The sequence below is a fragment of the Manis javanica genome, chromosome 1 (genome assembly GCF_040802235.1).
Source record: "Manis javanica isolate MJ-LG chromosome 1, MJ_LKY, whole genome shotgun sequence".
In the NCBI taxonomy this organism is placed as follows: Eukaryota; Metazoa; Chordata; class Mammalia; order Pholidota; family Manidae; genus Manis; species Manis javanica.
In genome coordinates this window covers 184,363,104-184,885,121 of record NC_133156.1, presented here as the reverse complement: position 1 = coordinate 184,885,121, position 522,018 = coordinate 184,363,104, and the positions used below count along the sequence as shown (strand labels likewise).

Genomic DNA, 522,018 nt, shown 5'->3' with positions numbered 1-522,018 from the left:
ATGCCTAAGAGAGAAAATGATTTATGTTATACATACATTTTTTTTAGATGGGACAAACTGAGCCCAAAGATGTTGGCAAAAAAAATCTCAATGTAACAGCAGCTTAGTAATGAACAAATCCAAGGAGTTCAAGATTTCCTTAATATACAGGGCCATTATATAATTATACAATACATCTCAACTTGCTTTAAGGTTACCTCTATCCATAGGCAAAGAAGGTAAGCACCTGAGGCCTATAAAGAGTCCCAAGAACAGCCCTGTTTAAAACCATGTCCCTTTCAGATTCACAGCAGAGTGGATCGTGGAATCTCTATCCAGAGCCTTTGGGCTATGAACCACAAATGGATATTATTGGGAGACACGAAGCCTCCATTAATCATTAATGCCATCTTTATATCAGTTTCCTGATTCCCAGCAGACAGCTGTGTAATGAGGGAATGAGAGCTGCTCAGGTAAGTTGGGTTGTGCATGGAGGGGTAGATGAAGAGCGTGGGATGTCACCAAGGAATAATGCAGCGTGGGGGCACTGGCCACCGAGTGCACAGGGCAGACAGTCTGAGAGGCGGGAGGGTCAGGGCCTTGAAAAGGGAAAGGGAGATTCAGATAGCAGGATGGAGAGCCCGCTTGCCCTCAGGCAAACCTGACAGTCGGTCACAGTTGGCTCTCGGACTCCCTTTTCTGCTCTCTGTTCTCTCCTTTGCTGACTGATGTCCTCCCAAGTCTACCATGTCCAGACATGATTCCGGATCCTTCATCATTCTCATCATCAACATCCTAACAGTATTCATCATTAGTAATCTACTGTCCTCTGTCAGGCTCTGTGTCAAGTATTTTTGTACATGTCATGTCCTTTAAATCTCAAATCAACTCTTTGGATTAAGAGCTACTCTACCTGTTTTACAGATCAGAAAATTGAGGTTTTGATGCAGCAGAGCTAGGAACCAAAGTGAGTCTGTCCAATTTGTTCAATGCCATGTTGGCCTTGCACATATGCAGGGAAGGAGTGTGCCATAGGAAGCTATCTCCAGGTAATGATGGTCTAAAATAAAGTTTCCAAGGACATTTTTTTAAAGGGATGACTGCTTAGTGTCCAGTAAAGAACCACTAATTTTGCCCTTTCTAATTCAGCATCAAGGTGGAGAAATTATCTGTGAGTAAATGCCTTCCTCACAGCCCCAAGTCACTCCCCACCTGCTTGTCCTGAGGGCGGCTGGAGGCTGCACATCACCAGGCGCTTGCTTCAAGCCAGTTCAGGGTCCCATGTTATTAGCAACCCACTCAAAAGACTTTTTGGGAGCAACTCTGAGATTGGTTGTCTAAGGGTCTCTGGTTCCATGGTGCTGAGGAATGAGCTTCTCAGACCTCTTTGCTGAACTTGCTGGGTTAGTCTCCACACTCCTTTCCGTAAGTCTAGAAGGGTCAAATGGGCGTAGTGGGTAAGTTTGAAGCATGTCCTGCCACTGAGATCTTTAAGAGAGAACTTCTCCTTGTTCCACCTAAAGGACTCCCTGTAGAGGGTGATGCTTGTGGGAGGAAATAAAGTCACACATTCCCCATGTTTCCTCATTTTAAGATGTTCATAAGTCAAATATGGGCTCTGCCTGGTGAAAGTTTATACTTTACCACAGTCCATCCTTGCTGGAGGTTTGCAGCCTCTGAGCTTCAGGCCTGGAGCATCTTCAGCCTGTTTTATATGATCTGATTATTTCCACAACACTCCTGGTAGATCAGCGAGCAGCTGGAATGTCACATCACTGCTTTGGAAACAAGGCCCATCTAATGATGCATTTACCTGGACTTGCCCTCTGCTTCTTGCTGAATGTTATCATTACTGCTTTTGGGCTAGGATACAAAGCCTGGTTTCCCTTAGAAGCCACTTCTCCCTGGCTGCAAAAGAGGGCAGTGCATTGCCTGCCAGTCTCCTTCTAGGGGAAGAGCTGGGTGAGCCCATGGACAGTTCAGCTGGCCCAGGGCTGGACACCAGACACACTGTGGGAATTTGAACTTGGTCAGCAGGAAGCACGTGGTTTGAATGAAGCACTGTGTCTATTTTAGGCCTGCATATTACCTTCAAAGAAAAACCAACGCCAATCTGAAAAAGTAACACCATGCTCTATGATAACTGAGTTTACTCGTTCTTCAAATGCTGGTCATTTATTAATGCACAGCCCATGCCCTCAGAATCCCAGCTGTGACCTTCATGGAGGATTCCTCATGGAAGATTTCATAGTCCTAGACTCAATTATGTGCACATCAATTATTTGACATGTTATTCATGCTACTTATTTAGTGATTGACAGTCACTCTTGTGTCTCTTCCTTGCTTCTCTGAGAGTATTGGAATTCATCTCCCAAAGAATTTGAGGGTTATTGGAGAAATAAAATACATGGGAATCATATGCATTCAGCAGCTGCTGCTCCATTCTTGAGATAGTTGATCTCTATACAAAGATCATCTGGGTAGTTGTGTTGCCAATGATATTTTTACATAGTACAAGTAAATTGCATCCAAGATAGAAGCAAACTGTTTCAACACTGATTCTTTCTCTTGCAGTTGACTGTTTTAGAAGAGCTACATTTGACTAAGGCCATAAAAAAATACACTTGTTGGGTATTTTCTATTCCCTGAGCATGATATACTCTGCCTTACCTGAAATATCTCAATCAAGTCTCACAGAAAACTATGAAGTAGTTGCTAGTATCAACTCTATTTACAGATGAGGAAACTGAGGCTTTGAGAGTTTAAGTAATTTGTTCAGGCTCACAGTTAGTATTTTATTTCTAAGAGACCTTTTTTTTTTTTCATTTTGACACTTTTAAAATTAGTATATCCAGTGCATGATTTTTTTCCCCCCACCACCAAGCAATTAACTCAATTCTGACACTACGCGCTTGGAGATACCATCAGACCCCACAGGTTAAGAGCTATAAGCCTGCAAGTCGGCCCCCACTCCACCCAAACACTTCAGATGCCAGTCCTTAGTTCAGGCTGTCATCTGTGCCTGAATAGCTAGCAGACCAGGGGGCCCCTATTCCCCATCCTCAGGTTCAACTAATTTGCTAGAACAGCCTCACAGAATTCAGAGAAACATTTCACTCACTAGATTTCTGGTTTATTATAAAATGATATAGTTCAGGAACAGCCAGATGGAAGAGATGCATAGGGCAAACTATGGGGAAAGGGGTGTGGAACTTCCATTCTTTTCCTGCATTTCCACATGTTCATCAACCTGGAAGCTCTCTGAACCCTCTGTCCTTTTGGGCTTTTATGGAGGCTTCATTCCATAGGCATTGTTGATTAAGTCATTGGCTATTGATGATTGGACTCAATCTCTACCCCTTTTCCCTCCCCAGGTAAATGATGAGCCCAAGTGTACGGACTACTGAGTTGGCCCTACAGATTGCTATGTATCTTCTTTGCCTGGGATTCCAATTTATTAACATAAAAACTGTTATTTTTATTTTTCATCTAGTGTATAGTTTAATTCCTATAATTTAAGTGCATGTGTGAATTTAAAAATTATTATTATTATTATAATAGTAAAGTCTCTAACATTTATTGGATGCTGAGCATTGCCAGGCAGTTCTAAATGCTTCATGTGTTTAACGAGCTAATTCCAACAACCCCCCCCAGAGCTAAATAGCACTATCCCCTTCTTACAGCAAAGTAACTGGCTTCTGCTTTTACTCTTGCTTGTTACTGTGACTCTGCTAACTGTCTCATGGCCAGAGGAAAACATTTTTCTGATAGCCTGTGGGGTTGGAGATGGAGCCGGGGCAGGTTTAGGACAATGCCAGCACTGCAGACAATATCCAGAAATTGGGTGATTTGCTCATCTGACTAATGGGTCCCGGCAAATGAGTCTGCTTTCGTGTTAATAGCCATGCTTGGCCAACTGGAAACCATAGTAAAGTGAAGAGGGAGGCAACAGCATAAGGGAAGTCGTCACCTGCAGGAAGAAAGTGTCACAGGGGCTACAAGGCAAGGCAGAGCCTCTTCCTGGCCCCCTGGACTGCAGACCAGAGCAGGATGGAGTGGGGTGGGACAGTGGTTCAAAACTCTGTAGAGAGGATCAGAAGGCAGAGGGAGCTCGCCAACTGGAAGTCCAGGGAAAGGTGCCTCCTGCCTGTGGGCGCATGGTACAGCTGTACAGCTACAGGACGAGTGGCCACTCCCATCCAGCCTGCCCACTGCCCTCTAAGCCTTGCACCCTGACTGCTGGCCCAGGGAAAGGGGACCTTTTCCTCCATACAGAGGAACGGCCAGCTCACTAAGATTAGCACCTGCCCACAGAAGGCCCAGTTTTCAGCTCACATCAGAGGGACATTTAGGCTGCCAGGCCCTCTCCAACAGGTGGCCTCAGTAGGGCTGAAATGGCAGCACAGCACGCTGAGAAGGAGGCGGCTCAGGCATGCCACCCGTGCCACGGGTAATTAGGTATAAACTCAGAGATGGGATTTCCAGGAAGTCCCTCTTAAGAAAGCTCTTTTCAGTAAATGAAGTTATTACTTTTATGATGATTGTTATTACTTATAGCAAGTGAGCTCTATTTGTAGGTAAAGATGTCGATCAATATCGAAAGGATTCAGTAATGGAGAGAACCAGCAGGCTGCAGAGTTAGAAGCACAGACTCCTATTCTAAGGTCACTGCCTTCCTCTCGTCCAGGTGGTGGGTGGTACTGGTCAGCTTTAAACAGTGGGGTGACCTTGGGAGGACTGTCCCAAGCTCTTAGTTAGTCAACACCACCCACCCCCAGTGTATGGTACCTCTAACAGCACTGTCACACCACCCTGCCTTGTAAACCTCTGCCTGCTGACACCACAAGCTTAAAGCCCTTCACCTGGAGTAGTGTGCTTAGAGACATGTGCCTGGTGCCCATCTGCTCTCCACCTGCACGCATCCTTGGTCTCCGTGTTACCCTGGGAGCTGCTGTTCCTGAGTCCACTCGGCTGCCTTCCTCAGGGCCCAGGACAACTGCGGCAGGAACCAGTACCCAGCTGCGTTAAGGTTGTCTCCTCTCTACACATTGTGGTTCCTTTCATTTGACTACTGCATAGGTGTCCCTGGGAGCTCACCTACACTGCCACCTTGTGGGACATTACTTTTCTCACCTGTGAACTGAGATCATGGTGAGAGACCTGTCCTGCCCACTCTACGCAAACTGCAGGAGATGGCCTTGAGAACTGAATAGGATGATGCGTGAAAGACTATAGGTGTGAGTACTTGCCTGAGGGCTACAGCATTCTGCACTTCATGTACCCAGAACAAAGAGCTCTCCTGCAAGCAGGCTTTGTGCCCCATCTCCCTGTAGGTGCACTAGCTCTCCCAGTGAGACCTGCCAGCATGCTGCACTCTCCCAACAGGGCACAGATTCTTCCCAGCTGCTCTGGGAACATGTGGCTTGGGGATGAGGGTCCATGCAGCCTGAGAAAATGGGCTGTTATCCCATATAAAGTCACTATGGGAAGCATCGAGTCCTTGACCCCATGTGCGCACGAGGATCTTCCAGGTCAGGATCCTCTGGTGGCCCCTGGAACCTGGCTCCTCCTTCTTGCCTTCCAGAAACCACGCTCTGGAACAAATGCCTGGAGGAGATGCAGAACCAGGCTTAGGCCTTCAGCTAGAAGCCTCTTGTGCTAGGATAGAAGGAGGAAATGATCCTAATATACCTGGAAGCCCCCTGCTCACCCCTTCACACCATTTAGAAAGCAGTCTTTCTAAAAAACCAGTTTTCCCCAAAATATTCTTTACTAAGCTTTTAAAGCCCATTGTTTTGAAGGCTGCTATTTCAAAACAGCCCAAGGTGAGTGAACAATTAATAATATTTGCCATATATATAAAGTCTCCAGAATGAGAATTACCTGAATTTGAATTCCCATTCTACTCTACTCGACAGTATTATTTTGATACTGCGTCACCATTAAAACTGTCAGAAAACTCCCAGCCTCAGTGTATTTGTTTTCTGGGGCTGCCATAACTGCAGAATAGGAGGCTCAACACGACAAACTTGTTTTCTCACTGTTCTGGAGGCTACAAGTCTGAGGCTGAGCTGTCGGCAGTGGTGTCTCCTGATGCCTCTCTCCTTGGCTTCAGATGGCTGCCTCCTACCTGTGTCACTCTGGGCATGTCCGTCCGGAAATCCTCTTTTTATAAGGACAACAGTCAACTGGATTAGGGCCCACCCATATGACCTCATTTTACCTCAATTACCTCTTTGAAGGCCCTATCTCCAAACACAGTCATCACATTCAGAGGTACTGGGAGTAGGAATTCAGCATATGAATTTGCGGGAGGAATATAATCTAGCCTGTAACACTTGGTAACCTTTTCAATATTGTCACTTAGATCTCCAGTGCACAGGGATCCCCATCTTTCAGAATCTCTCCTGCAAATCAGTAAAACTGTTAATATCTTCATATATAGAAACCATGGGTTATTGTTTCATTTTAAATTTTTTATCACAGGAAATCAATAGGGTCAGAACTGTACAATTTTACTGACCCATGAAAGCTGTAAGAATGATATTGGATTGTGGGGTCAGGAAACCTGCATTTTAATTATGGTACAGAATTTTTATTAGATTATTTATTAAATTATTATTAATAGTAATATGTTTATTAGGTGTAATGAGGCAGTATTTAACTCAACTCAGGAACCCTGAATGCCTGAACCTACACTTATCCAGTTTTCACTGTGGAGGATTTGTGGGAATATGCCAAACAATTAATTGCACATCCTTTATTACTATAAAGATTTTGGCCCAAACTACAGTGTAGTCCCCCACCGAGCTGGGCTGGACCTCGTGGCAGCACGGGGGCCCTGCCTCCCTAGGCCAGAGGTAGGTCTGCAGCCTATTCCAGAAAGGGTGAGTAGCCTCCTCAGCCCTTTCCTGCTGGGCCCCAGTCTCACCATTCTGACACCAAGGAAAGCAGAAGTGGGGAAAGTATCATTGAGGAAAGGAGGACAGGAGGGTTCTTTTCCTAACCCCTGTGTGGGGCTTTTGTAAGCCACTCATTCCAAGCTGCCCTGCAGCCCCACCTGTCTCCCTGCAGCTGGAGACAGAGATAACCGACTTTCACACATGTGCTCATGTGTGTGTATGTGTGTGTAAAATTCATATCTCTTGATTCTGAACAGTCCTCAGAAAAAAAGGTAGTGGCAGGACGGGGAGAGCCGGTGGTAGAATAAAGTGACTTTATACTTTACTCCTAGCAGCTGAAGCTTTGGGGATCAACAACAAGGAGACATTCATTAGGGACTGGAAGCATCCACTGTTCCCTGTAAGTCCCTAGAAAACTGCCAATGTTGGAGAAATGTCCCCAGAAAAGTGAAGGTGGCATTTTTGAATGCTTCTTACAGACTGTAGGCCTCGCTGCTAAACCCAATGAGAATGAGGGGAGGGACAAAAGTGAGACGTGTCAGCGGCCCACTCCTGCCACTAGTGGGAGCTCTAGGTTCGCGCCTCTCCATCACCCGGAGGAGGGGCGAGAACAGACAGTGAGGCTCTTGCCACGGGGCCTGGTGCGGAGGGCTGAGGCTGAGGCCCATACTCTTATTATGAGCCCTTCTGGGAGTCTTCTCTACACAGCTAGTTTGGCAAGAGAGCCCTGGGGCCTTCCGCCTCCTCTTCAGTTCCTTACACATGTGAATTGGAAAAACAATGGATCCTGAAGTGAGGGGGAGGCCCAGAAGGCCAGACAGCAGGCTTCTCGGTTGTAAGTTTCAGCCTGCTCAGGACCTGGACAGAAGGCATCCATCCTTAACCACCCAGACATACATCTTGGTCCAACCTCTAGGATTTGTAGAAAAAGGCTCTTCGAACTAAAGTGATCTTTCTTGGAGAGTCCCCGTGGATCCTCTTTCCTGGGAACCAGGGTAACAAGGATGCTGAGGTAGGTATGGACACCCTTGACCCCACCGGATGCATCTCATTAACACTGACATTGTTATTTTAATCCCCAATTCTGGACATACTAGTTTTCTCCTCCATTCAAGTCCTTGTTTTAGGAAGGATGGTGCTGAGCTGTAGGTTTGCAGCTGCTGAAGGAAACACCTGAGAACCAAATGCGGACAGATCCTCCCCTCAGGCCAGAGAGCAAGGCCCAGCTGGCAACAGGCTGTTTATACTTCATTGCACTTAGAATGGTTTGTAATGATGCACTTTTTGGTAAGATTGATTAATTGATGTTGGTCTTATCCACTAACCCGAAAGGCTCGTGGGACACAGACTGTGTCCATCTGGTTTCTGCCTTAGACCAAGTAATTAGACCAGCAGAGTTCCTGTTAACTGACTAGTCTAGAAGTTCCCAAACTCAGGCGCTGCAGCAGACCCACAAAGGCACCACCATATTTTATGTTTTTAAGGGAAACACAGCAATTCTCAATGGCCACGGGACCCAGAGCACACTAAGCTTGAGATGGTTCACAGCTTCAGCATTAAATCACCTGCTTTCCTTTCAATGACATCAAATCTTTTCAAGCTGGGCCTTTGGTTGTTGCTGTGATAAAATGCAAGTGTTGCACAAAAATCAACGTGGAACAGGAAGCAGGAGTGCTGGTGTCCAGTCGGTTGCCAGGGTTTGAGAAACTGTGCAGTACCTAGCAAGAGCATATATCCCACTAGTGATTACGATTATTTAAAAATGAAATAAATAGTATCATTTTTCTTTCATGTATGTTTTTTTGTTTCAAACAGCTACTGAATTATTAAATAAATAAATAAATGCTTACTAAATTGACCTTCGCTACTTAATGAACGATGCTGTTTTAGATCTTTTGTTTGGCTCAGGGACTCTGTGAACCACTGAACCACTGACTGAGAAACTAAGAGCACCTTGAACTGAGAAGGTCTGGGAACGTCTGGTTTAGTCAGTATTTGCTGAACTGACTGAGAGACTTGAGATCACAATTCTGCACCTAATCACTTTACCTTTAAAGTAATGGAAAATGAACAAAAAGCCTCCTTGGAGATAATGTGTTACTGAGTTTCTATTTTTCCACACAGGGAAGAGAATTCTGCCACTGAGCTATCTTTTTGAGCAACTTATGATTTATCAAACACTTAATTATTAGCCATGCCCTAAGCTTTTATTTATTCATTTTTTTAAAATGACCTCACTTAATCAGCCCAGCAATCTTTGAAGGGAGAATATCACTCATATCTACATAGGAGGAAAACAGCCCAAAGAGGGTAAGTGGTAGACAGAGGATTCAAAGGCTGTTTTGCTTTATACTAATACCTGTTCTCTTAATAATCATCAGAATGGTGATGATAAATTTTGATAATTTATCATGATTATCTATAATTTTAACCATTTATACTTTTATTACTATTGCCAAAATTTAAGTTTTAACAATATGTCAGACATTGTGTAAGTTTATATGGATTATTCCATTTAATAATAATAGAGTCTTAAGGAGTAGGTACTATTAGGGTGATGACTCCTATTTCATTAAATAATAAATATATAAGCAAACCATAAATATAAGATATAACAATAAATAAAGGATATAAATACATAAGTAAACAATAAATAAAGGAGGTTGGGCAAGACCATGTGACTAGTCCAGCTAGTATAGGTGACACCGGGGTTTGGATTCAGGCTGACTGTGTTCAATGACAATAGTGTTGGTAAAATACAAGGAGCTGCAGGAAAAACTGGGTTACTAGACAGAGAAATTACTTAGGAGCAAGTAATCGGTACTGGTGTCAAAAGCAGGGGGTAGAGAAGTAGGGCTCACTAAATAGCAGTGTTTTTGTGCAGTGACGTGATGTGTGCTGTAGTCCTGAAAGAACTGGAAGTTTCCAGATATGGGAAGGCAAAGGAAGCCAAATTTCTCCCCTTAAGAGTCGATGGCTCTTTTTAGAGGAGTTACACAGTCATCTGGGAGCACATGGGCCTCCCAGAGTCAGGGCTTAATCTAAGTAGAGACTTAATTACTTTGGGGAAGTGACTGTGGCCCAGGCACCCTCAGTGCCCCTCCTCAACCCACCCTCTTCTGCAGTCACCTGTGCAGTCTGCTGAAGGACCAGTACGCCAAGACAAACAATCCAAAGATAAAAATAAAAAAAGATTGTGTGACAATATTTGTCTTTGCTGGAGAAGTGTTGACAAACGATATTTTCGGAATTCGTCATCCCCACCTGAATAGGTAAGTTGAGTTGGGAACACTAAGCTGTAGAAACCAGAGTGCGGGCTGGAGCCACCATTGCACAGATCCCAGTACTGGCTCCAGGGCAGGCCCTGCAGGTCCAGCTGTTGCTCGAAGACCTAGAATGGAATGCCCACAGGTGCTTCCAATAGTTTCAAAAGGAAAGATTGCTTACTTGGCTAAAAGTTCTGCAGAACCAGTTCTCTCAAAGAAGCACATCATCCTTGTTACCGGGGACACCAACCCACCAAAAATTCCTGTTGCATGGTTTCCATCTAAACATGTTGGGGTGTGTGTATATATGTGTCCTATTAATGTACACATGAAATGGCATGAAATAAAAGTTTTCTTCAACAAAAAATATATACATAATTAGCCTTTGGAGAGCTAATATGCAGTAAAGCATCCCTGGATTGAATTTTACATATGTTTAATAATCACATGTCAGGCATGTTATTATTTATTCTAACTAATACTTTTGGAGCACCTAGTGAATGCCAAGCTCTGTGAAAAAGACAAGAAACAAGGTCCTTGCCCTCACATAAGGGTCCTTCTAGAAGGGGAGAGAGATAGCTACAAGAAAGCAAATTAAAATTCTCTTAAAGACTTAAATAGGGTTCCCTGTTAAAAAATACACAGATTTTCAGAAAGAGCACTAAGAAGGGCATTCTGGCAAGGGAAACAGCCCAGGCAACATCCCTTATAGGTATGGGATTAAATTATTAAAAGATGGTCCTGATGAGCAGACTTTTCCAGAGCAAAAGGACTAGTGCTGTAACAGAAGCATATGCATCCTCAGCCTTTCAGCTTGTCGCATGCTGGTTGCCCATGTTTCCAAAACGGCCACCTCAGCTCAGGCCGCTTGATCACATTCAAAGTCAAGGAGCAGAGGACAAATGTCTTTCTCCTTTGGAGGCAGTGTCCTGCATCTGGAAAAAGAAATATCCCCAGAAAACTTGCCTTAACTTTCCACTGCTCAGAATGGGGTCACGTGGCCACCTGTTGCTATAAAGACGGTTGAGGCAGTGCAGGACACCCTGGCTTGTTCAGACCAATGATGAGCCAAGCCATGGGTGTGCACTGCCTTGGGGTTCTCTTAACGAAGGGGCAGGAGTAAGCAAGGGATCCGTTTCTACCCACTACTTCGTGATGTTGCCAGGAGGATAAGGTAAGATGACATTCTTGAAACACTGCCTGGCACATAGTAAGTGCTTAGTAAATGTTAGGTATTGTGTCTCATTTTTATCTTAATTGCTTTTAATCCTGTCTCTTCACCCCTGGCTGGAGCATCCCAGGGTCTTATGTGTAACCATTTCACGCTCATTTTTAGCTGTGCACACCTGTGTTCTGTGTGAAGCAGATGAAGCAACCTAATTTTTCCAGGTGAAGCTGCAGCAGTAGATGAGATCCAAGGGAAGGACACGGGGCCCAGAGCATGAAGAGAGTTAAGGGTCTGGAACCTAGCTAAGTGGAAGACAGAGAAGGCCAGTGACACTTGGAAGGATTTTCAGGCAGTCTTGGAGGCTGAGAGACTATGGAGAACCCACATCCACCTCCTGACTGTGTGGTTCCCCCAAAGCAGCCCAGGAGCACAAGTGAAGAAGGCAGAAAGTGATCCAAATCCAGCTTGGAGCCTTGCCTGGTGGATGATCTCAAAGGACAGAGAAATGACTTAGAAGATAAGGCAGAAGGTGGATGGACCCATGGACAGCAGACAGATGGGCATGGGAGTGAACCTTGGAGGGGATGGTAAATTAGGATAAAGTGGGGGGGAAATCAAGGGATCTGTGGTCTTAAGTCCAAGAACAGATACAGTCTCTGGTGAGGAAGAGAGAGCCAGTCACCAAGCTGAGTGACTAGAGGGGACAGGCCAAGCAGAATCCCTTACAAAATGAGTACCAAATACATTTATCTCTGTCTGCCTGTGCACATCCCAGGTCTACCTTGTTTGACATATGTGTTTCTATAGAATTGTTCACAAGTGTCCATTTTTCTATTAGGATTTGCAAATTCCCATGTAGTTCTATTACACCTTCACTCATGTGCTCCCCCTCCCCACACATCACAGCCCAGCCAAGCCCAACAGGGCCGGAGCCCCTGCTGCCTTGGGGTCGTGCTCAGGGATGGATCTTTAATGGGAGCTGGGCCAAGTCTGGTGGCTTGACCTGTGTCTCCCGTGAGGTTGCCACAGCCACTGCCTTACCTTCGTCAGGCTGACCCAGAAGCCACAGACACAGTGGTCCCGTATTGAGAGAGAATATGTAGGGATTCCCAACCCAGGATCTTCAACAGAGAGCTGGGCAGTTGACTCTGAGCAGGACAGCCTGTGGGAGGTGACTGACAGATGAAAGCTACCTTCCAGTTCCCCAGTATGGATCTCCAGCCCTGACCTTTCTCCCACCTCCAAATTCATATTTCTAATTCCAAATTCGTATTTCTAGCATACTTCCAGCACACCCACTGTGGGGGTGAGCATCTCACACTCCGTATTCTCAGACTGGAGCCTTGGTTTTTCCCTTTGGACAGCCTCCTCCCCTCCATCAGTCTTAGTTAATAGTGGCACCATTTAGGCAATCATCCAAGCAACAAAACACTGAGTCATCTGGGACTCTCCATGCCCTGCCCCCTGTTCCCATTATATCTATTCCCTTCCCAAGCTCAGGCAATTTTCTTTCTGAAAAATCTCTCTTGAATCCATCCTCTCCCTTCCTCAGGCACCTCTACTGCCTCAGACCAAGCCTTTTAGTCAAGTTTCTTGCTGAACTCTCTACATTCACTAGCTCTCAGCTAAGATATAGGGCAATCCTGGGAACCAGCGGCCCTGGTGGAAAGAGATGGACAAGTAGCCTGAGTCACCGTGAGTGGCTGCTGGGCCTGAAGAGTCGGTGACCTGAGGTCTTTGCAGCTTCTGGAACCAGGGCATCAGGAAATACTGTCTAGTGCCCAGTATGAACTGAGCTGCTAACACTCTAACAGGCCAAGCACCATTGTTTCTGGATTGGAGCAGGATAAGCTAGCCACACCCACTACTATGGTTAGCCCAAGAAATTCACTTCTGTTTCAATTAATCACTATTTATTGAGTATCTACCATGTTCCAGGTCCTGGTCAGGGCATAAGGGATATTAGGCAATGAATTAGATCAACGTGAGCTATATCTCATAAAGGAAACCTACAGTCTAGCTGAGGAGGCAGACATTAATCAACAGTGTTGAATGTTGCAAACGAGAAAGGCAGCATCCAGTGGATCCTTAAACTGGAGGATTTAGCCGAGTCTAGGGGTTCAGGGAAGTCTTCCCTGGGAAAATAATAAGAAAAGATTGTACAGGTGGAAAGAGGAGGGATTATATCCCGTAGAGATGAACAAAAGAAGCAATTTCCTTATGCATCTAATTTCAAAATACACTGAACTTTGGTAACGTATAAAAAAGATTTTCAAATGAGGCACATAGTCACAATACAGCTCCTTCTTTGAGACATGGTTTTAGCACCCCTGTAGTTTTCTCAGATATTTCCACTGTCTCATCTCTAAGGCCATTGTAAGCTAAAATTTTTGATGAAATAATTATATTTTCTTTTTAACATTAATTTATTCATTCATTCACCAAATGTGTATTGATTACCCCAATATGTCAGGCACTATTCTGGGAGTGGGGGGACATGTGATACACATGATAGGAAAACTGTCATAAGTATCAGCCTTGAGGGAAAACTGAAGCTCTAGGAAGTTGCCCCAAGTTGTGTCCTACACTTTTGTGTACATTGTGCATGGGGCCCCCAGGGGAGCAGATAGACTCCAATTTCAAGAACCTTGGAGTAAATAATAGAAAGGGTGTTGGGAGCTCTTGCCTCGGTCCTTCTATGCAAGCAATTTCTGATCCTGGAAGACTCTGGCTTCAGTGTCCACATCAAAAATAACAGAGTTCATCTATGATTTCTGAAGCCATTTCCGGCACTTTGAATTTATAAATTTATACAGGTACAGGGTTGGAAGAGACCCTAACTCATCTTGTTCATCAAGTCCTTAAGCTGGTCATTAGAATCTTGAGGAAAGAGTGGTCAAGTGTCTGGGCTACTTAAGAACAGAAATGAGAAATACAGACCAAGAAGCTCAACTAGAGTGTGTTTATTCAGAGACACACAAACATACAGAAGCTTTGCCATGAGGTCACCTTCCCCTTATCTCTGCAATGCTGATGGAATATACACATCTGTCAGAACTCTCTCAGAACTCCATGAGTCAGCCAGAAGCCACATTGCATATAGGTCCACAGTTAACCCAGGAGGTAGGTTCCTTCGCTTTCTTATCTTCCCCCCACCCTCATTTCTCTTGTGATGTGAAAGTACAAATTTGCTGGAGTCCAGGGGGAGGCTCTGCATAGACTGCACAAATGTAAATCAATCTCTTTCTTTGTGGAGGAGGATAAGAAGATACAACCTTTCTGTGAGTTGCCATATTTAGAAGAGGCAGCACTCCAAGATTCACCTCCAAACCTTTTCAAATGCGAGGGTGGTTTCTTTTTTAAATCTGGGATTTTCTTCTTATAGTCACTACAAAGCTAAACATCGTGGGAATTCCATTTGGGTCTGTTTCTGTGGGGCTTTCATTTCCAAAAGAGACAGTTTAAGATCAGTCCCATTTAAAAATGTGTGAGCCAATCCCCCAGACCTCTGGCGTGCTAGCAATATAGGGCTTTGGGCAATTTCTTTGCTGTCACTTAGAATGGACATCAGGAGAGCAATTGAGAGCTCTTTGCTGAAGCCATCCACGTTATGAGATGGTGCTTCCCCCTATTATAATAACCACCCAAGGGTACATGTAAGAGTATGGTAAAGTCAGCTTTATGGTTTGGCCTTATGGGAAAAGAGCAGAGTAAATGTACCAGGGAAAGGTGAACAAAACATCAGAGGTGGTCCAGGGTTTCCAGTGGAGGGGTGGGCCTCTTACCTTCACTTAGGAATACTATTGGTTGACATGTATTGCTTCCTCATCCACTGGCACATATACTTTGTATGTATCGACACATGTAGTCCTCACATAAGTCTATAAGATAGGTGCTTTTATTCTTCTCTCTCAGCAAATGTGGGAATGCCCCTCTCAGAGAGGTTGAGTAATGGGCAGGCAGGCTGGCTGTCCCCTGCCCTCAGTCTGTCACACGCTAGGCCTTGTTGCCCCTTCAGGAGCAGGGAGGAGGCCAAGCCGGCTGAGGGAGGGTTGCCTTGCTTTCTATAGGTTCCCTGAAGTTTTGTAGGTAGTCTAGGGACAGCTCAGCTCTCCTTTCCCACACCTCTGCTCAGCTGCCCAAGTGAATGTGCAAAGGGCTATCTACTATTAAAGATTTCAAGAGTCCTTAGTTTGTAAAAATGTGGCTAAGAGAACATGGATTTTTTCCTATCTCTATTTTCCCCTTCCTGCCCCTACTCCTGCTCTTCTAATTTTGTTACCTTCTGTGTCACTAGACTAAAATAGTTACAACCATTTGTTCAAGTCAAATGTATTTAAGAACATCTATAACACCTAAACACATGTGTACACATGCACACTCAGCACACGCAAGCACACACACAGACACACACACACAAAACAAAGGAGAAGTTCAAAATATGTTTAATTATTTTAGGTTACTTTCCCACTTTTTAATAGAATATGTTTCAGAATTAAAAGGAAACCTGAAATTCATTTAATCTAACTGGTCCCAACTTAAGACAATATTGTTCTCCAAAGGGTTCTTTCAAGGGTTCTGGATGTGTTATAAGAATTGAAGCTGAGGTCTGGCTCAACTTGTATTTAGTTGGGGAGCCAGAGATAATAAAATATCCCACAGCATAAAGGACAGTCCTTCACAACAATTAGTCTGCCTTAAACACCAGTGGCTCCTCATTGATAAATACTACTCCAGTTCCAAACTTCCACTTCACAGTTGAGAAAATGAGCCATAGAAGGTAGGAAACTTTCCTAAGGTCACTTATCTAATTATTGCACAGCCTGAGGTAGAATCCAGACTTACATATTTCTAGGAAAGGGCTCTTTTCTTTACATGAGAAGTCCATAGAGATCAAAACTATGTTCACAATAATACTAAAACATTATTTGCAGAACCTCACCCCCCCTGCTTTGAGAGAAATCTTCTGCATCCGTGGATGTCTTGCTGCCCTTGTCTAGCCTGGATTAATACTTAGTCCATAGGCACACACCTGATCATCTGATCATCTACATTTGCACTCTTACAGCACTAAACTATGTTTTCTACCTTTATCTTGCATCTACCTACCACTTCAGCATTTTATTAAAAATAAAAATAAAAATAATAATAATAATAGGAGAAATGTGGGATCAACATATAAATCAAGTACAAAAATCAAACGAATATTCATATTTGACCTGATTGTTTATAGGTCATAATGCATGATCAAAACCGAAAGTTTCTGTGATGAATGCCCTTGTACTGTTCACCATGTAAAAATTTATTCACTGTGTAAGAATTCGTTCACCATGTAAGAACTTGTTCGTTATGCTTCAGAAGATTGGAGACTGACAAGAATTAGGCTTGAGATGGATTAATGATTGTACATTGAGCGTTGACCCCCTATACTGAATTTTATTGTTGTTAACAACCATTTGATCAATAAATATGAGAGATGCCCTCTCAAAAAAAAAAAAACAAACAAACATTATTTGCTTTTATCATTCTCTCCAGAGTATACAATAGAATTTTCCAGAGGCTATACAGCCAACATTTAAGAAACCAACACTCACTGAGTTTTAGTGTAATATCAAAGAATATCCACAATTATCTGGGCAGACTATTAAAATATGTCTCCCTTTTCCAACTACAAATTTATAAATGAAATTTTCTTCATCTCTTCAACCAAAACAACATATTGCAATGGACTGAATGCAAAATCAGACAGAAGAATCTAGGTGTTTTCTATTAAGCTAGACTTTGAAGAGATTTGCAAAATTGTAAAGCAATGCCACTTTTTTAGTAACATCAATTTTGGGGGGAATATATATTTATTATTCACAAAATATGTTAATTATATCAAAGTGCAAGAATTGATAAATATGTTAATTTTTTAGTGTAAATTTCTACTGTAGTAAATATCAATAGATATAACCCACATAAACACAAGTTCTTGGGATCTTCAGTCATTTTTAAGGATGCAAAGGGGTCCTGAGAATGAAATATTTGGGAATTGCTGCCTGACATCATATCCTTTAGACTGAACCTGATTCTCCTGGACAAAACCAGAGACTCCCTTTTAAAAATTATTCTTCAGATGGTTCTGATGCACAAACTAGCCTGAGAACTATTGAAATAGACTGCTTTTTGGTGGAAGAAAGTTCCCATCTAATGTTGAACTATAGGAACAATGCTAGGATCAAGGGCAGGCCTTCATTGTCTTATTGGGGACTTCAAGGATGCTGCTGACTCTCCATCACCAAGGAACAGAGGTCCACTCCCAAGACCTGGGGGGACCAGGAAGCACCCAACCCAGCTTCTGAGCCAGCTTTACCAAGAGCAGCTTAGAGTCAAACAGGGAATGAGCCTCCAGAGGAATGGTTCTGGTTCTGGACACAATTACCAGACCTATAGGCTCCATGGGAAAAGGCCTAGCCCTAGTCAGGAGGAAGGTTGTTCTCTGAGTGTTCCAAATAACCCCAAGGCCAGAGAGGGCAAAGAGGTAGCTTGTGAGCCAAATCTGGCTCACAATTAACATTATTTGTAATTCCCAGTATATAACCATGTTCTGGATTCAGACAGAAAAAGTAAAAAATTTTTTAATTCCTAGTTTGTCTTAAAAAATTGGAAGCTCTGGTACACATGGGCTAAACTCTACTGTAGCAACAATTACCTGGGACTGCCAGCTGCTATTTCCAAGAAGTGGAGCCTGAGCCCCCCACAGTGTCCAGGCCACCTCGCTTGTTTATGTCACTCACCTGGCCCCTGGGGCCATCACTCCAGAAAGTTCAAAGAGAATGGTGAGGTACTTTGATGGTCTAAGAAGACAGGGACTAGGGCTGTACCAGTGGACAGAATGGCCATGCAGGCTCAGCGTGGGAGGACAGAGTCTGAAATCTGGCATGGGGCTTTAGGGTGGTCCAATTTGCAGGGCACAAGGGTTAGAGGTCAATAGTTTGATCTTTCTATCATTGATTCTAAGTTACTATGCTAGTAATAGCATTAGTAATACTCTAAAAGGCTCAAATTAACTGTGATGATTGATTAGCTGCATCTCATATGTGAATATCAGAGCTCAGAGTACCCAGGAGTCTCCCCTCAGTACCTTCTTGATGTCACTGGTGTGACCATGAGAAGAACAGTTAAGGTTACAATAAACCCCTTAATGTCCTCCATGTGAAAATCTCTTGCCCTGTCACTTAATTATTGCATTTGGTCTTCCTTTGTCAATCCAGTTAAGAAAAGCCACTACCTCAAGTGTCAGCTGTGGATCCAAAAACATCTATGATGATAAGCAGTTGCCATGGCAAAGCACAACAAACCTAAAGGTGATGGATTGTGGGACTTGGTTACTGCCCTTGCTAGGTGAATCCACACTGCCTTCAACTTTTACCTAACTTCACATGTGGCTTTTCAACACCATGTCCTGGGTTGTTTCAAAAGCACTTTTCTTCTCCCTTTGGAACTCGTCAAGCCAGTGGCATTCAACGTGATGTAGATCCCTACTTATTGAAAAATATTGCTTGACAGTATTTATTTGCTACAATCTGGCTTTTGCTTACATACATTCATGACAGTTTAGAAAGTAAAGAGTATAGCCTATTGGCATCTGGAGTTTTTTGTTTGTTTTCTGCTTATGAAGAAAACAAGTACTGAGGGAAATCTTAGGTCAAAACTTCACTGAAGCCATCTTGCTGCATGAGGTTGAATCTTAGTATGAGAAGTACAATATTAGGTCTTGTGGTTAATTCTTCCACTGATTGATTCATTGACTTTAGTTAAGTTACTTAGTTTTTCTGTTATTCCTTTGTCCAAACAGTATGAATTCCAAACTAGAATTATTTAAAATTTGATAACCAACTAGAGCTGAAAGAGGCTTATAGCTCTAGCTAACACATATTGCTTAGCCATCTTGAGTCGCCAAGTTTTAAAAACCTATCATGATTTGATTTAGTTAAAGAGCAAATATTTTCCTATAAAGGAAATATTTTCCATGTCTACAAGTATTCTTCAGAATTTGGTTTTAGTAACTATTTATTTTGAATGTCCCTTCATTGACTTAGACTCTCTCTTATTGTTGGAATTAAGGGGAGGAGGAATGCCTGCCCTTCAGTTCGATGTAGTAGGAGTTGCCTCACATCGTACCCCTCACAGAGCTTGGCTTTTTTCCTGGGTCCTGAGGGAGGGGCCCAACCAAGTTCCTGAGATGAGCTGGTGGCCTGCTGTGGTGCAGGAGCCAAGAACAGAAGTCTGCTGAGCAGCCGCGAGCTCACACTCTCAGGGTGAGGCCGGCAAGAAAGGCGCATGTGCTTCCCACAGACCCCATATGGGCAGTGTGCAGAAGAGAGAGGATGTACTTAGAGATGTTTTAGACACTGTTTATGGGGGTTTTGAAGGATGTCTGAGAATTCGTCCATACGCCTCCCTTCAGAAGATGGAGTCCCAATGCCATCCTGTTGATAATGAGCTGGCCTTAGCGACTCCTACCACGTACAATGTGGCAGAAGTGATGTGGCATGTCTTTCAAGGCTAGATAATCAAAGACAATACGGCTTCTGCCTCTCTGTCACTCTTGGGATACACATTCTGGAAACCCTCTGCCACCATATAAGAAGTCCAGTTACCTGAGGTAGCTCTGTGGAGGGACACATGGGGAGAAGAGGGAGAGACTCAAGGAGCCCCTGGCAGATGCCACACGTGTGAGTGAGGAAGCTTCATGTATGGTATTGTTCTAGGTGCTGTTTGGGGACAGTTTGTTACATGGTGATAGACAAGAAGACCATCCAGCAAGACTGCCTAAGGACATGAGTGACATTAGCACAAAAGAATGTCCTCCTAGTTCCCCAGGGTCAGCGGGAGGAAGCAGCCAGCTCGTGGGCACTGCACATTGAGAGGCAGTTGCCAAATTGGAGGTTTTCAAAGAACTTGAAAGAGAAAGTGAAGCTTTAAACTTCTTCCAGGACCAGTTAAATTGGCTTATGATGGTCTAGCCCCTCTCCCTTTCCCCTTTCCCTTGGCTTTTTCATTTAGCCAGGCCAAACAGTAATTTGCTAACAAACATTTTCATAATTTTGAAATGAAGAACCCATTTCTAAGCATGATACCAAAAACCAAGAGACCCCAAAGGAAAAGACCGACAGATTACACTAAATAAAAATGTAAACCTTGTGAACAGCAAAATACAGTATCTTTGAAAAAATTAAGATAAGCGACAAACTATTGATAGCACATAACCAAGGGTTATTTCACAGAGTACACAGAGTTCCGACAAATCAATTAGAAGAACAGAAACAGTGGATAAAAGACAGGAAAATTCTATTGGTCGGATAAAGAGAATTCGTTCAGAAATACGTGAAAATATATTCAAGCTCACCAAAATCCTTAAGGAAACCAATTAAATTTATTTCCATGACTTTACTGTACTGACCATCTAGATTAGTTTCTGCAGGCTGATGTGACAAAATGCCATCACCTGGGTGGCTCAAACAACAGAATTTTATTGCCTCCCAGTTCTGGAAGCTGAAAGGTTGAGATGAAGGTGTTAGCAAGGGTGGTTCCTTCTAAACGGGCCCGTGCCTCACCCCTAGCTGCTGGCAGTTTGCTGACAGTCTGTGGGGTTGCTTGGCTTGGAGAATGATCATGCTGCCCTACACCTTCATCTGGTATTCTCCCTGCGTTCATGTCTCTATCTGTATCCAAATTTGCCCTTTTTTTGTAAGGACACCAGTCTTATGGGGTTAGAGCCCACTCTGATGACTTTATTTTAACCTGACTACCTCTTTGAAGACCCTATATCCAAAATAAGGTCACACTCTGAGGTACTGGGATTTAGGACTCCAACATATTTTGGGGGGAACACAATTCCACTGTAGCAACATCCATGAAGAAGAGCAGTAGTGTTGAATATTGGAAACTACAGAATAGCACTCTTGTATACAGACGGTGGACTGTAGACGGACAAAAGAACCTGGGGTCCCCTCCTAGTTCCCCAGGTTCAGCAGGAGGAAGCAGCCAGCTCGTGGTCACTACACATTGAGAGGCAGTTGCCAAATTGGAGGTTTTCAAAGAACTTGAAAGAGAAAGTGAAGCTGTAATTTGGTATACCATTTTGGAGAGTAACTTGCTAGCATCTCTCAGAATGATACATAGTACATGTGCAGATCCTTCTCCTCAGGAACTTCACTTTTACGAATACGCAAAGTCAACATGAAAAGAGAAACATTGAAGGGAAAATTTCCAGGGAAATTGGAAGAATGATGTGCTAGACAGTGCTACTGTTTTTCATATTGGTACGTATCAGGGTCAAGTGGATTTCAACCTCTCATCTCAAAGCTGTTCCTCTACAATGAACCCTGTTAGGCTTGATTTATGATCCTCTGAATGGCCCATGTGCGAATGAAGGGATATATCATGTTCCTTTGGCTCATTCCATTCATGTAAACTTCTGAGCAATATCTGACTAAGGCTGCCAGATTTATCAAATAAAAAACACAGAACACCCAACTAAATTTGAATATCAGATAAATAATAAACATGTTTACATTGTAAGTTGTCCCGCAAAACATGTGTAACTGATTTGACACACTAAATCAGTTATGCATGGTTTATCTTAGATTCAAATTTAACTGGACACCTGTATTTTACCTGGCAACCTGATGCCTCACCTCACACTGCACAAAACAGGTGGGCCCAGACCTTGGGACTGGGATGCTATGATGTGATTTCACAGTGCACACCTCATTCAAACATATTCTCAATTGTGATTTTGCAGAAACTTTTAAAACAATAGCACAAAGAACAGACCATGTGCCAGTTGCAGCAAAAGATGTGAAAGGAGCTGGTCTCATGTAAATATTATGTTCATTAAAGCAGATGGGCCTGGAGCATAAACAAAATAACCACAGGGGGCTGGTTTGTGTTCTGGCTTGGTTTCTTAATATAGTAACTCAGTTCCCAGCCCCTTAGCACTCTTTCCTTATCAAACATTGAACTGGGGCATAAGGAAGTTTAAATTACCAGTGATTGGAGATTCGTTTTCTAAACACTTGAAACAGATGGTTTATTGCCTGAAAAGCATGCTGCTTTTCGGGGAATAGAGTGTTGAGTGTGGTTATTTTAGGAACACGTTTGTTGCAGCTTCGTACTGACATCAGGCTTTGCCATGCCGATGACCAGTTTCCCTGGGCTCTGTTCTTTCTGCTGAGTTTGCCTGCTGGGCAAAGGTCTCACTTTAGGTGCAGCCTGCTTGCTTCTTAGGCACTGCCTTGGGCACAAGCCTGGTTAGTCCTCCCATACTAATTTCTCACAGCTGCAGAAAAAAAGTAATAGCCAGGCAGAAGAGTTTTTTAAATAAATGTCATTTGAAATGCTACCAGCTGAGCAGCAGTGAGCTTAACAAAAAGATAATATCCGTTTTGCCCATTTGTTTAAGGATCTGGGATCCAGTCCAGGATCACACATGGCCTTTTTCCTCTCTTTTTGCCTTCCACTGACAGTTGTGAAGAGTCTGACTCTTTTGTAGAATGTTCTTCAAATGGGTTCATCTGATGTTTCCTCATTATTGGTTAGGTTAGGTTATGGGTCATATGTATCATTGTAGGGACCCTAAAAAAGTGTCAGAACTAGATTTTCTAACATTATTCCCAGGCAGTGCCAGAACATGGGCTCTGTGTCCTATTAGCGAAATTCTGCCAAATCCTGATATGACAATGGTGCTTCACGCATCCCACCAAAGAAACTCAGTGTGAACTGAGAGGCCTGAATTTTTTTTTTAAGTCTCAGAATCACATGTCGGGGTAAAAGTGGATGGGGGTGTCCATGTTTTTCTGAGCTTTCTTCTCAGGGCAAGATGAGCACTTTGGATCTGTGCAAATGGTCTGAGGAAGGTTCAGAGGGGCAGGAACTGGTTCTTGTACACTGACAGTTCGGGAGAGTGAGTTGGAGATAATGGCATCATCCATTTATAACCACCCCAGTTAACAAGCTCTCACCTTCTCCAAATAGGCCCCTTATTTACAAATAGTCTCTTCTGCACAAAAGTGGGCTCTCATCCGTGTGACTGGAGTCACATGCAGCCAGACTCCTGGCATTATTTTCCCACCATACCACAAAGGTCAATTCACATTAGGAACACTATTAGAGACTGTAATATATTATTAAATGTGTAATCTGAGCTTTGAAAATGATTTTATCTTTTACTCTGTAAGTACACAAACCCCCCAAATAACGTGCAGTTGTGTCCACCCAGTGCCCCCCCCAGGCTGCACCTGGAGACTGGAACCTCCCAGAACCACGATAGCTGGTCCCGTGGCTGCTATGCCCGGGTTCGACCATGTGTGGATAATGGGTCCAGGCACCAGACTGTGAGAGACTTCCATAAATGGAATTCTTTACAGAAGAGAATGAAAAGGTTGCTGAAGAATTCAAAATCAAGTCATAATAACGGCTTTCCAGGCCTTTAACGTCCAGCCCTGGCCTAGTCCCATCTTGCATTCTCTGCTCCCTTTCCTCCAGGACTACAACTTTTGTGTTGCCCGTATCAGTTTCCCTGATACTGAGGGACGACAGCTGTGCTTGCTGCCGACCCGCAGCTGGGTATCAGAGGACTGTCTACTTGTGCAGGACGATTGTCTGCTGAAAGAAATTTTAGTTGACCTGGGACTGTCTCTACCCCCTTCAAATCCCACCTTCCGCCATTAGAATGAACGTCCTCCCACAACAGGCAGCAGGGTCTGTCTGTCCCCCACTCAGAAGTAGGCCCAGTCCCGGTGCTGGCCTCCCATCTGTTTCTGCCTGGCTATTACCACATAGCCAGTGAGTTTCTGCTCATTGTGTCTGGCCATGTGTTCAGACATACGCCGTTGCCGGAAGTGGGGAGCAGTGGATCCAGGACAGGAAGGTTATTTGCATGGAGACAAATTAGATGTGTATGTGCAGCCTCCAGAGTTAAGGCCTAGGAAGTGGTGCGGACACCAGGCGAGACTTCAGTTAATACAAGGAAGAACACTCTACCGACTTTCTTCTCACCTCTGTCTCTCCTTCAGGGACCTGTGTGCTGAGTGATCTAAACTATTTGTTCAGTTGAATACAATCAAAGCACAGCCCTCTGTAAATGTAATAGGGGCCCTTAAGAAGGGCGAGCCTACCCTTCTCTTTTGTAAGATTTGTGGAAAAGTTGAAAAGTACTTTGGTGGGCTGCTGAAGGGAGAGGGGCACATTAGGTATAGAGAATTGGTAAAATTCCCTGAGATGCTGTGAGGTTCAATAATCAAATTTCAGTGAAATTCAGCCTGAATATTCTCTGATATTTAGTATTTAAAATATTCAAATATATTACTTTAATAAATAGATTTACATATCCTGAGTATTTGAATATATATATTTAGAGAGCAATTAAGAAGTAATTGCTCTTTAATCTGTCTCATTCTAAATTCAAAGAAGAAATATTTCTCAGTTATTGACAAAGAGAGCCAATTTCATTTTCTATGTATGTCTCTGGCATTGATGGAATTTTCAGAAAGTTGTGTGCAAAGGGAGACCCACATGACAACAGAACGTCACTCTCCGGTGAGGCCACTTAGAAGCTAAAACCAGCTTACTGTTTCTTCAGGCCATGCTCCTCATAGAGTCGAAGTCGAAGGTTTTATTCCATCTTAATATACTGTGAAATGCAAAGGTGAAAAGAAAAAAAATGCCAGGGCAGAATGCAAAAGGGATTTCAGCTCAAGGAAAAATAATTATCAACAAAATAATTTTTCCATTTTATTTAGCAAGATGAGTCTGAATGTACACATTCAGTTTATGAATACAGTGTAAATATTTCCATCTTCCTTTTAGTCTAGAAATCACTACACAAATCTGGACATAGATAATGAACAGGTTTTACACAAGAAAATGAACGTGCTTCAGCTGATGGGTGTGCCTGGGCATTCGCTGATTTCCCATATTTGTGGAAGTTTGTTAGATGTCACGAGCATGTCCACCCTCCCCACAACAGTCAGGCCCAAAGTGCACAAAACGAGTACTTGTGTGTGACAGAAGCATGCTGCTCACAACAGTCATTCCTATATGAGGTTAGTATCTCACAGATACATTTCCGCACCCAGAATCACCCTTTCATGCTGCTATTGTTCAGTGTTACCTACTTTCCTTCCATCTAATGTGTGAAGTCAAATGTCCCTGTTAGGGGCAAGAAAATGCAGAGTCACAGTAGTGTTCCTTTCTCACCAGCACTGCAAAGGGCTAAGTATAACCCATGGTGATGCTGTGAAAAGATCCATAATCTTTAAAAAAGAACAGTGTCACTTCTGTGTCACAGACAAACTGTAAATGTTTCTGCCACAACACTGCTGGGCTTTATGGGCTGCTGCTGAGTCCAGCAAGAAGTGAGATGTAAAATTCCTTTCTACGGAAATATCTTTGACTTGAAGAACATAGATTCCAAAGAATACCAAAATATTTGCTAACAGTTTGAGGACAAGTTATATTAATTTCCCAGGCCAAAAATTATACAAAGGGCAAGAATTAGGCACTTTGAGACTGATTGCTTTGGGACTCACTTAACCTTTTTTTTACATTTGTAGAGTAATTAGTCCAATTATAAACATATTTGTCCAACCAGGTCTCTGAATTGGTGGGTCAGTGATGGCAGTGGATATAGTCAGAGGGGAAGCATCTAGTTTGGGGAATGAAAAGTCCCCATTAAATACTGCCTTCCCTCAGTGAGCAGCCTTCACAGCCTGACAATATTTGCTTCTCAGGGAAAAATGACAATGCAAGTTCAGGGAACAACATGACAATTTATTGGTTAAATATTTTTTGGAACACCTCCACTTTAGTTAAAACTATACTATTCTGTTAAAACTACTATTTTACAAATCAGTAAATATGTCAGGGGACTCACAGCATGCCTACAAGACACAAATATACAAAGTTATGACAAGATTCCTTAAAGTAACAGAATTTTAATTCAAAAAAGAGATGAAAATACAGGCCATATATTGTAAAGGAGCCATACTCTGAAGAAAGTACAATTTGAAAAGCACAGGAGACTATTTTCATCAAGACGGAATCACAAACATAAAAATAAAACATTTGGTATTCTACACTATATTACAAAAATAAATATATCCATCAATAAATAGTAGGAAGCCTTGAAACTTTTACAGAAATATTTCAGTTGTTGGCTGTCAAAGTCCCTCTGCTACAACCCTTCTCAAGAATCATTTAGGCTTATCATCTTCAGTGGTGACAATTCTACCATAAAAGTGTGAAAAAGACTGGGGTGTGGGATATAGCCAAGGTCTATGACCACAGAAGACATTTTCAAGTTCTACTTTCCTCAGGGTCTGGTGAGCTGATGGCTTCATGTTAATACTGTGATGGCAAATAGTGGCAGGAAGAGGCCTTATGGAAGCTAGGAGGACTCCCCTACTATGTTTTCTATCTTCTGTTTTTACTGAGAAGGAAGAAAAAAGAAAAATGCAACTAGCCACATTTGGATTCCCAATATATGGCTTCCCGTGCTCTCTTTCCACGGGAAGAAGAAAAGCCTAGACATACACGTTTACATCTGGACTGTGGTAAAGGAGAAACACCTGGGATATGCTGCCTAGTCGCCGACAGCCTAGATTTTCACGTCTCTTTAACAGAAGAGTGATTCTAAGTGCGTGCGACAAGATTTCTCCAGGAAGCTGGCAGAGTGTTGGCACAGGAAAGCAGGGCTGGCACATCCCTGTGTTCTAATAATGACAGCGTGCTAATAGCAGCTGGGTGCTGAGGTTGGTACCCGTGGCTCCCGAGAGCAGGTTGTTACATTTTCGGGAATTTTGCTAGCTAGTTGATATAAAATTGGTAATTTGAAATAGACCATAGTGGGGTGTATACACCATTGAAATCCATAAATCAAGATTACTCCCCGACCTCCCAGGATTCCTGGCTATAAAGCATTTTCTAGTACACCACTCTCATATATTCTAGACATAAAGAAAATTTTGCTTAAATTTTATGTAACCAGAACTATCCTGGTCAGCCGAGGTTTTACCATGTATTTATTTCAGTGTCTTTTAAAGAGGGATAAGAAGTACCATAGAGTATATGAGTATATCGTGTGTACCATGGGTAAAGGATGCCCCTCCCACTGAGAGCTCTAAGTGTGGCTATCCAAAGCCAGTTACACACACACACACACACTCACTCACTCACTCACTCACTCACTCACTCACTCACTCACTCACACAGCATTTTATACGGGGCAGTTACATAAATGAATGGCTGAGCTGCCTGGCCGTCTCTAATTGTCAAGCACTATGTACTCACTGGTGATCAAAATACCACTTCCCAGGGAAGTCAGTTCCCCAGGATCTGCCCTCTGGACACCAGTGGGCAGTGGATGTACAGAGCTGAAGTCCAAATTGGGCAAAATGTCCTTCAAAATAGCTTTTCTTTCCTCTGTTTTCTAGTGCAATATGAGTTTATAACCCTAAGAGGTTTGTGAAAGGGAGGCTGATGGTTTCCCAGGGTCAAAAAATGCAAGACTTCTAAGGAAGCATGAAACCGGGTGACTGGGGACAATGCACTAGAAACCACATTCCTGACGCTGGTGTGAACCATCTGTGTCTGCCTGGAGGTGTAGGGACAGTTTGAGGACTGCACTGCTTGATTCTTCCTGCACAAAGCCCCTGATCCTGGGATGTTGAGGGGACAGGTGGGGGTGGGTGCCAAGACCAGAGCCAGGGCCTGTGTTCCTCTTGCTGGCTAGCTGCGGGCAGACCTGCCAGGCCATTCCCATCAGGAACCTTAGTCCTAGTCAGATCCAAAACAGGAACACTGCAGAATAGGAAGAAGGGAGGGCTACAGGGTTTCTACCATGGGGCAAACCTGATTTCAAAATTCAGGCTTAGCTTTCAAGGCCTCTGTTTGTGTATCTCTTTATTAATTCAGTTATTTGGATGTAACCATTCAAACTCTGGTTTTCTTCCTCTTATCCTTAAGTATTCTTCATGAACAAAACATTTAATTAAGGATACATTTAAAATGAAATCAGATAAAATATCTGGAGAAATCTAGAAATCAAGCACTGACTCCATTCTTCCTGAGAGCAAACCCCTCCAGGTGACCCCTTCCAGCCCACAGCAGGGGCAATGAAGCCCAGTGATTCCAGGGGCACAGGAATGGGGGAAGGAAGGTGCTAGGCAAAAGAAGAAAGAGGGAAGGAAAAAGCTGGAAAAAAGCAAAAACAGAGGTGCAGAGTCCAGGGAGAGATATTAAAATTGAAGAAAACTATGAAAAAGTGAAGAGTCCAACAAACAGATCCTTTCTGAGTTTCATCCTCTTGGTCTTCGATAATTTTATTTTGCCCAAAGATTTAATTCTTCAATTAGAATTGCTTATAATTTTACAAACACATCCTAGGATAGCATTTATTTATATGCTCTTCCCCTTCTCCCTTATGAGTCCCCTCCCACCCTCCTTATGTTTTGCAGTAATAAAAACCAACACATGGCCTTGCTTTCCTATCATCTCAGGAACAGATGTCATCCTGAAGTCCCCTCTGTTTTCCTTTCATGACCAGGAGCTGCCCTCAGTGCACTGAGGTCCCAAGGGCTCATTCTTTGGTATTGGATAAGGTCACTGCCTCATGAAGCCACTTGGTTTCTGTATTAAGTAACCCCTCCCTGCAAACATGCAGCGTCTTTTATAGGCCCTGCTGCTCTGAGCAATGGCACAAATTCAACTGAAAAGTACTACGCCTATATCTCTAATAGTATTTAAGAAATGTGATACTTCCTAGGATGGTTAAATTCCTGGTGCAAATTATCCTGACATAAATCCTACTCAGAGAAGAGGTGACTGAGAACATACCACTGGCTTTTAACATGTACACATTTGATTGAGTCATGTGTGTGTGTGTGTGTGAGTATAATTTACCTCTATAGAACCAAAAACAGTTTTATAAGTTTATCTATGTACACATATACATACACAAATATCTACCTTTCCACATTGTATTTCTGCTTAGGGCTTGTTGTTTTCCAATTGAAATAGAGGACAAGCAGTGTGGGCTTGCCACTTGCTGTTAGAAATGGCACTGCCAGGAAATGGCAAGTCCAAAGCAAAATGCATTGGAAGGCACAACATGCATAGCAAAACATGCACTTCCTGCAGCAAACTGACCTGTCCATTTCCCTAAGGAGCAAGCCTCTAGGATCTGTACACCCTTATTAAATAATCTCATTAAATAGGAACACAAAATATACACATTTACAGTTATTAAATAAGCCACAGGACTCCTCTTCTATCTACAGCCGCATTCAGAGACAGCCATGCCTTCATATTTAAACTTGTAGGTGACAACACCTTTGTCTAAATAGAGGATGGAGATGGGCTCTAGCTTGGTGGGCACACAGCAGGCTTTGGAAGCCTTTTGGGAATTCTTAAGGTGGACCAAGGCCTGGATAATTGCATGCTTTGTGGGTGTGAGATGCTCTGCCAGGGGGTAGTTGCAAACACCGCGGCATTCGTAGGCTTCATATCCAGGTGGGGCGATGATCCAAGAGTCCCAGCCAATCTCCTTGAAGTCGATGTACAGCGGGGTCCTCTTGCAGTAGTTTCCTTTGGCATTCCTTCTGATGCGGGCAGTGGAGTCGTAGATGATGTTTGACCTCATCTGCAGCAAAGCCTCCTCCCCAGGCCCACTGGGGTAACCATGCAGGCCCAGGCTGTCCAGCTCCAGAAGTTGCTCATGAGAGATCATTTCACTCAGCTCCTCCCTCTGCTCCTTCTCACTGCTTTGGTCATCAGAAAACACGACAAGCAAAGGGACATGCTTATTCTGGGCACTGGTGTCTATCTCCAGTTGTCCCTTGCTGGCATCCTCGGTTTCATCATGCCGGCTCTCAATGTGGACCTCCAGCTGGTGAGTGGTGGAGCCTGACTTCTGCCAACGTCTGATGGCATCGGTGACATCAAAGGTCTCCCACTCACTGTCAGTTCCATAGATCTCCCCTGACACCAACACCAGCATGCTTCTTTCACCCTCATTGTCCCGTTTGCTCTCTAGTACCTCAAAAATGGTAATTTTCCGGTCCACCCCCTCGTATATCATGCGATCTCTCTGCACCAATGTGAACAGCCTGAGTTCAGCCATGATAACCTCTTCATGGTGAGGGATGGACACATTGAAGAGGAGAGGGTATTTTCGGAGCCCATTGAAACTGGCTGGTTGGGAAAACAGATCTGAAAAAAATAAAAGACCAAAATCAGATTTACGGTATGGCACCAAGAAAAACAGAAGCTTATTTATGAAGTAAGAAGGCCTGTCCACACAGGAAGCTCGATACAGGGAGAAAGAGGGAGATGATCAATGTTAGCACTCTGACAAAGGGTACCTGGAAGGTGAAAGGCGGAATGCTGAACTGAGGTTAGCTGACAGGACTAGACTGGAAGGAGGCTGCCTAAGGGATGGGAGAGTGCTCTCACAGCCTTGCTTGTGCAGCCTGTCAGCTGCAGAAGTATAAAACTAGGGGGCACCTAGGAGACTGTGCAGCAGGCCCCCAATTTTTGTAATCAGTGGAGAGTCATCAGGTGAAAACTGTAGTGATGGTTCTTTTCTGGAAGCTTTTCAGGCATGTGGATTTCATGGCTTTTCATATTTGCATTTGTACTGGGTGGAGATTTCCACATAGTTGGCTGGACACTGGTCTTCCTGAAAGACCTCCATCTAGATCAGGGTTTGGTAAACTACCCCACAGGCCAAATAGGGCCAGATATCTATTTTTGGAAGTAAAGTGTTATTGGAGCACAGCCTCACCCTTTCATTTCTGTGTTGTGTGTGGTTATTGCTGTGCTACATTGGTAGAGTTACAACAGAGAATATATGGCCCATAACACCTAAAATATTTATAATCTCTTTGGCCCTTTACAGAGAAAGTTTGCTAACCCTTGCTCTAGACACCAACGTCTGAGAAGGTCAACAAGATACCCATAAAACCAGGCTGTTGAACGTTGAAATGTGGTCCTTGGCAAGGAGGAATGGGAGGAAAAAAACCCTGGAAATAGGTTGGTTGTCTTAATCTTATACCCTGAGTGCCCGGCATGGAGATATACAAGTTACTCAGAACATTTATGAAATAAAATTTGAAAAGTAATTTTGTCTTGGAAGCACACCTCCACATATTATCATGTTGACTTTCTATATGAGGATTTTACAGGAGTCCAAACTCCTGTACACTTGCTCCAGGTAATACATGCCTACAAGGAATTCCTGAAAGCACTTGTCCCCAAACAGAGGAGGGTTCTGTGACACTGCGGATGCTAAGGACCACCAACCAAGGGGTTCTCTATCCTCTTCGGCAGTGTTTCCCAACTATATACCCAATTTATGATTTCAGGGGGTCTCTTTTCCAGATTGTACAGTTTTCATTTTTCTTTGACTTTATCTGATTAGTTGCATACTTAGTATGTCTTTAGATTTGTCCTAAGCAGCACCAGTCATGAAATGAGGGGTTTGAGATGATAGTTATACTGATTTTTTCCAATCTGTACTAATAAAAACATATACTGATTTCACATGATTCACAACTTCCTCTGATTACCACCTACAATCATCTAATACACTGCCAGTGGGAAATACCTTTCAATGGAATGAACTTAAACTCTAGCATAGGTCGCAAAACTTGCTATAAGTACATCTTAACCTCTTGATTCAATCAGATCCTATTCATCCCCTACGGTGCCTGGAACATTGCAATTGATCAATTGCTATTTAGCAAAAGGTTCAACAAATCGTTAACCCTCCTATTTAAAGTGTGACGTCTTCACCACTTACCAAAACACCCCTTTGCTTTCCTGTATACTGTACCTTCGGATATGTTCTTCTGACTCTTGGAAAGGGTCCCCTCACCTCCACCTCCCCTTACCTCCACCTATCTAGCCATGACCCCTTCCTCATGGGACCTTCCCTTCCTCACCACCCTTGCTGAAAGTTCACTCTCTTCCAGGTCACTTGATTATTTACTCTTTGTAGCTCTCTTTTGACCTTTGCTATTTTCATCCTTGCATTTCAGCTATCTTTTTATGAATGGATCTTTCCAACTAGACCAGCATGATGCTGGCAAGTATCACAGCTTAAACTCCCTTCTATGCCTTCAATCTACCACAATGCCTTAAGCAGAGGTAGAACACTAAAAATATTGATTTTCAATGATTTTGAGGATCAGTTAATGATTCTGGCGATCAGATCAATTGATTTATTGAGCATGTTATCTGTCTTTAATACTTCAAGTAACTTGGGAGTTGTCCCCCACCACCCCCTTATAAGAATGGAGGAGACTTAACTCCCTTTGGACAGGGAACATGAGAAGACCAAAAACAGGGAATATACTGGTTACTACATCCATGGGAAAAGTATAGAGTAAAAGCTTATTGTAATGGGAGGACGGGATTACAAAGGAGAACAAGAAAACTTTCCATGGTGATGAATATATTCACTGCCTGGGTTGTGATGATGGTTTCAGTGGAAGTTTACACATGTTAAAATCTATCAAATTGTATGTCTTAAATATGTGCAGTTTATTGTATGTCAATTATACTTCAGTAAAGCTGTTTAAAAAAAATTTTCACTGTGCATGTTCAAATATAGTAAGTAATAAATGAAGGTGTTACATTGCAGGCAAGGGAACTAATGTGTGTTGCTCAAATTTCTTGTACCAGGTGCTTTGTAAACATTATTTTCATTCTTACAATGACCCTATATGCAGGTCTTGCTATTCTGCTCATTTTACACCAGAAGAAATCAAGCCTCAGTGCACAGAACTGACTTCCCCAGGGTGACAAAGTGAGGTCAGACCTGGGGTAGGAACTGAAGTCATGCTTTGTCCACCTTGAAGGTAGCAGTAACTTTTCCCCTAGTTAGTTAGATTAGTTGGGGGGCCAGGGGTTAGCTGTTGTTTTTCATTTTGGTCTTTGTGTCCTAGGGAGCTACACTGAGCAGACCCAAACAGTCAAGAGAGACATTCACAGGCAACAGAGCGGGCCCTGTGCAGGATTCCACGTGTGGACCGACAGAGGCGCGGGCAGCTGAGCTGTCAGTGAGGGCTCTGCTCCTGCCCTCCCTGATCTGCAAGAAGCAGCTCCGTAAACTCCACTTCCGGAATCGGATAATCCAAATCCTCCACTGGAGAAGTGAGAACTGAAAACCTCCGATTTTCCCAGGGCATGAAAACACATGCCCGCCCACACCCTGAGCCAGGAACCAGGGGATCAGTAATGAGAAACATTAGGAAGGGTGCCACCAAAGGCTATGAAAATGTGTGGCCTGCAAAACAGGCGCCTCCAAAAGACTGACATCTGCAAAAAGATCAGTAACTTCAGTTTGCCTTCTATTACATTGCTAAGTAACATTTTCAATATGTTACTAAATATTTGAAGTTTTGGCCGTTACCTAAATTTTAAAGGCAAATGACATGTTTAGGACTAAACAATCCCTACTCAACAGTTCCTTCAATGCCCAGAATTTCAGAAATCCATTAGTAATAACCAATATTTCTTCACTTCACAGCAACTGGTGTGCTGTCTTATTTAACCTCTTTGAAATTGCTCATTATTGTGTCACGTATGTGTTATAATATGCTCATTATTGTGATATTACCCCCAATTTTCAGATGAGGAAGTTGAGGTTCAGAGACATTAAGCTAATTATCCACAACTACTAAGTCAACCTTGTCTCAAAATTTCAACTCCTGAGCTATTTCCTCATTATCGCCTTTCCGCTTTTAAGAATGTCTGGCCCACATTAACCCTCTTTTATACCTGGTTAACAACAAAAGCATAATTGGTAAATATTAAAGAATTAGTTTCCTTGGACCATAGAGGAAAAATTATTTTACTAGCACTGCATTAAACAAAGGATTAACTTCTAGGTCAGTAGACTTAGCTACTGAATAAAGATCTAGGGGAGAAAATCTACTTTTCCCACTGATATTTAAAGCTTGTGCATTGCTCTTCATAAAGACACAGAAATAAGCTGGATCACTAACTGGGTCACACACACTTCTTAGAAACTATAAACAGTATTTCAAGGATATACATGTCATGTCAAACACAACAAAACTTCAGGAAGAATCTCTGAAAAGTAAGTTTCCATACTGTTCGAACATTTCTTAAATAAGATCACAAAATGGAAAACTCAATGAAAATTTGGGCAAAACATGCATCACAACTTTGCGTGCTTTGTCTGCTTTCATCCTCTTGATTCTAAGTAGAAGCTGACAAATTCTGTAGTCAATTAAAAGGCACATGGAAACTGAGGCCTATCTGGAAAACAACAAAGGTAAAGTAGTAGACAAACATGAATTTTTTGTATTACTTGCTGTCCAGATTAAAAAAATTAAAGATCCAATTGTGACATCATACTTTATGGCCTCCATAAAGTATTTTTTCATCCCTTTTAATACCATTTGGGAAATTACCATAAAAATGGTGTTGACCAGATTTGCATTGTTTCTGTGTATCTGTGTACACATACCCTTACACAGAATATTTGCCCTCATCTGTATTATTTCCATGCATTGCAAATTTACTTACTGCTCCTTGAAAAAAACCCGAGCCAACTTGCATCAGAAACTGTAGGCCTACCTTCATTCTTGAAACTCCTAATGATGTTGGCCGATGGCATGGAGGTCCGATCTGTTGCAAATCTGTTGTAGAGTTCCAGCATGTACTCTGGTGCATCAACCTTGGCCGGATCCTGTGTAGGGATGTCAGACAGGTTCAGTGTCTTGAGAAACTCATTCTTCATGCTTTGTAGCAATGTGTTAAAGTCGACACCATCTTGCTCTGAGAAGACATCATCAAATAGGGGCATATCTTCTTCCAGAGACGACTGCTCCAGGCTCATGATGGGGCTGCCAGAAACGGAGTGAGCCACCAGGCAGAAGAGAGCACACAGCTGTGGGGCTGGAGTGCCCATGACTCTGCTCGAGCCCCCAGAGAGGTCTAGCTCTCCTGGGCTCTAAGTGGCAGTTTTATCTTGTGGAGCGTAAATGTCTCCTGTCACTGCAGACAAGTTTGGAAACTCTTCTCTTCTCTATCCCTCCCCCTACCATTCTTCCTCTTCCCCTAAAAGTCAGGTTGCAGTAATTGGATAACAAAATCCCCTATAGGGGCCTAGCCTTTCTTATCTCTCTAGTGTAAACTTGTGCACCAGATTTTTGTTTCTATCTTGCAATCCCTTTTTCTTTTAATGAGCATTTTGTAAACATGTCCACATTCTGACACTGGCTGAGAGATAGGACAATTTTCTCCTTGCAAAGAAAGGCTCTGTTACTCTTCCTTTCAATTCACTTCCTTTTGGCAGGAATGCCTAAATTCTGCTTTTACGTGGTTCAGTTTCACACATGCATATGATAGATACTAAGAACCAACACAATACACATCAATGGTGATACCTATTAATTCGAGTGATAGTGTTTCCATCCTCCCATAAACATTTCTGAAGAAGCAACACATATTTAATATCTCCAAGTTAAGTTAACAGATGCAAGTGAATATACATAAATTTTTAGAAGCTTACATTTTTAAAAACAGGGAAGTATAAACTTCATGGTCAATAGCCTTTTTCATATTCAGATTTGATCTGGCTAAAATGGCTTTTGAAAAATAGGGCAAGTGTTTAATTATAATAGCAACTAAGTATTAGGTGCTTTCCTACAAATGGGCATTGTGTTAAGAGCTTTACATATATCACCAAAAATGCCCTCCCATAATAACCTGATTATTATCTCCACTGTACATGTGGATGACTAAGTTTCAATAACTTGCCAGAGATTATGAAGCTACAAAGTAATAGAGTCAGAATTTGAACCCAGGCAGTCTGATCCTTATGAAAAAAGAATACCCTCAGACTTTCCAGCCAGTGTTCTCCTAGCCTGGGGCAAGGGCCGTGATGTTGAAAGGCTAACTAAGTCCCAGCCCAGCCCTTCCCAGGGAGCCCACAGGCAGGGGCAGGCAGCAATTGGCAGGGCATGAGGAGCTCAGGTCCTTCGCTCTTGCAGCGAATTATAGGACGACTGAAATCTCTGCCAAATCCGTCTTTAAGGCTAAATGAAATTGATCAAGTGGCTCCAGTAAAAGCTTGGCAAACATTTTTAGGCAGATGAAAAATGCCAAATGCCTTGGTCTGAAGAAGAATGATGAAACTGATGTGTGTGTGGTTTGGGAAAGACAAATCAAGTTCGTGTCTCTCACCTACCCAAGGAGAGGCAGTAGCAGCATATGGTACAGTCAGGATGGTCCCGTGGTCAGCTCCAGGGGGGGTCTTTCTCACTGAGATGGTGGGACTGGTGTCTCCCTGACTTGTTCGGTGTGCTCCCATGCGTTATTCAGGCAACCTGGCACTGTGTCCAGAAGGCTGTGTCTAGATTATCTGGTACCTTGGAGTACCCTCCCAGTTTCAGAGTGAAATATCCCTACATTTACCCCAATAGGTAAGCTACTGTATCCCTACTTTTCAGTTTTCCTCTAGGTTCCCTAAAGTTTATAGTCATCTTCCACTTCTTCACTCTCTCAAAGTGTACATTTTTACAGCAATTTTTTGGACAACCATAGAAAGGACTGTATTTTGAGAAACAATCTCTCCTCAAAATTGCCCATTTGTTTAGCAGTTGTTAATTTTGATTCAAAATGCTATTTTGGTTAAAGCTTCTGTTCCTACATTAAAAATACAATTGTAAACTGAAAATCAATTATACCCAGACCAGGTCCCCAAGTGAGCGAGTCCAGTGGCCACAGCCCATCCTGAGGCTGGGCTCCACTGCCAGGTTTCTGTGGCATACCAGGGCCTTTGTATCATGTGCCACATCAAAACAAGCACCCATTTATCTTCACACACACACAGATGTCAACGCACACTCCAAAACTCTGAATGGCAGGCATGTGCGTGTAACTGCCACAGGACAGCAGAGTAAGTGGCAGTACTTAGAAGCCGAGCTCACCGGTTTCAAAGGTCAGGAGGAGAGATGGGCATCCCACCTTGCAGAATTCTAGTTCTTCACTCTCTCAGCGGGAGACATGTAACTGAGATCTCACTAGTTTCCCTGTACTTGTGTTAGAGTAACTATGGGATTAAATATTTGGATGAGTTTCTCCATCATAAATGTTTATATGTTTGGTTGACTTAAAGATAGAAGAGGAAAATGTTTATGACCACACCTCAATGCCTCTGAGTTCTTGAAATGCAAGGTCCTTATGACCCACACCTGTGCAGTGGTGGCTGAGGAAGGAGACTGGGCACTGTGCCCTGAAGAAGGGAACATAAGCTGGCTCTGTCTTCCAGGCTGGGACACCTTACAGTTTTAGCTGCAGAGTCTCTTTATCCTCATGATTTTCTCAAGAAGCTTTTCCTGATGACTGTCATCTGACTCTAAAAGGCCCAAATATCTTCACAATCTTTCCCCCATCTTGATTTTTCTTGACACAATCTATTCTATTACTCGGTACCGATCTCATTATTTTGGATCACACTCATTTGGAATGTGTTCCTTTAGAGGGAACTGAAGATCCCTATTTTGCTAAGCAAAAGATAAAAAAGATATATCTAAATGTTTTAAGAGAATTCCCACAGATGGAAAGCAAAATACTAATTACAAATCATGCTTTTCAATCCCGCTGCAAAATCCTCCAGGGTCTCTGCTTTACAAAGTTTTAGGCCAACTTTTAAGACTAGTTCCAATAACCGTACAAACTTGAAGAATCTAAGACTGAACTCCATTGGATTATCAAAGTGATCTGTGATCCAGACACAGTTAGACTCATCAGACAACACCCTTATGAATTCTTCTGCTCTCTGTGAGTAGTGAACAGATCCTGGGTAAGTGTAATCAATCCAGTTCTCCCAAGTGACAAGAGGTCAATAAACTTAGGAGGTCTTTGAACACGACTCCAAGTTCTTGGAACACCTCCACCTTGAACCCCACTTCAGAAGAATTATACTACCTACTTGGAAATTTTCAGGACTTTGAGATATACCTTCTCAAGCCAGGTGAGGCAATAAAATATTTAGCCAACTATGTAACAAAGCCTAGACAATCCAAACAGACAATAGCTGCAGTGCCAGAGCAGGACCCCAGAGGCCCCAAGCATCACCTCGGGATCTTGGGGAGATTGAGGTGGGCTGCTAGGTGAGGCGCTTGGACAGCAGCTCATTACCAACCTGTATGGGAACATGTGGACAGGTCAGTGTTACATAGCACTGCTGTCCTAGAACAGGTGAGTATAAGTTCTGCCTACAATTCCTCAGCCAGAGCTCTGCAGGCTACATGCTGTTAGCATTTGCAGACTCAACGTGAGGACAGACAGCCTACCCTGATCATTCCCTTGCCTGCTACAAGCACCTGCTCTCTGGCTGCCTTCTCATTCTCCAGTCCTGATCTTGCCCACTGTACCTAAAAAAAAACATTTGTGGTGCCTTTGTCCCTAGTATGGGTCAGAGAGCTCCCGCTCTTCTCCTCTAGTATCTTCTACCTCAGCCTCTCCCTCCAGGATTAGAAGTTGCCCTGACAGTGGCATTTCTCATCAGCTCCATATGGCCAAGCCCACATTTTCAGCAGGGGAAGTGCTGTCTTGCCTCTCCTGACCCCTCAGCATTTCAGCTGCTGCTCTACCCCAGGCTTATGGGTCTGCCAAGTGGCTCTCATGTACCCAGGCCATCTCCTCACCTCAACTCCTCCAGTGTACGTGATTTTAAGTCACCTCTTAACTCCCTCCTTTAATGACCTCCTGTATGATCCATCCACTCTCCAATAAGGCCTATAAGGTAAAGTATCATCAATAATCAGGTTAATAATTTTTTAAATTCAGGCTTTTGTAATAGTTTTTCATTCAACAAGATTTCTTCCTCTGTGCCAGGTACTGTTCAAAAAATCAAAACCTGAAGAAAATGGACCATGCCCCTGACTTTGTGGAGTTTAGTATCCAGTCAGGGGAAGAGAGACAATAAACCAACATACAAGTAAAATGGAGAATCTTTGGAGAGTGATCAGTACAGTGGAAAGAACAAACCAAAGTAAGAGGACAGGAAGTACCAAAGTGGAGAAGTTGGTATTCTACTGTCAAGATCAGGGAGGGCCTCCCTGGTGGAGGTGAGGGAGTCAGCCATGCAGGCCCATGAAGGAAAAGCATTGCAATCAGAGGGAACAGCCCATGCAAAGACTCTGAAGTGACAGCACAGTTGGGAGGCATAAGCATCAGTGCAAAGGTCAGGATGGCTATAGAAAATTGAGCCTGGGGAGAGTTAGAGGCAATGAGGTCCAAGAGTAAGCAGAGGGAGGCCAATGAGGAGGTGATGGGCACTTTTTTCCCAATCATCATATACAAATACACAATACACAAATACACAACTTTGCATCTTGCTTTTTTTCACTGAATATTCCATCTTCAGGCTTCTTCATGTCGCCACCTAGTCTTCATAACTGTTAATTATAGTAGTTGCCTAATTCCACTGGGTACATGTTCCATAATCTTGTTAGAGGATTTTTAAAGTAGTAAAGGAAAACTTAAAATTTTAATGAAATTTAAGGACATTGGATATTTAGATTTTAAATACAACTGTCAACATATTCTAAGATTGAGAGCCCTCATTAATATATTTGCTTACTTGAAATGTGGGTCAGAGAAAGAGAAAATGTGGAGTGGTCAAATAATGTTTATTCTCCATAGAACGCCACGAATTTCAGAAATACACAGAGACTAGTAGTTTTTGCCTCATCCCCTCATCTGGATTGCAGCAACAGGCTACGAACTGTTTCTGTCTCCCCTCCTAACTGCCTGTTCTCAACGGGACATCAGGAGCCTGACACGATGTTAGGGCATCACTCCTTTCCTCACCAGCGACAAAGTCTTACCAAAGTCCTCACGGCCTCCACTGCCTCACAGACACCATCGCCACTTGCTAACTGCACTCCAGCCCCAGTGGCCTCCTTGCTATTCCTTAAACATCCTGTGCAGGTTCCCACCTTCGGGGCTGTGCTCAGCTCTTCCCTTTGCCTGAAAAAAACCTTCCCTCTAAAATCCACACGGTCACTCTCTAACCCACTTCAAGTCTCTCCTCAGAAGTAACTCAGTGAAGCCACCTTGACCACCCTGTTCAAAATGGCAACCTGTCAAGTAATCCAGAGCTTACTGACCTTGCTCTAGTGTGTACTCATCACCTCCCAACGTAAGATACAATTTATTAGTATAGGAGGCTCATTGTTTTCTGTCTGTAGCTCTGCCATCCACCCTATAGCTAGAATCTGTGATCTACAATGGCAAGAATCCTAGTTTTGTCCCCTGATGTATCATAAATGCCTAGAACTTCATTTGGTACTTAGCAGTTAATAAATAGTCATTAAAGGAATAAATCATAGCAAATATTCAAATATTTTCTTCCTTAGATTACTTATAATAATATCATAAAATCATAAATACCATTTAAAATAAATATTTGTCATTAAAGTATGCATGCATTTTCTTTAGATACACTTTATATTTCTAGATTGGTTTATATACCATAATATACTACTCATTAAAAATTTGCAAAGAATTAATTCACCATTCTAAAGTTTTATTACCATATACACAAAATGTTTATATAGTCTATAAAAAATTTGAGACAATAATAAAACAGACATCCCATGTGCCAACCACTGAGTTTAAAAAGCAGAAAAGACCAGTATCTTTAAAAGCTCCAGTATAATGCTTCCCAATTCGTCTCTTCCCCAACAGAGGTTGGCAGATGACTACTAGACTGAATCCTGCTAATCAATCTGTCACATTTTTATAATTTTACTATATAAGAACAAATCCCTAAGAATTATAGCTTAGCTTTAACTTATATATAAATTGAATCATGCTATAATGGATTCTTGCATCACTAGTTTTTTTTACATTCAACAGAATGTTTTCTGATGCACACGTATTGATGCATGTAACTATATAGTTCATTGGTTTTCACTATTGCATTGTTATTGGTTTTATAAATGTATAAAGATTGATCTGTTCATTATGCTATTGACAAGCACTTGCATGCCTTTTTCCCTATTATATACAGTGCTACTATCAATAATCTTATTGCCAAAATATTTTCCCAAATGGCTTTTCCAATTCTGTTCTTCCCAAGAGGAGTTCTTGCTGTTCCACATCCTTGCCAACACTTGTGTTGGTTGACACTGAGGGCTCTGGTTGAGGCTCAGAGGCTCTCCCTTCTATTGCCTTCCCCATTCATTGCTGGGATCTGCAACAGAGCATAAGATAGTCTTCTGGTCAAAAGGCACAGTTTGGGTTGGGAAGCAAGCACTATTTTAAAGTATTGTGTTGGTTCCCACAACTTTACAATACATTATTTAACCCATGGAAAGCAAAACAAAAATGTACTGAAGGGCTGGAAAGGAGACCTATGCAAATACAGCAACATTCCAAGTCCATGGGTAGGAAGACAATATAATAAAGATGTCAGTAACCCCAAATCAATATACAGATTCAATAAAATTTCAATTACATTACTATTAAGACTTGTAATAGAAGTTCAAAACATGATCCTAAAATTTGTATGCAGGAGGAAGGGATTAAGAATAGTAATGTGTTCTTAGAGAATTAGATGGGAAACTTTTCTTACCAAATATTAAGACCTATTAAAAATCAGTTACAATAACAACAGTGTTGTAAGTATAGATCAAAACAGAAAAAAGCCTAGGAAAAGACTAAAAAATATGAAAAATTGATATATCATAGCTACCATTGTAGGTGAGGTGAAAAACATGATTTGATAACTGGTGTGAGAGTCATTGGAAATATTGATTGCCTACTCCACTGTTCTTGCAAAAATCATATCTAGATGGATTAAGGGCTTAATATAAAAGATCAATTTTGACCTTTGTCTTGGTGACATAGAGGCCCTTGGGAGAAGTCCCGAGAGAAGGGCTTCTTTTATCCTCAGAACTAGCACCTCATATGCTATCTCCAATTCTAGAAGATAAGAAAGAGATAATTACCCTACCCAACTTTGCTCAAAAAAGCCTACACTTAGAAAAATCATATAAATTAATATTATCTATCAAACTCCAAAGTAGCAAAATAGTATTATAATTAGCTTTAGAGAAAGCACCACAAGAATTCTTTGGAATAATGAGCTTCCCAATTACATTTCAAATGGAGTTTGTTACCTTCCTTTTAGAAACACATTTATTCTTGAAGTGAGGCAAGCTCTACATGTCACAGAAGATTACATTATCTGTATTGTAAGTAACATTTTCATAGTTCTTTAAAGCTAACAAAATCTTTTCTGGCATGTGCTTCTTAAGTTGTACATGCTAAAAATGAAAATGCCCACTGACCTAGGATGTCCTAGGAGTGGAATAGACTGTCCATCAACGTGCTCTTAGAATCACTAGAGGTGTTTGACAGCTGTGCTAAGCAACCATAGGAGTGCAAAGACAAAGGAGCAAACCCAGCCAGGGCACGCTGCCACCACGCTGAGATAAGTCAAGCCCTTTAACACCAGAGGCTGCTAAGAGTTTATTCCACACTCTCAGCAAGATAAGCTGCCATTCACGCCTCACAAGACACTCAGATCTGGAAAGTAGCTCAGAAGAAAAACTAAGAGATGTGAATAAATGCAGTTATTTCACAGATAGAAATTAGTAGATTTGCTTTGACTCCAGTTCCATAAGCAGCCATGAAGGGTATGTCTTCTGGGCTTTCCAAACATGTTAATATGGAATGGGAGGGGAATAAAGCTAGGGTCCTACACTGAGTCCTACTGCATGGCAACCATTTTGCACCTATTATCTAAGCCTCACTCTGTAAGGGGGCACTGGTCTCCCCATTTTACAGATGAACTGAGATTCAAATGATTAAATGAATCACCCCAAGGTCACATGACTAGGGAAACTTAGATTTGAACTCATCCCCTTGCCACTGTTCCCTCTGATTTGTCTGAACAGCCTTTGTTAGACTGATGATCATATAGTTGGACTCTGAGAAGATGCACAAGACATGGTATAAACCTTGACTGCATGGTCATAGGCATAGATCAGGCATAGAATGATGGGCTTCTCTGTACTAGCTGTTAATATGTTTTTTTCTAAAGGCTGAATGAACCCTCTAACATTTTTAGATTTCGTAGAGTAGTTCCAATTTCGAATGTTCTGTCCCTTTTTCCCAGAAGGACAGGTAAAACATGAGTCCCCTTTCTTGTTTTCATTAAGAAAATACAGTCACTCTGTCTGTCGAATTTTAAATCTACATACATTTTTGGGGACCAGAACACATTCACTCTCTGAGATGTCACCACCGGGCCCTTCCCTAGAGAGCTGCAAGGTCAAGGCAGACCACACCCATGATACATTGAACTTGGAATGTGACTATGACAAGAGGATGAATACCTACAAGAAAAGGAAACCGGTTTATTTTTTAAAAACTCATCTCAGACAAATCAGTCTGTGAATGTCATTGTCATAGTCTGAGAATGTATAACTATATGTTACAAAAGTAACCCCTTATTCCCCAGTTTCATGATCCATTGAGGCAAATCCTGGCATGGAGAATTGTTGACTCTCAATGTTGGAAGGAACACCAGAAGTCAGCCCAGCTGGCCTCAGACACTCTGCAGGAAAAGAGAAGGAAGGAGAGAGAAATACCTGAGACCTGCCTTATCAGTGGGCAGCCACTCTGCTGACTACTTTCACTTGACAGGTTCAGAAGGTTGCATGCCAAAAGGGCTTCTTGGAGAAGGTCTTCCGTATCAGAGCGATAGCTGAAGTGTGCCGTGACAGAACTGTTGCTGAGCATCATACATTTCCTTGTGAAATCACGGTCTACATGTGACCCATCTTCATTAAATGTCATGCATACAACAAAGAAAAAAAAGAAACTTGAAGCCATGAATAATCTTTGGTTTTAGGTAATGTTGGAATAGCAAATGTATTTACAGAATTGAACTTCTGGTGCCTAAACAAAGTGATGGTCACTTTTGTTTTAAAAAGCTTAGCTACCCCCAAGAAAAATCTCTTTTTCTTCCTTCCCTTCAATAGAAAAAGGTCAGGTTACAGAGTCAAGTTCCCATCTAATCATATGATGTCATAAGAGAGCAATTCTGCTGAAGTAACCCTTCCAGAGCAATGTGAATATATGGCTAGAAAATGACAGAGTGAATTTTAGATAAGCGCCTTCAATTAAGCTTGTTCTAATGCAATTTACATTGTGTGCAAGTCCAGGGGACCAAAGCCACTTACATAGTCCTTCAGGTCCTTCAAAACTATTAGTAATGAATTATCTATCAAGGCTTTGTGTTTAGAACTTAATGGTTAGTTACCTCTGGGGATTTTGTGCAGTTGGGATTGCTAACAGAAACAAAAAGGAATTCTGATAAAAGGATCACAACAGAATTTTTTAAATAGCCAACTAGACAGCTAAATGAAGCTTGGACAGCTGAATAATAGAAAAATGTAGGACTTGGTTTAAAGCAGTTTCTGCAGCCACCTGATTCTGCCACTCTTTCCGCACATTGGCTCAGCTAAGATGATAACACCCAAGCGAACTCTGTAATAAAACCAAATGACCACATTTGTGATAAAAAGAATTCCAAAATATGCATTCCCAAGCTGTTATTTCAGGCACAAGAATGATCATTCTCTGTTGCATGGTTGACATACTTGTGAGTTGTATCAGCTTCCCCAAGATAAGGATAGAATGCCTGTCTTCTCAAATACCATGGACAACTTGAGGGCAGAGGCTGTGTTCCATTCATTTATCCCTGGAACCCAGTTTGGCACATAATACATGCTCAATGAACCAATAAACAGAAGAACGCATTTTTGACATGACAGCATCACATATTTGTCTGCCTTGGGTTTAGGTAGAACTGTACAGAGAAAGAGCCTTGAAGATCAAAGAAATCTGTGTTTAAGGATGCTAACTTCCTTAAATGTCCCCCCATTCTTCCTCAAAACTGCTGCTGTGTTCTAATCCCCAACAGTGCTCACATCTCTTGGAATAGGTGTTTTGGGGATACTGGCCAGGGGTTAACGCATGGGAAACTTGGTGGATGAGGAGGCAAGAAGGCTCTGGGTATCCTCCCCTTGGGAGGGCACGTACTTTCCAACCACCTCTTCCTGCCCAGGCCTTCAGGATGAGGGGCCCTAGACCCCTTCTTTCCTTACTGTGTTTTCTGTAGGGGTTGTTTTTCTTCCCAAAGGGACTGAAGCACGGGCCTCAGAGAGATAAGAAGACTGCTGCTGCCCTCAGAGCCCTTTGGTTCGAAGCTTTGAGCCAGTGTGTAGCCAAGGGAAAAAGCGTTCCTCTGGCCAGGCCAGTCCAGCTCATCAGGAGGATACATTATGTTTGGGGCAAAATCCTCCTAGAAATAATATGATTTTTGCCTGGAGCATCCCCCTGCTGCATAAACGTTGCTCTCTGGAGCTCGTGGTAGTGATATCAGGCAGTGCTCTGAGGAGTCAGGAATCTTGAGCCCCAGCCAGAGACAACTTATCATGGCTAATAATTCATCCTTCACCACCAGCACCAGAACAAATGTTTATTAAGCACCGACACTGTGTAATGCACAGTGGCACTGGGCTGGCAGGGCAAGGCCCAGCATTGGCAGAGCTAGCAGATAGAGCAATCGCAATAAGAAGCTTCCATTAGCTCAGGTCCTACCCTGTGCCAGACACTGAGCCCCTGGCCTTATGGTCACTATCTCATCTAATTTTCCCCCAAACCCTTCAACCCAGGTGCTATCGTCTCCATTTTATAGCCCAAGAGGCTGGACAGAGAGGCAGGAAGAGGAAAATCCAAGATTGACTCCAGCTCTGCTCAGTTCCACAGTCCAGAAATCCACTGCAACACTGCTCTACACCCCCGAGAGGGGCCAACACGATGGGCGAGGGGGTGTGTGCAGCTGGGAAGCAGTGGAGGAGAAGACACAGGAAGGGGAAGGCCTTTGTCTATGATGGAGGGAGAGGGAGAGATGGGTGGAGGTGCAGCCACATTTGAGGTTGTAGGAGAAGTGGAGGAACTTCATACCTAACATCCTCCATCTCCTCTGGGAAGTACGAGGCAACGTCATCTGGTGAGTGAAGTGACTGCAAGGGTGGGGCAGGGCTGTTGATGACTTGATAGTAATAATAACAACCAGCAGCAAACACGGCAGCCACCACATGTCTGCTGGTGCACTGACTTATGGCATGAGTGAGCCCTCCAATTCTCCCTGTTCCACAAGACAGCCATTGTTTTGCACTCCAGGAACCCAAGGCTCACGGAGCAAAATATGCCTATTGCAGAATATGTACTCAGTAGTAGAACCAGGATTTTAATCCAGGAAGTCTGACTTTGGAGCCCAAGCCTCTGAGGGTAAAGTGAGATGATGCTCAGGACATGTAAACAGTGACTCCTAACTCACTGTTTATTTAGAAGATAAAAATTGGAAAACTGGGGATCTGAGGAGTGGTTTGTTTCGTGGTGGAGATTTTTAGCTAGGCACACTTGAACTGAAAATGGGACAGCAGGTCAGCCTGTCCGGGAGGCAGCTGGAGGTGCCAAAACTGAAGTTCACATTACTATCAAGTCTAGTAGTAATAATGTATATCAAGTCTGTGTGAAGCACTGTGGGCTCCTGAATTTTGACTTAGCAATACAGTTCAACACACATATAAATCTGAACATTTGTGAATGTCAGTAAAACATACCATTTCCCTCTATAAAATTCAGAAAAGTGTAACCCAAGTTTTAAGCAACCCCTTTAGAATCTTAACCAGTCTACACAAGTAAGCTAGGGTCTTTTCCACAGTTACTAAGTCACCTCTACATTGAATATTGTCAACTCTGGGGCACAATGGGCCCACAGAATCACAGGGATGATGGCAAATATTGTGGCTGCTCTGAGACAGTACATAAACATGTGTACGGGTGAAGGAAATAGACAAACGGCCTGCAGCACCAGGACCAGTCACATTACAGCATGACAAGGTCCTTGGTGGACAGAACCAGTGAGAAGAGGGGAAAAGCAGACAGCTGTGAACAAGGCTGCCTGGGAGCAGAGGACGGAGCCTTAGAGGAACAGGCGGTTTTCCAGGGAAACGAAAAATACTGGCTCCTGTTTAATTTCTTTTGCAACTTACTATTCTTTCCTTGGTACAGAGCCCATGAGAGGTTAATTTCTCCATAGAAAGTGGTTCTTTCATGCTGAATTGTTGCTGATGAAAATGCCAGGTTCCTGCGTCACTCAGTCAAGCACCTTTATTAAATTAACGAATGTCTTCGGTAAACTCAGTAAATTCTTTAACATGAGCTTCACCTTCTTCTTTTAAACCGGTATTGCTAATTTCTCATCCATTCCTCCCCACTACCCTCAACCCACTCTTTCCCATCGCCCTGAACCAAGCCCACAAACTTGCTCCGAGCACACGCGGCTCGCTGGTTTCCGGACTCTGCAAGAGGAAACGTCCGCTGGGATGTCATCCGCAGGGCTCTCCACAAGCAGTCGGGGTTCTCCTTTACAGGATCGTTAATCTTATTTACTCTAGCAACATAGTGGTATTCCCATTTCAGTTGTTAATTGAATCTATAAATATGTTTCTATTCTTTTTATTCCTTGGAAATTTTTTTTTAACTGTGGAGATTTTATTTTCACCATCATGACTTGAAAACACAATTCAAAGTGTATTGTCCAGAATCAGACACAATCCAGCATAGGACTTCCTGCTGCTTAAAAGTGACTCTGTGGTCAGAAAACCTTGATGCTTGTCCTGATTAGCCACTTTTGTAACTTCTTAAAGCCTTACTTTCATGTATAAACAGAGATAATAGTGCTCAACATAATAAGGCTTAGGTCTAATAATTGCCATTACTTTACGAATGTAGGGGTCAGTTCAGCTCTAAGCTTTGAACCTATTTATCCTCCCTTTGAGGTAAAATCTTGTTTTAAAATGTAATATCTTCCTTACCTTTTATCATGCCTTAAGCTATGAACAAACCCTTTTGAAAACTACTTCGAAATGCTTTTTAAAATGATGACTTTTTAAAAAAGTGACACAGTTAACTATCACTTCATTAGAAGGTTTCCTTCATTGGAATGGCCCATTTCATGTAAGCTGGCTAAGGTAGCCATTAGAATATGCCAAACAAGAGAAGGGCAGACCCTGAACTCCAACTAAGTCTCCATCCTGTATGTGCAAAAGGAAAATAAAGTTGATAGAAAGTGAAGTCTGCAAACCCCAGAGAAACATGAGGTGTCCTCCCACCTGTCCTCTTGTAGCTACCTGGGTGTGCCTGAGGTGATTAGAGGCAGCAGAGGCAAAGCAAAGCAGGAACCATGAGAAACCCACAGCCTTTACAAAATGGCTCAGAAACGGCGGATGTGCTGAGGCCTCTCCCACCTGCCCTCCTTTCCTTCTTGTTTCTTTCCTCCTTCTTTGACCTCCTTCCTCTGTCTTCTCTCCCTCCCTTCCTAAACATACGCTTTGAGTATTTCAGTTGTTAATTTGTTAAAATATCTACATTTAAGGAAAGACAGCTTGACTAGTACAGTACTCTCAGGTCACTGTCGTGCCATCAGACCCTCGCAGGAATCCTGGGGAATAAGCAGGACAGACAAAAATCACCCTTTGTATATAAATAGGAAACCAAAACACAAGAGGCGAAAGGAGTCTGGCCAGATGCAGCCCTTGTCAAAGACCCCTTACAGCGATCATGAAGGTCAGAATGGAAGCCTAACGCTTAAGGCACGTCTACACTGAAATGAATGAGGAAATAAGCAAGGTTTTTTTTTTAATTAGAAGTGTGCTGGATGGCATCAGAACAATAAATTTAGTAGGTTCGTTAATGGTTTCAATAGTTCCAGACACTTAATACAGATTTTATTGTTCTATAGAATGTTTGCTAAGAATGTTTTAAAAATTAGAATCAACAGTAGACACAATGACATCCAATCTCTCTCATGTGACACCTGACTTTTCTCTATATTAATCTACAAAATATATTTTTTATGTCCCATATAGGTCCAAATATATGGTAGTCCCCATATTTTCCTCACGAAAGATTAAAAAAAGAGGTAGATTTGGGGGATATCTTGAATATATATCTTGTAAGGTTGTAGATGAAAAGTCAAATATTTGCTTATATTATTTCATTTAATAATTTTAATATACATATGTTTAAAATAATATTATATAAAATAGGAACCAAGAGTTGTTTCCATTTTCATGCTGTTTTTTTAAAAATGCATTCACACCCTTCTCACGAATCTTCAACACCAGTGACCCCCGTGACTACTTTTGCAGTCACTCAGCACAGCCTCCAGACCTCATCATCCTTACTGCTAAGACACCTGCATTTTCTTCCATCTGCATCCTTTCACTGGAAAACTGGTCCCAAGCACAAACGTGAACTTGGATAACATCAGCTGTTAGTTTTTCCATTGTTCTCAGTTACATATTTATTACCTCCCTAAAATAACCACTTACGTTATAGCTTTTTAAGCTGATCTATAAAAGGCTTTGTTTTTTTCTTGTACCATTCAGTGGTTACGATTGGGAAGCATACTTCCAGGCAAAATTATGAAATTTGGGTTAAATGTCTATGCTGCTTTTTTTATTTTATTAGTTCAAACAAAGACCCTAATAAATACCTATCTGATGTTAAGCTTGATTATTTTTTTCCCCAAGCAGTATTCCATTGGTCAAAGGAAAATAACTGAGACAGTAATTGTAGCATGAGACTTTGCAAGGCCTCAAATGTGAGGTGCCGTCTCCTCCAAAGGAGAACTTCAGGGAAAATCCGTGCCTTTCTTTTTTGTGCCTATAGAATGGCTGGTCTCTGAAGGGCTCTGTGCTGTGACTCTGGGAGAGGGTTTTTCCATTTGCCCGTTAACAATCCAACCTCAGACCTCTGTGGGACGTGGGGCTGCCTACATGCAACACGGGGAAGGCTGGACAACTCCAGGTCAGGTTGGAGCTCTGTCTCTGAATGAAGTACCAACCGCAAAAATGCTCCTGGACATCTCAGGCATCACTTTACAAGGCCAGAAAGAAGGACTTCCATCAGTCTATGACCATGGTTTTCTCCCCGGCTGCCTTTCTGGCAAAGTGGCAAGATTCCACAGAGTATGTGTTTGAAATGTTACACATCCATTCATCATCAGAATTTCAGTAGCTTTTTCAGAGCAGTTGACATTTAGACCTCTGAAAGGGGATGGTTTCAGAATGGGCCATGTATGGGGAAAACTGTGGGTAATGACAGTCATTCCAGAGAAGGCAGAAATGAGGATCTCAGAGTGGAAACTAATTTTAGTTATCCTGCACATGCTCAACCCCCCATCACACTCCTCTGTATCTCTCCTCTCTCTGAATGGTTTGCTCATGCAGCGGGCAGTGCCTGATAGCTTTTATGGGCATCTTTGTGATGCTCTCCCCACAAAGCTCTGGAAGAACTTAGCATTGCCCTTTGGTACCAATGACTTATGAGAACGACTTGTATCATTCCAGTGCCCAAAGAGCATTGATAGATGTCAGGATTCTGAAATAGCGGCAGAAGCAGGTGCCAGCACACATTTTGCAAGCAAAACTTACTGAGGGGTGGATTACAATGACAGAACTTTGGGAAAGTATTCATCACAAGGTGGAGTCAAGTGGTTCACACATTGGTGTTTTATCAGTTGCTGATTGTCGTTAGTAAACTCAGAGGTATCCTACCAGGCAGATGTCTCTGCCCAAATGTTATCCGAATAATAGATGCAATAGAATTCTGACTGGAATGTGTTAGTCAGGACTAGACCTATTTACAGTCCATATATGTCTTCTACTGATGTTCCATTTTGCTATTCAATTTTCATGGGTATATAACTTATCTCTTAACTAGTTTATAGTTGGATACCATCACTATTTGGGGCCCATTGGAAAGAGAAGAATTTAATATGGAAATGAGATTCTTGTCGAAGAGAGTAAAGATTCTTGGTAGTAATCAGAGATACTGACCCAAAGGAAATTGACTGGGGCCTCCATTTTTCAGAATCTTCAGAAACAAAATTAGATGGAGATGCAGCTCTGTGGGAGATATAATAGCAAGGAAACATGTTCTGTGCCCTTTGGAATAGAAAATAAAGATATAGAAAGGATTTCATAGTTTGGCTCTTTTTATTAGCACTAACCATTCCCTTTCTACCCTCTAGTTTTATCAAGTACACTACATACTAGACGCTTGGATAAGAACTCCGTAGCCTCTACTTTCTCTCCAATTCTTTTTATGTTTTCTTTAAAACAATATTTAAGAGCATAGGTGTCATACAGACCTTTTTGCATATCATACAATAAGACACCCTATTGACCTTATGAACTTGAGCTGATTACTGAATTTTTCTGTGACTCTGTTTTTTCATCTGTAAAACGGAAATCAAAATATTCCCTGTCTGATGCAGTTATTATAAGGCTAACTGAGACGATGCCTATAAAATAGCTTAAGCCCATGCAAGTGAATGATAAGCACTCACCATTATTACTTAGTTCAAGTTTTCCTTTTTTTCTATTAGATGGAGCCATGTGAAATTGCCATTTTTGTCTGTCAAAATAGTTCAACTTCATGTATATATATTTTTTAGATTGACTTATGATTTGTTATCAAAGTTGAGGAGACTTATTTCCTTAATAACATAAATAAGTAAAGTAATATAGTATCCAAAGACTGGAGGTCCAGGCTTATAAATTGTATAAGTTTTTCTCACTCAAGATTATACTTCTTTGCATAACTGAGCACTTACCTTGAGGCTTTCTACACAGGAGATGATTGATGAATATTAGAGTAATGAAAATTCATATATATATATATATTGAAATAGCTAAACTTTACAAAATAGGCAACTTCTTTTTAAAACACCAACCTATTTCTCTTGGTTATGAAATTCCATTTGTGATCCTAAGATCAAGTTGACACAATCATTTCAAAAATATAAAGCAAATATTTATGACTTGAGTTGATCTAGTTCAGGTGGGGAAGTAGATCTCTCATATAGAGACCATTTCACTTCAAAACAGTGACTGCTGATGAAAATCGAGGCTATGTAAACCATAGCATGAAAATGGAAGTTAAGGTAAGGGTGTGGGTTCAGTCATGTCTCCAACCCTCTCCAAAAAATGAAAAGAGATCCCATGTCAGGAATAAAAGGATCTAGAAGTTACAAAGTTCTCTCCCCAGGAAGCTTAGGATTGTCATACATGCCAAGCAGCATTACTGCCAGGTCTAAGACCACCCACAATAACAAATGCAACTTTGTTCCTGGTTTTGGTCCAAAGGAAACAGTTAACTAATGGTTGTTTTGATGCATGATCATTAGACATACTCTCAAGTGAGTTCCACTGAAAAGCAAATTTAATGTATATAAATGTGAATTTAAAATGTAACTCAGGAGGCTGTTTGCAAATCTAGAGACAGAGAGTAGATTAGTGGTTGCAAGGGGATGGGTAGGAGGTAAGAACTCAGGGGTTATGGCTAAAAGTGTGAGGGTTCTTTTTGGGGTGTTGAAAAGTCCTAAAATTGACTGCGGTGATGGTTGCCCAACTCTTTAAATGAGTGAGTTATATGGTATATGAATTATATCTCAATTAAACTTTCAAAAAGAACAAAGGAAAAAGGGAAGAAGAAATTTATTTTACAAACCTTTACTCTTACCATGAAAATACAGAATATTGGTAAACATTTGATGTGTAAGCCCTTCTAGACTTTTTTTTGAGCTATGAGAGCTGTTTGGTAACCAACTTTTTTAAACTTATCAATGTAATTTGAATATCTTTTTAATGCCTGTACACATTTGCATAATCTTCATTAAAGGTCTGTATAACATTCCATTTATATGCAGATACCTACATTTGCTTAGCCAATAACTTACTGTTAAATATTAAGATTGTTTCCTCTTTTTTTTACTATTTACATAATTCTTTGTACCTAAAAAAAAATTAACAAGGAGAATCTCTGATAAGCAGACTGAATGAACCCATAATATGTCAGTGCACAAGCAAAAGTTGACTTTTTCTTGCATTAAAATGCAGACTTGCACTGTATAAATGTGTCTTTGTGATACATAAACACATGCTGTGTACGAAGCACTGTGTTTTGTGCTAGGGAGTCTACAAATGACAGTAATTATCTGTCCGTAGTTCAGGCTTGAATTGCCATTTAATAGGCAATATTCCTCATTTTTTTTAGGTAATATTTCAAGATAATAGCATATCACATACCAGACAGTAGTTTATTTTCTAAGGCACATTTTGCTATCACAACCTAAACCGTAGAATCTGAGAATGTTAGTGCCCACAGATATTCTATTGAAGCCCAACATTGTTACATACTGTATTGGGTCTAAAGATGTTTAATGACTTTCTGCAGATGATTTAGTCTCTACTGGAACTGAGATTTGCACCTAAGTCTCTGTGAGTCCGGAGTACTTTCACCATTATCACCTTGGCATCCTTCAGCTGATCCCTCTACAATATATCTTCCTTGCAACTGGCCAGCTCTAAAGCCCTTTTCCCCAGCCACTGTGGAGCTAGAGTAGAAAACTGATCTGAAACGAAATTCTTTTTTTCACTGTTAATTACAGTGAGGAATTGGGAGAATGGCTACAGCTAGTGCAATTAACACTAAGATGTGAAGGACGATAGGTTAAACCCTCCACGGAACAAGCGTGTTTTAAAAGAAGTCATCGGTGACGATACTTTTTGTGCATTTGTTGCCCTTGGCCTTGCACAAGACACTTTCATGTCGGAAATGCATAACAGCAGACTATTGCACAGATGGAGAAATCCGAGGCTCGGGCGAGTCTTCCTTTCTCTGGACAGAAACGTCATGTGACACGGCTCAGACAGACACCCCGATCTTGCATCACGTAATCCAAGGCTCTTCCCACTAACAAATTACCCCAGTGAATGGGTGGGATGCCCGTCGGGGTATTTTTGAGTAGTGTAGGCTTTCCCTACCCCCCCCCAAGAACTCAGTCACCTCGTTCTTGACTTCTGAAAATTTGCTCTCCACCCCCACGGCTAAAATGAAAAATCTGGACCCTTAGAGTACTGTTTTACCGACAAAGGTGACAGGCTATTTCCTTATCTACACAGGGGTAGTGCAGTTAAACTTGTATCAATTGGTGCACTGAAGAGGCGCTGCTAACTTTAAGCTTACTTAAAACTCGGTTTTAGTGGCAGACAGGTTGAAAGATTAAAGGGAAACAGATATAGAATATTAAAAAGATAGATTTTCTGTTTCTTTAGAACAAAGTGTGCCTAGGGAAGCGAGACCTACACCTCTACATTCTTCCCCACGCCCCGGTCCCCCACTTGCTGTCCGCATGAGGATCACGGCCTTTCTATCGCCGGGAATCATCCGCCCTGACACATCCTGGGCTCTGCTTCTCCTTCCAGCCTTTCAGCACCAAATATTGGACACACATTCCTTTAGAGGTTGTTGCGGCGGCTGCCTTGTGCGACAAGCGGCCGCACATTGCAGACACACACCACAGTCCACCAAGAGTGGCGGAACGGGTTATCACAGATCAAATTCCTGCGGCAGTCACTTCCTCTCCTTATCGGGGAATCGGGCCTTTTTATGAGGGCCGGGTGGATGTAAGCCCTTGCAGCGGACCAGAGTCCTAATAAGCATGACTTCTCAGCAGCGCGAGGCGGGAGGGAGCGCTCAGCTATGCTAACACTGCGTGCTTCTGAAGGAGGGGACCTGGCTAGCCTGAGGCCACGCAGTCACCCCCAGAGGCCAGCTGAATGCCTGCATTTGCCAGACCCCACGCTGGGCCCGGAGGAGCTGAAGAGTGGGGCCTGGTCCTTGCCCTTCACTAGAGTGGGTGGACAATGTGATACATACACAGTGAGCTGGGGATCCTGGGCTGTCACTAGAAAAAGACCTGGGGATTATCAGGTTTTACTCACAAAAAGACTGACACTCATCAGGTTAAGAATCTGTCTCCTGGACTGATGAGAATTAGGCTGGGGGTGGATTAATGATTGTACATTGAGCATTGACTCCCTTATACAGAATTTTATTGTTGTTAACAACCATTTGATCAATAAATATGAGAGATGCCCTCTCAAAAAAAAAAAAAAAGAATCTGTCTCCTGGTCTTCTGACTGGGATGTGCAGCCAATATTAGAACCAAACAGAGATTTTCACCGGGTCCTTATTGCTTTTATGTCATTTCTAGGCTAGGTCATCACAGCTTGTCCAGGCTGTCTTTGAACAAAGATCTTCTTGGGAGCACAGTTTGGGGTGGAACTTTAGGGATATCATTCCCAAATTTACTCCCTTTAACCCTAAGCCAGTTCACATTCTCACCACGAAGAACATTGAATAGTACAGTGTTCCCGAAGAGCTCTCCTTTCCTTTATCTTGCAAAAAATAAATTTATGTGCTCTTTCTAGTCTCCTTCCTTTCCTTCCTCAACAATTCCTCCCTAAATCCATTAGATGGGGTATCTCAAAATAGGCGCCCATCTGGGGGAAGTGCATCATGAGATCGGGAACCCAGAGCAGAGGGTCAGGGCCTGAGGGTGTCCCCATGGTGGGGAGGGGACAGTGGTTCAGGTGGATGACCAGACCTGAGCCTGGTGAGGAGGGAGCCACACAGCAAAGGGCTGCTGTTGGCTGTGGGGAGATCAGTTACCGCAGGATGACTGATCAAATAAGTACGTCAAGGATATCAGGAGTCAGGTCTCTCACTGTCAGGGAGGGAATTCCAAATATAGCAAGTGGGAAACTGAAATGAATCCTGTAGTGTTAAATTTAAATTGGAGGTATTGGTGCCAGTTGTGGTTTTCAATAGATACAGATATGATGATACATGATTGATGTGAACGACAAACTGATAAATTACCAATATCAAAGTGGTGAACATTCTAGAATTTACCATTTTAACAAGGACATTCAGTTGACCAGTCACTATTTAATATTTAAAATCAGACACCCCAGCCAAATCCAGCTAGCTCTGGGGCTCTGTATTGCCTCAGTGCACGTGAGTATGTTGGAAGAGACTTCTTGGTCTGGGTGAAATGATCAGACAGGGGAGCCAGGTGAGCTGTAGTTGGACCCCGGAGAGTCTCTTACTCTGCGGCAGCTGACATTTAAAATCTGTGCTCTGTGTGTGTGTATAAACATCTGACCTATGTTTGCACAGAAACCTTCTCTCAGGGCCCTCTGCTGGTCTCCTTGAATCACCACCTCACCTTGCCAAAGAATTGTTCCAATTTGCCTTAAAAGGCAAAATTAAGGCTTCGAATTTCTCTTCTTAAGGATGTAGGAAGTGGACACAGCAGGTGCTGAGAGGGGTAACATTTCTCTGTGACTCAGTGATTCAGTCTTCTTGGAAAACAGACCCCAGTGCAGGTGTTCATGTTCAGCAGGCAATGGCGGGGCTCCTGGGGGCTCCTGGGGGCTCCCTGGTGCTTGTCCCAATGTGATTGCCTGCTTTGCCCATTCCCTGGGGTCAGCAGACAATATGTCTGTGTTCCTTGGAGGCACTTTGTGAGGTTCCGTGTGGGTGACCCGGCAGGAATGGACAGAGGTGTTATGGGCAAGTTTCACTGCAGATGCAGGGAGGCTGTAGGGCAGGCAGAGCCCAGCAGGTCAGGGCACAGGAAGGTCCAGTAAGAGACCATAGAGGGAGATGCCCAGCCTGTCAATGGAGTCAGATGGCAGGGAGTCTAGGGGTAGAAAGGAGATGAAGCTCCAGCGAGGCAGATGTCCAGGGTCAGGGAGACCTGCAAAGCCAACAAGAGAAAAGAGCAACATGAGATAATGCCACAAAGGGAAAACACACAGGCTTGGTGACTCCCTATGTCAGTGGATGGAGATGAGAATCACATGGAAGTGACACCAAGATTTTAAACATAAGGCTGATGGTCCTGCACCCATTTTCCTGCTCTTCCATTTATTTTGCATTCCCATAGGATAATGTGGAGAAGAGAAATCTGAACTCTGCAGTGGGATGTAATGGAAAGAATATTCAACCTGAAATGGGAGGATGTGGGCTCTGCATGCTCTGTATCAGCAGTACACCCTAGAGGAGTCATTTCACCTCTCCCAGCTTCATGTTTTTCATCTTAAAACAGGGAAAGATAACCTTCTTCACCTGTGCTGAGGGAAATAATATAAATGAAATGTTCATAAGCTATGTAGAATAAGTATAAGGTGTTATGTGCAGATAATTATAACCTTATTCTGTCCAGCACACACATCCCCTGCCCTGAACCTGTTACTAGGGCTCTCAAGATAGGCCTGAGTTTCGTCTTCTTTTCTCCTACACCTACCTTGTGGTTGCTTTATAAATGGCATGCTCCAATTAAGGAATGAAAGAAGAAAGAAAATTCCAAATTTAAAAAGCAGAAAATTGTTTATTAATTTTCCCTCAGTTAGTTGATAAATGCAATGCATTGCCAATCAAAAGCTCTCAAATTGATTCTAAATTCATAGAGAAGACTGAGTGGGTGAGAAAACCATGACTAATCTGAAAAATAGCAATAAAAAAGGGGAGAATAAAATGTTAGAAAGCTTTAGTTCTAAAATCTGTGGTATTGTCATAGGAATAAGGAAACAAATTAATGTAACACAATGATACATCTGTGTGTATACAGGAATTTAGCATACAATAAAGACATTGTTACACAACAGTGGAGAAAGAACTCAATAAATGGGATTAGAAGAACTGACTGACATTAAAACTTAAGTCACATAGTCATATAACTAATTCCCAAAGGAGTTGGAGATCTAAACTTACAAAAGTATTAGTATTAAAAGAAAATATTTTGGGTAGGAAAGGCTTTAAACAATAACTTTTTAAAACACATGGAACTAAGCTTTAAGTGACTGATACAATTGATTACATCAAAATAAGAAAATTCTGTGCAATAAAAGACAATGAGTAAAGTTAAAAAAATAAGGAAAGTTTGAGAGAAGAATTTTGCAACAAAGGAATTGTATGTCAAGAAATCCCTGTTAATTTTTTTAATGACCCAATTGAAAACGAGCAAAATACAAAAATAAGCAATTTATAGAAGAAAAGAAAATGGTCAATAAACTCATGGAGATGTAAATATTCACCAATAATCACAAATGCAAAGTGAAACAATTATCACGTTACTTTCTCCAGTCTGATGGGCAAAAATCGAAAATATTTTCTTTAGCTTTCAGAGACAGCCTGGGCAAAGGACACTTGTTCTCTGCTGGTAAAGAGGGGAAATAGTCAATAAATTGCATCTATTCTATGCACAAATGCAAAGGGATGAAGTAGTTCTCAATGTATGACAAAGTCCACAGACATAGTCCATACAATTCATAGACATAAGGAGTGAAAAACACATCGAAAGAAAATATATACAAATGTTGCTCATGTAATTGTACATTAATGATATCAAAATTTTAAAAAGTATAAAAATTTTTTAAAAATAATAATACAAATAAAGAATATATATTAAATATATTCATATATAATATATTCCATATTTTGTTAAAAAAGAAAAGAAAATACATACAGTAATACTTTTTGTAAAACATGGAAACATTACAGATTTTCTCTGGATATGCGTGGCATGTCTGTGTTTGTGTGTGGACCCTCATACAGCAGATTCTGCTAGATATCCACGAAACAGAATATGGTGGTCAGCCCTGGAGAGGAGATTGGAATTGGGATGCTGGTCAAACAGGACTTTAACCTTAATGTTCATGTTTTAATAAGATAATTTATTTGCGTAATTAGAGATTTATTTAAAGAAGAAAATGACTAATGTGACAGATGATATTTTCCAAAGATGGCTACAACAATAGCTCCCCCTGCTCTTGGCAATGTGACCTTGCTGCCTCCCAGCAGCTTTCAGTGTCAGTCCAAAACCGGTGTGATGACATCCAGCTAAACCTGTAGCCACTATGGAACCCCACTTATATTAATCAACCCTTAACAAAACTCGATAATGAGTTTATATTATATATATATATAAAATGGGTTTTTAATATAATGGGGATACATGCTGGTATCCCCATGTTACAGAGGAGGAAACCAAGGCTCTTACAGGAATCACCAATAGCAAGAAACGAGTTAAAAAAGAAAAAGGAAAACAATTATATGGAAAAATATTCAATCATCTCATCAATAATCAAGGAAATAAAGTGAAAACAAAGATACGATGTTATATTCATTAAGCCATAAAACTAAAAAACAGGGATCTATTTATTGCCATAAGATTTGTACACCCCAAATTATAGGTGAAAGTGCAAATTAATACAACACTTTGGAAAACAATCTGGGTTTCCTGAGTCATATCTGTTTCAAATATTTTGATTTCAATCTACTTTTGGGACTTTGTCTTATAAATACAAAAGAATAAAAATGTTTTCACAAAGTTGTTCATTGGAACATTATGCATATAAATAGAAAAAAAACCCTCATTGTTTATCCTGGATTTGTGTATCTTCTCCCCTCCTTTGTAATCCTCTTTGAATGATTCATTGAAATATATCATTATAAAAATTCAGGACACACATTTATTTATAGAAATTATGTTTATAGATACATTCCCATGGGAAAATCCCAGGCGGGCTTGATTGCACAAGACTAATGAAAACTCCATGGCAGTGTTAGGGTCAACTTTATTTTCAAGATACTTAGCAATGTTCCCATCCTGTTTAAAAACTTTATTCTTAAAGGGACAAAACTATTTTGATGATGTGTGTCTTTTTTGCCAGGCTTTTCCTAGACCATAGCTTCTGCCTCAAAGAGTCCAGGTCAGGAGATCACACCCTAGAGTCCGGCACAGAATCAGCCTCTTCCTGCCCCTTGAGGTATGATGACTATAGGCCTGTAAAGCACCCAGCATTGTCCAGGAGTTCATGGGCACTACTGCCCCTATGCCTGCAGCAGGGGATCAGGTCTGGAATGTTCACTGTCCTGTCACGTGTGTCTGGCATTTGTCATCACCCGGGCCTGTCTCCTGGCGGCTATGGTCCTTGACAGTTGGTTAATCTGCAGTGGGGTTTAAAGTCAAAGTCTGTAATTGAATTATTCTGTTATCTAGATTGAGGATTAACACCTCTATGGATCTGATGTAGAAAATGGCTCAGAAATCCCCCTTGACAAGCTCTCTCTTTATCAAGAAACCACTCCAATCTCACCCACTTAACAATTCGTAGTAAGAGCCTGTATGAACTGGAATGAGGTAGGTCCCAATCTGCCCACTCTGTCCAACCCCAAGAGACAAGGTAGCAATAAGGCAAGCCTACCTCCTCACCCCCACACAAGGGCCTGGAATGAATCTGACTTGAAGCTCATAAAACCCAGACCCCCTTTCATAACTCTTGCCAGGAGAGAACAAGTCTTCGCAATTCACTCTTACCAGCCTCCAGCTCTGTACTCCACACCAGAGTTACAAAAAGTTTTTATAAGACTCCCTGGTGGCTTTCCAATACAGCCTACAGGCCCCTGTGGCCTCTCTGCCAGGATATTTGCATTTGTCCCAACCTCTGCTGGGGACACTTGCTTCCTTCTTTAGAGTGACCAGTGTGGCCTGGCACTTACTTTTCACACTGAGAAAACCTGCCAGTCTTCAGCATAGCAAACAGTTGATCAGACTACTTCTCTGCCCCAATGCATACTCCTAACCAGCCACACTCATGCTAAGACCCCCACAGAGGGTCTTAGCCCTAAAGTCCCTTCTCAGAGGTCTGAGTCCTCTCCTTCTTCTCCTGCTACATCTAAATTGGGTCCTCACTGTTATTCTTTCTCATGACACTCTTTTATTTTACTTGAGGGTGCTTATACCAATTATTAACTGCTTCATTCACAGTCATATATCGAGTACCTCCTAGGTGCCATGCATCATGGGCAGAAAGCAGTAAAAAGAGACAAAAGTCCCTAAACTCGTGGAGCTTACATCCTAGTAGAAGACTCGGGTCTGATCACAGAGGTAAAGTACATAGTATGTTAGGGTGTCATCAGTGTGATAGAGAACCATAAAGGAAGGATGGGATAGAGAATGTCAGAGGTACAGGTTGCAGTTTTAGATAGGGTGCCAGGGAAGGCCTAATTGAGGTTACGTCTTGATCTTAAAAGATAAGGGAGCAAAACAAAGATTCCTGGGAGGAAATGTTCCAGACAGATGGGACAGCATATGCAAAGGCCCTGAGCAAACAATAGTAAAGAAACCAGAGTGGCCTGAGCTGAGGGGTGAGCACAATAACAGCAGGAGCTGAAGTCAGGGAGGAAGTGGAGGTCTGATCCTGTAGGGCTGGGTACATCCCTATAACTCATGTGGCTTTTGCACGGAGTGAGATGGGAAGCTTTCGCCAGGTTTCCTGGGGAAAAAATAGCAGAGATTTCCTGGGAAAAACATGATCTTCCTTAGGACTTAACAGGGGTGCTCTGGCAAACACCTGTTAGAAGGCTTTCAAAATATTCTGGTCGTGGGGGTGGATTAAACAAGAGTAGTAGTAGTAGAGTCTATGAGAAGTTACTTAATCCTGTATATATTTTGAAGGTAGAGCTGAAAAGATTTCCTGATGGATTGCTATGGGTGGGAAAGAAGAGTCACGAGGATTCCAGGGGCACTGACCTTGGTGAGCAGAGGCTTGGTGCCTCCTTCACAGAGATGGACGGGAGAGCTGTGATCAGCAGGCTGGGGGAATGGGGCGGCTGAAGCTCAGTTCTGAACATGTCGATCTTTAGGTTATTAGACAAATGAGTCTGGAGGTCAAGAGAGAGCCTTGGGCTGGACATACACACGTGGGAGTTGTCAGGATATAGACTACATTTAAAGCCATAACACAATGGATGGAATGGCTAAGAGAGCTAAATGTAGATAGAGAAGAGGAAAGGCCCAAGGACTAAGGTCCAGGACACATCCAGCCTAGGACACATCTACATTTTGAGGTTGCAGAAGTGAAAAGAAGGAAGGGCCAGAATGGTGGGAACAAAGGCAGGCAGCGTGGTGTCCTGGAGGCCCGCTGAGGGGAGGGAGGGGGCTCAGTGGCATCGAATGCCACTGTTTGTTAAATGGGAAGAGGGATAAGAACTGACCTTCACACTAACTGTGATCTGTTGAGGGCAGTTTCAGCGGAGTGTTCGGGGTTACGCCTGATGGGTATGGGCTCAAGCGAAGTAGGGAGGTGACAGTAGGGACCTCTCTTTCAGGGAATTGTGCTCTAAAGGGAAGAAGACAGAAGGAGTAGGACTTAGAGTGGGAAGTGCTGTCAGGAGAAGAATTTCTTTTTTATTTTATTTTTGTCATTATTGCTGTTTCGTGTTGTTTGAAGGTGGGAGATGTAACAGCATAGAATAATCCAGAAGGAAAGTAAAAATGGATGAATGGAAGAGAAATCGGTAAGAGACAGGGACGTGCGTACTGGGAGGGAAGACATGGGACCTGGATCAGAAGCAGAGATGGCCTGTAGCTGGGAACACAGGGAGCCGACCCTTGGAAATAGCAGAGACGTAGAGCATGCACACACTGACACCAGGTGGGCAGCCCCGGCGGTGGGAGCATATGAAAGCTCTTTGCAGATGATTTTCCTGTTCTCAGTGAATAAGGAGCAAGGTTTATCACTCAGTGTCCAATCTGGAAAACAGGAAACATTCTCAAGCAGAGAGAAGTTTAATGAAAGGAATTGGAAAGGCTGAAGAAGTCAATGGAGAAGGGATGTTACCCAAAGGGGACCATTATTGCTGGTAAAGTCACTGCTTATGAGAGGAGGGGCCACTCTCTGTTGGGGTGCCAGAAAGCTGATGTGGCTGGAGTGTGCAGGCTGGAGCTGCCTCTAGGTACCTGCCACTGCAGGATCCAGGATCAGCGCAACCTCTCCCCTCCTTCCGCGCGCTAATCTTGTGTTAATACCTCCTATGGGCAGAACCAAAAAGCAGCTAACAATGGGGTCTGGGAAATGTACTCTTGAAACTTCCTGCCCCTTGCAATACAGGAAAAGATCTTGGAAGACCAGGAGTGTAGCTGAGTACCAGAAACCACACAGGATCGTCATCTGAGAGTGAGGACGAGGGAGAGATCCTGGATGTCTAGGGAGAGAGGAAAAGGCATGCAGTAGTCGCCTAGCAGAGTGAGAGTACGATTGGACTTGAGCAACAATTGCTTTTCAGTTGTAAGGCCTCACTAGAGGTAAGGGAACATGATTTTATAGTTAGACTACTCAGCATGTCTGTGCGTTCTTCTCAGGCCACTGCATAGGCAGATGTGGTTTAATCAGGTGGGTTCACTGAATTAAGAGTGGGCAATGGAGTGAGGATATATCAAAGGTAGTGATTGTAGTAACTGGCCATAGGATCTAAGCTGGGTAAGAAAGGAAGTGAAGACATGTTGGGGCAGATGATGGACATGTTCCTATACGACTAAGTTCCTGTATCCTCCATAACTGAGAGTTCCCTTCCATCAAAGACCAGCTCTGTCCAGCCCGCCACTGTATTCCTAACATCTGGGATGCTGCCTAACACCCAGTAGGAAAACAGTAAGTATTAGCTGCATAAACTGAATGAATGGATGAATGTGTTCAATGCTATAACCCCCACTAGACTGTCAGCTGTATATCAGGGGCCGTGTTTAACTTGCTCATTTCTGTCTCCTCAACATTATCACAGTGCCTGGCACATTGAAGATATTCAAATAGGTTTAAGAAAAAAATTAACTGAATCATTTTCAAGGAAAAGGAAACCCAGCAAGCAGAAGCAGATTATGTCGTAAAAGATACAGAGCAGGCTGTGTAAGGCCTATAAACTCCAGCCAGAAGGGAGAGGGGGCAAATTAAGGCCTGGTGGTAATCAGTATATAAGCCAGTTGAATGCCAAGTTCAAGTTAAGAGTAAGCAGACACTACAACGTCCAATCTGTCTAAATTAAAGGAATGAGCCGGAATATGGCAATATCGAAATAGGCAGGGGCCTTTCATTCTTGGTGCAGTTAAAGACTGTGCTCATGCCAGGATCAAGATAAAAGAAGTGTAGACTCAGGGCTTGGAAATAGGAGTTGATACATACAAAAGCCAACCCCATCTCCCACCAACTTCCCTAACTCTAATCCAACTCTAAGCCAAGCAGGTGTATTGTCAACTAGGCTGTCCTCCAGGAGAGGGAAAGACAGGTCCAGCTCTGGTGAACCTGATGATGCTGGGAGGTTGTGGGGCGTCTAGAGTGGGGGGCCACAAACAAGTGCTCATCCATTCAGCCTGGGAAGGTCTACCCCTGGACAGAATCATGAACATGGCAATCATGAGCCATTAGACTCTTGGTTTCTGGCTGCCACTCAAGTCTTTTATCTGCTCTTCTTAATGTGAGGTTACATCTCCTAACACTTCCTCACGTCCCCTTCAAAACTGCTTACAGTCAGAATAGATCACAAATTTATGCTAAGTTACACATCTCATTTTCTCAAGCTGACAGAAAGCTTTAAGGCAGAGAGACTTTGTCTAACTCATCTCTGAGACCTCGGCAGCATCCAGGGCCTGTTCTATAGAAGATGCTCAAGGATGTTCAAGGAGTGAGTGAATTAACAAATTCAATGACTGAGACCCCCTCACACATTGGCAGCTGACTCCTTAAATAACAGACCTTCATTTGGGAAGTGCACATCAAAACCACAGTGAGATGTACCTCACACCCACAAAATCACAAGTGTGAACAATAATATATGGAGAAGGTGGAACCCTCATACAGTGCTGGTGGGAATCACAGTGTTGGGGGCCTGGGAAGAACAGTTTTATGGCCCCTCAAAAAGTTAAACATAAAATTACCATGTCACCCAGTAGTTCCACTCCCAGGTATATACTCCAAAGAATTGAAATCAAGCCACGAATACTAAGGGGGACCACAGTTAGGCCCAGAGAAGAAGTCATAGCTTATGGGCTCCAGGTTGCTGCTCCAGGAAGAGCTGGCTTTCTGTATTTTTTGGTTTGTTTCTCTAAGCTCAAAGCCCCAGATTTGAGGTTCTACAAAGAATATCTTTTAGGAATGAGTGACTTTGGCCCAGGAATCTGCAGGAAGATGAGCCATTATTAGTTTGGTAGAACAAAACTAATGAACAGCCTTGGGTTCAGGAGAGAGGACATCCCCAAGGTGGATAAGGCAGGGCCTGGGATGAAGATGTGAGGCTGTATGGGAAGGACTGGGCCAGCAGCAAATGTACACAGGCCCCAACTCTTGTCAGTTATTTGCTATAGGACCCTAAGCCAGTCTTTCAATTTCCTTCTCTGGGTCTATTTCTACATCTGTGAAATGGGTGAAACTATACTGTATCTATCTCCCAAAATGGTTTTACTACCTGAAATCAACCTTCCTTACTATTCTCCCCTTCTGCAGTTTTCCCAAGTGAAGTAAACTAGGAAAGCAGAAAATAAACTAGTGAAGTCAAGATAAATATGTTTTTTCTGTTGGGAAAAGAGGATCTTTGAGACAGTGATTCTTCAGCTTATTGAGTCTTTTGACAAACATGATGAAGGGTATGGGTCTTCTCTCAGAGGGGAGTAAGTAAGCGTCATGTGTACCCACAGATAGAGTTTTACATGAAATATCAAGAGGCTATTTTACCACCATCCATAAACTATGAGTCTAGATAAGAACTTGGACTTTTAGAAAAGATCTGCTGTCAAAATTAGCTTTGTAAAGGATGGTGTCAGCTGCCTATCCAGACAGGGTGCCCTAGGGATCCTGGCTGCCAATTTACCTATGATTGGCAGCCAAGCAATTGCAGGTTGGGTAGAGGTAAGATAAGTAGCTCAGGGTAGATACAAGATGCAGCAAAATAATGTTTGCTAGAAGGGTGTAGGGTTCAGGAAAGTAGGCTCAGAGATGCTTGCTTTGGAGAAAATATTTGGGTCTGGGGTCCAGGGAGGACAAAAAGAAAGGAGACACAACATCCAGGGAAACTGTGCTCAAAAGGGTAGAGGTAACAAGAGCATAGGAGGTTGGAGCAGTCAGTGTCCTGGAAGGCCCGATCCTCTGTCCCAGGATGTCTGAAGGAATGCAGAAGGTAAAAGGGGTGAGAGGAGAAAATCCAAAGGGCAGAGAAAAGGCAGGTGGGTGGGCCTTAAAACAGCCACATGAAGCTACTGATTGTCATCTTGATTGAATATAGGAATACTAAATAGCACATAGATGAAGAAAGCTAAATACACTGTGTATTGGATTCCGTGGAAAGCAGAACTAATTTAAAACAACAAACTACACAGAACAAGAATATCAGAAGGAGAGTTGGTTTGGGGGCCCAAAGGACATGGTTGATTATGGATTTATATTTTTCATTTGCTTCAGGATTAAGGAGAAAAGCACAAATATGTCAAATGTGGACAAAGCTTTATGGATTAAAAAATAATACCTTAATTGTGATGGCCACTGAGTTCTGCAGAGCTAGAGAGATTAATTTAATATCAGTACCATTACAGAAATGGATAGGGAAGTCTGCACTCCAGGATGAAACTAGAAAATGTACAAGAAGGATGAGGAAGTTCCTGGTGTGCAGCATGTGGCAAGAACATTGCAGACAAAATCAAAGGGCATTTAGCAAACACCGGGCAGGACAAAAGATCCCAGCAAACGATCTTATTATTGCCAGAAGTTCCAGGATGCAAGATAAAAGGCAAACCACCTGGATGACTCCTGGCTTTCATTTTGCCTTTTCCTCACCCCCTGCCCTCAAATCCAGGGGCAAAAATATTAATTTTGAATTATAATTGGAGTTTATGAAGAGAGCCATTTTTCCTTGTACATGCTATTCTGTTCAAATTTTAATTTTCTCCCTTATTCATGTTATTATTAAATACTTGATTCCATGGTTTGCCATTAAACTCAGTAATTACTTACTGTGCACTCACTATGAGTCAGACATTGCTAAGTCCTCCAGGAGATACAGAGATGAATAATATGCCATCAACACAATGCTCATTCATCCATATATGTATGTATTTTTTGAGCACCCACTCTATGTCATATAATGTACTAAACATTAGACATTAGAGCTACAGCAGAAAGTAAAACAGCCTCTATCCTTAATGAATCTGCAGTCTAGGAACATGAATATGCAGTTTAATGGTACAATTATACAACTATACAAATAAATATAACACAATGAAGAAGACAAATAACAAAGTAAGATACAAACAGGGAACTGTGATACTTTGAAAAAAGAAAAGAAGATACTTGGCTGGGAGGGAAGGAAGCCTGGGGAGCAGGGCACTATTCCAATTGGTCTTGAAGAATGGACAGGAAAAAGAAGTATGTCCAGGAGTGAACCAAGCTTTGGAGACAGGAAAGCCTGGCTCCATGTGGGGAAGAGTGGAAAGCCAGATCTGGTACACATTGTGGCCTAGGTTGGAAAGAACTGGAAGACAGAGCTGCAAAGGTTAGTGGGAGCCAAGTCATGGACGTTCCCAGATGACTTTTGAAAAATGAAGCAGGGCTGGAAGAGTTTGTGGAATGGATTGGAAGATAGGAAAGAGAACATAGGGTGGGAAAGAGGCACTTCCCAAACTTTCCTTTGACCAGAGCTCATTCTTTAACAAGGGGCCTTGGCTGAACCAAGGTGATTATTCCTTTGTGCACATAACTATTGGTCTTTACAGAACTAAATGCTGCTTTCAAAATGTGGCTGAATAGTTATTTATTAGCAAACTTATATATCAGTATTTTAGCAAACATTCAAACACAACTATAATAATTTAATTTCCTTTAATAATAGATTCCTTTACACAAGCAAAGCTATCCCAACATTATGCTGCATCAGACACCCCAGTAAATTGAAGAGTGTGACCCAGAGTCAAGTCCTACAGAACACTGTGGGAGGGGGAACTGGCTGATTGTCCTCCAGACAGGCCCATCCCCTCTCACGCCAGCTAGTGAGTGGGGACCTCAGAAGTGACAGTTTGCCCAATGGCTTCCTAATTCCTTGAGGCCTGACCTTCCCTCCTCTTTCCAACACAGGACTCTATTTTCATGGCATTGCTATCTAAGTGCCCCTTCTTTTTCAGGTAAGTCCAGGATTAGAAACTCATTTGGGATCATCTGCTGGTTCCGAGTCTATGACACGACTGCCTTGAGGTTTGGTCTCTTCAGTCCTCAAACCTGGACTTAGGGACAAGCAGAGTGTGCTGGGCTGGCTGGGACTGGAGTGATTTCTGGTGCCTGTTTGCCTGGGTAGAGACTCCAACAAAATTAGCTGCTCACCTTGGTTATCTGAAAAGCCAAAACCTGTAGATGAGGGTATGAAAGGAGAACATTTGTTCCTCGGACCTTTGTTCTGCTAACAACAGCTTGAAGTTAATGAATGGGTCCGTCAAGGTAGTGCAGTGTTGAAGAAAATGCATGCCTGTAGTTGGAGCCTTTGAAGTCCATAGATGTGGGTTCAGATTTTAGCTGTGTGCTGATAGATGTGGTTAGGCAGAGCTAGGACTCGACCTTGGTTAGCGTGGTCAGCCTATGTACTTTATGTCCACATCTATAAAATGAGGTAATAATCGCTTCCTCTTAGCCCAGTTGGTAATAAGAAGTGAATGACAATGAAGGTGACAAAGTGTCTTATAATAATATAATTATATATATATTTGATATTCTGCAACTCATGGCCCTTTCTCTTTTCTCTCCTGGTGATTTCTACGAAGTTTTCAGTAGAGGATTCCCATTGCATTTTAAGATCCCTTCTGGCTGCAAATGCAATTGCTCTGTGAAGTGTCTCAAAAACTCTCGGCCTCAAAACTGAAGGTTTACCTGTGAGTTCTTCCCCATTGCCATCACCGAGAGACAAGGCTTGCCATTTTGTTAGTCCCCGGAAGCCATTCTTTTCTTTCTAACTTTATTGAAGACTAATTGACAAATATAATTACATGTATTTGATATGCATTGTGGAATGATTACCAAGATCAAGATAGTTAACACTCCCATCGGCTCATATAGTTAATTCTTTTTTATGTGGTGAGAATGCTTACGATCTATTCTCAGCAACTTTCAGGTTTACCTTCTGTATAATTTACTATAGTCACCACACTGTGTATTAGACCCTCAGAACCTACTCATCTTATAACTGAAAATTTGTACCCTTTGATCTATATCCCTTCCCCTGGCTCCTGCCAACCAAGAGGCTATGAAATTGCTTTTTGGGGGTTTTTCTTTTGGATTCCATGTATAAAATGTACCATATACTATTGGTCTTTCTCTGTCTGTCTGACTTATTTCACTTAGTATAATACCCTCCAGATTCATTCATGTTATTGCAAATGGCTGAAAAATATTCCATTTTCTTATTCACTCATTGGTCAAGTGACACTTGGCTGTTATGAATAATGCTTCAATAAACATGGGTGTGTCGATACCTCTTTAAGTTCCTGATTTCAGTTCCTTTGAATATAGACCCAGGAGCTGGATTGCTGGATCATATGGTAGTTCAATTTGTACTTTTTTGAGAACCACCGTATTGTCTTCCATAATGGCTGTACCAATTTACATTCCCACCAACAGTATGTAAGGGTTCCCTTTTCTCCACATCCTTGCCAACATTTGTTATCTCTTGTCTTTTTGATAATAGCCATGCTAACAGGTGTGAGGTAATATCTCATTATGGCTTTCATTTGCATTTTCCTAATGATTAGTGATGTTGAACATCTTTTCATGTACCTATTGGCCATTTGTCTACTGGTCATTTGGAAAAATGTCTGTTTAGGTCCTCTGCCCATTTTTTAATTGGATTATTTGTTTTTTGCTATTGAGTTGTAGGAGTTCTTTTTATATTTTGAATATTTACCCCTTATCAGATATATGGTTTGCAAATATTTTCTCCTATTCTCTTAGATGCCTTTCCAATTTCTTGATATTTTTTTCTGTGCAGAAACTCTTTAGTTTGATGTATCCCCACTTATTTATCTTAGTTTTTGTTGCCTATGCTTTGGTATCTTATCTAAGAAGTCATTGCCACAACCAATGTTCCCTATGTTTTCTCCTAGGAGTTTTGCAGTTGCAGGGCTTACGTTTAAGTCTTTGAGCCTGAGTAACCAAAGCAATCCTAAGAAAGAAGAGCAAAGCTGGAGGCCTCTCATTTCCTGATTTCAAGCTATATTACAAAGCTATAGCAATCCAGTCATATGGTACTGGCATAAGTGCAGGCACATGGACCAGTGGAACAGGACAGCCCAGCTATAACCTATACATGTGTGGCCAACTGATTTTTGACAAGGGAGCCAAGAGCACACAGTAGGGATAGTTCCTTCAATAAACAGTGCTGGGAAAACTGGGTATTCACAGACAAAAGAATGAAAGTCATTCTTTTAATACATTTTACTCATTTAGTCAATAACTATTGAGTCTATGCTCTGTGCAAGGTGTTTTCCAAGTACTGAGAGCAATAGAGGTACAAGCATGATATTATCTGAGCCCTGTGCAACCTGATAGTCCCCAAAGCCCATATCCTTCATTTTCTCATTGCCAGTTTTCATTAAGCACTGTAAGGACTGAGCTGTCTGTTTTCCATCTGTGATCATCCCAGTGCCCAAGCTCATCTGTCTACTTCATCTTCTCTCAGAAGAAATACCTGCTCTGCCTGGGCCTTTTAGAATTTGACCAAGGTAGTTGGTACTACCAACCAAGGCTTTAGAAGGAAATGAGATAACACATGAAAGACCTGAAGAAGGACTTGACTAATTGTAGAAGGGCTTACCCTTCATCTCAGGAGTTCCAGGCCTGGTCAAATGGTCCTTTGTGGAAAAAAGCACCTTATGTGAAAGCTGGGAGAAGAGAGAGAAACCATATAATGAGAGCAAAATGTCACATCAGGGAAGTCCACCAGAGGTGGAGGTTTGGAGAGGTAAAGTGAGGTCAGCTGTGTGGGTGGTGGCGACTTTGTAGGACCAACCCTGTGGATTTTGGTTTGGGTGAAGAGCTGGACCAGACTGCCTTTCAATCTAATGTTGTAGTGCCAGATTGTTTCTTTTGGCTTCATAAGGTCTTTCTTGACCACCTCCACTGTAGAAAAGAACTTTTTGGGAATTGAGAAATAGAAACAGTGAACTCACTGATTTTGTGTCAGGAACATTTTGGACGATTTTATGGGATCTCCTGTTTGCAAGCCTTGCCTTAGCTAATAATCCATGGGCATGCCAACCGACAAAGCCATGTTCATTTGCCTTGGAAATGTTTGCCTTGGAACCACTGAAGGTATCAGAGTAAAGAAGAAATACTTAGAAGTGGTTAAAGAAAAGTGATAACAGTGATTAGATAAACTTGCCTTTTTTCCCTGTAATGGTATCAAGATTATGATTAACAGCCCTCGGAAGTCCTCTATTTTGGCAATGGTTAAGAGGTGCAGGACTATATAAGACAGACTTAGACTTAGAAAATAAGTGGTAAATAGAAAATTCTATTATGCATGCAGTTGCATGGGGTCTGAGAGAGAGGCAATATGGAACACCTTGTAAGTATATTTTCTGATTTCAAATATGTTTTCAGAGCAAAAGAGCCAGAGAGTGGTTCTTCCCAACTATGGACTCTTCAAATCAAGCCTAAGTAGAATTTCCAAATATTAATTTGGTACCTAAGCTCCTTGTTGGCAAGCCTTTCTGTTTTGGAACATCTGAATGATGGGTCTTTCTCAAAAGAAGTAATAACTAATTTCTTGAAGGAGTATTCATATTTTGGATCTTCTCTTCCTGGATTTGTCTTACTTACAAATCACCAGCAAAGGAAAGTTTCATATATATTTAATGTATGGCACTAACTTTCAGACTAGTTTAACAAAATATTATTGGTATCTGTATCTCATATATCTCTTTAGCTAACCTCATTGCATTATGATCATGGCAGAGAGTAGCTGTTTTCTTATCCTTTGAAGATGGATCTTGTTGTTCTCCTGTCATTGCATGTGGAATATTGCATAAGATAATGTGGGGATGGAGAAGAAAGGGGCTTCCTGTCAATTTCAGGATATTGTATGGGAGTGAGCCTAAAGTAGACCAGATAGAGGACTATGGGATGTAGGGAAAGGTTCACGGGTACTGTTATTCTAGTCTTTTCTTGCCCCCCTAATGCTATTTCGCTTATACTCTGATGCCTGAAATTCCTTCATCAGGCAATTCAGGCCACATCAAGAGAAAGTGATTTAATGCAAATATCTCAAGAACTACTAACACTTGAGTAAAATCTACTTCTAAATAAGCTATAAATAAGTGGTACATGGTCCTTTATGCTCAGGCAAAGTGGGAGAATCTAGAAAAATCCTAAAATAAACAGGAAGTACCAGGTTCCAGAGGGGCTACGAAAGGGGTCTCCAGTGGTCAGGAAGAGATAGAAAGGTGCAGAGAGGACAGACTGAGAGCCTGAATTATCACTTATTTTACAAGTTGGCCTAGGATGGCCTGCCCTAGTGCAGGCCAGGTATTGGTCCAGCAGTTAGCCTAGTGATGGACAGCAGGTGTAGAGCAAAACATAAGATGTTTTCAAGTGAACAATAAAGCTTTGCCCCAGCACACCCCATACCAACCCCAGAAAAACACGGTGGGGTCCCCAGAGCACAAGACACCGTGAAAGTCATAGATCATTTCAGAAGGCTCAAACCCTAGGGGCCCTCTGAGTTTCAGGATCCCAGCTCACCTGGGGCTAAGGGAGCACAACATGCTGATACTTCATGCATTTCCGTTTCAGATCATGGCTTCCTTCCTTGTAGCCTTCTTCCTGACTCCATCCCTGGCCCTGCCGGTGAGTGACAGTGGAAAGGGTCCAAATGTGTGATTTTCCTTTAGCAGAAGTGATTCCCAGGTGATAATCCGGGGCGACTTCCCTCAAATTTCTGTGAGAACCCCTTTAAACCTGCGAGGTCTAAGCCAACAGAATCTGTGGGCTTTCAGGTCTTGTCCCTATTGCTTGGTTTTCTCTAGAACCTCAGGGACAGCCATGGATCCATCGGGACCCAGACTGTCCACGTCAGTGCCTTCCGAAGTATGGTCAACATCCGAGACAACAATGTTCTGAGTGAATGGGATGGAATCTTGGACTACAATAATGTAAGAAGCTGTGGAACACATTCATCACAATGCCAAAGAAAGCCTGTCTGCTCCAAAGTTAGTCCAGAGAGAAGAGGACACTACATTTGTCCTCTCTAGGTTTAGACTCTTGATGGGAATCCATAGCTCTAGGTGAGGGCTGGCTCCCTGCAGCTGGGCTGACTTGTTTCTGAGTCAGCGATGGTAGGAGACACATTTGTGCTCTCTCCGGGGCCTGCCTGCCTTTTCATTCCTGAGAGGTCTTGACTTCACAAGGCTCCTCTGAAGCAAGAGAGCTATTTAAAGACCCAATTTCTTGTAAGTGGTATATGCTATGGGAGTTTTTTTGTCTTGACCTCAGATTTTATTTAATCAGTTTATTTCCAAAGAAAAATGATTTATTTTCACTTTCCTAAATCTTGCCTCAACTTACCCACATCCTCAGGGGGTTGACCCAGAAGAAAGGTGCAGCATTGGGGAGTGACTGGCTGGGCCCTTGGCCTGGTCTTTCAATAGAAAAGCTCTGTAACCACAGAGATACCACTCAGCCTTCACGTGCCTCAGTTTCCTCATCTGCAAAACAGCATCAATAGCTGCCCTTTCTGCCTGAAGGGAACCTGAGAGGATTAAATGAAGTAAAAGCCCACACTCCTTGCTCTATCCAGGAAGGCCCTCTGCCATCCAGCCCCTGCTGGTTGGAAGCTACCCCAGCCCCACACTGGGCATCAAGGACAGACACCTCGAACCCAGGCTTCCTCTTTGCTCTCACCTGTACCTACCATGCTCTTTTCTCCAAATCCCTTCTGCCTCACTCTTCACCTAACTGGCTCAAAGAGGCATCTTCTGAATCCTCCCAGTGGGCATGCAGTCTAGTGATTGTCAACTCTGCTTTAAACCATAGAAACTTGTCTTCAAACAAAATTTTCCACAGAGCTCCACCACGTGAGATAGAAGTTAGAACTGCCCTGGCTGGAGGAGGAGGGTGCAGGGCAGATCAGACACAGTGGGAGAACGACAGCTCTAAACCAAAGCTGAGAGGGGCCAGGTGGGAGGCCCGGGCCTTGGGAAAGGGGTGGTCGGTGGCAGACTCAGGGGCAGAATCTGAGCCTAGAGGTTCCGACCCAAGGCTCCAAATCACCCCACACATTCAGAGACTCTAACTTGCAGGATGCCTTCACAAGCAGTATCTCCTCCACCCTCTCGTGCTCATGACTGGAGGGAGAGGGCCTGTTATTCCTGCTTTACAGATGGGGAAGCTGAGGACCATGGAGGTGGCTAAGTGGAAGTCAGGCCCTTAAATCAGGTTTGTCACTGCCGCTGACTCCCCAGCCCTCCTGCCTTACAGTGCAGGGGGGACAGCGGGGGAGGAGGGGGTGTAGAGTGCCCTGGGGATCCCCTCCCATGCCTGCAGAACTGGACAGTGCACAGGCCCTAGGGAGCAGCAGGGCTTGGTGTGTGTTGTCAGTCCTGTGGCTGGCCCTTGGCTCTGGTGCCCACAGTATGCTCCGCCAATCACATCACCATCTAAGAAACAGACGTGTGCCAGTGCTGATGGCAAATGGGACTCTGCTAATACTGCGAATGAATGAATGACAGGACTGCTTATTGCCTTAAGGCCCTCTTGGCAACTAAGCTGTTCCCCAAGATGGCCTGTGTCCTGGCCAAGATAGACCAAGCTGCCTTCCCAACTTTGGATGACATGAGCAAGGCCCTGGACCAGCAGGTAAATGGGATCATCTCCCTATGGCCTGCCCCTAGCTTGGTGTTTTCCAACTTTGCATAGCAAAGAGTGATGCTATACGGACAGGAGGAACTCGGTTCATGCTTTTCTTAATGCCATGAAATCCACCGTTACGCAGAGGACTTTGCGTCCAGTCCATGTCCCATGTAAGTGAAATCACAATCGAATCAATGAAAAAATCGCATATGAGGACATAATTTTTATGTATTCCAGAAGGGTGTGAGCTACATGTTAGTGAATATTAATCATTGAGCATAAATATTAGAGTCAATTAGTAGAGTATTTGCATTCTCATTCCTTAACTTCTCCCCTAAACTCCCTCCAAACACATACACATATATTACCTTTAGTTGAAAATAAGCCTGGGACTTATTTCCCCTCCATCTTTTAAGGGTAGCCAAAAAATGAAAAATCAGTACGAAATCCTTGGCAAGTCATTGAAATCTGCAGTCATTTGCTTAAGTAACTTGCCCAGCACATTTGGGCAGTGCTAATGTTCATGGCAGCAGGGTCACTGATTCTTGGGAGAGAATGCACTTCAGCTCACATGAAAATAAACCAATTTATCAATTTTTTAAACAAAGAGAATGTGTTGCACTTATCTGATTCATAACAAGTAAAAACATAATATGAACACAACAAATCATTTTAAAGCTGTTCTATGTCATCATTGGAGATGCGAAAAGCATTGTAGGCTGGAAGAACTGAGAAATTAGGGACGAATGAATAAACTTGAGTCACAGGCTAAGACATAGATTTTTCTGGAGTAATCTCGCCACCTTGTGGCCACACAGGATATTGTTGCTCGAGATGAAACTCAAGGATGTATTTGGGTGCTCGGCTGTTTTTGTAAACTGAATCTACCTGCGCGGGAATATGTTTCTTGTCTCTTCCTCCTTGCTGTACCACTTCTGTATTCTGCCTCACCATTCTGAAATGCCACTTCTTCTAGGCTTTAAAGCATTATCCATCCACTCGCGGCCTGACCTACACTGTTTTACCCAGCCGGGTCAAGAACTTAGCTCAGTTCGGCACGCCCATCATGGACATGTGCCGAAATGTTCCCACCTACTTTGCACAGCAGCATAAAGAAGGTGTGTTAATAACATAACTAGAAACCCAAGACCCTGGGTGAGATAAACAGCACAGGATGATTTTTAGGTCATTGGCAAATTATAATGACACTTTTCTATTCCATTTCTTTGCTACTGAGTATGAACGTGTGGCCTGGGATGTATTTTCCCCTGGTGGCCCCAGTGATTTCTGGACTCCAGGCTCACTGTGAACCGGAAGTAGAGTTAACTTAGCTTTACCAGAAGATGGAGGACAGTCATCTCTTCCATGGGGTTTGACAGTTGGTGGGTACCCTCACCCAACCCCCTGCACAACCAGCATAGTGCCTGGCATCCTACCATTAAAGGCCCATTGTTCGGGGGTTCCCGGGCCTCCTCTTTCTCAGGCTGCCCAGAGGTTGGAAGGCAGGACCCCAATATGTAGTTATTAGGGACACTGGGAAAGGAACATCTCAGTGGCTGTCACCCCTCTGAGGATATGGTGACCATCAGTGGTGATCATCTTGGAAAGCTACATAAAAGACTTCAAAATCTGCCTCCTATTCCAGATACAGTCAGTAACCTCTTCCTAATAGGCTGTTTTCAATCACTGACATCTTAGTATAAATTAACTCAATAAGCTAGGCTTCCTCCTAACAGGAGGATCCAGCAGGAAAATGGGGAGAACTTGAGGGCCTGGGGGCTTAAGGAAGATGGTTAAAGGCCAGTAAAAGAAGTAAAAAGAGGGAATATGGAGCCAGTTTTTGCAAACAGTTTTTGCATTTCATCCCACAACCTCTTGCTGACAGAGCTGTCCAGAGCACCACACTGATTTAGGTGCCACTCATAATGCAGCCATTCTACTTTGGGGTCTTAAAGCAATTTTCTGATCTTTTTTGTAAACTGATTTCTTTCTTCTTCAAGGTACTGCACTGGCAATTAACCCTGATTCCTGTTTCGAAATCCAACTTCTGTCCTTTATGGGGCTCTCCATCTGTGGTGAGATCCTTGGGCTCTGAACCTCCAGGTCAGCTGCGTGGAGAATGGACCCTCCCAGACAGGGCCACTGGCCTGAAACCAAGGCCCACAGGTCCAGATCTCCTTGGCTGATGAGAAGTTCTCATTTTAATCCTCTCCTTCTACCTTTCAACCCCAAGATCCACTTTGTAATCTGAAAAGTAGGCACACTTTCTCCATCTGGGTCAGAACAATAAAGTTTCCTGCGTCTCTGGTCTAGCAAAGGAGCCCTCCCTGCCTGCACTGTCCCCTTGAGCTCCTGGCATTTCCAACCACACAGGCTCCAATGTGCCATGGAGGAGAGGTGCCTCTCCCAGGACAGCTCATTTCTAAGGGCCTCTCTTTGCAGTGTCCCTTAGCAATCCCTTGAGAATTTTGTCCATAAATAAGTAAATAACAAAACACTAGCCAGGGCACAGATTTAAGCTCTCAGGTCTGTGGCTACATCTCTGTCTCCTGCAAATCAGTGCTGAGATTCTATGGAAGCCTGTTTGCTGTGAAGGGCCAGCCTGCACCATGAACATCCCCGAGACAGCGCCAAGTGCAATCAGACCTCCCAGACCTCTCTTTGAAACTGGTCTAAATCCCTGAGGGGTAACCTCCAGGCATTTCTCTCTGTTACAGGTGAATACCAGACCTGGCCTCTTAGCACCAGTCCTTTAACTGCCAGTTCCCATAGCTGGGAGGGCCAGAGCCAGCCCCACCCATGCCTCACAGAAGAGCCCTGACTCCCCTTACCTTAGAAACAAGTATAAACAAGGAGAGAGTATTGGAGATACAGACACGGGTGTCCACAGAAGACTGTGTTGGAGTCTGGAGCTCTTTAAATGGGGTGGGATTAGGGAGGCGTAGAGAAGAGGTTGAACCATACAGGTGCTTGGCATGGGAGGACTCAGGGATCTCAGCACCAATTTGCAGGAGACAGACCCGGATGCCAGCTCCACAGAGTCCTCCTGTGCTGTGTCCACCCACAGTCATGAACAGAAAGGCAATTGCATGGGAAGGGCCCCAAATGACCCCCTCACTGTGCTTAAATAGGATATGATTGGGCAGACCAAAGGCTCCAACCTATGGGCTTGGTCACATGTGGCTTACTGGGGATAAGGAAGGTAGAAGCATGTGCATAAACACATTCAGGGTGGAAGCATCGGATGTGACAGTCTAAAGTTTGGTCAACCAGAGGCCCTGCGGGGACCATGAGGAATGGTCTGGCCCCAGGCTCTGGCCCAGGGAGCCCCCAGAGTTAATCCATCCACCCCAACTCTATGTGTCCTGTCCAGACACCCAGCCTCCACCTTCATCCCAGCTGTCAGAACCAGGCCCTGTCTTAGCCCGTGTGCCTGAGTCCCTGTTAGAGTTACCTGGACCCCTGCTCCTGAGCCTCTGTGGCCGTGCGGTGGCTGCCGCCCACTGACTGCTCTGATGCCAGTCTGCCTCCACCCACCGCCCTTGCAGACTGGCAAGCTCAGCTGCTCCTGAATCTCTCATCACTTTCAGGCTCCACCTATTATAACATCCCTGTTCCTTCAGGAAGACTTCAGACCCCAAACACTACCATGTTTCTCTCCGTCTGTTACCATCCCTACAGATGCTCTGCCAGCTACACTGGTTTTTTTCTCCCAGAAACTCGAGTTTCAAGGCCTGCTGCTATCCCACCATCATCACTCAGTGGCTGGGCTACAAGAGCAGAAAAGCTTTTTCTTCTCTTGAGAAACATCAAGCACAGTCCTCTAGACCTCTCGGGGCTTGCCAAGGCAGATTTTCGTCCTTTGGGTTACATGCTCAATCTTTAATTTTACGAAGAATCTTCTAGGCACACACCAAACCTTAGGTCCTTTAGGAGTTGTTATTGGGAGGGCAAATCCAAATATTCCATAGACTGGGCAGCTTACAAACAGCAAATATGAATTTCTCATAGCTCAGGAGGCTGGGAAGCCCAAGTCCGAGGCACCAGCCGGTTCCATGTCTTCCTGGTTCATAGACAGCCCTCTTCCCACTGTGTCCTCAGATAGTAAGGGGGACAAAGGAACCTCCCAGGGCCTCTGTTATGATCCCCATCACTTTGGGGATCAGGCTTCAATATGTGACTTTGGGAGGATACATTTAGTCCAGAGCACCTCCTACTGATGCCCACTGTTAGTGTCCCCCTTGGAGTTCTCATCCAGCACTCAGTGAATCTACCGTATCAGAATCTCAAACCAGTGACCCTGATCCTGACCTAAACATATCCCATGTTCGTGAAGGTCACCAGCCTTCTACTTATAATACAGTCACACCGACATTAGTTACATACAGCGTGCTCCTCCTGTGAGTGAAGAACTCAAACTTCCTGCTAAATCTATTGTAATAATTTTTGAGTGTCCCTAGGAATGCCTAACAAGTAGCTAAGAATTAGCCCACGCATCTTCCAAGCAGGGAAAATCTTGTTTTATTTCCCTCTCTTGGGGCAGCTGCTGTCATTGACCTCTGCTAACATCTCAATGCTCCCGCTTACAACTGGGAGAGGGGGACTGGGGACCCACAGCCCCAGTGCCCTCAGCTGAGCCATCTCCACCACTGCTGCCCCTCCCCGTGCATGTGCCCTGGGCAGCTGCTCCCATCTCTGCCCAACCCGGGAGGCTCACAGGCCAGAGCAGCAGGCGCCCTCAGGATCTAACGCAGCAGGTGGGAAGCACCTGCCCCATGCTTTGGGGTCAGCTGGTCACATTGCTGTGGTGAGTGCCAAACTACTGGAAAAAGGCTTTTCTCTTCTGTGGCTTCTGTTGCTGCTCCTCACAGCCCCACCCCTCACCCTGAGGCCTCAAGAATGAGCCCCCGAGGCACTGGGCTGCAGACAAACCTGAGCACAAGCAGTGGCACTGTCCTCCACATGGCTCCTCCCGCCCGCCCAGATTTGCAGGACCATGGCCCAGTTCCCCCTTTCCTGAGCTAAGAGCTCCCTTGAGGGATCACCAGAAGTCCTTTGTCATCCCTAAGTCCCAGCCGACACCCATACAAAACCCTCCACCTAAGAAATCTCTGAGGTTTCTGAAAACTTTCTACCCTTGCCTCAGAGGGAAAGCATCCAGGATAGAGGTCAAACCCCTTGGCTCCTGCCCAGAGAATGACACTCATTGCCCCCTCTCTAGCCCCTTCCGTCCTAGACGGTGGCACTCCCAACTCTCCTGTCACTCCTCTTCGCCACCGCCTCAGGGAAGAACTGACTGCACTGCAAGCCTCGGATCTGCGCATAAGGGGATGTTGGCGTATGGCTGCCCCGTGTTTATTCTCCAGCTCCCTGGTTGCTCCATGCTCTCAGTTTCCTGAGGGATCAGCAGCGGGCCCTTTACCCTGCCTGGAACGTGCTGTGTCTCCTCATCATGCTACCTGCCAGGGGTGGAGAGAGCAGCCCCGTCAGTGACCCCGGATCTTGGCAGTCACTCCCATGGAGCCTCTGCATTGGCCCGTGTCAGTTCTGGTGTTGCTTTCCACACAGGCAGTGGCGGGGCTGCTGTTGTCCATGGGCCCACACGCCCCCAGCACCCAGCCCTCTGGCCTGGCTGCAGGCACTGGGCAGCTGGACCATGAGCCTCTCAATGCTGCTGTGGGCCACCTACAGCAATGGCCAACTTGTGGTCTTTCCGACAATTTGTGCAGACCGGGTGGGCTTCCATTACATTCCACTGTGCTTTAAGTTTTAAAAACATAAACATTTTAGTGAGGTAAAACATACAGTAAATTAAACAGATTTTAAGTACACGGCTTAGTGAATTTTTACTCAGGTGCACCTCTGTAGCCATCAGCTAAACGAAGACATAGAACATCCCCAACACTCCAGAAAGTTCTGTCAGGCCACTCCTAGGCATATCCACCCACACCCTGGTCCCAAGAGAGTGGAATATTCTGAGTTGCTCTAGCAAAAACCAAACACACCCTGGCAGGACCCTTGGAGTGGGAGTCACCTGCCAACTGTATGGGGCTGGTGACCACTTCAGGATTCCTCCTGTTATAGCAGTTAGGTCAGCTCAACCAAGAGATAAGTGAGGCTCCCAAAGTCATTAACAAGAGGACAGGATGGTTGGCCATTGGCTGGACACTATGCTTCTAAGACCATGTTCTGATGGGTGTGGCAAGGGTTACTTTTCAGAGGAAAAGTTAAGAGGTGGCTATATCCTTAGAAGCAGTGACAGGTGTCACTTCACTAGGTCATATGCTACAGCATATGATCAGCAGGGACCCAGGCTGCAGCCAGAGAATCCTTCACTGGTGGTTCAAAGCATGCTAAGGAACTGGGCTTACCACCTGACGGTGAGGTAGACCTAGACCCCAAAACCTCAGTTCCTGTATGTCTCCTGAGCCCCTTGCCTCAGAGCTGCTGTAACCCCACACACTCTCCTGGGGCTGAGGGAGCACCTGGAGATGATGTTTGCGTGAACTGTAGGACCAGCAGGCCAAGCAGAGCCAGACCATGGATGCCATGGAATGCTTATTTCTGTCATTCTATGAGTGGCACACAGCACTGGGCTTCCATAGCACAAGTGCAGGAATGTGTGAGCCCAGAACTGCAGAGGGTTATGGGTTCAGGAGAAGCAGAAGCCCTGGTGGTGGGTGGGCCCAGATCCTGGGACGCGTGTGCCACCTGGACTCACCCCACGCTCTCAGGTGTATGTAAGGAAAGCTTTCAGCTGCAAATAAAGAGAAGCCCATCACAGCACTTAAACAGATAGAGATTGACTTGTATCAGGTGAGTTCAGAGGAAGATGACTCCAGCCTGTGCTGCTGCAGAATGATGCATCCAGGTATTCTACTCTTTCTTTCCTGCACCTTTACTCTCCAGGGGTGTTACCCAGTGGTCCCAATATGGCAGATGCATCCTCTGGCATCAGCATCATGCCACATGGAAGGAACAATGATAGGAAAGGGCAAAGGGCAGAGTCGCATGCCAGCTGAGTCTGGCCCTCTTTATCAGGAAAGAAGAATCCTTCCTGGAACTCCCACTTAGATTTCCACTTAGATGTCATTGACCAGAACTGAGGTCATGTGGTCACCTATAGCCCAATCACAGGCTGAGGAAACTGACGTTACTTCATTTTCTTAAGCAAAATAAGATTATTTCAGCCTAGGACTCCTCCCCCTTGGCACTAGTGACTACTATTTAGCTGCTACTTAAACCAACGGAGGTATGTTAGCAGGAAAAGGGGGCTGGGGAATAGGAGTGGTCAGTGGACTTTTTGCCATTTAATACTGGAAAATCCTGATCAACAAGAGATAATGAGCATTTCTTTAAAAGTCTTATCCTCTTTAGATTCTCCCTGTTATGGGTCACTCTCCAGTGTCTTCAAACACCCATTTATTATGTTCTGTCCAGATTTGTAATGTTTATGCCAGCAGGATTAGTCTGATGTAAGCTACTTCATCATTATCAGAAGCTAGAAGTCTCAATACTTTTTTTTAGTTGATCAGTTTATATTTATTATCTTTGGGTTAACTAATACTTAAAGTCATTGGGTCAGTTATCCAAATAAATTATTTGCATCATAAAGTATTTCGGCGCACATATTCTATCCTGAGAGCTCTGAATGAACAAATTATATTTAGTACTACCTAAGGTGAGCAAATGTGTCTACATGACATGTTATTTACTGGGAGGAACAAAACTTCATAGAAATTAAGCGCTCCATCTACAAGCCTTACTAAGTGTCCTCCTCCCGGACTGTGCCTGATCTCTCAGGCCAGCTTCATCAGCCAGGTCGGCTCCTCTAACATCCTTGGCATTCTGTGGTGCTCAGGCCACATCCTCCCTGACGGCCTAGAGCGGGTCTATGCTTGTGCAGACAGTGAGTTGGCGGAGCTGATATCCCAATCAAAAACTGTGGAGTGGATGAATGGATAGAAAATAAATCCAACTATATGCCATCTGCAAGAGACTCACTTCGCGTTCAAGGACACACAGAGTCTGAAGGTGAAGATATAGAAAAAGATACTCCATGCAAATGGTACCCCAGACAGCAGGGGTAGCTAATCTTAAATCAGAAAAACACAGACTTTTAGTCAAAACCTGTCACAAGAGAAAAGAAGGTCATTACCTAATGACAAAAAGGCCAATTTCCCAGAAGATATAACAATTATAAATAGATGTGCATTCACATCAGAGCACCTAAATATAAAATGCAAACATGGACAGATCTGAAGGGAGATACAGACAGCAATATAATAATAGTAGGGGACTTTAATATCCCACTTTCAATAATGGATTGATCATCCAGACAGAAAATCAATGAGAAAACAGAAGACTTGAACAACACTATAGACCAAATGGACCCAACAGGTATATGCAGAATATTCTACCCAACAGCAACAGAATACATATTTTTCTCAAGTGCACATGGAACATTCTCTAGGTTAGACCATACGTTAGGCTACAGAACAAATCCTAACAAATTTAAGGAAACTATAATCATTCCAAGTATCTTTTCCAACCGCAATGGAATAAAACCAGAAATCAGTAACAAAAAGAAAAACAACAAGTACATGGAAATCAAACAACACACTTTTTTTTTTTGGTATCATTAATCTACAAACAACACACTCTTGAACAACCATTGGGTCAAAGAGAAGTCAATAGGGAAATCGGAAAATACCTCAAGACATACAAAAACCGAAAACAGAGTTGCTGTCTTCCCTCCCCAGCCCCTAAGAAAGTTTAATGGAGGCCCAGCTTCCTTGTAGTTTCCATTTGGACACAAACCTTTCAGGCACCTGCCTGGCCCTCTCCACCTGCTGCCCCTAACAGGTATTCAGCATACCACCAGCCCTGAGCAGGATTAACAGGCTAAAAGAAAACAGAGCTAGGAAAAAGCAGAACTCAAAGTTCTGTTTTAAAAATGGAATTACATTATCAAAATTTATGATGACAACACAGCTCTAAGCTAATTCCAAACGAGGTTGCCATTCAAAACACCCCTTCCCTCCATGCCCCGCCACCAGTCTCAGCCACAGGTTTAAGAATGTACCCTAAGTAATTCAATTAGGCTCCTTTCCAGAGATTTTTAAATTAAAACTAATTTGAAATTAGAACTAAGTGGAGTGCCTTCCTGACAATGATGCCAGGAGGATGGAGACTTTGAGGCTCAGGGTGGTGTTGGTTGTATCCTCATGGAGAAAGCTGATGTGAGATGCTAGGTTGACATGTAAACAGAAGGAGAGGTGAGAGTGGAAAAAGAGAGTCTGCATCTTCAAACACCTAGTTCTAGCCAGCCCAGAGCCCAGAACTCCCTGTCCTCCTATGGTAAGATGGACATCCCCTTGCCTTGGTGAACTTGATTTGGGTCCCGTCCCTTGCAAACACCAACGTCCTTGCTCGTACATTCTACCATTCACTTGGTACATTGTTATACGCTCTTTATTGTTATCAAATGTTTTCATATCAGTGTCTTACTACCCCAACAAGAAAATAATTTTCTCGCCTATGGTGGTTTTGTCAGCATACCTATCCCCGGGCTGAGCACATGGTGTTTTCAACACATTTATTAATGGTTATTAAGAAGTAGACACACAGCATTAGGAATAGAAGCAGTCAATAGCAGATAAAAATTCTTGTTAAAGTACTTCCTCTTCGTTCTGAACCTGCACCCGGCTGACCGGTCCACATGAGAACTAGCTATGTGACCCGGGAATCTGCTCATATTACATGATTTATTTGGAATATGGGGAATTGCTTCCTTCAACATGTTGTCTTGGCATTTCCCAGGTAGGTTCTTACTCCTGCTAAGTTTTCAGGAAGGTTCGTCTTGCCCTGGGTGACAGGTGTTCCTCCCTCCCTTTCTCTTCACTCTGAGACAAAAATACATCACAGGAGTGTTTGTCAAAGGAACTTCCTAAAAAGGGAAGTGAATGACGCTCCACGCTGGGTGCGTTGTCCAAGAAGGCTGCCTTCACCTGAGCAGTTCAGTTGCCTGATAAAAGTATACCAAACCCCACCCCCTCAGGAGGCCACTCCCTCCTGCGCTCTTGCTCCACCCAGGCTGCCCAGGTGTTTTGACTGACAGATGGTCAGCTGGTTTAGAGGGCAGGTCCAGAGAGAGACTTGTGCCCAGCTGACCAGCCTGTATGTGACTCAGCTATATTATCTGGGAAGTTTCACACCTTATGCACTTGACTTGAAATCCTGGCAGTTTCTTTCCTTCTGTATATTGACATAAACGTTTTTGGCTTCCCTTGGCTGTTTACAAAAAAAGCAAACACCAGAGAACTGTAAATATAGTATTTATGTTTTATCACTGCATGTCAAAATGAGTTGGAGCATTGGAAAAGAATTAAATTTGGCGGCTGGGTGGAAACCAGGTGTCCTTATTTGAAAAGATGAAACCAGTGGGCTGGTGCCTAAACTTGAATGTCTGCACATACAGAAATTCCAAAGACGCCCAGGAGACCAGTCTTTGCACAGCCTGAAACGCCGATAATTCCTGAAATGGGGGAAATTTTTAAAAGAAAGAGCATTAAAAAACATATTATTAGAATACAGCAAATCAATGTCTTTTTGTAAATGTCTCAACCAGGAGTTGTACATGCAATTTCATGTAATTTCAAAATTAATGTATACTTGCATGGCAAAGGATCATAATACATTAACTTAAATAAGACTGACAATTCCTGGAAGTACCCTCTGGCTCAATCCTATTGATGCTACAACATTCTGCGGTGAGGCATGCCTGTGTGTCTCCACTTGTAAGTCCTAATGACCTGACTAAAAGAAAAATATCCTAATCAAATGTTTTTCTGGGTGGTAGAAATTTTATAAAAGCTAATTATTTTCTTCTTTAGGCAACTTCCATGCCACTGGGGAGTTTGTTCTGTTGCATTCATTATCTATGACCTGGCCTCTCTGCCGTCTTTAGAAACTTTGTGTAAAGTTACTGGCAATGGCTGCAGTGACACATGTGACCTGGATGAATCAGGGCTTCTCTTGGACTATTTCTATCCCAGATCCTGAGAATATTTACATTTTTAACTGTTGAGGAATAATTGACATAATATGTTTGCACATACATATATGGTTGTAGAATGATTACCAAGATCAAGATAGTTATATCCAGCACCTCACATACTTAACATAGGTAATTCTTTTGCAAGTGTGTGTGGTGAGAATGCTCAATATCTACTCTCAGCAACTTTCAAGGATACATTACAGTATCATTAACGATAGTCACCATGCTGGACATTAGAGAATCTAATAGTTTTTCCTTGGTAGCCGGGGAACCTTTTCTTATTCCATCCTCTGTGTTGTCAGATTCTCCATCAGACTATGTGTTCCCTAGGGACAGAGTTTTATTTATTTCTGTATCTTCTTAACATTTTAGCACAATTTCACACATGGTAGCTGTTTAATTCCCAAAGTAAGCCAAATGGAGTCATGTTTCACATTTACTTGTATTTTATACACCTTACAGAGTACCCAGCCAATTGAAAAATATTTGGTGAAGGAATGACTTATTGGTACTCACTTGTCTTTTCAACAACCTCTCCCTTGTACAAGGGGACATTATTGCAGAGCTCCCTGATGGGTGACCCAAACAGGAACCAGTTCACTTCTGTGACCAGAGACGCTAGTGGGTTGTACTTGGCCCAGACGTATTTGTCAGAGAACATTTTTTTCAGAGCCTGGATTAGTAAAATAGAATGCGATAAGGTAAAAGAAGTCACATAATCTGGAGTAACATTCTAAATGCTGGCTTTTTCCTCTTTCAGATTATTAAACAGGAACAGGTCAGGAATCTCAAGACATCATCTCTTTCTGACCACTTGGTCCACAGAGAAACCTCATTATTACCAATATTGTTTCGCTGCTGGTGACAATGAAACCCAAAGAGGGTGAATCTCATGCCAAAGGAGGCACAGACAGAAAGGTAAAGAGGGAGGATTAAACCCCAGGTTCCTAATCTCATGCTGTGTTTGTTTATTCTCTATATAATGTATTATTTCTTTGCACCTTTGTGTCATTGGATATTATAAGTTCACTCATTTTTCTGTCAATTATTATTTGGTAGAGCCCTGCTCTGAGTAGAGAGGCTGTTCAGTCCTTTCTACAAAGACAGTGGAATTTATTATAAGTTCTTGCATTGGAGACCATATAGTGGAAATCAAGCTAAGAGATACACTCCTGCCCTCAAAAACAGTAAACCTGAGAACACTTTATAAAGTGGAGAGCACCATATCTCCAGTAAAGTATAATATTAGGTCTCTTCCCTTACCCTCTTCATTTCACTATAGGCACCACCAGTATTCCCTGGTTCAAGAACAGGCAATATTTAAGGGTCCCCGAGAATGACCTGCTTCTCATAGATGTACCGCTGGAGTTGGCCCAGAGCAGGGATGGCTTTATGGTCCATCTTCAGGACGAAGCAGGCTCCTCGGGACAGCACCCTGGATGCGATGTAGCCCTGAGGCGGCAAGAGCACAGTGACTGTCCCTCCCAGCTCCCTGGGTTCTGAGCCCGGTGAGGTGAGCCGGGGCAGGCATGGGGAGTGCACGTGACTGCCTTCCGCTCTGCAGGCCAGTCCACCCACCGCCTTCTTTTACAGAGTGTGTTTACTTTTTCACTTGTCATTTCCATCTCTGAAATTATGCAGGCCCGTGATTTGTACCCCACTTTTAATGTTTTGGGACCAGGATCTGTAGCTTGGAGTTTGAAAGGTGGCGAAGAAGCCACTCTGGCTCTTTCTATTGATTTGTTCTGCCTCTTCCTCAGTTTAGAGTACAAAAAATATTCTTTAGAACTGCACTTTCCAAATGCACTGTGGATGTGTTAGTTACTAGCCACCTGTGGCTACTTACATATAAAAGCAAACAAAATAAAATTTAAAAGTACTTCCTCTATCTGCCACACATTTCAAGTGCTCAATATTCACAAGTGGCAAGTCACCTCCGTATTGAGAAATGTAGATCTAGAACATGCATTTCCCCCATTGCAGGAAGTTCTACTGGACTGTACAGCTTTGGAGACTCTCCTTAACATGCCCACACCCACCCTCACCACCTCCACACCTCCCGACACACACACACGCATGTTCCATCTATTTGCTCCTCCTTCTATCCTCTCTCCATCCTTTCTCTGTCCCAGGCTCAAGCTGGCTGGATGTGGATGAGCCGGGGAAACTGGAATTGGAAGAGCACTGGAGGGTGAGGACCTTGCAGCCAGAAGGAAACAAAGGTCATGTAATATTCATAAAGAGCAGAACTCTCTACAGAGTTCCAAATAATTATACAGCCTATAAGTTTGGATACAGTATAGACCCTTCTAGTTCCTGTTACTCAGATCTCACAAGTTGCCAGTTCCTAAAATTCAAAAATAGACTGAGGCAAACCTTGAGGATAACGGAAGAGGCTTAAACCAAGTCCTAACCGCTCTATTTTTTTAAAGACATTTGTGGGATTTCCCTGACATCTGCTTTAAAAAAAAGCAATGTCAGTGCAACTTCTTTTAAACTGTATATTCCAAAGCTCTGTGCTTTGAAAGGTGTCATGAATGCCCAATACCAATCAGGAAGGGGCATGTAAGGAGGTTTCTTTAAGGAAAGGAAAAATAAAGCATGTTCCAATGCCCGGTGAGATGGCCTACAATCTGTTCATATCCACAGTGCATGGCTCTGCCCAGGTAAAAGCAGACTTGTAATCAAGGAGAATAAATGGAAAGCAAACAGATTAATAAAGGGACAAAGGACAGAACTAAGTTTTCTGAGCAGGTTTCTGAGACATCTTGTTAATACCAGTAAATGAAACTTGGAAATAGTTTGGTGTTTTTAGTTAAAGTATGTTGGTTCTTACAGAAGTATGATTTATTGCATATGCTATTTACATAGTCCAATGTGTATAGTTGTTCTGCACTCCTGCTATTTTGTGATTGTTTGTTTCATGATTTGTTTTCTGCGTAATTTTTGTATTGAAGCCCTAATTCATTTATTTATTCATTTGACACATAGTTGGGAGAGTCTATGTGCCAGGTGTTGTTTGGACTTTGGTCCCTTTTTCAGGTCCTCTCTGAGCCTGTGGTGAAACAGTATTTGCCTACTTCCAATTTCCAACTGGAAAGGTCAAGCATGTGTTTGTGTATTTCCCATCACACTTTTTCCCTAGAAATGATTTTCTATGCTTGTGTTTTCATTGATTATTGAAAGAGAAAAGCAGAAGGAAAGACATTCTGAAAGAATTGCAAGGAAAGATCTTGGAATTCAAATGCATAACAAATGGCTGACCCTCCACCCATTAGAAACCCAGTCTTGAAAAATCTTTAAGCTATCCTGCTACTTACATGTTTATAGTCAAAAATTGTGGTGGAGGAGCATGATCCTGAATGAATGTTAATGATGGCGGTATTTTTTTCATTATCAATTGTCATTGTCTCCTGAAGACTGGCACCTTTCTTGACTGGGCTGATGATGTTAAAAACCTAGATTGATGACAAAGACATAATTGTTTTTCCATAAATCATAGGCATTTGAAAGGCAACCCTCCCAGCAAAATAAAGCCCTCAACTTACTATGAACAAGGGTTTGAAGCCTGAAACCTCTCCACTGGCATGCCAAACAAAAAGCCTATGCTAAAATAAGAGAGTAAAACTCTTGCCCATAGTTTACTATCTGACATGTGCGAGAAGTAATGACATCACAGGAAAAATTAGATTGACTGCATCTAAAGTGTGATGGGTTACATTTTTTAAGTTATTGCAGTTGAAAAGAAATAAGCAACCTCATTTTTTTTGTTGTTGGGTTATTTCTAGGATTCCATCCCAAATAGGGCATGTGGATTCTCTACGCCACTTCAAATTGTCTTGTGTCTTCCTCTTCCTCTCCCAATATATCTTCATATCCTCTCCAAGATATGAAGTCTGTAGTGAACCAGCTCACCTCATATCCATGAGATTGTATCCCAGAAATGGCCACCACCACCAGAAATGCCACCTGAAAAACAGACCAGTCACATCCACTCTCTATAGGGTGGTCACTGAGGATGGGGACACAAGGGGACACTAGACAGGACAAGCACAAATATCTCAGATAAACACCGAGAGACACTGACGAGTAGTCATGGATGGTCGACACTTAGTTTCCAGGATGTGAAACACAGCCATTCATTCACCAGGCATTTACTGAGTTTACGCTATTTGTCAGGCACAGGGTTCTACATCTGTTACCCAGTTCCCAAACCTTCCCAACCTCATTACCTTCTAAAGAGCATGTGTTCTGGTGCCAGGGAAAACTTGGGGCTGCTGAGCAGTGAGGAAGGATTCATTTGACTATGGGAAACCCCTAGCGTGATTCACACCGGGTTTGGATTACAGGGGCCAAGTTGTGTCCTCTGGTTTAAAAAAAGAAAATTAATTCCATGAGACTGAGAGTGTAAAACAGATTTAAAATGGACTCACGGGTGGTAGAGAAACAATGGGTTCCCAATGGAAATTATGAAAGTAGGATGATTAGCTTTTGAGACTGGCATCAAGGAACCCCCATATTCTCCTTAGTGAAGGCATGAGGCTGACACTGAGGCAGCGCTGACAGCTGGCTGCAGTTACACAGTCCTGTCCAACATGCCGGTCCAGGTTTCGTGCTTCCTCTTTTGAACATCCCAGCATACTACAGTAGCACTGAAAACAGCGGGTGCAGGCCTCTGCAGGGAGGCGGATGTTTTCCAGAAGTGGCAGTGGGACTCTTCTTCCTCCCTTGCACCTTGCCCACAACGTTTCTCTCCTGGTGAGCAGGTGTGGAGTGTCTAACAGAGGCCTGCATGCAGATGCACAACATGCCTATTTGCACAGGGACATAGGGACGCATCTTCTCTGACTCTAGGCCAGATCTAGTCCCTCTGACACACCTGTGTATTCTATTTAATGGGTTTAATACAGCCTTTGAACATGTTGGGGGGGGCGGTGCTAACCACCTTAGTGATACAATTAGAGCACAGGAAGTGTCCCCTGCCCCCAAGTAACCACCCACCTAATTCTGTGACTCATTCAGCACAGTTACTGGTTTGTGTTTCAAGGTTGGGTCTCCACTTGGGAAATCAAGAGACCCCTGGGAGAGGGAAGTCTTCAAGCTGATGCCTGATGGGGAGGTACTTATTGTAGTGCCTTCTCCCTCTGCAGCTACAGGAGAATAAGGGATAGAGATGGGGGGGGAAGGAGTTCCATTCAGGATCAGAACATAGCCCACTGCTCCTGGAGCACTGCCATGTGGAACTATGCAGACGGTCAGCTGGAGGAGGAGGAAGGGAGGGCAGGGTAGGAATGCTTTGCCATGATCGGTCCTGTAAGTGGGGCCTAAGATGGCTAAATTTTAGGCCTATATCCCACATCTACTGGCTTGGGAAAATCACATTACTCTGGGCCTGAGTCTCCTGTGCCGAATGGGGTTCCTACTCAGCTCTTAGGGCTGTTGAGGTGAAAAGATGATCTCTTTCATGTGAAATGTATAGCACAGGGCCTGATATGGGAAATGGCATTTGCTATTTTATTATTATTATTGTTGATATTATTAGTTTTAAATTACCACTTCTCTTTTAGATGGTAAATGCTGCTGTCCTAAAATGCCTACATTCCCTTCAAAGCTCATAATAACGAATCATTATTAAAAATCCTCTAAATTCAAACTCTCTAGATATTTCCAGAATCATTTCCTTGTATATTTTAATAAACATCTCAAAAAATAGACAGTAAACAAATAAATATCTGACTTAATATTCAACACTTTTCCTTCCAAAGACCATATTTAATTGAATCACAGAAACCTAGCACATGAACAGTTTGCCAAAGACCTCTGGAACCGAAGGCATATTGGATATGAACATTCTCTGCAAGCAGACATTGCAAGAGAATAAAGAAGCATAAACACATACTCACAAGGATTTTCATTTTGCCTGAAGGGAAGAAGGTGCTGGAGCAAGTGAGGCTGCCTGGTGCAACTTCTACCCTTTATAGTCAGTTAACTTGAAGGTGTGGAAATCTCTTTCCAGAACAATCACTTTGAAAAAGGCCATGTCCATATCTCTGACACACCCTAGCAAACTCTTTTATCGGGATTGAGACACAAGCACATAACCTGCATCAATGAAGTTCATTAGTTAATAATGAAAATTCACTACTTGGTCACTATGTAAATATTCCCTGCTTATCTGCTCTATGTTGCAGTTGAGGTTTCAAGTGCCACCCTTTAAAAATATTGCCGGATTCTTGTTCTACACAAATATCTCATTGACATGGTAGGACATATTCCTAATACTTCTCCCTGATGGTAAAATTCTCCCTTAAGATTTGAGTCGGGCCCCCACTCAATGTGTTTTCATCACTGCCCTGGATGTTGACTGCTTCCACTCAAGGAAAAGATGTGAGACTAGAGGTGAGGACAGTTGCTGGGGGAACTGCTTTGAAAATGAGCAACCTTATTATTTTATATCTCTTCCCCTTTAGAATTGGTGCCAATTTCCAGAGATTCACAATGAACAAGACTCAGGGAAGATTCTGTCCAATTACAAGCATTAGTCAAGGATTTACATTAAGCCATGCCCCAGAGTCTGAAAACTATGTGTGACATATCTTTGACTAATTTGAGGTGCATGGAGAAATTTTCATATTAAAAAAAAATAGGATAAAGTTTAATTCATGTAATTTTTATAATGCCATGATCAGAAATGGCTAGCTAGTGTTAGGAGGGGATCATGAACTCAGAAGATGGGGAAATAAAAAGACAAGCAGTATCTATAAATTGCAAAATTGTTAAACATTGAGATTCACTACAGAAGCAAAGAAATAATATAAATGACTACATATGTATGTATGCATATATACATTTATATGTATATAAATAACTATATATATATATATATACACTACAGCTGGAATGACTTCCTAATTAGCAGCTTTAAAAAAACGGGACTTAAAAAAAGCAGACATCTGGGCAATTTGGGAGTTACCTAATACACTGGAATTCCCCTACCGTGGCTAATCAGCAAGGGGTGAATGTAAAATGTACTGCCTTATTAAATCTCTCTGAGACCACAGCAGTTAGGATTATAGTTTGGTAATACATCTGCACTTTTCTCCCATATCTGGCTCCAAAGACCCCAAAAAACAAGCCAGCTCCCCCACCTATAGACATGAGGGCAAATGGAGGTGTCATACCCTACCTTCTCCTTTGCCCCTTTCCCTGCCCCCTGCCTCTGGGAGTTCTGAGTCTGTAGAGCTAATAATAATAACAGTTAACATTTTGGAGTATTTAATAAGTTCTAGCACTTTCTAAGCATATATTGATTCATTTGATCCTCATAACAACTCTGTAAGTTGCCCTCTATCATGTCCCATTTTCCAGATAGGAAAACTAAGGTGCCAGGAAGTAAAGTAACTCCTCAGTGTTACACAGCTTCTAAGGGCAGGAAGGGATTTCAGCCCAGTCTGACTCCAGAGTCCACACTCTTTACAGGTACTATACAGCCTCTCTCATTAGTTGTTGGGGAAGTGTAACTTCTTGCCATACTGAGATGGGGACATTTTCAAGGCAACTTCTACTTCTAGAATGTTTATTGACCAAAAGGTAGACTTGGAAATGGTCAGGCCTACCTACAGTTCAAGGGTGAACACATTTAAATAGAGAGAATGTGACATTGTATTTGTAAAAGTTGTCATAAATGAAATTCATTTTATTCTGTGCCCCGAGGGGGTGAAATCACTGTGGAGGGCCTCATGGAAATGGCCTCATGGTGGCTGTACCCACATCCTGGACACTGATGCAACAGGTGTGAGAAGCGTCATGTGGGCTCTGAACCTCCTCTGGGTGGTTCTGATTGAAAGAGTTGTTTCAAGTCCTGCCCAAACCCCTCAAGAGAAAACAGACTCAAACACGTTCATAAATTTGGCCAAAGTCATATGTACAGTTAGTGACAAATTAGGACTATGCCTCAGGCCATTAAAAGGACAATAAGGAAATATCACAGACAACTTTATGTCTGAAATTTAGACAATCTAAGTGAAAGAGACAAAATCTTGAAAAACACAAACTGCCAAATTTCACTCAAGAAAAAGTAAATACCTTGAATGGCTATATTAATGAAAGAAATTGAATGTGTGATTAAAAACTTTCCCACAAAGAAAATTCCAGGTCCAACAGACAAAGTCTACCAAATATTTAAGGAAGAAATAATATCAACTATACACAAATTCTACCAGAAAAAAGGAGAGAACACTTCCCAGCTCATACCCTGATAACAAAAATCAACATAGATATTATGAGAAAAGAAACTGCAGACCAATATCCCTCGTAAACACAGATGCTTTGGATTAATGCAAATTAACACCAATACACACCTATTAGAAGGGATAAATATAACAATAAATGCTTTGGGTGAAAGAATCCAACAACCTTTATTTTAGACAGATTGAGCCAGATATAGTATATCCAGAGGTAAATGTAAAAATTAAAAAGAGTTGCAGAAGTAAACTGTGTACATACATGCATACATGAGAGAAACAGATTGCAGAAATAGAGGATTTAGGTGTCATAATTTAAAAAGTTAGAGTTAAAATGGGTTAAAATTTATCAGTAGTTGAATACAGCAGTATATAAAAATAATTCATCATGACCAGGTAAAGATTTTCCTGGGAATTCAAGATTCATTTAACATTTGAAAATTGATCAATATCATTCAACATATTAAGTACAAAAATAAAAAGCCATATGATAATCTTGACAGAAAAACTTTTGGCAAAATTCAACATATACTCATGGTAACAACTACTAGCAAACTAGGAATAAAAAGGAATTTCTTCATCCTTATAAAGTTCACCTATAAAAAAATTTCAGCTATAGCATCCTACTTAAAAGTTCATAAAAGAAAGATGGTGGCGTGAGAGGAGAGACAGAGGCTTCCTCCTAAAACTGGATACAATTAGAAAATTTAATTGGTGCAACTAATCCTGAGAGAGCAACAGGAAAGAGGATGCGTCAGACTGCACACACCTGGAGAAAAGAGCAGACCTCACAGAGCAGGGTAACATACCAGAGCTGTGGCTCCGTGGTACCCAAGCCCTTCCCCCACCCCAGCTCACCAGCGGGAGGAAGAGAAACAGAGCAGGGAGGAAGTGGAAGGCTTGGGACTGCTGAATACCTAACTCCTGAGATCTGCTCTGGGAGCACAAACCTACATTTCATGGTGCTTTCATGAGACTCGCATGACTACTGGGTTAGAAAGTCAATACAGGCAAAATTCCTGGGGAGACTGGGATTCCGGCTGCTTGGTGAAAACAGGGATCCATATCTGGCTGCCCTGGGACAAAAACTTATACCTGTGTGCCCGGCCCACTGGAGACAGGCACAGGAGCCAGGAGGCGGGGAACAGCTCTTTCCTACCCCAAGTACCGCTCCCCTGTGCCCCTTGACATTGCTTCACGGGTTCAGCAGCTCCAGAATAGAGCTTCTTGACACTAGAGGGCGCCATATACAAACATGAACCACCAAAGGAACCTTGTCCAGAGTAAAATTACTAATACAACTCCCAAGAAAGATTTAAATGATATGGACCTCGTGACTCTTCCTGAAAGGGAGTTCAAAATAAAAATAATCAATATCCTAATGGAGGTACAGAAAGACATCCAAGAACTCAGGAATGAATTCAGGTCAGAGATCCAATCATTAAAGAACACGATGGAGGGTATTAAACGCAGGTTGGATACGGTGGAGGAGACAATAAATGAAATAGAAACTAGAGAAGAGGAATACTAAGAAGCTGAGGCACAGAGAGAAAAAAGGATCTCTAAAAATGAAAAAATATTGAGAGAACTGTGTGACCAATCCAAGTGAAATAATATTCGCATTATAGGGATACCAGAAGAAGAAGAGAGAGAAAAAGGGATAGAAAGTGTCTTTGAGGAGGTAGTTGCTGAAAACTTCCCCAATCTGGGGAAGGACATAGTCTCTCAGGCCATGGAGATCTACAGATCCCCCTACACAAGGGACCCAAGGAAGACAACAGCAAGACACAGTAATTAAAATGGGAAAGATCAAGGATAAGGACAGACTGTTAAAAGCAGCCAGAGGCAGAAATAAGATCACATATAAAGGAAAGCCCATCAGACTAACAACAGACTTCTCAGCAGAAACCTTACAGGCCAGAAGGGAGTGGCATGATGTATTTAATGCCATGAAGCAGAAGGGCCTGGAACCAAGACTACTTTATCTGGCGAGATTATCATTTAAATTTGAAGGGGGGATTAAACAATTTCCAGATAAGCAAAAGCTGAGAGAGTTTACCACCCACAAACCATCTCTACAGCCTATTTTGGAGGGACGGCTATACATGGAAGTGTTCCTAGGGTTGGATAGCTGTCACCAGAGGTAGAAAAATCATGGTAGGGAGGGTGGAGCAGCTGATTGCAAGGCAAATGCAAAATTAAATTGACTATCCCCAAAGCCAATCAAGGGATAGAGAAAAAGTATAGAATCTGATACCCGATATATAAAGAATGAAGAAGGGAAAAAAAGGAGGAGAAATAGAAAAGAACCTGTAGATTGTGTTTGTAACAGCATACTAAGTGAGTTAAGTTAGACTCTTAGATAGTAAGGAAAGTAACCTGGAACCTTTGGTAACCACGAATCTAAAGCCTGAAATGGCAATAAGTACATGCCTATCGATAATCACCTTAAATGTAAATGGAATGAATGCACCAATCAAAAGACATAGAGTCACTGAATGGATAAAAAATAAGACCCATCTATATGCTGCTTACAAGAGACTCACCTCAAACTCAAAGACATGCACAGACTAAAAGTCAAGGGATGGAAAAAGATATTTCATGCAAACAATAGGGAGAAAAAAGCAGGTGTTGCAGTACTAGTATCAGACAAAATAGACTTCAAAACAAAGAAAGTAACAAGAGATAAAGAAGGACACTACATAATGATAAAGGGCTCAGTCCAACAAGAGGATATAACCATTAGAAATATATATGCACCCAACACAGGAGCACCAGCATATGTGAAACAAATACTAACAGAACTAAAGGTGGAAATAGACTGCAATGCATTCATTTTAGGAGACTTCAACACACCATTCACTCCAAAGGACAGATCTACCAGACAGAAAATAAGTAAGGACACAGAGGCACTGAACAATACACTAGAACAGATGGACCTAATTGACATCTATAGAACTCTACACCCAAAAGCAACAGGATACACATTCTTCTCAAGTGGACATGGAACATTCTCCAGAATAGACCACATACTAGGCCACAAAAAGAGCCTCAGTAAAGTCAAAAAGATTGAAATCCTACCAACCAACTTTTCAGACCACAAAGGTATAAAACTAGAAATAAATTGTACCAAGAAAGCAAAAAGGCCCACAAACACATGGAGGCTTAACAACACGCTTCTAAATAGTCAATGGATCAATGACCAAATTAAAATGGAGATCCAGCAATATATGGCAATAAATAACAACAACACAAAGCCCCAACTTCTGTGGGATGCAGCGAAAGCAGTCTTAAGAGGAAAGTATATAGCAATCCAGGCATATTTAAAGAAGGAAGAAAAATCCCAAATAAATAGTCTAATGTCACAGTTATCAAAATTGGAAGAAGAATAACAAATGAGGCCTAAAGTCAGCAGAAGGAGGGACATAATTAAGATCAGAGAAGAAATAAATAAAATTGAGAAGAATAAAACAATAGAAAAAATCAATGATACCAAGAGCTGGTTCTTTGAGAAAATAAATAAAATAGATAAGCCTCCAGCCAGACTTATTGAGAGTAAAAGAGAATCAACACACATCAACACAAATGAAAAAAGAAACATCACGACGGACCCAACAGAAATACAAAGAATTATTAGAGACTACTATGAAAACCTATATGCTAACAAGCTGGAAAACCTAGAAGAAATGGACAACTTCCTAGAAAAATACAACCTTCCAAGACTCACCAAGGAAGAAACATAAAATCTAAACAAACCAATTACCAGCAAAGAAATTGAAGCAGTAATCAAAAAACTACCCAAGAACAAAACCCCTGTGCCAGATGGATTTACCTTGGAATTTTATCAGACATACAGAGAAGATATAATACACATTCTCCTTCAAGTTTTCCAAAAAATAAAAGAGGAGGGAATACTCCCAAACTCATTCTATGAAGCCAACATCACCCTAATACCAAAACCAGGCAAAGACCCCACCAAAAAAGAAAATTACAGACCAATATCCCTGATGAACTTAGATGCAAAAATACTCAACAAAATATTAGCAAACCGAATTCAAAAATACATCAAAAGGATCATACACCATGACCAAGTGGGATTCATCCCAGGGATGCAAGGATGGTACAACATTCGAAAATTCATCAACATCATCCACCACATCAACAAAAAGAAGGACAAAAACCACATGATCATCTCCGTAGATGCTGAAAAAGCATTCGACAAAATTCAACATCCATTCATGATAAAAACTCTCAGCAAAATGGGTATAGAGGGCAAGTACCTCAACATAATAAAGGTCATATATGATAAACCCACAGCCAACATCATACTTAACAGTGAGAAGCTGAAAGCTTTTCCTCTGAGACCGGGAATAAGACAGGGATGCCCACTCTCCCCACTGTTATTTAACATAGTACTGGAGGTCCTAGCCATGGCAATTAGACAAAACAAAGAAATACAAGGAATCCATATTGGTAAAGAAGAAGTTAAACTGTCACTATTTGCAGATGACATGATATTGTACATAAAAAAACCCTAAAGACTCCACTCCAAAACTACTAGAACTGATATTGGAATACAGCAAAGTTGCAGGACACAAAATTAACATTTTCCTATACACTAACAATGAGCCAATAGAAAGAGAAATCAGGAAAACAATTCCATTCACAATTGCATCAAAAAGAATAAAATACCTAAGAATAAACCTAACCAAACAAGTGAAACACCTATACCCTGAAAACTATAAGACGCTCTTAAGAGAAATTAAAGAGGACACTAACAAATGGAAACTAATCCCATGCTCTTGGCTAGGAAGAATTAATATCGTCGAAATGGCCATCCTGCCCAAAGCAATATACAGATTTGATGCAATCCCTATCAAATTACCAAAAACATTCTTCAACAAACTGGAACAAATAGTTCAAAAATTCATATGGAAACACCAAAGACCCCGAATAGCCAAAGCAATCCTGAGAAAGAAGAATAAAGTGGTGGGGATCTCACTCCCCAACTTCAAGCTCTACTACAAAGCCATAGTAATCAAGAAAATTTGGTACTGGCACAAGAACAGAGCCACAGACCAGTGGAACAGATTAGAGACTCCAGACATTAACCCAAACATATATGGTCAATTAATATTCGATAAAGGAGCCATGGACATACAATGGGGAAATGACAGTCTCTTCAACAGATGGTGCTGGCAAAACTGGACAGCTACATGTTAGAGAATGAAACTGGATCACAGTCTAACCCCATACACAAAAGTAAATTCAAAATGGATCAAAGACCTGAATGTAAGTCATGAAACCATAAAACTCTTAGAAAAAAACATGGGCAAAAATCTCTTGGATGTGAACATTAGTGACTTCTTCATGAATATATCTCCCCGGGCAAGGAAAACAAAAGCAAAAATGAACAAGTGGGACTATATGAAGCTGAAAAGCTTCTTTACAGAAAAGGACACCATCAATAGATCAAAAAGGTACCCTACAGTATGGGAGAATATTTTCATAAATGACAGATCCGATAAAGGCTTGACATCCAAAATATATAAAGAGCTCACGCTCCTCAACAAACAAAAAGCAAATAATCCAATTAAAAAATGGGCAGAGGAGTTGAACAGACAGTTCTCCAAAGAAGAAATTCAGATGGCCAACAGACACATGAAAAGATGCTCCATCACTAGTTATCAGAGAAATGCAAATTAAAACCACAATGAGATATCACCTCACACCAGTAAGGATGGCCACCATCCAAAAGACAAAAAATTGTCGAGGTTGCGGAGAAAGGGGAACCCTCCTACACGGCTGGTGGGAATGTAAATTAGTTCAACCATTGTGGAAAGCAGTATGGAGGTTCCTCAAAATTCTCAAAATAGAAATACCATTTGACCCAGGAATTCCACTTCTAGGAATTTACCCTAAGAATGCAGCACTCCAGTTTGAAAAAGACAGATGCACCCCTATGTTTATCGCAGCACTATTTACAATAGCCAAGATATGGAAGCAACCTAAATGTCCATCAGTAGATGAATGGATAAAGAAGATGTGGTACATATACACAATGGAATATTATTCAGCCATAAGAAAAAAACAAATCTTACCATTTACAACAACATGGATGGAGCTAGAGGGTATTATGCTCAGTGAAATAAGCCAGGTGGAGAAAGACGAGTACCAAATGATTTCACTCATATGTGGAGTATAAGAACAAAAGAAAAACTGAAGGAACAAAACAGCAGCAGAATCACAGAACCCAAGAATGGACTAACAGTTATCAAAGGGAAAGGGACTGGGGAGAATGGGAGGGTAGAGAGGGATAAGGGCAGGGAAGAAGAAAGGGGGTATTATGATTAGCATATATAATGTGGGGGGTGAGGGAAAGGGGAGGGCTTTGCAACACAGAGAAGACAAGTAGTGATTCTACAACATCTTACTATGCTGATGGACAGTGACTGTAATGGGGTTTGTGGGGGGGACTTGGGGTAGGGGAGAGCCTAGTAAACGTAAATAAAAAATAAATTAAAAAATAATTCAGAAAAGAAACATTAATAAATTGGACTTCAGAAAAGTGAAAAACTTCTGGTGTTCTAAAGACACTGTTAAGAACATGAAAATAAAAGTCACAGACTGGGTGATAATATTTGCAAAAAAATTTTTTTGATAAAGAACTTCTATCCAGGACACATAAACAACTTTCAGATTCAATAAGAAGAAAACATACGTTTCAATTTTTAAAATAAGAGAAAGATTTGAAAAGATATTCAGATGGTAAACAGTGCTCAGACTCATGGTAACTAGGGAAATGCAAATTAACACCAATACACACCTATTAAAATGGATACAAATAACAAACAAGCAAGTAAACTGGAAATTCCAAGTATTGTCAAACATATGGAACAACTAGGACAATCAGATATTGTTGGCAGGAAAGCAAGATGCTCAACCACTATGGAAAACAATTTGGCAAGTTCTCATAAAGTTAAATGTAATTATCATATGACCCAGAAATCCTACTCCTTGGTATTTACCCAAGGGAAGTGAAAATACATATGCACATTAGAACCTGTACATGAATATTTAAAGTGGCTTTATTTGTAATCACCTAAAGCAGGAAGCAAACCAAATGGCTTGGATAGATTGAATGGATAAGCTGTGGTATATTTATATAATGAAATAATACATAGCAATAAGGAAGGACCCTCCCACTGATACATCACACAGATGAACCTCAAGTGCATTACACTGAGTGAAAGCAGCCAGAGTCAAGACTACCTACTGTATGATTCCATTTATATGACATTTTGGAAAGAAAGAAACTAAGAGGATAGGAAGCATGAGTGGTTGTCAGGGGCTGGGGATGTGGAGTAGGGTTTCCTGTAGAGGGGCACAAGGAGACTTTTGGGAGTGATGGCAATGTTCTGTGTTGATTTCATTAGTGTTTTCATGACTGCATGCATTTGTCAAAATTAATAGAACTATAGAGTCATAAGGATAAACTTTACTGTTTATAAATTTTATCTCAGTAAGTTTCTAACCAGGCTAAGAATAAGAGAGGACACAAATTAGTAACACAGAATTGAAAGAGAGGGGGCATCACTACAAATCCCAGTAATGTTAAAAGGGATCCTACAAACAATTCTATGTTCATAAATTTGATAATCTAAGTTAAATGGACCCATTTCTTGAAAGATACAGTCTACCAAAACTCACTCAAGAATAAGTAGAAATTGAATAAGCTTATATTCATTATATAATTGAATCAATAATTATAACCTTCCAAAACAGAAAACAACAGGCCCAGATGTGTTCACTGGTGAATTCTATCAAACATTTAGAAAGAAATTACACCAATTCTCTACAATCACTTTCAGAAGATAGAAGCAGAGGGACTGCTTCCTCACTCAATCTGGGAGGCTAGTATTACTGTAATACCAAAAGAAGACATTACAAGAAAAGAAACCTACAGACCAATACTTTTCATGAACACAGATGCAGAAATCCTCAAGAAAATAGTAGCAGTTAAAATCCAACAATGTTTAAAAAGAATTACACACCACTATCTAGCGGGTTTTACCCCAGAAATGCAAGTCTGTTTTAACATTTAAAAATCAATTAATGAATCCATCACACCAACAGGCTGAAGAAGAAAAATCTCATCATCATATCAATAGAGGCAGAAAAAGCATTCAACAAAATCCAACACCCATTCACAATTTTAAAAAAAGAAACTCTCAGTAAACTAGAAATAAAGGGGAACTTTCTCAAGACAGAGAATATTGACAAAAAAAAATCTGTCATACTTAATGGTAAGATACTCAAAGCCTTCCTGCTAAGATTAGGAACAAACAGGGATATTTGTTTTTTAACACCCACTTTTTAATAACATTGTACTGGATGTTCTAACTAAGGCAAAAAAAAAAAAAAGAAAAGAAAGAGAAGATATTCTGATTGGGAAGGAAGAAATAAAACTGTCTCTTTTTACAGATGACATGACACTATCATCTATGTAGGAAATCTGAAACAACAAAAGAACTCCTAGAACTAATAAGCAATTATAGCAAGGTTGCAGGACACAAGGTTAGTACACGAGTCAATTGTTCGCCTACATACACTAATGGACAAATGGAATTTGAAACACAAAACACAAAATCATTTACATTAGCACCAAAAAAATAAGAGATAAACTTAGATATGAATCTAACAAAAAACATATAAAATCTATGTAAGGAAAACTACAGAGCTCTGATTAAAGAAACTAAAGAAGAACAAATAAATGGAAAGGTATTTCATGTTCATGGATAGAAAGACTCAGTAATGTGAAGATGTCAGTCCTTCCCAACTTGATCTATAGATTCAGAGCTAAAAAGAAAAGAGTTATCAAGCTATGAAAAGTCTTTAAGAAAACTTAAATGTATATTACTAAGTAAAAAAAGTCAATCTGAATAGGTTACATACTGTATGATTCCAACTACATGACATTCTGGAAAAAGCAAAACTATGGAGACGGGAGAAAGATTAATGGTTGCCAGGGGTTGGAGGAGTAAAGGATGAATAGGTGGAGCACAAATTTTTAGAGAAGTGAAACTACCTTGTATGATACTTTAATGCTAGATATATGTCATTATGCATTTATCCAGCATCACAGAATGAACACCAAGCGTGAACATTAATGTAAACTACGGACTATGGTGATAATGATGTATCAGTGTAGTTTCATCAGTTATAATGGATTCACCCCTCCAGTGTTGATGTTGATAATGGGGGAGGCTATGCTTGTGTACAGGCAGAGGGTGTATGAGAAATCTCGCTACCTTCTCTTCAATTTTGCTATTCATCTAAAACTACTCTTAAAAAATAAGTCTTGTGCTCGCTTCGGCAGCACATATACTGGAATTGGAACGATACAGAGAAGATTAGCATGGCCCCTGCGCAAGGATGACACGCGAATTCGTGAAGCGTTCCATATTTAAAAAAAAAAAAAAAAAAAATAAGTCTTAAAGAAAACTGTTCTAAAAAAGAGGGAAAGAAAAAAGAAATGAAAAACAAGTACAATAAATATAAAATAGTTACATACCTGCCTATCTTGATTGACTAGTAGTTAAAAATGGTAGTAGATAGAATCCAACTATATCAATAACCACCTAAATAATCTAATACACCATGTAAAAAACAAGTTTGGGTGAGCCAAAGAACAAGACACAACTATATGTTACATACAAGAAACCCACTTTAAATATAAAGACACAGAAAAGTTAAAACTAAAGAAGTGAAGAAAGATACACCATCTAACACTAATTTTTTTTAAAAGCTGTAGTACCTGTATTAATTTCAGACAAAGCAGACTTCAAAACAAGGGAAATTATCAGGGTTAAAGGGTGGCATCAAATCATGATAAAGGGATCAGTCTCCTCGAAGAGATAACAATCTTTATTATGCACCTAACAACAGAGTACCAAAATACATGAGGCAAAACCTGATAGAACAGCAATGAGAAATAGAAAAATCCACTATTCCAGCTAGAGACTTCAATATCCCTCTTTCTGTGTTGATAGATCAAACAGGCATAAGATCAATAAAGATACAGTTGAATTGAACAGCACCATCAATCCATTGGATTTAATGGACACAGAATATTTCATTCAGCAACAGCAGAACACACATTCTTCTCAAGCTCATACGGAACATTCACAAGATTACATTCTAGGCCATAAAACACACCTTAACAATTTAGAAGAATATGTTTTTAGACCGTAGTGGAATTAAATTAGAAATCAATAGCAGAAAGATAACTGGAAAATCCCAAAATATTTGGAGATGAGAAAACGCTTCTCCATAACATAGGGATCAAAAAGGTCTGAAAAGAAATTAAAAAGAAACTTGCTAAAAAGTTAACAGTTATTATTCTGAGTAATAGAATATGTGCCAGTTATTTTCTTTGATGATTTTCCATGTTTTTTTACACCTTCCTTTGAGTTACTTTCAAGATCAGAAAAAAAAAGAATTAGATTATCTTCAAAGAGAAATGTTTAAAAAGTAGAATTTATAGGCTGTGATGACCTGGTGTGTAAAGGAGGAGGAAAGGGTGGGGAATCAGTGTTGAGGCCTTACCTTGATTGACTAGTCATTTAAAATGGCCATTAAATAAATAGAAATTATAGAAAAACAGCCTGTTTAGGGACTAATGAAAATGGTTTGGTTTGGAGTCCATTTGATTTTGAGACATGATTATTAAATACATCTAACATATGCAATTGTAAAACTACAGAATTCTGATGAAAGAAGCCAAAGAACAAATAAATGAAGAAGTCTGCAGCTTGGAAGGCTTTGGTCTGTTTTTCTGTCACGTGGGGTGGCTCAAGTGTTCAGAATAGTGTTCAGAATAGAGGAGGTCTTGTGGAAAGAATGGGAAAGATGATAAAGAGGAAGACCAAGGTATAATCCAGCACCAATACTGGAGGGATAGACTGAAAAAGAGAGGCAAGGAATTGTTCAGGTGGTGGAAGAAGCAGCTGGAATAAAAATGGGAGAAGGGCTATCATGGAAGTTAAAGGAGAAGAGAATTTCAAAAAAAAAGAAGCTATATCAGTGTCAAAAAAGTACAAAGAAGTCAAATCATATGAGTCCTCAAAAGATACCAGCTTGTCTGAGACTTCAGGGTCAGACTCCTTCCCTGCCTCGCTCACTTTGCCAGGCCAGTTACCCGTCGGACCTGAAGCCGTAACACAGTGGGTGAGCTGTGACTGGGAGGGGAGCAAATGGAATCAGAAAATCAGTGTGATTCTTTTAAGGATTATAAAGGGAAGGGGAGATATAAGTTCTCTGTATGAGGAATGCAGAGTTAAGGGAAGGTTTTAGGTTTTGTTTTGTTTTTAATATTGGGGACATTGGTCCATACAAATTCTTAAGAAGCAGCAAACCAACAGGAAGATTGTGAGGTTTGAGGAAATGGACAGCTATCTGATGGAGAAGGTGGGTATCAGGTGGCAAAGGCAGGAAGTGCCACCACCATGCATAGGTCATGGCTCCAAGCCACCAGTGCAAACTCCACTGTTCCATCGGGCTTCACTTACAAAATACAAATTCAAAAACAGAATAATTAAGAATTTCAAGATGGCAGCTGCAAAACCCTAAACTCAGGTATGGGGCTATCTTCTGAGCTGAGCCCTGTGTGGCTACACTGGTCACATGTCCTTAAAGCCAGCCTTGCCCTCCATCTAGATTTCAGTATCTTGGAGTATGAACACTGGTCGTTTTGCCTCTTTGAATCTTCATTGCCCTTGTGCTTAACTAGGACATTGAATTAGCAGTAGCTTGATGAATTGTTGTTAACTGGTTATTTTTCAACATAAGAAAATAAGTAAGGGATTGTAGGCCTCCTATTCCATTGCTGAGCAGCAAGTGAAAAAACTTCCCTGGTCTGGGTGAGGGGAGCTGGTTCTTTATTTAAACCCAGTGGGACCTCTGAAGAAAAAGTGCACTCCAGAATAAGTCCCAGAGGATAAGCTCTATTAAGCATTTCTGGGAATTGGAGACTTGGGGGTGTGGGTAGGAGGAGAATATAAGTGAATAAACATGGAAGCTCACAATTCCCTGAGGCTCCTCTGAGGAGCCAATATCTTCATGTGAGGATGTGTTTACCCAGAAGTGAAAAGATTACATGTGTGTATGTTTTCTAATCTAGGGTTTAGAAAAGGAAACCAATTCAGATCAGTCACCCTGCAGAAAACTCAGTGATTCACAAAATCACGCTTCATTGTTCAGTGGCCTTAGAGCAAATTCTCTACTTGGTCCTCTTCCACCAGGGAAGCCACAGAGGCAGGTCAGTGTGGGAGCCGCTGGGTCCCCAGGTCGACTCTCACAGATGTCACACCTCAGTGCTCACCATCTGGGGTCTGATTTTCCCCTTCCAGGGTTCAGTTCAGTCCTTCCCAGGCCTCAGTGCTACGGCGGGAGGAACACACTTTCAGCATGGGCGCTGTCACACTGCTTCTCTAAACTGCTTCAACATGAATAATGAACAGGGGATACGTTTTATTATTTCCAAGTTGCCTGTGAGATAATTATAAAGCAACATGTTGCTGTCACTTTGAGCATATTTTCTCCAACTCCTTTTCTGAATGGATGTACTTAACCAGTTTGATTGTTGTTTATGAGGATGAAAAATAAAATTATTCATCAGTATGCTCTTTATCTCCACTTTCATGTATTTTATACAAGTGATGTCATCACACAGGAGACCTTCTTTTAGCGCAATTTTTCCAAACCCCGTTTACAGCACACCAACACACAAGGTTAACAACCGATCTGAGCATAATAGATCATCGGTGGCCTCTGAGGGGATCCAGAAGGCTTGGCGAATGCAGTTGGACACACATGTAAGGGCACGAGAAAGGCAAAGTTATATACATGTTGGAAGGCAGTGCTCCCAAGGGAAATAACGAAAGGGAAAGGCTCTGTGATTCCATAGGAAAGGGCTCCCTCCGCTTCGCTGTCATTTGGAAAGCATTTCTCTCCTATAAAAAAAACAACTACGTAATAAGCATGGATTTTCTGGCATTCAAAGCTTTCTAGCAATAATTACTTAAACATTGTTGTACATGTTCCTATTGCTATTTTTTTAGATGCATCATTCCTGGCCACAAGCACATATGGAATATTTGGTGCAAGCACGCCACTGCTGCCTGCCCCGTGAATGGCAGCCTCGGGCACCAGAACTGGAGTCTTAGCTGCAGGCCAGTAAACCTAGGGCACCAGAGCATGGAGCAGGCAGAAGTAGCCCCTGCCCCCGAGGCAATGAAGTATATTCCTACCACAGAAGGAAGCACTTGAGAATGTCACAAGGACTATCAAACTGGTGCGTAGGATGCTCAGAAAACAATAAAGGCAAAGAGACCAAGACGGTCTCTGCCTGAATAGGCTTCCACACTGCAGCAAATCAATTATTGTGGGAGATCACACAGGTTAAAGGCCAGCTGCACCTGGAAAATCAGAAAATGGGAAAGAATTAAAGGGAAAACTAGATTACTAAGGGCTTCATAGATGTTAATGACCTCGAGGTCAACATGTCTATACAGGAGAGGAAATCTTGAATGCGGATATTTAATGATGAACTTGCCCTGTAAGTAAACATTCCCTTCCACTCAGACAAAAAGAAGGAAAATAAAAGTCTGATTTCCGTGGAAAAGTTCCAAAAAGCTCTCCAGATCTGTGGTATAAGCACATCATACATGGACGGCATCCCTATTTGCTACACACACACTGAGTCCCCACCCAGCTCGACAAGGCAGGGTGTGGGATACAGGGAGTCCCGGGGCGTGGGTGTGCTGTGAGATGAAATGGCGATAGGGGCTTGGCCCTTGCATGGCCCGCTATCAAGCTCTGAGCCCAGGGCAGGTCCTATTTGCTCACGAGCTGGCTTACCCCACACTGACCCTAGGACACGGGGCCACACCAACTCCTGAGATTCACTCAGTGCATCACCATAGCCAGCGCAAGGCAACACCTCTCCGGCTCCAAAAATCAGAGATGAGTGAATTAGATGCATTTTTTTAATCCTCTAGTTTAAACCTTTCCTTAATGCTAGTTGCATAAATAGAAGTGGGCCTGTTGGGCATCATATATGTGTCAGGATATCCTAGGTCCTGTAAAGCACTGACATGATCTGTATTTCTCCCATGGGAGGACCAGAAACATAAAGCAGCTCTCAGGGTGGATGGGAGCAAGTGACTTGTTCATGCTTGCTTAGGACTTTTGGCCTGAATGAGACCAGGGTTGAGGTTGTGGCCAATCCCCTTCACCACCCCACACCCCACACACATATTCTCACATACCACCCAAAGCACAAAGAGGTTCTTCTGATTTCTTGAGCCATTGAAATAACAATATCATATAAAGGAGGAATTACTTCTCTTTTATCCATAAGAAACCTAAGGTGTAGGGTTAAAAAGACTCTTGAAAGAAGGAAGAACAGAATCTAGGTCTCCTGGCTTTTAGTTCCAGTCAGTGGCTCTGCGTATGGATTTTCAAATCCAAGGCATATCCTCTGAAGCAGTACAAGTGTTGTTTCCCTAAGGAAGGTGCCCCAAGTGATGTCATAGGTGTCAGGAAAAATACATCAATAAAAGTACAAAGAAAAACAACTGGGTTCTAATAGTCAATTAAGTTTAGAAGAATCTGTATGAAACCACATGACATAAACTTCTTCCCTACAGATTTCTTAGCACATTTGATATGTGAATGTAAATTGTCAGTCTGTAAGAGGGATTATTGGACCCTGAACTCTATCAATATATGTCTATCTGCCTATTTATCTATCTCTCTATCTCTCTATCTATCTATGTATCTGTCATGGAGCATCTTTCAGATCAGCATTTCACAGGCCCACTGGAAAAAATGTTAACCTTGAATCCTTGGCAAGGTAGGACATGTAAAAAATTATGTAACAAAGTGACCACCCACGGCTGAGTCTAAAGGCCATACTGTCCACTCTCCAACCCTGCCATGATACAACAATTCCTAAAGCAGAAAGAACTCTTCACACATACATTCCCCACCCCCTCCTGGGTTTATTGATCTTTTGCAGCTGAAGAGTGAAGTAAGTTGAAACAAATTAGTGGACACATTGAAAATATAAACAGAATCTTACCCCAGCTATACTGATTTGCTCATCCAACATTTTGAAAGAGATGCTGCTAGTGAATCAAGTTTCATAACTATGGAGCCGCATCCTGTGATTCCAGCCCACACTTTAAAGGACAATCATGACCTCAGAAAGGTTTTCAAAGGGGAAATTATACATCAATGATTAATCAGATGCACTTTCCTCTTCAGCAATTTAATTTACTAGCTTCAGTTTGTAAGAAACTTACCTGTTTGCCCAAGTGACAGTTTCTATTAGTGCTCTGCTTCTGATGAAAACATTTTTATTATTTTAGCACAATTTCTGAAAATTAAATTACCTAGAAGCAAATAAAAGGACAGAGATTTCTTTTATAGCTCCAGGAAAAAAAGTTCTCCCTGGGATGTGGATGGGGAACATGTGATGGACGGTGTGGTTATTTGAGCTGGACCTTGACAAATGAATAGCAGTTTACCAATTGGAGAAAGACAAGGGGTTGGCACTCCAGGGTGAGAGAACAGCATGTGCAAAAGCATAAAGGCACAAAACATCCTGAATATTTCAGAAATAGTGAGAACTCCAGTGTCAGTAGGATATAGGCATATAGCATAGAGTGACAGATACAGCTGGGAAGGCTTTGGAAACCTTATTATAAAGGACCCTGTATGCTATTCCAATGAGTTTAAAGCTTATCCTATAAACTGCAGGCCACAGTTTCTAAGCATGGTAGTTTTATATGTGTTTATTTATATATGTGTTTTTAGGGAGACAATCTTAGGGAAAATGGAGAAAATGCACTGCAGCAGAGAGACTGGTGACCAGAGTGATCAATCACACAGCTGCTGCAAAAGTCCCAAGGGAAGAAACTGGGGGCAAGGCCAAAACTGAGAGGCCATTCTGAGATGACATGGCAAGGTTTAGAAACTTAACTAGACGAAGGTTTAAAGACAGCCCCCAGGTTTTCTAGATGTATGGTACTATCATTGAGAGAGCTCAGGATTGCAGAGGAAGATAAAGGTTTAGAGGGATTAACTAACAGAGCATATTTTGCCTAAGCAAAACTGTTAAAATGGGCTCAGGTCAAGGTGTGAAGAGGAAACCAACTCTCCTATTCTTACCGGAGCTGCTACTGCAAGGCCCAGCCTGCCCACAGTTTCTCATCTGTGGTCTTGTTTGATTTTAGGGATTATTGTTTTTCTGAATCTGAGCCTATCAATTTATAAAATACCCACACCCACCTCTTCAATAGGACCAGAAGTTATCATAAATCATATTGAGTTTGTGGCGATATCTTTAGCTTCAGCAAATAATGAGTCGGATCAACTCCATCTTAATGTGCCTTGCTCACCAGGTAGATATTTCAAAATGCTTCCTGCTGTGTGGGATCGTGGCGTAGACATGGGAAATGGAAAGATAAGTCTTTTGACCCCACCTGGTCACACCTAATTTAAGTAAATGCTGTCAAGTACGAATATAAGAAAGGCTTCTCTTCTGGTTTTACACCTGCCTTCTCCTCCACGCCACTGCTTTGGGGAAGCCAAGATGAAGCTCACAGTGAGTAGATTTTTCCTTTAGGATGTATTATCTTATAATTGAAAACTGTTAACATTCTGAGCTAAGGGGGTCTGCTTCTTATGACAATCTTACCATAATGGAAAAACTTGCGCACACACACAAAAATCTTTCTTTTCATGGAATTGTGGCATTTATAAGCATTTCTATAGAGAAAGATAAGCATACTTGGAATGGACAGCTGTGTGAGCATTTTATTGCATGCTATCTTTAAAAACATTATTTTCCAGTTCTCCTGATTCAGGTCCGGACACAGAGCAGGCAGTCCCTAAAACTCAGAAAATGCCTGATTTTTCTCCACATTCTTGAATCCCTCTTTTGACCAAAACTCCTGAGCATTTTCAGGCAAGATTAAAAGCTTATTATCAAATCAAACCAATGAGGGATTTACTGCCTCATTCTCTGCTGTGTAATCAATCTCCAAATAAAAAAGGTTTGCATGGACCCTGTCCATTGTCATTTATTCATCAAAAACACCTGAAGCACTACACTAGCGCAGCATCTTCCCTGTGACTCCAGATAAAAGTCTGAGAGGATGAATAGCAGGTGGATGAATAAATTCTGCCAAAGGAAATAGTCGTAGTGTGTGTCACTTATAACAAGATGCCGAGGGACTAGAATCAGATGAATATTTTCATGTTCCAACATACTAAACACTAAAATATAACAGGCTCTACTTCCTAATAAAGTTGCAAATGTAAAATAATCATCTAGAGATAAGTTGTAAAACAGCAAAGTAAAAAGAAAAAAAGAGCTCTGAACATCTGTCAGATGTGGTTTCTCTTCTAGTTCTGCCACGAACAAGTTACAATCTTAGCCAACAAAACCTTGGCCAAGTTACTTAACCCCTGAAGCTCAACTTCCTCATTTGTGAGATGATCGTGTTATACTAGCAGATCTCTAAAATGTCCTCCACCTCTGACTTTCTAGGAGACTAATTTTATCTCCTTCTTAAGCTACCAGAAGAAAAATTAAACAAATTTTTTAAATTACCTTGAATCGCCAGTGCACATCTCAAATCATTTTGCCCCAAAGGATGCCCTGTGTAGAGCTCAGTATTCTGATAGCCAGTGCCACATACCCAGTCAAAAATGACTAATCTGGATATTCTGGGACAATTATTAACTTCCCTTCTGCTAACCAGCCTTGACAGCCAGACTCTCCATCCTTAGCCTCTCATCACCAGCATCCAACCTGCTTACTAATCCATTGCTTCCAAAAAAATTTTTTTAAATAAAAAGAGTACTTCTGCTCTTAGGATGTCTAGGAAAGGAAGAAAGCATCCCAGATCCAACAGGAAAATTAGCTCAAATCATTTTCAAGAGTAATTCTCAAAACTTATATCCATTTTCCTATCATGTATGCTATACATTTTCAAACTTATTTTTCAATAAACTGACACTTCACAGGTTTTTCATGAGATCTACACTAAAAATTCCAAAACTATTTGTCATATTAATGTAATTACTATCAGTAATTCACCTGCAATCCTACATTATCATCGAAACTTTCTACAGGTGAAAAAAAATACGAGGTCAAAGAAGAAAAGACAGACCACTCAACAGAGCAGTGAAATTAGTATCTTCCATAAGCCTGGTTAGAGAAAGAAAGAAGAGGACATTGCTTTGCCATGTGAAAATAGATCAGTGTTATTTGTGATTTTCAGATTATCTTTGCTGGACTTCTTGGCATCTTTCTGGCTCCTGCCCTTGCTGATGTGGTAAGTATCACTTTTTAAAATATATTGCTCAAATGCATTTGCAAAGAAATGTGTTATTATATCACTGTCAGTTTCTTATCATTGATAAATTTCAATCTATCCAGATCGGTGGTGACAGCAGCAGTGCTGTAAGTGGGCAGCAGTCAGTGAGTGTCAACAACGACAATAATGTGGCCAATGTCGACAATAACAATGGATGGAACTCGTGGAACACCTTGTTGGACTATGGCACTGTAGGTAGTCAATACGCAATTTCCATTCCTTACAAATGTGATGCTCCTTTTTTAACAACAACAAAACGTATGCTAGCCATAAAAGAATTAAAATAAATTCCAAGTGCACATAAGGATAGAGAAAAAGGGCCTATTTTGCTCAGCCAGTGTCACTCCTGGATATAATTGGTATTAATAAGTTTCCCACTATCAGTTAAAATTCAAACCTATAAACAGTAATTAGGACCCACTATGCTCAAGAGATTATGAGCCCTTAGACAAATATGAGCATCCTTTTGCTTCCTACAGATGCCCTCACTGATAATAGACCTATATACTGTTACTGTTGGCAAAGCATAGTGCGTCGCACTCTAGCTTCGATTTCCTTCTAAAGAGACTGAAATTAAAATTTCACTTGTAACTCCAAAGGGCCAAAGGAAATGTGAATAACAATATTAATTGGTCAAGGAAGAAAAAAGAAAAAATAAACCACAACCCTTGGTTCTGATTAGGAGACCCAACTCTGCAATTCCCAGCTCTGTACTTAACAAACTTTGTACTTTTAAAAAGTCAACTCTATATTTCAGTTTTATCATCTGATCAATTAGAAAACAAATTTCTCTCTTACCTGCCTCTTTAAAATGTTGTGAAGTTCAAAGGAGATTAAAATGCAATTGCAATTTAAAGTTTATTTCAGCGAGACAGACATGTATCAAGTGACGGTTGCCATGCTAGGGCCTGAAGATAAAGCAACAAGTTAGACACTGTCTCTGCCCTTAAAGAGTTTGTATTCTATCCTCACAAATGTTAGCAATAGATATGATTGCAGAACAGGCCCAGAGACACTGCTCTTTTCCCAGTTCATCATAATTTTGGAGCTCCATTTCCCTTAGCTGCTGAAACTGATTCCTGATGAGAAAAACTCCTTGGAGAACGTATTCCCTGCTATCTACCACCTTCTTTAACAGGGCTTCGTTGCCACCAGACTCTTTAGCAAAAAGGCATGCATTGTGCACAGAATGAACAAGAACTACATGCCCTCTCTGCAAGCCCTTGATGTACTGGTCAAGGAAAAGAAGGTAAAAATAAGTCGTTTTATTTTTGCTCGAGGCAGACCTTATGATCTCCAGTATAATGAGGGTCACAATCATTCCCTCTTGACCACAGTATGTTGTAATGTGCAGCACTAAAGTGAAAGAGGAACTGGCAGTTGCCTGAGGAGAAACAGCTGCCTCCACACTCAGATGCTGTGGCTTACATCTGCCTCTACAGAGGCTAAGGCTAAGCAGAATACCTGGTAATCTTTACTGCTAGAGGGTCAACTACTCAAGCCAATGGGAGCCCTTCGCCCTTCTACAAGGACATTTTTTCACAACAGTTGGATTAGTCAATTAACCAATAAAAGTAGAGGATACCCAGCCAAGTTTGAATTTCAGATAAACAATGGATAACTGTTTTAGCATATGTATGTTCTATGCAAAAATATGTGATTTTTATACCAAAATATGATTTAGTGTTTATCTGAAACTAAAGTTAATTGGCAGGCAACCCTAGTTGGAGTGGCTGGGGAGAAGGGACCTACCATTCTTTAAAATGTTTGCCTGAGTTCGTATTTCTATCACTGATAACTGTGTACCTTTCACTGACAAGGTAAAGAAAATGAATGAACCACATTCTCAGAAACTGATTATTAGATAGCTCAATCCAAGAAATCTAAGATGACCAAATGAGATCCAAGCTTCAGAATAAATTTAGCCTCAGACTTCTGCTTTTATGAGAAGCTGAGGTTTCAAAAAAGTCCCTTGGGGCACAGAAAGTCTGAGCTCTATAGGGCTGGAATTGGCTCCTCTTCATTTTGATCACAGAAATTTTGTAGCCAAGCAACACCTGCTCTTGATCTTGTACCCAACCTTTAATTCAACAAATAACTGGGTTCAGCATTCATTCTCTCTCTTCCTTTCCACTGTCTTCACACTCAGCTTCAAGGTAAAGGACCTGGGGGACCACCTCCCAAGGGCCTGATATACTCAGTCAACCCTGACAAAGTCAATGACCTGCACCAGTATGGAAAATCCATTTCTGTCATGTGCAAGGGGATTCCAACGTACATGGCTGAGGAGATTGTAGGTGAGTAGCCTTTCTACTCTGGACTCCAAGTCAGTCCTGGTAGAATTGTCAGGCTATTCTCAGGCATATCCACATAGGACACCAGTTGGCTGGGAAATAGTGATCAAAGCTAACATTCATATAGCACTTACTCCATGCCAGGCACTATTCTATATGGCTGAAGTATGATAAATCATTTGCTCCTGGCAGCAATCTTGTGTGATAGGTTCTATTATTATTCTCAATTTCTGGATGAGGAAACTGAGGCATAGAGCAGGGTCACAAATCTCTTGCCTGGGTCAATTCCAAGCATTTTGGCTGTAGATTCTGTGCTCTTAACCACTCTGAAACACTTCCTTTCAAGACTGAAGCAGGAGTAAACACAAGATATAGTCAAAGGAATGCATTAATTGCTAAATGGAAAGGGAATGCCAATAAACCTATTGACTTTTTGTAGCTCAGTCACTTAACTTCCAGTATTCAAAGAACAACTTACACAAGAACAAAGTATCCACCTAGGAACCTCAGCTAACAGCAACTTTCTAGGTCTCTGAGTTGATTGATTTAACATGTTAAATAGATATAGATAGATAGATGGATAGATAATAGATAGATGATAGATGATAGATACATAGATGATAGATGATAGATAGATAGATAGATAGATAGATAGATAGATAGATAGATAGATAGACCAACTGATCTTGAAATGTGTGCATAGTTTGTAAACTGTGTGAAATCCCGAAGAGTCTTTGAAGAGAAATTGATACTGGTTTCTTCTTTTTAATCAGGGGCAAGCCTGGCTTTTAACTCAGAAAAATGCATCAGTGCTGATATACTCTGGATTCTGAACATTTCCTTCTGTGGAAGAGCAGTGGAGAATTAAAAAAAAACTTGCCATAGATTTAGTCACTTGTAACTCCATGCAGAAAACTCCATGCAGAAAAATATGGGTTCTAATGGTTTCCTTTATCATGTCATTCTGAAGTGTTTTCTGCTAGTTATGTTTGGCTTATTTAAGTTTGAATAAATCTACTTGGCATTGAATCCAATTTACAGTAAGATTACTTTGGACTTCTGTTTGAAGTGCAAGGATCATAGGGAAATGCGGTGGTGGTAAGTTGTCAAAGTGCATTAGTCCCAACTCCTAACCCATACTCAGGACCTGTCCCTTACAAAGAACCCCTTCAGGTGCATCAGATACTAGTAACCACAGCTCTGGGCATGGTTCCAAGACCATCCCAGTTGAGGTGCACAGTAACATTTCAGATAAGCAAGGGCTACAATCCACTCAAAGTAAATTAAAACAGAAAAGCAGGGTGGGGAATGTTACTACAAGGATATTGCATTATCTAAAATATAGTCTTAGGCCAAGAAAAACAGCTGGTATCAAATAGGCTGTACTGACTTCAAGCACAAGTCTCTTTCTCTCTCCCTGAAGCTATGTGTTAGTTCTTCTCTGCTCCTCTCCAAATTCTACTTCCCTCTTCTTTCCGTCTTGCAGATGGTTTTTCCTACTCATGGCAGAAGATCGCTGAATGAAAACATTAACCTTGTTAACATGTTAACAATGTCTTTCCAACTCAAAAGGTAATGTCTAATACTTTTCAATCCCAAATCCAATTTTCCTTGACCCTATTTGGTTCAAGAGTCCACAACTCCACTTACTGATGGCCATGGGACTGAAGGCACATGGTACATGTACAGCACTGAGGTCTCTACTAGAGGAGAAAGATCCCAGAGGAAACAGAGGATATGTTACAATGTTCAATGTGTTCAAATGTTGTGTATTACAATATGAAACTACAGTTCATTTAAAAAATTTCTCCCATAAATTACATTTCTTTTAAAAATCCTGATGCTGTAAGAGGATAATTCATCCGTTCTTGTGTCTTCAGATGGGATATCCCTAACTAACCTGCCGGGAGCCATGCTACTCAAGCTGTGTAGCAAAGCTCAGGCTGGAGGAAGACCCCCACAAAGCAAGGGCCTTTGCAGCTAGCTCCCCCTATTACCCACCTTGATTTTGTTATTCTCCATAATACTATTGGCTTTGTTTTTGCTTGCATTTTTGCCAAAGACTAAGCTAACCTTTGCTAAGCAGCATGGAAAGGAGGAGAACATAAACTTCCCAGAAGCTTTTCAGGACAGGATAGAATGTGCAGGGACCAGATGGCGATCTTGGCAAGGAATACTGAAACCTGCAGGTAGCTAGTCAAACATTGACTACCCCATCTCCACCTAAGTGGGAATGCCCCCCTTGTTTGCAATGCTAGTGAAACTAGTGATGAAGAGTTTTATAGGAAAATTAGAGAAATAGAGTTATAGGGGAATACTGAATGGAATAACCCTGTCTGACACTTAATCAATCTTCTCATATTTTCTTCCATCTGCTACTTCTATAGTTTTTCTTCTTCTTTCCTAATTACAGCCCTTTACTAGAATTTGTGCCTCATATGTGAAATTACCAAGTACCATAATTCTCCCAAGTGGTAAAGATACCTCAAGACAAGTGCTGGGCATAGAAGCCACGGAGCATAAGTCTGCAAAGAAGTGAAAAACTAACATTTTGAAAGAACATTACTTCTCTCTCACTTACCAGCTTTACATTTCCCTGTCTGGCCCCGGAAGATGGCTGGTTAGCCAGACAGGTAAGATTCCTCAAGGGAGGAACAACCTAAGACAGGCACAGTTGCAGGGGGGGCCATCAGGTGAGAAAATGGGGGCCAATAGAGGTGAGGCTTAGAACCTCACCACCCCCCCAGTTTTGAGAGAAATTGTCTACACCAGTGGATGTTTTGTTACCCTTGTCTGGCTTGGATTAATACCTAGTCTATAGGCACAAACCTGATCATCTACACTTGCCTTCTTACAGTTCTAAATCATGCTTTCTATCTTTATCTTACATCTACCTATGAGAGAATAAATATTATGAGGGGATAAAATGTACCCATTGCATTAAAAATATAGTAACTAACTGTAGTAGTGAGTGACCTGTATTTCACCCTGAGCTGATAGACTCCATAGTCACTGCTACATGCTGCACGTTTCTGTGGTCACATGCATTACTTAGAAACTGCTTTGCATAGAAATAAGAAACACAATACAGTCCATGTTGCTAAAAAAAGTTTAGATCAAGGAATAGAAAAAAAATCACCTATCTAACACTTGGCTAACCATGTATAGATTAGAAGGAAACAGAAAGAAAAAAGCTTGCCTATGCTTGTTAATGAAAAGAACAAATAAAAAATAATCATATCCTTGTGCAAGATGGTATAAATAAAGCTGTCATCAGCACTTTGTTGAGAGACCACCTCCATCTGACTTTGTGCCCTGTCCGTGCACCAACTCCGTCTCATCCTTTTGGGCTTCACACACCCCCGCTAGAGCTGGACTCTGGCACTAACCCTAGTCAAAAACAAAAAACAAAAAACTAAAGACACTGATTCCCACCACATTGAAAAGTTGAGCATTTACCAGGTCTTACTGGGAAGAAATGGTAGTAATTTTCTATACCCTGAGGCAATTTCATTGCTGTTCACAGAAAGTGTACTGCCACAGTAGTAGAACTTCCAAAATATTCCAAAACCATGAAATGTGGAAAACTGCCAAAGACCCATCAAAAATCAAGGTCTTAGATACTGGCCTATCACTATGAGTGAGAAAGAGATAAAACTATGACTCACAAACTGGATACAATGCCATGCAGCTAACCTTTGAGAACTGGTGAATCCCATAGTTCATAGAAGAATTGTCTAGCCACTATTTTAGGATAAGAAGTTAATTTAAATTCATTAGGAAGTTTAAAAAATTATGTACACCTATCAAAATATGTGAAGGAAAAATAACAAGAATTACAGGAGAGCTTAGTAATCTCACTAACCTAGTTATTTTAACACATATCTTTCCATAACTTATAGATGAAGCAGTTAAGGATATTTTTTAAATTTATGCGATTAACAAGCTTATTTTATGAACATATATAGAACACTTCAGAATACATATACTTCTTAAATAGTATGGGACATTTAGAAATAGTAATCACATGCTGAGGCATAAATCAGATCTCAAAAAATGTCAAATGACTGGCATCAAAAAGAACACATTTTTCTGACTTCAATTTAATTAACATTAATAAATATTCCCCTCCAAGTAAAACAAGATAGTTTCCTTTGTTTTGAAATTAGGCAGCATATTTCTAAATAACACATGAACCAAAGAAAAATTCATGATGACAAGTAGAATGTATTTAAAACTGTGCAATAATGAAAGCAAAAAATCTTGTCAGTAGCAGCTAGAGCAGTGTGTAGTGGACAATTTGTAGTCTTCACCATCCATTTTACAAAAGAAAGACTAAAAATTGAGTCAACATTCCACTTATAAAAATGAGGGAAAAGCATACAATTTCTAAAATAAGTAGAAGAAGAAATGATACTAGGAAGGATAGGTAGCCTGGGCAGTCCTTGCTGGGAGAGCTTGAGCGGCTGAGTTTCAGGAGGCCTCTGGGTGCCTTTAGCGGGGCATCCAAGCGGATTGGAGAGTTCAGTCACGTTTGCACCAACCGTGCTGCACGCCTTGCACATGAACAAGACTCTTTGCAAAGGAGTCCCCACGTTGGTGATGGAGAGCTGATTGATAGGACTAAAGATGGTGGTGTGAGAGGTGAGACAGAGGATTCCTCCTAAAACTGCATATTACATGAAAATATAATTAATACAACTAATCCTGAAAGAGCAATAGGAAGGAGGACTGCACCAGACTGCATACAACTGGAGAAAAGAGCAGACCTCACAGAACAAGGTAACATACCAATCCATGGCCCAGTGGGACCCAAGCCCTTCCCCCACCCCAGCTCACCAGCAGGAGGAAGAGAAACAAGAGTGGGGAGGGAGTGAAGGCCTGGGACTGCCGAATACCTAACTCTGGAGATCTGCTCTGGGAGCACAAACCTACATTTCATGGTGCTTTCATGATACTCTCATGATTAGGGGATTAGAAAGCTAAGACAGACAGAATTCCTGGAGAGACTGAGATTCCAGCCACTTGTGGAAATCAGGGATCCATACCCAGCTGCACTGGAACAAAAGAAAGGTAGGCAGTCTGAAAAACTTCTTAACAGCAAGAGAGTGGCTAAAGAGACAAGGATTACACAGAGCTTACTGCTCAGGAGAAGGGCAGGTAGACAAAATTGTCTGGGTGCACTCTTCCCAGCAGGTTGGGAGTTTTCATGATCTTCAGGTGCACCAGTTCCCTGGCTGCCTACACAGCTTGAAGGACCCCCTCTGTGATAGGCAGCCTACTGCGCCTTTCTCCCAGCCAGCCCCAGCTGGCTCGCAAACTGGCAAACTCTACCCTGGCGTTAGGCCAGCCAGAGGGAAGACCTGTCTATAGCAACTACAAATGCAAAGCATAGAGCCTTACACCTGTGTGCTCGGCCCACTGGTTCAGGCAGTGGAGATAGGTATAGCAGCCAGGAAGCAGGAAACAGCTCTTTCCTCCCCACAGGCACCAATACCACTCCCCTGCAACCCACAACATTGCTTCAGGGGCTGAGCAGCTCCAGAGAGTACAGCTTCTGGACACTAGAGGGCGTCATATACAAATATGAAATGCCAAAGGAACCTGGTTCAAAGTAAAATTGTGAATACAACTCCTGAGAAAGATTTAAATGACAATGACCTCAAGAATCTTCCTGAAAGTGAGTTCAAAATAAAAATCATTAATTTGCTCATGGAGGTACAGAAAGATATTCAAGAACTCAGAAATGAATTCTAGTCAGAAATCCAATCATTGAAGAGCACAAAGGAGGGTATTAAAAGCAGATCAGATATGGTAGAGGAGAAATAAATGAAATAGAAACTAGAGAAGAGGAATACAAAGAAGCTGAGGCACAGAAAGAACTGTGTGACCAATCCAAATGGAACAATATTTCATTATAGGGGTACCAGAAGAAGAAGAGAGAGAAAAAGGGATAGAAAGTGTCTTTGAGGAAGAAATTGCTGAAAACTTCCCCAACCTGGGAAAGGAGATAGTCTCTCAGGCCATGGAGATCCACAGATCTCCCAACACAAGGGACCCAATATATTTCTGTACCTCCATGAGCAAATTAATGATTTTTATTTTGAACTCACTTTCAGGAAGATTCTTGAGGTCATTGTCATTTAAATCTTTCTCAGGAGTTGTACTCATAATTTTACTTTGAAGCCAAGGAAAGACAACACCAAGACATATAGTAATTAAATAGGCAAAGATCAAGGATAAGAATAAACTACTAAAAGCAGCCAGAGAGAGAAATAATATCACATACGAAGGAAATTCCATCAGGCTGTCATCAGACTTCTCAGCAGAAACCTTACAGGCCAGAAGGGAGAGGCATGATGTATTTAATGCAATGAAGTAGAAGGGCCTCAAACCAAGAATACTTTACCTGGCAAGACTATCATTTAAATTTGAAGGAGGAATTATACAGTTTTCAGATAAGCAAAAGCTGAGAGAATTTACCTCCCGCAAACCACCTCTATAGTGTATTTTGGAAGGACTGCTATAGATGGAAGTGTTCCTAAGGTTTAATAGCTGTCACCAGAGGTAATAAAACCACAGTAAAGAAAGTAGAACAGCTAATTACTAAGCAACTGCAAAATTAAATTAGGTATCCCTGAAGTCAATGAAGGGATAGACAAAGAGTAAAGAATATGATACCTAATATATAAAGAATGGAAGAGGAATAAAAAGGAGGAGAAAAAAGAACCTTTAGATTGTGTTTGTAATAGCATACTAAGTGAGTTAAGTTAGACTCTTAGATAGTAAGGAAGTTAACCTTGAACCTTTGATAACCACGAATCTAAAGCCTGCAATGGCAATAAGTTCACACCTATCAATAATCACCCTGAATGTAAATGGACTGAATGAACCAATCAAAAGACACAGAGTAATAGAATGGATAAAAAAGCAAGACCCATCTATATGCTGCTTACAAGAGACTCACCTCAAACCCAAAGACATGCACCGACTAAAAGTCAAGGGATGGAAAAAGATATTTCATGCAAACAATAGGGAGAAAAAAGCAGGTGTTGCAGTACTAGTATCAGACAAAATAGACTTCAAAACAAAGCAAGTAACAAGAGATAAAGAAGGACACTACATAATGATAAAGGGGTCAGTCCAACAAGAGGATATAACCATTAGAAATAGATATGCACCCAATAGAGGAGCACCAGCATATGTGAAACAAATACTAACAGAATTAAAGGAGGAAATAGAATGTAATGTATTCATTTTGGGAGACTTCAAGACACCACTCACTCCAAAGGATAGATCCACCAGGCAGAAAATAAGTAAGGACACAGAGGCATTGAACAACACACTAGAACAGATGGACCTAATAGACATCTATAGAACTCTACATCCAAAATCAACAGGATACACATTCTTCTCAAGTACATATGGAACATTCTCCAGAATAGACTACATACTAGGCCACTAAAAGAGCCTCAGTAAAGTCAAAAAGATTGAAATCCTACCAACCAACTTTTCAGTCCACAAAGGTATAAAACTAGAAAAAATTGTACCAAGAAAGCAAAAAGGCCCACAAACACATGGAGGCTTAACAACACACTTCTAAATAGTCAATGGATCAATGACCAAATTAAAATGGAGATCCAGCAATATATGGAAACAAATGACAACAACAACACAAAGCCCCAACTTCTGTGGGATGCAGCAAAAGCAGTCTTAAGAGGAAAGTATATAGCAATCCAGGCATATTTAAAGAAGGAAAAAAAAATCCCAAATAAATAGTCTAATGTCACAATTATCGAAATTTGAAAAAGAAGAACAAATGAGGCCTAAAGTCAGCAGAAGAAGGGACATAATAAAGATCAGAGAAGAAATAAATAAAATTGAGAAGAATAAAACAATAGAAAAAATCAATGAAACTAAGAGCTGGCTCTTTGAGAAAATAAACAAAAAAAGCCTCCAGCCAGACTTACTAAGAGAAAAAGAGAATCAATACACATCAACAAAATCAGAAATGACAAAGGAAAAATCATGATGGACCCCACAGAAATACAAAGAACTATTAGAGACTACTATAAAAACCTATATGCTAACAAGCTGGAAAACCTATGGACAACTTCCTAGAAAAATACAACCTTCCAAGACTCACCAAGGAAGAAATAGAAAATCTAAACACACCAATTACCAACAATGAAATTGAAGCAGTAATCAAAAAACTACCCAAGAACAAAACCCCCATGCCAGATGGATTTATCTCGGAATTTTATCACACATACAGAGAAGACATAATACCCACTCTCCTTGAAGTTTTCCAAAAAATAGAAGAAGAGGGAATACTCCCAAACTCATTCTACAAAGTCAACATCACCCTAATATGAAAACCAGGCAAAGACCCCACCAAAAAAGAAAACTACAGACCAATATCCCTGATGAATGTAGATGCAAAAACACTCAACAAAATATTAGCAAACCAAATTCAAAAATACATCAAAAGGATCATACACCATGACCAAGTGGGATTCATCCCAGGGATACAAGGATGGTACAACATTCGAAAATTCATTAACATCATCCACCACATCAACAAAAAGAAGGACAAAAACCACATGATCATCTCCGTAGATGCTGAAAAAGCATTCGACAAAATTCAACATCCATTCATGATAAAAGCTCTCAACAAAATGGGTATAGAGGGCAAGTACCTCAACGTAATAAAGGCCATGTATGATAAATCCACAGCCAACATCATACTGAAAAGCGAAAAGCTGAAAGCTTTTCCTCTTAGATCGGGAACAAAACAGGGATGCCTACTCTCCCCACTGTTATGAACTAATAGAAAGAGAAATCAGGAAAACAATTCCATTCACAATAGCATCAAAAAGAATAAAATACTTAGGAATAAACCTAACCAAGGAAGTGAAAAACCTATACCCTGAAAACTATAAGACACTCTTAAGAGAAATTAAAGAGGTCACTAACAAATGGAAATTCATCCCATGCTCCTGGCTAGGAAGAATTAATATTGTCAAAATGGCCATCCTTCCCAAAGCAATATACAGATTTGATGCAATCCCTATCAAATTACCAGCAGCATTCTTCAACAAACTGGAACAAATAGTTCAAAAATTCATATGGAACAACCAAAGACCCCGAATAGCCAAAGCAATCCTGAGAAGGAAGAATAAAGTGGGGGAGATCTCACTCCCCAACTTCAAGCTCTACTACAAAGCCACAGTAATCAAGAAAATTTGGTACTGACACAAGAACAGAGCCACAGACCAGTGGAACAGAATAGAGACTTCAGACATTAACCCAAACATATATGGTCAATTAATATATGATAAAGGAGGCATGGACATACAATGGGGAAATGACAGTCTCTTCAACAGATAGTGCTGGCAAAACTGGACAGCTACATGTAAGAGAATGAAACTGGATCACTGTCTAACCCCATAAATGAAAGTAAATTTGAAATGGATCGAAGACCTGAATGTAAGTCATGAAACCATAAAACTCCTAGAAAAAAACATGGGCAAAAATCTCTTAGACATAAACGTGAGCAACTTCTTCATGAACATATCTCCCTGGGCAAGGGAAACAAAAACAAAAATGAACAAGTGGGACTATATCCAGCTGAAAAGCTTCTGTACAGCAAAGGACACCATCAGTAGAACAAAAACGTATCCTACAGTACAGGAGAATATATTCATAAATGACAGATCCAATAAACAGTTGACATCCAAAATATATAAAGAGCTCATGCATCTCAACAAACAAAAAGCAAATAATCCAATTAAAAAATGGGCAGAGGAGCTGAATAGACAGTTCTCTAAAGAAGAAATTCAGATGGCCAACAAACACATGAAAAGATGCTCCACATCGCTAATCATCAGAGAAATGCAAATTAAACCACAATGAGATATCACCTCACACCAGTAAGGATCACCACCACCCAAAAGACAAACAACAACAAATGTTGGCGAGGTTGTGGTGTAAGGGGAACCCTCCTACACAGCTGGTGGGAATGTAAATTAGTTCAACCATTGTGGAAAGCAGTATGGAGGTTCCTCAAAATGCTCAAAATAGAAATACCATTTGACCCAGGAAGTCCACTTCTGGGAATTTACCCTAAGAATGCAGCAGCCCAGTTTGAAAAAGACAGATGCACCCCTATGTATATCACAACACTATTAACAATAGCCAAGAAATGGAAGCCACCTAAGTGTCCATCAGTAGATGATTGGATAAAGAAGATGTGGTACGTATACACAATGGAATATTATTCAGCCATAAGAAGAGAAAAATCCTACCATTTGCAACATGGATGGAGCTAGAGGGTATTATGCTCAGTGAAGTAAGCTAGGAGGAGAAAGATAAGTACCAAATGATTTCACTCATATGTGGAGTATAAAAACAAAGAAAAACTGAAGGAACAAAACAGCAGCAGAATCACAGAACCCAAGAATGGACTAACAGTTACTAAAGGGAAAGGTACTGGGGAGGATGGGTGGGAAGGGTGGGATAAGGGTGGGGTAAAAGAAAGGGGGCCTTATGATTAGCATGTATAATGTGGGGGTGGGGAGCACAGGGAGGGCTGTACAACACAGAGAAGACGAGTAGTGATTTTACAGCATCTTACTATGCTGATGGACAGTGACTGTAATGGGATTTGTGGGAGAGACTTGGTGAAAGGGGGAGCCTAGTAATGTTCTTCATGTAATTATAGATTAATGATATCAAATATATATATATATATTATAGCCCAGTATCATGAATTTGTTTTTTGATATATCATTTGTGATTTTATTATTAATTTATACTTTTACTTCATTGTTGCTAATGAATGTGGCTTGTGAAATTTCTACTAACTGGAATTTGGAGAGATCTTTTAAAATAAATCATTGCCTGGGCTACAAACAATTTTTGAGTATATTCTTGGTATATTTAAAAAGAATATGCGTCAGCTCCAAAATTCAAAGTAGAATGTAAAGTTACAGAAGATGGAACTTGCTTCCATCACCTCAAGTGTAGGTTGACTCAATTACCTGCTTCTCAATAGAGTGTGGGAATGAAGGGGGAAAATAGGAACTTCATTCTAGCAGACACCACCTTAACCAGGTGATCAATGTGAACATCGCCAGTTATGCTGATATCACACAGCCTCTGATACATGTCCTTCACCTCTCTGGTGTTTTCCTCCAAATCCATAACCCCAGCATAATCAGGAAAAACCATCAGACAAATCCAGACTAATGACATTTTGCAAAATATCTGATCGTATTCTTCAAAAGTGTCAAGGTCCTTGTATTGGTTTTTCAGGGCTGCCATTACAAGCTACTGTAAACTTGGGGGCTTCAAATAGCAGATGTTTATACTTTCATAATTTTGGAGTCTGAAACTAGAGTGTCACTAAAAGTAAACTTGCACTCCTTCCAAAGGCTGTGGGAAAACCCCTTCCCTGCCTCTTCCAGCTTCTGATAGCTCTGTGTTCCTGTGACAGCATTGCTCCATTCTCTGCCTTCATCTTCACACAGCCTTCATCCTTACATGTCTTTGTATCTCAAATCCTCCTCTCCTCTCTTTCGCCAAGACACTGGTCACTGGACTCAGGGCCCGCCCTAAATCCAAGATGACCTTACCCTGAGGCTTTTAACCTTAACTACACCTGCAAAGACCTTCCAAATAGGTTCATATCCACAGGTACCAGAGGCTGGGCCTTGGATGTAACTCTGGAAGATCCAAGTCAACCTACTATGAGGAGACTGGGACCCTGTCACTGATTGCAGGGGACTAAGGAGATGTGATGGCTAAATGCAGTGTGGTGCCCTAGAGTCAAAGGGGGATATTAATGAAAAAAATGATAAAATTCAAATAAAGTCTGTAGGAGAATTAATAATATTGTAACAGGGTTAGTTTCTTAAAGGGTTTAATATCATCTTCTTGATAGTGTCTTAACATTAATATCACAGTTTTGATCATTGTGCCATGCTTAGGATGTTCATTCATGTTAGAGGAAGCTAGGTGAGCAGCATATAGGACCTCACTGTACTATCTTCACAACTCCTCTATAAATTTAAAATCACTTCAGAATAAAAGTTTTTAAAGTGACCACATTAGACTATCTTATTAAAAGATAAGGACTCAAGAGTTCGTTTAAAAATCCATAACTGACGATGTTCACATTGATCACCTGGTTAAGAGGAAACTAAAAAGAAATACTGAACATGTGAAAATAAATTGACAAGGATATATAGTACATTTTAAATAAATAATACAATCAGAGTGGTAACACTGTCAAAAAAGTACAACTTACAGCAAAATCAGTAAATAAAATAATAGGAGTCTTTTGTGATGACAAATCAATCTATCTGCATTAAAGACCTAACGGTCATAAACTTTATATACCAAATTACATAGATTCAAAGTATATATTTTTGGAAATACAGACTTTGGAAATGTATACTGTCAGAAATGTCGAAAGAAACCAGCAAAGCTACAAAAGGGAAGAGACCTTATCAGATGTATCAGTTTTTAACAGATGAAATACACAAAAATAGAATATGAAAAACTTCAATATTTGAGTGGTTGCACCTGGATGTAGAATCACCATGAAATGCAGGCTCATGTAAGCATCTGCTACCAATAAGGTAAATATCATGAGCTGTGCTGTGCTGGTGACACAATCTTTCTGAAATGACCAAAAATTCCTGATAGAGTTCTAAACTAAGGAAATACTGTCTTTCCCTCTATCTACATGCATTCCTAAAAGGTTTGTAACTGCAAAATTACAAAGTCTCTTTATGTTAAAAGCAAATTAGTATCTGGACTCTGAAGATTATAAACAGTCACATAGGACACAGGACAAATCTTCATGGCATGTGCTATAAGCCAACTGAGCTGTTACCAACGTATCCTTCAAAATGTCCTTAGCCCTTCTCAAAATTAATTTTGACAAAATTCCCTTACAGTTTTCTAAAGTGTTTTATTTACTTTGCTTGCTATATGATGTCTGTGAATAGTCGGGAGGGACCCCCATAACAGAGCCTTAGCACTGGACACAAGACTTTCTTTCTATGTTTCACACTGCCTGAAGTTAGCTGGATCGTCTAATTAATAGGATTCCCTAGTTAGGAGACCATTGAAGCAACTGAAACACCTGTTTTCTTTATTTGATGGGAATGAGTGTGAAAGACCATCAGACTCTGCCTTTTACTCTTAAGAATCCTGAAGTAGCTGGCAGAGTCAGGCTTTGCCCCATGGCAACTGCCCTCTGCTCCTTCACCTGCTCTTCTGGACACAGCAGAACTGGCATCAGGTTGGATCTGGCCAGAGGAGGTCTCCATATGGGGAATATCCATAGAGTGCCGAGTATTCCCTTCCTAGGTGTTGATAGGTGTAGTGAGCTTGGGCACCTGCCCCTTCCCTGCCTAGAATGGCAATTCCAGTCACACCCCTGTTGTTGAAATACCTTGCAAGCCATCCCAGTGAAGTGTAAGCTGGGTTTGCTGCTCCCAGGACAGCATAGACCCACCCCCGAGTCATGTGTGCATTAGAGATGTGACTTCCTCTAACTCCCCCTCATCTTACCTTCACTTCCAGCCCCCAGGGGACATTATTCTATGTCCCAGCAATGTGCTGTTCAGGCAACTATTTCCTTCTCTTGCTTGAATCATGAGCTGGTTGGTACGTCCCTCAATCTGATTCTTTATCACAGCATAGGTAACAAAACTTCTCAGTTTCTGGTGTACTGTTTGTTTGGTTCAAAGGGCATATGGAAGAGGGGAGTTAATATATAGGCTTTAAATGCCATCCAGGAGCTGGAGGGGAAGGTGAGTCAATAACAGATCCCATCAGCGCCTTGTCAAGGGGCTTTGAGCATCTGACAGGTGGCCGGTGGATGGAAGCAGCACCTGTGATGGGCCCATGGTGACTCTGGAGCTGAGGGACAGGAGGGACAATTGTTGAGTTGCTGGTGTCTCTGTCTACAGGACCTACCTGGCTTCAGTGGATAACAGCCATATTAGCTTTGACCTGGACAGACTACAGCAAGATAATGACAGAGGCAGGCCCCACATGCATTTTTAAATAATTTTTAATGCAAAAACAAGAAAATTAGCAACCATCCTTCTAGCATTAGTCTGCATGTTGATGTGGATTAACAATTTTTATTTAGGAATATGTGGATTTGCCCACCCATCAAGCATTGAGATGCCGTGTACATTGCTCCATCCAGGCTCTCTTATCCTTGTGGTGTGAAGTGATTGGGGCACTTTGTCCTCTCCATGAAAAGAGTTTCTCCCAGAGAGGTTATCACCTCTTCCACCTGGAGCCCAGGAAGAGACACACCGAACAGACCGGCACTTCATGGTGTGAAGTGGTTATCATGATGCCTATGTGGAAACTGAGCCTTAGCAAGGTGAAAGGATCCACTCAGAATCTGGGAGCAGCAAATGCTGGGGTACTAGGACTGGTCTTTGGGTTTGGCTCTTTCTGAGTCCAGTGCTTCTTTCTCTCACACATTTATTCACATAATATCATTCATTGAGAGAGCAAGCATGGGATATGGAAAAGAGCTTTAATTTGCATAAATGTCAAGAGCTATGTCTTGACACAACTTCTTTGTTTAATCTCATTGTGAAGAGTATCAAATGTTAGAGCTGTAGGGAACAGAGTCCCAATCTTCCACGCACATGTGTGCACATACTCACACAGAGTTCAACACCCTCTCAGGGCCTTTTGAGTCTTTTAACCAGCCACACAAGGCAGTCAAATCAACAATGCTGTCTTTCATGCTTGAGCTCTGTAGATGGGACCTCCCTCCTCAGCTGTTCATCTCTTCGGTGGAAATTGCTCAGAAAACTCAGTACAGCAACACCCCTCCCCAGCCCCCACACCCCAAGATGAAATTCTCAGCAATCTCTAAGAACTTCCTAGGGAGACAGTTCAGGGAGACGCCTTCCTACTTAGATCCCTACAAACTAGTTTCCTCCAACTCCCCACCCTGTGCCCATCAGGGCAGTACAGGTACTTGGTCACACCACCTTAAGCTGTCTCCTGTAGTACCAGTGTGGCAGACTGTGGGTGCCAGAATAAGCAAAGCTGGATTCAAAAACTGGTCCTTAGGTCAGTTAGTTCACTGCTCAGGGACTCAGGGGAAAAAACAGTAGCTAATAATGCCTGCTGTATTAGTCAACATTGACACACAACCACAGAATCTCGGCAGCATTCAATAGTAAGCATTTATTTTCACACACATCTGTGGTCAGCTAGCTGGGAATTGGCTGACCTAGGCTGGGCTCAGTGGAACATCTCTGCTTCAAGCTATGAATCGAGCTGGTTCCAGTTTGTTCATTGTGCCTCATTCTGGGCTCCAGGTGGAAAAGGCAGTGCCTCCTGGGAAAAACTCTTCTCCTGGAGAGGACAAAAGTGCCAGAGAGCATGGCCAACCATGATCGGAAACAACGCAAGCACATTTCAAGCCCCTATTTGCACTGTATCTACCATCACCCATGGACCAGTCAGTCACAGGGACAAGCCAAAAGTCAAGGTACAGGGAAGTAAACCCCTGCATATGTCTCATGAGAGGCACTGAGAAATTACATGGCAAAGAGCGTGGATCCAGGATACAGTGAAGAATTGGGACTGAAAGACCAATCTGCCACACTTATTTACAGCATTGCTGGAAAAATTAAATGTAATAATGCATGTAAAGGTATGGATACACAGTAAGCTTTTAATGATCATTGGTTTCATTCCATTCCATACATTCCAGGCCCACCACTGTGATGCCAGCTGAAGTCCTTTCAGGCTGCAGTAGACTCCTGAAATATGGCCTCCATCAAATCTTTACCTCACTATGTAGTCATGATTTTCCCCATAACAAAAAGTAGAGTTGAATTCTCTCCCTTCAGATCTAAGCTGGCCTTAGTGACTCTCTTTGACTAATAGAAGCAGAAGTGACATTCTGAGACTTCCAAGGGTCAAACATAAAATGACTTGCCACCTACCTGACTCCCTTGAGATGCTCCATCTCGGACCATTTCCTCAGGGCAGCCAGCCACCAAGCTTTAAAAAGACTGAGCTACCCAGGGACGATGCACATGTATGTTGCAATTAAAAATTCTACCTGAGCTCCCACCCGTGTGAATGGGCCATCCTGGATGTCCAGCCCAACTGATCCCTTAGATCATCACTGTATCTTGCTGCAACCACACGGGACCTCCCCACAAAATGAGAGGTGCCCAGATGAGCCCCAGTCAACCCACAGAACCATGAGAAACAATAACAAATTACTGTTAAAGTTATTACATTGTGGAGTGGTTTATTTTATAGTAGTTGTGACCAGAACACTGGCCCAGGTTAGTCTCTCCACTGGCCACAGAAACCATTTAGGATCCTCACAGACAGAATGTGCCACTTTACAATCTGCCCATTCATCCTCAAACCCAGCCCAGTTCACTCTTGGTGCTGGTCCTGCCTCCCCTTTCTAGCACTGTCAAAGCCCTCTGACAACAGGGTAAGCGTGGGCTCAGCTCCCTCTCCAGCCCATTTTACTTCAAGATGGGGAGGGTATCTGTGGTATGAGAAGTAAATAGAATTAGTTTGACAGTCACTCAGGGAGAAGTAGACACACACAGGGTTAGTCCTCCAGGGACTGAGAGGGAGTGGTTGTCCAGAGTTCTGTATGCATGTATATTCCCCCAGCTCTCCTCCTTCAGAGACTCAGCTTCAGATGGACCGAATTGACCCTTAGGCTTTCAATGAGCCTTGACCCCAAACATACTTATGGTCATACTCAAGAGGCACTCTGAGAATCTGATTCCTCAGAACTCTGCACTGACCTCTTACAGGCTCTGAAAAATGCAGGCCAATGGGCAGGCCTCTGAAGCTGGAGTGAATGTCTGACAGTGCAGACAAGGTCCTGGGTCTGGCAGCATCTCAGCATCCCCTGATGCCTCCTCCTTCAGACTGTGAGGGTGTCCACAGGAACCCATCAACATTCTTGAAAACTAAATGCAATTACAACACTTCTGCTCAAGTGATTCCTCCCTGTTTGCTTGCTTTGTACATCTGCTCTGCAGAAGTCATTTTGTGGTACAGAGAACAACCCTGTGTTGAGGTCAAGGACCTCTGACCCTTACAAAAGTCAAAGAAAGAAGTCTCATTGTCCACTTAACTAAACGTGATACAGTCATTTCAGTGATTTAAAGCAGGTAGGTTGCAAATTGATGATGCAAAAACCAATGTCCTGGCAATAGAATAAAGAAATGTCAAAGCTTAGTACTTTGTTAGGCCAAGCACTATGCTATGAATGGAATCCAAGGAATCTAGTTCCCAGGAACTTTGGTGAAAATTAGACAGAAGGGATCATCATGTTTAAACTTAATCTCTCAAAACTTCTTTTACTCCTCATCTTCCCACTTATAGACTTGTCAACATCCTTCCCACTGTCTCAAAGGGTCACATGGTAGAAAGAGCTTCCCCAAGTGACGACAGGCCTGCCTCCCAGCTCTACAGCTTATAGGTGCACAAAATTCTTAAGAAAATTATTTGACCTCCCCAAGACTCAGGTTTTCATTCACGAAATGAGGATAATAATGTCTCAATCATAGTTGTTGCATGAAATCAAATACAGCATCAATGACCCCCAAGGGAATTCTGGTCACACGTATATATATATATATATATATACGTGTGACCAGAATATATGTATATATATGTATATATATATATATATGACAGAATTTTTAGCAAAATCTGAAGCTTCCTATCTTAAAAAAATGTAAATTTTTACTTAATAAAAACATAGTTTACAAGTCAAATTGTCTAGTATTTTTACAACAAAATGTCATGAAACATTTCCTACCCCACCATTCTCCACAGCTCCCAGTCCTTGTTCCTTTCAACTATTTTAGCTAATTCTTCTGGCATTTCTGCACTGCCATGTTTCTGAGTGATATGCCCACACCAATATGTTTTGATTCATCAACCTCAGATGTTGTCCATTGACTTTCTATTTTAGAGGTGAGATTTAGTTCTCCTGTGTCAATCATATCAGAGTAGCCCTCCATTTCTCTTTTCCCCCTTGGCAGTGTCCTTTCAGGAGACCTTCATTCTCCTTCTACCTGGGCTGCTCTATTTTCAACCAACCATCTGCATGGCCATCATGCTGGGATGTCCCTTTGCTGTCATCCTAAGAATTCTCTTTGCTTTTATCCTGAGGTGGTGCCCTAGTTAGGTTCTCCAGAGAAATGGAACCAATATGATATAAGTAGAAAAAGGAGGGAGAGAGATTTGTTTTAAGAAACTGTCTTATGCAATTGTGGGAACTGGCCAGTCTGAAATGTGCAAAAAGCAAGCCAGCAGGCTGGAGACCCAGGGAAGAGGTGATGGTACCGTCTGGAGGCAGAAATCCTTCTTTTTCAATGCAATTCAGTCTTTTCTCTTCAGACCTTTGGCTGATTGGATGAGGCCTGTTCATAATATGAAGGGTAACCTGCTTTACTTAAGTCTACTGATCTAAATGTTAATCACATCTAAAAAATTCCTTCACAGCAACATCTGGACTGGTGTTTGACCAAATAATTGAGCACCTATAGGCTAGCCAAGTTGACACACAAAATTAGCCATCACAGTTGGGCTCTGTTTCCTCACCATCATGTTCTTCCTTTTTGCACTAGCTCCTTCATGTTGGTGGAGTTTCTCCAGCACCATTTTGAGAAAGCACATGTGGCAGGTAAATTTCTTGAGCACTTGCATGTCTGAACATGCCTTATTCTAGCCTGACATTTCAAATGATAGTTTGGCTATATATAAAATTTGGGGTTATAAATAATTTTCTTCAGAAGCCAAAGGCTCCACTGTCTATTGGATTTCAGTGTTGCTGGTAAGGAGTCCAAGGCCCTTCTGATTCCTCTTCCTCTTTGTGGGACCTGATTTCTCCTTTAGAGTCTTATGAAACCTTCTCTGTCCCAAATGTTGTGAAATTTAATAATGAGCTTAGAGTAGGTCTATTTTTAACCCTTGTTCTGGAGACTCAGAGGCTCCGTTCAAACTAGAAACTCATGTCCTTCATTCTAGGAAATTTTCTTTGTGATGATTTCTTCCCTTTATTTTCTCTGTTCTCACATTCTGTAATTCTGTTGTTCTCTAATTATGTTGCTGAAACGCCTGTCCTTCTTCATTATTTAGCTTATGTTTTCTTCCCATCTTTTCATTTCAATTTGCTTTTGTGTTTTGCTCTACTCCCTGAAAAAAAAAATGTCTTCAAGATTATTTTCCCTTTATTCTGTTTTTTCAATTTGATTTCTAAAAATTCTTCTTTTCCTTTCTGAATGTTCTCTTTTCTACCATCATCTCTACCAAACTCCTTTCATGAACATCACCAAGGAAATCCTAGTTGCTAAATGTAACAAGCAGTTTTTAATCCTTGACTTCTCATCCTCTGTACCCCAACTGAGGCTCATGACTATTTCCTCCGAGGAATGTGTTATTTCCCTTCATTGCTCCTCTCTCTCTTCCACGCTCTGTAAAATGCTGGTATTCCCCTGGACTCCATTCTTGACCCTCATTTCTATCACTCTTTTCACTTACTGGAGGCTTCGTCCCTAAGTGTAAGATACACATATGTAAGAATCTTCTGGATTCTAATTTTCCAATTAACATGAAGCAGCACTATGAATTAAGAGTGAAGGAAGGGATACTGTAAACTTTGAAGAAAAGAAAGAGACATTTCCGAGAGGGAGAAAGTAATCCAGCTAAAAGTACACTGTAAGACTACCAGCATATAGCTGAGCTGGAGCAGATGAAGACTAAAAAATGTGGTCGTTGTTTTAATTTTATGTTAGAACATGATTTATGGGGAACTATCAAAATGTGGAGCAGTATTCCAAAAATGTTACTGTATATGCATAGAGTTTGCTGGTTTGGGATGTTTTTCTTTTTTCTTTCCCTTTCCCACAGTCTTTGAATTGACTGCATCAAGAACTGTGTTTTACGTTGATTCTATTACTTACTAAGTTTTTGAAGAACTCCCTCATACTTTAGTTTTATAGTTTCTCTTTTTAGACACCAAATTATAAAACTTTCCTATCTCTCACCTGAGGTTTTCCTCCTGCCTCTGAGCAAATCTGATTTCTAGAAGTCAGTGTTCTGGGCGTGTGTTTTTATTTCTTCCTGGGTTTTTCCTCCATTTCAATCCAATGTGGTCATTTTCCTAGGCTGTAGGAGCCTGTAGTGTTTTTATGTTTATTGATTAACTCCACTCTTTTCTTTGGCTTAAACTCCACTCTTAAGTGCCTACATTTACAACTATGGTCAAGATTTCATTGCAGGTCAGTCCTTAACCCTTGATGATAAAAACAATTAAGAGGAAAAAGAAACCTGGGTAGCAGTGCTGAACACCCTGTGAGCTCCACCTGTTTTGAAAGGAGTCTGCTCTAGCTTTGAGAACCAACCTCTGGGAATACAAAGGCTCTTTCACAGTGAATGATATATGATTTCCCCACTGTTACTTTGGCCACAGTAAGGGAAAATCCTCTCATATTTGAGATTCCAGGATGAGCCTGCTTCTTAGACATCTATCCTGGACACATGCTAAACTGAGCCTGAAAAACTTATGCCAGGAAGCTAACCTGGCTCTGTCCAAGAAGTTACCTAAGGAAGCAATGCTCAGAGGCAGACTCACCAGGTAAGTGCAAACCTTGTTACTGGCTCTATCTCTGTCCCCAAGCCTTCTGAACCCTGGTGATCCATGATGGATTACGAGACGCGACAGGCTCCCTGAGAGTTTCTTTCACCTAACTGGAGGTGACTGCAGTAGTCCGGATCTCGGTCTCTTTGCCTTGGGTTCCTTCTTGATCACTTGCACATCTTCTCAGGAAAGGAGTATCTTGTTACTAGTAGGAAGACACGTTTGTCATGTCTTAACTCATTCACAGCCTGGGACAAGTCATCCCATAAGAGTTGTGGTCCAACAGAGTATCATTGAGGATTGCCTTATACCAGACCTGCTTCTGTATCTTGATATGTGTATCAAGTCTACAGATATATGTATCTTGAAAAATCTTGGAATTGGCCTGGTGGGGTGAAGGGAACTGGTTGAGTGTCCTCTGGAAGTCAGGTTAACCACACTGTTGTACCAATACCTGGTTATGCATTTATGTTTCCCAACTAACTCTCCCAGACCAACTCTGCAAGGTCTGTATTCATCTTTGTATCTTCAGTGTAAGCACAGGGTCTGCCCTGTAGTAGGTATCCAAAAAACTATCATTGAGTGAATGAATGAGTTAATAAGGAAAAATAATAAAATATTTTTTCCTATGGATTGCTAGATCTCAAAAAATCAGTATCAGAAGGAAGCTTCACTGATTATAACCATTTACTCAGATATTTTTTTAGAGTTTAGCTATCCAGCATTCTTGGCTAACAGAAATAGCACTGCAGCCAAAAGGTTATTGATAGCCCCAAAGCACATTTTCTATTTGTTTTCTGCATGCCCTAGGAAACCATCAATTCCCATTAGTTCCTGGATGAGCTAGAATCTTCATCTCTGCATTTCCCAATCTTGATAAAGCAAATGCCTGTGGTATAGAAACAGCTTTGTTTCTCTGATTGTAGAAAATCAAACAATCTGAAAGTGGTTTTTGTAAATGTATTCTTCTCATCTCTACAAGAAATTCACATGCAATTTGCCAGAATTCCCCAATAACAATAAAAGCCAACATTTATTTTGTGCTTCCTGAGGTTCTACAGGTGACATACATTCTCTCTAGAAATCACACAACAACCCAATGAGGCAGGTGATATTATTATCTCCATTTTGCTGATGGGAAGCTGTTATGGACAGGTCATGTCTTCTTAGTAATGCAACCCAGTTAGTAATGGCAGAGCTGTGTATTGCCCTAAATAGCTGCTATGCAATTACGTGCTGTCCTGCCTAGTATTCAAACAACTTGTGGCAATTAACATTACATCTACCTACTTCAACAGATATCACCAAAAAAGAGGGTATGAAGCAGAGAGAGAGAAGAAATTGGCTATTGTAAGGCTGTATTAAAGTGCATGTGCTGTGTAACCCCCACATTCATTTCTGATAGTCTACAGATACATGTATCTTGAAAAATCTCCATTGCTTACTCCAAAGTGAGTGAGCCTCTTGGCCCCCACCTTCACTTCCCCCTTCCATACAGCCTCATCCACATATGTGTGTTTACACACCTTGAGAACCTTGGTCTCTCTGGTTTGGGGCTTAGACACATTAGTAAAACTACTGAGAAGTAATGGGTTTGACAGACTAGGTAGATTTCTTCCAGCATCTTAAGTTGGAAACTGGCCTGGTCTCCGCCTAAGACTTGGTCTTGAATATGTTTAAATATACCAGGGTTGAGCAGAATTGGGCAGCAAGTGGCTCAGTTGGTCTTGTGCTTAGCTTTGTGCTGGCCTTGAGTTGTCTGATGCAGTCTTCCACTGGGCATCTGTCTGGGCTTGTCAGTAAGCTGAATCATACTGGCCATTTGATCTCTCATCTGGGTTCTGGGTTGGGTTGGCCTGGTCCCTGTTCTAGATGAAATGAATGTTTTTTTCAGCAAGGTTTTGAATCTGTACTGGGGATGGATTTTTTAGGATATACTGGTATGAATTATGGATTTTTCTCTTGGCTGAATCCTGTAGGAATGAGTCTTCATAAGGCTTCCTGTGCTATACTTTGAGCTTTGGTTAGACTTTAGCTGGATTGGGTTAAGAGTGGCTGGTGATTCTCATGCTGGGCTTGGGTGTTGCTCAGCATGGGCTGTGATGGTCTGTGGGCTTAACTGAGCTGGATTGTGAACCACATTAAGCAGGATCTGTCTTTGGGATGACATTGGCTGATATATGCAAATGGCTCCTTTTTTTTCAGGGCTTTGGGTTGATTGGAGTTGGGTTGGAGCTGTGTGGAATAAGTTCTATTTCTGCATTTGCATGGTTGTCAACAAGATTTTAGGATGTAATGGGATGGCCTAAAATCAAGGGATGTATCGGACTGAACTGATTTTCAAGTTAGACTGTGCTGGGCTTTGGGTAGGGTTATTAATTGATTGAATACTTATGGAGTTCAACAAAGCTTTGACTGTTTCTGGGCCAAGGTTGCGAATGACCTGGTCTATGGGATGACAGCAGGGTATCTTCCTATAGACTATGGTTCTGCCCCAGGGCTAGTTATTATTAGTACCTTTGCTTTGGCTAAAAGCCATTATTTAAGAAACTGTGGTTCTAGATGATAAATTGCTTCTGGGAATGCTCTTCTAACATTTGTGTGGTGGTCCTATGCAGCACAAGCATAAAGGATATCTCATGAGAATAAAAAGAGACCATTTTCACTACACTAAATTTTGTTTTAAGAAGCTCTGGGGTGTCATCAAAGGCCAAGGATCAGAGGAACCTCCAAGAACTTGGCAAACACTGGACCCATTGGTGGAAAAATTTTCCAGGGTTTTCTTGCATAATCTTTGTTTTCTGGAGCATTTTTCAGAACCTTTGTTAAGAACCTAGCCAAATGATGCTCAAGTGCCCATTGAGATTCTTGGGAGGTAAAATAGCAATGTTGTCAAGATAACAAACTTTATTTTGACAGCTTAGCAAAAGGGGCTCAGCCATATATGTTGGAAGGAGGTGGGGCAAGTGAGGGAGAGTGAATTACTGGAGGCTGGTAGACAGGGAAGTCATATTTAACAACTTCTATCTCAAAGAAGGAAGTCTGGAAATTTCAGGTACATGAGTAGTGCAGAACTAAAGCCTTAAGTTTCCCCTCCCTAGGAACTCAGTGCAGTCTGATGTCCCTCTTCATTATTCTACTGGAATGCTTCTTGGCGACACATTGACAATTATGTCAAATCAATGGGGTTTTCTCATGGTTTACCCTCTTGACTTCCACAACATGTGACACTGTTGACTGCTTCTTCCTCCAAGAAGCTCTTCCCTGTCTTGGCTTCCAAGTTATCATTCAAACACTTCCACATGCATGAATAATTTGCCCCTGTGCTTCCCCAACTCCAGAAACATCTAAACATTAGCTCCAATATCACCATTTATATCATTTTTCCACCTACTTGAGTTTGAAAGGCAGAGGAGTTCCTTCCAAACCTCACATATCTATCTCTATGGACTTTGAGAAGGCCAACCAGTCTCCTCCAGAACAGGTCCTTGGAAGGGATTAGGAACCTGGACACCCTCAGTCCAACCACAGCATTGAGAGTTCCTTCAAGAAAACTGTAACCTTTGCATAAGGGGATCTTGATACTCAGATGTCTCTTAGATGTGAAATTAATCTTGGAAATCCACCTCCCCCATTTCCCTACATGCACTAACTATAAGACTGCTACATCTCAACAACCAAAGGAAAACATTGCGAATTCAAAGAACCTGACCTGTCTCCTCTTGCAGACCCACTGACCCACCATGTTGCAGTCATACCAGGGCTTCATTTACCCCTGTTATTGACTCTTGATATCTTCATTTTACTTCATCCTTCCCTTGGAATAACCATATCTCCATAGCTCAATGTTGAGTTCACTTTGTAGGAATATTTGGAGGACATCTACCCATTGTGAGTAAGGCTGACACAAAACTCTCTGATTTGGAAGAGGTGCCTGAAATGGATTTCTCTGGACTAGAGGGAAAGGAAGCTTGAGCCACTTTAAGATCTAGTGATGGTCAGCTTGTATTAGCAGATCTCTTTCTAGAATATTGGGAGAAAGGCAGAGGCAGCTGGAATACTCATGTGTCTGAACTCCTCTAAATACCTCTCTACCCAACAAGGCATCATCTTGGTCCCAGGAGAGCCTCTTCCACTCTCTCTCTTTCCCCATTGCTTGTTTCATACTGAATTTCCTTCCCCATCTAGGAGCTGTGCTCTCATCTATCTTTAATAATAGTGCCTGTCACTTAGAAGAGCTCCAACAGGACACTCCTGGATCCCTTCCAGACTAGCTTTCTAAACTGTTTTGTCTGCAAAGCTCTCAAGACATTCCTTCGTCACCCAAACTCTAAAGGACCTAAAGGCATGGTGATGAGAGGTTTTCTTAATGCCCCCCCGACTCTTCCTGTCCCCCAAATCTTTTTGAACATTCAAGTCTTTTTCTATTCCTTGCCAACCTGTCACCCACAAATGTTCTTGCCACTGCATTTTCTTCTCTCATATTCCTTTCCCTTCCTAATTAATTCCTCCTCGTTTTCCTGCTTTCATTTACCCACTTAACTTCTACAGATTATCTTCTTTTTCATCATAGAGTTGCAATGGGACCAGAATGACTTTTCAATCCTTTGGGGAGAGGAGAGGTATGGAAAAGGAAGACTGGGACAGGTCAGAGTATTTTAATCTCCCCTTCCAGTTATTCTTTCCTGAGAGCAGTAATTCCCACAGTGTGGTGTTAATGGATGCTATGTAAAAAGAACAGTTTCACAGTATAGTAAGTCTGGGAAATACAGTTACACAATTTTTTTTTCCCAAAGAAATTCTCCAAACGTTAACATGATAATAGGTGTTTGTTAGCTATCTATTATTGCATAACAAATTACCCCCAAGATTAGAAGCTTAAAAAACTAACAAACATTCATAATCTCATAATTACTGTGGGTCAGGAATCTGGGATTGATTTAGCTGGGTGGTTTTGGCTTGGGGTCTCTCATGAGACTGCACTCAAGATTTTGGCCAGGACTGCAGTCATCTGAAGGCTTGACTGGGGCTGGAGGATCCACCTTTCAAGAAAGGTCATTCACACAATGGGCAAATTAATGCTGACTGTCAGCAGGGCATCTCAGTTTCTTACCACATGAAACCTCCATAGGGCTGCTTGAGTGACCTCATGGCATGGCAGTGGGCTCCCCAGAGCAAGTTATCCAAGAAAGCAAGGAGGAAAACACAATATCTTTTATGACCTAGCCTCAGAAATCATATACCATCATTTCTGCAATATGTTATTAATTACAGATATGCATTATTCAGTATGTGCATGGAAGAGGGGACATGAGATACCAGAAGATGAGAATGCTGGGGATTATTCTGGAGGCAGGCTAGTGCAATGCTTTATGAATCTCCAAATAGCAAAATGAGTGTTTAATGGGGCATTACAAGACACTAGGATTCCACAGTACACACAATAGGGGGAACTACCATGGAGGGTCACAAAAGGGAATAGGGGGTTTAGAGGCTCACGGGTGGAGGGGAAGACGTGTACTAGAGAAATAGACCTGGAAAATGGAGCTCGAGTGTGCACTGGGGACTCCCCAAGTGGAGGCACAGGAACGTAAAACTGAGCTCCTTCTGGAACCTGGGCTCAGAGGCCACTCTAAAGAGGATCACTCACTTTAGAAAGGCTAACACAAGACTTCCCTGCCAGTCCCAAACTGTTTGGAAGGTCCATACTCTTGTAAGCTGTTTACTTCCTTTGTCCTAAATCAAAGGTAGGGTGAAAAAAGTCAAAGTGCACAGGCTGAAGAGAATTTATCACAGAATCTCTAAAATCTGGAGATGGAGACAATCTAGAATGCTCATCTGTTCCATGCCGGGAGCAACCTTTCCATTGGGAGTGTTTATGCTATTCTCCACCACATAACTGGACCGATAATCTCTTTTATGATCTGTGCTAACAGTAACGGTAAAATCACTTGGATGATTCCGATTACAAACAGCCAGTTCTTTGCTACTTCATTGCACAATGGCTTATTCCCAGCCTTGATTCTGACCCGCGGTGCTTGGAGGAAGTTAAGTTCTCATCAAATGTTTGCGGAGACCTTATCAGCAGACGTAGAATAGGAGAGGAAAGGTCAGAGATAAAAAGCTTAGAGAACAAGAGAGAGCAAGGAACGGGGAAGAAATAATGGGAAAATAAGGGGAAGCTGCAAGAGAAAAAGTAAGGAATAAGAAAACTCGCGCAGCCACATTCCCGCAACCGCCGAAGAGCGCTCTGGCCGTTTTTGGCCACAAGGTGGCACCTGTTAAATTTTCTTTCCCCATCGAAACAAGGAGGCGGTGGGGTGGGGGCGACAGGAGGGAGAAAGGGCAAAGCGCTTCCCCAAGCAAGAACAATTTGAAAACCCACACCATAATATTTAAAATCTGGGGCAAAGAACCGTCCGGACGGAACTGCTTCAACTGCAAAACCTCAGCGCAGCCTCCCGAGTTGTCCGCGGTCCCGAGTCGGGAGCAGCCCCTTTAAAAAAGCGGAGTACAGTATTGGGATTCTTGAAACCTGAAACCTAGAAACAGAATCGAAGCGGAAACCAGAAGGAAAACCTTGAACTCCTCCAGACAATTGCTTCCGGGGAGTTTCAGGAGTGCGAGGGGGAATAAAGGGCCCGAGAGGAGGGCCCCTTGGATGGCGCGCCCCTGAGAGTGCTGGCGAGTTCGAGGAGCGTGGGAAGCAGAGGACCCTACCCTCTCCCTGGGCTGCAGGTCATGGCCTCCGTGGAGCAGAAAGCCCTCGGCGTTGGCTTCAAGTGTCTCTCTTTGGCCACTTTCGTGCTCATCTGTGCCGGGCAAGGGGGACGCAGAGAGGAAGGGGGTCCAGCCTGCTACGGGGGATTTGACCTGTACTTCATTTTGGACAAGTAAGTGCCGTGAGTTGTTCCTTCCTAGGCTGGGCTGATGATGCGTTTTCCTCGGGCTGGGCTTGTTGGCAGGGTCGCTTTGAGGCAGACACGCATCTCCCGGGCCCCAGAAGGACCGCGGCCCCGGCGCTGCGCCTTTGTGAGGGAGCGCGCCTCTGCATCCTTGTGGTGCGCTGCGCCGGCCGCAGCCGCGTAGCTGCTTGCCGGGGACAAACTTCTGCGCCTTGCTCTCTGATCGAGGAGCGTGCAAGAGACTGTGAGGATGCTGCTGACCTACTACGTTCCTGTGAATCCTTCCTGTTTGCTTTAGAAACTGGAGAGAAAGGCTTGCGTGCGAGAGGGAGAACTATGAGGCTCAGCTAAAGTGAGAGCCGTGGGCTTTTTAAAGGCAATCGTCTCGTTTTTAAAAACGCTGTCTTACATAATGCATTAACTTTGTTTCTAATGATATAATGCATGATGCCTGGGCAGTTAGGGAAATTGTAAGGCGGATTTCTCAACCTTGGCCCTATTAAGTTTTTAGGCTGGGGAATCCTGTGTTGTGGGGCCGTCCTGTGCATTGTAAGGTGTTAGCAGCACCCCTGGCCTCTTACCCAGTAGATACCAGTACCACCCCCTTCTGCCTTCCTGCTCCCCAACTTCCCCCACCCTGCAGCCCCGCAGTGGGGACAACCAAAAATGTCTCTAGACATTACCAGAAGTCCCCCTATGGGTAAATTCCCACTACCTCCGCCTTGTCTTGAGAACCCCTGACAGGCGAATTCAAGTTCCTGGTGATTTGACTGGTGGGCTACCAGGGAGGTGCAGGAGCCCTGGTTTCCGTAGGAAAGTGCGTAATGGTTAGGCTTCAAGACTGTGTTCAAGGTCAAGCTGAACTCTGACCGATTAAATACTTCCCAAATTCCCTTAGATTTGCCAAGCCACAGCCATTCAAGGAAGCCTTGTGCCATCTACTAAAAACCAACTTCAGCAGTAAAAAGCCCCCTCGGAGAAGATCCATGCTCAATAAAACTGTGCGAGCTCCCTAGTGCCAGGAAAGGCGCTTGCTGTTACAGTGGTGGGGAGATGAATTTCACAGACTGGAAAGTATTTGAGAGTTGGAAAAAGAGTCCTGCAAAATAAGCTGGCTAGCTAAACACCAAATGTGCTTTGCAGTTGCCCCTGGAGTTTGATTTTTCCGTAAATGCTGTTTTGAACTTCAGATTCTTTGGATGAAAAAAGTGAGATCTCTTTCTTGCAGATTTATGAGACGGTAGATGCTGACGATACACTCCAATACTAAGAAAAGGAATTTCTTTTGTTACTTTTAGTGGCTGGGAGCACCAGCTCATAGATTCAGAAACCATGTCCGAAAACAATCAGAGGTCCCCATCATTGTGCATTTTCCGCCCCAAAAAGGCATTTAAGAAGGACATACAGGAAGTCTTGAAAAACTGACAGAATCACTATGTCCCTGAATGAGATGACTTGACTCCATACTGTAAAGATAATCAGTTCTCCCCAAATTAATTTGAGTTAAACTTTTAAATCAAAGTTCTGAAAGATCTTATTTTGGTGGTAAGAGGAATTTAACAAAATGATTCAAGGTTTATCTTAAGGAAAAATCTGGTAAATAGAGCTAATTCTTTTCTTCTTTTTAGAAAAGAATAATGAAGAAATATTTATACCTTCAGATATTAAAATGCATTATAAGGCAAATCAATTAAAACGGGATGGTAAAGGCCAAAGAATAGCAGACAGAATAGAAAAAAATCTAGAACTAGGTCCAAGGACTTGTAAGCATTCAGTGGAAGTTCAAATCAGTGGGGAATTAATTTGTTATTTTTAAAAAATTATTCTTGGACAAATGGTTGGTAACATAGGAAAAGAAAAGGTTAGATTTATATTTTAGACCACACACCAAAATAAATTCCAGAAGGATTTTATTTTCAGATAAATATCCAGAAAAAATAACCAGAAGGATTGAAAATTTAAGTGTTCAAAATGAAATGATGGAAAAACTAAGAAGAAAATTTACATGAATATCACTGTAGTCTTGGGTTTAGAGCTTTTTAAACAGCATAGAAACAATAAAACTAGGAAAAGATTTAAATACATTAAAATTTCACACTACTGTAAGTGAAAAGTACCATAAATAAAAGATAATAAATTATAGAAAGTTTTGCAACATAGATTACTTTTTAAAGATTAACCCTAATCTTTTAAACCCTAAAAAGCAGTTTAAAAGACCATGCCAATAGAAAATAGGCTGACTACACAAATAATTCACACAAAAACTATGTAAGCCAATAAACAATAAAAAAATCTCAACTTCGCTAGTAACTAAAGAAATGAAAAAAATCAAGGAAGATGTAATTTTACTAGCCAAAGATTTTTAAAGAATTTCATTATTCAGTATTGGCCAACTTGTGGGAAGTAGGCACTGTCATATCCTACTAAGGAAAATGCAAATTGTTGCAGTCTTTCTAGACTCGTGATGTCTCATAGAACTTTCTGGTATGATGGACACGTTCTGGACTGTTCAGTGCAGCTGGTACGCGGCTGCTGTGGTACTAGCCATATGTAGCTATTGCACACTTGAAATGTGGCTAGTGCAGTTAAGGAAGTGAACTTTTTATTTTGTTTAACTAATTTAAACTTAAATAGCCACATGTGGCTAGCATATTAGATGGTGCAGACAAGAAGATAATTTGGCAGTGTGTATCAAATGCTTTTTAAAACTGGGAAAACTACTTTTCCATCTGGCAATTCCTGTCCTAAAAAAAATAATTCAAGATCATCCTAAAGAAGTGCCTATATGAATGTTCATGGCAGTGCTTTTTATAATAATAAAGCTGAAAATTACTTAAATGTTGAACAACAGGAGACTTATTAAGGCATTATACATGCATAGTTTGCATAGTTTTGAATATGCACATATGCATGCTTGCAAGATATTTTAGGAGAGATATTTAATGGTCATAAAATACTCTTAGGTAAAAATATAATTACCAAGCATTATATGTGCATTACAATTCTACCTTTGTAAAAAAACTGAACACACGTGTATGTCTCTATTTACCCAAGATGTAATAGTATTTCTGTCTAAAAAAGATTTTTAAATTCATTTTTTATATTTTTCTGAATGTTCAAAATTTTCTACAGTGAACATTATGTTGCTTTTACATTTGACAAAAATAACTTACTTTGAGTTTTTAAAAATTCAAGTGTAAGGAGGGTCTCAAAGTAGCATGCTGAGCTCCAAGTATGTGATTGTAGAGGATGCTGCTGCTTTTATACTGAATCCTGGAATCCATTTCTAAATGTACCATAGGATCCTTTGCCTTTACACTGGGGACCCAAAGATGCTCCAGGAAAAAAAATGATGGGAAACTCTTCACAGGTACCTATCTTTGCATTTAGGGGACTCCTCTGATTTCCTTTCATTGTCCTATTGCTTGAAGTGAGGGATATTTTGCACTGAGTGAAAAACTTGCTAGAACCTGGTATGAGAGTGTGCACACCTCCAGTTTGCCATCTTGATCTGGCCTAATTTACGTGACTGTTGAGCCCAGAGCTGGGGAATGGGTCAAAGGCAGCAATGGCAAAGAGGATCCTTGTGGTCCCCACAGACATGGTCTTCTGTCCTAGAAAGAACATCTTCAAACGGTGCTGTCCAGCACACAACCACACCAGAGTGCAAAGGGAAAGAATGCTGACTCACTTTTTCCTGGGGCTTCTAAGATCCCTGGGCTGGCTAGACACTGTCTACAGGCGAAAACCAATGGATCACAGGGCACTGAATTCACCATTCTTCGACCCACCCCCAACTCCCTGGTATCCAGCAAATGGATTTCTTCTTTTCCATGACAGTCAAACACAGCTCATTTCAGATTTCAGCAGGATGCATCTCTGGCCTGGAGGAAATCCAGATTATACATTTAATGGAACATCATGTTTTCTCAGCCAGGAGCACAACTTCTTAATCACCAGCTAGAGTACCGCAGTAACACAATAGGGCGTTATTAGAGGCTTTAGTGATGGGGCTGGTGGATTGGGCTTCATGAGGCTTTATACTGATGGAATTTCATATTCATTTCAACATGCTTTCCTGGTTACAGTCAGGAAGAGTAGGTTGCTGGGAATTCACCCAGGGATTTGAAAAGTCAAATTTGGGAGGCCTCTCTCCAGAGAACAACAGTCAAGGAGCTGCTGCTAGGCTCCTCTAAGCCTTACAGGGGTCCCCTAAGATTAATGCACCCATTGAACAACCCATGGACATAAGTGTGCCTTTTCCCTCTCACAGGACTCTTCTGTTATTATGCTATATATTTATGTATCACACATTGGTCTGTTTTATAGAGAGCTGTTAGTGACTTAAATGGAAAAAGTGGATTCTCCACCATGAGTCTTGGGGAAGTGCGGCTGTATTCATGTGTGCCCTAATGGCCAAGATAGAATTTTTAGAGGTAGAGAGCAGGAGGTGTGGAGTAGATGATGGGCCAAAGGCTGACAGTAAGCACTGAATATCTTGATTTACAGGACTTCCCAAAGCCAAGGCCTGGCACCCAGGAAATGCTTACACTTGAATGGACCCCCTTCACAGACTCACCATGGCCTCCTTCCCCATTAGAGCTCCCAAACTTCTCCCTCTGCTATTTCATTTTGTTCAGCACCAATTTTCTCATTCTCTGTTCCCCATCTGAGGGGACCCTGTCTTGCTGCTCCAGAGTTCCCACCCCAAAACCCACAACTGGGTGATCCCCTGGTGGTGATGGTCTGTAGGACCATTACTGTGTGTTCTACTCCAGGGTCATTAACCTATGGTCCTTAAACAGATGTTTGTGGAGGTAGACTGGGACCCTCACCACCAAGTATCGTACTGTTTTTCAGAGAAAATGCCTCTGGGTTCCCAACTACTTATTTAGAATAGAAATGTTCAGAGTCAGAACTGAAGCCTCCCAACACTTACACTGTCTCACAGGTGCTCCAAAGACGACCTTGCCTGGTAGCTCAGACATGTGCCACTGTCCCTAATTTACAGATGACAAAAGTATTAATTTTGCAACCCCCACTCGGTTAAGTGACCTTCCCAAGCACCTAGGATTAGCTCATGACAGAGCTGGGACGATGTCTGCTCCTGACATCCTGCCCAGCTCTTTCCACTCATCACTGTCCCGCGCAGTTGGGCCATAATGAGAAGCACATGGCAGTACAGCTAGAGGAACAGGGTGGATTCCAGGAGTTGAACATACCGGCATCAGAGTTTCAGTAAATGATGGTATGTAAGGCAATCAAGGTTACTTAACTGAGGAGCTACTACATTGCTGTTACATCAGCTGTAGTTGATTGAAACTTTCGGGGACTCCAACTCCCTGCAGTCCACAGAGGTGCTTCAGAGATCGGCGGTGTGAACTGATGGATAGGATTTGAAGATGTGTCGAGAATACCTGATTATGATGCACTTAGGCCCAATAAATTAATAATTTGTTCAGATTGAATCTGATGGGAAAACAAAATTCAACTCTGGAGATGTGTTAAAATACAAGATGCAGTTTGTTTTTAGAAGAGGGCTTTGAGAGATGAAAATGCAAAATTAGCTCTGAATCAGGAAAGCAAAGGTATTAGAGGACACCTTGAAAATGCTACAATAATAATTCTAAGAGGCATCATTTTAAAGAAGTTTCTCAGACCCCAGGAATGTTCTTCCTTCCTTCCTTCCTTCATTTCTTCCTTCTTTTTTTATTTTTGTATTGAAATGGATTTTATGGCTGGTTTTAAATTTCCTCCCTTTAGGTTTAGAGAGGACTTAATCAGGCCAAGCAACAGTTGTTAGAACTGCCTGCAAACTGGAAGGATTGGTGTAAGGGTCAAAAATAAACAGAAATCAGGCATAAATGTTTTGTTTTGTTTTGTATTTCTGTCAGGGGCAGCCAAATCATTACCTCTAGTTTCCTTAGTTGCGGAGACCTGGTACAACTCAGTGTCAGCTCAGAACAGAATCCAGGAGTGTCCGAGGAAGCACCCGTCCCAAGATAACCTGTAATTATTTGCAAATGCTAAAAGGACTCCCAGTGGTCCAGGAACAAACGCTGACATACCTTGGCAAGACTTGGCTGTCACATAAATGCAAATGGGATTTGCTTTATGCTGATTTAGAACGTGTGTCTATTTTTGACGTGTGGCCAAGAGACTGGATTTCTCCTCTCCCAGAGATTACTCAGCAGCAAAAGACAAAGTGGGTATTTGGACATTTCCTGACATGTTTCCCAGACATGCCAGGTTCATACTGAAAAAAAGTAATTAGGTTTCTTCAATTTGGCTGAGCTGATTCTTTCAGCCATTTGGCTCAAGTATGTTCTCCAAGCCATCACAAGTGTGTACTCTGTTAAAGGCATGAATCACACAATGCCTACTGCAAGCAATGCCCCATTCTTGGAGCTGCAAGGAATGTAAAAGAAGCAGGATGCGGTTCCCAGACTATTTACTTTTTAGGCCAAAGGACATTAGAGGACTCCATGAAGCCAGAGCTAAAGCCTTCTAGAGGATCTGGGGCAGGGGACAAGTCAATTTTAGATCAACAGTGAGAAGAAATAATAAGTAACATTTCCTGAGCCTTTGCTACCTGCCAGGCGCTGTGGTAAGTGCTTTGTCTGTGTGATCTTGTTTAGTCTTTACAACGACATTAATGTCAGTATAGTCATGATGACCATTTGATACACGAGAAAACCGAGGTTTAGAAAGGTTAGCCAAGGTCCCTCCAAGTGGTGAAACCCAGCCTCAAGCCCAAGTCTCTCTGACTCATGATATACGCACAAAGATAAAAAGAATCTAAACAAGCAAAAGAACATTGAAACAATCAGGGTAGGTTAGGTAATGCTGTGGTAACAAAATCTTCAAAATCTCAGGGACACAGAACAGCAAAGGGATGAGCCTTTCTTTATGATCTCTGCCTATGCTCCATGTCCGATGGGGGTCAGCAGGGGCTCTGCTCATGGTAGTTGTTCTGGGAGCCAGGCTGGTGAAGACTCCTTCTCAATACCGACTTCTACCGTCCCAGCTGCAAGGGAAGAAAGTGCTGGCGGGTCTCTCCCTGGCAATTAAATACTCTAGCCAGAAGTGACGTGCATTCTTCCACTCACAACCCATTGGTCAGAAGTTGTCCCTTGGCCTCACCCTGTGAAAGGAGGGTGAAAAAATGTCATCCTCCCATGTATCTAAAAGGAGAGGAAAGCCAGATATGAGTGGGCATTAAAGCCTCTACAGCAAACTTATAATTATATACTGCTTTGGCCTGAGTAAGTGAGAAAGGAGTAGTCACTGAGAGAGAGAAGAGATAAGCCTTCTAGAAGAGGGTCAGTTTTGAGCTAGGTCTTAGATATATTCATCAGCCTGGAATTCCTATCAGACATGATAGTTCAGAGCCCCCCTGAGGCAGTGATGGCTCTTCCCCCACTCCCCTGTTCCTCCCATACTTCAGATGAAACATGCAGTGCACTGGCAGGGTTAAAGTAGATTATATGGAAAGTAGAAATGGAGATTAGACAAGCTATCCTGCCACCTAAGTATTACATGAATATGTCTGAAAACTAAGAGTCTCTTAGCTTGTGGAATATGAGGGCATTTGGAAGGCTGGAAGGAAGGGACAGCTGCCTGTGGAACACTGCGGCAGCTGAACCAAGAGGATGCCGTCTATTGCAGAGGCTGATTCAGAGCTTGAATAAGAGTATTAGAGCTCCAGCCAAATGTGTTTCTCAATGAGGGTGTCTTTAACATTTTCAGTGTGACAGTTTTTCGTTGTGAGGGACCATAGGATGCTTAGCATTTCTGATCTCATTTTATAAATGCCATTAGCCATCCCGGTCATTGTAATAGCCAAGAAGTAAATGCCTCTACATCGATTCTAAATGCCTTCCTGTAGGATGGTAACACTCTTATTAAGAACTCTGACTAAGAGACTCCAGGGTAAAGCAAAGCATGCTAATAATGTTAATTCCTAGAACCCCAGAACGACATCTGAGCAGGAGGAGCCTTCTGCTGGAGAAAGAAGTGAGAAGGTATCAGTGATGAAAGGGCCAGTGGAAATTGTAGACCTTGGAGATGAATTCTCTAAAACAGTGGTTGTCAACCAGGAGCACAGCAGAACCCCAGGGGGCCAAATTCAGCATGTATATTTTGGGAAAGCTTCCTAGGTGATTCCTATGTGGGTCTCTCCTTCCCACAGTAAGTCATGAGACTGAGCAGGGAGACCAGGAAAGCTGCCCCATAGTGATGGCCTTTCTCCTCTGTGGGGAAGATGTAGCTGAGGCAGCAGACAGCTCAGAACAGGATGCCAAGCAGAGTTCTTACTTTAGGGAATGGTAGGAAAGCCCAACATGACATGAGGGAGGAAGATCAAAGGACTAACCTACGCTTTGTCCTTCAGTGTTGCCAGGTCCTGCCATGTGTGCATACACATGTAAACCATGGTGATTTCCAGGCAGGCCAATGTTCCCTTCCTGTTAAGACTCGTGAATGAAATGTTGCCCCAGTGCATCATGGGAATGAACTGAAGCTCAAGCACAAGGGTTAAGAGAGTTAACTTTCTAAATAGGCATCTCTAGCTTCACATAACAGCTCAGCCTTTCACCAAGTTTTGTGACCCTGAGAAAATTACTTAACCTCTCTGAACCTCGGTTTCCTCATCAGTAAGATATATATTAAAATTTTTGCCTTGCAGAAGTGTTGTAAGGATTAAATACTATTAGACTAAAACCATTAATGAAACATTTGGGATGTGAATACCCAGATGATAGATGGAATAGTTATGGTGACGATGATGGTGGTGGTGGTGGCTGTGGTGGTGATGGTGATGATGGTGGCAGTGGTGGTATTTCCCTTAGAGAAAGAGGATGTGGTCCTCCAACAAAAGAAACCTCCCTAGACTCCAAGCAGGACTACCTGGCTAGAGTAAGGAATGCATCAACTCAATTTAGTATTTATCAAACTGTGCACAATTTCTGGAATTACAGAATGCTTAAGACTTGTCGCTGGCTCTCAAGGATTTCACAGTTTAGTAGAAGAGACAAAGGGCAACAAAACAGAGTTAGTGAAATAATTAATTTTGGTCAAGATGAGAGAAGGCTTAGGAGGCTACATAGAGATGGTAACTCAGATCTGATACTTGAACATTGAGCAGGATTTTGTCAGATGACAAAGTGAAGGAAAAACATTGTTGGCAAAGGGGCAACATACAAGATAGCAAGGTGACCCACACTTTCTGATGACAGGGAGAGTAACAGAAAAAGTTTCTGGACAGTGGATTTTCTCATAGCAGCAATAGGTTATATATATATGTGTGTGTAATTTATTCTTGTAGTAGGAATGAGGAGAAAGAATAAATGAAATTAAAAGTTCTTTTGTAATGAGGAACAACAGGACTTGATGAGCAACTGGATGTGAGTTAATGGGAGAGAAAAGAGCTGCAAGATTAAGAGCAGATTTCAGAAGGAAAGAGGAGTTAGGTGTGGACGTGTCAAGTCTGAACATGTGGGACATTTGGGTGGAGATGTTGAGCAGGCAGCTGGATTTACACCCTGTAACTGAGAGTAAGACTGGAGTGTTGTTAGCCCAAGGGCAGTAGTTGGAAATGTGGATATGGATAATAACTAATAATGAGATAATATCAAGATAATATCAGGATTTAAAAATATCAAGAAGAGGTGGAGTGTAATGAGGAACATGGCCAGGGTCCAGCCTAGAGGAATTGCTAACAGGAATGTCTGGGCCAAAGAAGAAATTACAGTAAACAGAGCTGAGAATAAGTTGCTAGAACAGTCGAAGAAAACCAGTAAAGAGGCAAGGAGAGAGAATTTCAGTGAAGGGATGGATGATCAATTAGATGTTTTCTCCCTAAAATCATCTCCTCCTCTTTTTTCAAGTCTGGGTCCACAACGTCACCATAAACCCAGCCAATGAAGTCAAAGATCTGGGAGGAAGCCTCTTTCAGAATCTGCAAGGCCTGACAGCATCTTTCCTTTGTCTGTCCATTCTGTGCCTCGTTATTGCCTTAGTTCATTTGTCACCCAGTTCACTGAAACATTCTCTAAATTGGTCTCTTTGCTTCCTTTCATTCCTCTTCTCTCCTACCCTGTATTCTTTTTTTTTTTTTCACAAAATGTAAATTTTATCACAGAGACAAATTACTTGTCATACTTTAAAAGACAATCAGTGTTTTTACATATTGCTTTTAAGTCATTTTTAAAAATAATCTTGATACCATACTATCATTGATCTAAGCAAATTCTAGCATTTTTTTTTTTTGAGAGGGCATCTCTCATATTTATTGATCAAATGGTTGTTAACAGTTAATAACAATAAAATTCTGTACAGGGGACTCAATGCACAATCATTAATCCACCCCAAGCCTAATTCTCATCAGTCTCGGATCTTCTGAAGCATAACGAACAAGTTCTTACATGGTGTACAAATTCTTACATAGTGAATAAGTTCTTACATGGTGAACAGTACAAGGGCAGTCATCACAGAAACTTTCGGTTTTGATCACGCATTATGAACTATAAACAAGCAGGTCAAATATGAATATTCGTTTGATTTTTATACTTGATTTATATGTGAATCCTACATTTCTCTATTATTATTATTATTATTATTATTTTTTTTTTTTAATAAAATGCTGAAGTTACTACCCTGTATTCTTGACAGTGATACCAAACTCATCTTTTTTGGAACACAAATCTAATCTTGACATTATCTTCCCAACCCTTTAACCTTTAAACACTTCCAAAGCTCTTTTAGGATAAACTCCTTCACAAGGTATTCAAAAGTCTTGTAGCCAAGGCCCATGTTTCCCTAGCTCCATCTGTTACCACACCTCCAACCCTCATAATTTCCAAGTAAACTGTACTGTGCAGTCCCTACACTCTTCCTGGCCTTCAGGTGGAATGCTGTTCATCACCGCTCCCATCTAAATATGTGATGCCCTCTTACCCTGTGAGATGGTTACTAGTACTTGGTGCCCTCCACCAAGTGTTGACTTCCTGTGGAAGAGAACATTAAGAACAATCACTTCTCTACGTTCCATCTTCATTCAAATCCTGTCCTTGTTCAGAATCTCTCAAACCCATAACAACTCATATCGTACCATAGGCTGCAGGATGGTCCATTATTAAGAGATGGGCAGGAATAACCCCTAGTTGTTTGTCATCTGGGGTCTCATTCAGTGGCCTTGTCATCTTTTTCTCAAACCTTGATGCTCAAGCATATACAGCTCCAATTAATAAATACCTGTAGGAACCACCTAGAACAGAGCTTCCCCAAGATCTTGGTGGCAAAAGGACTGTGATCAGAATCATTGTCTTCCTACCACCCTTCCTTGTGTAAAAGATAATGCAAATGTCAGGTTTATGGAAATTATATAGCAAGTAAAAGAAAAGTGAGTGTCTGTCACTATACACCAGTCAAAACCATCAATAATATAAAGTAAAAGGAAATACAAGATGCCATTGGACCGCCATAATCTAACCACAGATAAATAAATGTATGGCCCAGGACATTCCTAGCCTATGCTCGTTGTCCCAGTACAGGTATTAATAGCTCTCTATTTAGCTTATTCCTATTTTAATAGCTTCCTATTTTATTTTTATTATTATTTATTTTATTTACTCCCAATTTAATAGTTTTCTATTTTACACTTCACTCTTGAAAATGTCTGTCTGGGTTTTAAATTATGTGGTTCTCCTGATGCTGATTCCTTTTACGAACTGTCGTAAAAGACACAATATCAAAGGAACAAAAGAGGAGAGGATTGAAGGCCAAACAGGAGAAGCCCCGTGTACACCTTATTCCATTAAAATGAGCACTCCTGATTCCATTAAGTGCTCACATTTTATGTCTTTCTTGGGATCCCCACTCCCAAATTCCCTTAACAATCTGTGGTAATTCTCTAGTACTTCTATCTTAGCACCTAACACTGTAATTGTAATTGTACATTTCCTGACCCTGCCATGGGGAGGTGGTGTTGCATAGGTGGTATAAGGCTCAAATACCAGAAAGGAGAGGGTTTGAGCATAGTGTTTAGACTAAGAATCTTGTTCCAGAGCCAAACCACCTGAGTTCAAATAGCACTTACTGGCTGAGGTTACTACACCTCTTTGTGAGCTGAGTTTCCTCATCTGTAAAGAGATGATAACATTGTCACTAGGGTTGCTGTGCCCAGAACAAAGTCTTATGAACACATAGGAAGTGTTCACTATATGGTAGCTATTGTTATTAAGTGGCAATTGTTATTAAGTGTAAAGTGCTTAGCATAATGCCTGCTTAGTAAGTACTCAGTAAATATGAAGTGTTATAATTATTAATCTTTATAGATTCAAAAGGCCATACTAGGTACTCAGAACTCAGTTTGCTGAATGAATAAATATTAGTGGTATTTATGCATACTATAAATGAGATGAGAACTGAGAAAGTCTTTATGCTTTAGCAGAAATAAAGGCTTTGGCAACTTTTGGAAGTGCTATTTTGGGGTATCATAAATGCAGAAGCTAAAATTTAATGAGCTGAGGGGCTTAGTGGGAGGTGAGAAAGGAAAAAAAGTTTGTTTATGATTTAGGAACATAGATGGCTAGCTTCTCCTTCACCACCTCCCCCCACTATCATCTAAAATTGCCCCATCCCCCGAAAAGAAAAAAAAAGAGGCATCTGGGGGTACCTGCATTAGGTCCTAAGACTAAAGGCAGTGGCACTGACATGCAACACACTTGTAAGAAATTCCACTAGAAACAAAGCAGATGGACCGAGTTTGAAGGAGGTCAGCCAGGATCTACTTTCGACTCTGTTGCCAAGTTGTGAAAAAACAGATACAGGAGGATTCTGGAGGAGCCCCAAGAACATCCCAAATCTGGAAGTGAGTTTGAAGACTGGGATATGAGGGATGAGAACATCCCCGTGGAGCCTCGCTGCCCTTGCGTATCAACATCACGCAGAAGCAGCTGCGCGGGATAGTCACAGAGACAGTAAGCGGCCAAAGAGCCGGTGAATGCCAGGCATCATCACAAAGTGACCCGTGCAGCAGTGCTGAGTTCTCCCCAAGGTCTGGGGCCTCCTAGGAAATGGCAGCGTTCCATCTTTGATTCTGTGGACGCTGTAGAAATAAAGTCAGGTGAGCCTAGAGTAGAGACCAGGCCCAAAACCCTACATATGGCAAATTGGGATTGGTGTAATCATGTCCAAACAAACAACAACCCTTGGAAGGATGAAATTCATCTGTGGGAAATGATGAGGGTCTTTTCCATCCCCTACTGTCCCTAATTGATGGAACAATAACATAAGCTTACTTTAGCCATCAAGACCAATTCCCTTCCCCCAGATTAAGTTCTTAGAGAACTTTCTAAGGGTGAGATGATGAAAAAGAAAAAAATACTACTTGGGAAGCATATACCAGATCTGGTTACACTTTCCCACATTCAAGGATAGGGCCTACAGATTGTAGCAACAGAATAAGGGATTAAACAGAATTCCCAAAGTGGAAGAACATATTTATGGAAGGAATTTTCAATGGGAAAGAGATCATTTTGGCAACAAATGTTTTATGATTTCAATAATGTTGAATAAAATAAGAAATTTGTGAAATAAGAGATAAAATAGAAAATGCAAAGACAAGACCTAGAACATTAAGGAAATATAATATAGAAAAATGTAAAGTCACCTGAAAAGCGGTAAAGAGCAGAACTGACAATGTAGAAAGTGAAATAAAAGGAAGCTGTGTTTGAGAAATTCTAGTAATTTGAACAGGAAAGGAGATGGAAGTGATGAGAAAGAAGATGATAAATAATGACTGACAAAAATAGATATCCAATGTACTAGATAATTTGGGTTGCTAAAGAATAGTCTAGAAGAAGCATTCAAGATTTAAAAGAAGAGAACTTTCCTGACTTAAGAAAAACCTGGTAGCTTAAGAAAAACATGGTAGCTATTGCTATTAAGTGGCAATTGTTATTAAGTGCACTCTGAATAGTCTCATCAACTAATAATCATAATTAACTTAAAAAATAATACTGACATTTCCTGGTGAAAATTTTTAACTTCCAAGACAAAAGAAGGATTTTATGAGTGGCAAAAGACAGGTGACTACAAAGACTGTCACATTAAATGGTGCAGAATTTTGGTGGATAAATTTATGACCTAAAATGTTATAAGTAAATTAAAAACAAAATGGATTCTCAATAGAGAAAGTAAAAAATGGAAATTTGTATGAAGGATGGAGAAAAATTAACCATACTACATTCACATATCCAAAGTAAGTGTAATTTACTTTTAGCTCCTAAACTCTCTTCCTTCCAAGTCCATTTACTGGGTGGTAGGAAGTATGAAAACTCCTACATTTTGAACTAAAGTGATAATAATAGTCCAGTATCATTATTTCTAAAAACCCCTTTAGTCAAAATGCTCTGTCTTTCCAATTTTGTCCTTCCCCAATAGAATCCGAACATTTGAGAGAAACTAAGTTGCCCTTATGAGTAGGTCCTTTGGTTTTGGACTAGTTGGTTTCATGGAAAGTTCTATCACATCTTCAAGGAATAGAAAATTTCAATATTAGTTAAACTGTTCAAGGAAACAGAAAAAAATGGAGAGTTTCCCAATTTATTTTAGGAAGCTAACATATAGCTGATAGCAATAGCTAATAAAGATAACACATTCATATGCAAAACTTCCAACCAAATTTGAATAAAAAGTTTAAATCCAAAATCAAATTTCATTAAAACAAAACTAACAGTATAGTAAAAACATAATAAACTCAGACCAAGTAAAATTTATCCTAGAAATGTAAGGGTGCTTCAGTATTTAGGGAATGTATAAAGGTAAATCACATCTATCCTCAGTGCTAAAGATGGAAACCAAATCATTTTCTCAACAGGATCTGAAAAGACATCTCTCTGAACACTTAAACATTCAAAGGACATAGACGATATGAAAATGATTAATGAGATTGATTTAATAAATACATTTTGAACCTTATAGCCCACAGAGAATAAACTTCCCTTTCAAATGTCTGTAAAATATTAAGTCACAAAGAATGCCTCCATATATATCCAAAGGCACAATTTTTCCAGTCTACATTCTCAGCAATAAATAACAGGAAATGATTAGTGAAAGTACACTAAAACATCATCTACCAGGAAAAAAAATAGGTAGATTTTTTTATATTACCTTGTCATGAGGAAGACTGAAAGACAGTTGCTGTCAAGGACAGAGGTTGGCAAACTACGGCCCGCAGCCTGTTATTGTAAAGAGAATTGTGTTGTACACCACCCCCGTTGTGTTCATGTGCTCTCAATGCTACTTTTGTGCTGCAACAGCGGAGTTGAGTAGTTGCTATGGAGACCATTTAGCCCTCAGAGCCTAAAATATTTACTGCCTGGCCCTCTGCAGAAAAAGTTGGCTGACCCTGGACTAAGAAAATATTTGCACCCCAGTAGAAAATGGGCAAAGAATATTGATTCCAGGGTCAGCTTTGTAGGCGTGGGACTGTGCAGTTGCCCAGAGGCCTGAACTTAGAAAGGTCTGACACTTAGTCTAATGCTCTGTTGTTACCATCTTGAAATTCTTAATTTTTAAACAGGAGACCCTCATTTTCATATTGCACTGGATTCTGCAAATTATGTGGCTGGTCCTAATTGATACTCAGTGTTTTTAAAACAAAAGTCAAATGAACAATAAATATGAAAAAACTATAAATATAGCCAAATAAAAAGTATAATGGACATCTATTTTCATTTATAAAATATACAGATATTTCAGAAAGAGCTAATCTGAGTGTTAGTAAGAGGAAGAAAACAAGCACTTCATCTCTTGCTCCTGGGAGTTTAATGGTCGTAACAGTGGGAAGTGACTAACGGTGGCCTCCAGGTCCTGTGTGCTCACTGAGTTCCCAGCAGGATGCTTGGCATCATACAAACTTCCGATTGGACTCTCAAAACAATCCTAAGGAGTAGATACTTTTTTCTTCCATTTGCATAAAGTAGGATGCATAAAGAAAGTGGAACATCTTGAGCAAATGTCATTTGTCATACTAGTAAGTGGAAGAATAGGATCTTGAACTCCTATCAGCCACCAAGGTGGTGCTCATAACCGCTTGTCTGAAAAGCCTCAAGAATAAACTGTCCCACATTTCTTGGGATGGAGAGGCTTGGTGATAGCTATCAACAGTCTTAGAATTTTGTACAAATTTTAACCCAGAAAGTCTTAAGAATTTTTAAAATTCCAGTATACAGAAATGCAAATCACAAAATAGGTGTCTCAGGGTAGATAAAAATTATTTTCCCTATACTCGAATATGTAGAAAATAATTTAAAGCTGCTTTGTTTATTCTTGAAAGTCCCTCCTGCTGAGTGTAGATAGGGTGAGGAGGGGAGGCAACTTTCTTCCAAACTGGAAATCTAAGGCCAATGCAAGAATGGTACAAACACTCAGTAAGTTTAAGTCTTTTATATTTTGCCACCCCACCCCGCACTTCTGCTCCAATTGCTGTGTGCTTGAGGGGGCCTTACTGTACCTTTGTGGCTTGCACATGGAAGGGGCCTCTGACTTGTCATAGCAGCCACAATACTGTCCCTTGTCTGCTGGTGATCACCTGGTGGTCACCCACAGATCAACTGGTGCCTTTGGCGGGGAACCTGTGGGTCTCATTGATCACAGCTCAGTGTGCATTTCAATTACGGGACATGCCTTTTGGGCAGCTAGCAACTTTCTGTTTTCTTAACAAAAAAAATTTTGTGTTAAATTTGCACCGAAAGTACCAATAGTTGATACCAGAAAATGTTTTTTGTCTTTTCCTGGTGTGTATATGTATGTGTCTTGGAAAAGGCAAATTAATAGAGGGGAAAACAGTACATATTTTGCTATATATCCTTATGATCATGATCCAAAAAGAATATAGTTTACATCTTGACAACAGTATGTATGTATACTTATACATAATTGACCAAAAGTTTCATTTACTATTACTTTCTGCTACAGTATGCAACAGATCCTGCTATTTCTATTCTTTCTTTTTTTTTATGTTGGCAACATCCCACCAAACTGAGTTTCCAAATCTGTACTAGGTTGCATTCTACAGCTGGAAAGTCATTGTTTTCATAACTGTCAGTTAGACTGAGTAAAGGGGAAATTCCTCACAAGTCAGTCATGTGGGGCTAGGGTCTCCCTAACATAGACGGGAGCGGGGTGGGTAGCCCCGTCCTCACAGAACAGTGCTCATTGGCTTGGTTTGGGTCTGGACTGGTGTATGAAGAAGTCAGAGTGGAGACAAGAGTCAAGGTAAAGCTTTTTGAGCAGAAGGGAGGCCTGGCCAGAACCCCAGTCTGTAACAGGGAAAAGGGCTGAAGGCCTGGGCCAAGTTTAGGGCTCCAGCCAGTTAGAGTGCAGTGTGAGGTTAGGAGGGAGGGGAGGAAGGCCAGGGAAGGAACTGGGGAGCAGAGGGAGAGAGCCTTTGACGGCAGAACTAATTGCTGGTCCTGTTTAGTTACGCCTGAGGCTGCCATGCCCAGGATTAGCTGGGGACCTGGGTGGGTCACTGAGGACATCAGTGACTTCAGCCGGGTGGGGCTAAGGAAAAGCAAGGACTCACAGTTTTATAATTTCCATCATTAGAGCAAGTAGCTCTTCCAGGATTAAAAGACTCCTGCATAGTGGTTCCAACTGCGAGCTCTCTTTTTCTGCTTTGGTTTTATTCTACACCCATGTGCAAAAGAAGGAGGGACAATTTAAAGTCATTTTGGCCCACTTGATTCTGATTCTGGTTGTATGTGTGGCTAATGGAAAGAGCCTGTGTTTTCTAAGGAGCTTTAACCACAGGGAGGTTTGGAAACTTACATAAACACAAAAGAATGTATTTCAGAAAACAAGTCAAAATGAGACTCAGGGTTCTTATTTTGCTCCTACTCTTTGCATATTAGACCCTTGGAAGTAATCTGAGGGCAATGCCGGGTTGCATGCAGTGAATGCTATATCACAAAATTTCGTTGACTTCCTACAATGTTGCAAACACTGGAGAGGGCACAGGAAAACAAAAATAAGTAAGAAACTCAGGAGCTGCCCCCAGGAATTGCCTTCTTATGGACCTGGTAATGAGGACTGGTAGCTTTGCCTCCCCTGGAAGCCCTCCTCAAAGCCAAGTCAAGAGGTGGTGTGAGAAGGCGTTGACCCTGATTTTGAGTGGACCCCCATACACTGAATGAATCTTCAAGCCACAGAATTCTAGGACTGTGCTCAAGCAGAGTTCCTAGGGGGCTATTCGAATTCCATCTTTTGCTGAGATACGTACATGTGGAACCAAGATACAAAAGCCCAAGATGGGGCCCTGAATTCTCTACACCAGCTCAGCTGGACCACGGAAATCTTCAGGGGCTAGAATTGCTTTTGAGTTAACATTCAATTGAGTCAAATATCAGGGACCTTTCAACATCCACTGATTTCTAGAACATGGGCATTTCAACTCTCTGTGACAATAGTTTACCCAACAATTTGTTGTTAAAAACAATTAAAAAATCCATGCAGCCCAATGGACTCTGTACTTGTATTTGAACTAAGAAGGAGTTTTTATTTCCACTGTGCAGCTTTGGTAACAGTGGGTGGGTAAACCATTACTGCCTGAAGAGGACATCAGAACTCCATGGTTGGAATTTAAAAATCATTAGCACTTCAGCAGGTTGGCATGATCAATGAGATGTTTTATACATTGTAGGGTGGAAAGAAGCTGGAATTGGATCCACTCTCTGCCACTTCCCTAACCAACACCCTACTTCTCCTGATGTGACCAGGAGTCCACTTAGGTCCTTGGAATTGAGAGGAAACCAAGGGTCTGAACATGGACATGCTTCCCTGAGTCAGTTATTCTGGGAGTAGCCACTAGGGCAAATTCCAAACCAGAAAATCAGTTTACATGAAAGAGTGCAAGTGAGACATGTATGTTTTAACAGAAAGGCCAAACTGAGTCAAAAACCCAGCATATCTATCCCTATGGGAAGCAGGCAGGAGCCTGGTTGAGGTCCCAATGGGTAGTTTCCAGAGGCCCCAAAAGTGAATGATTTTCGAGTTCAGGGTTAGGAAATCCAGCTGTGGCAAATGGTGGAAGGCAGGGGAAAGGAGTGTGCAACAGGCAGGCTAGTCTCCTACTGCCACGAGTGTGGGTTAAAGAGATATGAGAGGCACCTCCAGCAAGCTCACCTCTATGCCAAAACCATAAGCAGCTAACACACTCTCCTTTTCCAAGGGGTGATTTGATCTTGGGGCTCAACAGAAAATGCATGTGTGGATTAAGAAGACTCAGTAATAAGGACTAGGAGGATTCCAAGGTGCAGATCTAATAACCCTATATTCCTCTGCCCCTCCAGTAGCCCTTTAGGATCCCATGGAAACCCAGAGAAGACAAAACCAGTTTGGTTCCCAGAATCTTAGAAGGTTGTGTTCACCCTCAGGACTTAAGAGAATAGGCTATGTACATCTCAGGTGTGTCCCAAAGGGGGTATATTTTGGTCAAGGCTTTATAATTGTGTAAAGAATGATCATGTATAAATATGAAACAGCAAACCTCAACAGCAGCAAGGCGATTGTTAGCAGAGTTGAGATGGGAGAAGCCTGTCAACTCCTCCTTGCCTCCAGTTTTATCATTTATTTCATCAGTGTCATTTTTTTCTTCTCGAAAAATACAGTGCCTGCCTACTAGCAAGAAAGTCTTCCAGGTAAATCTAGACTTTTCTCAACACCCAAGGATAGTTCTTGGATCTTTCCCTATATCTACACCAACAAATCAGATCAAAACCAAAATTATATCAATTGTCTATGTCAGTCAGATAGAAGAATAATGAGAATAAAATATTTTAAGACAGAAGAAAGTGTGACTTATCATTGGGTGACCCTGTTTAGTAAGTAAAGGAATGCAGATTGATTTGTGGCTGTTAAATAGGGCCAGTCCTTGAGAACAAAGAAATAGTAATACAAAAGGTTATACTATGCACAGTTCCCCAATTTTAGTTCAAATTCCTATTTCACAATACTTTTTCTCCTCTCCTATATAACTCCCTCACTGCGGGTCTTGTCTGCTGATGAGAAAATCATACATGGGATGAAGGAGGCATAGAGATTCCTCACTAATCATTAGGCATCTTACATTACCCCTCACTCACCAAACTTTTAGGTAGTACTTGTCCTGGTTCTATGTTCCAGGCACAGCATTGCATTTCAGAAGTAGATACAGATGACCAGTGTTCAAGGAAATCTGATGCCAGTGAAAAGTAGTAGCAGAATTCTGGATTGGACTGTAGCTTATAGTCAGTCAGGTGGTACCTCTTCAGAGGCACCTATACAACATTGGTCCATATCTGCCAGACCCTTCACAGGACCCCAAGGACCAGAGCATCTACCCCTGGCTGAAAGACAGCAGCCAGGATCAGACTTTGACTTTTTTTTTTTATGCTTGCCCCATATATTGACTTTTTTTTTTTTGGTATCATTAATCTACAATTACATGAAGAACATTCTGATTACGAGGCTCTCCCCTTCACCAAGTCTCCCCAACATACCCCTTCACAGTCACTGTCCTTCAACGTAGTAAGATGCTGTAGAATCACTACTTGTCTTCTCTGTGTTGCACAGCCCTCCCTGTGCCCCCCCAACACTATACATGCTAATCGTAATGCCCCCTTTCTTTTCTTCCCACCCTTATCCCTCCCTTCCCACCCATCCTCCCCAGTCCCTTTCCCTTTGGTAACTATTAGTCCATTCTTGGGTTCTGTGCTTCTGCTGCTGTTTTGTTCCTTCAGTTTTCTTTTGTTCTTATACTCCACATATGAGTGAGATCACTTGGTACTTGTCTTTCTCCGCCTGGCTTATTTTACTGAGCATAATACCCTCTAGCTCCATCCATGTTGTTGCGAATGGTAGAATTTGTTTTTTTTCTTAGAGCTGTGTAATATTCCATTGTGTATATGTACCACATCTTCTTTATCCAATCATCTACTGATGGACATTTAGGTTGCTTCCATATCTTGGCTATTGTAAATAGTGCAGCGATAAACATAGGGGTGCATCTGTCTTTTTCAAACTGGAGTGCTGCATTCTTAGGGCAAATTCCTAGAAGTGGAATTCCTGGGTCAAATGGTATTTCTATTTTGAGCATATTGAGGAACCTCCATACTGCTTTCCGTAATGGTTGCACTAATTTATATTCCCACCAGCAGTGTAGGAGGGTTCCCCTTTCTCTACAACCTCGCCAACATTTGTTGTTGTTTGTCTTTTGGATGGTAGTCATCCTTACTGGTGTGAGATGATATCTCATTGTGGTTTTAATTTCATTTCTCTGATGACAAGCGATGTGGAGCATCTTTTCATGTGTCTGTTGGCCATCTGAATTTCTTCTTTAGAGAACTGTCTATTCAGCTCTTCTGCCCATTTTTTAATTGGATTATTTGCTTTTTGTTTGTTGAGGAGCGTGAGCTCTTTATATATTTTGGATGTCAAGCCTTTATCAGATCTGTCATTTACGAAAATATTCTCCCATACTGTAGGGTACCTTTTTGATCTATTGATGGTGTCCTTTGCTGTACAGAAGCTTTTCAGCTGGATATAGTCCCACTTGTTCATTTTTGCTTTTGTTTTCCTTGCCCAGGGAGATATATTCATGAAGAAGTCACTAATGTTCACATCCAAGAGATTTTTGCCTATGTTTTTTTCTAAGAGTTTTATGGTTTCATGACTTACATTCAGGTCTTTGATCCATTTCGAATTTACTTTTGTGTATGGGGTTAGACTGTGATCCAGTTTCATTCTCTTACATGTAACTGTCCAGTTTTGCCAGCACCATCTGTTGAAGAGACTGTCATTTCCCCATTGTATGTCCATGGCTCCTTTATCATATATTAATTGACCATATATGTTTGGGTTAATGTCTGGAGTCTCTAATCTGTTCCACTGGTCTGTGGCTCTGTTCTTGTGCCACTACCAAATTGTCTTGATTACTGTGGCTTTGTAGTAGAGCTTGAAGTTGGGGAGCAAGATCTCCCCCACTTTATTTTTCCTTCTCAGGATTGCTTTGGCTATTCGGGGTCTTTGGTTGTTCCATATGAATTTTTGAACTATTTGTTCCAGTTCATTGAAGAATGGTGTTGGTAATTTGATAGGGATTGCATCAAATCTGTATATTGCTTTGGGCAGGATGGCCATTTTGACAATATTAATTCTTCCTAGCCAGGAGCATGGGATGAGTTTCCATTTGTTAGTGACCTCTTTAATTTCTCTTAAGAGTGTCTTGTAGTTTTCAGGGTATAGGTCTTTCACTTCCTTGGTTAGGTTTATTCCTAGGTATTTTATTCTTTTTGATGCTATTATGAATGGAATTGTTTTCCTGATTTCTCTTTCTATTAGTTCATTGTTAGTGTATAGGAAAGCTACAGATTTCTGTGTGTTAATTTTGTATCCTGCAACTTTGCTGATTTCCGATATTAGTTCTAGTAGTTTCGGAGTGGAGTCTTTAGGGTTTTTTATGTACAAATCATGTCATCTGCAAATAGTGACAATTTAACTTCTTCTTTACCAATCTGGATTCCTTGTATTTCTTTGTTTTATCTAATTGCCATGGCTAGGACCTCCAGTACTATGTTGAATAACAGTGGGGAAAGTGGGCTTCTCTGTCTGGTTCCCGATCTCAGAGGAAAAGCTTTCAGCCTCTCGCTGTTCAGTATGATGTTAGCTGTGGGTTTATCATATATGGCCTTTATTATGTTGAGGTACTTGCCCTCTATACCCATTTTGTTGAGAGCTTTTATCATGAATGGATGTTGAATTTTGTCGAATGCTTTTTCAGCATCTACAGAGATGATCATGTGGTTTTTGTACTTCTTTTTGTTGATGTGGTGGATGATGTTGATGGATTTTTGAATGTTGTGCCATCCTTGCATCCCTGGGTTGAATCCCACTTGGTCACGGTGTATGATCCTTTTGATGTATTTTTTAATGCGGTTTGCTAATATTTTGTTGAGTGTTTTTGAATCTATGTTCATCTACGTTCATTGCAAACAACGTCTGTAGTTTTCTTTTTTGGTGGGGTCTTTTCCTGGTTTGGTATTAGGGTGATGTTGGCTTCATAGAATGAGTTTGGGAGTATTCTCTCCTCTTCTATTTTTTGGAAAACTTTAAGGAGAGTAGGTATTATGTTTTCTCTGTATGTCTGATAAAATTCCGAAGTAAATCCATCTGGCCCAGGGGTTTTGTTCTTGGGTAGTTTTTTGAGTACCGCTTCAATTTTGTTGCTGGTAATTGGTCTGTTTAGATTTTCTGTTTCTTTCTGGGTCAGTCTTGGAAGGTTGTATTTTTCTAGGAAGTTGTCCATTTCTCCTAGGTTTTCCAGCTTGTTAGCATATAGGTTTTCATAGTATTCTCTAATAATTCTTTGTATTTCTGTGGGGTCCATCGTGATTTTTCCTTTCTCGTTTCTGATTCTGTTGATGTGTGTTGATTCTCTTTTTCTCTTAATAAGTCTGGCTGGAGGCTTATCTATTTTGTTTATTTTCTTGAATAACCAGCTCTTGGTGTCATTGATTTTCTCTATTGTTTTATTCTTCCCAATTTTATTTATTTCTTCTCTGATCTTTATTATATCCCTTTGTCTGCTGACCTTAGGCCTCATTTGTTCTTCTTTTTCCAATTTCGATAATTGTGACATTAGACTATTCATTTGGGATTGTTCTTCCTTCTTTAAATATGCCTGGATTGCTATATACTTTCCTCTTAAGACTGCTTTTGCTGCGTCCCACAGAAGTTGGGGCTTTGTGTTGTTGTTGTCATTTGTTTCCATATATTGCTGGATCTCCATTTTAATTTGGTCGTTGATCTATTGATTATTTAGGAGCATGTTATTAAGCCTCCATGTGTTTGTGAGTCTTTTTGCTTTCTTTGTACAATTTATTTCTAATTTTATACCTTTGTGGTCTGAGAAGTTGGTTGGTAGGATTTCAATCTTTTGGAATTTACTGAGGTTCTTTTTGTGGCCTAGTATGTGGTCTATTCTGGAAAATGTTCTATGTGGACTTGAGCAGAATGTGTATCCTGTTGCTTTTGGATGTAGAGTTCTATAGATGTCTATTAGGTCCATCTGTTCTAGTGTGTGTTCAGTGCCTCTGTGTCATTACTTATTTTCTGTCTGGTGGATCTGTCCTTTGGGGTGAGTGGTGTGTTAAAGTCTCCCGATATGAATGCATTGCATTCTATTTTCTCCTTTAATTCTGTTAGTATTTGTTTCACATATGTTAGTGCTCCTGTATTGGGTGCATATATGTTTATAGCAGTTATATCCTCTTGTTGGAGTGAGCCCTTTATCATTATGTAGTGTCCTTCTTTATCTCTTGTTACTTTCTTTGTTTTGAAGACTATTTTGTCTGATACTAGTACTGCAACACCTGCTATTTTCTCCCTATTGTTTGCATGAAATATCTTTTTCCATCCCTTGACTTTTAGTCTGTGCATGTCTTTGGGTTTGAGGTGAGTCTCTTGTAAGCAGCATATAGATGGGTCTTGCTTTTTTATCCATTCTATTACTCTGTGTCTTTTGATTGGTGCATTCAGTCCATTTACATTTAGGGTGATTATTGAAAGATACATACTTATTGCCATTGCAGGCTTTAGATTCATTGTTACCAAAGGTTCAAGGTTAGCTTCTTTACTACATTACTGTCTAACTTAACTCGCTTATTGAGCTATTATAAACACAGTCTGATGATTATTTCTCTCCCTTCTTATTCCTCCTCCTCCATTCTTCGTATGTTGGGTGTTTTGTTCTCTGCTCTTTTTAGGAGTGCTCCCATCTAGAGCAGTCCCTCTAAAATACCCTGTAGAGGTGGTTTGTGGGAGGTAAACTCCCTCAGTTTTTGCTTGTCTGCAAATTGTTTAATCCCTCCTTCATATTTAAATTATATTTGTGCCGGATACAGAATTCTTGGTTCAAGGCCCTTCTCTTTCATTGCATTAAATCTATCATGCCATTCTCTTCTGGCCTGTATTGTTTCTGTTGAGAAGTCTGATGATAGCCTGATGGGTTTTCCTTTGTAAGTGACCTTTTTCCTCTCTCTAGCTGACTTTAAAACTCTGTCCTTGTCCTTGATCTTTGCCATTTTAATTATTATGTGTCTTGGTGGTGTCCTCCTTGGGTCCTTTCTGTTGGGAGTTCTGTATACTTCCATGGTCTGATCAATTATTTCCTCCCCCAGTTTGGGGAAGTTCTCAGCAATTATTTCTTCAAAGACACTTTCTATCCCTTTTTCTCTCTTCTTCTTCTTCTGGTACCCCTATAGTGTGGATATTGTTCCTTTCAGATTGGTCACACAATTCTCTTAATATTGTTTCATTCCTGGAGATCCTTTTATCTCTCTCTGCATCAGCTTCTATGTGTTCCTGTTCTCTGGTTTCTATTTCATCAATGGCCTCTTGCATCTTATCCATTCTGCTTATAAATCCTTCCAGAGATTGTTTCACTTCTGTAATCTCCTTCCAGACATCATCTCTTAGCTCTTGTATATATTTCTCTGCAGCTCCATCAGCTTGTTTATGATTTTTATTTTGAATTATTTTTCAGGAAGACTGGTTAGGTCCACCTCCTCAGGGGTTGTGATTTTGCTCTGTATCAAATTTTTCTGCCTTTTCATGGCGATAGAGATAGTTTGCAGAGCTGGCGCAAGTGATGGCTGGGAGAACGTCCCTTCTTGTTCGTTTGTGGCCTTCCTCTCCTGGGAGAACAGTGACCTCTAGCATCTTGTGCTGAGCAGCTGATTCTTGCCTGGCTGCTATGGAGTTTAGCTCCGCGTTGGCTATGGGTGTGGCCTGCCTCAGGCTGCTGCTCCGATATGGCGGAGCCATGTCGGAGGGGAAATGGCTGGGAGGCTGTTTATCTCTGTGAGGGGCCTCCAAGCTGCCCTGCTGCCCAGGTTGTTAGAGTGCCCAGAGTTCCCGGGGATTTCCAGCTGCTAGGCTGAGTGTCCTGGGATGCTTCCATCCAGCTGTTGCGTCCCTGTCCCTTTAAGACTTTCAAAAAGCACTCGCTTTTCTTTGTCCCAGCGTCACCGGCTGTGGGGACCTGCTCACAGGTCTTACTGTCCTGTTTCCCTAGTTTCCAGCACCCCACGCATGCACTGTGTCTGCACTCTGGTGAGGATGGCTAGGGCTGGGTGTTTAGCAGTCCTGTGCTCCCTCTCCCTCCCCGCTCCGACTCCTCTCCTCCCGCTGGGAGCTGGGGTGAGGGGTGCTTGGGTCCCACCAAGCCACAGCTTGTATCTTACCCCCTTCACAAGGCGCTGGGTTCTTGCAGGTGTGGATGTGATCTGGCTGTTGTCTTGTGTCTTTTGGTCTCTCTTTTAGGAAGAGTTGTATTTGTTGTATTTGCAAAAATATATGAGGTTTTGGGAGGAGATTTCCGCTGCTCTACTCACGCCACCATCTTGGCTCCGGCCTGACTTTGACATTTTTAGTATACAACTGAATCCATTCCAGGTGGATGGCTGGGATTCTAATAAAAGAGGATGTACAAAGCCTTAAAAAGCCCAGGACTGGGATTTGCAGTTCTAGTGAGCTCTTGGGAGACTCCCAGCTGCCATTAAGCTCAGAGATCTATTGATGATGATTAGGTAGGTCCATTCACCATGGAGCTGTGCTCTAGAACCATTGACCCATCTTGGAAGGAACACAGGAACTGGCGGGAGCCATCTGAGTTCCAAACCCAGGGTTTTTATCCAAACAAGGGAGAAAAGGCAATGTCCAGCTGGCAAAGACCTGGAGGCTTCCTTGAGCAAAAGAGGCTTCCCATCTCCAGGATCTTCTTTCTTCCATTCAACAAAAAGGTGGAGCTGGAGAGGCAAATATCTGTAAGACCCTCACAAGGCAAGCTTGATAAAAAAGTGATTGTGACCCATCATCAGAGGATGATGACTGAGAGATGTACATGGTGCCTGGAGAGCATGGGACAGGGCAGTGAGCCCCATCTGTGTTGGTCGGTGGTAACAGGCAGAGACTGAGTTGAGTCTTGAAGAATGAGCAGGAGTTGGCAGTGTGGACACTGAGTGTCCTGAGAAGATGCAGTGTGTTTGAGGCTGAGAGATCTAACAGAAAAGGTTTTTTTTTTTGACAGGAGGCACCCTGACTCCTTTCTCTATAGACCCAACTCCTTACCCCGTAGCTGTGGGTTATGTGCTACTGCCACCTAAACTGCTTGCTCTTCTCAAACAATTGTATAAACAGGCCTTCCTATATGCATTCAGCTGGCAGAGTTGAATGTTTTTTCAAGTGCTGATTGTCCATCCTTCTGAGGATTGCCTGTTCTGGTCCTTTGTCTATTTTTTTATTGTTTGCCTTTTTACTGTTTACTTGTACCAATTGTTTACATATTCTGGACACTCATCTTTGGCCTTTTATACTCTTTGCAGACATCTTCTCTCCCTGTTTTCTTGTCTTTGATTTGTTTTGCTATCTTTCTGTCATTCAGAATTGTCGACACTTCAGGTACTCAAAATTATCTTTTTATTAAAAATCAATTGCTACTTTCTGTATCAGGTTCAAGAAACCCTTCACTAACTTGCCAACATAAAAATCTCCTTTTGTAACTCACCCAGTGGTGTAAAATTCTGTTTTTTCCTATTAGGTTTTAATACATGTAGGATTACATTTGATATGAGATAATGATCTAGCTGGTTTTTTACAATTAGGAATCCATTGTCACAGCATCATTTATTGAAGGGCTTATTCTCCCTCCCTAGTTTGTATCACCTGAATCACCTCTGTCACTATATAGCAAGACATCACATAGGTTGAGATTTTGGTTCTCCCTTCTCCACTGGCCCTACTGTTATATCCTGGATTATGCATATGGGGTCTTTATATCTAATAGGGCAAGCTTTTCAACTTCCTTCTTTTTCATAATTGCCTTGATGACTTTTATTTTTTTAATTGATAAGCTGTTTTTTTAATTGAAGTATAGTTGATATACAACATTATATTGGTTTCAAGTATACAACAAAGTGGTTCAGCAGTTACACACATTATTAAATCCTCACCCCCACTAGTGCAGTTAGTATCTGTCAACATAGGAAGATATTACAGAACCACTGGCTATATTCTCCATGCTGTACTTCAGTCCTCATGACCAGCTTATATATGATTGAGATTTTTGTGCCCCTTTATCCCCTTCACCCTCCCCACCCACTCACCCCAGCCCTTCCCCCATGGTAACCACCAGTCTCTTCTCAGTGTCTGAGTGTACTGCTATTGTATTCATTTTCTTTTGTTTTGTTTTTACATTCCACAAATAAGTGAAAGCATATGGTATTTGCCTTTTTCCACCTGGCTTATTTCATGAGCATAATACCCTCTAGATCCATCCATGTTGTTGCAAATGGCAGAATTTCTTTTCTTTTTATGGCTGAATAATATTCCATTGTGTATATGCACCACATCTTCTTTATCCATTCATCTATTGATGGACGCTTTGGTTGTTTCCATATCTTGGCTATTGTAAATAATGTGGCAATAAACTTAAGGGTGCATATCTTTTTTGAATCAGTGCTTTTGTTTTCTTTGGGTAAATTCCTAGAAGTACAGTTACTGGGTCAAATGGTGTTTCTGTTTTTAGTTTTTTGAGGAACCTCCATAATGCTTTCCACAGTGGCTGCACCAATTTATATTCCCACCAACAGTGTGGGAGGGTTCCCCTTTCTCCACATCCTCACCAACACTTGCTATTTCTTGTCTTTTGGATAGTGGCCACTTTAACTGGTATAAGGTATTATCTCATTGTGGTTTCCCTGATGACTTATAGATGTTTAGTCTTCATTTCATCTTTAAAGTCATTTTTTAAGTTTCACAAAATGTCCTTTCAGCATTTTTCCTAGAACTGAAGTTATAGATTACTTTGAAGAAATCTATGATATGGGGCCTTTCACCATATGACTATAACATATTGTGTCACTTTTGTTCAGGTTGGACCAACGTATCACTTCTGTATATGAGGCAGAGAAAAGTAAATTCTCATGGAGTTGGATGGAATACACTCAACCAGAATAAGAATTCTTTGGGATATTATACCACAAAAAGGGAGGCACAAAATCTACTTTGCACAGATTCATCTTAAGTATCTGTAAAATAGGCTGAAACAAAGAAAAGATGGTAACAAATAACTCTCTTGTAGTTAAAATTAAGGTAGATGAGTGCATAAACAATAAAATAAATCTGAAACCACTGGAAAATGTGTGTAGTACAAAATGTCAGAGCCGGAGGAGCAAACTTTAACCTCAACAGTTATTAAAATGATAGGCAGAAATGCAGAGCTCAGCTGAAACAGATCCTTAAGTGAAAGGAAAGAAGCATTGTAGTTCCAGAAAGAGTGAGTTAGAATATAAAAACCTACTATGAAGTCACTGCACCAGATTGAGTACAAGCTCTATGGAAGATGCCTCTAAGCTGAACTGAAGCTTTAGTAAATAGTATTAGTGAAACAGAAGTCAACCTTGGGAAGTAAAGAAGCCCCCTTTCAAGTCTAAAATTCTAGGATTCCATATGGCTTAGAGTAAATTTCCTTCTTTTCTCAGTAAGAGGATTCCTTTTTAATATAATGAAAGGCTGTATAGTTGTGCTTCTTTCATTAGTGTGATTAGTTTCATTAGATTTCCTTAAATGTTGAACTATGTACACATTCCTGAAATAAACTCCAAAAATGAATTAATTATTATTCTTTTGGATTCATGCTGCATTAGTTTTGCTCATATTTTACATAGACATTTTGCACTTATATTGACAGATGAAACTGGATTCTGTTTGTTTTTAAAGAGGAAGATTCATTTATTTTTGTCTGTGTGAGCATCTAGTTTGTGGTAATTCATTTAAATGAATTGGAATCACTTTTCTTCCCAAAAAAATAATTTAAATAGCACAAAAATAATGGTTTCTCAAAGATTTGAAATGAACCTGTGAGTCTGATTCGGGGACTGTGACTGTGTGGAGTTGGGGTGGGAAGGAGTGGGAGGTGAAGGAAGTTTTTCTTAACAAAATGTGTAAGAACTCTAACACCTTTTCAAGTAATTTCCAAAGTTACTAAAGTGTTAGATAATGAGCTCAGTTGATGGGTAGGCAAATGTGAAATAACAGATGGTGAAGAGAGCATGATACAAGGTGAAGACAAATGAAGAACACGTGATTAAGGAACTTCTGCTTTTGTTTCCCTAGATCAGGAAGTGTGCTGCACCACTGGAATGAAATCTATTACTTTGTGGAGCAGTTGGCTCATAAATTCATCAGGTGAGAAACACAATGCATAGTTCTTCTGTCATGAGTAAAAACAGGCTTTGTTTGCTATTCCATGGATTACTATTTTGGGGATGCCTTTTGACGAAGGTAGACTTTCAGATGTTGGACCAGAGACTTGACTTTGTTTTAATTTTTGCCACATTAGAAAAACCTTTGGCTTCATGTTTTCAAGAGGATGCCCAATTTGGTTATAAGACCAAAATTTTAACATTCTCCCTGTCTTGTTGAGTACTATATTCTTTTAGAAGGATCATTAACATTTTCTTTCACAGTGTGCCATGCTGGGGCAAGTAGCTTAGTCTCACTGGACTCGTGTGTCGTGAGCGTAGCATGTAAGGTGGCCAACTCATCCTGATTTGCTAAGAACTTTTGTGGTTTTAGCACTGGGAGTCATACATCCTGAGATCTTCCCTCTGTCCTGGTAAACCATGATGTTGGTCAGCCTCACTCTGTGCCCTGTCAGGTAGAAATCTCTAAGCATTCCCAGTATACTTTCCAAGGGAGGACAGTGCAATTGTTAACATCGTCACTATAAGCATTGCAGGGGCCTAGGAGGCCATGCTATCCAATAGGCATAAACAGCTGCTAGTACTGCTAGGAAAGACAGCTGTTACATACTTCTGGATTCAGCCTCCCAGGAGCACTGTGATAGCTTTCATGGATGTGCTTGAGGCCAGTCATCAAGACCTGTGGTAAAATTGTTCTGGTCATTATAAATTCTAGAACAGCTCCACTCCTGCGTGATGACCTCTGTAGAATCTTCCAGCTTATGTGAGTGATCATAAAATTCATCTTGGAATAAGGTTCTTTATCTGAAAAGATAGGCTATCCTCCAAGATCAAAGTAGTGACAGACGTATTCCCTCCAAATTCACTTACTGGTCTGAACCGTACCTGCCTGCCTGACTGGAGGGAAAGGGTTAGGAGGTGTCCTCTCTGTGGTGCCAAACACTGAAAGCTGCAGCAGGAAGCATCTAAAATAGATTCTGAGAGAAGTGGGAGTGACTTGAGGAAAAGGAGAGAAGCAGATAAATACACGAATGGTATTGAAATCGAAATCAAAATATTTAAGAGAATCAGAGAATCTTAGAATCGAAGGGAACAATTCTCCAAGCTTTCCTATGAGGCATTCACCAACCCTGAACTTGATAGCTTGGGTGGAAACTGCTGCTTTTTGAAGCAAACAGTCTAATAGTTGGACAGTTCCAGTTTCTAGAAAAGCCTTTTTGTCATTGAGCCAAAATTGCTTTTCCTGTACTCTCATCCATCTGTCCTTTGAAGTGATGGAAAACAAGTCTGCCTCCAGACAGTATTGCTGTGTCTCTATTTGCTCTTCTGGTCTTACATTCCTCTGAAGCAGAGAGGTCAACTGGAAAAGGTTGTGAAGTGAGGCAGATGTGGATTTGAATCCAAGCTCCATTGTGCACACATAGCAATTTACTTTCCATGGTTGAACCCAAGTTTGTCTGTGAAAATCATAAAAGAAAACCTGGAAAACCAACCAGCCCAGCGCCTGGATCAGAGTGTACACTCAGCACTTCTCTTTCCCAGCTCCTTCAGAAGTTCCAGACGCTTCACTATCTTAGAGTCAAAGAAAGGTAGAGGTAAGGGCTGGGGATGTTAAGGGACCACTTCATTCCAATCCTCTTGTTTTATAGAAGAAGAAACTAGGGACCAGAGAAGTTGACATAGTTGAATCCAGACCACTGGGCACTTGCCTCTGATTGTGTCCTCTGGCCCTCCTTGGCCAAGGACCCGCCTCCCCAAAGTGTGGCATGAACACATGACTGGCATGCAAATTCCAGGAGGCTCGGACTGTTGTTTTGTTGACTGCTGCCACCATGTGCCTGTAATGGTGCTTGACACATAGTACATGCTCAGTCAATATTTTTGAGTAAGTGAATGAACTTTGAAAAGGAATGAATCATTTTTATTTGTGCATTTTCATAAATAGTCTAGGCAGCTGGTCCTGCAGGGGGAAGTTCATTCAGTATCAGTGGCCGGTGCCAGTACAAATACATAATTTCTCTTCTCATCTCACTGACACTAGAGCCAAGCCTTTAAATGTTGGTGCTGGTTCTAGATTTGCCTCACCTCCCTTCTCACTGCCAACACTTGGTTTGAGCAGTTATACTCAAATCAGTATGCTGAGGCCTCCCAAATTATGTCTCTAGCCCAGACTTATATACCAATTGCCTCTTGGAGACCTCATTTCCTGCACTGCAAGTTCATTCTTTACAGAGCTGAATTTATACAAACAACGCAATATCACATAGTGATTAAGAGCCCACATTCTGGAATGAGAATGCTTGGTTTTAAGCCCCAGATCCACCACTCTTCCATCGTGTGACTTTGGGAAAATTACTTTATCTATCAGGTTCTCAGTTTCCTTTTGTGGATAATAGGAAGAATAATAATACGGATTTCATAAATTTGTGACAAGTTTAATAAGATAATACATGCAAATCACTTATAATAGCACCTGACACATAGTAAGCACTTGATAAGGTTGGCCATTGTTATATTATTATGATAATTATGATTTTTATTATTACCATGTAGGACTTGGTGTCCTGCTTGCCCAGCTGGTGAGGTAGTAACAGTTCTCTGAGTCATGAACAGAGAATTCAGGTCTGTTTCAAAAGACCAATATTCAGTTCACCAGGTATTGCTTGGATTCTTAACAGGTATTGAACACCATGCTCAGGGTCTCCAAAGATGCATCAGACAAATGGTAATGAATATAGATGTTATCCTGGAGGCAATAGGAGCTCTTGGAGGGTTTATAGCAGATGAATGACAAGATTTTTTTTTTTTTTGAGAGGGCATCTCTCATATTTATTGATCAAATGGTTGTTAACAACAATAAAATTCTGTGTAGGGGGGTCAACGCTCAATGCACAATCATTAATCCATCTCAAGCCTAATTCTCATCAGTCTCCAATCTTCTGAAGCATAACGAACAAGTTCTTACATGGTGAACGAATTCTTACATAGTGAATAAGTTCTTACATGGTGAACAGTACAAGGGTATTCATCACAGAAACTTTCGGTTTTGATCACGCATTATGAACTATAAACAATCAGGTCAAATATGAATCTTCGTTTGATTTTTGTACTTGATTTATATGTTGATCCCACATTTCTCCTATTATCATTATTATTTTTATTTTTATTTTTAATAAAATGCTGAAGTGGTAGGTAGATGCAAGATAAAGGTAGAAAACATAGTTTAGTGTTGTAAGAGAGCAATTGTAGATGATCATGTGTGTGCCTGTAGACTATGTGCTAATTCGAGCTAGACAAGGGCAATAAAACATCCACAGATACAGAAGCTTTCTCTCAAAACGGGGGGGGGGGGTGGTGAGGTTCTAAGCTTCACCACTGTTGTTCCCCGATTTCTCACCTGATGGCCCCCCTGCGACTGTGCCTGTCTTAGGTTGTTCTTCCCTTGAGGAATCTTACCCGTCTCTGGCTAACCAGGAATGACAAGATTTTATTTACATTTTAGGAAAATAATTCTGGAAGCAATATGAAGAAGGAATTGGAGCAAGGAATGTGTGCTAGGAAATGTCACCAGCTAGGAAGCAATTGCAGTGGTCACATTACTAAGGGCAAGCTCCAAACTAGGAGATGGAAAAGAGCGACAGGTTTGAGAAACATATTAGAAAGTGGGAACTATCAAACTTGGGCCAGACCAGGTATTAGAGGTTATTGCATTGTGAAGAAATAGGTTGGTGCTATAATGGATGAGCCAGGTGGCCACCCAGAGAGAGTGTGTTCATACTGGTGAACCCACTACAGTCTGACAGTCCTTCTTGTAGACAGAGAAACATGTCTGGTCCTTAGCTGAGACTTGATCTGTCTCCCAGAGTGTGGATTTTACATTGACATAGCCCCCAAGCACTGCCATTTAAAAACCTTGACAATGTTTCCATTAATAATGAAAAGTATAACTACCAAGTGGAATAGCTACTCTTGTGCTCTATCAGCACATTCTCTCCTTATAGGATAACCTCCTTGGGAAGCCAAAACAGAAATCAAAAGTTGATGGTGAGCCTACTTTCACAGAAAAATTAGTTCATTATATGATCTTGATGTTGACGGCATTGAGCTGCCACAGCCTGAGACCCTCTCTTCATTAAAGTATGCCCCAGACAGCATGGAGACACTATGAGATTTGTCTATTGGGATCCTGTTTTTATAGTCACCATGCAGACCAGCCCTCTTCTAGGGACACACTTCTTCAACAGCAGGCAAGACAGTGATGAATTTTAGCTTTCTTACCTGCAGTCCGCCCTCACTGAGCAGCAGTGTCAGATCACAAGCAGCCTCCAGGAAGACACATGCAGGGCTTCTCTGTGGTCCACAGCTGCACATCTGTGCTCCTCGATGTGGAGGCCCTCTTGGGTCATAGGTCCTCCTCTGGCATCTGTGAAGACCAGGGAGGAAGATGAGAAGGGAATGACATTCCATAGTCTTATCCACCCTGATAAAATTTCTTTTTCTTTTCAGCCCACAGTTAAGAATGTCCTTTATTGTCTTCTCTACTCGAGGCACCACCCTTATGAAGCTAACAGAAGACAGGTAAGCGTGCTTCTTGCCCCTGTCATTAAGAAGCCCATCTCTTCTTGAGTAGCTCTGATCTTTGAACCCAGTGCCAGCCTTGACCTTTTAGTCAATTTAATCTAATAGTTCTTTCTTCTCACATAAACCGTGAACTTAGCACATTGACCCATCTGCTAGTTTACTCTGCGGTAATTTCGATTGAATTTCCTGATGTTGGTGAAATTTTATAAGTGACATAAGTCAAATTAAGGAAAATCTTATATTCGATTGGTGACGCAGTCTGCTAACTTGGAACAAAATGTTGGCAGACCAAATTCTTGGGAGACTATATTTTTCTTTATTTAAATTAGATTTATTTTGTGGATTAAGGGTTCAGAGATGTAATAAGTGCAATGTAAGAGAAGAAAGAACTTGAAATATTATCATAAATAATAACTAAGGCAAGGAATAGAAAGAGAGGGCTTATGGTGCCACAAAATAAAAGGCAATTTGAATCAGGCATGAAAATATGTTGTTGAAATAAGAGGGTTAGTTAGACCTAGCTTAGCAAAAATATTATTTGGGGTTTTACCACTTGCAGATGAAAACTCACAATAAAAGAGACATGTCATTTATTTATAGTATGGCAGATTGGGTGTGGAAATGACAGTTCTCCTGAGTTAATGATACTTTGTCCACTTTTTAAAAAGTGATATGGTCCATATGAGAGAAGCACCATGGGGGGACACAGTGGGGCAATTGACAGACTTACATACTGACATGTTGCAAAAAGTAAAGGAGAAAGTTCAAGTAAAGGGAAGACAGAAATACTTTATTCTATAACCTTCTTCTAATAAATTTCTTCTAGAAATGAGAACAGAACTACAGGGTGAACTACAGGGTGCACTGAGGTTTTCTGGATTTTGTACTGACATAGCAATCTGAGGTAGTCCCCTTTTTTCTCCATGTCTTTGTTTTCTATCTGTAACAAAAAGAGTAGTCTGTACTATATAGAAGTTTTCAAGTCCTATTTCTCCTTCAGCATGCATTATATGCTATTATAGGTGCCATTTGATATGCATGGAAACCCTATTTTAAAAGCAAAGGTTTCTTATTCCTTATTAACAGAAGGAGAACCTGAAGCCTGATGGTGTTCCTAAGGATACTGGGCAGAACCCACTCTAGATGCAGGCTCCACATTCTTTCCCCTTTATCCTGCTGCCTTCTGTTAAACAGAGAATCATGAAGCCCAAGAAACCTGGGTGGCTTTCCTTCAATATTGGCCAAGAATTTCAAGAAGTTCTGAGAAAGTGTCTCCAGCCTATGGGTTATATGAAACACTCCTGATCTCCTTGAGTATATGATGACATCATTTAGGTAGAGGTGTCTTCTATTCAGAGAAGACTCCCCTCTCACACATTCTTCACATCCTCCTACAACCGAGGCTTCCAAATGCTGGCTCCACTCCTTCCAGGCCTAAGAGTTCAGTCAAGTTCACACAGCCCTTGTGGGATTTTGTGTGCTGCTGCTCACAGCCTCTGGGAAGTTGGGGAGGGCAGGAGGGGATAATGGATTTATAAATTCTATTAGAACACCTGGACTTTCAGACCCATTTTGGTTGCACTAGTTCATATTAGTCATTTGAGTCGTATTTAGAATCTGATTTTTCTGGCCCTTAACTTCACTACGCCTAGTTTCCCATGCCACAGAAAAGACAGAGTTTAAAATCTCCCCTTTGCCTGAAGCAGCATTTCATATCAAATAGCTGAATATGCATCAGACCACAGCCACAAATGCCTTGCTAATGGTTTCATTTGATGACTGATTGGCCTAACCTATGGGTCAGCTGGCAAAGCTTCCCCAACCTGTCAGCCTATGGAAAAATGTAGGCAAGCCATCCTCTCTAACATACTTTCTCATGAGGTTGGCTAAAAGAATTAGACTTCTAGAACTTCCAAGCTGGTACTATTTCTGAAATATATGGCTTTCAGTGTTTTAGTTGAGCACAGGAATTTTTATATTTTTTTCTATACTTCATTTGGTCTTTACCGTCTCCCTATAAAACAGTAAAAGATGCATTATTATACCTATGTAATAACTGAGAATACAGTTTTAAAAAAAACTTGTTGAAAAACAAGACATGAATTAGCAGAGGCTTATTTCACAAGGGCAAAAGATTTGGAGTAAATCAAAAGAATAATATCAAAGGTGTATTTGCAACCAGTTCTTGGGATCAAATCCACATTGGGGAAACCATGGGAAGGCTGAAAACATAGAATGGAAAATAATTATGGTGTGCTGAGATATAGTAAAGGAATTACAATTAGAATAATAATGCCTACTGTTTTTGTTATTTTACCAGTGAAGCACTTTACTTATCATTTCTTATTTATACCCATGTAACCATTATTACTTTAATTTCTAATGGGGTCTCGTTTTATACATAAGTAACTGCTTCCAAGGTTTTTTTATCTTTAGTTCTCAGTATGAGTATGTGTCTGGGCATGGTTTTTCTTTGAATTTACCTGTTTTGGCTTTGCTGAGCTTCTTGAGTGTATAAATTTATGTCTTTCACCAAATATGGGGAATTTGAAGCCATTATGTTTCATATATTTTTTCTGTACCAGTGGTTTTCTCCTCCCCTGCTAGGACTCCAGTGACACAAATGTTAGATCCTTTGATATTCCACATGTCTTGGAGGTTCTGTTCAATTCTTTTTTGGTCTTTCTTTCTGTTTTTCAGATTATATCATTTCCACTGATCTATCTTCATATTCACTGACTCTATCATCTACATTCTGCTGTTGAGCTCACACACTGAATTTTTTATTGCTGGTATTGTGTTTTTCAGTCCTCAAAGATCTATTTGATTCTTTTTAAATTTTTAATTTTTCTGTTGAGAACTTCTATCTTTCTATACATTACATGTGTGTTTACCTTTACCTCATGGAGCATAGTTATTACAACTGCTTGAAATTCTTTATCTGATAATTCCAGCAGCTCAGGATTGGCATTTTGTCTTCTCCCTTGAGAATTGGTCACATTTTCTAGGTGCTTTGTATGTCAAGTAATTTTAGATTGTATCCTAGAAATTGTAAACATTGTGTTGCCTAGACTGAATTATATTTAAATCCTCCGGAGAATGTTGAACTTTTTGTTGTTGTTTGCTTTAGTAGACAATCACTCTGGCTAGGTTCAGACCACAATTTCTGTTTCTGCTGTGAGCGGTGGTTTTTATTTCAGTTGAGTTTTCAAGGAATTTGCTAAGCTGTTTTGGGTCTGCCCTGCACATGTGCAGCTCAGAGATAAGCCTGAGACTTACTTGGCTTCATACATAGAATTAGAGGGATTTCCTTCTCCAGCACTCTCCTCCCCAGGATTCCCCATACACTCTCATTCCCACTGAGGCCCTCTTTCCAAGTTCTCTACCAAGAAAAATGAGATCTCTTGGAGTTTTGGCCACCTCATTGCTGCATGCACTTCTCTACTGAGGCCACTCTTGGGGCAAAGCCATTAGTAATAAAAGAGAACTAAAAATGGGGATACCCCCGCCACATTCTTTGAAACAGAGGGGCTCCTTTGTCTAGGGGCTAGAAATATTGGGATTTTCTTTGACTTTTAGACGATATTCCCAGGCCATTGCCATGTGATTGAGAACCACACTCAGGTTAAAGCCACAAAAAAGAGGGAAAAAAATTTTTGGAATTTATCTTTGTATTGGTTATTTCTCCAGATTTTAACTACCTTTCTCAATCCACCAGCTTTGTTTACTTTTCAGAGTCCTCTGATGTTTGCCTTTTTTTAATCCAGAGTTTTTTGTTATAATAAGCAGGAGAGCTGGCCAGTAGCAAGTTTGCTTGATCTTGCCTGCTGCTACTTCAGTTTTACAGATAAGGACTCTACGATTCAATGAGTATAGATAACTTGCTGAGGTCAAGTAACAAAAATGGCAGAAGTACTCTTCTAATCCTGGATTCTGGATCTAGTCCAACTCATGGCTTTGCATTATATCATGTTGTTCTTCTAATATTTCTTACTTTCATCAGTTTGCAAAACAAACTGTAACAAATTTTCTAGTTTTCTCATTAGCATAATAAAGAAAATAATGTTAATTTAAGTACAATTAGAATAATCATTTTACTGTTAACTACTGCATATGATTCCCTAAAAATTTCCTGGATAGTTTTTTTATGATCTTAATTGAAATACCTGAAGTGTTTGATCATTTGGAAATGAGATTATATCAAGGAAGTCCAACTCTTCCTTTAAACAAATCAGAAATAGATATTCAATGTAATCAAATGCATTTTTGGCTTCTATTGAGATAATCTTTTTTTTGTTTGTTTGACCCACAAATACAGTGAAATGCATTAAAAAGTTTTTAATATTGGGACATACTTGTATGACTGGTTGGTTATACTTTGTTGCGATAGGTTATTATTTTAATGTAAAGCTAAGTTCTACTGTGCATTTTACTCAGAAATTTAGCATCAATATTCATAATTGGGACTGGGTTGCTGTTGCCTTTTTATGACTACCTTTACTTAGAGTTTTTTTTTAAATTTTTTTATATGTAGATCATTACTTCTAGAATTTATTCTAATAGAAGGTATGGGAGCAAGATCCATCTTTTTTTTCCAAGTGTTCAGCCAGTTTTTCCAACATCATTTACTAAATAATCTTTTATTGCCAATTTGAAATAAAAAACTGTTTCGTAGACTTTGGTCCATTGCTAGGTTTTATTCTGATCCACTGCATTTCTGTCTGTTCTTACACTAGGACCACATTATTTGAATTAGTGTTAACATCTGGAAGGCCAGCCTTTCTTCATTTCCAATCTTGGTTTTTTCCTCTACTGTGTGCATTTTAAATAATTTTTTATAAAATCTTGGGATTTTCAATTGAATTGTATGACAAGTACAGAGCCCTGTTACTACATCTGTTTTTTTTTTTATTTAAGGATATATCACTTCTATTTTACGTCTCTCAATAAGGTTTTGTTACTTAATTCAGATCAGTCTCATACAGTGTTTGTTAAGTTTTTTCCTAGGCATTTTAGTGTTTTGCTTTCTTTGTGAATCAGGGTTTTTTCCTGTTTTATTTTCTAAATTATTGTTCACTATAGAGCAATTAACCCATAATTTGGGGTCCATGGGTTTTCATTGAGCTCCATAAAATGATTTTTTTTATTTTGCATGTCAAAGAGATTGTTTATATCAGATAGTTTATATCAGAAGAGGCCTATGCCTCCAAAATAGTCAAGAAATACCAGTTTAGGGGAAAACTATTAGTTTTATAGATTTATTTCTCATGCCATCATTTTAATGAAACATTTTTTAGTTTTAATACTTTTCTGGTCAATTTTGGAATGGTTTTCCAGTAAAATGGTTGTATTATTTGTAATTAATGACATCTTCTGTCCTCTTTTGTAATATTTATAGTTGTTATATCTTATGTGTCTTATTACATTGACCAGTATTTTCAAACTTAATGGGAATTATTTGTGTTTCACTATTATGTACTTTAAAGGATTTTGACTTTATAGAGATACTTTATCCACTATATTAAGGAATGATTCTTCAATTGGAAGTTTATTAAAAATTTTTATCTGAAGTAAATGTTACGTTTTATTAAATGACCTTTTGTCATATCAAGATAATTATCTTATTTTATTTCCTTTGTCCTGTCCACATGAAATTTTAAATCAAAAGATTTCCCAGTGAACTTTCACAAATTCCTTACATTCTTAGAATAAATTTTATTTCTCATGATTTGTTCCTTCATTTCTGGATTTGATTTCATATAAACCTGGAGGTATTGCTCACCTATATTTAACAATATTTAGCAAGTATATTCAGGAATTTTATTTTATACTATCTTTGTCAGGCTTGGGGTAAAAGAATTATGTGAGCTTGGAAAAATGAGTTGACAGTCTTTTCATAAGCTATGAAATATCTTAACTGATTACAGAAAGTGTATGTTTGTTCAAAGTTTGTGGAACTTAGAGGAAAACTATGTAAGCCTAAGTCATTATTAATGAAGCTCTTTCACAGTTTTCTCAAATTCTTCTATGACCATTGCTATTATCACATTTTCCACATTGAGAAGTATAGAAACTCACAATGTATTGATATTTTAATTCTATAATGTACCTTTTAAAATTTTCAAAATCTCTTCTATATCTTTGGTGATATCCCTTTTCTACATACATGTAAAGTTGTTTTTTCTCTTATTTCCTCATTCAGATTACTCAGTGGTTTGTCTCAAATTTATTAATAAGTTCTCTTTTGGATATTTGTTTTGTTTTATGATTCACTTTATTATTTTACTATTACTAATTCATTCCTTCTGCCTGTCTGTTATTTCATCTCTTTTCCTGATTTACTGAACAAAAAGGTTATTCATTACATTTTATTATTTCTCATTTTACAATAAAGCTATTATGAATATAAATTATACTCTAAATTTTTTTCTTTTGAATCTTTCATGAGCTATGTGTACTGCTCTCATTGTTAATTTCTAAATTATTTATAGTCATAGTTTTTTATTTGATTTAAAATTATTTCCAAAATACTTCACAATTTCCACATAATTTTTATTTTTTTATATTTTTCTCAAATTCTAGAATCATTGAAATTTTTAGGAAATGTAGTTTATATGATTTCTACTTTTTAAATATATTAGTTTTGGGGGGGCTAGTATATGATTAAATTTTATTTCCTATTCATGGATGTTAGAAAATATATATACTTTGATGACATTTTTATATAAGAAATGTGTTGATTAAATTTATGAACTCTTACATTTTTGTTTACTTAATCTGTGAGGACAAATTTTTTATTTTGTTTTAGTTCTGTAACTTTTTTAATTTTGATGAAATCTAATTGATCTACTCTTTTCTTTTGTTATGTGTGCTTTTGTTGTTGTAGCCCAATAATCATTGCCAAATTCAATGGCATGAAACTTTTCTCCTATGTTTTTTGTAGTTTTAGCTCTTTTGCCTAAGTCCTTGATACATTTTGGTTTAGTTTTTTGTATATGGTTTTAAAATAAGGATCCAACTTCATTCTATTGTAAATGGATATCCAGGTGGCCCAGAACCATTTGTTGAAAAGATTATCTTCTCCCCATTGAATGGTTGGCACCCTTGTCCAAAATCATTTGACTATATAAGCAAAGGTTTATTTCTAGACCCTCTATTCCATTCCATTGGTCAGTATGTATGTCTTTATGTTAATACCACACTTTTAATTATTACAGCTTCATAGTAAGCTTTGAAATAAAAAAAAATGTGAGTCTTCCTATTTTTATTGTTTTTCAAAGCCTGTTTGGGGTCTTTTGTGATTCCATATGAATTCTAGGAAAAGTTTTACTCTTTCTGCAAAAAAACGCCATTGGAAATTTATAGGGAGTGTTTTGAATCTGTAGATCACTTTTAGTAGTTTTGTCATCTTAACAGTATTAAGTCTTCCAATCCATGAACATGGGCTATCTTCTCATTTATTATGCCTTCTTTAATATCGTTCATATATTTTATTGTTTTCAGCATTTTTTAACTGACAAATAATATATTTCAAACCTATGAATATTTTCCTGATCATAATTTTTTTCTTTGTGTGTGTTTGACACCCTGCTATAGTTTTTTTAAATTTTTGGTATCATTAATCTACACCTGCTATGGTTTTAGAGATGGATTCTCTTCATCTTGAATGTGAGTTAGAATTGTCTGTGTGTTCCTTTGTTTCTTACATGAGTTTGCTTCAAAGGAAAATTTTCTCAGTATAGCGATTCCAAAGAGGAACTTGAAAATGTGAACACCCCAAGCTACAGAAGAAGGGAAAATTGAGATACAGTATAATTTTTTTCTTGGAAGGGGTAGAGACCCAGGAGTGTATCCAAGGTAAGGAGGAAGCTGAAGCAAAAAGAAGACAGTCAGATGTGAATTGTAGATGTTTTAATAACCTACCTCACCTTCAAACACAGGCTTTTCTTTTCATGCCCTTGAATTTCAGGCTAGTTGGTCCCTCCCTCGCCCTGACCCTCAGCAGCTTTGCTTCTCATAGGAATTCTACCGAGTGTCTGACATGTGTATGGCACCCTTACCTATTTTCCAGCTGTGAAAAACACTCTCCCCTATTACACTAATTTATCTGTTAGCTGTTTCCACAATATTTTGGAAAGAAAAGGGGGAGTTAAAATGTTTAGACCTAGATTACTAACTTTAACTGGAAATTTCACCTTTCTTCTAAACTTTGCAAGAGAAAAAACAAAACATAACAAAAAAACAACAGGTCAAACAATTATTATGTCTTATCCAACCCACTGGCCTCCTTTCACTGCTAAGGAAAATCATCCTCACAAAAACTGAATTACTTGGCCAAATTCATACAGGTAGTCAGCTGGAGTAGAACTTTTTGTTAACTCACAAAATTAAAAATTTTAAATCCAGTGATTTTTGTCCTACTATATTACATAGCCTACCCCATTCCCTGAGTCTGTACGCATGCTGTTGTCTTTTGTTTTGTACTTGTAGAATACTTCAATGGAAGCAACCACTATGTATATGTGCAAGTATATAAATACATATGCATTTGGATGTAATCTTCTATTAGTGGCTTATTATGTACCAAAACCTAGAATACTTTTCTCAATTATAATAAGAGAAAATGATAATACTTAACTTGTAAGGTTGTTATGGGAATTATATTATTTATTACATGTGTTATATAGATGGACATACTGAGTCAGAAAGGGCTGAAGGCTACTCTGCTGCAGAAGTGTAGGAACCTGGATATGAACCCAGGCATTTTGGCCCCAGTGTCCACACTCTCAATCACTATACTGTGGAGTTTCCCACAGTTTTACTATTATATACAGTTTTAAATTAAAAGCAAATCCCGGCATACACAATTCCTCTGACAGTTTTCTTCCGGAAAACAGTTCCCTGAAAGCATATGCCCTCAATACATTTTCTCTTATTTCCAGCTTTCGAAATACCCCTCACCAAAAGGTAAAGAGGTAGCATCAGCATTTTGCAGATGGGGTAAGAGGTTAAGTATCTTGCTTATTGCTTAAGGAGTTGGAGTGAAAGCCAAGAACTCTTGGCTCAAACTGCTGCATGGAAACCAAGAGACCACACTTCTCCGTCCCTCTCAGGCATCCTTTGGTTTGGTTGAGAATGTGGTTTAGCCATTAGTGTCACAGGGGAAAATGACATATTCTGAACACATCGCTTGATTCCTGGAGAAGAATGATTATAGGCTGTCATTACCAAGAGACATAGTTCTGAAAGCCTTTTCTAAGTTTAAAAATAATAAGAGAGAAACAATCTTCAGATACTTTGTGACTGAGAGAGCCTGGATTCTTTTTACTTTGAGGTACTATATTCATTTAGGTACAGGAAGCTTTGATAGCAAAATTAAGAGAACTAGGGGAGAGCATTTATTTATCCTCTTTCCCATTGACTGAGAGATGATATCATGGGATGTGAAACCAGAAGAAAGTTTTTAACATGTGGCCAGTCTATCCCTATACAGAGGGATATGGGTAGAAAACACTGCTTCAGCATGAAGTCAGATAAAAGTTATTGTGTCCTTTGTCTAACAGTTGTAGTAAGACTTCCTCCAGCTGGGAGTGCACAGGCAGTGTCTCTAGAGCACGTCTGTCTAAGGGGTCCTCATACTGAGTCTCAGTGGGGGTTAGAAGAACCCGTCCTGAAGCAGTGCAGCAGGTCTGGGAACAGACTGATCTCAGTCTAGTGTGGTCCTGTTAGTAGAAGAAAGTGAAAGTGTATCACTGGGCTCCCAAAGTATAGTTTGAAGTGGTTCATTAAAAGCAAAAAATGTCTTCAACATCCTTCAGCTTAAAAATGCATGTGCATTTGTATTCTATTCCACAATAACAATATACCATTGTTTGATTTTATATAAAAGTCATGTTGAGTTCTTTTTCAAATTTTGAATACAATCTACACTCCAGAAAAAAAATTTACATGCACACACACACACACACACACACACACCCGGTGTCTTTGTGTTCAGTACACTGCCTATACCACGTTAGGATACCACAGATGTAGTAGAAACAATACAGACTTTGTAGCAGGGCCAGTCTAGGTTGCAGTCTGGGCTCCACCAGCACGTACATGTGAATGCACCTCTCTGAATCTGTTTTTCTCAAATGCTCAATGAAGATAATAATGCCCACCACATGGTGTTGTAGTGAGGCTTTTGTGAATTAATGCATGGAAAGTGCCCAGCTGAGACCCTGGTGTAGCATAGATATTCAGGAAATACTAACTTTCCTTGCTCACCTACTATCTCTCATGGGCAAATACATAAAATCTAACAGAGATGCGTCCAGACACATTCTTGTCTGGATAAAGCCTGCAAGGCAAACTTCAGAAGTAGTCAGCAGAACCAAAGAACAGTGGAGTTCTCATAGCCAAAGTGAGACAGCAAAACCAGCAAACCTGTTATGGCCCAACCCAAGCAAACCCCACTATTGGTCAGCGTCAGGCAGCCCCAGAGCTGAAGCACCTCTGCTGTGCATCACCTCAGCCTGGTGGCCTGCGGCTTGGGGACCTGATTAGCGCTGCCCTCGATAGGCTGTGAATGCCTCGTGAACTGCAGGTTCAGCCTTTGCTGCTCACCCTCAGTAATTTCTTTAATTATGCAATATTTTGAATGTAACAAAAAGCATACAAAAAAGGTTAATGAGCCCTCATCCATCACCAAATTTATGAAATAAAATATTACAAGGATGGACACCTCCTGTGTACACTCCCCTTTCTCTTTCCTCACCGGAGATAATCACTATCCTGAATTTGGGGTTTATCTTTTTAGTGGATGTGGTATATTTTGTATACCCATGAGGAATATGCTATATGTTTTCATATTAAACTTCATAATAAATGTTCATATTGTATGTATTTTTCTTGACCTCACTTTTTATGCTTAACATCATGTTTTTGCAACTTTTATCTATGCAGATACATGTAATTGTGCTTGGTTTATTTTAACTAATGTATACTTTTCTGTGACATCATATTCTATTGTTATAATGCATCATCATATACTCATCTGTTCTCTTATTCATAGAAAATCATTTGTTTCTAATTTTTTTCTGTTTTGAACAAAATCACAAGGAATTTTTTTATACCTGTCTCCTGGGACATCAGAGCAAGGATTTTCTGTGACATGTAATGAGGAGTTGAATTGCTAGGTCTTATGGTATGTGAATGTGTAACTTCACTAGATATGATTTAATTGTTCCCCAAAACAGCTGCACCAATTTACATTCCCACTAGTGATTTATAAGAGTTCTCATGCCTCACATCCTCCCAACATCTTACAGGATACCCTCAATCTTCTCAAACAGATTGTTGCCACATGTGGCTTGTGGAATGGATTATCTAGTATGGACCTAGTATATGTCTACCTAGTCCCACCTTAAGCCCAATATTGCCCCAAACTGTGACAGGGAAGTCCTGTCTTTGGAAAGAATTTTGGCCTCCACCAGCCTATAGTAAAGAAGTATGGTCTGATCCAAATGGAAGATGCCAGCCTATCATCTACCCTAGGGTTGTCCAATTTCAGCTTCGATCTGAGAAGATGACTATAGGCTCCACAGTCTCTGTTGCATAGGATGTGGCAGAGTGCCACAAACACTCATTATGGCCAATATTACTGGGCTCAGGCACAGCAACCTGACCATTTTAGATGCCACCAGCACCAAGAGAAACCCGGTCTCTATTGAATTAAGAGGAACATGGAAATGAAGGTTCTCAAAAGAGGAAGCTGCATATTTGGGCAACTGCATATAGAACCCACTTTGCAGCACTCCCATCTCCTGCACAATCTGGCTGTACTGGAGAGAAGGGTTAGCGATGGAAGGTCTTAAAAGAGATTTGTTTCAGAAGCCAAGCAGTGCCATAGGAAACTGCTTGGTGAAAACCACTGCACAAATGAGTTACTAACCAAGACAGTTGTATTAAGAGGAGTTTGTTTACACAAATTCATCGCATTGCTCTGTAATTAGACCATCCTCCTGTCTTTTATGCCAGCTTAGGCTACAACCTTTGGAAATTCCTTGATGGGTTCCTCTTAGTGAACTCTAGTTGCTGGTCTGTACTAGGTGGACTGCTGGCTGCCAAGTGTGGCCTCTCCAGCTCCCAGCAGATGCGGTTCTGTTGCAGCTCATTCTTAGGTCCCCACATAAAATCAGACACAGCATTCTGAGCTGGAAAGGAGCTGCTGGTAGATCTTACAGTTCCACACCTTCATTTTATATTTGCGAAATCTCAAGTTGACATGCCTATGAAGTGGCAGAACCAGGAGTCAATCTCAAGTCTGTCTTCCTTCCTCCAAACTCCCTGCTCCTTTGAATGGCACAGAAGCCATGGGAAGAATGAGATTACCTTATAGAACAATGTAGGTGTAAGAATGTGGGTGGGTGGCAGGGCGGGGGTTGGGGGGTCTGTTCTAGAAGAGACGGAAATGCCTACACAGAAATACGAGAAAGAATGACTGATGAGGGAGATGGGTTGAGTATGCTGTGATGAAAATTGAGAGAGCATTTTAAGTTGAGAAAGAGGATAATGTCTCTGATGCTATAAAAGTTTGAGCGAGATGAAGCCAGAGAAGTAATCATAGGGTTGGCAATACAGAGCTCACTGGGGACCTTGCAGAACCCTGGAAAGTTAAAAACCTGGAACCATCAGATACTGCAAAAGGCAAAGCCAGAAGGTGAAAACTGGAATATTGTTTAGAAGTTTATCTAAGGGGATGTTCAACCATCAGGACTCACCTGCACTACACTCTGAAAATTATACCTTCTCTAGCTTCACCAGAGAAAAGAAGTATATTCTCTGGCAAAGCTAAAAATGAATAGTTTTGTTTCCAGTGGAATGTGTTGTTTCCCCAATTCTTTTCTTCTCAAAGGAAAGAATTCGATCAAGAGACAGACTTAGGACCATCTTAAACAGTTTATTAAATAAAGCATAAGTACACTCTCAAGAAGGGTAGAGAGTGGTCTGTCTAGAAGCCAGAGCCGCCCTGCTATGAGAGTTAGGTTGGGTTTTATTTTTTCTTAAGATGGCAGGAAGTCCTGCCCTGCATTTTTTGTCATTTGATTGATAGGTTGATTGACAGCTCTAGGTTATATGACCTTTTTCCCAGTGCTCAGGCTCCTTACCCACAAGTACCTAAGCGAAGCCCACAATGTTAGTTAGATTTAGATGTTATTTTACAGAGGTGGGGTTACCCTCAAACATGATCTTTGGACCTGTAATCAAGGAAGCCCATGTGGTCTTGGGCCTCTTGACAATCTAGGTGTCCTTGACTGAAACTGGAAGCTAAGGAGGGCTTAGGGGTTGGCCAGGGAGGAGTCTTCCCTGGTGACGGGCTGGTCTTTTTCTCCTGCTTAAGTCTAACTACCTGCCCACTCTAACCGTTTCACAGTCAGACACCAGGCAAGGGAGATAATGGAGACATCTGCCTAACAGATGTTGCTATATCTAGCCTCCCACTTGTTAATTCCAGACTAATACCTAAGAAAAGAGCTGGAAAACCACTTCTTTGTAGGAACAAATATCTGAGGGGAAAAACATACATACACACACCAATTTTGAGTGTCCTCAACAAAAACAAACTTGATAAAAAGTGGTCATCCACCAACTGGCATGCCCCACCATGCACACAGAGCTTCTGGCAAGTCTTCTAGTTTCCCCCCTTCACTAGGAACAGACGGCCCAAGATCACTCCACATTTGGAGAAAGTCTCCACCAAGAAAGACAGGGAAGTGAAGAAGCAAATACTCTTTCAATAAGTTGTGTTATGAAGAGAAATGCAGATAAATTGGTCAATAGCTAAAGGGAAATGTGGAGTCACAGAAGATTTATTTTTTTAAGTGAGAGATACTAGAGTTTATTTATATGCTGGTAATAAGCCTCCAGTATTTTTCTTCCTGACTTGAAGCAAATGTGCTGTCACAAATATTTAGAAAAAGCCTTTGCAGTATTTCTGCTTCTGGTTAGTATGTAGAGGGATGTGGAAAAACCTTCATTTCTATGGACAAAATAAAATTTGTATGTTTCCATGGAGTTAGCAGACATGCCGTAAGCACTGATGAACAGAATCAGAGCGAAGTGGCACAATATCACCTTATGGTAGCCTGTTATAAAATAAGGATGAATATTGTGATCCATCAGGCAACTGCTACAATGAAATGAAAGAGGTGTTACTATAGATCCTACAGATGTGAAAAAATAATAACAGAATATTATGAGCAACCCTATAGAAGTTGAACAATTATAAAGGGAATGAATAAAGATCTGTACATGTTACTGTATCTGAATTATACCTCAATGAAAAAACATAGAAAAGGATCTTTGGTTTGGCATCATCGTGATATCATTAACCATATCACCTTGTTCTTAGGTAAAAGTCCCAAAGGGGCTTTGATTTATACACATTATAAACAAGCGATTAGAGTTAGTTGGAGAATTTCATGACTCCAAAAGTAGCAGCAAAATGTCCTTAATAATCTATGTTCTGTTGTTCACTCCATGTTTTCTGTAGTCAGCAACTGGAGCCATAAGGCCATCTGGAAATGTTGTGAATGCAGCATTCGTAGTAATGAGTAGTAATGTGTGTTTTCGATATAAGTTGAGGCTCCAAAGCCAACAACTGCCGGACATTTGAGCAGAGACTGATTCCATAGGTGCTCTTTCATCAGGAAGCAGGAAGTCAACAATGCAGAGCTGCTGCTGGTTATTTTGTGGGGGTAGTGGAGGTTGTTTTTATAGACTGAAAATGTGGGAGAGATTACATAAGCCCAAGGAGGATGTTGCAGGAGGACCATCACTAGGATACTTGGGTGACAAGCTTGTGGAAGTGCTTCTTGAAATGCTTATGTGTGTTCATTTTTTAATGTTTTTACCCGCAAGTACTGTGAAAATATTACAACACAGCCAGAATCCCCAAAACTAATCTTCATGAAGGGTAGAAAAATTCCCAGGGCAACACAAAGTCCAGCAGATCCTGTGATGGATCCCCCTCCACCCCTTCCAAACCAGCGCAGTGCTGGGTGCGTGGTACAGGCTCATTAAATAGCTGTGGAAATGAAGGCATAAATGGAGGGAGCACATACTGCAATCATTCATTCAACAACAAATCACTTCCTCTATGCCCATCATTAAGTGTTGCAGGGACTGTAAAAGGAACACAAGTCATGTGGCCTGAAAACCCTTAACTTCTATGGAGGAACACTGGCAGACATATGAAACCACCAAGGAAAACAGGAGACCCTGTACGGGCAGCCTCTCTTGTAGGATTCCCAGGCTCTCATTTCCCAGGAAGATAACGCATTTCATTTGGTAATAACCAAGTCTTTCAAGAGGTTCGTATCATCCCCTTTAAAAGATCTTTCTCCCAGTTTTCTTCCATTTCTAAAGGAACACAGAAAGAAAATAAGCCCCTATTAATAGTTCTATTGTCCCAGAATTAAAACACACCCACCATTCCCATGAAACCATTGGTCGTGTTTGCTGAGATGTTGTGGGTGCTTGGAGAAGCGGAAGGGAGTCGGGAGGTGGCACCGTGAGTCATTTGGTCTTTTGAGGAGTGAGGGTGGAAGATGCCTGGTTGTGATCTCTGCTTGGGGCTAGGGAGTTCATATCTTGCCAGACACAAAGCCTCTAGGATAAGGACCTTTTCCAAAACAGCCTGCGCTTGTACTGGTACCAAAAAAATAGATAGCTCAAGAAAATACTTGTAAAGAAATGGAAATAGATTTAAAGAAAACACCCCCATTCCCAGACTTATTTGGCAGGGAAAAAAATGCAGTGAAGCCAGGGAACCTTTCCACGCCCCCAGTATGCCTTTTTTTAACCCTCTTTTTTAAGCATCAGTCTTAACACAATATTCCAACTTCAGTTTACCAAATGTCCCAAACTTCACAAAGACCACATTTGCTTTTTTTCCACTTTTACTTTTAATGCCCTATCTCCTCCCACCTACTTGGCAGAAATTATTCCCCTCCCCCTCAGCACCTCCCAGGGATTCTGAAGGGTTTCATGGCACCACCCTGTGTATTCTGAACAAACCCCAACTCTCCTATCTCAGCCTCACCCTCCTACCCCAGTTTCACCTTCGTACCACCTTTCCACTGTTGTTACCCTTGTCAAACTGCCTGCTTGCATTCAGGGAAAAGCCAGGTGACTGCTAATACCACCCTCTCCCCTCCCAGCGGTGGCCTTGGTGAGGGACACTGCTCTCAACTTTATCCCTCTTTCTATCTCGTACACAGACATATATGCCCTTCCTCATTACCAAGCAGCAGAGTCAAAATTTAACTATGCCTTTTAATGGGGTTTATTGAAATATTGGGAGTAATGTAAAGAGTACACAGAATAGTTTACAAGCACCCCATGGACACAGACCTAGGGTCAGTTACCAGACCAGCTTCTGCCTGGCTTCTCTCTACCTGGCCAGTGAAGCTCATCCCTGCCCCCAAGACTGACTTCCTCCCAGGATGGCTAGCCTCATCAGGTAACATTTGTTGAATGTCTGTTATGTTTCAAGTACCGCAATAAGCACAAAACATGTAGTGGGGACCAAAACAGACATGGCTCAGTCCTTATGTAGTTTAAAGTCTAGAACTGGGAAACCAAACAAACAAATCATTACATAATCAATTGTAATTAGTTATAAGTTGTCCTAAGTACTGTGAAGCTAAAACTGTGGGGTGCCATGAGAAGGTCTAATGGAGGGAGCTAATTTGATTAGGGGAAATCCATTGAGGTGACTTTGAGCAACTGACATCTAAGTTGGGATTGAAGAATGAGTAATAATCAGCCCTGTGAAGAGCTAGACAGAACACATCCCCAGTCCACAGGCAACAGGGATTGCAGGGGTGAAGGGCCTGCTGGAGAATGGCATTTGGAAAGACCTGGGGGCTCATGTGCAGAGCGTGGGGGCAGAGGGGTGTAAGACGAGGCTGGGCCGGGAGGCAGGGGAGCCATGCCAGGGGGACCCCAGCAAGCTGCAGCAAGGGCTTGAGATGTTATCCCAGGTGAAATTGACTGTTACTGGGGAGTTTTGAGCAAGGGAGTGAATGACATGCTTTGATCCATACTTTAAGAACATGCTGACAGCCATGTGGAAAATGAATGAAGAAGGGCAGGAGGGCAGTCACGTGACAGTCAGTGACTGCCGTCCTGGTCTGAGCAGGAGATGAGGGTGCTCAGGCCATGGCACGGGCAGAGCAGACAGAGAAGTAATGATTTTCATGGTATGTCTAGAGTAGAGCTAATGGGATTTGATGATAGATTATGTAGAGGAGTGGAAGGAGAGAGGAAAGTAGAGATAGAGAGTCAAGGGAGGATTCCAGTTTCTGACTTAGGCAGCTGGGCACATGGACTGATATCTAGGGACTGAGAAGAAAAGCCGACAATCGACAGCACAGTTCCCAGAGTCTAAGTTACTTGGTCTTAAATGTTCCACTGGGGAGGCATCAGCCACCCAGGCCAGGGACAGGCCCAGGCCAACCCATTTTCATTTTGTCTTTTAAAGCTTCTGGCAGCCTGGCAATCCAGCCACCCCCATGGCCACCCCATTACATTAGTTTTAACAAAAGGTTTGATTTTGCATTAGACTTCCTCCCCAAGCAATTGCCAAGATAGACCAGTAGTAGATTTTACTCACTTATTCATTCATTCAAGAGAGAAACAGTTATCTTGGTGACTGAGAGCAGAGCCTCTGGGCTCAAATCCCACCTCTGCCACTGAGTAGCTGAGGACTCTGGGCAAGTCCGTCGGCCCCTCGGTGACCGAGTGTCCCTGTCTGTGAAATGGAGATGACAGTGTATCTACCTCAAAGAGCTACCCTAAGGCGTAAGTGAATTAATCACATGTGGTATATTTTGAGCGGACCTGGCACACTGTCAGTACTCAGATGGTGTTGGAAATTGCCATTCTCAAGTGTTAAGGAAACGTCCCGCTTTTCCAGCACTGTTCTACATGAGGAGGCTGTTTAACACTGTGAAAGCTATTTTTCAGCCAGACAGATCTGACTTCAAGCCTCTGCTGTCTTCTTAACCTCCTTGAACGCACATTTTCCCACCTGATATATGGGAGCAATCATGCCCACCTTGGGTGGTTATTGTGAAGGTGAAATGAGGAGTCTTTGAGCAGGGCCTTGTACACAGTAGAGGCTCAGTCAATGTCAGGGTCTTCCCTTCTCAAAAGGAGCTTTCCTGTCTAATTTAAAGTGTGCACCTCCACCCTCTGCCATTAAAAAGAACCCAGTGAGAGAAAGATAATTTCAAACCCCTTCATAGGCTTACAGTTTATGAATAAGGTTAAGGTTTTTTTCAGAAATTACACTTCCTCACCCTTTCAGCACAGTATGGAGCTATTTAAAAGATGGGAATATGGATGTGGAGATTTTACATCCCAGAAAGAGTGGTCCACAAAGATTCTATTTCTTCCCCAAACTGTTCATGTTTCCCACTGTCCGTCAGACCCTTTCCCAGTGCCGTAACCCACTTCCTCTTCCTGCCCCACCGCCACCTTGAGTAACCAGAGTAAGAAAACACAGGCACCCGCCCATAGAAAATACTCTTGGTTGTCCTGGAAAGCACAGATTGCCTGGGCTTCTATTTTCAAAGCTGACTACACGGTTTCCTTTGGCACAGCTGTGGGTGGCAGCATCTGCTGTGGGCGTCTGCACCCCCGCTGTGGTCCTGTGGTGGCATTGCCCTGGGTTCCCAGCACTCGCCTCTTTCTGGCTCACATGAGCCATTTACATCTTGATGTAAAGTTGCTGTGTGTCCCCTGCAGCTGCACTTTAAAACTTCATTCCTAACATAGAATGAACACTGTCCTATTAAGGAATGAAGACTTCCATGAGCAGATGGAGATCCCTGCAGAAGGGTCCTTTGCCCAGTCCTTAAAATCTCCTTTATCCTATGCTATCACTGACCCTGAATGGATAACATACTACAGACACTTTCCCTCTGATAGGCTTTTGGGGACTGTTCAGGCAATAAAGCAGCTTCCACAGAGATAAGAAAAAGACTCACACATACGACCATCAACAGCAAAGTATAGAATGTAACATTAAGACTAACAGGGTGTCTTCGGATTTCAGGGAACACATCCGTCAAGGCCTAGAAGAACTCCAGAAGGTCCTGCCAGGAGGAGATACTTACATGCACGAAGGATTTCAAAGGGTAATCTTAAAAAAACTTTCAACTCCAAATGTAAAGTGTGATATGGAAACACCTACATAAGGATGGTTCATGAAATAAGGCACATGTAACTGAATAACACCCAATGGCAACAGAGTGAAAACAAATTTCCCATGGCTTGTACACTAATAACTCTATCCAAAAGAACTGATAAAGGAATCTTCTTGCTCCTTCCCTGACACTGATGAAGGGTTTGTTAGCTAAAGCTTGGCTGTCACTTGTGAATCATGCCATATGCAAGTTCCCTCCATGTGTAAGGAAACTTTTCTGTGATGCTTCAGTGGTTGAGACAGAAGTTCAGTGATTTCAGTCTTAAAGAAAATATGTCCCAGTCTGTGAGAGGTAAGGCACTGATCCACGTTCACTAGTATGTTAGTTAAATGTCAGGACAACTTTAGATGAGTGTTCTCCACTGATATTTGAGTGAAGCCTGGGTGAACTACATAAAGAATCAAGACTGAGTCATGGTTACAGCAGCAACCCATGGCCCAGTGTGCTGTTTGGAATAGCAAAAGCAGTGGCTACATGGCTAATGTGTTCTTCGTGTTTTTCAGGCCAGTGAGCAGATTTATTATGAAAACAGTCAAGGTAAGGCTAGATTATGAATTATCATTATAAATTGTTTTAACATTTTTTCTGTGTCTGCTTGTGAAAAACAGCTTCAGTAATTTCATGTTTCAAAAGACATATGATACTGTCTATAATCTTTGGACACACACTTCATCACAAAGAAGGAATACATAGACAGATGACATAAACCAGGTCAAATTCCACTATCCTATTGATGCAGAAAGAAGTTATATAAAATCCCATTATGGGCCAAGGTCTGTAATGCCCATAAACAGTGCTGCATGTTGAATTCATTAAATGAATGAATACTTGGATGGATTAATAAAGCCTTGGAATTTTGTGTCAAATTTAATTTTCTTGTCCTTCTCTGAGCTCCAAGCTTTTTTAGCACTGATTGGATATGATATTAAGATGAAGGTATCAGTTTGGTTTAAACTTTCCTTCATTTCAGTGAAAAAAATACCTAAAATGTACTTAACAGAATGCTTAGCCCATTGAAATAATATTTATTGATTAATATTACTATTTTAGCTATGATGACTATTACTACAGCGTCTTTCCTGGGTAGTGTTTCTTTATCTGAGGCAAATCTCTCACAAGAGATTCAGTGTTAGAGTGGAGCTTTTTCTCCCAGGTCTGTAGAGGTGTCCACTTCCTATTTCACTCTAAACTGCAACAATAGACCAGACCCAGTATCAACAACACTTGTGAGTATAAATCATCCATCTGCAATGTTACTAGAACTCTAAAAATCACTGAAAGAATTCTAGTAGGCTTTGCCAACTGGTATAATAACTTCGATTCTGCTTGTAAATGATGACGACTGTGACCCTTTGCCCACCTCTTCAAGAGGTAGTGTATGGGGCAAACTAGCATGTAAGAAGGACCCCTGGCCAGCCCAGGTGGTAAGTTTGCTCCCAGGCCTTGGTGGACTGGACAGTTACTAGAAAATAATAGAAACTTGATTCACTGGAGCTACTCCCACATATCGGTCCAATGATCATTTCATCAGGTTTGGCCATTTTTTGAGATAAGACTGAGAAACTCAGAAACAAAACCTATTCCCCAGGAGTTTGTCCCCACAGACACACTCTTTTCTGCATGCTGGAGTTGCTTCCAGTCCCAAAAGAAAAGCTGCTGTTTCTCATAATACTGACCCCAGGTGGTTGCGCTTGTAAGAGATGGGCTCCCAGGGCTGAGAAGGGGTTTCCCTGAGTGTGGGCCGATGGACTGAGTGGGTCTGTGTTGTGTTGAGCAGGATACAGGACAGCCAGCGTCATCATCGCTTTGACGGATGGAGAACTCCATGAAGATCTCTTTTTCTATTCAGAGAGGGAGGTAAGCGACAGCCTGGTCTGTATGTGAACACAGATGTTGGATGGGGTTGCTTCCTTCTGAAATGGGCCACAGTCTTTCTACTTGGGCAAAATAATAGCTATTCTTTGTAAAAATGCTGGATAAAATAGTATCTCGTATGTAAGAAGTAATAACAATACCTCACTTTTTAAAGTGAATGCTCATGTGTCTCATGTCTAACACATAGTAGATATTTTTCCCTTTTGAAATACTTGCATATTTCTCTGTTTTGAGGGATACAAAATATCTACCATGCTTTTATTGAAAGCACTGTATTTATCTTGCAGTTTTGAAATACTGTATTACTTCTGAACAAAAACATCGGTACCATTTTTCCTCTATTTCCATTAAAAGCAGGAGGAGGAACAAAATCATTTGAAATATTTCAATATTTATTCAATATTCAGTCCAATTTTTCTATATTTCTTTTTCCTTTTCTTTATGTTTTCAAAAAGCACTCCTCAAAGCAAGTGAAAGAATTCTCTAAGTAAAGCTTTCTGTTCGTGTAGTTTCTGAAAAAAGAGGTTTATTCAAGAATTGGAAAGTAATCTTTATATTAGGAAATCCTTTCCTTTCAAGTTTTAGATTTGAGCTCAATGTATAATTGGCCCAGAGAAATCTGTTCAACCATTAATGATGGAGTCACAAGGCTCATTCAGGCCAAGTTAGGGAGAAACACAATAAGGAAAAAGCAGTGAGGGAGGGAGATCCTGGCCTCTCGGGGAGGAGTTAACCAGATCATGACACTTACCTCCAACTCTTGTTTACTATTTAATTTAAATTCCACTCCCTCAACAACAACAAGTATGTATTCATTCATTCATTCATTCATTCATTCATTCCATGTGCTGGGCACTTTGATGGATACTAGGGACACAGAGGTAACACACAGTTGTTGCCCTCATGGCCTTACCATGTAATAATGTTCAGTTTTTTGAAGCCTGTGCTGGTAAAGAGCATGAGGTAAACACACAACTTCCCCTCTCCCTCTAACTAATACAGGGATAATTCATGATAATCCGTAAGTAAATATGACAGATGCTCCCTGATCATGTGGGAAATAACGTATATCTGTATGCAGAAGTTAAAACTAACTATGTAATGGGAATGGAAAATGGCTTATTTCAGATGCTCAGCAACAGCCAAAAAAGTAAAAACCCTAATAAGGAAATAACTGAATATAAAATAAATGATGGGTGTCAGAGGCTTAAAATAGGAGTTAGTAGAGAAGAATTTTAGGTATGGCGCTTACAAACTTGGAAAAATATTTGGAATGCCAATTCCAATAGAAGGAGGCAAGATAAAGCTCAAGATACATAAAGAAAAATAAACTTTCCATTTTAGATAATTCTATATAAAGCCCAATTGGAGAAAAGTCACAGCAGTTGTTGCAGATAAGGAGGGGGCTAGACTGCTCTAGAGGTTTGTTTTATCCTGAGAGCAGCCAGGAATCTTTCTAACATGAAGGAAAAAAATACATGTTCTCTCCCTTGTAAAATTCAATGTCAGTCACAAGTGGATTTGAGTACTAAGAGAGGAAAAATAATTACACAATTCAAATCAATATGCATACCCCGAACACCTACTATATATTTACTATCAATTATTTATTAAGCACCTACTGAATGCACCAAAGATTTCCAACTTTTGTTTTCTATTCACCTTTAATAAATCAAATATTAAAGTCAAACCAAAACTTGATGTTATTCATTATGTTGCCCTTTGAATACTTAATTGTAGAGAAGGTCATGTTCACCTGTTCAAATATGAACCATAACTTGATAATATGGGTAAATGTAGTAATCACATTGTTTTTTCATGTGAAACCTTCATAAGAGTTTATATAATCATACCTTAATAAAAAATTAAGTAAAAAAAAAAAGAACCATAACTCCCATACCATTAAACCAGTAAATTCCAAGGGGAAGAAAAAGGCCTATTCACAAAGGTTGCTGACATTTATGAGCATCTGTGTTGTTCTTGTATGAGGAGCCTTGTATGAGGAGCTCTGCATATATTATCTCATTTAATTCCCAGAACATTTATAGAGCAATTCTCAGTGCCAAGCCCAGGCATATCAGGTTCCTGAGGCCACGTCCTTTCAGTCAGAGCACATTGCCATTACAAAGGAAGAAAAGTACGTCAATAAAAATTCATCAGAGGAATAGAAAAGATAATCATTTCCTCAGAATATTTAATAAGAATTATCTTAATCTACAGTCTTCCTTTCCTGCCCTCATCTCTCAAAGCCCTTCATCAAGATTCTACTCTGTGGATCTTTCTTAACACGTCCCCTTAGACTAACACTCCCCTCCTGGCCACCATGCATCATGTTGGAATGTAATGTTCCCTGGAGAATGAGCTCCTTGTGCTCAGATTTTGGCCCTCCTTGTGCCTGGCGCAAGTAGATGCTCCATGAACACTTGATCATTGAAGTTAGTCTGGTTAATCCAAAAAAAAGTGCATTTGTTTCTGCTTCTCTTTAATGTCTTTTTTTTCACTGACCCAGGCTAACAGATCCCGAGATCTTGGTGCAATTGTTTACTGTGTCGGTGTGAAGGACTTCAATGAAACACAGGTATGACTGTAGATGTCCTCAGGTCTGGGTTCACACGAAGCTTGTGAAGGATAACATGTATTCAGGGCAGAGGGGGCATCAACAGCATAAATACCCCTTAGATAGATTAATTTTCCAGAAATGCTAAGCTAAAAGGGAATTATTATTGGATATAAAGCCATTTGCTGATGTACTTAGGGGTCTTTAACACAGACTTGCTAGGCAACATCTTCCTAGGTTGTCTTTCTTGGTAGATTTAAATCGCCAGCGTGTCAAAACAGATCTGAATTAAGTTGGAAAACTTTGTTGGTTGTTTCTCCTTTAATTTAACTTAATGAATCATATTTTATTTGTATGGCAAGTATCCCTTTTCTCCCATTAAAAATGCAATGTGTTTAATACAAAATGGATTTTTAATACAAAAAATAGAAGTAATTGGCAAGTAGGAAGAAAATATGTGCCAGGATACAGAAGCAAATTGTGAAAATTTGCTAACTACCTAAGTAAATGTTCCTCAATGTAGTTTATAATTTCTTTTTTTTTTAAGTGGCCTGGAACAATGCTTATAATATGTTGTTAAGTGAGTAAAATAGAGTTAAAGAACAGTGGGAATAGGTGTACTTGAAACCAGTATAAGACTGTATATCAATGATACTTTAATAAAAAGATGAAACAAAACAGTGGGAATAGGATGAGCGCACTTTCTAAATAAACATATATATTTGCTTAGGAAAAGAATGAAAGGCTATTTATTGTCAAATTAACAAAATAGGGAAATGATGGATGGAAGATAGAAGATAGATAGATAGATAGATAGATGATAAATAGATAGATCGATGGATGAAAGATAATGAGTAGCCTTTTTTCTTTTTAACACTCCTGGGTTTTCTGAACTTTCCCAAGGACTATGTGTTGCTTTGCAATGAGTAAAATCCTGGCACTGACCATGACTGTGGTGACCATGGAACTATGCAAAGAGCTGGAGTAGAAAAGCTCATAGATCAGCTTCTCTCTGCCATCCTCTGCTCCATAAAGCAGGACAGCCAAAACAATGGCAAAGGGGCCTTTCCTCAATGAGTAGTTTGGGGGAAAGGTCAGGATCCTCATTCACTGGCTTCACCCAACACCAAAGCTTGAACTCATTTCTAAAGTTGTTATGAAAGGAAACTTGAGTCTGTGTGATTGGAATACAGTTGCCAACAGAAATATGTGTGAAAGGGAGAAAAATAAGCCCATGGCCTGCCCACAAATCCATAAATACATCAACACAGGCCAAGGGCTCGTCTCACTGGGCAATCTTACCTTTGCTCCCAAGGAGAAAAGTATTAAAGCAAATGAAAAAAGCTGGAGCCAACCGTCGGGGCCCACTCTGGAGAGGCCACTGGATCAGCAGATGGCTTTATATCCAATAATTCCCTGATAACTTAGTATTTCTGAGAGGTCTTCAGTGGGGCCCCTGAGACCAGCCAAGTCTCTCTGGGTCCTAAAAGTAGATGGAGCCCTCTGGACTAACTTCTCCGTGTCCAAGCCTGACACATCTCTGTGTGTTTGTGTGTTTGCTGTGTCCTCAGCTGGCGCGGATTGCAGACAGTAAGGATCATGTGTTTCCTGTAAATGATGGCTTCCAGGCTCTGCAGGGCATCATCCACTCAGTGAGTACGGCGCCTCCTCTGAGACTGCAGCACATTCTGCGCCCCGGTGCTATAACACCCCAGTTCTGTCTCTCTAAGGCTGGTTTTTGTCTCCTTGAGACAACATTCCTTTGCATATCTTTGTATCTCTCATGTGCCTCTTCTCCCTATTGCCTTTCACACATGTCTTTCTTCATTCCCCTGTGCCAATTTTACCCCACAATGGAATATTGAAAATTAAAAGGTACCCTGCTCTGGCAGTGAGCCAAGTGTCAGGTGACCCCCCCCCCCCAGTTGTCCTACTGGAAAGACTGTGGTTGATGGTGTGTGTTTGAGAAACCTCAGCTTTCCTAACCATGATGGAAGCAAGCTGCCTTCAGAGCATGTTCTGGCTCAATCTCTATCACTTGGCTTTCAGAGATACTTCCAACCAGTAGCTTTCTACTTTGGATGCCCATCAAAGTCATCTGGAGCAGGATTTTTAAGATCTTCCCAGGTGATTTTAATGGAACCACCCTGCTTTAGACCTTAATCCTTAAATATGAGGGCTTTATTGCTCTCCAGGGTTTGCCATCACCAGCCCTCCTATCCACCCCAACCTGAGTTTAGATGGGACAATCTGTCACACCAAATGGTTTTTTATTTCTTCTTTCTTGTAAGTGAACAGGACACTGGTTTCCAGGGCCACTCTTTCCCACCTCCCACACACAGGCCAGGCCCTGGTCTATCTGGAACAGGAGACAGTGTTGGCCTTTTGGTCCTCAGCCAGAGACCACTGTGAGGGCTGCCCCTGTGATGGAGTCCAGAGGTGCTGTGGCCCCACCTGTAGGTTCTGAGAGCAGGCAGATGGCCAGCAGTTTCTCCAGTGCAAGCTCACCGGGCTCCAGACTCAGGGTCCAGGATGCAAATTCAGACTTCAGTGGTTACTGTCCTCTTAAGAATTCAAGGGGGTCTTGATCCAGGGGTTACCAGCCAGGAATAGAATCTGCCCAGCGTCCCAGTTTGACCTAGGAAATGTCCAACATGGCTGCACCTTCATGCTCCGTCTCCCTCCCTCCAAGATTTGCGTAAGAACTCCAGGACAGTGAAAGCAGGGTGAGAAAGAAGAACTTTGGAGCTGGCCATCCCAGAGTTTAGATACTGGCCCAGTGACTTACCATTTATAGATCCTTGGGTGGGTTATTTCACTTATTTCCATATCTGGAAAAAGAGATTGATGATAAGACTTACATTATAGCCTTGTTTGAGGATTACAAGAGATCATACTGGTGAAATACCTAATATTTTCCCAGGCACATAATTGGCACTCAAGGCATATGAATTATTTCCTCCCTAACTTCCTTTCCCCATCATCCATTGGACATTAATGACCCCGCTGAGCCTTTAAATATCCTTGAATATGCATAAAAATCACTTGGGAATCTTGTTTTTAATACAGATCCCCAAGTCCTGTACCTAAAAGATAGTATTGTAATTAGTAGGGGATAGAGGCCAGGAATTTGTCTTGGTGTTGTCTTCCTTGGGTCCCTTGTACTGGGAGATTTGTGCACTTCCATAGCTTGAAGGACTATTTCCTTCCCCAGATTGGGGAAGTTTTCAGCAATTATTTTTTCAAAGACATTTTCTATCCCTTTTTCTCTCTCTTCTTCTTCTGGTACCCCTATAATGCGGATATTGCTCCATTTGGAATGGTCACACAGTTCTCTTAATATTCTTTCATTCCTAGAGACCCTAAATTTTCTCTGCCTTGGCTTCTTTGTATTCCTGTTCTCTGATTTATATTCCATTTACGGTCTCCTCTACCTCATCTAATCTGCTTTTACATCTCTCCATTGTATGTTTTGTTTCAGTTACTTTATTTTTTAAGGGGTCTATCTCCCTCCTGAATTCATCACCTTAGCTCTTGAATATTTTTCTGTGGCTCCATTAGCATGCTTTTGACTTTTTATTTGAATTCTTTTTCAGGAAGATTTGTGATTTCAGTCTCAATTTTTAAAAAATATTGGACATTAATGACCCCATTTTTAAATCTCCATTTTTAAAAAATAAGTCCCACAGATGCACTTTCAGAACATTGATATATGTAACCTTAAGTTTTCAGAATTGTGAAAATTTATCCTGCCTCAGGTTGGGAAATCCTATCTCAAGTTATGTTCAGATGACAGTCATCTTATTCAATATAATTTTGCAAGTTTGTTTTTAAGGAAAAGAAACCCATTCAAACTGCCTTGACCAGAAAGTAGGAATTATTGAAAGTATAGAGAAGTATCAGTTCCCATTATGGATTCCCAGGTGAGGGACCCCTGCTCTAAATAATTTCTGGGGTCAGTGTGGCAATAATATATAAAAACTACAACAATGACATCACAATGCCGGCGCCCTTTACCTCACTTCACCTCACAGCATAGGTGTTTTATCATTGCACATCATAAGAAGAAAGGGAGAGGAAAAAGATGGCAGTGTTAAGAAGTGAGGCAGAAATCTCCTCCCAAAACCACATATAATACAAAAATACAGCAAATACAACTAATCGTAAAAGAGTGACCAGAAATAAGTTGCACCAGCCAGTCTACCTCTGTGAAAAGAGAACATCTCAAGGAAAAGGGATTATGAAAAGGCAGAAGAACCTTGTTCAATCCAAAAATCCTCAAACTCCAGGAAGAGGGCTCAGTGAGACTGAAATCACAAATCTTCCTGAAAAAGAATTCAAATAAAAAGTCAAAAGCATGCTAATGGAGCCACGGAAAAATATTCAAGAGCTAAGGTGACAAATTCAGGGGGGAGATAGACCCCTTAAAAATTAAAGTAACTGAAACAAAACATACAATGGAGAGATTTAAAAGCAAATTAGATGAGGTAGAGGAGACCGTAAATGGAATAGAAATCTGAGAACAGGAATACAAAGAAGCCAAGGCATAGAAAATTTAGGATCTCTAGGAATGAAAGAATATTAAGAGAACTGTGTGACCATTCCAAATGGAGCAATATCCGCATTATAGGGGTACCAGAAGAAGAAGAGAGAGAAAACGGGATAGAAAGTGTCTTTGAAAAAATAATTGTTGAAAAATTCCCCAATCTGGGGAAGGAAATAGCCCTTCAAGCCATGGAAGTGCACAGATCTCCCAGTACAAGGGACCCAAGGAAGACAACACCAAGACATATAATAATTAAAATGGCAAAGATTAAGGACAAGGGCAGAGTATTGAAAGCAGCCAAAGAGAGAAAAAAAGTCACCTACAAAGGAAAACCCATCAAGCTATCATCAGACTTCTCAGCAGAAACCTTACAGGCCAGAAGGGAGTGGCATGATATATTCAATGCAATGAAACAGAAGGGCCTTAAACCAAAAATACTCTACCTAGCAAGATTATCATTTAAATTTGAAGGAGGGATTAAACAATTTCCAGATAAGCAAAAGTTGAGGGAATTTACCTCCCATAAACCATCTCTACAGGTATTTTAAACGGACTGTTCTAGATGGAAGTGCCCCTAAGGCTAAATAGCTGTCACCAGAGAAAATAAAATCACAGCAAGGAAAGTAGACCAATTATTTACTAAGCAGATACAAAATTTAATCAGCTACCCACAAAGTCAGTCAAAGGATACACAAAGAGTACAGAATATGACACCATACATATAAAGAGTGGAGGAGAAAGAAAAAGAAGGGAGAGAAAAAAGAATCTTCAGATTGTGTTTACAATAGGATAAGAAGCAAGTTAAGTTAGACTGTTAGATAGTAAAGAAGCTGCACTTGAACCTTTGGTAGGCACAAATCCAAAGCCTGCAATGGCAATAAGTACATGCCTATCAATAATCACCCTAAATGCAAATGGACTGAATGTACCAATCAAAAGACACAGAGTTACAGAATGGATAAAAAACAAGACCCATCTATATGCTGCCTACAAGAGACTCACTTTTCAAATGAAGAGTCTAAATTCACAATTAATGAAACTGGAAAAAGAAGAACAAATGAGGCCCAAAATCAGTAGACGGAGGGACATAATAAAGATCAGAGAAGAAATAAGTAAAATTGAGAAGAATAAAACAATAGAAAGAATTAATAAAGCCAAGAGCTGGTTCTTTGTGAAAATAAACAAAACAGATAAAACTCTAGTCAGACTTATCAAGAAAAAAAGAGAGTCTACACACATAAACAGAATCAGAAATGAGAAAGGAAAAATCACTACAGACACCTCAGAAATACAAAGAATTGTAAGAGAATACTATGAAAAATTATATGCTAACAAATTGGATAACCTAGAAAAAATGGACAATTTTCTAGAAAAACACAACCTTCCAAGACTGACCAAGGAAGAACCATAAAATTGAACAGACCAATTACCAGCAATGAAATTGAATCAGTTATCAAAAAATTACCAAGAACAAAATACCTGGACCAGATGGCTTCACTGCTGAATTTTATCAGACACTTAGAGAAGACCTAATACCCATCCTCCTTAAAGTCTTCCAAAAAGTAGAAGAGTAGGGAATACTTCCAAACTCATCTATGAGGCCAGCATAACTCTAATACCAAAACCAGGCAAAGACACCAAAAAAAGAAGAAAATTACAGACTAATATCCCTGATGAACACAGATGCAAAAATACTCAACAAAATATTAGCAAACCCAATTCAAAAATACATCAAAAAGATCATACATCATGATCAAGTGGGATTCATTCCAGGAATTCAAGGATGGTACAACATTCAAAAATCCATCAACATTATCTACTACATCAATAAAAAGAAGCACAAAAAATCACATGATATTCCCATAGATATTGAAAAAGCATTTGAAAAAATGCAACACCCATTCATGATAAAAACTTTCAACAAAATGGGTATAGAGGGCAAGTATTTCAACATAATAAAGGCCATATATGACAAACCCACAGTCAGCATCATACTTAGCAGTGAGAAGCTGAAAGCTTTTCCTCTGTGATTGGGAACAAGACAAGGATGCCCACTCTCCCCACTTCTATTCAACATACTAAGTGAGGTCCTTGCCATGGCAATCAGACAACACAAAAAAATAAAAGGCATCCAGATAGGTAAGGAAGGAGTCAAATTGTCACTATTTACAGATGACATGATATTATACATAAAAAACCCTAAAGACTCCACTCCAAACATACTAGAACTAATATCTGAATTCAGCAACATTGCAGATTACAAAATTAATACACAGAAATATGTTGTATTCCTATATACTAATGAAGAACTAGCAGAAAGAGAAATCAGGAAAACAATTCCATTCACAGTTATATCAAAAAGAATAAAATACCTAGGAATAAACCTAACCAAGGAGGTGAAAGACCCATACCCTGAAAACGACAAGACACTCTTGAGAGAAATTTAAGAGGACACTAATAAATGGAAATACATCCCATGCTCTTGGGTAGGAAGAATTAATATTGTCAAAATGGCCATCTTGCCTAAAACAATCTACAGATTCAGTGCAATTCCTATCAAAATACCTACAGCATTCTTCAACGAACTAGAAAAAATAGTTCCAAAATTCATATGGAACCACAAAAGACCCCAAATAGCCAAAAAAAAATCCTTAGAAGGAAGAATAAAGTGGGGGGATTACACTCCCCAACTTCAAGCTCTACTACAAAGCCACAGTAATAATTAAGACAATTTGGTACTGGCACAAGAACAGAGCCATAGATCATAGGAATAGAACAGAAAGCCCAGATACAAACCCACACATATATGGCCAATTTATATATGATAAAGGAGCCATGGACATGCAATGGGGAAATGACAGCCTCTTCAACACCTGATGTTGGCAAAACTGGACAGCTACATGCATGATAACGGAACTGGATTACTGTCTAACTCCCTACACAAAAGTAAACTCAAAATGGATAAAAGACCTGAATGTAAGTCATGAAACCATAAAACCCTTAGAAGAAAACAGGCAAAAGTCTCTTGAATATAAACATGAGCAACTTTTTCATGAACATATCTTTTTGGGCAAGGGAAACAAAAGCAAAAATGAACAAGTGGGACTATATCAAACTAAAAAGCTTCTGTACAGCAAAGGACACCATCAGTAGAACAAAAAGGCATCCTACAGTATGGGAGAATATATTCATAAATGACATATCTGATAAGGGGTTGATATCCAAAATATATAAAGAGCTCACACACCTCAATACCCAAAAAGCAAATAATCCAATTAAAAAATGGGCAGAGGATCTGAACAGACACTTCTCCAAAGAAGAAATTCAGATAGCCACACATGAAAGATGCTCCACATTGCTAATCATCAGAGAAATGCAAATTAAAATCACAATGAGGTATCACCTCACACTGGTTAGGATGGCCAACATCCAAAAGACAAGCCACAACAAATGCTGGCAAGGATGCAGAGAAAAGGGAACCCTCCTACATTGCTGGTGGGAATGTAAATTAGATCAACCATTGTGGAAAGCAATATGGAGGTTCCTCAAAAAACTAAAAATAGAAATGCCATTTGACCCAGGAATTCCACTCCTAGGAATTTACCCTAAGAATTCAGGATCACAGATTCAAAAAGACATATGCACCCCTATGTTTATCACAGCACTATTTACAATAGCCAAGAAATGGAAGCAACCTAAGTGTTCATCAGTAGAGGAATTGCTAAAGAAGTTGTACATATACACAATGGAATATTATTCAGCCATAAGAAGAAAACAAATCCTACCATTTGCAACAACATGGGTGGAGTTGGGGGTATTATGCTCAGTGAAATAAGCGAGGCAGAGAAAGACAAGGAATGAATGATTTCACTCATCTGTGGAGTATAACAACAAAGCAAAAACTGAAGGAACAAAACAGCAGCAGACTCACAGAATCCGAGAATGTACTAGTGGTTACCAAAGGGAAAGGGGTTGGAAAGGGTGGGTGGGAAGGGAGGGATAAGGGGATCATGGGGTATTATGATTAGCTCACATAATATAGTGGGGCATGGGGAAGGAAGTTTATCACAGATAAGACAAGTAGTGACTCTATAGCATCTTACCACGCTGATGGACAATGACTGTAATGGGGTATGTGGTGGTGACTTGATAATAGGGGAGAATGTAGTAACCACAATGTTGCTCATGTGAAACCTGAGCATAAGATTTTATGTCAATGATACCTTAATAAAAGAAAAACTGCAACAACATTTGAAACAATGCCCAAATGGTGCAAAATGTGATTAACAGGAGAATTGGGGGCTGATCATGAATCCTTTGGAAGCTCAGAGGTGGATTATTCTGGACCAGAGCCTTCATGAGTAGGATGGAAGACCTGAATCCCTGAAAAACCAAGGAAGGGTGATGGGGGGCACTAGAGAAGAGACGGCACAACCTCAGCCCTCAGGCTGTAAAAGAGCAAAGCACATTCCCAGGATAATAATAACACCTATCTGTCTGGTGGGAGAGTTCCAGGAAAGGAGTCAGGAGTAATGAGAAATAACCCTTGGCCTTGGGTTGGAACCAGATTCACAAGAACCTTGAAGGGGTCTTAACTTCAACTTAGTGGATGTAATCACTAAAACAGTTTGAACATCTAACAAGTGATATTTAAGAAGAGAATCTGATGGTAAATCTGTGTATATAGGAGGGGAAATGGGGTGTCCCAGAGGCAGAAGCCCAACCAAGAGTTGAATACAGAGTCTGGCCTTCAGATGGCTGGATCTGAACAGAAACAACTCTTATCTGCCCAAGGATTCCCATGAGCCATATGCCTACATCACTCAAGAGCTGGTTCCTACCCGAATAAGTAGATGCTTCTTATCTGCATAAATCAGTCCTTGAATATTTCATCTTCAGCAGTTCACCCAAGCCCAACATGAGCCAGATGCCTATAAAGCTCTTCCCACCCCCAAGTGGAAATAACTGAAAAGATGCTTAAGAAATTTTAACAAAACAGTCTCCCAAAAAGGGGGAAAAATCATTTGAGACTTTGGTCTCCAACCTTTTAGCTGAATGATAACATCCTTAGGAGATTTTATCTGGGAGTTGTGCAGTGGTTTCAATCCTTCCACCACTTGAACCCCCTGCTCATGGCAGCTGTTAATTCATTTGCTTGGACAGAGAATCAGGGACAAGTATAGCAGGGCTCCTCTTTCTCAAGTCAGACAGAAATAATTATGGCTTAAAAGTTGGATAACTTTTTCAGAAGTCAATTCATTTCTCCTTCTGGATACCGAAAAGAAGGCTCTTGTTTTTCCCCCATCTGAAGCATCTATTTCAGCTTGTTCCCATGGATGTTGTTTTGTGGCTGGTTTTTTCCTCATAATAAAATAGGACTGGGCTTAATTATGCAGAATAGGAGTACAGAGCAGCTCTCAATAAGCTCTCAGCCCTGAATGACCTTATTTTTAAGTCCCAAATCAAGATGCAAGGGCTAATGTTTATTCATTCATCCAGTACTCATTGAAAAACTTTAATGGTAGACTCTGGTCATTCCGTTACAAGTAAGGAGATAGAGACCCTGGCCAGGTGGAGCTTACAGTCTGGTCGAGGGACACATAAAAAGTAAATAAATAAACTTTTATATTGAAGTTATGATAAATGGAATAAAAGAAGTAACATACTACTGAGATTAAGAGTAAAGGTATTAACAGAGAATGCAGGCTCCTTTGAGGAGGTGACTGGAAGGGTGAAATGCAGCCACTCATAGGAAGAGCATCATTGGATAGGATAGAACATCCGGGCAGAGCACGGCCCTGAGATGGTGCACAGCAGAGGAATGAACAGGGGTGCTTAAGGTGGAGAATGGCAGGTGGTGAAGTGAAAAAACAAGCAAACAAGCCTTCAAGGCCGTGGTACTTTACCCTAAGGTCAGGGGAAAGCTATAGCCAGATGCAAAGTCTGACAGTAGAATAATCATGCTTGAAATCAAGACTCTCAGGGCATCTAGAGCTGTGGCACTTTTTCCATTTCCCCTATACATGGCCAGTAAAGAAATACTCAGGATGAATAGTAATGAGGCCCATGAAGAAGGAAAATCACCGTGATTTATCCGAGCATCTCTCTCCATCAGCATCTCTGCTTAGGCTCTTCCACAGCCACGCTCTGAAAAAGGACTTACCCGATCGTACAGATGAGGAAACTGAGGCATGGGAAGGCTGGATGAACTGCCCCAGCCCTACCTGCTCATCATGGTAGAGTGGGGAGTTTGAACCCAGGTCTGGCCACAGAGATCCTGCTCTTTCCACAGCCCCAGGCCATGAAGGTCTGAGGAAATGGGAAGTCACCCCTGGATTACTAGAAGCTGACCCAGGGCATGGCCTCATCCAGTCCCTGGACTTGCTGCTTCCTGTCTGATTCCTGTGATTTGGTGTTTCCACTGGTCCTCAACGCACTCTACCTTAAGGAAGAAGTACTTATGTGTCAAATTTGTATGATGGGTTATTTTGCATGGTGCTCTCCCTTGCTTTCCATTTTAGGTCTCATGGTTGGGATGTAGGGAAAAGGCAGGAAGAAATCAACAGCCTTAGGTAACTTATTTTGGAGCCAAGCATTGTTCCTTTATCCCATTTAGCACAGTCCATTTAAAAACCATAACAGCCCCGTAAAGGAAATATTCTTATTCCCGTTTTACAGATGAAGAAACAAAACCTCAGATCATTTTCCCCAGTGCAGACAGTTGTAAGGGGATGGAGGGGCTGGAACATAGTCCCATGATTCCAGAGACTATGCTTTCTCCTCCCTTTATTTCCTTAGGCAGGTAAAAATAGTAAAAGCCATCATTTCATGAGTTCTTAGGTGCTAGACACCCTGCAAAGCATTTTACATAGTCATCTCACCAAATTCTCATGACCACCATTTAAATGTAGATATTGTTGCCCCTTCAATGGAAGTAGACACTCTTAAGGACAGAGAGGTTAACTAATTTTCCAAGGCCACACAGCAGTGAGCAGTGATCCAGAATAGACCCAGGTCTGTCCTAACACCCAGGATGTGAATGACCACAGCACTCTCCTGAATAATACGGGGAGGCCAGGAAGCAGTTCCACTTCAGAGGAGACACTGAGGACAAAAAAATGTGGTGGCTTCATGCAGTTCACATAGGTACAGCAGACGCAAAACCGGAACCCAGGGGGTCTGACCCGTGGGTTGGTGGGGAACTCTTTTCCTTTTACCATGAGGTGGAGTCATCTCTGAAAATCTCTACTTCTGCTTGATGGGTGAAGTTCCATCACAATGAGAAGCTGGCAGCTTGACACCGGCTGAAAGGCTCGTCTTCCCTTCCACGTGTGCTCAGGACTGTACCTCTGAGGACGGAATTCTTGCTTTTGCAGAATCTGGTTGATGAAAGTCTGAGATAAAATTTGGATGGTTGGAAGATTGTAGCCCTTAAAGCCAGGACAACTGTAAAAGAAGCAACTATTCCTTTGCTGTCTCTTGTGGCTTCTTTGGGGAATTTCCACTGACCACAACTGGTAAATGTAGCGCCAGCCCTCAAGCGAAAATGTGAAGCAAAGGTCCGGCGAGTCTCCAGGGTCTTTATTTGTCTTTTCCAAAGTGCTGCAGGCAGTGAAATGGGACCCTGCATGAAAGCTGGGCTCAGATAACACTGGAGTGGGGCTGCAGCTTTGGATCTCAACACTTGGTCTGGTTACCACGATGCCAAGTCCTCCCAGCTGTGCCCACTCTGTGTGCAGTTGCCTGAGCACTGTCTATGAGAAGGAGAATCCAGTTACTGGCACCAGACCGACCCCTTCCAGGAGCATTTCCCTAGAATAAATATTTAAGCCTGCGTTGCGCTTCCTATTAATGTGAGGGTGAATCAGCACATAAGGCTTTCCGCATGTTGGATCAACAAAAAACAAGTACTGAGCAAACACAACTATATTTGCAAGGATTTCTCACAAGTTTTGGCATGAACATCCTTGTTATCAAGGAGGCTGTTAAGATCAGCCAAACTGAAGAATAAATCTACTCCATGGTGTATATAAAATCATTTTATTTACAAAAAACCAGACTGCATGCTGATTTCTCTCTCCCACTCTTTGGATGTAGAAGAAATGCACCTCCTAGTCTGGCCCAGACCCTCCCAAAGGCATGACAGAAGACAAAGCTGGCCTTCCAGGCCTTCTCTCCCACCTGCTCTCCCAAGGCCCCAGTCGGAACTGCTAAGGGTTTCCTTCCATTCAAAATCCATGTCACATTCCCACAGTCCTGGAAAGTGCCTGACTTCTGACAAATCCTCTTTCCACAGCTAGCAAAGGAGCAGGAAAGGCCAGTTCAGCAGCAGCAACCCTTCTCCTAAGGCAGTCTTATTTGTGATTAGAGAAAACCCGCTTCTCCTCCTTTACCCCACCTGAATCTGAATCCTGTCTTGACCTCAAGACTGCTGAGTCCTCTCTTCTCCACGGAGCCTCTCTCTGCCTTGCAGCCCAGTGGTACTAACTGTTGAAACCATCTGTTTGGCACTTGGATCTTGTTCATGCTGTGGATCTTAGACATGACACTCCTCCTGGTCACGTGCTAAATTGTGTAGTCACCGTTCCTGCTGCTCCGTCATCTCTCCCGTGGTGTGCACTGCTGTGCCTTGCATACGTATTCATCATAAAGCAATCCAGAGGACTGCACGGCATTCGTGACCTACACTGTATGACAACTGGGCAGTTTTGTGGTTTTGTCTCACGTAAAATCCTCTCTGCCGTTCCCCACCCTGTCTTCCAATGTTGTATCTATAAATGCTGGCATTCGGGGCTCCATTCACATCAGCAGGCCAGCATACAAAACATCAATAGAATCAGCTGTAGTTTATGTAGTGAGCAGAAAATCTTTTTTAAAATCCTGTGTCTCAACAGTCACTAATTAGACTCCGATTTGCACACATTCAGGCCATTTTAACCATTATTTCTATTAATTCTATTGGGCTTATTAAAAATTGCAGATGAAATAAAAATTCCCTTAGCTTGAAGAGGCTATGAAGATTGCAGAGGGGCATGTTCACTTAATCCCCATCACCCCCAGTCCTCCACGTCCTCCTCCTAGATCTCAGAATCTGTTAAGACCCATTGTAAAAGGAATAGCAGAATTTAGAACAAAATCCAGTGAAACACTGGATTTTAGCAGAGTTCAGCTCCCAAGGAGGGTCACTGACTTCGCCAATGCTCAGATCAACAAGCTCCTCTTACCAAATGAATGACATTTGGAGTTCACGGCTATCTGAGCTTTCCTTTTGAAAACAGGAGAGGGAAGTGGTTTCGTGGAACAAAATTAATTTCCTCGGTTTCAGCACGTTTGTCCAATGCTCCTCCATATCATACACTCATTGAGTGTGACAGTAACCAAGAGCAGAGCAGCATTTATTTAAAGAGCAGGTGCCCCCCACCAACAAAAACTTTTGCAGTTTTGAGAACAAACTTAATTGCCTAAAATTGAGGAATCTCTTAAAAATGTGTTTCTTGCATGTTATTTATTTGGTATAATGTACGAGTACACATAAGATCATGTATGAATCCCAGAAAGATATGTATAAACAGATTTTTATTATAAGTAATATGTATTTTGAATTTTAAGTTAAATTACTTTAAATGTTTGTTTTTGTTTAATTTTTATATTAAATAGAACTGATATGGATCTAGGATAATGTTTGTAGTTAACAACACATGTGCCTATTGGTTTAAAGTGTAGAGTGGAATTTAGTTAGGAGAAGTGACTATCTTTTTTTTTTTTAGAGATCAAACAGTTTCAAAATTCATGGGGGCAACATTGCCAGTCCTGAAGGTATGGATGAGCCAGTTGTGTGCCCCAAGCTGCCTGGCATTTTCTAAAAGCAGTAGTCCCCAGACTTAGCCAATGTATATTCTGCCACCAGATGTAATGGTGTATGTGGCCTTCTGTCGAAGTCTGGTGTTCTACCTACCAAACCCAGACATCTATGTTTTTCCCAAGTAAAGGAGTCAAGGCCTTTTACAAAGCAGGCCAGTCTAGATCTTAGACATGGAGACATGATAAACTTGTAGCATTATTGTTTAAAAAGATAAACTCTTTTTTAAAATGAAGGTGTTGAAAAAGGCCTTTTGGGAGGGTGGTCCCCAAAGGTGGTAGTGCTTAATAAGAGGAAGGTGTTACAAGATGCAGAATATGGCTTTGTTATACAAAGACCCTAAGATTATAGAGGAAAAAGACCAATACATAATATAATGCCAGTTTATTAAGCCATGCAGAAAGTGTGCCATTTATTCATGATTATTCATATGCCATTTGATAAATATTTATTCAGTGCCTACTATGTGCCAAGTAAGGCATTGTAGATATAGTAATGGGTAAAATAAATCTAATCCTTGCCCTTGTAGAGTCTAAGGAGGAAAATAAACACTGACCAAATAATCAAATACATAATTATAAACCATGATAAGTTCTCTGAAGGATAGTAATTCACACTAAAATGTGGATGGATACAGAAATATTCCATTAGCAAAATCACCAGGATGTAGGTAGCAAAACCCATATTAGATTTGGAAGGTGATAGAGAGAGTGAGGTTAAGGAAAACTGCTAGGTTTTTGTCTTACAGAACTAGTCAGATGTAATCGGTCAATAGATAGTTAACCCGAGGGCTAGACTCCTTCAAGCTCCAGACAGCTTAAAACCAGAATGTGCCCTTCACATCAAGTAAGACAGCAAGGAACACGCTGTGAAAGACTTTCTGAAAGAGGTGTGGAAGCAAAAAGCCCCTATACTGTGAATAGATAAGAGGCTGGTCTTTTATTAACACAAAAAAAATTCTCTAGCAGGAAATAGCCAAGTAAATATAACTGGTTGTTTACTGGGGAAGAAGGCAAGCAACTAGAAAAAGAAACTTAAGTGTGCCTCTGGTAAGGGCAGATTCCTGATAACTCCATGGAGATATTCACAGTTCTTTAAGAAGTCTTGAGGAATTTCTGCCTAAACTGAGAACTTTATGTAAAAGGACCTTAGATTTTAGAATCCAAAAAAATAAACTCTTATATACAGCCTGGACTGGTCCGCAATAGATTTTGTTCTAAGTTTATTAAATAGCTCATGTCCTTCTTTATGGATTTCAAATATGCTTTCCCATATATCTTCTTTTTGAAATCTGTCCAAAAGATAGTAGGAAAGTATTAACCTTCTTTCAGTGTTTTTCAGCAAATACGATTAAGCACAAGGCCAGTGGTGGGTGATGGCATAGAAGCATGAGTAACTGTCTTTGCCCAAAGGTAGCAGTGGTCATGACAGAAGGATGGTTGTCCCTTGAACAACACAGGATTTAGAGGCCCCGATCCCCTGCACAGTCGAAAATCTGTGTGTAAGTTTTAACTCCCCAGAAACTTAACTACAAATAGCCAACTCTTGACCAAAACCTTACTGATAACATAAACAATTAACACGTATTTTGTATTTATGTGTATTATATGCTGTATTCTTACAATAAAGGAAGAAGAGGAAAAAAATATTTTTTTGAATTGTTGCACATCTCCAAAAATGTTCCAATATATTTATTGAAAAAAATCCACATATATGTGGACGTGTGCAGTTCAAACCCAGGTTGGTTAAAGGTTGGCTGTAATAGTAACAGCTATCGTTGTTTGAAGAGCAAATATATGTAGACATTCTCATAAGTGCTTTACACTAAGGCTGTTCCAAGCACATTTCTGGGTGCCTTACTTTCATAACGGCACTTGTTGGCTGGTGGCCCAAGGTTGTTAAGTCACACTATCTGTTGACCGATTAACACCTGTCTGGTTCTGTCTGTAAGGCCAAAACCTCGTCAGTTTTCCTTGCTTTGACTCTTTTCCTTACTCTCCAATCCAATATGAATTTTACCATCTAAGTCCAATTGATTTTACAAACTAAATACTCTCTATTCATTTCTCTTATTCATTTTACCAGCATATAAGCCTTTTGAGGTCAGTGCTTTTCTTATTCCCATTTTACAGAAAAAGAATGAGATTCTTTAAACAGAGGTTTAATAACTTGTCCAAGTCCACATGACCAGGGCTTGGATTTGAACATAAATCCGGAGTCCAAGAGTAACTGACCTATCTCCGGAGCCCAGGTTCTTAAGAATAACAGCTCCCATTAGTTGAGGGCTGCCAGGCACTGTGCTATGGCCTGTGCCTATATATTCTCATTTAATCCTTACAACCCCACAACCTTCTGCAGTAGGTACTGTTCTTATCACACTTTCACAGACAAGGAAACAGAGACTCAGAGAGATTATGGAGTTGCCCAAGGTCACACTGCTCATGAACGAGTTGACCCAAGCAATTTAAAAATTCTAAGCTATTACTCAGTGTATTAAACTCTTCCCCAAAATTGGGGTTTGGAAACGTTACAGGATTTGTCAAGGACCATAAGGCAGATAAGTAGAGGACCAGGGCCAAAACCCAGCTCCTCACACTGGATTATATTGAAGGGATGTGGCCCTCACCCAGTCTCAGTGGCTGGTCATGAATTCTCTGACCTCTGACATCACCCTGGCCCTGTGTGAGTCTCTTCCACTCCATCTAGTGACATCCCTTCAGCGGTTTCCCAGGCTGTGTCTACACCTCTCCTGTGGCTACCACTGCCCAGGTGGGGGACAGGCCCTCTGCCTCCTCACCCCGATCCAGTCTCCTAAGCTGATCCGCTGTCTGCCACAGTTCAGATTGATTACCACACAGTCTGGGCTGCTAATAACCAAGGGAACCCCCCAAATCCACCCAGTGCCATGGTGACTTCCTACCTTTTGAAACCAGACATTTCAAACTAATAGAAGCCACAGTCTCAGACAAATCCTGCCCAACCCCCTCACTGATAAATATTACTCCATTGGCTGCAATACATCCCTTCCAGATGTTTTAAGTTAAGATTAGGAAAGCAGTGTTTTTACTGGATTGAATCACAGCACTTGGCTGACATTTTTTGGCCCTTCATACACTCCTTAGATTTATCAGCTAATTGCAGACACTTTGAGAGAATAATACAGCGTGTGTTTATTGTGACAAAATCTGCTAGTGTGTGTTTGTGGTCAAAGATTCACAGGTGCTTCCTTTACCCATCCCTGCTTAAGTGTTAATGTTGGTTTGAAAATGTTGGTTCAAAGTCAAGAACTTACATGGGTGAAAATTCCATGTATGTGTTTTGATGGAGTTTGAGGAATGGGGACAGAATAGATTCAATAGCTCAATTTTTTTCTTGGACTGTTTTGAACTCTTTAGTTATGGATGATAAAATGATTTATTAAGGGATGCCAAATGCCTGAGGAATTTTATTTGAAACATCAAAGAATAGCTTCGTGTTGTTCTAGTTCTACTATTTAATTAAATTTCTCCCTATGGATTAATTCTGTTTCTTCTCATGTGGCCTGTTTGGAGATAGTATCTGAGGACATGTTGAAGGGGGTGGCTACCTCCCTCAGTCATGGCAACCTCTGGCTGAGGTGGCCCTTCAGGCAGGAAGAGCCCAACAGCAGCAAACTGGGGAGGAAGAGGGTGGCCAGTCATCACAATTCAAGCAGGACTGTTGTCATCTGGGCTATGAGTCATCATACACCAGGATCCTGGCAAACCCCAGTCTTACGATGTTGCTGCAATACATAAAAGACCTAAAGGATTGGATCAGCCATTGGAAAGGGGAAGATGGAGAAGACAGCAGGGAAACAGATGCCCAGGGTATATCCTTGGGATCTCTGATCCCAAGTCAGAACAACCATGTAGAGAACTCAAGAGCTCAGTGGTGATACCAGGTCCCCAGAGACGGGTGTGTGAGGACCACTGACTCTTAACAGGTGGACCCAGGACATGGGGAGTTTGGGGCAGGCATACCCACCTGACATCTGCTAGGCTTGCGACTATCAGAGAACTGAGGCCACACCTGTGTTTGAGGTAGGCGGAGGTGGCTGGGGAAGCCAGAGGCCAAGGAAATGAGGAAAATGCTGACAAAAGGAAACAAACTGCTTCCTGCTGCAGAATCATTTAGCAGCTGAAAACAGAAGAATCAAAGTATGAAAATACCTTTAAATTGTACAAGAGTAGAAAGGAATGTCAGGAAAATAGCTGGAAATCTGAATTTTAGAATTGTCAGAAAGAGAAATCCTGCTTATGATTTTCTGGCATATACTTACCTAAAATACACAGTTATGAAGGAACTTGTTTCAGTGGATACATTTCAGTGTTTTATCGTGTGTACATCAGATTTTCTGAAGCATGTTCTTCATTTCCTTTCACAATGCTTCCCTATGAGGACACCCAGATTTCTCTCTGGAATGGGTAAATATTATCTCTTCTAAGAAACTGATTTGTTCTTATTCTACAGATTGAAAAATCTCGTAAATATTATCTGTCCTCCTCATTTGCTACTAAAAGGTTTTAGAACTAAATCCATGAGCCACTCCTAGCAAGGAAATATGCTCTTCACAGTATATTTTTTCTATACCATTCTCACTCCTTACTTAATCTTCCCCTTATTTTTCCTTTAAATTCATTTTCTCCCCTTTCGTAATTTGTCATATCTTTTATTTGATTATATTTTATATATGTATCACTTAGATGCTGGAACAAAAAAGCATATATAAATAAAAATATAAATGCAAATAAATGGGTATTTACCAATGCTAAAAGATGCTTTATTTTTTTATGGACTTAAAATTTTATAATTTCACTATTAATTCCTTTAACAAATGCCCCTTTCATAAATAAAGAAATGATTTCCTTCAGCCCTCTGAACCACCTCAACTTCCAAATTAAGTAAGGCCCATATAAAGATACTTTATGTGCTTGGTATTAACTTAGTTTCCTATACTTGTTCAAAATGCTTGACTGAAATTTTAGAATTAACCTTCAACAAGAGGCAGGAATCATAAATGGTAGGGGAAAGCGTAAGCCCTGCCAGTCAGATACCCTGCTTTGGCCAGAAGCAGCCTTCAATTATTAATGCCTGTGTGGCTACGGGGTTCTCCCAGGCTCTCCACTCAAGCCTACAAGAGTCTCATTTGGGAATGAAAGTACATTTCCATTTACGTAAGGCTAAAGGGTCTTCCAGCAGAGTGAGACACAACAAGCAGCCTTCAGAGCCCTCTCCTGAAACATCTTTCCAGACTTGTCCAACAAAAAGGACACTGAGTAATCTGAAAATGATCCTCAACAGGGCTGGCCATCCCCATCCTACCTCTCCAGCTTTTTCTACTATTACTAGTTCATTTCTACTTCTCAAGCTCCTTTTATGCCAGCTGAAGAGGTATGTATCTCTACTTTCTCACCTTTGCTCATGTCGTTCCCCGCCTGGACCCCAACCTTCCCCTAACTCACTCCTCTCCACTTGCCTGAGTCCTACCCATTCCAAGAACCTCTTCCCGATGTATAGCCCTCAGTGATTTCCCCCCATGAGCCCCTTAGTTCTTATTGTCTGCCCCTCCACCCTGGCACCTATCACATACGACTGGCCATTGTTATTTCTGTTTTCAAGTGTAAGTCTCATTTCCCCAACTAGATGTTTAATCTCTCCATAACGAGGACTGGCATATCACAGACTCAGTAAATATTTGCCAAAAGAAAAGATGAATGAATAGTTCTTACGGCATTTGGGACACCCAAAAGCATCGAACACAATGTCAGCTCGTTTAAATGTTTGACATTAATTATACTAATAAAGATGTAGCCCAGTACCTACCCACTATAATATAACATCCTTGAACCTAACTTTCTTAGTAGCTAAAACCAAAACCCTACTTCTGTGTTTTAAGTAGAATGCTGTGCTTTGACTGTTTTTTCCTCTCTTTCTAGATTTTAAAGAAATCCTGCATTGAAATTCTGGCAGCTGAACCATCTACCATATGTGCAGGAGGTAAATTGAAATTACATGCTAAGTCCTCTCATACAAATGATATTTTGAGTTCAAATTACATGTTTACTCATTATTGGTGAAAATGGGAGACAGAGACATGGAGAGAGAGGGTGGAAAGAAGAGGAGAAATCGCTAAATAAATTTGCTTCCAGGAGAAAAAAAAATGAAAGAAGTAACATGCCAGTTGTTGAAAAGCTTGAGAAAGTTTGTCCATATTCTCTTTTCTTGGGCACTAATTGTGAGAGTATTGCAGAAATCCGAGACCCCCACACAGCACCACCAACACCCTGCTCTGGGCAGAAGTGGAGCCTAACCCTCCATCTTCATGGCAGCCCTGATACACATGATGATCACAGCGATCATAGGCCAACCATGTTGATATACTTAATTATTTCATTGGTGTTGGCCTCTCTCCATAATTAATACATTGATCATAATCAACTACTCAATCTACCAGTCCTCACAAAATGGTGGTGGGAGCTCTGGCTGTCCCAAGAAGGGGCTATTATAATTTTGTCATTAATACTATTTATGCAAAGCATCAGCCTTTTTTGAGTTGCAATATTTTCTCTAACTGATCAAAAGTGGGGTCTTGCTATCATTTTGTATGGTAATGGACCACCAAAAATTTCAACCATGCTGGTTCTTTTTGTGTAATTCCTGGCAGGTTTCCCATCAGTCCCCTTTTATGTATTTAAAAAATATCATTTAGCAGTTATTGAATGCCAGGCAGTGTGCTAGGTGCCGGAGAAAAAAGGATAAACACTTGTGCTCCAGGAGCTTAAATCTTTCACCCATAGGGATTCACTGTTAAAATTACCTTTCTAGTCTCCCACAATGCCAAGTGCCAGTTATAAATTTATCACAGAAAATATATATCATGCATCAGTGTTAGAACTGAAGAACAACTTTCAGGCTTTTTCTAACACTGCGCATTTCAATTTCTTATAGTATATTTTATTGGTATAAATGCAGTAATTCCCTGAGAATTTAATTCCAGTTTCTTGGCTACATCTTAGAACAGCTGAAAGACTTTCAAGGAGTTGGATTCGCTGAATATGTGCCAACAGCAAGCCATTAAGTATATGTGTAAACATACAAAGTTGTTAACAATACTCAGTGACTATTTCAAGGAGTTGGATTCGCTGAATATGTGCCAACAGCAAGCCATTAAGTATATGTGTAAACATACAAAGTTGTTAACAATACTCAGTGACTAACTATTCAGAGATATATGTTAATTTACCAATGAAAAGCAATCAACAAAGGTTATCTAGTGACCTTTAAATAAATTGCTACCTGGTAACACAGATGGCAGGAAAAAATGTGGTTGCCACAGAGACAGAGCCAGTAAAATCTGTTGAAGAAAAAGAATTGTGAAATAATTACCTTTGCAAATTTGATAAAGGTATATATGACTACATGGACCCAGTGCCAGGGCCTTGTAAGGCATCTGTGCAGTGAGGAGCCTCAATTGGGTTCATAAGCCTCACGGTAAATACCTCTCTACAGTTTTGAAGATTTTTCATTTTAAAACAATTAGAAAACAGGGAAGTTCCTTAGTTGGGCAAAGAGTCCCATTCATGAAGACAACCCTGACTTGCAGTTTAGCAGTCCTACTGGATGTGTTGCAACCTTATAGTGAATCTCAAAGCTGAAAGGCAATAAATACAATTCCTGTTAATTCATAGCATAATCAATTCCCCTCCTACCCTGTAGAGTTCTTGCAAGCAGAGAAGGAATCTATTTCTCTCCACCCTACCCTGCCTAACAGTGTACCTGGTATCTAATAGGTGGCCAATAAATATTGCCTGAACGTGTTGATTTGTACATTCCTTCAACAACATGCACTGAATTTCGCCTAATTGATTCTTATTAACTCCTTTCACTTAACCATAAAAAGTTATTATCAAACCTTTGAGCTGATTGAAACAAAGCAAATTAGAAATTAATAGCCAACAGTGAACAAGATCAAAATAAAAACAAAACCTCGACCACTTGGACAACATAAAATTATCTTCCTAAGTATTATTGAATCAAAGAGTAGTAAACCGAAATCTCCTTGACATGCCACTGAGGTGTTTGAGACAATAAAAACATCATATATATAAATTTAATGACTACAGCACAGAAATATCAAGGTCCACAAGATCTGATCCTAGCAAATTATAGATTTTAATATGTTTCTCATTAAATGGAAAAAAGATAAATAAGAAGTAAAAGATTTTTTTAATCCAAGGAATCTTTCATTAGATATTTTTTAAATGTCTGGCATATGTGAAATATTGCCTATATTACAGACAAACAATAGTTTCCTGTTTTGGAGTAAACTATCCAATTCTATTTCCTTTATTTTTTATAAAGAAAAAATGAATACAAGACACAATGGAAGCTAGCCCTAAGTTTTGAAAAAGGCAAGCTTTTACCAATCTTGAATTAGAATCATAAGGTTAGATAATAACTTTACTGAGAAAAAAATGAAACTTCCAAAAGACATCCTCACACCAAAAGTTCTTCCATCAATTCCTTTAAGGTCTGTTGCTGAAGATCCTCTGGAGTAAGCATGGCTTTCATGAAGCACTAGAGCCCATTTCATTGTCCATGGCTGTGAACACTGGTCAGGTAGACCTAAGCATGACCACCTAATGATTTTCATCAGGCTACTTCGAGGACCCAGGGATTTACATGAAAGTGCTTTGCAAAGCATAACCTGCTATGCAGAACAGTGTGATGTTATTTATCGTCAACATTATTTTAATAAGGATTGAAGGTCAGTGTGAGAAGCATAATATGCATAACATCGTATTTGATGAGAAAAACATGCCTGTACGTTTCTCTCCTGAAAGAAAATTGGAGGTGCTTATTGGCAAAATTTGGAGTACCTGCAAAATGATTAGTTAATTCAGTATGTGTTGGAGAAAGGCAAGGAGTAACTGTCACATTTCTTAAGTATAAGGATGCTACTGAGCCCTAGACAAATTCGTAAGGAAGTAAAATTCACATCTATCAAACCTTTCCTTTCAGCCCGGTCCTCTCTATGAATTGCATCCCTTCCTTGACTCCAAAGCAGCCTCTGCTGTGGAACCGCCCCAGGCCTGTCCTATTCACGGTACTCTATGATGACAATTGCATTCCCCCAAGACAGCGATCTCAGCTGGCTCTCACCAACAGCTCTGCAATGGCCATAGTTCTGACAGCAACTGAGCTCTCAGGGAGGCAGTGAGACAGTGCACTGGGCAGACAACAAAACTGATCCAACACAGATCAGTGGGGCTGCAAATAACAAGGTACAGGGGAAAAACAAAACAAGGAGAGTCATAGCTATCTTCACAGCCAACAAGAATATCTCTGGCCAAAGAAAAGCTGATGTGACCTTAGGGTGCATCAGTACCCACCCTGTATCTAGGTCAAGAGAACTAACTCCACATCCTTCTATTCCATGTTCAGACCATGGTTCCAACTCCCACATTTTAGGAATCACATTGATAGAGGCCTGTCTGTAGAAGAGGTGGTAGACTTCCTCACTCCCTCCCTCCCTTCCTTCCTTCTTCCCTCCCTTTCTTTCTCTCTCTCTCTCTTTCCTTTCTTTTGTTGTTTCTTTCTTTTCCTTGCTTGCTTTCTCCTTTCCTTTTTCTTATCTTCTTTCCTTCCTTCTTTCTTTCCATAATTTCTCAGTTTCTCCTATGTACCAAGCAATATGAAAAGATATGAGTACAAAAATGCATAGAGCTTGCTCCCAATGCCCCATGAAACTCACAGTCCACTCTAGGAGATAGTCATGTGTTCAGATAAATTACAAAACCATGCACAAGCACTACAGCAGAGATCTGCTCAAAGAGCAGAGGGCGCACTAATGAGATGACTGTGGAACAAGGAAGGACTGAACCACAGAGATTAGACAAAGAATTGTGAAACAAGAGTATCTTCAAATATTTGGAGAATTTCCAAGCAAAAAGGAATTATTAGGCTTATTAGTTATAGCTTCAGGACACCACCAGGGAAAAGTTGGGGAGGAATTCAGTGAAGCAGATTTTGGGTTAACACATACAACTTTTACAACTAAAGCCTTCCAACAACGGAGTGGATGGACTGAAGTCTCCACCCCTAGAATTATGTGAGCAGTGGTAGGATGGCCATCTGCAACCTATGCTATCCAGAGAAATCTTCATCCTTTGGGTGTCTTTTAGAACTTTAAGTTTATAAAGACTATTTCCACTTCAGCTAAGGCAGTAATGGCTGATTATTTCTTAATGACTGAAGAAACCAATATATTTACAACTATTTCACATTTTAACAGAAAGCCTTAACGGGAAGAGGGTGGAGAGAATATCTGATCTACTCGATCAAAAAGAATTTCATTCAGTGTCGTGAGTGAAACTATTGTAGAGCCTTCCCAGAACTCCTTCACTGCCAGAGGTTATAAACTGGCCACCTACAAGCCCTATCTGGTCTGCACATATATTCTTTTTTAATCCATGCTGCATTAAAAAATAGAACAAAACAAAAATTTATTGCTAATGTTTAAAAATCAGATTTCACCTAAAAATTTGGATGTTTACCTTGCCTTGAATTATCAGATCTGGCAATATTTAGTGCAAATCGGGCCTGTATTTAATACAAGATACGATTATTAGAAACTGAATAATTCCCTTTAAAAGAAGCATATACTCTTTCCAGTTCACTATACTCCCCACCTTTCCCTATTGTCACCCAACTACCCAGACCAAGCATATGGTTGCTATTTAGCATGGCACTTATGTCACTGTATGTACAGCTACTGTTCTAAAACATGTAGGAAGTTACCTGTTGGGTGGATTACCTTTATAGGACCTTTGATATTACTTGCATTTAAGTAATTTTATTTTCTTTCCAATATAGACTCTTTTTAAAAGTTCCTAATTAAATATTTCTGCAGATTAGCCTCTGTGTAATTTGAGTTGACTCATTGTTAAATTGACCCTGCCTAGTTTGGCTCCTCTCTGAGAAATGTACCCTTTGCCTAAGCACAATTTTCTGCTGGTCCCACTCAGTTGGCCTTAACGTTGAATAGCTCATAGTGGTCTCCATAAGCAAGTACTCCAGGAAGGAACTAATTGGAATCAAGTGTGCAACCTGCTACCTGCTCTACACTGGAAGGTTTTGTACTCCATAAATGGAGGAAGTTATAATTAGCTCCTCACATTGTCGTTTCAGAAGCAATTGTATTTTTCGTGCTGTGTTGTTTCCCACTGTTTGTAATAAAACTAGGTGAGTTAGCACAAAAGGGAGTTTTAGGCTTCATGTTTATCATTTGGAAATTGGATGTTTAAAACTGACACATCTAAACCACATTAAATGTAGTTTCTTTTCTTTCACTTTTCATTGTTTTTCAAAGAGTTAATGTCTGACTCTTAAGCACCTCTTCTGCATAGTTTAATTCTCTGCTTGGCCTTCCTTTTCATTTAAAGATAGTTTTTTTTGGAGGAGGCACCCTCATACACTGCTGGTAGAAATTTTAAATGGCACAATCACTTTAGAAACAATTCTGACGGTTTCCTAAAAAATTAAACACACACCTACCATATGACCTGATCATTCTACTCCTAGGTAATTACCCAACAGAAAAAGAAATCTATGTCCAGACAAAAACTTGTGACAGGTGCTTTATAACAGTTCCATTTCTACTAGCCAAAAACTATGAACAGTTCAAATGTGTATCAACAGCTGAATGGATAAACAAATTATGGTTTTGCATATAATGAATAATAACCAGCAATAACAAGGAACAGACTATGCATAAATCTCAAAACAATTACAGATGAACCTTAAAATAATTACACTGAGTAAAAGAAGTCAGACAAAAATGTTACTTACTGTGTGACTCCATTTACATAAAATTCTAGAAAATGCAAATTAATCTAGCAGCAGAGTGGTTACATGGTAGTGGGGAGGGGCAGGAAAGAGGGTTACAAAGAGGGGTGCATGGAAACTTTTGAGGGTAATGGATGTGCTCCCTATCTTATTTTTTCTGGTTTATAACCTTTTTTTTTTGAGGTATCGTTGATATACAACCAGATTGGTTTCAAGTATACAACCCAGCGGTTCACCAATTACCCAAATTATTAAATCTTCACCCCCACTAGTACAGCTACTATCTGTCAACATAGGAAGATGTTACAGAATCACTGGCTATATTCTCCATGCTGTACTACCATCCCCATGACCAACTTATATTATGATTGAGAATTTTCCCCCTCCCCATGTAACCACCAGTCACTTCTCAGTGTCTAAGATGTGCTCGCTATCTTGGTTGTGGTATTGTTCATGATTGTATACGTATATGAAAATTTACTATATTGTGTATTTTATATGCAAGTAATTGCATGTTAATTATACCTCACTAAGGCTGTTATAAACAAACAGCTATAAAATAAAAAACAAAGTTCCAGAATAATTTAGGCATCAAAAAACACTTAATACTTATTAGTCTCTATATTACGCTTTAGATGTTGCATATCACATTAAACATCTAATAGCAGAGCAAATTCAAACTATCACAAGTTGAAATATAATAATAATTTTGCATAAAAGTCTTAAGTGACTAAAGCAAACAGGGAACATACAGATATCTCATTTTCAGATACAGTGAATGATAGGCAATCTTTATTGAGGTCATCTCAAAACTATGCATTCCACATTTCAAAAAAAATGGAAAAGCAAAGCAAACTACCAAACTGTTTTACAAAGCAGCTGCATCATTTTACATTCCTACCAGCAATATTATGAGGATTCTGATTTCCTCACCAACACCCGTTCCTGTCTATCTTTCTTATTACAGACTACTGAGTACAGAGTAGTATCTAGTTGTGGTTTTGATTTGCATTTCCCTAATGACTAATGATGTTGAGCATCTTTTTATTCATTAACCTTATGAAGCCTCAGAAAATAAACAGAATTTGACCTGAGTAAATTTGACTTTAATAAATGACCACTTTCCCCTTTATTTTTCTATACTAAGATGTGTGTCATTTATTTGTACATTTAGTGAGCTTACACTGAGACTGACTCAGCCCTATTAGGCAGAGTCAAAAATTTTAAAGAAATAGAAATGATGACCTCCACCATCAGGAAGCTTAAAATACAGTTGAGAAGAAAATAACAGAAGAATCATAATAAACATATATTTTAAAGATATTTTAAAGAATATATATCTTAAAAGATTAGATCAAAGATCATTTTCAAGTAGAAATTCCTCCCAAGAGCCCTATAATACCTAGGCATTGCTTGTGGGAGCTGTGAACCAACATGCAAATTGCCTAAAAACACAGCCACTTGTATTCTGAAAGGTGGGTCCAGGGCTCTCCGGACAAATGGAGTTAAATTGGTATGTCCTGGTTCTCACTTGCTGACAGTTTCATTAGACAGGGCTTCGTTACCTAACTTCTGTGTATGAAGAGCTGACATTCCCATCGGGCTGCCGGGTCAGATGTTTGGACTTTTCTGGAAACCAAATGTGCGTACTAACAGAGAAACTGCACCAGGCAGGATGGGAGCACCAGGCAGGATGGGAGCTTGCCTGTGCTCTTGTTTGCTTCCCAGAGCGTCATTCCCACCTTCTCCTCCCCAGGCGTAGGGAGTTAACTTTTTTGGTTCCCACCATTGCCACAACCATGGAATCCATCTGTCTTTCGTAACACACACTCTTGAGTTCGGGCAAAGCAGATATGCAGGCAGCCTCTTTTACAAAGGACTTGGCAGCTGAGTTGGTGATGCTAGAACACGGTGTTAGAGAAGAGAGGTTGGCAAGTGGCCTGTGCTCCCAGTCTTCTCTCCTTCTCTTGATCTTTGAGGAAATAAGAGAAGTAGCAGCAGAAGTGAGGCAGAAAACATTTTGAATCCCAAAGGTATCCAACAGCAGACTTCTGGGTGTCTACCATTCAAAATAAAACAGTAATTGGTTTCTATAGGCTTAATTGAGTAAATAAGATACAATCCGTTTCCTCCAAAGTGTTTGACACTTCGTACAATGTTTGTTGAACCAGCTGTGTCATCAGTCACATGCCAGGCAGACATCTAAAGAAAATTATCACATCTGCCCTTCTAAACTTAGCAATCATGTATATGCATCAATGTGCACATATAGATCCTTAATATTCATAGGACTTTTGGTCCTGAGAAATCATTTGCCCGTGACCTTAATATAGTTCACAACTAAAGCAGTGACCATTTGGCTATGAGTCCCAATTTTGCTGCATAATTACATGACCTTGGGCAAGTCATTTAAAACATCAAAATCTTGATTCCCTTATTGTTAAGGTTCTTTAGACTTCTAAAAAGCATTCTTTTAGTTGGGTTTCAGTTTCTTGCTTTCCATGCAGGCCGGCTCCCCTTTTCTGCAAAATGAGCAAAACTGTCTAAAATTAAAATAAAATAAATCTTTAAAAAGTCACCGCATCATACTCTAAATTAGTCATATGTTACAAGATAATGAGAATTCCATTTTAGCATAATGGTGAAGAACATAATGGCTGTGTTCTAAGGGCATGTCATTTGAGGCCTGACAGACCAGGATTCTGGTTCTGATTCTGACAGCTACTAGCTGTGTAATCCAGGACAAATTGCTTAATCTCACTGAGATCAGTTTTCTCATTTGTGCTTCCTGGGCTGTGGTGAGGTTTAAATGACATCAGACATGTACAAAGCTTAGCATAGGGCTTGGTGCATGAGAGAGCAGTTAACATCCATTATTATTATCTTGGCAAACATGTTCTCTAGAGTTTTTTCCTGGGAAAGAAGGTGACGTGCACTCATGACATTTATTAAAATTTGCAATTGTTATGCTGGTCCTCTAATTCCATTCTTTCTCCAATAAAAATCTCCATTTGGATAGCAATTTACAGTTTAAGATCCACTTTCACAAATACCGCTTTTTGCCTTTGACTTGTAGTCTATTTCTTTTTTATATGCCACACAGCATTATCCCAAATCCCGAAATTTATACACAAAAGAATGATAAAAATAAAAGAAAGCAGAGCACTGACTACTAGTTGCTATCAACCATAAGCAAATATTTCAAACATTTAGCCAACTGAGTAGCTGGATTTTTCCTTTGGTAAGACTATTGTAGAGAATCATTATTTTTGCTTTATAAGGTCTTCATTGATCTGTACTAATTAAATATGCATTATGCCAATGGGAAATTAATATTCAGGCTAGAGATCTGAGACATATTCTCACTTCTCTTCAGAGAGAAGCGCATGCAGCACTGAGCAGCCGACACTGGTTCTAACAGCTAATGTTTGACAACTGACCACTGAGAAGCAAGGCTTTGATTCCTTGCCAAGCACAGTTACTCCTACATGACCCTGCATATGACTGATGCATGCCCAGCAGAGATAGGAGGGCTTAAGCAGTATCAAACAATCCTGACCTAAGGGACTGTGGAAGAAAAGACAAAAAACACCACCAGATGGTACATGATCACATGCTACACTGTCCAGGACAGACTGTGAATGCTGTAAGGCAGTGGTGATAAACAACATTGTAGGCACCTTGGGCTTTCAAGAAATCCTAATGGGAGAACAGGGGAGTCCAATGTGTAAAACAGGAGAGAAGCTCAGCTGATGGAGTTAAGTGGAGAGACCCTCCCGTGTGGTCTGCTGGCTGTGGAGATGTTTTAAAAACTGCCAGGACTTGAGAGAGGGCTAAGATCCCAATGACAGAGAGAGGGGCGAAAGGCATTCCAGGCAGGAGGAACAGTAAGTGCAAGGGCAAGAATGTAGGAACTCAAAAGAAGAAGTCATATGCCTTCTGTGGACACCCAGTGAGGAGGTGGTAGGTGGTAAAAGGTACCCCCATGGCTGCTTCCGGTCTCTCACCTCAACTATGAAATATAGTAAGCCTGGTGAAATAGTGAACAAATGCCCAAGTCCAGGCAGATGGGAAACTTAAGTTAACAGTCTGCAGTCAAATAACGTGTTTTGTCATTATTCTTCATTTTCAGAATCATTTCAAGTAGTCGTGAGAGGGAATGGCTTCCGACACGCCCGCAACGTGGACAGGGTCCTCTGCAGCTTCAAGATCAATGAGTCCGTCACGCTGAGTAAGTCCTTACAGCGGGGTTTCTAAAGCCTGTTTCACGAAGGGAATTGCCAATCCCCTCTTGCAGCAAACCACAGGCAGAGAAGGGTTTTCCCTGCACGAAAGGTCCCCAGCAGGGCATGGCTGCCCCTACGGTGCCCCAGTTTGCATCAGGAAAGTTAGGGGACCCGTATCCATCACATCTGCACTAAGCTACTCACTCCTAGGGAGCAGCGCTGGCCCTGGTTGCTTAGAGCTTAACAGTTCGATGCTCCTTAAATAAGTACTAGGTTATTGAATGCTTAATTATTAATAATGCTTAAGATTTTAGAGTAAGCATTAGAGTAAAAAATAAGATGGTCTGAATTTATTACTTCTGAATAAACCAAAAGCCAAACTGTTAAGCTTGCATATGTAGATCCTGGAATTTTTTCCATCTGGATGACTCTTGCTTGGAGAAGCCAAGAACTCGCCTCATGGCGGATACCTGACATGAAATACAGGAATATGGAAGTAAAACGAAGTGCATTTCATGCAAAAAGTGTATTATCATAACATTGGCACTTTCACAAGACATTTGTAGCAGTCAAGTTCTTAATTTAAAGACATGTGTGATTCGTGTAGCTGTCCAGGAGTGAGGGGGAAGACAGATTATGGGAGGACAGATGGCCAGGAGGCCCGGTTATTATTTACACCGGTATCCATCACACAGTTATTTATTGGGTCAGTATCAGCAGTGGCAAACAGCAGTAGTACACTGCATAGGCTACGGTGCTGTGTCCTTGTAAATGCTGCACATCTTTTAGCCACAACAGCCCTAGGAGATAGAAAGAGCAAGGAGGACAGGGGAGACACTCAAGTTTATTGACTAGCCATTCACACTAATTTTGTCCTCCAGATAGCCTTACGGAGTAGGTACTATATCCTCTTAAAAAGAAAGAATTGAGGGGTATGCCTTTTTATCCTCCTAACACCTTAAAGCCCACTTGATTACTTAAACAGAGATATGCAATGGCTTCCTTACTGACATCTGGAATTCCTGGCCTTGGAATAATTCCAAATATTTGAAACATCCAGTTGGTTTTCTTAATGCTTGGAAATGCTCTCACATATCCAAAAAGTACACGCTATTTGAAAATATTTTGAAATACCCCCGAGAAGACACAGTGTAAAAGTTGGACATGAGCCCTCTAGAGTTCTTCCTTTTTCCCCCCTTTCAGTTGTGATGTCACTCAAGCCTACTTCCCTCTCTCCTTAATCAAAATCTCAAACCTAAGATCAGAAACTCGTAGGGGTTAAATTCAACGATGTCAACACCTTCCAAAGAGAACATCTCAGATCAGGGAGCCTTCAGATCCGACCCGTCTAAAGATGAATGGAAATGGGACGTGGTGTTGCCATTGCTAGAAAGGTTGCACAGAGATGCTGTGTTAGAAGAACGTGAAACGCAAATTTACTTTAGATTTGTAGAGTGACATTTTGAAGACCTGTTCTCCAGCTTCTCTGTGAAATTTTATTTCTTGGAAAACCAGCTCATCCTTTCTCCCTCTTCTCTTCCTTTCCTACTACATACTTGGAAACAGCTGCCTAGGCTCTCCACCTCATTCATATTCAAAAAGATTTAAAGGCTTGTTGGGGTTGGGATTTGGCTTAAACCACAAACCTAATTGTGCTTCCAGCACAGTTGCTGACAGTTTGGAGGAAAGGAGGGCAGTGACTCATCCATATTATATCCGCACGCAACGCTCCTAAACTCAAACATATGTTTATGAAAAATATTCTAACTTAGGAGGAAATGTGGAAACTTGAAAAAAACTTGTCCTTCACTTACTTATTAATACACCTATTCCTCTCCATTCAGTCAATCATATGAACAAGAAACTGGAGAACAGAAACGATAAATAAAATCTTAAAAAGGCAACATGTATCAAATCTACACCTTTCTATTAACCTTATGAATGTAACCATCTCTATCATGTTGTCCCTGTAATACAATATATTTAGATTTCTTTTCCCATTCTCCTTCCCCACCTCTACATCCCAAGTTTTAAAACATTACCTATTTCCATTTTTAGTGTATATTTCATTGTAGGATATATTTCCTCCTTTGAGATTTGTTCCTAAATTCTGCATTATACATTTTGTAACAAAAAAAGAATATGAGTGCCATTATGAATTTTTTAAAAAGTCTAATTGAAAGCCCAATAATGAAGCTAAGGCTGTTGTGGCTCTGCCCAGTTCAAACATAATCCAGGCCTTGGAGGTTTCAACAAATAACACAGTAACAAATTATATGAAGCCAAAACTGTTAAACATAAAAGAATAGAGAAATTGTATTTGCAGGGGATATAGTAACATGACTTTCCAAGTTTCTGAATGAATAAAAAATTTAAAGATACAAAGCAGATATGTACATGCCTTTTCAATAGGCAAAAACATCCTTAAACACTTACTGTACTAAGACACAAATAAAACAATGAAATATTAATGCAAAGAAGTAAAAAGTATTTAGCTGTGCTCTTAGATGATAAATAAAATGAGAAATTAAAAAGTGTAGGTTAATACCTACTTGTTTCCCACTTAACTTGCCTTCATTTAAAAATAAAATCAATAAATCAACCACTTAGAAATCTAGAACAATTTGCAGGCTTGTGATTAATATAATAGATACAGAAATTCTAGATAAAATATGATTTTAGAAATGGTAACATGTAGCCTTGCTCAAAAGAAGGAGGAGGAAACCCCTAGATACATGGGAGAAAAGGGAATACCAAAATCTAAGCAGGGAGCCAAGCTGTGGGGTTCCAGGCCTGGGAGTCTGCAGGCGCTGACCTTGGTGCTCATGCAGATACAGGACACCAACCAATGCAAGGCAGAAGGCGAGAAAAGAATCCCTTGTAGAAATCAGGCTCCAAAGGGCTGCACCACACTTTAAATAGGGAGGGGCTGGAAAAGCTACCCATGACTCAAAGAAGCAGGCAGAGGAATAAAGGTGAGATGTTCTAGCACCCATGTGATACAGAAGCACCAAGTCAGGAAACTAACCCATGTGTGTCCATGACCATCGTGATCCCTGTGCCCCTGACAGAGGCAGTGCACCTCCCACCCAACCTGCAGCTCCCCGCAGCCAGGACCCACTCGGAGATGGGCTCTCGGCCCTAGATGACAAGCCATCTGAAGGTGAACGAAAGTAACATGAGAAAAAGCAAGCAGAGAGGCCTGGAGAACAACTCCAAAGAATGTAAAATAAAAACATTTAAAGTATATAAAGAAAGCAAACCAAAGAAGAAGGACATTCAACAAAGGCAAATTTGCAGAACCTAATGTAAATTCTGGAATTGAAAAAGCTTATTCATTGAAATATAATTTAATAGATGGAGTAAGCAGTGGGATTAGACTCAGTAGAAATGAAATGCATGAACTAGGAGATAAGAGAAAACCCCACCCCCAACGAAAGCACCAGACCCAGATTTTTGTCACCCAAGTTTTACCAGACTTTAAGGGACAGATGAGCCATATCTGATACATACTGTTCCAGAGAAAAGAAATAGAGGAATCACTGTTTAATTCATTTTATGATAATTACATAATCTAGATTTTTTTAAAACTGGACGAAGACACTAGAAGTAGAGAATAGTTGAGATCAAGCACATGGATGACATCTGAAAAATATTGGCAGATAAAATCCAGGAGAGGTGAGACAATTTTAAAGAATGAGGGGGGATTTTGCCTGTCACAGAGAAAACTTTGTGATTCTAAGAAGTTATTAAAACTCACTATCCATTCCAAATGTTTCATATGTGCTTCTGAAAACTGGGAATAGGTATGACTTCCTTAACAAAATGTAAAATACATCAAGAAATTTGAGTTCAAAACTCAACATCATTTAATGATACATCACTGTGTAGAGGTATTCACTTTAACAGTTAGGAAGAAAAACCAGGACAGCCCATTTCACTATTACTGTTTAACACTGATCTGAAAGCTCTAGCTCCCTCTCCCACAGAACCTTCTGTGATGACGGAAATGTTCCAAGCCAGTTGTCAGTATGGAGCCACAAGCTACATGAGTGTAGACTCATGGCACAGCACAGGCTATGGAACCAAACCACCCAGAAAAGAATCCTCGTTTTTCTTAAAGCTGTGTGAGCACAAGCTACTGGGGACTTGAAATGTGGGTAGTACAATTGAGGCACTGCATTTTTTATTTCATTTCATCTCAATTAACTTAAATTATCAGTAGTCATGTGTAGCTAGGGACCACTGTCCTGGACAGTGCCACAGGTCTTGCAATAACACAAGAAAATTAATGAGAGATAAATACAGGAAAGGGGGCCAAACGTCATTACTTTAAAATGATGGTTGTATCTTCGTGGAAAGCTAAGAATCAAACTACTAGACTAATAAGAAGGTGATGAAACTGGAGGAATTCCCTGAAAACAAACAATAGCTTTGCCAGAGCTCAGCAAGACCAATTAGGAAAAATGTAAATTCTAGTAAGAACTAATTTAACCAAACCTGTAAAGACATATAGGAAGAAAGTTACAAAACTCTGTGAAGGACAGGAAGAAAGTATAAGTAAGTGGAGAAGCAGTGTAGACTCATGGCACAGCATAGGCTATGGAACCAAACCACCTAGAAAAGAATCCTCATTCTTCTTAAAGCTGTGTGAACACGGCAAGTTTTTTAACATCTCTGTGCATCTATTTTTCTTTCTATAAAATGAGTATAGCCCTAATAACATCTCTATTGTAGATTGTTATGAGGTTTAAATGTGGGAAACAGAGCTGAGAAGAGGATCAACTGCAATAAGCAGTTGATCAATGTTGGCTGCTACTATTAATTTATTATTATCATTATCACTATTATTAAACAGCAGCAGCTGAGGGTTATAAAGACAGTTGTCTTCAAATTAATACTTATCTTTAATGCAATCCCAATGAAAAATCCTATGGTACTTCTTAACAAAATAATTCTAAAGTTTATGTGGAAGAATAAACATTTAAGAACAGCCAAGAAAAATGTGGATACTTGCCCTAGCTGATTTTAAGATACATAAGAAAGCAGCAGTAATTGAAACAATGTACGACTCGTGGCATAAACAGCAAACCCAGCCTTGGAACAGTAAAAACAGAGTCCATAAACAGAGTCAAACACTTACATGAATTTGGCATAAAATAAAGTGACCTTTCTAATCAATGGGGTAAGAGCAGATTATTCAGAAAATGGTGTTGAGACAACTGGCTAATGTCTGGGAAAAACAATTAAGTTCGATTTTTATCTCACACTGTACATCTAAACCAATACCAGATGAAAAACTTAAATGTGAGCACAAAACTATAAATATTCTAGAAGGAAACAAAAATAAACATTTACATAATTTTCCAGTGGAGAAAGACATTTTAAGCATAGAACTGAAGGGAGATAACCATAAAGGAAAAATTTGATGGTGTGAGTACCTTCAAAACTTTGATGGTGTGAGTATTTTTTAATTCTTTTGTTACTCTCTGCACCCCAGAATCTAAAAGGAAACAGAAAACTGGCACAATTATTTGTAAGACATAAAAAAAGGGAGGGGGCCAATAACCTTAACATATAGACAGCTCGTAAAAATCATTTAAAGGTGAGGACATCAACAGGTTAAAGACGGGGAAGTTTACAAGAAAAATAATAGTCAGTGTAACCAAAGAAATGCAAATTGGAATAATCTATCAAACTGGCAAAGACAAACAAAAATACAGTACCTCGTACTGGCAAAGCTATAGGAGAACAAGTGTTTTCATTCACTGTTGGTGAGAGACCATTACATTTTTTGGTAGGCCATTCGTAAAATGAAGCAGCTGCTTTTGTATATTTTTGATCCAGAATTTCAATTTCAACTTCATCAAAAGGAAATGATTGGGAATGTCCACTAAGATTTGGCTGCAAGATAGCCAACCTAATATTGCTTAATAATAACAAGAGAAAAAAGAGAGAACGAAGGAAGGAAAAGGAAGAAAACAAACCATTTAAATGATCACAACATTACTGTTTAACAATAGATTGTTTGTTCTCTAAATTCTGTGCATCACCTCTAATAATTAATATTGTGAGAAAGAAGACTTACTTATGTGGGACGATGTTAATAATACAACTTTATGTGTTAGAGGTAAGTTATAAAACAGTATCTCCATGCTATTTGTTTCATATACATGTAAATTAGAAGCAGAGAGGCTTGAAAGGCACACATGAAAATGTCAACAATAGTTACCTCTGAATGAGATTACTATTTATTTTTACTTTCTTCTTTCTATCAGTGTTCTCCACAGTGTAATATGTAACTACATATCTTATCTAATAAGAAAAAAAACATGACAGTTGTTTAAAAGTTAATTTTAAAATTCTTGTGAATTATTTAGGATCTTGGAAATCTTCACACAAACTTTATTTATTCTGGTTGTGCTTTTTCCTACTTCAGTATTCAGTGTATTGTGCCAAGGAAAAATGCACTTTCATTTGGAAATCCATTCGTGGGGAGATGAGAAGGCTAAAAAGGAGACACTGGGGTCTGAGCTGAGAACTGATCCATTTTAAGGAACAGTAAATTAAACATGGACGTTTTTACTAATGCAATAATGAAAAACATGCTAGACTCCTCTGGTGTTGTGAGGAGACATATGAGGTATGACCATAAACAAAAGAAACTGATTTTTTAACAAACTCACTAAAATTCAATTTATAGGCCATGTGAGAAATCAGTTCCCTGGTTTTATAGGCACACTTCTTTTATGATGTAAAATTTTATTTCTCCAATTTTATTCAATAGGCATGGCTCTGGTTTACTTTCTGTTCATGTTCAAAGGATAAAACTTTTCCCCCTCTGAAGGTATTTTTTCAAACTAAACATTAATCATGAAGGTGGTTTTCTAAGAGTCCAAAGAGAGGCTCGGCTTTCCAAGGGAAGGAGAGACAACACTCTAATGTAGACGTTGATGTGTTTGTTTTTAAAAATCTTTCCAATCATCCAGAAACTATACTTCATCTTAGATGACATTGGGGTCCCCGGGCTGCTATGGGCACCCTAAGGAGATCGTTGAAATGCACCTATGGTGGCAGATAGGGAGGCAGGCAGAGTAAAGAAGATAAACTTCCCAAACAAAAGCCTATTGTTTCCTTTCCCACTGGCTAGAGTATTGCATCTATTGCTCAAAGGTACTTACTGCAATTTGGAAACATCCCCGGAGGTTGGGTGTCACATGAAGATGATGGAATGTCACTTTCATCTATAATAAGGGCAACTCAGAATGAAGGGACATAAAGGAGCATGTCCTCTCCTGATTCTTAATCAGGCTGCACATCAGAATCGTCAGGGAACTTCATCCAAGTGATCGCAGCTACTACTGATTGCTGAGCTTCTACCCTGTGCCCTCCCGGACTCTCATTTCACCTGGCAGAAGCCCAGTGAGGGGGGCGTTATTTGAATCCCTGTCTTGCCAACAAGGAAACTGAAACTCAGGGAGATGAAGCGTCCAGGGTCACCCTGATGGCCCCGAAGTAGAAGTGATTTGGACCCAAGATGGTCTCCTGCAGAGGCTTTTGACCACTTCTCAACATTCCTCCCAAAACACTATCCCCACAGATCCCTGGGTCCCCTGACCCCAAATGCCCACATAACTGATTCCCCCCTGCTCCCTGTCATGTTGTAGACAAGAAACCCCAACTCAGAGAGATTCAATTACTCACCCAAGGTCACAGAGCACATTCATAGGGAGTCGAGACTTGAACCCCCATTCAGAAAAAAGCACTGGACCAGGGAGGGAAGAGCCCAGGCTTTAGGGTTTCAGTGTGTGCAGCTGACTGGGAGGCCATAGGTAAGCCACCTCATCTGGTTCCCCAAATGGCCCCCTTCTTTTGAACTTCAGATTTTCGTGTATCTGACAGTATTTCCCCTTTGACCCTGCTTTCAGAAGGAGCTGTGGTTTGCCCAGTCATTTCTGAAGTGGCTCCTGCCAAGATTTTGTCAGTGCATAGTTCCATTATTCAGGGCCAGACAAAAGTAGAGATAAGTGGAAATGGACTGCAGTTTTGTTTGATTAGACAAAAGCCCCAGTAATCTGGGATGGGGTGTGGTGGGGAAAAAAAGGAAGTTGCCACCAGAGGCAACTAGGTGGTGAAGATTTTCATTTAGCCGCAGCCATGCCTAGTAGATGGTCCCCTTGACTCTGCCTCTGCTCTACCAAGTATGCAATTGCCTCTGAGCAAAAACTGTGAGCTGCATGTGGACTCTGGCATACAGTGTACTTCTTTGAGGCGTGGCTGGAGGAGATATTTGCCTGTTAACTTACCCAAAACTGCCAGTAACCCAGCCCTGCTCATCTAATAGGGGAAGCTGGACCCCCTCTTTCTGTACCACATGGCTGGACTTGCATGGACTGTGCTTTTGTTCATGTAGTCCTGCTCCTTTGTCACTTCATTAGGATGATAGAAGAAGAAGTAGTTAATACAGAGATGGACCAACTTATAGGAATCCCAGGCAGGCTAATAAAATATGCCCCCTTCAAACTGACATTCTTTAAATATTTGCTCAACATTCATTTAGAAAAAAAGTTGGGTGCTGCTCAGGGGAAGAAAGGAAAAGGGTGCTGCCTGTGGACCTCTCCTCAGTGCAGTTCAGCTCTGGCTCCTACTATGCATACCACAGCAGCTTAGTGGCATCCACTCTTACTCAAGTGTGTGCCTGGGGTCTCCTTCCCATCTCTTCTCTGAGTTTCTGTATAGGTTTGTGTTCTTTAAGAGCAATCAGTTTTTGCCATAATTCATGATTGTATGGAAGGCTTTAGTCATTTGGATAGACTTACCCCTCAATCCCAATTCCAAAGAAAGAACCCTCCCAAACCTAATTGTGCACATCTGCAAGAGCTTGTGTGTCAGGAGGCACATAGCTTGTGCATGAATCCTGGATGGTCTTCAACCAAGTAAAAACAATTCTTTAAAAAATATATCTCTTCTTAGCAAATTACAGCTGTCTTGAGTGTACCACTTATTCTGACCTCAAGCTTACAAAATTTTTAAGGGGTTGATGCTTTACTTAGAAGATAATTTCTAAGTTTTATAAACATCAACAGTCAAGAATATTTTTGGTGTAGATTTATTGAGAGGAGAAAATATTTTGCAAGGGCCCTCAGCCACATTACCTTCATTTAGTTTTCTTGCAATACCTAAAACTGCCCCCATTAACTTCAGGTTGAGATGAATGTAAAATACAACAAGATTGTGTAGTATGATTACAGTTACATAAAAAAAATAATATGCATAGGAAAAAATCCTGAAATAATGCACTCTAGAGCATTAATAAGCATTAACTTCACTGGCAATTAGGATTACTAAGGATTTTCATTTCCTTTTTTGTGTACTTCTCTGTATTTCTCAGACATCTCACTTCTCAGACTCTTATGAGTCCTATATTGCTGCATATGTATTACTTTTATAATTTATAAGAATAATAGTAAATATGAGCAGAAAATCAGGTACATACTGAGAAGTCAGACTAGCCGTGCTGAGGACCAGCTGGTGTGCCCAGAATGACAAGGGTCACAACCTTGTGTGGGACGAGGGAATGTGTGAGCCCAAAGAGGACAATTCAGAGGCTGCTGGATCCTGACCCTGCCTTCCCCTGGGGGAGGACTCACAGTACTCACCTTTTACCTACTCTTCCTGTGGGGCCATGATGTAGTCTTGATTCTCATGTACACAGTGACCAAGGTAACCCACTTCATTTTCTTCCAAGCCTGCACTCAGCCATGAGTCCTGTACTGCTATTTATAAGCAAGGTGATCTGACCCACCTGTGTCAGCCCAGAACCTCGGCAGCAGTCCAGCTCCCACTGCTGCAGTGCTCCATTTCAGTTGTGAGGCTCCATGGAGCAGAGTGGCTCAGGTGCTATGCCACCAAGCACTAGGAAACCTGGACCCATTGAAGCCTGTATGGAGGTATTCACCAAGAAATACTCTACCTACTCCAGCCAGGTGTCTTAACAATGGACCACAAGCTGTTATTCCCTCTCCCACCTCTACGCACCAGACTACAACACCTCTAAACTTTTCTGGATATTCTACCTAGGGGCTGTGACTCACCCCATAATATCTGCAGGACCCTCTACAATGGGTCAGAGAAAGATACAAAGGCATTGTAAGAGTACCAGGATTTCTTATCTTGGCACTACCGACATTTGGGGCCAGCTAATTGTTTGTTGAGGGGAAAGGAGTGCCCTGTAAAGTGTAGGATATTTAACACCATCCCTGATCTCTACTCATTAGATCCCCCAGTCTGACAACCAGCACTGTCTCGGACATTGCCAATCAAAGTGCCCTCATTTGAGAACCACTGCACATCATACGTGTCCACTGGTCCTATTTGGATAGATGGCCTTCTTCTTGTCACACCTATACCATACAGTCCTGAACGAACTCAGTCGATATGTTGCAGGACCTGCTCAGTTTGCACACACTTTCATCTTGAGTTTACAGGTGCCTCAGAGAATGAGCCCAGCAGTACCCACTTTAATAACAGTTGACCTAGGTTGAGTGCCCGTTAAGAGTTTAACATCTAATCACATCATCTCATTAAAATTTACAACAACCTATGAGAGTATTATTTCCATCGTATAGGTGAGAACTCTGGGTTATAGATAGGGTGACAGATAGGCAGTGAGGGGTGGCGCTGGGATGGGTCTCCAGAGCCCAGGCTCTTAATGTGCTCGTTTCTCTCCATCCTACTCCAACATGGCCCAGAGAACAGGGTGGGAAACCGGAAGACATACCCTGGATACCTACAACACACAGACATCTGTGAAATAGTTGTGTATAGGCCCAGGGAACTTACCTGGAACATGTTGGCCAAGCTCATCACCAGATCTCTTAGTAACTAGCCAGTGAGGGCTTCCAAGGAAACCTGCAGCAACTCCAGGCCAGGGAAGGGGTGGGTAGGTTTGAGTCACATATGAGGAAAAGCATGGTGTCCCACTTGGTTCTGCCGTGTGAGAGGCATCTCTCTGCCTTCAACTGGGCATGAGAGGACGTGACAGTGAGTGTGCTGTAAGGATTATTCCCAGCTTGTCCCCACCCCGCTGCACTTCAGTACCCTTCCTCCCATTCCGTTTTGACTCTTATTTCTCATTACTCTGACCTCAGAGCCACTGTTCAGCCTTTCCAAGTAGAAGCCACTCTCTCTGCTTTCAGTATCTCTGCTTTGTCCCTTAATACAGAGTTTAATGTCTTCTATCAAAAGAATCCATAACTTGTTATTGCACCCATCTATGGAAACCTTCCAACACAGAGCCAGATATATATAGTACATGCCCAATAAATGTTAGTTTCTTTCTACTCTAAGTGATGGATCCCACTTATCTTTGCAGTAAGACCTGAAACATTTGTGAGCCATCATTTCAGGAGCCCCAGTACAGCAATTAGCTACCTCCTTTCTGGCTGGAGCTCCAGAAACCCCAAACCAGATACTTTGAATATCACCAACTTGGAGTCCTACTGAATACCTTTTTGTTTCCCATATTTTTGCACAATGTTTTAAAAATCTAACTTTTTTCAAAGCTGGTTACTCTTGAAGTCAGTGAGAAGGTAGAAACATCCAGCCGAACTGTAGCCTGTCTACTCTCTCTCATTCATAGACCATTCCCAAACCAGCTGATAATGTGGCACTGAACAGTTACACCTGGCTCAAGGCTGACGTGAAAATGCTCCCAGGCCCAGGGGAGACTGGGAGAAAGAGCAGGGTGTGCGCCTTTAGTCCCTAACTGCCACTGTTCTGTCACAGTAGAAATATAAACTCTACTTTGGAGCTTGCATCAGCTTTTGGAAGACTTCAACAAGCTTCCCCAGATAAGACAAAAGTTATTTTTCTTTTCCTTTTGGCCAGAAATAAATATTTATATCAAGAAAAGTTTGCCAAGACTGAGAAAGTATTTGAGTTATTTAATCAGCCCTACAAAAGGATTCACTGTGATTGGTGTTGGAATTGGCTAATGAATTTTAATCCTGGTTTTATCCTAAATCCATTAGGCAGTCACCACTGCAGGAAAGAATTCTGGAACTTCATCACCAGGCAGAAAAGAATTACACTGATCCAAGGTCAAAACTGGGGGATGTACACACTGAGTACATGGTTCTGGAACATGGGATCACTGCAGCAGATCAGGGTCCTCAGAAAGCGCCTGAACCTTCTCACACAGCTTTTCAGCCCACTGCTTACTGTTAATCCAACTGTGCCCATGGTCAATCTTGCAGAGACTCAATTCTTGGTGTATTTCAGCCTATATCACAAAACCAGCTATGAAATTATTAAAATGGCTAGCTAATTTAAATTACATCTTAAAAAAAACTAGCTTGGTTGACCTTGGGTAAGTCATTTCAGCAAAACTTGGGTTTGGATTCTAACACAGACATTTACTATTGATGTAACACTAATTCAGTTAACTCTCTGAGCTTCAGTTTCCCAAATTCTAAATAATAAATAATAATGTCAAACAAGAGCCTGGGTATATAGTCTTAGACATAATCAGTATAGATACAGGCATAGATGATAAAGATATGTGTGTGCATATATGTATGTGTGTATATATATATGTGTGTGTGTGTGTGTGTGTGTGTGCACTTACACATTCATTAAGGCGTTTCACTTCCCTAGGAATTCCTAGTGCCTACAAAGATGTTAGTTTGATAGAGCAATATAATTAATCAATCAGACATTTGAAAATTTTAATCTTCAGTCCTCTGATTTTAAACCAAACATTCACATAGCCCATTTTAAAGGCATGGATGCCTGTGTAATAGGGTGGAATAACAACCACTGAATGTTTATTAAGTGCCAAGCAACTCTTATTTACTCTGCACACAACCTCTTGCAGAGGTATCATCATCTCCACTTACGGATGAAGAACCTATCCCCACTCACACACTAGTAAGAAGACCTGGCATTTGAACCTGGATCTGTTTCACTTCTGAAATCTACCCTGGGCCCACAATGTGCCCTCTGAACTCACCCTCAGGGATGCCCAGCTCTCAAGCCTGCGGTGTCTGGCAGTTTGGTGTAATGATCCCCATTGATCCCCAAATCCTGATTTAAGTCAAGCCTTCTGTTTGGTTATCAGACTCTTGTAAATAAATGCTTTAGATTAACCTACATCATGGGTATGCACTGAATCCTAAAATATCTTTGGTAAAAGGCAAGGAAATTTATATTTACAGATCATCTACAAATTCCCTTAACTTCTGGTTTCAAACTCCTGCCCCTCCCTGATTTTCTCCCTAACTGCTAATGAGCCGAGTGGCTGGTCCTGGCTCCTGGTCTCCATTCCCCTGCCCACTCAGCGCCAGCGAGGAGTGAGGTGGCAGCCGGGGCATAGAGGAGCAGGGGCCTCAGTCATCCCCAGAATGAGTTATGGCCCATAAACATCCCGCCGCCACTGGCCTCGGCAAAGGAGGCAGCAAGGTTGGCGTGGCCCAGCCGAGGAGGGCTTTGTGCCCTGCTTCCCAAGGGGCCGTTCCAGGAAGGAGTCAGATGATCTGAATTATGGAAACCAAATGGCCCTCCTTTGTTTAGAGAGAGAGAGAGAAAAAAGTCTGTCATTTTTGTGGTAAAGGGAAAACAGGCTCCAAACCAAACAATCCCTCTCATAGCAGAAAATGCCAGCTCCCCCGAGAGGGCTCACAGCCCCAGCAGCTGATAGACGGATGGGAGGCAGTGTCCAGCCTGTCCTACAGCCGCATCAAAGTCTCCTTGGTCCTCCCAGTGAGGTTTTCCTATGTGTGGCTCCAGAAATATTTGGTCTCCCGGGCAGGAAAGGAAAATGAAAGGAGGGGGAAAGAAAAGCATCTCCCTGACCTAAGCCAGCCTCATCTTCTCACTCCTTTCCAGCTGGGATGGAGGGAAAGGAGAGGAGCTGTTCAGAAAAAGCCTCAGAGGTGAGGCGGGCCCTGACACAGCCGCATGCGCCTGGCCCCCAGAGTCTCCCTGGTGTGTCCCCCCAGCGCGCTGACTGCCACCCTCCCTGGTGTGACCTGGCTCTTCCCACAGAATGCAGCCAGGAGTCACGAGGCCGCCTGTGGCCACTCTGTGGCTGCCCCATGACTGCCCCATGGCTCTGTGGCCCAGATCTGTGGGTAGGGGTCTGTATTCCCAGGTATTACTGATGTGAGTACAGCAGGATAAGCCATGGCCAAGAGAAAATAAGTACAGGTGCTAGGCAGCTATGCCTGTCCTGAGTTCAGTTTATTCTCAAGTACAAGTCTTTCCTGGAATGGAGAGGCTCTTGGCAAGGAAAGAATAATGGAGAATTGAGCTCTAGTCCTGGCTTTGACTTTGACTTGCTGTGCAACTGTGGGTTACTGTTACCTCTCTGAGCCTCCCTTTTGCATCTGGAAAATTTGTCTCTTGATCCTCGCCTTGCCTTAGTTCACAAGGTTGTTGTGAGAAGGAGAGTGAGCATGCCTCTGATCAAGAGGTGGCAGCCAGGCTGCCTGGGTGTGGATCCAAGCTGGGCAAGTTTCCTCATCTGTCTGCATCTGTTCCTCACCTTTAAAATTAAGGGAATAATACCCTTCCCTGATAGCACTGCCAGAAGGATATGTTTGATTTTAAATATAGGTGAAGCTTTTCGAGAGTACCTGCACACAGCATGCCCCAGGTGATCTCAATGTCACTGTCGTTATCATAGACAAGAGCACATCTCAAAAATAATAGTCCTTGGTCAGGCTCTGTGTGATCTCATAAGCTTCATAATTTTACTGAACACATCTTCACTATTCCAACAACAATTAATAGTCCACCTATGCCGACTTTAAATATGTGGGGAATCTAATAGCCTCCTGTTGCTCTTAGGAAAAATCCCAAAAGCCCATCATGGCCTACAAGACCTCATCTGGTCCTGCTGCCTTTTCTAGCCTCATTCGGAACCATTTTCTCATTCAAATTCCACAGTCTTTTTTGGTCTCCTTTTGTTCTCAAAAGTTCTGGACTCCTTCTTGCTCCAGGAGGCTCTTTGCCATGCTGCCTCTCTTCCACTCCATTCCCTCTTCATGACCTTCAGGTTTCAGCTTCCATAGCCTTTCCTCAAGGAAGCACTTCCTGACCTTCCCGATGAGAGTTGGCCCCCTTCTCCTTCCCCGTGTCCACCGCAATTACAATTAAATAGTAATTTGTGTGCTTACTAGCATGTCAGCTCCTTGAGCGAGGTGCTTCATCTGTTTTGCTCATTGCAAGGCCAAGCACAGTGCCTGGCACAGGGTGGACATTTAAAACACTATGTATTTTAATAGAAATGACTGTGTTTAATAACCATATCTCCTGCATCTCTTATAATATCCATGGAAGCAAAAATTATGTTTCTTCTCTCTAAGCCTGTGTTTTCAGCTCATAGTGAGCCTTCAATAAATATTTGTTGAATGAATGACTTGGAATAACCTCCCGAACTTTTCACCACTTGAAGATTTCCCTAGACACCATTTGATCATCTTCTTCTTCCTCCTTCCATGGAGACACCATGCTTAGCACTCATGTGAGTCCTCTAACTCCCATCCCAGGTGGCCCTGCTCCTTAAATCCAGGCATAGAGGGCACAAGGCTTCCTAATCTCCACCCAGACAAGTGTTCAGTGTGAGCCACATTCAAATGTCATTAGAGACATCCATTTCATAACAAGTGCCAATAGCAGAATATCACCCCTATTATATATCTGTTCCTTTCTGTCTTCTGATATATCTATTTGTATTCACAGCTTGATTAAAGAAACCCATATTACTCATCTTCATATCACCTACAGGTCCTACCACAATCTTTTGTACAGAGCATGCACCCAAAAGATGTTGAGTTCTCAGCATTTAAAGTTAAAATGTTAACTTCTCAGCCATGCTTCTGGCCTCAGAATCTGGGACACAATGAAGTTCTTGAGGAGTTCAAGATTAAAGCTGCTTAAGCTTTATCCATCAGGGTCATCCATCAGGGTAAGAGCAAGAACTTCACACTCGAGACCTCCACTCCCATCTCTCACAGCCATATTTGTTAAAACTTCCAAAATCATCACTTTAACTTTTTCTCTAAACCTCCAAACTTCTTTTCATAGCTAACAAACCTATGCCCAAATCCCTCAGTCTAACTCAAAGAATCTGGACCAAACTTCCTCCTGTACTGATCTTTTCTGATCTCCCTGTCATCCTTCACTGTGTCATACCCTTTGTTTGCTCCCTTTAGTCATGCCATTGCTCCTACCAGTAACGCCTCTTCCCCATGTCTCAACAGCCCAAGTTGGGTGTCCCCTCTGGCCTCACTTTGTCACCTCCCTACAGGGAACTCTCTTGCCTTTGAAGCCAAACAATAATTTGGCTTAGCCACTTCTTGTATCTGTCAGCACATTTCTTCTTTTTCTTTTTGTTTTTTATTGAGATATAAATGAAACACAACATTATATGAGGTTCAGGTGTACAACATAATGAGTCAATATTTGTATCAATTTTGAAATGATCACCCAGTAAGTCTAGTTAACATCCATCATCAGAGTAAGAATTTTGCTGCTTTGAGGAGAGGCTTAAAAATGGCAGTGAGAGGTGAGACAGAAACCTCCTCCCAAAACCACATATAATATGAAAATATAGCAAATATATCTAATCCTGAAAGAGCAACAGGAAAGAAGGCTGCAGCAGACTCCCGACACCTGGGGATAACAACAGACCTCAAGGAAAAGGGTAAACTACCAAAGCCATAATCCAGAGGGACCCAAGCCCTTCAGCCACCCCAGCTCATTGGAGGGAGGAAGAGAAATGGACCAGGGAGAGGGTGGAGGTCTAGGACTGCTTAACAGCCAGCCCTAGAGATCCACTCTGGGAGCATGAACCTACATTACATGGTGCCCTGGAGATTAGTGGGGTTGGAAAGCTAAGACAGGCAGAATACTTGGAAAGACTGAGATTCCAGCTGCTTGTGGAAAACACATATGCACAACTGGCCACTCTGGGACAAAAGAAAGGTGGGAAGTCTGAAAGACCTCCTAACAGTGAGAGTGCTGCTAAAGGGGCAAGGATTGCACAGAGCTTCCTGCTCAGGAGAAAGGACAGGTGGACAATATTGTCTGGGTGCACTCAGCCCAGCAGGTTGAAATTTTGGGCACTTTAGATGCTCCATACCCCTGGCTAGCTACACAGCCATGAGGCTCCCCACCACAATATGCAGCCTGCCATTCCTTACTCCCAGCCAGCACCAGTTCACAAACCAGCTGCACTCACCATTGCACCAGGACAGTCATAGGGCGGCCCCACCTATGGCAGCTACAAGTGCAAAGCATAGAGGCTTTTCCATGTGCACTTGGCCTACTGGCCCTGGCAGTGAAGGCAGGCATGGAAGCCGGAAGCTCTTTCCTCCTGAAAGACACCAGTGCCCTTGCCTGTGAACCCCGCCATTGCTCCAGTGGCTAAGCAGTTCCAGAGAGTAGAGCTTTGGGGCACTACAGGTCACCACCTACAAATATGAAAACTCAAAGGAACCTGGTTCAAACAAAAATCCCACAAACACCAGAAAGAGGGCCAAGTGAAACTGAACTCATCAATCTTCCTGAAAGAGACTTCAAAATAAAAATCATAAACATGCTTAGGGAGCTACAGAAAAATATTCAAGAACTCAGGGAGGAATTGAAGAATAAGATACAAATGTTGAAGAATACAGTACCTGAAATGAAACAAACAATGGAGGGATTTAAAAACAGATTATATGAAGTAAAGGAGACAGTAAATGAAATACAAATTAGATAATAGGAATACGAAGAAGCTGAGGCACAGAGAGAAAAAAGGATCTCTACGAATGAAAGAATATTGAGAGAACTGTGTGACCAATGCAAACAGAACAATATTTGCATTATAGGGGTACCAGAAGAAGAGGAGAGAGAAAAAGAGATAAAAAGTGTCTATGAGGAGGTAATTGCTGAAAACTTCCCCAATCTAGGGAAGGAGATAGTCTCTCAGGCCATGGAGGTGCACAGATCTCCCAACATAAGAGACCCAAGGAAGACAACACCAAGACATATAATAATTAAAATACCAAATATCCAGGATAAAGACAGTATTAAAAGCAGCAAGAGAGAGAAAAAAGATCACCTACAAAGGAAAACCCATCAGGCTATCATCAGACTTCTCAACAGAAACCTCACAGGCCAGAAGGGAGTGGCATGATATATTTAATGCAATGAAGCAGAAGGGCCTCAAACCAAGAATACCCTACCTGGCAAGATTATCATTTAAATTTGAAGGAGGGATTAAACAATTTCCACATAAGCCAACGCTAAGAGAATTTAACTCCCAGAAACTATCTCTACAGTGCATTTTGGAGGGAGTGCTATACATAGGAGTGTTCCTTAGGCTAAATAGCTGTCACTGGAGGAAAAAAATCACAATAAAAAAGTACACCAATTAATTACTAAGCAGATGGAAAATCAAATCAACTACCCCCAAAGTCAGTCAAGGGATGGACAAAGAGTACAGAATATGATTCCTAATATATAAAGAATGGAAGAGGAAAAAAAGGAGGAAACAACAAAGAACCTTTAGACTGTGTTTGTAATAGTCTACTAAGTGAGTTAAGTTAGACTCTTAGAAAGTAAGAAAGTTACCCTTGAGCCTTTGGTAACCACTAATCTAAAGCCTGCAATGGCAGTAAGTACATACCTATCAATAACCACCCTAAATGTAAATGCCCTGAATGCACCAATCAAAACACATAGAGTCACTGAATGGATAAAAAGAAAACAAGACAATCTATATGCTGCCTACAAGGGACTCACTTCAAACCCAAAGACATACACAGACTAAAAGTGAAGGGATGGAAAAAGTTACTTCATGCAACTAATAGGGAGAAAAAAGCAGGAGTTGCAATACTTGTATCAGACAAAATAGACTTCAAAACAAAGAAAGTAACAGGAGACAAAGAAGGATATTATATAATGACAAAGGGGCAGTCCAACAAGAGGATATAACCATTATAAATATCTATGCACCCAACACAGGAGCACCTACATGTGTGAAACAAATACTAACAGAATTAAAGGGGGAAACAGAATGCAATACATTCATTTTCGGAGACTTCAACACACCACACCAAAGGACAAATCAACCAGACAGAAAAATAAGTAAGGAGACAGAGGCACTGAACAATGTATTAGAACAGATGGACCTAACAGACATCTACAGAACACTACACCCAAAAGCAACAGGATATACATTCTTCTCAAGTGCACATGGAACATTTTCAAGACTAGATCATATACTAGTTCACAAAAAGAGCCTTAGTAAACTCAAAAAGATTGAAATTGTACCAACCAGCTTCTCAGACCACAAGGTTATAAAACTAGAAATAAATTGTACAAAGAAAACAAAACAGCCCACTAACACATGGAGGCTTAACAACATGCTCCTAAATAATCAGTGGATCGATGACCACAATAAAACAGAGATCAAGCAATTTATGGAGACAAATGACAACAATGATTAAATACCAGAAAATCTGTGGGACGCAGTGAAGGCCATGATAAGAGGGAAGTATATTGCAATACAGGCCTACTTCAGGAAAGAAGAACAATCCCATATGAACACTCTAAACTCACAATTAACAAAACTAGTAAAAGAACAAATGAGGCCCAAAGTAAGTAGAAGGAGGGACATAATAAAGATTAGAGCAGAAATCAATAAAATTAAGAAGAATATAACAATAGAAAGAATCAATGAAAGCAGGAGCTGCTTCTTTGAAAAAATAAACAAAATAGATAAACCCCTAGCCAGACTTACCAAGAAAAAAAGAGAGTCTACACACATAAAAAGAATCAGAAATGAGAAAGAAAAAATCATTACGGACACCACAGAAATACAAAGAATTATGAGAGAATACTATGAAAAATTATATGCTAACAAACTGGATAACCTAGAAGAAATGGACAACTTTCTAGGAAAACACAACTTTCCAAGGATGACCCAGGAAGAAACAGAAAATCTGAACAGACCAATTATCAGCAATGAAATTGAATTGGTAATCAAAAACTACCTAAGAACAAAACTCCTGGACCAGATGGCTTCACCGCTGAATTTTATCAAACATTTAGTGAAACCCTAATACCCATTGTCTGTAACATTTCCCAAATAGTAGGAGGGAATACTTCCAAACTCATTCTATGAGGCCAGCATCACTCTAATACCAAAACCAGCAAAGACACCACAAAAAAAGAAAACTATAGACCAATATCCCTGATGAACATAGATGCAAAAATACTCAACAAAATATTAGCAAACCCAATTCAAAAATACATCAAAAAGATCATTCATCATGATCAAGTAGGATTTATTCCAGGTATGCAAGGATGATACAATATTTGAAAATCAATTGACATCATACACCATGTCAACAAAAAGGACAAAAACCATGTGATCATCTCCATAGATGCTGAAAAAGCATTCAACAAAATTCAAAATCCATTCATGACAAAACTCAACAAAATGGGTATAGAGGGCAAGTACCTCAATATAATAAAGGTCATATATGACAAACCCACAGCCAACATCATACTTAACAGTGAGAAGCTGAAAGCTTTTCCTTTAAGATTGGGAACAAGAAAAGGATGCCCACTCTCGCCACTTTTATTCCACATAGTTCTGGAGGTCCTAGCCATGGCAATCAGACAACACAAAAATAAAACGAATCCAGATTAGTAAGGAAGAAGTTAAATTGTCCCTGTTTGCAGATGACATGATATTATACATAAAAAATCCTAACGAATCCACCCCAAATTATTAGAACTAATAACTGAATTCAGCAAAGTAGCAGGATACAAAATCATCAATACACAGAAATCTGTTGCATTCCTATATACTAATGATGAACTAGCAGAAAGAGAAATCAGAAAACAATTCCATTCACAATTGTATCAAAAAGAATAAAATACCTAGGAAAAAACCTAACCAAGGAAGGGAAAGACCTATACCCTGAAAACTACAAGACACTCATGAGAGAAACTAAAAAGATAGCAATAAATAGAAATATATCCCATGCTCATGGATAGGAACAATTAATATTATCAAAATGGCCAACCTGCCTAGAGAAATCTACAGATTCAATGCAATCCCTATCAAAATACCAATGGCATTCTTCAATGAACTAGAGCAAATAGTTCTAAAATTCGTGTGGAACCACAAAAGACCCTGAATAGCCAAAGCAATCCTGAGAAGGAAGAATAAAGCTAGGGGGATTGTGCTCCCTGACTTCAAGCTTTACTACAAAGTCACAGTAATCAAGACAATTTGGTACTGGCACAAGAACAGAGCCATAGTCAATGGAACAGAATAGAGATCCCAGATATAAACCCATGCATGTATGATCAATTAATATATGATAAAAGAGCCATGGACATACCATGGAGAAATGACAGCCTCTTCAGCAACTGGTGTTGGCAAAGCTGGACAGCTGCATGTAAGAGAATGAAACTGGATTACTGTTTAACTCCTTACACAAAAGTAAACACAAAATGGATAAAAGACCTGAATGTAAGTCATGAAACCATGAAACTCTTAGAAGAAAACACAGGTGAAAGTCTCTTGAATATAAACATGAGCAACTTTTTCCTGAACACATCTCCTCAGGCAAGGGAAACAAAAGCAAAAATGAACAAATGGGACTACATCAAGCTACAAAGCATCTGTACAGCAAAGGACACCATCAGTAGAACTAAAAGGCATCCTACAGCATGGGAGAATATAATTTGTAAAAGACATATCCAACAAGGGTTTAACATCCAAAATATATAAAGGAATCACACACCTCAACACCCAAAAAGCAAATAACCCTATTAAAAAATGGACAGAGGATATGAACAGACAATTCTCCAAAGAAGAAATTCAGATGGCCCACAGGCACATGAAAAGATGCTTCACATCACTAATTATCAGGGAAATGCAAATTAAAACCACAATGAGATATCACCTCACACCAGTTAGGATGGTCAACCTCCAAAAGATAAGGCACAACAAATGCCAGTGAGGATGTGGAGAAAGGGGAACCTCCTAGACTGCCTAGACTGGGAATGTAAATTAATTCAACCACTGTGGAAAGCAATAGGAGGTTCCTCAAAAAACTAAAAATAGAAATACCATTTGACCCAGGAATTCCACTCGTAGAAATTTACCCAAAGAAAGCAAGATCCCTGATTCAAAAGGACATATGCACCCCTGTTTATTGCTGCACTATTTACAATAGCCAAGATATGAAGCAACTTAAGTGTCCATGAGTAGATGAATGGATAAAGAAGATGTGGTACATATACACAATGGAATACTATTCAGCCATGAGAAGAAAACAAATCCTACCATTTGCAACAACATGGATGGAGCTGGAGGGTATTATCCTCAGTGAAGAAAGACAGGTGGAGAAAGACAAGTACCAAATGATTTTCCTCATTTGTGGGGTAATAATAACGAAGCAAAACTGAAGGAACAGAACAGCAGCAGACTCACAGACACCAAGAAGGGACTAGCAGTTACCAAAGGGAAGGGATTGGGGAGGGTGTGTGGGGTGGGAGGGAGAAGGGGATTGAGGGGTATTATGATTGTTACACATGGTGTGTGTGGGGGTCACAGGGAAGACAGTGCAGCACAGAGAAGACAAATAGTGACTCTGTGGCATCTTACTACACTGTGGACAGTGACTGCAATGGGGCATGGGGGGGACTTGATAATATGGGTGAATATAGTAACCACAATGTTTTTCATGTGAAACCTTCATAAGAGTGTATATTAATGATACCTTAATTTAAAAAAACCTATTTCTACACCAAAAATGTAAAATGTAGTCACATATTTTTCTTGTGATGAGAACTTTTAAGATTTATTCTCTTAGCAACTTTCAGTTATCCCATACAGTATTAACTATAGTCACCATGCTATACATTATATCCCCAGGACTTATTTTATAACTGGAACTTTGTACCTTTTGGTGCCCTTCACCCATTTCACCTCCATCCCCAAACCCCACCTCTGGTAACCCCAATCTCTTCTCTATACCTATGAGTTTAGTTTCTTTTATTTTTTTCTTTTTTAGATTCCACATATAAGTGAGATCACATAGTATCTGTCTTTCTGTCTGACTTCACTCAGCATAATGCTCTCAAGGTCATCCATTTGTCTCTAATAGCAAGATTTCCTCTTTTTTATAGTGGGATAATATTCTATTATATTTATCACATCTTTATCCATTCACCCATCCTGGGTACTCAGGTTGCTTCCATATCTTGGTTATTATAAATAATGCTGCATCAGTGATTTTTTTCCACAACTATGGCTTCTCTCTCAAACTAGACTTAAACCTGAAGCTCTCTGAAGAATAGTCTAATATCTTTTTATTTTCAGTTATGCCTGGTGTAAGGTAAGAGCTCAGTCTCTTTGCTCATCCAGTGACTCAACTGAATGTACCAAGTCAAGGACTACTACCAGTCAGGAGACCTTGAGTTCACTCTAGGGAATTTTACAGCTGAAAACAAGTTTCTCCTTCAAAGGGTTATTGTTCTTCTAATGTCTCCCAGGACTTGGTTCATGGTTTCAGGAGTCACTAAATATGAGATTATAAACTTGATTTACTCCTTTTAATCCAGCGATTTCCTTTTTACAGATGAGAAGCCCTTTGCTGTGGAAGATACTTATTTGCTGTGTCCAGCACCTGTCCTAAAAGAAGTTGGCATGTAAGTTTCCACCAACTGAACCACCCAGCTAGGGAGGATTGAGGAGGCAGAGGGGATGAAGGGAAAAGAGAGTGTCCTCTTCATTGTCACCATGGAGCCTTTCTCTGGACTTCTCCACATAATGATGATGATGCTTACAGTGAGCAAGGCAACAGGATGAATGTTTCACAAAGGCTATCTCACTTTATCCTCCCAAATTCCCATGAACCAGATTCTCCTATCATCCCAGTTTTGCAGATGTGGAATCTGGGCTAAGAGAATTCCAGGAGTTTGCCCAAGTTCACACAGTGAGGGAGTCTAGGTTCAAACCCAGGCCTGTCTGGCTTAATCACAGCCACATTTCCAGAAAGCTTGCACACTTCCCAAAAGGCCCCCACAAACGTTATCTCAACCTCTCAACCTGTCACAGTAGTAGTCCTGCAAGGCGATTAACTCCTTAAAGATAAGGAAACTCAGAAAGGAAGCTCAGGAGGGCTAAGCGGGTGCACAGCTGCTTCAAGACCCCAGATTCAGGCCAAGCTCAGTGCTCCTTTGTCTGCACTTCTGCAGAGTATCAGGTATTCACCCAGATGGCACGAGGTTCCCTGAACTCACTCATGGGGAAAATGTTACGGTGGTGCAATTGTTAGTGAGATGCAATCAAAATATGCAAAGACAAGAGAATTAGCACCCTGAGCGAAGAAAATAAATATGTGGGGAAACAGAGAGACATGACCTAGTTTATCTGTAAACATGTCTGTAACACGCTGAAGATAGAATGGTAGCTCTAAGGGAAAAATGCTAAACTTGTTCCTCTGAATCCTACCTCCAATCATTTGTTCAACATGTAAAGCCTCCAACTCTGGTTACCTGATATTGGCCTGTGATTCCACCAACTAGCCTTGTGTCCATGATATAAAATGCAAGTTCATGTGTGAGTAAAGAGATAGGGGGCACATTATTTCATCTGCAGCTGTACCTCTGTAAGTTTGCTAAATACAGCAAAGCCATCCCCATCGGAATCAGATCACTGAGAGTCCAGAGAATGAATCCCCACTAACTTGGACCATTTTTTAAGAGTACTTTGTCCTACCACAATGTGACAAGTAAATTAAATGGGAGCAGGCTTTGCTTATTCAGTGCAATTCGCTGCAGTAAAGAAGGGCTGAATGCACCGTCTTAACCCACCAGCCAAGCTTACACTGACATCTCTGTAGAACATTAGGGGTGAATGGGCCCCAGAGACCATCATGCACATCTTACAAAGGAGACAGCTCAGGCCCCCAGGGAAGAGACTAGTCCTAAGGGTGATTAAGAGCAGAGCCTGCAGGGGGCCTCTGGGCCATGTGCCTTGCATGCTGTGCTGAGTGTCTCCGGTTCCCTTGTCATTGCAGGAAAGCCGCACTTCAGGTCAGCATGAACGATGGCCTCTCTTTCATCTCCAGCTCTGTCATCATCACCACCACACACTGTGTGAGTCATCATTTCCCTTTGTTGAAGGTTTCATTGCCATTCTCACCTCCCTGGTGACTTTTCCAGGGGTGCATTCTGCTCACTAAGCTGTGATTCCAGCACTGCTGGGCCAGCCATGGCCCCATCAGGGGCGTGCCGCACCCCAGCATGTATCAGGGCCTGTGTGGGACTCCTCCAGGCTCCCCGTGTCCCGACTGTGACTGAGGGCATGACCCAGTGGTGTCTGTGCAGTTGTGAGGGGGGACAATGGGACTGGGTTTAGGTGGAAACGTGTGGAGAGAAATTGGATGGCACATATAGAAAGCACATCCTAGGGAGTTTTCTCTTACAGAAAGCAGAAAATGGGGCAGTAACTAAATGGAGTATAAAGAGAGTGTTTTATTTAGAATGGGAAGAGTTGTGGCTTGTCTGTATGGTTGTGTCCATATTATAAAAATAAACCAGGAGAAAATGGGAAACTGAGGCAGGAATGGGGCTGTGTTCTCTCCACCAGCAACTCCCGTCTCCCTTCTCTGGATCCTTCATGTCAGGTGGGTTTCATTTCTGGCTACATGTAAAGTCACCTGGAGAGCTTTTAAAAAATATTGATGCCCTGGCCTCATACCAGACCAGCTGAAACAAAGTCTCTGGTGGTTCGGAGGCCTCCATGGGAGATTGTCTTGTGCAGCTATGGCTGGGATCTCTTCAGCCTGTGTAGTTGCTCCCACCCATTGCCAGGGTCTTGGACCCTGTCAAAGGCCAGTCAGTGCTTCATTAGCTCATCCACAGACCTCAGCCCCTAACAGGAGCAGTTCCACAATTACATTTTTCCCATTAGATCCTCCTAGAGACTAATATGTTTGGCCTGATGGTCAGTTTGGGCAGATACTGGCTGACCTTTGGAAGACATGTCATTAGAACCCCTCAGTAATTGGGGTTTGTGTCCTTAAGACTTGTGCAGCAATGACTGGGAACCCTTACAGGACACAAGTGCATGACAGATGGGCATGCACTGAAGCCAGGAAAGATGAAAACAACTTATCTCATAGATGAGCAGGCAGTTAGGCCTGATGATGAACAACATCTCTCCCCAACACACTTTTCATCCTGTTAAGAGAAAACCAATTTTCTTGAAAGCAGGGTAAGCCTGTGCAATGAGTACAGACAATAGAAAAGTTTTACTTGACCGAAGTAAGAAACTAAGATTGTCACAGAGAAGTGTCACCATTGAGAAATGTGTGTCTCAGGCATCCCTTGGTAGAACATCAGGTCTAAAGACCAAATACGAAAACTGTGTGTAGATGCAGTGAAACTTCTTCAGGTGTACGCTGCGTGATTCTTTTAGAAGCTGACCCTTCTGGAACCTGCCAACCTGCAGGAAATGATTAACATACCCCAAATCTAACAACTCCATTCTACATTCCTCCCTGCTTTTGAGTGATTCAACAACTTGGGGCTGTATTTCCCATTATGTCTCACCATACCACAAAGAAACAGCCAGGCCCTCAGGGCCCCAGGGCAGGGCGGGGGGAGGGGAAATGTCTTGGGACCAAGCCAGTGGTGTGGCAGACACGGGACTGTGACTGTAAGCCCTGTCCCTGTAAGCCAGCAAGAAAGGGTGTGCTCGCTAACATACTGCAAAATGAGAAGGGCTCCCAGTAAGTCCTATATATCTTCCCACCTCCAGCCTCATGTCTTGTATCCCCCTCATCTAAGTGCATATCCCTAAGCTTTTGCTTCAGCTGACCCTTGATCAACACCACCTCATAACATCTGCATTATTCCCCTTTTCACTTGAGAAAGTAGTATGTCTATAACACAACTACAAGCACCCTAACATTTGAGATCCAGGTCCATTCATTCATTTATTCAACAAATACTCATTAATCACACACAACCCTGCCAGGCACTGTCCTGGGTACTTGGGGTACATCAGAGAATATTACAGACAAAAATCTCTATCTGGTTAGTGGGCCGTGGGGGTGGGGGTGGGGGCAGGAAGGCAGAGAGTAAACACTAAACATAACGAATGAATTACATGCCATGTTAAAAAATAACATGTGTGCTATAGAAAAAATAGAGCAAAGGAAGAGGATTAGGTAGTACTTGAGCGAGTGTAATATAAACAGAGGTACACTGAGAAGGTGGAATTCGAGTAGAGCCCTTGAAGTTAACCGTGAGGCTCCCGGCAGAAAAACATGCCAAGCCAAGAGCCCCAGCACTTAGGCCCGAGGCTGGAGACACCTGCTGTGTTCCAAACAGAGCAAGAAGGCTACTGGTCATTGGCTGGAAGAGAGTGAGTGAGACCAGCAGGAGGCAGGGAGATAGTGGGGATGGAGAGTGGGGGGCTTTGCAAGACTTTGGCTTTACACAGAGGAGCAATATGTTGTGACTTACACTGAAAGGTCACTCTGGCTGCCAGAAGAGCCTGTGGGAAGACAAGGGTAGAGGGACTATGATTGGTCAGGAGGGTTATGGCAGTATTTCAGGCCAAAGATGGTGGTGGCTTGGCTCAGCAAGGAGCAGCAGAGATGGAAGAAGCCCTCAGAGTCAGATTTCTTTTGAAGGCAAAGCTAATGGATTTCCCAAAGCACTGAATGTAGGACTTGAGAAGACCAGTTGTCAAGAATGGTCCCAAGGGCTTTGGCCTAAGAACCTGAAAGGACGGAGTTGCCCTCAACTGACAGATGTAAGACAGAAGGAGGAGAAGATTCCGGGCAGAAGGGAAAACTGGGGGGCAGCTTTGCTGTTGACTAGTTGCGTGGCCTTGACCAAATTATTGAGCCCCTTTGTCCCTCAGTTTCCCAATCTGTAAAATTAGTGTAATAATAACTTACATCTCTTATCAGTAATGTGAATATTAAATGAAATGATATAGGTAAATTGCTTGGTGGAAAGCCTGGCAGGTAGTAAGCAAGCGCTCAGTAAATGTTAGTTGTTACTATAGTGGGACTTAAGTCAAAATTATTGGACTAATAGGAGATTCTCCCTAGAGAGTTGGCTCCTCACCTCAGTGTCTGATTATTTTATTAAAAGGACTGTTCTGAGATAAGATGTAGCCTACAAGTGCATGTTTGCCTTCAGCCAAGCCCAGGTGATGGAACGGGGCAGACAAGATGGCCAAACCCATCCAGAGAAAGGGACCTATATTCAAACAAAACCCCAGTCCCCAACAGGGCCCTACATGGAAGCTGAAATTTAAAAGACTGAAGCCATTGCTGGACAAAGTAGCGATGCAGGTGGAGCATATGGTCATCCAGAATATGAAGTAAGGGTTGGACTTGTATTTGTTTCTTGGGCAGCTGGTGTGGAGGACAAGATTTTCAGATCAAAAGTGATCCCCTGGGTCTGAGGAAAGGGTTAGTCTCGTCAGTGCCAGTCACAGCCTGCCCAGCCCATCACCTGGAACCAAAAATAATTCTAAAATATGTAGTTGAGACTTTTCTTTTTTCGCTTTATTTAGTGCCCATTTGGACAACCATGTCACAAACTTTTCAAGATCCACAATGAATAACCATTGGCCCTGCCAGGAGCAAAAATTCCATGAAGTTTTACAGGAAATTTTTTTCCATCCAAGAGCTAATAGATTCCTATACAAATGGTAAACTTTGTTGAGCTCCAGGACTATAGGAAATGGTAAAACATCCAAAGTCTCTCTCACCAGCATCTGTAAATATATCCCAGCTCTGTAGTCTTAACTGGCCTCCCCTTTATTCCCCAACCACAAGCAATAGGTGAGAAAATCACTAGCATGGGGCTGCTTTGAAATACCAAAAAGAGGTTTGCCCTTTTGAGAACAGAGCAATCAAATTTTAGCACCTTAAAGAACTCTCTGTGAAAGATTGTCTTCTTTTAGATAAATACCTTGAAATTCTATACTTTCTGAACAAAAGTATACAAAAATCAGGGAATCATTCAGCGAGCAGTTCTTGAACTACCATGTTTCCAGTGCTGCATTTACATTTTACAGACTTGCTCTCCTTAAGGAACTCAAATTCCAGTTGGAGAAACCAGTCCAACAGCATATAAAAGAGTATGTAATATGACTTACCACATTTGGTATTGACCTTGATTATTTATTTGGCTGAGGTAGTGGCTGTCAAGTTTCCCCACTGTGAAGTTACTCTTTTTGTCCCCTTCTCTGCACTGTGCTCTTTAGAAAGAAGTTACCATGCCCAGCCCACCCTTAAGGACTGGAGAGTTACACTCCTCGTCAGGGGCTACCTACGTACATAAATGACTTGGAATTTTGCATGGGAGATTTGTCTCCTCTTTCCCATTTATTTCTTGATTCAATGATTTATTTATGCTGTGAAAACTTATTTTATACTTTGTGTTATAATGCAAGCTTGCATGAAAATTTCATTTCTTTTGCTGCTCAAGTTTTTCCAAAAAAAAGAGTATGTAATAAAGAACAGGATTGTGTGAGTTCGACATACATGCTATAGAGTCTCACAGAGGGAAAGGAGTTGTGAATTTAAGAAGCGTCACAATGGCATCATGGAGGAGAAAGCCCAAGTGGTGATTTGAAAGGGCACAAGATGGGACGGGACCATCCCCTGAATGGACCAGATACATCTCTGAACATAGTTTGTTCATAGTCCCTCCTCGGGACTGTAACTTTTTTCTTTCCCACTCATTTTGCATGAGTTTCTGGTGCCTTCCAATATGGGCCATTTCTCAGGTTGGCAGCTACTCTGCTAGGATGTACACCACATACCCCTGGTCACCCAGTATAGTAGCAATGAGGCTCCCCTGGTACTCATTCCTATTAACTATATTCAGGACTTACTTTGTATTGGCTTCCAGGATGGAAAATCACCATCTTTGAAGAAAGGAAAGTGACATAAAGTTAGATATAAGATTTGAAAACTAGCACTAAGTCAGTGGTGAACCTGCCCTTTCCCCTCCTAATTTACATGAAAAACAGCTTGGCTGCAAACAGCAACAAGGTTGAATAAATTTGAGAGGACCCAGGTCAAGTCACTGTTCAAAAAGAATTTGTTGAATGAAAATAAAAATGTAACAAACGCAGCCCAGAAGCATCAAAACAACAATTGCTCAATAATTGTAACATAATGGAGGGGTTAAGAATACAGGATATTGAGTCTGGAAGTCCTGATTTCAAATCCCAGCCCTACCACTTCCCAGGATGACCTTGGGCAAGTTAACCTGAACCTGTCTCAGAGCCTGTTTTACATGGTTGTTGTAAAGATCAAAGGTTAGGTTTATAAGGGACTTGAAGTACATGGTAGTCTGTCAAAGAATGATAGCTATTTACTAGTTTACCAACATTCTCTAACCCTGCCAAGTAAAAGCCCAATGGCTTGTCTCATTAAAAGATTTGCTGCTCATGCTTTGCAGATTATAAACAGGCAATGTTTCCCTGCTTAAGAATTAGGCTTCCTTTTGAGTCCACTATAAGCCTGTATCCTTAGGAACAGGCTGGGGATGACTTTGAAGATCTTGCCTGCAGGATAACAAGGGAAAACAAACACCAGTAAATTAGGTGTGGTGGTAAATCAAATGGGAAGAGGCAGAAGAGTCTTCACTATTTTTAGAAAAAAAAAAAACAGTTTTCTCAGTAAATGAATCAAGAGTAACATAAGGGGACTATTTAGAATAATTCAAAAAATGAACTACAGCAAGTACTTACTGACATTTCTGCATTATTACCACACAGAAAGTTCCTATTATTATTTAACATATTCTATCATACCAAATATTTGGAGGCATTTTATTAGAGGAGGTAGCATCTCCTACAGATGAGATCTGTAACTTCAAAAAAACCTTTATGGCAGACTTGGTCCCAAAGTGTCCCCTGAAGCAGCTGCCCTGCACTGTGGTTTTGGAGTATGGTTTGATTTCTGTGGGGATGAACATGAGGCCGACTTGTTTCCCAAGGACTTTTTTTGACCATTTTATCCTTCAGATTTTCATGAATTCACACTACTCTTTTCTAAAACAAGTGATATTCTTTTCTCGATACTCATTTGAGAAAGAGAGACCAATGATGCACGGGAGAGCCCCCACCCAGTACAAAGAATTATCCAGTCCAAAATTTCAGTTTTACCAAGTTGAGAAACCCTAAAGAATTGAAATTTCTTGGGGTGGCAGAGGCCAGGAGTCTGCATTTTAATAAGCTTACCAGGTAAAAATCCTAAAGACACAGGATTCTTATTGTTATACTTACCTGATACTAATTGTCCTCCAAAGCTTTTTTTTTTTGATTATTAAAATCTATTTAAGAAAAAAGATTTACTCTCCTGATTCACACCCTATCCTATTTATTTAAGAATCCAAAGATTTAAAATCAGAACCCTCTCTTTTATGTTCCTTCTTTTGGACAGTATTTTCTAGTATAAAACTAGGAGCTTAACCTAAAAGAATAATGTGACCAAGCCAGGGACCTTCTCCCTTTTGTGTTGCTGAAGTTTTATAGTCACATAACTTTCTCTCCAAATGCTCCTTTCCATATTTCAAGTTGAAACTTCAAGTTTCCCCCTTTCACACTAAGGCCTGGTAAGCCACAGACTTGTTGCTCCTTGTTTTAGGAAGAAAGCCCAGCTAACATCAGTATTGTTTTTAACACTTCATAGCTCCTGATAGATCATACGAGAACAGCCCTCCAGCAGCCTTACGGAGGTAGGTTATAAGTTTGGAGACAACTATAAACTTGGAGTAAAGAGAGCATGGCACGGGAAAGAATAATTGTCCTCTTACACAGTGTAGTCCATGTGCAACTTGAGGAAAAGCAGACTTGTCTTGTTCATCATTGCAACCCAGCACCCAGCACAATGACTGCATATCGCTGTTGCTCAATAGAGAGTTGGTAACCGACTGAATGAACCATGGGTCCTACTGAGACCGATGGCACCTGCTAGTAGGAAAGAAAGGGAGCCAGATGACATAGGATTGGAATAGGAGGCACTGAGCTGGTTGGAGGATAGTCCTCCAGAGAGTATGGCCAGCAATCTAATAGGCACATACAAAGAGCATGGGGAGCTTGAGCATGATTTAGAAGGGATAGTCTGCCAGCTGAGAAACTACAACCAGTGATCCCAGGCAGGGCAAGAGTCAAAGACCTCTTCAGCACAGTACCAGCTCCACCAGGAACAGACTCTTGTCAGGGGTCTAGAGAAGGAGTCTAGAAATAGCCCATTCAACTGGATCAAAATTCAGGGTGGGCCCCTGGTCCATGAGCATCCATAGCACAAGGCTGGATGCCAGACAGACATATAGACTGAGAAAGAATCTAGTAACTACATTTCCTAAGTCCAAGGAACACATCTAAGACATGGGAAACAGATAAGTACTCCAAGAAATTGTAATTTAATGTGATAAGTTCCTTTACAGAGAAATGAACAACACCCTGTGATACTATGAAGTGAAATGTCTGGGGAAATCAAAGGATTTACAGAAGAGATGATGAAAGAGTGGGGATTTGCTAAGGGAGTGGCCTGAGTAAAGACAAGTGCTGGTGCAGTGTAGCTATGACTGGTTGGGATGGGGTACCAAAAGAGATGATCAGAGGTGAAATGACTTAGGGCCAATTAGAAAAGCCTTCCTTACCAGCCGTATTTTAGGGTTTCTCTAATATTTAATTTAAACATAATACATGACGCAGTTTTGATGTTAACACCTGATCTTTCCTCATTCAGGAAATAAGCATTGTTAATCTTCCAAAAAAAAGAAAAGAATCTAGACAACTGGAAAAGTTGTGACTTATGGAACATTGGCATGGCCTGAGCTCACCCTGGAACACCAGAAACTTTGGCTGTGGCAGTTCAGCTCATCTGGATGCTGCCAGCCAAGACTGAGGGTGCTTGGACTGCGTGGGTTGGGGCTGGCGATTAAGGGGGTGTGCTGGCACTCACAGGTGGAGGCTACAGTGGCCGCAACTAAGAGAGGCTGCAGGGGGAGGGTACAGACCACTTCACAGAACAATCTCCAGAGTTCTGTCCTAGGTAGCTTCCCGCATCTGCATTGTAGGGCAGTTCAATTCTGTTACCAAATGCTTTGAAGTAACTTGGGAAAATACAAATCCAGCCCGGTTTTGTAATCATATGGCCTTCTAGGTCAACACACAGTTGGCATGACTGCCCTTGCCAAAATTTCTTGAATTTACCAGCCTGGTAGGGAATGAGTCCAGAAGCCTGTGCTGAATGGCAATCTCGCCTTCCAACGTAATAAAAAATTATTGTACACTCTTCAGAAAAAAAAATAGAAATCAGAGAAGACTTTTTTTCTTCTGTTTCTTTTCCAAGATCAACAAAACAGTCTATCAATCAAATAGATAGCTATCTTTGGGATAGATAATTCATACAGCAGCTATAAGCACGTAGGTTTCTTCAGTAAGGAAAGAAGCATAGGGAGGAGGTTGCTGGTGGCAAATAGGGCCAAAAACATGTATTAAAATAGAACTATGGGCAGGACTATATTCAAATAAAACTTTCTCTCTGCTTTGAAAAAAAAATAGAACTATGGGAAAAGTGCTAGGAACTCAAAGAAGAATAATCAGTCCTTGCCTTCCAGAAGCCAAAGCAAGATAAACTCCAAGAAGGCAAATATCATACACATTGGGGTATGGAAAGCAAGTATCACAGAGGTACCCAAAAATTACCCCATCTATTCCAGAGGCACATGAGCCTGTCCACATAATGGACGAGTGTCCACATAATGGGCCTAGTGGATGACCTCCCGATTATCCAAGAAGGTGTTCACCCCTTTCTGCAAAAGAGAGCTGGATAGGTAATTCTAGAAAATTAGGGATAACGTGTAACCAGCTGATGATTTACTCACCACAAAAACTTTATCCCATGAGTGTCCTTCCCCAACAAGACCCTACCCAAAGTATTTCTCAATTTTTGGAAACAATGTCAGGAGAAAACAAGTCCCTTCCAGACAACTAGTTGAGGAGGGCAGGACCGGACCCATACCCTGACTTACCCCTAACATTCCCCTGCCCGTCCAGCTTGCTCCTACCCCCACCTCTTCCTCACTTGTTTAGCCGCCAACTCTTCACAGAGTCTGGAAGAGGAAGGGGAGATTGGATTGGAGGGGAAATGGGAGACTGACCTGGAAGAGAGTGCGACTGACAGAAGACAGAGTTTGGAAGATGGGAAGCCGTTTAAAGGAAGCATAAATCAATATTTTAGGAAAATTAATTCAGCATTTGTTATGTTCCAAGTATATTAACAAAATAGCATTAATTTAGGTGCCACTGTTTTATAAATTTGGTCATTGGGAAAGGGAATAGGCTCCATTCACTTTTATGTTATTTGGGCTGAAAGAACTTTGTGCCGGAAGTGACCACTCCAAAGCCCTGGGACTACAAGAGACTCATTAGTGTTTCATACTCAGCCTTTGAAAAAGAATGCCCTTTACTTTATTAGTGCTGTAATTACAGGCAAAGTATCCTTTGAAAGAAGTGGCTTAGCAAAACACAGGAGGAAGACTGAGTTAGAGAAGAAAAGTGTGAGCCAAGATGAGCTTTGGGGTCAGATCAGTGTGGCTAAACTCCTGCCCTTACAGCTGGCACAGGGCCTGTTAGCTACTAACTATCCAGTGTCAGTTGCTGTTCACTGATACATACTCTCTAGCAGTCAGCACAGTGATATGGTTTCTAAAGACACTCTGACTTCTGGTAAAATTATCAGAAGTATAGTATCTTAGACTAAGGAAATGATGGAACCTGTCAACTTGGTGAAGGTAAACTCTCCATTTGTGCATTTTATTAAATACCAGGATATTTCAAGGGAGGGCCAGCACAGGCTTCTGGACACATTCCCTACCAGGCTGGTAAACTGAAATATGTTACCGAATATGGTAGATTGCATAGAATAATCTGCAGATTCGGGAGTCTTTAGCCTGGAGACATGGGGAAAGACTTGATGACCATTTTCAAAATTTGAAAAGTTGTCCTGAGACAGGTGTGTCGGGTTTTAGTGTAGAGATCCAAGGAGTAGAAGAGGCTGATAGACGGTTTGCAGCCTATTTTTCAAAAGGTCTTTCTAATTGACTGCTTCCAGTGGGAGTGAGATCCCTGCTATGGTTGTATTCAAGCACAGGCAATATAACAAATTGGCAGAATTGTGTGAATACCATTTGTTCAACAGATAGGCAATGGGATTGGAAAAGCTGTCAGACTCCTTCCAACCCTGAGAGTCTGTAATTCTAGCACAAAGTAAGTTCGCAAAGGAGTAAGGGAAGCATTATCTGTCTTAGACAGTATAACAAATAAATTGGGCTTTTATATTTTGAGAATAAATATGAGAGCCTTTTGTTGGTGATACCGGAGACAGCTTCTCTGAGTGTGATTCAAATCAGCCAACCCCCACCTAATACAAATGAGAATCGTATTTCATACCCAAGTATGCTTAAAGCGCCTCCTGAGAACAATTTATTTTCAAATAACCTGAAAACACACTCTCTCATTTATAAACAATTGATAATCTAGTCACAAGTCATTCTCGTCTACTTATTAGCTAGTCTTGGTAGAGCCACACATAATTCAAGGTCTTTTTTACAATACCCTAGTATTTTATTATTATTATTATTTTAACAAGATGACCAGTGGTTTCTTGTACCATCAGTAGAAAAGGCAAAAGACCACAGGAATATCAGAGTGCAGAACTCAGATGTCAAATGTTGTTTATGAACTGAAATAAAAGGCGTTTGCCAACATCTCTATTTTGATAACCCTCATATGCATGAAAATATCCTTGCAAATATGTTTTGGAGGATCAAGCTAATTTGTTTTTCTTGGATGTTTGAGCAATTGACTTGCAGTATTTTTACCTCAAAGTGTTTTAAAGAATGTTTGCCCTAAGTTTGAAATTTCCTTGTTTTGAGAGTAAATGAGAAAAAAAATTTCTGAATCTATACTTTAGGAAACTCTGAGATAAGCACATACTAAGATGGTAATATTTATTTTTAGAAATAAAAGTTAAACCCAAATTATCCATAACCAACATAAAAATAAAGGACCAAACTCAGCAGTTAAAAGACAGATTGACAGATGGTGTTTAAAAAATACCCTGCTATGCTATTTACCAAAAAAAAAAAGCACTCAAAATCTAAGGACAAAGAAAAGCTGAAAATAAAGTATATAGTATATGTACTTTATACTTCCTATAAAAGTATAAGAAAAGTTAAACCAGGCAAATAGCAAAAGAAAGCTAGTGTAGCTTTTTAGAATTAGGTAAAATAAAATACATGGCAACAAAATATTATTGCTATAAAAGGAACCATTCCAGCTGGTGTTGGCAAAACTGGACAGCTACATGTAAGAGAATGAAACTGGATTACTGTCTAACTCCATACACAAAAGTAAACTCAAAACGGATCAAAGACCTGAATGTAAGTCATGAAACCATAAAACTCTTAGAAGAAAACATAAGCAAAACTCTCTTGAATATAAACATGAAACACTTATTTATGAACATATCTCCATGGGCAAGGGAAACAAAAGCAAAATTGAAAAAATGGGCTATATCAAACTAAAAAGCTTCTGTACAGCAAAGGACACCATCAGTAGAACAAAAAGACATCCTACAGTATGGGAGAATATATTCATAAATGACATATCTGATAAGGGGTTGACATCCAAAATACACAAAAAGCTCACACACACCTCAACAAACAAAAAGCAAATAATCCAATTAAAAAATGGGCAGAGGAGCTGAACAGACACTTCTCCAAAGAAGAAACTCAGATGGCCAACAGGCACATGAAAACATGCGCCACATTGCTAATCATCAGAGAAATGCAAATTAAAACCACAATGAGATATCAACTCACACCAGTTAGGATGGCCAACATCCAAAAGACAAACAACAACAAATGCTGGTGAGGATGTGGAGAAAGGGGAACCCTCCTACACTGCTGGTGGGAATGCAAATTAGTTCAACCATTGTGAAAACAGTATGGAGGTTCCTCAAAAAACTAAAAATAGAAATACCATTTGACCCAGGAATTCCACTTCTAGGAATTTACCCTAAGAATGCAGGAGCCCAGTTTCAAAAAGATACATGCATCTCTGTGTTTATCCCAGCTGTATTTACAATAGCCAAGAAATGGAAGCAACCTAAGTGTTCATCAGTAGATGAATGGATAAAAAAGATGTGGTACATATACACAGTGGAATATTATTCATCCATAAGAAGAAAACAAATCCTACCATTTGCAACAACATGGATGGAGCTAGAAGGTATTATGCTCAGAGAAATAAGCCAGGCAGAGAAAGACAAGTACCAAATGATTTCACTCATCTGTGGAGTACAAGAACAAAGAAAAAAACTGAAGGAACAAAACAGCAGCAGACTTGCAGAACCCAAGAATAGACTAACAGTTACTGAAGGGAAAGGGACTGGGGAGGATGGGTGGGAAGGGAGGGAGAAGGGGAATAAGGTGCATTATGATTAGCACACATAATTCAGGGGGGGTTGCACAGGGAAGGCAGTGTAGCACAGAGAAGACAAGTAGTGATTCTATAGCATCTTACTATGCTGATGAACAGTGACTGTAATGGGGTATGTGGTGGGGACTTGATAACAGGGGGAATCTAGTAACCACAATGTTGCTCATGTAATTGTATATTAATGATACCAAAATTTTTTTAAATAAAAATAAATAAATAAAAGAACCATTCCATAATGTTAAAAGGAACAGTTAGCCTAGATATATTTCTAGCCTGATATAATTTCTAGCCTGTACTTAAGGACATTCTCAGCATATATAAAACAAAAATTGACACAATTGCAAAGAGAAATTGGTAAATCCATCCCAAGAGGAGGTAAGAGGAGGACAAAAATAATAAAGAAAGAACAGAGTAGAAAACAAGGTAGAGAGATAACAAAGAAAACTTAGTTGTGGGATTGGCTAAACTGACAGGCTCTCAGGCTCTCTGCTTTTTGGTTCTATTTCTCAAACTCTTACCTAATCCTCCTCTTCCCCCTCTTCTCTCTCTCTCTCTCTCTCTCTCTCTCTCTCTCTCTCTCTCTCTCTCCACACACACACACACACACACATATTTTTGGGCCCTCTAAATTGTGCACGTCTTCCTATAGCCACACCTTTCACAGCTGGATTTGCGAATCCAGAATGCTCACGCCAAAAGACTCAACTGTTTGGAAGAGGCTCCATTAACCCGGGAGCAGGCATGTGTCCGAAGGACTGTTTTGATGGGTCAGTTCTGGACGGGGGATGGGCCACACTCACTGCTGTCCCGGGTCTGGGGCAGTGCCGAGCGACAGTTACCTAAGGGAACCAAAAGAACGCTTGCAAGTGGAGCTCCTCTCTCACCTGCTGCTCAGTCTTGCTTCTGATGGAAACTTTGTACACAAAATGGGTGTTATAAATGTGGTACAATGCTTGCATTTTACTCTCCCCTGTTTTTATGAACTAAAATTATCCAGATTACTAGAAACTCTTGAATCCTGAGGCTGTTTGTCCCTAGGGCAGTCTTCTGATCACCATTTTTTTGAAGTGATGGTTTTGGGTTTTCTGGCCTCTGACTTCTTAGTATTATGTGTGTGTCTTCCATTCTAGATCCTTCCTTTCTAATTTGACAGTTACGCTTCTGGGTCTTCAGATATCAGATAGCCAAGCTTCTGTGATTTTGTATATACAATAAGAATACCTGGTCTCTGAATAAGAACTTGAAAGGAATGTTATATCCTAAGTACGCAGCTCTGGTGAGTGACCAGTGTGTCCATTTAGGCCTACTCCCGGGTTAATGGAGCCTCTTCCAAACAGTTGAGTCTTTTGGCTTGAGCATTCTGGATTCGCAAATCCAGCTGTGAAAGGCGTGACTATAGGAAGACGTGCACAATTGAGAGGGCCCAAAAATATGTGTGTGTGTGTGTGTGTGTGTGGAGTGAGAGAGAGAAAGAGAGAAGAGGAGGAAGAGGAGAATTAGTTAAGAGTTTGAGAAATAGAACCAAAAAGCAGAGAGCTTGAGAGCCTGTCAGTTTAGCCAACACTACAATAATGGCCAGCTCTTCAAATGGTTGGAAATTGGCAAAATCAGTGGATCAAACCTGGAAGAGACAGCAGCCAAACCCAAACCATATTGTCCTCATTGGCAGTTCATAGTGCCAAATCACAAGCTGCCCCAGGGTCCTTCTGTGTACCCTCTGATCAAGATGTTATTGGGGACTGACATGATTATATTGTTGTACTTCCAGAAAGCAGGCAAGCTCTTCCTTCTGCTCCCTACAGAATGATGACGTCTCACAAAGGTATATAAACACTTTTCCTTTGCAAAGCAGCCATCTTTTTGCCTATTCATTAGGGCACCAAGGAGACTCAGAGGTCAGTCCTTCAAGTTCTTCCCAACTAGAGTCAGTGCCACAAGCAGTGCATAACTAGCATTCCTTTGCCGTTACTGTGGTTGCTAGAACAGATGTTAGTTTACTCCATGCCCAAAGCAGTGGGCTTAATGTTTTGTTTCATTTTTTTTCTAAAACTTAAAAAGCACTTGATTAAGTGACAACTCAAATAGTCCTGGGTTTCTTTTAACACCGCAAGGAAAACTGCTCCATTTGCAGGGTGAGGAAGCATGAAAGGTGCTGCTAAAGCAATTTGATTTTACCTTCCCTGCCCAAATTCATGGATTTAGAAAAGGTTATCTATAAGGCTCAAGGTTTTGAGATTGTACATAAAAGCTACAAACTCAATAAAAAGTTTTTCTAACAAATGCTGCTCATGATAGACTCCAGTCTGGCGACCTCAGCTGATATTTTACCTGCTGGCCTTAAATTTGTGAGTATACTGATCCCTAACGGATAAGAATGTTCACTGAGGCACAAACATTTGCATTCGTACTTCCTCATCCTAAGTTATGCCTGTCCCTTCTTCTGTGCCTTTGATCACATTTCACTTTTCTTCTGGAATGTCCTCTCCTTCTCTCCATCTACCCTTTCACCATGGCTGCCAGGCCTGCCAACTGCTGCCTGGACCCGCCCCAGAATGCCTCACTGAGCTTGGCAAGCTTCCTGAACTCTCTCTGCTCCAAGCTCAAACACTGTGATTGGTCACATCATTTAGAGGTTTAACTGTGCATAGCTTGTGTAGCTCTTAATCATAGTCACCATTGGTAAGCATCTGTGTCTATGAGGTGCCACTCAAGTTATAGGCATGCCTTCCACCTTTCTGAGTTCATAGTCTAAATAAGTAGCTACATTAAAGGCAAGTAGACAAGTTCCTGTATCTAATGGAACAAAAAATGAAATTAGTCTTTCTCTTCCAGGGTCATAATATTCAAACATTATACTAAGTAACTTTCTCTGTAATTGTATTTCAACAGCCCCCTCTCAGGAACTAAGCCATTCTGGGTACTAACAAGCTACATCTTGTCTGCATTATTCTCTAAAAACTGGTTTTGATTAACAAGCTCTATGTATTTTATGGAGAGAAAGCAAAGTGTTGAATGAATCCAAGATTTATTTCCCACCTTCACTGTTATGAGTGACCCAAACTGTCTCCACTGGGTCTGGGTGACAAGAAGACCAATGAGATTCTGGAAAACCTTGCTATAGAGTATCCTTCCATGATAGTGACCTCAAAACTTGAGTCCTTAGGAGTTGGGTATTGATCTATCAGTCTTGCCCTTCATTGAATGCTAATGATGGCTTGTGTAAGTCCCAGTATTATTCATATAAGGAATAAAGTAATAAGATTTATAGCAAACTAGAATTTACACATGCAGATGATTGCTGCCCCTTCAAAATATTTACCCTGGAAAGACATAGACTTTCCCCAACAACCCTGTCACAATTCCAGCCATCTTCTGCACTCCTGCAGTTGCCGTAACTCTGAAGGCACAGTGTTTTAATATCCCCAAAGGGGAATAGGGACACATCATCATTGTTTGATAGCGAGACAATGCTAAGAGTTGTGGAAACCAGGTCTGGTGAAGGGTAGGGCATCAAGCTGGGAGCCTCCTTGGTGAAAAGCAAAGCATGACAGAGAAGATACAAGATTTTCTTTTTGTTGCCTATAAATTGGTTTCAGAAACCATTGGTGTTTCAGAATTGCTTTGAGCAGTGGCTGTGTCACTGGCGAGTCTCCAGTGCCCAAAGCCAGTAGTTTGGAAGGAATTAGATTCATCTGAATGTGGGAGTTCTGCTGCGTCCACTACATGAACAGGCTTACTACTTGATAGCCATGCTTTTTAAAGAGTTGCACAAGAGCTTAGGTAATTCTCACCTGATATTTTTTTCTATACTGCCTTCTTCACGCATTAAGGAATCCAGTATCTTCAGTGTCTATCAATTTTATTGCCATTTCTAGCCCAGATTAACTCTGAGGGAGCAGGAATGAATCATAATGTTTGATTATGCTTTACCCTCATTAATGTTTGATCAACTTTAATGAGGGCTATTAAACTGACCATTGGAAAACCCCCTTGGGTCTCCATGTCCTTGACACTGGGGTAGCAATCTGAGGACCTGTGGTTTCCTAAATATGTAACCTGGGACCACCCACTAAAAACCCCATAGTTCTAGCCACCATTAATATGAGATTGTTCACAGGAATCATATTCATCTCCTTGGGCCAAACCTGAGCACATCACTAGGAACATGGCTTAGCATAGAAACAAGGGGAGAATAGAAAAGGAAGTCACATTTGTTGGAGGATGGCCATGTGCCAGGATCTTCACATACCTTATTTCATCTAAGTATTGAATCAATCTTGGGAAATAGGAATGATTCCAATTTCATACATGTGTAAGAAAAGGACGGTTAAGAAAGAGTAGGGCACATAACCAAAGTCTGTGTGTTAAGAAGCAGAAGAATTAGGGTTTAAGTCATCTGTTCCTGGTTCCAAAGCCCAAGCTTTTTGCAGTGAGGTTGGTGAACCATTCCCAGCAATGGGGCCATGGAGGGGAGGGGAGCAGTATATATTGGGTGACATTAGCTCCAGTACCATTTATGCCACCCACTAGCTGTGGAAGGCATTAGGCTATTAAATTTGCACTTCCCTCAATCTAATGAAAACCTGAGTGACAAATCTTTTTAATGTCTAAAACACTGTACTGTATAGAGATGAGTAAAGTCAGGTATATGTCTGATAGGGGCTTGGAGTTCAGTGAGAGGGACAAGCACACAATGGTAAAATTTCTGTATTATACACTAGGTGCTAAGATAAGGATATAAAACAAGGGCACAAACTCAGAGGTCAGTGGTAGTATTGACCTGTCTGTGTTCCCCACTCAACTACAAGGTCTGTGACTGCACAGACCATGTCCATTTCTTATGCCCGTGCTTGTAGAGGGCCTTGCACATAGTAGGCGTTCAGTAAATAGATAAGGTATGAATGATTCGGGTGATGCCTGAGCCAAGACTCAAAAGATGAAAAACAGTTACCCAAGCAATGAAAGGAAGAAAGGGTGCTTCAGAGAGAATGTGAGAGAACAGGGACCCACATGCAGTTTAGTTTTGTCCAAGCACAAAGCATAAGGAGGAAGATGGTTAGCAAGGAGGTTCGAGGCCTAGTTGTGAAAGGCCCTGAGTTAAAGACTCCTGTACTGAGGGACTCATAAGTGGATTCTGGGTTTGATGGATCCCCTGAAGTTGGAATCAAAATTTGTGAGCTTGTGTATAAATGTGAATAGGTACTTTTCCAAGGAAAGGGAACATATTATTTTCATCAGATTCTCAAATGTTAAGAAGTCTTGCAGACAATGAAGAGCTGTTGAGTTCATGGATGGCCAATGCTATCAGAATAACATTTTATACAGAAGACTCTAGATGCAGTTGCAGAGGATGGAATTTGGGGTAGCAAGAGTGGTGGTGGAGAAGCCAGTGAAGAGATAACTACAGCTGCCCAAGAAAGAAAGAAGCTCCTACATCTAACCAATGGTCCTGGAGGTGGAGTAGTTGGCAGCTGAGTCAGGAAGTATCTAGGTGGTCAGAGGAGCCGGTGTACCAATGGGAAGGTGAGACATCAGGGAGCGGAGAGAGGGGGCAATGAAAACTGAGACTGACTTCCAAATTTCCAACTTGGGTTGGCAAGCAGTACCATTGAGGGAGGAGGACAAACAGCTCAGCTTTAACTGAGGCATCAATAGAATCTACCAGGCAGTTGAATGACCCTGACTATGACCCTTAATCATGAGGAGAAATCTAGGCTAGAGATAAGGATTTAAGTCATCAATGTCCAGATGAGAGTTTAAAGTATGCAACCCATGGAGAGCATTAGAAAGGGAAACAGTGATGGCCCCAGCAAGAGTGTATCTATGGGCCACACAACAGGTCAGTGTCCTGCATGCTGCTGAATTGTACACTTAAAAATGGTTAAAATGGCTAATCTTATGTGTGTACGTGTGTATGTATGTATGTATATATAAATATACATATATCTTTACTGTAATTTTTTTAAGTGGTAAAAAATACTTCAGGCAAAATTTAAAGTATATAGCTTTCTTAAAAAAAAAAGTGGATCCAAGGGCATGCCAGCATTTCGGGGACTGCATATAAGGAGAAACTCGTGCCGAAGGTAGATAGGGAATAATCAGAAATAGGATGAGGGAGGCTCAGAAGAGTGCTGTCACAGATGCTAGGAGAACTGACTTCCAATAAAATGCAGGGCAGGGTGGGTAGAGAAGTGAGATAATCACTAAGGTTGCTTCCAGAAATAACAGTCAGAATATATAAGCTATGGGAGAGAGAGGGAAGTTTGTTCTCTGGGCTCACCCATCCAGAACTTCTCAGCAGCAATAAAATGACTTAAATTTCATCTTTCAAAATACAACTTGCCCATGCTCTGCCAGCTTTGTCTGGGCAGGAAACAGAGCTCAGACCAGCTGCTGAGGATGGTACTAAATTCCACTTGAGAGCCCTGGAATGTGACACCTCCCAAGCGCCAGCCTCTGCCCTGGGAGGGAGGAAAGCAGCTTGGAGAGGAAGGGTGTGGGGGTGAGGGCTCAGGGTGCAGAGCCCTCGAGCCTCCACAGGGTCTCCCATCTGAGCAGGACAAATCAACATGCTCTAGTCCCTTCTGCCTCTGTGCTGTTCCCTCTCATGAGATGGCCTCTCAGTATTTAGAACAAGCAGGTTGCTCCTAGACCCTGGGCAGAAAGGACTCTTCCTTGAGGGCTTTCTCACAGTGCTTCAAAGGTGACCTCACTCAATACAGAGGTGGAGGGAGGGATGAAGAGGGACCATTTGTGTAGCCTCATGCTATAGCAAATCCGCCTCGTGGTGTCCTGGAGTGCCCCGTGGCAGCATCAGTTACCACCTAAATCCAGGGAAATAGCATTGCCAGCTTTTAAGAAGCTCTAATGGATCATTGGCTATTTTCCTGTTGCATTTTTGGCAGAGTTGGGCTAATAACCCTTCAATGTGGCAAAATACACCTGCTAATTCATTCTTTTCTGGTAAATGTTCAAAAGATAGCCTAGTCTAACCATGTGAAAGAATCTGAGTGTCTTCAGAAAATCAGTGTTAATACTCAGAATCTGCAAACCTAGCAGAGATCATCAGTACAGCAAACCCACCACCCGCCAGTGAGGGCTCTCACACCCTTCTGTTAATAACCCACATGCACTCTTGTCCAAAAGTAATCATTACAGTTACCAGGGCCCATCCTAGGATAAGCTGAGGAAGGAGAAATTGGAGGGGTCCCTGCAGTGGGAGCAGTGAAGCAGGTGAACAAACAGAAATGAGACCTCCAAAACTGATATATGAAAACCTCAGTGTATTATTGTGGGATGAAGATTATGGCTGAGTCGCAGCAGCCAGTGGGCTGGAAGCTGAAGCCCAGAATTGAATACATTTAGCAGCCTCGTCACAGAAATGAGGCCTGTCTGGGGAAGACTTACAGCCAGGGGTGGGGTTACCTCAAAGCTGGCCAAGTCAGGGATCCTCACTTGAAGGGGGCCCTTCTAGCCCTTCTAAGGCCCTGGGGGAGACCCTTATAATTCTGCATTTGTATTTTTATGTTCTTTTTCTTATGCCCCCCAAAACTGTACAAGCATCAGGCACCTCACCCCCTTCCACTAAACCAGCTTAAACAGAGCAGTAGATAACCCCGCTCCCCATGGGTGGCTTGCTCAGGGGAGAAAGGGGAGACCAGATGCCATCATGCCCGGTGTGCTCTGGCCTTAACTACCTGGAGCTGCATGCACAGGATGCCCTCAACATGGGCTGATATGCAGGAGTGGGGAAGAGCTCATGCCTTAACTGAGACAGTTATCCAGACCGAGCTGAACACACTTCCTTGGTCACACAGTGACCCAGGCCTGGGAAACACATCATCCCAGCCCAAACCCAGCTTGGAGATGGAGGATTTCACAAAGTTCCTTTACACTGAGCTTCCCCCGGGCTCCCAATAATTCTTCTTGGTGGTGTCCTCCTCCCTCTACCACAGCAACCCACAGAATAAGCAGAAAGGAGCCCCAGTGTTTGATGCTCTATTGTCCAGAGGCCTGCCTCGCACCTGTCACACTCCTGGTGACTCGAACAAGATCTCTCACCCCCATGCCCAGCATCCGAAATGCAAAGTTACCTAGAAACCTACCAATTAAGAGATGTTTGCATTATTCAAATTTCCAAATCTGTACCCGAGAAAACAGTGCCTCCTTGTCTTAAAAGAGATGCCCTCACTTGTTGAGCTGGGAAAAGAAGGAATTAAACCCTGACGCAGAGATTTGGCCTTGCAAGCCAGGCAGCCTCTGGGGAATGTTCTCCTGACAACAAATGCCCAGAGGGAAGGAGCTGGGCTGGGCGCATCCTGCCCTCGTGTTTAATGTGCTTTGTCCTCAGGCTCAACAGCAGGCCTCTGTGGGAGCCTAGTACTCTTCCAAATTTGATAGGGGTAAAAAGCCATAAAATTATTCATTGAAGAAAACGGATGATCTCCCCCAAGCACCCCCGCTGGAAGAGGCACTACCTTAAGCTGCTTGCTTTACCCCAAGCCTCCTTTCAGCTCTAACCACACACACCCGAGCCCCCCACCTCCTACCAAAATTTTTTAAATTAAAGGGCCACGCTGATTTTTTAAACTTTGTTTTTATTTTTTAAGTAAAATAAGAATTTAATTAGTATTGATAGGGTCTTAGGAAAATAAGAATGGTAGGAATCAACCTTTGGCTATTCATCTGCTGCTTTTTTTCCCTCTGAAATCTCTTTGGAAGGTTTCGGGAAAATTATTTGCAGGGGCTGCCCAGGACGGGAGGGTGTCAGAGACAGAGTTTCCCGGGCAAGTCAGCTTCTTGTACTTTGTGTCATAAAATCACACCTGTGCAGGTGCCCACTTTAGGCTCCCCTCCCAGTGAGGACTCTCAGAGAGAGAGCCTGGAGTTTCCAGGCTTGAAAGCTGACTCGTCCTGAACGTTCAAGTTCTCAGAAGCCACCTCACCTGCTGCCAGCTAGCCATCCAAGACAGGGCCTGGGTAGGGACTGTTCCAGGTAGGCTGACCTAAGTGGCCCCACGCAGCCCCAGGGGGGTGACCATGTGGGCCTGGGGTCTCTCCAGTCCTGGTCACCCTTTGCCCTGGTAAAAGGGGACGGCAGAGGCCAAGCCCACACATCTACCTGTCCTTCATCAGGCTGAGAGCAACAGTCAGCCCGTGACCCTCCTGGGCTTTTTGCTTTTGAGAGCAGGTGGCAGCTAGCACAGGGTATGGGAACAGACAGTGAGCTGGGACACAGGTAGGGAACCAGAGCTCAAGGATCCAAGGAAGTTTGCCCCAGTGCAGGAGAATGGAGCCGCACTGTGAGCTCTGGAACATTCCACATGCTTCTTGGCCAATGGCAGAGCCTGCTCCTTAGCACCCAAGGGGATTCTTCATCTTGAGACTTAGTGAATATACAAAGGGACTCATTTAGAATAACTGAACTAATTTCATGAATAAAGCAAACACCACGTACTTAACAGTGCAGATGTGTGTTTCCGCAGATTACATGGAGCCATCCTGTGTGAACTGTCAATCCCCCTTCACAAGCTTGTCAAGTGAAACTCCAAGCCAAGACCATAAGGGGAAGGCAGGCTTTGCTGTGGTCCCTTCCCTCCCTGACTTCATTCTGGAGGACCCCACCACACTGGGTGAACTAACTTCCATTAGAGGGCTTGCAGCAGTTGAATTCAGTCTCAGTTGCTCATGCAACTGCTTAAAGTTTAGTCGTTAACATACAGATATTTCTTAAGTAACTTTTTGCAAATCTGACATTATAATGTAATGGTTAAGTGGGAGTTGCATAGGTTCTAAAATCAGACTATGAAGGTTCAACTTCCAACTTAGCAACATTAAAATTGTGGGCATACAAATATGTCCACAAGCCTTGGGTGAGTTATATACCTTTGCTGAGTCTCCAGTTTCTTTACCCACAAAGAGGAGCTAACAGTTCCTACCGGAGTATTTTAACAAGGTCATTGAATGGAGATGAGGCATATACAGGGTTTTGCATAGGGCCAGGAATGTAGATGCTACACAGCAAGGGTCTGCTGTTAGTGAAATTAGTTCTGAAGGCATCCATAAAGATGCAGTGACCCTGAAAACGTCATCCTAAAAACACTAGGCAGCATCGCCGCAGTCCTCTACCTCGGCCTCTGACCTCCAATCATTCCCTGCTCAGGTCCACACTCTACAGCATTGAAAGCATTTGCTTCCCGAGAAACAAACCCAACCACGGTGTCCCCGGGTCACGCTGGGCTGGACTTGCCCAGCGTTCACTGCGGATTCCCCACCTCCCTTCCACCCCCACTCCTTGCACTTGGTGCTCACCTTTCTGTGCAGGAATACCAGCCTTTCCTTCACCTTGCTGGTTGAGAACTTGGTGTCAACTCCTCTGTGAAGAGCAGGTTCCCAGGCACTCAGCTCTCAGCACTTGCTAAGAGCAGTAACAGCCAGCTGATTAAACCCAGGACCTCTGCAACCAAACAGACATGGTTAAAATTCTGATTCCTTCCTGTGGCCTTGGGCAAGTTTCTTCACCTGTCCTTGCCTCAGTACTTTAATCTATAAGATGGGAAAAATAATAAATTGAATTCAGCAGGTTGTTCATGAGGATTAAATGAACTAACATATGGGAAGCATTTAGGACAAGGAAAGAACAGTCCCTGGCACATAGTAAGTGCTCAGTACCTACTAGCTGTACTAATAACAATTCATATATTATCACCATTATTATTCCACCAGAATGTAAGGTCTTTAAGAGTAGAGACTGTTTTGTTCACTGCCTGGCATGTGAAAGGTGCTGAGTATATAGCTGCTGATTAACACACAGCCCCTTGCATGTGGTTAATTGTCTACACATCTCCCTCAGCAGACCAGGAGCACCTGGATTCTAATTAATCCTGTATCCCTGAGGATACAATGGGCAAATGGGTATTTTGCTTAATGGGCAAAGAACAGATCCTCAAAAAATATTTGCTGAATGAATGCATGAATCAGCCTCTGAGGTTGCATGTATTTGTTCTATCCTAGTAAAACATTTGCTGCCAGTGCAAGTTTATCATAAATTCATGCCCTTGGCTGGATGGTGACTCTTTTGCACATGGGTGTATGTGTAACAGCTGCTGGAAGGTCCTGAAACTAGGCAGTGCATGTGGGGACTCCCTTGGAGGCTGTCTCCAGAGCAGGAAGAAGTTGCTCCAGGAGCTCCTGCTCCTGTGTGTCCATCCCTCACCCTGCACCTGGCCCCTCCTGGGTCCCACAGCTGTCCCCCTCCACTACAGCCAGGAAGAACTGTGGCTTGTAGGGGACAGACCAAGCCTGGCTGGAGAAAGGCCAGACGTAGCTTTGTCCAAATCCAGGAGTTCTCCCAGGACAGAAGCCTCTCTCCTTGGTGGGCCGGGTCCTTCTCCCTCCCCTCTTCACAGAACATCTCCTTCTTCCAGGGGGCCTACGAGCATTTCCCCACAATATATCTGCCTTTCTGCTTCAGTTCCTCTAACTAAAGTGAAAAATAAAATCAGGAGAGGGAAGAATGAGTATAATGTGAATAAATTCAGTCTGTAGTCTTTACTAAATTATAACTTAGTAGTAAAAGACTGCTGTTTTATGAGCCCCTCAGTAACCAAAACCACTTATTATTCCAAGTGCAAACAGATTTATGATCTGAATCGCCCACCATGTCTGTTGTCATTGGAAATAGAGGGAGGGTGAGTTACATATAGCTCAGTGTTTGACACGATAGCTTTCATCCCAATCGCCTGACCACGTCTGCTTACATCTCATAGCATTTTATCCTCCCATGAGTGCAGTGAAGCAGGTGAGGTTTAGTATCCCCATCTTATGGCTGAGGAATGTAGAGACTGAGAGATTAGGAGGGTTGTGCTTGACTAACAGTAAGTTTGGGAAGTGCATGAGATTCCCACGTGCCATCACTGCAAGCCTCAGCCTCTGCCTCAGCTCGTGCATATATGCTGTGGGTCCAGAAGCTGCAGCCCCTCTACCATGGCCCTGTGCATCCTCCAGCCCCCGGGCTCTCTTCCCACCCACTGCCCAGCCCTGCACCTGCACTTGAGGCTGCAGCTCCCTCGGGGGCAATCTGGCATTCCCAGGCCTTGGCTTAGTTGGGGCCAGAGTGTTTAGTTCCCTGGCTTTTTAGTCAAAGACATTCCAGGGAAGAAAAGCTGCCTTTAAACAGCTTCCAGTAGCCCCTGTTGAGCCCTCAGAGTGGGAGTGAGTCAAATCCCAGCTCTGCTATTCACCTGCTGTTACCCTGAACAGCCCACCAAACTTCCTCCTCTGTAAATTGGGGCAGGGGTCAGCTTTGAGAATCCAATCATACTGTAAACAGTCTCCCCAGAAAACACTTGCACTAAAGAACCATGAGTGTCATTTCAGGGGGCTTCCATCCACTTGAGCCCATCTGTGGACCCCAGAGGACCACTGACCCTGGGTAAGAACCCCTGGGGCAGGTGAGCTCTGACACCAAAGGTGGGCGGGCCCCACATACACATTTTTAAGGAACCACTTCAGTCATTTATATTCTTACTCTGAAATGTTTAAGAAAAGAAAATACAGATTTTTTAAAGAAAATATTACCATAAACCCACTACCAGCAAAACCACTATTAATATTTTAGTAAATATTCCTTAGGCTTTCTCTCACACTCTTGACATATATATAAAAATCCACTTGTATCAGGAGTGTTTTCTCGTGCCATTTAAATATTATTTGAAAACACAATGTCTACATAGTAACTGATTGCATGTTAATTCTACAGCATACTTTTAGCCATTCCTAATTGTGTCTAGATTGTTTTCCTTTATCATCATCATCATCTTCTTCGTCATCTGTGCAAACATACCTGATTATTTCCTTGGGTATAAGGTTTGACAGCCTTACTCAGAAGGAGCACACCATGAGAAGTGATTCCTATGGCAGGTCGCCCTCACCGCCCACAAAAGCTGTCCCCTTTGCACTCCAGTAGCTGGGAGGGACGGGGAGAGAGGGGGGGAAGGAGGGGAAGCGAGGAGACTTCAATCTGCTTCCTTGAACCAGCAGCCCTAGGATACTGGCACCAAGTGGGGTTCCTGTTTGCTAGGAGTTAACAGCCATCCCAGACTGCAGTAAGCCTGTCTGTTTTCAGGACTAGCCCTGGCACGTTTTGAAATGGGTACAATTTGTCTTGGGTACCTGCCTCCCCCGCCCCCCTCCCCCGCCCAAATATAAGCCCCTTGATCTAACAGCAGCATTGACTCAGCCACCACACCCCTCGCCTCCGGGTCGCAGCAGCTGCTCCACCCTCCATTCCCTGGAATCCATCTGCCCTTTCCTCCTATCAGCGGGCTCTAGGTTTTGCCTCCTGGCTAGGTTGCACCTCTGTGAGCGCATTCAAGGGAGCAGACTGAATCCTAAGTAGCCTGTCCTGAGTTCAGCCCAGGCGGGGTGTTGGGGCAGGAACAGCAGCCCCAGGGAGTGGGAGGCAGTCACCAGGGGGAGGGCGATGGTCCTGAGGCAGGGGACAGTGGTGGCCGCCTCAGTGCCCAGCTGCTTGGGCGGCTGCCTGCTCTGCCCCTGGCAGGGCTGGTACTTCAGAATGTTGCTCAAATTGAAAAGCAGGGCCTTCTGATAAGAGGGATCCATTTTTCTCATGAGAATTGCCTGCATGGAGTGTTACCCAGACTACTGGGCAGAGTTTGAACCGTTTGTTCTTCTCTGGCCCTTGAATCTGCACACTGGATGGGCGTGTGGGGAGGGAGAGACCAGCAGTGTGGCCGGCCCCTGCTGACCGCCCTCTCTCTTGGCCCCGCAGTCCGACGGCTCCATCCTGGCACTCGCCCTGCTGATCCTGTTCCTGCTCCTGGCCCTGGCCCTCCTCTGGTGGTTCTGGCCGCTCTGCTGCACCGTGGTAAGTGTGTCAGGCTCCTTCCGCCTTACCTCAGGCCTCTGCCACTCAAAGCAAAGGGTGACGACACAAGGTTAACAGGACCATGAGTAGGAAAGGGCGACAAAAAAACTGTAAAGATCGAGGACAAATCTTGCATTGTTTATATAATTTATATAAAGTTAGCATAGACTAATATGATCAATGGGACCTTGAGTCACCAGGAGCCAGTATTGGTTAGAGGATGAGGCTACCAGTGGGCACACCCTTCAGGTAGGCAGCTGAGGTGGCCACTTCAGCTCCAGTGCTTTGGGAAGGAACCACAGAGTACTGCAAATGACAGGTGTCGTTTGACATGTAATACGTACACATGCATGGTACTCACACTCACATTCTTCCAAGCCCACCCTGGTCTTAGCAACTAGTCTGTCCACCTGAGATAATGCCTTGGGCCTCTTTATTTGTAATAATAAAGAGTAGCACCTGCCTTTATTTCATTACTTTTAGCTTACATTTAGAGATTACACCTACTGTGTGCCTGGCATTGGTCTAATCACTTTTGCCACAAGATCAATAAGAACCTGTCACCTCCCCATCATTGTCATCTAGAGCCACCACATAGCTCCAGCCAATGGCTCCCCAAATGGCTTAGGGCCTCAAATAACCTGCCATCACCTGCCATGCCCAAATGATACATGTATGTTTATCAACTTCTATTCCCTGACCCCTAGGCTAGGAACAGCCCAAACAAAGTAGTATCCAAGTGAAGGAAAAACATTAGCTCTCACATGTCTGGTTCCAGCATGTGCCTGCCTAGATGCAAAATCAGAGTATGCGCTGTGAAGGCCAGGTGAGTTTGCCGTGAGCATTGCTCTGCTGCCAGGGCAGCTTCCCTTCCCTGTATCTTAGTTCTCCATGGAGAATCTAGCAGGGGAAAATAGAAGGGGAGCCTCTCCAGGCAAGAACTTGTCTTCACTTCACCTCTGAAATCCTAGTGCTGAGCACACAGTGCAAGGGGACTCACATCTGTGTGTAGGGCTGAGCTGAACAAAGATCAAAGACTCATAATGTCATACTTGAAAAGAAGGGGAGATGGTTCAAATGTTATCTCAGAGAGGTGGGAAACAGAAGAAATAAGAGACTCAGCCAGGATGTGGACCCATATGGCAGGGACTTCTAGAAAGAGGTTCTTGCACCACCAGAAGCCCCAAGGTGTTCAGGGAAAGAGATGACCTACAGCAGACAAGAATGTGTGTGGGAGGGACCCAGGACAGGTGCAAGTCTCAGACTGGACTCACTTCACCAAGATTTTAACCAGATTCTTCCATGGCAGCCCTCAGACCTGAATGTTGCTTTAAATACTTAAAGCTGCACAACCATTTTTATTTTGAGAGTAAAAAAAAAAACACCATGAGTCATATATAATGCTTTCTATGGTGACTCAAAAACAAGCATATTTTCAAGTCTGGAATTCTGAAAAATTAAGGACAAAAACCCATGCAGCAGGCTCCTAAAGAAGGGGCTGGCAAAGGGTTGGGGAGGAGGAGGTACAGCAGACAGTGGACACCAGGCCTTCTATTGTAATAGGCACCACCCTCAGTCATCTACTCCCTTTGATTATTAAATACAGTTACCTCCAGTTTGGGACAGCTAGGAGCAATAGAACAGCCAGGCAGTGTTCCATCACTTAGTAGCTGTGTGATCCTGGGCAAGTTACTTAAACTCTCTGTGCCCCAGTTTCCTCATTTATATGATGAGAACAATAACAACACTGACCCCATGGGTACATGGTAAAAGATTAAAGGTGTTTAATATATACTGCTTAGAATATAACAAGTGCTATATATTATTATTTTTATTATTATTTAAAATATGCATTACAATAGGAATATATTACTGTACTATATGGCATTCATTTTATATTGGTAGGAAATGTCTCTTCTAGTGAGATATAATTGATATATAATGTGTATAAGTTTAAGGTACATAATGATTTGGTACATATATGTATTACAAAATGTTACCATAAAAAAATAAATAAGTTTAGTGAACACCCATGACCTCACATAGTGAAGCAAATTTTTTCTTTGGGATGAGACCTTTTAAGATTTACTCTCTTAACAAGTTTCAAATATACAATACAGTATTAACTATAGTCACCAGGCTGTACATTACATCCCCGGGACTATTTATCTTATTACTAGAAGTTTGTATCTTTTGACCCCCTTTACCCAATTCCCCCACCTCCTTCCCCTCACCCCAACTCTGACAACCACAGATCTGATTTCTGTTTCTATGAGTTTGGTTTTTTTAGACTCCACATATAAGTGAGACCATACAGTATTTGTCTTTCTCTGATTTATATCACCTTAGCATAATGCTCTCAAGGTCCATTCCATCTTGTCACAAATGACAGGATTTCCTTTTTATGGCTGAGTAGTATTCCACTGCATTTACATATGCCACATTTTCTTTATATATTGAACCATCAATGGACACATAGGTTGTTCCCATGTCTCGGCTATTGTAAATAATATTACAGTGAACATGGGGCACAGATACTTCCAGGATAGTGATTTCCTTTCCTTTAGATACATACCCAGAAGTGGGATTGCTGGTGTGGGATTGTAGGGTATTTCCATTTTTAGTTTTTTGAAGAACCTCCATGCTGTTTCCCATACTGACTATAGCAACTTATATTTCTACCAAGAGTGCATTAAGGGTTCCCTTGCTTCCACATCCCCTCCAGCATTTATCTCTTATCTTTTTGATGATAGCCCTTCTAACAGGCATGAGGTAATACCTCGTTGTGGTTTTAATATGCAGGGAAATGTCTCTTAATACCTTTCATTATTGGAAGCAGTGTCACCCAAGGCCAGACTGTTTTTGCAATATTCAAAATATTTCTTAATGAATTTATTTGGTGAAGTCCATGTTGCTTTGGAAGGCAGCCAAAATGTCTTAATGTGGTCAGATTTTGTTAAGTCCTAGGGGATTTTTTTTTTAAGAGAATAGCTTGGAGTTTGATTTTCCTGTTTATGATGTCTATAAGAACTGTCCTCACCCCCTATTTCTGAAAACTGGATGGGGTTCTGATACCTGGTGTGCCCCCAGAACCTACTTTTAGATCACTGGTTTCTTTGATGAGTGATGATGTCTGAGGGGGACAGAATAAAGTCATGTGTTTTCTAAAGGGTGTATACAGGAAGAAGGACAAACATCGCCTCCCAGCCAGGATCCTGGTTAAGATGATGCAAGAAGTTTCTCTCCCCTAAGTGACAGCACCCCTCACCACAGTTTGGAACTAGCAGAGGGCATCCTTGTAAACAAAGGACCTAAAACCTTCCTCTGTGCCTCACCCTGCGCTGCCCCAAGATGCCCCTGTGACCTGGTGTCAAAGCTACATCTCAATGATGGAAAATAGCCAGAGAGCAGAAAGGGCCTGCAAAATGGGGAGTACATGAGGTTTGTCTCTGCTGTGTCCCTTCCTCCCCTTTCTGCAAAGTTCTCTCCAGAAGTGATACACAACATATTTAAGAACCTGCAGGGCCCTCCCAGTTGAGCCAAACATTAGCCCTTTAGTGCCCAGATATGGGACAAGGGCGGAGGGAAGTCTACAACATCCTAGAAGTTGACAGGGGTAGAAGAGCAGGTACTCAGGTCACTATTTACTTATCATAAGGGGCATTTCAAAATGTAATGACCACCGTGACCAGACCAGGCATTGTGGTGACTGTCAGGCCTGCCCTCTGCCTCCTCATCCTCTTGCTTTCTGCCAGCCCTGTCTGGAAGAAAAAATCTGAAGGGTCAGAGTGGCTGGTGCCGCCCATTGCATTTTGCCTTTCCTGAAGGACCCTACTTCCTTCTAGTCTCATCTCTTCCAGCTAGATGGAACCTGGGTTAACCTGTTCTCCACAGAGCATACTCTATTAGTAATGACTGATGGAAAGAGAGAGAATTGGCCAGATCCTGGATCAAAACCTTTCAGTGTTTCCGAACTTGGCCCTTGGTATTCCCAGGTAAACCTTTGGCTTCTAAGATTCCTATATTTATGCATTGGCACAAAAGCACCCACAGTGGAAGAGAGAGAGGCACTGGACTCTGCACCTTGGGTTTATTTGCATTTTCAAGAAGGGAATTCAAGGGGTTGATATTTTATCAGAAAAAAAGCAGTCCTGCCTCAGTTCCACAAGAGGCACTGCCAGAACCCTTTAAGTCATGCTGTGGCCACTCTATCTGCTTATAAGTTCATTCCAATATTATTGCAGTCTCTAAGTGCAACTTGGAAAAGAGGAAGACTAGGAAATCTGAAGAAGAGGATTATGAAGGAGTTGAAATGAGTTGAGTAAAAATATGTATGGCTTGAATGTGTAGAGACAAAGTTAACAATCAATATTAGAGCACTAAACTGTTCTAGAAACTGTAGGCAGCCCTGAGAGTCTACCATCATCCCAGCCAAGAGGCAGCACCCTGATGTGATCCTGCAGCCCACGTAGGCTGGCAGCTTTATGTACAAAGGCCATCACATCCTACAGAACAGCAGGTAGCAAGACACAGATTCTGATTAGCCATGGGGACCGGCTTCTCCAAATCAAAACTCTGGGGATAGAATAAATGCCTACCTGGTCTCTCAGCCCACATGCCCCACCCATCCCTATGCCTAGACCAAGAAATTTTATGTATTCTCTTCTTCTGGTCCCAAAATGCCGATCACTTCCAAAGAGAATTACACAAACATACTGAGGGGGATGCTGCACCTTTATGAGTCCTCAGCACTGCTTAGCAAGCAGACCTCCTCCTAATGGAGCCCCAGATTTCGTCCCACAGTGTCCCGCAGTGTCACCATTCTCCCAGAGATCCCTGACCTGGGACCCTATCCTGTCCGTGGACAACCTGCTCTTCTGTCTCAGTGAAGAAAGGGAAGCCGCCTGTGAGAGGCCTCCCCTTCAAGTAGCACATTTGCGTGTCCTCTTCCAACAGCCCTTCTCCTGGGATGCAGCCCTGCGCCTGCCGCTGCGCTTTCCAAGCACTCTTCATTTTGTCCCCTCTCACTTCATCCCTGCCTGCGGCGCCCTCGTTCTCTCCTCTCCATTGTCTTTCCCCCTCTGCCTAAGAGGGTGTGGCCACTTCCTTCAACCTGTAAAAATATCTCGGGCCTGTTTCTCTTTCAAGCTCCTGCCTTCTCTCTCCCTGCCTTTCACATACAAACCCTTTGCAGAGCAGGCTGTCCACAGTTCCTGCCATCCGCTCTTCAGCCCACTGCACCCTGACCTCCATCACCCTCATGTTTCCCCTCCACCTCTCGCAGCCCTGAATTCCGCAGCTGAGGACCTGCTCGTTTCTCATTCCACTTGAGCTCTTCCAGCAGCTGGCACTGTTGACCTCTGTCTCCTTTAAACCTGCTCCTCCCCAGGCTTCTGCAGACCTTCCTCCTGCATATCTCTTTGGGTTGTCCTTGTTCCTGCCATGGGCTCTTCTTCCTCTGCTCAACTCTTGTTCTCCACGATTGTCTTTGGCTTTCTCTACATGTCATCCCCGGGCAGTATCAGCAACTGCCATGACTTCAGCTACAACAGATGGGCTGATGGCTGCTTACTGTGTCCACGCATCGCTGCCTGTGGCTCCAGAGGACAGGGGCCATAGTTCAGGGACCCAGTGGACATCTCAGATGTAGACACCTCACGCTCAGCAAAGCTCAGACTAAACCCATCACGTTATCCCAAAACTGCTCATCACTGGGTGTGTCACCATCCTCCGAGCCGCCCAAACTGAAGACTGCAGAGTGAGAGCTGGGGCCGCCCCTGACCCTTGTTGTCGTACCTCACTTCCGAGTTGTCTGTGGTGCATCTTCTCTCACATTCCATTGTATGTGGCACATCTGTCTACACCCTCTATCCCAGTACAAGCCCAATGTCTGGCACACATAGCTGCTTAATGAATAGTTGTGGCATGAATGAATGAATGAAGGAAGGCCATTGCCTTAGTCTACGGCTCTGTGTCTCTCACCCAAACTATTGCAATACCTTAACTGCTCTTTCAGTCTTTCTCACTTTCACTAGAGAGAATTTTATATTAAAAGAAAAAAGTAATTAGGTCATAGTCCTACTCACTTCCCTGCCCAAAATTCTCTTGGCTGTTCTATGTCCCTAAAATAGACTTCAGATTCATTGTCATGGCATATGTAGACCTGTCCCAACCTGGCCAGCCTGCTTCCCCAGCCTCACCCAATAGCTCCTCCTCTGTATGCACAGACTCCCTTGGCACCTGCTTCCTTCGCAACACCAGCCATGCCTTAGTGTGTCATTGTTTGCTCGTCCGTCTTCCCCTGCAGACATAAGCTGTCGGAAGCCAGGGCTGTAGTTGCCCAGAGCAAGACATAGAGCCTGGCCCAAAGCTATTAATAAATGTCAAAGCTTGTGGAGTAGTTAAAAGGATGGAGGGCCAAGTGTAGGCACGCTGTCCTCTGGGGCTCCGTGGACATACCATGTGCTTATTTCCCATGATCTCTTTGCTCATATTGTTTCCTCCTGCTGAAATATGTTCATCTTCTTTCTTTATCTGCTCTGTCAGCAATGCCTCTTTCTTCAAAGTCTGCTTACTGACTATCCCATCTCAGCAGTGCCCCTGCCCCCCCACCTCACAGACCAGTCCCCCCGGGGAGAATCAGCTGCAAGCTCACTTGGTTTCCATAGCACTTTTTTCACACATCTATTAGAAAATATTCTCATTCTATCACAAGTATTTATACTTAAATGTATTTCTTTCACCATACCTGTGCCAAGAGAAAGAGAACTAATCTAAGAAACTAATCCCAAATAGGGTACAGCACCTAGTAAGTAATTTATTTGTATGATTTCTCAGATAAACCAAAAAGCTAAATCATCTTGAGGGAAGGGGAATGGCTGCAGAAGAAACCCACAAACCAATGGAACTACACTGCATGGTAGTTTCCTGGGTGTTTGTATTATTGTTTCATAGTTACATGTATGTTACATGCAATGTTTGATATGTACCACATTACATAATCTGTTTCTTAAATAAAATCTTAGAACTGCATCCATTTTATTGAGAGGTCAATGTTATATCAGGAACTCAGTAGAAATATCTTTCTATGTTCTGCCAGATGAAAAAACTCTGGAGATCGTTGCATAACAATGTGAATATACTTAACCCTACTGAACTCTACACTTAAAAATGGATAATATAGTAAGTTTTAGGTATTAAGCTTTTTACCATAATTAGAAAGAAAAAAAAGAAGAGATCCTACTATAAAGTTGCAATGCATCTGAAATCCAGCTTATTAAACCACACTATTTAGGTGAAATCAAATTGTTATATGTCTGTCCAAATAATGGCAAATATTTTTATTCCATTTGTTGGGAGAAGATCGTGTACATGAATTCAGCATTTCTTGCTATATAAACAAATTCTGTTCTCTTGTTCTTAATGGCCTTGTAGGTATCTTATGAACAGTTTTCAGGCATTATATAAAAGATCGTGTTTAATTCACTTCACTGAATTTCAAGGATAGTTCAGCAAATATGCCCCTTGGACATCTCCAATGAGAAATTGCAAGGGACAAAAATTAATCAAGAGCTTGATATGCCTTAAATTGAAATAAAAATAAAGTCTTCAAATAATGCTTCCCACACCTTTCAGCATAACATTTAATTTATAGAGCCAGACAACCAAGCTTAACATCATCAAAGGGATTTACTGATAGTTTGTGTAATAGAAACCTGACTAGTACATGCAGCTCCTCAGGCAGGCATCTTGGGCTTAGACTCTTGGTGCTTTCTGGATCCCTTCCCAACCCTCACCCATTCCCATCTGGACATTCCTCATGCTGCAGCTTAGGAGAGCATCTCCCACCAGCACACAGAGCTCTGCTGCAGCCTGCCCTCCCCTCCAGAGCTTTGCCCTGCACGCCTCACATTCTCTTCTCATCCCCACCTTGCCTGTGTGGTTTCTCTCATCCTCCCGGGCTGGCCTTGCAACTTGCCTTGTAACCCACCCACCCCTCTCCTCATACCTGCTGAGGGGAATGGAAAGAGGCGAGCTGTCGTTAGACACAACTGAGGTCCAATAGAGATCTTCCATCAGCTAAAGGATTGGTCAAATCCTTTCATATTAATTTTCCCCATGACAAACAAAAAAATTAGAATCATATTGTCTCTCAGGTTGCTTCCTTATATTCTTACCTCCCCAAAGTGATTCTATTCCTGCCCTTCAAGATTCCTTAGCCTGTGGTTCTCACACCTGGTACCACATAGAAAGAACCAAGCTGAGGATCACATGATGCAAGTTATCAGGAGCAGCATTTTTAGACCGTAAGTTTGAAAGACACCATTAAGCAAAGTAGCATAACTGTCTTCACTGCAGGACTTCCCAGAGTCTTTCACAAGATAATTTGCATTGTGAATCACTATTTTGACCCTGGAAGCTTTCCTTGGCCTGTCCCTACCCCCACCCTCCCAAACACCTATTGGCATACTGACATGAGGACATGAGTATTCTGCCAAATACTGTCTGGGAAGCACAGTCCTAGAAAATGCTGGGGCAGCCAAAGGAGCAGATTCCTGGGTTCTGAGGTGCAGCCTGTGTCCTGGCCTGCTGGGAAGCTACATCAAAGCTGACGAGCTTGAGCATACTGTGACCATCATTAGTCCTTCCTTGCTCCCTGTGTGCCCTGCTTAGATCCTGTAGGCACTGCTAGTGTCTGGATTCACCTTGCCCATAATCCAGGCAGACCGGATACTCCCTCACCAAGCCTCAGAGAACCTGAATTCCTGGATATTTTTTTAACTGTCTCACTTAATAGTTTTGCAGTGACACTGAAATTTCATCTCATGGAGAAAATGCACAGGGATCCTTTTTAATGACCATCTAAGTCACTTGGGCCTTATCATCGAATGCTGAAATTCCTGCCACTATTTGCACTTTAGTAACTAATGAATTTGACCTTTTAAATATGCCCGCTCTTAAGGGAGATGAGATGAGAAACCAAAAAGTATTTGAAATTTGAGCTCCAAATAAAAAGAAAATGTGTGCTTATTTCTTTGAAAATTTCTTACACTACATTCTAGATCAACACCCTTGGCACCAACCAGCCTTTGCTAAATAACCCTTTACAGTGTAATGTTAGTGGATTCAGTCACTACTTGCCAGTATTAATCTACTCCAATCAACTGTGAGGTTTCTATTACATTTATGTCTATGTAGTAGAAAGAGTCACTTATCAGCCATCAGCTAGTATGTCATAGTTCCTGAACATTTTCCACATCGAGTTGCCTATTTTCCCTCGGCTTCTTGATTTTAATTAGAAGAATATTTATTATAAGGTTTGGGAATCAGAATGGAAGTCTAGATTGTAGGAGTATGAGAGAAAGCATCCCCTTCTATCTGTGATAGTAAAGCCCTTGTTGGGTGACTTTTCAGATCTTGATTGGTATTTCTTCTATATACAACACTGTTCCGGTGGCTTTTCATACAGAACCTGTGAGGCCAGAAGAGGAGTGTTGATCTTGAATGTAGTATAAGGCACTGAGATCAACCTGAATGTCCCAGGAATTGGTATAAATCCCAGTGGTATAAATCAACGTCTCCAACACACTTTAGCCATCTATATACAGCATTTATTTGAGCTAACTCCTCTGTGCATGCAAAGGTATTTTTGAAAAATCAATTACTCTTGACTAGTGATACAGTAGGCTACATAGCAAAACAAAACAAAAAAACTCTTGAAAAAAATATATAATAAAAGTCGTTTTAAATGCATAGGCAGGCTCACAGGAAAACAGGGTACATTTTCAGGACCAAAGTAAAGGATCTAGAAATCAGACGGTTAGCTGACCCTAAAGCAGTAGCAGTCCTAGGAGAGATTTTTCTGACCTCTATAACCTAGACATTTGCTTTAAAAGCCTTACATAGGCCCATAAAAGTTTGGGACCTGGAATTGAGTCATCTGCCAATTGAAACTTGAGTAAGAAGATCAGCCATGAGTTCAGGGTGTCTGTGTGTGTGTCCCTAAGAGTTCAGAACCATAACCTCTCAATTTTAGAATTTAAATATATACTACTTGGAGTTCTATACATTGCAAGCTGAGAAAAAGTGGTCACAGTTTGGAGGTACTTCAGAATCTGCAGAAGGAAACTTGAATCATTTCTGGCGGGTTGGTCCCTCCATGCAGTCCTCATAGGATTCCCATAAGGAAATGCAAACTATGAGCTCACAATCCAAAATTACCAGAACCCAAGGAATAATAGGTATTGCTCAGACTCCTGGGACTTGACCTACACATGGAAAGCACAAAAGACTAGAATTCAAATGATGAAGTCAGGGCCTGTGAGCAATCTTTTCCTTTACTCGCTCCACAATTAACACAGGTGTCAAAGAGCAAGTACATCAAACGATCTCTAAATACCATCATTTCTCCTATAACAGGAAGTGTGTTCCAAAAAAATATCACTACATTATGGAATTTTGGCCCCATGAAAATAGCAGGAACTAATGGAGGTAGTAGGTTCAGAGCAGAACATTCAAAACTGTGCATGCAGTCTAATAAAATAAGACACTTTAAAATTAACAAACTCTAAAAATTCCACCATTTTTAGCATCTTAAGTTCTTAGTTAAAATTGTGCTACAGTAAGCACACCACTGTACCTTGGTTTTTGAAAATAAACACATGAAGTTTCCTGGTGGATACAAGGATGATGTAGCAGCGCGGCTTTGAGTTACAGTGACAGGATGGAAGGGAGGACATTCTTAGGATGAAGTGTCATGACACCAGAGGTGGATGACTGTGACTCATTGTCTTGTTATTCCTTCTGCCCTTGCTTAAAATAGAAATTCAGCTTTTGTTGTTGTGCCAGGTTCCTCTCTTCATAACAAAAAAAGCTATTTGTGTGGTTCCAAATAAGACCAAATGCCATGAAAGAGCTCTTCTGCTGCTCTTGGTGCCTTTTCTTCAATCCGTGGCACATGCTCCGGATCCCCTGTAAAGCACTGGTGGCTCCCGTGAGTCCCATTCTCCTCTGGGTGTTCAGATGAGGCTCAGGGTGGTCCCCTGCGCTCCTATTGCCCTCACGGTCTCTCCTTAGAAGCTTCTCCTCCACAAGCTTAAGGCTTTTCTCCTTCATTCAACCCAGAAATTCTTATGACCAGAACACACACTCAGGCTAAGGATGCTGCATTAAACGCTTCTGTGAAGAAAAGTACCCAAACTCAGGAGCACCCTATGTGCTTACATTGCACAAGCGTAACTGACAGTGAGAAGGCAGATGAGGTGTGTGTGGCTTTGGTGTATTTCTCCCAGGTCACTACCAGCAGCTGGGCAACCTCTTCACACTCACCTGATGAGACTCAGTGGCACTAAATATAATTACCTCACATTTTAAAGTGGTTAATATTATGTGTATCTACCGGCATACAACAACACACTAATATATACATATTATCTTCTCCTTTACCTCATTGAAAAGTCATATATTAAAGTAACATGATTTCACAGTTAAGTGATTTCATTGCCCGATTTACCTACCACGGATGAGCAAATACACATATCACGTACTTGTAACAAAAGCGACAGTACATGTCATTTTCAAATTTTCAGGAGCTTTCTTAGAAATGTAGTTTGGGACACAAAGCCGAAAGACGAATTATTGAAACACAGGGCAGGTGAATTTACTTGGAGACTGGGGTTAGCAGATAGAATGGGGTGTAGATGGTGTCCAGTTAAGTGCCATAACTAGTTTAAGTCCAGCCGGTAACTGTCATGAGATCGCCATGATGTATCTAGTGCCAAGACCCTCTCTTAGAAGTTGAGACTCTTAACCTACTAATTAGTATAGCTGGCTGAGAGACCAGACTCGAATCTTGTATCACTGAAGTGCTTATCTGAGAGGCAAGGAAGTTTAGAGCAATCAGAAATAGTTTCTTTGCCTTCTCCTTTACAAGAATACACACACTCATTCGTCCAGAAATAGTGACTGAGTAATAAACACTGAGCTGTGTGACCAAGTATGCCATGTCTTCTAGAGCCTTAGAGTCCAGTGCAGAAGGAAGAGAAGCAAACATAGGTGAGTGAGTTAACTGCCGGCAGTGCAGACAGTGGAAGAGGAGATCTGTGCACCGAACTCCCAGGGAACCACCCGGCTGAGACTGTTCGGGACTGGATCTAGGAATCCATGCCATGCCAGCTCTGCACACAGATGAGCTCAAAAGCTCACCAGAGGAAGCAAGAGAGTGCCTGCAAGCAGGGCTGAGAGTTTCCTCCAGAAGCAGTCTTATGTTTTCGCCCACACGGCAATGGATGGGGCAATGGAGAGCCCAAAATTCCAGACAAAGAGCAGCGACACCATAATTTTTAGACTGAAACACTTTCAAGGCTGGTGTTTCTAATCAGCCGTAAGGAACTCTCAACAGAGCACTCATAGAAATGTCTGACTTGAAGCAAAACATGCCCCCACATCTCTAATTGCAGTAGGGCATCGTTAGAAATAAGCTAATTCATAGTCCTTGACATGTGGTCCATGGACCTGCAGCAGCCTAAGTGTCATTTTGGAATTTGTTAGAAATGCAAAGATCCTGTTCCAGATCTCCTAATGAGAAACTGTAGGATTCAGCCCAGAAATCTGTGTTTTAAGAAGCCCTCCAGGTCACTCTGATACTTGACAAAGTTTAAAACTACTGAGCTAATTCAAATCAGAGGACAAGTAGCTAATTTTAATAGAGTAGTTATCTTAAGTGGTTCTCTTAGGTTTTTGTCTGGATAACAGAATTGGCTGCATGCCAAGGAAGAGTGTCCTTTGCACCTTTGGTGCAGAGGGAGTTGCAGGAGGTACTTCTCATCCAGCTCATGCAAAAAGGATACTGAGTCACTAGATACAATTTAAGAAGGGGGCCCAAAAAGAAGTCCCCTGTTTTGTTCCACTTTTCATGCTGTAAGATAAGCATCTGTCTAAAATGAGCTCACACTGCTTAGCCCCAGCGTGATGTGACAGGAAAGATAAGGTGGAGAAAGTGGGGAAATGGAGGTGTGGTGATGGAGACACAGCAGGGGGCTATGGGGGAAGAGTCAGGCCTAGCAAACTGCTGCTCTGCATGCAGCATGTTGACCTGACTTACGGCTTTAAGGAATGTCTGGAGAAGAAGAAGAGGTGCCCATATTAAAAACCAGACAGACTGTATTCTGCATGCTATTGCACAGGACTATAGTAGTAACATTAGTGAGGGCAAACAAAGGGAAAAGGTCAAAACAGACAAAGCAGAAGCAAAACTTGAATACCTCTAGAGGAAAAACGAGCAAAATAAACCCACCAGTTCCTTTATTTCACCTTAATACTTTATAACATAAGCTTTAAGAGTTTTACAGAGACCTAAATGATTGAACTTGACTTATAAAACCAGAATAAAGTTCCCAGGTTTCAAAAGGGACCTGGGGGCATGGGTTATCTCTTCTGTATTCATACCATGCTAACTTTATTTTTGCATCTTCCATCATTACCATTTCTAGTAGCCAAACTAAGGGATATACAAGAAAACTTGAATTTGTTTTGATTCAATGAGAAGTTGCCAGTAAGATTTCAATTTAATAAGATTCTGCCCGGTCTTTTCTGGCTTTCTTTCCTTTATCCACATGACAGACTTTGTCAGGTCTGGCCCTATGTCATGTCTACCTAAATGAACATGGATAAAATCAGAATTAAAGTCACTGATAAGAGGAGAGAGGAGGCCGGTCTCCCAATTCACAGCAGAAACAATTTCAAGAAATTATCAGCAAAGAAACGCTAGGAGAATTCAGAAGTTCCCTATTCCATCTCACTTTCCTTATCCCCTTTACCTCTCCAGTCCAGCCAGAATGTGAAACGGGCTCTAGGGCAGCATCCCAAGGAGGCCAGTGGTCACTTCCTGCCCTTTCAAAATAGCCCAACTAAAGATGGTGCTAAGAGCAGAAGGGGTACTGGTCTCTGGAGAACTATGAAAAATGTCCCAGTTTAACCCCCAGTACTGCCATTCAGTTCTACCACATTATGCTTATCATTATGTTTATTGGGGTGTTTTCCTCCTAAGCATGTTATTAAGGGACTCTTCAACCTTATCCTTCTTCGATGAGCCCACTCACAACCAAGGGGAAGTTCCCAGAACCTTCTAAGAAGGGAAGTCAGTGAAATCAAGCCTAAGCTTGACAATCCTGAGCTTGATTCTAGCTTGCATTCTAATTGGAAATAATTTTCAGCCATACTAGTTGGAGGCAAAGAATTATGCAATTAACCTTTTAATTACAATTCAAAGTGCTACAAAAGACACTGCGTATGTGAGGTCCTGTAAAGGTGGCCTTGGCTGTTCTATGAGTTCAGGGGTGAAGTGTATACACACCCAGGGGAGATGCATCTGCAGGTAAGCTATCCACTGAGGAGGTGTTAGCTGGGTGTGTTAACAGGTGTCCACAGGCATGAGGACAAAGCAGGGAGGGATGGTAACCATCTAGGTGGAAGATGCTACAAGTGAGAAGCGGTCAACCTGGTGCGCGGACTGAACAGGAAGGTGACCGAGAGGCAGGAGCACAGAAAGTGAGGGGGAGAGTGAAGAGCAGCTGGGGGCAGTCTGCCTTTTACCCTGTAAGCCATGGGCCACTCTGCAGCAGGGCCGCAGGGGCACTGCAGGCTCAAGAGCCATGCAGCCTGCTGTCCAGCCACTCTTCCAGGCAACAGGGCCGCTGGCCCTCCAGAGGGGTGAGGTGGAGAGGCCTGGCGTGTCCCTGGGCTCAGAGCCCTCTGGGTGGCCTGTGTGCTGGTCTTGGCACAAGGATTTGGCTCTCTCCCCGACAGCCCATCCAGCTCTGGGGCTGGGGTGACTCATGACCCCAGCTGAGCCTGCTGGATGTACCTGGAAATGCTCTCCTGCCATCCTCTGGGCCAGCTGCTCCCTACCCCCAGGTGGGGGTGGAGTTTCTTCCAAAGGAAGACTTCCTCATTCCTGCTGAATAGTGCCAGACACCCAACCAATGAGGCTGGAGTGTAGAGGGGCCTAAATCTTGTTTACCTGAGCATGGTGGCATTCTTCCAGAAGCTCATGTGCCCAGTTTACAGTGTGTCAGTGTGAAATTGGGATTACAGTCAGTCTGCCTTGGATTAAATACTTAATAAATCATGATTTTGTCTTTGTCTTTTGGGCTCCCCTTGGTTCATTGCTGGATTCAGAGATCAACAGATACTCACTAAGGTCCATTGAACATAAGCCCTCCAGTGGGTTAGTCTGTGTGGTGGGTGGGCCGCTTGGTGCTGCACTTCCTGGCTGAAGTCTGTGGGGAAATACGCTGCTACTTACCCCCTGAAGCCCCTCCCTGACCATTCTGATTACCAGCCTCCTGTCTCACTCATTTTATGAAGCTCCGGCCTAGAGCCTGTTCCATCTGGAAACCATACAAAGTCATTTCGTATACACAGAGGCTTGAGTGAGACCTTCGTTAAAGGTATAATAAAGGCAAGAGACAGAGAAAGGAGAAGAGAGAAGAAAGGGAAAAGAGAATAATAATAGTACACACCTTCTACTGAACACCCATTCTCTACCAGATGGTTTACAAGCATTATTGCTCACCGTGACTCAATTCCTACAAAGTTGCATTGTTCCCATTTAACAGATGAGGACAGTGGAGCTCAGGGAAGGTCAGGGACTTGTCAAATCCTCACAGTCAGGAAAAGGTTGACCAGGATTCACATTTAACAAGCATGCTGTGCCATGTAGAGAGGGAGGAAGCTGGTAGCCCTGTGCGGACAGAAGCCCAGCTGCCCTTCACTGACCTCTGTAACCTAGAGGACTTCTCATGCGTCCTGCCCCCAGCTGGCTTGTCAACAGCTGCCTGTGTTCCCAAACATCCTGCTCTCCCTCTCACTCCCCTCCCTAACCTTGCCCTAAGAGAAGAGATGCATTCCAGATCGCAGTCGCCAGCTCCTTGCCCCTGCCTCCAGTTTGCAGGAATTTCCTGTTTTAAAAGCATCCCTGCCTCTAGGATGATGGGAAGTCAGCATTGGGCAGTAATGGCCAATTACTTAGAGATTTCCTTAACAAAATCAGAGCCAGTGTTGAGTGGGTGAGCAAAGCATGGCTTTAGCAGGCCTCCCACAGTGGCCAGGAAGTGGAGGCAGATGAAATGATGGTTTGAAACCCCTGGAGGCCTTCGCTTCTGCCTCTTAATTAATTGAATACAGTCCTTTCACATGACTGGAGTCTGTCCCTTCGCTGGTGTTAGTAAGCCTCGAGTCAGTAGCCTGTCTCAATACACAGAGAAGACAGTACAGACAATGGTAGCATGGATGACAGCAGTGGGGATCAGAGCCCAGATGAGGTCCCAGAATAGTCATCAAATCGAAGGACGCGTGTGCCTAGTCGGGAGCGGTAGGGAAGAGCCTGACGCCTAGCGGGTAGCCTGGCCTGCCACTGGGAGAGCTCTCCAGCTAGAAGACTGAGGAGCTTGACCTGTGGGCAGTGCCTGGACATCTATCCACAAAGCGGTCCAGGCCGGCCCTGACGTGAAGACATCAAGAGATACGTAATGAGCTTTGTATTTACCAGAATCCTCCGACAAAAAGGATATAGGGCATCCAAAATTTCAATAAGATTTGAATGATGGGAAGGAGTCCCCAAGGGACATGGAGGAATCACAGTAGATAATGGCCAAACTGCCTTGTAAAAGACTCTAAATCCAGTTAACTACAAGGCCTTTGCTTTAATGAATGGGGTGTGCACACTGGGGACAAGAATGAAGAGAGGTTGCTGTGCCCAGCAGCCCCCTTCCCTGCCCTTCTCCCATGTGTCACTCATCTTCTCATTGTCAGAAGGGCTCCAAATCACTTTGCCCGCCCAGAGTGTCCACACAACTGTCTTCAGCTCTGATGATAAGGCAGCTGTGGGGTGTAGTCTTAACAGTTTTGTTGTGTAAATCTTTGTACCCCTTAAAACATCAGGGCCTCAGAGAACCCTGGTTTCCCTTCCTTTGCTACTCTGTCAGGAATTGGTCCATCTGACAATCACACTCTTCCCCTCTGGGGGCCATGTGAGGCCAGTGCCTCGTGACAGGACTGCCCACAGCCGGGGTGTGGCCCATGCCTGCCTCATCTCTGCAGCACCATCTTAACCTCTGTCGCATACAGTTCTTTGTTAAATCTGTAGACTCTTGGGGGAGTGGATGATTTGATGTATGAATGAGTGAACAGATTTACAAGGTAGCTACCTGGGATAAGAGATGAACTGTCAACAGTGGAACGCTTTTTTCTCCATATAAAACACATAATGGAGAAAGGAACCCTCAGCCTGGATCATGCTCTAACTAATGAGCTGTTGTGCCCAAAAAGACGCATCCTGGCATTGATTGAGCCTGCCTTGCATGGGCCCACTGCCGTGGTAATCAGGGCCATGCTACCAAGGTACCTCTCGAGAGCAGGCCTCTTAGAAAGCAGGGAGCTGGAGATTCCCACTGACTTGGTCTCTTTTTTTTTTCTTCTCAGATTATCAAGGAGGTCCCTCCACCCCCTGCTGAGGAGAGTGAGGTAAGTGACCACAGCAGGTTGCAGCAGGTGGACAGGGTGGCACAGTGGAGCAGGTGGCTGGTTGGGCTGACCCGAGACTCAGGACCCTGCAAAGCAGAGCTAAGTCAGGCCCAGGCTCCCACTGCATACAACTTAGCAAGGAGAGAGTTTGAGCGCTTTCTGAACCAAAGATGAAGAGGAACTGAACTAACTTAGCAGCCAATGGCAGAATAGTTTGGAAGGTTTTCTCCCTGCAAAGATAAAATTTGAGCTGTAAAACTAAATATTCTGATCCATACAATCTTTTCCTGTAAAACAGACACTTCAGGTTTCTCTTTCCTCTGCAGACTTATGTTTTCTTTATATATGTAGATCAGGGCAAATTTTCCATATCCTCCAACAAACAGTGGTTTGGGGAGCAGCTGGATGCTTAGAGTGTTCCATTTTTCTTTAACTTAAAACAATGTTACCTAAAGATTTGCCAGGCAGTAAAGAAAATAGACTGGAGGGAAATATGCTAATACCCTGGCCTTGCTCTCAGATCCCCATCATTTGAAAGAAACAATAAACACCTTAGACTCCACCATAAATTGGCCAGTAAGCAGTTTTGGTGCAAGGGTGGCCTGGGGTGCAATATTGTGGAGGCATTAAAGGCTAATGGCAAGAGGGAACATCCCTGGGCAGAAAACTCGGCCAGTGGCTTTCCTGATCCTCTGACCACTCCTGAGATAACCAGCCTCCCTGGATGCCACGCTCACCAGTTTAGAAGCCACGGTACGGGTCTGAAATTTGAGTGGGGCCAAAAGATTATTGATGAGGTTTCAAGTTCACTGTCCTCATCCCTAAGGTCTCTTGTGTGCAAGCTGTGTGCCACCCCTTCACCATTCCTCTTCCCAATGCCTTTGTCAAGTCTCCTAATACAGAAAGAATAATGATTAAATTTAAAGTTCCAGGTGGCTTTTATATCCTGAACCATATGCATGTAAGCCAAGGGATTTAATGGCTGCAATCAATTAAAGCACATACTGTTGGAATGCTAACTTTCTGCCCAGAAATCAAGGGAGGAAATTACATTGCTGTGCAAAGAGGTTGGAGAAAAGAAATCCTCTTTACATCCACAAAAGCCCTTTCTTTATCCTTCAGAAGAAAGCACCGTGCCTAGTTCAGGATTCCAGTTTGGCTGTGTGGCTGTTGTGTGCAGCTGTCTCTATACTCCAAAGGAAAATAGGGTGAGAAGCTCTGCCCTGATGAGGGTGCCCTCTGCCCTGAGATGAAGAGTGTTCCCTTCCCTCCTTATGCTCAGTTAGAGGAGTTGCTGCCCTTTATTCTGGTGCTGCCTCTGCATTTGCCTTTGGAAAGTGATGTGGCAGCCACCATGGCCAGAATACACCAGGAGACTAGCATAGGGCTCCACAGAGAGAACAAGCTCAATAAGTTATTTGCAGAATGAAGTACGATACCCAACAATACAATTTTGGAGGACAAATACAAGAGCCCAGACCAGAAAAACACCTAGTTGAGTTTTTCCAGTTTGATCTCATATTTTTGTAGAAAGAGTTCTTCTGCCTGAAGAAGGCAGCCCTGGTTTCTGAAAAGGAATGACACCCTTGGGATACTTGAGATCTAAAGGGTGTGTTAGACCTGCACTTGTTTCTGGGTTGGCCTTAGCATGGGTGCTGGCCCTGGGAGTTCCTTGTTCCCAAGAGTTAAGTAGCCCTACCTCCTTCTCAATGCATTTGGCAGAAAGAAAGAAATCCCACAGAAACAGGTAACATAACTTAGTCCATATAAAGTATTTTACACAATGCCCTGATAATCATAGTCTGAATCTAGAGTTCTAGAACCTTCTTCACTCTAGCTCCTTGTATTCTAATCCCACCAGTGCTCCAGGTACAGCTCACACAAAACACAATGTAATTCCTTCCATCATGACTAATTTCTCATTTCTCCCTTCTTTGCATTCCAGGGGTATCTTATTGACTCTTTCTTCTGCATCAAAGTTTAAGGCCATTAGCTACTTGAAGGGCAGGATCTATATCCAGTTAATCTTTGACTTGATACAGTCAAGGAGCTTAATACAGTGTCTAACACTCAACTAATAGCTATATAAAGTCAAACACCCTCTGACATATGTATGAACAAGTTAAATATTAATTATCCAAATTTTTATCAGTCCTATAAGCATCACATCCTGTTAGGTTTCTCTATTATTTAAGTAACTAAACTTAGAGAATGAATACAACTTCATAATGAGCTCTCAGTGATCCTCTTTAATATGGAATATCAAATATACAATTTGAAAAGCCATGACTCTGATATTCCATGCAACCAACAGTGATACTTCTGTATAAAGAAAAGACAAAGAAAAATTGCTTGAAAATTTGAGACCTCAACAAAAGCAAGGAAGCTCAGTTTTAACAGCTAAGCAAGGTATTTCTTGGGTTGAGTCTTCTATAACTGACAGCTGAGTGAGTATTCCTCACTAAGTCTCTAGTATTCCAAACAATGGGCAGTTTGTGGGAGGGTCCAATTATGAAATACTTCATCTGACTCTGTAGTTCTGTGGATTCCCTCTGTTTGAGAGGGAGAAGGATGCTTACTGAAGGCATTGACACCCAGGGGGCATACAATTCATAATAAGCACCTGGCTTGGAATGATGAACTTATTTCCAGGTTTGTTACACTCACTGATCCTAACAATTTCTCTGTGGCAAGCATTTCCAGATTGGAAACTGAGCTATGGAAAAATTATACAACTTGTTTAGGACCAAACAAGTCAAACTTCCTAATAGCAGCAGGCCTGGTACCCCTCAGAGCTATATCTACACAGGCAGCCAGACCAGCCTCCCACTCTGGACGGGTGAGGGGCCAAGCTGCTTCCAGGCACCTTCTTTCCAGTGGACATTCTCATACATACTCACACATGGGCCCTCACACACACACACATCTGCTGCAAACAGAAGTCCTAGAACAGGCCTAGAATTCTGTATCCTGTATTTCAGAAGTTAAAAAAAAGAACATTGCTTCTAAAAAAGCAAACACCCCATTCTTTAGTGTTAAATACAGGACAATCATTGTGCTGTCCTTACTCACTGTGTGGATGCAAACAGATTTGATGGCATCATGACATGTTAAATGTAACTCAGAACAGGACAATCTTAAGTCAGCTGGACTTTTTTGTATTTATAAGGGAAAGTATTGCTGAATTTTTCTCACTTGCCAGTTCATTCCTAGGAATTGATCTCCAAGGCTGACATTGAGCATGACCTCTCTGGCTCATCCCCAAAGAGTTCAGATGAGACAGAACAGCCAGTCTCCTTTAGGCCCTGCCCTCCAGAGCCTTCCGAGCCTGGCCGTTTCTGTGGCCTTGGACCTTTCCTTCATGTCACACACTCACAAAGCTTTATGCCTCTATAAATACTAATGATCTTGTTGACAGCTGCATTCTCTTTATTTTTCTCAAAATATAACACTGACAAACAGTGGGGCTGAACTACAGATGCTTGAGTGAGTGAATGAAGGAATAGACAAATAGAAGGCCCTTTTAGGGGCTGTTCAGGGCTGACCATAATGAGTTGAGATGTTTACAGTTCAGTGAAATTTTAAGTGAATTAAAGACTGGCTTAAAACTATTTCCTTGGGCTCGATTCTGTTTCAGTTATGTTCTCCTTTCCATAGATAGTTACCACTGGTGCCCACAGTGAGGTGGGGGTTGAGAGCTTGTTGGGCCAAACTGGCCATGTGGCTCCTCCAGCAAATGGACATCAGAGAAGCAGGCATGGTAAAGGACCTATAGGTTGAGTCTGAGGGCTGTTCACTCTAAATCCACAGACTTGTCCAATGCACGGTCAGTGTGTGGATAGAGGGGGGAGGCAATCCTACCTAGGGAGATCTCACCTCTTCTTCTCGCTGGTGTGCTTAGTAACTATCTAATAGTTAAATTCTGTTGAGTGAGTGAAGGTCAGTATAGGAGATGTGGGGAAGGTAAGAAAGGAGCATTGAATTCTATGGGGAATCAGGGAGCTCTTCACAGAAGAGGTTACCCGCCAGTGATATCTTTAAAAATGAGTGGAAGAAGAGGGGGGAAGGCGTTCTAAGCACAGGAAGCGATGAATGTCGAAGCATGGAGTCATACAAAAGCGCAGCATGATTGGAAAGGAGAAGTTCAGTGTCTGAGGCAGCAGTCCAGGTACAGACCAAGTGAACGTGTGCACCAGGCTTCCCATCTACCGTGGTTTCTCCCTGGAGCGGGTCTGTGAGGACAAGCAGGTCAAAACGGGCCATTATGCTGCCACATGTTACCCAAACGTCAGCCCACTGGACGGGGTGGGGGCACCACATCCTTTAAGATTTAAATACAGCTTCTCTCCATCATCTCTGTGGTTTCTCCAGCCACCACTGACTCCTACCTCTTGCTTTTTCTGCAATATCTCATCTTCACTTGCTGGGCACCATCTAGCAAACTTGACTCTTTCAGCACCCCCAAAGACACAGTGGCACAAGGCCCTCAGTATAGGGACTTTAAAAGTTTTGACAGTACAGGATGGGTTATAACACAAGTCAGCCAGCAAGCAACTTCTGACATATTAAACAGCCTCCTCTTTACCATCCCTGTCACTTCCACGACCAGGACGTTGGTGCGGCCCCCTCAGATGGCCCTGGGCAGTGTGCTGATAGCTCATACCATTCTTTCTGCCCATTGTCCGCTGACTGCCTACAAATGCCTGATTCCTACTACTTTGCTCATGCAAAGCAATCTGGCTCACCCAGTCGGTCCTCCAGGACTCACGGAGGATTTCTATACTGGTGGGTTTTCCACACCCTCCTGCCGCCTTGAAGGACAATGCCAGGGGAACGTACCAAGAGACTTTATGCCCAATTAGATGTAAGGTTTCACCTTGGGTGCCGCCCACACTCAGTGGAATTGCTGGTGACTGTGATTTTACTCCATTAGTTTGGGACCAAATGAAAAGACACATCAAAGATTCCCTTCTCTTCTGAAGATTGCAAAACTCTCCCGTAATGTGTAAACAGAGCCATGGTAACTGCAGGGAAATTCTGACTGTCCCGTTGGTCAAACCCTGGGCTTTTGTGTTGTCTTTCGCTGCTGCTGTTTGAGGCTGGCAGGCGAGCTCAGGTCAGGGGATTAAACAGTAGGCTAGCCGAGCAGCTTTCAGGCTCGGCATTTCCTGTTGTGGGAGTGCTGGCCCCGCACATGCGCAGGAGGCCGCCCCGCCCCCTCACCGGGCTCCGCCTCGAAAGAGAGCCTGCTGCAAATCCTGCGCGGCACGGACGCGACGAGGTGAGCCGCAGCTCCGTGCGCAGGACGAATTTATTGAGCGCCTGCTGTGTACCACACCTGGAGCACAAGGGTCAACAGAATCCACGCTGCCTTCAGGGCTCACAGCGTCCTGATGCAGGACAGATCTATTTTAAAATGAGAGAGAAACTAACCCAAGTGTCAGCTGCCAGAATGTTAACAGTCCTCTGGTCTGCCGTGGTCACTGTACTTTAAGCTGTATTAAATTTTTTAAACTTTTTTAAAAAGCAGTCCGCCCATCCCCAGCACAGCAGATCATCCAGTGGGTCCCCGTGGGGTAAAGTGTGCTGTTCTGCTTTGTTGCTGTGGCTCTGCCCTCTTCCCCGTGCACCCGCTGCCCTCTCTTGCTTTGCCCCTTGCCTCCCGCCTGAGATGCCCCTTTGCACACGATGGTGGCGCTGCATAGGACTCCACTCTGAGCCCTTGGCTTGCCTAAAACTACCGACACAAGGCTGGCGAGGCAGGCTTGTCCGGAGCAATTTCATCCTCTGGCTCATTCCTCTGCTTTACAGGCTCCTTTCTCAGCTTCTTTTCTCTACCCACGAGGGAAATCATGACTGTAGACGCTGATTTGTTTCTCCCGGCAACAGGAATACTTACCATGCCAGGATAAGGAGCAGGTTTGCTACTTATCCTTCCCTTTCCATCTGTAAAGTTATACACGCCTCTTGTTTACTCTCTTCTTCTAAAAAAAAAATAGAGTAAGTGCTAGCTTCTTGTCTCTAAGTTGCAGGTGCTGAGGTAACTGTTTTATTTGAATGATTTCATTTAATTTATTTGTAAACTCAAAAAATAATTCTTGGGCGCCTACCACATACTAGGTGTGGTTCTAAAAGCTGAGAATACAATGGTAAACACAACAAAGAAACAGAAGCATCCATGGAATTTACATTCCAGCATGGAGAGACCAAACAATAAATAAATATCAAGCCATCATGAGATCCTTAACTAAAAATAGAAACAGACTGATGGGTTGAAGAGAGCAGGGCTCCTCTAGAAAGATATCCAGGGAAGGCTTCTCCAGGGAGTGGTAAGAAAGATCCAGCCATGAGAAGACCAAGGAAAAAGCACTCCTGGATAAGGGAACAGCTTGTACACAGGCCTCGGACAGGAATGTGCTCAGAGCATTTGAGAGAGCATCTCCGTTGAGAGAGGACCAGCGGGCTGAAGAGACAAGCAAATGCCTGCGCTCCCAGGGCAGGGTTGTGGTTTGGGCTTTATTCTGCTGCTTTGTAGACAAGAAGGCCGCAGGGAGGTCAGTTAGGGGAAGAAGACTTACAGGGCTGGGGACCAGCATGGTGGAGTGGTGATGGAGGTGGAGGTAAAGTCACACATTTTCAAAAGTAGGGTCAACAGATCTGTGGCATCTTACTACACTGATGGACAGTGATAAGGAAGATGAGCTAGTGGGTGTCCGTGCCTTGCCCAGGGCCCCATGAGTGATAGCCCTGGATGTAACCCAGGCAGTCCGCCCCTATCTACTTGCCATAGTGGACACATGCCTGCAGCAGTGAGGCTCTGCTTGCCTCACGTGTGACAGTCTCCCCACAGGAAGAAGATGATGATGGTCTGCCCAAGAAGAAGTGGCCTACAGTTGATGCCTCATACTATGGTGGGCGAGGCGTTGGAGGCATTAAAAGGATGGAGGTAAGAGGACAGAGAATGCACTCATATCCATGTGCTGACACTCACTGGTGGAAAACCAAAGCCACCTGCTGAAAACTCATATGGAGTCTGGCAAGGGCATGGCTTGTAAGGCATCAGATGGAGAGATGGGAGGTACAGCCTTTTACCTGTACCTCCCCATATCTTGCCCACTATTGAGCCAGAGCAGTTCACTCATCCACTCAAACCCCTCAATGTCACTGGAATAAAATCCAAAACGTTCTTACCTGGGCCTGCAAGGCCTTTGCACGTACGGTCCTCATGCGCTGGGCAATAAGCATGCATGTGGCTTGCTCTCTCTGCCCCTTCAGCCCTCCCTCTCTCCCCTTCCTACACCTCCCTCCTCTTTGGCCCTCAAAACCCAAAGGCCCTGAAGATTCGGTAGCTCTGGCATTGCACATCACATACAAGTTTGTGATGGCCGTTCTCAAGGGCATCATATTTTACTGTGTTACTTTGTTTTAGTGTATATTATTTATTTTAGGTTCGTTGGGGAGAAAAGGGCTCCACAGAAGAAGGTGCTAAGTTGGAAAAGGCAAAGAATGCGAGAGTGAAGATGCCAGAGCAGGAGTACGAATTCCCCGAACCTCGAAATCTCAACAACAACATGCGTCGGCCCTCTTCCCCCCGGAAGTGGTACTCTCCGATCAAGGTATGTCTCATTCTACTCAAAAATCCATCATCACTCCTAATAAAACACTTACATGGTGAGAATCAGACTCTTTTGACATGACAAAATATCAAGCCAAAGTCCAGGTATCACAAAGAAACAAATTTCTAAAATCATGGACTGAAAAGTACAGGTACTTTCTTCATTTCCACATCACCAAGGTTGAGAAGTAGGCCTTTTAATATCACCATGGCAAAGCAGTGGAATGCAAATAGACTATGAATCAAGAGACCTGTGAAGTAACCTGGAGGATCATTATGAGTTTCTATGACATCTCATAACTTCATTGTAGGCAATCCCACTGTCTACCAAAAATGGCAGGATTCCCCCTGTGCCTTATCACCCTTCCTCATATCATAACATAAGTCCATTCCCATTTATCCAGCCTCTTGTGAATGTATCAGGACACTGGTGGATTGCACTGGCCATGGATCTAGAACTCATTCTTCTTAGCTGCAAGCAAAACCCCTTTTTTCTCCACCATTTCTCTTCCCCCAGTGGCTCCAGAGCTTGAAGCCTCTGGTGGTTTCCTTAATGTTTAGGAAGTTTAAGCCATAGGGGCCAGTTTATGCTTCCTGAAGTTTTCTTTTCTCTTACTCTTGGGTACAATTGTCTTTGAATTCATGTGGTTCATTCAATACCCTTGCTCTTTAGCATAAACATCTGCTCTATGTCAGTTGTCAGAGAACACTAGAAAATAACAGCTGAAAAGACATTGAGAGCATCCATCCCAGATCCCTCATTCACTTCACTCCCTCATTTCATACGGGAAGAAAACTGAGATAAGCAAAGTCCTTTCTCTGCCCAGACCCGGAACCTAAGGCTCCAATTCAGACCTATAGTTTCTAGGTCTATCTACAGACAAAACTTGGCCAATACCAAGGCCCCAAGTGAAAGACATGTAAGAAGAGCCAGCTTTCCTCACCACACACATGTGCACATGCACACAGACACATACACACAAATGTGTACACACACACACACACACACACACACACACATAGCCTTACTCCTCTTCTAGTGACAGCAAAAATTTTATCATTCATTGAATTAATTGCTAATTTTAGAGCAGCCCTTCTATGAAATCACAAGAAATAACCATTTTAAACAGTGGAGTGAAACTTTATTGGTAGTTGTCTCTTCTCAGCTGAGCTAGCTACACTAATTGCAATGTATTTTCCTTTTGGCTTGCTGTGTTTAAAGCAATGAGATTTCTTTTTAAGATAAGCCCCCTGGAGCAATGGATTGAACTCTGGAAAGATGTGGGCGAAATGTAGCTTGCTTGAGTAACAGCTGTTTGCTTCTAATTATTTTCTAATGCGGAACATGCAGTGGTGTGCAAGCATGTGCAGACAGGAAGGAGCCAAAGAGAATCTCAGAGATGAAGGAGAAAGGGAATTTTCTATTATGTTGTTTTCAGAGATCTGTACTTTGTGACTAATACAACATATTTGGGTATAGCCCAGTTTTAGCCAGTGTAATCTTGGACACTGAGAGAACATTAATTCTGTTTGAAGAATCCAATTTCTGCTTGAGAGCATGTTATTCCTCTATTAACTGGTGGTGTAAGACTGAGTCTTATGAAATAAATAGAGATGTGGAGGACAAGATTTAGAAACCCAAAAACATTCCAAACAGACACTTGGAATTAGTATCAATTCAATGAGTATTTGTCAAGCACCTACTATGTGCCAGGCCCTGCTGGAGGCTGAGTATATAGAGGTTTAAACCAGGCTGAATATCAGAAGCAGCTGGGAGAGCTTTACAAATTGACTTCCAGGCCTAATGTCTCAGACCTACTGACTCAGAGTCTCACAAGGCCTTCAAAGGCACACTGGCCCTCACAACTTCCTCACTTTTTCTCATCAAATGAAACCCCTGTTTCCCCAATGCCTCCCTCTCCAAACTTCACATCCAAGCCCCTCTATTGCCCCAGTTACCATTGTCTCTGCAGCCCTGCTCCCGAGCCTCCCCTTTAGTGCTAGAGCCAGATTCTCATGGTGTGGTCCCTGGGCAGCAGCATTCCCAGGAACCTGTTAGAAATGCACATTCTCAGGCCCAACTCAGATCTACTGCATCAGTAAGTTTGAAGGGGGTACCCAGTAATCTGGGTTTTAACAAGTCACTTAAGAAATTGTCACTGAAGGTTCCAGGCAGTCTAACATAGTAAGTTCCCTAAGGGTAGAAACTGCGGTGCCTGACAAAGAAGCCATAATCATACCTCGGTGATTTGTCAGGAGTCTCAGCAAGAGGAACCACATTAGATTTCACAGTCCATTTTTACCACTGAGACAGCTGCTGGATTAATGTTAAGTGGTTGAGAATCTGAGGGTCAAGGAATCCCCCAGATAACCAGATGGAAAAGACCTGTGACACTGGTGGGCTAAGTCCTCCACAGGCCTCCCTTGTTAGGACACAAAAAAGTGTGAATGCTCCTCTTGCTAGTGGAGCGGTTCATGCCAACACTTACTCAGCTCCCTCTGCTAGATAGGAGATGGACAGTGGCCCGTTCGTGGGATTGCCCACGTTGATGAGTCTTCTCTCCTCCAGATTTGACCCCCTGGGGTCATGCTTAACTCATCTTTAAATCACCAATGAACAGCATTGTGCCGGGCACCTGGCAGGGACTTCACCATCTCTTGTTAAAGAGCTGAGGCATAGGCTGCAATGATGAAATCACTCCCAGCGATTAGACACTGGTTAGACCATCTTCTCTGGCCCGCACAGGCCCCTTTAGTGCCCTCAGTCCAAGGAAGGTGACCTTCCTCTTGGCATCTCTTTGAGGAGAGGAGAGAAAAAGATCATCTGATATGTATCTGGGCCAGGTGGGAGAGAGAAGGGTGGGAACAAGGAGGCTTGAGAACGGAAGCACAGAAAGGCATTCAAGAGCAATGATGTGTGCTGTTTGTCCAGAAGAAAAAGGGCAGACTTGCTACCAGAACTCCAGTATTCACACTGTTGAACCAGTTGCATGCGCCATGATGAGCCCCACTTTGGCCACGGGCCCTATGGACATCACTAAGCCTTAGCCAAACATTTAGCCTCATGCAGAACCACCAATTCTTCTTCGTTCTGTTGACCTTTTTGTTGGACTGATCACAGTCCTGGCAGGAAACAGAAGGCACACTTAAAAAGGTTGAACTAACATAGCTGTGGGCAGGGCTCAGAGAGCCCATAGTGCTGGTAAGGCACCCACAGACTAGCACAGTGGGGCAAGGAGAGGCGGTGGTGTCACTAGAGCCAGTGCCCTGGGAAAGAGGCCATCCTATAGGAGCTGTGGCCACAGAAAGGGAATCAGCAATCTAAATCTGGCCTGCCATCTTTTTTATGGTCCACAAGCTAAGAATGGTTTTTGTATTTTTTAATAATTACATAAGTACCTATATAATATCTTTGTGCTTGTCTCCTGGCCTACAAAACCTAAAATATTTACTCTCCTTTATAGAAAATGTTTTCAGACCCTTGCTCTATATGAATGCAGCCACTGTTGGAAGAGAGCAGAAGGAATGAACACCCCAACCTCTCCCTCCTCTTGCCCTCTCATTCCTTCTGGTGCCACCTATGGGCCCAACCAGTGGGAAACCAGATGGTGCCATCAGCAAAGGTCAGGCCTCCCACGCATAGAATAAGGAAGACAGAGGGGCAGGGGGCACACAACTCAGAGAGAATAACCATATAAACAAAGCGAACAATGCCACCTAGTGCAAAATTTTCAAGAGGTACTAGGAAGACTTATCTTTCCAGTGAAAGTGGTCAGAATCATATATATGTTTGAATGTACTGCATTTGACTCACTTTTTTCATGCATTCCATGAAATCAGTTTGAGAAGCGGGTGAGCACATATGCTCAGCAAACCCAATGGGGGCTCATTAAGAGAAGGAGTCCACCATGGGATTCTCTCTACCAGTCCAATTTAAGGCAATGACCACACTTCATCCTTCCCTTATCCCAGGCCCATGACCAGTAAATTTTCCAATATTTGTTCTGAGTTTCCCTTTGCTCAGTTCTCACCCCCTGGATTTACACCATCCCATGCTTCTCACTAGACTGGGACTGACCATTTCAGACAAGCTCGAGTAATGCCCAGATATATATGGTCACCAGACTGATCAAAACCAGGCCTGTTTTCAGGTTTGCTGGAAGGTTTGCAGCCCTCAGAGAAACCATTTTTCTTCTTTTCCAGTCAGTAGCAACTCCACGTGGCTAGAAATGACAGAAACGACAGCCAAGTGACAAATGCCAGACTCCGGCTGGCCTAGCAAACTGGCTGTTCTCTGCAAGAGAGCCAGATCCAGGACAGGGCAGGGCCAGCCGGGCCCTGGGAGAGGGTGGGCTTCTCTTCACTTTCTGTCAGGCCAGCCTGTCATCCCGAACCCACCTTCAGCACCTGACCTGTAATCGAGCAGCGCGCAGGCCTGGAACCACCCGGGGTGAAGCTGCACGCAGCCCAGGGAGACCCAGCAGAGCCTGAAGTGTGTCAGACAGGCCTGCTGATGCTGAGCAGACTTCTTTTGCCCCTCTCTGGATACTTTCAGGATGATTCCAAGCTTTTTTTAAACAGAGACTGAAAGGAAAAAAGAGCAAAGCAAAAATGACCCTATTTGTGTGCAAGCATGTGTGTGTAGGGAAAGTTTCCCACTTTATGCATGAATTTATTTAGTTTGAGGGGAAGCCTGGATCACAATATTCACCATATATTATAAGGTGTGAAAATTCAAGTGGTGGTCTATAGTGGGACTATAAATTGAACTACCCTCAAAATTATCAACCTCCGACTAACTTCCAAGTAATTGAGGCAGACAAGCCAAAGGAGAAGACACAGCTGCTGCCTGGCACAAAAAAATAAATAAATAAAACAAGGAAAGGAAAGAAAAGAAGAAAAGGAAACCCCAGCCATAAAGCCCATGCACCAGGATGCTTTGAATGATGGCTGCATGAGCACTGCTGGCCCAGTCCAATTGTTTAGGGAGAAACAAAAGCTAGAGTTGACACAGAACTCCCAAATTGCCTGCCTCTGTGGATTGGAAGGCATGGTCTCAACCTGAGGTACCAGTTGGGAGCCTGGAATTGGTAAATTTCTCATTTTACAGCCAGAATGTGTCAACTTCATATGAAAGAAAGCCATTTTTAAATGTCAGCTCATATACTCTGGCAGAGGGCCCCAAACTGACGGGGAAGTCTTTGTTTTAGCTTCACAGAAGCAGTTGGGCATCTCTCAGGAGTAAAGACCAGGGTCTTGAAATGCATCCTGTGGAGAGGCTTGTGTGTGTTGGACGCTCAAATCTGAGATAAACAGTGGAGTCAACTCAAGGGCTTCTCTCCAGGCTTTGGGTAAAGCCTGGCAATTAGCTGGAAGAATCCTCTGAGGCTCTTCTGGCCCCAGAGCAATGTTATTAATAACCCCATTAGCTACTGTCTTAAAATGACAGGCTTCTTCCTACATTCAGGAAAAGAAAGGCTCCAAGAGCATTTGCTGTTCACTTCTCTTTCACTTTAGAGTTACTTTTTCATCCACTTCTTAGTTATAAACACTCTTACTCTAAAGCTTACTTCAGCTCTTGCATAAAAAGCTATGTGATAAGGGAGTAGAATGAGATACAGGATGTGTAGGGTCCCCAGATTGTTTTCTGTGTCACAGAGTAGAGACTGGGTGCATTGGCGGGACAGTTAGAACTCAGAATACTGAGGGTACAACAGGACCTAGCTAGTCTCACTGTGGCTGGAAGAGCCCAGCTGCAGCGGCTCACCTGGGGGAAGTGCGCACCTGGGTGGAGCACCTGCCACAGGGGCACAGCTCCAAGCACTGTCCATGCACTCACTCCTTTATTGCACCTGACCCTCAAAAGTACAAACTACTCCTCCTCCCATTTTCCAGATGTAAAAACCAAGGCAGAGGGAGGGTAGGTCACTTGCCTAAATTCACACTGCTAGCAAGATGTTTCTTAGTTCATTTTATTAGCTGCGGAGCATCTCTCCATTCAGGCTAGGAATGAAATCCGTTATCAATCAAATAGGAGAGGACTGAGGGCCTGGAGGTAAAAGACCGATCAGGAAACTGTTGGCAGGACAAGTGACAGATGATGGGGGCCTGGGCATGGCAGGAGCCACAGAGACAGTGGGGCAGGGTGGATGGGCAGGGGCAGCCAGAGGGCTGTTACAGAGAGAGCAGCCACAGGATGGGGTCCGAGCTGGACGTGAGCTGGTGAGGAGGGAGAGGAGGTAAGAGTGGGCAGTGTCCAGCTTGTGTGTCTGGATGCTGGTGGTTCCATGAACCCAGGCAGGGTGTGCAGAAGGAGTCGCAGGCTGGAGAAACATAGTTCAACCTGTGGTGTTTGGTTTTCAATACCAAGGATACGTCTACTTCCCAACTCAGATGACTAAGCTGAAGGTGGAATTTGTGAGCCATCGGCAGATAGGGGGAAGGCTGACCCACGAGACTAGACAAGAGCACTCAGGGTGAGCATCAGCAGAGAGGTGTGCCTAGAAGAGGCCGAGGGGAGTTCGCACAACATGTGGAATGAAGGCAGAGGGAAGAAGCACGTGAGGCTGGAAAGGACAAATAAGACAAGTAGGAAGGAGAGAAGGGTGCAGTGGGGAGAGGCCTAGTGCATCAGGTCTCAAAAGAATCAAGTGAAACGAGGCCCGAAGGGGGCCTCAGGATGCCGTGCATGTCCTTAGCTAGTGCCGCTTTAGTGGCGTGTTAGGGCCACCAAACACTGCCCTAGAAGCCAGACCACGGCATGCAGCAGAGGAATGAGAAGTGTGGCTTGAGGGAAAGAGGGAAATAGGGTTGGAGGAGCACAAAATAGAAGATGAGTAGCTCGCAGTTACTGGATTCTTACACTCTGTGTTACAGTCTCCTTCTTTCTAGAGATCCTCCCAAATTATCATTTTAATGGCATTACCATGATCATAGATAACATTTAATGAATACTTTCTGTCAGATAAGTATCTAACTTCAATATCTAACTCTCAACCTTGTAGCCTTTCAGTAGACAGTATTATTAGCTCCATTTTAAAGATGAGAAAAGTCAGGCTTAGGGAGGTGAAACTCCTTGTCAAAAGTTGCAGAGCTAGTGAGGGGTACAGTCTGAATCCAATCATTTGGTGCTTAACTATTACACTGTGATCTGTTGCCACAAAGATACATAATTACTACCCACTCTCTTGGTGCTATACATCTAGGTGGTTTCTGCTCTTTTGCTTGCATTTAGCTTTAAATTTCTGCATTTTCTTTCAGACCCATCTCACTGCTCCTCCTTTGTTGAGCAGTTGAGTGGTTAGCACACAGAACCCCTGGGTGGGCCAACTGACAAGCTGAATCCTCGGAGTCTCCCAAAAGAGAGAAAGAAAAAAAGAATCATTTGTCCAGAAAATCCACCTGGTTATATCCTGAACTATAAATGCTTATCCCAAAGAACATTAAAGGAAAACATTTCATTGATGATTGAAACAGTTTAATGCAGAAAACCCTGCTGAAGACAGCAGCAGTCCTGTCCAGCATTCTCAAGTCATTTCAAAATATTTTTAGAGGCTTTTGTAAATACTTTGCTGAAAGAAATAAGAAACATTATACTTAGCAAGACCAAGTTTAACCCCCAAGAACTCCAACAACAGTTGATAGAAGTTCAAGGGCACATTTCTTGTATCTGAATATAACCCACCAGAAAATAATTTTCAATCATGAAATCTTCAAGATGGTATTCCTTAATTAACACTGGCACTGCAAAAGCTTTGTGTCCAGGAACATGGGGTCTCTACACTTCCCCAGCCTTTCAGCACTCTCCTTCAAAGACCTCTCCAGTGTTTTCAAACATGCTTGACAGAGACCCTAGGAGGAAATAACTTTTGGCTCAGGATGGCCCTAGGTGTGCATATGGCTGCATATACACATGCCTATACATGTTTAACTGATGCAAATTTTTCACAAAATAATACTTATCCTTACCTTATGCAATTAATTTCAATATTTTCCTTCCTATTCTATTTATATCTTAAAATTTCTGGTCCTAATACACAAAATCATTTCATGGGGGCTTGAAGAGTTGCAATCCACAGTTTAAAAACCCTGTTCTAAAAGCTCTAAGTTAAAGCACCCCAGTCCGAGGATCTGCATGAGGACGAATCTGCAGTTGGTATAATAGCAAGTATGAGAGCTGTGGAATTAGACATGGGGTCCAATCACACCTGTCCAGTTTATAAGCTGTGTGCCTTTGGGAGAGTTAGTTGATCTCTCTGATCCTCCATTTCCTCTCCGTAACCCTTCAGGACTTTGGGAGAAGACACATGTAGAAGCACCTGGCCCAGCACTTAGTAGCACTAAAAGCATTCATTCATCCAACAGATAGCTATTGAGCACCGAATGCTGCCCTGGGGTTGGGTATGACAAAACCCAGGACACCTCTGTTTTCCTGGAACTGGCATTCCAGCTGGCAGAGGAACAGACAAGCAAATAAGCAGAGACTATGTCAGGGAGTGGTAAGAGCTGTATTAGTTTTCTATGGCTACTATAAAAAATTACTGCTAACTTAGTGGCATAAAACAACACAAAACTCATTCTCTTACAGTTCTGAAGCCCGTCCCCCTTGGAGACTCTAGGAGAGAACCCGTTTCCTTGTCTTCTCCAGATTCTGGAGGCTGCCCACAGTCATCCACTTATGCATGCTTCCCCCTGCAAAGCCAGCAACAGTGGGTGGAGTCCTTCTCCCATCAAATCACTCTGCCCCTGCTTCTGTTGGCACATTTCCTTCTCTGACTCTGCCCCTCCTGCCTCTCTCTGTTAAAAATGCATATGGTTAGACTGGGACCACTTGGAGATTCCAGGATACTCTCCCCATCTCAAGATCCTTAACTTAATCACATCTGGCCATGGAAGGTAACATAATCACAGGTCCCAGAAAACAGGACACCACCTCTGGAGCTGGAGAGAAGGAGATTGTTCTTCTTACCATAAGAGCCAAGAGGGAAAATAAGGCAAATAAGACACCTGCCTGTTGATGGAGTCACCAACCAGAGTTAATACGAAGAGCAAAGCTAAATAAATGTTACTGTTTTCTCAGGATCTGCAGTGGCAGAAACCAGCCTGCATTGAGCATGTCTGGGACCTAGAATGGCTGGAAGCATTAGACGCCCGTTAGCACACACTTTAGCCCTCAGTCTCACTTTCTCAGATTCAGCCAATCATCACAACGTCAAAGGGCTTATAATTTTTGGTAATTTGTCCCTTCAGCGTGGGGTTCCTGAGCAAGTTGTAGGTGCTGAGTGAGCCCAGGGGACAGCCAGGGGCCTTTACCTGGTCTTGCCCTGTCGACACTTCTGTTTAGTAATTTTCCTGCATTCTCATCATTGTTCCATTTGTGAACTCTAGGCAAGTGGGAAGAAAACACATCAGTGAAAGTTAGTAAGATTGACTTGTGTCCTAATGCTATGCCCAGAAATGTGATAAGGACCAAAGCCATGAGCCCCAAAGAACTTCTGCATGTCTGCAAACTTGGGGCTGCACTGAAGTCTCAGGTGTACCCTGCACTAGCATCCGGGTCCTCTGCTATATGTCTCTTCTCCTGCATTCCTGAAGCCCACATTTTGAACTGAGGGACTGGAGAGTAATCTATCCTGTCTCTACCACATTGTTGGTGGGGTGTTGTTCACGTGACTATGTAATCTGGAAAGTTCTACCTGTCTGTGCTGGCCTCTGGTCTGCTTTCATATGTGACCTTGGTGCATGTATTTTATTTCAGGGAAAACTTGATGCCTTGTGGGTCCTGCTACGGAAAGGATACGATCGTGTGTCTGTGATGCGTCCACAGCCAGGAGACACGGTAGGAGTCATGAGTGGTGTCCCACACACACATTCTTTTTCTCTTTTCCACTGACTTATTGAGCTAGAATAACTCAGATATACAAATCCAGGTATTGTTTTATGTGACAACTCAGATACTAATTTTCAAAATTCCGGTTCTTTACAAGACTTAAGCTTTTACTCGCTTTTCTGAAAAGGATTTTGACAGAAATATGTTGGGTTTAACTTCCTAGGACTTGAGCTCCTTAATTTACAAGTACATCAAGTGAATAAAACAGGGCCAGCTCTTACTTTAGGCGGTCCCAGGAAAGAGCCAGCTGCTCCCCAGCCATACTGGCCAGAGGTGATGAACAGGGTGCCAGAGCCACCAAACAGGGTGGCAGAATAGGGGCCACAGGAAACTCCCACCATCTTCCAGCAGGTGTTGGGCCCAGCTGGGCTAGGACCACAGTAGGACCTTCTACCCTGGGGAGGATTTGCCCCAAAACTCTCAGGGCCAAGCCTGGAGTGTCTTCAGCTCTCCTGGAGTTAGAAAAGGAGGCGCCTAAGAAATTGCAGAGACCTTAGAAACCACTTAGTCCATGTCTTCATTTTGTAAGTGAGGAAAGGGAGCATAAGAGAAGTTGTGCTGATAATCACATCACTGTTGTGTCTTCTTGGAAGAGCTAGTCTCTCCTCCATAAATTTTGTAAAGCAAAGCTTGGAACCAATTCTCCCTCAACTACTAGTGACCTGCATCTTCTATCCACTTCTCTATGAACCAGGCATGTGAACCCAAAAGCAGAATAAGAGTGTCTAATTTAGAGCTCCTTTCAAGTCAGGCAGAATGGGTTTAATCTCACCTTTCTCCTGGCCGGAAAATTTGAAGGAAATCATTTAACCTTTCTGAGCTTCATCTTTATAAAGTAGATGATAATTACTCCATATGTGGCTGGTTGAAGAAGGTAATGTTTGTAAAGCATTGGGCCCAGCATTGAACACATAGTAATGCTCAATCAGGGGCAAGTATTATTATGATTATTTACTTTGTGCTTTACTGCTGTCTGTGAGGGGTTGATGCAAAAATTCAAACCATACTGCTATGATGTGTATTGGATGTACCCACTTTCCCTGCCCAACACAGCACAACTAATAAAACACAAGAGCAGACCTGTTAGGCAGGCCCTGCTCCCTTTACTCCTGGTGACAATTGGCGGTTTGTGGCTGAAGCGATTTGCTCTGAGGTTTCATAGCTTGTGCAAGCAACTGCCCAGTTAACTCTTCTTGCTCCAGGTCATGGCAGGGACAGCATGCAAGTTTGACATGAAAGAAACCAGGTCGTATAAATGCTGGGCCAACTTGGCCCTCATGGCACATCGAATTTATATTTTGTCTGTGAAAGTCAACAAGAACACAGTGCTGTAGCAAATTTTAAAGTACAAATGCTGCAGCTAACAGAAATTAGCCTAGGCTATAAACTTTGTACTCAGGGTGGCATTTGGTCTTGTAAGTTATACATCTGGTTTCTGTGGAAATTAAGCATTTTTAGCATACATGAGACTCACCTAATGGATTGAAAAAAACAGTAAGATAGCTAAACTCAGGTTCAGCAGCTCTATTTTTGTGACAGAAAATGCTGATCAGGGGGACAGTCCCATTTTTTTTCAAAGCAACTGAAAAATATCTCCATTCAAACAAATGAACATTCCATTTTCCACTGAACAGTTCGGCAGGAACAAATGCATAAACTGAGTCAACCTGAGATGTGGGAGGGGTGTAGGCAAGAGGAAGGACAGAAATATTATCATGTATAAGATACAAGAACCAACACTATTTGGGGGCAAAAGGCTGACTGTACAAATCCAACAATGGAATGGAATTTGCATCCACAGATGCTGGGGAGGAATACAATACCACCTTGAATTTTCATTCTCCAATCACCGAAAATAATAGATTCGAAGTACAGGAGGTCTCTATCTAACCATTCTCAGCACTGTCACAAACTATGAGTGTCTAGTCTCCTTTTAAGCAGACCTTCTTAAAAGAAATCCTGCTAAAATTTTAAGACACGTGAGAGAAATAGATGCGAAGAACTGTGTCCTTGCAGGCATGGCAGTGGCCACAGACATCTTCATGTACACATAGAGTAACCCAGGAAAGGTCACAAAGGAATGGGGATTCAAAGCTGCCTGGAGGCACCTCAGGAAAGAATTCCAGGGCATGGGAGGACTATTTGGTAGCCTTGTCTGCATGCTTATTCTGTCTTGTGCATAATATTAGGAGACTCACTGCTGACCTGCATTACTTGAACAGTGATGACTCTGTAAGAATTCTTCAGCACTGATTTATGAGTTGACCACATTTTCCATAAACTCAAAATGACTACATCTAGGCATGTGCTCATGAACAAGAGTCACAGGTTCTGAGTTTTCCCTTTAAAACAAAAACAAAAATCACCTAATTACATTCTCAGTTACATTCTGAATTGTTTCAAACACATGTTGACATGTTGACCTCACAGAACCTGGCAGCTCTTCCCTCTCGGTTCCTGTCTGCTCTGTCCTCCCTGCAGTTGACCCATCCCAGCCCTGCAGATGCAGGCAGGGGCCCACCAACAGAGCCTCTGAGGCTGCTGAAGGAGCCCAGTGCCTCCAGCCCCCACCACAGAGCCGAGGGCTGGGGGAGGCCAGCCCAGAGCCACACCCTTCCCTGGGATGGGCGCCCACCTCCTCAGAGCTGGCCAGGCACCAGGTCAGGGAGGACCTGAATGGGTGCATGACTGCCTGCTGTCTGCCACCACCATCTTCCTTTTCCTGCTGTGGTAGCTCACTGTCCTACTGTTCCTTGGAGCCCACCAGGAAATCCCGGGCCTAACATACAAGAGAAAGTGCCAGAAGAAACCACTTACACAGCAAACCAGCAACACATCTGATTCCAAAATTTAGAGTGCCTTAAGCATATGATATCCTTTGCTTAACTATCCCCTGCTCCCCGTGTAGCTACTCCTGTGCTCTTTCTAAAACAGATCTCAACATGAATTCGTGGCTTCAGACTTGCAATGACTAGGAAAAAAGCCCCAAGTCCTTAGCTTGATTTAGAAAGGCCTCCCTTTCCATCCCATCAAGCTACCATCCCAGGTTCCCTCATCACTTCAAATAGGCCCTTCCTATGCCAAAACTTTTGTGTCGCTGTGCCTTTGCATATTCCAGTGTCTCTGCCTGAAATGCCTCTGCCTTTTCTCTATCTAGTGACCTTCTATCACCTTGACAAAATTGTTCATTGTTCCCCTGGTGTCCCTATAAACACAAAGAGTCGCCCAGCAGGCCCACACTGCGACAGGGCCTTGTCAAAGCAGAGTGCACTCAGAGACTGAGCAAGAGGGCATGGAAGTGAGAACCTGTGTCATGAGCATTTCCCAGGATGGTCTCTGAGGCTTCCTACACACCTGGGTCACTCTTTGCACTCAGAAAATTTGCTCACCTTTCAAGAACAAATACCTGAAGCAGTGAGAATGTACAGTCTGACAAAGGAGACTTCCAGGGACCCTGAGATACCTGGTCATTATGTAATACATCTCATTCTGTACCCTGTGTGTAATCACTTAACTATATTCAGGGAGTATCTCCCCATGCCATTACATACCCTTGTACATTATCATTTTAATGGCCATCTCATTTTCTATTATTTATCTGTGACATAATATTTCTGCCTATCTTCTCTTTTTGTATATTTATTCCAAGTACTTACTTTCCTAGGTGAAGCGTAATCAGTCTTATTGTTGCCAAATCGGTGTGTATATTCATCAGTGTTTCTTAGGATAAGCAGCCAACTGTCTGCGGGACCAAACAGCATGCAGAATTTTACAGCTTCAATACATATTGCTCAATCAAACACTGCATGGATTAGCCCTCATTTCAGCATTAAGAAAAGCCCATCTCCCCAGATGCTCGCCAACATTATTAAACCTAACTATTGGATAGGTGTTAACTTTATTTGCATTTTTCTCATTGAGGTAGAAAAAAAATGTTAATGCTATTTTCTTAATGCAATTTTGCCAATTGCCATACATGCCGTTGGTCCATTCATCCAATTTATTCCATTGTCAATGGATATTTTAGCATTGATCTTTATGTACTTATTTGCATAGCCCATCTTCATTCGTTCATAATCAGATGTTTTGAGGACCTGCTCTGTGTCATACCCTGTGCTGTGTGTTAAGTATGTGGTGCTTACCTTGTGGAACTTCAAGTCTAATATTTCATATATAAAATAGCCAAAGTTGATATTCATCATTTCTGCCCTTGATGTCAAACTTAGAATGGTCTTCCCTACTCCACGAAACATAAATTTTCACAAAAATTGTCTGTCTACCTCAGCCTTAGTTTTTGGTGGTAATGTGAGCTGGCACCTTTTCTGAATCTTCCTGGGTATTTTACTGTAAATTTAGGAAAAGTGCCTTGAGGAGCGATCAGTCACATATATTAAACCAGATGTCCTGGAACATTAAAGTCTTTGAAGTAGGGAATGTGACTTGGATTTACTCTAGATCATCCCAAAGGACTGAACTAGAGCCACCGGTCAGAGTTATGGTGAAGCAGAATTGGTCTTAAAGAATTGAAGTACTGAAGTTTGTTTCAACAACAGAACGGGCTGCCTCAGAGACAACTGAGCTCCTTGTTATCAAACCGGATAAAGCCAGTTGAACCACTAGTCCAGGATATAGATCAGTCTGAAGCGTACCCACTCATTCTTACTCCAACTTGAGCTTCCCCACCCACCACGTGCTCCAGGAAGGAGGGACGCGCTGGGGCTGGATGTCCTTTGTTTGCAGCCACTTGGTTCTGCCCAGATCTGGCCCTGGGAGGCGCGTGCATTCCATTGCTATCACAAGAACAAAGTACTAAGACACACTCTGAGCTTGTTTTGCAAGGCTGAGCCTCCTTGTGATCAGAAGAGACCCAGGAAACACACACGTAAATGTACATAAACACCTTTTGGAACTCATCTGAAGCACAGCCCCAGAGGTTTTGAAATCCCCTCCGGGAGCTCCACCCCCTGGGCCGCTGTCTGAACAACTGTTTCCAATGAGGGAGTTAGGCTGGCCACGTGGGCTCTGCGTCTCCCTGTTGTCACAGATGAAAGGATGGTCTGGGCAGGTCATCTCTGAGGGGAGAGAGGGTCCTCAGCCTGGTCCTTGGAAAGCAGGCAAGCCTTCTCTAACACAGGCCGACTGAGAGCAAGCGTCTGCACGCTGTCCCTTTTGCTTTTCTCACTCCTTCACATTCCGGCGCCGCCCCTTTCTTCTTCCCTCCTTTCCTTGACTGCCTTCCCTCAAACATTCTTGCATCAAACGCAAACATCCACTGTGCTCCCACTAAGAACCCATCACTGGGCTGGGCCTAAGGAAGCCAATTAGAATAGGACTTAATTCTGGATTCCTGAAGTCCAGGGTGATACACAAGAGAAGAGAAGGTCAAGGACTGTATTAACTGCAGGTGGTTATCCAAGCACAAATCCATTCACAATAACTTTGGACATAACTGTGATCTCCCTTTTAGAAGGCAGAAACTGAGGTTCAGGGGAGGTTATTAACTTTCCCAAGGATACCCAGATGGAGAGGGGCAAATCTGGTGCTTGACTTCAGGACTGTCAGCCTCGAAAGTCCCCACTAGGGATTCCTTAAGTCCTTTCTGTTGGCAGCAAATACTTGCTGAGCACTTCCTATTGAGACTAACCCTGTGTTTGTGCTGGCTGCTCACCAATTACTAGGCTGGGTGGGTCCCTGCCTTTGAGGAGCAGGGACAGTCAAGTCTCCAAACATTACTCCATGTGCAAAGCGCTGTGATAGAGCTGAGGTGGGGGAATACGCCCAGGAAGGGCATTTCACCAGCCTTGGAGTAAAAACTGCCTCTAATAGGGCGATCAGGCTGACACCAGAGGAGAGCTGTGAAGGGAGAGTTCCAGGGGGAGAGAAGCCTGAGCAGGAGTTGGGGGGTGGGCCAGCGGCCCCTCCAGGGAGACCCCAGGGGCAAGGTGTGGTGTGGAGAGTGTGGTGAGAGGAGGCAGCGTGGGGTGCTGGTCACAGGAACCCACTCTGAGGACGGGGGGGACAGTGGAGATCAGATTTGTATTTTAGAAAAGTCCCACTGCGTGCAGTTTAGAGACGGTGGCAGCCTGAACAGAAGCAGGTGTGGGCAAGGAGGAAGGAGGCTGCATTCAAGAGATGTTGCGGAACAGGAAGGCTGGATTTGATCGCTGACTGGCTGCAGAAGACGAGGCAGAGGGAGGTGTCAACAGGGACCCCCACAGGGTGGCCAGGAGCAGGGCCAACACTAGTGTGAGGCAAGCAGGGCGACTAGGGCCCCCACTCTCAGGAGGCACTCGCTCTCAGGGTCAGGCACGCACAGGTTGGCACCTGACGTGGACGCCGAAGCAGTAGCTGGAGACAGCTGGAGTGGAAAAGGGCTCCTTGTTGTATTAGGCTGGGGACTTGAGCATGATTAAATGGTCATGCCGGAGGCCCAGGAGAGGAGGAGATTGAGGAGCAGAGCCTTCAGGAGCCCTTTGGGAACGCTTAGGAGAAGGGTGCAGAGGACCTAGAGGCCAGGAAGTGCCCCTCTCCCTTCGTGACTTGGGTGGCGGAGCCCAAGGCGGCTCTCAGGTATGGGTGAGAGGGCAGGAAGCCGGGGCGCCTGTTTGGTGGCTTCTGTCTTCCCCGTGATGAGGCCAGCACAGTCTGGTGGGCGGGGCTGGAGGTCCAGAGCCAGAGGACGAGGAGGAAACTGGCCGTGTCTTTGGGACCCCACCGCCCCTGTGGGTCACTGCTTTCTTTACTTTCTGGGTAGATGTCTCCACTTCACAGAGAAACAGGGGTAATTCAGGATGCAATGTTACAAGCAGTTCACCTCAGAACTCCACCTTCAATATATTGATGTAGTTTTTTTCTCAGTGGCATAATGGAAATCATGATCTTCTCTACCTAATGAGTGGTGCTGCCTGCTGGGGGGAGCTTTTTGTTTTGTCTTGTTTTGTTAACGGAAGTCTCCTACTTCTCCAAGAAGTTAATCCCACAATACCTAACAACTACCAATAAACTAGTGTTACACCAGTTCATACTCAGCTACCTCATAATTACTTAAGAACAGGATCCTTGTCATGTGTGAATACTGTGGTATATCAATACCATGGCTGTCAATAAATATTCCTGGTCAGAATTAGGTTAAAGCAACAGTTCTGGAGTTAGTCCCTTGCCCTACAGCTGGGTGACCTTTTCAGGTCATTTTACTCTTTAAGATCATTTCCCTCTTTCCAAGGAATTGTTTGCAGGACTCCCCGGTGCTTACATGTAGCAGCTGTGCCCTGTGCCAGAGGTTCAGCCCACACTCCACTAGACAGTCAGGCTCCCTGGAACAGGTGTGTGTCCCACCTCAGACAGGGACAGGGGTGTGCTTCCTGATTCATGTAGGCTACTGGGGACCCCCCATCATTTGGAAGCAGAAAGCAAGTAATTTCCTTCCAAGGATTGCTTTAGATAAACATTTGGAAACACTGCTCAGTCCAGTGGGTTCTCCCAACTTTATCGTCCCTTGTAACATTCTTTTCACCATTTCTTGTACTCTCCAGGGAAGTGTTTGCTTAGTTAATAGAGTTTAACCCTATATTATATTTCTTTACTCAGCTGTGATCATAATGTATGTAATTTAATGTCTAAGTCTTTCATTTAATGTATTCCTATAAACATAAGAGGAAAACAATTTTTAAAATCCTTTTGCTTACTAGGTAATGAAAATAATTTAAAACCACTGTTTTGTGTGGGCTGGTAAGACATTGCTGCCTGAATATCGGCAGTTTTAAAGCAGTTGGGCGACTGTGTAAACCAGTGAACATTCCCATTTGAATTCCTGCTTGTTGGTGAAACAGTGGAGCCCACTGGCATAAGTACTGGCATGCCAGCTCTCAAACACACACCTGAGCAACTTGGTGAAAGCTTGGGTGTCCAGAATATACAAAGGTGGTTGACATTCTGTCAGAAGTTCATACAGATCCTGCAGTTCTTATTGGTCATTTCGCTTTCAAAGAGAAACCTTGTGCATTTGAAACTCTGAACTTCAGTTTTCCTCAGAACTTACTCCATTGCCTCTCTCGTTGATGCCTCTGTACTAATAACACTGATTGTTGAAAATAAAGTAAACAGAGCAGGACCTGTTTACTCAATTCACTGAGTGTGATCATTATCAGCAAATGGTTGCTGAGGTGCCTTGAAGAGCTCTGTAGAAAAGTCAGACAAGCATGAGATGTGGTCCCGACCTCAAAGAACAGACAGACTGGCTGAGGAGACAGAACAGATGTTGGTCAAGGTAATGCGCTGGGCAGACCATGAGAGAGCAGAAAGAAAGGAGAATGACAGAGAAAGGACAGTGGCTGGCAGCCTGAAGGACAGGAGGCCTCCTCAGAGAATGGTAGGACTCTATGGGGCTTTGGAGGAAAGCTGGGACTTAGTCAAGCAGACAGGATATAGTAGGGCGGAAGTTTTCTGTCTCCAGAATCAGGATGCAGCCCTTACCTGCCCGTGGCCAACCTATGATGCAATGAAAGACATCTCAGGCTGGAGTGTAGGAGGTAAGTGGTGCCATATAAGGCTGGAAGATGTACATGATGAGATTTCACCACCCTAGTGGTCAGATTAAAATGTTTGGTCTGAGTTCTATAACCACTGTGAGCTCATCTTCATCTGGGATAAATATTATAATGCCAAATTGTATTGTACTTTAAGAAATTTAATAAAAAGTTTCTCAAACATTTTGGCCCAAATAGATATTAATAGTTGTTAATTTATACATAAAATTTGGCCACAGATGCTTATATAACAGCCAGATTAAAGTCATTCTACTAATGTGCAGGAACAATGGATCTAATGTGTTGGAAACTAATTAATAGGCCATTGCAATAGTCTGAGCATGGAGCATGAGGCTTGAATTTGAGTGGTAACACAGGAACTGGAAAGACATAGATGAAGGTGGCACCATCCGAAATTAGTTCTAGCATGGCATGGAGAAAGAGTGATAGTTTCAGCATCAGGAGATCCACACTAAACCCAGTGCTACCAGGTGTCCATGGTGAAATTACTCAGCTTCACTGAGCTTCCATCTCCTCTTGCATGAAAGTGATCTAATAATCCCTCCTTCTTAAGGCATTGTCAGGATTAAACAAAGTGACAAATGTAAATAATTCAAATAGCTGGGAGTTGGTTTTCTTCCCTCTGAAGACTACAGCTGACTTCAGAGAAGTTTAGCTACATCTCAACAGGGATGAAAAACTTCTCAGACTTAGTGTCTCATAGTGACTAAAAGAATCAAGTTACCTACAAATTGAAGACTATATGTGAAGGTCAGTCTTTTCTTGCATAATAGACAATAAGCTTGGTATTGGCTTCTTACACTGAGGAAACAGAGTTCTTGAAAATTTCTCGCCACATTTCATACCAGCCCGTAAATCCCCAACAAATCTGAAGAGAAAGTGCAATTTGCTGGCCACTGACTCCTGACCTTTTATAAACTTTTGCAAAAGTAGATCATTTAAGAAAAAGAAAAAGAAGCAAATCATAGGAAAAGTTCCTAGAGGGTGTGATTTATTTTGGCAGAGCGCCTTCCTTGGATGTTTGAATTCTCAGTAGGGTTTGTTCAGTTCTCACCCTTGGACTCTGTCCTTTACTGTCTCATTGGAGGAGGACATGAGTACTTAGAATTCTTGGCTTACTTTCCTGAATTTAAAAACTAAAAAGTTCAAGACACCCTATGTCCACAGCAAAAACCAAACCGTACCCCAAACCTGCAAAGTTAACTTTTTTTCAGAGAAATCAAACCCAAAGTTGATCATCGCAAAATATACCATCTTGCAATTTTTTTGGCATCAACTTCCTTCCCCAGAGTAGGAGTTCCATCTAAATAAACAGATGTAAAGGCAGCTGATGTGGTTGAAGTTCCTCTCCCTCATCTCCCTCTCCCTCTCTTTCCAATCCCCCATGATCTAACCCCTCTTTTTCTACACTTATACACACTTATACACTCATCATTGTCATCACCATCATCACCATTATCATCATCATTTTATAGCTTCTCTTAGGGCTTTCATCTTTGAATTGCTTCATCTCCCAAGCAGCTGCAGCAACAGAAGGTCAAGCCCTGGTATCAAGTTGCAAATAGCCAACAAAGGAGAAATAAAATACCAGAGGCTGAACAAGACAGGGCTGGGTAATAAAGACACCCCTCTTCAAGTTCTCTGACCTCATTTTTCCTTCCAAACAAAATCAGGATTGAGGGAGGCAGGGCTTGGTTCTAGTGTCAAAATTTCACCCAAGTGTATAACATGCTAGGAAGTTTGCTACTTTGTTCAAATGTGATGTTTACGTCTAGCCATTTGGCTGCCATGGGGCTGTTCCTCCAGCTGCAGACATTGGAAAAGATCATCTCTAAGGACAGCCAACAACTAGGTGATAGTCTCAATTGATAATTGTCCTAATCCAGGCTGGCGGGGGGAGTTCTGTTCTGGCCTAACAGTGTTGGGTTGACTCATAGATGGCAAAATCCGACCTAAGAGACAGCCTCCCGAATTTGACAGTGTGGAGAGGAACCAGCCTGCTGTAAAGCATCCACAGGTACATCCTCTCTTGGCAACTCCATGACCACCCACCTCAACCTAACCCTCAGCCTCAAGAATGGATTGGGGATCCTCATAATCCCAATCCCTTCATTTCAGAGGTAAGAAAATTGAGGTCCAGAAAGGTGATGGAGAGACTGCCAAACACTCCCAAGTACATTTTCTCATCATCACCATTTTAATGTATCTCCTTTTTGCAGATTAGGAAGATGAGGCTTGGATAAAAAGTTCCCTGTTCTGTTCAAGGTCACAAAGGGCATGTGGAAGTGACAAGACTAGAACCCACCTGCCCCGTACTGCCTGACTTTCCTTCAGTCCTCACCCTAGGCCAGGAGAAGAGGGTGGGAGTCATAATTGGGCTTGCTCTCTTGAGGAGAAGGGAAGACAGACCCAACTTTGGAAGGCAGAGCTGGTCCCTGCCACCCAGCCACCTCCCTCTCTGTCCTCCTACCTTCTCCCTCCTCCTAGCACCTCTCCATTTTTATACCCAGGTTTATAGATGACATAACCACTGAAGACCTCCCACACAGACCTGTCCTCCCACACAGTGTGCTATGCTCCCAAACTCACTCATGTTTTTTGCTCTCCCTGATGCCACCTCTCCCTGCCTCCACCTTTACCACCAATACTGTGTCTAGGACAGAGTACACTCAGTCATTCAACAATTAGGTCTTGAGCTCCTACTCTAGAGCAGGCACCAAGGTAGGCAGTGGGGATTTAGCAAGAATGAGACAAGGTCTGTGCCCTTGTGGGGTGTGTATCAAAGTAGTTAGACAAGCACCAAATTTCAACTTGATTAATAAGTGGTAGAGAAGCAGGGGAGTTTGAGATTCCATGGAAGCAAAGAGCAAGAAAATTTAACCCAGACTAAGGGATCAGGCAAGACTTCCATAAAGGAGATGCCATTTGGCTGAGACCTAAAGGATGAGCTCTCCCAGTGAAGTAAAGGAAAGGCCTTCTGGTTGAAAGAAATAGCATGGGTGAGGGCCCAGATGAGAGAAGAACTTAAAAAAGAAGCCCAGGCTGATATCTGGAGAAAGGAAGGGGGAAATAGTCATACTCCACCTCCTGGCTCTGCCTTCCCCACCCTTTAGTCTCTCACTGCCTTTGGGTACTCAGCACTCAGCTGATATTCCACTTCCTCCAAGACCCTCCCCAAGACCCTCCTCATTATCTGACTCCTCCCCATACTGTGCTCACAGCTATAGCCACAGAGTTTACCACCATTTTAATTTAAAGTCAATACTGGTGGTTGCCACTAGGGAAGGGGGTGGAGGTCTGGGGCATTAAAGTAGGTGAAGGGAGTAAAAAGGTGCAAAATCCCAATTATAACATAAGTTAGTCATGAGGATAAAAGTACAGTATAAGGAATATAGTCAATAATATTGTAATATCTTTGTATATTGACAGATGGTAACTGTACCTACTGGGGTGAGCATTTAATAATGTAGATAACTGTCAAATCACTGTGTTGTTCACCCGAAACCAATTTAGTATTGTGTATCAACTATACTTCAGTAAAAGAGGAAAAAAGGTAATAAATAAAGTCAATGCTGACTTTCCACTCCCTGAATAACCGGTTAGGGATCTGAGGAAATGAACCATAGCTCTTTTTTTTAACTTTCCCTTATAGCACTGAGGCTCAATTTCTTGCCTTGTCCCAGGGATCATGACTCTTTCTGCAACTCCCAGGTAGTCACAGCTGTTTATAAATTTATATAATGTTCCCTTCATAGGCAACCTCATTTTAGTAGTGAGCAAAGATGTCTCAATAAACTCTCTGCCTTTGAATAAAGAGAGAGAGAGTTCACAGTCTCCTAGGGGCATCTCCAGGTAAAATGAGGCTGCTTGAAGGTTATTAAAACATTAAACCTTCATTACAATTGCTCTTCATACTTTTTGTCATTGTCATTTATTAATACCTTTGACATTTTAAAAAATTGTTTGAAAATAGTTACTAGAAAACTCCCTGACTTTACTAGTCTCACTTGACATATTCATTGTGATGATATTTGCTTAATGTTTTAGTGTTTTTCCATTTTTTTCTTTTTGGCTAATACTATCAAGAGTAAAGTTGTGTTCAGAATCCTCAGTGATGGCAGAGTTGGCTTCAGGGGTACTCACTCCTCTAGCCTTCAGCACCTCTGTGAATTCCAGTGCTTCCTCCTAACATCTGGATTGGGTTTTCCCACTGAATGGTGTGGCCCTAGAAGCTGACACCCAGGCATTGGCTTCAATCACTGGCATACCTACTTTGCAAGGACTGTATAGTTACAACTTGCATACAAGCTCTAAGTAGGAATAAATCTTGTGTAAGCTTTTCCATATTCTTTACTGTTCACTAAAGGTGATTTGTAATGGGAAACTCTTAAATGTCACAGTCTGGAAAATTGGACATCATAGCAGACATCCATTCCCCTTAATGGTAAAACTAATAAAAGTGGGCTCACTGGAAAGTCCACTATGGAATCATCCCAGTTGCCATACAAGACAGTGTTCCCCTCTTTTTCTCCTTCTAGCAAGAGAAGTAGTTCTGACCAAGAAAGGTTAGATTTCTTAGGCATGGAGGTAGAGAGAAACAGCAAGAGTGTTTTCCCTTTGGTGGTGGAAGCAAGCTTACCAGAGTTTCTGAAATCATTGCCTCAATGCTTTCTCCATGTCTGAGGGCCCAGGGGCTGCCATGTGGTTCTCCTGAGATGGCCAAGGCATCTGCAGAACTGAGGCCACACTCTTTGCTTGTAAATGGTAAGCATCCCTCTAAACCAGGAGTGAGTTCATGAGAGCTCCCCACAGCCCATGGTCACCACTGCACACCATCAGCTACACTAGGTCCTCTGCTGGTGGCCTAAAGTTACCAGTATGTTTGGTAATGAACCAAAACAGAATCTCCTGCAAAACTGGACCTTAAAAGTGAATAGCATCCAGCCAACAAGCCTTACCAAGAATGTCTACATTCCATGCCAGGCCATCATAAGCAACATCTATGGAGCCTTCAAAAAAATTCAACCTGCTCCTGTGAAAATTCCAGTTTCATCCAGCAATGTTGCTCTGCTTTCAAATTGCTGTAGATTCTGATGCTGGAGTGAATGCTCTGCCCCTCAGAGTTATCACCCATAGCCAGGCTTTGATGCTGCCCAATCCATGTCCAAAAAGTCCAAGACTATATAATAGATTTATGTGTCACAGGAAAACAATAATTTTTGGATAACTTTACTCCGTAAAAATTTTCTTGCCCTCTCAAGCCTATTCCATTGATAACATGTTTGGTTCCAATCCATTTCTAAGTTTTATTTTTCTTTTTTTAATGGCAACAATTTTATTATTGAAATTCTCTAGCTCTATAAATCATGGAACAGATTGTCCCTTCTGGAAGAAATATAGCTTCTCATAAATCTTCCCCAGAAACACCAGGGTTAGAGGAAAGGGACATGATTTAATTTTATGACTAATCTTCCTATCACTTCCAAAAGACAGATGGTATAAATAGATTATATAGATAAATAGTTAGATGATAGATAGATGATATAGATAGATGATATAGATAGATGATGATAGCAATAAATGACAAATACATAGATTATAGATATAGATAGATTGATAGATAATAGATAGATGATAGATAGAAAGATGATAGATAGATAGATAGATAGAGTTTTGAATACAATTTTACATGCCTTTAAAATTCCAAGGAGATCAGAAGATAAAAACATTTCCAGGACAGGGATTTAAATTAAAGAGTTTTCTTTTAGGCTCTCCACGGGTCAGTGGGAGAGTAGATTGAGCCTCTCCTCCATGTGTAGAATGACTTTAGGTAACTTGGTGGGATTACCAGTGAGTGGCATCACATTTTAAAAAATTATTTGTGGCTCCCTCCCCTTATCATCCCACAAGTAGCAAAAGGTGGATTTAGATCTTGTCACCTCAAAAGTAAAATCTAGAGCTGCACTGTTCAGTAAGGCAGCCCTTAGCCCCTTGTGGCTATTGAGCTCTTGAAATGAGGCTAGTCAGAAATAATACAGGCCATATGTGCAAAGAACATACTGGATTTTCAAAGATACAGTATGAAAAGAAGAATGTGAGCTCTCTCTTTAAAAATTTCATATTGATCACATGCTGAAATTATAACATTCTGGGTATTTTTGGTTAAATAAGGCATATTATTCAAATTCTTTTCACTTCTCACAAATGTGGCTACTGGAAAACTGAAAATTACCCACATGGTTCATCTTATATCTCTGTTGGACAGCTGTAGTCTGCAGGACAAGCTGGAAGATGCTTATGAGAAGGGGGATAACATGATCTTAGAGGGGCCCAGAGTCCTCCAGCCACTTCTATCTTGTGGACACAATGAGAATTTTGGAAATCACGGGTATCTTCCTGCCTTTCCTGTTTTTCTGTTAAGGTAGCTATGACTTTGCCTTTCCGGGCTATTCCTATCCCAGCCTTCATGTTTTTAGCCAGAAGGTTTGCATGCTCCAAACCAGTATGTTAGGGTTTTGTTTTAAGCAAACACGCATTTAAGGCGGTCTCTTTACTGCTACTTCCTCCATGATCATCACAGGGAAGAAAGCGCTCACAGCATTTAAAACTTTGTTCTAAGCATTTGTACATTTATGATATTATCTGCTCTATTTTATCTTTAAAAAATTCCTGAAGAGCAAATATTATCTCCATTTTACCAAAAAGAACTGACTTGACTTGAGCTATAATGATAACTAGTATTTGCCAAGAGCCTTATAACTTGCAGTTACCTTTTTGTGCATTTCCTCTGATAACCCCTTGATGTAAGTGTTCTGGTTCCCATTTTACAGATGAGGACATTCTCCTCTCAGAGAATTCAAGAGCTTAGACTCCACAGCTGATAAATAGGAAAAATTGTGTTTATTCATTTAATACATATTTATTCATTGTTCTAAGCACTGCTAAGAGGAGCCAGGGTCCTTTCCTGGAGCTTTCCCTCTAGGGTTCCCAGCACCCAAGTCCTAGACCAAGAACAAAACAGGAAGGTGCTAGACCCAGAACGAAACAGAAAGAGAATTGGCCCCATGGTCAGAAAAGCATGCACTGTCTTTGTACCTGTCTTTGAAAAGGTGACATGAAGGTGAGATCTGTATAACAAGAAGAAAATGACCACATCAAATCAGGGGACAGACAATGAATGCACAGCCTTCAAGGCTGGAGAGAGCTTGGCATGTTGGAGGACATCAGACGCCAGGTGTAGTGGGAGATGGCTGGGAGGTAAGGCCAAAGAGGAAGGCAGAGGCCATAGCAGGCAGGGCCTGTTTTAAACCAGGAAAGGCATTTGGATTTTTCTCTGGGTGTATCATGAAGGCTTCACAGAGTGGAGGGTAAACAGAGAAGGAACGTGATCTACTTCGTGTTCTACAAAGACTGCCCTTGGTGCAGTTGGAAGAAGTGATTGTTCGGAGGCCAGAACAGAAGCCAGGAGATCAGTGAGGAGTTTACTGTAAAGTCCTCAGTGAGAGGCAGTGGTGGCGGCCAAGAGGACAGAACGGAAGTGATGAGAAGTGGGAGACTTCTGGAAGTATTGTAGAGACACAGCTGATGAGACTTGCTATAAGACATCGTCTTCCTCTTTTGACCTGATTGTCCCTCCAGCCCCCTCCACCCCTGTGGTGTCCTTCCCAGCAGACTCTGCCTGGGAATCCAACCCCCATTTGCCCAGCAGTGGCTTCTCATTGATGCCCAGAAAGCAAAATGAAACTCCAGCTGACTGCCATTGCCTGTCACCCCATTGTCCTGCTTTGCTGATTCAGTGTCCTGCCTCACTGTTAGCCTCTTAGCTGTTCACGCTGGCCTTTAGAAACAGCCATGATGAATACCGAGGCCTTGCTATGTTCCAGAATCACTTCAGTGGGAATAAGAGTGAAGTAATTCTATTCTTTCCATCTCGTTTTGGGGCTAGCAGGAAGATGAGGCATTTGCTCATTCACTTGCCCTGCTACGATTTGGAGACAGAAAAGGCAGAAATGCAATGTCATATGTGCCAATCATCAGCAAATGTACCAGCGCCCTGGACCCAGCATTTGGTAGGCACTTCTGAGTAGGGATAAAGGGGATGGGGCAGGAAGACTGTATTTAAAAACCACATGGTGTGTAATAGTGTGATTATTTGTTTACTGCTGACAGTGAGATGAAGAAGAGAAAGATCATGGGTAGAGGGGGCAAGCCAGAAGCTGGGTAGGTCCAAAAAGACAGCAGAGAGGAGGTATGACTTAAGCTTTTCCTTAGAGGATACTGAGACTTCAGCTCAACAAGGAGAAGCCAGGAGGGTGTGAGATCCCAAAGAGTTGTCAGTCAGCAGAAGTTTACTTGTGCATGCATATGTACATACAGCTCCTTCTCCAGCCAGTGAAAATATTTTCTTGGCATGTGCACTGAGCCTTTATTAATACCCAAGGGCAATAAATGCTGTCAGAGCTAAGGAATGAGAGCTCGCCCTTCTTCACCTGCCAATACTGCCGGTCTCTCCCCAGAAAACAGAGGGGGATTGACCTCAACAGAAAGTGTTCAGCACATATGCATTCAGTCCACTCCCACCTCTCAGACACGAGGGTTTTTAGTCCTTGAGAGCAATGACTGCAGGCGCTCTGAAACTGCCCCTGGCTCCCACTGGCTGTGCACACAAGGTGTGTTTTGCAGAATGCTTATTCCACAATGGCTCATAGGCAGCAAATCCATTTAGGAAATGCCTCACTTAACAATTTTAAACAGGTTTTTTTCCCTCTGCGGGACTTTAGCGGTGTTTCCATAAGCCAGTGTGCTTATTATCACACTCCGTTTCCCAAACTTATAAACGACTCATCTGTTTTTATAGCACATCATTTGGAACTAATGCCCTGTAGAAGGCACTTCGGGAAATGTTGGGCCAAGCATTGCCCTGCGCTGCCGGTCAGACCGTGCCTGCCTGTCCACACAAAGCAGACAGCCCTCTGAGGCACTGTTTCAGCTGACGCACCTTGTGTGTTCCTGCCTCTAGAGTTCCACCGATGCATGCCCGACCCAGCTGCCCTGGCCCTTCCTCTCCTCCCCTCATTACTCAACCCACGTCCTGTCTTCTGTGGAAGCCTTTGCTGGTCCTTGCAGGATATGGAGAATCCTGTTGCCTCCTGACCACCACCCCATTGCCTCATGTCCCGCCCAGTGAACATTTCAGAGCTAGGTCTCCCACTTTCCAGCTCTCATACCTTGCATGTGGTATTAAAGAGGAGGAGGAAGGAGCTGAAGGAGGAGGAGAGGTGCAAGGGAACAGGTCAGGAAAGAGGAGCCCAGAGGGAGGAGGTAGAGGAAGACAAGAGTACAGAGGTGACAAAGGGAAACAGCAGCCCATGGGGTCCTGGGCATGGTGCTTCTGTTGGGTTTGGGAGCAAGGGAGAACACCTCGACTACTTTCTGGGAAGGATCCATAAGGTTCTCTTTGTATGACCAGTTGAGGCAACTCCCAGGGAGGTAGATCTGCCCCGAGCCCACTTTGCTGAAGGCTGGTGCCCATTTGTGGGGTATCAGCTCTAACCAGGGTGCCTTATCTGAGAATAGGCCCCCACTGTGATCCCTTAACCTAACCTATATTTTATAAAAATTATTATCATTATTATTATGCATACAGTTATGCTATTAAACAAATAGCATAGGTATCCATCTCTGTTGTATTTTATAAATAACATAATATAATATACAATACATAGTTAATGCTGAATATTAAACAAAATAAGTAACCTCCAAAGTCCACATTCAGTAATCCTAAAGCTATTACTTCTGCTAAGGCTAGTACCTCCCTCTTGTACAGGACAGCCTAAAACCCACAGAGCAACTTGAGGTGGGGCTTAAACCTCAGATTTATAGCCCAGTTTAACTACTAGACCATTTTAAGCTCTGCTTCTCATGGCTGGGAATCTGTGATCTCTTTCTTGGCCAAATGGCCAACTGCCTGAAGTGGAGACCCGAGAAAAAGTCCCATGCTTGCTTCATGCTTCTAACTCATATAAAAATGGCCACCTCATTTAATAAACCTGTTTTCCTAAAAGGACCAGACCTTGTACATTTAGCAAATGCCAAACAAAATGGCATATGTTGTAAACAAGGTTAAACAGACATTTTCCAAAAGAGCCCATTCTTTGTAAGATGTCACTCTGTTTGCCCTGACTTAGTAACCTTCTGCAAAGGCCAGTGGCCTTGCCAGAGCTCCATGCTGGAAAAGTTCATCCTATGGAGGTGTAGCTTGGCGGGCTAGCCAGACCCCATCTCTAACACTCTGTTAAGTGCCCAGATGTATTTCTTTCATGCTTGTGCATAAATTCCATTTCAGAGTGTCAAGGCAACATCTAAATCAGTCTCCCAAATGTGGTTTGTGGAAAGAGCCTGAATGCCAGGAAGCCTGGGTTCCAGTCAGCGTTTCCTCCGGATTTTACAAGTCGTGAACAGATGATCATACTGCAGGTGCCAGCAGGCATGGGACCTGGGTGGGGACACTGAACACCCAGCATAGTGGGCCAGTGCGGGGCATGGGGGAGAGGTCGGCCCAGCTCCTCGGGTCCCTCCACCAGCTCCCAGAGGATCCACAGTCAGGCAGGGCTCAGCCAAGGCCAGACTGAGGCCAGAGCAAGAGCAGAGTCTCCACACTAAGTCCTGGCCAGCCCGAGAGGAGTAGAAGAGCTGAATGTGTGTGAGGAACTGAGTGTCATGAAAGCCCAGTCTGGGAAAGCATGCCCGGGCCTGTGAGGAGGAGGAAGAAGAGAAAATGATGCTGCAGTCCCCGGGTTCAGGGAGACTCAGCCCCGTGGCCCAGGTGAGTGTGGGCCCTGGTCACCAGCTCCCACATGACTGTGTTTCTCTCCTTCAGAGCCTGTTACCTGGTGTGTGGGGCAAGGTGACGTGTGACATGATCAAAATAAAACTTCACTTTGTTCTTACTTCCCTCCACCCCTTGTAAACTTTCTTCACTGAGAGATTTTTCCTGACCACCAGATATAAACTTGGCAGGCCCATAATTGTTCAGGCCACTCTTAGGTTGTGGGCAGGTCTATAATAATCAAAATCACACTCTTAATTTAGTAGCTATAAAGTCCAGTCTAAGGGGTTAATCAAAACCTCAAACCTGACAGGCCTTAGATCTCCCCCCTCCCCAGCTGGGTGGGGCTCCCCCTGAAAAGGAGGGGTATGATTATCCTCATCTGTGTCCCAGCTGGCTCTCCCCCCTCTAGCCCCCACCCCCGCTCTTGGCCAGTTTCTTACACCTAGAACAGGAGAGCAGAGGTAGGAGGAAAAAGACCTTCCTTGCACGGGGACCATAAAGCCAGCTTGTACTCTGAGGCCCAGTCCACGTTTCATGCTCACCCCTGTTTCCCATGGGGTGCTCTTTGGAGCCCCTTTTGGACCCTCTCCCCTGTAGCTTCCCTGATAGGGTGAATATCTTAGTACCAATGTTTGTTCGTGCCCACTTCCACAGCCACTAGATCTGGCATTGACCCCAGCCTCTTGCTCCTAACGTACCTCTGTCCCACTAGATGGCCTTGGATAGGATCCACAGTAACCCCACGCAGACTCCCTTCCACATGCCACTTCTGCAGACAAGACCTCCCCATCCTGCGGCCGCGGCTGCTCGCACTCCCCCAGACAAGGCTCTGTGTCCCCCCTTTCAGGGAACTCATCGCCCAGTTCTCCAGGTGGCCACATACACCCCGCTAAGCACAAAGGGCCGCCCGTGGGCTCTCCCTCCCCACACCTGTCCCCCTGGGAGGTGCTGGGGGCCCTCAGCACAGCAGCAGTCCTCTCCAGAGTGCCACTGCAAGTCCTCCTCGCAGCCCTGACCGCTTTGTGTTCCGCCCTCTGGCTGAGGGGTCCAAGCAGTGTGGAGCTGGTTCACAGAGTTCACGTGGCCTTGGAACTCTGCACTGGGGGACTACGCACCTCACCACAATCTCTTGCACTTTGGAGCTAGTCAAAACTTCTATTTTAACATTCATCACACACCCATTGCATATTTTAATTGTGTCCTCATTAAATATAAGCCCCAGGAGGGCATGAACTTCATCTGGTTTATTCACTACTGTGCCCTGGCATATAATAGGCACTTAATGCATAATTATTGAACAAATAAATTAATGTCTAAGTTAGTAACCACATCACCCCCAACTGTAAGTTTTATGAGCACAGGAACTTTTACTCAATATTTACCTCCAGTGTCTAGTAGAGTGCTGGCTGATTGTAGGTGCTTAAAAAAGTAGTTTTGAATGAACTATAACGAACCTAGGCAAAAGGCTATTTTTCTCTAAGCAAGATTCACGGAGGCTCCACTAACCCAAGGCATCTGTCTCTCCTTTCTTAAATTCTTCACTTGGCAATCCTGCTTAAAGCTCTACCAAGATCTCCTCTGTCATTTGAGTCTGCTTTAACAATGCAAATGTCTGTGTGGACTGACAAAGGCAATCTGATACAAGGAACTTGTAGGAAGAATAAATGGAAAATAAAGCCAATTCTTTTCAGAGATTGCCTTCACAGTCTCCTCCCATACAATTTAAAGAACCACTTAACTTTTAGAGACAGAAAGACTCTTAGATATCATCAGAGTCTGTGGTTTTCAAACATTTTTGAGCCAAAAAAGATAACCTGTTTTTAAATGAAATCTTACCAGAAGCCCAACATGAAAAACAGATAAGTGGAGATGGTCTGATTCTAGATGGGCAGTGCACCAGGAAACCAAACACACACACACACACACACACACACACACACACACACACAATTTCCCACAGTAGTCACTACACCTCCCCCTCAGAATTCCTAAGTGCTCATGCAACACTCATGCAAGTGTGTCCAAACAGTGACAAACCCGAGGCTATTCTCAGTCATCGCTGTGTCGCGAGGCTGGAGTCTGGAGGGCCAAGGAAAATGTGCGATGCTCGACCTTACTCCTTCCCTTCATGGAGGCTCAGACCTCGTTGCCTCCCCTTCCCAAGCACCCCATCTATTTTGTAAATGTTTGCTAAATCAAAGATCCCTTTCATGGGACGACATCCCCATGAGTTTAATACAATCAACAGATATTTAGTAAGTGCTCGCTTCATCCCTGACCCTGTGCTTGACACTCAGAACAAATGACCACTGTCATTGCTACATTAATCTGTGCTCTCTGGGTGCTTTGTTCAATCTTTTCTGAACCATCTAAACTGCAAACATCCATATCTGTCCATTTTTCCTCTAAATGTGCTGTAGACACTGTGTGAAATGAATTGCTGAAATGCAGATAAACTACATCTGTCAGCCCCCATCTATGAATCTAGTAAGACTTGCAAAAAAGATGAGGTTTGGCACAATTCACTCTCTGCAAACCTTTGCTCACAGGGATGACCACTATTTCCTGTCATTAGAACTTAGAGGCCATCTGTTTAAGAATCTGCTCTAGCTTCCTGCCAAGGAGTGACGTCCATCTCACAGTCAGCAGTTCCCACCAAATTGCTTAGGGCCTCAGGGCCTCCTGCCCCTACTGCTGGCTAATGTCCAAGTCACAGAAATGACTTCCTCATCCCTCCTGTGTGTTACAGGAGTGCAGTGTGAAGAGTGGAGTGTCCAATTTGATGTAATTATTTATTTATTGGCAACACCAATTCAGGGCTCAGGATCACTTAGCTGGAAGCTCTAAGAACAGACTTTACAATGAAGCAGGCTAGGTTTGAAACCCAGCTCCACCACACACTGTCTGGTTTTGGCTGATGACCGTCTCTAAACCTGCAAAATGAGCTCATCGGAAGGCTGTGAGGATTAACTGCAATATTGTACATGAAGCGCTCAGCACAGTGCCTGGTACAGATCATTATTGCTACAATAAGAAAAGGACCTTATTGATCAACTACTTCAGGTCAGGGGTGGGGACCAAGCAAAGAACAGCCCAGAAGAAGGGCCTGTGGGTGAAGGGCAAATTTACAAGTGCATAATTCAGGTGTTTTTCTAGGCACTAGGAATTATACAGGAAAGAGCCTCATCCCAGTAAAGCTTGGATTCTCATAGAGAAGATATCAAGAAAAATGACTGTCCCCTTTCAGTCACATGGTGTTTTGAATTTGCTGTCCTCAGGTCAGATGGATGTCCTGGAACACTGACCCCAGACTGGTTCTGGGAGCTACTTTTCAGAAGGCCACACAGGTTCTCTCAGGAGCAAGCTCTTCAGGGTGGCTCCTAAAGCCCCAGAAGCCTCGGGACAGGGATCCAGCCTCTATGAGCTCTCCAGGAGGCCCAGAGGAGCAGGTGGGGGGCTCCTCAGAAGAACAGTGTCAAACCAAGAGGCAAAGGTTATTATAGTCCACGCACCTAGCCCACATGAAAAAAGTGCAGGAAAGTCCCCCTAGGCCTTTGTGGATTAAAATTAAGCTGGCAGGATTCAGCTACAGTGGATTTTAGAGGTTCTGGGTCAATTTCTAAAACCAATTTATTTTAAAAGTACTTGAGCTAAAGGCAAATAATAATAAATAACAGCTGGGATTTTAAAGTTTTATTTTCAGTTCTGAACAAAATAAGGGGGCTGGGTATCCTTTTATGTTTTCCTACTAAGACTAAGTCAGTAGGGAGATTCCACTGTGTTTGTCAGTCTAAAAGTAATCAATTCAGTGTGCCATTGTCATGAATTCAAACTGCTGAGGAAATTTAGGAAAATTTAGCCCTCCTTGTGGCTGGTACAAAAGTGGCATGGGTTGGCTAAGAGCAGAAAGCTGCTGGGAAGGTCCTCCAAAGGGCAAGGGTGCCTACCAGGTTGCTTTTTCATAAAGCACCTACTCCAGGCTGAATGGGAAAGCCTGGAGCTCTTCTATGAAGGGTAGTACTTCCGGCCTTGACTTTGACCATCTCTCAGCAGAAGCCAGATTTCATAGCAGGAACTAAACCATGATAGCCGGAAACCCAGCACCCGAAAAGTAAGACCCAGCCAAGAGCGTCTGGCCACGGTAACTTACAGCAGTAATACAAGGCTAACAGAAAAACGAAGACCCATTAAAAATCCCTGCCTCACCTGGACTCACCACTTAATTGGGGTGGTGGCCTTCAGGGCACAAGGAAATACAAATGGTTTCAAAGGTTGCGGACAGACCTTAGTCTGAAAGGCCCAGGTCTAATTAAAACAAGACAGGAGGAGCCTTAATAGCTACCTAATTTTGACATCAGGAAACCCATTCTTCATTCTATTAATGTCTATAATGTGCAGATTATTCTCTTTTTATTTCATGGACTTAATTAATGATTAAAATAATTAAACCAATAAGACCCAAGATTACAATTTCTTCATCCACCATGGATGGGCTACTTTTCCCAGAGCCAGCCTCTTACTAGGAGTCGTAACATGCATCAGCAAAATGGGCTGTAGGCCTCTGCTTGTGAAAACTTCACTGTGCATCTGTATCTCCCAACATAACTACCAGATATTCTCCCAAAGGAGAAAGGTGGATCTCCATAAGGACCTTGAACTTAATTAATATCCCACTGTCCACCAGCAGAAGAAACACACACATGCTCAAATACACACACAACTGAGGAAATTTAAGTTATCATTAGTCTCCCTTAGCCAACTGGAAGAGTAGATTTTGTTCTCTTATTCACTCACCATCTTTTTTGTATTGCTAATGAATGGATCATCTACCATGAGCCAGGCACTGTGTTATATGCTTAATAAATTCGCTATCTTCATGTATCCCAAAACTTGCTGATTATAACTACTTTCAGAGTATGTTGAAATGGTAGATTCTCTTGGCAGTCCTGGTTCAGTAGGTCCAAGGTGGGATTTTGGCATCAGTGTTTTTAGCAAGGAGCTCAGATGATGTTTATGATCAAGTAGCCTCCTGGAGACTTCTCAGTTTGTCCAGAGCCCTCTTGATGGAAATGCCTTCAATTTCCCAAGAGATGTGATCTCATCACCACAGAGCGAAATGGAGTAGGCTGCTCTCCTGAGGGAGGGGTGCTGCCCACCCAGTGTGGCCTGAGAACCCATTTGCTTTCCTTGGGCAGTCACACAGCTGTCTCATGTTGGCCAGACAGTCTAAACCCCCAGATCCTCTTCATCCAGACTGTGGCTGACCTGGGGGTCCCTGGTGCCAGAATCAATTTTCTTTATTAAATGTTAGACCTGGCTTTTAATCCTAACTACCATCGTATTTAAGTTAGCCTATTGTTCTAGTGTGTGCAGTTCTCTTTAGCATCCTGACCCATTCTGCCGTGCATCAAGCCCCTCTCCCAGCCAGGAGTCATCAGTATATGTGGAAAGTGCCCATGTGCCCTGCTGTCTGTCGGAGGCAGGAGCTCCCCAGACCAGCAGCTCTGGACTTGACCACAACCACCTCCACCAGCAGGAGGTTCTCATCTCCTATTACACTGAGCCCTTCAATGTATTTTTTCATTGTATTTTTTCTACAGACTTTGGGCTATTAAAAACCATAGTACTGTAAGAAAATTTTTATTGGAGAGAAACTGTCCCAAACTGTAGACAGTACCTTTTTAGATTTTATTAAATTCTCAGGGTTAGAGCCATGCTTTAAAGGAATGCGAGGCCAGGTAAACTAGTAGTCTAATTTGGTTCACATTCATGTTGTATCATGATGGTCGCACCTATTGAAAAGGCAAAAATATTTAACATCCACATAGGAAGCCAAGACAGTCTCATGGTTGCAAAGAAACTTTGGAGCTGTGCCCTAACCTTCCTCTTTGTGGCTCAGTTTTTCTGCCATATAAAGGATGATAATTCCTGCTGCTACCTCTTCACACAGAGCTACTGAAGGGCTCCAAAAGACAAGGCTGTGTTGGACTGGGAGCTTCTGGGGCAAAATTGAAGAATTGAAGTTGTAGCCTCATTCTCTGAGACTAGGTTTCCTCATCCACCAAATGTTACACCTAGTGCCAGGAATGATGACAAACATTTAAAAGTTGGTAAATAGATAATTAACTGAGATTTTCCATGTGTTGTTGATGAAGCAGCAAGGTATTGCTTGGAAAACTCTGGATCTGTGACACTAGGAAACGTACAGCTTGTATATATAACATAAGAGGTCTCTTTGTAGCACATAATGATTATAAATTCTAACAACTATTGTTAAAGCAGGTATGTGTATATTGTCCTTTCTTTTAAACAACTTTTGAACATGCCTTTGCTTCAGGTGGACCTACTTCTTGGAATGCATTTATGTAGCAAGTAGTTGACTCTCCTGTGGATTGTGAAGATGGGGTCCATTGTCTTCTGAGCAGAGATTGCTGGGGCTGATCCCAGCTAACTATAAAACAAATGGATGGAGCATTTGACCCCTGGGGGTCCCTAACTCCAATGATTCTCCTCCCCTATATCAAATTTCTTCTGGGACTCTTAAAGAGATCATCATTACCTCAAATACAAAGGGTGATTTCATTTGCTATGTCTTGGGAATATAGCTCATACAAACCATCATAATAAAATAAAAGTCTGTTAAATAAAACATAATTTAAGGAATAGAGGAGATGGATGGAATGCCACAAAAAAGACTTAAGCAATATTCATTTGTATACTGAGAAGTGGAAACATATGGAGAGGTTTGTTTTTTTTTTTTGGCAACAACAGGCTCTTAAATGACACTACACATTTATAACAACTGGCTATTGATGAGGAGCTAGAAAGAGATTCTCCAATTACAGTGGACCAGACCCCAGTGGACACTGTTCCCCAAAATAATAGCCTCCCATTGAGACCTACTTACAATACTTTTCAAAAAGTATCTATACAATTTCATGCACCTAAAATACAGTAAAATCTCCCATAAGGAAATATCAGAGCTTGAGGGGTTTATTAGCCTAGATGCCAACAGGAAAGGATATTTCTTTTAAATTCTCCAGATAAAGACCCACCATGTCCTTATATCGTAACTCAACTTTTAATGTGAGTGAGAGTAAAGGGGACCTAAAATAAAGTAAAAGGCATTCAGTGGGGTCTCAGTTCTAATTGTAAAAGACAGACTATCAGTGACTCGATTAAATTGTGCCTGGATTCAGTTTCCTCTCTAGGAAAAAAAAGATCCTTTAGGTCTCTTACATCACTCAAAATTAGGGGATCCACTGAAATGTGAAAATGGTGAAGTGTGGAATTAAATAAATAAATAGACACACAGAGTTTCCAATAGTAATAGTGGTCATGTTGGGATATGAGTCTGGGGTTTATTTTTCTCTTTTTTCCATGAAATTTGTAATGCCCTCAATTACTTTTATTTAATGAGAGAAGTGATCATTTAAAAAAAGAGAAAGCAGCAGATGTGAGCTTTAAGAACTCCGTCTGTGATGTCTGAGCTAGACTCCCATGGGGGTAGAAAAATATTCCAACCCATGACATCACAGCCCAAATGAGGAGGTATGAATGGTTGGTCACCCAGGGACACAGTGGTTCTCTGCTATGGCCACCTCTACTTAAGCCAGCACTGAGCACCACCTTCACTTCTGTGTCCCAGGTCTTCCAGGACACTGATTTACAAGGTCATCATCATTAAAAATCATTCCCTGGTCTTCTTCTGATTCTGTTTGCCTAATCCCCCAAAGTTTTTGGACTCAGAGCTTTGGTATGAAATTCAATCTTCATTAGTTCATAATTTTTTCTTTACCCAGTGACAGAGTATGATGAGGTAATGTTTTCTGGCAAGCTGCCCCTAGATTTGAACCCTTAAAAGTGAAAAACATTGCAAGTTTAAAAAGCCAGTGTCCAGTATTCTTTCTGTGGTCTTGAGTGGACAGGGATGTTTTCCCAGGTGTTAATTCCAGAGTGACAAAGCCATCATTGTCCCCATCTTTCCCCACTGCAAAATTATAGCCAGTCATTCTCTTTAACAGTAATAGTGAAGTCTAGTAATGAACAAACAACCCAAGAAAACTGACTTTTCCCTCCAGAGACTACTTCGTAGGCTACTCTAGTATCAGTCAGAACAAGAGCAGGTCAGATGGGGGTGGGGAGAGACCGCACATCACTGGATGATAAGGACAGGGGTGAAGAATCGAAAGCCCCTGGAGGAGGAGGTGGCCTTATCTAGGTTCGCCCAGACTTGAGCAGAATGATCTCAGGGACTCAGCCCCAGATATCAAAGTGATAAGATTTTCAAAGGATTCTCTCCTCATTCACAAGAAGGGATGTGTTCTGAAGCAGTGAGACTCTGATAAGTGTGGCCTATAAACAACTGTCACATGACCCAGAACCTTCTCCCAGGTTTTATTTTGCATAAATCACAGTTTAAGAATCACTGTATAAAAGCTGCTCCTTGTTGTGCTTGCTAATGTACTTGCAGCTGTAAAAGGGTAAATGGCATCTTTATGTGTATTTAAAGAATGCACTCATTTGTGATTTGCCTTCAGAGAAAGCCCCTTCCCTATCATCATGTGCCACACTTTGGGAGACCCTGTGGCGCCCAGAGAAGTGTGGAAAGGCTGCCTTGCAGTCCAGACTGGCTCTTAGCTGGCATCAGGTCACCTCTACTCGGAAGGCTCCTGGGGACCTGTGCTGGTGGGAAGATGATTGATGGCTTGAGACCACTTGCGGGGTGCATGGACAGGGAGGAAAGTTGTACAGACAACAGTGACTTGGTGGCCAACAGCTTGGGCTCTGGTGGACTGGAGGAAGGCCCGTGCCTTACTCAACCAGCGCCATCCATTCTTAGATGATATTAGAAGCACCCTCCCATGTCACTGGCACCCAGTAATGTTTGTGACTCTTCAGCTGCATCTGGCTGATTTCTCTTTCAGAATCTCCAGTTTCCTTTCCCATTCTTTTGTCTCCTTAGTTTGATAAGTTTTCCCTCCTACTAATTTACCAACCTGGAGAGGTGAAAGTTCTGCGTTTTCTCACTTCACTGTTACACACTAGCACTAGAGGGAAGCTATTGGAAGGATCGCACTGGCTGAGAATAAAGTAACTCCAGATTGTCCTTTTTAGCTTTAGGCCGATCCGCCCCGGGAGGTCATCGTTGAGACTTAGTTCAAACAAGGGCCAATACTTTGGGAAACACTGTCATCATCATCATCATCATCAAAATGACCAAAAAATGTTTTAAATTTTTAGGAGGTTTGCCTAAAGTGAAAAAAAATTTATTTTTATTGTGCGCTGGATCTTTTAAGTCAGAGTAATCAAACAAAGGTGATAAAGAGTATCTGAAAATCATACAAGACCCTGCCTAGGGAATGAATATGAATTGCGTAAAGGAGGAAATGGAACCTATTGTGTTACAGATAATTTGTTTAATCTCAAATGTAGACGTATATCTCATTTCAGTTAGCCACTGGGTTACTGAACTTGGGGGATTTTCTTTTTATTCCTGTCCAAGATAGTGCCCTTTTTGTCAGGTTGTATATGATAATTATTTCAGAAGCTCAAGTAAGAAAATGTTTACATGACCAACAACCTCCTTGAAAGCAGTAGGTCGAAATCATTGTTGGTTTTTATTGACTCAGACTGTGTCAGCACATCTGAAAATGGGCCAAAGTAATCCAGACAATAACCAGCCTCTGGTGTAGGCTGCAGCTCTGCATGTAATCGTCTGTTCACACCAAGAGGGGAAGTGCTGTGTCCCTTTGCTCCTCTTTACTGTTGCTCCACCACCTTTTCCCCTCCCCAGTCCTCTCTCTCCTACCTCCAAATCCCCGCCTAGCCCAGGAAATACCCTACTTCACAGTTTCAGAAAACGGGCTTGCATCCCATTCTTCCAGAAAGTGCCAGGCATGCCCCACTGTTAGCTCAGGCTCTGTCTTCACAACAAAATAAAGGATCATCAGCCGGCCTGGCCCAAGCCTGCACAGCATTCTCAGCTGCGTGCATCTCTTGGTTCAGATCCTGCTCTACCTTCCAAAACACATAAATCTAACAGCTTTGCAATATCATCTTCCTCTGGAAGTGACACAAGGGGCAGAGGAGTTCAACCCCCTCTCCCTTTTACGAAAGTATTCCTAAAATAATAAAAAGTACTTTGTGATGATTCCACATTATACCATGTGACTAGCGGATGACCTGAAATCTCCTTGGAGATTAAAGCGGCCTTTCTTGGGCTCCTTGCACAAATTTGGGAAGGGAAGCCTAGGTCCAAGGACGCATGGACCCATCTCCGGTGCCAGCTTCCTTCCTTTTCCTGCAATTCTCCCGGCACAGTGCGTTAGCCCCTGTGCTAACCTCCTGCCGGCGCTCATATCCCTTCTCTTCTGGGTTTGGCTGCACACTTTTATCCCTTCGCCTCCCTCATTTCCATCAAAACTCGTCCTTCCTGTGTCCTTTCTTCAGACCACCACCACTCCCAAATGTAAGTCCTGAATTCCCTTTCCCTGGCCTCCAAATGATGGTTAATTATGTTGACAATCCCACATGTTGCTGGGTGCCAATGTCAAGGGATCTTCCCTCCTGGGTAACATTCTGGCATTTTAAGAGGGATTTCCATGAGATGCCCACAGAGGACCCTCGTGTTGAGAGTATCAGACCCAGTGGTAGGCTGGGCATGCCGGGGGTATAGGGGATAGGAAGGGGAGGTGTCGAAGCAAAGAAGTTTTGAATCCTAACCCTGCCATTTACTCTTTGACCCTAGAAAAGGGTCTTAGCCTTTAAGAGCCTCCATTTCTTTATCACTGAAATGGGGATAGTAATAGCTACCTTGCAATGTTGTGGTGAGGTTTGAGGCTAACATACATAGGGCTTGGATAAATCATGGCTATTGTAACAATGCCCACCCTGTGCCTATTAGATGGGCTTGTAAGCTTGTTCCCAGGATACAAATAGGATCATAATGTTCACAGGGCTTGTTGCGGCATTTGACAAATGTTTCATGTTCTTAGGAAGCAGGGTCTGCCTCTTCATTCCTTTATTCTACATATACTTTGGCAGACCCTCTGTGCACCAGACCTGGGTGGCAAAGGATATACAGTGGTCAAGAAACGGCTTGCAGTCTAGTGGCCAAGAGACAAATAAACACATAGATAATGAAGAGGAAAAACACAGGAAACCATGACAGAGATTGCCATGCAGGCCTGTCTGAGAGCTGGTGGGGCAGGGAAAGCCTCTTTAAGGAAGCGACTCAACTGAGAAAGGAGGTGTGAGCAGAATTTAGCCAAGCAGGTCTGGGGGAAAGCATGTTCCAGGCGAAACACAAAGGCCATGCGGCACAGATGACCATGGATTTGAAAAGAAGCTGTGGGCTGGTGCACGGGGAGGAAGGGGAAGCTCAGCAGGAGGTGAGGCTGGTAATCCAGGGGATTTGGGACCACACCGGTATTTGAGATCCCAGCAGTAAGAAGGATTGGAAAGGGGGCAAGTGAGGTCTCAGAGAAACTATTTAGGAGACTGAAGACAAAGGCATATTGGACTGGCTGGAGGAAGAGGATCTTTGCCTTTTGCTCATGTCTAGTGTGGACCAGAGTCCCTGGGAAATCTCCCCTTTTTCACACTCCTTGGAAATAATTTGGTATTGTGTATAAAGGCAGCACCTTAGAGGCCTTCCCATGCATTCCTCCTATTGAGCCAGGAGGTGCAGGCTCTCTGTGTACCTTGCCCTGTTCCCTGCAGCCAGCAGCCTCTGGCCCCAAGCTCAGACCTTCCAAATCAGGTGAGCAATAAGCAGGCTTTTTCCTGTGTGGCAGCTTACATTCCCTAACTGCCCTTGCCGACCCAGTAAATGGAGTCACTTCCACAGCACAGCCTCGCCGAGTTAGCTTTGAACTCAAGTAGGGGAAGAGGGGCACACAGCAAAGCTAACAAAAAGCCTGACTTGTGCAGTTTTCAGGGGCAGCCTTATTCCAGTCAGCTAAATGTGACCACCTGACCTAACCCAATCCCCACCCTGGGGAGTAGGACCTGGGGAAAGGCTGGTCAGTTGGGGAGCCACATGGAGCAGGTCATGAAGCCAAGGGGTACAAAGGTCAAGCTAGTTCAAGGGGTCTCATCAATCTGTAGGAATGGGGGAGCCTGGGGGCCAAAACAGTGCTCGAGAAGTAAGCGGTGCTGGACACCGGAGCAGTAGCACAACCAGTGGCAGGAGGCCAAGAAGAATTCTGGAGTCAGGGCCACACAGGCACCTGGGCTCACTCTGTGCTGCCCTGGGAAGGGCTTGTGCAGCCAGGAAGAACCATTTAAGTAGAAATGAAACAAGTGATGCCACTCGTGGTGTCACCACGTTCTCCTAACATGGAGGTCTCTGCGGAGTCCACTTTCCCCGAACAAATGAGACTCACTAGTCATTAGCAACATCCTTTATTTACAGTTAAGGTGCTGAAATCTGAAATAAAGATTTATGACTTAACTAAAAAATAAATCTGAAATTAGCTTTGCTATATATCCTGCCTCTTTCCAAAGGATTCTAGGTATACTTTCTTTTCCTCTTAAAAGATTCCTCCTACATGCTCACTAAATATCAATCTGACAAACCATTTCTTCACAGATCCTATAGAACATAAGCTCAGCTTAGCTTGGGGAGAATTATCGCAAATATTTAATTAGCACAGCCTGAATTAGTGAGTTTCCTGCACCAGGGGAGGAGGCATCTTGGTACTGGGTCATGGTCTCATTTTCAGATCCAACTATACATGGTCTCATAATTAGGAAGAGTATTGGATCCCAGTGGAGACCTGAAACCAGTTTTGAGGTTGGATAACTTAAATGAATGCTTTTTATTCCTAAATGAATCCCAGACTCTGAGTGCGGTAAATGTTCCATGTCTGCGTCTGGCCGATCACAAACACCAGCCACGGACTTGCAGGGCTCTCTCTACTGACTTTCCTTGGTTTCGATTTGAGAAGCACTTTGGCAAGATCATAGTAGCCTTTACCTGAAAAGCAGGCGAATCTAGAAAACTTTAGGAGGCTCCCCAGAGCCAGCTGGGTAGGGATCAGTCTGTGTGAATTTGGAGTGCACAGCCCACTTCATGGTCAAAATTTAAGAGGCCACCCGCAGCCCAGCCTGCTCCCAGAAGATTAGGACAATAGCCTGTCACAACACCCCAAATGTTGTACTGGGGCAACCTTTAGGATAACACACTGTTTTCAGGAGGTCCTCTAAAGCAGCTATGCTATTTGGGTTACAGGTTCAGCTGATCTAGCAAATCCCAAAAAGGCTTAAAAAGGATAGAACTTTTTTTTCTCACATGTAACCCCTCTGGGGATAAGCCTTCCTGGGGTCAAATGCTGGCTCCAGCTATTGGGGGCCCAGGCTCCTCTGTCTGGTTTCTCCACCATCCCTAGAGTATGGCTCTCATTTGCATAGTCCAAAAAAGGAAATGGGGTGGGGAGGAAGCCCCTTCCTTCTAAGGCACCACCTAGAATTTGTACACATCACTTCTGCTCACATCCAACGGGCCAGAATAGATGTTACATGGCCACATTTCAATGCAAAGGAGGCCACACCCATCAGCAAGCTCATGTACCATACTAACTCAGGCCTTCAGGCATCATTTATTGCCTATTTATGCAAGGGAGGTTGGGAAATGCAGTCATTACTAGATGGGCATGTGCCCAATGAAATTCAAGGAAGGAAGAAAGTAAAAATGGATATGCGAGACAATTAGGCATCTCTGCTACAGTATATATTTGTGTCCAAGGAAATGAAGGCACACTATTAAGAAATAAACTTTTCTAGTGGACCCAGCTCATGAATCAGAGATTTGTCCCATGGAAAGCCTAGAGAAGGAGGACTAAAAAAGAGAGGCCCATGGGATGAGCAAGTTGTGATTGGCAGGAAGACTAGGGATCAGGGGCCTTTATCCAGCAAGGGCAGCTAGAGGGCATGGAAATTCTGAGGAAGGAAGAACTGGAGACATGGAAAGCTGAAAGTGAATGGTGGGAGAGGAGAAGTATTGGGAGCCAAAGCAAAGTCTCAAATTTCTATAATATTCCTGGTGGCCAACTCTGTTCAGTAGGCATACTTGATGATCCATTTAGCCCGAGATTCACTCCCATCTAAAAGCACATGTTGCTCAGAAGAAAGGATTTAAATCTCTGCTCCATCATTTACCTGCAGAGCGACACAGATTACTTAGCCTTTCTGAGCCTGTTCTACACTTTGGAGCCAGGGTTATAACATTAACCAGCAGTGTGATCAGGAGGACAGAATGAGACGATGTATATGAAACAACTAGAAGCAAGCCTGGCACAATGCAGTGCCCAGTGAACAATAGATGTGACTAGCATGAAACTTTTCACCTCATAATAAGCAAGAGGTCCCTCAAATAGGGAGCTTAGCCATTATGACAGGATCATGGATATGAAAATGGTCCCTGTGAGAGATACTGAGAACCTGAAGGACACATATTTAGGATGCCACTCACTGGCAACAATATAGTAATCGTAAAAGCAAAACTATTCTTTTTTTTTTAATTAATTCCCTCCATTTGGCGGAAAGCACTTTTAACAGCAATGAGCATGGGAAAAGAACTCATCCGAAAGATGGCATTCCTCACATTATAGCCAGGAAGAAAACAAACCTTCATCCATGAGCTTGTATATATGGAACAGGATGAGGTTGGAGCTATGTGCTGGATGAATAAGTAATTCCATGATTTTACATTTTCACATCCAAGCTAAATAATGTTCTTGGCCAAACAATCCCAGTCAGTTTATCTCCTGGCACCAAATATTTAAGGCAAATGCCTCAACATAAATAAAATAAGTAATAGAAAGACTAAATTAATGGTTGTTCTAAGTACTCAGTCATTTAATTAGAGACATGGACAAGGACAGGAAAAATATTCTCAAGATTGTTAACTGAGAGAGACAGAAAGGGAGAGGCAAAAGATTCTGAATAAAATCAGTTCATCCTGGGCCTGACTTCCACTCACTCAGCATGGCCATGCCACGGTGTTGTTTTAAATCTTAGAAAAGGGCACTGAAGCAACATTACTCCTGAGACCCATCCAGAATGTCAATTAAAACCAGGCTCTTCGGAGAAGTAATTGCTGCCCTGCTAAGCAGGATCCATGGAGCATGCCCTGGATTTGACGCCATCAATGATGAGAGGATGGTCAGTACCAATGGCTGGTTTTTAGAAAAGCAGAGCTAAGAAACAATATTTGGGTGGCTTCACTGGGTCAGCACCACTTGTTTCCTCTTGAACCAACAAATTTTTTCAACTCATTCCACCCCTAAACTGTACTGTCTGTGTTCTCCTTCCAGAGGTCCTTGTTTCACTGAATTTCTAGAGCCAGTCCCCACTGACAGCACTCTGCCCACCTCATCATTTTTCCTGGGCCTCCTTTCTCCAATTTGGTTTTGTCTGACCTGAAAGTCTTTAAGAATATTTTAATAAGTCTTTCAAAACATTTCAATAAATACCTTTACAGAGAGGAAACACTGTCAGGATTAGAGAGGTGCAGACATAACTTGCCATGGCTTTACCTGACGTTGAGACTTAAAAAGGGCATTGAAGCGTCAGATGGTGAAGTTTCATTTGTAAAACAATTCCTTACGTCACTGTGTGCATTTCCGTCCTTGTGGCTACAATGGCATATTGCCCTTCCTCAGAGACCATCAGAGTAAGTCCTTCTCTACTTAGACTTACTAACTCATTTGTATGACAAGTAATTAATTGTAACCTTAACATAGGTTAGACATGGCACTTAGCAGCCTTTCATGTTACCCTAGGACAATTTATTCCTCCCCATTTCTGTGACAAGTGTTATCTTACAGTGTCACTTCTCTGTCAAGGTATTTATTAAAATATTTTTAAAGACTTTCAGGTCAGAATGGCAATTTGAGCATATGGGTTTCACTTGACTGAAGAATCAGGGGAGACTTTTCAGCCTTGAGCCACCCCCTGGCAGCAGGGGAGCAGGTGATAGGATGTCTCAGGCCCCACTCTCACGACATAGTTTGCACAAGTGTACAAACAGGTAAAACCTTTTCAGTATTTCAACATCATCCCCATTCCTCTCCCAGTTCAGCTTTGTGTCTCCACCATAGCAGCCTACATTTCACAGCAAAGCATGCAGGGTGCTATCAAGAGAACAGACAGGGAAATGTGTGGTGGTTGCCTTTGGGGTTGTGTCTTTCTCTCAATGCAGTGATCTTTCCTTTCTCCTGGGGCCCTTGGGTTCTAGCAATGTGAAGTCCTAGCCGATCAGGCAATGAATGGAGCACAGAGCTGGATCCTTACCAGCATTTTGGGGAAAGGTGCCAAGTTCAGAGTCCAAAAAAGTGGGAAAAGCCCACAACTCCTATACTCAGCTCCAACAAGCCAGGAGTGACCCTACTAAGCAAAGAGATGAGCTGCCACTCATTTCAATATTTTTCCATAACAAACCACTCTAAAATAGAGTGGCTGAAAACAACAGTCTGCTATTTTCTCTCACAGTTCTGTGGGTGGACCAGGCTTGGCTATGTCATTCTCACTTGGGCTCTCTGATGAAGCTGCCGTCAAATAGTGGCAAGGACGGAGTCATCAGAAGGGTGATCGGGGTCGATGGCCAGAGGGCTGCTTCCCTGTCTGTCCCCAGTGCTCCTCCGCACGGCCCCCTGCCCAGTACAGTAGCCTGGACTGCTTGCACGGAGACTCAGGGCACCAAAAGCAGGAAGCAGAAACTTCCAGGCCCTCATATTCCATTATTCAAAACTGTTACAAGCCAATCCAGATTCAAGGGTGCGGAGGAATAGACTCCTCCTCACTGTGGGGGGTAGGGGTCCGTGCACACAGGAGAGGAGGGAGGGATGGTAGCCATCTTTGCAGACAGGCCACCACCTAGCAGGAAGAGGTTTTGCTGGAACAGAGAAATTCTCTCTGTAGACTGTTCTGAGAGGAGCTTCCTCCACCCCGCTGCTACTCTTGGGTGGCCCAATGACTAAGGCAGCAAAGTAATATTTGAGCAACTATAATTATTTAAAATATTGATGGGGGTCGGTTAATAAAGCCACACCACCCTTAGACTTCAATAGAGCAGGCAGATAAAATAAACAAGTAAAAGATACAGAAGCTTTAACTATGCTAATAAAAAATGATTAATAGATATTTATTTAACAGCGCACCCATCAAAGGTGAATTCATATTATTTTTTAAATTTGTAGAAGTTGACTATAACTTAGGTAGCAAAGAAAACCTGAAAAAACAGATAAAGTAAAATTTTTATAGGCCACATTTTCCCACCACACCACAAAAAAAAAATTTGTTTAAGGCTGAAAGTTAGCAATAAGGGATTAAGTGTTTTTTTCCCCAAAAAAGTGCTTAGATGTTTTAGAACACTCTTATAAATTACTGTTGAGTTTAAAAGGAAAGCAAAACTAAAATTACTGGGATACTAGAAAATAATGACAACTGGAGCACCACAATAAAAGCTTACTTGATTTGGAAAAAATGTAGCCTTAAATTTTTTCATTATTAAACCAGAAAAAGAAAAATAAGAAAATAAATGAGCTAAGCATTCAGTTAAAACTTAGAAAAAAATATGAGACAAATCTACAGAGGTCAAAAACAAAGAATCTATGAATATAAGAAAAAATTAATGAAAACAAAGCAAAGAACTGAGAAGTCTTTCAGTTTTTCTTTAGAAATAACAGTATCATTGCAAATGTTTGCTTTTTATGTGCATTTCTTTTTTACTGCAGATAGTTGGTACACGGTACTATATGGGTGTAGGTGTACAACATAATGATTCAACAATTATACATATTACAAAATGCCCACCACAGTAAGTGTAGTTACCATCTGTAACCATACAAAGTTTTAACAGTATTGACTATATTCCCTATGCTGTACTTTTCATCAGTTATTTATTTTATAATTAAAAGTTTGTACCTCTTTATGCCCTTCACCTATTTCTCCTGTCCCCTCATCCCCTCCTCTGTAGTAATCACATTTGTTCTCTATATTTATGAGTCCTTTCTGTTTTGTTTGTTCATTTGTTTTATTCTTTAGATTCCACATATATGTAAAATTACATGGTATTTGTCTTTCTCTGTCTGACTTATTTCACTTAGTGTAATGCCCTCTAAGTTCATTCATGTTGTTACAAATGTCAAGATTTCATTCTTTTTTATGACTGAGTAATATTCCACTGTATATATGTATCACACCTTCTTTATCCATTCCTCTGTCCATGGATACTTAGGTTGTTCCCATATCTTGGCTTTGCAAATAATGCTGCAATAAACATAGGGGTGCATATCTTTTTGAATTACTATTATTTATCTTTTTGATACTAGCCATTCTGACTCATATAGGGTGATATCTTATTGACAAATCATTGAAAGTCAAAAAAGTTATACATTACATACATGTAAATTATCACCACAGATAAATTTATTTACCTTAAGAATTTCCTGTGTACAAAGTGCAAATCAATGCAAATACTTAAAAAATCTCAATCAAATAAATGATTTTCCAAGAAAAGATAAATTATAGAAATGGACTCCAGAAAAGGTACAAAACCTGAATAGGCCAATACCTGTGGCAAAAACTTTTAAAGTCATCAAAGAACTGTCCTCTAGGAAAACAGCATGCCCAGAATGATTTTGAAAGAATTTTCTCATGCTTTTAATGAAAAAATCATCATTGTTATTTCAGAAATATAGAATATATTAAAAGTTGAAAATCTTTCCAGTTTCTTTTGTTAACATAATCTTGATGACAAAAATAGCACACAGCAAAGGAAAAATGACCAATCTCACATATGAAATTGGATTCAAAAATCATAAATCAAAGATTGACAGCTGATTCTAGAACTTCTCAGACATTTATTTTGAAATGATAAGAGAATCAGAAGTTAGATGGACTTTTAATGCCCTGTAAGGAATTTAAGAACTGCATTTGGTACTTTCATGTGATAGAGAAGACTATGCAACCATTAAAAATAATATTGAAAATTGCAGGGGAGAAATGGTCACAGCATTTTTTTTTAATGTATACAGAATGACCCCATTTTTGTAAATATATGCACCAGTGTGTGTGTGTGTGTGTGTGTGTGTGTGTGTGTGTGTGTGTGTGCTCTGAAAGGATATGCACATGTTAACTCTCAGTTATAATTTTAAATTCTTCTGTCCTCTTCTTCCTCCTTCCTTTTTGCATTTTCCAAGTTTTCCACAAAGAAAATGTATAACTTTGTAATCAGTTGAAAAGAGGGGATTTTATCCTTAAATAAGTCTTATCTCAGTAGTAATTCTTCACAAACCCTATATTTACATGTGTCCCACTAAAGATGTGCCATTTTTATTTCTACCCTTTCATTATTCTAGCTTCCGCTTGTTACCAAATATTCCCTTCTTGTTTCATCTTACCCTCAGTTCTGGGATCCAAAGAAGTTCTTGTGGAGAGCAGGCCAGCACATCTGTCAGCAAAATAAATCAAACTGAAAGAATTGGCCGAGGATCCTTTTGCATGAACAGCACATGAAAGGCCATCTACTATGTGAGAGTTATAGACAGGGCAAATTTGAGGTGGAGGAAAGGCAGGCAAGGAGGATCCTGGCATCACCCCTCACACACTACCTTCCCTTTCCCCACAGCTTCAGCTTTGGAGATGAGGAAGGAAGGCAGGTGTCTCTGTGCAGTTTGTCCCTGGCCTGGAATTGGGCCTATGAATGAATGCTTTCAAATGAAAAAATAGAATATGGTGACTTATTTCAAATGATGGGCCAAAGCAAAAGTGTAGGGTTCAAAGAAAGAGAAGGAAGCAGGGCAGTAGAATGAAACACAAATGAACCAGTGGCCAGTTCGTGTTGAAGAACTTGGCTATTTTGCTGTAGGAGGTGGAGAGACATGGAAGAGTTTAAGCAGGAAGACAGCTTTGAATGTGTGTCTCTGTGTATGTATATGTATATATTTATGAATGTAAATATGTACATTTTTAAATATACAGCCATGTACACATCTTATGGATACACATGCACATCTTCATGTATATATGTGTGTCCATACAAATTTTTATTTATATGTGTGTGTGTGTGTATATGTAAATTTATATGGAAACCAAAATATCACTGGAAAAGAGAAAGGCTGGAGGCAGGAAAACTGGTTTACTTAGTGGCCCAAGTTATAGAAGATGAGTGACAGCGAGGGTGGTGTGGAATGAATGGGTATGAAACTATTAGAGATAGAATCAGACTTGACTCTCCCTGACATAGCAGAAGATGGCACCCCGAATTCCCACTTCTATCCCCTCTATTCCAGGGATCAAGCCTAACTGATTGCCTGTAACTCAGTTATAATTCTAAATTCCCAGAAGAGAGAATCTGATTGGTCTAGCTCAGGTAAGGTGTCTACCTCTGGTCCAGTCACCTCTGGCCAAGACCAGTGTCACAGAGCCCAAATAGGGTTGCTGGGGTCCATTTGTTCATGGGATCATTTGACTGCTGTCTCTCTCCACCTGTGGACTATACTCTTCATGAGGGCAAGGACTGTTTCTGGTTGCTCCACACTGTCTCCAGCACCTTAAGATGTCCAGGACATAAACTGGAGCAGCTCAAAAACAGTTGTCAAAAGGATAAAGGCACAAATGACTTCACAAATGAAGAGAATCGTAGGCAGGGTAGAAGGCACTATTAAGTCATCCAGTCCAGCCCTCCATCCATTCATTGCTCATGTATCTCATTTATCACTACAGCACCAACTTTGGCAGGATTACATCAATTGCCTTCAATACACCAATGAGCTTTTGTGGTCTAGTCTGAGAACCAACCCCCATTTACAAGAGTGACTTAAGTGAGAAACTATGCTCTTAATTCTAAACAACTGACTTAAAGCACACTTTCGAAATCCAATCCATTTTTAACTTGAAAAATCCCCACAGCACTCCAAACAAGACAATCAATGGGAGAACTAGGCCAGAGAAAGAAGGTATTTGTCAGGAGAAACATGTTATACATTTCCATCTGATTATTTTTGTATTCTTCTGTGAAATCTAATTTCCTTAAGTGATCTCTGTTCATAGGAAACTATTTGATTAAATCTGTGGGATCCATGGCATATTTTTGACCATCTCTGAAGGCCAGCTCCCTCTCCACTAAGCATGCCTGATATTCAAACAGATGTTTTATAACACTCAGCACACATGAGCTCATCACTGGCAAGTCTTTTGCACACAATCAGCCTGCAGCTCTTCTTACATCTCCCCTATCATCCCATAAGCCAAAATTCAGAACCCACAGGCAAGCTTGAGTCCTTACTGTGGTAAAAAAAAAAAAAAAAAAAGAGCAGAGGATGAAAAGTCCAATTTTGAATTTTCAATTTATCGATGTTACATAAATCTAATAACCACTACTGTAAAATATACAATACAAAGAATTAGCCAAAGTAAATGGTATAAAAAGACATGCAAACTGGCTTCCCCAAAAGAATTCAGATTAAAGTCAAGGGTCCAAAGTAACTCAAATTTTGATGGAATAATAAAATATTAGGACTGAAAGACAGGCCCTTGTATGTCATCTAGCTAGTGCAACAACTTTATTTTATAGATGAAGAAGCGAAGGTCTGTAGAAAATGATTTACTCCAGGATTCACAGTGAGTGCCTTAGGGACAGAACTAGAAGTAGAACTCTACCTCGCAGCCCTAACCCACTGGGCAGACCATAGCCCCATACCTCCAGTTTCCTGTCTGTGTTCTCCTTGGACCATCACTTCCACAGTTCAAAGCTGGGAAGAAGCCAGAATCTTATCAACAAGATCTTTCTTCCTGACTACACCATGAGTGTTTCAAAGTGTGTCACTTTGATTTAAATTAAGGATTTTATTGAGGGACAATTTCCTTTGATAAGTCAACCAAAAGTAACAAAAAAACACTATTTTACAGGCAACATCTTAGCATCTCTAGTTTGAAAATCAAGGGGAGCACATAGGTGTCTTGCTACTCTTCCCCAAGAGCCTAGAAGATGTCCAAAGAAATGATGAAGGAGTGACTAAGGAGACCTGTGCTCACAGCCAAGAGTTCATGGAACTTTGATCCTCTGTGAACCTAAGTTTGCAGGGAAAATCTGAGCTTTCTAAGAAGGCTTGCTCCACTTCAGAAACCCTCAGGGACATGAGCATTATTTCTTCAGCATAAACTTAAACTTGAACCAAGTGCTGCCATAAAGCTCTCAAGAGAAGACCCAGGTGTTGCCTCAGAGGTGGGAATGTTTGTATTGAGTTGGAGAACAACGTTTGTACTGAGAAGTACACAAGTGGCATATTATATTCTCTTATTGAACAAACATTTGTAGAGGGCTTAGGATGGGCTAGGCTGGACATCCTGCAGAAAAGAGCAAGAAATTCACTGAAAGGTGTAAGCAAGGACCAGATCACAAAGGGCAGCATATACCATGGGAAGTATTTGGATTTTATTCTGAAGATGATTGGGAGCCACTGGAAGATTTTGAGCTGGGCAGTGAATTGATCAGATCTTGAGATCTTGGGAAGATCTCTTGACTGCCATCTCAAGAGCTGAAGACTTGTGACCAACTGCTACATTGTATGATGTCATCTATAAGTGCTTCAAGAAAACTGCCCTTTTAGTCTGTATTAGAGATAATGCAGTGAAAAGAGGATAAGCAAGCAGAGCTGGTTTTTATCCCAAGGCTGCCATTTACCAGCTGTATAATATTGGGCACCTGATTTAACTAATTCTGAGCCCTCAGTCTCCTTTCTGTACAATGAAGATAATAATACTTAGCTCATAGGGTTTTATAATAAATAAAGATGATGAGCTTGGACCTTTCTAATAACCTTCCAATACCATTAGAATCAATCAAATCAAAATGGCACTTTCCAGCCCAGGAGGAAAGCCACCTACCACCTTGCTAAGCCACCACTTAGCAGATGCACCACTTAGCATTTTCTTCTTAGAAATTAACCAGAGTGTTTTGTTCCTAATGTGTGAACATAATTGGCATTCATACTTTGTAAATGAGCAAGCCGAGGTAAACTGAGGTCAAAGCCAAATCTTGGATCTGAATCAAACCACCCAAAAGCAATACTACAAAGAATTAAACTAGGTTACAAAGACCTGTGTACGAACAGAGAGCTCCAGTTGCCTTAAGAACCTTTTAAGCAAACACTAGTGCAGATTTGCTGGCTCAAAGGACACTGAGAACATCTGGCCTTCCTATTATCCTCTCACAAGCAAAAAATGATGTCGTGTAAACTGATCTTTAGGCCAATTATATGGTCTAAGTGTTACAGTGTTTGTGTTGGCTCCTCTGGCTCCAGGTTTTAAGAACTTAATTTGTAGCCACACCCCTCCCTGAAGTCCTAATTTCATCTTACTGTAACTGATCCCAGGGATTCGTTTATGCCGAGTCTGCACTTTTTTTCAGAACAATAGCACGTGTAAATGTATCACCAGTCAACTGTGTGCAAAGCCATGTGGGAGGTCCTGTAAGAATAAGTTACAGGAGTTACATAGCAAGGGGAGGAGTGTGGAGGGTGCACAAGAGATCCGGCGCTGGAGGCTTCTCTGGTCACATGCCCAGTGCCACAGTTTTTTTCCCTATATACCAAATTTATTATAGAAGCCAGGTGTGGAGAGTAGAGACTGTAGCCTGCAGCTCACTTAGAAAGCACTACACTAGGAATCAGAAAACCTGCTGCTACCTCCAACTCGCTCTTCTACCCTAGACAAGGTCATTATTGTGTCTGAGCTTCTGTTTCCCCATCTAGACTGAACTTCATTTACCAAACACCATGTGCCAGGCACTGTTCCTAGGCTGTCACCAACACTGATTAAGCCAATCTCAATGACTGTAAGGGGCAGGGGGTATTATTTTCCCCACTCCACATCACCCAGTGGGGGGGTCGTGCAGTGGGGGCGTGGCAGAGGCCATGAGCTGGCCGCTTCCCTCTGGCTGCTTAATGAGAGCTCCGGGCTGCCGTGCTCAGCTCTAACGCACTAGGGTTTCCAGAGCCACAGCCCAGTGCTCTGGAACAGGAGACTGAGCACACCCCTGGGTGTTACTGACCATAGGAAGGGAGCTTCTTGCCTCTCCCCGGCCCCACCCCACCCCGTCCTTCAGCTTCTCTGACCAAAAGCCGTGAAAGCAGCGTGGAGGCTGACCAAGGGAGGTCTTTCTCCCACCTCCAACCCCCATAGCCCCATTTCACTCCATCTTCAGTTGACAGATGTGAGAGATCATCTTTAAGTCTGTGGATCCTTTCAGACCTTTTTTAAGACATCTGGGGATCCTAATCTGGGTTATAAGCAGAAATACTGGTAGAAGAAAGCTGGGAGCTCTTGATTTGTCTATGGTAAAAAAAATATTGAAGTTACAGTTGTGAGGAACGAGTAAATGGGCCTCTGGATTAAGACCCCCAGTGCACCATCAGGCTCCCTGAGGGGAGGAAGCGGTAGGATGGCCAGCCCTTTAAGAAACCCAAAGCCATGTAGGGACTCAACCCCAGGCACCAGCAGCTCCTTCCTCAGGATCAGGATTTTCCTTCATCCTTAAAGGAAATGAATCTCTCGTGTCTCTTCGTCTGACTTAGCATGTCTAGGAATGAAGGACGGAATATGTAGTACAGTAAATCCTATCTCTGGTTGTCCATTACAGGAATTTATCACAGATGGTAATCATTAGGACTTAACATTCTTGAAGAAAAGAGCTTTATCCAGAATTGTAAATGAACTGTAGCCAAGTTTTAGATTTGTAAAGCTATGTTAAAAAACAAAATTCAACTGAGTAAAATTTAAAGATCTTACTAGCTTTATTCAAACAGCGAGGAGCTCCAAAGAGCTAAACAAAATGGGGACTTTTATAGATGGAAGGGTCAGTGACAAGGAAAGAGAAGACCACCATATCTTTCTTTGGGGGACGCAAGGGGTCTGTCAGACAGATTACCTCACTACTGCTGACCAGAAAATCCCAGATTGAATGGCTTTAAGATGACATTCCCCAGAGAAGCTGAAACTGCAATTAGGTCAGGTATTAAGTCTTGGATTATTGACCCAGGGCTTAGCACAAGTGACTCTATTTCGGGCCTGATGTCTCTTTTTTTAAACAGCTGTGAAAGAGGGCTGCCTTTTATAGTACTGGAACAACTGGGAATTTATAATACTGAGTTACAAAATCAGCACATGAAAGCTTGACCTTGAACTGGGATTTCTGGGCAAGGCAATGAGAAGATGGTAATTCATTCCTGCAGTTAGCAGACCCCCAGTCAGAACTAAACAAGGCTGGGCCCTTGTTTAAACTCATGAAATACAAGCTCAGAGAAAATGAGGTACTGACATCTAAATATGGCATTGTAATTCCTAAGCCAATGGTGGAGCAACAAAGTGCAAAGTTTCTCCTCTGGTCAGAGGGGCAAGGCATTTGCAGACCAAACAATTATATAGGCGTATGTGTAACTGGAGAACCCAGGGAGGGAAGCAAGCAGAAAATAGAGGCTGGAATCATCAGGGAAAGGTGTGTGGAGGAAAGGGACTTGCCTGGTGACTTGAAGGATAAGTAGCATATGCACATGTGAGGAAAGGTTTGCTCAGCAACCCCCAATCTCCTGCAAACATACATGTGTCCCTGCTGTGACTGTCATCCCAAGCCAAGCCTGGAGTCACACTGCTGTATTTCCCACAGATGATTGTTCCTTAAATTTCACAGCCTCACCCTCCACATTCCCCCTCAGGCCTCTTGAAAGGCCTGGAAAAGGAAACTCTGGCCTCTCTGGACATACCCCATCGAGGTTGGACCACACAACATGAGCATCCATCCCGTCCTGGAGGGTGAGGCCAGAAAAAATCCATATCCCAGCCCCAGCCCCAGCGTAACACTGTCAGGTTAAAATGAGCAGCAGGATGAAGGGGCAGGGCAGTGTTAGACAGGAGTGCCCTCCGCAGCCTCCCTGGAGAGGGATGCTGCAGGCTTCCATGGCACACACTGGAGAGAACAAGCAGATGCACCCACAGGTGTTGGAAGTTTGGAGGGTGGCTAGGACCCCATGAGAATGGTCAGCAGCCTTCACGGGCAAGGTGGGAGGGTCCCTGGGGAAGAGTGAGGGGGTAGATACAGCAGGAGAACTGCTGTGCCCAGTCCCTTGCAGAGCCTCGCATTGGGGGTCAGGCTCCTGAATGCCTGCTGAGACTAGAGAGAGCTGATGGGGGACAGGAAGGCTGGGACTGGGACTCGGAAGAGCAGAGGGGACATGCTACAGGGGAGGGAGCTGAGGCATTCTGCACTTTCTAGAGGCTGCTGTAGGGGTTCCAGGTGTCTGCTCTCCATTGTCCAGTCGGTCCCCAGGAAGGGTAGGAGAAAAGCATAATTCAGGATAGATATCCACTTCATAATAAAATGTCCCTAGGCTATATTTCTCAAGGGCCAAAGGGTGCCTGAGCAGGTACAACAGCATCTGGAGAAGAGGGAACACCTCAGCCAGGGCAAAGTCGTGATGAGTTGTTCATGCCAGAATTCTGGGGAAGGAGGGAGCATGGAAAGAGAGACTGTGCCCACTGTGTCCCATTCCCATCAGCAGGGAGAGCTGCCTCCTTAACTCACCACCTCGCACCAGCAGTTGAGGGGGCCAAAAGGAGGTTGGGGAGGCAGAAGCATGAGAGCCTCTGAGAATGTGGCCCCCGTTTGCCATATTTGTGACAGCACAGATCGTAGGTGAATCCAGCACCCTTGAATTCCAATGTAGGAGAAGCCCATATTGCTAACCTTCTACTGACTCCAGGAGTGTGATTGAAATCAACTGAAATGTTAGCTTTGTTTAAAAAATGTGGGGACCTATCCTTAGATGACATTCTAATGTAGCAGAAAGCATGGAAGTTTAGGGTCTATATGGGTTTGAGTCAGCAACCTCACCTTCTCCTAGTTGTGTGGCCTTGGGAACGTGACTTCACCTTTCTAAGCTTCAGATTCCTCATCTACGACATGGAACATTTGAAAATAATACCTGCGGTCAAGGCCACTGAGGAGATTAAATTTGATGACCACTGTACACAGCTGAACCCCTTGCATCCAGCTAACATCAGTTCTCTTTTCTTCCTCCTCCTTAAAAGAAGGAGATTCCAGGAAAAATGAGTTTTAACCAATAATTTTGCAACATGATAAGCCCAAAAAAGGAAATGGGAAGCTTATTTGTTGCCAAGTTCTATTATAAGTCAGTAAAGCACTGTCATAAACATCATGTCTGTATTTCTTTCAAGGTGCCCACCACGCTTCCCACCTGCCCTGTTGGAAAGCCATGGCACCCACTGGCTCACATTTCCTTCTCTCTGATTCTCTTCCAGGGACGCTGTATCAACTTCACAAGAGTCAAGAACAATCAGCCGGCCAAATACCCCCTCAACAATGCCTACCACACCACCTCACCACCCCCTGCCCCTATTTACACTCCCCCACCCCCTGCTTCCCACTGTCCTCCCCCACCCCCCAGCGCACCCACCCCTCCAATTCCATCCCCCCCTTCCACCCTGCCCCCTCCCCCTCAGGCACCACCTCCCAACAGGGCGCCGCCCCCCTCCCGACCTCCTCCTAGGCCTTCTGTCTAGAACCCGAAGTTTATGCTCTGTGCTCTCAGAAACTCTGGGGAGGAGGCTCCTCCGTGGTGTTAGAACGAGTCTTTCCCATTAGGGGAGGCTTCTGCTTTGGAAATGAGTGGGGATAAAGCCCACTGACCTTCACACACTTTAAAAATTGGTTTGCAATGCCAATACACCAACAATTGTGATCAGCAGGAAGAAATAGAAATTTTGGAATGCCTGAAAACAAATAATAAGGCAACTACAGTCACAATTATAGCCAGCCATCACCTCTAGAAGGTCCAGAGGCAGTGAAACTGTTGAGATGCTCTAAATGGGATTGTGCCTCATGGAGATCAATAGGAAAATCATTTCTCTGAGGGTGAAACCCAGAGTCAGATGGATAAGAAGCAATATTGCTGGGTTTCTAAATACTGCCTTCCCCTCTCCACTCCACCTCCATCATCTCCTTGGCGTAAGAACCAAGAAACCCTCACCCCTGTGCACCATCCAGGAAGGTGGAAACCCTTTGTCTACAACTTTGGGAAAACCTTGGGGTCCCCATATGGCAAAAACTCAACATCAGACAGGAATCCAAAAGTATGTTCTCCTGGGATTTGCAGAGAAGTAAAATCATATGACTTATTTTCCTTTCAAATTCTCCCAGTTTCCAAGCGAGGAAGAGAGCAAGTGTTTACTGATGGAAGAAGGTATGTTGCCATGTTGCTGTGTAAGTGAAATCAGGTGTGTGCATTGACGGGGAGGACTGATGGGAGCATCAAACGGTTTCTGAAACTCACAGGCCATCAGCAGCTAGAGGTGGCTGGCTCTGGCCCGACACGGTCCCCTGAACCAACAGACAATGGCATTCTTGAAGAGCAACCTGTTAATGATTCATGCTAAAACTTGAGATTTGGCTTTGGTTTAAATCACTTAAGATATGAAGAAGTGATTGATCCCATTTTCCAGAGACAAATGGGAGTTGATCTTCCCAAAATGGCATCACTAGGCCCTACCATACAATTCCACTGATTTTTTTCTTTCTTGGTAGAGTTGTGCACCAGACTTCCAGGTAGAGTTGAGAAACAATGGTCCTGACATAATAAGGAAACTACCCCCAGTTTCTTTGATTAACCCCAGAGAATGCATGTATGTGTGGATGCAAATATATTTCTCCTTGGCTTTTCAACATACTCACAGGTAGCATCTGTCAACCCAGGGGAAATGCATCAAATAATCAACACAGACGTGTTCTGCCTGAAATTCCCACCAGGCCTGGCACCCACCCCATTCCTCCAAGTCTTTCTGAATCTGATTTCTCAGTAAGCCTATAATCACTTTCTAAACATCATGCTTCTTCCCCCAAGGGTGAAAACAGGGGTCATTGTTGAGAGCCTACTGCACCATCCTGTTCAAAACGACCTCCCCTTCTGGTTTCCACAGACCTTAATGTTCCTCTCCTAAACCCTCAAATCCTTAAATCTCTTCTGGAACAAAGCAAAATATAAAGTAAATATAAATTCATTGCTTTGAGGTATGGTCTCCAAAGATCCTTCAAGAGCCCTTCAAACCAGCCTCACTCTTTCACCCCACTTAGAACAGAGGCACAGGGGCCTGCCATGCTTTCCATCAACACCAGCTCTTGCAGCACAGCAGGTGTTACCCATCAACCACTGCTCCCTGCTCCTGTGGCGCTCCACTGTTTCTCCAGTCCTCAAATCAGCGCCAAAGAGCCACCAGTCATCGGTCACAACTGAGAGAGAGATGGACCCTGTTTGCCATCCCTGCTTTAGAAAGTGAAACAGGAATTGCCTGGGGGAATGGGAACCCCATGGTATAAAAGGTACAGTCAGGTACAGGAAACAGATCTAGGCAGAGTGCCGGAGTGGGGGGCCCCAGGCACTAAGTCAGCAGCGTGTGCCAGACTGACACTGGTCCAGGTGAACCTCAAGCCAGCCCTCCTCCCAGCCTGCCGCTTCCAGAGAGGCTCCCAGCCTTCTCAGATAGTGAGGATCAGAGATGGTTTCCAGGACTTAGGGAAGAAAGCAACCTCCACCCCCTGCCTCCCAACCTGGCCGGCATTGTCTATTTTTAGAATACTAGGCTTCTTTAGTATAGTCCCTCAGGCAGCCGGGGCCACAGGGTCTCAGGCCACCTGTGGTGACATTGCTGGGCTCCCAAAGCCGTTCCATGGGAGACTAGGCTTCCCAGGCTCACAGTGTAGAGATGTTGAGCCCACAGCAACTGTTTTGACTGCTGGCAGTACAAAACGGTCCCCCCCCCACACCACTACCGCACAACTCACTGCAGCCGTCAGAATGTTCAAGCCCAGATGCTGACATTTTTATGCAACAAGATGGCCGGCATCAGGTGAGAATGCAACTGGCAGGGTCTCAGCCACACATCAGTCAGAAGCCCTGTGCAGTTTCCAAGGTATTATGATGAACTTTTTGATGAAATAGGGAACTGCAGGTAGGTGATAATTTTGAAAAGGATTCCCAGGGTTTATTCTTAAAAATTGACTCATCATGTCATCCCTAGTCATTTAGAATTACAGTTGATGTCATTTAGAATTAGAGTTGATAAGATTTATACTGTATGAACAAAACAGTGTTTTAAGAGTAGGCTAGTAACTGGTTTATAAAATCTATTGGTACTTCTACCAACCCTTGTAAAAGACAGCAGACATGATTGTGATCAGGGAACTGCACAAAATTATTTTTTTCAACCCCCATGTTATTGTCCTTGTGAAGATTTTTTTAAATAAAAGCCAACTTTTTGTTGTATATATTCATATTCCATGTGTTAGATGGAAGCATTTTCTATCCAGTGTGAATAAAAAGAACAGTTGTAGTAAATTATTATAAAGCCAATGATATTTCATGGCAGGTTATTCTACCAAGCTGTGCTTGTTGGTTTTTCCCATGACTGTATTGCTTTTATAAATGTACAAATAGTTACTGAAATGACGAGACCCTTGTTTGCACAGCATTAATAAGAACCTTGAGCTCTGTGGTCCCCTCTGTTGACTACCCAGCTCACAAACAGTTTCCGGCCTGGAGCTTGTCACATACTCCAGTGAGACACAAGTTCTCTCTTTTACCAAAGTCAAAAACAGAGCTTGAGGACAAATTAATAGTCTTATGTATCTGGCTATGGGTAGCCTCATTATAAATATCACTAGTGTGGCAAGAGATGATCTTGATGTCTCACATATACTGAAGTCCAAACACTGTGTCAGATGAGGAAAATCCATCAGAGAAGTAGAAAACAATAATTGAGAAAATGAGCAACAATTTCAGCCTAGTGTCAATGCAATAAAAACAATGCTGTGTAAAATGGGTTGAATTAGTTTGCAAACTATATAAAGATATATGCAGTAAAAAGTCTGTTAATGACCACCACATGGGAATGGGTGTCCTAGCCAATTGCCTTTTCTAGTTATCTGAGCTCTACTATATTATCATACTTGGATAACCAGTTTAAAAGAATTAGAATATGATTTTTTAAATACATTTTTAACATTAAACTCTTCTTCTAATTCTTCTTTCTGTGATAATTCAGAAGACAGTTACAGACCTTCAGTGAGTCATTGTTATAAAAAATCAGCTATCACTGTACCATGCTATAAGAGACTGGGCTACAATTGTACAGCAACAAACCATGGAAGTTGCTTTTTTTTAAAAAACTGATAATAAATTCCTGAAATCCACTCTTTTACTGGTTGTTTCTCTTTGTTATAAAAATAAAACATAGATTGTTAAAGTGCTTAACATCCTGGATGTCATTCTGCAAATTAAATTATATTTCTCAAATTATTTTGTGCCTTCAACTAAACAATTTATTGTCTTGATTGCTGTCATTTTTTCTTTAGATGCCCAACAATCAGAATATACTTTATTTTCAGTGATAGTTTTAAAATTTGAAAAGTAATTCATGCCAAATGGGAAAATAAAATAAAAAGTGAAGACAAAAGAAGCACACAGAAAAAATGTATCATTCAGGACTGTGTCTTGCTTCCTATTACAGAAACGTGGCTGTGACTGATTTATTCACAGAGCAAATACTGCAGGGGTTTGCACCTGCTCAAGAAACCAGGCAGTGTTTTAGATAGTGCTATAATAAATGCTATAATAAACACCCTTCCACCTATATATGCACCTCAAAATATTTTTGTTATTTCTGCACTTTTAATACAAACCACTTGATTCTTCTTAGCTGCTTCAATTCAGTTCCTCCACTTACATATTTTGTAGGCAGAAGAGTATCTCTAATTCCTGAACTTCTTTACAAGTCCTCATTAAGCCCTGAGTTCATCTTAATTGGAATAAAAACATCCACAAACAAAACCATGCCACAACTTTTTCTAAGATTTCATTAGAATTCACTTTTTAACAGAATTTTGGACACATGCACACTTCTTAATGTCATCTTAATCATTAAATGGTTTTGAGATAATCAGCTAGCAATTTGGAAGGAAAAAGAAAAGTTGGAGCCCTACCTCACTCCTTACACCAAAATTAACTGCAGCTGTATTCAAGTGTAACAAAACCAGGACAGTACTAGAGGTTTTGTTACACTTAACAAATGGAACATGTTTACTGTATGGTATATTGAAAAATTTTTACATCCTACGTATTGTTTGCATTACCAATCAACTTTTTTATGAAATCACTTTCCCTACCTTGGGGAGTGCTTCAATGCATTCAGGTAAATAACCAAAGAAACCATTACTGACAGGAATAAAATCATTGGTCAAATGCTGACTGTGAACTTGAGCAGGAGAGCCACAATTTTTCATCACAAATCCAATTTTCTGCCTCCAGATAAATCTGGGCTTCTCTGGAGTCTCCCTTAGGTATAGAATAGCCAATGAAACACTTTGTCCATCCAAATACATTGTAAACAAGGTCAACGTGCTTACAATTATATTGTGTTGGCTCGAACCACCACACCTATCATAACACAATCCCAAAGTTTTACCTGAACAAATTAGAAGCTTTAAAATTCCACTAGCCGTAATTTTGATTCCTCTCCTTTTTACTCCACATTCGAATGGTCAGTTAGTTATACAGATAATTCCTTCTCTACTTCAGCTGGGCCAATTTTAATTTTTAGAATTTGAAGCTGTGCAATATGTCCTTTATTCAGTTTTAAATATCATTTCATAGTGTCCTCATAAAGCCCCATTAGCAGTTAACAAAATTCTGCCTGAGTCACTTGAGAGCTCAAAGCAAAGCTCTGTTAAAAGATGTTCAAGTCATTTTCACATTCAGGAATTTAGCCGGCATCTTAAGTTCTGAGTACTTATAAACATTAAAATGGATGCAACTCAAGACAGACATTTTCTTTTGTGTAGTGGTTTGCATTCTTGCGAAATATTTCTAAAGTACAGGAAATGTTGCATGTAAGTGCTTATAGCGCAGAAAATGTTTCACTTTCTTCCGAAGGAGAAGTTGTAAGACAGGAGACCTGTTGACCACCCATCACCAGCCCCTTTCAAAAATGTGCACCCCCAAGAGTAGCCATGGGGGACTTACCTCCATTTTCAGGGTTTTTTAAAATAAAACTTGGCATGCCTGGCCCTGTGAGCCCCACCCCAACTTTGTAGGATACAGAGCCCACGTTTTTTACCTAGTTTTATTCTTAAAATTATTTACAGACACCTATAGATTCTGTAAAAGATCTGCTTGAAATTAATGACAATCTTCATTCCCAACCAAGCTCCTGTAGAGACACGTAAATACTCCATGTGAATGCAAAGAGCAGTTTGTGGCTAAGGTGATGCAGAAGCATTCACAGCCATCTGAAATTTCTCCCCTAAGTGGGAAGCAGCTTCTGTCTCTTCAAGATGTCCCCAGAGGTTCAGAAAGCAGGCTCTCAAGTGTAGAAGAGAAGAGAATGGGAGATTCTCAGACAGGAAGGTGAGAGGAGCAAGCAGGAAGAGGGAACAAAGCAGGCTGCATCCTTTTGGGCACTCCAACACCTGGAATTAAATAGAGTGTAGGTAAACTAGGGTTTGGGAGGTTAGCTCACCTACATGGTTCATTAGGCATAATAATAAAGTCACTAGGATGTAGTAAAGAAACTAGGGACTGTTTAACTTCTGGCGGCAATAACTGTACCATTGGGCTTGCCTTTGCTGAGAACAGTACTGACAGCTGATGGGGCTGAGCCCAGGGAAAGTCCAGACAGACCCCACTCAATTCCTCTCGTCCCAAATGATGGTAAAGATGGTGGACCTCAAACCTCAGATGAATAAATCCATCCTTAAGAAGAATAATGTGGGTCCTAGTCATTTCTCCAAGGAAATTTTCTTTCCTAATTCAAATAGGCATGTTAAGTATTTGCTACAAATATTCCTTTCCAATGCCACATCTTGCCTTCTCCACTCCATGCAGAATTGGGTGTAATGAGCATCTCTTGGTTCTAACACACACACGCTGCCAGTATCTGTGTCACATGTATATAGTCTGGGTAATTTTGCTTCCTTTGTTTTGATAAGGCTGAACAGACTTTCAGATTAATTTACATTTGTATCTTCTCCAATGATGTAATGGGATATAATTCCATATGCTATGGAATGAGACCTGCAGAGCTCCAGGAAAATTTGATTCCATGCCTGACCCTTGTCAGATAAAAGCAAATGCTCAGTCTCAGAAGGCCCTGGCCACTCCACATGTTCCTTGCTTCAACCGCTGGTTCTCAAAGCATTCTGATGTTCAGCTCAGCATTTTTATACACACACACACACACACACACACACACCAACATTTGCTTTTAGGAGATTCTTAAAAGATCATGATCTTTATTTAATCTTCAACCATTAGTAAAATCAAGAGATCTTGTCCCGTGCTATGTCTTGGACATAGTTTTCTTGCTTCTAATTAATAGTAACTGGTAACTGATTTTTTTAATAAATGTTTTTAAATTTCCTTAGCAAGTTAGGGATGGGGTAAAAAAGTTCCCTTGACATTGAAAAGGTATCCACGTAAAAAGCCATACAGACATTATACTTAATGCTAAAACATTAGGTGTTTCTCCTTTAAAATAAACAACAAGAGAGGATTCTAACCGTCACTACTGTTGTCCACCTTTGGTCCTAGTCAAGGCAATAACACAAACAAAATTTAAAAGTAATTTTAAATATCAGGAAGACAATATACATGATGACCTAAAAATTCCATGAGAATCAACTTGAAAATCATGAGAACCAATAAAAGAGGCCAGTGGGCTGCCCAGACACATGATCAACATCAATGACCATGACCAGTTAGAAAATTGTCCATTCATAATAAGAAAAAATAAATTTCAAATACTTACATTTTTAAATTATATTTTTTAACTATATATATATGAATAAACTTGAAATTAAACTAACAAAAAAATGTAAAACCTATAGGAAGACAACTATAAAACTCTGATGAACTATCCCTAATAAATGGAGAGCTGTACTACATCCCTGAATGGGAAAACTTAATACTGAAAAGATGTCAGTTTCTTCACAAATGAACTACAAATCCAAATCGATGCCAATAAAAAAAACCTAGCAAGATTTTTAAGTAATTTCAAAGGTGAATTCTAAATTTTAATTAGAAAAGAAAATGGACAAGTATGGCCAGGATATGATAATACAACAGAACAATTTTCAGAAACAGACCTATAAATATATGGATTAGCTTATAATGGTGGCATTTCCAAGGACTAATTATTTAATAAAGGGTTATCTCATTGGGATAAAGTAAGGTGAAATTTCTGTCTCTGCTAGGTAGAAAATAAGAGTCCAGATGGAATGCACATTAGTAGCACTGTCCAAGAAGTGAAAGGTTCTTAGAATCTCGCCAGTCAGACAGGTCTCAATTCCCAGGGAAAAACAATGGAAGGGCAGGAGTTGTCTTCCCTACAGTCAGGGCAAGAATAAGGAAAGAGAAAGGAAAAAGTGACCTCTCACCCCCATCCCCAGGGACTGTGGTACCGCATATATTAGTGTAACAATTCTGTGCATCTGGTGCCTGTCATGTAGTAGTTGATCAATGTTAATTGAGTGAACAAACATATAAATGAAGACTCTCAATATGTTCAAATATTTAAGCAAATCAACAATAGAAGTGGAAGCTATATCTGAGACAATGTTTGCTTTCAAGAACCATAGGTATTATAAACAAGCTCATTTCCCCATTGCCTTTGAGCAAATAAAGTGTGGACTCTCACTGGGTGGTGTTGAATGAATTCCTATGAAAATTCATTAACTTCATTAGCTTCCTGGCTTACTTTTCAAAGCACACACATTCCTCCACATTCTGTGTCAGTTGAGGTCAAGTCCTTTTGTAGTTGGCTGGGGAGGAAAAATAAGAGTAGATGCCAGGAATTTAGGATAAGTGCCAGAAGGCAAAAAATGGTTCCAGCCCTGGCAGTTGCCAGAATAATCAGCTCAAGTTTGCCTCATTTGTTTATCAAGTATCCTTCCACAGGTCCAGATTCCCTGCCATTCTATGAATTCGTAGAGCAATACTCAACAGTTGTGATATGGCTCACTGAGGTAACAGCAAGAATCCAGAATCAGGAGTCAAGTTGTTGTGTTACCCATTAATGCCCCCATAAACAGAGCAGCTGTTTATCTGTAGATTGGTGTTCTGATATTTCACAACTGCCTGAAAGGGCTTTGTTCAGTCCACAATAAGTAAGTCTCCTCACTTCGGCTTCCTGAGCGTGTTGTCTGTTAACTTCAGTCTCCATTACTTCTAATGTCATTGCCTCTAGTAGATTACAGAAATTGATGCTCATTTTTTTCTTTGTTTTCTTTTTTTAACTAATAGACTTTTTTTTAACAGTTTTAAGTTCACAGAAAAATTGAGCAGATATTGCAAAAAGTTCCCATATATCCCCTCTTCCCTGCACACAGTTTTCCCTATTAATATCTTGGCATTGATGTAGTACATTTATTATAATTGATAAATCATTACTAACATCAACAGTTCACATTACAGTTATGTTATACAGTTCTACAGGTTTTGACAAATGCACATGTAACTACCATGTATCATACAGCATCATGCAGAATATTTCCACCACCCTAAAATTCTTATGCTTCACCTCTTCATCCCTCCTCTTCTCTCCCCTTGAATCAGAGGCTAGAAACCTCTGATATTTTTACTGTCTCCTTAGCCTTGCCTTTTCCAGAATACCATGTAGCTGAAATCCTAGTGTGTAGCCATTTCAGATCGGGTTCTTTCACTTAGCAGTATGCATATGAGGTTCCTCCGTGTCTTTCCATTGCATGATAATTCATTTTTAATTGCTGAGTAGTATTCCATTGTACAAATGTACTGCAGCTTGTTTAGCCACTTGCCTACTGAAGCACACTGATGTTCACTTCCTGACTGATTTGAACAGCTCATAGAAAGGAATCAGTGGAGTGGTTTTATGTTTCCTATAAACTATCCTAAGGTATTTTGGTGTGTTTATAAGATACAGGTTGGGGGAAAATGAAACTTATCCATTATTCCAACACCAAGACAAAAACCTCTCAAATATTTTAGTTTATTTCTGCCACTAATATTTTCATATATATATATTTTTAAACTATTTAAATCATTCCATAAATACAATGTTCTGTCTTGTGTTTATTACTTAATATGAAATTTTGTATGGACAGTATGATCTCTGTCCAGATCCCCCCTTCAAGACTGACAAATGATATGCCCACCCCAAGCTGCAGGGAATATCAGCTGCTCTCCATAGTTTCATTACTATCTGTATAAGGAAAAATTTGTTAATATTGCTATGAATTCCTCAGGCTTCCTGAATCTGAAGTGTGCTTGTATGTTTCATCAATTCTGAAAATGTTTAAGTTATCATCTCTTCCAAAATTGCCTCTCCACCTCTCTCTCCTTTCCTTCTAGAACTTCAGTTAGACATGTTAGAACTTCTTACCCTGCCCTCCAATCTCAGTCTGTCTTTCCTATTTTCTACCTCTTTGTCTCTCCATTGCTCATTCTGGATAATTCCCCAGGTCTATTTTCCTGTTCATGGATGTATCACCTATATCTAATTTTCTCTTTAAACCATCCTTTGAGTTTTTTATTTCAGTATTTGCCTTTTATAAAAATTCTCTTTGGTTGGTTTTCCACTCTACCAGTTTATCTTTCATAATCACTGTTCCTTAAATTTTTAATCACTTTTCTTACTTTAAATATATGATACATGCTTAATTTATGTTTTGTAGTCAATGATTCCTATATCTAAGAATTCTGCTGGCCTGATTCTGTGGTTTCTTGTTCCTACTGGCTCTTGCTCACAGGGCCTTGTCTTTGTAAATGCTTTCTGATTTTTGACTCTGAGCCCGCATTCCTCGGAACTTTATTCATGGAAAACTTTGAGGCTTGTGTTTTGACTGCATTTCTACAAAGAGGATTTATGTTTGCTTCGTCCAAATATGTGGGATCATTACCAATCCAGAATTATTTTAAAATAAATCCTGACCTAAAGGTATTTAGAATCATGCAGGTAGTGTAAATTTGGGTTACAAATTTGATTGAGTGCCAGCTCATGGTTAAGAATTCTCAAGAGAAAATATTCTCCTTTAACCCTATACCGACAGGCAAGTTTCCTTGCTATTCCTATTGGCAAGGCAAAGTATTTTCTAGTTCATTCACATACTGACTATGTTGCCTTTTAGGGTCCCAGCTCCTTACCTTGCCTTTTGTCTCCTGTCCACTTTCCCAACATATGATCATCAGCATGAAAGCTGGTCTCCAAAGAGGGTTGGTACACAAAACATACAGGAAGAGACTGTATCATTTTATATTAGGAAGTAAGAAATAGCTCCAAAAAAATGGAGAGATGTCAAAGAACAAAGGAGCCAGAATGAAGGAAATTCTACTGCTCACATCTGGGAAAATTTAACAACATAATAAAATAGTGATAGTGATAGAATATAATCCATGGAGAGAAATAAGATCTATGAGGCCATACTGAGATAGATAGATAGGAGATAAAGATGATAGATGATGCCAGATAGATGATAGATAAAATAGATAGAAAAGAAAAACACTCTTTATAATAAAATGTCTACAAATAATGCTAACCACAGAAAGAATGATTCAATTAGATAATCACCATTTGGTAAGCACCATAGTAACAATTGCTTCATTCAAGAATGATAAAGATATTGAAGCTAAGGGCAAAAGTATGATAGAAACAGGATGTTCACATAGTCTCAAAATATCTCATCAGAGTGACTTACTGATTACAGAAGGAAAAATAGTCATTTTTTCATGGAGAAGCTTGGCAGATACCACATTCAGCAAGTAACCACAAATGAAAAATTGATACTCTGTACTTCTGTATATGATGTACTGAGAAGAACACAGTATCACTTCTGTGATATTCTTGCCAAAAATATACATACTACATCCAATCATGATGGAACATCAGACAAACATAAATTGAGGAAAATTCTACAAAATAGCTCACCTTTGCTCTTCAGAAACGTGAAGACCATGGAAAGACAAAGACTGTAGAATTGCTCTAGATTAAAGGAGACTGATGAGACAAGAGAACAAAGGCAGCCTGTGATCCCAAATTGAATACTAGATTAAAGATTGTTGTTGTTAGTATTGCTGTAAAGGACGTTGTTGGGACAACTAGTAACATAAACTGAATTTAAAGAACAACCTGAATTTAAAGAAGTCAGAATTAATAAAGATGGAAAACAAGGTGGACTGAGTGAGCTGTGGAGCAAAGGATAATTAAAGGGGGTGCAGGCAGATGTACCACCAATGCTTGGTTCTCACCACCACCAACACAATCACAAGGATATGCCTACAAACAACACATTAGAAGAAGCTCTTGGAGAAACAATACTCTGTATGAATGTCCCCACGCAATCCAGTTTCTTACATTAACTTCGGATTTGGGAAAAGAACGAGCAAATAAATCAGTTATAATTTAATATGAACTCATTTGATTTATTAAGACTTGAAAACCTCCCAACACATATTGGTCTAAATCCTCTAGAACTGTGCTGTCCAATACAGTAGTCACTAGCCCCATGAGGTTATTCTAATTTAAATTATTTAAAAAATAAGCACATCTTAAAATTCAATTCCTTATTCACACTAGACATGTTTCAAGTGCTCAATAGCCCCACGGGGCTAGTGGCTAATAGCCACTGCACTATGTAGCATAGAAAAAGACTATTTCTATCATTTCTATTCTAGACATACTGAAATCCTGCAGAAAACATTGTACATCACCACTCTAGAAGTTGAAGAGCTCATCACTGATGAAGATGGTTGTCATTTTTTTAATTTCACTGTCTTTGACTCATGGAAAATATTAGGCAAAACATGAGAAATAACCTTCAATAAAGCCCAAACATTCTATTTCCTGTTGGATTCAATGCCAGGAGAGTTCTTTATGCCAAATGGGAGACTCAGCAAGAAGAAAACAGGAGTATAAAGAACCTTGACACAGTTGAAAAAAATGTTTGAGGAGGTTCTTATACTCCTATGTCCTCTGACTTCTTGGTTGATCCACATCTCCCCCCTTTCTCCACCCTATCTCTGCACTGTGGAAAATATTATTCATGTTTCATACATTATACAGAATGGTTTGGCAAGAAGGGCTTGACCAAGACAAACTTTCAGTAATAAAGCCTGTACTATTATCCAAGGAAGTAAGGAAATTGACCTAAACATCCAAATTAGGAGCTAAGGAATTAGAGCTCTAAGTTACCAGGAGTAGAAGTGAAGTGTATGTATGATCCTTTCATGTCTGACCGGCAAAGGCTGATCGCTTAATGCAGGCTGAAGTTAACATCATCTAAAATCGCCAATGAATATCTGAACTACACTCAAATTGAATCCAGGGGAAAAAAATGCAGTTTGACACCTTTTGTGCAACACTTAAAAGCATGTGAAATAATACCATACATTGTTTTATCATACAGTATAAATAACAAAAATATAAAGACTTGCATGGTAATAATAAACACCAACTTCAATAGTGGTACCTCTTAAGAGAGAGAAAGGAGGAAAACATCAGGAAGGGAGACACATGACCTTCAAATGGATTTGTTAATATTTTCTTTAAAAAATCTGATAGGGACAGCTTAACATTAAAGCATTTATAGAGCTGTCCAACGGTATGGAGGGCACCAGATATGTTATTCTTAGAATGTTCCCCTTTGTTTGAAAATTTCATAACAAGGAAAAGTTTAATAAAATAAATTCTATTTCTCCCACTCAGTATTTGTATGATCTTGAGCTTACATTTTTCTAATTGCAAACAAAACCAATGTAATCTCTACAAATGGGCTGTTATGAGAAGTTCAGGAGACATTCAGAAAACAACCAAGACACCCGCGTGGAGTCTGGAGGGAGGCCACAGGAGTGACCAGACCTGGGATATGCGTGCTGGTCCCGCCCATTCAATCGGACACCTGGCGTGCGATCATCATGCTCTGCTCTAAAACGGGAGGCCAGAGATGGCCCACTTTCCTCTGGACTGAAGCACATTGGAGGAATGAAGCTGGATCCTGATGTTCCAGTTAAAATAGGAAGAAAGTCTGGACTTGCAAGCCTCTCTGCTTACTTTGGCTGGTCATCTACTGTTCCCACGTCTGTCCTCAGGATGGGGGAAGCCAAATATGTGGATGTAAACATACACAGAGCTTGTTGCACATCAGCACTTCAGGAACCCAGATTCGACCCTGCAAATCTCTAAGGGCTGACCACCACCTACAGCGACAGGCGGCCAGCTGGGCAAACTCGAGACTGGAAATGGCTGAGAGAAGAGAGGCCAGCTTGGAACGGCTCCCACCCTCCCTCACCCACTATCTGTGGCGCCCTAGGCCACTCGGATCATGGCCAAGGGCTCTCTGGCCACCTCAACACTTTCTGACGCTATCTTCCCGACCACCCCTTTCCTTTGCTTCCCACCCCAAGTCCTCTTTTCTGGGAAAACTCCTCACTCTATCACTGTTTCACCACTAGCTTCTTCCCCCTGTCATTCAGAGACCCCCCCCAAGGCTTTGTCTTACAGCCCCCAGCCCCATAAGCCAAGGCACCCAGAGGCAGAAGTGGGAATCCCAACTTCTCCCACCACGCACACCCCTCCACCTCTTCTCAAGGATGTCATCAACCAACTTTTCAGGCATGGTCCTCTGAATTCTGATGCTTCCCAGGACTCTAAACTTAGCTCCCATCCTCCCATATATTCTCTTCATATCCACTCCCATGATTTCAGTTTTCCTTATGAGCCAGGGACTCACAATACCTCCAACATAGACATCTCCCGAGCAGTCCAGACCCATCTGTCCACCACTTCTGGACATGACTACCAGGATATTCCACAGTCACCTCAATTGCACCATGCTCAACACTGACTCAGCAGTGGGAAAGGAATCCACCCTGATCGGAGCACAACAATCACTCAAAGGGAACTCCAGAGAGTCGAAACCAAGGTAAAGGGCAGATTCTACAGATATGACACTCTCCTTGGTTAGTTCAAAGAACTTAAGCTTGTTATCTGGGCAGACCATTCAAGATGAAAAGAAAGCAGTTTAAAATTCCAGGGGGGAGAAAAACTGTACAGAAAAGCAAATATAATCAGAATGCTGTAGTTGAATATGCAATGAAATATTTGTGTGTTCATAATATTTTTAAATATCATTATTGATTTTTTGCTTTTGGATCAACATATAGACAAAGCATGAAAATTAACTATGGTTATGGTTGTGAATAGATTAGCCTTAAAAATGCAAGAGGAAAAGGACAGATGACAAGGTGAGAAATATAAGTGAAGAAGAGATGTAAATGAAAGAGAAAAGTACTCTAAAATATATATACAGTGTTGAGAGATGCTATTTGCAGTAGAACAAGAAATAACGAGGTGACTAAAGTATTTAAAGTCACAGAGGTAAGTAAGGAACTAAAATTAGTGTTGTAACTATAGTGGAAGAGCGTAACTGAGTTTAGTCTTCATTTGTGATAGCAAGAACCCATTAGATAATGTCTAAATTTAGTGAATCAAGAAATGATAACGAGATATTCAAGAGAAGCTCTGGTAAAATATGACATGAATCTATGCATTAGCCTCCACTTCCTCCTGAAATTCCATTATTAGAAACAGTAAAGGAAGTTTGAAGGCCTGAAGTCACAAAGAAAAAGAAATTAAAATGTTGTAAAATTGATTGTGGTGATACATGCACAACTCTGCATATACTAAAGCCACTTTAAATGGGTAAACTGTATGGTATGTGCATTATATAGCAATAAATTGATTTTAAAACAAGAGAATGGGAGATGTGAAAAGAGCGACAAAATTTCAGAAATTGGACAGCAGATGGCTGAGTGATAAATAATTTAGGGAACCCCTCAAAAAAATCATATTCCAAGACCACAGTGGGGAAAGCCTAAATGAAATGATTTACACGGTGGCTACCTCAAAATATTTGGAAATCAGCCATTCCAGGTGCCTCTGCAAATGGGACTGAAGAGTAGGGTGGGGTGGGGGGAGTAGAATACAGACAAATGAAGAACCAGGGAAAGCCTTGGATGCCCTGCTCTAGGCCACAAACGTGGGCAACTACCAAGTGAATTTCTGTTGTCATACTACATGAACCTAGAATGCTGAGCTGATCACAGTATTACCAACACTGTATTGGAAGAATGGGGATGGAAGGTGTGCATGTGTATGGTGGGGGCCGGGGTGAGCAATATGAAGGAAGTTAAAGCTTCATCTTCCTTTTAATGGGAAGTCAACAGTAAATGCCTGACACTGAATAAGCCAGACATAGCATTAGAAGCAAACCCGGCAGAGATACAGAAGGAAATATCAAGTAACATCAGCTGCCTCTGGAAAGTGAGAAACAGAGGGAAAGCGGTCAGGAGACTGCTTTTCTTGAAAGTGTTTATTATCCTCCCCTTCTCATTACAGTTTGATTGGCATATACACACAGTGAAGTTCTTCCACTCAAAATGCACAAGTCAGTGAGATTTACTATACTCAGAGCTGTGCAAACATCACCACTATCTAATTTTAGATCATTTTCATCCCAAAAAGAAATTTGTACTGCTATTACAATAACAAGCCTTGTAGGACTATTTCACTTGTTAAACCATGATAAAATGAAATAAAAACCAAATTTAAAAGAGAAAGCAACATAAAAAAAAGAAACTATCAGATGAGATATGAAAGGGTGAGACCCAACTATAAGTTGCCTACAAAAAAAAAACACTTTAAATATAAAGATACAAAAAGATTAAAATAAGGATAGGAACAGGAAAAAGAGAGAGAGAAAGCAATAATTAAGAAAGGTTTCCTCTAAGAAGTGGGAGTTGGGGTGGCTGGCCACAGAAAAAGAGACAGCTTTTCATTGAATGCTTTTCTGTGATATTGTCTGCTTCCTAATTTTAACTGTGTACACGTATTGTTTTTATTTTATTATTTTCTTTAAAAGTTATAGCAATTCCTTAAGCACAAACTTAATGGAAAGAGATTAAATTTGAGGCAGTGTTTATAAAATCCATTTGGAAGCTCTTTAAGGTGAGAATTGTCCTTGGGGTATCCCAGCTGTCTTCAGCAGGGACAGCACCGTGGGAGTGATCTTGGAACTGCGGCTGGGCAGCCTAAACACCCCAGAGGTTGGCCACCAGTGGGAAGATGGAGGTGTCCCCACAACAGGACAGCTTTTTGGACATCCTGGTGCACAGGGGCCTTGGTCAGTCAGTCTTTGGTGAGAAGGACACAGAGGACCATGCCTTAGAGCAAAGAACTCGGCACCACCACCATCAGACACCCAGGCCCAGGCTCATGATGCAGGAAGATGAGCACCGACAACCAAGAAGAAAGGAGAAACGTGGCACCTGCCATCTCAGCCACAATCTTCCCTCCCCAGAGAGCTGTTCTCACTCCTCTTGAGACTAGGTCCCTTTCAAGTTTTGTACTTTCCTTCACTTTTCAAACAAAAATGAACCCAAGTCGGACTGACCTTTCTTAAGATGTCAAGGATCAGACCTACAAAAAAGATGGCGGCATGAGTAGAGGAGCGGAAATCTCCTCCCAAAACCACATATATTTATGAAAATATAACAAAGACAACTCTTCCTAGAATAGAGACCAGAGGACACAGGACAACATCCAGACCACATCCACACCTGCAAGAACCCAGCGCCTCATGAAGGGGGTAAGATACAAGCCCCAACCCAGCGGGACCCAAGCGCCCCTCCACCCAGCTCCCGGCAGGAGGAGAGGAGTCAGAGTGGGGAGGGAGAGGGAGCCCAGGACTTCTGAACACCCAGCCCCAGCATCCGCACCAGAGCACAGACACAGTGCATGCGGGGATCCTGGATACTAGGGAAACAGGGCAGCAAGATCGGTGAGCGGGTCCCTGAGGCCAGCGCCTGAGGACAAAGAAAAGCGAGTGGCTTTTTTTTTTTTTAATGATTTATTTAATTTTTTGTTTGTTTTGTTTTGTTTTGTTTTTGTGAGTGCTTTTTGGAACTCTTTGGTGAGAAGGGCGGGACACTTAGTCCAGAGGCAGGGAATCTGGGGATCTATGGGCACACTAACCCCCTGAGCAACAGGGAGCACAGAGGCCCCTCACGGAGATAAATACCCTCCCGGCTGCTCCCCCTCCAACTCAGCTCCACCATTTTGGAGCAGCAGCCCGAGCCAGGGCACACCCACAGCCACAGCGGAGATAAACTCCATAGCAGCCGGGCAGGAATCAGAAGCTCTGTCTGCCGCAGCTACCCAGCACAAGCCACTAGAGGTCGCTGTTCTCCCAGGAGAGGAAGGCCACAAACCAACAAGAAGGGAAGTTTTTCCAGCCGTCACTCATCCCAGCTCTGCAAACTATTTCTATCGCCATGAAAAGGCAAAATTACAGGCAAACCAAGATCACAGAGACAACACCAGAGAAGGAGACAGACCTAACCAGTCTTCCTGAAATATAATTCAAAATAAAAATCATAAACATGCTGACAGAGATGCAGAGAAAAATGCAAGAGCAATGGGATGAAGTCCGGAGGGAGATCACAGATGCCAGGAAGGAGATTACAGAAGTGAAACAAACTCTGGAAGGATTTGTAAGCAGAATGGATAAGATGCAAGAGGCCATTGATGGAATAGAAACCAGAGAACAGGAACGCATAGAAGCTGACATAGAGTGAGATAAAAGGATCTCCAGGAATGAAACAATATTAAGAGAACTGTGTGACCAATCCAAAAGGAACAATATCTGTATTATAGGGGTACCAGAGGAAGAAGAGAGAGAAAAAGGGATAGAAAGTGTCTTTGAAGAAATAATTGCTGAAAACTTCCCCAAACTGGGGGAGGAAATAATCAAACAGACCACAAAAATACACAGAACTCCCAACAGAAAGGACCCAAGGAGGACAACACCAAGACACATAATAATTAAAATGGCAAAGATCAAGGACAAGGAAAGAGTTTTAAAGGCAGCTAGAGAGAAAAAGGTCACCTATAAAGGAAAAACCATCAAGCTATCATCAGACTTCTCGACAGAAACCTTACAGGCCAGAAGAGAATGGCATGATATACTTAATGCAATGAAACAGAAGGGCCTTGAACCAAGGATACTGTATCCAGCACGATTATCATTTAAATATGATGGAGAGATTAAACAATTCCCAGATAAGCAAAAGCTGAGGGAATTTGCCTCCCACAAACCACCTCTACAGGGCATCTTACAGGGACTACTCTAGATGGGAGCACTCCTAAAAAGAGCACAGAACAAAACACCCAACATATGAAGAATGGAGGAGGAGGAATAAGAAGGGAGAGAAATAAAGAATCATCAGACAGTCTTTATAACAGCTCAATAAGCAAGCTAAGTTAGGCAGTAAGATACTAAAGAGGATAACCTTGAATCTTTGGTAACCACGAATTTAAAGCCTGCAATGGCAATAAGTACATATCTTTCAATAGTCACCCTAAATTTAAATGGAGTTAATGCACCAATCAAAAGACACAGAGTAATAGAATGGATAAAAAAGCAAGACCCATCTATATGCTGCTTACAAGAAACTCACCTCAAACCCAAAGACATGCACAGACTAAAAGTCAAGGGATGCAAAAACATATTTCAGGCAAATAGCAGTGAGAAGAAAGCAGGGGTTGCAGTACTAATATCAGACAAAATAGACTTCAAAACAGAGAAAGTAACAAGAGATAAAGAAGGACACTACATAATGATAAAGGGCTCAGTCCAACAAGAGGATATAACCATTCTAAATATATATGCACCCAACACAGGAGCACCAACATATGTGAAACAAATACTAACAGAACTAAAGGGGGAAATAGACTGCAATGCATTCATTTTAGGAGACTTCAACACACCACTCACCTCAAAGGATAGATCCACCAGGCAGAAAATAAGTAAGGACACAGAGGCACTGAACAACACACTAGAACAGATGGACCTAATAGGCATCTATAGAACTCTACATCCAAAAGCAACAGGATATACATTCTTCTGAAGTGCACATGGAACATTCTGCAGAATAGACCACATACTAGCCCACAAAAAGAGCCTCAGTAAATTCCAAAATATTGAAATTCTACCAACCAATTTTTCAAACCACAAAGGTATAAAATTAGAAATAAATTCTACAAAGAAAACAAAAAGGCTCCATGCTTAACAACATGCTCCTAAATAGTCAATTGATCAATGAACAAATTTAAATAGAGATCAAGGAATATATGGAAACAAATGACAACAACAACACAAAGCCCCAACTTCTGTGGGACGCAGCGAAAGCAGTCTTAAGAGGAAAGTATATAGCGATCCAGGCACACTTGAAGAAGGAAGAACAATCCCAAATGAATAGTCTAACATCAAAATTATCAAAACTGGAAAAAGAAGAACAAATGAGGCCTAAAGGCAGCAGAAGGAGGGATATAATAAAGATCAGAGAAGAAATAAACAAAATTGAGAAGAATAAAACAATAGCAAAAATCAATGAAACCAAGAGCTGGTTCACTGAGAAAATAAACAAAATAGATAAGCCTCTAGCCAAACTTACTAAGAGACAAAGAGAGTCAACACAAATCAACAGAATCAGAAATGAGAATGGAAAAATCACGACAGACTCCACAGAAATACAAAGAATTATTAAAGACTACTATGAAAACCTATATGCCAACAAGCTGGAAAACCTACAAGAAATGGACAACTTCCTAGAAAAATACAACCTCCCAAGACTGACCAAGGAAGAAACACAAAAGTTAAACAAACCAATTACGAGCAAAGAAATTGAAACGGTAATCAAAAAACTACCCAAGAACAAAACCCCGGGGCCAGACGGATTTACCTTGGAATTTTATCAGACACACAGAGAAGACATAATACCCATTCTCCTTAAAGTGTTCCAAAAAATAGAAGAGGGAATACTCCCAAACTCATTCTATGAAGCCAACATCACCCTAATACCAAAACCAGGAAAAGACCCCACCAAAAAAGAAAATTACAGACCAATATCCCTGATGAATGTAGATGCAAAAATACTCAATAAAATATTAGCAAACAGAATTCAACAGTATATCAAAAGGATCATACACCATGACCAAGTGGGGTTCATCCCAGGGATGCAAGGATGGTACAACATTCGAAAATCCATCAACATCATCCACCACATCAACAAAAAGAAAGACAAAAACCACATGATCATCTCCATAGATGCTGAAAAAGCATTTGACAAAATTCAACATCCATTCATGATAAAAACTCTCAGCAAAATGGGAATAGAGGGCAAGTACCTCAACATAATGAAGGCTATATATGATAAACCCACAGCCAGCATTATACTGAACAGCGAGAAGCTGAAAGCATTTCCTCTGAGATCGGGAACAAGACAGGGATGCCCACTCTCCCCACTGTTATTTAACATAGTACTGGAGGTCCTAGCCATGGCAATCAGACAAAACAAAGAAATACAAGGAATCCAGATCGGTAAAGAAGAAGTTAAACTGTCACTATTTGCAGATGATCTGATACTGTACATAAAAAACCCTAAAGACTCCACTCCAAAACTACTAGAACTGATACGGAATACAGCAAAGTTGCAGGATACAAAATTAACACACAGAAATCTGTAGCTTTCCTATACACTAACAATGAATCAATAGAAAGAGAAATCAGGAAAACAATTCCATTCACCATTGCATCAAAAAGAATAAAATACCTAGGAATAAACCTAACCAAAGAAGTGAAAGACTTATACTCTGAAAACTACAAGTCACTCTTAAGAGAAATTAAAGAGGACACTAATAAATGGAAACGCATCCCATGCTCGTGGCTAGGAAGAATTAATATAGTCAAAATGGCCATCCTGCACAAAGAAATATACAGATTTGATGCAATCCCTATCAAATTACCAGCAGCATTCTTCAATGAACTGGAACAAATAATTCAAAAATTCATATGGAAACACCAAAGACCCCGAATACCAAAGCAATCCTGAGAAAGAAGAATAAAGTAGGGGGGATCTCACTCCCCAACTTCAAGCTCTACTACAAAGCCATAGTAATCAAGGCAATTTGATACTGGCACAAGAACAGAGCCACAGACCAGTGGAACAGATTAGAGACTCCAGACATTAACCCAAACACATATGTCAATTAATATTTGATAAAGGAGCCATGGACCTACAATGGGGAAATGACAGTCTCTTCAACAGTTGGTGCTGGCAAAACTGGACAGCTACATGTAGGAGAATGAAACTGGACCATTGTCTAACCCCATACACAAAAGTAAATTCAAAATGGATCAAAGACCTGAATGTAAGTCATGAAACCATAAAACTCTTGGAAAAAAACATAGGCAAAAACCTCTTAGACATAAACATATGTGACCTCTTCTTGAACATATCTCCCCGGGCAAGGAAAACAACAGCAAAAATGAACAAGTGGGACTATATTAAGCTGAAAACCTTCTGTACAGCAAAAGACACCATCAAAAGAACAAAATGGTACCCTACAGTATGGGAGAATATATTTGTAAATGACAGATCCGATAAAGGCTTGACGTCCCAAATATATAAAGAGCTCACACACCTCAACAAACAAAAAACAAATAATCCAATTAAAAGATGGGCAGAGGAACTGAACAGACAGTTCTCCAAAAAATAAATACAGATGGCCAACAGACACATGAAAGGATGCTCCACATCGCTAATTATCAGAGAAATGCAAATTAAAACCACAATGAGGTATCACCTCACACCAGTAAGGGTGGCTGCCATCCAAAAGACAACAACAAATGTTGGTGACGTTGTGGAGAAAAGGGAGCCCTCCTACACTGCTGGTGGGAATGTAAATTAGTTCAACCATTGTGGATAGCAGTATGGAGGTTCCTCAAAATGCTCAAAATAGACTTACCATTTGACCCAGGAATACCACTCCTAGGAATTTACCCTAAGAACGCAGCACTCAAGTTTGAAAAAGACAGATGCACCCCTATGTTTATCGCAGCACTATTTACAATAGCCAAGAATTGGAAGCAACCTAAGTGTCCATCAGTAGATGAATGGATAAAGAAGAGGCGGTACATATACACAATGGAATATTATTCAGCCATAAGAAGAAAACAAATCCTACCATTTGCAACAACATGGATGGAGCCAGAGGGTATTATGCTCAGGGAAATAAACCACGTGGAGAAAGAGAAATACCAAATGATGTCACTCATCTGTGGAGTATAAGAACAAAGGAAAAACTGAAGGCACAAAACAGCAGCAGAATCACAGAACCCAAGAATGGACTAACAGGTACCAAAGGGAAAGGGACTGGGGCGGATGGGTGGGTAGGGAGGGATAAGGGGGAGGGAGAAGAAAGAGGGTATTATGATTAGTATGTATAATGGGGGGGGAGAAAAGGGAGGGCTGTACAACACAGGGAAGACAAGTAGTGATTCTACAACATTTTGCTATGCTGATAGACAGTGACTGTAAAAGGGGTTTGTGGGGGGGGGGCTGGTATAGGGGAGAACCTAGCAAACATAATATTCTTCATGTAATTGTAGATGAATGATTAAAAAAAAAAGGAAAGGAAAGGGGATTACTCCCTGATAGGATAAAACTAACTGTAAATCAACAATTAAAGCATGCTTTAAATATCCTTAAGTTTGATCATTTAAAGGGTGTCAGATGATCAGCTATGGAAGTACATTTTTCTGATAATATTCCTTTCTCTTAAAAAAAAAAAAGCAGTTCCTGTGTGGTGATCTCCAATAAGTTCTTCACAATGATATAAAGGGCATATCAAAGTGTGGGCAAAGGGTTTGTTTGTGTTTATACAGAGGATCAAAGCCTAATTTGGCTACCCAGAAAACGAATTAAGATACGATATGAAGAAGAACTTCCAACATCAACATTCTCTGGAAGAGTCATTCCAGAAGATGAACATCAAAAAACTTCAACAAAGATCCTGGCACTGTTGCAGTTGTAGCTGCAGTCATCCCACTGGTTCCTGGACTTGCCATTGGAATGAAGAAGGAGATATCTAAGCTGGCCTGTGCATATAGTAAAACAACAAATTTGACTGGATCTATACTGTCAGAACTCAACCAAGAATTAGGAGAAGTGCAAGTTGCAGCGCTCCAAAATCTTGTGACTACAGACTATCTACTGTTAAAAGAACATATGGGATGTGTACAGTTCCCAGGACTGTGTTGTTTTAATTTGTCTGATTTTTCTCAAACTATTCAAATTCAGTTAGAGAATATCCATCATATCACTGATAAGTTTTCACAAATGCCTAGGGTGCCCAACTGGTTTTCTTGGTTTCACTGGAGATGACTGGTAATTGTAGGTCTGCTTTGGTTATGTAGCTGTATTCCGATTATGTTAATGTGTGTATGCAATTTAATTAGTAGTTTAAAACCTATACATGCTTATGTTACTCTAAAAGAAGATATGTCAAAGAAATAATCAATCCTCCCATGTTTTCTTTCGTCTGCTACTTCTATAGCTTTTCTTCTTCCTTCCTAATTACAACCCTTAAGTAGAATTCGTGCCTCATAACGAAATTACCAAGTATCATAATTTTTCCAAGTGGTAATGTTACCTCAAGACAAATGCTGGGCATAAAAGCCACAGGGCATAAATCTCCAAAGAAGTAAAAAGCTAACCTTTTCAAACAATATTGCTTCTCTCTTAACTTACCAACTTTACATTTCCCTGTATGGCCCGGAAGATGACTGGTTAGCCAGAGACGGGTAAGATTCCTCAAGGGAGGAACAACCTAAGACAGGCACAGTCGCAGGGGGGCCATCAGGTGAGAAATTGGGGATCAACAGAGGTGAGGCTTAGAACCCCACCCCCCCTGTTTTGAGAGAAATCTTATGCATCCGTGGATGCTTTGTTGCCCTTGTCTAGCTTGGATTAATACTTAGTCTACAGGCACACACCTGATCATCTACGTTTGCCCTCTTACAGCACTAAACTATGTTTTCTACCTTTATCTTGCATCTACCTACCACTTCAGCATTTTATTAAAAATAATAATCATAATAACAATAATAATAAGGGAGAAATGTGGGATTCACATATAAATCAAGTATAAAAATCAAACAAATATTCATATTTGACCTGATTGTTTATAGTTCATAATGCGTGATCAAAACTGAAAGTTTCTGTGATGACTGCCCTTGTACTGTTCACCATGTAAGAACTTATTCACTATGTAAGAATTTGTTCACCATGTAAGAACTTGTTCATTATGCTTCAGAAGACTGGAGACTGTTGAGAACTAGGCTTGGGGTTGATTAATGATTGTGCATTGAGTCCCCTATACAGAATTTTATTGTTGTTAACAACCATTTGATCAATAAATATGAGAGATGCCTTCTCAAAAAAAAAAATACCTACAAATATTCATGTCTATAGCATGTAAAGAGTAAGTACAAATAAATTTTTTTAAACTTGAAAAAAAATAAAATATAATATAATATAATACAAAAAAAAAAAAAAGATGTCAAGCATCAGTGCTGGCCACATAAGCACTGTTCTCGCCTCTGCCTGAAGCTTTGTTTCTCATCTGGCTGCCGAGAAAAGTGGCCATTACTCTGCCAGCAAACTGTCTCTGGGAAGAAAAGAAATGGAAAATATGAGGAAATTTCCTTCAAAAATTCCAAAGAATCCTTGCCTCAGCATAACCAGTGAGGGTTAGCTGCACAATGAACCACACAGGAACAAAAGGAAATTGGGGTCATAATTCCTCAGTGCCCAGTGGCATCTGAATTTGTAGCAAGATCTGTCTCCCTGGTCCCCAAAGATGTTGCTATGTAGGGGGAGGGCTTTCCAAGTGGGACGGAAGACATGGATCTCATGGGTGGGGACCCTGTTGCAGGGCCTTGATTGACAAGCCACTTGGGAAACTATAAGGAATTTGAAGACTTGGGCTTGAGGCTTGTTCTCAACCTTCAAACCAGGACTAAACCTGCACCACAACAATCTCTCACTTGTCCCTAAGTGTAAATCCCATTGTCCCCATTCCCTGGCTACCACAGGGGTCACCTTTGGGAACCCCTGGGGCTACCGCACATATGCCCCAGCAAAGCTTATCTCCTTGGCTTTTTTTAACCAGGACACCTGGGTGAGAAGCCCCTTATAAGCATGGACATAGGACAGGCAAGTGTTGACTGGGAGGAAAGGAAAAGGGCCATTTGGAAGCCTTACTAGGAGGGCAGCCCTGGCAGGGAGCTGTGGGCCCTGGCTTTGGGCAACACTGAGTGGAACAAGTAGCAATGAGGAATATGGAGCATAAGTGATACAATGTGATAAATAAGTAATGGGGAAACCAAGAGAAAAGTAAAATGATGCAATGATTTATAGTTTTTTTTTCCTTTAATTTACTTCATTTCTATCACTGACAACCATTTTATCTTAAATATGTTACCTGAAAATATGAAAAAGTATGCAATGCAAAGAAGCAACTGAAGCACTAGAGCACAATTTTCAGAACATTCTTTGTTCATAATTATACCCAAGGGATCCTCTTCTAAACAGAGTCTGGAAATATTAATTTCTCTCATCTGTCCTCGTTAGGGGATGAAGACATGTAGTACAGAAGTTTGGGGACGAGCCACACCTAAGCTGAAGTCCTCGTTCTGCCATTCTTTGGCTATGTGACCTAAGGAAAGTCATCCCACCTCTCTGAGCATCAGTTTTTCCACCTGACTTCTGGTAGTAGTAACAAGACTTAACCCTGCATTGGTCATTTTCTATACACCAATGCTCTACACCCTCTGCATACATTTCCTCTTTTCATCTGCATGACAAACTTTCGTGTATATTTTTATAAGTTGAATTGTGACCCCTCAAAACTTGTATGTTACTGTTCTACATCCCAGTACCTCAGAATGTGATCTGTTGGGAAATAGGGCCATTGCAGATGTAATTAGTTACAGTGAAGTCATACTGGAGTGGGAAGGGCCTATAACCCAATATGGCTGATGCCCTTATAAAAAGGGGAAATTTGGACACAGGGATATGAACACAAGAAGAATGCCATTTAAAGTCTGGCATTACCCTATCATGAGCCAAAGAATACCAGAAGCTGGGAGAGAAGTCTGGAACAGATAGATCCCTCCCTCATACCTTTACAGGGAGCATGGCCCTGCTGACACCTTGATTTCAGACCTCTGGCCTACAGAACCATGAGACAAAAATTTCTGTTTAAGTCACTCAGTCTGTAGCACTCTGGTACAGCAGCCCTAACTAACAAATATAAACTATTGTTACATTTCTATATGTAACAGATAGAAATATAGATAAGAACATATAGATAGAACATATAGATAAGAAAACCAAAATGCAAGAGTTGATGGTCACACAGTAAGTAGATGAACTGGAATCTGAACCCCAACAAAATTTTTACCTTAATCCCTACCTTATCACTGTAGTGGTATTTAATTTCATAGGATTGTTATAAGGACCAAATGAGATAATTCATGTACAGTGTTTATAGCTTTGTGACCAGCATGTATTTACGTGCTCAACAAATTAAGCTATTGCCGCCTATTCTGATTGCTCTGTGTCCACAATTATACATTTAACACTCATCACAAATCCCCCAATTTTGCTATCATTATCCCCATGTTACAGATAAACTAAGGATTAGTGCTTGACTGGGATTTCAAAACCAGTTCTGTCTTGTTCCAAAACCCATACTAAACCATCTCTCTTTTCTAACTACCAATTGCCATCTAACTCTGTTCCAGAAAACAACTTCAGTAAGCCTTTGTTGGGAAAATTCCAGCTGAGCTCACTAACTAGATCATGGTAGTTCTTGGAGAATTATGAGACAGTGCAAGATGTGTCCACCCTTGAGTCTGGCAGCTCCTGAAGCTGCTTGAGCCCCTGCAAGCCTAAGTAATAGTTCACATGGATTAGCGAACCAGGGCCGGCCAGAGGACCCTACCCAGAACACATAAACCAAAACCCATTACGCCACTAAAAATAAATGGCTAGAATTGAGTAACAGATAAATCCTTCCATCACAGGGCTTAAGGAAAAAGTTCTGAACTTAAACCCAAAAGGCTTAAACAATAAAGAAATAGATTAATAAATTTGACTCAACTAGAATTTTTTTTTACTATAAGCAGAGTAAAGAGTAACAAAGAGAAAAGCCTAAGAGACGTATTTGCAGTGAGTATAACCAACAAAGAACTGGTATATAGAAAACATTTTTTAAATTCCTAAACTCAGTAAAAAAAAAAAAATAAGATAAACAGCTTATCAGGAAAAACTGAGCCCCAACTTTGAGGTCTCTGCCAGAACTATGATACAGGAAGGTTTGCATTTCACATTGTTACCCAAGAAATGTGATGACTGTGCCAACCCTTCAACCCAACTACAGAAGCTCCTTAAGTGTACTTCAGAATACATGAACCAGAATGTTCTCTGGACTATCACAAGTAAAAAATGAAAACAACCTAGATGGATAAATAAATGGTGGCCTATTCATAAAAATGAACTGGTATTAATGTGGATAAATCTCATAATACATAATACTGAGTAAAAAAACAAGTTTTAGAAGGATACATGTGGCATTATGCCATTTCTGTTAAGTTTGTAAAACTACAAAATAATGCTATGTGTTTTTAGAGCTAAAGTATATGAATAAATCTATGAACATTTGCAGAGCATGACAATCTCAAAATAAGGGAAAGGAGCAGGTAATGAGGTGCAGAGGGAGGACACAGGACGTTTCAATTTTTTTATTATTCCTTCTTATTATATATCATAGGATGCATACATGGGTATCCATTAAATTTTACTCAAACTTTTAGTAAGTCTGATATATTTAACAATAAAAAAGGGAAGCTTTTTCCAATAAGAATCCTAGGAGAGTAAGCATCAGCAAGATACACAAATAAGAAGTCCATTGTTTATATACACCTCCCAACAACAACAATGTGGCACCCATCCACAGACAAAAGTGCCACTGTGAGAGATATAGAATCCAGCAGCATATGCCAAGGGACCCAAAAAGAGCCTTATCCACCTCTGTGTTGGGTAAAAGACATGCAGACCTCAGTCCTGGCTATGGATCCTATAGTAGCATGTGACCTGGCCCTAGCCCATCTTGGTCATGGTCCAGGATTCCCTGGAGACAACTGTCACAGACAAGCATGTGCAAATGAGAGCAACCTTGTGGAAATCAGGAGTGCAATGAAGTTCCAGCACACTGCTACAGCAATATATATATATACAGCCTAGCCTAGCCTAGCCTAGCAAAATGAATAAATAACAAGCATAAAAGCAAAATGAAAAATTTTAGGGAGAAAGCTTCTCTTTAAGACATGTGAAAAGCTTTATTTTCTCAACTACACAGATATCCATACGTTAAAATTAGGTATTGCCAGAAGTAATTAGTTCATATTGAAAAGTAGATTCATGTAAAAGCAGAATTGATTTTAACAATGGCACTTAATACTTTACTTCTGAGTTACAAAACCAAGAAGAAAGGCTTGATAATATCCAAATTGTTTTTAATTACCTTCTATCTCCTCACAACTAGTTTAGATCCTCCTTTAGTTTTATTGAAAGAAAACAGAAACCCCTGATTTGAATAAGAATTTATACCCATTGATTAGCATCATTTACTTTCTTAACAGTTGGGTCAATTGCACACAGGGCATGATTAGACTCATTTACTTTGTTAACAGGTGGGCAAATTCCTCAGGCTAGCCTGGACTAGCCTAGCCTACCTAGCCTAGTAAATTGAATAAATAATGAGCATAAAAGTAAAATGAAAAATTTTAGTGAGGAAGCATCTCTTGAAGAGACGTGAAAGGCTTTATTTTCTCAACTACACAGATATCCATACATTAAAATTAGTTATTGCCAGAAGAAATTAGTTCACATTAAAAAGTAGATTCATATAAAAGCAGAATTGATTTTAACAATGGCACTTAATACTTTACTTCTGAGTTACAAAAACAAGGGGAAAGACTTGATAATTACCAAATTGTTTTTAATTATCTTCTATCACTTCACAACTAGTTTAGATCCTCGTTTAGTTTTATTGGAAGAAAACAGAAACCCCTGATTTGAATAAGAATTTATACCCATTGATTAGATTCATTTACTTTCTTAACAAGCTGGGTCAATTGCTCACAGGGCATGATTAGACTCATTTACTTTCTGCTAGGTAAATTCCTCAGCTATATATATATATATATATATATATATATTATATGAGTTTGGACACATTGGTGGTATGGGTCAGTAAAGACTGGGGAAGGTAACTGCTACCTCAAATGTGAACACAGCAATACAAGACTTCAAAGAACATGAAAATCAAGGAAACATGGTACTATCAAAGGTTCACAATAATCTTCCAGTAACCAGCCCCAAAGACTTGGAAATCTTCAGTTCACCCAATAAAGATTTCAAAATAGCTGTTTTAAGAAAGCTTAATGGCCTAGAAGAAAACAGAAAGTACAGTTCAATAAAATCAGGTTAACAATACATAAATAAAAGTTTAACAAAGACATAGAAATAATAAAAAAGAACCAAACAGAAATTCTTAAGTTGAAGAATACAATGAATTAAATGAAAAATGCAATAGAAAGCTTAAACAGAAGAATGGAGCAAGCAGATAACATATGTGAATTATAAGGCTGGAACTTTGAAGTCATCCAGAGGAGAACAAAGGAAAAAGAATGAAAGAGTGAAAAAAAACTTACATGATCTCTGGGCCACCATCAAAAAGAAACAATTTGAAAATTATTAGAGTCCCAAAGAATAAGGGAGGGAGGAGGAAGTGGAGAACTTATTTAAATAATGGTTAAGAACCTCTCAAATCTGGGGAGAGATTTGGACATCCAAGTCCTTGAAGCTAATAGGTTCCCAAACAAACTCAACATAAACATATGTTCTCCAAGACCCATTATAATAAAACTGTCAAAATCAAAGACAAAAAGAAAAATCTTAAAAGCAGCAAGAGAAAAGAAGCTAATAACTTAAAAGGGAACCCTCATAATCTCCTATCAGAAAATTTATCAGCAGAAATCTTACAGGCCAGGACAGAGTAGGATGATATATTCAAAAAGCTGAAAGAAAAAAAAATTACCAACCAAGAATACACTATTTGGCAAAGCTGTCCTTCAGGAATGAAGGAGAATAAAGACTCCCAGACAAATAAAAGCTGAGGGAGTTCATCACCACAGGATCTCCCTTAAATGCTGAAAGTAGTTCTTCAAGATGAAATAAAAAGATGCTAATTAGTAACATGAATACATTCTCTAGGATATATCATTTGATAGATGACAAAACAAGTCAGCAAATTTAAGAAGATCGACATCATGCTAAGTATGGTATATGGATGAAAAGTTTGACTACAATGGTATGAAACTAGAAATCAATAAGAGAAAAACTGGAAAATTCACAGATATTTGGAAATTAAACAACACACTTCTGAACAATCAATATGTCAAAGAAGGAATCAAAAGAGAAAAAAATATCTTGAAACAAGTAGAAATACAACATAGCAAAACTTATGGATGCCCCAGAAGTAGCTGTAAGAGGGAGTTTATAGCAGTAAACATCTACATTAAGAAAAAAGAAAGATATCAAATAATCTAACTTTACACCTCAAGAAGCTAGAAAAAAGGAGAACAAACCAAGCCCTAAGTTAATCAAAGTAAGGAAATAACAAAGATCAGAGTGGAAATACATGAAATGGAGACCAGAAAAACAATAGACAAGATCAGCAGAAGTAAGAGCTGGTTTTTTGAGAAGATAAACAAAATTGACAAACCTTTAGCTAGACTAAGAAAGAAAAAGAGAGAAGCTCAAACAGTCAGAAATGAAAGAGGAGATATTACAACTGATACCTCATAAATACAAAGTATCATAAGAAACAACTATGAAAAATTATATGCCAACAAATTTAATAACTTTGAACTGGATCAATTCCCAGAAACAGTCTACCAAGACTGAATCATGAAGAAATAGAAAACCTGAACAGACCCATGACTAATAAGATTGAATCAGTAATCAAAAACATCCCAACAAAGAAAATCCCACGACCAGTTTCCCTATGAATTCTACTAAACATTAAAAGAAGAATTAATGCCAATTATTCACAAACTTTTCCAAAAAATTGAAGAGAAGGGAACATTACCAAACTCATTTTACAGGATCAGCATTACCCTGATGCCAAAGCCTGTTATGGGCACTGCAAGAAAACAAAGCTATAGGCTATCATCCCTGATTGATACAGATGCAAAAATTCTTAGCAAAATACTAGCAAACTGAGTCCAACAGCACATTAAAAGGATTAAACAGCATAATCAAATGGGATTTAACCCTGGGATGTAAGAATGGTTCAACATACACAAATCAATAAATGTGATACATCATATTATGAGAATGAAGGATAAAAAGCATATAATCTTCTCAATACATGTAAAAAATTTGTCAAAATATAACATACTTTCATGTTAAAAATTCCCAACAAATTGGGTATGGAAGGATCATATCTCAACATAATAAAGGCCATATATGACAAGCCCACAGCCTACCTCATACTCAACAGTGAAAGGCTCAAAGTTTCTCCTCGAAGATCAGGTAAAAGACAAGGGCACCAGCTCTCACCACTCATATTCAACATAGAACTGGAAGTCCTAGCCAGAGAAGTTAGTCAAGAGAAAGAAATAAAAGTCATCCAAATCAGAAAAGAAATATTGCTGTCTCTACAGACAATATGATCTTATATATGGAAAATGCTCAAAAACCCACCAAAACCTATTAGAATTATTCAACAAATTCAGTAAAGTTACAGGATACAAAATCAACCTCCAGAAGTCAATTGCATTTCTGTGTACTAACAAAAGAAATAAAGAAAATAATCCTATTCACAAGACCATCAATAACAATAAAATATTGAGGAATAAATTTAGCCATGGAGGTGGAAGATCCAGAGAATGAAAACTATAAGACTTTGATGAAAAAACTGGAGAAGACACAAATACAAGATTCTGTGTTCATGGATCAGAAGATTTAGTATTGTTGAAAAGTCCATACTATTCAAAGTCATCTGAAGATTCAGTGCAACTCCTGTCAAAATTCCAATGGTGATCACAGGAGAGGGGGAAAAAGATGGCGGCATAAGAAGTGAGCAAGAAACCTCCTCCCAAAGTTACATAAAACACAAAAATACAGCAAATACAACCAATCCTGAAAACGTGACCTGAAGACTGTAGAACAGGCTGCCTACATCTGGGGAAAAAGGAAGACCTCACAGAAAAGGATAAAGGAGCAAAGCCTCCATCCAGTGGGGACCAAGCCTTTCCCCCACCCCAACCCAGAGGTGGGATGAAGAGAAACAAGTGGGGAGGGAGTAAAAGCCCAGGACTGCTAAACACCCCACCCTGGAGATCTCCTCCAGGAGCACAAACTCACGTTACATGGTGCTCTAGAGATTAGTAGGGTCAGAAAGCAAAGATGGGAGGAATACATGGAGAGTTTCTAGTCCCTTGTGGAGAACAGGTATGCACAACCAGCCACACTGGGATGAAAGAAAGGTGGGCACTTTGAAAGACTTCCTAGCAGTAAAAGGGGCAAAGATTACACAGAGCTCACTGCTCAGGAGAAAGGGTGGGTGGACAAAATCATCCCAGGACACTCAGCCCAGCAGGTTGGGAATGCTCAGGAGCTTCAGACACTCCATCCACCTGGCTAGAATTTAGCTCCAAGGCCCCCTACTCCAGTTCACAGCCTGCCGCTCCTTCTTCCCAGCAGGCATCAGTCCTGCTCAACTGCTGCCCCCACCATCATGCCAGGCCAGCCAGAGGGTGGCCACATGTATGATAGCTACAAGGGCATAACACAGAGGCTCCTCCCTGTGAGCTCCACCCACTGGACCTCACAGTGGAGGCAGGCATCTCAGCCAGGAAGGTAGGAAAACCTCCCAGTCAACCTCTTTCCTCCTGTCAGGTGCCAGTTCTGTTCACCAGCAACTGCCGTCATTGCTGCAGGTGCTCGGCAGCTCCAGAGAGTAGACCTTCTGGGAACTAGAGGTCTCACCTACACAAAGTTATCATTCCATAAGAAACACTAAAGAAAGTGAGACAGCAAAGGAATTTGGTCCAAACAAAACTACAAGAAAAAAACGCCAGAAAGGGCTCACAGAAATCGAAATCACCAAACTTCTTGATAAAGATTTCAAAATGAAAGTAGTAAACATGCTTACAGAGGTACAGAAAAATATTCAAGATCTCAGGGAGGACTTCAACAAAGAGGTAGAAACTGAAAAATATAGTATCCAAAATGAAACATACAATGGAGGGATTTAAAAGTAGATCAGATGAGGTGGAGAGACAGAAAATGAAACAGAAATTAGAGAACAGAAACAAAGAAGCTGAAGAACAGTGAGAAAAAAAGGATCTCTAGGAATGAAAGAATAATAAGACAGCTGTGTGGCCAATCCAACTAGAACAATATTCACATTATGAGAAAATAAAACCACAGTGAAGGAAGTACACCAATTAATTAGAAAGAAAATATAAAATTAAATCAACTACTCATAAAGTTAGTCAAGGAATAAACAAAGAGAACCAAGTATGACACCTAATATATAAACCCTGGAGGAGGAAGAAGAAGAAGAAGGGGAGAAAAAGAAAACAGATAACAGAAGAAGAGAGAGCAAAAGGGATACAAAATCTCTTTGAGGAAATAATTGCTGAAAACTTCCCCAATCTGGGGGAGGAAATAGTAGTCTCTCAGGTCATGGAAGTACAGAGATCTCCCAACACAAGGAACCCTAGGAAGACAACATCAAGACATACAATAATTAAAATGACAGAGATAAAGGACAAGGACAGAGAATTGAAAGCAGCCAGAGAGAGAAAAAAGATCACTTCTAAAGGAAACCCCATCAGGTTATGAGCAGAATTTTCAGCAGAAACCTTGCAGGCCAGAAGGGAGTGGCACAATATATTTAATGCAATGAAACAGAAGGGCCTCCAACCAAAATACTCTACTAGCAAGATTATAATTTAAATATGAAGTGAGAATTAAACAATTTTGAGATAAGCAAAAGTTGAGGGAATTCACCATTCACAAACCATCTCTATAGTGTATCATAAAGGGACTAGTGTAGATGGAAGTGCTCCTAAGACTAAATAGCTATCACCAGAGAAAATAAAACCACAGTGAAGGAAGTACACCAATTAATTAGAAAGAAAATAAAAAATTAAATCAACTACTCATAAAGTTAGTCAAGGAATAAACAAAGAGAACCAAGTATGACACCTAATATATAAACCCTGGAGGAGGAAGAAGAAGAAGGTGAGAAAAAGAAAAGAACCTTTAGACTGTGTTTGTCATTGCATAATAATCAAGTTAAGACAGACTATTAGATAGGAAGGCAGCTGCACTTGAACCATTGGTAACCACAAATCTTACAATGGCAATAAGTACATATCTATGAATAATCACCCTAAATGTAAATGTACTGAATGCAACAATCAAAAAACATAGAGTTTCAGAATGGATAAAAAACAAAACCCATCTATATGCTGCCTACAAGAGACTCTCTTCAAACCCAAAGACATATACAGACTAAAAGTGAAGGGATGGAAAAAGATATTTCATGCAACTAATAGGGAGAAAAAAGCAGGAGTTGCAGTACCTGTATCAGACAAAATAGACTTCAAAACAAAGAAAGTAACAAGAGACAAAGGAGGACATTAGATGATAAAGGGGTCAGTCCAACAAGAGGATATAACCATTATAAATATCTTATGCACCCAACAAAGGAGCACCTACATATATGAAATAAATATGAACAGAATTAAAGGGAGAAATAGAATGCAATGCATTCATTCTAGGAGACTTCAAGAACACCATTCACTCCAAAGGACAGGTCAACCAGGCCGAAAATAATTAAGGAGGCAGAGGCACTGAAAACACATTGGAACAGATGGACCTAACAGATATCTACAGAATACTCCATCCATCCCAAAGCAGCAGATACACATTCTTCCCAAGTGTACATAGAACATTTTCTACAATAGATCACATATGAGGTCACAAAAAGAGCATCAGTAAATTCAAAAAGATTGAAATTGTGCCAACCAACTTCTCAGACCACAAAGGTATGAAACTGGAAATAAATTACGCAAAGAAAATGAAATAGCCCACAAACATAGCTTAACAACATGCTCCTAAATAATCAATGACCAAATTAAAACAGAGCTCAACCAATATACAGAGACAAATGAAAACAACTCAGTAGCCCAATATCTGTGGGATACAGTGAAGGCAGTTCTAAGAGGAAAATATATATCAATACAGGCTTACCTCAAGAGAGAAGAACAATCCCAAATGAACAGTCTAAACTCACAATTAATGAAACTACAAAAAAAAATGAGGCCTAAATTAGGTAGAAGGACATAATAAAGATCAGAGCAGAAATAAATAAAGTTGAGGAGAATAAAACAATAGAAAGGATCAATGCAAGCAGGAGCTGATTCTTTGAGAAAAAAAACAAAATAGATAAACACCTGGCCACACTTAATCAAGAAAAAAAAAGAGTGTACACACATAAACAGAATCAGAAATTAGAAAGGAATAGTCACTATTGACACTACAGAAATACAAAGAATTATTAGAGAATACTATGAAAAATCATATGCCAACAAATTGGAAAACCTAGAAGAAAAGGACAACTTTCTAGAAAAATACAACCTTCCAACTGATCAACAAAGAAACAGAAAAATCTAAACAGACCAATTACCATCAATGAAATTGAATTGGTAATCAAAAAACTACCTAAACACAAATTCTCAGACCAGATGGCTTCACCACTGAATTTCATCAAACATTTAGAGAAGACCTAATATCTGTCTTCCTTAAAGTTTTCCAAAAAGTAGAAAAGGAGGGAATACTTCCAAACTCATTCTATGAAGCCAGCATCAGTCTAATACCAAAACAAGGCAAAGACACCACAAAAAAAGAAAATTACAGACCAATATCCCTGATGAACACAGATGCAAAAATACTCCACAAAATATAAGCAAACTGAATTCAAAAAAATATGAAAAAAATCATACATGATGATCAAATGGGATTTATTCCAGGGATACAAGGATGGTACAATATTCTAAAATCCATCAACATCATACACCACATTAACAAAAAGAAGGACAAAAATCACACGATCATCTCCATAAATGCTGAAAAAGAGTTTGACAAAATTCAACATCCATTCATGATAAAAACTCCCAACAAAATGGGTATAGAGAGCAAGTACCTCAACATAATAAAAGCCATATATGACAAACCCACAGTTAACATCATACTTAACAGTGATTTTCACCTAAGATCAGGAACAAGACAAGGGTGCCCACTCTCCCCACTTTTATTCAACATAGTACTGGAGGTCCTAGCCATGGCAATCAGACAACACAAAGAAATAAAAGGCATCCAGATGGGAAAGGAAGAAGTTAAACAGTCAGTGTTTGCAGATGACATGATATTGTACATAAAAAGCCCTGAGGAATCCACCCCAAAACTACTAGAACTAATAATTGAATTCAGCAAAGTTTCTGGATACAAAATTAATACACAGAAATCTGTTGCATTTCTATATACTAATGATGAACTAGCAGAAAGAGAAATCAGGAAAACAATTCCATTCACAATTACATCAAAAATAATAAAATACCTAGGAATAAACCTAATGAAGGAGGTGAAAGACCCTGAAAACTACAGGAAACTCAGAGAGAAATTAAAGACACCAATAAATGGAAATACTTCCCATGCTCATGGATAGGAAGAATTACTATTGTCAAAATGGCCATCCCGCCTAAAGCAATCTACAGATTCAATGCAATCCCTATCAAAATACTGACAGTATTCTTCAATGAACTAGAACAAATAGTGCTAAAATTCATATGGAACAACAAAAGACCCCAAATAGCCAAAGCAATCCTGAAAAGGAAGAATAAAGCTGGGGGGAATTACACTTCCCAACTTCAAGCTCTACTACAAAGTCTTGGTAATCAAGACAATTTGATATTGGCACAAGAACAGACCCATAGATCCATGTAATAGAATAGAGAATCCAGATTAAACCCACATATATAGGGCCAATAAATATACAATAAAGGGCCATGGATATACAATGGGGAAATGACAGCCTCTTCAACAGCTGGTGTTGGCAAAACTGGACAGCTACATGTAAGAGAATGAAACTGGATCACTGTCTAACCCCATACACAAAAGTAAACTTGAAATGGATCAAACACCTGAACATAAGTCATAAAACCATAAAACTCTTAGAAGTGGGACTACATCAAACTAAAAAGCTTCTGTACAGCAAAGGACACCATCAGTAGAACAAAAAGGCATCCTACAGTATGGGAGAATATATTCATAAATGACATGTCCAATAAGGTGATGACATCCAAAATATATAAAGAGCTCACATGCCTCAACAAACAAAAAGCAAGTAATCCAATTAAAAAATGAGTGAGGATCTGAACAGACATTTCTCCAAAGAAGAAATTCAAATGGCCAACAGGTACATGAAAAGATGCACCACATAACTAATCATCACGGAAAGTGCAAATTAAAAGCACAATGAGGTATCACCTCACACCAGTAAGGATCACCACCATCCAAAAGACAAACAACAACAAATGTTGGCGAGGTTGTGGAGAAAGGGGAACCCTCCTACACTGCTGGTGGGAATGTAAGGTAGTTCAACCATTATAGAAAGCAGTATGGAGGTTTCTCAGAAAGCTCAAAATAGAAATACCATTTGACCCAGGAATTGCACTTCTAGCAATTTACCCTAAGAATGCAGCAGCCCAGTTTGAAAAAGACAGATGCACCCCTGTGTTTATCACAGCACTATTTACAGTAGCCAAGTAATGGAAGCAACCTAAATGCCCATCAATACATAAATGGATAAAGAACAGGTGGTACATATACACAATGGAATATTACTCAGCCATAAGAAGAAAAAAAATCCTACCATTTGCAACAACATGGATGGAGCTAGAGGGTATTATGCTAAGTGAAATAAGCCAGGTGGAGAAAGACAAGTAAGTACCAAATGATTTCACTCATATGTTGAGTATAAGAACAAAGAAAAAACAGAAGGAACAAAACAGCAGCAGAATCACAGAACCCAGGATGGACTAACAGTTACCAAAGGAAAAGGGACTGGGGAGGATGGATGGGAAGGGAGGGATAAGCAGGGGGAGAAAAGAAAGGGGGCATTATGATTAGCATGTATAATGGGGGAGGCACAGGGAGGGCTGTCAACACAGAGAAGGCCAGTAGTGATTTGACAGCATCTTACTACACTGATGGACAGTGAATGTAATGGGGTTTGTTGGGGGGACTTGGTGATGGGGGGAGTCTAGTAAACATAATGTTCCTCATGTAATTTTAGATTAATGATACCAAAATTAAAAAAATCAAAAGGAGAAGAGGATTTCTTGACATGTGAAAAAATAAATAAATAAAAAATAAAAATAAAAATAAAAATAAAAATAGAAATACCATTTGACCCAGGAATTCCACTCCTAGGAATTTACCTGAAGAAAACAAGATCCCAAATTCAAAAAGACGTATGCTCCCCTATGTTTATCACAGCACTATTTACAATAGCCAAGATATGGAAGCAACCTAAGTGTCCATCAGTAGATGAATGGATAAACAAGATGTAGTACATATACACAGTGGAATACTATTCAGTCATAAAAAGAAAACAAATCCTACCATTTGCAGCTACATGGATGGAGCTAGAGGGTTTTATGCTCAGATAAATAATCCAGGTGGAGAAAGACAAGTACTAAATGATGTCCCTTATTTGTGGAGTATAACAAAGCAAAACTGAAGGAACAAAACAGCAGCAGACTCACAGACTCCAAGAAGGTTACCAAAGGGAAGGGATTGGGGAGGGTGTGTGAGGAGGGAGGGTGAAGGGGATTAAGGGGCATTATAATTAGCACTCACAGTATAGTAGGTAGGTCACCGGGAAGGTAGTACAGCATGGAGAAGACAAGTAATGACTCTATAGCGTCTTCCTACAGTGATAGACAGTGACTGCAATGGGGGCGTGGGGGTGGTGAGAACTTGATAATATGGGTGAATGTTGAAACCACAATGTTGTTCACGTGAAACCTTCATAAGATTGTATATCAATGATACTTTAATTTTTAAAAATTCCAATGGCCTTTTTCACAGAAACAGAAAAAACAATCCTAAAATTCATATGGTACTACAACCAACGGAACATAATAGAATAGAAACAGACTTATTTATATTAGAAATTTGGCTTGTGACAGAGGTAGCACAGACTATTCAACAAATTGGTCTTGGACAATAAGCTATAGGGAAAGATAAAAAGGACCCCTACCACACACACACACACACACACACACACACACACACACACACACACAACTTTTAGCTGGATTAAAATATAAATGTAGAATGTAAAATTGTAAGAGTTCAAGATGAAAATATAGAAAAACATCTTTATAATTTCAAGGTATGAAAATGTTTTTAAGCAAGACAAAATAGGCAAAAAAAGAGGAAAGTGATAAATATAGCTACATGAAAATGAAAAGTATTTGTAACATATGTGGCTATTAAAGAATTAGTGTACACCATGTACAAAAAAAGTGTTGAAAACCAATAGTAAGGATACAGGCAATAAAACTGGTAATTTATAGAAAAGAATATTGAGTAGGTGATAACATGAAAAGAAGCTTACTTTGTTAGTAATGAGAGGAATGCAAAATAAAATAAGAAATTTCACACCATCAGAGTGGTAGCACTAAATGGTGGCTAGTATGTGGAGGAAAAGAAACCCTATTTAATTGTGCTGGTGGCAATGTAAATTCATACACCAATTTCTAGGACAGTTTAACAGTATTTACTACAGTTAAAGAGGTGTAGGCTTTGACTTAAGCAATTTCACCTCCAGTTATGTACCCCAGAGAAACCTTTGCATTTAGGTGTAAGAAAGTTCACTGCAGGACACTTCGGAATCATGAAAATAAAGAATCAACCTAATTCTCCACAAATAGGAGGACAGAAAACATTTTAAATAGTATGCCTAGGTAAAAATGAATGAACTAGATCTCCTTGTATCAAAATAGTTAATTCTCAGAAAAAAACATTAGAAGTGGAAAAATAAGCTGTAAGATGATATTACAATGAAATGCTAATTTTTTTCAAACTGTTGGTTATGACCCGTCTGTAAGTTGTGAAATCAGTTTAGTGGGCCACTGCCAGCATTACAAAATTAGAATAGAAAGGAAATATCAGAATGTGCTGGAAGCAGTTAAACAGTATTTTCATGAAAGTTTTGTATCAGATTATGTATGCATACACACACAGGTATACATGTATACATACTTGCATGTGGATGTTTACAGGGTCAGAATGTCAAATGCATTTCTTTTGTTGAGGGTGGTAGAAAAGCCTGAAAGCCACTGTTTTATATATAATAAAAATGCAAAACAATATTATATGTTTACAGATCCTACAGCATGCCTGGGAGTGACAAACACCAATGTAGATACCACTGGTAGATTTCTGTATCCCTATGCCAGTATCACACTGTTTAAACTACTGTAGCTTTGTATTAATTTTTGAAATCTGATAGGGCAAATCTCTCAGCAGCATTATGATGCTGATGATTTAAGGTTTGGGGATATGTTTTGTCTTCCCTCTTTTGTTTGAATTTTTGGACCTATTTTGTCAAGTTCTGTGAAGAAGTCTCTTGGGAATTTTTATTGGGATTGAATTAACTTTAATTTGAACAAAAATTGACATATTTTATGATATCAAATCTTTCTGTCCATGAATATGGTATTTTGTCTCCAATTTCTTAAATCCTATTTCATGGCTTTCGATAGATTCTTTTGATTTTTTTTTCTGTAATGGTCTTGCATTCTTATCATATTTATTTCTAAGAGTCTGTTGTTGTTGCTCTTGTTATTATAAATAGTATTTTTAATTAATTTTTCTATATCTTGTTATGATGATCTTGAACCTTGATCTTGTTTCCCAACTTTCCAAACTTTATTTCTAATACTTTGCCTATAGAGTCTCAGAGAGGTTCCATATTGACCATCATATAATCTCAAATGATGACAGTTCTCTTTTCTTGTTTCCAACCTTCCCTTCTTTTTTCTATAAACACAACAGTCTCAGCCCAACTCCAGGCCATACCAAAAGAGTGGACTCTACTGTCTCTGCAGCAACACTGGGCCGGAGCATGAGCATGAGCACATGGAACAAAGCTAACATCAATCCACTATACTGACGGTGGCTGATCATCACTCAAGTTCTCTTCCATGTATGCTTGGATTGTACAGTTGTACTATTAAAAAAAAAAAACCTTCCTTTTTCCATCTCCTGACTCTACTCAGATTCCTCATTCATTCTCTCCCGCTGTAGATCTTCTGGGACTGCTCACAGGAACCCTACTAGTCCGGTATTTCTAGTTCTTTCCATTATCATGTCATTATAATAGAAAGATTATTTTAGTATCCTAGACAACCAGATTTAGTGCCTGCATTCTTATCCTCATGATGATCCTAAAGCTAGCAGGTATATTGTACAAGATTATGTAAAACAATGCTAAGCTTCAGTGGGTTGAACTATACAAAGACAAGATATGAGCCTCCCATTTCCTCTTCCCAAAAGGCATGGCTTTGGGATTTTTGTACTTTGGTTTTTTTGTTTTTTGTGGGGTTTTTTTGTGGGGAGAGGAGATGTTGATGGGTTCTGTTGTTTTGTTGGCTGGTAGGTTGGTGGCAACTATTTTCCTCAGTTTAAGTCTCCTTATTTTTACATCTAAACATAAATGCAAATATATTTTATTAATAGTGTTCCTTCTATTCTTTTACAAAATATATTATTCTTTCATTGTGGTTTCTAGTTTCTCTTTTTATCTCTTTAATCCTTTAAACCAAGGAGGTTAAACCAACCATATTTATGGTCTCTTTCAGATTGCTTTTCTATGATCTCAAGTTGGGGTTGCTGACTCTCCTGCTTATTGTAGCCACAAAGTCTTTTTCATGGCGGATCTTTTCATGGGTGTTTTGTAATTTTTTACTGAAAGCTCGTCTTCAGCTGAACTTGATTTTTAAATGGAAATCTATAATCACAGTGAGCTTCCATCTGCTTCTGTATGTGTCCTAGCAGTAACCTAATCAGGACTACTCTTTATGTGCATTTTTAAATTTAGGATGTCTACAACTCATGGGCAATACACATTCAGTCTCCAGAACCTCTCAAAGCATAAGCTTGGGATTTCACTTTTTCACAAAAGGCTTTTAATTTTTTTGCCCAGAATCCAGGCAGAGGCAAACTTTCTCAGCATCTTCCTGATTCAATGGCTGGGTTTTTTTCTAGTCCTCCTCTCATGGAGGATTTAGCCCTCAACTGCCATACCTTTCTGCTTTCTTGCATGAGCTCCTGCAGGGCACCTGCCCAAGGCCTTAGCTCTCATCTCTGCATGGGCCCTACCCCAGCCCAGTGAGAGCACAGACAGACACACCCACACCCCGCCTGCTGCAGTGCCTTACCACTTCCAGCTGTGTTTTCCATTCCCTCTTCAGTTCCAGCAACTGGACTAATGTGGGTTTTGTTTCATCCCATGTTTCTAAGTGATTGTAGTAGGAAGTGTTCTATATTAGTCCACCCCTCTGGAGTCCCCTTTTCCTTCACAGAGGCCCCTGAAACCAACCATGTCTTAAAACCTCTCATGAAAGCCAGAAGCAGATACCTGTGGGGTCCAGGGTAAATCCCACCTGCAGAAAGCATCTACAGAATTTGTCCAGAATCTTTCTGGGAAGCAGGGACTGGGCTTGTCTGCTTACTTACTGGACAATTGCTGCTTAACAACCACCTTTCTGTTCTTGTGCTGGAACGAAGTCAGAATGCTTCCTCCCTGCCAATTTCAGAGGGTGAGATCATCCTTACAGAGTCCTTGGGGAGACATGAAGTTAGGAATCTTTGACAGAAGAAATGCATGTGGCATGTGAAACTTAATGAAAGATCGTCTCCTAGAGAAACAGACCCTCTGAGGTCTGTCTCTTTGTTGGTGGTGGTTATTGTTGTTTTGGGAAGGAGGCTTCCCAGGTTTCTGGTTTTATTTTTTTTAAAAGAAAGTGGCAATGAGCCAGGCCACTTGGCCCTTGATGGAGGGAACATAGACCTTCATGGGTCAGCAGGCTGAAGGATCACAGCTGAGCTCTCTGATGACATTTAAAATTGTGACTTTCAAGCAGGATTGGTGTGGCAAGTCAAGAGGAAAGTCAGCAAGTATCTCAGGAAAGGAGAATCATAGAAAACAGGGCCCCAATTTTAAAGTCCACGACTGAGACAAACACCTCACAAACATTCCAGTCAATGGTTTTCTTGTACACACACACACACACACACAAATGTTTAAATCACAGTGGGTACCAAGCCTATGCACCCAGGCTTGAGAATAATCAGCCCAAGACTAAATCTGTAGAAACCTCTTTAACACGACTCCTAGTCTTTAGATTTACTGACGTCTTTCTTCCATGGTATTTCCTACACTATGGTTCTTCAACGCTCAATACCTTTCCTGGAGTCAGAAAATCGGCTCCAGGGAAAAGTTAGAGTAATTAGTCATCCACACCCTAATGTACAGTTAACCTAATGTATTATCCATCCAGAGATGATGTCTCAATCTCAAGTAAGATGAAGATTTGCCTAAAATTACTCTGGTGCCAAGTGAGGTCTCAAACAAGGCCCTCCCACACCAGATCCCAAGCTCTTTCCACACCTCACCCCTGTGCCTTGGAACAGGAGGCTGGAGCCCCTTCTCGGGACCTGTGAGCCTGAGCCTTCTCTGCCTAAGGGCACAGCACTTTCCGAGCAGGCACTGGTGATGAACACGCCCAGGTTCTTTTTCTCCCACCTCAGCCTCTGAATGCGCGTGCGCATGCACACACGCACACGCACACGCACACACACCACCAGTCCCATCTGTCTGCTGGGGCCATAAAGAAAGTAGGAATGATGCAAAAACTCACTTCCCTTCCTTAGGAAGTTTCTTCTCATGGTGAAGTATCTTTGGGGACCCATTAGCTAATGCCTTGCTATCCCTTAGGGAGATTTCAGCATCCTTGAGAAATAAGCAAAGGAATTTTCCTGAAACCATGTCATTCACATCACTTCAAAGCCTAAGGTACTGAGTTCTTTGGAGGATGTTAATCTCATTAAGAACCTCTAATACAAAGTTGCTCAAACACCATCCACAACTGCTGCTGAAGGGTGACTCCATGGGCCCATGTTTGTAACCCACGGCTGCACATACTGGCCAGAGCAGAGTGAACCATGAGTGCAGACCTGGCCCAGGAAAAGCCAGCCCTGCTTGGGCTGAGCCAATTAGATTCTCTCTTTCAAAAGAGAGGCCCAGAGGGCAAGATGCAGGCAGCCACTGGATTTGTACTTTCAGAGCAGGCCAGTTACACCGCTGTGAGAGAGCCCAATGCAAGCTGCAGACAGAAGCCCGCAGACCTGAGAAGGGGGCTGCCCCTCAAGCTGAGGTCAACCTGAGCCAGCAAGCAAACCTCATGGGCCTCCTCCTGCACCCAGACACCATGTTGGAAAAGAGGAAAGAGGCAAAATGCTGAAAGACAAGCAATTACCCCACAAAGGCATGAGCCCTCACAATTACAATGCGTTGGCCCTGAAAGCTGTGGCAGAAGCGGCAGGGAGGGAAGAGAGAGTGGGCAAAGGCATGTAGGGTGGCCCCCAGGGTGAGGGAAGTCGGGACCACAGGACATAGAAGAAGGCCCCTGTTTGCTACCTCCCCTTTCATTTTTCTTCAGACATTTCTGTTTCCCTCCTTACGGCAGCTTTTCCTAAACTCCTTACTCTATCCCTCTCCCCTTCACTGTCATGTGAACATCTGCCTCCTCCATCAGTAAAAGATCACAGCGCCCAAGAGGAGGTCTGCCATCCCCCTGACCCAGACTCCCTGTCACCTGCCCATCCCTCCTTCCTCATCTGATACAGAGGAAATATGCCTCTTCCTTTACAAGCCCATCTTCCATCCTGTGTTGATCCCAAGTCCTCGGACCCCCAGGCCCCTCCACTCATCATCCGCTCTCTCTTTTGCATCTTTGGGCACTTGCTCTCTGACAGCACCGTCCTGTGTGCCTGGAATGTGCTGCAGCATCTCCAGCCCTGAGCCCCTCCTCCACCTGGCATGCCCACTGGTCACTGCCCTATTTCCCCAACTCTCACAGTGCCAACCTTCTGAAAGGCGAGATCTATACTTCTCAAATCTCACCGACCTTCAACTCACTATGCCCATTACATTTGGGAAATGGCTCTGGGGAAACGAGGAGAGCTCGCAGCTGCAAAATGTTATACCTGGTTCCAGTTTTCCTCCTGCACCATCTAGCGTGGCCTACCATCCCCTCTCTAATGGCCATGGTCCAAACAGGACACGCTTGGCACATGCGAGCATGACTGCGTTTCCCAAACCATCCTGCACCTCTATAAACAGTCCCTCTGTTCACCAGGACCTGTGCGGTATACTGTGCCCAGGAGCAGAGAAAAGAGCCAGAACCAGGGCTCAGGAGTGCCCAACAGGAGTGGCGCCTGCGGTAGAGGGTGAGGCCAGGGGAGACACACCCCGACTCACTGCCCCACTCCCAGCCTGCCTCCCCTTCTCCTTGGTTCTACCCACCACATCATTCTCTTCACTGGCCTCTCTTCTTCAACCACCATCTTCTGTGTCTTTTCCTGACCCCAGGCTCTTCTTTTCTCTTTGACACCTCTCTGGCACAGTTGCCATCTCTCTCTCTCTCTCTCTCTCTCTCTCTCTCTCTCTCTCTCTCTCTCCCCTTGAGCAATTTCATTTCCCCTAAGGAGTCACTATAACCTCCAAAGTGGTGAAGACCCAGTTCCTCTGACCTCTCTTTGAACTCAAACCCCACTGGTTATCACCACGCAATTGACCACAGGAAACGTTCGAGTGCCTCAGACACAGCACATCCAGAATGAAGCTCGGTCTCTTCTCCCCAAGACCTCATCCAAGCTCCCCTCCACAGTAACCGCAAGCCCCTGTGAGGTGTTTCCCTTATGGGCTTGCTACTCAAAGGCTGGTGGGAAGCGCACAGAATGGGGCGCAACAGAAACGCAGAATCTCAACCCCTCCCAGCAATCCTGACCCAGAATCTGCATCTTTACAAGGTCCACACATTCACAGTAAAATTCAGAAGTGCAGTTTACAGCATTTATCACAACTATCCCTCATTCCGCTTAACTCTATGTGAACATGTACCAGACTTAGAGGCTTGATATTAAAGCAGGAAGAAGTAAACTGAGGCAAACAGCAACTTGCAGAAGTCCCCTCGACCTCCACTCACTGCTTTGGACTTTGTCTTACAGGGAATTCCTCAAGGAGGATGCTGTACTTACAGACATCTTACTGTTTTCAGAAATCCCTCCTTGTCCCCTCAATCCTTGTCTATATCATTGAAGGACTCTGAAAGGCACCCAGACTACCCTTTTTATTAAGAAAGAGGGAGAGACATAATTTGATTTTTCAAAATGAGACACTCACTCATCTGTCTGAAAAGGTCCGAGCTGACGTTTGCCATGGGCACCATGTAGAATGCATGACACCCAGTTCAGTCTTGTTGGATTTTCTCTCTCTGAGCCTCAGTTTCCTCATCTATAAAATAGAGAGATAATGATAGCTCCTTTGTAATGTTTCTATAAAGATTAAAAATGGCAAAATATGTAAAATATGCCCTCCAATGGACTGTGAGCAAATATTCATTGAGTGGAGAAAAGAAGTTATTTAACATATTTGCACCTCAGTTTATTCAAATGGAAATTGAAGACAATACCAAGTTCATTAAATGCAAGGTCCCCAGCTCCTCCCACAGGCCCACACACGCTCACTCACATGCACACACATGCACTTTTGCATACATGCACACGCCACATCCATGTGCACACATGTGAGCACATGCACTCACAAGCCTGCACATATACACATGTGTGCGTGCATGTACTCATACCCACACATACACACATGCACACACACAAAACAGCTGTTGTGTCAAGATTCAGCTTAGCAGGCCTCCTCTGGCTTTTCCTGTACAGGAGGCAGCCCCTCCTTGAGGGTCTGAGCACCCACTGCGGGGTATGCAAACCTCTGAGGTCTCCCTGTCCTTCTCCCCTAAGTGTTGCAAGAGCTCCTCCAGGGTGAGGACCTGCCATATCTGATCGTATGTTTACAGTGTCCACCACCCCAAAGCTTGGAGTCCAATGGGTACCCAGCAAAAGCTGATTATAAATGCTGCTTATGGGGGAACATGAGGCACGCCGCTCTCCCCCAGAATCAGCTGCAGTCATAGGGTCCCAGCGCTCACAGGAGACAGTTCCACCAGAAGGACCACGCTGACTGGTGGCGGACTGAGGTGCCAAGACACTTCAGGCTTCGTCCTTGGAGGTGGAACTGCAGAGCCAGGGACAGAAGCCACAGCCCAGCGCTTGCACAGGCCAACTCTTCTATCGGCACCCTCGCCTGGATCCTGGGTCTGGCACCCGGGCTGTGCCTGTGCAGGGAGCCCCCGAGCAATGGCCAAGCTCTTCCCCGCTGTTCTCACATGCATTTGCTGTCTACTTCCTACAAAGAAACACAGCTGCCTTTTCCAAAAGGTAGGAATCCTGGGGAGCATGAGGTGCTTGCCCAGAAATAAAGATCCAGGTTTCCATTCCTTGGCAGAGAGTTTTCTCTAGCCCGGGCATCACCACATATGCAACGCACCCAAGGCCATCCCAGAAAAGCAAGTGTGACCCGGATGCCCTGCGAGTGCCAGCATCACGGGGACACGTGGTGACATGGACCAGGACTTGTGAAATGAGCAAGAGGGGGGTGAGTGAAAGCAAGTTCAGCCCACATCACAGCACCATCAGGAAGAGGTGCAGGCCCGTCCTTCACCCTCCTCCATCGCAGGTCCCATCTGCGCAAATACCTTCACTTAGGAAAGCCTGCGGCAGACAGCCACTGTGCAAGGAGCTTGGGGAGGCACCAAATATAAGACCTAACCAGGCCTCTGGCCTCCAATATCAGCAAGCAATCCCCTGGGCTGGGTACCTGTGGGTCTGAAAGAATCGGACAACAGTGCTCACCCGGGAGAAGCTTACAGAGGCAGGGCATATGGCCACACGCAGGAAATGAAGCACCTCAGGAGCCAGGATAGAATCAGGAGCTAAACTGGATGGCATAGACACTAGCTGCTCCAAAACCTCAGAGAAGCAAGGGAAAGAGCTGTGTGGACAGGAACAGTTGGGAAGGTGCATGAAGGGCACTGGGAAAGGTGGGTGGGTGGGTAGGGCAGGCAGGGGGGAACAGCACATGCAAAGGCACAGTGTGATTTGTCACAGTGCATCTGTAGCAATAACATGGATTTCTGCTCATTACACTGGTTATGGCTTATTTTGACTGATGATTCACTTTGACATCAGCCCTGCCAGGGCTTCATACAGCCTAGCCGCTTGGATGGGCTAAGTCATCTTCTTTTCCCAGCCGTGTCAACAAACCACAGAGCAAAGCCAAACCATGGGCAGCTAGTCAGACAAGGAGCGGAAAGGCAGCCTTGAGAACCAGCTCTCTCCCCTCAAAAGGTCAAAGAGGAAACTTGGTCCTTCCACTGTCTGCAGCTTCACCATCTGTGCTTAAAAACCCTAAAATCAATGCTAGCAAAAAAGATAGCAGCGCAGGAGAGGAGAGGATGGCACAAAGACTTGGCAGCTTATTCATCTGCCTCCTAACCATTGACTGCTTTGGCTGATTGATGGAAGTTCCTGCAAGACGAAATACCCTGAGCCAAAAGAGAACTCAATGTCAGGCCTCTCCTAACATGGCTCCCAGGACCACCATCTCCTGATATTTGAGCTGCGATGGAGCACCCCCCCACCCCGATTCCCACTGAGTCCAAGCAGGCTGGACCTCTGACATACTTCTAATTAGGGGAATAGAGACAACAAGTCATAGGATGTCACTTCTAAGATTAGATTATAGGACTTTCACCTCCTATAAAGTGTCTTACTTGCACTTTCTCTGGCCTCTCTAGTGCACTCACTCTAATGAAGTCCACTGCCATGTTGGGAGCTGCCCTACGGAGAGACCCACACGACAGGGAAGTGAGGTCTTCCTCTTGAGCAGATGGCAGGTTGCATGGGGCCCACGCTGAAGGAGGGGACTGACTGCAAAGAAGTGTGGGGAAACTTTCTAGGATGAGGAAGCCATTCCCTATCTTGATAATGGAAGTTAGTATACAATTATTTAAAGTCATCAAAATTCCTCAAATTTAAATGGTCGATTTGTATGTACAAACACTGTGATAAAAAAAAAAACAATAAAAATGAAAAGGGGCTCCTTTTTTATAAAAATAATAAAGAGTAAAAATTGGTTGTCACTTTTCAAGTCTTTATTTTGTAAAATAAAAAGGTGGCAACAGTGTGGATCCCCAAAGTTTTTCAACATTTTCAGGGTTGAGAAATTGACAAGTCTGAGAGCCACTGTATTTGTTATCTATAGCTATGTTGTAAATTACTCCAACATTTAGCTGTTTAACATAATAATCATTATTATTTCACAGGTCTTATGAGTAGGGAATCTGGGCAGGCTTTCCTGGGTCTTCCGGCTCATGGTGTCGGCCAGGACTGCAGTCTCATCTGAAGGCTCATCTGAGGCAGGGCCCGCTTCCTGGCTGACTCACATGGTTCTTGGCAGGATTCAGTTCCTCTCAGGCTGTTGGACTGAGGAAATCAGTTCCTCACTGGCTGTGGGCTCAAGGCTGCCCTCAGTTCCTGTCTTCGTGGATCTCTCCATACATGACCACCCACATGACCACCAGCTTCCAGCGGAGCAAGTAAATGAAGGAGCAAACGAGGGCAAACCAGGTGGAACCAGAGACTTTCTAGAGGCTGCCTTCCACAGCCAGCAGTCTGAACATGGGAGAGCCAGGCTTGGTGGGGCAGTGAGCCCCCGTGCGGCAGGAGAAAGGGAGGAGAGGCCGGGAGCCACCATGCCTCTGTGCAGAGTTATGTGGACAGAAGCCTGTGGTGCCAGGTTTCTGGTTCCATTTCCTCCCCAAATGAGGACAGCTGCCAAGAATGGAGGGCAGGTGGTAGGGCAGGAGGTCTGCTGGGAATGGAGAGCTTTAACAGAGCTGGTATGGTGAGCAGGGACAGACGTGCATACAGGACCCACCTGGAGGCCTAGCCGGCTCCTGAGCCTGGAAACTTTCTGGGTCTGGATGAGCTGCTCTCTGAGGCTCCAAACAGCTGATGCCCATAAGGAAAAGCAATTCTTAAATCTGCCCCCGAGGCAGATTTGCCTTTTTCTGAGGAAACCACCCTGAGAGCAGCAAAGGCCCACATATGACCCCCAGAGACCGTGCAGCCACCAGGAACCCAGGTGTAGATGTTCTGGGCAAACGTGAGTGCCACCTGATGTGGAGGGACTGGCCTCTCAACATGGCCCACACAGAGATGAAGCCAAGGCAGCCAGTGCCCTGGGCTCGGTGACGCCCGTCCTTCAGGGCCCAGGAGCAGGGTTGTCCTGGCTGCAGAGCAGCCCTTTCGGACCTGGATGAACGGCCCCTCTGTCAGATGTCCTGGTAAAGGCAGGTCCCAGCACAGGAAATGAGAGGATCTAGCACTGGGCTGTGGTGAAAAGGCATTTCCTCTTCTCTCTGGGTCTGGGGACAAAGTAAGGTCTGTCCCAAAAATGAATTCAAGTCTCCACTCTCTGTCCTGATTGATGGGCCTGGGTGTAGGGAGAGCAGACAGGGCCCTCTCTTTGGGGAAGAGAGGATGGCAGTCAGAACTCTGCAGGGAGGCCCACGCTCCTGAGAACAGGCCTGTGACCTTAAGAGCCGCCACATCTTGTAAGTGGGTAGCCAGGACACTCTGAATCTCACTGCTGTCAACTCATCCAAGCCTCCAGGACAGTCCTATTCAAAATGTCAGCCTGCCTTCAGCTATGCTGCTGTACATGAAGAGAAAAGCTTACACAGCTCTTCCCATGGAATAGCAAGAAAGAGAGCAGTGGTCCCTGTCCCAGGCCAGGGCAGCCATGAGATGACATGATTCAGAGGCACAGCCAGGACCACACGTGACCAGCTTTTATATGGCAGCAGGCTGAGTGAGACTCAGGAAGGTGCAGCACGCTGGGGGGGTTAGGGGTGGGGTAAGGGGCCCTGCATGAGTAATAGGCTGTGAAGTTGACTGAAACATGGGTTTATACTAGCAGGTAACTGCTGAGAGTCACACATACTGGTCAAACAATGGCAAGCTGGTCAGGCATTTCAGGAGTCAAGGCTGAGTGAGGCATGACTGATGCAAGTGAATCTACAGTTGGGTGTGGCTGGCACTCCCTGCTCCGCCATCTCCTAGCCCAGGTCCTTTCAGATCAGCTCTCAGCCAGACAACTGACAAGTCAATCCTTGCAAACCAGCCGTGCAGATTAGCTAAAGAGCTAGCCACCCAAGAGGCTGCACATCTGCCCTTCTCTCCATCAGGACCGTTGCTCATGGAGCAAGATGCAGACATTAAGTGAGACATAGAGTTCCAAAGCTACCTCTGCACCCAGGAATTCAGAAATGTTTTGAATAACCAAATCCAACTTCCAAATCAAGGCCAAAATCCCACTCACCTTGGACCCCCATTTTAGCTATGCCAGAGACGAATGTGTCCTGGTCACTCCTCAGCCCAGGAGCCTGAGGCAGACAGCACACTCACCTTGGGGAGATCCACATTCTTTTCTGGTCTGCATTTTGCTGTGCACGGAGAAATGTCCCAGCTTTGCTGACCTGTGACAAAGGGGTAGCAGCCAAAAAGAAAAGAGATGAGAGAACAAATTTTAAGGAGAAAGATGTTTACAGATAGATTCATTTTCTTACTTTCAACACTTGAGCTACAAAGCCTTGGACTGCTGCAATTTGCAATCAAATGTCAGACATACAAACTTCTGTAGAAGGTAGCTGTGTCAGCTTCTGGAATTATCTTCTCAACCCAGCTCTGTGAGGATTGAAGATGGTGGACACGATGTGAGCCTTAGTCACCAAAAGGTTAGAAAGAGAGAGGTCATGAGGCTTTGCACAACTGAAGAAGGGCTTTTTGTGTGTAAATCCAGCACCTAATTTAACACACCCACCTATGGTGACCATCCATCAGTCAGGAACCCCAGTTCACAGCTGCTCCTCCTCCTACAAGAAGCCAGGACTCTGGGTCTAGTTCTCCCAGGCAACAACCACTTCCTCGATCCAGTGAAGGAGGCCAACAGAAACCACAGATAACGAAAGCACAGAGGAGAACAGTTTCCAGTCTGGCGCAGATGCCCTGCACACAACAGCTCCTTTACTCCTGCTCTGATGTTAGGGGAAGGCAGGATGGCCGCACCTTGCAGGTATTTCTCTCTGTGTTCAGAGCACTCTTGGGAATTTTCTGGTCACTGTGGGGAGGGAGCTCATCCAAAGCAATACTGTGATTGCCCTGTCACTGTGACTACTGGAGCCTCAAAGAAATACCCGTTGATCTGTGTCATCAGAGCCACCACCCCAACCCCCAACCCCCATGTCTCCAAACTCGCCCTTGTGCTCATTCGGTGCCCCTGCAGCTCCTGTCACTCGATCACCATTCCGGGTTATTCCCCAGCCACACCCGGGGATGCGGAAGACAAATATTCATGTCCGGACTGAAGGCCCTCTGTCACTGGTCCTTCTAAAGGCAGGCCTGGGGCGACTGCAGCATCTTCCGTTTGACAGGGTGTGTCGGGGCTCCAGGCACAGGTGCAGGCGGTGCCCAGGTGACAAGAGAGACCTCAGCACCTCCCTTCCAGAACCTAAATCCCACACGATCAGTACCTGCAGGGCCTCAAAAAGTGCCTGCAACTCAGTGGCAGCTCACCAAGTATTTCTGGAAGGGGAGGGAGGCGAGGCCGTGGCGGTGGGAGCCCTAGCGGGGAGAAGGGCTCGGAGGCAGCCGCCAGGTGACCCCGGGAGTGCAGCGCGAGAGGCGCCCCAGGGTGTCTCTGTGGTATGGCTCTGGACACACCGCCACCTCAGCCTCCCAGGACAGTTCACGCGCGGTTATCGCAGGCGTGCTGCGCCTCCCAGAGGAATACATACATATAAAGGATAAAGGGCTGTGCAGCGTGGCTACATTTCTTTTCGCGCTCCCGACTCCCAAGGGATTGTGCCCATTTCGACCAAGGCTTGGGAAGCACTGCCCCCTTGTGGCCTCTCGGCCGCAGCAACTTGCGTCATTCCGCCTCCCCTCAGGTTATTACCCCCGAACAACTTCACTGCTTTGTCCGCCGGAATGACCCTCTGCTTCCTTCCGCAGGTCATACCCACCTGGAGATGGGTACAAGCAAGTCGCAGTAACAGCACAAAGCGGCATTTTTCTGGCTCAGCCCCACCTTTAGAACTGTGGGTACCGTGAACCCCACAAGTTCCAACCTACCAATTCAAAGAATTCCAGGGAGTCTGGGCCACTCCGGGCCACTCGCCATTTTCTCCCACCAACGAGTCTCTTTCTCTGTGCGCTGCTCTCCCGCTCGACCCCAAACTCTCAGTTCTGAGCTCCAGTCTGGTCCCTGCGTGAGGCCCCTGTGGACAGAGCTCGGCTGCCCTGTCCCCCCAGAGCTGGACCTTTCCCTCTGCCACAAGCGACTGTCTTTAGATCAAGTTGGTGCTGTCTGGAGAAGCCCTCCTCCTCAGGGCCCTCAAGCAAATAGCCCTCATATCATTCCACTCCCCTCCCCAAAGTTCTCAAATTAGATTCTCAGAACTAAAACCCATGCTATATTTACAAGGTGCCTCTTTTTTCTTTTTCTCTTCTTTTTTTTTTTTACATTTGAAACCAACAGTTCTCTCAGATATTATTTTTGAAAGAAAAGGTGTTCATCATTATAAAGGGAAAAAGCAGAGAATGAGGACATCTGGATCCCAGCCCTGGGGGTCACCAACCAGCTCTGTGACCCTGGAGGTCTTTTGGGGCCTCACTAAAATAACATGTGGTGAATATGTAAGCCTGGAAGGTAGGACCTGTGGTATTGAGGTGGAGGTGGACCTGGAAGAGGAGAAACCCAAACAGGAGACAGTGGAGCAAAGGATAAGAGGGCAATCACGGTGTGCTGTCCCAGCCCCACCCACTCCAGCAGCTGAGCCGTTAGTACTTCAAGGATCTGCAACTTTGTGGTGACCAGAGAGGGGTTCCTGCAGCCACACAAGGCCCTGAGGAGCGGGCATCACAGGTGTGCAGACATCCAACCCAGACCCGGCAGAAGGTATGAACGGATTTGTTTCCAAACACATGAGCAAACCTCCTGAGGACTTCCAGAAATGCCTGTGTTATTCAGGATGGTGGGGGACACTGAGGTCCTGTAGCTGGGAGGGGGCCTGTAGTTAGGGTAATCAAGCTAACAGATGTTCTCCAGATTGGCTGCTCCTGGGGACACCCAGGGGACGTAACTGGGGTTCATCTGGATCACTGGAGTCCGGGTGCCATGTACGCACACATCATTCACTTTGGCAGACTTGGAATAGAACCATTTATTTATTAGGCAAACCCTGGAAGGGGCATCAGCAGAGAAGTCTGGTGCTCACAGTTGGATACGGGCCCTCAGTGCTCCCTGTTGACCTTGGAGACCTCAGGGCAGTGATGAGGCAGCAACTGAAGAAACCCCCAAAGGCTTCTCTGAGCCTCTGGACAGCTCTAGAGATGTGTCTAGATGTTCAGAAAGGAGGGAAGTGTGAACAGCTCTACCCAAGCTTGAGAGATTCCTGATCACTCCACATTTCTAGGAAAAGGATGCCTGAAAGCACTCAAGTTCCTTATCTAATACCTTAAGTTTCTAGATGGGTTGGATCTTCGTGGAAACCATGGGAACAATGTCAGATGTGCCAGAATCTGGCACCCTCTGGAGAGATGGGCATGTATGCTTGATCCAACAATTCCTGAGGCTGGACTATACCTGCCATTGCAGTTACCCGATCCAGTAAATCTGCTTTTTTGCTTTGGTTCAAAAGAGTAGGGTTTTCATTACTTACAACCAAGTGAGTCCTCTTATACTACAAGAGCTTGTTAAGACTTCATAGATGATTGGATATGGGCTGAGAGGGTAACATCTCAGGCTGGCAACATGAAGTGTGGTTGACTGGGAGGGGTGCAGTGGTCTTACAAGTAACAAAGAAGTTAGGTAGGTGGAGTCCAAGTTCTGCCAGACATGTGGGCAGAATTAAAATATCAGTCTATACTTCTGAATGCTCACTGTAGGCTGGTTCAATAGACTTTGAGTCCATGAAAAGCCTATTTTACACATTCTTATTGAAGGTTAATCTCTCTTCACAATCACCTTTCACCTTTGCACTTCAAGATATCAGCACTTAACACTTAATTCTGAAGTGTATTGGGTACCTGAAAAACAACCATACATAATAATAAAACTCTACGCAAGTCCAAATGGAATGAACTAGCTACCCACAAAGAGAAGAGGCCCTGTGGATTAAGGACTATTAAATATGAAGTACATTTGTCAGGAAAAACCTTTGTTTATATAAACAGTAGAAGCACCACCATGGAAACCCTGCTTGGTTTGCTCTGCAGCCCATAAAGGCCTTCCAGCCAAATTCCTGCCTTCCTTTTCACTGCTAGCCCACATTTTTAAAAAACATCTCCAGCCAAAATTCCATGATCTGCCTGCTTGGTTTCCAGGCTCAGAAAATATCATTTAAAAAGTGCTGGAGACTGGCTGAAACCACTGCCAAAGCTGCTACATGAAAGCTCATTTCTCACACACACACACACACACAAAGACATATTTTGTTTGCCAACTACAGTATGCTTTTCCTTTTTTATGTAACCCAAGTTTCCTTGGGCCCCACAAGGCTGCAAGGCCAATGAAATAACCTTAATATATGGCCGGCAGTAACTCAAAATTCTCTCTGGGGTTTTCTCCTGTCTGCCTTCAGAGGCCTTTAGTCTCTGCAGAAGGGCTCCAGAATATTTTAGAAGGTGCACATCAATGTGCCCGAACAAATCCACTGCTAGGTGCAGTGTGGCCTGTCCCCTTGGCAATGTCCAGAGAGCTACCTGTCACCTCTGAGCTCTCCCCGGAAGGCAGGGCACTTGGTGGGACGTGGTGACGCTGCGGAGAAGCCCTCACTTCCCTGTGTGTACCTCTCAACATGCCCAAACTGCTGTGTCCACTGTCACGTTTAGCAGAAGATGCCCCTGACATCCAAAGACCTCAGCCATATATTCAAGGGCTGGTCCAAGTGGTGAACCTGGATCTTCTCAGGACTACCCTCCCCTCCAGCAGCTGAAGTCTGCTCAAGCCCTCACCAAATAGGCTTCTGGGGGTCCAGCCCACCCATTCAGACTTGTCCAAACATGTCTGACCCCACTTATACCCTTGTGGGGATCCCTGATCCATCCTACAGAGACACCACTACAGAATGAAGCAGTGGCAGCTTCGCTTTCCTCTGCCCATGAGACAGGGACGTGGATGTAGTCAGAGTAGAGTGAGGGCCTCCGGAGGGGGCAGGGCCAGATATTTGCAGTCAGAGCAATGTAACTACATGCAAGGAAACCCCCCCTACTAAAACTGTATGTTAAACATTAAGCTCTAGAATCATTCTTCAGCGAGATCAGTTAATGTTCCCCAGATAAAGAAGAGTAGCACACGTTTTTTTATGCTAATCATTTGTAACCATGTGTAAGATTCACTTTAACATACTAAAAGGCCCAGGCCTATGTGCTGTCTTTCCTCCTTCAGATCTGACGAGGTGATTTTGCAAACTGAGCAACTAACTTAGCATGCTGACCCAGCTGTAGACGGCATGGTAAAAGGCAGGAAGAATTCCATCTCAAAGATAAGATTGCATTTTAACACCCAGGTAGTTCAAGAGGCAAGATTCTTTAGCAAACAGACAATACCTCAGCCCACCTTGGGGGCTGGGCAGGAAACCTTTTGATGTGCTCCCGGACCAAGGCGCTGGTGTCCCAGAGAGAAATCAAGGCAGGAAATTCCCTATGTTAATTTTTAATATTCAGGGACCACTTAACAAGTCCACACCCCTAAGTTTTTTTCATGTCCTTGAGAAATCCTCAACTGCCTATAAAACCCCCTTGACAAAGCACCACTACGGACTCTCTTGTCCCCTCCTGGCGTGAGCCGGGAGCTCTGTCCATTCACTTTATCTCTAAATAAAAGCCTGTACACCTTGCTCTCCTACCTTGACTGTTTGTGAAGCTCATTCATCGGCTGCGCGAACCAGAACCCTGGCATCACCCGCCTGAGGCAGATGACGTGGGCGCGAGCACTGGGCCAAAGGAGTGCTCTAGTCCAAAAGAAAAGTAAATTGACCTCAGATTATTTTCCAACAGCTTTTCCCACTTCTTAACATTTGCCACATTGCAATCCACATTCCAATGTTCAAAAGGACAGGAGCATTGATAATATAAAAGAAAGAAGTGAAATTAACCGGAAATAAGAAGCGTAATATTTATGGCCAGGCATCAAATTTGACTTTTACCTGAAATGTTCTCCGTGAGATACTAGGGAAGCCAGACCTGCAGAGATACAGTGATGCTGCAATGAATCAAGTTAAAGTTATTTATTAAGTCAACTTAAATTTTGGATATCTCCTTTTTTGGTAACTGTGAGAAACACACTCACTGGTCCAAACTCAGTAAGTGGACATGGAGACAGAGAACAGCAGGGCGAGGCTTTAATGACGGTCTTGCAAGATAAGGTGACTGGTAAGCAGGCACACCTGGGGCACTTGGTGCAAGTAATTTATTCCCTACTATGCGAGTCCCTCCCCTGGTTCCTCATTGGCTGAGTACTACAGGGTTCACATTCCTTCCTGGATGTCACCTAAGCCAGTTATATGCATATTAGGCCTTCTCTTACATTTGTCTTAATTTCATTGGTAGGTTTAAAACTTCTTTCTCTTCTCAAACAGGTATAGCCAGGTCCTTAGCAATTCTCCCCCCAACGCCCACTCAGCCTGAGCAGCTTCCTGGCATATTTTCCACCACGTGACCCTTTGTTAATACCTTACTGTTAAAATGTTTAAACCTCCTGGTGGGGATAAATCACATTTAGGTTTTTATGCTTTTTCTAACAGTAACTTAGTTTACTATATAGTTTCACTTACTTTTTGAAGTTTTTAAAGTTCATAATTTAATAAAGAATAGGTAATACCTTCTCTCTCAATTACCTACTTCCCATTCACATCTCTGGGAAGTTTTACCTTCCATAAGTTATATATAATATAGAAGTAAAAGCTCACTTATCGACACTCTTTCAGGTAATAAGTGTTGAAGAACTTCAAGACTCCAAATCATTGTATTTTTTTCAGTCTCAACACAGACTTCAATTCACTTATTTCCAACTCAATCCAAGTTAAGTGGAAGCCAAAAATGGCTTGAGAGAAGGGCTGTGGATAAAATGAGAGTTCTCACCTGGCCATGGTTGACTAGCTTCCTGCACATCTGTGGGCAATACATGGCTGTTGACTCTATATAAAGAGCTCCGCCCAGTGGTCTGGGCACGACACCGTGGCAGGGTTGCAAGGCTGTAGGAGAGCAGAGCAGAGGCTGGAGTGGTGGCAGTGCTGAGGACAGAGGCCCGGAGGACGGCTGTGTGGGATGGCTGTGAGGACAGAGGGGCCGAGAGGCAGGGACCAGCTTGCTGCATGCAGACTTGCTCTAAGTGAACAGGATTTTGGTGACTGACCTGCCACCTGGAAATAAAGTTGGGTATAACCCTTTCACCCCAAGAATGTTTTGCTGTTATTTTCTTTGGTCACACTGAATCCATAGCGAACTTGCCCAGGGCTGAAACCCATTGGCAAGACAAGGGCAAATTGGCTTATTCTGGGGTGTTTCAGTCCAAGCATCACATCAGGAAAATGATTCCTCTGTTTAGCTCTGGCACCAGCTGAGCAGGGAGAAGCTAAACAAGTATTTGTGTAAATCAAGCCTTTTACATCATTACTTTCTTCAGTGTTATATTTGAACTATATTAATGATTTGACGCCAATTTTGGGGGGGGGTTCCCACAGCACCAAGCAATTAACTCAATTCTGACACTATACCCAGAGATAGCATCAGAATCTACAGGTTAAGGGCTCAGTCCCATAAGCCTGCCCCAAAAATTCAGGTGCTTATAGAAAACCCTGGCTGTTACCTGTGCTTCCGACTGATTGGCTGTAAATCAGAGGTTCCCACACCCACTTCTTGGGTTTGATTAATTTGCTAGAGTGGCTCACAGAACTCAGGAAACCCATTTACTTGCTAAATTACCCATCAATTACAAAGGGTATTAAAGGATATGAATCAACAGAGAACAGGGTTTGTGGGAAGGGGTACAGAACTCCATTGCCCTCTCCAGGGGCACCACTCTCCCTGCACCATCATTTGTTCACCAACCCAAGAGCTATCCAAACCCCTCTTTTTAGGTATCTATGGAGTCTTCATCACATAGGCAAAGTTGATTAAATCATTGGCTTCTGGTGATTGATTCAACCTCTAGCACCTTTCCCCTCCCCAGAAATCAAGGGGTGGGACTGAAAGTTCCAACCCTCTAAGCACCTGGGTCACCAGAGTTTGGTTCCCCTAGCAACCAACCTCAATCCTTAGGTGACCCAGTAGCTTTCCAAAAGTCACCTCATTAACATAACAGGAGACACCCTCAGCATTCTCATCACTTAGGAAATCCCAAGTGATGAGATCTAATTTAGGATCTCTGTGTTAGAAACTGGGCAAGGACCAAATACATATTTCCTATAACTCACAATACCATTAATATTTAAGACATCTTGGCAAACCAAGAATAGGGAAAAACAATAAAACTTCCTTAGCCTGATTGTGTCTACAAAAATCTATAGCTAATATAATACTTAATAGTAAAATCTTGGAAGTTTACCTTTGAGATCAGAAACAGAAGGAAATTTTCATTATTATTTCTTTTCAAATTGTATTGATGTCATAGGCAGCATAATAAAACAAATTTTTTTTGTTTTTTGTTTTATTGTGTAAGTATTAGTAGGGAAGAAACAAACCTGATCTTATTTATAGGTAGCATGATTTGGCACATAGAAAAATCCATTAGAATTAATGAGTTAAGCAAGGTTGCAGCAAACAAAACTCAACATAAAATTTCATTTTATTTTCTACACCAGCAACAAAGTCATGGGAAATGTACATTTAAAAATATATATATCATTTATAAAAACAAAAATTATCAAGTACCTAGGAATAAATATAACAAGATGTGCAAGTCCTCTGAGTCAGTTTCTTCGTGGCTGCTGTAATAAATTACCACAAACTTGACAATTTAAAATAACAGGCAGAATTTGTTGTCTCATAGCTCTGGAGGCCAGAAATCCAAAATCAGTATCACTGAGTTGAAATCAAGCTGTTGATAGGGCCACACTCCCTCTGGAGACTCTAGGGAAAAACCTGTTTCTTGCCTCTTCCATTTTCTGGCAGCTGCTTGCATTCCTCGGTTTGTGGTTGCATCACTCCAATGTCTGCCTCTGTAGTCAAATTGCCTTCACATCTTCTGGAATCACATCTCCCTCTGCCTTTCACTTGTAATGATACATTTAGGTCCTGCCCAGAGAATCCAGGATAATCCATCTCAAGATCCTTAACTTAATGCATCTGCAAATATCCTTTTACTACAGATGATAACAACAACAGAGTCTAAGGATTAAGACCTGATATTTTGGGGGTTCATTATTCAGACTACTACAGCCTCTATGGATTAAAATTACAGAACTTAGAGTCATTAATGAAGACAGAGAGATGTGCTCAAACCATCACCAGAGTCTGGAAGGCTCAATATTGCAAAACTGTCATTTCTCCCATAATTCATCTATAAAACAAATGTAATCCCAAAAAAATCTAAGCAATTGTATTTCTGCAACTTGTTTCTAGAATTTCTATAAGAATTAACCCTTGAACAATGTGGGAGTTAGGAGCACCAACCCCCGCTCCTCAGTGCAGTAAAAACTCCACATAAGACCTTTGACCCCCAAAAATGTAATAGCCTACTGCTGACTGGAAGCTTTACCAATAACATATACAGTCAACACACATTTTGTATATGTGTTATATACTATATTTTTACAAGAAATTAAGCTGGAGAAAATGTATTTTCAAATTGTTGGAATTCCAAACATTTTTCTAATATATAGTTACTGAAAAAAATCCCTGTGTAAGTGGACCAGCACAAATTAAACCCAGGTTTTTCAAAGGTCAACTGCAAATGCACAAGGAAAATAACTAAATGATTCTTGAAGAAAAACAGAGCAGAACTGCCCAATATCAGATATCCTTATATAAGGTACATAATGCACGCAATGTTGAATTAGTACAGAGACAGACCCTTGTAACCTCTAGTCCACTTTTTTCTATACAACTTTGCTCATTAAAAATATTCTCTAAATAGAATTATACAATATTTGTACTTTTACATCTAGCTTATTTCACTTATGTTTTCAAGATTCATCCATGTTTTGGAATATAACAGAACCACATTCCTTGTTAGGACTGAATAATATTCCACTTTATATATACACCACATTCTATCCATTCATCTGTTGATAGACACTTAGGTTGTTTCTAACTTTTGGCTATTGCAAATAATGCTGCTGTAAACATTGACAAACATAAGTATTTGTTTTAAGTTCTTGTTCTCAGTTCTATCAGTTATGTACCCAGAAGGGAATTACTGGATTACATGGTAATTGTTTAACTTTTTTTAAGAACTGCCATACTGTTTTCCACAGCAGCTGCACTATTTTCTAGTAATGCATTCTGGCTTAAAGTCTATCTTGCCATATTAACATAGCTCCCTCAGCCTTCTTTGGATTAGGACTTGCCTGGTGTGACTTTCTCCGTCCATTCACTCACATTCAGCTTTTCTGTGGCGGTGTTTTAATGCGTCTCCTACATTTTTTGTGATTACTCCCAATATGCTTGGATTAATCTTCCAAATTCCATTTTTTTCTATTGTTTTGGAAACCATATATTTTAGTGATCTTCTATTTATAAAATTTTTAACATGCATATTAAACAGTCCAAAGTTATTTTACCTCCTTCCCAATGATAAAAAGGGGCTTACAATGTTTTAACTCTGCTGACCCACTCCCAAGTTACATTGTCTAGCATTTTAGTTTATCATGGATTGATCTATAGCTAAGATTTTTTTAATGATTACAGTTTTGGAGAATCAGTGCTTTAGATTAACTCTCACTTAAAAGTTTCCTTGCTCACTATTCATTTATGTTGCATCCCTTCTTCCTGGAATAATTTTCCATCACTTAGTGTTTATTTCTAGGAGATCCTTTATGAGTCTACCAGTTTTGTTTTTTCTATCAAATAGTATGTTCTTGAAAAAACGTTTCAGGAGTTATTTTTCTCAGCATTTTAGAATATTTCATCATCTTCTGATTTCCATTGTTGCAGAATTGTCAGAATTCTAAGTGTTTACTCTTAATAGTCTTACCTCCCTGACTGCATTTAAGGTCTGTGTGACCTTTATGTTCTGCCATTTGAAAACAATGTACCTATGAAAGGAATTTCTTTTTATCTGTTTGGGTTTTATTGGCCACTCTGAATTCCAGGATTTTCCTTTCACCTGGTCTGGAAAATTTTCTGAAAAGCCAAGACCTTGGCTTTTGACTTCTCATCTTCTATCATTCTATAGAGATGTTACAAATTCTTCAGACTTGAAGAAATTGGTTTTCCATGTCACCAATTCTCTCTTCAATTGGGTCTGTTTACCATTCTAATTCAGTATTACATTAGTTCTGAAATCTACATTATCACTATTTTCTTATTCCTTTATCATACCTTTGATTCCCTCATTGCTTCTGATTCTTCCAATTTCTGCAGTCCTTACAAATTTAATCCTGTCATTTGTCATTTTTCTCTCTTATGATAGTTATGGTTGATTTTGGATTTTGTTTGAGTATTTCTGAGAATGTTTTGAGGGCTGTATGTACATTCCTCCAGAAAAGATAAAACTCTCAGACTGAGGCTTTTTAGGACATATAGCTAAGGCAAACATATACACAAAAACTACACAGGGACTGGCTGTGTTAAGGAATTCCCATGGGAGACTTATCCCCCATGCACGACAACATAGGTTGAGGCTTACATTTTCCACCATAACCCTGACATGTTCTACCTCGTTTACTCTTTTGCCAAGGTTATTTTACATTTTGCTGACTACCCACATTTCTCCAGCCCATGGCTTTGTCTCCTGTCCCCAAAATGCAGCCCAGTAAAACTGAAGTATCTAGCCTGTAAGAAATTAACAGATGATCCCCATTCCCACCCCCACCAGTGTACCCATCAGCCTCAGTACTTGTTCTCTTGCTAGTGTTTTCTTTTTGCTTCTGAGCATTCCTTTTCTTGATAATTTACCTATGTAATTAGAGAAAGTTTTTCCTTTGCATTTTTAACTAGCATTAAATTTTGTCCCAGGATGTTCCTCAGGTTATTTTGCCTGCCATATTGCTAGAAATACCTGCTGCCACCTTTTCTACATATATGGACCCCCCAGTTTATGCAGAAGAATGGAGAAGGTATGAAACGGTCACATCCTTGCTAAAAGGGAGAGGAGCAAAACATTCTGGCAAAGGAACACAAAATGGGTAATGTAAGAGAAAATGAATATATTTGTAGGTGTATGTATACATTGATATAAACTATGGACTCGATTAGTTATACAAAATGAGGTTAGTAACAATGCATATTATCTTTCCTTGATATGCATACATTTATATATCAAATTTTCCCCTCTTCCTTTCCAATCACTCCACTTTACACTATAGAAGACTTTTAATCAAGGGGGATTTTAATTAAGGAAGAGGAACATCACACAGAGATAGACAGAGAAATTTTTGAAGCTTATGTCCTGGGGAAGAAGGTGTCTGCACTATTTTAACACGGGTGGTTCCTGAATGTCAGGCAGAATCGTATTATTTTTGTTCTTTGGAGGTTAAAATGTGGATATAGGTCAGTATAGATGCTATGTGTTCCAAAGGGTCAAATGCACTGGACAATGTTGAATATTCCGTTCTATCATCACCCTTCTAAGTTATCCCTTCTACTAGACACCTATCCACATGGATCCAATTAGATTTCAACAATCAGAGGCATTTGTACCCAATTTGGAAAAGAGAAGTACAAGTATTCTCCAGGGATAACTGCAAACAAGCTAATGGGCATCAGACAGTTAGTGTGAGATTTGCCAGTACCTTCCAAGCATCTTTTTCTTTTTTTTTTTGAGAGGGCATTTCTCATATTTATTGATCAAATGGTTGTTAACAACAATAAAATTCAGTATAGGGGGGGGTCAATGCTCAATGTACAATCATTAATCCATCTCAAGCCTAATTCTCGTCAGTGTCCAATCTTCTGAAGCATAACGAACAAGTTCTTACATGGTGAACGAATTCTTACATAGTGAATAAATTCTTACATGGTGAACAGTACAAGGGCATTCATCACAGAAACTTTCGGTTTTGATCACGCATTATGACCTATAAACAATCAGGTCAAATATGAATATTCATTTGATTTTTGTACTTGATTTATATGTTGATCCCACATTTCTCCCTTTATTATTATTATTATTTTTATTTTTAATAAAATGCTGAAGTGGTAGGTAGATGCAAGATAAAGGTAGAAAACATACTTTAGTGCTGTAAGAGGGCAAATGTAGATGATCAGATGATCAGGTGTGTGCCTATGGACTAAGTATTAATCCAAGCTAGACAAGGGCAGCAAAACATCCACGGATGCAGAAGATCTCTCAAAGCAGGGGGGGTGAGGTTCTGAGCCTCACCTCTGTTGATCCCCAAATTCTCACCTGATGGCCCCCTGCGACTGTGCCTGTCTTAGGTTGTTCCTCCCTTGAGGAATCTTACCCGTGTCTGGCTAACCAGTCATCTTCTGGGGCCATACAGGGCAATGTAAAGTTGGTAACTGAGAGAGAAGCCATATTGTTTGAAAAGGTTAGCTTTTTACTTCTTTGCAGATTTATGCCCTGTGGCTTCTATGCCCAGCACTTGTCTCGAGGTATCTTTACCACCTGGAGGAATTATGATACTCGGTAAATTCGATATGAGGCACAAATTCTATTTAAGGGTTGTAATTAGGAAGGAAGAAGAAAAGCTATAGAGGTAGCATATGGAAGAAAACATGGGAGGATTGATTATTTCTTTGACATATCTTCTTGTAGAGTACCTTAAGTATGTATAGGTTTTAAACTACTGACTAATTTGCACACACATATTAACATAATAGGAATACGGTGACATAAACAAAGCAAATCTATAATTACCATCCATCTCCAGTGAAGCCAAGAAAACCATTTAGGCTCCCTAGGCATTTGTGAAAATTTGTCTATGATATGATGGATATTGTCCAGCTGTGCTTGAACAGTCTGAGAGAAATCAGACAAATTAAAGCAGCCCATTTCTGGGATCTGTTCACATCCCATATGTTCTTTTAACCATAGATAGTCTATAGTCATAAGATTTTGGAGTGCTACAACTTGCACCCCTCCCAACTCCTGGTTGAGTTCCAACAGTACAGATCCGGTCAAATTCATTGTCTCACTGTATGCACATGCCAGCCTAGACATCTCCCTCCTCATTCCTATGGCAAGTCCAGGAGACGGTGGGCTGGATGCAGCCACAACTGCAGCATCGTCCGGATCCCTGTGGAGGCTTTTTGATGATCATACCCCGGCACAAGTCCTCCAGAGAGTGCTGATGCCGGAAGCTCCTCCTCATATCGTATCTTAGTTCATTTTCTGGGTATCCAACCTAGGCCTTGATCTTCTGCATAGAAACAAAAAGACCCTTTGCCCACACTTTGACATGCCCTCTATACCACTGTGCAGAACTCATTGGAGGTCAGCACACAGTAACTGCTTTTTTTTTTTTTAAGAGAAAGGAATATTATCAGAAAAGAGTACCTCCATAGCTGATCATCTGAGACCCTTTACGTAATCAACATTAAGGATATTTAAAGCATGCGTTGATCTTTGATTTACCAATAGTTTTATCCTATCAAGGAGTAATACCCCTTTTCTTTCTTTCTTTCTTTCTTTTTTTTTTTTTTAATTTTTAACCTACACTTACATGAAGAATACTATGTTTACTATGCTCTCCCCTATATCAGGTCCCCCCTAACAACCACATTACGGTTACTGTTCATCAGCTTAGCAAAATGTTGTAGAGTCACTACTTGTCCTCTCTGTGTTGTGCAGCCCACCCTCCGCTTTCTCCCTCCCCGGCATGCATGCTAATCTTAATACCACCCTTCTTCTTCCCCCCCCCTTATCCCTCCCTGCCCACCCATCCTCCCCAGTTCCTTTCCCTTTGGTACCTGTTAGTCCATTTTTGGGTTCTGTAATTCCGCTGCTGTTTTGTTCCTTCAGTTTTTCCTTTGTTCTTATACTCCTCAGATGAGTGAAATCATTGGTATTTCTCTTTATCCGCTTGGCTTATTTCACTGAGCATAATACTCTCCAGCTCCATCCATGTTGCTGCAAATGGTTGGATTTTTCCACTTCTTATGGCTGAGTAGTATTCCATTGTGTATATGTACCCCTCTTCTTTATCCATTCATCTACTGATGGACATTTAGGTCGCTTCCAATTCTTGGCTATTGTAAATAGTGCTGCGATAAACATAGGGGTGCATCTGTCTTTCTCAAACTTGATTGCCGCGTTCTTAGGGTAAATTCCTAGGAGTGGAATTCCTGGGTCAAATGGTAGGTCTGTTTTGAGCATTTTGATGAACCTCCATACTGCTTTCCACAATGGTTGAACTAATTTATATTCCCACCAGCAGTGTAGGAGGGTTCCCCTTTCTCCACAGCCTAGCCAACATTTGCTGTTCTTTGTCTTTTGGATGGCAGCTATCCTTACTGGTGTGAGGTGATACCTCATTGTAGTTTTAATTTGCATTTCTCTGATAATTAGCGATGTGGAGCATCTTTTCATGTGTCTCTTGGCCATCTGTATTTCTTTTTTAGAGAACTGTCTGTTCAGTTCCTCTGCCCATTTTTTAATTGGGTTATTTGTTTTTTGTTTGTTGAGGCATGTGAGCTCTTTATATATTCTGGACGTCAAGCCTTTATCGGATCTGTCATTTTCAAATATATTCTCCCATACTGTAGGGTTCCTTTTTGTTCTATTGATGGTGTCTTTCGCTGTACAGAAGCTTTTCAGCTTAATGTAGTCCCACTTGCTCATTTTTGCTGTTATTTTCCTTGCCCGGGGAGATATGTTCAAGAAGAGGTCACTCATGTTTATGTCTAAGAGGTTTTTGCCTATGTTTTTTTCCAAGAGTTTAATGGTTTCATGACTTACATTCAGGTCTTTAATCCATTTTGAGGTTACCTTTGTATATGGGGTTAGACAATGGTCCAGTTTCATTCTCCTACATGTAGCTGTCCAGTTTTGCCAGCACCATCTGTTGAAGAGACTGTCATTTTGCCATTGTATGTCCATGGCTCCTTTATCAAATATTAATTGACCATATTTGTTTGGGTTAATTTCTGGAGTCTCTAATATGTTCACTGGTCTGTGGCTCTGTTCTTGTGCCAGTACCAAATTGTCTTGATTACTATGGCTTTGTAGTAGAGCTTGAAATTGGGGAGTGAGATACCCCCTACTTATTCTTCTTTTTCAGGATTGCTTTGGCTATTCGGGGTCTTTGGTGTTTCCATATGAATTTTTGAATTATTTGTTCCAATTCATTGAAGAATGTTGCTGGTAATTTGAGAGGGATTGCATCAAATCTGTATATTGCTTTGGGCAGGATGGCCATTTTGACGATATTAATTCTTCCTAGCCACGAGCATGGGATGAGTTTCCATTTATTAGTGTCCCCTTTAATTTCTCTTAAGAGTGACTTGTAGTTTTCAGAGTATAAGACTTTCACTTCTTTGGTTAGGTTTATCCCTAGGTATTTTATTCTTTTTGATGCAATGGTGAATGGAATTGTTTTCCTGATTTCTCTTTCTGTTGATTCATTGTTAGTATATAGGAAAGCTACAGATTTCTGTGTGTTAATTTTGTATCCTGCAACTTTGCTGTATTCCGATATCAGTTCTAGTAGTTTTGGAGTAGAGTCTTTAGGGTTCTTTATGTACAGTATCATATCATCTGCAAATAGTGACAGTTTAACTTCTTCTTTACCAATCTGGATTCCTTGTATTTCTTTGTTTTGTCTGATTGCCATGGCTAGGACCTCCAGTACTATGTTAAATAACAGTGGGGAGAGTGGGCATCCCTGTCTTGTTCCCGATCTCAGAGGAAATGCTTTCAGCTTCTCGCTGTTCAGTATAATGCTGGCTGTGGGTTTATCATATATGGCCTTTATTATGTTGAGGTACTTGCCCTCTATTCCCATTTTGCTGAGAGTTTTTATCATGAATGGATGTTGAATTTTGTCACATGTTTTTTCAGCATCTATGGAGATGATCATGTGGTTTTTGTCTTTCTTTTTGTTGATGTGGTGGATGATGTTGATGGATTTTCGAATGTTGTACCATCCTTGCATCCCTGGGATGAATTCCACTTGGTCCTGGTGTATGATCCTTTTGATATACTGTTGAATTCTGTTTGCTAATATTATATTGAGTATTTTTGCATCTACATTCATCAGGGATATTGGTCTGCAATTTTCTTTTTTGGTGGGGTCTTTGCCTGGTTTTGGTATTAGGGTGATGTTGGCTTCATAGAATGAGTTTGGGAGTATTCCCTCTTCTTCTATTTTTTGGAACACTTTAAGGAGAATGGGTATTATGTCTTCTCTGTGTGTCTGATAAAATTCCGAGGTAAATCCGTCCGGCCCCGGGGTTTTGTTCTTGGGTAGTTTTTTGATTACCGTTTCAATTTCTTTGCTCGTAATTGGTTTGTTTAACTTTTGTGTTTCTTCCTTGGTCAGTCTTGGGAGGTTGTATTTTTCTAGGAAGTTGTCCATTTCTTCTCGGTTTTCCAGCTTGTTGGCATATAGGTTTTCATAGTAGTCTTTAATAATTGTATTTCTGTGGAGTCTGTCGTGATTTTTCCATTCTCATTTTTGATTATGTTGATTTGTGTTGATTCTCTTTTTCTCTTAATAAGTTGGGCTAGAGGCTTATCTATTTTGTTTATTTTCTTAAAGAACCAGCTCTTGGTTTCGTTGATTTTTGCTTATTGTTTTATTTTTCTCAATTTTGTTTATTTCTTCTCTGATCTTTATTATGTCCCTCCTTCTTCTGACTCTAGGCCTCATTTGTTCTTAGTTTTCCAGTTTTGATAATTGTGATGTTAGACTATTCATTTGGGATTGTTCTTCCTTCTTCAAGTGTGACTGGATTGCTATATACTTTCCTCTTAAGACTGCTTTTGCTGCATCCCACAAAAGTTGGCGCTTAGTTCATTTGTTTCTATATATTACTTGATCTCTATTTTGATTTGTTCATTGATCCATTGATTATTTAGTAGCATGTTGTTAAGCCTCCATGTGTTTGTGAGCCTTTTTTTTTCTTTGTAGAATTTATTTCTACTTTTATACCTTTGTGGTCTGAAAAATTGGTTGGTAGAATTTCAATATTTTGGAGTTTACTGAGGCTCTTTTTGTGAGCTAGTATGTGGTCTATTCTGGAGAATGTTCCATGTGCACTTGAGAAGAATGTATATCCTGTTGCTTTTGGATGTAGAGTTCTATAGATGTCTATTAGGTCCATGTGTTCTAGTGTGTTGTTTAGTGCCTGTGTGTCCTTACTTATTTTCTGCCCGGTGGATCTATCCTTTGGGGTGAGTGGTGTGTTGAAGTCTCCTAAAATGAATGCATTGCAGTCTATTTCCCTCTTTATTTCTGTTAGTATTTGTTTCACATATGTTGGTGCTCCTGTGTTGGGTGCATATATATTTAGAATGGTTATATCCTCTTGTTGGACTGCGCCCTTTATCATTATGTAGTGTCCTTGTGTATCTCTTGTTACTTTCTTTGTTTTGAAGTCTATTTTGTCTGATATTAGTACTGCAACCCCTGCTTTCTTCTCACTGTTGTTTGCCTGAAATATGTTTTTGCATCCCTTGACTTTTAGTCTATGCTTGTCTTTGGGTTTGAGGTGAGTTTCTTGTAATCAGCATATAGATGGGTCTTGCTTTTTTATCCATTCTATTACTCTGTGTCTTTTGATTGGTGCATTAAGTCCATTTACATTTAGGGTGACTATTGAAAGATATGTACTTATTGCCATTGCAGGCTTTAGATTCGTGGTTACCAAAGGTTCAAGGTTAGCTTCTTTAGTATCTTACTGCTTAACTTAGCTTGCTTATTGAACTGTTATATACACTGTCTGGAGATTCTTTTCTTCTCTCCCTTCTTATTCCTCCTCCTCCATTCTTCATATGTTGTGTGTTTTGTTCTGTGCTCTTTTTAGGAGTGCTCCCATCTAGAGCAGTCCCTGTAGGATGCCCTGTAGAGGTGGTTTGTGGGAAGCAAATTCCCTCAGCTTTTGCTTGTCTGGGAATTGTTTAATCCCGCCATCATATTTAAATGATAGTCGTGCTGGATACAGTATCCTTGGTTCAAGGCCCTTCTGTTTCATTGCATTAAGTATATCATGCCATTCTCTTCTGGCCTGTAGGGTTTCTGTCGAGAAGTCTGATGTTAGCCTGATGGGTTTTCCTTTATAGGTGACCTTTTTCTATCTAGCTGCCTTTAAAACTCTTTCCTTGTCCTTGATCCTTGCCATTTTAATTACTATGTGTCTTGATGTTGTCCTCCTTGGATCCTTTCTGTTGGGGGTTCTGTGTAATTCCATGGTCTGTTCGATTATTTCCTCCTCCAGTTTGGGGAAGTTTTCAGCAATTATTTCTTCAAAGAGACTTTCTATCCCTTTTCCTCTTTCTTCCTCTTCTGATATCCCTATAATACGAATATTATTCCTTTTGGCTTGGTCACATAGTTCTCTTAGTGTTGTTTCATTCCTGGAGATCCTCTTACCTCTCTCTATGTCAGCTTCTATACGTTCCTGTTCTCTGGCTTCTATTCCTTCAATGGCCTCTTGCATCTCATCCATTCTGCTTATAAATCCTTCCAGGGATTGTTTCACTTCTGTGATCTCCTTCCTGACATCTGTGATCTCCCTCCGGACTTCATCCACTGCTCTTGCATTTTTCTCTGCATCTCATCCCATTGCTCTTGCATTTTTCTCTGCATCTCTGTCAGCATGTTCATGATTTTTATTTTGAATTCTTTTTCAGGAGGACTGGTTAGGTCTGTCTCCTTCTCAAGTGTTGTCTCTGTGATCTTTGTCTGCCTGTAGTTTTGCCTTTTCATGGTGATAGAGATAGTTTGCAGAGCTGGTACAAGTGACCGCTGGAAGAGCTTCCCTTCTTGTTGGTTTGTCGCCTTCCTCTCCTGGGAGAATAGCGGCCTCTAGTGGCTTGTGCTGTGCAGCTGTGCTCAGACAGGGCTTCTGCTTCTGGCCTGGTTGCTATGCGGTTTATCTCCGCTGTTGCTGCGGGCGTGGCCTGGCTGGGGCTGCTCCTCCAAAATGGTGGAGCCCTGTTGGAGGGGGAGCGGCCGGGAGGCTATTTATCTCCGTAAGGGGCCCTGTGCTCCCTGCTGCCCAGGGGGTTAGAGTGCCCAGAGATCCCCAGATTCCCTCCCTCTGGTCTAAGTGACCTGTCCTGCCCGTTTAAGACTTCCAAAAAGCACTCTCCAAACCAAAACAACAACAGCAACAATGAGAGAGGGAACAGAAAAAAAAAAAAAAAAGAAAAAACACATGATTTTTTTTTTTAGTCCTCAGGCACCGGTCCCAGGCACCCGCTCACTGGTCCTGCTTCCCTGCCTGCCTAGCACCAGGGTCCCTGTCCCTTCAAGGCTTCCAAAAAGCACCTGCCCACCGGTCCCGCAGGGAAAAATGCACGATATTCTTTGTCCTCAGGCGCCGGTCCCAGGCACCCTCTCCCCAGTCCCGCCGCCTTGCCTCCCTAGCAACGGGGTCCCTGTCCCTTTAAGGCTTCCAAAAAACACTCGCCAAAAAGAGAAAAAAAAAAAGGGGGGGGGGAAACACGCAATTTCCTCCGTCCTCAGGCACCAGTCTCAGGCACCTGCCCACTGGTCCCGCAGGGAAAATCGCGGGATATTCTGTGTCCTCAGGTGCCGGTCCCAGGCACCCGCTCACCAGTCCCACCGCCCTGCCTCCCTAGCACCGGGGTCCCTGTCCCTTTAAGGCTTCCAAAAAGCACTTGCCAAAAAGAGAAAAAAAAGGGGGAAAGCGCACGATTTCCTCCGTCCTCAGGCACCCGCCCACCGGTCCCACAGGGAAAAACACATGATATTCTTTGTCCTCAGGCACCGGTCCCAGGCACCCGCTCAACGGTCCTGCTGCTCTGCCTCCCTAGCACCAGGGTCCCTGTCCCTTTAAGGCTTCCAAAAAGCACTCGCCAAAAAGAGAAAAAAAAAAAACAAGGGGAAAAATGCGCAATTTCCTCCGTCCTCAGGCACCGGTCTCAGGCACCCGCCCTCTGGTCCCGCAGGGAAAAACGCGATATATTCTTTGTCCTCAGGCGCCGGTTCCAGGCACCCGCTCACCCGTCGTGCTGCTCTGCCTCCCTAGCACTGGGGTCCCTGTCCCTTTAAGTCTTCCAAAAAGCACTCACCAAAAGGAGAAAAAAAAAAGGGGGGGAAAAACGCGCGATTTCCTCCGTCCTCAGGCGCCGTTCTCAGGCACCCGCCCACCGGTCCCATAGGGAAAAACGCACGATATTCTTTGTCCTCAGGCGCTGGTCCCAGGCACCCGCTCACCGGTCCCGCCACCCTGCCTCCCTAGCAACGGGGTCCCTGTCCCTTTAAGGCTTCCAAAAAGCACTCGCCAAAAAGAGAAAAAAAAAAAAAACAAGGGGGAAAATGCGCAATTTCCTCCGTCCTCAGGCACCGGTCTCAGGCACCCGCCCTCTGGTCCCGCAGGGAAAAACGCGGTATATTCTTTGTCCTCAGGCGCCGGTTCCAGGCACCCGCTCACCCGTCGTGCTGCTCTGCCTCCCTAGCACTGGGGTCCCTGTCCCTTTAAGGCTTCCAAAAAGCACTCACCAAAAGGAGAAAAAAAAAAAAGGGGGGAAAAACGCGCGATTTCCTCCGTCCTCAGGCGCCGTTCTCAGGCACCCGCCCACCGGTCCCATAGGGAAAAACGCACGATATTCTTTGTCCTCAGGCGCTGGTCCCAGGCACCCGCTCACCGGTCCCGCCACCCTGCCTCCCTAGCAACGGGGTCCCTGTCCCTTTAAGGCTTCCAAAAAGCACTCGCCAAAAAAAAAAAAAACCGCTCGTTTCTTTCCACCCGCCGGGAGCTGGGGGGAGTGGCGCTCAGGTCCCGCCGGGCCGGGGCTTGTATCTTACCCCCTTTGCAAGGCGCTGGGTTCTTGCAGGTGTGGATGTGGTCTGGATGTTGTCCTGTGTCCTGTGGTCTTTATTTTAGGAAGATTTTTCTTTGTTATATTTCATAGCTCTATGTGTTTTTGGGAGGAGATTTCCACTGCTCACCTTGGTACTTGGTAGCTCCCTGCAATTCCTACACTGACAGATTGCATAGTGGCCTCCCTGACCTACATTTTCCCAGGCCTTCTAGTAGCTATGTAAGACCAATTCCCCATATTAAACCCTTCCCTACAGAAATACCAGTAGTGATTTATGATTTCTTGACCAAACTCTAACTCGGAGAGTAATGACACTGAAAGAGAAAGAAAAAAATAGCTATTTAGAGTAACTTAGTTCAGCAAGTATTTTTCTAAGCAACTGCTATGGCAGTCATTGTACTCAGGTAATGAAAAATATTTATGCTGTTCAAGTAGACTCCATTTGTCCACATGTCCTTCTCACATGATCTGTGTGCCTACTATATCTGTACACTGGACAGCACAAGGTAGGAGTAGAAAAGCAAGAGTTGGCTGTTAAATTTTGTGAAGGGATTATCCATTTAAATAATGATCAAAGTTTTGAGGCATCCTATTTGGGCACAAGCCAAAGCATGATAGATTCTTTAATTTAAAAAATAAAACATTAAAAACCAGCCCTATCTTCTGACAGACTAACTGTCAACATTCTCAGAGCTGCTCTTACTTAGTTTCAGCATACTAAGTCCAAAGGAATTGAGAACCATTAACTTAAGAACATCACACTTTGGGAAGGTCAAATCAAGAAGACCAATGTGTCTGGTAAGTCAGCTATTTTTTCTCTGTTTGGGGGGAACTGTAGTCACTGTCCTTCATTCAAGTAGACTGTCACAGGAAGACAACAGAAATTTGCAAACAAATTTATACAAACGAATCTCTGCTGAGAAAATAACTAGAAGCACTTACTTAAGTTACTAATGTTGTGTCACTAAAATCAATTCTGCATTCAGAGGCCAGAATATTTTCCTGCTTCGTTTAAGCATAAAATAAAGACTACATATATGAAAAAGTTTCTGATTTAGTTTCTTTCAAACAAAAAAATACTTTGAACTTTAGTAACAAGGGTCCAAGTTAATAACCAAGAACATTAGACAGAAATTGTACAAAGATTCCCACAGTTCTTAGGTTTCTACATGGCAGCAGTAAAAGTAAATTCAATATTGAGTTTACATTTTATTCAGAGAATTAATACAAAATTAAGAAGGCAAGAAATAAAATTCAAAGCAAATATGTTCAATATTTCAAAACAACTCTACATACAGAGCAAACAGGAAAAAAATCCCAAAATTCCAAAAATCAAATTGCCTTGACACATTCAAGTCTAACAGAAAGAAACTGAAATTTAGTGTAATTTTTGCTTGCCTAGAACTAAAAACCTTTATTGTCTCTGATATTTTTCATCACATTAGGGACATTCTTTGAGGACAAAGCTTTCTAATGAGTCCATTTCACACTGAGCTGGCCATGGTAAAATACCCATGACTGATGGTGCCACACTGGTTTTTCCTAACAACAGTGTCACCCAAAAGGAGCTGTTGGCACAAACAAACTATAGTGAGCATGATACATCTAGATCTTTGCAGCCTAGTGTATGACAATCTAAATTTAATGGATATCAACCTTTGGGTCTCACAAATTGAGAACTTATTGGCTAAGAACCAAAGGATCATTATTTGTTCTTTAGGTATAATGAATCTAGAATTCCCAATGAGTACTTTATATTACATGCATTGAGAATTCTGGCAACTTTCCTTCTAAGACCCCACCATGTTTATCTTCATTTCAAAACATACAAAACTGAGTAAGAGGCAAAGATTAACCTCTGAAGACCCTCCAGGGTATGCAACAGCTGTGAATTACATGGTACACCTTATGGTGGCTCTGAGTTTTAGATTGTGGAATGCTTCTAAATCTCTAGTTATACTGCAGAAATTAAAAGCATATGAAAACATGCCAACAGGTTTCATACTAATAGGTGTAAACAGTCCTTTTAATCTTATACAAACATAGGGAATCAGATTCATAAATGAATGGAAATAACTATAATTCTATTTAGAGAACATTTCTCTAATAAACTCCAAGTTTTATCCTATATTTTCAATTATACATTCATACTTGATATTTTTAAATCTCTTGAAATACAAAAAGGAAAATATGGCCACATAATAACATTTTCTGTGAGAAAATACCTGTGTGAATCTTGGATTAAAGTCAGTGAATCCTGTTAATATTAAGTTCAAACATGCGCCTTTTTGTCATAAAATAATCTCTTGTATACATGTTTACCAAAAAGAGAATAATGAATTTATCTTATTACTTGTATCAAGGGTCAGCTGGTCAAATGACCTATAACCTGTCAACTTCTTTGTGCATTATTCCAAGGTTAATTTATAGTTGCAGGATGCTTATTAAGCTAACATAGCTCCTATATCACTTTTTTAATGAGGGAGAACTATTTGCCTTCAGATTAATGAGACAAACTTAAACTTTACTTCTTCCTTTATCCAAAAAAGTTAAGTATTTTTCTTAAGTGCCATTCCAATGAAAAGTGGCCTCCTAGTTTTTTAGGGAAATTATTTCTTGGCCTTTAATAAGCACTCAGTAAATACTTACAGATAACCAATTAGGAAGATATAAAGAAAACTTTACTAGGAATAAAGCTGGATTTTATGTCAAAAATGTGGCCTGTGGAAAAAATGATCCATACTGGTGTGGCAGTGCTTGGCTCTGCCGCAGAGCAACAGAGAGAGAGAGAGAGAGAGAGAGAGAGAAAACGCACAATGGTAGACTGGGCTCAATTCTACGGGTAGGCAAAACAGCACATCTATTCATTCAAACCACTGGCATAACTGTGTCCTGCTAAGCACAGCCAAGTGCTGTAAGCATTTGGAATAGAGATTCTAGCTTGCTTTTTCAAAAAGGAATCTCTGTTCCATAATTAACAGACTGCCAGATATTACAGAAACTTTAGATTTGGTTATTGCTATCTTGCTACTCACCCATCTTAAATATTCTTCTCTTGCAACTATCAATTCATTTAAGGAAAGCTGTTATCCACTGTACTTGCTGCTGGAAATTTGCTAGAAACAATACATTCTCACAAAAAAGTTTTAAAAACTTAAGAAAGTTTAGTATCTATGGAGGATAACATCAAAAGAAGTAGAGCTTTTGTCTTATGTACTGATCCTTTCTAAAACAATTGGGAGATTGTAGTGAAGACATATGACTTTTGATTATATTTATGCAACCATTTCTTCTTTTTAAAAGCAACAGTAATGAATAAATTTTAAGCATTGGATATGTTTACCAACAGCTAAAGTAAACACTGGCTACATTCTTAGTACAATACAATCTTTAACACAACTACAAACATGTACTATATACTTCAAATATTGGCAAATTGCTTCAAAATGCAATTCTCAGCAAGTTTTTGGTAATTTATTCACAGTTCAAGATTAGAGTTACTGGACTTATAAGATATGAGGAAGAAATGACCAACTGGCTCAGGAAACTAAACATTCATTTTAAAGAAAGAAAACTATAACAAAACAAGGATGATTCTAAAATTCCCAGCTCAATAGAAGTAAAATTTAAACAAATACCAAAAGTTTTATTTAAGAAAAAAAAACCACAGAACATTTAAAAAGTTAACAGGATCATTTCTATATACATTCTGAAAACTAGTGTATTAAAAAAGGTAATTTGATAATTTTCTGTTATCATTAGCCATTATTGATGGTATATTCTATAACACTGATATTAAACTATTAGACCTAAGTTAATATGGCATAACTTTACAGCCTTGCTAGTTAACTATTTTTTTATTTTAACCCATATCCATATTACTGGTTCTAAGCTAATGTTATCAGTCTCACTAGCTTGTTGCCATGCCACAATCTGAAGATAGGGTTAAATTAATCAAGCTAGGGAAATTACGATATATTAACAATCTTTAAATATCATGGGAAAAAGCTGACAAGTGTTAATACTTCTCAATTTGGGACTAAAAACAAAGAAAGTAAACTGAAACACGTTTTCCATTCTTATTTGGTATTTTCGAATACAAAATGTACTAAGTATGTGGACATAAGACTAAAATACCTTTCTCTTCAATTTCTTTGGCCTTCACAAATTCAATGTGAGCTAATTCTTTTTCAATAAACACTTCTCAATGCCATTGTGCTTTTTTAGAAAAACTACAAGTTTTACTATACAATAGTTAATATTAGTCTTTTCCTTTTATTGCTATAGCATATCCTAATTTTTAAAAAAGGGAGAGAAAAAACTGACCGCAAAGGACTTTGTTAAAGCATACATTTCAGCTGGGTTTCCTTCTTTGAAGAGTCAACAGTGTCAAACGAGTATTACCGAAAGCTAAAAAAAAAAAAAAAAAAAAAAAAAGGCTCCTTTCCTTCCATCCTTAATTCAGACCAAGAGACTTGTATTCAGGAGGATAAGACAGTATCATTTCAGAAACAACTTTTTAAGAAACTCAAAAGAGAAAATCTGTATTAGCTCCTCATCTGCACACCACCCTGTGTCAGTTCCCCTTGAGCAGTAATGACACTGCATTTTCACCTTTGCATTCAGTGACTGCTGTTCCTCAGAGTACCACAGACACACCCTTAGCCTGTGTAACAGCTTTCCCTACAACATGCACTCCACCTGTTAATGAACATGACACGCCCCAGAATTTGGACCATTATTTAACTGAACAAATCCATTTACAACATTAAACAGCCCAGCTCAGCAACATATTTCCACTCTGACCCTGTGCCTTCCAACCATCCTAGTCTGTCACAGTGATGAGTCCACCTGGGGATAACTAGACTGCTTTAAACAAGATGTATTTTTCAGTTCCTAGCACAGTGACTTGCTCATAACAGGCTGTTGACGTTACAACAAAGTAAAAACAGTTAATATTAATTTTCCTCTTATCACTTATTACTATAGCATAGGTAGTTTTCAAAAAGGTAGAAAAGCTGACTCCACAGTAATAATCACTTAATGAGCCATGTGCTGTATGTATATGACTAATGAACTAAAAAAGGGCTAATGGACTGAAGTAGGGAACTCTTAAGTTATATATAAGTGAATTTAAACTTTAAATGTACTATAAGAAATAACTTTTTGTATGAAGGACTCCTTTTGTAGAATATATTCAAAAATTGGATTTTCTTACCCATATCACATTGCCTTTAACTGGGCATGAAAACTTAGCGATTTGCCTCATTTTTGTGTTCATAATTAATTTGTAAAAGCATTTAAAAACCACTACATTAAGTTGGCATTAAGTTGGGTAGAGTCCAAGAAGAAGAGACAAGGAGGAGAAATTATGTTTGCTTGGAAAAGATCACTTCTTTATTCTTAATATGAGCTTTTGATATCCATTGTGGAGCTTATCCTACCTTGAAGCGTGTATTGGTGTGTATGTGGTGTGTTTGAGAGAAAAACAGAGAAACTGAGAAAGCTAATGACTGATTTCACAAATTAGTTTTCACTTACAAAGTGGACTTAAACTTCAGACCATTTAAGAAATGCAACAAAAAATATGCATAAAATGCTAATAAAACAAAAGAAATGACACTGAACATTTCAACATACTGAAACTAGCAGGCCTACACAAAATAATTTTAGAATCAATTAAAATAGATAAATACAGCTGTAAGAGCTACACATATAATATAAATAGTAACCCTATTTTATTTTTAAAAACAATCAGGTTTCTTCTCTCCATCAGTGGGAGCCCTTCCCAATTACCTCTAAATATGCCAATTCTTTCTGTAATCCTAACACACAAACAGAATCTATGTTTCTATTGCATCAACAGCTATCAGAAAACCTTAACCTCATCAAGAAGTTCAAACACAGAAAAAGGAAAAGACTGAGCTTACTTAAATTACGCTAAATATCTTACTTTCACAATTTAAAAGTAAAAACTTTTGAAAAGAAGTTCTCAACCACAACATAAACATACTGTCCTATAACCCTCAAGGTTAGGCCAAAAAAACCCACAAAGAAATTACCACTCACAACTTTATGGGTGTCAAACTAATATTCTACTCTAAATATTTTAATCTAAACTATTAATTTCCATTTCTGACACTAACTGGCTAAAGGTACCGCAGTATCACTTTATTTATTTATATCTCCTTCATTCTTATATATATTTCAGGGCAGAAAACAGGAAATACAGAGAAAAATACCTAGGAAGTAATACTAAATTTGATGCAAATCCTTCACTAGTACAAGTATAAAGCATAGAACATTTTTCTAAGCCTAGCCCACCATATACATTTAGACAAATGATTAGTCAAAAGACTTGTAAATCTTCCAAACAATTTCAAAGAGCTTCCAAGCTGGCATGTAGGTGCTAGTTTTATGCAACAAAGCAGTGATGGGAAGTTAAAACTAATTGCAGGAAATTCTTCCTTGGGACAAAGTTGAAGAGAATTCTGAATATATTAGCATTGCTTTAGTTTGAGACATTTGATAACTCTGTGTGTTGATTTCAAAGAACAAGATAAAATAAGTCATTCAGCAGTCATTTAAAAAAAAAGATAAAATGATACAACATTTACTCTTAAGGAGATAAAAAAAACACAAGGAGCAGGATACCCAACATGTATATATTCCATCTTCAAATTTAAAATCCTATTGTCAGTTGTCCAAAGCTGCTCAGATTTAAAGTCTGTGCTATGAAACTGTGCAAATATTTTCTGTGACGGGCTGAAGAAAACCAATGTACTACTATACTACTTAGCTTCTTAAATTTCCTTGACCTACAGATTACAGGAAACAAGTTGGAGAGACTAAGGTTAACCTAACTTAGAAATCCCACGAGAAATTTTCAGTTTTTAAGTTGTACCATTTGATTTAAAAACAAAACACAAATTTCAAACTAAATCATAGTATCTTCTCTCTATACGTAACTTAGAAAAACATAATTAAATACCCAAGTATCTGCATACACTGCCACTGGCTTTAGATATTCCAATTAAATGCACTACTCTTTCACTGGGCTGAATGAACAGAAGCAAGGTAAAACAAATGCCTGTTATTTTTAAAAAACACACAATCCTCAGATTCAAGTAGAGGGCCCAGAAATCCACCACCCAGAATCCTTTAAAGAAAAGGAAAGCTAAATCTCTTTCTGATACCAATTTCTACAGAGATTCCATTATTCAAACTCCCCTACAAATTACTGGAAAAATGAGGTAATTCCACAAAAATCACAAATTGAGTAGAATAATTATAACTGATATATAAATAAGGATTTACTAAAAAGGCTTGAAGAGGTGATATTTTAAAATGAAGGTTTAAAATATAAAAAGGTGTCTTGTGTTGCTCAATCGCCCAGTTTCAAATGCTCCTTATTCTACAGTTACAGATTTGGCAAGATTCCGGGGGAAATCAACCTGCAAAATAAAAGCAATATTGGAGAGATTATAAAGATTGGGGGGAGGGGAGAATCTGCTATAGGCAAACTATTTTTGTTTCTAAAAACAGAAAAATGTTCATTAACCATCATTATAGAATTACAAAGAATTAAGATTAGAAAATATAATCAAATAATGTATCTTGAAAAAAATTGCAATCAGGAAAAAGACTTCTAAAGGAGTTAGCACAGAAAAACTCCCATGGTCCTGTACAGAAGGGGCAGCCCTCTTGGGGGACACTAGAAATGCATAAGAGCAGGATGTTTGGGCTGTGACAGTGACTACAGGACCTGGCATGCTAGAAGTCCTGCAGTGTGTGCCACAGTCCCCAAACAAAGAATTGCCAATAACTATCCCATTAAGAAACATGGAAAGAAAACAGGTAGAGATTCCCCAAGGAGGTAATCTCCAATTGTGGAGGTAACCTCTAAGGTTCCTTCAAGTTCTATAGATAAGAAAATGTTATGACATAATCTATAAATCAGGCAATGTAGATATAACAGGACAGATACATATCTAATGGATTTCTCAGATGCTATTGCTTCAAAAATTTTGAAGGAAAACTATTGTAATGAACCCGGATAAAAACCCAGCCCAGGTTTTCTAAAGTGGTCTATCACTCACATCATAGCCTCTCAGCACAGCAAGGTGGAAAGCCAGCAACTGTAAGGGGATGACGCTGAGAATGCCCTGCAAGCAGTCCACGGAGTGGGGCACCTTGATAGTTCTTTTTGTGTTCTTAATGGTCTCGGTATCTTCCTTATCACAAATCACCACTGGGCGTCCCTGGCAAGAAAATCAATCACTGGTAAGCAAAGGCAACGCTGAGCACATGACAGTGCACATTCTGCAGCACAATTCACATGTGGCCTCAATGCATAACTTACTTAGCAATAAGTCAGAAATGACCTCACTTAGTGGAGGAAATGGAAGCTTTAAGGGATGCAGGAACTTGGTTCAACTCATGCAAGTAAGAAATACCTGTCTCAGTATTTATACCTCCACCAGTGTCCTCACAGAAACCCCTGACTTACCTGCCTAGCAACCACCTGCTGAAGAGCATTCTGACACTTGGTGTAAGTGTGGTCTCTCATGATGATCATGATGACAGGCATTAACTTATCCACCAATGCCAGAGGGCCATGTTTTAATTCACCAGCCAGGATGCCTTCAGAGTGCATGTAAGTGATTTCTTTGATTTTCTAATAGGAAAGAACTAGATTAGTCTTTAGTCTGTTTTTCAAAAACCCATTCTTAAATAAATCTTACACAAAAGCATCTGATGTCTCAATTCACTGCCTATTTATCCAAAAGTATTAAAGGACTTCTGAACTATAAATACAGCTAACAATTTAATAGATGATTATTTCTATAATATCAACAGGCAATTTAAACTCTACAGGGCTTTGAAGATTTTAGACAATCACAAACATATTCGTATTTCTTTGTAACTGTTCTCCTACTTGCTTTGTGTTTGGCCTCAATTAAATCTCACACATAGACAGCTAATTTTATTCATATTTGAAAAGATTAATCCAAATTATTTGCTAAACCCAAGTTATCATGCTAAAATGTACTCTTCTTGATCTTCACTTTTGAATTAAGTATTGTTATACTTTCTTAAGGTAAATGAATCAGAAATGCATAAATCTGAAGGCACTTTTAAAAGTTCTACCTACTTCATTCAATCTCGAAGTATAACTATGCCAGGTCTATAAGCCAATAGACTGAAATAAGTGAGAAGACTTACTAGCGCCCCCTCAAGACAAGTAGCATAATGATAGCCACGTCCCATTATCAGGACTGACTTCTGATGATAAAGTTCTGTTGCCAGTTTCTGAATTTCATCATCCATGCTCAGTACTTCCTTAATCAAATCTGTTAAGAGTAAGATTAGCAAAATCTAATGAAATAAGGACAACAAGCTCAATTGATATAATAAACTAAACTGATACAAGAAGTAATATATTGGTAGCAACCAATAAAAGACCAATGTTTCCATTCAGTGGTATCAGTGAAAGATTTTTAAGTACACAGGTATAAAAGCTTAGAAAAATCTTGGCGACTGAAGAGCTACAAGCCACAGCTTCAAGGATAAGAAAAGTATTTCAGCCATTACTTCACTTCCTTAGACAGAAAGTATAATGTGAGTAGCTTCCTACCAGGCAGCCGCTTCAATCCCAGCATGATCTCCTTGCGTCTCTCTTGCATGGAGATCCTGTCATCACACATCATAAGAGCAAACATCACAAGGGATACAAACTGGCTGGTGTAAGCCTGAAATGCCACAAAAAAGCAGAATTACTTGCAGCTGCTTTTTAAAGGACTTAAAATTTTTTATTTTAAAAGATAAAAAGTTCTCATTGGTTTTGTAAGATAAATTGTCTATCTTTAAAAAAAACATTAGGAGGAGAGGATTAAAGATGGCAGCATCAGAGGTGAGACAGAGGCTTCCTCCTAAAACCGCATATAATACGAAAATATAATTAATACAACTAATCCTGAAAGAGCAACAGGAAAGAGGACTGTGCCAGACTACATACACCTGGAGAAAAGAGCAGACCTCATGGAACAGGGTAACATACCAAAGCTGTGGCCCGGCGGGACCCAAGCCCTTTCCCCACCCCAGCTCACCGGCTGGAGAAAGAGAAACAGAGAGGGGAGGGAGTGGAGGACTGGTACTGCTGAACACCCAGCCCTGGAGATCTGCTCTGGGAGCACAAACCTACATTTCATGGTGCTTTCATGATACTCTCGTGATTAGGGGATTGGAAAGCTAAGACAGGCAGAATTCCTAGAGAGACTGAGATTCCAGCCGCTTGTGGAAAGCAGGGATCCATATCCGGCTGCTCTGGGACAAAAGAAAGGTGGGCAGTCTGAGAGACTTCCTAACAAGGAAGCCCTTGGCAAGAGGGCTGCTAAAGGGGCAAAGATTGCACAGAGCTTACTGCTCAGGAGAAAGAACAGGTAGACAAAACTGTCCGAGTGCACTCTACCCAGCAGGTTGGGAGCTTTCACAATTTCCAGGTGCTCCAGCTCCCTGGCTGGCTACACAGCTCCAAGGACCCCCTCCATGATAGGCAGCCTACTGCACCTTTCTCCCGGCCAGCCGCACCCGGCTCGCAAACCGGCAAACCCTACCCTGGTGTTAGGCCAGCCAGAGGGAAGATCTGTCTACAGCAACTACAAATGCAAAGCATAGAGGCTTATACCTGTGTGCTCGGCCACTGATTCAGGCAGTGGAGACAGACATAGCGGCCGGGAAGCAGAAAACAGCTCCTTCCTTCCCCCAGGCACCAATACCACTCCCCTGTGACCCACGACATTGCTTCAGGGGCTGGGCAGCTCCAGAGAGGTTTCTGGACACTAGACGGTGCCATATACAAATATGAAACACCAAAGGAACCTGTTTCAGAGTAAAATTAGTATAACTCCAGAGAAAGATGACATGGACCTCATGACTCTTCCTGAAAGGGAGTTCGAAATAAAAATCATTTAACATGCTAATGGAGGTAGGGAAAGATATTCAAGAACTCAGAAATGAATTGCGGTCAGAGATCCAATCTTTGAAGAGTGCAATGGAGGGTATTAAAAGCAGATTGGATACAGTGGAGGAGACAATAAATGAAATAGAAACTAGAGAAGAGGAATACAAAGAAGCTGAGGCACAGAGAGAAAAAAGGATCTCTAAGAATGAAAGAATATTGAGAGAACTGTGTGACCAATCCAAGCGGAACAATATTCACATTATAGGGGTACCAGAAGAAGAAGAAGAGAGAGAAAAGAATAGAAAGTGTCTTTGAGGAGGTAGTTGCTGAGGACTTCCCCAATCTGGGGAAGGACATAGTCTCTCAGGCCATGGAGATCCACAGATCTCCCAACAAAAGGGACCCAAGGAAGACAACACCAAGACATACAGTAATTAAAATGGCAAAGATCAAGGATAAGGACAGACTATTAGAAGCAGCGAGAGAGAGATAAAATCACATACAAAGGAAAGCCCATCAGGCTAACATCAGACTTCTCAGCAGAAACCTTACAGGCCAGAATCGAGTGGCATGATGTATTTAATGCAATGAAGCAGAAGGGCCTGGAACCAAGATTACTTTATCCGGCAAGAGTATCATTTAAACTAGAAGGAGGGATTAAACAATTTCCACATAAGCAAAAACAGAGAATTTATCCTCCACAAACCATCTCTACAGTCCATTTTGGAGGGACTGTTATATATGGAAGTGTTCCTAACATTTAATAGCTGTCACCAGAGGTAATAAAACCACAGTAAAGAAAGCAGAACAGCTAATTACTAAGCAAATGCAAAATTTAATCAACTATCCCTAAAGTCAATAAAGGGATAGACAAAGAGTACAGAATATATTACCTAATATATAAAGAATGGAGGAGGAAGGAAAAGGAGAAAAAGAAAAGAACCTTTAGATTGTGTTTGTAATAGCATATTAAGTGAGTTAAGAAGTTAGACTCTTAGATAGTAAGGAAGTTAACCTTGAACCTTTGGTAACCACAAATCTAAAGCCTGTGATGGCAATAAGTACATGCCTATCGATAATCACCCTAAATGTAAATAGACTGAATGCACCAATCAAAAGACAGAGTCACTGAATGGATAAAAAAAAATAAGTCCCATTCATATGCTGCCTACAAGAGACTCACTTTAAACCCAAAGACATACATAGAATAAAAGTGAAGGGATGGAAAAAGAATTTCATGCAACTAATAGGGAGAAAAAGCAGGAGTTGCAGTACTCATATCAGACAAAATAGACTTCAAAACAAAGAAAGTAACAAGAGGCAAAGGACATTACATAATGATAAAGGGGTCAGTCCAAAAAGAGGCTATAACCATTATAAATATCTATGCTCCCAACACAGGAGCACCTACATACATGAAACAAATACTAAATGAATTAGAAGGGGAAATAGAATGCAATGCATTCATTCTAGGAGACTTCAACACACCACTCACTCCAAAGGACAGATCAATCAGAGAGAAAATAAGTAAGGAGATAGAGGCACTGAACAACACATTAGAACAGATGGACCTAACTGACATCTACAGAACTCTGCACCCAAAAGCAGCAGAATACACATTCTTCTCAAGTGCACATGGAACATTTTCAAGAATAGATCATATACTAGGCCACAGAAAGAGCTTCAGTAAATTCAAAAAGGTTGAAACTGTACCAACCAGTTTCTCAGACACAAAGGTGTGAAACTAGAAATTACGCAAAGAAAATGAAAAATCCCACAAGCACACAGAGGCTTCACAACATGCTCGTAAATAACCAATGGATTAATGACCAAATAAAAACAGAGATCAAGCAACATATGGAGACAAGTGACAACAATAATTCAACACTGCAAAATCTGTGGGACACAGCCAAGGTCGTGCTAAGAGGAAAGTATATTGCAATACAGGCCTACCTCAGGAAAGAAGAACAATCCCATATAAGCAGTCTAAACTCACAATTAATGAAACTAGAAAAAGAAGAAGAAATGAGGCCCAAGGGACCTCAGTAGAACGAGGGACATAATAAAGATTAGGACAAAAATAAATAAAATTGAGAAGAATAAAATAGAAAGAATCAATGAAAGCAAGAGCTGATTCTTTGAGAAAATAAACAAAATAGATAAACCCCTAGCCAGACTTACCAGAAAAAAAGAGAGTCTACACACATAAACAGAATCAGAAATGAGAAAGGAAAGATCACTATGGACACCACAGAAATACAAAGAATTATTAGAGAATACTATGAAAAATTATATGCTAACAAACTGGATAACCTAGAAGAAATGGACAACTTTCTAGAAAAATACAACCTTCCAAGCTGACCAAGGAAGAAACAGAAAATCTGAACAGACCAATTACCAGCAACAAAATTGAACTGGTAATCAAAAAACTACCTAAGAACAAAACTCCTGGACCAGATGGCTTCACCACTGAATTTTATCAAACATTTAGTGAAGACCTAATACCCATTCTTCTTAAAGTTTTCCAAAAAAACAGAAGAGGAGGGAATACCTCCAAACTCATTCTATAAGGCCAGCATCACTCTAATACCAAAACCAGGCAAAGACACCACAAAAAAAGAAAATTACAGACTGATATCCCAGATGAACATAGATGAGAAAATACTCAACAAAACATAGCAAACAGAATTCAAAAATACATCAAAATAATCATCCATCATGATTAGGTAGGATTTATTCCAGGGATGCAAGGATGGTACAACGTTCGAAAATCCCTAAACATCATCTACCACATTAACGTAAAGAAGGACAAAAACGACATGATCATCTCCATAGATGCTGAAAAAGCGTTTGACAAAATTCAACATCCATTCATGATAAAAACTCTCAACAAAATGGGTACAGAGGGCAAGTACCTCAGCATTCTGTATGGCAAAGAACACCATCAGTAGAACAAAAAAGCATCCTACAGTATGGGAGAATATATTTGTAAATGACATCCAACAAGGGGTTAACATCTAAAATATATAAAGAACTCACATGCCTCAACACCCAAAAAGCAAATAAAATGATTAACAAATGGGCAGAGGATATGAAGAGACAGTTCTCCAAAGAAGAAATTCAGATGACCAACAGACACATGAAAAGATGCTCCACATCACTAATCATCAGGGAAATGCAAATTAAAACCACAATGAGATATCACCTCACACCAGTAAGGATGGCCAGCATTGAAAAATCTAAGAAAAACAAATGCTGGCGAGGATGGGGAGAAAGGGGAACCCTTCTACACTGTTGATCGGAATGTAAGCTAGTTTAACCATTGTGGAAAGCAATACAGAGGTTCCTCAAAAAACTAAAAATAGAAATACCATTTGACCCAGGAATCCCACTCCTTGGAATTTACCCAAAGAATACAACTTCTCAGATTCAAAAAGACATATGCACTCCTATGTTTATCGCAGCACTTTTTACAGTAGCCAAGATAAGGAAGCAACCTAAGTGTCCATCAGTAGATGAATGGATAAAGAAGATGTGGTACATATATACAACGGAATATTATTCAGCCATAAGAAAGAAACAAATCCTACCATTTGCAACAACATGGATGGATCTGGAGAACATTATGCTCAGTGAAATAAGCCAGGCGGATAAAGACAAATGTCAAATGATCTCCCTCATTTTTGGAGTGTTAACAATGAAGCAGAACTGAAGGAACAAAATGGCAGCAGACTAAGAGACTCCAAGAATGAATTAGTGGTTAACAAAGGGGAGAAGTGTGGGAGGGCAGGTGGAGAGGGAGGGAGAAGGGGATGGAGGGTATTATGTTTAGTACATATGGTGTGGGGGATCATGGGGAAAACAGTGTAGCACAGAGAAGGCACATAGTGGATCTGTGGCATCTTGCTGCACTGATGGACAGTGACTGCATTGGGGTATGGGTGGGGACTTGATAATATGGGTAAATGTACTAACCACATTGTTTTTTTCATGTGAAACCTTCATAAGAGTGTATATCAATCATACCTTAATAAAAAATTTTTTAAAAAACATTAGTAACAGTGAACTGAACAGGTACTTAGGAAATCTATCACTGTTCTCCTTTTCTGAATTCGAACAAATGATGTAACCTTATTCACAGAGTAAAGTTCTTTATAATGTATTGGATACTTATGAAATCCCTAATATCTTTGAGAAAGGGGATGGTCTCAGTATCTTCCTTATCACAAATCACAAATAATGTCCTTTTTCACTGAATATGTGTGTGCATGATCAAATTAAGTTTTTGCTATCAGTCAAGAGCAAGGGTTTGAAGAACTCTTCTGTGGTATCTGAACTGGTTTTGTTGGGTTTTTGAAAAATTGCTCTTTGACTTTATAACTTTACCTATTGCCTGTTCCTCACTTCCTCCTTTCTTTTTAAGTTTGACTTAGTATTTTTAAAAAGTTCAACTACAGAAACATAAACAGAAACAAGAATAATAATCTTATTAATAGGAATAATTACATAACATGCTATTAATAACATTTGTGAATACTTTTTTTAATCTTCAGCATGTTCTTTGTATTGTTAAGAAAATTATAAGTAGGTGTAATTTCATAGCTTGGTTTTATTTTTAATTAACACTACCAGCACTTTCCCAAAACAGAATGCTTTCTTGTTTACTAGTGGGTGATAACGTTGAACAGTTTTTTCATCTCTTTATGCCTCAGATGGACCATTTGTTAAAGGCACACAATACTTACAAGATAATCATAAGAATTAAATGAGACAAATGTAAAGCATTCAGCAAAATGTCTGACATACAGGCTCAAAACGAACTTACTGATGAAAGCTTGAACTAAATATAGAATTGTGAGTACTTACTTGCAGTCACACTGTCAACACTATTTTCATCCCCATTAGCTGTGTGTGAATGGGAGAGATGCCCATTTTGCCACCTTCTTTGCAATGTTGAGAATCATCTTTTCAATAAATTTTTACTATCTGACTACTACACAATGGACTGACTCTCACTACCACATTACCATACATAGTCTGAATCTGAAAAATAAAGATTTTTGTCAAGTTGGTTACCACTTGTGCTTTATCTTTTGAGAACTTCACTTGTTTTTCAACTTGTGTTTTGTTCTGTTTTTAGTTGGTTTTAAGAACGTCTTTATTGTTTTATTTCAAATATTTTCCTCATGGTGTTTATTGACATAGAAATTTGACTTTTTTAACTTTTATGTAGTACTTTTAAGCCTAGTTCTATCCTCACATCAGTTTAAATTAATAAATTTTCTGAATTCTCTTGTATCATTGTCTCTTTTGCCTTTTATCTTTACATTTCCTGTTTTGCTCATCAGAAATTAATTGCAGTGCAAGATGTTAACTTCTTTTTCTTATTATGAATACCCAATTTTCCCTCCATTACACCTCACCCTTTCTGTACTGGTTTATGACATTTTCTATAGTCTTAAATTCTTTGATATACTGGAGTTATGTTACAGGACCACTGATTCTGTCCCACAGATCTGTCATTTCTTTATAAAATAATCTTCCCATCCAGAAATACAGCGTTTCCATTAATTTGTGCTAGGAATTTAAGAGTCTATAAAGTTACAGTTTTCATATATCCAACACTTACAGAGCATCTTACACATTTCTTGAAAAAGCCATTTTAAAATATATTTATAGCTATTGAAAATAGCATCTACTTCAAACACACACCTCCAAATCTTTCCTAAGTATCCACTACCAGTTTACAGAGAACACTTTTCATTTAATTATAAATCACCTCATGTAAATTCTTACTAATTCTAACAAGTCTTTTACTTGATATTCTTAAACTTTACAGGTAGTCAATGATAGTAATTACAAATAAGGAGAATTTGTTTCCTCCTTTCCATTGTTTCACTTATTTTTTCTTATTAAACTGAATAAAACTTTTAGAACAGGGGTTGCAAATATGTCTCATATAGACCCACCCAATCCTAACCCATTGGTAGTCATAGTAAAACATGTTGTAAGGCCACCTTTTCTGCTTCACCATAATGCAGAGAAAAATCTTAGGAATTAGAACAGCTAAGGGCCACCAAGACAAAGTTTCTGAAACTGTCTGTTTTACAGTCATTCACTCCTTTTTCTCTAGTATTTGTCTCCTACTGCTTTATTGGGTTTCCTTTTTCTACCTTTTGGGTTAAATACTTAGTTCTTTTCTCTTTGAAGATAAAGCATTTTATGCTATGAATTTACCTCTGATTATCATTTTGGCCACCATCTCTAAATTTTTCCCTGCATTGCTCATTGCCATCTTTTTTTTCTAGTAAGTCTTTTTTAATGGTAGTTCCAACCTTTTTAACTCAACAGTTATTTGGAAGAATGTTTTTATGTTTCACACATTCAAGGTTTTCATTTACATTTTTATTATTAAATCACTAAGATTACTGTGGTATGGCCTGCTATAGTGTTACATGTAATTTTAACTTAGGAAATTTACTCTGTGGTTTTTTGTGGACTGTATACTAAATTTCTGTTACTCTTCTCTGAGTAAGGGATCACTTCATTAGTAAATATTTTCCTGTCAACAACATGGATAATGAACCATTTATATAGTAAAATCACAGTCTGCTAATGCTCCTTACTTCCCAGCACTTACATGAGACTCCCTATTTCTTCATGCTGGACTACCCAGCTACCAGTTGCTCATACAATCCTCCACAGCCACTTGCCCTTATGCTCCTCTGTGATCCACTGGCAAACGGGAATTTTTCCCCCATAGCATTGATGTCGATTGCCAGTCCCTTGCCTCCAAGTCTAACAAGCACATCCGTATGCTAAATTCCTGTGCCTCCCAGTGTACATCTTCCTGCTGATGCTTACTTCTCAGTAAACTGATTAATCACAACATATTTATGAGGACAGAGGACAGAATCTTGGACCTCTAGGATATTTCAACTGCTTCCAATCCAAATTGATCAGATAATGAGTATTCTAGTTCTTCCAGTCAATAACTAAAAACATTATTCTATTGAGTAATGTTTCTTTGTTTGGACTAAAAAATCTCAAATCTGGTTTTTAAGTACAATTATTAAACAGAGTAAATTTAATGCATGTATTTTTCCAATCCATTCCTATTACAGCTTAATTTCCAATTTCATGCCTTTCATTTCATCCGTATGTATCAGGAAACCAATCATGAGAAAAACAAGCTACATCTCACAATTAGAACTTACTGAGGTTTGAAAGAATTTACCAGGAAAAAGTCGCCTCTGAACTTTTACCACTTGCTTTCACTTTTTATTCAGCCAAAAATAAAGTAACATTGGTTATTTTTTTAAATCAACAAAAGTCAGTACTGTGGTGAAATTCTAAACACCAGCAATAATATATCAGAATTGCCAAATTGGCACATTTATACTCATCAGTTCCTACAGAAATACCAAATTGTCGATGGTCCAATATTATGAGAAAGTTAGTAATATCTCTCTAACCCTGATAGATGTTGAGTAAAGTTGGGACTTTGAAATCAAGATGATACAATTCTTTTTCTACCTCCACAGGGACCAGGGATAAGGATCAATGCTGAACTTCTTGATCACTCAATAACATATAAACTTTTTGGTCCATAACTAAACATCCCAAAACTTTCATAAATCCAAGCCCAGAATGTCTAAGACAGTTGAAGAAAACAAGTCACTTTACAGTACATGAAAAATTAAAAACTAAACTGCCATACATTTTTAAGGGACTCATGTTTTAAAGAATTAAAATTATGTACTATAAAAAGATGCTTATTTTCTTGGATGTAGGCATTGAGGGAAACTGGGTGAATAGTACATGGATTTCTCTGTACTATCTTTGCAACTTCCTATAAGTCTGTAGACATTTCAAAATAAAGAGCTTGAAAAAAAAAGAAAAAAAAAAACTACTGACACAAACAATAACATGAATAAACCTAAACGACCTCATGGTAAATGGAAGAAGCCAGAGAAAAGAGACATGTATTATACAGTCCCATTTATAAGAAATTTCTAGACAACAATATAATATAGCATAAGAAAGCAAGAGTAGTTAGCTGCCTGAGGCTGAGGTTGAGGCATAGGAGTGGAGATTGACCAAAAAGGCCACAAAGGAACTTTTTCAAATAAGTCTTCTAAAACTGGGCTGTGGTGATAATTACACGGCCAGATGTACTAAAACTATGCATTTAAAATTGATGAATACTATGATCATGAAAATTAAACCCCAATAAAGCTGTAGAAAAAAGGTCAATGGTAGTCAGAATCTTGGTGATGGGTTTATGGGTATTAATGTCAAATTCTTTTAAGACTGCTGCATGCTTAAAAATTATAATAAAATGTTGAAGAATATTAGTTTTCATCAATAATAGAATTAGAAATTTAAAAAATTTTATTTCCATTGGAAGTTCACAGTTCAAGGAAGATATAATAAAAACATAAGTCAATAGCATCCATTCAGTGGTATGATCCTATCCATGTCCCACATTTATCACATTGAAGCCCTTGTTTCACAATGTGTTGTAAATAAATGGGCCCTGGGATTCCAATCCTCGATCAAAGCTGTCTGTATGGACACTGTTCCAAAATCCACAAGCTGTTGCTGGGGGCAGTTGGTTATTTATTCAGGCACAGAATGAAAACCCAAGCACAAACATCTTACATGTTTTAATTATCACATGGAGAAAATTCAGGTTTCAGCTTTTTGTAAATTATAGTGTTAGCAATATCAAAATAACCAAGAAACAAAAACCTCACTCAGTTTTTAATTTAAGAATCACAAAATTTCCACCAAAAAAGTTCCCCATGAGGTTCTCTAAAAGAAAAAACTTCTAAGTGTAGTTATGTGCATGTTAGTATAATCTTCCACACACCTTTAATTAGAATTAAATCCACCAGTATCTCAGCTTATGTGAAAATCAGCAAGAAATATCAGACTTAAGCAGAAAAACTGATAAAAATCTGTAATTTTAATATCATAAAGGGATTATCATTTGTGGTGAGAGAACATCTTTTGCATTTATACAAATTTCTAAGATTCTTATTTTTATTACTAGTACTAAATTTATGCATATCCCAATTCAAGAGCAAAAGCCTTAAAAAAAAAGGTGCTTTTAAATCTCCACATAGTATCTAAAGATATTGTCACATAACACTCTGTAATTTTTTTAAATCCCCAAATTTTATACCAAAGGTGTACTCCTCCTCACAAACTTTCAAAGGTAACATCCATATTTTTGGTGCATTTATTAGAAACTATGAATATAAATAAAAATGTCAAAAATTATTAGAATTAAACTGGTTATTTTTAATTTGTTATTTTTCTAATTCTCTATATTAAAGAAGGGGATGTTATACTTAACCATGTATTTCACTTCGCCTGGCAAGAAGAATATAAACTGCTGGGGATAGCCAACAGAGACCTTTTCAGAATGGACCTATGTTACATACATATGTCCCTTTTTTAAACTCTTTATTTAAAATGAGGGTGAAGGAGAGGATGACAAGTGCTTTATCTATTACTGACCCTTAAGTCTGAAAATAATTACAATGATTAGCAAACTGTGTATGGTCTGTAAGCACTAACAAATGAAATTTAAGATATGGGTTAGTCTGTTTTACCAATACTCTGATTAAACAACCACACGAGAACTAAGTCAAGAATTTACCTTTGTGCTGGCCACGCCAATCTCCGGCCCAGCATTAATGTGAACGCCACAGTCTGTCTCCCTTGAGATGGAACTGCCAACTGTGTTTGTGATCCCCACAGTTAAAGCTCCCCTCTCCTTACAGTATCGAAGACCCATCAGGGTATCTGCTGTCTCACCTGTATAAAAAGAAGACAAAGTAACACAAAGAACGGTCAACATATGTAGTTTCTTAGACGCAAAAAAACAAAAAAATTGACTAAACTTTGAACAATATCATGTTTTAAATAAAATTTAAACTTAATACAACTGCAAAACTTTTAATAATAAGGCCTTCCTTTACCATTGAAAACTCAGCTCTTTGAGTGTAAAATGTGTTAATTTTACTAATCCTTAAGAATTTGTAATGTCAAAATACAGCTGTTTGTCAGGTGTCTGCAGGTGTCTGCAATACTAGTTTATCTTCAAATACCAGTTTCTGCAAGATATGCTTTAATTATTAGAAAGAATGACTTTTCTTTCCTTCATTTCTTTAAAATTGGCATACCTGACTGACTAATGAAAAAGCAAACATCATCTCGAAAAACTGGCGTGTTTCTATCCAGGAAATCACTGGCTAGCTCCACCATAACAGGCAACTCTGTCAGCTCTTCAAGAACTTGACGTGTCTGCAGAAAAAAAATGACTTGGTCACACAACTTCACTTCTAATACTCTTTTCCACTGGACTTCTTTGGATTAATGTATGGTTTTCACTTTTTCTGATTGCAAAAAGGATACCTGCGCACTGTCAGAAAATCTAAACAATACAAATTAAAGCATTAAAAAATCTAAAAAAATCAAAATACCACCACCTAGGAGATAAGCGTTACTAACATTTTAGTACAAGTTTTAGACAATTATCAATGCATATATTATAATAACCAAATATACTCAAATACATAAAATGTTTTGAGAAGCACTGTTATAAAAGCAATGTTCTGAGTTAGCTTGTGTGTTATCTCTAACTTCTCAATTATTAATTTTTAAATGACAATTCATATAATCCCTGGTCACTGAAAGACTTCAAATGAGGTAATAACAGATGAATAAACACCCCGTGAAAAATCAAACACTTCAAAAAAACTTAAATAATACTGTTTCCCCCAAAAAACAATATAATTCTAAAATCTTGTTTAAGAAAACTCACTATTTCAAACTTTGTGGTAGGGGGTAGTACAGTTCTGTTCAAAAGTACTTCAACATTTATTTTACTAATTTCCATTCTAATTAAATTCCTTTTGCTCTATAAACATTAGAAAATTAAAATCGAGAAAAACTTTTAAGCAGCAAAAATTTTAGGCTCTATAGATGCATACATTTAGTTGTTTTACTAACTATGGAGACCACCTGCTTCTGTAGACAAATGGCCTTGCCCATCTTTTGCCCCATCTCTCATTTTTCCTTCACCTCAGTAAAGAACTGTAAAGGTTTCCTTACTAGACACCCCTTTAGCTTTCTTGCCCACAAATGTAAACGGAATACTTTCATTCTATATTGTTGGTTTGGTTCTTTTATCAATGTTATATAACAGCATGTATATAAAGTATTCACGTTAGAATGTTTCTATTTTTAACTAACCTTTTCCACTGATGTGTTTTGTTTACTAATTATACATAAACAAGTTACACTAAAGTGCTGAATGTTTTCCTTCAAATAAATGTAAATCAAACTCACCCCACCCCCAGTTTACAATATAAATGTTACATTGGAATTACATCTTTCAAAATAAAAAGAGAAAAATATAAACCAAACCTGGCAATTTACCAGATATTTAAAGGTAAAAACCCCAAAAATGTAATCTCAAGATATATCTGTGCTAATGAATGCCTTGTTCTTTCAGTGAAAGCAACTCTTTAATACATAGGCAGAATGACATATTTTCATCATAAGAGACTATTTTTTTTAATTGAAGTATAGTTGATATACAATATTATATTGGTTTCAAGTATACAACATGGTTATTCAATAGTTACATACATTATTAAATCCTCACCCCCAACAAGTGTAGTTACTGTCAACATAGAAAGATGTTACAGAACCACTGGCTATGTTCTGTATGCTGCACTTTCATCCCCCTGACTAATTTATATTACAGTTGAGATTTTCTGACTCTTTAACCCCTTCACCTATTTCACCTTCTCATTCCAACCCCTCCTGCATGGTAACCACCAGTCACTTCTCAGTGTCTATGAGTCTACTGCTGTTTTGTTCATTTTGTTTTGTTTTGTTTTTAGATTTACACACTTAAGTGAAATCATGTTATTTGTGTTTCTCTGCCTGGCTTATTTCACTTAGCTTATTACCTTTTAGGTCCATCCATGTTGTCACAAATGGCAGGATTTCTTTCTTTTTCATGGCTGAATAATATTCCACTGTATATAGTTCCACTTCTTCTTTATACATTCATCTACTGATGGACACTTTGGTTGCTTCCACAATTTGGCTATTGTAAATAATGTGGCAATAAACATAGGGGTATATACACCTTTTCAACTTGGAGATTTTGTTTTCTTTGGGTAAATTTCTAGAAGTAGTTATGGGTGGTATAGTATTTCTGTTTTTAGTTTTTTTGAGAACCTCCATACTGCTTTCCACAGTGGCTGCACCAATTTACATTCTCACTAACAGGTAGGAGGGTTCCCTTTTCCACATCCTTTCCAATACTTGTTATTTCTTGTATTTTGGACAGTGGCCTTTGTCACTGGTGTGAGGTGGTATCTCACTGTGGCTTTGATTTGCATTTCCCTGATAATTAGAAATTAGGAGCATCTTTTCATGTGCCTGTTGGCCATCTGTATTTTTTTTCTGGAAAACTGTCTATTTAGGTCCTCTGCCCATTTTTCAATTGGTTTTTGTTTTTTTTTGGTGTTGAGTAGCATGAGTTCTTTACACATTTTGGGTGTTAGCCTCTTATTGGATAAATCATTTATGAATATATTCTCCCACATTGTAGGTTGCCTTTTTTTGTTTTGTGTCCTTTGCTGTACAGAAGCTTTTTAGTTTGATATAGTCCCACTTGCTTATTTTAGCTTTTGATTCCCTTGTCTCTAGAGATGCACCCATAAAGAAATTTCTCATGTTGATGTTCATAAGATTCTTGCCAATGTTTTCCTCTAAAAGTTTTATGGTTTTAAGTCTTACATTTAGTTTTTTATTTAGAGTTTACTTTTGTGTATGATGTAAAAGAGTGATCTACTTTCATGCTTTTACATTTAGCTCTCCAGTTTTCCCCACACCATTTATTAAAGAGACTGTCTTTTCTCTGTTGTATATCCATGGCTCCACTGTCCTATATTAATTGACCATATATGGGGTATGGGTTTATTTCTGGGCATTCTATTCCACTGATCTATGAGTCTATTTTTGTACCAGTAACATACTGTTTGATTACTACAGCTTTGTAGTATCATTTGAATCAGGGAGCATAATACCCCCAGCTTTGTTCTTTCTCAGCATCACTTTGACTATCTGGGGTCTTCTGTAGTTCCATATAAATTTTAGGATAATTTGTTCTAGTTCATTGAAAAATGCCATTGGTGTTTTGACAGGGATTACTATAAAAGACTAATGTTATAAATTTCACTGTATGCCACTGTAAAACCCAAGATATTTAACATTTGAAAAGCAAGTTATACTTAGAATGATTTTAGTTGATTATTATTGTTCAGGATTCAGAGTACATACTACAAAAGCAGTTATGCAAATACATCATTCATGCTTGACCCCACCAAGAAAACAAAAACAAAAATCTAGACAGAATAGAATTAATGACACTATTTTGCATGATAAATCACAAGGGGATTTCCAATGTTTGTTAGCTATAGTAGTCTCGGCATACACCCAAAAAACAAAAAGACCTTACATTGTCTCAAATTTCAAAATTAGAAAATTCTAACACAGCATATAATTTCTGCCCCCAAATTCAGGTTTAGCATTAGATGAAACATTTAATCAAATTTTAAATTTCTAAACAGATCTAAGACACAACTGAGTTAGCTAATTCCTTAATTTTCACTAATGTCTTTGATCTATTCTTTTTTTCCATGCTCAAAACAATCACTTTCTTAGGACTCTTCTCTTCAATACTGCATACTTTCATTTTTAAGACCATGTTATTTGGGCAGGGTGAGGGATACCTGAGAGCACAGCAAGACCTACTGAGATGCAAGGGCTGAGTAACTCTAGTTTCACAAATGGAAGGACTGCCTGCCACAAGTGTAGATAACAAGTATGTACCAGGAAATAAAAAAAGCATTATGAACTTTGAGAAATCAATCATAAAGGTAGAAACTGAGTGTATAAGGCTCTTCTGTAATTATGAAATTGACATCAACAGTACATAAACTATCTCTTTATAAGGAAACTACACGTGGATCTGATTTACTGGACTGAAAGACTATATATGCCTATGCTTCTACACTGACAACCACCACACATCTTTGATACAGAATTTCAGCTTTCCCAAAATTAACTCAAAATGGATTAGAGACTTATAAATATAAGACCTGAAACCATGAAACTCCTAGAAGAAAGTATAGGAACAAAGCTCCTTGACATGGGTCTTGGTAATGATTTTTTGGACTTAATACTTAAAGCACAAGCAACAAAATAAAAAATAAAAAAGTGGGACTATATCAACTAAAAAGTTTTCAGCAAAAGAAATCATCAACAAAGTTATGGGAAAACTACAGAATAGAAAAAAAATATTTTCCAACCATATATGCAATAATGGGTTAATATCCAAAGTATATAAAGAACTCATACAACTCAGTAACAACAAAAAAAATCCAATTTTAAAATGACCAAAGACATTTCTGAATGGACATTTCTCCAAAGAAGATATATTAAAGGCCAAGAGCCACATGAAAAGATGCTCAGTATCACTAGTTATTAGGGAAGAGCAAATTAAAACCACAATGAACTGTATTACCTCATGCCTGTTAGAACATCTATCATCAAAAAGACAAAAAATAACAAATGCTGGTGTGCATGTAGAGAAAAGGGAACCCTTGAACAAAGCTGACTGGGTTGTAAATTGGTACAGCTGCTATGGACAATAGTATGGAAGTTCCTCAAAAAACTAAAAATAGAACTACATATGATCCAGCTATTCTACTTCTGGGAATATATCCAAAGGTAATGACAACACTTACTCAAAAATATATCTGCACTCCCATGCTCATAACAGCATTGTTTATAATAGCCAAAATCTGAAAACAACCAAAGTATCCATCAAAGGATAAATGGATATCGTTGTGGTTTACATACAGATACACACCCACAAATGGAATATCATTCAGTCATTAAACAACAAAAACAAGGAAATTCCACCATTTATGACAACATGGATGGACCTTGAAGGTTACTGGGTGAAAAAAAAGAAAGACAAATACTGTATGATCTCACTTAAGTGTGTAACCTTAAAAAAAAATTCATAGAAAAAAAGAGATGGACTTGCAGTTACCAGAGGAGGGGGAATTACAGAAAGGTGGTCAAAAGGTACAAACTTCCCATTATAAGATAAGTAAGTATAAGGATATAATGCTACATGATGACTGTTGCTAGCACTGCAGTACGATACATAGGAAAGTTAAGGGAGTAAATCCTAAGAGAAAAGTTTACTCTTTTCTTTTTTCTTTTCTCTTTATTGAATCTACATCAGAAGATGGATGTTAGCTGAATCTATTGTGATAATCATTTCACAATATATATAAATCATATTAACACACTGTATGCCTTAAACTTATACAGTGATTTATGTCTATTATTTTAAATAAAACTAGAAGGCAAAAAGAATTTCAGCTCTCCAAATAACAATTTAAAGAGCTAAGTCTGACAAAAAGCATACTTCCTTTCTTTGTAGAAATGTACCTACGATGTAAAAATCCTGTTGAGGTTCAAGAGTTACCAGCCATCCGTTTAGGGCAAGAGAATAATGATAAGCAAAGCCCAATGACTGCTCTTTCAGAAGTAGGCATGCATCCCAGTAGACTATAAGGCTAGTTTGATATAGTCCCACTTGCTTATTTTAGCTTTTGATTCCCTTGTCTCTAGAGATGCACCCATAAAGAAATTTCCCCACAAAAAAACTTCCCCATTCATTGCCCTTCATGCAGTTGCAAGTGGTCTACCTGTGTATCTAAGGACCTCTCCTGAAGCAAATCTTGCATTGATAAAGTCCAAGCTGCTGTTAAAATTTCTGCCCCCAATCTTTTTTATTTTTTGTCATTGCAACATGAGAAGATACCATGGTATTATATGAAAGGATTTTACATTGTGTGTGACTGGAGGTACTATTTGTCTATGGACATTTTCTAATATCCAACATAACACAATTAAAGTTTTAGAAGTCACTTACTGCTACACCGGCGTGATAACTTGTCCCACAAGCAATAAGAATCAAACGCCGACACCTCTGAATCTCCTTAATGTGATCCTTCAAACCGCCCAAATTCACTGAAACAAAAGTTTGTGTATATAGTTACTTAGGAAAGAACCATATGAAATAGGCAATCACTTTTCATGAGTGTCCACTGCGAAGATGGGAAACAACAATGCCATTTTAAAGAATTTATATACCTTAGGCAGCATCATTCTCTATAGTTTTGAAAAGTAAATTTAGTATGTCACAACTTCACTGGCATCACCAAACTTGTAACTAAGACTACTCAGTACGCACAAACACACACAACTACATTATCATACTCTACCTTGTTTGGTCATTTTTTTCATCCCTCTCTTTAGCTTAAAAGTTATCTTAGAAGCAGAACTACAGGGGCACAGATGATAGATCAACAGATACTGATGCATGGAGGTGGAGTAGGGGCTGACTACAAGGAGGCACAAGAGACTTTTTGGGTGATTTAACTGTGCTACATCTTGATTGTTATGGTCAGGACTATGAGCATGCTGTGGTTTGTCAAAGCTCACAGAATTATATATTAAAAACAGTGGATTTTATTATACTTAATTATATATCAATAAGCTACTTGGAATAAAATTGTCTTTGTTATGTCCATTCTCCTATGGTTCCCAGAACAGTGCTCTAAGCACAATACAAACCCACTCTCCTCTCATTCTTTCCCATCTCAGTAAACACCACCCCACTCACCTGATGTCAGTCACCCTTGATTGCTCCTATCCCTCCTCCAAGTCCAATCCACGAGCAAGTCCTATCAGCTCCACCTTCAAAATATACTTCCAAGGCCATCACTCCTGTCCAAAATCTCTGCCCTGCATGAGAGCAACATTCTCCTTTTCTCTCTTCTACTCCCCACCTCTGAGAGCCTGTCTTCCACACACAAACAGAATGATCTTTAAGAGTGATTCTTTTAAAAACATTAATCTGATCTCAAAACCTTCCAATGACTCTGTTCTCTTTGTCTCTATAGCTATTTACATTTCTTCTAAGGGCATCTTTGTCTATGGCTCCTTCTACACTAGGCTAGTTTTCCACCTGAGAAATTTTCACTCAACACTCACTCAGTTATTTAATATTTCTTGGGTACCCACCTAGTGAACATACCACCCAAAGCACCATGTGGCCACAGAGCTCCGGTCAGGCAGTGCAGTGTCTGGCTGAGGAGATGCACAGCCATAGCAGCGTCCTCCTGCTCCTGAGCTGCCATCAGTCTGTCTGCTTTGCCCCCACCTTTTCTATACCCACTCCTTGTTCTAGCTTAACTGGCTTATCCTTATCATGGCTTTCAAGTGCCCACATACCCCATCTCCTGCTTACCCCTGACCTAATCTCCTAGCACTTCCCCTCTCACCAGACTGGCCTTCCTGCACTAGACCAATCCTATTCATGTACCTCTGCCTACAGTGTTTTTCCAGACCTCAGCATGTACTGAAAAGGGTGGGGAAGAAAGGAAACAACATTAAGAGGTTGGGTCAGGGTCATGAGAAGACAAATCAGCTTGGAGATGACTCAGTATAAAAGCAGACAGACTATCAGAGAGACTTGTATTACAGATGATGAACAAGTATGACAGGGGTGAGACAGTGAGATTAGCTGGTCACAGGTGTTTCTCTAAAATTAGCTTAGCAAATTCCCTGCTGGCTGAGGGAGGTTTGGGGTAGTTCTGGAAGGAGTCACCCAATTGTGATGTTTTGAGAAGCCTGATTCTGGGAAGGCAGGCCCCCACTACTGGAAGCAGCACAAGGGCCTGGAGGACAGGATACTCTCAAACACCAGTGAACACAGGAGGTCAGTCTGGCCCCCTAAATGACCAGTGATGTGACCTTTGGCAAAACACGCTAACCAACAGAGCTTCAATTCCCTTAACAACAAAAAAAGATAACAGCTATCCTGTTTATATTATAAAACTTTTTTGAGGAACATAACATAGATAATAAAATGGTTTTTAAAATTATGGCCTCTCAAAGTAGGTCTCACTCTCTTACCTTATAACAAACCTTTTTTCCTGATTTCATTTCCATAAATATTCCAATACCATAAAGTGGTATTTCCTGCTATGCTCCCAGTTCTTCCAGCTCAATCACCTTAATGACCCTGTCTCCCAACAGATGCAGGTCCTGGTTTAGACTGCTCATGTTTCTGTCCTGGTCCCCACTTGCCCCTCTTCTCCTTTGCTTTACCCCAGACAGGGCAACATCCTAACTGGCAGCTGCATCTCAGCCTCTCGCTCCCCCAGTGCACACTGGAGACTAGACCTGGTTCACCTCACTAAGCTCTGATTACCCTGGCTCCCAGGTCTCCTAGTAACTCTGCTATTTCTACAAGAGAAGGTACCATGCACACCTGCTTGCCACATTATGATACATTCTGCCCTCCTTGGTAGTTCCTCTCACCTTCTTTCATAGACTGATTGCTCTTTGCTTCTTTTCAAGTACTAGATATGGGAGACAAACTAGACCTCATATTATTCCACCAATAACTTAATGATTGTTTTCCATTTTCTCTCCTTAGCTAATGCTATTCTATCTAACCACAATGCTCCCATCTCATCTTCAACGATTTAAATCTTACAAAGCCTTTAAACCCATACTGCCTAAGTAGGGTTTCCTGGTCCCAAAGCCCTTGCCCACAAAGAGATTCATTCTCTACTTTCTCTAAATTCAATATTAAGCTTTTAACATTTCAACATTAAATGCCATCTATCATATTTTACCCTTCTCTAAATAGTTAATTATATATCCATCCTACTTTTAGATTGTAAGAACCTCAAGTAGACCCTATCAGAGACAGTTTTCCTATAATCCCTTATATGTTCAGCATCCCGCTCTGCACACAGATGTTCAATTCATAATTCAGCCTTCAACAAACCTCTCTTGCTGAAAAAGAGTCTGATGTTGCCCAGAAAAGAAAAAGATGTGAAGACAGCATTTATTCAGTGAAATTAGTCTCTCAATTACCAGGACAGAGCATTAAGGAGTGACACTAACACTGTATATATGACACACAGATTCAGGAAAAAGATTACTGCACCCTAGCTATTATTTCTCAAAATCAAATTCCTAATGCTGAGACTCTTAGCCCAAAGTTTGTTTGTTACTGTTTATTAAAGTAGTCATGATAAATGAGTAGTGTTCTGAAAATAAGATTTTAACATAAATAGTTTATGGTCATCTTATGACACAGGAAGTCCATCTCAAGCTCATCTCAGCAAGGTGTACAAGCTCCTTCAACACAAGGTGTGGGGAGAATTTCCAGAAATCTGACCAGAGTTGCACTCTCACCTCTACCTTAAGCAAGCAGGATGGTCCAGGTTATCCCAGAAGGCATCAGGTAAACACCTGGAAAACCTCTGGGGAAATTCACACCTTTACTCTTTTATAAACTGGAGAGGAAACCTAGGCTGAGCAGATACATGTAAGCTTCCTAAGGAGGGGCCAGGTCTCATTCTCAGAATCCACAGTGTCCTGGACAGTCCTGGGTACACAGCAGGTGCCCATAAAGGCTTTTTGAACTGAAAAGTTGTTCAATGTTTTTAATGGTACACTGAAGAACTTTCATTTCCCCAGGAAAACCACTCTAATACTTCTGTAACTGACAATAATTTTCAAATATGAGTTTCTACCCATTTTTTTTATATACCCACCTTATTGAGGTATGTCACATACCATAAAATTAAAAATTTTAAAGTATGTAGTTGGCGGGTTTTAGTATATTAAGAGTTGTGCAACCATCCCCACTTCTAATTTTAGAATATTTTCATCAACCCCCCCAACCCCAAAACACTTACATCCATTACCAGTCCCTCTCCATTCCCCCTTCCACTCAGCTCCTGGCAACCATTAGTTATTATTTGTTCCCAATCTCTTTTTAATTGTAGTTAAAAATATACCTAACATAAATTCTAACATTTTAACTATTTTTAAGTGTACAATTCAGTGGCATCAAGCACATTCACACTGCTGTGCAACAATACTACCATCCATCCCCAGAACTGGCTCATTACTGAAACCCTGTACCCACTCAACAACAGCTCCCCGTTTCCCTCCCCTCCCCAGCCCCTGGGAACCACTACTCTACCTTCTGTCTCTACGAATCTACCTACATACACCTCATATCAGTGGAATAATATATACTAAAGGGCTTTTCAAAGTTGATCAGGATCCACTGATGGCTGGTGGTCACAGTTGTTCAGTAAGGCTGTAAAGGACAACAAACGTTCAGGCTGTAAATGCCCATCTCCACAGGTGACTTTGAAATAATAAAATAATTAACATGTAATTACCAGTATAGTCATCAAAGTTGACTCTTCCTCTCATTGTGTTCACAACTGATTCTGGCTGCTCAAAAATTTCCTTCTGCATAAACGAACTGAAGTTGCCTACAGTAATATACATTATATCATTAAAACAAAAATAATAAGCGAAAGAATATGACATCTGTACACAACTAGGTCTATCTCCCTTAACATATTCTTAGTAAATGTTATGAAACAGAAGGTCATGCAATTGAGAAAAATATTTCGTGTATGACATTTTACCTTACATGAAGAAAAATGAGCAGAGGAAAAAATCACTTTTATTAACTTCATACCTATAATATGGTCCCAACAAAACAAGGTAATAAGGCAAGCTTAAGTTTTGAAGACAGATCTAGGTTCAAATCATTGTTCTATCCTTTACTAGCTAAGTGGCTCTAAGGAAATTCCTTTATCTGTAAAATAAGAGTAGCAGCTACTTCCTAGCATTGCAGCGTGGATTAATCCAGTAAAGACTTTATATGTAGCAGTTATACAACAAAATTTAACTTTTATTCCCACCACAAGCCCATGAGAAAGGAGGAGAAAATCATAATCACAATAATCATAATAGTTAACAGCAGCAAACATTATTTAGGGCCCACTAAGTGTGTCAGGCACCATCCTAACAGTGTTACATATATTAGCTCTCTTAATCCTTAAAACAACCTTAATGATGTAGGCCATTATTACCCCCATTTTATATACAAGAAAATGAAGCACAGAGAGAATAAGAGATGAACGAACAAAACACAAACTATGTTTATAAAGTGCTTTAAAAATATCAAGTACTATTTAAATAATTCCTTTTTTAAAGTTAAAAACAACAAACCATGAATTAGTTTGATGGAGAACTATTACACTACCAGCAGATAACTTCTCCAAAGAAGCATCTCTTTTCCTGGGTTATCTCTTTACTAATCATGGAAAGTTTCACTCAGCATTATGCTATCAGACTCCTACACTAGGACAGGAAGTAGGATGTCTCTTATTAACACCAAGCTGTAACATGACAAAAACTTTCACCCTTCATGATCTGCTGGAGTTCCATCTGGAGGGTTTGCACAGCTCGTCCAGGATGATCTCCTGCAGTTCGTTTAATCCGATGGATAGAAAGACGGCCATCCACCACTGCTGCCACATCATCATCTTCAAGGAAGATGACACGATTGGTGTGTTCTATGACAGCACTACAAAATATTCAAGGTGACATACAATCAATAATCAAGGATTCATTACCAAAAAAACACTATCATACACAAGGACCAAATGGAAATATAAATGCTATGAACCTGCAATATCTCTAACTGGTTATAAAAGCCAGTCCCTACAGGGGAGAGAAACAGTGGGTGGTTACCATGGACAATGGAGAACAGGATCTCTGTGTAGTAGCCTAACCAGAGTTAAAGCATATCAGAAAGCACAGCTGTTTCCTCCTCACTCTATCATCCAGTCCTCCAATCTTAACTCCTAAATGTTTCTCTTAGTTTCTGTGTCCACCATCACAAACCAGTCCAAAACCATCAGCTCTCAGCTGGACGATTGCGGCAACCTAACTTGTCCAACCACATTCTCAGTAACCTCCCTCCATCCATTCTCCACTTCTGCCAACATGAAGTGAAAAGGCAACTCTCACCAAGATTTCTCCTTTACTCAACAAACCACTTGATGGCTTCCATCTGACTCTTAGCAAAACAGCACAATGCTTACCACCTACTCTAACATCTCCCCCCTCAAACTTCCTCTCTGTTCCAGTCATACTCGTACTCATCCTAAACTCTCACCGATCAATCTACAGAGAATGAATGTTCTTCCCTCTATCTCTTTATTTAATTAACTCCTCATACCTTCTTAACTTTCAGTTCAAGCACCATTCCCTTAAATAAATGTACCCACAGGAAGGTAAGTCACCCTGTTGTAGGCATATTATAGCACCTATCACAGCTGGAATTCTACAGTTGTGTACCTGATCAAAATTTGTCTCCATTAAGGAAGAGCTCCTTAAGGACAAGAAATTTTTATTTTTACTCACCATTACCTTCTGAGCCTAGCACATGGCCTTGCTCAGTGTTTTCAGTATGAATGTACAAATGAATGACAAAAGGCTAATACAGTTCTGCAATCTGAGCCACAACTGTCAATCCTGTAACAAACCTACTTAACATGACAGCAATGACACATCTTAGCACTGACTACACATCTGTAAAAACTAGAAAATAGGTTTTCCCACTGAGATACTGCATTCTCTGCAGTCCTAAACTGCATCATTTTCTCATTTTTTAGATCCCCCTTCTTTTATTCACAATGAATGACTCAAATACTTCTTGACAATTTGAGTGATTCCATTTTGTCCTCATTACTATTAGTATTTCACTTATAAATGTATCTAAGCATCCTATTATATATCTCAAAATGTCTTAGTCTAGTACTAAGTACTATTTTTTTCATAAAAATCCCTGGTTCCCAACAGGGGCAGTATAGCCCAACGGTTGGTGCTAAAGAAATCTAAGGGGACTTTTTTGGTCTAAGACATATTAAGGAGATGTTGGGGACCAGTTGCCACCCCCTTGGGCTATACTCGCATGAACGCAATGAAAGGTTTGATTAATACTCTACAGTGAATTTGATCAAAGCCAAGGCAAGTTTTTCTGCATTCTTGTCAAAACTTGAGTTGTACAAATAAAATTTGAGTCGAAGATAATTTTATCAGTTTCCAAATGTTTCTTCACTGGAAACAAATGATGACAACATTATGGTTTATGGCCAGCATTTGGAAGCACTTAAAGAAGATTTTACAGATTTCAGGATTTACTCAACATGATTATTCCAGACTGGGTCTTAGAATCTTCCTCAAGCCTACAAATAGCAGAAGTATCACTGCAGGAGGAGTTGATAGAATTGTCACCAAATGAAGAGTTAAAATTGAAATTAAAAAATGGGTATCAAAAATTTTGGCTTCAAAGGAAAATTCCAATATTATATCCAGCCTTATGAGCTGTAGCAAAGAAGCAAAGCTTTTCATGCATTTCCATCATCATATTTAGCCGAAAGAAAATTTAGCAAGGTCAGCAATCTATTAACAAAGAAAAGAAAAAATTGTCAATAGTGGCAATTTAAGATTGCTGATGACAAAAATGACACCAAACATCAAAAAATTAGTGTCATCTCACCAAGCTCAACCCTCACACTAATAAAGATTTCATTAATTTTTTAAAATAATATACACTTTTCTAATTTTTAAAATTTTAATTATACTTTGAGCAATACATTAATATTGTTAATTTCTTCTAATAAAATAATTTGAAAAAATATGTCCTTGTTTTATAGATAGCATAGTATAATTCACCTAAGGGGGCGTTATAGAATCACTCTTTGAAAAAGTGGGCGCTGAGCCAAAAAAGGTTGGGAACCTATGATATAAATGATTAAGCAGCAAATTACTTCTGAATTAAAAAGGTTAAGTGTCCACACTGGACTAAAACTACAATGGTTTTAGCAACTATTCTATAACTGGTGGGATACTAAGCCATTTTATGCTCCCATCTAAAATCTCTCCTCCCTTCAGTCCTGGGTAAGACTCTGAAAAGAACAGGAACATTAATACAAGATTACACTGGAACAAGTCTCGGGGACTATTATCTATTCTTGGTGAACTGATCTACATGATTTGAACTGAAAGAAAAAGTATTCTTAGAACTCCATCTCTAAAAAGGTCACTTTTATTTCCCTAATAAAGTTCTCCTACACAGCATGATTAGAAATATGTAAAATGACTCCCTGCATTCCTGTAGCATGAGAAGTTTTACTAAAAAGTCTCTCTAAAACAACTAAGGAAGCTCACCTTGCATCAGAAGCAAAGTAATACTCCACCGCTTTTTCTTCAACAGGGAAAAGGCATGTAGTGCTGTCCACACGAGAGAGGTTGCAGCTTCCTTTCTTGTCTTTCCCTAGGGCACGGAGTTAACACAAATCAGCAAACATGCAGGTACAAAACCATGGTCAATATAAAAAATTTAATTTTCTACAAAATCAACAAAATAATCAGCAACACAAAATAATTTCAGCAATTTTTAAATGCGAGGTAGATCACCTTATTTCCATGCAATAAGCCAACAAGAACAACAAACAAAAGGTGTAAAGTGACACAGCAACTATCACAGAGTGTGTGGAAGACAGTGCTACATTATAGTATTATCAGAATAAAAGGCAAATAATTAATAATATCACTCTTTTTTTTAATCAAAAGTATGTATACCCTAATTTTAATTTAACTTTGAACAAAACTTGGCAGAATTAACACATCTGTTTGTATACCTAACCTTATCATAAAAATTACACTAAAAATATCAAAATCGTGCAATGAAAAATAAAATGAAGAGTAGTGGCATATTAACTTTCATTAACTTATAACAAAACTTCTCTATATTTTAATAGTAAGTCGACATAACAAATCAAGGTGTAGTCTATACTAATTCTGATTTAAAAACAAACATATTTATGGCTCTCTAACATCGGTATCTCATATGTGGCACCTGCCGTCAAGGACTGGAAATACTATAAACCCAGAACTTCTTCTTTATTAAAATTGGGTTTTGTTGCATTTCTTTTAAGTCAGAATAAAGTATGGTGCTTTTAAAATGATAATATCCTTTTAATTTGAGCACTTTAGAATTCTGGCATCTCTACTTATTTTTCAAGTCACTGATGAAGAATTATTTTTCTGTTTTTGCTCATTTACAACTAAAGTCAAAACTGGAAAGTATACTGAAGTTTGACAAATGAGCCAAATACGGGGGGGAAAAATCTACTAATTGAAGGCTATATAAATGTCAGAGACAAAATGCACCTTTCTCCAAGATCAAGACACGGTAGACCTTATGACCCATGGACACAATGGCCTGAGAATACCATAAATATACTTCTAAAAACTTACACTTGTGTCTATCCTCTAAAACTCATGTCTATAAAGACTTGCTAATAATTATTCTTAGAAATGAATATCAAAAATTCTCCACAACCTGTAATTACTTGGTGTGTTTTAGACATGAAAACAGAACAGCTTTTACTACCCAAATTCAACAGTAGAAAAGGTACCACACTTTAAAAAATAAGATGACATCCTAGAAAAGGAACACTACAGAAAAGATAAAACAGATCAGTGTGTTCCCAGGGGCTGGGAATGGGCACACTCGTTGACTACAAAGGGGCAGCTGGAGGGAACTTTTTTGGGGATGGAATAGTTCTGTATCTTGATTGTGGTGGTGGTTATATAACTGTTTACATTTGACAGAACTCACAAAATTGTACAACAAAACATCAGTTTTACTCTATGTAAAAAAAGTTAATTAGAAATAGGTAAAAGGATAGCCTAGCACCTACATTTTAAAAATAAATACAAGGAAATTATAAAAAGTGCTTAATGGGGTTGAGTTTCACTATATTCCTTCTCCAAATATTATTTCATTCTTCAACTAACAAGGGATGTTTAATTACATATTTAGAATAAGTTGAGATCAATTGACTATTTAAATGAAAACATTACTGTTTGACATTTGTGTGACTTATAACCTATAAAATGTTTTCTCTCTCTTATGATTTAAGTGGAATACAGTTATTATCCTGCTTTATTTGGTCAGTAGACACCTGGAGAAAACAGCGAAAGCCTAAAAGCTAGTCCAGTGTTCTCCCCTTTACAAAGCCTCTTCAAGAAGAGGCTATACTTTTTTATACAAACTCTATTGAGCCAAACATTATCTAACTAGTAGGAGCCAGAGTAATTAAGGGTTACTAAAACACAATTCATGATCTCAAAAAGACTGTTTCATGATAATTTTTCTACTAACTTCCTAAGACCTTAGCCAATGTTCTTCCATTTCTAAAGCAGCCTAAGACAAAGTACAGTTACCCTTGAACAATGTGGAGGTTAAGGACACTGACCCCATGTACAAAAATATAACTTTTGATACCCAAAAAAAGTACTAATGGCCTGCTGTTGACCAGAAGCCTTTCCAATAACATAAACAGTCAATTAACACATATTTCGTATGTTATGGGTATTACATACTGTATTCTTATAATAAAGTAAGATAATGTTTTTTCAAATTGTTACAAAACTCCAAAGAATTTCCTTATAAATTTCCTAAATCCATGTCTAAATGGACCCACACAGTTCAAACTCATGTTGTTCAAGGGTCAACTGTATAAGGTAACATACGCTGTTAAGTATACACTGGCAGAAATATTAACAGAAATCTGGAATTCTGGATCCAAATTTGGTACTCTTATTAGTAACCTAGTTTTCCTTCTGAAATGGGAGAGAATGGAAGGAGAAAGATAAGAAATTCTAACATCTCAAGATCGAAGGTTATTGAAGGATGACTTTCCACTCTACATAGAACAGTGAAAGCAGCCACTATCTAAAGATGAATAGGTTTAAGGTATATTGCTTTTTTTTTTCAAAAAAACAAGAATTACATGAGTTTTGATTTCTTGAATTTTTCCAGTCTCTTGTACATGGAAAGCTTTTAATAGCAAGTAAATGGAAAGAGCACAGTTTTTTTCCCTAATTACATCCATAAAATGATCCAGTTTGTATAGCTCCAAGTCCTATTAAAAAACTAAACTTCAAACTTTAACAATAATAAAAAAAGAACAATGACTCCAAATTCAAACAGGACAATCAAGATACTGAATGTAAATTTAAAAGTAAAATGTCATGCATAAAATAAAGATTACTTAAACATCATTTAGTTAAAAGTTAAATTATTCAAATGACAACCACTGAGCTCAATCTTAATTGCGTAGCATACAAAGGCCTTTTCCCAATCTAAGCAGCTGATTTATAGTAGCATTATCTTACATGGTTTTAAAATAACGGAAAAACTTCGTAATTTCAGATCTCAGAGATTTTTAAAGAAGTAAATTATTAAAAGCAATTTTCTAAATGCCAAAAGCAGACAGACAAAATATATTCTGCAAATTAGGAAAATAATATCAAAATGTTTCCCCATTAAAAAAGCAGATTTCTAGAGGCCCAGCACATTCATTCACTCCAAAAACAAAGAATTAGTAAATAATGAACAAAAGAGGATAAGATTTCTCCCCATCCATGCAGAGTACATTTCCCACCTCTTTCTCCCTGTGATCCCCACCGTGTGAATTTTGATCCAATCTGAGTCCTAGCTAAGGATATACAACAGAAAAAAATTCTACTCGTCAGAGAAATCACAAGAAATCCTTTTTATGTATAGATAGAACTATATATATAAATATATATATATGTGCGTGGATCTAACCAAAGGGGCATTTATTTTACTTTAGCAAAAATAATTCTTTATATCTACTTAATTTATATATTTTCCCCATGTAAGGCATGATGTAGTTTTTACCTGTTCTGTAAAGTATTGGAATATGATCAGTAGACAGCTTATGTTCACTTCGTACACCAATCAACAGAGGGCTACCTCGTCTGTTAGTACAAAATTAGAATTAAACCATTTTTATAAATAATGCACGAATGATATAAATTTAAAAATGAGCCAACACTCTACAAATAATGCTTAAATTCTCCCTTCAAGCTCAACTTCATGTATACCAAAAGAACAACATAAGCAAGTAAAAATATTCAGTAACAAAGGTCAGCAAAAACTATGACCCATAGGGCAAATTTGTCTATTTTCATAAAATAGAATTTTATTGGAACACAGCCATGCCCATTCTTTTCCCTATTTTCTAGGCTGCTTTTATACTACAACAGCAAAACTGAACAGTTGCTACAGAGGCCATAGGCTCAGAAAGCTTAAAATATTTAGTATCTGGCCCATTACAGAAAAAGTTTGCCAACCTCTGTTTTATAACAATGTATTTGAAATTTTTCTCCTTTTAATGTTAAATGGAGCCGTTCTTTCAATTGTACAGAGGATTTGGTCTATGAACGTTTGGCACTTTCTCCTTTGTCACTCTGCCTTCATATTAAACATACCTCTCTCTTGTCAAATCACAGGGCTCCTCACTGTTCTAAATAGGACTTCATGATCAGGCTTAAGTACACTAGCAAAAGCAGTGATGGTACAATTATCTTGGACTCTGTCTGGAATATATACTTCCAAAAAATATGAAGAAAGTTAACATTTTAGACCTGAAATTAGAGAACATTCAATATCCAAATTTACAAAGTGACCATGGCACCATTACAGACAAAAGGCCAGTTATAAATGCCAAAATATATCTGCCTTATTAAAGGATTCTGATAAATGGAAGAGTGGTGAAACAGCCAAGGAGCAGCATATGAAAATATATTTACACGAATATTTCTAAGAAAGAGCAGAGCCTTTATACTGGAGTCATGTACAGTGTATACACAATAAACCTAAAATTCAAAGATTTCAAAACACACATAATTATTAGCCATCACTAAATGTATATGTACCTTGTGCCAACTGCTTGGCCAGGAAAATGAACACTTTTAAATACGAGTGCAAAAGCACCTTCCTACGGAGGGAAAAAAATGCATTAGCAGATTAATGATACCGAAAAAAAAATGCATTAGCAATATTTATTGTAATCAATTATCAAGCATGAAACGCCTGAAACATTGGCTTCTGCAAAGAAATTTTTTGTTCACAGAACTGCTCTTCTGCATTAGTTTATAAATTTATCTAAATTTTAGGTAGAGAGTACTGAGCTTTGGTGTATCCAAGATCCACTTTTTTTTTATTAAGGTACCACTGATAGACAATCTTATGAAGGTTTCACATGAGCAACATTGTGTTACAACATTCACCCATATTATCAAGTTCCCCCCTCACCCCATTGCAGTCACTGTCCAAGACCCACTTTTTAATCAAGCCAACTCTTGAAATATACTCAGTAGATAACAGCTTCAAAACAGTTATTTTATAAGTCACTTTTATACATGATGCCAACATTTCTCAATAGGTACATCATATACCCCATACTATGCATTAGAGTAAGGGTGTATCAGAATTAGAGAGGATCCTAAGCTCAGTATCCAAAACCCATTCTCTGGCCCAATAATTTTACATCCCAGTTAATTTTCATTCTTTCTGACTTTGATATCAGAGATATAAATATGCACAATTACAAGTAATGTGGACACCATACCACCCCCTCAACCCAACCTCCTTAGGGATAGGGTCCAGGGATATCAAGAATGAATAAAGGAGGAACAAGAGGTAGGAGAGGATAGGAACCACCATGGAACACAAACTGGGTTATACAATGACTGGAAACAAGAAAAGGCAAAAGGCACACTATTCTGCCTTGAGAAAGCGAAGGAACAGGTCTCTACTTTCTCCATCTTCCTAACTCCTCCAAATCATAAGATCTGAGTGGAGGTAGGAGGTGAGGTCTGGGCCTTCACAGAGAAGTAAAGGGCTTTTAAATGGAAAAGCTAGGGATTTAGAAATCACTATGCCTTTGGACTTTTGTGGATCTCTGGTTCTGTAATTAAGGCAACTGGGATGGGATCAAAAAGAATACCACTTTTCTCTTGATCTGGAAAATACTTTTCTGTAAAGGTACAAGGCCAAGGAGAAGCGCCCATGTGGAAATATAAGAGGTTAACAATATTGGCTTAGAAACATGCAGACATCCCCCCAGAATAAGTGTATATTTCACTGAAGCTACACTTGTGCTAAGTTATTGACCGGGAAGAACACTTGCATGAGGAGGAAGTAAGAAAGTGATGAACCACCAACTATGTGTACTGTGTATAGTTGACCCTTAAACAGCACAGGTTTGACCAGAGATCCACTTATAAATGGATTTTTTTCACTAAATATACCAGAAATATTTTGGAGATTTGAAACAATTTGAAAAAACTCACAAACTGTATAGCCTAGAAATATCAAAAAAATTAGGAAAAAGCCCAGATATGTCATGAATGTATAAAACAAATGTAGATACTAGTCTATTTCATTATGATGTACTACCATAAAAAGTATATAAGTATATATAAAAAATTAAAATTTATCAAAACTTAACACACAAAGACAGACTAATTATGGCATCATACACAGTAAAAAGAAATAAAAACAATACATGTAACATGTAAAACATATGTTAATCAACTATTACCAGTAAGCTTCCAGTTAACAGCAGACTATTAGTAGTTAAGTTTTTGGGGAGGCAAAAGTTATATACAGATTTTCTACTGCATTGGAGAAGTCAGGACCTGTAATGCCTGCACTGTTCAAGGGTTAACTGTACATGTTTTTGTGTATTATGTATGGGTTAGTGTGTGTGTGTATGTATAGTTTTCAGACAAACTTATTTCAGATTATTTTTAATTCCCTGACACTAAACTATAGTGGAAGTAGAATTTTAAGTGTGTGTGTGGAAAAAGAGTCAATCAATCAAAAACAGTCTCTCAAAATTACTTAAGTTGAATACTTATGTATGAGAAATAAAAGCCAAAAGTACTTAAGAAATTAACATAGTTCCTGTACATCTTAATTTTAAGAGTTTGTGATTGTTGCAAACAATTATCTTTAAAAATGTGGTTTAATACCAATTGTTGGATAACTCTCTCCACCAAGGTAGTAAAACTGGTATCTTGACTTTCCCGATTGTCATACATATACTTAACAAGCTTGGCAATTGTCTCTGTATCGGTTTCAGATTCAAAGTCATAGCCTTTGCTTTCCTGTAATTAGAAAGGAAGAAAAATTAACACACTTATGATTATATTCCTGACATCCAAATCTTTTCTAAAGAATTCTTCCTTTAAAAATTTCACTAACCAATTTCTGACCTTTTGACCACCATACTCCATTACCCATTAACCAAAATTAAAACCTCACCATCTGTGATGAGTCATAAGTTCCTGAAAACACTGCAGTCTTAAAAGTTAAATGGGTGTACTGTCACATTAATGAGAGACTTTTGGAGGCTAGAAGCTCCTTTATTTAGGACCTTGCCTTATGTATCTCTTCATCTGGCTGTTAAGTTGTATCCTTCACAGTACCATTCATTAAACTAGTAAACATTGTGTTTTCCTGAGTTCCCTGAGCCACTCTAGCAAATTAATGGAGCCTAAGGAGGAGGTTGTGGGGCATACATACATACACACACACACAGGAATCGGGCCTGGGAACCCAAAAGGAGTCATACCACTATTACTGCTGTGTACACTATTCTTCTTGTTATATATGAAAAAACATATCTTACCATCTAATTACAGTGGACCCCAAATAGTGAGGTATTCTGTATAACTGAATATACATTTAAATTATAATTATATAAATCTATATATGCCATATAATTTTAAGTAATTTAAAATATAATGGAATATATAACTCACAAAACAGTAATGAATATGAATAATTCTCTTTGACAGTGACAAAGCCATTAGGTTATATGTGGCTATTTACATTGAAATTGAAATAAAATTTCAAATTTAGTTCCTCAATCATACTAACTTAAGAGCCACGTGTGGACAGTGGCTCATATAATGTACAGCACTGATATAGAAGGTTTCCATCATTGCAGAAATTTCAGCTGGACAGTGCTGAGGAGGTACTCATGAAGGTCATCATCATGACCATTACTATATAGTATATAGCTATTTAGGGCACAGAACCTTCATTTAGTCTGTCCTATATTTCTTATATATCCTAGAATCCTTTAAAAATGACAAACAAGGACTCTCATAATACAAACGATGTTGCCCCCAAAATTCCAATTTTATTTGAGGTTTTGGGTCATTTATAATAAAGCCAAATAACTATTTCCTTTTCATGGAAGAAACAAAAATATTCCATGTCAACAAAGGAAAGTCCAATAAGCCACCATTCCCTTACAACCATCTCAGGAATTACTTGATCAGACCTAGAAATGCTGCACATCCCAACAAACATCACTGCTCTCATCAGAAGTATTCCCAAAGCCTGGTGTCTTTTTAGCTCACTTTACTTACCAAAAACTTTTTCAAGTCTTTGTAGTTGGTTATGATTCCATTGTGAATAACAATAAATTCTAAAAGAGATAAATAAAAGTATTGATGATAAAAAACTGGGGTCTGCTGAACACCATAAATAACCACTACTATTAACAGAGTTTTCTCAAGTCAAAGAATTTGTCATATGCTATAATTCCAAGTGTAATAAAGTATCTTCTACTTCCCATTATCACATTATCCTCACTCAGGTAGATTGGCAGCACTGTTTATGTGGTTCAGTGGAAGCACACAATGCTAGCAGGTGGATATAGAGGGGAAATAGAATAAACTGAGGTCTACAGACATCAATTTCATATGTGGCTAAACTACTAGTATCCAGTGTAACCAATGAAAGGAGCACATTTCTTGGGCCTGCGTCCTCATTTGCAAAACAAGAGGGCTGAATTACTATAACTATTATTCTCACTTCTTTGTTCATTCATTCTTATGCATAAAACATTACTAAGTATAAAGAGACTTTCAAACTAAAACAATAATCTCATTTACATTAAATGAGTTTAAGAACTAAAGCTAAAGAAGTTTAATAAGAAAAGCCAGTTATTCAGTTCTATAGTTAAATTTACTTATCCAAGGTCTAGACAATTCCCAGCATATCAGATAAATAAATGTTAAAATAGCAATCCAAGATCAAATACATATGTAGTGGAACAATTTTCATCTTTTCGATTAAATAACTTTGAAAATATAAGAATGGATAATCAAAAGTTTACATTATTATTTACAAACACTGAAGGTGCACGTAAAGACTACCAACATGGATTTATTATTTAAAATTTTTATAAGTCATAAGAGAAATTACCATTAAGTCCAATTTTACATTAAATAATCAAAATGTTTTTAACATACTTAAAGATCTGACATTTTGGAGCTTGAATTCAATGCATTACAAACCAAATAATAAATATTTTCAATATATTTTTAAGTCAGAGAAGACACTACAAAGTAATATGACAAAAATAAATCTAAGAAAAATATTTTAATGCTAGAACACAGAGACTGATAAATAGCTGATTGCTGATATAAAGCCTTAAAGTGAAACTCTCAAAACATAATCTAGATATGTTTGCAGGAATCATTTATAAAGGCCTTGTCAGTATTAAAAGTTTGAGTGGTTGCTAGCCTTCAAATCCAATTCAATAATTATGTGAAACACAAGAAAACTAAAAAGGTAGCTGCTGAATTATAAAATCTTTTCTGAAAAGATATATACACACATACACACACACATATACATATGTATTTGCTTATTTGTAAAAATGGAAGACTAGACTAAAAAAATTTGTTAAATGTTTATCTACAGGGAGAGATGGAATAAGGACAAAAGAGGATAGAAATTAGACGTAATTTATTTTACTTTATCTTTATTGAAAAGTTCACCTACTCTTTGCTATGCTGAAGTGTCACATTTATAATGATTCAGGTGATCATTATCTATGAGCCCATTTCTAGATTCTATTCTGTTCCACTGATTAATGTGACTGGCTTTGCCCCAAATCACACTATTTTAATTACTGAAATTTTATAATTGGGAAATGAACTTCATTTACTATGCTTTGTTTTATAGGTGTGACATCAGAACTATGCAAATATTTTTAAATAAAATTAATTTTTAAAGAAAATCAATCCCTAAAAACCAAAATAATTCATACTAACATGACACTATATCAAGTTGGTACATAGAGAAGGATTACCCCAAGTGACTCTAAGACAGTCATTTGATTACACATCCCGAGAGATACACTTTGAGGATCAAAAAATTAGTAAAAACTAGCAAACATGCTGTTACAGCAATGTTGGTATTATGATTCTGTTAGATGCGTATCATATGATAAATCAAGTAGGTGTGTTGCTGGGGTTAAGAACTGAGATTTTAAGTGTGATTGAAAGGAAATACAAAGGTCAATGATTAAAAACCTTATAGCCCTGGATTTGAACTGTGTCATGTTACATATGTCATGTTTTATCTTTAAATTTATGTATGCATATATACATGCACACACAAGCGGTACATGTACATACATTTACTTTATAGCTCTGTCCACCTAAATAGCCTAGTCTACTAAATGACCACTTCTAAGGACCTGGTTTATAGTTTTTAAATATCATTTCCACTAAAAGGAACCAGGGCTCCTTAAAGTAATGGCTAATTCTAGTCTAGGGTCAGAATTAGGTGAACCTAGAGTATCTTGGCCTACCAGAAAAGAACAAAGACTACTGACAGCGACTACTGGGGTCACATCAAAAGGACTCAGGAGCCAGCCTGAATAAGCTCCAATGGCCAAAGATGGGAAGATTTTTACTCCAATATAGATAATTCTTCCATGTTTTGGAAAAAAAAAAAAGTAGTGTTTTTAAATCTGTGAATTTTACAAAGAAACTTCTTTATCTTAGAGAATGTTAGAACCAATTAATTACTGGAAAATGGTAGATAAAGGGGGAAAAAATTAATCATTTATCCTGCCTTTCCTATATAATCTGTTCCACAGGGTAACTAAGCAGCTGATACGGAGGAGACTGTTTATGGTATTTAAGACAGTAAGTGAGGAAGGAATGATAGTATTAGACTCTCACCATTTTACAATCCCTAAATAAATACTCTATGGCTACTAACAATACAAAAAGAAAAACCTCCAAACATTATATACCTCCAGATGTAAATAAACACCATACCAATTTATAACAGAAGGATGATTGAGAAACATGTTAAATGACACCGTAAGATGCATTCAATTAGCAAGAACTAGACTGTAGGAAGTTCTCTAAGACACGGTAAACAGAAGAAAAAGCATCCAAATAATCGGGTGGGAGAGTAATGGATAAGTGTAACTGATCATGTACTGATAAATGTTAAGGCTGGGTAATGGATGCATCAGGTTTTATATGCTTTCTACTTCTGAATGTTTGAAATTTGCCAGATTAAAAAAAAATTAAAGTGACAAAAACACAAGAACCTTACTCTTCTCCCACTATCAACCGATCCACAATCATTCCAAGGCACACAGAATCTGACCATACCATTATTTTTATCAGAGCGCTGTGGATGGCTATTGACAGGATTGGGTTCTCCATGTGTTGCCCACCGAGTATGAGCTATTCCAAGGTGTACATCAAATTCTATATCTAAATCCATATCTTGCTGTTCTAAAGGAGACAAAATGAAAAATTTCAATATTAAATCATGCTGTACAAGTAATGTTATAAAGCTGTATTTAAATATAATTATTACAGTGCTGCTCACTTGGAATATACAATTATTTAAACTGTAAATAACTGTATAGGCATATTCAAGATAGTAATTAAAAGACTTAAGAGTTAATGAAGATCAAGCATATTCAAAACAGTAATTAAGACTTAGGAGTTAATGTAGCTGAAATATTTACAGCAAATGCTTCCAATAACAACCAAAAAAATATATACAGAGAGAGAAAGCAAATGTGACAAAATGCTAACAATAGTAAAACTAGATAAAGTATATGGGTGATTAATGCACTATTCTTTCAGCTTTTCTGGAGACTTGAAATTTTTCAAACTCAAAAGTTAAAGACAAAGAGTTAATGTGATTTTTTAAAATCTGTATTTAATCCTTGCCTTGAAAAGAACCAGTGTCATTTTAATTAGACATGCAAAAATAAATTCATTTTCTCAATCCCACACAACCTTATGACTACAATTGCTTTGGCCACCAGTGAATGTAAACATGTCTCACAATATAAACTGCAATTATGAAGAGCTTCCAAAATCAAAGAATAGTCCTTGAGAACAGAGCAACACTATGAAAGTATCGGGTCATAGGCTGATACTCCTTTACCTTGAAAACCAGCTATTCTAATTTCTTTTCCCTGTAAGCTCATTTCTTCTTGCTTGTTTCAGTAAAAAAAATAATAAGAAAGAGTTGTAGTATTTACTAGTAATGACCCCCTCCTTCTAATTTCCTAAATATAAAATTCATTTGTCTAAGAATTATTAGGTCTGAATTAAGAGAAAACTGCTCAGGTATCTGCGTAGGAAAGCCCATGCATTTTCACACAGTCTTTGTGGTTTCTACATTGGCTAATCAGGTCATTCTAAAACTCAAATCTGATCAGGAAACAATGATTAAAATACTTGAATAGATTTCCATTGCTTTGAAAGTGGTTTGCATCCCTAGCTACCCAGGAATCATCCTAAACCTGGTCACAGGGATTAAGGAAAAAAAATCCTTAAGGTATTATGCTCAGTGAAAGACAGAGAAAGGTATTATGCTCAGGCAGAGAAAGACAAATACCATTTGATTTCACTTATTTGTGGAATATAGTGGAATATAAAAACAAATCAAAACGGAATGAACAAAACAACAGTAGATGCATACACTGAGAAGTGACTAGTGGTTACCAAGGGGGAGAGGTTGTAGGGACAAAGGAGCACAATAATTCACAATCACAATATAAATTGGTCACACGCTCGACAGAACAGCATGCAGAATATAGTCAATAATTCTGTAACATCTTTCAATGGTGATAGCAACTGCACTAGAGGGGGTGAGGATTTGATAATGCAGCTAACTGTTCAACCACAGTGTTGTACATTTAAAACCAATATAAGATTGAATATCAACAATACTTCAATGAAAAAAATTTCCAGAAGGATACACAAGAAATTCATAGTATGGATCACTCTTAGAAAGAGTTACTAAGCGGGGTAGGAAAGACACTTTCACTGCTCTTTCATTTTTTATTAAGGTATCATTCATATACAATCCATGAGCAACATTGTGGTTACTAGATTCCCCCACTATCAAGTCCCCACCAAATACCCCATTACAGTCACTGTCCATCAGCATAGTAAGATGCTATAGAATCACTACTTGTCTTCTCTGTGTATATTGCCTTCCCCTTGCCCCCCTCTACATTATATATGCTAATCGTAATATCCCTTGTTCCCCTTCTCCCTCCCTTCACACCCATCATCCCCAATCCCTTTCCCTTTGGCAACTGTTAGTGCATTTTTGGGTTCACTGAGTCTGCAGCTGTTTTGTTCCTTCAGTTTTTGCTTTGTTGTTATACTCCAGATGAGTGAAATCATTTGATACCTGTCTTTGTCTGACTGGCTTATTTCACTGAGCATAATACCCTTCAGCTCCATCCATGTTGTTGCAAAAGGTAGGATTTTCTTCTTATGGCTGAATACTATTCCATTGTGTATATGTAGCACCTCTTCTTTATCCATCCATCTACTGATGGACACTAACGTTACTTCCATTTCTTGGCTATTATAAATAATGCTGCGATCAACATAGGGGTGCGTATGTCTTTTTGAATCTGGGATTCTACATTCTTAGAATAAATTCCTAAAAGTGAATTCCTGGGTCAAATGGTATTTCTGTTTTGAGTTTTTTGAGGAACCTCCATACTGCTTTCCACAATGGTTGAACTAATTTACATTCCCACCAGCATTCCCAGCATTTGTTGTTGCTTGTCTTTTGGATTTTGGATGTTGGCTATCCTAACTGCATAGGAAGTTGTGATGGTTTTAATTTGCGATTCCCTGATGATTAGCAAAGTGGAGCATCTTTTCACGTGCCTGTTGGCCATCTGATTATCTTCTTTGGAGAATGTATGCTCAGACCCTCTGCCCATTTTTATTTATTTATTTATTTATTTATTTAGTGATCATTAATCTACAATTACATGAAGAACATTATGTTTACAAGGGTCCCACATTCACCCAGTCCCCCCCACAAACCCCATTACAGTCACTCTCCATCAGCGTATTGAGATGCTGTAGACTCACTACTTGTCTTCTCTGTGTTGCACAGCCCTCCCCATGACCCCACCACATTATACATGCTAATCGTAATACCCCCTTTCTTTTTCCCCACCCTTGACCCTCCCTTCCCTCCCATCCTCCCCAGTCCCTTTCCTTTTGGTAACTGTTAGTCCATTCTTAGGTTCGGTGATTCTGCTGCTGTTCTGTTCCTTCAGTTTTTCTTTGTTCTAATACTCCACATACGAGTGAAATCATTTGGTATTTGTCTTTCTCCACCTGACTTATTTCACTGAGCATAATACCCTCTAGCTCCATCCATTGTGTTGCAAATGGTAGGATTTGTTTTCTTCTTATGGCTGAATAATATTCCATTGTGTATATGTACCACATCTTCTTTATCCATTCATCTACTGACGGACACTTAGGTTGTTTCCATTTCTTGGCTATTGTAAATAGTGCTGTGATAAACATAGGGGTGCATCTCTCTTTTTCAAACTGGGCTGCTGTATTCTTAGGGTAAATTCCTAAAAGTGGAATTCCTGGGTCAAATGGTATTTCTATTTTGAGCTTTTTGAGGAACCTCCATACTGCTTTCCACAATGGTTGAACTAATTTACATTCCCACAAGCAGTGTAGGACGGTTCCCTTTTCTCCACAATCTCACCAACATTTCTGTTGTTTGTCTTTTGGATGGTGGCAATCCTTACTTGTGTGAGGTGATATCTCATTGTGGTTTTAATTTGCATTTCTGTGATAACTAGCAATGCGGAGCATCTTTTCATGTGTCTGTTGGCCATCTGAATTTCTTCTTTGGAGAACTGTCTGTTCAGCTCCTCTGCCCATTTTTTAATTGAATTATTTGCTTTTTGTTTGCTGAGGTGCATGAGTTCTTTATATATTTTGGATGTCAAGCCTTTATCAGATCTGTCATTTATGAATATATTCTCCCATAGAGTAGGGTACCTTTTTGTTTTATTGATGGTGTCCTTTGCTGTACAGAAGCTTTTCACCTTAATGTAGTCCCACTTGTTCATTTTTGCTTTTGTTTCCCTTGCCCAGGGAGATATGTTCATGAAGAAGTCGCTCATGTTTATGTCCAAGAGATTTTTGCCTATGTTTTTTCCTAAGAGTTTTATGGTTTCATGACTTACTTTCAGGTCTTTGATCCATTTCGAATTTACTTTTGTGTATGGGGTTAGACGGTGATCCAGTTTCATTCTCTTACATGTAGCTGTCCAGTTTTGCCAACACCAGCTGTTGAACAGACTGTCATTTCCCCATTGTATGGCTTTGGGTTTGAGGTGAGTCTCTTGTAAGCAGCATATAGTTGGATCTTGCTTTTTTATCCATTCTATTACTCTGTGTCTTTTGATTGGTGCATTCAGTCCATTTACATTTAGGGTGATTATTGAAAGATATGTAGTGATTGCCATTGCAGGCTTTAGACACATGGTTACCAAAGGTTCAAGGTTAGCTTCTTTAGTACCTTACTGCCTAACTTAGCTCACTTATAGAGCTATTATAAACACTGTCTGGTGATTCTTTATTTCTCTCCCTTCTTATTCCTCCTCCTCCATTCTTATTTGTTGGTTGTTTTATTCTGTGCTCTTTTGTATTTCCTTTAACTGCTTTTGTGGGTAGTTGATTTTATTTTTTGCCTTTGGTTAGCATTTGGTTGGTCTGCTTTCTTTGCTCTGATTTTATTTTCTCTGGTGACATCTTATTTAGTCTTAGGAGTGCTGCTCCCATCTAGAGCATTCCCTCTAATATACCCTGTAGAGGTGGTTTGTAGGAGACAAATTCCCTCAACTTTTGCTTGTCTGGGAATTGTTCAATCCCTCCTTCATATTTAAATGATAATTGTGCTGTATACAGTATTCTTGGTTCAAGGCCCTTCTGTTTCATTGCATTAAATATATCATGACATTCTCTTCTGGCCTGTAAGGTTTCTGTTGAGAAGTCTGATAGTAGCCTGACGGGTTTTCCTTTGTAGGTGACCTTTTTCCTCTCTCTAGCTGCCTTTAAAACTCTGTCCTTGTCCTTGATCTTTGCCATTTTAATTATTAGGTGTCTTGGTGTTGTCCTCCTTGGGTCCCTTCTGTTGCGAGTTCTGTGTACTTCTGTGGTCTGATCAATTATTTCATCCCCCAGTTTGGGGAAGTTTTCAGCAATTATTTCTTCTAATACACTTTCTATCCCTTTTTCTCTCTCTTCTTCTTCTGGTACCCCTATAATGCAGATATTGTTCCTTTTGGATTGGTCACACAACAGTTCTCTGAATATTGTTTCATTCCTGGAGATCCTTTTATCTCTCTCTGCGTCAGCTTCTATGTGTTCCCATTCTCTGGTTTCTATTCCATCAATGGCCTCTTGCATCTTATCCATTCTGCTTATAAATCCTTCCAGAAATTGTTTCACTTCTGTAATCTCCTTCCTGGCATCTGTGATCTCCCTCCGGATGTCATCCCTTAGCTCTTGTTATTTCTCTGCAGCTCCATCAGCATGTTTATGATTTTTATTTTGAATTCTTTTTCAGGAAGATTGGTTAGGTCTATCTCCTTCTTAGGGGTTGACTCTGTGATTTTGATCTGGATCAAATTGTTCTAACTTTTCATGGTGATAGAGGTAGTTGTGGGGAGCTGGCGCACGTGTCGGCTGGGAGAATGTCCCTTCTTGCTGGTTTGTGGCCTTCCTCTCCTGGGAGAGCAGCGACCCCTAGCCTAGCAACTTGTGCTGGGCAGCTGCACGCAGACAGGGTGTCTGATTCTTGCCCAGCCACTGTGGAAGAAGCTCTGCCCAGTTGCTGTGGGCGTGGCCACTGCCGCTATGGTGGAGTTATGCCGGAGGGGGAATGGGCTGGAGGCTGTTTATCACCGAGGGGCCTCGGAGCTGCGCAGCCACCCAGGAGATTGGGGCACCCAGAGTTCCCTGGGATTCCCAGTTACTGGGCTGATTGCTCCGGTGCGCTTCCATCCAGCGGTGAGGTCGCTGTCCCTTAAGGATTTTCAAAGGGCACTCGCTTTTCTTTTGTCCCAGGGGCGCCAAATGTGGGGACCCACTCGCAGGTTTTACTGTCCTTTTTCCCTAGTATCCAGCACCCCATGCACTGTGTGTCTGAGCTCTGTTGCGGATGGCTAGGGCTGGGTGTTTAGCAGTCCTGGGCTCCCTCTTCCTCCCCACTCCGACTCCTCCCGCCGGGAGCTGGGGTGAGGGGTGCTCAGGTCCCTGTGGGCTGAGGCTTGTACCTTACCCACTTCGCAAGGTGCTGGGTTCTCACAGATGTAGATGTAGTCTGGCTGTTGTCCTGTGTCTTCTGGTCTCTCTTTTAGGAATAGTTGTATTTGTTGTATTTTCAAAAATACATATGGTTCTGGGAGGAGATCTCTGCTGCTCTACTCATGCCACCATCTTGACTTCGCCCCCTCTGCCCATTTTTTAATCGGGTTATTTGTTTTTTGTTTGTTGAGGTGCATGGGCTCTTTATATATTTTGGATATCAACCACTTATCAGATGTCATTTACAAATATATTCTCCCATACTGTAGGATGCGTTCTTGTTCTACTGATGGTGCCCTTTGCTGTACAGAGCTTTTAGTTTGATATAGTCCCACTTGTTCATTTTTGCTTTTGTTTCCCTTGCCTGGGGAGATATGTTCATGAAAAAGTTGCTCATGTTTATATTCAAGAGATTTTTGCCCATGTTTTCTTCTAAAAGTTTTATGGTTCCATGACTTACATTCAGGTCTTTGATCCGTTTCAAGTTTACTTTTGTGTATGGAGTTAGACAGTAATCCAGTTTCATTCTCTTACATGTAGCTGTCCAGTTTTCCCAACACCAGTTGTTGAAGAGGCTGTCATTTCCCCACTGAATATCCATGGCTCCTTTATCATATATTAATTGATCATGTATGCTTGGTTAATAACTGAATTCTAGTCTGTTCGATTGGTCTATAATTGTCTTGATTACTGTGGCTTTGTAGTAGAGCTTGAAGTTGGGGAGCGTAATTCCCCTTATTGCTACTTTTTGCGTCTTCATAATTTTGTACTGTGTACAAGTATGACTTATTCAAAAAATTAAAATGTTTTAAACAAACAAAAAAAAGAAATCCTCAAATTCTAACATACAACCAGAGAACCACTTTCTCTTAAGATAAAGCTACAACACCATTTCATGGTATACCAGCCCTTCTACCATCTGGCCCCCACCTTCTTTTCCATACTTTTCTCCCACCCCTCTCCAATTACACCTCAAAGCTCTCAACACACCTTTTACAAATAACAACAGCTAACATTTACTGAGAATGTACTCATGCTAGGTACAAAAGACTCATGCTAGGTAACGCCATCACTGTTACCCAAGACACTGTCATCTCTAAAATGGACTACTTCAAAAGAATCCTAACTAGTCTCCCTGTATCCGGTCTTCCCTCTATACAATCTCGTCTTTGCACACCAATCCAAGAATCTTTCAAAACTGAAATTAGAACATCTCTCCCAAGCAAATTTTTCCAATGACTTCCCATTACATACATGCAGTAAAATCTACACATGTAGTAAAACACTCTTAAGACCATTAAAGTAGGCAGTTAGTAAGATAAGAGCAGTAAAAAGGAGAGGAGAGGTGGAAGCTAGTAACCTTTCTAGGTGTGTTTACACCCACTCTTTGCCTGAAACAAGAGGGCATGGCCAGGAAATCCCCAAGGCTGATGCCTGCACAAAGGACACTGAGATATGTCCAAGAATGACCTTGGCACATTCACATGATCCTTAAACTAACATTAAATCCCCAAGGCTGATGCCTGCACCACCAAGGTATGTCAGAAAACAATGTTGGCCCATTCACATGATCATTAGAATTTCCCACCCTCCCACTAACCTCATTTTTGTGTGTGTGTGCATTAAGGAGTAAGAGCATGTGCAGATCCAGAGCAGTTATATAATCTGAACCTGTTAACCCACCCCTCACTTTCCCATAAAATCAATAAGTATTCAGATAAACAGGGCTGGTCCTGACCTCTCAGGCCACACACACCCCTAGAGAGTGTACTTTCTCCTTGCTAAGTAGAATTGTCTTCCAGCCTTCTTATTTTGCTTCATATTCCTTGTCCGGTGTGCCTGACGAGGGGTGAGAAAGACCCCTCCCAGTAACAAGACCCTACATAACCTAGCCCTCAGCCACTTCACTAGCCTCAGTTCCTCCCTCTCCCCACCACTCGCTGTACGCTCATCCCACTGACTTACAGCAGTAACAGGCCAAGCTCACGCACAGTCTATGCATTTGGGTGTTCTCTGCCTAGCATTCCCTCGTTCTGACAATCACATTGTCTCCACTCAAATGTCACCTCTACCATACTTCTTCATAGCACTAATCACTACCTAACATATATTTGTTCACTGTCTGGCCCTCTCACTAGATGGTAAACTCCATCAAGGAATGGAGTTTGCCTATCTTGTTGTCCCCTATGTCCTCAGGTTCCAGAACAATGACTGGTATATAGTAAGTATTCAATAAATATTCATTGTTATTGAATCTTCACAACACTCTATTTAACACATTAAGAAGCTATAGCTCAAAGAGGTCACAAAACCTGCCCTAGGTCACAGCTAACAAGCAGCAGAGATAGGGTTTGAACCCAAGTCTGGTTGACTCCAAAGCCTTAGATTAAAACCACAATGGTATATACTCTGCTCCACTAGTACATTTATGACATGTTGTCAACCTAGCTGCTACCAGAATTTTAGTTCTACAAAAGCAGCAGCTTGCTTTACTATCTTTGAATCCTAAGCACTAAGCAGATACTCAAGTTATCTGCTTATACGTCAGACACTCAAATTTTTGTGGATGGCTCAATCAACTACTGGATAAAAATGATCAGTATATTCTTTCCTTATTTAACTGTGGTCTGAATAATAAAGGTGACCAGATAAATGACCTCCAGAAACAGGATTACTGTTTATCACTACTTAGCAGGCTAATGCACACAATGAAAACATCTGACGAATTTTTTAGGCTAACTATAATTAAAGCAGTATCTCCCTTCACATGCTGACAAGCAATACTGGAGAAAGTAACAAGAGTCTATAAATTGAATCCACTTCAAATTCATGGTAATTACCATACCTATTTCACTATTGCCAAAGGAACATTAGCTAATGTCTAATAAAAAAATCACAGCTATGACAATATAAGTATATGCCTCACAAAGATTTCCTGTTCTATAAATTAATCATGACCTCCAACCCCTGACTCACCCTACCTGTTCTGTTATCTCCGTTCTAAAGCCTTTGTTGAACCTTAAGTCTAAGTAACCTCCAGTTTTCATACGCCATGCCTCCACACTACAAGGTGCCAAGCAACAGTAAATCATATAATTCTTTAAACTGAGTCATGGTAATTATCAAACGTGTATCATTGTTCCCAGTTAAGAAACATGTATGCATGTTCCTTATACATTAAGCTGAGAGCTCATTCAACTGATAGTTCATCTTTTCTATTCTCCTTAAGCCTCAATCCTACATAGTTCCTTTACTTTAGGGACTATGCTCAGCTTTTTCCCCTCACCTCATAATGCTTTATTTAGCTTTTATTTTACTTATGACTCCTATAAAGGCTAATTTCCTACCAGTGTCTTGACCTTTCTGAACTGTAATAGCTCAGTAATTTCCTTATTTGCATCCTCTCTCTCCCCCGACTTTCACCCCCAAGGCTTCTTGCCCTCTACATACCTTTTCTCAACTTTCATCCTTTCTTTTCCTAAATAGTTCAAACATACTTAAATTTGCTGGTAGCAATAAAACACTCAAGTACCTATGTCCAGCAACAACAAATATTAACATAAAGCCATTTGTGCTTTGCATCTTTTTAAAGATACAAAATGTAAAAGAATCCTTAATTTTTGTCACTCTCTAGAACAGCAACCCTCTCCACCCTTCCTTTGCCCCCAAAACTTCACTGCCTTTACTGCTTACACTATCTGACAGTACCTACTCTTCTGTGTTTCAATATCCTCATCTATAAATGACGGTGATAATTTTACCTACTTCATGGGTTATAACTGAAATATATATGTAAGGCACTTACTAAAGTGCCTGGGTCATAGAAAGCAATCAATAAACGTTAGCCAGTATTATCAAAGTCAGAAACAACCAATAACCAATCTAATGGCCTTTTCTGAGAGGTCTTCCCTCAAATAGGTCAAACAGTGAAACTTGCTAGGAATAATAAAATAAACCTCGCAAACTACCCACATGGAAAGTTAACAAATGTTACATCTAACCATTTGTGCATTAGATCTTTTTTAAGATCCAAAAAGTAAAAATTGCTCTTTTATACCCTATCCCATTCCTTTCCTCCCCAGAGGATTCTCAGGCTGAAGGAGCACCTTCCCATTTGTGCCTTTAAGCTGTTATGCTAATGTGTATCCTTAAATAATAGCATTTACAAATGATAAATACTACTGTCTTTGGTGTTTTAAAAATAGTACTACTATACTTTACATATCCTTCTTCAGGTTGTCTCTTTTCACTCAACATTAAGTTCCCAGAAATTACCCATGTCCCCACATGAAGAACAAGATCCAGTGTACTCCTTTCAGAAGCTACATAGGTCATTCACTGTATCACATACAACTTACTGTCCCACTTCCTTACTGGCAGACTTTTAGGCTGTTTCTAAAATTTGCTACAATGAATCTTTCAAGTATATGGCCAGGAGTGGAAGTGCTTGGTCATAGGATACAGGCACATCCCATTTAGATACAGCCAGGTTGCTCTTCAAAGTGACTTATGAGTTATAAATTCACAAGCAATACCTGTCAAGTTCCCATTTCTCCACTACTTTTGTAACTTTTCTGCAGGTGAAGGCATGTTCTGATATACTGACAGTCAAAGTTGGTGATTCTGGTCACAAGCTGCTTTCTAGCCTGCCATACTCATCTTACCAATGATGTAGATTAAAAGGACCACCTATACCATTCCACCAAACTTGACCTCCCTATTCTTATCTTTACCCAAGTTATTCTACTGGAAAGGTCCTCCATTCTCACTTGCAATGCACAAATATAATCAACAGCCATTCCTTACATAACCCAAGTCTCCCCAACTTGTGGGAACTAGCTCTCCCCTGAATATTAAAGCAATCTGCTTGTTCTCTCCTATAGAGCCTACTATAATCAGCCTGGTATACAGGGTGCACTATACACAGTAGACCGAAAATTTATACTATAGTTTCTGAAGTGTCATCATTTGGGTGCCTGCCTATCTCTAGCTAATTCCACCCACAGTACAAGCAAAGTAAGTACTGACTCCATTTGTTAAGCAAGTACTACAGTGCTAAATATTTGGTTATATGAAAAAATAAAAAAAAAAAGACTGACTCCGTCATTCTCTTCTACCTGCACTCCTATATGATGACTATATGGCACCCATTTGATCAGGCACATAAAAAACTGCTATTTCCTGGGTTTTGCCAAGTATTTTTTTAAATTGTTAATTATTTTCTCAATCTACTTCTAAGTTCTTATTTTCAAGTTTCCTGTGAAAAATTAAGATGTATAAGCATAATACTATAAACTAAATACTGAGAAGTACATCCCCTTTAATGGAGCATGTGTCTCTGGGCAACTACTTCATACCAGGGAAGTAAGAAAATCATGAGAGAAGAACATGATACTTACTTGGTTACACCAGACCTACTAAAAGTTGCAACATCCAGAGCGACCATACGCCATAAATAGGCATTTAGTCCAAAATGAAGACAACCACAAGTGAAGACACATGAATCAGGACACCACTAACAATGCCTCTGTCCTTCCTCAGGAAAGGTGGCCACTTCACCTTAGGATAATGAGCTTGATGAACACAATGCACCTAACTAATTTCTTTCCTTAGGAAATGTGATTTTTTGAAGCTAAGGTACTTTTTCACCAGTACAGATAATAAAAAAAAACACTTTCCTTCCCTCCAATCAACTTCAAATGTTACTATTTTTAAAATAGGCCCCCAAATATGGGCAGAAAGGTAATTTGATAGGAAAGGGAGAAAGGGAGGGCAGACAAAAATCAAACGAAGTTACATTACTGTGCACTTCTTCATCTAGTGCCTTAACCTTCCCTTTCTTCTTAATGAGCTGGATTTTGCAGGCGTTGGCTTCCCAATCTTTGTCGTTGCCTCCATCAACTCCCACACCTAAATCATCAAGGGGTAGAAAAGAAAGACTTAGAAACAATCAGATTATCAGTGTGAGGCAAAGTTTTTAATCAGAAAACATTCTTCCACTTAATTAGTTCACTTATTCATCAATCAACATTTACTGAAATCTATTATATGTCAAGAACTATGGCAGCTGCTAGAGACAAAAATGAAAATAACTCAGTTCATATCCTCAAATTTCTATTATCTCTTGAGAAGACAGAAAGGGAAAAAATAATTACAATACAGTGTGGCCTTAGGTTATAGTAACAGTACCACAAGTTGGGTTGCAACTGCAACACAGTGGAAAAATTCACAAGATGGGTATCCACCTCAGAGAGGAAATAAAGAAGGAATGTCAGGGAACACATTTCTTAAGTTCCTAAGGAATTTTAAAAAGTTACCCTGAAGGTATTAGAAAAGCACTGAATAGTGTCAAGTAGAGAATTCACATGGCAAGAGCATTTAGAAAATTTTCTGGAAACAGAGTAGAGAATAGGTTGAAGGGAAGAAATGTAAGAAACCAGCTGTCAGGAAATACAGCTACAGCAAAGCAAAATGAGGCAAGGCCTGAACCAAAGGGTGCTAATGAAGACAGAAATCAGTGATGTGGAGATCAGCACTGACTGAACATAATGAGGGAAAGTAGGAACAGTCTGGGCTGAATGATTGTATATGAAGCAACACAGAAAGAATAAAGTGGGGAGTAAGGTGAGAACTGGAATATATTCAATGCAATTCTGAATGTGCAAAGTTTACAGTATCATGGATTAGCCAGGGGGAAACTTCTAGGAGGCAGGTGGAAATACAGGTCTGCAGCTTGGGAAATACATCTGGATTGTAAGTCACCAGCACATAGGAGGTTGATGAAGTCAGAGCTCACACATGAAGATACAAATTAAGAAAAGTGAGCCCCAGAAAAAAATCTTGAACATTAATATTTGAACAACAGGTGGAAGAACAGGAGCTCCCAAAACAAACAGAAAAGAATCAGCAAGTTAGGAAGAGAACTGTGATGTCAGAGAAGCTAAGGAAGGAGAGAATTTGAAGAGCAAAGATCTTGAGTAATCAACTTTCTATTAACTGAGGAAAGTCATGGAAGATAAACGCCCATAACATCTGGCCATGTTAAAAGTACAGAAAAAAGTTAACACAGCAGGCCTAACATAGCTATCCTTAGAAAGGGCTCCCTGCAAAGTCAGCCCTTGGCTGACATCTGGGAACCTGGGTTTTAGAAGGGTTACCACCACCCTAACTGATTAAGAATGACCCACTGCACCTCAACTGCTTGTGCAAACAAAGTGCACATGCTGAGTATCTGCTTTCCTTCCAGGAGTCTGAAATTTTGGTCTCTGTTAATCAGAGGGTGCCTACATGACCAGTCCCCAGTAAAAAACCTTTGGCACTGAGTGGTTAATGAGCTTCCCTGATATACAATATTTCACACATGTTGTCACAACTGGCTGGAGGAACTGAGTGCACATTATGTGACTTCAGTGGGAGAGAACTCTTAGAAGCTTATGCTAGGTTTCCTCCAGATTTTGCCCCAAGTGCTTTTCCCCTTTGCTGTATTTTTTTATTATAATAAATCACAGGCATGAAAATATATGCTGAGTCCTCCTAGGGAATCACCAAAACTAGGGGTAGTCTTGGGGACCCCTGACACAGTTAAGGTAAGGAACTAGAGTAGAACATAAAGTTGACAAGAAATTATTTTTATCTGCTTTGTCATTTACTTAAGACAGAAAAATCTCAGGCAAGTTTATGTGACAAAAGCAAGGAATCCATGGAAAAAAAAGATATTAAAGTTACAGGAAAGAAAAAAGATAATTTATAAAGCAAAGCCTTCAAGAACTTTGCTCTACCATGAAAATGTCCCCATGTGATTAAATTTTTATAGTAACATTCTTAACAAAAAAACATACACACAAGAAATAATACTAGGCATAAATGAAAATACTGTTGAAATTACATAAACAAACCTTTCAAACATAAACCAAAAATTCTTCAGATTTTAGATTTACCCAAAACAAAAAAACACACATTACTAAATAATTAACTAAAAATTTTTTTAAATGAAAAAAAAATCAAATAGATTCAAGAAGCATGCAAAATCTGTAGTTTTTTAAAAAGAAATACCAGCAGAATCATATCCTCTGTACTCTAGTCGCTGAAGGCCTTTAATCAGAGTCTCCAAGATTTCTCGTCTTGTGCGAGGAACATGGTAGTTTAAGTAAGCAAATATACCTGCAATAAAGAAAAGAAAATTCTGGTTAAATTGACATAATTATGACAAAATCTCATTTGCATAATTATGTCTAAGATATGTAAAAATGTGAACCTAGAGTCCATCTTTAAAAAAGAGAGAAATCCTCACTTAAAATTATTTAAAGGCAGTGAAACTTTTATAAAGGGGAATTTCTCATAAGTGTCAAAGACTAAAACAAATATGTCAAATGCTTAGTTTCAATGAAGCTTATAACGCTGATCACTTATCTTTCATCACTGCCATTTTGTCAAGGAAAATTTAATTTAAAAAATCAATCAACAATTTTGTGGTTTATGACCTATATACTGCACATTATGTTTAAAGGAAAACATTTTCATAAGTATTTAGGCAACATACAGGTTCTATAAAACTATACAGATGGAATGAATCACTTTTCTTACTTACAATGATCATGCTATCCATAACAGGAATAAATAACTTACAAATATCAATGATGTGAAAAATACAACCTATTTAAGAAAGGCAAAAATGGACTAAAAATATATATAATCATCTTAAGAGAAAATGGCTTGAATCACTTGTTTAGCAGACACTAGCAGAAAACAAAAAACTAAAATGTTAACAACTATTGAGAATTTATTAAAAAGGAGCACACATTTGAAAAAGCAAAACTAGAATAAAAAGGATGAGTACAATGTGAACCAAAACAGCAAAGAGGTAGTAGAACACAGGTAAAGGAAATCCACATTTAGGAACAGCAGCATGGAAATTATCTGATGCCTTCCATGACTGCCCTTAGCCAAAGAGCATGCAGCTTAAATGTATAAAAACTGAAGACCAAAATACAGAGATATAAGTTCAAGTTGCTTATTTATGAAAGAACTTTCCTTTTTCTTAATATTACACTATAATGTCACTGATTCAAAAGGAGATTAGATTAATTCTGTGGAATGGAACTCCAGAATGACTAGTCTTCATTTCCATTTGAAAAGATATCTGTATTACTATTGAGTTTGGTCCTCTTTAGGCATATCAACCACATTGTTAATATCTAACGACAAAGCCATCAAAATATGTATGATCACCATTAGTACAATGCAATTTTTTCAAGTAAACTATCATGCTCTTCAAAAACCAGAAAAGAAATCCAAAACTGGAACCCAAAATCACCAGAAACAACTGTCTGAACTTTCCCAAAAAGGGTAGAACAAGGCCAAAGACATAGAGAAATTGTACATTTCACTTACATTCAAGAAAAAAAAACCTACACCTGCAAATATTTTTAAGTTATCATGTATATATAAGCATCCCATTTTGACAGCACCACAGCCCTGCACAAGGTCTGGGGTTCTTGTTGTTTCTGCTGTTCCTTTATAAAGTATCTGTAATATGAACAAAGTAAACCAATAACCTGGGTGTAAATCAAAGCTTTATGTGTTTGACACTCTTTCCTACCATGGATCACTGACATCTAATAAAGATTAAACACATACAGAAAACTATCAATCCCAATTATTTCAATTAGATCATTAAAAGACAGTATGTACATAGATTATAAATCTTTTCCCAAAATACTATAAATGTGCCAAAGAACACTGATTCTCAACTAGTCTACTCTCCACCACTGTCACAGGCAACAGCTAAATAAACTGCTAGAGGACACAATCTAGCTTACTTAAAGTCATTAACATGTTACACTGTTAAGAACTGCTTGCAGTCTGAGGTGCTCTAGTTAGTCTTGAAGAGGAAGTCCAGGGCTGCCAAACCCCAATAATGCAGCTCATCCAGAAAAACTCATACTAAAATATCTTTCTTCTTTTAAGACATAATTCTGATGGTAATCTGATGGTAAAAGTACTATATATAGAAAAATAAAAATTAAACATAATAAATAAATACTAACTAAAAAAAACCTCAAATGTTAACATAAAACCAATTGCTTTTAAAACAAATTAGAGGTTCAAAACATCTTTAAAAAGAAAATTCAGAGTGATGCCACATTAAATCCAATACATGTAACTCAACAATAGCATCCAAGCCTAATACTATTCCTAACTTCAACCTCCTTGGTTTACACTGACTCACTATATGAATCTTGAAATCTTGCATATAATTTCACAGGGAAAGAGGTCTTCTAAATCAATACCCATCTCCAAACAAACTTTTAGAACTGTTAACTATGTGATAAACTAACAAAACTCACATTAACCATTTGTTAGCTCATTTTTAAAAAGTACTCCTGGCACTGGAAAGCCTGTGATTTTTTAACTCTTGTTTGTCCTCAAACCTTTCCACTATACCACCCTGCTTCAGCTTTCCCTTCTGCAAAAGGATGGGTCTGGCTGAGAGACATTAAAGTAGATTTCACAAGAAATGCCAATAAGTTATTTAACTGGTAGTGACTGTAAAGAGATTCAGTAGCCGTTTCCTGAACAGGAAGGAAAGCCATCATTGATTAGTAACAGCTATTACTAGAAGTGGGAAGTGATAGCACAAGGGTCATATATTTCCTACCTCTGACATTTAAAGACATCTACAGTGCCCTTTAGCATGATGTGCTATGATTTCTGAAGATTCTTCTCTGACTGCCTTAGATACATTCCTGATGAATGTAACACTTTTTAATACTTCTACAGACTCTTCTGGGCTTTATTTCTTTGTTCTATTTCCATGATTTTGATTTTGTTCTGTCTACATTGTATCTACCAAATTAAAACTGGAAACCTGGTGAAGAGCCTTATTATTTCCAACAGAATAAAAGCAAATTGCTTTTATTTTATTTTATTGCTTAACAGAATAAAAGCAAAGTAACATAAAATATGAGGCCATTTTTCTCCAAAACTGTATTATCATCACACCTAATCAAATAATGCTCTAAGACCATCTAATACAATGTTCATGTTCAAATTTCCCTATTATTTAAAAAAAAAAGTCTTCTATAAACTGATTTGCTCATTCTTGAATATAATATAGGATCACACCTCACATTTGATTGTTATGCCTCAAAAGTATCTCTGAATCTAGAATGGCCTCCCCAACTGCCCTGTTTTCCTCAGGACACTGACTTTTGACATTCCAGGGCCAATTTTCTTGCTGAGTATGTTATCTTCTGGCTGTGTCTTGTTTCCATATAGTGTAGTCTAACTAGTTCCTCTATTCCTTGTATTTCCTGTAAACTGGACAATAGATCTAAAGGCTTGACTGAGTAGGTTAAAAATGGAAGGCAAGAATTATTTTCATGTACGTTATCTATTTTAGTTGTCTGCTGGTCCCCTATTAGTGATACTAAGATTCATCACTGGTTTAAGGTAAGGATAATCAGATCACTTAGCCTTTAATTGTCTGAAAGCATCTTCAGACTACTTTCAGGGCTCTAAATACTGACAACACTGATTTTAAGACATTCATATTTTCTTTCCTTGTGGTCTATAATAAGGGTGCATTTCCCAATCAGTGGCATCTTAGGTGCAATGAAATAACATATATCATGCTCCAATTCAGAAACTGCTTTTTTCTTGATAGGAAGCACTATGATTATGCATAATAATTATTGTCATTTTTTGGTTCACTGTTGGAACAAAGGAAAAGGAAAAGGAAGAGTACTAAAACTCAAGCAACATTTCTTCTTACATAACTGGGCAGGAGCCAAAAGGAAGAAAAGGATGACACATGTAGAGAAATTTCCTAAGATCAAAGTAACAGAGCTGGGAGAAGTAAAAAAAGGGATCAACCCAAGTCATTCCTGGTTAGGAAAAGGGCAGGTAAAAGAGAACCTGGATCTATAAATTTTATAGACTAGCTCCCTGAAAGACTGTTGACCCGCAGCAGTCCACCAGTTGAGATTAGTGCGTTATCTGTAAATACTGGGGTAGCTGGGAAAATACAATGACAAATAACCAATCAGGCATGCAGGGCATATTCACAAGGGAGGCATTCATAACACAAAACAGTGCTTTATTAGAGCAGAAATCACTAGAACGATCCCTATTTCAGGTCTTCCACTTGTCTTATCAACTCTCCATAAACAGTTCTGCTTAAAGTAATTCTAACAACCTAAAAATCAATTCTCCACTGCTCTTCAGTAATTGCCCCAATACCACACAGTGTTGTAGGAAGCACAGGTGATTTTTCTGCTCCCAAATCAGCATGTCTTCCCAAAACCTAAGTTTTCTTATTAATGGAATCTACTTAGAGTAACAGCTCCCTAACTGAAGTGGATCCTTGCACCTACAAGCATCATTCTCAGAAAATTGCAACTTAAATTCAATGATACAGAAACACTTATGAGCACCTTGCTTAACAAAATATTCAGACAACATGGATCATAGACTTGGCACACCTGGTTGAAAGCAATCCAGTTGTTAAGTAAAAACTATTAAAACTTTATTGAAATGAAAACCAAATACAACTTAGCTGACTAATCAAATCGTTTAAGTTCCTATGCCTGGATGAATTTATGTCCTTTATGAATAAATTTTGCTTTTACATATTTTTTCACTTGACAAGGTATTTTGAGACCTTAAACATTGTAATTCATCAGTGATAAGTGTACAAATTCATTGCCTAAATTTTTTACTTTCTGAATCAAAATCTATCTACAATGCCACTTAACGTTCATTAAATTTTTCTTATAATGCAAGTTTCAATTAACTCATTAACATCATTAGATTCAAATTCCACAAATCCTACAGAATTGTGATAATCTCCTCTATCTACCTTCACACAGAGTAGATAACCACCATTACTCTCATACCAACTGTCCCAGTCCTTCAGCTATAAATTTTCCTACATACATGAACATCTAGATGTACATGGTTTTAGAAGGTGCATTTTCAAACACATAAATGTGATGACACTATATATACTGTTCCGTACTTTTTATTTTACTTAAGATGATGGGGATCTGTTTACGTCACTACACACACATCTACCCTATTCAATGGCTGCATACTACTCCATAATAGATTTATCTTATTTTACCTAACCATTTCCCTATTGAGTGAGGTTTTTCTAACTATTCATAAATTGAAACAATGCTGCAACTAAAATTATAGCATCAACTAGATGCTTGTCAGAAATATATTCAACACCATAATTATTATGGAGGCATATTCTACAGGTAAGATTCCTTTAAAACATGAAATATTACTTAAAAGAATATTTTCTACAATCCTAAAAACAAAGAAAAAATTACATGGAGTGGACAATGAGGAATTTCAATTATTTGCATTTTTTAAATTATTTAAAATCTGCTTCCTTCTTATGTTTGGTAGACTTTCACTTTACAGAGTTGAAGCCTTGTGGAGAAAGTGAAGGTTCCTATGGCCAGTTCTCACCTGGCCCTGGTCAGCTTGCTCACTACACACGTGTGGGCAATACATTGTCACTGACTCTACATAAAGAGCTCCACCCAGTGCTCTGGATGGCTGCAGGAGAGCAGAGACTGGAGTGGTGGCAACTCCAAGGACAGATGGCTGCAGGGGGGGTAGAGAGGCCCAGTGGCAAAGACCCAGCTTGCTACATGCAGACTTGCTCTGACCGGGTGGGATTCTAGTGATAGGCCTGCCACTGCGGGAATAAAGTTGGGTATAACCCTTTCACCCCAAGAATGTTCCACCGTCATTTTTTTTTTCATCTCCACTGAATCCATAAAGTGAACTTGTCCAGGGCTGAAACCCATTAGCAAGACAAGCCTTCATATTTATTTAACAGTATAATTAATGCTTTACAGACCCTCTTAACCTTCCTACTTGTTCCAACATGCCAAAGACTGTTCACCTGGGGACTCGCTGCAGATATGAGTACAGCCCATGGTAAGATTTACACCCTCTCTCCCAGATTTTCAAGGACCAGAGAAAGCTCATCGAATGCCCCAGGAACCACACGTTTTCCAAGACACAGCCCCTTCTCTCAGGGCAAACCCATTCCAGGGTGCCTAATCCTTCCATATAAATCCAAAATAGAAAAACACATTTCACATACTACTTCCCTGAAGTCAGCCTTTACTCCTTGTAACTCTTTGATTAAGTGATTCCTCAACTTTATAAATCCAGAACCTTTTGTTAACATCAAAATATTTTGAGGATCCCACACAATGGTGCGTTAATTTTTATTATCCAATGACCTGGAACAATTTTTATTCAATTTACAGACAATGCTTAAGAGTACGAATCAATCAATGGACACCCTGCAATAACTCTGTAGCTTTTGGTCCAGAACTGCAGCTCTAGAATTCAACATTTCAACTATATCTGGGACTTCATTCCACAATACTCTCTTTCATTGGTATACATGCCCTCCTCCTCAACACAAACTCAGGTCCTTCTGTCTTCATATATGCAACTACTCTAATGATTTATTTATACCACATGCAATTAATTTCTCTCTGCAGTTCTAAGAATGAATGACCTTTTTCTACTTTTGCAGACTTTATCCAATACAATATACTATTTTGGAACTCTTCTGCCTCCACTCTTCTTTGGTTTCTTTTCCTGGCACTAAACCTTTCTGACAGTAGCTCTCAACCTATTTAAGACTCCATTCACTGTTGGGTAAATGCCATCAGTGGTATACCTTACAATGCAGTAATTCTCTACTACCTGGCACTATTCCTCAACATAAGAGTTTTGCTCCATTACCTGTAATTTTCCTGGCCTAACCAGTCACTGAATTTCTATTTATTCCTCTTGCTGTCTATAAAATGGCAATAAACAAAGTACGTGTATTATCACCTACACCTGTTGCATGTGTAGTCATTGTTTCCTCCAATCCAACAGCAATTCCTTGAAGGTTATTCCCTTATTTTAATCATCTCTCCAAAGAGCAGAGCACCAAGCTTAAAACCATCACTTCAAATACCTTCTAACACTTTGTAGGTACTTGAAATGTCAAAATCCCCAAACCACAAGAAGAGAACACTATTTTGCAGGATGCTAAATAGGGATGGGATAAAAGAAACATTACTTAATTAAAAGTTTATGAAATACTAAATAAAGTTAACAGATTTATTTGTAGAACTTCATAGAGGAGTAGGATTAAAGATGGCGGCATGAGAGGAGTGACAGAGGCTTCCTCCTAAAACCGGACACAATTAGAAAATTTAATTGGCACAACTAATCCCGAGAGAGCAACAGGAAAGAGGATGCGTCAGACTGCACACACCTGGAGAAAAGAGCAGACCTCAGCAAACGGGCTAACGTACCAGAGCTGTGGCTCTGAGGGACCCCAGCCCTTCCCCCACCCCAGCTCACCGGCGGGAGGAAGAGAAACGGAGCAGGGAGGGAGTGGAAGGCTTGGGTCCGCTGAATACCTAGCTCCAGAGATCTGCTCTGGGAGCACAAACCTACATTTCATGGTGCTTTCATGAGACTCGAATGACTACTAGGTTGGAAAGTTAATACAGGTGGGTTCCTGGGGAGACTGGGATTCTGGCTGCTTGTGGAAAGCAGGGATCCATATCTGGCTGCTCTGGGACAAAAGCTTATACCTGTGTGACTGGCCCACTGGCTCAGGCAGTGTAGACAGGCACAGGAGCCAGGAGGTGGGGAACAGCTCTTTCCTACACCCAGGCACCAGTACCGCTCCCCTGCGACCCCCAACATTGCTTCAGGGGCTGAGCAACTCCAGAAGAGCTTCTGGACACTAGAGGGCGCCATATACAAACATGAAACGCCAAAGGAACCTTGTCCAGAGTAAAATAATTAATACAACTCCCGAGAAAGATTTAAATGATATGGACCTCGTGACTCTTACTGAAAGGGAGTTCAAAATAAAAATCATCAACATTCTAAAGGAGGTATGGAAAGACATCCAAGAACTCAGGAAAGTATTCAGGTCGGAGATCCAATCGCTGAAGAGCACGATGGCGGGTATTAAAAGCAGGTTGTATACAGTGGAGGAGACAATAAATGAAATAGAAACTAGAGAAGAGGAATACAAAGAAGCTGAGGCACAGAGAGAAAAAAGGATCTCTAAGAATGAAAGAATATTGAGAGAACTGTGTGACCAATCCAAAAGGAACAATATTTGCATTATAGGGATACCAGAAGAAGAAGAGAGAGAGAAAGGGATAGAAATTGTCTTTGAGGAGGTAGTTGCTGAGGACTTCCCCAATCTGGGGAAGGACATAGTCTCTCAGGCCATGGAGATCCACAGATCTCCCAACACAAGGGACCCAAGGAAGACAACACCAAGACATACAGTAATTAAAATGGCAAAGATCAAGGATAAGGACAGACTGCTAAAAGCAGCCAGAGAGAGAAATAACATCACATACAAAGGAAAGCCTATCAGGCTAACATCAGACTTTTCAGCAGAAACCTTACAGGCCAGAAGGGAGAGGCATGATGTATTTAATGCCATGAAGCAGAAGGGCCTGGAACCAAAATTACTTTATCTGGCAAGATTATCATTTAAATTTGAAGGAGGGATTAAACAATTTCCAGATAAGCAAAAGCTGAGAGAATTCACCTTCCACAAACCATCTCTACAGTCTATTTTTGAGGGAGTGCTATAGAAGGAAGTGTTCCTAAGGTTGAATAGCTGTCACCAGAGGTAATAAAAACACAGTGAAGTAAAACAGCTAATTACGAAGCAAATGCAAAATTTAATCAACTATCCTCAAAGTCAATCAAGGGATAGACAAAAAGTACAGAATTTGATATCTAATATATAAAGAATGAAGGAGGAAGAAAAAGGAGGAGAAATAGAAAAGAACCTTTAGATTGTGTTTGTAACAGCATAGTGAGTTAAGTTAGACTCTTAGATAGTAAGGAAAGTAACCTGGAACCTTTGGTAACCACGAATCTAAAGCCTGAAATGGCAATAAGTACATACCGATTGATAATCACCCTAAATGTAAATGGACTGAATGCACCAATCAAAAGACACAGAGTAACAAAATGGATAAAAAAACAAGACCCATCTATATGCTGCTTACAAGAGACTCACCTCAAACCCAAAGACATGCACAGACTAAAAGTCAAGAGATTGAAAAAGATATTTCATGCAAACAATAGGGAGAAAAAAGCAGGTGTTGCAGTGCTAGTATCAGACAAAATGGACTTCAAAACAGAGAAAGTAATAGGAGATAAAGAAGGACATTATATAATTATAAAGGGCTCAGTCCAACAAGAGGATATAACCATTATAAATATATATGCACCCAACACAGGAGCCCCAGCATATGTGAAACAAATACTAACAGAACTAAAGGAGGAAATAGAATGCAATGCATTCATTTTAGGAGACTTCAACACACCATTCACTCCAAAGGACAGATCCACCAGACAGAAAATAAGTAAGGACACAGAGGCACTGAACAACACAATAGAACAGATGGACCTAATAGACATCTATAGAACTCTACACCCAAAAGCAACAGGATACACATTCTTCTCAAGTGCACATGGAACATTCTCCAGAATAGACCACATACCATACTAGGCCACAACAAGAGCCTCAGTAAATTCAAAACATTGAAATTCTACCAACCAACTTTTCAGACCACAAAGGTATAAAACTAGAAATAAATTGTACAAGGAAAGCAAAAAGCCTCACAAACACATGAAGGCTTAACAACACGCTACTAAACAGTCAATGGATCAATGATCAAATTAAAATGGAGATCCAGCAACATATGGAAATAAATGACAACAACAACACAAAGCCCCAACTTCTGTGGGATGCAATGAAAGCAGTCTTAAGAGGAAAGTGTATAGCAATCCAGGCATATTTAAAGAAGGAAGAACAAACCCAAATGAATAGTCTGACGTCACAATTATCAAAATTGGAAAAAGAAGAACAAATGAGGCCTAAAGTCAGCAGAAGGAGGGACATAATAAAGATCAGAGAAGAAATAAATAAAATTGAGAAAAATAAAACATTAGAAAAAACCAATGAAACCAAGAGCTGGTTCTTTGAGAAAATAAACAAAATAGATAAGCCTCTAGCCAAACTTATTAAGAGAAAAAGAGAATCAACACACATCAACAGAATCAGAAACGAGAAAGGAAACACCACGACGGACCCCACAGAAATACAAAGAATTATTAGAGACTACTATGAAAACCTATATGCTAAGAAGCTGGAAAACCTGAAAGAAATGGACAACCTCCTAGAAAAATACAACCTTCCAAGACTGACCAAGGAAGAAACACAAAATTTAAACAAACCAATTACCAGCAAAGAAATTGAGTGGTAATCAAAAACCTACCCAAGAACAAAACCCCCAGGCCAGATGGATTTACTCAGAATTTTATCACACATACAGAGAAGAAATAATTCCCATTCTCCTTAAAGTTTTCCAAAAAAAAGAAGAGGAGGGAATACTCCCAAACTCATTCTATGAAGCCAACATCAAGCTAATACCAAAACCAGGCAAAGACCTCACCAAAAAAGAAAATTATTACAGACCAATATCCCTGATGAACTTAGATACAAAAATACTCAACAAAATATTAGCAAACCAAATACAAAAATACATCAAAAGGATCATACACCATGACCAAGTGGGATTCATCCCAGGGATGCAAGGATGCCACAACATCCGAAAATCCATCAACGTCATCCACCACATAAACAAAAAGGACAAAAACCACATGATCATCTCCATAAACGCTGAAAAAGGATTCGACAAAATTCAACATACATTCATGATAAAAACTCTCAACAAAATGGGTATAGAGGGCAGGTACCTCAACATAATAAAGGCCATATATGATAAACCCACAGCCAATATCATACTAAACAGTGAAAAGCTGAAAGCTTTTCCTCTGAGATCAGGAACAAGACAGGGATACCCACTATCCCCACTGTTATTCAACATAGTACTGGAGTTCTTAGCCACGGCAATTAGACAAAACAAAGAAATACAAGGAATCCAAACTGGTAAAGAAAAAGTCAAACTGTCACTATTTGCAGATGACATGATATTGTACATAAAAAACCCTAAAGACTCCACTCCAAAACTACTAGAACTGATATCGAATACAGCAAAGTTGCAGGATACAAAATTAACACACAGAAATCTGTGGCTTTCCTATACACTAACAACGAACTAATAGAAAGAGAAATCAGGAAAACAATTCCATTCACAATTGCATCAAAAATAATAAAATACTTAGGAATAAACCTTACCAAGGAAGTGAAAGACCTATACCCTGAAAACTATAAGACACTCTTAAGAGAAATTAAAGAGAACACTAACAAATGGAAACTCATCCCATGCTCTTGGCTAGGAAGAATTAATATCGTCAAAATGGCCATCCTGCCCAAAGCAATATACAGATTTGATGCAATCCCTATCAAATTACCAACAACATTCTTCAACGAACTAGAACAAATAGTTCAAAAACTCCTATGGAAACACCAAAGACCCTAAATAGCCAAAGCAGTCCTGAGAAGGAAGAATAAAGTTGGGGGGATCTCACACCCCAACTTCAAGCTCTACTACAAAGCCATAGTAATCAAGACAGTTTGGTACTGGCACAAGAACAGAGCCACAGACCAGTGGAACAGAATAGAGACCCCAGATATTAACCCAAACATTTATGGTCAGTTAATATACGATAAGGGAGCCATGGACATACAAAGGGGAAATGACAGCCTCTTCAACAGCTGGTGTTGGCAAAACTGGACAGCTACATGGAAGATAATGAAACTGGATCATTGTCTAACCCCATACACAAAAGTAAATTCGAAATGGATCAAAGACCTGAATGTAAGTCATGAAACCATAAAACTCTTAGAAAAAAACAAAGGCAAAAATCTCTTGGATGTAAACATGAACAACTTCTTCATGAACATATATCTCCCCGGGCAAGGGAAACAAAAGCAAAAATGAACAAGTGGGACTATATCAAGCTAAAAAGCTTCTGTACAGCAAAGGACACCATCAATAAAACAAAAAGGTACCTACAGTATGAGAGAATATATTCATAAATGACAGATCCAATAAAGGGTTGACATCCAAAATATATAAAGAGCTCCCGCACCTCAACAAACAAAAAGCAAACAATCCAATTAAAAAATGGGCAGAGGAGCTGAACAGACAGTTCTCCAAAGAAGAAATTCAGATGGCCAACAGACACACGAAAAGATGTTCCATGTCGCTTGTCATCAGAGAAATGCAAATTAAAACCACAATGAGATATCACCTCACACCAGCAAGGATCGCCACCATCCAAAAGACAAACAACAAATGTTGGCAAGGTTGCGGAGAAAGGGGAACCCTCCTACACTGCTGGTGGGAATGCAAATTAGTTCAACCATTGTGGAAAGCAGTATGGAGCTTCCTCAAGAAGCTCAAAATAGAAATACCATTTGACCCAGGAATTCCTGGTGCACCCCTATGTTTATTGCAGAACTATTTACAATAGCCAAGATATGGAAGCAACCTACATGTCCACCAGTAGATGAATGGATAAAGAAGATGTGGTACATATACACAATGGAATATTACTCAGCCCTAAGAAAAAAGCAGATCCTACCATTTGCAACAATATGGATGGACCTAGAGGGTATTATGCTCAGTGAAATAAGCCAGGTGGAGAAAGACGAGTACCAAATGATTTCACTCACATGTGGAGTATAAGAACCTAGAAAAACTGAAGGAACAAAACAGCAGCAGAATCACAGAACCCAAGAATGGACTAACGGTTACCAAAGGGAAAGGGACTGGACAGGAGGGGTGGGAAGGGAGGTATAAAGGCAGGTCAAAAGAAAGGGGGCCTTATGATTAGCATATATAATGGGGGGGTGTAGGGAGGGATGTGCAACACAGAGAAGACAAGTAGTGAGTCTACAGCATCTTACCACGCTGATGAACAGTGACTGTAATGAGGTTTGGGGGGGGGGGACTTGGTAAGGGGGGCAGTCTAGTAACCATAATGTTCTTCATGTAATTGTAGATTAATGATAATAAAATGAGAAAAAAAAAAAAAGAACCTCATAGAATCTTTAGTTTTGCCAATTGTGAATCTCCATGTGCAGAATTGCTCCAACCTGTGTGTATAAAACTCTTTTCTACCTCTACTGCTCATTGCCAGCACGTGTTAAATTCTCCCTTTCCAGGGAACACAATTGAGGAAATGCTTATTAAGCAATTCATTTTTTTCTTTCACAACTACTTTATATCCAGTATGACTTCTAAGGATGAGCTAACAGTACTGGTTTTATGGTTTATCCTAGCAGCCAATCTCAGTATTCCTCAGTTACCCACAAAGCCATCAGACAATATAATTACATAAAACTTTTAAGGATTCAAGTTCCAAAATACTTTTAAATAGCATGCCAATCACTACTTTTAAATATGACCTCATTTACAAAAGTTTCATTTATATATACCATCGGATCAGAAGGGTATAACCCAATCTTCCAGGGATGGTGTCTAGAGGCATTCAGAATGGTCCAGTTTGACCTACTGTCATAGGCTATCCTACAATATAGACTCTAACAAAACTAGGTTCTCCCATACCTCTGGTAATAGTATTGTTTACCTTTATACCAAGAAGGTTGGGGAAAACATGAAAATCACATGTGTTATGTGCCCAGGTCAACTCTGAGGTTTTTGTGCTGTGAGACCTAGTTCTTAAGCATTGTCTAAAATGAAAGAAACATGTCAACAGGGCCTAGGGTGGTTCCAAGTCTGTAATAGGATCACCCATGCTTTCCTTACTGAGGAGAAGAAAATTGTGTTGAAGACACAAGTACAGAATCCGACAGCTAAATTTAAGTATGAAGCATTTTTCGGTAATAAAAAAAAAATCAAGAAAAAACAAAAGGGAACTCCGTGTTTATAAAAAAAAACAGCAAAATTATTCAAAACTATGGGTAGCATAAATGACACTCACCAAAACCAAAAGTGGTACAAATAAAAAAGGACAAAGTATATTCCAAAGAACCAAGAATAAGAAGATAAATCTGGAAAACAGATACACTGTTCTTCTCTGGGAAGTTCGTAACTGTTATCAGCCCACTGAAGGTCCCAAGAAGTCCTCCAATAAAAAATGCCAGTTCAGTATTGTCTAATCTGTTGCTTACCAAATTTAACCACCGGAACTTTTTTTTTCTGATTAACACTATTAACAACCCAAAACAATCTGATAAACTTGGAAGTTTTATCAGCGTATTTAAATGGAAAACGCATTATCACAGAATTATCAGCCTTCACTTTTCTGTTTCAACATTTGCATGCTGAAACAATAATCCTTTAGAAAAACCTGAGTAGGCAGCAGGCAAACAGAAGGTAAATCTCTAAATTTTCCCATCTTAATTTCATTCCCACTCAATTTCTCTGCCTAGAAATTTTACTTCAATGATTAAGATGTGGGAGGAAATCAAGAGCAACTCTTGTTTTCTTTATCAGTTAACTTTCAAGGTTTACCTTAAGGAGGAAACAAATTCTGTACCCTACTCCTGAAATCATGCAAAACTCTGGTCTGAGTTAAAAGCCAGAACCTTGGAAATGTCTCCAATACCAGTTATTTATTCTTTATAACCCGACAGTTTCCTTAGCAGTAAACCCTATGAGGTGGGGATGGTGGCTATAGGAAAAACTCCAAACATCTAGCCTCCACCCTAAAAGCCTCGCCCTTATCTGAACCTTTTCTAAACCAGATTTGAATTTTTTTCTTTTGTAGTACTTTTGACTTTTTTTTACCCCTGGAACAACATGATAAAATGACCTGCAACCAGAAAGCCAAGTACTTGACTAGACACACAATTCCTTGTTCAGGAAAAGTTAATTACCACAGGAAGCACACTGGAGATTAACCAGTTTGCAAATTCACTACTTCACAGCTCCAAACTAAATTATGTGTTTCCTCAAAAACCACTCTACAAACAAGACATAGCAAAAGTATAACTGATTTTAAAGTCAGCTCTACTCTATTTCAGCAAGCCATTTATAGGTGTTTCTGTTTTGGGGTGTGGTTTTTTTTTGATCTGCTTTAAATTTAAATCTGCTCCACATTTTCAGAAACTGAAATTAGCATAAAGTTAAATACAGGAAAAATTTACACTAATGAGTACAATCCACCTCCTGCTCAGTTCTTCCTGCAAAAGGCTAACAAAGAATTAAATCTCCCAGATAGCTTCAATTCAGTTACAATCACACTTCCCTTTAAAAAGTGTTATTTCTTCCAGGGGTGTAAAATCAGTTGTAAATTTCAACAAGGTACAACACAGTTCTTTTTACTGATAAGGCCAAGTCAATACCAATTTTACAGCGTATCAGTCATTTTAGATACAATTCTGTCACTCCCTTTTACTAACACTTTCAGGTAATATTAAAACACCTGTCTCAAAGCGTGCAATAATAGGGCTTAACTTCATGTTTTAACTGTTTTAGGTAAAACATTCATTAAATACTTTAAACCAATATTTTTCATAAGTATTTTAAATGGGTGCGAGTGACAAATGATCGATGATCTACCGCCACAGTCACTTTCGGACCTCTGTCACCAGACGATAGGGTGTAAGCCCGTTTACCAAGTTATTGATTAGCAATGGTTTCTGTTGAGACAGGGGGTGGCAGGAAGTAGTAAGATCATGTGTAAAGCCATTGTCGTAGCTCTAGCTATAGTTGTATTTTCTGTTGGGCCTGCCCGAAATAGAGCAACTAAAAATAAGTATTTTTAAAAAAATAAATCCGAGAATAATGCAAGATAAGTTCGAGAGACCTCACATGATGTTCCACAGGTTGCCTCACTCACCTGGTGGGCTCTCTAGAAGGCATCCCTCTCCACACCTCAATTCCCTCAGACGTCTCTCCTTTTTCAATACACATTTTTCTTCCCTCTAGGTTCCCTTCTCCGCGCGAAGCCGCCCCATTTGCCCCCAAAGTCCCCTGTTGGGCCCGCCCTCCTCTCAGGTGCTCTCCCAGGTGTACCCCCGCCCCCGCTCGCGCCCCCAGCACCCAGACTTCACACTCTCCACACTCCCGCTCCCTCCGGCGCCTCACTTCAGCAACGCCCGCAACACGCCCCCCGACCGCGGTCCCCTTACCGCACATGATGCCGGACGCACAGTCCACACGGCGAACGCAGAACAGCGGGCGAGGCCGGGAGCGCGCACACACTAGTCTCCGGGGCGATCGGCGGGCTTGGGGGCCAGGAGGACGCCAACACGACTCCCCTGGGGATGCGACTGCGGAGCCAACGACACCTTCTCGGCCTCCCGGGCTCGCCAGCAACTGCCACCGGGCTCCGCCCCTCGGCGCGCAGCGCGCCGCCGCCGCCGCCTTCTGCAGGTCCCATTGGGTGTCATCCGCGCCGCTCACACGCAGATCCCGCCTCCCCGCACCGCCCCCGGGCCCACGCAGGCGCTGGCCTGCTGGCAGCGGAGACGTGGCACTCGCCCGCGGCCGGATCCGCCTGTGGTTCCTGGAGCCGCTTGGCCCCCGGGCAAACAGCAGGAGGGACCGTGCCAACGGGGAGGAAGAAACTCGGTGGCAGGCAGAGAATGACGGAACGATAAGGAAAAAGGAGGATGGGATTTTAGACAAGCCAGGCGCCCAGTGTTGTCCAAGGCCCCAGGCTCCGGCACCCCACTAAGAGCGGAAAGAGAAGGAAGGAAGCAGGAGGCCTCAAAAGGGATCCTGGGGGGCAAACAGACAAGTCAGGGTGGAAAAGAGTCATGAGGCTGAAGAAAATTACAAAGAACTGAATGAGGTGAGGGGAGCAAAGTACCAAAATTCTTGCCTGCAAAGCGCCACTGAGGTTTGGCCAGTCTCTGGTGGCAGGCAGTCAGTCAGTTCCTACTTAGGCTCAATGTAACATGCTCGGCCTCCAAAAGCCCTGCGCACCCCATTATTCCCAAAACCATCCAATGCTTCCCTAACCCCCAATTTTTTTGCAGTAGACAGTTGGGAGAGAACGTAAGGCTCAACAATCCAACACCATAGGCTTAAAGGCTACTGGCCCAGACTTCCAACACCCACCTGAAAGGACTGTAGGAATTGCCTAGGTTTGACACCCTTACATTTGACTCATGAAAGATTCTGTGAATTAATGCACCTTTGCTGCCAAAAGAGACGTAATCAGCGAAAGATGATGTTTCTGAGAATTTATTACCTGAGCATTTGGTTTACGGAGGTTTAAGTGGTATCTTCAGTCAAACGTAGATGGTTATCATAACTCAATTAATAGCTCTATACTAGAAAAAAATAAAAATTTGCATGGCATATAGAACATGGCATGGACTTCTGACACCGGATGTCTGGTCTTAACCTCACATTACTGCTTTCCTCCTACTCCACCTTCCAGCCCTTGAAAATCCAACACATGTTAGCCAGTTTTCCAGCTGGACCAACATTCTCAAATCTTTTGCACACATTGATTACTGTTGGTGGAATCCCCACCTCACCTCTACTTAAATGCCAGCTCTTGGGGAAAACCTATTTTGTCTCCCCAGACAGACTTAAGGATGTGCATTAACCTTTCATTCTTTGAGCTTCCCCCTTTAAAGCAATATGCTTTGGTATTGTATTACTTTTTGTGTATTTCCCTCTAGGCTAAGTTTCTTGAGGCTAGAACAAGTCCTTGCATACCCAACACCTAGTGTAAACCCTAGCACAAAGTAAAGGACCAAAAATGTTTTTGAATGGGTGAAAAAAAGCCATACGTTCTTAGCAGAATTGACTTTCCATGGCTGGTTATATTAGAAAAAGGCTTTTCAATTTTTTCTAGAGGGGAAGAAAAATGCCTTATCACTGGCCTCAAAAGAAGCTGGAATATGTCATATTTAACATAAGTTATTTCTAACTTGAAAGACCTTTAATATTTCAGGCCCTTAAATAGGTCCTTAAATCACACAAAGTTAAAATAAACAGTGAGCTGTTACATAAACAACACATTTCTTAATTCAAGAGGCAAAATTCTCTGTAGATATACACCTTAGACACAGAACCCTCATCTAAGAGGTTCTGGTAAGACCTCAGTGATATTGCCAAGAAGTCAAGGTATGGTTCCAATGTTTGAACAATACCTTCATGCACTGCAAGCAAACCTGGCACTGCCACAAAGAAAATGCCAGTAGTATCACCAGATTTATCATGCTTAAACTATAGTCTATTGAACCCCTTGCTTTTTTGTGCTGCTTGTTACTCCACCATCACTATCAGTTTGTCCTGTCCATCTGCATTCTACAGGTATTTTGGAAGGTGCTTATGCACCAGTGAAGAGGAAGAAACTTTGAAGGCCAGTATTTTCCCAACCCGACCTTAAACAAACTCACCAAACCCTCCACAACAAAGAGCCCTTTGTAACCACAAACCAGTCAAGACACTGACAAGGAAGAACTTTGTTTTATCTGACCCCCATCTATATGGAGCTTTGCCTTAGCTGGACCTTTGGGAACATGGACTGGAGGAGAAGAAAATAAATGACCTATGAAGAAAAGTGAACTTCTGGGTCTAATTTAAGCATCTAAGAAAATGGAAATGATTTTCTCTCCTGCAAAATTCTAAACTAACTAAGCTTAGAAAAAAGTAATGATGGTAAAGGATGTCATTCATCATTTTTTCTGTAAGTCCATCCCTGTTCACAGATTAGTCCTATTAAATCTGATGGCTCTCAGTCTACTTGCCATGCAGCCTGATGGGCCCTTGGGCCATCAGGGCTTCCAGTTGCCATTTCTAAAGAAATAGCTTTATCAGGTTTGTAAATGTCCCCTCCCCATGCTTGTAACTTTTTGTTATTCCCTATCTGAATTCCAATTATAAACAACACTAACGTGATTCAAATAAAAAATGCCTAGGTACAAACATCCAAATAGAAATGAGTAAGTCCTGGGGATGTATAGGATGGTGACTATATTAAGTAATAGTTAAATATATTTGAAAGTTGCTAAGAGAGTAGATAGATCTTTTAAGTTCTCATCACACTACAAAAAATTGATAATGTAGTGACAGATATTAATAAGACTATATATACTGATATCTATACATATATCAATCACTATATTGTACACTTGAAACTAATGTGTGTCATTATTTCTCAAAAAAAATCCAGTGCATAACAAGAATATGGAGAGCAGAGGCATATATGTCCCACTTTTTAGGGAGTTTTGTGGAGAAATGTACCCCAGTGGAGAGAGAAGACTGTAGTATATATCAAAAAAAACAAAAAGCAAAAAACGGGTTGAGCCACTAAGGCCCATTAGACATCAGAAGAAATGAACACAAGAACAAATGGCACCAGCCAGGGCCTCAGAAAGACCCTTTAAATGAAACCCTTTGGTTCCACCAGTTCCCTAACTCATCCAATAAATCTTCACTCTAGAGTGACCTTCCAGAAACACAAATCTGATCCTGTTTCTTCCTGCTTTCAATACAGGGGTAGCCTTCACATGCAGAACTATGTCCAGACACCAATGTACACAACACACATGGTTAGTCACGATCTCATTCCTGCCAGTGTGTTAGCATCATTTCCCACCACTCTGTTCAAGTCCCCTGGTCTAGCTATCCGAACTACTGTCAGTTCCCTAAAAAAGGACTTGCGATCTCAAACTTTTCCATCTTTTTTGCATTTGTTTTTTGAAAAAAAGCATTAACAAGGGAACCAGATGTTAAATAGTTAGGGCTTGACTATAGAGGACAAGTCACAAAATGGGATTTTAAAGGAACCAGAAAGTTCCCTTGTCTAAAATTACCTTCACTCCTTACCACATTTCCTAAACTCCACCTGTACATGTGTTACACAGAACACATCCCCCTCCCCCAAGAGATCTACATTAAGTCATTATCATCTACAGTGAAACTATAGGGTTACTTTTCACTTGGGTACCAGATGTGAAAGGTCACTAAGGAAATGCAAGTTTTGATGGGATAGGACAAAAGACTGACCCCCTTGGAGGAAGAAGGAATTGTCCAGCAGTCAGCCTTTGGACTTGAACTATAAACACCAGCTCATCCCTTGTTCTCCAGCCTGACAGACAACCCTGCAGATTTTGGACTTGCCAGTCTCCATAATTGCATGAGACAATATTTTGAAACAAACGTTTCTTTCAATCTCTCTCTCTGTATATATATGTGTGTGTTATACATATATGTCCTATACATACATATATATTCTATATATACATGGTTATGTTTCTCTGGAGAACCTTAATATATCTACTTAGTGTTGATCTTACTGATTTCCTCAATGGCGAATATATTTATTTACATTTCTAGAGGATATAACTTTCAATGATATAACAAAAATCCACCCAAACTAGCCAAAAAAGGGGATTTATTGACTAATGTAATTGGAAAGGACAGGGATACAGCTTCAGGCCCATCTATATCTAAAGACACAAACAATGTTATCAGAAATCTGATTCTCTATCTTAATGCACAGGGAAATGACCCTCAAACGGCTCTGAAATCACATCTTAGCAGCTTGTAGTTGAAGGAAAAGCTATTCCTATATTCCAATTCTGTATATTCTAGGCAAGGATTTTGGTCAGTCCAGTGTGACATATGCCCCTCTCCTGTGGCAAAGAGGACAAGCCACGGTGATTGGACAGTTCCATCAGAGTCACAGAGCCCTTTTCTTTAAAGGAAATGGGAAGGTGTCATAAAAGAATGAAGGAGAAACACCAAGGAGACACATGTCCATGATCAGGTGAGAGGCCTTGAATGACCCACCAGGAAACCTCAGGCTTGAGAACAAAGGATGCTGAAGCCAACTAGAATACACTCCCCACTACTACTCTTTAGGGTGCCTCCAAATTCTCCCAGTAGGCAGAACCTGGGGCAGAGTTTTCCAGTTCTGCTAGAAAGAAATCATCAACAATTGGATATCATGAGATTAACTGGCCCTCTGTACTATTTCTGTGCTGCAGGTTGTGATCAGAGCCAGAATAGAGGTGGACCACTCAGGGAGCTGCCTAGAGCTGAAAGATCACTAGAAATGGAAGGTGACAGAAAAAATACTCTTTCTTTGAGGGGATACAAAAGTCATTTGTGCACAACCTATAAGCACCCTACTGATTTATCATAGAGATAACTCTGATGTGGGGCAATAGTGTATAAAACTGGGTTTTCCTGAAGGGATATAAATTCCTACTTAACTGGAGAGCAGCTAGCTTCATATTCCTGCATTAAAAAATGGACATACATGCATATACCACTGCTTTGGCCCATTTTGGTCTGGAGCAAATAAAACATTTCTATCCACTGGAAAACAGCACCAGTGAAGGCAGGAAATTCTCTCCTCCCTTAGGTAGGAATACTCAGGAGAGGCAGGTGGGTCCAATTGCCTCAAGGCAAAATGGTGTAGCAACAATGTGCACAGGCTCAGCAGCCATAATGTCAGGGTTCTGGTTCCTGGACTTTCCACTTTTATGAGAGTGGAACATACTTTTTCTTCCCATGCCTCCTGGGGACAATAACAGTTACACATCTCATAGAATTAAATGACTTCATAAATTTTTTAAGATGCTTACAATAGTGTTTGCCACATCGTGAATGCTCAATGAAAGTTTGTTATTTTTGTATATTTTGCTCCTTACCATTTTGTATGGGGCTTCATCTAATTTTGGTTAGTAAAAAAATCTTCCAAGTGCTTGGCTTACTCTTGGCCAGTTTCAAATAGCTATTGAAATGTTTTATATTTATAGTGTCTTCAAGAATATTTCATGTAAAAAGATGTATTTTGGGGTGTTAACTTGTTTGTTTTAGCTAAACACAACTAATAGTAAATTATTACTTTCTTCCTTTGGGACTATACAGGAGAAAATTAAGTATAATCTAAATATTCAAAAATAAAAACCATTATCTGATTTAACTACAACTTCTAAATCAATCTTTGATAGAAAAAATGGCTCAATTAAAAAAATGTTTATATTTCTTTTTATGGTCAACATTTGACACTGTCTGCTACAAATAAAAAAAGCAGCAAAATTATTTACCAAGTCATCTATGATCTGCCAGGTTCTTTTGTTAGAAGGCAATCAGCTTCGAGTGACAGAGTATCTGACAACAGTCACTATAACAAGAAACCTTTTATCTCACATGACACTTGGAAAATGGGTGGTTCCTAGGCTGGTTCAAAGGTCAATAATGTCCTCAAGGATCCAGGACCTTTTTTTCCTTGCTCTTTGCCATTCTGAGTGGATTGGCTTTTCATCATAATTATAAGTTGACTGCTATAACCTTGGACATTAAGTCTTCATTCTACAGTGTACCAAGCAGGAAGGAAAGGAATGGGTAAGAAAAGAGCCATGTTTACAGAGATTTACTGTCTGTCAA

General features: G+C 41.1%; 6 protein-coding genes, 1 long non-coding RNA gene and 1 other non-coding gene across 14 annotated transcripts; 4 read left to right on the top strand and 4 right to left on the bottom strand.

Annotated features, from left to right (window-relative positions):
* Positions 1 to 25,600: 25,600 nt before the first annotated feature.
* BMP10 (bone morphogenetic protein 10) lies at positions 25,601 to 35,380 on the bottom strand. The gene is made up of 2 exons (XM_017654750.3): positions 34,971 to 35,380; positions 25,601 to 30,572 (listed from the first exon to the last, which is right to left on the bottom strand). Exons 1-2 carry the CDS (start codon positions 35,302 to 35,304, stop codon positions 29,632 to 29,634), a joined length of 1,275 nt encoding a protein of 424 aa, XP_017510239.1. The 5' UTR covers positions 35,305 to 35,380; the 3' UTR covers positions 25,601 to 29,631.
* Positions 35,381 to 71,711: 36,331 nt separating this feature from the next.
* Positions 71,712 to 77,381, top strand: LOC108393717 (gastrokine-3-like). Of its 2 annotated transcripts, XM_017654744.2 has the most exons (6): positions 71,712 to 71,783; positions 73,010 to 73,063; positions 73,243 to 73,368; positions 74,963 to 75,070; positions 76,041 to 76,182; positions 77,065 to 77,381. In XM_017654744.2, the coding sequence occupies exons 1-6, from the start codon at positions 71,772 to 71,774 to the stop codon at positions 77,157 to 77,159; spliced, it is 537 nt and encodes a 178-aa protein (XP_017510233.2). In that variant the 5' UTR covers positions 71,712 to 71,771; the 3' UTR covers positions 77,160 to 77,381. The 2 variants fall into 2 exon arrangements, with proteins under 2 accessions (XP_017510233.2, XP_036878093.1); XM_037022198.1 differs by lacking the exon at positions 76,041 to 76,182.
* Positions 77,382 to 85,385: 8,004 nt separating this feature from the next.
* On the bottom strand, positions 85,386 to 177,491 carry GKN2 (gastrokine 2). 2 transcript variants are annotated; one of them, XM_073212214.1, is made up of 6 exons: positions 177,293 to 177,491; positions 90,039 to 90,092; positions 89,444 to 89,581; positions 87,465 to 87,575; positions 86,640 to 86,796; positions 85,386 to 85,601 (listed from the first exon to the last, which is right to left on the bottom strand). In XM_073212214.1, the coding sequence occupies exons 1-6, from the start codon at positions 177,479 to 177,481 to the stop codon at positions 85,519 to 85,521; spliced, it is 732 nt and encodes a 243-aa protein (XP_073068315.1). In that variant the 5' UTR covers positions 177,482 to 177,491; the 3' UTR covers positions 85,386 to 85,518. The 2 variants fall into 2 exon arrangements, with proteins under 2 accessions (XP_073068315.1, XP_017510234.3); XM_017654745.3 differs by lacking the exon at positions 177,293 to 177,491 and adding an exon at positions 92,027 to 92,107.
* On the top strand, positions 103,730 to 103,836 carry LOC140844606 (U6 spliceosomal RNA). Its single transcript, XR_012123163.1, has one exon. It is a non-coding gene; the product is annotated as a U6 spliceosomal RNA (small nuclear RNA).
* GKN1 (gastrokine 1) lies at positions 110,940 to 116,949 on the top strand. Its single transcript, XM_037022143.2, has 6 exons — positions 110,940 to 111,038; positions 112,723 to 112,776; positions 112,881 to 113,009; positions 113,957 to 114,067; positions 114,968 to 115,115; positions 115,886 to 116,949. The coding sequence occupies exons 1-6, from the start codon at positions 110,940 to 110,942 to the stop codon at positions 115,978 to 115,980; spliced, it is 636 nt and encodes a 211-aa protein (XP_036878038.1). The 3' UTR covers positions 115,981 to 116,949.
* On the top strand, positions 142,150 to 368,920 carry ANTXR1 (ANTXR cell adhesion molecule 1). 4 transcript variants are annotated; one of them, XR_012120811.1, is made up of 19 exons: positions 142,153 to 142,694; positions 172,926 to 172,997; positions 177,521 to 177,592; positions 196,704 to 196,785; positions 197,358 to 197,391; positions 198,632 to 198,711; positions 201,239 to 201,307; positions 202,858 to 202,938; positions 221,649 to 221,709; positions 231,692 to 231,790; positions 255,440 to 255,509; positions 256,883 to 256,961; positions 283,154 to 283,249; positions 300,731 to 300,772; positions 307,623 to 307,718; positions 308,221 to 308,388; positions 318,145 to 318,225; positions 364,978 to 365,918; positions 366,409 to 368,920. XR_012120811.1 is itself a non-coding variant. In XM_037022145.2 (18 exons), exons 1-18 carry the CDS (start codon positions 142,543 to 142,545, stop codon positions 365,236 to 365,238), a joined length of 1,695 nt encoding a protein of 564 aa, XP_036878040.1. In that variant the 5' UTR covers positions 142,153 to 142,542; the 3' UTR covers positions 365,239 to 368,920. The 4 variants fall into 4 exon arrangements, 3 of the variants coding, with proteins under 3 accessions (XP_073068309.1, XP_036878040.1, XP_073068306.1); XM_037022145.2 differs by having other exon boundaries at positions 364,978 to 368,920; XM_073212205.1 differs by lacking the exons at positions 364,978 to 365,918; positions 366,409 to 368,920 and adding an exon at positions 337,168 to 337,756.
* A 48,622-nt stretch (positions 368,921 to 417,542) lies between these two features.
* Positions 417,543 to 418,808, bottom strand: LOC140849771 (uncharacterized). Its single transcript, XR_012131988.1, has 3 exons — positions 417,955 to 418,808; positions 417,701 to 417,853; positions 417,543 to 417,610 (listed from the first exon to the last, which is right to left on the bottom strand). It is a non-coding gene; the product is annotated as an uncharacterized lncRNA (long non-coding RNA).
* Positions 418,809 to 440,465: 21,657 nt separating this feature from the next.
* Positions 440,466 to 516,318, bottom strand: GFPT1 (glutamine--fructose-6-phosphate transaminase 1). 2 transcript variants are annotated; one of them, XM_036998087.2, is made up of 20 exons: positions 515,787 to 516,318; positions 499,691 to 499,798; positions 497,441 to 497,548; positions 485,633 to 485,758; positions 482,576 to 482,634; positions 481,169 to 481,303; positions 479,066 to 479,127; positions 478,026 to 478,105; positions 477,766 to 477,819; positions 474,479 to 474,584; positions 471,664 to 471,827; positions 470,626 to 470,721; positions 466,281 to 466,378; positions 460,429 to 460,549; positions 459,903 to 460,060; positions 448,907 to 449,021; positions 448,495 to 448,622; positions 447,779 to 447,946; positions 447,369 to 447,530; positions 440,466 to 446,723 (listed from the first exon to the last, which is right to left on the bottom strand). In XM_036998087.2, the coding sequence occupies exons 1-20, from the start codon at positions 515,791 to 515,793 to the stop codon at positions 446,679 to 446,681; spliced, it is 2,100 nt and encodes a 699-aa protein (XP_036853982.1). In that variant the 5' UTR covers positions 515,794 to 516,318; the 3' UTR covers positions 440,466 to 446,678. The 2 variants fall into 2 exon arrangements, with proteins under 2 accessions (XP_036853982.1, XP_036853983.1); XM_036998088.2 differs by lacking the exon at positions 477,766 to 477,819 and having other exon boundaries at positions 515,787 to 515,996.
* Positions 516,319 to 522,018: the final 5,700 nt, after the last annotated feature.

Excerpts from the sequence above, each read along its gene's own strand:
- GKN2 (XM_073212214.1), bottom strand. The coding sequence starts at position 177,481 with ATGGAATGTCATTCCCTTCTCATCTTCCTCCCTGGTCTTCACAGATGC. Across the intron at positions 90,093-177,292 it reads TCAGTGAGGGCGGACTGCAG|GTGGCATTTCTGGTGGTGGT; the intron begins GTAAGAAAGCTA and ends TCTGTTTTTCAG. Across the intron at positions 85,602-86,639 it reads AGAGGTTGTTGAAAAGACAA|GAATTATCGGCGTTTCAGGC; the intron begins GTGAGTACCAAT and ends CCCCCATTTCAG.
- GKN1 (XM_037022143.2), top strand. The coding sequence starts at position 110,940 with ATGCTGTCAAGTACGAATATAAGAAAGGCTTCTCTTCTGGTTTTACAC. Across the intron at positions 111,039-112,722 it reads AAGCCAAGATGAAGCTCACA|ATTATCTTTGCTGGACTTCT; the intron begins GTGAGTAGATTT and ends TGTGATTTTCAG. Across the intron at positions 115,116-115,885 it reads CATGGCTGAGGAGATTGTAG|GGGCAAGCCTGGCTTTTAAC; the intron begins GTGAGTAGCCTT and ends CTTTTTAATCAG.
- BMP10 (XM_017654750.3), bottom strand. The coding sequence starts at position 35,304 with ATGGGCACTCCAGCCCCACAGCTGTGTGCTCTCTTCTGCCTGGTGGCT. Across the intron at positions 30,573-34,970 it reads TAGGAGTTTCAAGAATGAAG|ATCTGTTTTCCCAACCAGCC; the intron begins GTAGGCCTACAG and ends TATTTTTTTCAG.
- ANTXR1 (XM_037022145.2), top strand. The coding sequence starts at position 142,543 with ATGGCCTCCGTGGAGCAGAAAGCCCTCGGCGTTGGCTTCAAGTGTCTC. Across the intron at positions 256,962-283,153 it reads TCATCACCACCACACACTGT|TCCGACGGCTCCATCCTGGC; the intron begins GTGAGTCATCAT and ends TTGGCCCCGCAG. Across the intron at positions 307,719-308,220 it reads GAGGCATTAAAAGGATGGAG|GTTCGTTGGGGAGAAAAGGG; the intron begins GTAAGAGGACAG and ends TATTTATTTTAG.
- LOC108393717 (XM_017654744.2), top strand. Across the intron at positions 73,369-74,962 it reads GAATCTTGGACTACAATAAT|GCCCTCTTGGCAACTAAGCT; the intron begins GTAAGAAGCTGT and ends TATTGCCTTAAG. Across the intron at positions 75,071-76,040 it reads GCAAGGCCCTGGACCAGCAG|GCTTTAAAGCATTATCCATC; the intron begins GTAAATGGGATC and ends CACTTCTTCTAG.
- GFPT1 (XM_036998087.2), bottom strand. Across the intron at positions 479,128-481,168 it reads AGAGAGTTATCCAACAATTG|GAAGGTGCTTTTGCACTCGT; the intron begins GTATTAAACCAC and ends TTCCCTCCGTAG. Across the intron at positions 447,531-447,778 it reads AGCAGGTGGTTGCTAGGCAG|GGACGCCCAGTGGTGATTTG; the intron begins GTAAGTCAGGGG and ends TTTTCTTGCCAG.